This window comes from Callorhinchus milii, unplaced genomic scaffold, assembly GCF_018977255.1.
Source record: "Callorhinchus milii isolate IMCB2004 unplaced genomic scaffold, IMCB_Cmil_1.0 Scaffold1, whole genome shotgun sequence".
Classification (NCBI taxonomy): Eukaryota; Metazoa; Chordata; class Chondrichthyes; order Chimaeriformes; family Callorhinchidae; genus Callorhinchus; species Callorhinchus milii.
The window spans coordinates 64,904,072-65,480,787 of NW_024704742.1; the positions used below are offsets into that span (position 1 = coordinate 64,904,072).

The following is a 576,716-nucleotide window of genomic DNA, read 5'->3' on the forward strand; positions in this document are numbered from 1 at the left end:
TAATAATAATCCTTACGTTTGATATTTTGCCTTTCATGTTAAGAGGACATCTCAAAGTGCTTCATGGGATTTGCTGTAAAGTGTAGGGACTATACATTTTGTAGGCGTACAGTCCCACAGAGAAAATCGGTCATTGGCTTTGTGGTTCTTTTTAGGACTTTGCTGTGTGCAGCTTGGCTGCCATGTTTGCCTACAAATACACAACACAGTCACTACATCTTATAGTAGATCATGTGAAATGCTTTGAGACACTTCAACCACGTAATAAGACTCTATATCAAATGCAAGAATTATTATTATAAATATGATGAGAAGATTCTTTTATATTAAATTTAACAGTGGGGCCAATTTTTAAAAATTATATACACGATGAGTAGATATATACATGGGAGACTGGTCATTAATCATAATTTGTTTATGTTTATATCAAATTCTACTGAAAATGTGCCTTACATAGTTCACATCGAAATATGGAAAATGACAGTTTGGTTCTAGTCAGATACATCTATTAATTTTTTTACACAAAGAAATCACTTAACCATTGAATCAAACATTCAAGTGGGTAGCCAAAGAAATGAAACAATAAATCTGTGCACATCTGCTAATTTGTTGCTGAATAAAGATAAAAGCATAGAGTAATTATGGAGATGCTTGAAGTCTTTTGACTTTTTATGCTTGGAAATGTTTGCTAACTGTTTAATAGGTACTCTAAATACAGCAGTTAAAAAGAGATTTTTGCTTTTTTTCATTATTTCCTGTCTGTGTGCGGCAAAAAACATGACATATACAAATGCCAAATGGATTGATTCCAATAGTTAAAGCAGTAATTTCCATTTATTAAATCAAAATGGTGTATCTTTTAGAGCCTCTGGAAAAATTGTTTTAGACTGTTTCTAAAAAACAGTAAAATTATCCCATATTGTCTTTCTACTGTAATGTGATGTTTCACCCCCTTACATCAAGCATGTTTTACTCTGGAACACTCTTCCTCTATCTCTCTGCCTTGCCTCTTCCTTCCCCATCTTCGGGTCAAGACCTTCTTCCGAAGGTCCCCTCTCTCCCTCTCCCCCTGGCTCAGCGTCCTGCTCCGCAACTGTCAAGCGCTCTGGGACGCTATCCTGCATGAGGGACGCTATATAAATGCAAGGCGTATTGGAATGAATAATTTAACCATTCATGTTATATCTAGATAAAATTGCATTCATTAAAAACACAAACACACATTTAAATATATGTCTACAACTTAAAGAGTCAACACAATATTGATATTCTAAGAAAGGAGGATGCTTCCTTTCAATGCTGCAAACAGGGTAATTATTCACTTTTTTAAAGTTTCTAAAGTTGCAACACTCGATTTGTTGATTTGTGTATAACTGTATCTATTAGATATATTAAAATGTGGTCAAACTGGACCAAAAGGAATAAATGGTAAGGAAGCAGTAAAAGAAACAGGGATAATGTGGTCCCGTGATTTTCTGCTGAATTCTATTTTTTGAGTTTCAAAAATCTAAAATACTTTTGTATTTGGTGCTATAATATTGTACTTAATATTTGAAATGTCTAAGCAGTGCTGTGTATTTTATAAAGTACTTGAATGAAGAAGAGCAACATTGAACAGTGAGAAATGCCTTTGGGACCAAGGGTAGAATTCTGAACCCCCACATTGACAGTATTCTTTGCTGGAGAGCCAAAGAAAGCAGGCTCTGAGATATGAATAATAATAATAATAATAATGATCCTTAGGTTTGATATAGCACCATATAACATATTTGAGACGTCTCAAAGCGCGTCACAGAATATACTATATATTTTGTCGGTGAAAGAATATGGCCAAATACTAATGATCGAGCAGCATAGCGCCCTAACTAATAGAGAATCCAAACAACATTCATGCACAGTATGCCTGGATTTTGTCTAGCCACCAAGCACAGCAAAGGGCTTCCTCAATGGGAGTCATCAGAGACAGAATGATTCTTTAAACCTTTTGGATTTAACATCGATGAGAAATATTATTGAGAAATTAAACTTTGCTTTTTGACAAGCAACTCAGTTTTAGCATATCTAACTCAATGCACGCTGCAATTAGATGCAGAGCTCTCAAATAATAATGTGCCTCAACTTCAGAAGAACACTCCAAACCAATATAGCAATTTCTCTATTTTCTGTAATCAGACACCATGTGGGCCTCCTCAATGTGATTGCCAGCTTTGTGCTGTGAACCACGACCACTGAAATATACAGTGAATTCACTTTACAGTATATTCTGTGAAGCGCTTTAAGACATTTCGAAGACGTGATGAGGCTCTATATCAAATTCAAGGATAATTATTATTAGTAGTATTATTATTAAACCTCTAAAAATAAAAATTGGGATGAACTGTGTGTACCAAAATAGCTCTTTATACCATCAAGACACAGTGATCTTATTGTCCGCTTATAATTTGGGCAAAATTCAATGTTGTAAACAGAAACATTTCAAAAGCTCACGAGAGGTTTGGAAGGATGAATGCCCTTAGGCCCATTTGATGTCATCCAAATAATACTAATCCAACTGATCGCATTCTGCTGCCTTGGTCTCTCTGAAAAGTAAGCTTATTTGAGGTTTACTTTCTCTATAACCCAATTCACTCACAAATCACAGTCATTACAATTAACAATAATTACTGTGAAACATTTTGAGACCCCATGTCATTGTGTAGGTGGGTTGCATGGAACTCTTGTTTGGTTTGGTGATGGGTTTCTGCATTTGTCAGACACGCGGCTGACCCAGAAAAATGCCTGTTGAATTTGTGTATTTTTTTGTTAAAAAAGAAATTGCATTCCAGTCCTTTACCGAATAACTCTTTCTCCACAGATATCTTTGTGGTTACATGATTGCATGTGTGAAATCTGACCATGAACTGCTGGAGTAAGCTTGCTAGAAAGCCAGAAGTCAGAGGGTAATCAAGCACAACTCACAGAATCTTCCAGTGGTGAATACGTAAACAGAGAGTTTGTGTCTTATGTCTCATTCTCGTTTCCCCTGGGTCATAGAAATTCTGTTTGAAAGTGAGCTGAATGTACGCATTTTGAAGACGCTGCTCAAAAACAGCACTACTGAGCACGTACACACATCATTTAGTTCAGTTGAATCACAAATCACCATTGGTGACATAGTATGCTTCTATATACATAGCATATTGTGCATTCTTTTTATATTAGTAATCTGATAGACAATGTAGGAGTTGTCACAGTAATACATAGGCTATGTAATCGCAGTATATCCAATCATATTTTATGAAATATCTTCTTTTCTGGGTCCAGAAATAATTTGTATTTTTACAAGACATCAAAGATACATCAGCTTTTGAAGACAAATAGCCAGTTTTCAATCATTAGAACAACAAAACAGAAGTCTGTGTGAAAGTCTCAGGGAGGTTGATGAATATCTGAGTAAACTGCTGCATAAAACCAGTGTTAACGGAGAGCAGGAATGCACCACTACTGAGTAAGGATTGCATTAAAAGGACGTGAGGGGCGCTATATAAATGCAAATTGTTGTTGTTTATTGACAATGTGGAATTGCTATGAGATGATGAGTCACTGGAGCAGAAAAGCCATGCTCAACTCACAGAGAGATGTTTTCATTTGAAACATGAACTTGCCTTGCACCAACTGTGGATTGTGCTGGACATATAAAGTTATAATGGTAGAAGTTATCACAGTCGAGAATACCTCCCATACCTTTATCCCTGGTTGGATTGCCTGTTTGCTGGATGATGTGAAAAGCCACAGATTCTAATAATAATAATAATAAATCTTGCATTTGATGTACCACCTTATCACATCTTCGAGATGTCTCAAAGCGCTTCACAGAATATATTGAAAGCGCTTCACAGAATATATTCTGTGGGCAAAACATGGCAGCCAGTTGCGCACCGCAGTGTCCTACAAACAGTTGTGGATTGAGTAACCAAATTTTTTTCAAGGTATTATTATCCCAAGAAAAACAATGCACCAATTGACTAACAACCAAATTTCCTACTTAATGCTGGGTAAACAGAGGCGTGTGGAGCAAGTAAACTTTCATAATGTTTCACCCTGACCGGGAATCGAACCCAAATCCTCTCGCTTGCAAGGCGATTGCTCTAACCAATACAACAAGAACAACAACAACAACTTGCGTTTATATAGCACTTCTCATGCAGGGTAATAATAATAATAATAATAATCCTTGCATTTGATATAGCGCTTTTCACGTCGGGAGGACGTCCCAAAGCGCTTCACAGAACACACTGTAAAGTGAATTGACTGTATATTTGTGGGCGAACGCGGCAGCCAATTGCGCACAGCAATGTCCCACAAACAGTCGTAGATTGAAAATGACCAATTTATTATTGTTTTTGGTTTTGGAGGGATTATTATTAGGCTCTGTGTGGAGTAAGGAAACTTGCCCAAGGTTTCGCCCTCTGCCTGGAATTGAACTCAGGTCTCTCACTTGCAAAGCGAGTGCTCTAACCACTGAGCTACAGGACTCCACTTTCTCCACGTAGCATTCCAGAGAGCTTCACAGTGATGAAGCATGCTACAGGGCTCCACAGATCAGTGGCATATTGGAGGAGACAGAGTTACCCATCCTAGATCCTAGGTCCAAAAGGGAGAAGGAGGCTAAATTAATATCTATAGGTTGTATATGGGCTCAATCAATGGTGATTGGTGGTGACCATGAATATGAATCTTTGTAGCAAGTAGTAAGATTTGGGCTTGTACAAAACTAGCAAAGGATAGGGTTATCCTTTAAGCCCTCTGAGATGCTGTCAGGTGTGATGGGCGCTTATATAAATGCTATATAAAAGTTGCTATGGTTGTTAGTGGTGGTAATGTGCTCCCCATTCCCTAGGGGATCAAATTCAAAATTCTTGTCTTCTCTTCCAAAAACCTCCAGGACCACATAATACCCTCCCCCAGTCCTACTGCTCTAGCTGCTTCCTCCACTCAGAAAACACCAGCGTGCTTCAAATCTGCTGCCTGACCATCATTGGGCGAACCTTCAACCACTTTGTCCCAGATCTCCGAAACTCCATCCCGGATTTCCTCCACCTTGTCCCCTTCCTCTCTGTATCCAAATCCATCTTAAAATCTATTTGTACGACGATTCTTTCAGACACCTTCCCCGTCCCAACATCAGCTTCAGTTGTGAAGATGTACATTGTTGTACTAGGAGATAGTAGGTATACTGAAAGAGATAAGAAGCCCACATTTTGGAGCTCCTGGGAAAGAATAAGGTGCAGGTTGTAGTCACTCTAATGGGTTAGATTTCAATGCCAGGAGGAGGAAGAACTTGGGAAGGACAAGAGTACAAAGAAATAATAATCATATTAGTATCAAGAACATGACAAATGACAATGAAGGGTTGTAATGGAGAGAATTTTGGAGACCAGAACTGACAAAAGATTACCATTCAGCTGATGAATTTTTTCTTATAATATATACATACCATTGTTGGCAAATCTCACTTTTGATCTATGTCAACCAAAATAGTTAGTCAGTCCTTTAGTATGAAATTACTTCTTTTAACTTTTGCTGATAGAAGGCTTTCGCAGTATGTGATTTATATCATAGACAGCCTCAGCAAAAACATCTTTGTGCATTTCTTTAGCGCTATTCACGTAGGATGCATTCATATGAGCATTTCGCAATGGTGGGTTTAGATGCTTAGCTAGGAGGAAGCGAAGGGGAGGGTGACCATAATCATAATTGAAGAGGTAGGCTGTAAGGTGGGATTTGTAAATAAGGGGCGAGGCAGAGGGTTACAGGCAGGGGTTCCAGAGATTGGCGAAGTAATGTCCAAAGGCTCAGCACTGATGGTGGTGCAGAGGGGGTGAGAGATGTGCAGCAGGCCTGTTTTAGCTAAACGTACAAGGCAGGCAGAGGAGTTGAATATGAGGAGAACAGAGAGATAGGCAGCAAGGAGCTTGATGTTGAATCTGTTCAGAGACAAGGAGGCTGTGAAGCCTGGCAGAGATTGGAGTAATGGGTGTTCAGAGTTTGGTACGTGTGAGGACATAAGCAAGTTTTGGATGAGCTGGACCTTGTACCTGGTGGAATGACGGAGACCAAGAGGGATGCTTTTGAGACATCAAGGCGAGAGGTGACAAAATCATGAGGGATTCAATGACATTTACTGTGAGGTAGGGATGGAGGCGGGCAATGTGACAGAGGTGAAGGAAAAGTCTTGGTCAGGAATCAAATATTGAGGAGGGAAGAACAGGTGGGATCAAACCAGACGTCAAGGTTGTGCACTGGTTTGTTGAGTTTGAGGGATTGTCTAGGGAGGTTGAGAAGTCAGAGGAGGCGGTGAGGAGACATTGACAGGAGTTGAGGAACATGGCTTCTGCCGTGTCCATGTTGAGCTGCAGAAACCTCTTGTGGATTATATTATTTTTTTCAGCAAAGATTCTTGTTGACGGAAGAACACACAGTTCTTGCCAAAGAGGTCAGAGTTCCAGCAGTTTCTGTCTTCATACTGTTGTACTATGTCACAAAGCAGCTGATAGAAAGATACTAACAAAACATTACATTCATGGGTGTGCCTGGAAAATATCGACTTCAGCGCAGCAGAGTAAACATTGAGATGGGATCTGATTTTAAGAGGACACTAGCATCACCACTGCATGGCCTACAGCTCAACTGTAGTGATTTCTGTAGTTTCTCCAGGGAATCACTGCACATTATGGAGAGTCGCACGACTTTCTCTTTGATGAGACCTGAGAGTTATAAGAATAAATTATGAAGTTTTATGATGAAATTTAGAATCAATAGTTTGAGTGGGGGAGCTAGCACCAGCGCAGACTCAGTATACAAAATGACTTACTGCAAAACTAAGTCCAGATTCAATTTTTGCCCCCTGAGGTTATTTTTTGTTAAACAAAAATAATGTATCCAATTAGAATGATCCTCTGTGTCACAGGGTTAAGAAGCAAAAAACAACAGAGTCTGGGCTCAAATCTCTGATTGCTATTCAGTGCCTCCTGCTGAAAAGTGCAAGTGTTCAGGTGTCAGATAGGACAGGTTTGAACACGGCTGCGTTGCTATCCCTCAGAGGTAGTCTTTCAATGTTTAATTCTCTTTGCTCACACATGAAGAATGCCCCTTTTGAATTTTTATTTGGTCAACCGGGTGTCTGACACATCACCATACTTAAAAATGTCCAAACCAAACTGAGATTTCCATGTATCCCACCTACACATAGAAATCCCAGAGATAGATTGTTGGAATGGAATGCGAACTCTCCCTGAAGGGACACATCCTGCTGGATGCCTCCCAGTACCTTCAAACCATAATCACCACTTCTGGAAGTGGAGGCAAGAAAGTTTATATCCCTTTTTATACAAGAAAGGTATAGGATAGCCCAGAGAGTCAATATTTTAATTCACACTCTTGGCTGACACTTCAATACAATGCTAGAGGAGCATTGTTGGAGATGCCATCCTTTGGATGAGACCCTAAACTGACTTACCATCAGCATGGTCAGATGGATGATAAACTGTCTGAAACATGAAGGGAATTTCTCCCGGTGTCCTGGTCAATATTCCTCCAGCTAAAATTGGTGATTAACTTCATGGGTGTTTGTGGAACATTGCTGCGTTCTTCTGCAAAATACACAGGCACTACACTACAATAAATCCTTGAAGCACTTTGAAATGTCCTTTTGACATGAAAGGCAGTTTATCAAATGCTAGGATTATTATAATTATAGTTAATTGTTATTATCATCAAAAGATGATTGTCTGCAAGCACTATTTTATTTTGAACATCTGGACACTAATCCAATCCAGCTCAATGATGTTGTAACCCTGTTTACTTTTTGATTCCTATGACTTCCTTTCCTTGCTGACTCTGCTTTCTAAAGCCCCTCCCTTTTCCATTTTCCATTCTGAGCCTCTGTTAAATGGTCTCCTTGGGACCATGATCTCACTCCTCTGGAATTTCATCAGTATTTAGTATGACCTACTCCAACGTACACGTTTCCTCTTTAACTGTAGAGGAACACCAGTAACCTCACAATGCTAACCTCCTTCTTCCCAACATTATACCAGATGTGCTAACGCTTGGAGAAACCCACTCAGAAATGCTTCCCTACACAGATTAGTGTAATAGAAAGATTTATTGCTCGTACATTTCCCAGTTGCTATGGGATACAGGCACTCTTGGTTTCGGATCTTTTGTGTTCTGCAGGGGAGGTGGGGGGGAGCTATCTGAAAAGAGACTGTGTTCTGCTGGTTTTATAAAGTTTGAATGGAATTATTGATTAGCGCTTTTACTTATCCTACTCATTAAGACAGTCATTTGACTCATTTATGGCTTTCAGTCTACAAATGAATGGCTGCTGCTCTGTTACAAAAAAATCTGTTGCTATGTCCTGATTAATTCTTTCTCTGTCAATGCTGTTCAGCTGGAGGAGAAGTTATTGCCTCTGGGCCTTTGTCAGTGCTATTCTGGCAAGGACAGTACATCTCTTCCCTCTGGAGCCTTACCTGGATCCTAGGTTTGTGAATACCCACTGATATATCCACGTATTAGTCCAGGTATTAATCTCTACCTTTGTACTCAGAGCGGTCAGCAGCTCCTGCTCAAGCTCCACATCTTCAACTATTGCTCAATAGGTAGGGGCAGGAGGTTGGTGCCAGTAGTGGTCACCAGTAAGCTCAAAGGAACTTCCTTGTGCCTGCTATGCACACAGTGAGGACTCACCTATGCTACTCGGTTGTCAAATACCCAACTAGTGACTGTCTTCTGGGGTGAGCAGGGGGGTGGGGGGATAAGTGGTCCCTTTGCAAATGAGCTGACAATGGAATGTTAGAATCAAGTCAACCCTCTGTGGCTGTCTTGGTAGTTTGGTTCCTGAGCCAGGTGGGTCCACAGTACTCCAGCGCACTGCTGATGGCAGACCCGCCTGGCTATCAGCGGGACCTGGAGAAGCAGACCAGTCACTGAAGGCAGGGATTCTTCTCATTTTGCTCCTGTTAACTCTGCCAGCCAGTGTTCTCGACTGGACAAGCAGTGGGAACCTTGCCAGACAGTACTCTCAATGGCAAGCTATGTGCTTTTTGATGGTTAAGCTCCAGCAGTAGCTAAAAGCAGACTTTAGGATCCCAAGTCTTGGCTTTTGCCAACCTATACCAAATACTTGTACCATCCCTAATTGGGGTGAATAGGGTGAGTGCCTCCAGGAGAGTGTGACAGAGCCTGTAATTACTGTTCTGTTAGGAGAGGCAGGTCCTGTCTTCGAGCCTCCGATGCTCCAGTAAGAGAAAGTCCAGTTCTCCTGAACTTCCATCAGTGCTGTTCTGCTAGAAGGTGCTCAAGAACACCAGAAGTGACTGACTATTGAACTGTCTCTCATTCTTTTGCGGTGAAGCTTCTAGTTCACAGGATCAAAAAAAAAATTGGTCAGTTTGTAGGAGACTGCTGTTCGCAATTGGCTACTGCCTTTCAGCCACAAAATACACAGTCAAAGCACTTTACAATATATTCTGTGAAGTGCTTTAAGACGTCTCGACAATGTGATAAGGCACTATATCAAATGTATGGATTATTATATTATTATTAAGCCCAACAATATTTGAGATACATTTGAGTGGACAGATGGTTTTGCCAACGCTCTTGTTCAGGCCTCGGGCACTTCATAAAAGTCATCTCTAACATTTGTTTTGGTCAGCCGGGTGTCTGACACATGTGGAAACCCATCACCAAAACAAACTGAGAATTCCATGCATCCCACCTGTACATAGAAATCCCAGAGATAAATTGTTGGAATGGAATGTGCATTCTCTCCCTGAAGGGACGCATCCTGTTTACCTAATTCCAGAAAGTATTAGGTGCAGGTTGGCGAGAGCCAAGGCTTGCGCATCCCAGAGTGTGCATTGAATACTGCTGGAGTCCAACCAGCTAAAAATGCAAAGCTTGCCATTGAGAGGACTGTCTGGGAAGCTTTCCCGCTGCTTGTCCTGCTAGGACCACCCTACGCATTAGGACCTTGGTTTCAGAGTTAACAGGAGCTGAATGGGAAGAGTCCCTGCCGCCAGTGACTGGTCTGCACTTCCAGATTCTGCAGATGAGCCAGGCTGGCTGTTGTGCCAGTTTAGCTCCAAGGAGACCCTGCTTACCTCCCCCACTCCCCTCCTCATGATATTATCTCTACTACAACAACAACAAAATTACTAACATAGGCCCTGGACTATGTTACTGTACTACAATAGTATCAATGGTAACATCACACATCAACTGATGTTTTGGTCACGCTGCTTTTAGCTGGTTGTGGTGAGGGGCAAAGGGATGGGACAATGATTTGCAGAAACATTTTTCTTTTATGTAACATGTTGCCAATGGTTTATAAAATAAATCTCTACGTCAGATGACCTCCTGGTGTCCTTCATAAAACATTAGCTCATTCAGCTTTGAATATATTGTGCTTTCCTGGCCACTTAATAAGTCTGTTATGTGTGTTATGTTATGCTTCGTGCAGTGTGGAAGAGTTTTATTCCCTGTGCTGCATACAAATCCTACAGTCAGGAGGTTTGAGTTACATTTTGTGAAGTGCTTCAAACTCATCGCTGCAAGATTGACTCCATGTGGGATCTGAGTTTGAACCCGGGTCAATGGCAATAACAATGGCGTGATTGTATGTGTTTTTAAGTGCTCTTGAGACATTCCTGCAGGATCCAACATCGAGGATCCTTCACAGTTGTCAGTCAAAAGAATTGCTTTGTTACAACATCAAGGCATTCTGCTTCTCATGGATATCTTTGAAAATTTGAATGATTTGTATATTTTAAAAAATTAAAAGCTATCCACTCTATTTTCATTTAGCAATACAATTTTCCTTTCTCTTGAAAATAGTCATTATGCTCAGCCTCCCCCTGTAGGAAATGGCCCTGCCTGGCTTACAAACTGGTTCAAGTGGGTGATTTTTCCAGCAAGCATTAACAGTGACAATCAAAATCCTTACAGTAAAACAGTAATGTAGTCATATCTGCTCAAGTCTATTGCAGATTAATGTGATTAATGTACCTGTATCATTATTTGTTACGTTTGTTTGCTTCGAAGGTTCATGAAGATTTTACTTTTTTTAAAAAGCTAATGTTCTTTGTCATACCCATTACATTGCCATCTGGTGGCTGTGATTTCTCCAGCAGTGAAATGTGAACTTTATTGGAATCTATGTGATACAGACTGGTGGGAATATGCTTCTACATCAGTGTTTGTCTATTGTCATAAATAATGACTTTTATTTCATGTGACTGAAGACTTGGAACAAGCATAACTATATATTCTATACTCAAAGCTAGATTGCAATTTTAGTTCCCATTCCAATTCTACTTGTTTTACAAATTGAAATAACAACTTGCATTGATATAGTACATAGGATCACGTTTCAGTGCATTTCACAGGATGCCAACCAAAGGAGGAAGGGGAGAAAGGAGGTGACATAGATGAAGAGACAGATTGTTGGGGATATGAAGACAGATAGTGAGAAAATGAGATGGAAGGGTAATGGAGGGGGTTTAAAAGCTGGGGGGATAGTTCCACAAGACTTGGCCACTGATGGTGGAGCAGGTGTGGGTAATTCCACTTTCCCAAGCAGAAGGGACAAACAGAACACCAAATTGCATTTATATAACCCCTTTCACATTGGGAGGTTGTCCCAAGACACTGAACAGTCAAAGGTTTGCACAGAGCTGGGGGTTGGAATCAAGATGGGGAGGGGGAATGCAAGATGGGTGGGGTTGTGAAGGTCTTGAGATGGCAATAGAAGAATAAATGAAAAGATTCCAAGATAGGGAGGTGCTAGGATGCGAAGGGATCTGTAGGTGAGGGAGCCAGTGAAGACAGGGAGCTAGTGGACCCCGGCAAGACTAGTGGATTGATGGGCATTCAGACTTTGTTGTGGGCGAGGAATGGGGTCAGCAGTTTTGAATGAGGTGGAGCTTGTATGGATCTGGGGGGACTGGTAAGGAGTGTGTCAGAGAAGTCAAAATAAACAAATAATTTAGTACAGACCAAAAACTCAATATACTGATATATAGATTTTTATTTATTTAAGTTTAGAAAAATATATTTATTGCACTCTGTCCTGTAGATCCTGGTTCACACACCTTTATGGCTTGGATTTCACAGTGGTCTACATTGCTACTCAATGCAAGAGCTCACATTAAAAAAATACACAAGTCGATACGACTTTTGCTGGTTAGAGGTAATAGTCTCGACACAACTAGACGTATGCATATACATACGGTGGTGTTCATCTAAATTTAGATAAACAAAAAATAATAATTTGTTCACTCAATCCATGACTTTTTGTGGGGCACTGCTGTGCGCAACTGGCTGTCTTGTTTCTTGGCTGTCAATTCACTTTACAGTATATTCTGTGAAGCACTTTGAGACGTCTCAAAGACGCGATGAGGCATTACATCAAATGCAAGGATCATTATTATTTGATAAAACGTACAAAATACTGCAAATCCTTTCTGCGGCTAAAACTAACTAAAATATTCCACTGACATTGTCTGACGCTTAATGCTCTTTAGATACAAAGCTAAAAGCTTTCTGCAATGTCTCAGTTTGTCAAGGTTTTCCCCACTGTTCAGCTGAGCCATGATGAAAGTTTACATATGCTCACAACAATCTACTACTACAACCTGAGCACCAGCAGAAAAATAGGTCCTGTATTGCTACCATTTAAAACCACTGGAAATTTGGATGATAAAATCACTGCCCAGAGGAAAATCCAAGCCTTTAAGTTTTACAAAAAGTTGAGAACGATCTAACAATATTCTCTTCTTCACTTTATATATACATATATAAAATTACATATAGATCTCACAGATTTCTTGTGTTCAAAATATCCTATGTACATTTTCTAAACAATTTGCAATATACATAAAATGTAAAATATTTATTTACATATAATCATAGTTGACAATGTAGTCATTCAACTTTAAGTTAGTAGTAATGTAGTTAAAAGATTTAACGCTGTTAAAGTCCCATGTTGTTGCATTGTATTCATAACCTGCTCAAAAAATAGTACTTAACCCATCATTCAACCTGTTCTAGGTTTGATGTAGGATGCTCTGAACTGACATTAAAACCAGGAGCATTAACCACAGATATAATGCTACTCTTACCAACGTTGTATCATTGCCTGGAGGTCATGTTGAGGGTTTCTGATTAACAATGCAGAGTCATACAAATATTAGTATATTAAATTAACTATCAAAACATTTTCTCAAAAAGTATAAATCTGTCAGTAAATTTATGGAATTGAACAACTTTAACGCTACTCAAAATGAGGATACATTTGCATTATTAATACTACAAGATTTGAGCCTTTCCCTCCTCCCAATTGTTCAACCGTTTGAGGGCCTTGAATATTTGTTTACCAAATATGATGATACTTTATTCTATTTAAAAACTATTCCATTGTTTAAATAATAACTCAAATTGTTTTAGCTCTCCACCACATTCTTTGAATACATTTTCTCCCTCTCTTTAGATTCTCTCACTTATTCAGAAGTACGGGAAGAGTTAGAGGGAAGAGGGTAGAAGAATCATTTTTATGACGAGGGGTTATTAAAACATGAAATGCTTTGCCAAATAATTTAAAAGGGAATTGGGATTATAGGGTATATACCTCATCTAGATAAGATAGCATAGCATAGGGTAGATGGCATGAATGGCCTCCTCCTGTGCTACAATTTATCTGGTTCCGTGAACTTCCAGGTCATGAATGTAGTGGTCAAGCTATTTCCAGTTGTTTGGTTCATGTGGGAATAGCTTGCCTGTCAACTTTCTGTATCTTCCTTGGAGAAAGAGGTTTGCTTTCACTTGGTGTCTCCCTCAGTCAGCATAGACACGACATGGAATTTGACACATCTGTGATTGTGGATGTAATCATACCCAACCCATAATTCAGGCCAGAACAGGAATGTCAATGTGCCAACATAATCCACTCATTTGTACTGTAAAAATACACTGGGTCAGAAATTAGCAGCAAACCAGATTCACAGTTGTTGTATGTAAAAATACAGTACTCCAAAAGTTAACACTTGCCATCCTGAAACGTTAAACCAAGATCCCGTCTGCCTTTGTAGTCAGGCTTCAGTCTTTCTGCCCCTGCTCTCTGGAATAGGGATTTACTGAATGTCTCATTACTACCTTTGTTACTGTGGTGTCAATGTCAATTTCTGCAGTTGGGAGTTAACAGGCCATATTTCGAAACACTGTATTGTGATTTCTTATATAATCTACAAGAAAAACAAGTGGTGTGACTAGTGGGTTGGGGGGTGGGGGGAGAAGGGGGTGGAGAATTCTTCAAATTGAAAGAGCTGTAATATCCCAGACCGCAGCGAGGCTACTCTCACACGAACAGTACTCTGAACTGCAGAACACACAGGTTACCCATGCATACATTCCACACCGGCAACACAAGGGCTAAAGCTTCTAATCTGTACCATTTTCACTTTTTTCTAGTTCTTGACACCTGGTAAGGGGTTTCTGCATGTGCCAGACACTCATTTGACCTAAGAAAAATTGTAGAGTTGAGTTTGATACCGTGGGTAAATTCTGTGGTGCACACCCATGCTTTGTGGAAAAACTTCTGTTTCTGTAAACTGAGACTAAAATGATTTGGTTAAGTATTTAGAATCTCATCTGAAAAAGTTAACACCAGATCCAGATCACGATGGGTGGAATAGTTCCATAGTTATTTCCATCATTATGCAAGAATAGGCAGGGTCAGTGTGAAGGGTGAGTTTGTTTAAGCAAAGGCTTACCTTAAGTGAGACACTATATTTTTCATAATTAACGTTTGACACAAGCTCACATTAGCTCTTGTTTTCTTGTCCTTTTCCAAGACAGTATTGTTTAAACTCTCTTCGAACTTCTGAAGATGTAGTTTTAAATATAAATATAGCACATTATATATATATATATATTTCAAGTCATCATATATTTTCATGTTGTCAGTGAACCATTTTCAGTTTGTTTGGCATTAAAAGCTTCCAGTCAATATTTTAAAGTTGGTATCATAGTAGGTTTTTATAGCCGTAAGGCTCACGGAGCCTTAGAGAAGTATGGGATGGTAGCAAATTGTGGTAGTAAAAATCAATCATGTTTGCGAGACTGGTGAACTTGGTGTCACTCTCAAGAAAGAACTTGGAGTCCTGTAACAAAAACAGAAAGAATGGGGTCTATTATAATAATATAATTAAAATCTTTGCATTTGATATAGTGTCTTATCACGTCATTGAGCCGTTTCAAAGCGCTTCACAGGATATACTGTAAAGTGGACCAACTGTATTTTGTGGGCGAAACACCCATAAACTACACAGCACAGCAATGTCCCACAAACAGGCATTGATTGAATAACCAAATTTATTTTTTGAGGGATTATTACCCCGGAAAGCGATCCGCCAATCAACTAACAACTGGGTTCCTACTTTCTGCTAGATAAACAGAGGCGTGTGGAGTAAGGAAACTTGCCTAACGTTTCGCCCTACCTGGGAATCAAAACGGGTCTTCTTGCTTGCGAGCACACTAACCATTACTCTACGGGACTCCATTTAATTATATTAATCCTTATATTATTATGCACATTGTGTAAAATATGTGTAAATGCCGCCATTTATTAAGCAGCTTTGCATAAACTAAATATAAATGTGGTTTCCAAGTGGTCAACATAACAGACACCATTAATTACAACAATAATGTCCTCCTACATCAGAAATCCAATCAATGCAAAAGACTTTGTATATTTATAAAAATACACAGGATCCAAAAAGAACTGGATTGACCCAAATTGGTCCACATATTCTTGAACACTACAACAACCTAAATTTTTATTGAGCCTTTCATGTTGGGAGGACATCCCAAAATGCTGGACAGTAAGTGGTCTGCACCCGAGCTGTGGGTTGGGATCAGGGAGGGGGTGAGGGCAAGGTGGGGTGGAGAAGGGAAGATGACCGAAAGCACGATCAAAAAGGTCTTGAGATGGGCCTTGAAGGAAACAAAGGAGCGGGTGAGGCGGAGAGGCTGCGGGATGGCGTTCCAGAGGGTTGGGACAGGCTCTACTCTTGGTGGTTGAAGGCTCAACCGCTGATAGTAGAGCAGGCAGGGCGGAGGATGTAGAGTAGCCAGTGCCTACAGAACATAGGGAACAGACAGGTTGGTGAATCTTTAATAGGTCACAGAGGTAGGGAAGAGCAAAACCATGGTGGGCTTTAAAGGTGAGGACAAAGATCTTGAACTCGATCCTCTGGGGGATGGAAAGTCAGTGAAGCAAGTAATGTGGATGATCGGCTCATGAAGCTTACTGTGGGAGAGGATATGAGCTGCAGAGTTCTGAATAATCTACAGCTTGTGGAGGAAAGAATTGGGAAGTCTGGCGAGCAGGGAGTTAGTGTAGTCAAGCCTGGATGTAATAAAAGTGTGGATGAGGGTTTCAGCAGCCTGAAGAGACCGAGAGTGTCAGAAGCAGGCAATGTTCTGGAGATGGGGAAGGCAGAGCGAGACATGGCACGGATGTGGGGTAGAAAGGACAGTTGAGGGTCAAACATGACGTCAAGTTTCCGGAGTGGCTTAGCATGGTGGAGTGTGCAACCATGGATGGTGATGCTATCAGTGCCTGAAATGTGGAGGCGCTGACTGAAGCCAATCAGGAGAGCCTCAGTCTTGTTGACATTCAACTGTAGAAAGTTAGCTCTCATCCAGGACTTGATGTCTGACAGACATTCTGTCAGGACAGCAGTGGTCCTGGAGTCGAGGGTGGAGGCAGCGATAGAGTTGGGGTCTCTAGACACTATTTATCCCCTTTATATTATTCCCCTGCCCTCATACTTTGGTATTAGTAGCAAGTTTTATAATGTTAAAAGAAAGTACATTTAAGTTTAAAAAAAGCTTTATGAAATTTTACTCACCGTTGCAAAAATTCTATAATTTCTCACTTTTTTCTCTGACTCGTCCCATACAACTAAAACCTTGAGGAAAAGAAAAATAACACAATTATTTTTAATTACTTCCTGCACACTGTAGATATTAGACTAATAATCCTTGCACATGACATAGCGCATTATCACTTTGTTGAGACATCTCAAAGCGCTTCACAGAATATACTTACAGTGTATTGACTGTATATTTTGTGGGCGAAATGGGGCAACCAGTTGCATACAGCAGTCATGGATTAAGTGACCAAATTATTTATTTATGAAGGGATTATTACCCCCAGAAAGCCATCTGGCAATTGACTTAACAACCGGGTTCCTACTTATAATAATCCTTGCATTTGATATAGCGCTTTTCACGTCCTCTAGACATCTCAAAACGCTTCACAGAATGTAAAGTGAATTGACTGTACATTTGTGGACGAAATGCGGCAGCCAATTGTGCACAGCAGTGTCCCACAAACAGTTGTGGGTTTGAAGTGACCAAATTATTATTGTTTTATTTTCTTGAGGGATTATTATTAGGCGTGTGGAGTAAGGAAACTTCCCTAAGGCTTTGCCCTGCCCGGGAATCAAACCAGGATCCTCTCGCTAGCGAGGCGAGTGCTCTAACCAATAAGCTACAGGACTTCCAAATAGTGTTGAAGGAAATGATGAAAACTAGTACAAACAGTCATACCTGACCAGTCCTTGAAGAGGAATTCCGTATGCCGTATAATCCATTCAATGGTTTATGAGCAGGACTCCCAGACTTGAATAACCTTTAATAGACAGGTGAACAATTTTATCGCATTTTATCAGTTCAAGGGTTTGTTAAAAATAAACTCAACTTTATTTTGAAAATAAAAACTGGCAAATCCAACATAGTTTCACATTCGGAATTAGCTGATCTTAGCTAGAGCGGTGGTAGCATTCTAGGCTTGTGTGTGGGTTGTGGTGTGTGCGCATGTGTCTTACGTGTGTCTGTGGGGTGTGTGGAATGTGTGTGCTGACCTAATTCCCGAAAGAATTAGGCATTATATAAATGCAACTTGTAGTTGTCACTTTTTCCTGTTTTCTTCAAATGAAAATCAGAGTACAGATGGTATCCTGTTAATTGGTAGTTCAATTGTGCGATCCATAAATTGACTGTGTGGCTCAGCCAGTTTCTTGGACACAACCATTGAAACAGATATCAGGGGAAGGGTTCCCTCCAGAACACCCAGGCAATTGGTGTGCTACTTACCACATGTTGCTATATTGATTACCAGTGACAATTAGTACATAGGTCCAAGAGAACCCAAATGCCATGTTAGCTTTCCAGCTTCACAACAATATATTAGTCTTCTGACGTGGAAGTCAGTCATACAATCAGACATTTATTCGACCCATCGAGTCTGCACTGGCTCTCAGAGCAAGCTGTCCATTCAATCCCATTGCTCTGCTTTATGCCCATACACCTTCAAACATCTATCCTTCAAATACTGCAGATTGTATTTACATAAAATTGACCATCGCTGCCCTGAATAATTACCTTTCGACATCACTGGATTCAGTTGTGTTGATAAATACCGAGGAAGGCAGTTGCACCTACAACAGAAGCACAGAATATAAAGTCAGCTCACGTCAGTTCCCTCTTTTTTTGCAGCCTCCTTCAATCCTCTGGTGGCTCATAGCATCTGGAGTAGGATATTTGACCTATTGAGCCTTATCCGTTAGCAGGACGATAGATGGAGCCAAGTCTACAGAATATCAGCCTGGTGCAGTGTTAGCGCTCTCGCCTTTTGAGTCAGAAGGTTGTGGGTTCAAGCCCTACGTGGGGTCCCAGGATCCGTTACTGTAAAGCGCTCTGAGAAACCGTCCGGCATGAAGGGTGCTATATAAATCCAAGTTGTTGTTGTTGTTGTTGACTTGGAATCGCTTAGTCTAAGCTGACACTTCAACGTAGTGCTGGGGGAATGTTGCATTGTTGGATGGCAAGAATGGTGCCATCCTTAAGCTGAGATGTTAAACAATTGTCCTGTCTCCCTGTACAAATGGATATTAAAGATCCTATGGCACTAATAATAATAATAATAATCCTTGCATTTGATATAGCGCTTTTCACGTCGGGAGGACGTCCCAAAGCGCTTCACAGAAGACACTGTAAAGTGAATTGACTGTATATTTGTGGGCGAACGCGGCAGCCAATTGCGCACAGCAATGTCCCACAAACAGTCGTAGATTGAAAATGACCAATTTATTATTGTTTTTGATTTTGGAGGGATTATTATTAGGCTCTGTGTGGAGTAAGGAAACTTGCCCAAGGTTCAATAAAGGGAGTTTCTCTCAGTGTCCTGGTCAACAATCCCCAAAATAAAATTGGTCACTCACTTCAAGCTTGTTTGTGGGACACTGCTGTGCACAATTGGCTCCCGTGTTTCACCCACAAAATACACAGTCAATCCACTTCACAGTATATCATTCAATTGCTTTGAGACGTGATAAGGCGGTATATCAAACGCAAGTATTATTATTATCTGTGGCCAGGCAGCTGCTTTGGAACCAGGTCTGTACTCCTACAATCTCTGAGGGTGCTCCTATCTTATCACTGCTGCTACAGAGCTAAATCTCAAGCATTCCTAATTACTAGTTATTCACATGATCAGATACATTGCTTCTGTTATTGCTTTTCTCCCCTTCACCCTGCTCCACAAATCCATTTTCACCTGGTTCCTCTAGCTCCCAGTCTGGCCTTAAAATCCTTTCGCAATCTTGCCCTTTCCTGCCTTCTCCATAACAGTAGATAATCAAAGTTACACTCGATCGATTTATTGATAAACAAAGGTGAACACTGCTCTGTATACATGATACACATCAACAGTTCTCTTCCTTTCTCTTGTCTATCCTTGGGCCACCTCCCCTGCCTTGCAACTAGCTGATAGTTCCACTAGAGGTCATTGTAGGCCAAGCTCCTTCACATCACATTCATCTGCAAAATGATCACGTTTAAGAATTAATGTTTTACCACGAATAGCTCTTGAATGAATCAATAACATTTCAAATATTTGAAGGAAAAAAAGAGAGCAGAGGAATGGGATTAGGCTTCCGTGGGGGAGGTGGCACGATCGCAGACATGACAGGGTAAAATGGCCCAATTCTGTGCAGTCAACATTGTTCGATTCTATTCTATTGTTACGTACCCCGTCTCTATCAAGCTTCAATATTACATTTACCAACATTAATAATAATAATAATCCTGACATTTGATACCACGCCTTATCGTACTGTTGAGACGTCTCAAAGCGCTTCACAGGATATACTGTAAAGTGTAGTGACTGTATATTTTGTGGGTGAAACACAGCAGCCGATTGCACACAGCAGTGTCCCACAAACAGTGGTGGGTTGAGTGATCAATTAGTCATGGAATGATGTGATTAATTTATTATTATTATTTTAAAAAATGTCGGCGGACTGGAGGCTGGGATGGTGAGGAGGTCAAACATGATGGCAAAAACAGGGGGAAAAACGTGTGTTTTGCAATCCTGGCGAGTGGGCTCAATCGGAGTCCCATTGGAGCTGCGCGGGGGAGGGCAGGAGTTCGTGGACTGGACCGGGGACCGAGGCGTCTTCACACGAGCGGGGCCTAACCCGCCGCCTGGAGCGAGGTCTCAACTCGATGCCTGGAGCGGGCCACTGGCAGACCCGCGAAGCCGAGCTGGGCTGGAGTCCAGCCCTGGGGGTGGAGTCCAATTCCCCAAACAGCTTCAAGATCCAACGTGGGGACCGAGGCCCCGCCCACCTGAACGCGCAGAACCAACGTGAGATTCACCATCGCGGCCTCGGCAATGGCGGCCATCGCTGACGCTCCTGGTCAACAGCCAACCGGAGACCACCTGCCGCGTGACGTCACATCCGCCCGCCACCTTTGAATCTCTGAGCCTGGACTCACTGGGACTGTAACATTGCTCCCCCCTCTCTCCATGATGATCTACCCCAGAGGGCTAATCATTCCTCTCTGACCCCTCCCCTCTCCCCATGATGATCCACCCCAGAGGGTTAACCATGCCTCTCTGACCCCTCCACCACCGCCATTCGCTCTTAATCTTGGAGTGTGCATTTTGGCTGCTGCCACCGAACCGAGCTGCTTCCCCATAATGCTCCCACCCCTGTCCTCTACCCTCTACTACTTCCACTCGGTCTCCTCTCCCACCGCCCTCCCCGACTCCTATCCCCGCTCGATCGTCCCACAGCCTCCCTCTGCTCCAGTTTGTGAATCCTCAGTCGGGCCCACCATGGCAGACCTGTTGGCTGTTCAACAGTAGCCACTCTGACTGCCCTGTCACCCATTCTCGCCACAAGGCCCATTGGTCCCTGACCATGGGTGCCAACCTCTCCTTCCATATCCACATCCCCACCCTCCCTATCAGTCCACCCCATCCCCACCCTCGCCCCCCACATTCCACCACCAACTGTCCCCTTTGCATCCACCTACAAAACGTCTGTTCCCTCTCCAACAATACACTCACCATCCAAGATCTCATTATCGATGAAAACATTGATATTCTCTCCCTCATTGAAACCTGGGTCACCCCAGGCGACACCTTAATAATATTAATAATCCTTGCATTTGATATGGCTCTTTTCACGTCTTCTAGACGTCTCAAAGCACTTCACAGAATAGACTGTAAAGTGAATTGACTGTATATTTGTGGGCGAAATACCGCAGCCAATTGCGCACAACAGTGTTCCACAAACAGTTGTGGATTGAAATTACCAATTTATTATTGTTTTTTGTTTCAGGGATTATTATCACTGCCCCGGATAGAGGCAACACCACCCGGCTACACCTTCCATCATGCCCTATGACCTAACGCTGTGGTGGTGGGGTGGCTCTCATCTCCCGGTCCCCACTCAGCCTATCCCCCTTACTCCTCTGGAGACTTCCCCTCCTTCAAGCACCTTATCCTTTATTACCTCGCCAACCTTTCCCTCAAAATTCTCCTTATCTAACACCCCCCAGGCCTTCCCCACCTTCAACCCCGACATCTCCACCCTCCTATCTTCCTTCTCCCTCTGCTCCGAATGCATCCTCATCTCTGCGACTTCAACCTTCACTTCACCCCATCCTGCTCTGTCTCTGATGACTTCTCCTCCCTTATCTCATCCCTCAACCTCTCCCTCCACATCCACTCTGCCACCCAGGTCTGCGGTCACCTCCTCGATCTGTTGATCACTCGGGGCCTCACCATCTCGGACCTCACCATCATCAACAAAGCGATCTCAGACCATCACTTCATCTCCCTTAACTCCTCAATCCCTCTCCCCCACCACCATCCAACTCGCCTCCATCTCCTACCGCCCCTGGAAAAAAATCTCCCCCCTCCCCCCACTCCCACTCAGCTGCCTTGGAGTCATCTGAACTCCTGCCCCTGTGGGATTCCACCTGCAATGACCTATCCTCCTCGGTCACTCTTCTCCACAGCTCCCTCTCCTCCACTCTCGATTCCCTTGCTCCCCTCTCTTCCCGAACCGTCTCCTATTCACAAAAGTCACCATGGTACACCAGCCACCTCCGCTCCCTTAAAGCACAGATGCGTGCTGCTGAGCGCACCTGGCTTCACTCAAACTTAACGGTCCATCGGCAGATCTGGCTGGATCCTATCAAGTCTTACCGCTCATTCCCTCGCCTCCGCTAAATCGTTGTTCTACTCCAAGACAATCTTGGACAACTCCAGGCTGCTCTTCTCCATCACCAACCGGCTCCTCGCCCACCCTCTCACACCTCGCCCATCCTCACCTCAAATGACAAATGCGAGGAATGCTGCCCTTCCTTGAATCCAAAGTAGAGGGGATCTGCTCAGCTGCCTGTCATTCCGTCTGCTACACCCTCCCCATCTCCCCCTCCCACTCCAGCCCCGATCTATCCCTCTCTCCACACCTTTGAATCTGTCTTCTACTCCTCTCTCACCACACTATAACCAGCATGAAGCCAACCACCTGGCCCTCGACCACATCCCTACCCCTCTCCTTACCTCCCAGCTTCACCTCCTTGCTCCTCTACTCACAGACATCGTAAACCTTTCCCTGTCCACTGGTACTGTTCCCGCCCCATTAAAAAGAGCTGTCATCACTCCTATCCTTAAAAAACCCTCCCTGGATCCATCTCTACTCTCTATCCCCATCTCCAACCTCTCCAAGTCCTGGAAAGAGTTGTTGCTTCCCAGCTTTGCTCCTTCCTCTCCCACCACGCCCTTCACGAAACCCTCCAATCAGGATTCCATGCCGCCCACAGCATAGAAACAGCCCTGGTCAAAGTGACAAATGACATTCTGTCAATCTGCGATCAGAGCTCTCTCTGCCTCCTCGTCCTCCTTGATCTCTCTTCTGCCTTCGACACCGTCGACCACTCTATCCACTGCCTCTCCTCTCACCTCAACCTTCACAGTTCTGTCCTTGACTGGTTCAGATTGTACCTCTCACACCACCTCCACTTCATCTCCACAAAAGATTTCTCATCTAGCCCTCACCATCTTGTGCGGCGTTCCTCAGGGCTCTATCCTTGGTCCCCTCCTCTTCGATATCTACATGTTCCCTCTTGGTGATATCATCCACAGACATGGGGTCAACTTCCACATGTATGCGGATGACACCCAACTCTACCTCTCTGCCTCCACCCTGGACTCCAGGACCACTGCTGTCCTGACAGAATGTCTGTCAGACATCACGTCCTGGATGAGAGCTAACTTTTTTCAGTTTGAATGTCAATAAGACCGAGGCTCTCCTGATTGATTCCCGTTAGTGCCTCCACACCTCAGGCGCTGACAGCATCACCATCCATGGTTGCACACTTCCACCTTGCTAAGCCAGTCCGTAACCTTGGGGTCTTGTTTGACCCTCAACTATCCTTTCTACTCCACATCCGTACCATGACCCGCTCTGCCTTCCCCCACCTCCACAACATCACCCGGCTCTGCCACTGTCTCACTCTGCAGGCTGCCAAAACTCTCATACACACTTTCATTACATCAAAATTTGACTATGCAAACTCCCTGCTTGTCGGCCTTCCCAACTCCTTCCTCCATAGGCTCCAGATCATCCGGAACTTTGCAGCCTGTGTCCTCTCCCGCACCACGCTCTGTGCCCCTATTACCCCCATCTTTCACTGGCTTCCCATCACACAGAAGATACAGTTCAAGATCCTGATCCTCATCTTCAAAGCCCTCCATGGTCTTGCTTCCCCTACCTCTGTGACCTCCTAACCCCCTACCATTCTGCTTGCTCCCTCCGCTCAGCAGACTCTGGCCTGCTTCTCTTCCCCTGCCTCTCTCTCCCCACTATTAGTGGGTGGGCCTTCTGCCACTCCATCCCACAGTCCCTCTGCCTTGCCCCCTCCCTTGTCTCCTTTAAGATGCATCTCAAGACCGTCCTCTTCGATCGTGCTTTCGACTTCCCTGCTCCTCCCCCTTACCCTCCACCCTCGCCGATCCCGACCCCCAGCTCGGGTCCGAAACTCTGTCTGTCCATCACCTTGGAACATCCTCCAGATGTGAAAGACACTATACAAATGTAATTTTGTTGTTGTTGTTATCAGAGACGAAGTTCTGCCTGGTGATAGAATCTTGCATTTCTACATTCAATAAAAGTATGTTGCATTTTCCAGAGTGCCATTAAAACTTTTGTTTGCTATGTCACTCATCCAGTTACTCTTCAGAACCTAGGTTGCAAAGCACATATTTACATTTTCATAATCGTCATCATCATCATCCGGTGAGTGACTTGACTCTTGCGTTGACTGCCAAGTTTTGGGTTTTTCAATTTCAGGCAAGCGGAAACTTTGTCCTTCTGGAGATATTCGCCTGGAAGAAAAGCACACTAATATTAGAACATTAACATACAACAGGGTGTCCACAAAGTCTTCTTACCCCCTATTACAAAACAGAGATATGAGATTACGGAGGAGCTGAAACAAGCTGTCAGAGATGCATTTCGCGTCATCACGCCATCATGTTACAGAAGATGTTGCACCAAACATGAAAATTATGGCACTCACACACACTGATCCTCTGAACGTCTATATACAGTTAAACACTTGTATTGGATACAATTAAGTACTTCTAAATACGGTTGTCACCATACTTCCACATGTTTCAGTCAGTGCACTGCAAAAAAAAACAGGACTCTGTGGAAAAAATTAACTGACTATACAAGTGATTGTTGTTGGGTGGCTTTTTTAAACAATTTTATTCTCTTTCCTGCCCTCTGCTGAAGCCAAACTTCCACCAACCTCTGGACCATTTTGTCCAAAACATAAGAATGAACAGAATTATGTGAAAGTTTTAATTTGGAAGCCAGTTTTCTACAGTTCTTAAAAATGTATAGTTGGCACTGATACTGTGATTGAAGTATAAGTTATGTTAACAGGATTCTTTGGTAAGAAAATATAGACTCCTATTTAACACTAATTCTTTATTAAGGAATCAGGTTAAGATACTATGAATTGTACCTCCTGTATATCACACCGTTTAGCCTGCTAAGAATTATTTTCCTAACTTTTTCAGTGTATTCAGTCATTCAATAGTCCTATTTGAGTCAATAATATCCTTACATTTGGTATAGCGCCTTTCAGGTCATGATGATGTCTCAACGCGTTTCACCAGGATATACTGTAAAGTGTAGTGACTGTGTTTTGTGGGTGAATGAAAACTTAAGTGTTCAAAATGTTAGCTCAAAGATCACATTATAAAAAATAACCTGAGCTTTCAACCAGACCTTTCGGAATCTAGATTCATTATTATGCAGGATCAGAGGCACAATAAGATGAGATGAGTAAACTATGGGACAAATATAATCGGAGCAAATTCTTCAAACCTTCAATGGTTAAAGAAATGAAATAACTGGCTGTGGCAACAGTGAATGTGAATGAACTGAATCATCCAGGAAGGGAAAGAATACGCCTCCTAATTTAACAGGAAGTTAGATTCATCCAGGTTCTGCAAGGCAGAGGGAAGAAGATTTAAAAAAATCTATTTGTGTTTAAAACACAGATCAGAATGTTGGAGTGTACTGAAAGGTCAGAAAAGGGACATTTCTCATCTGTGGTTTCTTATATATGATGAGTTATTATTGAATCTTACAGCACAGAAAGAAGCCATCATGCCTGTGGTGACTCTTTGAGAGAACTATCCAATTAGTTTCACTTCCCCACTCTTTCCTCATAGCTTTGCAATTTTCTTTCTTTTCAAATAAATACCCTTTTGAAATTTATTATCGAATCTGCTTCCACCACCCTTTCAGGCAATGCATTCCAGATCGTAAGAACTCGCTACATAAAAATGTTTTCTCCTCACCTCCCCTCTGTTTCTTTTGCTAATTATCTTGAATGTTTGCACGACACTGCTGTGCACAATTGGCTGACGTGTTTCACCCATAAAGTATACAGTCAAGTCCCTTTATGGTATATTCTGTGAAACGCTTTGAGACGTCTCGAAGGCGTGATAAGCCGCTATATAAAAAGCCAGGAATATTATTATTATTATGTGTCTTCTGGTTACCAACCCACCAACCAGTGAAAACAGGATCAAAACCCCTCATAATTATTTACCGTATCAAAACCTTTCATAATTTTGAACATCTCGTTGAACCTCCCCTTAACCTTCTCTGCTCCAAGGAGAACAATCCCAGCTTCTCTCGTCTTTCCACATAACTGAAATCCCTCTTCCCTGGTATCAATCTCCTTGAGAAAAATCTCCTTTGCACTCTCTCCGAGGCCTTATTATTATTATCTTATTTTCTGCCCTTTAAGTCTTCCTGTAACTCACATACCTCCACTAATAGGTAGAGGACTGACCATTCTGTTCTTCAACAGTGAGATGCTGGGTGATTGGTTCTTAAATCCTTTTCCCTTCCCTCTGACCTTTCAGGGAGATGAATATCTACACATCGAACGCCCCAGAATGTGATCAGGAGCCGTTACCGCAATAGATAATAACACTAATCCTTGCATTTGATATAGCGCCTTATCACATCATTGAGACATGTCAAAGCTCTTCACAGAATATATTGTAAAGTGAATTGACTGCATATTTTGTATACGAAACAAAGCAGCCAATTGCTCACAGCATTGAGTGACCAATTTGTTATTATTGGGAGGGGGTGGGGGGGGGGAGTATTTACCCCCGGAAAGCAATCCACCAATTGACTGAAAAATGGGTTCCTATTTACTGCTAGGTAAACAGAGGTGTGTGGCATATGGAAATTTGTCTATGGACTTGTCCCTTTGACGTATTTTGGGAACTTGGATAGATAGACTAGATATTCTACATCTGTTGCAAACTGTTACTTTAATGCTAAAAGGCAACTCCTACCATTTAGCCCACATAATTCAGTCACACCACTGTACAGTGTATATCCAGTGAAGTACTTTGAGATGTCTTGATGGTGTGGAAAGTGCTGTATCAAAAGCAAGGATTATTATTATTATTATTTATGCCCTAGATTTGACATTGATCTATAAAAGCAGACAATTGGGTGTCATGCAATATTAAATTTGAATCACAATTCATTAATTGCAATGTTAAATTTCACTATGCGGGCTTTGTTCTACGTATCCATTTACTTGGGGGAGAAGAGCTTGGCTCTACCTAATACAATGTTCAATTTGATTACTGTAATAATAATGTCTGACTTACTGAAGAGTCACCAGCGACACGTTGCTGGGCTTCCTTGCTTTAGGCTTGCTGGCGAGAGGCGGTGGCTTTGGCGAGGTGGCACCTGGTTTGGGCAATATGTCAGGTTTGTATAACGTGGGTTTGGCAATTTCATATGGGGGGGAATTCACTTTGAATTTGGGCTTGTTCAACGGCAACGGAGGCGCCTCTGCTTCAGACATTCTTCGATGTTGATTCTGCGTAATTAATTCGTCTATGAGAAGGTTCGGGCTTTTGGCACTAAAGTTAGGACAACTTGGAATTACTTTTGGCTTCTGCTGCAGTTCCTTTGCACTGGGCAAGGCCTTCAGGTACCCAGGAGGTGGGGCAGACCAGTGACTTGCAAGAGATGGTGGTTTGAACTTCTCAGGTCTTGGGGGCGGAGAGACTGCCAAATTTTGGTTTTGTATAAATTTTGGTTTGTTAGGAGGAGGCAGGGGTGGCAGCGATGGCTTGCGATTCTCTGGATATTCTGGAGGCTCTTGCTGCTGCGGTAGAAAATCTAAAGTGCAGAAAAGCAAACAAAATATTTCAATGCCACTCTGCAAATTTAATTATTGTGCATAAAAATGTAACAAGTCTGCAATATTCCCTCCCCCTCCCCACATACACCTGCAAATTAGAACATCTGAATGAGTCAATACTTTATAATTATATGATTCTTTATCATATTCAACATTTTAAATTTTTTGTTCATTAAAGAGATATCCAAGAATATCACATTGTTTACTCTTCTGGCATCCACTTGAGCCTCGGTAAGTGGGGTCTCCTTGGAGCTGAATTGGCTCCACGGTGACATATTTGGCAATGGAATTTCGGAATCGAGCCCAGCCCTCTGGCGGTCTCGGTAGTTCAGTTCCTGCAGTATTCCAGGGCACTGCTAATGGCAGCACAGCCAGCCTGGCTCAACAGCAGGACCTGGAACGTGGGATGCATGACATTTTCAATTTGATTTGGATGGTGTTGGGTTTCCACATGTGTTATAGACACACAGCTGACCAAAAAAAAACACACAAAAAAACTCGAGCACTCCCATCACAGGCACAGCACACAGGCTGCTGCAGAGCTAAAATCTGCGAGGAGAGGCTGAGTAGACTAGGCCTATATTCTCTAGATTATGGAAGAATTAGAGGTAATCTCATAGAAACCTATACGATTCTTAACAGTCTTGACAAGGTAGATATTGCGAGACTGTTTACCCTGGTTGGAAAATCTAAAACTAGGGGTCATATTCTCAGGATTAAGGGTCAGCCCTTTAGAACTGAATTGAGAAAACATTTCTTCACTCAGAGGGTGGTGAATTTATGGAATTCTCTAAGGCTGTGGATGCTCAGTTATTGAACATATTCAAGACTGAGATTGATAGATTTTTAAAAACTAAAGGGATTAAGGGATAGGGCGGGTAAATGGAATTTAGTTAGAAGATCAGCCATGATCTTATTAAGTGGTGGGGCAGACTCGAGGGGCCAAATGGCCTACTCCTGCTCCTATTTCTTATGTTCTTATCACTCTGTTCTGCTTCAAATAAAAGTACTCTTAACTCCCACAGCCTGACTGTATATGTACATGGTGACCAAAAAGTCGTGATAACTACCCTGCAACAATTATCATGAAAAAAATGGATCAAAAGATGTACAAATTGTACTTTAGTTCCTACCATCTGGCTTCAGATAGTCCTCCTCATCATCATAATCTGAAAGAGGATGGAAAACAGACTTAGTCAACTTCACACTTTTCTTCCCCTTGTAATCTATATATAACATAATAATCCTTGCATTTGATATAGTGCTTTTTACATCTTCTAGACATCTCAAAGAGCTTTACAGAATATATTGTAAAGTGAATTGACTGTACATTTGTGGGCGAAACATGGCAGCCAATTGCGCACAGCAGTGTGCATTTTATTGGCTTATAAGCGTTTTATTAGCTATTACAGACTCCAGGTCATAAGACTTCAGATGTTATCCACTCTACAGTGTTCTCTGATACTGCTCCATGAGCCCTTCACAGCAAAAAGTTGCATTTGTAAAGCACCCTTCAGGCAGGATAGTGTCTCGGAGCGATCAAAATAATCCTTACATTTGGTTTCGCACCTTTCACATCAGAGGGGTGTCCCAAAGTGCTTTATAGGATGTACTGTAGAGTGGTGTGACCGTGTGTTTTGTGGACAGTCAATTTGCTCAGAGCATTGTCCCATAAACAGCCATGTGAATGACTGATGTTTTTATTATTTGGGATGGGATTGTTGGGCAGGACACAGGGAGATACACCCTTCTCTTTTCGAATAATGCCATGGGATCTTTAACATCCACCTGAACAGGTAGATGGGGCCTCAGTTTAAAGTCTCCTCTGAAGGAAAGAACCTCCAACAATGCAGAACATCTCCATCACTGCACTATATTAGAGTAAGCAAAACTATATGAGTTTCAATTCCCGACATGTGGCTTGAACCTACAACCTCTGAGTCGAGAGGACTACCAATTGAGTCAGGATGACATCTTAACAACCTTAAGCAAACCTTACACAATGAATGACGAGTCCACAAGTTATGTCTAGGGAGTCGTATACTGAAACTGATACCTACCTATCTCCCTCCCTCCCTCCCTCCCGCACATCTCTCTTTCTCCAGAATATCTCTCAATCTAAACTGTGTCAGGAATAAATACAGAGAATTTCTTCCCTACTGGCAATAAAAAACCCTGCTGCTGAGTATGTGCGACATTGCACATTTGGTTATTATTATTGCATCAGAGCATAACAATAATAAAAATAATAATAATCCTTGCATTTGATATAGCACCTTATCACGTTGTTGAGACGTATCAAAGCACTTCACAGAATATGCTGTAAAGTGTATTTTGTGGGCAAAACGTATCCCTAGAAACATCATGCAACTTTGCACATTTGCACAATGGCATTATTTCCTGACCATGTCTTGCATCGGTTGTAGATCAATGCCATTCAACTACAGACATCTCTTTGAGAAATGAACCAATGGCTATTTAGCACTAATGCCAAACTTCACAGTACTGCCTCACAACCAACCCTAAAGGTATTAACTGAGTGTCACACGTCTGAACACTCGCCCTCGTTCTCTTCAGAGTGAAGGACCTGCTTTTTTCTCCCAATCGAAGCCCTTTGGACCATTTTTTTACCTTCACTGTTTTACTTCTAAACCAAATTTGGCCAAATCTTAGGAGTCACCATGGGAACAAGTGAATATCATCGGGGAAGCCATGGGAACAATGCTAGAGGGACAGAGGCCAAGGCTTTGTGCATGTGCATAGGTCCCATTACCATGTAACAGGATAGCCTGATTAGACAAACTCATCTATCAAAAAGGTCACCAGCTGCCATAAAAAAAATATTTTTTTAAGCCAATATCTGACAAATAAGTCCAGAATCCGCCCTATTTTCTTGTGAGGATTGGGAACATTTTTAACTGCTGACGATCCAGGGTTGGAATGCATTCAGGAATGCTGCAGTTTCGACCCCTAGAGTTTCATAAGTAAGGGAAAAGTGGAATGGGAGTAACAGTAATAATCCTTCCATCTGAAATAGCGCCTTATCACATCTTTGAGATGTCTCAAAGCGCTTCACAGAATATACTGTAAAGTGTATTGACTGTATATTTTATAGGCGAAACACTGCAGCCAATTGCGCACAGCAGAGGCCCACAAACAGTCGGGAATCTCCTACCTCCAGAAGTCGTTTGCCCTGGAACGTATTTGATCGCCACTGGCAGTTCTATTGAGCCATAGAAACTGTCAGAATCCGAGTTGGTGTCACTGGAATGAAACAAACAATAAATCGTAAGATATACTGCAAATAGCACTGGCTATGTATTTTACATAATTGAGATAAGAGTTAAAATAAAATTAAGAGCTAGCTGGAGGTCTGTACTCTTCCCCAACATCATTCATCATCAACATCAACAACTTGCAGAAGGCTGAAGCCTGAATGTGAGCAGGTTGGAGAGGTAGGCAGGTGCTGGGTGTGAAGTGATTTGTAGGTGAGTGGGAGGAGCATGAAATTACAAAATTTGAGCTGCTTTTTTTATTCCTGTGGTCAGCCACTCTATGGCCATGTACTTAGGAGGATTGGAAAATGAGTTGGTCATTCATTCAACCTGCACCAATCTGTTCTGCCAATGTATTCAATCATGGTGGATCTTTTAATCCCATTTCCTCTCCTTTCTCCGATTATCCTTACTTTCCAAGTAACTATCCACCTCCCTTTTAAATATGCCAATTGATTTACAACCTTCTTGAAAAATGCTTTCCACATTCTCTCAACACGGTCATTTTTCTGATCTCACTTCCAACTGGCTCAATTCTATTTTCAAGACTATAAGTGCATGTTGAGGATCTCTCTTCAAGCGTGAAGTATCTGACTAGGATCTAAGAGATTTAGATCATTACAAATATCTTCCTTCTTAGAACTGTGAGGACACCATGTGATCCAGACCCACAGTCGCTTTGCAGTTGCAGATCTAATAAGTCATCATTTGCACAATCAAACCATATTCTTTAACAGAAAATATTACTGCGATGATCACAAGGCTATTTCCTATCCCAGCCTGTTGGAAGAACACAATAACACAAGGAACTAGCTTGCTACTTGCATAGATCACATTAAACCATACTATTGTGGACTCTATTGTGAACTCAAGCCACATACAATCTCTTAGGAGAATGTTTATTACAGATCTTCCCAAAGGCTATCAAGTTAAAATTCCAAACTAGTAAATGTTTCAAATCATTTGTTTTCCTGTGGGTTTTCCTCTAATATTTTTATTACTTATTTCCATCCAATGCTCCCTGATCTTGCAAGTTTTTCCTCTTCCCCCTCACCCGAGTGTGATGTGAGATCCGAGTTCTCATACTTCAACCAGGGAATCATTAAGATTCAAGGAGGATTGGAAATCCTGACAAATTTCTTCCCCTCCCTGCGCAAGACTCAGGATACAAAAGCCAATTGTCGTGCCCCACCCCCGTCTCTGCTGAGATGAGCTAACCCAGCATCAAGCAGGGGCCAAACCTAGTGGGAGGATACATCTGTTAATGATCTGAGTACCAACAGAAATACAGCTTAGAGATACTAGAACATAGATTAGATTTGTGCTGATGAAAGGAATTCCATCCTTTGCATATTTTTGAATGACTTGATACGTATAAACAGAGTGGTGCAACTTTTGGCTGCTGAGGGTCAGATGCCGGATTGGAGAAACGTCCTGGGACCTCAATAGCAGTCTGTTATCCTAATTGGCCAGTCCCGTTGTCCCTTAAACCCACAGTGACCGTCTCCTGATTGGCTCAGGGCCTGCGTGTATTTGCTCGATGGACAATGAATTTAGAAATGGTTTCCGAGTCGGAGTAAAATATTCCCTGAGGTGGATGCGGTCCGCGGGCCACCAGTTGGGTCACCCTGGTGTAAAGGAAATGCCGTTTGCAGATATCCCAGCATTCTGAGTATTGCAGCGAGTAATATTCATATCATATCATTGTCCAACGATATTTTCCTACATTCCTATGTTCCTACGTGCCCGTGCCGGATATTGGCGCGGAGAAGCCTGTAGTGAAGGTGTAGACGCTAACAGTCAACGTAACTAGGTACCTTGATCCTTGTGAATCCGTTTTCTCGTGGTAGTGATCGATTTCTTTCCGCAAAGTCATCATCCACATCTGAAGGAGTAGTAATCGCAAGATGTACATGAGTGAGAGAGCAGCACATGGAACTGCCAGTCGCATAACACTTGTGCCATTTTATCAGATTATGACAGATAGTGCCTTTTAATCCCATTTCCCCATCTTTTTCAATATCTTTTACAATGTCTGTCTGATTAAGTTAGACCTTCAAAGAAGGGAGAGGGGTATGGGGGTTGGTGGTTGGGGTGGGGGGAGAAATGGGTGAAAACTTGTGTGGGGTATAAACACAGTGGTTGGGTCGAGTGGCCTGTTTCCATCCTATACATTCTTTGCAACATACCTTCTCCACTTCAGTTCCAATGTTCAGCTCCACAGCCTCAGGAGGCTGGCACAGCTGACATAGTAAGTGACCTTGGATATTCCTGTACTCAACAACAGCAACAACTTGATAAAATAACCAGAACTTTGCACACCTCACACGCCTGCCTCACCTTCCTCTCCTCTTCACAGGATGCTGAGAAGAACCAAGTTCGGTGTTTCCTATTGAAATGAATGATCTTGAAGGGAAACACGTTGCTGGAAGTCGTTTCCTCCGTTGCTCTCATCACCCTGAGGAAGAGGCAGAGAGAGAAACAGATTCTACTGTAAAAAGTGTGTGTCCATCCAGGGCACCTAGCGCCATTCTTGAGAGTATCCAAACCAAGCTGAGAATCCCATGCATCCCATCTGCACATGGAAATCCCACCTACATAAGAATCAACAGAGCTAAACCTGTTTGGCTCCACACTGGTGCTGGATAGAGTTTCAATCCATCCAGGGTACAGCACAGAACTGCAATCGCAAGGCCATACTCACCCTCAGCAAATTACAAGTGGAGGAGGGGGGGGAAAAAAAAAGGTTTGGAAACATCTACAAAGATAAAATATCTTTACTTAAAACACAATTTTGGTTTACAGAGAGAGAGGACCGTCAAAGAAACAGCCTCTGATCGCCCTCGACCAGATGTCTCATCCCAGGCACAACAATCATCCATGTTCTGTTATCTCTGAGGAGGAATCAACAGGGTCAATCAGGGAAAAGGCAGGGAATAGTGGTCTGAGCAAAGGATCCCTTCCTGTATCATGCAGAAGTACATGCTGGTGAGGGAGCAAGTAAGAGCGGGGAGCAAGTAAGAGGTGGGGTCCAAGTAAGTGGGGAGGGACCAAGTATTAGGTGGGGGGAATCAAGTAAGAGGAGGGTCAATGTGACTTTGGGCAACAGATATTTTTTGGTCACCCAGGTTCTGACACATGCGGAAACCTAGCAATATTCTTGAGAATATCCAAACCAAGCTGAGAATCCCATGCATCCCACCTACACATGGAAATCCCAGAGATAGATTGTGGACAACTACCCTCCAGATACAGCAGATACGGGAAAAGGAGGATCAGCAATAAATTCAATTTCATGTAAAAAAACATCTTGATTTACAGAATGAGCTTAATTAGAAATAAAGTGGACACAAGCCCAGTAGCAGCCTAGAAATGAGTTGAGTAGCCAGTTTGTTAAGAATTTGGGTGTGGAATTTCAATGAGAAGATAAGATACCCAAGGTTTGAAGTTGTGACCTTTAGTGAAACTGCTATTGGTTTCTCTAGTTTACAAGCCCTTAGTGAATTACATCATTTCAGCATCAAGACCAACAAACCAAAATATGTGGATATTAAACCAAAGGAATACAAGAGGGAATTTTCATTGTTCCTTGGAAATAGCAACATGGGGTGGGAGGGATGTGACCAGGGTCCATCTAAAATCGCAAGGCAGACATGACCTAAATTAATAATCACTAAATAGATGATGATCTGGAAATAAATGAGTAAACTATAAATGTAATAATAATCCTTGCATTTAATATTGCACATTATCACGTCGTTACTGTAAAATAAATTGACTGTATATTTTGTGGGCGAAACACGGCAGCCAATTGTGTCCTACAAACAATCGTGGATTGAGTGACCAAATTATTATTATTAAGTTTTTGAAGGGATTATCCCTCCCCTGGAAAATGATCTGCCAATCAACTAACAACTGGGTTTCTACTTACTGCTAGCTAAACAGAGGCATGTGGAGTAAGGAAAGTTGCCTAAGGTTTTGCACTGTCTGGGAATCAAACCCAGTTCTTCTTGCTTGCGAGGCGAGCGCACTAACCATTACGCTACAGGTTTCTCTACAATGACCGAAATTTAGAGTTAATACAGAATATTCAATGTGAAAAAATAGGGGAGCGGAGCTGAATTCAAACTGAAATGCAGACAGAATTGGCTAATACTGTGGGAGACAGTCTGAAGACCCACAACAAGATGTGATTGTAAACACAGCTGAAACCAAACTCAAATAAGAAACTACTAGGTTTTGACATGCAAGTGACCCGAATCGAGATACAGTAGCTTTTATTCACCACCAGCCCTGCAGGGAGCTGTAAAGATACCACATGCAACACATCCTGTCTCCGCTCAAATGGACACGATCTGTGAACACCAAGTACCCTCTTGTTTGTAAAACCACAGGCGCACGCAAATAAAATTCTTCTAATGCAGAGGAATGTGGTTTTGGTCGACAGCAAATGCCAGGCTTCGAATTTGTGACCTTTTGTGAAATAGACTTTTGCTTCTGTACAATGAGAAGCCCTCAGTGAATGAGATCATCGCAATAAAAAGCAAAATAGGTGCATACTAAACCAAGTAATTAGGACTCACATATTCAGCCAGTCTGAAACTATGTCTGGACAGCATTTATAAGAAGTCCAGTATCTCATTGAGGCAAGTAAAATTCACAGCAACTTTAGGCAGATACTCATATAAATATATAAGCCAAATTTATAGTGTAGAAAATTCTGGCTTTTGAAAGTCAAAATGAAAACCTGAAAAGAATGGACAAGTACTTTGGGATTGTTAATGTAACCTTAATCAGAATTCTTCGAAGGTAAAAGACGTGTAGGCCAGAGACCTTTGATAAGTAAAAGGACTGAGAGCCAAGGAATGAGCTGAGTAACCTCAGTGACTTGTGCAGTATAATCAGTCATTATAGCCATGAGATCGCCTGAGCCCTGTAGCTCAGTGGTTAGAGCACTCGCTTTGCAAGTGAGAGACCTGAGTTCAATTCCAGGCAGGTCAGGGCGAAACCTTGGGCAAGTTTCCTTACTCCACACACCTAATAATAATCCCTCCAAAAACCAAAAACAATAATAAATTGGTCATTTTCAATCTACGACTGTTTGTGGGACGTTGCTGTGCGCAATTGGCTGCCGCGTTCGCCCACAAATATCCAGTCAATTCACTTTACAGTATATTCTGTGAAGCGCTTTGGGACGTCCTCCCGACGTGAAAAGCGCTATATCAAATGCAAGGATTATTATTATTATTATTGGTTAATCGTCTTGCACTAACATATGAGATCATCTTGATTTAAGTTGCTCAGGTGGGCACTAACAACGATTCTCTTAGGGTAACTTTATATCTACATTGCAGCCAAGAATAACTGGTACCAGACAGGATCCAACCTTTCAATTAATTGCTTCCAATTGATGGGATTGTGTGTTCCAGGTGTGTCAGCCTGGCTCAATTGCTAGCACTCTCGCCTCCAAGTCAGATAGTTGTGGGTTCAAGTCCCATGTCAGGACTTGGAATCACACAGTCGAAGCTGAAACTCCAATGCAGTGCTTGGGGCAGTGGCTTTGTTGGAGGTGCCATTCTTCGGATTAGATGTTAAACCGAGGTCCTGTTTGCCTGTTCAGGGGATGTTAAAGATCTCATGACACTATTTGAAAAGAGAAGAGAGTTTCTCCTGTGGTCTGGCCAACAATCCTCCAAATAAAATTGGTCACTCACTCCATGGTTATTGGTGGGACACTGCTGTGCACAATTGCCCAGAAATACACAGTCAATCCACTTTACAATATATCTTGTGAAGTACTTTGAGACATCTCTATGACATGATAAGTTGCTAGAGAAAATGCAAGGATCAAATGCAAGGATTATTATTATTATTGTCCCCATTGCACCTCATCCTTGTGTCTGAACAAAGCACTTCAGATCATCTAATGAACAAAACATCCTGTGCATGTTAATCCGATAAAGAAACCAGATACGGCAGTTTACATATCTATTTGCTCCATTTTGTTGCCCATTTTTTCCCTTTGTGAAGAAGAATCTGTACTATAGTACATGCTGAGGGGTCATTGATTCTAACCCCACCCTGATTTTGGATTTTTTTTAAAATGAACATTTGAATGGATCCAGCATCCACAGCCTTTTAAGGGACTGAGTTCCAGATTTCCACTACACTTTGAGTGAAAAACTGCCTCCTAAATTCACTTCTAAATGGCCTAGCTTTCATTTTAAATGTATGCCCCCTTGTTCTGGATTCCCCCACCAAAGGAGATAGCTTCCCTGTAGCTAACCCTATGGAATTCCTTTATCTTTTTAAACAACTGAACCAGATCACCGCTCAATCTTCTAAACTCAAGGGAATGCAGATCAAGTTTCTGCAATCTGTCCTCGTAATTTAACCCTTTAAGCCCTGGTGTAAGTCTGGTGAATCTGCACTGCAGGCTGAAATCAGCTTGCATTTATATAGCGCTGTTCTAACGCAATAGGGTCTTGGAGTTAAATCAGCAACCATAGCATCAGCCCACGCCTCATCAGATCTCACTCTCTTTCTCTCTCTCTCTCTCTCAATGTGCCCATATTTGCTCAAAACCAGGTCAAGCCAAGTTATTTATATAAATAAAATCTCTATATCCATTTGTCCCACATGTCAGGTGTTGTAACGAGTCGTCCTTTGCTCCAAGATGCTACTTTGTGTGGAGGCGCTATATAAATGCAGGTTGTTGTTAAAATAATACAATATATAATAATAATCCTTGCATTTGACATAGCGCTTTATCACAAGGTGTCTCAAAGCGCTTCACCAAATATATTGTTAAGTGAATTGACTGTATATTTTGTGGGTGAACCATGGCAGCCAATTACGCACAGCAGTGTCCCACAAACAGTCGTGGATTGAGTGACCAAATTATTTTTCTTTTTTTTTGAAGGAATTATTACCTCCGGAAAAGTGATCTGCCAGTTATTGTCATCCTGTGTGCACTGTTATTGTCATCCTGTGTGCACTTACACTGGCATGATATTCATGACCTCATTTGTAAGTGTAAAGAAGGTGTCAGTCTGATTAGAACTGTTTACAGATTAAATAATTTTGGGGGGAAGGCGGGGTCTGGGTGGTGACGGAGGTGCTGAAGACATGAAATATCAGCCAATGGGCTCTTCCACAAGAACCACACTTCCTGCTGGAGATGTTGTCTGTAACCAAACCGAGTCTTGCTATGAGGCGACAGCTGTAACCTTAACAGTTTGGGGCGCACATCAGCATTTCCATCATAACAAAACAACAGGTGTTAGGGTTTTCTTGAGAATTAAAAATATATTTACGGGAAGGCCGGCCTTTTTTTAAAAAAGTCATTGATGCTGGTGTGGGGGCATGAACAGTGAGGCAGTCCTGCAGCGTATTGGTTAAAGCACTCGCCTCGCAAGTGAGAGGACCTGGATTCGATTCACAGGCAAGGCAAAACCTCATGCAAGTTTCCTTACTCCACTTGCCTCTGTTTACCTAGTAGTTAGTAGGAATCCGGTTGTTAGTCAATTGAAAAAAATAAACAATTAAATAATAATTAGTCATTCAATCCATGATTATTTGCGGGTCACCGCTGTGCGCAGTTGGCTGCCGGGCTTCGCCTACAAACTACACAATCAACTCATTTTACAGTATATTCTGAAGGGCTTTGATATAGGACCTTATCACTTTGTCTCAACGATGTGATAAGGTGCAATATCAAATGCAAGGATTATTATTATTTAAGAAGGTAACAGCTCATCAGGTCCTCTAAGACAAGTATACATGCCAACATAGTCAACATATTATCCCCTTGTACCAGCACGAAAGACAGCATTGTACTGCTAGTTAAGTTATTGGGTACTGACCTGTTGTATCCATTCAGGGAGAAAGCTCCCTGCGGAAACGGTGAGGTGCTGGTTTTGAAGTAGTAAATGCAAGCTTTGTGAATAATGACAAATCGCAACGGCCCTGAAATCAGAATCAAGAATCAGAGTTAATAATAATACTAATCCTTCCATTTAATAGATCACATTTTTGAGACGTCTCAAAGCTCTTCACAGAATATATTATAAAGTAAATTGACAGCAAATTGCGCACAGCATAGAAATTTCCAGCAAAGAAGAAGGGCATTTGGCCCACCTGTCTATGCTGGCTCTTTTAAGAGCAAGCCTTTCAGTCCCAGTTACCTGCCCTTTCCCCATACCTTGATGGTTACTCTTTTTTTGGGTATGTATCTAATTCCTTTTTGAAAGCTAATATGTATTGTGCCTCAACCCTGCTCTTAGCAGCGCATTCCATATCCTAACGTTTATTAATTGTGGAAAACTATTATCCAAGATCTAATTTACACATTTCCATAATCTTGACTAATTTTAAAATTCCGAGACAACAGGACCTTACAGGCTAGGCTACAGCGAGGTGGAAGTTCGAGTCTCTGACCCATTAAGAGACGAATGATAGGCATGTACAAACTTACACTTCATTATCTTCCACTGGGAGCCCCCTTTTTTATGCAGGTATCCAGATACTGCCACTCCTCCTGGCATGGTCAGCAGATTCTGAGCCCCAATCGCTCTCATTGGGATGGGCCAATACTCATCTATTCTCCCAGCCATTTCACTGTAATGACAAAGGACAAACATGTCAGTGGTTAATTCAACTGCAACATTTTTTTTGGTCAGCCAGGTGTCTGACTTATGCAGAAACCTATCACCATGCTTAAGAGTATCCAAACCAAATTGAAAATGTCATGCATCCCAACTACACTTGGAAATCCCAGAAATAGATTGTTGGAATGGAATGTGCACTCTCTCCCTGGTGGGATCCTGCTTACCTAATTCCAGAAAGTATTAGACCGGAATTAGGTAACTAGATCCTCCTGGCCTGCTCAATGACTGAACTATTTGTGGGACGTTTGCACTGTGTGCCATTTGGTTGCTGTGTTTGTTTTACAAATATACAGTCACTACACTTCACAGTAAATCCTGTGAAGCACTTTGAGTCGTTTCATCAACGTGATAAAGCACTATATCAAACAAAAGGATGAACAATGTTTAAATTCAGTTGTAATTTGGAAGCCAGTTACCGCTTTACTAGAACCAAATGGTTTCACCCATAGGCCTCTTGGCTATGTGGCTCTAGATTATCCCATCTGGTTATATATTTCATATGACTGGCAAACCCAGAAGGAATACACAGAACTGCCCCTTGGCCTAATGGATATTCTGGAAGGATGTGGTCAAGTTGGGTGAAAGGCCTTCTTCATTCTTGCCTTTCTCTGATCCAGGTCAAGATCCTCAATATCCTAAAAATCATGTCACCAGCATGTTTAACAAAAAGCTTGTTGCAAATATTATGGTGAAATGGGCTGGAAAGTGAAACCATTCTCCAGAGGTTGCAAGAGTGTTCAACCCAAACCGGTATAATTAAGAAATAAGGATAATCCCTCAAAACAAACCAATAATAAATTGGTCACTTCAATCTATGACTGTTTGTGGGACACTGCTGTGCGCAATTGGTTGCCTCGTTTCGCCCACAAATATACAGTCAATTCACTTTACAGTATATTCTGTGAAGCGCTTTGAGACGTCTAGAAGATGTGAAAAGCGCCATATTAAATGCAAGGATTATTATTGCATTTGATCTTGTGCCTTATCACATCATTGAGACGTCTCAAAGTGCTTCACAGAATATATTCTGTGACTTGACTATTTTTTGTGCGAAACGCGGCAGCCAATTGCACACCTTAGTGTCCCATAAATAGTGGTGGATTGAGTGACCAAATTATTGTTTTTTTTCTAATATGAAGGGATTATTACCCCCCCAAAAGCAATCCGCCAATCAACTAACAACCAGGATCCTACAAACTGCTTTGTAAACAAAGGCGTGTGGAGTAAGGAAACATGCCTAAGGTTTTACTCCGCCCGGGAACGGAACCCAGATCCTCTCGCTTGCAAGGCAAGTGCTCTAACACCCCAAGAATCCACGTACCATGTGATAACTGTCACCCAGAATTATTACATCACATACCACAAATTCCCCCTCACCCAATTGCAAAGAAAGTTTTCACGTTTTGAGGAGAGAATATTTGGATTTGTTATTCAAGGAAAACCAATGCTTGGCAAGCTTGCTGTTCTGGTCTCTCACTGGGAAGATAAAATATGAAGATAATGGAACAACATGTTTATCCTCAGGATTTCAGCACAGCTGTTTATGGACTTTCTCAGTTCCTCTGCTCTAAAAACAGGAAATAGCCACCGTCAATACATCCAGCATTTTTAATCAACTCTTATGTACTTTTTCCAATTGGTCCCAAACCAACATTTGAGATTATGTTAATGTTTGAAATGAATACACATCACTGCAGAAGGCATGTTGAACAGTGCACAGCATGTGCTCAAAAGTCTTTGGCTGCAGTGCAAAATTTACACATCATTTTGTGCAGTGGTGGCATTGAGCAAGCTGTGGTCTCTCAAACAGTTCCGTACATGTTTTTTCTGGTAACCTCTGCTTAATCATGCAGGGGTTATTACTCCACACAGAACATGCTGCATTGGAATTATATTCAAACGAACAGAAATATTTTTAACACGGAGAATTGTAATCTTTCTTTCCTTCTTCCCCACACGCCCTCAAATTCTATTTCACAAAACAAAATGGTCGGGTTCAGCCATTTTGGTCTGTTTCAGTCATAATGGGATAGGACATAAATGCGGTGCTGTTTGCGGAAGGAAACTAGAAGTTGTTGTCTAATAGTTTTTTTTAGTCAGGCATGTGTCTGACAAATGTGGAAACCCATCCCCATGCTTAAGAGTATCCAAACCAAGCTGAGAATTCCATGCATCCCATCTACACATGGAAATCCCAGAGATAGATTGTTGGAATGGAATGTGCACTCTCCCTCTGGAGGGTTTGTATCCTGTTTACCTAATTCCGGAAAGTATTAGGTGCAGGTTGGCAAGAGCCAAGGCTTGGAGACCCCAGAGTGTGTGTTGAGATACTGCTAGAATCCAACCAGCCAAAACCCCATAGCTTGCCATTGATAGCACTGTCTGGCGAGCTTACCTGGCTCAAGCCTACACAATGGGAGCAAAATGGAGAAAATGAATGGTGTATAAGCTAAGGGAATTCAATCTGTTCTGATTGAGAAGATAGATTTCTTTTTCTTTAAATGACGAAAATCAAAAGGGCAACAATTGGTGGTTCATTCAGCTGCACGAGCAGTTAATGACGAGTTGGAATTCTAAACTAATGAAACTTTGAACTACATGTAAGATAAGGCTACCTCTCACATAGAGCCATAATAAGAGTGGATTTGGTTGCAACGTTCAAAAGTAGATATTTATTGAAATCATAGAGATTACAGCAAGGCCATTCGGCTGATCAAGCATAAACAGTACATCCACTGAAACCAACTACTCCCAATTCCTAGCGTTTTCCCTGTGCCTTTTATTCTCTTTTCAAATGTCTGGCTAATTCCTTTTAATATGTTATTATGGTCTCAATGTCAATCAACTCATGGGAAAGTATTCCAAGATCTGACCGTCCTCTGTTTGAAAAAGTTTCTTCTAATGTTCTTCTATTCCCAATTTTCTAGGCAGGAGGAATGATTCACCTCTCAAAACCTTTCAAAATGTTTTGAAACCTTTCAACATAGAAACCTATAAGATTCTTAAGGGTCTTGACAGGGTAGATATTGTGAGACTGTTTCCCTTGTTTGGAGAATCTAAAACTAGAGGTCATCGTCTCAGGATTAAAAGTCAGCCCTTTAGAACTGATTTGAGACATCATTTCTTCACTCAGAGGGGAGTGAATTTATGGAAGTCTCTACCCCAGAAGGCTGTGGATGCTCAGTCATTGAACATATTCAAGACTGAGATCAATAGATTTTTATAAACTAAAGGAATTAAGGGATATGGCAATAGGGCGGGTAAATGGAATTAGGTTACTAGATCAGCCATGATCTTATTAAATGGCGGGGCAGGCTCGAGAGGCTGAATAGCCTACTCCTGCTCCTATTTCTTATGTTCTTAAAATTTTGAAGACCCTCTAGTAGATCTCTTCTTAACCTGCTCTGAAACAAAAACAGACCCAATTCTTCAACCTTCATAAGTACAGGGTGACCAAATAGTTATGATTCCATTACAAAATCAAAATAAAATTTTTTTTAGTTAATAAGACTGAAAAATAAGACTTTTTGGTAACCCTGTATAACTCTGGTTACCTTTTATCATTTCTTTGAACTTTTGCTGCACCCTTTCGATTGCTCACGCTCCTCTATTGTGGGTCACCCAGAACTGAATACAATAATCCAACTGAGGTCTAATTAAAATGAATTTAACTTTTGCATCCCAAACCATGGTTCTTGCCAATCTGCGATCAGGTTAGCAGGGTGCATCCCTCCAAGAAGGGCTTCATGCCAGAAAAAAGAGAAATTTTCATATGTGAAACTGTCATTAGTTTGGTTTGGAGACTCTTAAGAATAGTGATGGGTGTTAGGCACCCGGCTTCCAAAACAAACAAGGAATGTCTCTCTGCTGTAATGGGAAGATGGTAGGATCGATATTTGGAAGATTAAGATCACGTACGTCAAAGGGAATATTCCATCCCAAATCCACGCATTTTTGTGAATCACAGAACACAGACCCAAGCCCCATGAACCTGTGATATAATATATTATGTGAATTAATATATTAAATGTATTAATATACTAAATATTAATAGAATATATGATATACTGTATATATAGTAATATGATATATACTACATTTCGAAAACAAAATACAGTCAATCCACTTTACAGTATATTCTGTGAGGCGCTTTGAGACATCTCAATGATGTGATAAGGCGCTATATCAAATACAAGGAATATTATTATATAATCTCAAGGGCAACCCTTGAGCAAGTTGGCAAAACGTGAGTAACCAATCTGTTCTAAATCAATCAGCTATTGGGCTGTTTGGTTCTTGTAAACAGAAAATAAGCAACACATTTCGAATTCCAGACATGGAAACATTTGAATGAGTGTGAGCAAACTCACAGAATGGATGCACAATGTCTCAAACAATCTGCAGACATTCCCAAACTGGTTCATCAAATAGAGAGAGAAAATGCATTAACAGTAATAATAAACTATGTTGCAATAGGACGTTATTATCCGTTATTATCAAGATGGAATAAGATTCCTCCCTCCAGTTATCCATGGTTCAAATTAACTTCTTCGGCTACAAATCCCTCCGTTCACTTTCCAAACTTAAATTAATCAGCACCATCATCATGGAACGCTACCTGATGTTCAGCACATGCCAATGCCTGATACTCTCTGTGCATAATGAGTACCTTGATGTACCGCCAGCAGTACATCTGCACAAACGGCTTCTCCTCCCGCTCTCACCTGGTTACCTGCCTGTCAGATCTCAGGGGCTGGATGAGTGCAAACTTCCTTCAGCTGAATGTTGACAGGACTGAAGCCATACTCTTTGGCTGTCGTCAACGTCTAAAATCTCACGGTTCTCACTTCCTCCACCGACCCGACCTCCCCCTAAAACTCTCCGAACCCGTACGCAACCTAGGCGTCAGGTTCGACCCCCAATTATCCTTCCTCCCCCACATCCGGTCCCTCACCAGCACCGCCTTCTTCCACCTCCGATGCATCGCCCGTCTCCGCCAATACTGCTCCCCAAAGGTCGCTGAAACCCTGGTCCATGCCTTTGTCACCTCTCCGCTGGACTACTCTAATGCCCTCCTCGCCAGTCTCCCATCCACTACCATCCATAAAAGCCATATCATTCAAAACTCTGCCGCCCGCATTCTCACCCGCACAAAACTCCGCTCCCCGATCACCCCAGTCCGTGCCAGACTGCACTGGCTGCCTATCCCAGAGAGGATCGATTTCAAGATCCTCACCTTTGTATTCAAGTCCCTGCACTCCTCTGCACCCCCCTACCTCTCTGACCTCCTCTCTCCTCAAAACAGTACCTGTTGCCTTCGTTCCTCCGGGTCTGGCCTCCTCCTCGTCCAATGAGTCCTCCGCTCCACCCGTGGCAGCCGTGCCTTCAGCCACTATGCCCCGAGGATCTGGAACTGCCTTCCTCACTCCCTTCGTCTCGCTCCCTCCCTTCCCATTTTCAGGTCTCTGCTGAAGACCTTTCTTTTCGACCGCGCCTTTGGTCACCTTCCTCCCCCTCTCCCTGGCTCGGTCCCGGGATCTGTTACTTTAAAGCACTCTGAGACACCGTCCGTCGTAGAGGGCGCTATATAATTCTAAGTTGTTGTTGAAATCGGAGTCACCGTTTCTACAACCCCTGTCCAGTCCTTGATCTAACACTATCTTGTCATTAACTTCCTCTTGTTGCTGTTGCTCTAAGTCACTCAACTCACTACTCTGTCTGCATTTAGCGTTCCTGGCTTCCACATTTCTAGGGACCCCTCCCTCCTCTGTGCAATAGCCCTATCGGGGTCTTTCCAGTCTTGCCTTTTCTAATGACATAAATGCACTCTCACAAGCCTGATGCAGCTTTCCAAATATTGTCTTAAAAAAAGAGATGTAATTCTGGTGGTTGTATATAGCACCAGATAAATTAGGTTTCATTTTTGCTTGGCAACTCTACGTCAAACAATTTTCTCTCTTTCCTGAAAATGATGTACACTCTTCTTCCCCCCTCCCTCCCTCCATTTTACTGGGTGCCCTCCAATATCTCTTCTAAATAGGTTACAGGGACTAAGAGTCTGTTTTTCAGCAGCTTGGGATGTCCTCCCGACATGAAAGGTACTATATAAATGCAATTTATTATTTTAATTTGAAATGTAGACGAATGTGCCTGAGGCAGACAAACTCTCTTCCCCTCCCAATGCTGAAATCCAGCTGCCCCTCCAATTTAGGGATTCTCGGACACGTGCATTGAAGTGGCCAATTTATTATATTATTCTTTTTTTTGAAGGAATTATTACCCCTGAAAAAGCAATCCGCCAATTGACTAACAACCAGGTTCCTACTTACTGCTAGGTAAGTATAGGCGTGTGGAGCAAGGAAACTTGCCCAACATTTCGCCCTGCCCGGGTATCAAATCCAAGTCTCTCGTTTGCAAGACGAGTGCTCTAATCACTGAGCTACAGGATTCCACAGAAGCTGGTGTGACTATACTCTCACTCTCTCAGCATCTCTGTCTCTTTCATACATTCTCTCTCACACATTCCCTCTCAGTGTCTCTCTCTTACACCCTCTGCATCTCTCTCACTCACACTCTCTCACATACTCTTGAGATTATTTATTATCATACCAGATTCTGACCATTGGCCAAGGTAATGGAGGAGTGAGGAGGGGAGGGGCAACTAGCTGGGAAGTGGGGGAGTTCAGCACCCCTATTATAAACATTGTTTCAGTCCCAATGGTCAAGCGAGCTGCTCAGATTCAGTTTAGGGGGGTGTGGCGGGGAGGAAGAGGGTGTTTGAGTAATTGTTATGAAGAAAAAGAAGGAAACACTGGCAGAAAAAAAAAGTCTCCAGGTAAAGTAAAAACACTATGTGGTTCCTCCACGGTTCCAGGACATACTGGGGTAGTTTCTTAAAAATTCCAAGGTCCGATTAAAGGTTAAATTTTGTTTCACAAAATAAAAACATTCAAAACTAGGCTGAATCATTGTTGCATAGAATCACACGTCATCTCCGGAGATCTCAGGTTACAAGGAAACCTACCTCAGTCACAAGGAAGAGTCTTACAGTGTCAGTCTGAATAACCCTGCAAGTTAAACCCTAACAGTGGTCCTGGCTGGACAAGCTGTGGGAAAGCTTCCCATGCAGTGCTCTAATGGTAAACTATGTGGCTTTAGCTGATTGGACTCCAGCACACTCTGGGGTCCCCAAGCCTTGGCTCCTGCCAACCTTTCTGGAATTAGGTAAACAGGATGTGTCCCTCCAGGGAGAAAGTGCACATTCCATTCCAACAATCATCTCTGGGATTTCCATGTGTAGATGGAATGCATGGAATTCTCAGTTGGAAATCTCTTTCGTCAATCCTGTGATCTTGTGGGTGGTGGGGGGGAATAACAAGTAGGGTGGATGGATAGGGCATGGCAGTGGGATCGAGAGAACAACTTGCTCTGAAGCCATTGCAGGCTCGATGGTCTGAATGACCTCCTTCTGTGTTGTAAATTTCTATGATTCAAATGAGTTTTGATGGATAATAATAATAATAATAATAATAATAATCCTTGCATTTGATATAGCGCTTTTCACGTCTTCTAGACGTCCCAAAGCGCTTCACAGAATATACTGTAAAGTGAATTGACTGTATATTTGTGGGCGAATGCGGCAGCCAATTGCGCACAGCAGTGTCCACAAACAGTCATGGATTGAAAATGACCAATTTATTATTGTTTTTTTTGCGAGGGATTATTATTAGGCGTGTGGAGTAAGGAAACTTGCCCAAGGTTTCGCCCTGTCTGGAATTGAACTTAGGTCTCTCACTTGCAAAGCGAGTGCTCTAACCACTGAGCTACAATGGCAGCGATACACAAGAAAACATCAGCACCCAAGATATTTATATAGCTACAACTGGTCGCCCACACAATTCATTCACTTCTCCTCATTTCTGTCATATTATAATTATCACTTCCTTCAATCACAGCCAATGTGGTAGATAAGCAGCGATGAGGCTAAATAAACAGAGATTGCATACTTATCTTCCTCATGTCTTAAATGGCCGAAGGGTAAACTCCACCACTAAGCCCAGAACACAGAGTAAGAAACTCAGGAAGCGCCCTGACCCTTTAAGGTCTCACATTATGTGCTGTGTTCTAATTGGCTGGACAGAGTGGGTGATGTCGGTGCAGGACCGTGCTGGAGAGAGACAAATGTCAGCATATTGCTCTCTTGGGACTAATAGTGTAGTTACATCACAAAGCTGTGGTCGATCCCCACTAGTTGCTCCAACAGAGATTTGTTTGGAAACCAATAGTAGAGTAGGTTTAACTGCAGGGACCTCATGAACAGCAGGGCACTGGGACCCATCATCATGCTTAAGAGTATCCAAACCACACTGGGCTCCACATATGTACATCATCAACACATGGAAATATCCCTATTCTGCTTAGGAAGCACACAACTCCTGGTATCTCGTCTGGGTTCAAACTTGTGCTCATTGGATGTCAAATGGCCAACAAGCTGACTCCAATTTGACATAATGCCAGAATTGAATCAAACCTCCATGACAGTGTTTGTTTCTAGTTCCTAAGTATTCCAGGACTCGGCTGATGACAGAGCAGCTTGGTGGTGGAACTCCACCTCATCATGCAGTACAAAAGCGTAGCTCATTGGCAAGACTTGGAGGGGCAGATATATTATACAAATATATACACAGACAGATAACATAGTTCATCAACAGATAATGATGAAACACTGACTTTTGCTGTCATTATCACAATTGCTAGTGTAAACAACTCATTCTTGCCTTCTTTCTTGTATGGTGACGGAGATTCAGTGGGAAAGTTGTTTGGTGTTAGGAATTGGGAATGAAGCCAAAATGACAGGCCCAGGGCCAGGAAGGCCAGTTGTGTTGGATGTGTGAACTGGCCTCAATATTCACATTTCAGGAACTCTAAAGAGCTGGTGCCCAACTGGTAAATGTACGGTAAATTTGAACTGACTGGCCTTATCACTGAGTCCACTTGTGATCTCCTGCACCAAGCTCCGTGAGCCAATCAACCCCATTCTCACCCGGCTTCACTGGCTCTCCAATCCCGAGGATCGAGTTTAAGATCCTCGTCCTCACTTTTTAAATCCTCCACGATCTTGCCCCTTCCTATATCTGTGACGTCAAAAACCGTACCAACCTGCCCATTCTTCCACTTGGCAAGCAATGGACTGCTCCATGTTCCCCGCCCTGTCCTCCCTACCATCGGCAGTTGGACTTTCTGTCTTCACCCTTTGGCACTCCGTCCCAGAGTCCCTTCGCCCTGCCCCTTCCCTTGCTTCCTTCATGGCCTGTCTCAAGACTCCCTCTTTGACTGCACCTTCGGTCATCCTCCCACCCTCAACTCCACCTACCCTTGCTCTCCACGCTTCTTGATTTTAACACCCAGCTCAGGTACAAACCCTTGACTGTCCAGTGCCTTGGGACATCAACAACAACAAGATTTCATTTATAGAGCGCCTTTCACGTCGGGAGGATGTCCCAAGGCGCTGGACAGTTGGGTCGGGATGGCCTACCCCCTAGTTGGTTCCTCGACATGCTGCTCTAGAACGTTATCTCTCATACACTCAATGAACTCTTCTTCTAACCTACTTTTGCCGATTTGGTTTTCCCAATCTATGTGGAGATTGAAATCACCCTCTATTATTGCTTTACCTTTCCTCCACTGATTTCCTGATTAATACCTTGTGCTATATTGTGATCACTGTTTGGGAGTCCACTCCCATTAATATTTTCTGCCCCTTATTATTTTTTGTCAAGTTTTCTTACTCCACACGCCTCTGTTTACCCAGCAGTAAGTAGGAACCTGGTTGTTAGTTGATTGGCAGATCGCTTTTACAGGGGTAATAATCGCTTCAAAAATGTTGGGGTTTTTTATTTAAATAATTTTATTACTCAATCCATGACTGTTTGTGGGACACTGCTCTGAGCAATTTGCTGCCACATTTCAACCACAAAATACACAGTCGATTCACTTTACAGTATATTCTGTGAAGTGCTTTGAGGTGTCTCGAAAATTATTAAAGACTTGAGGCCCCAGCATACCAGTGAAAAAAATAATGGAGCCTCGCCATTTAGTTGGCAATAGACCTATTTATCAAAACTTCTGTTTTGCAAACATACATGTCAGGCAGTGACCCTCATTCGCAGGCAGTCATTGTTCTCCTGACTTGAAAGGCGCTATACAAATGTAATTTGTTGTTGTTTGTTGTTGTGTAACGTCAAATTTATTGCTGCCAATGCTTGGTATTTCAAGGCCTGCTTTCCTGGAGTATACATTGCTGTGACAGTAATGGGTTTAACCTGCTATTAATGATAATAATAATCCTCGCATTTGATATAGCGCCTTACTGCGTCATTGAGAATTCTCAAAGCGCTTCGCTGTAAAGTGGATTGACTATGTATTCTGTGGGCGTGACGTCTACATTTGTTTTTATTTGATCCTAAAGACAATAGTCAACACATTCCTCAGATTGGCAAAGCAATGTATGAGAATTCCTAAATAGAAAATCCACTTTTGTATCTGTGTGACTCCAAATAACTCCTGGGAACTGTTCAACAATCTAAGACGTCTCAAAGTGCTTCACAGGATTTTACTATGATGAGTAGAGACTATAATAATAATAATAATAATCCTTGCATTTGATATAGCGCTTTTCACGTCGGGAGGACGTCCCAAAGCGCTTCACAGAACACACTGTAAAGTGAATTGACTGTATATTTGTGGGCGAACGCGGCAGCCAATTGCGCACAGCAATGTCCCACAAACAGTCGTGGATTGAAAATGACCGATTTATTATTGTTTTGTTTTGGAGGGATTATTATTAGGCGGGTGGAGTAAGGAAACTTGCCCAAGGTTTCGCCCTCTGCCTGGAATTGAACTCAGGTCTCTCACTTGCAAAGCAAGTGCTCTAACCACTGAGCTACAGGACTCCACTATTTACTAATTTACTATGTAAATTTGTGGGCGAATGCAGGCGGCAGTTTGCCCACAACAATGTCTCACATATAGCTGTGAAGTGAATGACCGATTTTATGTGGAAAATTATTTACCAGGACACCAGGAGAAACTCCTTTCTCTATTTGAATAGGGAATCTTTAACGTTTACCTGAACAGGCAGATAAGGCCTAGGTTTAATGGCTCATCTGAAAGACGGCACCTTCAACAATGCAGCAAATCCCCCTCAGCATTGCATTGCAGTGTCAAGCTAGATTGTGAGTTCAAAGACCTGACGTGGTGCTTGAATCCACAATCCTCCGACTCAGAGGCGAGAGGGCTATCAACTGAGTCAGGCTGACACTAGTGGAAATGAGGTTCCAACCCAACAATCCTCCAGATAAATTGGTCATTTACTTCATGAATGTTTGTTGCTTCCTGGCTGTGTTCTAAATGGTTGCCGTGTTTGCCTTAAAAACAGTAACTGCACTTGACCTTAATTACTGAAAAGCGTTTTGACACAGTTCAATAGGATAAAGCTCTATAAAAATAGCTGTCAGGATTAATAATAATAATAATAATAATCCTTGCATTTGATATAGCACTTTTCACGTCGGGAGGACGTCCCAAAGCGCTTCACGGAACACACTGTAAAGTGAATTGACTGTATATTTGTGGGCGAACGCGGCAGCCAATTGCGCACAGCAATGTCCCACAAACAGTCATGGATTGAAAATGACCAATTTTATTATTGTTTTGTTTTTTTGGAGGGATTATTATTAGGCATGTGGAGTAAGGAAACTTGCCCAAGGTTTCGCCCTGCCTGGAAATTGTAAACAATTAAGATGAAGGCTGCATTCCACAAGCCATGGTATCAATGGTATCAAGCAGTTTATTGGCTGGTTAAGTCAATACAATATCGGTTACAAAATCTTAAAATAACAATGCTGTTGAGGTTTTCTAACTTTTAACTTCCTATTACAATCTAAGAAATCTTCCATAAACAGCACTGAAGCAAGCGCAGACAGAGAGCTGAACTTTACACTTGAAGAACAGAATAGACAATTATCTAGTGCTCAAATGCAACATGGACTAAACTACAGGGTACTGTATAGGGAGAAAGCCAGATAAATGGACTGAAAAGATCGCTCTTTAAAAGAGCCAGCACAGACACAATGAATGCCGCTCTTCAGTGCTATAAATTTCTATGATTCAATGGATTCAGTTTGATAAGACACTAAACACTGTGTGCAATCTGCTTCCTGAGATTACACTCAAACAACACAAAAAGAATACACAAGAATGAGCTGTTCAGACCCACTACTTCCAATCAACCATACAATATCTGTGCTGAGGGATAGATTAATAAGCTCTCTGTGATAGAACATGTAATGGAATGTTACAGCCAAAAGTATCTGAACCAGATGAACTGTACTCAATAGATGATATTCCTGTGACCCAATACAGCCCTAATCTCCGCAATTTCAGAGCGTTTGAACTCATCTCCAGAACCGTCCATTATCACCAAATGTTCATCCAGCTCATTTGATGTAGGTAATTGATAAGTCAGTGGATTCAGCTTTGGAGATCAATGCCTGTAGCCATAATTCTTTTAGAATATCTAAAAAAAATTCCGTCCAAAGACTGTATGGATATTAAGTGTTTATGTTTGGTTGCAATGATCACATTGCCGTTCTGTTCAGCTCCAAGTATGTATCAACTTTCAATTCCACAGCTTTGATCAAATCCCATTACAAATCCAACCTCCGACTACTAACATCCTTCTCCTCAAGAATGCGGGGTGGTCAAAATAAAAGACATAAAAGAGAATAGAAAGGACTACTGCAAGTAGAGAGATTGATTTAAAAATGGTATTGGATCAGATGGCGGGTTTCGCTTCTACCATTTGGCACGCAGCCTTTGTTTATATTCTGTTCTCAGAACTCAAATGTAGAAATCACTATTTTATTCTCAACTCTCAAAAAATATCTAACAATAGAATCAAAGCCCCTTCAGTTAGTTTTCCTACATTCATCTTTATACTTCCTGATCCCCTTTCATTTTTTCCCAGTTAATTGGTCATTTCTTCTTAAAGGGTGTCCAACAGTTTGCTGTGACCAATCAGTTGTGCTAACCGAAACACTAACTTGTAGTTATATAGCGTCATTCATACAGGATAGCATCTCTAAGTGCTGAAAAAGTTTCCATGCCCAAATTAATCACAGTAAACAAAGTCTTCTGTGTTATTAATGTAGCATTAAATAATTTCTAGTGGTGAGCCAGGTGTCTGATACATGTAGAAATCCATCTCCATGAGTATCTAAACCAAACTGAGAATTCCATGCATCCCACCTACACATGGAAATCCCAGAGACAGATTGTTGGAATGGAATGTGCTCTCTCTCTCTCTCATCCTGCTTACCTAATTCCGGAAAGTATTAGGCACAGGTTAGCAGAAGCCAAACCTTGGGAGGGTACATTGGCGAACTGCTGGAGTCTAACCAGCTAAAATCTCATAGAGAGCACTGTCTGCAAGCTTTACCCCTGCTTGTCCAGCAAGAACCACCCTACCCATTGGGGCTTTGTCTTGCAGGGTTATTGGGAGCTGAATGGGAAGATGTCCTGCCCCCGGTGACTGGTCTGCCTTCCAGGTCCTGCTGATGAGCCAGGCTAGAATACTGTGGATCTGCCTGACTCAGGAACCTGACTACCGAGCCTGCCACAGAGGGCTGGCTCAATTCTGACATTCCATTGACAGGCATATCACCTTGAAGCCAGTTCAGCTCCAAGGAGACCCCGCTTACCCCCACCCCAAGGATAATAGTCACTAGTTGGTAATTTGATACTCAACAAGTGCAGGTTTGAGCCATCCCCAGACGGATGGCAGATACCAGGAACTCCATGCGAGCTTCCTGGTGAGCAATGCAGCTCAACACATTGATAGGATTCTATTTCTGCTACACTATCCCATCTGAAGGGCGCTGTATAAATTCAAGTTGTATTTCACTGGATGGGGCAGGAGTGGGGGGAGAAGTTCCTCTTGACGCAAGTTTCGCTTCAGCTTTTAATCTCTGGTTACCGATAAGGTTTGCATTTATGCTGACTTTTACGGGATAATAGTTTAACTTAAACAGCTTCTCATGTGACATGCATTGCACTAAAAAGAAGAAAAGCCTTAGCACATTTATCTGACCTTTGTGAGGAAGATGGATTTGTAATGTAACGCACAATGCTCAAAATCTATCAACACTCAAAGTGTTCACCAGACCATAGCTCTGGCATGCCTGTACTTGTTGCTAATCTAACATTACTGTATATTCATCCATTATATTTTCCTTTTGGATGGATGTGACATCAATTTACAGCCAGAAAAAAAAATTATACACACAATGCCTCTGGGACTTCATCACTGGCAGCTGCTTGGAGCGCAGGGAGATTTGGAGAGATTGCAGAGCCTACAATCACAGAGTTCCCACACCTCCACCTACATAGCAGCAAACCATTGTTATCAGTTAGTAGCTAGGGTTGTCTATTTTCCCTTTTTTTTAATATTCGCTTTCAACAGATAATGTTGACATTTATTTTATTTTAATAATAATACTTTGGTCACTCAATCCACGCCTGTTTGTAGGACACTGCCGTGTGCAATTGGCTGCCATGTTTTGCCCACAAATACAGTCAATTCACTTTACAGTATATTCTGTGAAGCACTTTGAAATGTCTCGATGACGCGATAATGCGCCATATCAAACGCAAGGATTATTATTAATATTATTATTATATTCAATTCGCTTTACAATATATTCTGTGAAGCACTATTATTATTTTTATTATTTTCAAATTCTGGATGTTCTGATCTAGACCCAGGAGGAAGGTCCCCAAAGGATATAATAGCCCAAAGTATATATTTAAAATGTTGTTCTCCTACAAAATGTAGTCCTGCATTGGTTAGAGCACTTGCCTCATAAGCGAGAGGACCTGGGTTCGATTCCCAGGCAGGATGAAATCTTAGGCAGGTTTCCTTACTCCCTACACCTATGTTTACCTAGCAATAAGTAGGAACCTGGTTGTTAGTCTATTGGCGGCTTGCTTTCTGGGGATAATATTCCCTTCAAAAAAAAATAATAATGATAATTTGGTCACTTAATCCAGTTTGTGGATCACGGCTGTGCGCAATTGGCTGCCCCGTTACGCCCACAAAATGTACGGTCAATTCACTTTACAGTATATTCTGTGAAGCGCTTTGAGACGTCTCAACGATGTGATAAGGTGCTACATCAAATGAAAGGATTATTATTATATTATTATATAATAATGCTGGACTTCCTCAAGACTAAAATTGAGGAGATCCGCTCAGCTGCCTCTGCCCTTCCAACTGCCATCCCCTCCCCATCTCCCCCTCACATTCTGGCCCCTACTCATCCCTCCCTCCATACCTTTGACCTTGTCTCCCCCTCCTCTCTCATCACCATTATGACCCATATGAAACCCACCACCTGCTCCCTCAACCCCATCCCTACCCCTCGCCTTATCTCCCTGCTTCACCCGCTTGCCCCTCTACTCCCAGACATCATCAACGTTTCCTTGTCCACTGGCAGTGATCATCCAGAACTCTGCAGCTCGTGCTGTTTCCTGCACCAAGCTGTGTGATTCCATCACCCCCACCCCCACCCAGCTCCACTCCCCAGAGGAAAGAGTTCAAAATGCTCGTGCTCAGCATCAAGGCCCTCCACGGTCTTGCTCTTTCGTGTCTCTGTGACCTGCTAACGCCATACCATCCTGTCCGTTCCCTCCACGCAGCAGGAGATGGCCTGCTCCACATTCCCCGCCCGGCCTGCCCTACCATCGATGATCGGGCCTTCAGCCTCTCTGGCCCCACTGTTTGGACCTCCATCCTGCAGTCCCTACGACTCCCTCCCACCCTTACCTCCTTTAATGCACGCCTCACGACCCTTATCTTCGACCGGGCCACCCTCCTACCCTCCCTCCACCCCTCCTGATCCGAATCCCCTGTTCAGGATCAAATCCCTGACTGTCCAGAACCTTGGGACTAATCCCGACATGAAAGGCACTACAGAAATCATAGAATCATAGAATTATACAGCACAGAAGGAGGCCATTCGTCCCATCGTGTCAGTGCCAGTTCTTTGATAAGATGAAAAAAAGTAATGCATTGTTGTTATTTGTTATTATTATTATAAAAGAACATTTTGTGAGGGTTGCTTAAGACATGGTGATATTAATTTCCGTTCTCTTGTGACAGAGGTGAACTTCCTCATCGATGGTTCAGTTACTCTTAAGCATGGCGACCGGATTCTGATTATGTGAAACACCAGGCTGGCGGAAGAAGGAAATTGATACAAACTTCTACTAATGATAAACAGATACCTCCTCTCTCAGTCAATTTGCAAACCAAGAAATATCTTTGGACTTTGCTAGCCTTCCCCCAGCTACCAAAGCCTTCTTTGATCTGCAAACAAGTCTTTTTCCAGATACAATCTTGTGTTACGTATGCTTCAGTGCATGTTCTTCGCTCCCACTGCTCTCTCATGTGAATCCAAGTACCGCAACAAGAATTTACATTTATATAACGTTTTCCACACCAAGGGAACGTCTCAAAGTGCTTCACACAGCTGACTGGAAGCCTATAATAATAATAATCCTTGCCTTTGATGTAGCACATTATCCCGACGTTGAGACGTCTCAAAGCGCTTCACGGGATATACTGTAAAGTGAATTTGACTGCGTATTTTGTGGGCGAAATGCGGCAGCCAATTATGCACAGCAGTGTCCCACAAACAGTCGTGGATTGAGTGACCACACTTTTTTTTGGAGGGATTATTACCCCGGGAAAGTGATCTGCCAATCGACTAACACCTGGGTTCCTACTTAATAGTAATAATAATAATCCTTGCATTTGATATAGCACTTTTCACGTCGGGAGGCGTCCCAAAGCGCTTCACAGAACACACTGTAAAGTGAATTGACTGTATATTTGTGGGCGAATGCGGCAGCCAATTGCGCACAGCAATGTCCCACAAACAGCCGTAGATTGAAAATGACCAATTTTTATTATTGTTTTGGGTTTTGGAGGGATTATTATTAGGCGTATGGAGTAAGGAAACTTGCCCAAGGTTTCGCCCTCTGCCTGGAATTGAACTCAGGTCTCTCACTTGCAAAGCGAGTGCTCTAACCACTGAGCTACAGGACTCCACATACTGCTTGGTAAACAGAGGAATCAGGAAACTGATCCCAGGGGGAGCCAAGGATTGCAGGTCGGGGGTAGTGATGGGGGTGGGGGGAGAAAGTTGGCCTAAAAGAAGATGCTGCGACACATTGCATCCAACCATTTCACCTGAGGCAGCTCACAAACACTCCAGTACCAATGCAGTGACCACCTTTTGCGCCTATTCCTTTGCAAGTAAGTTATCAGCTCTTAGAACCTGAGTGACAAGTTATTCATGTCATTACAGAAGGTCACAAACAAAACATCCTCATGGGCATTGATATTTGGCTTCATTTCAGTTCAGTTGCAATAGAAACTTGCGCAACACAGGACTGATTTATACCTGAGACAACAATGTCAACAATGTTTCAACTTTGGACCTTTTCCATCAGAAGTGTGGGTTTGGTGCTCAGTCCCCAGCAGTTTTATTTCCTGGTCTGCTTTACATGGATAATTATTACCTCTTCAACAGGCAAAGGTTATCACGAAGACATAGAGGTAGAAAAAAATGAGAGCTTTGAGCCACTACCACAAAGACTTGAAGCTTTTACTTTAGGAGCAATCTCTTTTCGCAGAGGGTGAGGTGAGATTGGTACTACAATCTGTCACTGACTTCATGACTCTTTGTGGAACGCTGCTGTGTGCTATTGGCAGCCCCGTTTTGCCCACAAAAATATACGGTCAATTCACTTTACAGTACATTCTGTCAAGTGCTTTTATTGATTGATGACTCCCTGGCTTCCATGATCCTGGCAGTCGCAAACATATGTCATGTCACAAATGATATACTGTATATAGAGACCCCAATGAATAAGAATATACTCTCCATACGCTAGCTTTGCTAAATCAGAAACACTGCCTCACAATAGGATAAGACTGGCAGAATTCAACACGAGTGCACGTACCTGTCAGTAGAGGCAGCTACTGAAGGATCAGGAGCCTCATTCAGTTCCTGGACAAAACAAAAAGCAACAGATAGATGTTTTGACTGCTCTAAACATTGCATTCGCCAATAGAAAAATCTTCACACTTCACACTGAACAGCTTTGGAAGCGCAACAGTTTTTTCACACGAGAAATAAACACAACTCTAAAATAAAATTGTGACAAAGTTAATCCTCGGACTCCCTCTTGGAAGAGAACTTTGAGACTGGACATCAAAATAGTGGGTTCATCTTACAACACTTTGTTTGATACTTAACACCACAAATGCACCCTGATGTACGTGAAGCAGACCTGCCTGACCAGTGTCTCAATGGTAATTTCCATGAAGCCAGGTCTGCAGCATTGGATTTGCAGTTTGTGGGATACCAGCATCTTTCTGTTTAATAGGAGCCTATAGCTGTCTGCCGCAATCAAAATAAAATATATAAAATATATAAAAATAGTTTTACCCACAAAATATACAGTCAATTCACTTTACTGTATATTCTGAAGCCTTTTGGGACATCTCAATGATGTGCTAAGGTACTATATCAAATGCAAGGATTATTGATGTCCTGGGATGTCCTCCTGATGTGAAAGGCACTATACAAATGTACTTTTCTAATGTATTTTATTATTCTTTTTATTATCAAATACCTGACTTCACAGATGTTCCCATTCAGAACAATGGCAACGGGAGGGAGGGGGGGAGTGGAGGACAAAATGGGGGTGTGGGGAGCAGGGCATCAGCCTCTGGACACATCTAAGTTGACTTCAAGGTGGTGAAAGAACAGGATAGCTGCTGCATTGCTGATGCAGGTCCAGGGGCTCAGCGTTCAATAGTGCAATGGATGAATATTCAGTAAGTTTTGCTCAGTTACAATAGGAAGCATTTATAACGAAACATTCTCTTGGGAAAACAACCAAGATGGAGAACATGCAATAAGGTAGCTCTGTGGAAGCAAAGTCTTCCTCAGCTAGGCCATTCGGAGTGCGGGAGGGAATGAGGGAATGAGGGAGGGAGGGAGTGAGCGAGGGATTGAGGGTGGGAGGGAGGGAGAGAGCGAGCGAAGGAGCGTAGGTGTCTACCAGACAAGCCTGGAGGGAGGGAGGGAGGGAAGGAGGGAGGGACCAAGGGGAAAAAAAATCAGAGGCCAGTGAAGGCCAGCTGTTCCTCCACAACAACAACAAATTGCATTTATATAGCACCTCTCAACAGCAGGATAATAGCAGCAAAGCCTGGGAAACAGGACATTATTTTTACATAAGTTTCTAGTCACTGCTCAAAATATAGTAAAAAATACTGTTGAGATATTGCTCAGGGGGTTACCAGCATTTTACAAAATCACTAAATACAGGGAAAAAAATCAGATTCTAATTTTCACGACAATAATGCATCAGGGTCGATCTGGAAGTGTGCTCTGAAGTACTTTATCGAATCTATATTCACTGCAGTACAGAAATAAGTGAAATAATAATCCTTGCATTTGATACAGCATCTTGTCACATCGAAACATCTCAGGTAGCTTCTGCTTTTTTTTTGTCAGGCCGAGTGTCTGATACTTGCGGAAATCCATCACTATTCTGAAGAGTATCCAAACCTAACTTCTGCTTCTTAGGTAACTTCCGTCAAGTGCATTTCGTAGCATTCGCACATAGCAAGGATCTCACAATCAACCAATAAAGCAAACGACTGATTTATCTGGGCAATTGTTTACCAGGGAAAAAAGTATTTTCTCCTTTTGATAGTGGCCTGAGATCTTTTACATCTACCTGGACAGACAGATGGAACCTCGGTTTGACATATCAATTGATAGTTGACACTTCTGATAATGCAGGGTTCCCCCACCCCACCTGGCCAAACTACACTGGCGTACCAGCCAAAACAAGAGAGGAACAGAGTGTGAGACAGACTGAAGGAAACCAAGGAATTGACAGTCAGGGAGGAAGACAGAGACAGATGGTGGAGGGGTGGGGGGCAGGAAGAGAGAGAGATTGAGGCAATCAGTTTAGGGAAAGAACACAAGGGAGTCAGGAGGGGAACAAAGACACACACACACACATTTGGACATTCATTCCACGACTGTTTGTGGGACACTGCTGTGCGCAATTGGCTGCTATAATAATAATAATAATCCTTGCATTTGATATAGCGCTTTTCACGTCGGGAGGACGTCCCAAAGTGCTTCACAGAACACACTGTAAAGTGAATTGACTGTATATTTGTGGGCAAACGCGGCAGCCAATTGCGCACAGCAATGTCCCACAAACAGTCGTAGATTGAAAATGACCAATTTATTATTGTTTTTGTTTTTTGGAGGGATTATTATTAGGCTCTGTGTGGAGAAAGAAAACTTGCCCAAGGTTTTGCCCTCTGCCTGGAATTGAACTCAGGTCTCTCACTCTCACATGTTTCACCCACAAAATACACAGTGAATTCACTTTACAATATATCTGTAAAGCGCTTTGAGACGTCTGAATGATGTGATAAGGCACTATAACAAATGCAAAGAGTTTTATTATAAACAGCTAACAGGAGAGACAGACAGAGCAACACAGATATATATACATACGACAGAAGACAACAAATGCAAACAAACAAGCGAGAGAAACAGATTTCAGCATAATGCTCTACATACTCATGAACATGTGGAGTCCTGTAGCTCAGTGGTTAGAGCAATCGCTTTGCAAGCGAGAGACCTGAGTTCAATTCCAGGCAGAGGGCGAAACCTTGGGCAAGTTTCCTTACTCCACACAGAGCCTAATAATAATCCCTCCAAATCCAAAAACAATAATAAATTGGTCATTTTCAATCTACGACTGTTTGTGGGACATTTCTGTGCGCAATTGGCTGCCGCGTTCACCCACAAATATACAGTCAATTCACTTTACAGTGTGTTCTGTGAAGCGCTTTGGGACGTCCTCCCGACGTGAAAAGCGCTATATCAAATGCAAGGATTATTATTATTATTATTATAACATGTAACATACACAAAAAAAATCCAAAAACATTAATCATAACAAGAACAATTAACACTTACAACCGTGGTGTTCGTGGAAGTGGGTTCCATTTCTTAGCACTGCAAAATTCATGTATTGTAACTCCAAGTGCCTCAAGTCAAAGTCCCTCACTTCCTTATTCTCACTTCACTTTAAGGAAGATAATAAGGGCTGATACATCTAGCTTCGTTGCCTATTAACCCATTGACTCCCACAAGCTCTGACATCCAACCTACCTGGCTGGTCATTCAAACTCACTGAACCATTGTGCAACCTTCGTGTCAGGTTAGATCCTCACTTTTTCTGTCTCACATCGTTTTTTCTTGCTTTCCCAAACTCGATTTTACCGCCAAATGCCACCAAACCCATATCCATCAAACCTTTGTTACCTCCTGCCTGGGCTTCTCAAATGCACTCCTCATTTTTCTCCCCAGCTCCACCATCCAGAAACTACAACTTATTCAAAACTCTGCCACCTGAAACCTCACACACATCAAATAACACACATCCATCACCCTAGTTCTCACCAGGCTCTGCTGGCAACCTAAGGATCGATTTCAAGGCTCTCACTCTCACTTATAAATCCCTTCATGCAGTAGGACCTACCCATCTCTCTGAGCTCACCCCTCCACTTGGCTAACTCAGACTTGTTGCATGTAACAGAGGCGTGTGGAGTAAGGAAACTTGCCCGAGGTTTCACCCTGCCCGGGAATCAAACCCAAGTACGATTGCTTGCGAGATGAGTGCTCTAACCTCTTAGCTCTAAGACTCCACTGATAACATTCATTGATGTTATAAATTAACAGAGATTGCCAACTATTTTACTGATAAGGAATACATCACACCTAGGTCATAATTTACACCTCTTTACATGCAGTACCTTTGAAACCACTTTGCCTTGTTAGTTATGGAGTAAACACTGGGTAAACTTCCACATGCATGGGGATGACACACAAATCTACTTGGTCTCCTCCAGCATCAACTCCAGGCCTGTTGCTGTTCTATCTGCTTGTCTGGCAGACATTAGGGCCTGGGTGAGTGCAAACTGCAGCTGAATATAGACACGATGGAAGCCATACTCTTTGGCTCCCGTCAATGTCTTCACTCCTGCGGATCTAAACTCCTCAACCTCCCTGGTCTCTCCCTCAGACTCACCAAACCAGTGTGCCTGAGTACCGAGGGTCAAAGATAAGCACAGGTGTGCTGGGCATGGGAGCTGTATTATACATACCTTGGCTCACGTTCTATCCTGTGTTCTTTTACAAAACCATAAACCATTGTGGAGTCCTGTAGCTCAGTGGTTAGAGCACTCGCTTTGCAAGCGAGAGACCTGAGTTCAATTCCAGGCAGCACGAAACCTTGGGCAAGTTTCCTCACTCCACACGCCTAATAATAATCCCTCCAAAACAAAAAACAATAATAAATTGGTCATTTTCAATCTACGACTGTTTGTGGGACATTGCTGTGCGCAATTGGCTGCCGCGTTTGCCCACAAATATACAGTCAATTCACTTTACAGTGTGTTCTGTGAAGCACTTTGGGACGTCCTCCCGACGTGAAAAGCGCTATATCAAATGCAAGGATTATTATTATTATTAAACAAAAGTGACTGGATACACAGCCCCCTCACTACCTGACAGAGGCAGTCTCTCAAAGAAACATTGATGCCTTAAAAGTGCTAACAATTCAGCCACTCGGCTCTCTGGGTTTTTCTCCCCCAAATCCCCTTGCTTTGGCACTTCTTGGTCTGCCTTCAAAACCCTTTAAAAAAAAGTGCTATAAAGATGCAGGTTATTGCTGTTGGCAGCCTCTGTCTCTGCCTTCAAAACACACATGTATGTACACATGCTCACACAAACACAACACTGCACATGAGTCAGACCAATCATACACTTCCATTAGATTGCAATTTTGACATCCTTGTCTAAAAATGATGATTTCATACTTTAACCATCACCGATAACAAGCCGTGCATTTGATATACTGTAGTGTCTTTTCACGTGGTCAAGCTGTCTCAAAACGCTTCACAGCAACAAAATGCACTTACATAGCGCCTTTCATGTCACACTGTAACGTATAGTAACTTTGTGTTTTGTAGAAGAACATGACAGAAGATTTTGCACACAGCAATGACCCACAACAACCACAAAGTGAATGATCAGTTTTATCTGGTGGATTTTTAACCAGGACACTGGGGAGAAATTTCCTTCTATTTTTAAACACTGTAGTGCATGGGATCTTTATCACCCGATCTGAATGGGGGTACAGCATCCCGAGGTCATGGGTCATCTGAAAAATGCCATCTCTGCAGTGCTGTGCTTGAGTAGAGGGTCAACTAAGATGAATAGTTCAAAATTTCGATGTGGAAGCTTGAACCCATAACCGTCTGACTCGGAGGCTAGAGTGTTGCCAACTGAGCCTGTACAGGGTGACCACAAAGTCCTGTTATCCCCATTTTTTTACACCGTCACTGACCAACAACTGAAACATGTGGATGAATGACGATAATAATTTTAAAATACTTAATTGTATTCAGTACAACTGTTTAACTGTATTTAGACATCCAGAGGATCGGTGTATGTGAGCCCCATCATTTTCATGGCAGATAATAATCCGTCATCCTGTTCGGTGTGACATCTCCTGTAACATGGATGAAGTGACAGAGAGAAATATAGCTCTGACGCTTGTTTCAGCTCCTCCGTAGTCTCATATCACTGTTTTGTAATGGGGGTAACAGGACTTTGTGGATACCCTGTACAGTTGATGTACGTTGTAGCTCCTATACACTATTAGCAAGATCATGTGGAATGTACTTTACAGAGTCCTGTTTACTGTTGGTGATATTCTACCCACAATGAATGGGTTTTACAATCAACCCATTAACACCTGTCATCATCTATTTTGAATCTAAATTCCTCCCGTCTCAGGCAAATCAATGTCTCTGTTATTCACAAGTCTCTTTCTCTCTCCCCGCCCCCACCCCTCAGTCAATAATGAATACTGTAATTCACATAGTTCTTGATCCTACTCACAATGAAGATCTTATCCTGCATGAGTCTGCCGCACAAGTAATGTTTGCCAGGTTTTTGTTTGCACCCTTGATAGCCTGTTCTCCTTCTCTCACACTGCACGCAATGGGAATTAGATGTTGTAATACAGCAGCCTATTCATTCTCACTTTCAATCAATCGGTCCAAAACAAGGAAGAAACTGCAAGCAGGGGTTTTACTCATTGTTGGCCTCAGGACTGTGCTTGAATCAGTGTTCCTGATAGTGACACAGCTGAAATACCCCTGTTAGAATATACACTTTTTGTATACTGCTAGAATCATAATAGATGTTGTGAATGGGTTAAATTTTAAGTTAAGTGTGGGGGGCAACTGGACTGACAGTCATGGGATAGGACACATCTGGTTTTCTCTGTTTTTGAAAGAATAACAGGACAGCTTTGGAAAAGGGCAGAGGGTCACCTCCTATCAGTAAGTAACAACAACAAGCCTACAAAGGTAATGGTCCAAGGTACCGGTCGACACAGGATCTCGACTTAGCAATAAGTCGCTAGATTCTGACAGGGCCTGCCAAGCGACAGAAGGCAACCCTCAAGAATAGCAACTAATGAGCAAATTGCTTAAACTAGAGTACCTTGGTACCATCCCGGGATACTGATAAGAAATAACCAGTCACTTAAAAGGAATCTACTAATGATCCCACACCACAAAATAATGAGCACCAGATACAGCCATAAACTGATCAATCCGCTATCTTAGACAATTAGATCAGATAACAGGGGTCTTAAGGACAATGTGTGTGTGTGCTGAGGCACGTACACCCCATGAGGTGTTCACGTGAACCCAGCATGATTTCGGCAGGTGGTCTAATGTCCGCACCATGATTGGACGAACATCGGTATAAGAGTTCCATTAACTTTGTGAACGGGGCCGTCCCGGGTCGCGGAGACAAGGGTACGGGAGATGGGGCCGTCCCGGGTCGCGGAGACAAGGGTACGGGAGATGGGGCCGTCCCGGGTCGCGGAGACAAGGGTACGGGAGATGGAAGACTGAGAGCTAGAAACACTAAGACTGAGGATATCAGATGGAAGATTGAAAGCTGTAAGCAAGAAGACTGAAAGCATGAAGAATCAAGCTTGTGTGCTGTAAAGACACAGTGTTGAACTCGAGATATCTACGTTGGTATTGTTCTGTTATACGATCTGTTGAATGTACCGGCCTTTCTGACCCATCGGGATATTGGGGAATAACGAACGAATAATAATAAAACAGTCTGATATCTGGTTGCAAACGGATTATGGCTGGTTTTATTTTCTAACAGGTTTGGCGTAGTCGGCAGGATACTCTAAATTAATACACTCAGCAGTTGACGTGTTTATGAGTCTGGTACGACCGTAACTAGTAGATAGTTGGGACGATGGCCGTGCCTGCGGGCAATTAACCGAGTGTTAAAAACCCATTGGGATTTTGAGTATTAAAGAACCAATATAATCCATTCGAGCGAGTGTCTCTTATTTGGATTTTCTAACACCCCCACTTAGATATATTTACTGGCTCATTGCTCTCTGCTCCTGGTCCGGCCTCCTCTTGCTGAGGTATGGTTCTACAAGTGCTGGTTTATCTCCTGTACCCTGTCCAAGTGGCCATTATTCACGTGTAAAATAAGCCTTGGCAGTGATTCAACCTACAACTGTAGCCTACAACCTACAACTGTAGAAGGCATCACAGCTGAGCCTGTACTCTCTCCATCCGACTGCTACACACACACACAAACAAATGCTTCTTTCAAGATTCTTCCTCATCCTTACTTTTGCCAAATGCTCTTTGCTAAAAGACAGATTCTCCCCCTGTTAATTTTCTAAATTGCTCTTCACAGATTTCAATAATGTAGGTTGAATTAATTTATTTATTGAATTTATTTAATAATTTATCTTTTGAGAGTACAGGGGTTAATACTCATAGCACTTCTAAAGAGAAGGCAGTTGAGTGGAACGAGAGGCCACTGAAACATTTTCTACAACTTTGTGGGTCTTCATTATTACAAGGCTGGTATCTGACAACATCCAAACGGTCAAGACACTGAGCAAAAGTTCCTTTTTTTTGTTATTTTAAATAAAGTTTTGGGATGATAATAATACTTGATTTCATATAATACTTTCTCACTTCGTTCAAATGTCTCAAAGTGCTTCACAGAATATATTGTAAAGTGAATTGACTGTATATTTTGTGGGCGAAACACGGTAGCCAATTGTCCTACAAACAGTCGTGGATTGAGTGACCAAATTATTATAATATTTCTTTAGGGTCCATCTGAAAACAAGCAAGCAAGAGCTCATCTGAAGGGCAGCACCTCTGGTAACGCAGTGCAACTCTATCTTCTTCCTTGAAAAGTCTTGAACCACCAATTGTTTGAGCTAGAGGTTAGAATACCACCAACTGAGCCACTAAAAGCCATCACCAAGAGAAACCCTCTGTTCTGATTATCGTACTTCCTTTTTGTTTTATAAACCTACCATTTTAAAAACTTTCTGAAGCTTTCAATAGATATCACGGTCTCAAAACATTATTGGAAATGACACCCACTGTATAATAATAGATATGGAAATAGAACACGGGAGTGATGAAGCAATCGTTAACCTAATGATGTAATGTCACCAAAATAATAAGTGCTATGGGACTCTAGCGTGTGTGAGGGGTACTATATAAATGCAAGTTGTTGCAGTTGTTGTTGTAGCCCCCTCCCACCTATCACTCGATGTCCAACCCTGCTAACGTCGTTGAAATGCATCCCAAGCACTTCACAGAATACAATGTAAAGTGAATTGACTGTATATTTTGTGAGTAAAATTTTATCTGGGGGACTGTTGACCAAAATAATGGGAGAAACTAATTTCTTTGAGTTGTGGGATCTGTTACGTCCTCCTCAAAGACAGATGGAATCTCGGTTTAATGTCTCATCCACAGGATGGTACCTCCGACAATGCAGAGCTCCACCACTGGAGCAACAGCCTAAACTGAGTTCAGGGTCTCAATGTGGGAATATTACATAATCCATTAAATCAGGTGACGAGGATAAAGCCAAAACATTTTGGCAACCAACGATGGAAGTAAAAAGCCAATGAGAAACTTATTGATCTGTTAGCTAACATGTACATTTCCGTCAACTGTTCTCTTCCTCACTTCTCCCTCCTCCCGAATGCTGAGGAAGCTACTAAAGGAAATCATTAACCAGATCAACTGCCTCTCAGATACGCCAAGGCAGCAGAAGAGGACATCAGGGTCCTAAAAGGTGACTTGAGAACAGAGAGCAGGAATTATTCCTAGACTTGAGTGAGCTTTTCCAGACACCATTATTTTTAACACAGAAAGTCATCCCACTGTCCCATCACTGGTAGCTGAGTCTTCAGGTGCTATGTTGCTTCCCTCTGGAACCAATTTGCAAAATCTCTTTACCTTGCTTTCCTTTCCTGCCGCCTTCAAACCCCCAATTACAACACACAAGGTCAAAATTGCGATATTCCTAAACACATCCCGCTTCTTATTGACGTTGCTGAAATGTATTGTGAAATTCCTCTCTCCTGAATAATGGTAGCTCCCAGAGCCAGCAGTGTTTAAACGCTCTGCGGCCCTACCCTTTGTGAGGGGCGCTATATAAATACAAGTTGTTGTTGTTATTTTCTACACTGAGAGCCGATCGCTTTGATTCTCCGTCTCATGGCGTCATGATCGTTTGAAGTAGGACTTGCTTTAGCCTCAAGCATCATGGGATTTTGAATTACTTAATTCAACCTGTGGCCCAAGGGCCGGAAGTGGCTTAGGGGCTGTCAAGAATCGCCCTTCCCCCCTCCCCCACCCCGAACATTCACATGAGCCTGGGTTAAGTCCGTGTTTGATTGGTAGTGTGCCTTCAGTTTTTTCTTGAATGAATATTTCTTGATTTAGGGCATAAATCAAAAAATATTCAGTCAAGAAAATTTATTTTGTTGGCCGACCATAAAGGTTGGCCACCACTGACTTCATTCATTGCTCTGTAGAGGGAGATTGAGAGACAGTGTTTTTCAATCCAAAATGTAAATTTGTTTTTGGTAGTTAATCTCAACGAACTGTCCAGTGCAGAGTTCACAGCACACGCATGGGGAGGAGAGGTGGGCAGCCACCGTTGCGTTAAATAAATGCAAGTTGTTGTTGTTGCTGTTGTGGAGTACTGTAGGGTATTGGTTAATGCACTCGCTTCACAAGCAAGAGGACGCGGGTTCGATTCCCGGGCAGGGCAGGGCAGGTGGATGGTGATGCTGTCAGTGCCTGAGGTGTGGAGGCGCTGACAGGAGCCAATCAGGAGAGCCTCGGTCTTGTTGACGTTCAACTGAAGAAAGTGAGCTCTCATCCGGGACTTGATGTCTGACAGATATTCTGTCAGGACAGCAGTAGTCCTGGAGTCCAGGGTGGAGGCAGAGAGTTAGAGTTGGGTGTCATCCGCATACATGTGGAAATTGACCCCATCTCTGCAGATGATGTCACCGAGAGGGAGCATATAGATATTGAGGAGGAGGGGACCAAGGACACAGCCCTGAGGAACGCCGCACAAGATGGTCCAGGGCTAGAGGAGAAACCGTTTGTGGAGGTGAAGTGCAAGCGGTGTGAACTAGGCTTATATTAATGAAATAACAACAACAACAACTTGGATTTATATAGCACCCTCAACGCCGGACGGCGTCTCAGAGCGCTTTACAGTAACGGATCCCGAGACCGGGGGGAGGGGGAGGAAGGTGACCAAAGACCCGGTCAAAAAGAAAGGAAATAGGCTTTTATTACTCAGTGTAGGAAAACCTGGTGTGTGTGGGGGGGGGGGGGGTGGGAAAGAGGTTAAATAGTGGGTATATATGGAAGTTCATCAATATTGTGAATTGTTTTTGCTAGATTACCATAAGGGAAAACAGAATGTCAGAACAGAGCAAGGCTGTGTCAGTGAATGGGTGGGTGAGCGGGAAGAGTCCAAAGCAGGATATATGTTTTTTTTGAACAGGTTGTGCACAAAGCAGGCTTGACTATCCACCTCATTCCATGTGTTATTACAGCACAAATCAATAAACATTTACAATAGAAACAATGTTCTATAAATATTATATAATATACTTTATATAAATATAAAGTGTATTATAAACAAGTCACAGTGACTTGCATGTTGGAAGGATGTCTCAAAGCACTCAACACTGCAAGTCAGGGACCCGAGCTTGTGTGTGGGTATGTGTGTGTGTGTGTGGGGGGGGGGGGTGGGGGTGGGGTTTGGGGTGGGGGAGGCATTAATATTTAGGCTAATATTCTGTATCGCAATGACACAAAGCTGCCAATCAGCCATTAAAAGTAACTCAGCACCACTTGCTTGTTTGTTTTTTAAAAATGAGATCTGCAGATGCCTCAAGTAATTTTTTTTTAAAATGAGTTTCTTTCGCCCAGTTCTGAGTTTGGAACAGTCTGACAGCAAGAGGATATTGGTCAATTTGTTACGAAGATAGAGATGCTATAAAAAGAGCTGTTGGCTTCTGCTTCCTGCTGTTGCAGGCTTTTCTCTTGAAGCACTGCCACTGCACTAATTTTACACACACTTACCACACTGCTGCTTTTATTTAATATACTGAATATTCCCACCATCCCTTCTGGGCTACAACAACAAATTGCATTTATATAGTGCCCTTCACGCAGGGTAGCATCCCAGAGCGCTTGACAACGCTGAGCCGAGTGGAGGGAGGTGACCAAACACGGTCGAAGAGGATGGCTTTCAGGCGTGACCTGAAGATAGGGAAGAAAGAGGACAAGGCGGAGAGATAGATGAAGAGTGTTCCAGAGTTTCAGGGCGTAGTGGCTGAAAGCTTGTTGACAAGCAGGAGGCCAGAGTGAGTCGAACGGAGACAGTGGGTAATGGATTGGGGAGTAAGCAGGTGGAGAGATAGAGAGGTGTCAGCGAATTAAGGGATTCGAAGACGAGTGTGAGGATTGCAAAATTGAGCTGTTTGGTGATAGGGAGTCAGTGGAGCCTGGCTAGGACTGGAGTGATGAAGGTACAGAGTTTAGTAAGGGTGAGTATGTGGGTAGCAGAGTTTGGGATTAACTGGATTTTGTGGATAGTGGAGCTGTGGAAACAACAATAAATTGCATTTATATAGCAATGGTAATTTATATCCACCATTTCCAGTGCAGGTGTTAGGTCTATAACGATGTTGGACCATAACGGAAAGATCACTCCTTTTTTCGTTTCTTTGGGTTTAATTTTTGAATCCCGTTTAATATTTCGTACACCTTACAGGTCCCCTGATTCATCTTGGCTCAAGACTGACTTGTACAAACCCGAATGCCTTCACTATCATAAACTGTCTCGGTGTAATCAAAACAACAATAACAGCTAGCATTTATATGGCATCGTTCAAATAGGGTAAGGTCTCAGAACTCTTAACAGTGGCAGAGCCTGACCCCGAGCCAGTGGGAATTAATCATAATCAAGGTTGAACAGAAAGGTCTTCATGCATGATCTGAAAAAAACATAACCTCCAAACAGGGAAGGGAGGGGGTGAATACATTTCTCATATGCACATTTACAATATCACTAAAACAGAAACGGTTTGCCCATAGTTAGATCTTGCGCATTCACTAAGATTGCAACTCACCCTGTACTCAGTACTAAAACGTCAATTGTCTGCCCTTGTGGAGCACAACCAGGGACCAGGGCTTGTGATGTGGTCACTCGTGAGCTATCTGCTGGGGCTCACTGATGCAGATTTCCGTCTGACATGCTCACTGCTCTCTGTGATGACAAACGTTCTCTGCACCTCAGGCAAAAACCACATTGGACATGAGTGAAACTGTTTTATTGTTGCTTCCCCCTGCTTATCGTAATTTTGGGGAGGAGCTGGCTAACTGAAAGTGAGAATGTCAAGAATGCTACGCGACTATATTTCCCCTAAATCACAGCACATTTTCCAAGCTATGTATTTCCTTACTTATTTGTTCCATTATTTTTTATGACAACCATTCTTCCTCATTTTACCACTCCTGATGCGAAACTGCAGGTCCTTGCTTCAGATGCTAATTTGCTTCTGGTTCCCTGCACAAGTAGCCAAGGTTTACATAATAATAATAATCCTTGCATTTGATATAGTGCCTTATCATGTCTTCGAGACGTCTCAAAGCACTTCACAGAATATACTGTACAGTGAATTGAGTATATTTTGTGGGAGAAACGCGGCAGCCTATTGCACACAGCAGTGCCCCACAAACAATCGTGGATTGAGTGACCAAATTATTATTGGTTGTTTTTTTGAAGGGATTATTATCACCAGAAGCAATCCGCTAATCGACCAACAACCGGATTCCTAATTGTAAGGAAGGCATACCTCTGTCCCCTCGACCTTTCTGCTGCCTTTGACACTGTGGACCACTCTATCCTCCTCCACCACCTCTCCTCTCACCTTAACCTTCAAGGTTCTGTCCTTGAATGGTTCAGATCCTATCTCTCAAAGCGACCCCACTTTGTCTCCTCCAGTCCCTGCACAGTCTCGTGCGGTATTACTCAGGGCTCTGTCCTTGGTGCTCTCCTCTTCAACCTGTACATGCTCCCTCTTGGTTACGTCACCCACAGACATGGGGTCATGTATGCAGATGACAACCAAACCTACCTCTGCTTCCACCCTCGACTCCAGAACAACTGATATCCTGACAGAATGCTGTCAGACTGGATGAGAGCCAACTTTCTAGAGTTGAATATCAGCTGACCTAGGCCATCGTCGGTCATGTCTTCAGCCTCTCTGCCCCCACCCTCTGGAACTCCATCCCACAGTCCCTTCGCCTTGCTCCCTCCCTTGCTTCCTTCAAGGCATGCCTCAAGACCTTCCTCTTCGACCATGCCTCCGGCCATCCTCTCTCCCCTCCACCCTACTATTGGGGCTATTTGAAAACAGAAGGGAGTTTCTCTCTTCCAGTGTCCTTGCTAACAAATCCCCCAAATAAAATTGGTCACTCATTCCATGGCCGTTTGTGGGACATTGCTGTGTGCAACTGCCAATTGAGCACTGCAGTGTCCCACAAACAATAAAGGATTGAGTGACCAAATTATTATTTTTTAAAAACTTTTTTAAAGGGTTCACCACAAAATACAGTCAATTCACTTTACAGTATATTCTGTGAAGCGCTTTGAGATCTCTGAATGACATGATAAGGCATTATACAAATATTATTATTATTATTGATCATCCAGTCCCTACGTCATGGTGCTCCTTTTAAAAAAACAACGAGAATCTCAACCATATCCTTGATGAACATAGGATGTTACCTTAAATGCTTTGCTGTATTTGCGAGCAATTCCTGAGTTTCACGTTACAACATACAATGTTAGCGTGTGACATACTAGTAACAATGAGCAAATGGTGAAGTTATTTAAAACAAATAGACTGACAAGGGATGTGCCAGTTGTGAAGAGGCTGATAGAGTGAAGGAAAGGTTGGCAGAGAAATGTTGCAGAAAGCAGGGCATAACGTTACCTGAAGGGTCGAGCTAATTGTGAAGACAGTTGTACCTTTGTGACTATTTCTGGCTCAGCTTTGGTTTGTTTGCACGTCAGACCTCAAGGCTTCTTATTATGAACGTGTCAGTGGGTTTTTCAAGCCCAAGTTCCTGAAACATCCAGGAACTGAAAAGGAGCTTCAATTGCAGCAGCAAAATACTTCAATCTTTTTTTATATCCTGGCAAATCCCCAAACAGTCAGCAAGCAAAACAGGTTTATTTCCGTGACGCTCACTTAAAGCAATTGATAAACCATCATCAAGCACGGACAATCCTAAGGCTGAAATATGCTGTAAATGCAATGGAGCAGGAAATTCCAGAGTCCAACTGCAATCACTTACATACATATGCAAATAATGTTATTAATGCTTCCAACAACAGCAATAAAATTACATTTGTATATCGCCTTTCATCGAAACACTGCATCAATAAAACCAACTCATCAAGCTTAGGATGTTATCTGTTCCAAATGTCACAGAAGAAATTTCCTGCCTACCTGAAGGGGGAGCGCTGTATAGACGGAGGTGCTGTCCTTCAGGTGAGGTGAGAAGTCAAACTGAGGTCTCACCTGCCTGTTCCAGTGAATGTTAAAGATCCCATGTTACTGCTCAAAAAGAGAAGGGAGGTTCTCCCGGGGTCCTGGGCCAACAATCCCCCAGGTAAAATTTATCATTCACTTCATGGCTGTTTGCATGACACTGCTGTGTTCACCCACAAAACAGTCACTTCTAATTAGAATCCTTACATTTTTCTAAGTTCTCCCAGGTCCACCATCCACCAGGTCCAACTAATACAAAACTCCTCACTCATATCCTGAAACATCCCCGCATGCACATCACCCCACCTCGCAGGTTCCCTGTCTCCTGAATGCATCAGCCTTAAGCTCTTCACCCTTTCATACGAATTGCTTCATGTGCTACACTTGCCTACCTCCCTGACCTGTTTGTACCCCACCTATCTGTCCGCCCTTCGCTCAGCTAACACAGGCCTGCTGTGCCCTCCCGATCTCTCTCCTTCAGTGGCCAAGCCTTCAGCCACTATGGTCCTGATCTCTGTAACTTCCTGCCTCAATCCCTCCGCCTCAGCCCCTCTTCATCCATCTTTAAATCCCTCCTTAAGATCTACCTCTTCATCCGTGCCTATGGTCATCTCCCTCTCATCCTTCTCCCATCCTTTCCCCTTGCTCCCCGTCCAACCCCAACATTGTACAATGCCCCAAGACATTATCCTACATGAAGAGTGTAAATATAAATGCAAGTTGTTATTGTTACATTTGATAAAAGCGCCTTTCATGTCTGGAGGATTTCTCAAAGCACTTCACAGGATATATAATAATAATAATAATAATAATCCTTGCATTTGATATAGCGCTTTTCACGTCGGGAGGACGTCCCAAAGCGCTTCACAGAACACACTGTAAAGTGAATTGACTGTATATTTGTGGGCGAACGCGGCAGCCAATTGCGCACAGCAATGTCCCACAAACAGTCGTAGATTGAAAATTACCAATTTATTATTGTTTTTGGTTTTGGATTGACTATGTAATATTTTAATATGTAAGTGGATTGACTGTGCTTTTGTGGACAAACATGACAGCCAAGTTGCACACAGCAATGTAATACCACTGAGTGAATGTGCAGTGTTATCTGGGGAATTGTTGGCCATGGCACGGGAGAAGCTCCCTTCTGTTTTTGAGTAGTGCTGGTTTTAGCTGATTTTTAACCAGCTTGTCATTGATAGCACTATCCAGCAGTGGGAAAGAGAGTGCTCATTCCATTCCAACAATTTATCTCCGGGATTTCCAAGTGTAGGTGGGATACATGGAAATCTCTGTTCTTCCTCCCACTTCCAAACACACATAACAACAATGATAACAACAACTTGCATTTAAATAGGGCCCTTCACCCGGGGCATTGTCTCGGAGCGCTTGACACACACACAGACAAAAATTTGGAATACAAGATTCTCATTTTATCAACCTCAAACACTGACAGTAGCCAGAAATAACTGCATTGTTGCCAGTTCTGTGAATTCTGTCCGCAGTTTAAATAGGGACATTTCAGTGGGCCAACAGCTCAGGTTCTTGCAAAGCTTCCTGATAACATTAGTGTTTTGCAGCACTTTTTATAGCAGTTGTTGTTAATTGCAGTGTCTATTTTTGAAGGCAGAAATGCAGAAGCCATTGTGCGCATTCCAAAGTCCTTACATTTCACAGCCCCTGCATTTGATGCAGCACCTTTCACGTGGGAAGATGTCCCGAGGTAATGCACATTTTAACGTTTTAATGTCTCATCCCAAGGGGCTTGGCACCCAAGCTGGGGAGGGGAAAGATGACAAAAAGCGCGATTGAAGCAGATTTATAATAATATAATAATAATAAACCTTGTGTTGATATAGGAACTCATCAAATTGTTGAGACTTCTCAAAAAGCTTCACATAATACATTCTAAAGTGAATTGACTGCGTATTTTCGGGGTGAAACATGGTAGTAAATTGTGCACAGCAGTGTCTCACAAACTGTCGTGGATTGAGTGTCCAAATTTATTTTTTGGAGAGGTGGGATTATTATCCGTGGAAAACGATCCACCAATCAACTAACTACCAGGTTCCTACTTATTACTAGATAAACAGAGGCTTGTAGAGTAAGGAAACTAACCCTGCTGGGAATCAAACCCAGGTCTTCTCAATTGCGAGACGAGTGCGCTAATAACTACGCTACAGAACTCCACGAGTGGTTAGAGCACTCGCTTCATGAACACCACTTTTATAAGTGAACACAGCAGCTAATTTGTTACAGCAATAACCCACAGACAACTTTGAAGTGAATGACCAACTTTGCTTGGGTGACTGTTCGTCAAAATACTATGAGAAACTCGCTTCTCTTTTCGAGCAAAGCCATGGGAACGTTTAACATCCACCTGAACAGGTAGTTGGGACCTAGTTTTAACATCTCATCCTAAGGACAGTACCTCTAATAACGCAGCACCTGCTACAACAACAACTTGCATTTATACAGCGCCTTTCATGTCAGAGGACGTCCCAAGATGCTGACAGTGAAGGGCCTGCACCCAAGCTGGGGTTTGGAATCAGAGACAGGTGGAGGGTGGGGAGGGTGGGTGTGGGAAGATGACTGAAGGCATGGTCGAAGAGGATGGTCTTGCATTGGAGAGTTAACCTAGTCTGTGAAGCTTGATCCCACAAGCTTCTAACTCTTTGAGGCAAGAGTGCTACCAACTGAGTCAAGCCGACACCTTTTTCCATCTAATTTGTAGTAATGATGCCAAAATTTGTAATTGTGATTTACAAAATGGGACAAAGTGCAACAACATCAACAACAACTTGCATTGATACAGCACCCTTCACACGGGGTAGCATTCCAGAGCTTTTAACAGTGGCGGAGCCTGTCACTGAGCTGGGAGGAGGGGTGAGGTGACCGTCAGCACAAACAAAGAGGAACGTCTTCAGGTGTGATCTGAAAATGGGGAAGGACAGATTGAGGAAGAGAGTTCCAAAATTTCGGGGTGTAGTGGCTGAAAGCACATGGTTGAGCAGAGCCAATGACGGCCATGCAGGAGGCCATAGCCAGCGAAGCAGAGGGTGGCGGAGTGGGGAGTAAGCAAGTCGCAGAGTTAGAGAGGTGCCAGGGCTGAAGGGATTTTTAGACCAGTGTGAGGATTGTGAACTTGGAGAACCCATTTCACTCGCACTTTGACCGGTTCTGGAAGTCACAATGCACCGTTTTGTGATTATTGAAACGTGGGCAGCAAAACAATAGTTGTAAATAGCGTTTGCTATCTACCCCATAGCAAGATAGACTCCCTATGTGCTCATCGTCCACCCTTTGGATGAGACATGAAACCAAGGTCCCGTCTGCCTGTTCAGGTCGTCCTTAAAAACCCTATTCAGAAGGAAAGGCAAGTTTCTCTCAGGAGTCCTGGCTAACAACAATTCTCGCAGATTAAGAAACAATGATCATTCATTTAATCGGCTGCCGCATTCACCTACAGAACACACAGCCACCGCATTTGACAGTAAAATCCTGTGAAGCACTTTCAGACGCGCTCCCAACTTGAAAGATTTGTGTTTCGAATCCAAGGAATTGTTTTATATATAACTTTATATGTCCACGACTGTTTGTGGGACACTGTTGTGTGCAACTGGCTGCCGCGTTTCGCCCACAATATACAGTCCATTCATTTCACAGTATATTCTGTGAAGCGCTTTGAGACGTCTCAAAGGCCCTATATCAAATGCAAGGATTATTATCTGTAATATATTATAATAAGCAGGAGGGGAGACGGTTAAACTTAATTGTTCTGCCAGAGAGAGGAAGGACCCAGCTGTCCACATGCGCCCCAGCACAAGGCACTGAAAGACGGGTGTGAAATGCAGCTGGTTTCTGTATTTGAAAGTACAACGTGAAACTAGATTGCAGCCAAGGCTGCCTCAAAAAGATAAGCGAAGTAGCTCTCAGATCTGTTCTGTGAGAAACATTAACACGCCAAGGATGTTGCAAATCATCCACTGTTTCATCTTATTTCCACATAATTTTGTTTGAAAAGACAACGCCTATCTGTTCATCACCTTCTCAACAAAACCCACACGTGTCCCAGATTTATTCACACAAAAAAACACTATTGTTTTACACACTGGATAATGTAAAGAAACCACAACAACTTGCATTTATATAGAAAGAAACAAAAAAAGAGAGAAAAGAATCAGCTTGTTCATATTAAACAGAACCATGTTAGATTGTCATAGGCAAATCTATAGCTTCAGAGAGAAAAGAGAAGTAGAGAGAGAGATCTCTTATCTCTGTAGACCATAAACTCATTCAATTTTATCCAGACCCAGATTGTCATATAAAAATTAATGAATAAACCTCTTTCATGTTGGTTACTTTGCTGTGAAATCAGCCCTAGGGATCCAGTACATTATTAATGATAATATCAACATACAAATATATACAACAGAAACACTGCACAGTATCTGCTCACATCGTCAAGAAATCAGCCCTACAGATACACTATCGATGGTAATATCAATACACCGTGTACAGATATATATGATATATTATAGATATATATGAAACACTGCACCTGCACAAACTTCCATTGACTGTCTCGGGATCCAGTGAAGTCTAGCAGTGAAGAGGCATCCCTCACCAGGAGATGTGGAGAGCAGAGGAGCCCAGGGAGGAATTTCACTGATCAGATCCGAGAATGAAGAGGACTTGTAGCTGCGATCACCAACACACCAACCAACCAGCCACCAAACGTGGTCTCTTTCCAATCGGCCGGAAGAATGAATTGCCCAGCGAGTTTCTTGCAATTTTGCTGTGTTTTTTGTTGTCGTTGAATGTAGCTGTGATCCGAAGGGATCGTGAATTAAATATCAGCTCAGACCCGTCCGCCTGTGCCAGAGTGTGTGAGTCTCTGTCTCGCTCTCTCTCTCTCTCTCGCACACACACAGAGTGTGAGGCAGCCTCAGGATCTGAGTGAGAGCTTCACACAGGATCTGCTCAGGTTGTGCAGAAGCAGTGTAACTTTCTGTTAACCCCATGTGCGCTGGATGCCTCCATCTGAGTCTGTCTGACTTATTCGGAACCCCCCCCCCCCCCCCCCCCCGTCACCAATCTCAATAATAATCTTTGCATTTCATATAGCGCCCCCATTCATCGTCTCAAAGCGCTTCGCGGAATATACTGTAAAGTGGATTTGACTGTGTATTTTGTGGGCGAAACGCGGCAGACTAATAATAATAATCATCCTTGCATTTGATATAGCGCTTTTCACGTCTTCTCGACGTCTCAAAGTGCTTCACAGAATAGACTGTAAAGTGAATTGACTGTATATTTGTGGGAAAAACGCGGCAGCCAATTGCGCACAGCAGTATCCCACAAACAGTCGTGGATTGAAGTGACCAATTTATTATTGGTTTTTTTCTTGAGGGATTATTATCAGGCGTGTGGAGTAAGGAAATTTGCCCAAGGTTTCGCCCTGCCGGGAATTGAACCCAGTTCTCTCTCATGCGCACAGCAGTGTCCCGCAAGCAGTCGTGGATTAAGTGTCCACATTCTTTTCCGGAGGGACTATTACCCCAGAAAGCGATCTGCCAATTGACTAACAACCAGGTTCCTACTTAGTGCTAGGTAAACAGAGGTGTTAGGAATAAGGAAACTTGCCTAAGGTTTCACCCCGCCCGAGAATCAAACCCGGCTCCTCTTGCTTGCAAGGCAAGCATGCTAACCACAATGCTACAGGACTCCACTGTAGCATAGTGGTTAGAGTATCAAACCAAACTGAGGTTTGCATGCATCCCACCTTCACATATAGAAATTCCAGAGATAGATTGTTGGAATTCAAGCTGTGCACTCTCCCATGCCAAGGCTTGGGGACGCCAGAGTGTACACGTTGGGGTACTGCTGGAGTCTATCCATCTAAAACCACATAGCTTGCTTCCACATACAATACAATATTACATTTGTATCGCGCCTTTCACTTCGGGAGGACGTCCCAAGGTGCTGGACAGTCAGGGATTTGGACACGAACAGGGGGTGTTGGGATAAGGGAGTGTTGAGGGCAGGAGGGTGCCCGTAGGCACAGACAAAGAGGAGGGTTTTGAGACGTGCCTTGAAGCGAGGCAAAGCGACGGTGGGCTGGAGTTCCAAAGGGTGGGCTGAGCAGGGGACGTGGAGCAGGCCGGGGTCTGCTGAGCAGAGGGAGCGGACAAGTCGATAAGGGGTTAGTAGGTCATAGTGGTAGGAGGGGGCAAGGCCATAGAGGGCTGTGAAAGCAAGGATTTGAATTGGATCCTCTGAGGGATGGGGAGTTAGTGGAGTCTGGTGAGGGTTGGGGTGATGGGGTCACGAAGCCTGGTGCAGGAGAATACATGAGCTGCAGAGTTCTGGATAATCTGTAGCTTGTGGAGGGAAAAGTTGGGAAGGCCGACAAGGAGGAAGTCAGTGTAGTCGAGCCTAGTTGTGATGAATGCTTGGATGAGGGGTTCGGCAGCCTGAGGGGTGAGGCAGTGGTGGAGCCGGGTGATGTTGCAGAGCTGGGGGAAGGCAGAGCCGGTTATGGCATGGATGTGGGAGAGAAAGGACTGTTGAGGGTCAAACAAGATGCCTAAGTTCCTGACTGGCTCAGTGAGATGGAGTGTGCATCCCTGGATGGTGACACTGTCAGTGCCTGGGGTGAGGAGGCGCTGACGGGTGCCAATCAGGAGAGCCTCGGTCTTATTTACATTCAACTGTAGAAAGTTAGCTCTCATCCAGGACTTGATGTCTGACCCTATTTATAAAGCCTAGAATCCCGTATGTTTTTTTTAACAGCTTTATCTACGTGTCCTGCCAGGTCAAAGATTTACTTATATGAACCCCCAGTTCTCTCTGTTCTTCGCCCCCTTTAAGATTGTACCATCTTATATGGCCTCTCCTCATTCTTCCTCCCAAAATGCATCACTTTGCATTTCTCCACTTTAAACTTCATCTGCCACCTGTCTGCCCATTTTACCAATCTGTCTATGTCCTCTTGCAGTCTGCTAATATCCTCCTCATGGTTTACTATTTTTCCTAGCTTAGTATCATCTGCAAGCTTGGAAATTGTACTCCCTATACCCAAGTCCAGGTCATTTATATAGATCAAAAAGAGCATTGGTCCCAATACCAACCCCTGGGAATCACCACTGCACACTTCACCACCAATCTCTGCTTTCTGTCTCCCAGGCAGTTCTGTATCCATGCTGCCACTGTCCCTTTAATACCGTGGGCTTCTATTTTGCTTACAAGTCTCTTATGTGGCACTGTATCAAACGCCTTTTAAAAATCCGTATAAACTACATCAACTGCACTACCTTCATCCATACACTTCATTACTTCATCAAAAAACTCTTATCAGGTTTGTTAGTCACGGTTTGCCTCTAACAACTCTGTGTTGGCTGTCCTTTATTAACCCATATTTTTCTAAGTGAAAGTTTATTTTGTCCCAGATTATAGTCTCTAGAAGTTTTTCCACTACTGACGTGAGGCTGACTGGCCTGTAGTTTCCGGGTTTATCCTTTTGCCCCTTTTTGTACAGAGGAGTAACATTTGCAGCCCCCCAGTCCTCTGGCACCACCCCAATGTCCAAAGAGCATTGAAAGATTGTGGACAGAGCCTCTGCTATTTCCACCCTTATTTCCCTCAGTAATCTAGGATGCGTCCCATTTGGACTGGGTGACTTATCTACCTTGAGCACTGACAATCTTTTTAGTACCTCCTCTCTGTTTATTCTTATCCTATCCAATTTCTCTACCCTCTCCTCCAATACTGTGGCATTGGCTCCATCCTCTTCTTTTGTGAAGAGAGATGCAAAGTACTCATTCAGTACATCAGCCTCCACAAGAAGATTTCCTCTTTGGTCCCTAATTGGCCCCACCTACCTTTGACTAACCTTTTATATGCTTATAAAATAAGTTAGGGTTCTCTTTTATGTTACCTCCTAATCTTTTCTCATACAATATTTTTGCTCCTCTTATTTCCTTTTTCAGTTCTCCTCTGTGCTTTCTATACTCTATTTGATTATCTTCCGTATTTTGGACCTAACATTTATCATAAGCCTCCTTTTTCACCACTACATTGGTTTTGCATCTTTCTGAAATCTATTTGTGGTCTGTAGTATACACCTAACATAGTAACAACTCCTTTTCTGCTCCTTAACACTAACCAAATAGATTCTGTTTTGGACCTTCTAGGGCCACAACTATGTCTTTAATCAATATTGCCCCCCGCCCCTCCTTTTTTTCCTTCACTATCCCTCCTGAATACATTGTAGCCAGAAATATTCAGCTCCCATTCCTGTCCTCATTGAAGCCAGGTCTCCGTCATTCCCACTACATCATAACCCCATGTGGCAACTTGAGGCTGCAGCTCACCAATCTTATTTGTCACACTCTGTGCATTTATGCACATGTACTCCAAGACCGGCTTAGTTTGCTCCCCATTTCTCCCCCGTCTAACCCCTCCTTTTTCTGGACTACCCCTTTTTGCATTGCTATTTGTCTCTCCTAGTCCTCTGTGTAACTTGTTTCTCCTCTCTGATAATACATCCTGATTCCCTTCCCCCCTCAAAATGAGTTTAAACCACAGCACAAGTTATTAACCTCCCTACGAGGACATTGGTCCTAGCCTTGTTTAGGTGTAACCCATCCACCTTGTACAGTGCCCCAGAACTGGTCCCAATGTTCCAGAAACCTGAAGCCCTCTTTTCTGTACCATTTCTCCAGCTATGCATTCATGTGTTTGATCCTGCTGTTTTGGTATTCACTTGCACGAGGCTCTGGGGGTAATCTAGAGATTACTACCTTTAAGGTCCTATTGTTTAGCTTTTTCCCTAGCTTCTGATACTCACCTTGGAGGAACTCAGACCTTTTTTCCTTATGTCATGGATCCCAACATGGACCATGACTTTCTGGATGTTCCCCTGTAGAATGTTTTGCACCCATTCAGGGAGGCAAAATACTATGCGAGAGTCACATCTTTGGTTGCAGAAATGCCTCTCTACCCCTTTCACTGTTGTGCCCCAATGACAACTGCATTGATACTCTTCCCTGTATCTCCCTGTGCACCCATTTGCTTTTGACTCCTCTCCCCAGAGGTGTCATCACCCTCACCGGTACAGAGAACTGGTTTGTGAGTGCCACACTCTCAGAAGATTTCTGCACTGCCCATCCCCTCTTCCAACCATGCCGGGTGGTCACCCACTCACTCTCCTTCTGAACCCTCTGTGTCTGTGAAGTGACCACCTCCTGAAACATTTGATCCATGAACTCTTCAACCTCCCACATGCTATGAACACCAGCCTCTGCTTGAATTCAGAAACCCTGAGCTCAAGCTCGAGCAGCCGGAGGCACTTCCTACACATGTGTTTGTCCAGAGCACACAAAGCATCCTAGAGTTTCCCCATGGCACGCCATGTTCATGCATCAGGTCTCAGGTGCCCTGCCATTTTCCCAGATATGTTTTATACATTATATTTTAATATAAATATTATATATAATAATTATGCACCTCTTTCCCCTCTGCACCGAATTCCCACTCTTACCCAATTCCTGCGCAGAATTCACACTGTTACACCTCACTCAGGTCCTCACTCTGCTGAGCTCTCTGGGTTAGATGCAGATTTTGTCACCAAGAGGGAGCATGTACAGGTGGAGAGGAGAGGACCAAGAACACTGAGGAACACCTCACAAGACAGTGCAGGGCCTAGAGGAGAAGCTGTTTGTGAGACAAAGTGGAGACGGTGTGAGAGGTAGGATCTGAACCATACAAGGACAGAACGATAAAGGTTGAAGTGAAAGGAGAGGCGGTGGAGGAGGATAGAGTGGTCAACTGTATCAAAGGCAGAAGAGAGGTCAAGGAGGACGAGGAGACAGAGGGAGCCCTGGTCACAGATGGACAAAATGTCATTTGTCACTTTGACCAGGGCTGTTTATGTGCTGTGGGCAGCATGGAAACCTAATTGGAGGGGTTTGTGCAGGAAGGGGCGGGAGAGGAAGGAACAAAACTGGGAAGGGAGGTTGGAGATGGGATGATAATTTGAGGATAGGGTTGATGATGTCTGTTTTTAAAGGGTGGGAACGGTGCCAATGCATAGGGAGAGGTTGATGAGGTCACCACAACATAATACACCGCTAAAACTCCTTTGACAGAATACTTTTCCAGTTACCTTTGAACTGGGCAGCAGTCAGCAATCCCAATGCCCTATTTTTTAAATTAAATTTTAAAAAATTATACCTGAATTATTCTCAAAATATTTTGCTCTGTATTTTTGTATCTGGTTGATGTAACTTGGAGGGCTTTGCCCCCAGGGGTTGTAAAGGACATTTTTAGGATAATAAAAACATTCCTTGCAATTGATATAGTGCCTTATCACATCATTGAGAAGTCTAAAGAGCTTCCCAGAATATAGTGAAGTGAATATAACTGTGTATTTGTGGACCAAACATGGCAGACAATGATCCAATGTATCAGGTGTAAGGATCATTATTATTATTAACTCTTTTTGAGCCATTTTATGTCGCAAAATAAAACAGAATTACATACAGTAGCTCAGAGATCTGTCCCATTGTTGACCAAATACAGCTGTTTTGCAAGGTTGCCTCCCTGTGCCTAAGGCAGTATTCCTTTAAGTGATAAGGATATGGTTATTAATCAAGGTAATCACAAACCAGGATGTGCCTGAAAGGGCATATTTAAAAAACACAGAAGTTATTTTATACTTATTTATAGATCATACGGAAGGTGGTGCATTTGATCTCATCCTTCCTGCTTAGCAACCTAACTGTGTTTTACCCATTACAACATCAAGCTGTTTCTTAAATTAATTCAGTTTCCAGGGCTCAAACCACTATTCCAGTTCCATCCAATACACCAGACGATTACTCTCTATGTAAAAAAATATTTCCTGACGTCTGTCCTAAATCTCTAGTGAGGCCATATTTGGAACTGTATTTTATTTATTTTATTTTATTTGCGTTTTGCCCACAAAATATAGAGCCAATTGACTTTACAGTATATTCTGTGAAGCGCTTTGAGACGTCTCAAAGACGTGATAAGGCATTATATCAAATGGAAGCATTATTATTAATGTGTATAATTTGAGCCCTCATATTCAAAGTGACATTGATTCATTAAAGAGGTTGAGAGAAGAATGACAAGGGTGAATCAAAGTCCTCATTTATCTAAGGAGATGGTGCAACATACTTTATATGGCTCCTTTCACACCAGGAGGATGTCTCAAACACTGGACAGTGCTAATCGGGCAGAACTGGAGATGGGAGCTGAAAGTGGTAGAGATTACCAAATACGCAGTCAAATAATAATAATAATAATAATAATAATCCTTGCATTTGATATAGCGCTTTTCACGTCGGGAGGACGTCCCAAAGTGCTTCACAGAATATACTGTAAAGTGAATTGACTGTATATTTGTGGGCAAACGCGGCAGCCAATTACGCACAGCAGTGTCCCACAAACAGTCGTGGATTGAAAACGACCAACTTATCATTGTATGGTATGTCTTGAGGCAAGCCTTCAACAAAAGGAGGGAGAAGGTCAGAGGGACTCCAGGATGGATTTCCAGAGAATGGAGGCAGAATGGCTGAATGCCTACCCTCCAATCTTTGGGCAGACAGGGCTGAGGACATGAAGTAGAACGCTGCTCCTGAGCAATTGGAGAAGCCGGTAGGACTGAAGGAGGTCCCAGAGGTAGGTTGGAAAGAGACTGTGGAGGGGTTTGAAGGTGAGAAAGAAGATCACAGAGAGGACCATGTCATGGGAGAAAAGAAGATAATAATAATAATAATCCTTGCATTTGATATAGCGCTTTTCACGTCGGGAGGACGTCCCAAAGCGCTTCACAGAACACACTGTAAAGTGAATTGACTGTATATTTGTGGGCGAACGCGGCAGCCAATTGCGCACAGCAATGTCCCACAAACAGTCGTAGATAGAAAATGACCAATTTATTATTGTTTTTGGTTTTGGAGGGATTATTATTAGGCTCTGTGTGGAGTAAGGAAACTTGCCCAAGGTTTCGCCCTGCCTGGAATTGAACTCAGGTCTCTCGCTTGTAAAGCGAGTGCTCTAACCACTGAGCTACAGGACTCCACCCTGTTATATTGTCAAAGGTCACCAAATACCTTCTGGGGAGATGTTAAACTGAAGTTCCATCTACCTGTTCAGGTGGACAGTAAAGATCCCAATGTTCAAAAAGAGAAGGGAGTTTCTCCCAGTGTCCCCTATATAAAGTTGATCATTCACTTTATGGTTGTTTGTGGGACATTGCTGTGCGCAAATTGACTGCTGCATTTGCATTCAAAATACACAGTCACTGCACCGCAATAATTTCTGTGAAGCTCTTTGAGACATCTCAACAATGTGAAAAGTGCTACATCAAGTGAAAGGACTATTATTTTTCCTATTGATTCTACCTCTGCAATGTTCTGGGGGCAGATCAGAGGCCAGCACCTTTTTCCTAGCACTGGGAGATCCCCCACCAACATCCAGCTAAAAGTCAAAGCAAGAAGTCACTCACTAGGCAAATGAGATGAATGATTTCTAGAATCCCAGCCTGTGAGGATGGAGGTCCACCTCCCACTTGGCAACTATACCTCTCTGCACACTCACACCCACACATGAATAAACAAACACACATATATGGATACACATAGGCAGACACACACAAGCACTTTATATTTTGGTCTGACACATGCGGAAACCCATCTCCATACTTAAGAGTATCCAAACTAAACTGAGAATTCTGTGCAAGTCACCAACACATGGAAATCCCAGAGATACATTGTTGAAATGGAATGCGCATTCTCTCCCCGGAGGAGACATCCTGCTGACTTAATTCCAGAAAGCATTGACAACAACAACAGATGGCATTTATCTGGAGGCTCTTACATTGGCGCAGATTGGCAAGAGCCAAGGCTTAGAGACCACAGACTGTGTGTTGGGGTACTGCTGGAATCCAGTTCACGAAAACAGCATAGTTTGCTATTGAAAGCACTCTATGGCAAGCTTTCCCACTGCTTGTCCAGCTAGGACACCCGACTCATTAGGGCTTTGAATTGCAGGGTTAACAGGAGCTGAGTGGGATGACTCCCTGCCCCCAGTGACTGGTCTGCCCTTCCAGGTCCTGCCAATGGTTGTACTGTCATCAGAAGTGCCCTGAATACTGCAGTCCCGCCTGGCTCAGGAACCAGACTACCGAGACCACCACAGAGGGCTGGCTCGATTTTGACATTTCATTGCCAAGCCATGTCACCGTGGAACCAGTTCAGCTCCCAGACAGAGACACAACATAAACAACTTATAATAATAATAATCCTTGCATTTGATATAGCAGTTTTCATGTTGGGAGGACGTCCCAAAGCGCTTCACAGAACACACTGTAAAGTGAATTGACTGTATATTTGTGCGCGAACGCGGCAGCCAATTGCACACAGCAATGTCTCACAAACAGTCGTAGATTGAAAATGACCAATTTATTATTGTTTTTGGTTTTGGAGGGATTATTATAAGGCGTGTGGAGTAAGGAAACTTGCCCAAGGTTTCGCCCTGTCTGGAATTGAACTCAGGTCTCTTGCTTGCAAAGCGAGTGCTCTAACCATTGAGCTGCAGGACTCCACGAGTACTTGCATTTATATAGAGCCCTTCAAGCAGAGTAGCATCCCGGAGCACTTGACAGTAGCAGAATCTGACCCTGAGCCGGGGGCAGAGGGAGGTGACAGAAAGCACAGTCAAAAAGGAAGGCCTTTAGGCAGGATTTCAAAGTGGGGAGGGATGTGGCAAGGTGGAGGGATTGAGGGAGAGAGTTCCAGAGTTTCAGGGCGTGGTGGCTGAAAGCACGGCTACCGATGATGGAGCGGAGGGAAGGAACGAAGGATGAACAGGAGACTGGAGCCAGCTGAGCAGAGGCTGCAGGTGGTGGAGTTGGGTAAGCAAGTCAGATAGGTAGGGAGGTGTGAGAGCATGAAGGGTTTTGAAAATGAGTGAGAAGATCCTTTCAGTAATTGGAAGCCAATGGAGCCTGGCAAGGACTGGTGTGATGGGGGTATAGTGTCTTATATTGTGGAGCTGGGGAGACCAGCGAGGAGGACGAGGGTTTCAGCTGCTTTGGTTGTGAGGTTCAGATGGAGGCGGGCAATGAGGCAAAGGTGGAAAAAAGGGTTCCTTGTCAGGAATGGATGTGGGTTAGAAAGGAAAGCTGGGGATCGAACCTGATGCCTAAGTTGTGCACAGGTTCGGTGAGTCTGAAGGAGAGCCCGTGGAGGTTGAGAAGTTCAGACCCGCAGGAGAGAAGACGTTGACAGGAGCCAAAGAGTATGGCTTCCATCTTGCTGACATTCAGCTGCAGGAAATTTGCACTCATTCAGGCCTTGATGTCCGTCAAACAAGCTGACAGAACATCAGTGGACTGGGAGTCGCAGCTGGAAGAGAAGTAGATTTGTGTGTCATCCGCATATGGTTGACCCCATGTCTGCGGATGACATCACCCAACGGGAGCATATAGATAAGCAAAAGAAGAGGGCCAAGGATGGAGCCTTGGGGTACCCCGCAGGTGCCGGGTGGGGGAGGGAGGAAAAAGCATTTGCCGAAATGAAATGGAGATGGTTGGTTGAGTAGGACTCAAACCATATGAGTGCGGTCCCACTAAGGTGGATGAGGGAGGAGAGGCGGTGGAGGAGGATGGTGTGGTTGACTGTATCGAGCATGGGGTAGAGGTCGAGGAGAACGAGGAGGCAGAGGAAGCCCTGGTCACAGAGAGAGAGGACATGATTTGCTACTTTGCCGATCGCTGTCTCTGTGCTGTGGGCTGGGCAAAGACCGAACTGGAGGGGGTCGAGTAGGGAGTGGAGGGAGAGGTGTGAGTGAAGTTGGTTTGCAACGACACATTTCAAAACTTTGCCCAGAAAGGGCAAGATGGGTCTGAAATCCATGAAACGCTTTGGGACGTCCACCCGATATGAAAGGTGCTAATTTTACCAAATGTAAGAATTATTCTTAAATTATTATTACTCTGAGACATTTCTGCATGAAAAGTTACTTTTACAACAACAACGTCTGTTTATGTAGGGAGCAGGCTGGAGCCACTGAGCGGAGGGAGCGGAGAGGTCAGTATGGAAGTAGGGTTTGAGCAGCCCAACAGCAGAGCTTGAGCTCATTATTAGGTTAGTAATACTGAGGGATCACTGCTTTCACATAAAAGAAATGTCTCAAAAGCTCATTACAGGATGAGATTAATTACAAGTGAAGTGAATGTCTGCCCTGTTGTTACAAGTAGCAGGTAATTCGCAGCAAGGGCAATAAATACAACTAATAATAATAGTCCTTGGATTTGATATAGCTCCATATCAGGTCATTGAGACATCTCAAAGCGCTTCACATATATTGTAAAGTGGATTGACTCTATTGTGTGGGCGAACCGTGGTAGCCAATTGCGCACAAAATATTAATATTTTTGAAAAATCCCTAACAATTTTTACGGGAATTGAAACCTGTTTCAAGATTGGCAGTTAACCGCTGAATGAAAACCACATGGGAACCCCCACCGACCATTTTTTTTTAGTGTACACAGGATGTCAGCAGATAATACAAATAAAAAAAAGACACAGGTTTATTAATCTGTAGAACCGCCTCCACTTTTTCTATTCTCTGCATGATTGCAAAGGCAGTGTTACAATTTTGCAGCAAACCATAATGTTTATTCGTTGATCTTGAACCAATGTGACATTTAAATATCCTGTGTTCTTGTTTCTGACCTATGCCACCTACTGAATATGTTTTCACAGTAGACATTTATCAGTTTGAGTGTTGGCTTGACTCTGTGGGTAGTACTCTTACCTTTGAATCAGTAGATTGTGGATACAAACCTAGTGTCGGTACTTCAGATTATAATATGAGATGACACTCTGGGAAGTGCTACCTGCACCTCAACAGATACCAGTTTCATCTGACCATAACCTTCTGACCCAACAACAACAACAAGATTACATTTGTATAGCGCCTTTCACATCGGGAGGTTGTCCCAAGGCGCTCGACAGAGTACAGACGTAGGGTGGGGCGAGGCTGAATTGGATCCTCTGAAGGATAGTGAGCCAGTGGAGTCGGGCGAGAGTGGGAGAGATGGGGTCACGGAGTTTGGTGCGAGAGAGGACACAGGCTGCAGAGTTCTGGATTATCTGCAGCCTGTGGAGGGAGGAGTTGGGAAGGCCGACAAGCAGGGTGTTTGCATAGTCGTGCCTGGAGGTGATGAAGGCATGAACAAGAGTTTCAGCGGCCTGAGGGCTGAGGTAGTGGCGGAGTCTGACGATGTTACGGAGGTGAGGGAAGGCAGAGCAGGTCATGGCTTGGATGTGGGGAAGAAAAGACAGTTGAGGGTCGAACAAGACACCTGGGTTCCTGACTGGCGGTGAGTTGTAGTGTGCAACCATGGAGGTTGATGCTGCCAGAGCCTGAGGTGCTGAGGTGCTGGTGGGAGCTAATCAGGAGGGCCTCAGTCTTGTTCACATTCAACTGTAGGAGATTTGCCCTCATCCAGGACTTGATGTCCAACAGGCAGTCTGTCAGGACAGCAGTGGTCCTGGAGTTGAGGGTGGAGGCAGAAAGATAGAGTTGGGTGTCATCCGCATACATGTGGAAGTTGACCCCATGTCTGAGGATGATGTCACTAAGGGGGAGCATGTAGATATTAAAGAGGAGAGAGCCAAGGACAGAGCCCTGGGGGACGCCAGATGTGACAGTGCGGGGGCTGGAGAAGAAACTGTTAGAGGCAACAAAGTAGAAATGGTGAGAGAGATAGGAATCGAACCAGGCAAAGGCAGATCCGCGAAGATTCAGTAAAGCGGAGAGGCGGTGTATGAGGATGGAGTGGTCGACAGTTTTGAAGGCAGTAGAGATGTCGAGGAGGACAAGGAGGCAGAGGGAGCCTGATCACAGATGTTCAGAATGTCATTAGTGACTTTGACCAGAGCTGTTTCCGTGCTGTGGGCAGCGCGGAAGTCGGATTGGAGGGGTCCCAAGGGGGAGGACCCAGAAGTGGGAGTGCTACAGACTAAACCAGGGTGACTTCCCACTTCCATTGTTTAGGAACAGGAGTAGGCCATTCAGCCCATCAAGCCTGTTCCGGCATTCTATTAGATCATGGCTGATCTGTACCTCAACTCCATTTACCCGCCTTTGCTCCATATCACTTGATACCCTTACATAGCAAATATTTATCCAACTCAGTCTTGAAAATCTGAATGGATCCAGCACCCACAGCCTTTTGGGGGAGAGAATTCCAGATCTCCACTTCCCTTTGAGTGAAAAACTGCCTCCTGATTTCATTCCTAAATGGCCTAGCACTAATTTTAAGATTATACCCCCCTTGACACCTCCTACCTCTGCGACCTCCTAATCCCCTACCACTCTGATCGTTCTATCTGCTCAGTGGGCTCCAGCCTGCTTCAGGTTCCCCGCCTCGCTCGCCCCAGTATTGGCAGGCAGGCCTTCTACCACTCTGCCCCCACCCTCTGGAACTCCATCCCACAGTCCTTCCGCCTCACCCCCTCCCTTGCCACCTTCAAGACCCGTCGCTAGATCCTGCTTTTGATCACCTTGCTTCCTCCACTGCCCTTCATCCTCCACGATCCCGACCCCCAACTCACGTCCGAAATTCTGTCTGTCCAGCACCTTGGGACGTCCTCCCGACGTGAAAAGCGCTATACAAATGTAATTTTGTTGTGTTTGTTGTTGTTCTGGATTCCCCCACCAGAGGAGATAGTTTCTCTGTAGCCACCCTGTCGAATCCCTTTATAATTTTAAACACCTCAATCAGATCACCTCTCAACCTTCTAAACTTAAGGGAATACAAGTCAAGGTTATGCAACCTGTCTTCGTAATTTAACCCTTTAAACCCTGGAATCATTCTGGTTTAGTGGATGCATTTACATTGCAGCAACCCTCCAGAAGACTGCAGATTTCCCCCTCCTACACAAAAGTTGATACATTCAATGGTTTCCATTTTTAGGCTTTGACATTTTGCTTCCTTGAGTGTGAAGTGCAGGAAATGCACATTTCAGCAAAGTAAATGTGACTGAGCCGGCAGAGCAACGTTTTGAAAGGAAACTTCACTTAGATAAATACTTGAGATCATAAATAAATCATATTAAGAAGGAGCAGAGGAATGGTGGTCAGAGTAGATAACTTATATTAACCCTTGTCTCAAGTAAGGGAAGGGTTCTTGTTATCCTCTTGGAAGGAATCAATCCACATAGCTAGTAACAGTTGTAAAGTGTTTAATTCACCTCAGCTAAAACACACACTAGGAATATTCTTGCAGTCAGGTACACACAGATACACAGAGTATGTGAAAAATCCTAAAGAGAACCCAGGTTCACCCACTCCAAGAGGGCGCTCCAGGCTCTACCAATAATCCCATAAATGTAAGGGTTGTTAGAAGTTCCACTGGGAGCTAGCATCAGCACAACTGGAGGCATTTAGAGGATTAATTGCATTTAGAGGATTCCTTAGTTAATACACAAAAGGTTATTGCGTTGATACCAACCGCTTTTAAAAGGAAGGTGGATAAGTACCTGATAAAGAAAAAATAATAATAATTATTCCTTCCATTTGAGAAAGCAGCTTTCACATTGGGAGGATGTCTCAAAGTGCTTCACAGGATTTATTGTGAAGCAGAGTGACTATGTTTTGTAGGGAAACATTTTGTGCATTGCCAATTTGTGCACAGCAATGTCCCATAAACAGGCAATATTGTCCTTTGGATTAAGATGTTAAACTGCAATTCAGTTGAACATTAAAGATCCAATGGCAATATTCTCATGGGGAGGCAGTTTCTCCTGTTCTGAAAAATAATATTAAAAGATATGGGAAAGAGCACTTTCTGTGTGTGTGTGGGGGGTGGATGTGTGGGAAGGGCTTACGTATTCAGATTACTCAAAAAGGCAATTGCTGACACTCCAGAGCAGTCTTGGGGAAAGTTGTATCATCAGAGATGCTTTTATTCGGGTGAGATGTTAAACTGAGGTCCCATCTGACTCTTCAGGATGTTAAAAAACACATGGCATGGAATCAAAAAGAGATGTGGGTTTCCCCCTGTGTGTCAGCCAACAATTGACCAGTTAAATTGGTCACTCACTTCATGGCTGTTCACATATTAGCTGTTGCGTTTGCCTACAAAATACCCATAGTCACTACTGTTAGGTAAACATTTAGTAGTAATTAGTGTGAAGTGCTTTGAGACATTTTGAAATATAAGCCCCATAGCAAGGATTGTTATTATTATTTCCTGCAATAAAAATTGAGTTAAAATTTTTTAGTATTTAGTGATCAGTGTACACAAGACATCAAAATGTCGATATCACGAATGAAATGTTTTCTGTCTATCGATAAAAAATTAACTGCCCACACATAGTATCAGCTCTTGTTATTTGAGATTGTTTGGTCAGCCGGGTGTCTGATACATGCAGAAATCCATGTTTAAGAATATCCGGAAAATAATGTATATGAGATAACAAAAATTGTTAACTCAATCCATGACTGTTTGTGGGACACTGCTGTACGCAATTGGCTGCCGTGTTTCGCCCACAAAATATACAGTCAATTCACTTTACAATATATTCTGTGAAGTGCTTTGAGATGTTTTGAAGACGTGATAAGGCTCTATATCAAATGCGAGGATTATTATTATCCGAAACAGAAAGAGTTCCACATATAGTGGAAAATTTGACTTTGTTCACAAATTTCCCAGAGGGACAAAGTGAAACTTCTCCTGGAGTTTAACAACAACAACAAGATTCCATTTACAGAGCGCCTTTCACGTCGGGAGGACGTCCCAAGGCGCTGGACAGTTGGGTCAGGACCCGAGCAGGGGGGACATGGTCAGGGTGAGGGGAAGGAAGGGAGGGAGCGAGGAAGGGGGGAAATGGTCAGGGTGAGGGGAGAGAAGGGAGGGAGCGAGGAGTGGGTAGAGAGTCGAGAGGGGAGCTGAAGGCACGGTCAAAGAGAACCAGCTACAACCATCCAGCTTGATATCGCATCTCTTTTTTTTCTTTTTTTTTGTGCGGATTCAAAATTCGCAACAGAATTTGCTTCATCACCCACAATGAAACATATCACCTGTTTTATTAAACCTATTCCCACTCAGCTGCTCTGACCCCTGCTGGACAACAGTCAGTTTTTGGTGCGTCTGACACATGCAGAAACTCATCACCTTGCTTAAGAGCATCCAAACCAGACTGAGTGGACCATGTATGCCACCTACACATGGGAATCTCTGCTTAGAATGGAATGTGCACTCTCTCCCCAGAGGGACACATCCTGTTGATCTAATTCCGGAAAGCATTAGGGGTAGATTGCCAATAGACAAAGCTTGGGGACCCAGAGTGTGTGTTGGGGGATCTAACCAGTTACAAGCATACAGGTTAACTTTGAGAGCACTCTCAACCTTTCCCTCAGTTCTGGGACTGTCTCACCCATCTCCTCAAAACACCTTTCGCCTGCCCACAGCACTGAACCAGCCAATGTCAAAGCCACCAATGACAATACTCTCCCTCTGTGACCAAGCCTCCCTCTGCCTTCTTGTCCTGCTACTTTGGACTCTATTCACCACTCTGTCCTCCTCGATTGTCTCTCCTCACATCTCAGTTCTCCTTACTGTGCACCCGTGTGCTCTCTTGCACCAGGCGAGGGGAAATGTTAGGCAAATTTCCTTACCCCACAAACCTCTGTTTACACTTTGAGACGCTGCCCCATGTGAAGGGAGCTATGTAAATGCAAGTTGTTGTTGTTAGTTGATTGGCTGATCACTTTTTGGGCGTAATAATCCTCCCCCAAAAAATATTTGGTCACTCAATCCACGACTGTTTGTGGAACCCTACTGTGTGCAATTGTCTGCTGTGTTTCACCCAGAAAATATAAAGTCTATCCAAAGTATTTACAATATATTCTGTGATTTGCTTTGAAACATCTCAATGATGTGATGAGGCACTATATCAAATGCAAGGATTATTATGCCTTCACCCTCTAGAACACCATCCTCGATCTCATCCCCTTTACTATCTGTCTTTAAATTTCTATCATTTATGAATCTTTTGCAAATCCTGTTACGCACACTACATTTTCGACCCCAGTATGAAGTGGTGAAGCAACTGGGTACAAGTCAAGCGTGAAGCTAGCATGTAGTTCCCTCACAAACTTGCCATTGGTGGTTGATAGAGGGACTGTGGGTGCCAATGGGGAAGGCAGAGGTGTACTTTTATCTAATGTGAGCTCCAGCAATCACTGAGAAATAGCTAAGTGTTAGCCAAAAGTCAATCTGATGCTATTTTGCACTTTCTAGCAAATTCGTCCCTATGAAAGGATCTGAAACAAAGTATTGCTGCTATTCTAAACTTTATCACCAGGTGGCAGTGTTCTAAAGACAAATGTGTGGTTGTTTATCAGACAGAGGTCAGCCATAATAATAATAATAATAATCCTTGCATTTGATATAGCGCTTTTCACGTCGGGAGGACGTCCCAAAGCGCTTCACAGAACACACTGTAAAGTGAATTGACTGTATATTTGTGGGCGAACGCGGCAGCCAATTGCGCACAGCAATGTCCCACAAACAGTCGTAGATTGAAAATGACCAATTTATTATTGTTTTGGGGTTTTTGGAGGGATTATTATTAGGCTCGTGTGGAGTAAGGAAACTTGCCCAAGGTTTCGCCCTGCCTGGAATTGAACTCAGGTCTCTCACTTGCAAAGCGAGTGCTCTAACCACTGAGCTACAGAACAGCCATGCAAACAATTACATTCAAATTAGGTTTCAAAATTGTGACTTCATTTGAATTTTCCAAAATTCTGCACAATTTAAAACTTTAAGACAATGGTTCAAGACTATAAGACATTTCTGGCCTTTCCGTTCTACTTAACCAACCGCCAACTTCGGCCAACAGTTTTTCCTCTTGCCTCCACCTGGTCACCTGCGGGGTACCCCAAGGCTCCATGCTTGGGCCCCTTCTTTTCCTTATCGACATGCTCCCTCTCGGCGATGACATCTGCAGACATGAGGTCAACTTCCACTTGTATGTGGATGACATCCAAATCTATTTCTTCTCCTTCAGCTGCGACTCCCAGTCTACCGATGTCCTGTCAGCTTGTTTGACGGACATCAACAACAACAACAACTTGGATTTATATAGCGCCCTCCACGCCGGACGGCGTCTCAGAGCGCTTCACAGTGAGGGATCCTGGGACCGAGCCAGGGGGAGGAAGAGGATGAGGTCAAATATCCTGCAGCTGAATGTCAGCAAGACAGAAGCCATATTTTTGGGCTACCATCAACGACTTCACTCCTGTGAATCTGAACTCCTCAACCACCCCAGGCTCTCCCTCAAACTTTCCGAAACCGTCCACAACTTAGATGTCAGGTTTGATCCCCAGCTTTGCTTTCTATCACACATCCATTCGCTGACCAGGAATTTTTTTCCACCTCTGTCATATTGCCTGCCACCGTCTGTACCTCACAACCAAAGCAGCCAAAATCCTTGACCAAGCCTGCGTCACTGCCCGGCTGGACTATTCCAATGCCCTCCTCGCTGGTCTCCCCAGCTCCACAATACACAAAGCACAACAAATTCAGAACTCCACCGCCCGGATTCTCACCCGCACAAAACTCCGTACCCTCATCACAACAATCCATGTCAGGCTCCACCTGCTCCCAATCATCGAACGGATCGATTTCAAGACCCTCATGATCCCGTCCCTCTCCCCCTGACTCAGTGTCAAACTTCGCCATTATCAAGTGTCTGAAGGGCACTATATAAATGCAATTGTTGTTGTAATACTTTCCAGAATTAGGTAAGCAGGAAGTGTCCCTCCAGGGAGAGAGAGCACATTCCGTTCCAATGATCTATCTCTGGGATTTCTCTGTGTAGGTGGGAGGCCTGGAATTCTCAGCTTGGCTTGTACGCTCTTAAGCATGGGGATGTGTTTCCACGTGTGTCAGACACCCAACGGAGCAAATAAAATTGAGCGAATCAGAGGGTGAAGTATCCTGGGCTGCTTTCACGCACCCTCTAGTGGCCAGTCATAGAACTGAGACGTTACAATTGTTTTGGCCGGTGTGGCGCAGGAACAAGAGGAATTCACAACTGGAACACACACTGACGTTGAACTTCAATAGAAATCAAAACAGATTGCACAATCACATGCGTTAACTCAATCTTTCCTAAGATCTCATGCCGTCATCTCACTCAACTCTTCCCTTCCTCTTACTCCAGTGTTTCAATTCGTTTGTCAAAACCCACTTACTTTTTAATTTGTCTCGCCCTCTCTCGCACTCATTTCAATTCGGCCAAGCCCTGTACTTGACCGTCTCACACAGGTTTCACAATACGAAAAATAGTTATGCGGCAATAGCAGTGTCTGGAACTGAAGACCACAGAAAAGGCCTTGACCCCACTTTATTACCAGTGGTGGAATCGCCCAGGAGAAATAAATGTGATGGTGAGAACTAGCGAGTCAGAATTTGTCCGTCAAGTTCTGAGTCAGAGAATTCATCGCAACAAAGATCACCTTGACTGACAGTGCAGCGTTCTCATGTGTGCACATCCCATTGTGCATTTATATTGCACCTTCACGCGGGATAGAGTCCCAGAGCGCTTCACAGTGGCGGAGTCTGACAACAAGCCAGGGGGAGAGGGAGTGGGGAGATGACTGTAAGCACGATCAAAAAGGAAGCCTTTAAGCAGGATTTAAATTTGGAGAGGGAGGGGGCAAGACAACGGGATTGAGAGAGTTCCAGAGTTTAAGGGCGTAGTGGCTGAAGGCACGGCCACCCGACGGTGGAACGGAGGCCACGAGGTACAATTCGGAGACTGGAGCTCCGGAGGGTGGTGGAGTGGGGGGTAAGCAGATCGGAGAGGTAGGGAGGTGCAAGGGAATTAAGTGATTTGAAAATGATTGAGCGAATCTTGAGATCGATTCAATCGGTGATTGGGAGCCAGTGAAGCCTGCCAAGGTTGTTCGTGAATAATAATAATAATAATATTTTGTTAACAAAGTACCCAGTGAACAAAATATCAACCTCTTGCAAAAAGTAACTATTTTAGGACGCTCGAGTACATTAAGAAAAGTAACATACATTTATTTATATGTAAAGTGGCAGTGTTATTGGTCTGGTTGACCCATCACTGAAAAACATTTAGAAATTACCTCTATTGAGTGATGTAACTGTAATAACATAATATGTTGTTATGGTATTACAGTAACCTCCACAAAATATGCAGTTAATTCACTTCATATTTTGTGAAATACTTTTGAGACATCTCAATGACATGATAAGGCGCTATATCAAATGTAAGGATTATTATTAATAATAATTATTATCAATAGTATTCATCACCTTGGGATGTCCTTCCGACGTGAAAGACGCCATATAAATGTAATTTGGTTGTAATTGTAATAATAATAATAATAATAGTAATGCTTGCATTTGATATGGCTCCTTTCAGATAGGGGAACGTCTCAAAGAGCTTCACAGGATTCACTGTGACTGCACATATTCTAGGAAATGCAACTGCCAATTCATACACAGCAACATTTCCCAACAGCCATGAACTGAATGACCAATTTTTGGGGGACATTGTTAGCCAGAACACCGGGAGAAACTCTTTTCTCTCTTTGAATAGTGCCATGGGATTTTAAGATCCACCTGAACAGGCAGATGGAACCTCGGTTTAATATCTCATCCAAAGGACGGTGCCTCTGACATTGCAATCCACCCCCAGTACTGCGTTGGGGTGTCAGCATAGACTATATAATAATAATAAAAGTAATAACCCTTGCATTTGATATAGGGCCTCATCACGTCAATGAGATGTCTCAAAACGTTTCACAAGATATGCTGTAAATTTTGTATTTTGTGAGAAAAACTTGGCAACCAGTTGCGCACAGCAATGTCCCACAAGACCATGGAGGGCTTTAAACGTGAGGTCAAGGACACACCAATCTATCAGGGCAGCTATTTTTTTAAAATCTGCTAATTTGGGTTATATTCCCTAGAGTTTCCCTAAATCCGAAGAGGGCTTGGGAACAAAAGAGCCTGAGCAGGGCACATCTCAATAAGAATTGAATTGATTGAGGCATTCAAAATAATGAAGGGAATTGACAATCTAGACCGGGGGTGGGGTGACACTTTCCACTGGTAGAAGGAAGTAAAACTGTCTAAAGATCCCGCAGCGCCCTGAATTGTAATGATATCATCTTGATTATGTGATAACGGTGTATATAATATCACCCACACTGAGAGCCAAGCCTGACGACTGGGACCAGTGGTACATGTTCAGGGAGAAGGATTCTGCCTTGAGCGATGCAAACAGAAATTGCTTCTCTTTTACTATTATCTGTCATTGCCGCCAAATTCATAGTCTAAAAACCTGTTTACCTAGCAGTCCGTAGGAACCCAGTTGTCCAGTTGATTGGCGGTTCACTTTCTGGGGGGTATTAATCTCTTTAAAAAAATTGGGTCACTCAATTCACGACTGTTTGTGGGAAACTGCTGTGCGTAATTGGCTGCCCCGTTTCGCCCACAAATATGCAGTCAATGAACTTTACTGTTATAAGCGCTTTGCGATGTCTCAACAACGTGATAAGGCACTATATCAAATGCAAGGATTAACATAAATTATAAAAACAACATTATTTGTCTCCAGGTGGTGCTGATTGAGGAAACGTTACGCTCTCGGTTGTCAGTGGTAAAGTGGTTCTCGGTGGTAAAGTGTGTCTCCCCAGGGAATCACGTCACATGAACAGGCGGACTGTTCACCTCGGATTAGGGTTCTTGCAAATTAGTGTGACGTACACATGGCTCCCTGGAGGAGATGGTTTTATATTCCAAAATGTTTGTTATAATAATAATCAACAACAACAAATTACATTTGTATAGTACTTTTCACATCAGGAGGACGTCCCAATCCTTGCATTTGATTTAGCACCTTATCACATCATCGAGATGTCTCAAAGAGCTTTACAGAATATACTGTAAAATGGAGTGACTGACTATTTTCTGGGTGAAAGCTGTCTAGCAAGACACCATTTACACTACAGCCCCATCGATGGACTGATTTGCATATGTGGCAGCTGCAAAGAGGTTTCAGTGACTAACAATGACATTCTAGTCCCACGGTTCATAACTTGGAAATTATTGCACGTGGTGACATCACTGCCTCCAGAGCTGTTCATAACTGAACAGCTCCCCCTGCCCTTGTGGTTCACAAGTTATTGTTCAGAACTCATCCAAACCCATTCCTCTGAACTAATGAATTAATATCTGTAGGACATTTGTGTCCTTTATCACGTCAGTGGCAACAAGTGTCAAAGTAAGAAAGACAAGAATTTGTCTAGTCTGTCTCAAGAGATTGAAAATAGGAACTAATGAACTGACTCGTGTTTTTTCTCTCTCTTGAACACTCTCTCCAAATATAGCATGGGAAGTTTCTGCTGTATTAATATGAATGATCTCTAGCTGCGGAAAGCTTCCTACAAAAAACTCCGCACATCTTGTGTCCAGACCTCAACCATCTTTCCTGGTATTGACGTTCGAGTTATTATCACCCTCTGAATCAAAATACCCTTTGCAATTCTTAACATGTGCTCTCTTGTTTTACCTGACATTGAGTATCTGAAAGTATTGTTTTGGATTTACTTTCCATATCTCATGTAGCATATGTTCATAGGCTGCAATTCATCCAAAACTCTGCAGCCCTGCGTCCTCTCCCACACGAGGCTCTGTGACCCTATCACCCCCATCCTCACCTGACTCCACTGACTCACACAAAGGATACAAGATCCTGGTCCTCACCTTCAAAGCCCTCCATGGCCTTGTTATCCCCTACCTCTGCGACCTCTTAACCCCCTACCATCCTGCTCACTCCCTCCGCTCAATGGGCTTCGGCCTGCTTCACGTCCCCTGCCTCGCTCACCCCAATATTGGCGGGTGGGCCTTCTGCCATTCTGACCCCACCCTCTGGAACTCCATCCCACAGTCCAGCCGCCTCGCCCCCTCCCTCAGCACCTTCAAGAGTTATCTCAAGACCCTCCTCATTGACTGTGCTTTTAATCTCCCTGCTTCCCCTCCTGCCCTCCATCCTCCCCGACCCCGACCCCCGGTTCTGGTCCGAAACTCTGTCTGTCCAGCGCTTTGGGACCTCCTCCTGACGTTAAAGGTGTAATTCTGTTGTTGTTGTCGTTGTCGTTGTTCACCTCTAAGATCCCCTCTGAGACATCCCTTTTTAAGGCAGAATAGCTCAAATTTGATCAAGCTGTTCCTCGGAGCTCATCCCTCTCACACTAGGAAAGTAAGTGGGGTTTCCTTGGAAGCTGAACTGGCTCCAAGATGACATCCCTGGCAATGGAATGTTGGAATCGAGCCGAGCCCACCGTGGCGGCCTCTGTAGTCCGGTTCCTGAGCCAGACACATCTGCAGTATTCCAGGACACTGCTGATGGCAGCGTGGCCAGCCTGGCTCAATGGCAGGACCTGGAAGAGTACACCAGTAACTGGAGACAGAATCACCCCCACTCAGCTCCTGATAACCCTGCAAGCCAAAGCCCTAATAGGTAGGCTGGACCCAGCTGGACAAGCGGTGGGAAAGCTTGCCAGATAATCAATGGCAAGCTATACGGTTTTAGCTGGTTAGACTCCGGCAGTTACCCCAACTCTGGGGTCCCCAAGCCTTGGCTCGTGCCAACCTGCGCCTAATACCTTCCAGAATTAGGTAAACAGGATAAGTCCCTCCAGGGAGAGAGTGCGCATTCCATCCCAACAATCTATCTCAGGGATTTCCATGTGTAGGTGGGATGCAGGGAAATCTCAGTTTAGTTTGGATACTCTTAAGCATGGGGATGGGTTTCCGCATGGGTCAGACCAAATTTGGCTGACCAAATTAAAAAAAGCACTAGGAATTGAGACGGTTATTCTCCTCTTTACTGTCTCCAAGGCCTGGGCAGTCCCTTTATTATTTGAGCAATAGATTGAATCAGGGGTTCCCAGATGACTGATCACAGTTCAGAACCAAATTTGTCACTGTTTTTCCTGTGTGTGAGGATAAATAGAGAAAAAAAATTGTCTGGTTCGTAAACTGACTAGGGGCATATCTTCAAGATTATTACTGGAAGTGTAAAGAGGGAAGTGAGATGGTTTTCGTTTGCACAAAGGGATATTAGTTTGTGAATCATTACAATAAGTGGCTATTGAATCAGAGTCAAACATGTCACCTTAAAGGAATTCATGGGTTCGGACTTTGCCCACAATACATACAGTCAATTCACTTTACAGTATATTCTATGAAGCACTTTAAGATGTTTCGAAGATGTTATAAGTCGCTATATCAAATGCAAGGATTATTATTTGAGGACATTATCTATGCTGACACTCCAGTGCAGTCCTGGGGGAGTCTGTGCATTGTGCTATTCTTTGAATGAAGTGTTAAACTGAGGCCTCATCTGCCTGTTCAGGTGGACATTAAAAATCCCATGGTGCTATTCGAAAAGAGAAGGGATTTCTCCTGATCAACAATCTCTCAGATAAGATTGATCTTTCATGTTATGACCTTGTGCAAATTGAGACTTTTCAATGTTATAGGTGATATATCAAATGCAAGGGTTATTAATTCTTGTAATAAATAAATAAATAAACAAATAAACAAATAAACAAATAAACAAATAAACAAACAAACAAACAAACAAATAAATGAATGAATGAATGAACGAACAAACAAACAAACAAACAAACAAACAGACAAACAAACAAACAAATAAATAAACAAACAAATAAACAAATAAACAAATAAACAAATAAACAAATAAATAAATGCGTAAGTAAGTAAGTAAGTGAGTAAGTGAGTAATCAATCAATCCTTGCATTTTTGGAGGTGCTTTTTATATCAGGAAGACTTCTTAAAGCATTTCACAGGATTTACTGTAATATGTAGTGACTGTATTTTGTAGGTGGATGCAACAGCATTTATGAACAGAAATGTCATAGCGACAGTGAGTGACCAATTTTATTTGAGGGATTGTTGTCCGGGACACCAGGAGACACTCCCTTCTTTTTTCAAATAGTGCCTTGGGATTTTTAACATCCATCTGAACTGGCAGTTTAACATCTCATGTGGAGTACGGCACCTCCAACAACATAGCATATCCCCAACACTGTACTGGAGTGTCAGTCCATACTATGCGAGTTCAGAGTCCTGACCTGAGACTCAAACCCCAAATCTTCTGACTCAGAGGCAAGAGTGCTACCAACTGAGGCAGACAAGACCCAACCTGTTAGATCAAATGGATTCCTTCTCTGCTGAGTATTATCTAATTCTATTAACAATTATATTGTATAAGATTACAGTAAAATAACACAAAATGCAAATTTCCAAATATCCTCTCTGACTGAAGTAACTAGTCCAGAGCAGGTTGAATTTATAATAATAATCCTTGCATTTGATATAGCATTTTATCACATCATTGAGACGTCTCAAAGTGCTTCACAAAATATACTGTCAAGTGAATTGACTGTGTATTTTGTGGATGAAACGGGGCAGGGTTAACTGGAGCTGAGTGGGATAATTCCCTATCCCTAGTGACTGGTCTGCCCTTCCAAGTCCTGCTGGTTGTTTCAGCGCCTTGGGACGTCCTCCCGACTTGAAAGGTGCTCTATAAATGTGATTTTGTTGTGTTGTTGTTGTTGTCAGCAGTGTCCTGGACACAATTTGGAAAACTCAAGGCTATTAAACTCAGTATTGTCTAAAATCACATACTCATACTAATCACAAGTGAATGTACAACAACAACAACAAGATTTCATTTATAGAGCGCCTTTCACGTCGGGAGGACGTCCCAAGGCGCTGGACAGTTGGGTCAAGACCCGAGCAGGGGGGGAAATGGTCAGGGTGAGGGGAGGGAAGGGAGGGAGCGAGCGAGGAGGGGGAAATGGTCAGGGTGAGGGGAGGGAGGGAGTGAGGAGGGGGTAGAGAGTCGAGAGGGGAGTTGAAGGCACGGTCAAAGAGAAAGGTCTTGAGACCGGCCTTGAAGGAGGAAAGGGAGGAAGCGGCGAAGGCACTGGGGGATGGAGTTCCAGAGCCTCGGGGCTGAGAGGCTGAAGGCCCGGCCACCGATGGTAGGGCAGTTGGGGCGGGGGATGTGGAGCAGACCGGAGCCAGAGGAACGGAGGGTACGGGCAGGTAGGTAGAATGTAAAATGTATCTAGCTGTTGTTTAATAGAACCTTCCCCCTTGGTGGAGAAATAAGAACGGGGAAGGTGTGTTTGTATTGTATTGAGATCTTTTACTACACCAGGAAGCTGCATCAATTGCAACAGGCAGAAAATCCCAAAAGTTTCCTGGTTCTATGGAGTCGCAGTGATGAAAATTCACCTTTGACTCTATCATTGCATTGTCATCAGATGTTACAAATCTCAAACTTCCCAACATGATCTACCTGGGTGGGGGGTTTGAATGACTCCATGTCTGCTGATCAGTAATATCCCCCTAACTGTCTCCAAAACTTCCTTCATGTGTGAAAATGATGTGCCTTCCCAGTCAATTGACCTAGAATAATTTTGAGTACTTACACTATATGTAAGCATTCATAATAATCCTTGCATTTAATATAGCGCCTTATCACGGTGTTGAGACGTCTGAATGCTCTTCACAGAATATATTGTAAACTGGATTAACTGTGTATTTTGTGGGCAAAATGTGACAGCCAATTGTGCACAGCAGTGGCCCACAAACAATCGTGGATTGAGTAACCAATTTTTTTTAGGGATTATTACCCCAGGAGAGAAATCCACTGATTGACCAACAAACCGGATTCCTACTTACTGCTAGGTAAACAAAAGAGTTTGGAGTAAGGAAACTTGCGTCATGTTTCACGGAGTCTGGCTGAATGAGTCTGTAGCACTCTGGCCTGCGAGTCAGAAGGTTGTGGATTATTCAAAGTCTATATTAGGGCAGTTCAGGCTGTATCCAGCCAGATTTCCCAGTAAGAGAACATAAACTTGCTTCCTAGCCTGCACCATTAAACAAGCAGGAAGAGGCAGGCTTATCTATGTAGGTGTGGCGGCCCTCTGCTGGTTTCTGTTTGCCTGACAAAGCTCAAAGCTTCCAGAAAACAAAACTAAACTTTTTATACACACTCACACAAAAGTTGGACTTCAGTTCCCTGAGCCATGGCTGCCTCTTTTTAGGTATCTTTTTGATATTATTATTACCAGAACAAGAAGGAAAAGTGCTGGGACAATAAGAGATCCTGGCAAGCGCGTATGTGTGTGAAGAAAGTACATAAAAACTCCGCAGTGTGTGTGTGTGTGTGTGTGGGGCTGAGGGGGAAGCCCCGAGAGGAAATTCCCTTGTGCGTGAAATAGGTTGATTTGGAAATGTTAGCAATGTGAAATGAAGACATTTCTGGTCGGTGCAGCACGAGTGTGTTTCACATTTACTGCTCACTCCTTTGCATATATCCTGTCGTGTCCCTTCAAACTGCTATTTAGCCACAAACAATAACTTATTGGGTCGAGAGCCAGAGAGATACCCTCCCAAGAGCTGGAGCTGGAGCTGACAACATTGGGAACAAGTTTTGGAGACATTTCATCACTATGTCCAGGCTGTGATCGCTTTTTTTAAATTATTTCTTATCATATTATTATTATTAATTATTATTGTTTTTTTTGTGTGTGGGTTTTTTTTTGGCTTTCTTTAAAGTTTTTAAACTTTTTTTTTGTAAAACCCACTCCAACCCCAACCCAGTCTAGCCCGCCACACACGCTTTTATACAAAGTCTTTTAATAATTGGTCCCAGCCAAAGATGTCCTCGAAAAAGAGCAGCGACAGCCCGGCTCGGAGGGTGGCGAATTACAACGTGGTGGAAGAGCTGGTGGAGAGACTGCAGAAAGAGAACAGGAGCTTAAAAGGAATCTTGAGAGGTCAGACCACCATCAACACGTTTTATCACGAAGCCAGGCAGGAACTGGGGCACCTTGCCCACCAGGTAGCTGTTAAGGACAGCTTGATCAAGGAGCTGAGGGCTCGCCTGGAGCTTTACGAACAGAAAGCCACCTGTAACCCCCAGGACTCAGCCCTACCCTGTGCACTGCCCTCCAGGTCTCTGCTGGACAGTCTTCTGCAGCAGATCAGCAGGCTGAAACAGCAGCTCACAGACTGCCAGAGCGACTGGAGGCAAGACAGAGACAAACTGGTGCAGGTAAGCAAATCGTCTTCTCATTTCCAATACATTTCATTAGAATATACAGCACAGAAACAGGCCATTCGGCCCAACTGGTCTGTGCCAGTGTTTATGCTCCACGTGAGCCTCCTTCTGCCCTTTCCTCAACTAAGCTCTCAATGGTCTGGTTTTTGTTTTAAAAACAATTTTTTTTTTAAAACTAGAATATTACTCCTCATTCCATGTCTGTTTGGGGGAAACACTGCCATGTGTGTGCAAACTGGCTGCCGTGTTTCGCCACACAAAAATCCACAGTCACGCTACATTACAGTATAATCTGTGAAGCGCCTTGACATGTCTCAACGACCTGATAAGGCGCCATATCAAATGCAAAGATTATTATTAACGATAATGATTTTGGACAGCGCCTTTCATGTCGGGAGGACATCCAAAGCACTTCGCAGGATGTACCATAAAGTGGTGTGACTGGGTGTTTTTGGGGGCAATCACGGTGGCCAGTTTGCTCACTGCAGTGTCTCAGAAACAGCCGTGAAGCGAATTAACATTCTTTTATTATCGGGGGTGGGGGGCGGTGGGATCATTGGCGAGGCAGGGCACTGGGAGAAATTCTGTTATCACGGGGGCTTTTAACATCCATCTGAACAGGGAGTCAATCGGGTCCTCGATTTAACGTCTCATCCGACTGACCCCATCTCCAACAGTGCAGCACACGCCCAGCATTGCATTGGAGTGTTAACTTCCTTTAGACTATATGAGTTCCAAGTCCCGATGTGGTGGTTAACCCTCAACCTGATAACTTTACAACTACATAGTCTGTTCCGTATGTGCATGGAGTTCTTCATTTTTTGTTGGCCAGCCGGATGTCTGACACATGTCGAAACCTATTGCCATGCTTAAGAATATCCAAACCATGGTTTCATGCATGTCACCTCCACGTGGAAATTTAGACGTTTGGAATGGAATGTGCCTTCGCTCCCCAGAGGGAGACAACTTGCTTACTTAATCCTGGGAGAGTTTTAGGCACAGTTTGGCCAAGGGCTTGGAGACCCCAGAGTGCTATGTCCTGTTAGGGCTTTGGCTTGCAGGGTTAACAGAAGCTGAGTGGGAAGAATGCCTCCCCCCAGTCTGCCTGTTAGAGGCGTACTGATGAGCCAAGTTGGCTGGTCTGTCATAAGCAGTAACTAAGGTATTGCAACTTGAAAAGGCAAACAAATGTGAATTTACTGCATCTTTCTCTTGAGATTGTGTCAAAGAAATAGAAATTTAAAGCGTTCCAGGACACTACCCTTCATAAAAGGCGCTATATAAATGTAAGTTGTTGTTGAATCAAGATTCGAAACGTGGTTGCACAAGTTCCCTTGATCCAAGCTGTTAAATCGACAATATTAGACGGTTTTGGGGACTCTGGGGGAATATTTCGGTATTTCCCATAGTGACGGCTATGACCAAAAAGAAGTGCGTGTCAAGGGGGTGGAATTGGTCTCTTTTATTCCGAGGGTTTCGGAGTCAGGTCCCAGTTGACTTGCCCCTGAAGCCGGTCTGAGTCACGGATGCGATTAGAAGTGTGAGTGACTCAGACCAGTTGCTAGTCCGTGACATCTCGGTTTAACTGTGCACAAACTGAGACGTGAGATTATGAGCTTCACACGCTACCTCACATGCTACCTATGGCACCGGATGTCATCGGGGAAGGTTCACAATACATCTCAAATGTGATCTGCGTCACAATGCTAGTTCATCACTTCTGGACGATTGTCTTTCCTATTGTAGATATTGGGTGGCTGTTTGAAGGTTGTCAGCACGTATTTATTGTCTATTATAGCTGCGTACTGGAGCACAGATTAATACAAGAGTATAATTATAATAGTATAATAATCCTTGCATTTGGTATAGCGCCTTATATTGTTGAGACGTTGCAGTGTTTCACAGTATATACTGTAAAGTGAATTGACTGTATATTTTGTAGACGAAAATCGGTAGTCCAATTGCACACAGCAGTGTTTCATAAACAGTCCACAAATTGAGTGACCAAATTATTATTATTTATTTATTTTGAGGAATTATTACTCTTGGAAAGCGATCTGCCAATCGAGTAACTACCGGGTTCCTACTTACTGTTAGGTAAACAGTGGCGTGTAGAGTATGGAAACTTGTCTAAGGTTTCATCCTGCCCAGGAATGGAACCCAGGTCATCTCATTTGCGAGGCGACTGCTTTAACCAATACTCTATATAATTCACAACAATAACACATTTTTGCAGCAGGTTATGCTTTTAACCCATGCCAGTATAACAACAGAATTAAAGACAAAGACTACCTATTGGATTAAACATTGACCCAGGACTTGTCCCAATTAGATTTAACGTTGTTTCTCCACTCCAGCCTCCCAGGTTTGTGGCGGATCACAGCACAGGCCTCTGGCTTTGTGACCCATTTCTTTCACTGCTGAGCAAAGTCTTTGGTTATCCATGAACATCAAAGATCCCTATTGGCACAATTGGGAAAGAGTAAGGAGTTTCTCTCGGTGTCCGGGGCAACAATGCCCAGGTAAATTAGCCATTTACTTCAAGGCTGTTTGTGGGACATTGCTTTGCGTTAATTCGCTGCCAGGTTCGCCTAGACACACACAGTCACTACATTTTATGGTATATCCTGTGAAGTGCTATGAAATGTCCTCCTGAAGTGAAAAGTGCTCCATTACATGTAAGGATTGTTATTATTTATAACCAGCACATCGACCTACCACATTGACAACAATCACAGTCTTCAGATAAACCCTTGAAATTACATAGCAACAGTAAAGCAGCAAAATCAAATTACCAAAACAAACTTTTATAAAATCCTGTTTTTAAAAACATACCAGTGCTCAATGGAAGTAAATGTGTATGGACTGCAGTAGTTATATAAGGGGATAAAGGGAAATGTACATTTAGAATACTTTCTACACGTTAAGCAATGGGCTATTCTTTAGTAAAAGGAACAACCCAGTCACTAGATGGACCTGAGTGTCAATCCCTATGAACTGCTTGTAACCTCGGCTCCTTCAAGGCCTGCCTCAAGTCCTCGCTCTTTGAGTACACTTTCGATCCTCTGCCAAATCTGCACTGTCCAGTACCTTGGGAAATGCGCCCAACATAAAAGGCGCTAGATAAATGTAAAATAATTAAAGGATTAATCAAAGACTACAGAATCATCTGGAAAGTCTACTTTTCCCTTTAAATCACACAGAGTTTTTTTTGTAAATACACAGTGACTCAATGAGAAGTATTGATTAATAGGACTTGCATTTTGTGGTGCCGCAGATGTTGCAATCTACAAAGCATTGTCAAGCGTAGTGACTGTTATAAGTGAATGTGATAGCCATTTTGCATGCAAGAGGGCCACGAGCTAACTGATGGATGCATTTGGAAGATAGTTGGCCAGGATACTGAGAAAAACTCCCTTTCCTTTATGAATAGTTTCACAGGAAACAATTTATGAAGGAAAGAGTCTCACCAATAGGAAAAGGCTTCTGCATACTGTATATTCTGGCTGTTGCTAAGGTGGACGATTGCACGTTTGACTACGAAAAGAGTCATGACATTTGACAGTAATATTATTAATAATAATAATCTTTGAATTTAGTGTAGGGTCTTTCAAGAGGTGGAAGTCCCAAAGCTCTTCACAGGATTTACTGTGCTGTGGAGTGACCTTGTGTTGTAGGCGAACGCAATTGTGCACAGCAACGTCCCACAAACAGCCAAGAAAATCAATTGACCAATTATATTGGGGGAATGTTGGTCAGGATATTGGGAGAAACTCCCTTCTCTGACAGTAATTGCATGTGAAGCTCTTTCAGACATTTCAACATGATAAAGTGCTGTTAAATACATTTTTGTTTTTTAAACTCGGTCCTCATAACTTGACTAATAATAATAATCCTTGCATAGCACTTTATCACATTGTTGAGACATCTCAAAGTGCTTCACTGTAAAGTGAATTGACTGCATTTTGTGGGCAAAATGCAGCAGCCAATTGCACACAGCAGTGTCCCACAAACAGTCGTGGATTGAGTGATCAAATTTACACTAAAAGAGAACTCAGAAAAGCCTCTGGCCTCTCCCTCTGACATTACTTATTGCTCAATTGCACAATTGCATAATGTTAGTTAGATAATTAGTCATTACAACCGGGCTGGTTATAGCCTGCACCCACCACATCACAGGCTGTTATAGCCTGCACCCAACATGCCATTGCACTCTCCTCCCTGCAATCATTCTGCCATTCGACACTTCCTATGCAGCTGTCCTAGCCCGTAGCTTTGCTCTTCTAGCTGGGATCAATTCCATCACCAGTTGAAGCAGTTTGTAACTGTCAATGACATCTCACTCTGACACTGTTGCTGTACCCATGATCACTTTTTATTGTTTCAGTGTGGATCCCTGTGTCCCAACTGATTTCCATCACTTTCCTTGAATATTTAATTGGAAGTTTCAAATGCAAGGACTATTATTATTATTATTAAAACAGGCTGACAAATATAATAATAATTTAAGGATTTTCCAAAATTCTGCAACGATATCTTAAATTTTAAGGCCTTAAGGCTAAGAGCATGAGAATTTTTTTTTTTTGGCGGAGATATTGTTTATTATTGTTCAGTGCTGAGGATCTATAATTACGGGGAAACACGGAAGCCCAGGGAGATGCTGGTTAGGGAAGAGTGAGTCTCTGTTGTGCCAAGTGCTCTGAGACGCTACCCTGTGTGGAGGGCGCTGTATAAGTGCAAGCTGTTGTTATGATAAAGGCTGAGGTTAGTTGGAAGTTGCAGAATGCTACATCTGAGAAGAACATCCTGATCTGTCTTTCACAATCTGCTACTTTCCCAAATGAGTTTGTGGAATATCCTGGAATATATACAACAGGTGAAGAAGCTACACGCGGAATGTTTTGGAGGTGGGGTGTTGTATTCTGTGTGTTAGCCAAAACCACTCCCTAACAGGCATAGCAGCCACAGTTACATTACTACTGGTGCCCCCCCACCCACACACACAATTAGCTCTTGGGTGCTTACTCTAAGAATTCACATTGACTGTAGTAATCATTTTGCGCAGAGTTGTGTAAAATTGGCTTTGTGACCAGAGTTGTTCTTTAAGGCACAGCGCTATGTTGTCAGCAGAGTCGCACTGTAGCATCTCTGTGCTTAGTGTCAGAAATACCAATGCTCCAATACCCACGTACACCCTATCCAGAGACTGGAGGAACTCGAGTCGCTGTTCCTATTTTCACTGGAACAGAGAAGGTTGAAAAGAGAGCTGATAGGGATGTTTAGAATTCTGATAAGAGTCGATAGGGAGAAATTGTTCCAATGGTTGATGAGTCAGTGATAAGAGGGCATTGATAGCAACAGAGGAGATTAGAAGATATTTTTTACACACAGAGCCTTGTTAGGATTTGGAAAGCACTATCAGGTGTGGTGGACACGGCCAGATCCACGTTTTCAAGAGGGAACAAGATGGATATCATAAAAGAAAGAGATTAATTTGAAGGGATGTGGAAAGAAAAGCAGGTAATAGGACTGAATGTTCTATCACAGAGAAATGCAGACCTTTGAATAAGATATTAAAACAAGGTCCCGTCTGCCTGTTCAGGTGGATGTCAAAGATCCTGTGGTGCTATTTGAAAAGAGAAGGGATTTTTTTCTCTCCCGTCCCCAGTGACCTGGTCAGCTAAATTAATCATTCACTTCCCCCAGCTGTTTGTGGGACATTGATGTGTGCAAATTAACGGTGGCGTTTGCCTACAAATGTACAGTGGCAACCCTTAGAGCAGTTACCTGTGAAACACTGAGCCTTCCGATGTTGTTGGCATCATAGTAAATGGAAAGGTTATTATTGTTGTTACTAATCATGCTGCTTCCTTTCCTTCCTTCCCGGCAGGAGGAGAAGCGACTTCAGCAACAACTGAGGGAGAAGGAGAGAGACATGCAACAGCTGATGAGCTGCCCGGAGCATGAGAAAGAAGCGGAGATCATGAAGCTGCGCCGGGCCATGAAGGAGAAAGAGCGTCTCCATGCCACCCGGGAAGTCTGGTGCCGGTCACTGACGGATGAAACCGAAGAGCTGCGGGCACGCTTGGCGGGCACGGCAAAAATGTGCCAGCAGCTGGCTCTTCAATTAGAGGAGAAACAGCCAAAGAGGCAACACTCAGCCCTGGAGGAACAGGTTTCCACAGAGCAACCCAATAAGGTACAATAAAGCAATGGTATTAAGGGAGGGTCAGCAGATTCAAGTGGAAATTAAATATATTCTGTGAAGTCCTTCCCGACGTGAGCCTTGAACCCACAGTCTTCTGACTGAGAGGAGCTAGCACTACTGCTGCGCCAGGCTGACAAGCATTATATTCGCAAAATGGTATATTTCTATTGGAGGATCTTTCGCGTTTGAAGGATTTATGATGCAAATTATTGCAGAGGGTGCTTTAATGCTCTTCGGTGGGTTAGGTGAGCTGTCCCTTTCCAGAATGTAGTGGGTGCCGTCCCATTCCCCCTGCATTATCTATCCACAGATTCCTACCCCACACTACCCACCCACAGTCACCCCCAACACCAGCCTCCCACAGACACCCCCCACCCACAGACGCTTCCCCACACTACTCACTCACTTCTCCCAACACTACCCACCCACAGACTGCCCCTCCATGAGAGATCCAGCCCCTATGAATCCCTATATCAACAGCATTCCCTGTCCCCCGTATATCTGCACACACACTGACACAGAGATCAACAGAACAAGTCTTTCCAGTGAATTGGCGTCTTGAGTTGTTGCGTCATTGATACACTTTATGAAGAGTGGAGTTTCCAACTCTCAGTATTGATTTGATTAATGCCGGGACTTTCCACCAACAGAAGAACTCACAAAGCAGCTGTGTTTTAAGTGAACAATTGCATTGTATTCTCGCTTATTTAAAGTCTGGCCAGCTTGCTTCAGCCTTGTGAGGGACGTGGCTTTGATCAAGTCTGTCGACCTCTTTAAACTAATGTTACTCTTTTATTCAGTGGCAGAGGTTATAGTAACAAAAAAATTGTGGATCGGGTTTCAGTCTCGGATAGGGGGAGAGGGGGTGGGGGGGCTTGGAACAAAGCCTTTGTACTTTGTTATGGATTGGAATAAAATGGGAAACGAGTTTTGTAATTGTAATGGGTTAACTCAAGCTCCTGTGATAGCTTAGTGAGCAAAGGCACGTACCAGGGCTGGGTACTAGGTCACACAGACCAGAAGGTTGGAATCCAGTCTGTGCTGAATCAGCTCATCTGAGTCTGAGCAATCGAGGCACCAGATGTTCACTCAACACAAAGGGGGTGGGATTCAGCTCAGTCTTCCTGCTCCCAGCTCCTGAGAATTCTCCTTGTCTAGGCTGACACTCCAGCGCAGTGTTGGGGGACCCCTGCATTGTTGGAGGCGCCGTTCTTCGAGTGAGATGTTAAACCGGGATCCTGTCTGCCTGTTCAGGTGGATGCTAAAGATCCCATTGGAAAAAAGATGGAAGTGCCTCTCAATCTCCTGGCCACAATAATCACCCACATAAAATTAGTCATTTACATTACATCATCACTGTTTATGGGACATGCTGTGCATATATTAACTGCCGCATTCACTTACAAAAGTCACTTCACTTTACAGTAAAGTTGAAGCGCTCCTCATGTGAAAGGAGCTGTGTCAAATGCAAGGATAACTACAAAAAATGTATCTCTTTGCCTGTGCCTTGAGCCACTTCCCTGCTATTCCCCCCTCCCTCCCCCCTCCCTTTCCGGATATGCCACTTTGTTCTGTTTACACTTCTCTGTAAACACTTTGAGGGTTTAATACATAAATTGCCCTATTGAAGTGCAAGGGAGGGAGACAGACAAGAAGTGAGAGAAAGAGCAGTGCGGGATTGGAAACAGAAAATTTGGGGGTCATCGAAGTTCATGTCCTGAGTTCAAAAACTCCACAATTGCCTTGTGAAACCAAAATTATTTTGCTTGGGTGGTTCACAACCTCTTCAATTTGTCAAGTCCTGTGAATGTGGATCCATGTACAGTGAAAAGAGTGGACCCCATCCTCCTAAACAGTGAATCATAGTGCGTCTTTCCTGCCAACAGCTAAACGAGATGGATTTTTCCGATGCTGCTACTCTCCAGGCCGCAAACTGCAAACTGGTGGAAGAAAACCGCGCCCTGAAGGAAAAAGCTATTTACGTGAGTAAAATCAAAGCCAGTGTCCATCCCTGCTTGCTAGTAAATGGGTCAGAAGCTGTATATTAACTACTGCCTGCATTTTGCTTCTCAAGTAACTTGTTAAATATCTGCGGTATGAAATTATAATAAAATAGTAATAATCCTCGCATTTCATATAGCACCTCGTCACTTTGTTGAGATGTCTCAAAGTGCTTCACCGTATATATTATAAAGTGGATTGGCTTTATATTTTGTGGGCAAAATTCCACCTACTTTGTAAAATTACACAGATTTGGCTGCTCCACATCTTGACATTGACACTTCAACCCTGTAAACATCCTGGAATTTCCAGGGCGATTTCCAAATGTTCCCACATTTTGTAACTGTTCCTCCCTGATGGCCTCGCATCAGACAAAGGAATTCATAGAGTTGAAGCGGGTTATTTAGTGAAGAGAGAGAAACTAACCTAGGTTCACTCAGTAACAGCAAGCAAGCAGGGGAAATAAACCCAATGCCCAGGCCAAGGAAAGGAGGGAAATTCATGCTATTTATTTGTTTACTTTTTTTTGGTCAGCCGGGTGTCTGACACACGGGGAAACCCATCGCTATGCTTAAGAGTATCCAAACCAAACTGGGAATTCCATGCATCTCACGTACACATGGAAATCCCAGAGATGGATTGCTGGAATGGAATGTGACTCTCTATCTGGAGGGACACATCCTGTTTACCTAATTCCGGAAATCATTTGGGGAAGGTTGGCAAGAGCCAAGGCTTGGGGACCCCAGAGTGTGTGTTGAGGTAACTGCTGGAGTATAACCAGCTAAAACTGCACAGTTTGCCATTGAGAGCACTGTCTGGCAAGCTTTCCCGCTGCTTGTCCAGCTGGGACCACCCTGCCCGTTAGGGCTTTGGCTTGCAATGTTAACAGGAGCTGAGTGGGATGATTCCCTGCCCTCAGTAACTGGTCTGCCCTTCCAAGTCCTGCTGTTGAGCCAGGCTGGCTGTGCTGTCATCAGCAGCGCCCTGGAATATTGTGGACGAACCTGACTCAGGAACCGGACTGTCGAGACACCATAATGGTTGTTCTGATCAGTAAAGCACTGTACGGCTATTCAGATCGATAGGTTAGGGCTTTGACTTACAGGGTTATCAGGAGCTATGTGGGAGGATTTTCTGCCCCACTAACTATTTATCTCAATGCGTGTTATTATTTTTACATATAGGTAGAAGATCTGAATGCAAAATGGCAGAGGTACGACAGCAGCAGAGAGGAGTACATTAAAGGAATTCACAGTCAGTTGAGAGAGCTGCAGACTAAGGTGGGACAGCAGAAGGGCTTCTCTGCTGTTGCTGCTGCCCCGGATATGCTCCAGCATGAGATCCTCAGGCTGAACCGGCTGCTGGGGGAGAAGATAAAGGAGTGCAGCCGGCTGGAGGGGCAGAGGGACGGTCTGGAGAAGGAGAAGTCCGATGTGCAGAGAGCCCGAGAGGTGGATTGGGAGCGAATGCAAATGCTGGAGCACCAGGTAACTAACCCCCCCGTTCTGCTTTAGCCAGTGCTCCATCTGTAGACCTCAACATCAATTAATGGTGTTCAGGTGGACGTTAAAGATCCCAAGGCATGATTTGAAAATAGAAGGGAGTTTCTCCTGGTGTCCTGGCTAACAATCCCTGAATGAAATTGGTCATTCTCTTCATGACTGTTTGTGGGACATTGCTGTGTGCAATTATGCTGCTATGTTTGCCTACAAAATACAAAGTCACTCCACTTTACAGTAAAACCTGTGAAGCGCTGGGAGACATCCTTCCGATGTGATAAGACGCTATACCAACTGCAAAGATTATTATTTCATTCATCTGAAAGAGAAACGCATGAGGGGATCTTTAATATTTGCCTGAACATGCAGGCAGGATCTCGGTTCAATGTTTCATCTGAAGGCTGGCACAATGCAGCTCTCTCCCAGTAGCACACTGAGGCCTTGTCCTGGTTTGTGAGCTCAAGTGTGTGGCCTCTCAGGCAGTGGCCTTATATATTCTGGTATGAGTTTGGGATAAGGTGGTTCACAGTTTAGGTCAGTGATTCTCAGGGCTCAGCCAATAAGGGACAACTAGAGAAAATAATAATAAAAATAATCCTTACATAATATATGCCTTTCAAGTCAGCGGACGTTCCAAAGCGCTTCACGGTATATGCTGTAAAATGCAGTGACTGTGTTTTGGGGTCCAACACTGCAGCAACACTGGAGCACCTGGCAAAATTGTTCATTCACTTCATTGCAATTTGAGTGCAATTGTGCTGCTGGATTTACAGTAAATCCTTTGAAGCACTTTTGAGATATTGTTCCGATGTGATAAGGCTTTCTTTGTCTTACGTTGGATATCAGCTTTGCTTCCCACAACGAAACTATCGAGCAGATCCAGCTGAGATGGGCAAATGGGGAGAGCCCCGAGCATAGAAATTTGATGCTTACAGCAGTTCAGGGACAGGCCATGATACTCGCTGGTTCTAAGTAAAGGTCACCGTGAAATGGGACGCTATCTGCTGTAATCCTATAACCACACATATCAGAGGCCTGAAATTCTCCCTTTTTTATCAATGAGACGAGTGTTCTTATTTTAGTAAAAAAAAATTGTGGAAAATTCACAAATTCAGTCTTAAATTGGAAGCCGGTCTTCAATTGGAAGCCGCTACCAGCTGGTGAATTGGCAGATGCCTGAAGACCAATGGACTCTTTGACCATGTTTTCAGTCGTCTTTCCCCTCCCTCCCCCCCCCCCCCCCCGCATTGTACTGTACTCCATAGAATTGTAGTCATTTGGCCCATTGAGACTGAAAGATGGTGCACATACAACTGGACTGGCAATTGGCACAGAATCACTCCACAATTGTGAAGAGATCATAAACAGTACACAACTTGAAAATGGTCAGTGTGTATTATATGAAATGAAAGAACTAGATATTTTACACAGACACATGTAATACATTAGCTCAAGACAATTATTACTTGTTAGCAATGGGACCTGATAACAATAACTAGACTGCTATGCAAATGTAATTTTGTTGTTGTTTCTACATTTTCCAAGTATTATTATTTGTCCAGAAAATCTCATTCACTGAACTAAGCAGAGTGTGTGATTGGTTGCAGGTCATGGTCTACACAGATGACTTTAGATCAGAACGTGCAGATCGGGAGCGAGCGCAGAGCCGCATTCAGGAGCTGGAGGAAGAGCTGGCAAACCTGAAGCAGCAACTGCTGAGGAAACAGGTGAGAGAGACGCACAAAATCCTGTAGTGTAATGGTTAGAGCACTCGCCTTGCAAGCGAGAGGACCTGGGTTTGATTCCTCAGGCACCTTAGGCAAGTTTCCTCAATCCACACTCTTCTGGTTACATAGCAGTAAGTAGGAACCTGGTTATTAGTTTATTGCAGATCACTTTTAATCCCTTCAAAACATTTTTTTTTAAAAATAATAATAATTTGGCCACGACTGTGCGCAATTGGCTCCTGCGTTTTGCCCACAAAATACAATTGACTTTACAACATATTTTCTGAAGCGTTTTGAGACGTCTCAATGACGTGAAAAGGCGCTGTTTCAAACACAAGGATTATTATTCTTATTATTCTAAAGTGGAGGGAAGGCCAGGGGAGAGGTGCAAACAGGGGCAAGGAGCTCGGGAGACAAGCACAGGAAGGGTGGGAGCTCGGAAGAGAAGTGCCAGCAGCAGAGGTGGGAGCTTGGGGCTCAGGGACAGGCACACAGTTGGTGGCATGCTTACCTGAGAGTAAGAAAGTGGGGGGTTTTCACTATTTCAACTGCATTGCTTGAGCTTTGTCAGTGCATTCATGCTCTGTGTGCAGCTGTGCTGGCTGATATACTGCAGAGGGCAGGAATTTAATGGTGCTCTCATCGTTTTGCAGGAGACCAGAAACTCAGCCGTCCATCACCAGGCTCCGCTTGGCCACATGAACATGTATTTCGTGGAGCCGGATGGGGCAGAACAATTGCTGGGCAACGTGGCCAACCAGTCTGCATCCAACCGATCGAGTGAGCCCCCAGACCCGGCCCGCAGAACGGGGGCCAGCCGCGGCCCCGAGCTGGAGGCCAGGCTCCAGGGGTCTCTGCAGTGTCCCAAGTGCCTGAGGGTCTTCAATGACGAGATCTCTGAGGAGTGCCTGAAGCACATCGCAGATTGCTGCCAGTGACTGTGACCTGAGAATGGGCTGACTCACAGGAGACAATGAACAGACAATGAACCTGATCCACCCTTCGCTCCCGATTCACACGCGACTTCCCGACCCAGGGTTAAAATAAGCCACTCGCCTCGTCCTGAAACAAAGTGGCTTTGGAAAAGTGACACTGCTTTATGTTAAGCTGCCGAGACATCGCACGGACACAGCGTGCCTTGTGGTTACTGCAAGCTGGGACGTGGGTTAATCCCCCCCACAACCACCCCTCCCCCAACAAAAAAACAAAGAATGCTAACAAAGAACCCAGACATAAGAGGCCCCCAACGAGAGCCAACCTGAATCTTTTGATCTGTCGTCGCCATAATGAAACGAGAATGCAGAGGAATAGCCAAGAAATGGCCAGGCTTGGAGCTTCACCACCTGCCTGGACACTGTACACCAGCTCCTCAGGGTATCAGGGCATCACTGCCCAGAGAACCAGTCTGAAAGCACTGATGGAAAATGCTGGTCTTCCACAGGGAGAAGACAAGAGGGAGGAAAGGGGAGCAGAGAGAGGGTTTGGAGAATGCAAAGGGAAATGGAGGGAGAAGTGAGAAGAGGAAAAAGAGAGATTGCGAGGATGAGGAAATGGGAAGAGACAAACATTGGGCAAGAGACAGAAACGAGGAAAAAGAGGAGAAAAACAGAAAAGGAAATAACATGCAACGTTAGGAGCCGGCACGCTGGAAGTTGGAAAATGATTGTTTAAATGGAAGTGATAGGGTTTGTTCCTCAGGGCTAGAAAACAGTGGGTGAGAGCAGCTGAGGTGCCTGTGGAAAGTGAGGCACATGATTTGGACTCCGCCAAGTTGAGGGAACTCTACATTCAATACCAATTCTGACCAATGGTGCGATGAGCGCAGAATTCCCCTGTGGTTTGTCCTCAGTGCCCTGGAGTGAATTGGGGTGAAAGGGGATGGGAAAAGGGATGTCAGGTTTCATTTTTAATAGCTGCAACATTAACCCCAGCTGGAACTGGAGGGTATGACCGTGTAAACGTGGCATAGTACACTGCCAAGCAGGCCTTGAGGAGATTTCGGTCCAAATATTCAAGGGTTATTGCTATAGGAGATTACCCTGACCGATTTCAATGGTTACACCATAAACCAGTGAATGCAGCAACCATGTACTGCACGTGGGCATGCGTGGTGTGTGTCTGTGTGTGTGTATGTGCATGTATGGAGGTACACCTGCACCTGTCCCAATATTCTATTGTAACTCTAATGGTGGTGTTTTGTTTCAGTTATTTATTCAGTGGAGCTATTTAAATGGGTATTTTTGACACCAGCAGGCTTTGTGTGGAGCTGACGGCCTGGTTTTCTCTTGACACTGAAGTGGGGCCTTTTTATACGAAAAACATGTTGTGCAGAGATTGAATCCCCGCTTAAAATGAAATCTGTCCTGAAAAACTGGATATCATCCAATTTTTGTGATCATTGAAACCTTGATTTTCAAAGTCAAGGACAAATTAGTCTCTGCAAGTGTCTGCGCATATCTGTTCAGTAGCTGGAACACACTATCCCTCAACTCCCACCCTCCACTCCTTATTTCCCTCCACTTGGTTCCTCCATTTCCTCCCCCAATCCCATCCTCATTCCAAAGATTTGAAATCCAGTCACAGGGAGCAGTTTGCTGGTGTTAATATAACGCCAGACTCCAGTGGAAGGAGGTGGAAAGCTGAAAGGTTTTTGCACCTGACACAAGGCAGCACCCGATGCTACTATCTCAGAGAACAGCAGCTGTTATATTTATTTAAAAGCAACAATAAATACTTTATAAGACTACTGCAGGGAGGAATGGTACTACAGACTTGATGTGTTTACAGACTTGCATTTGACTCCAGGAAGTGTCACATTTCTGACTTATTGTCAGCATCTGCTTGAAACACAAAATGTTTTTGTTTGCACTTGTTTCTATCCTTGATGCTGCGACTTAGAAGAAATGCCTGTTTTGTGACCGTTCTGTCTTGCACAACTTATCCATTACTGTCTGACGTTGGCAGTTTTATTTTAACTTTTGTTAATTTGGTCCCAGTTTTTATTGGTTTTGTATTTTTCTGGCAGTTGTTCTTTGTAAATTGAATTTTCCACTGAATTTTTTTCAATTCTGGGAGTATTTATATTTATATATAAAGTAATTAAAGTATTTTGTGTTTAAATTATTTTTATAATAAAATCAAACAGAATCTTCATTTAAATGATCTATTTTGTGTTATTGAAATGCCACACATCACAAAGACACTCGTGTTTGTGAAAGTATTTCTCATGCAAATCCCCATTCCTGGCCTGTTGTGCTCTCATAAAGGGCATGTGGATCATAACACTGTAAAGCTCTTTCTGTGTTTATAACAAGCTCATTATAATCCACTTTAATATAGATTACACATCATCATTAGGGAAAAGCTAGCCTGTTTCATGACAGTTTAAACCCAGCTCACATTCCCTATTAATGGGTAAGCAATCGAGCGCCTGGCAAGTTCTGCTTCACACCGATAAGAAGACCACAACATTGAACAAAACACAACATCAAAACGCCACAAAAGCTTGGCTGCCACATCCCTCTGGTAACCTTTCTGACACGCTCTGCTTAAAATCCCAAAAGCCAAAAGGACTGTGCACCAGAATAGGCACAGAGTGAGTATTGGTGGTGTTTCCGCACTGAAATCAAGGGGAGAATCTGGGAAAAAATCTGTAAGTTTCATACTCCAAGTCATTTTGCACAGTGACCTGAGATTGTTTATAATAATAATAATCCTTGCATTTGATCCAGTTCCTTGGGACTCTACACTGTGAGGGGCGCTACATAAATGAGTATCACGTCATTGAGGTGTCTCAAAGCGTTTTACAGAAAATACTGTAAAGTGAATTGACTATACTGCACACAGTTGTGTCCCACAAACAGTGGTAGATTCAGTGACCAAATTATTATTTATTTTTTTGAAGGGATTATTACCCCCGGAAAGCAATCCACCAATCAACTAACAACCGGGTTCCTACTTATTGCTAGGTAAACAGAGGCGTGTGGAATAAGGAAACCCCATCCAGAAATCAAACCCGGGTCCTCTCGTTTGTGAGGTGAGTGCTCTAACCAATTCACTACAAGACTCTTCTAAATAATATATTGGCAAAAATAATTAGCAATTAATAAAATAAATAATAGATAATAGAAACAAAAGACCAAGGCCCTGAGTGACCCAGTGTATGGTAGCATTTGCTGAACCAATTGTTTTTCCAACATGAACATGAAGACGCCTTTTCTAGTTTGTGGAAGAATAGTAATAGTAATAATCTTTACATTTAATACAGTGCCCATAAATATTGGGAGGAAGTGCAAAAGCCCTTCACAGGATTGACTGTAAAATGTAGTGAATCTGTGTTCTGTGGTTTTAACACAGCTCTCAATTTGCACACAGCAATTTCCCATAAATGAGCATTAAGTGAATGACTGATTTTATCTGGGGGATTGTTGGTCAGGACACTGGGAGAAAGTCCCTTCTTTGTTTGAATAGTGAGGTGGATTTGTGGTAAAAAGAGGAAGTGGCTGCAAGGAGGGAGGGCTCCGGCCTAGAGTGACCGGTTGCTGAACACCTTGAAGGTTCAGCTTCACCGTAGACAAGTCTATTAGCATGAGGTCCTGGACTAAGCAATTGGGCGCTAAGTGAATTTGGTAGGTGGGATAGCCCTCAAGAACAATAAGATGGCTGGCACATCATAAGCTGTCCTGTTAAGGCGTTCTCAGTATGCTCAAGGCAGATGTCTGTCCTTTCTGAATGTCTTCTTCACACAAAACGTGTCATTCTCACACTTTCAGTCTGCTTGCTCAGCTCTGTCATTTTACAGTTAGCATTTCTGCAAGTGGTGGGCTAAACAGGTATCATTTTATTCTGCCAATACATTAGGTGAAACACAGCATTAATAATCACAATGCTTGCATTGATGTGATATATTATTGTGTGTGTCCAATAAGTGTTGAGAAAGCCACTAGCTGGTGCTTATTATGTGACCTTATCACGTCATTGAGATGTCTCAAAGTGCTTCACAGAATACACTGTAAAGTGAATTGACTGTATTTTGTGTACGAAACACCGCAGCCAATGTGTCTGAATAATTATATAAGCACCAGCTAGTGGCTTTCTCAACACTTATTGGACACACACAATAATATATCACATTTACATTGAACCCTTCATCCTCAAAATACTTTCTACAGCTGTTCGTTCTCAATATCTTGTATAATCAGCCACCTACACTCTGTACCATACACCAATGTTGCCCTTTACATTCGTGCAATACGTGCTTTGCGCTACTGATGGCAGATCACAGGATTTTTTTATCAGTTTGGCTCAGCTGGTACGCTCTCACCTCTGAGTCAGAGGATTGGAAGTCCACAATACGAATTGAACTCAGTCTATACCAGGGTAGTCCAACCTTTTGGCTGCTGAAGGCCGGATGCCCTAATTGAGAAATGCCCTTGGGCCGCATAAGCAAGATTTGGGGTTTCCCTTCCAGAAACATAACATTTTACAGGTTATGGAGGGAGTGGGTGGGCCAGGTGAAATTGGCCCGTGGGCTGCCAGTTGGACCACCCTGGGGAAGACTGACTGGGGAAAGTGCTGCCTTTCAGATGTAATGTCTTGTCTGAAAAATCTCAGGTGGGTGTTTAAGTTCCCATTTGGCTGTGTGAAAAGTGAAAGGAGTTTCTTCAATTGTCTTGGCCAAAAATCCTCCAGCTGAATTGGTCATCCACCGCACGACTGGGACTTTTTGCCTACAAATATTGTCACTAGTCATTACACGTGAAGCATTTTGAGATGTTTCGACATGATGAGAAGCCTGAAAATACAAGTTCTTTCTTTTCAGAGAATGAAGGTAATAGAACAGGGTTTCCCCCACCTACTGTGCCCAAGTGAATGGGTATTTTTTTTAAAACCAGACCTCATGCCTACTCCCCTTACTTACCAAAGGAACCCACTTAAACATCCTCTCTTATTCAAAGACCTCCTACTTGAAAACTGTTGGAAATAAGTCATGGCCTTGTGGTGCAAACTATTAGTGCTGCCCCCTCCTTTTTTCTAGGTCAGTAAAATATTCTTTGCTACCTAATATAGACCAAAAGGTTCAGAGAACCAAAATCCTTTGGCCCATTTGATCTTATCCTTACAGGATATCCACCTTATAATAATTTTTACCGTTGATATAGAAGCCTTCACATCAGGAGGATGTCTTAAAGAGCTTCACAGGATATACTGTAAAATGTAGTGACTGTATGTTTAAGTGAATGCCCAAGGATCCACTTATCACAGCAACCCATGGTACTATTCAAAAAGAGAAGGGCGTTTCTCCCGTTGTCCTGGCCAACAATCCCCCAGAATAAATTGGTCACTCACTTAATAGCTTTTTGTTTAATGATTTCATCGCAATTGGCTGCCGCATTTCACCCACAAAATACACAATCATTCCACTTTACGGTATATCCTGTGAAGCTTTGAGACATCTTAAAAATGTGATAAGGCCCTATATCAAATGCAAGGATTATTATTAGAATTGTGGAATGTTGCTGGACTTTGGCCTGATCCCTGCTGCCTCAGTCCCCGATGTGTCACATGTCAGGGGTGGTTTAGTAGCTGTGAGATTCATATCCAATGCCGTATAAACATAGCAGGAGCCAGTCTCACTGATTTTGCTCCCATGAAAGTAAAAGCAAAGGAGCATTTTTAACACAAAAAAAACACTCAATCCACAACTGTTTGCTGTGTGCAATTGGCTGCTACGTTTCACCTTATATATTATATTAAACATATATATTATATATTATAACATACAGTCAATCCACTTTACATTATATTCTGTGAAGCACTTGACAAGAAATGTCTCAATGATGTGATAAGGCACTGTATCAAATGCAACAACAAGAACATAATTACATTTGTATAGCGCCTTTCACGTCAGAAAGGCGTCCCAAGGCTCTGGACAGACAGAGTTTCCGACCCGAGCTGGGGGTCGCGTTCGAGGAAGGTGGAGGGCAGGGGGGAGGAAGCAGGGAGATCGAAAGCACGATTGAAGAGGAGGCTCTTGAGATTGGCCTTGAAGGTGGCTAAGGAGGGGGCGAGACAGAGCGACTGCGGGATGGAGTTCCAGATGATGGGGGCAAAGTGGCAGAAGGCCTGCCCGCCGATAGTGGGGCGAGCGAGGTGGGGGACATGAAGCAGACCGCAGCCCACTGAGCGGAGGGAGCGAGCAGGATGGTAGGAGGAGCAAGACCATGGAAGGCTTTATCATTCAAGGATTATTATTATTAACAATAAAACAATTGATTATGTGACCGAATGCATAATAATGTTAAAAACTGACCTAAAATACATATTCAATTAACTTCACAGTATATTCTGTGAAGCGTTTTGAGACGTCTCAATGACATGATTAAGGCACTATATCAAATGCAAAGATTATTATTATCACCCACAGAACAGAAAATCAGTGGAGTGGGGATGGGGTTCTGGGTGCATTTTAAAGGCATGCAGATGAAAGTATAAATCATGATTCATGTTGCAGGTTGCAATTCCCGTCAGGAGTGAAGCCTGTGGTTACACTGAGCCTCAACACTTGGGATAGAACGACCATGTTCTTGTTAAAGAGGAACCCAAGCCACATCAGCTCAGGGGAGTTTCTGCAGTTGGATTCAGTTCCTGGAATTATAAGGAAGGATGACCTGCACTGAAAACACCAGTAAGATAGCTCACCACTGGTGAACAGGTTACATTACAGCACACTGGGTGGCTTCAATTTTACAGCCCAAATTCACAAAAGAACACCCTTAATTGATTTCATTCACCCTACCAGCTCAGTGCAATCTGTACAACGCTGGCCTCTTACAGAAGGGCAAGTTGGCTTTCCTTCCTTGCATGAAAGTATTGTTTGGCAAAATTATTACAGAAGTGAGACTTCCATTGTACAGCGAGGTTTCCTGTGTAGTGTTCCCCTGGCGGCCTTCCAGGGAGCTTCCAAACCCAGCTCAGCTCAGCCATGTACTGCCCTGCTGATTGCCTGAATCATAGTTTACAATTAGCATGGTTACTGGATCCCTCATGACTAGTTTACCACAAGAACAACCTAAACCAAAGTCAACATCCCAGATAGCTTAACAACGACAGAGCTGGACACCCTAGCCAGGGAGAAACGGGAGGTGAGCAAAGCATGGTCGAAGAAAAAGGTCTACAGGCGTGATCTGAAGATAATAACAACAATAATCCTTGCATTTGATATAACGCCTTATCACGTCTTTGAGACGTTTCAAAGCGCTTCACAGAATATACTGTGAAGTGAAGTGACAATATTTTGTGAGCGAAATGCAGCAAAAAGGTTTTGGGTTCAAGCCCCACATTGCAATTTTGACCTTCTGGACTAGGCTGATTCTCTAATACAGTGCTGGGGGAGCATTGCATTGTTGTAGGTATTGTCCTTCTGATGAGATGTTAAAACCGAGGACCCTGTTCAGGTGGACATTACAAAAAATCCCATGGCACTATTAGAGAAGATAAGGGAATTTCTCTCAGTGTACTGGCCAACAATCCTCCAGATGAAATCAATCATTCATTTCATAGTTGTTTGTGGCACACTGCTGTGTGAAAAATGGCTACCCAACTGCCTACAAAATACAGTTTACAATAAATCCTGTGATGTGCTTTGAGACATCCTCCCAACATGAAAGGCACTATATCAGATCCCCAAATTCTTATCATAAGTCTGTTGATGCAAACATGTATGTATTCTGTTGACTTGCCAGCGATCCACATAGCGATCCAGGTTTCCAGCAGTTGAATAGGTTTACAGAGAAATAGTTTACAGACCTCCAAACACGCTTTAGATACTCTTTCTTCAGTTTTCAATGAAAGCCACAAAAAAGGTCTACAAAACTAGGATGGCACCAGTAGGTGTATTGGGGGTAGAGGGTTCCTGTTGTCAGATGTGAGGGAGAGTAAATATTGGATATCACAGCCTACAATTACTCAAAAGTGTGAGGGGAATTTGCTAAAATTATCTTTGAAATCCAGTAAAAGTGGGGGTGGTGAGTTTCTGTTTCAATGAATGAGTGTGGGGTATTTTGGAAAATGTAAAGCAGAGAGCGTGAGTGACTTTTGTAGGAGCCACGTAGATCCTGCTTCATGTCTCCGATATTGGGACCAGACTTCATTGCGATCCACTTGCAGAAACGACAAGTTTCCAGCAGTTGAATAGGTTTACAGAAGGATACGTTTACAGAGCTCCAAACTCTGACATGCTTTAGATAGTCTTTCTTTTCACATTAACACAACAAAAACTTATTAATAATAATAATCCTTGCATTTGATACAGTGCCTTATCACGTCGTCAAATCGCCTCAAGGATACTTCACAGGATAAATTGTAATGTGAATTGACTGTGTGTCACTACACTTCACAGTAAAATCTTGTGAAGCACTTTTGAGAGTTCTCAACAATGTGACAATGCTCTATATCAAATGCAAGGATTCTTACATTGTTATATATGGTCTCAACACCTTCCTCTGTCCGAGCGTTTGGTCATCTTTCTTCTCACCACCGCACTTAGCTCCCACCCTAAGCTCGGGTGCCAAGACAAGACTGTCAAGCACCTTGGGACATCCTCCCGATGCAAAAGGTACTATCTAAATATAAATTTGTATTCTATTGTATTACATCCTGATCTATCATATCATCTCTTCATCTCGTCTGTTCCAGTGGAAAAAGGATCAAATTTAGCCATTATGAACAGGCAATGGACAGGAAAGTGCACTGCTGTAAATAATAATCCTTGCATTTCATATTGCGCCTTTCACTTCAAGAGGAAGTCTCAAAGTGCTTCACAGGATTCACTGTAAAGTGTAGTGGCTGTGTATTTTGTGTACAAATGTAGAAGCCAATTTGTATACAGCAATGCCCCACAAGCAGAATTGAATAACCAATTGAGGGATTGTTGGCCAGGGAGAAACTCCCTTCTCTTTTCGAGTAGCACCATAGGATCTTTAATGTCCACCTGAACAGGAAGACCACATTTTGGTTTAATATTGTATCTGAAGGATGGAGGTCCCGACAATGGAACGCATGCCCAGCACTGCACTGGAGTGACAGCCTATTCTGTTATAACATTAGTTACAACCTTCTGACTCAGAAGCAAGAGTGCTACCAACTGAGCCAGGCTGATAACTAATCACAGGGGCCATTACTCTGTCTTTCAGATTTTTTTTCGTCAGCCACGTGTCTGACACATGCCTGTCATCAGGGCCAAAAGAAAATTGCAGAAATATTTGCCAAAATTTGCAGGGAAATTTGATACATTTTGCAGGAAGTTGTAAGGAGTTGATTGGTGCGATTTGAGGTAAATTTTACTGCCAACCTACATATTTTTACTTTGTTAAAAAAATAAACATGAAGAAATAACACATATTAGATTTTTGCAAAAATGATTAATACTTTCCTTAACAAAAACTGGATGGCCACTCGAGCAGCGGACACCAGAGCGGACCCGATGGGCCTGAGATCCGAAAAAAACAGCACTGCTCTCCAAGCAGGGTCCTGAGTCAAGGCTTGGGGATCGCAGAGTGTGTGTTGGGGTAACTGCTGGAATCTAACCAGCTAAAACTGCATAGTTTGCCAAGTTATTAGAACTTACCAGGTTAAAAGAGACTTTTTGCTACAAACCTCTCTCTCCAATATTATTATTATCACTATTAGTTCCACTATTATTACCATTATTATTATTAGAAGTTGGCCCATGGTTCAAGTCATCTGGAGTGTGGAAGTTTCCAGTAATTCCCAAGGATAGTTTGTTGGCATGCCAACGTTCTGGACACAGAAAGTGACGTTAGCTTAGTATCAGTGCTTGTTGGGACAGCAAATTCTTTACCACAATGTTAACTACTGAAGGGGAGAGGAAGAGAAAGAATGTGGACTGGAGGAAGCAAAGAACTCAAGTTTAACACCTGAGAGGGAAGTGCAGTGAGAAAGAATTCATTATTTCTCTTTTCTAGTTTAATTCAGTTTAGCAGGTGTTTTCCTGCTCCACATCCCCCGCCCTGCTTGGTCCATCATTGTAGGTTGGGTCTACAGCCTCTCTGCCCTCACCCCCTGGTACCCAATCCCAGAGCCCCTTTGCCTCTCCCCCTCCCTGCCTCCTTCAAGGCCAGTTTCAAGACCCTCTATTTTGACAATTCCTTTGGTCATCCTCTCACCTCCACCCCTGTTGCTCTCCACCTCCAGCCCCCAGTTTAGGTGCAAATCTTTCACCTCTCACTGCCTTGGAAAATCCTCCCGATGTCAAAGGCATTGTTGTTGTTTTAATCCTTGGTTCTCAGGATGAGTGGTAGAGGCCAGGCCACTGGACTGAATTAAGAAACAATTTGACATTGTAATGGGAAGATGGTTGGCTAAAAATTGTGAAGAATGGGATCAAATGGAAGAAAGAACCTTTTTGATGCAAAACTCTCTTATTCAACTACAAATTTATCCAAACCTCTTGTTTGATTACCAAATACACAGTCACCACACTTTACAGTAAATACCTGTGAAGTTCTTTGAAAAGTTTCAACAATGCGACAAGGCACCATAGCAAATGAAAAGATCATTATTCTTATTGATATTGCAATGTGTAACCTTGTGATCATCTGAGAGGCAAACTCTAGTTGTGAATAGGAAATAGCCATTTCCTCCCTCTTCACTGAGCTACCCACAGCGAAGACTGGGGAGCGACAGAAAAGTGGATGCCTTGACTTTAGTCCATTGCTCCCATTGATACAAAGAGAGAATCTACCTCACTGTGTCTGATCACTTCAGCTGATCTTTCATTCAGCATAAAATGGGGGAAGTTTACAAATATTGCATTGCATCACCCAAAGGAAATGTGGGTTTACCGAGGGCCCGATGTCCACTTGACAATTTGCTGGTCTAACAGCCTGTCACTGAGACAACAGTATCCACATCTCGCACTAGTAAAGTTGTCTGGTTTCACAAGATCACAAGATTGGTGTAGATGAAGAAGGTCCTTCACCCCATCCGACCTCATCCCCCCAGAACATCCACCCTATCGTTTCCCCACCCCTTCCCCTTTCAGAGCATCAAGCTGCTTTTTAAATGTGTTTGTCAGCTTGGCGCAGTGTAGCTCTCTCACCTCTGAGTCAGAAGGTTGTGGTTTCAAGCCCCACATCGTAACTTGGAATCACATTGGGGGCTGGGGGGTGTTGCATTGTTGGAGGTGCCGTCCTTCGCACGAGACATTAAACCGAGGTCCCATCTGCCTGCTCAGGTGGATGTTAAAGGTTCCATTACACTATTCAAAAAGATAAATAAAATTGCTCACTCACTCACTCCATGGCTGGTTGTGGGTCATTTATGGGCTGCCGTGTTTCGCCTACAAAATATACAGTCAATCCACTTCTCGATATATCCTGTGCTAAATTGCTACAAGGTGCTACATCAAATGGAAGGATTATTATTAAATGAGTCCAGCGTCCTGGCCTCTACCACCTGATCAGGAAGAGTGGAGGGCAGGGAGGGTAGTAGTAGGGGGGATTGGTGAGTGAAGGCACAGATCTTGAGACCTGCCTTGAAGGAGGTAAGGGAGGGAGCAAGGTGAAGGGATTGTGAGATGAAGTTCCAAAGGTTGGGGGCAGAAAGGCTGAAGGCTCAACCTCTGATGGTGGGCGGGATATGGAGCAGACCAGAGCCTGCTGAGCAGAGGGAGTGGACAGGTTGATATGGGGTCAGCAGGTCACAGAGGTAGGAGGGGGCAAGGCCTTGGAGGGCCTTGAAGGTGAGGACAAGGATTTTGAACTCGACCCTCTGGGGGATGTGGAGTCAGTGGAGTCGGGCGAGGGTGGGGTTGATGGGATCACAGAGTCTGGTGCGGGAGAGGACACGGGCTGCAGAGTTCTGGATGACCTGCAGCTTGTGGAGGGAAGAGTCGGTAGGCCAACAAGCAGGGGGTTGGCATAGTCGATCCAAGATGTAATAAATGAATGGATGAGGGTCTCAGTGGCCTGAGGGGTGAGGCAGTGGCGGAGCAGGGCAATGTTGTGGGGGTGGAGGAAGGCAGAGCGGGTCATGGCATGGAAGTGGGGTAGAAAGGACAGTTGAGGGTCAAACAAGAATATCGCACGAGATGCTGCAGGGGCTGGAGGAGAAGCTGTTCGTGGAGGCAAAGTGGAGGCGGCGTGAGAGGTAGGATATGAACCACTCAAGACAGGACAATGAAGGTTGAAGTGAGAGGAGAGGCAGTGGAGGAGGATGGAATGGTTGATGATCAACCAGTTGTCAGTGTAGATTCCTTGCTTCACTCATGAATATACTGGCCAAGTGTCAGCTTTTGCCGTGTTAATGTCGTAAACTTCTGTGAATCTGTGCCCTTCTGAAAGACAACAACAACAACTTGTTATATACAGTCTTCATGTGGGGTAGCGTCTCAGAGTGCTTCAAACTATTACAATGCAAAGCATTCTAGAAACTACTGGATTCCTCTAGAAACCATTGGTTAGAGGAAGTGAGAGGACCTGGTTCGATTCCCGGGCAGGGCAAAACGTTAGTCAAGTTTCCTTACTCCACACACCTCTGCTTACCTAGCAGCAAATAGGATTGGCGGATCACTTTTCCAGGCGTAATATTCCCTTTAAAAAAAATGGTCACTGAATCAACGACTGTTTGTGGTACACTGCTGTGCGCAAATGGTTGACGCATTTCTCCCACAAAATATACAGTCAATTCACTTTGGGATGTCCCCCTGACGTGAAAGGCACTATACAAATGTAATTTGTTGTTGTTTATTGTTTACAGTATATTCTGCGAAGAGCTTTGAGACATCTCGAAGACGTGATGTGGCGTTATATCAAATTCAAGAATTATTGTTATTATTATTTGGATTTTAAAAATATTAAATAAATATTAAATAAAAACCCAATTCTTAACTCATCTCATTAAGAGATTCCCAGATGAGGGGCCCTGGGGGTTTAAATACTCCCATGTTTTCCTTCTTCGGAAAAGCACAGTCATAGAATTTTCCACAGTAATTTTCTACAAGGAAGAAAATGCCCAATTTATCCAGAGGTTTGAGGGTCAGCACTCCAAGAAAAACTCCCTTTTCTTTTCAAACAATGTCACGTGATCTTTAACAGCATCCACTTGAACAGTCAGATAGAAACTTGGTTTAACTTCTCATCTGAAGTGAATGAAGCACTTCCCCATACTCAAGCTGACATTCCAATGCAGTGCTGGGGGGTGTTGCCTTGTTGGAGGTGCCGTCCGTCAGATGGGACGTTAAACCAAGGTCCCATCTGCCTGTCAAGTGGATGTTAAAGATCCCTTGGCACTATTCGAAAAGTTTCTCCTGGTGTCCCGGTCAACAATCTCCCCAAAATAAGATTGATCACTCAATCCACTTAACACTAGCTGCCGCTTTTCGCCCACAAAATACAGTCAATCACCTTTCCAGTATATCGTGTGAAGTGTATTGAGACGTGATAAGGTGCTGTATCAAATGCAAGGATTATTACTATTATTGTTATTAAAATCCCGACACAGGGTTTGAATCCAACTGAGCCAGGCTGACACCCTAGGTTAAATAAGTGTAGCTTCATCTTTCAGTCAGCATGGATCCAGTACGAATGTGCAATGGTATATTTTTGAGGGAGGTTGGGGAGAGGGAAAGATTCATATGAGGGAAATATTCCACAAGGGATGCATGAACAGTGGGATGGGGGGGGGGGGGGGGGGGGGGTGAAGAAATACCACTTAAGGAACTTCTCAGCAGTAAGAGACATGTTAAATGGAGTCTAAAAATGAAGCTGTTTTTCTCCAGTTAATAAAAGTGCTCTTAAAAGAACCAACAGCTTTGTTTTTAAACTGCAAATAAGAATTTACCAAATTCTGAATGCACTGGAACAGACACTGAATGTCTTTTCCCCCATGCAGATAACAATCTTCATTTATATCTATCATACCTTTCACATTGCAAGGACTTCTCAAAATGCTTCACCCATGACTGGGAATCTGATCTAGGGTGGAGGAGTCACAGATGAAAGGATAGGTCTTAATAATAACAACAAAAAACCTTGCATTTGATATAGCGCCTTATCACATCATTGAGACGTCTCAAAGTGCTTCACGGAATATACTGTAAAGTGGAGTGACTGTGTATTTTGTAGACAAGATGGAGGGAGGAGGTGAAACAGAGGGACTCTGGGATGGAGCTCACCCACTGACGATGGAGCAGACAGGGAACCGGACACTGTGTCTTCAGTGGTAGGAGTAGCCAGGGAGTAAGTAGGTAATGTTATCAATTTTATTTTGAGGGATTATTATCCCCGGAGTAGCGATTCGCCAATCGACTAACAACAGGCTTCCTATTTACTGCTAGGTAAACAGAGGCATTTTATATAAACAATTATGGGGCTTTGTAGAGAGGATATTATGTACAAAAGTTTACTGTGATAGAGGACATTGTTCTAGACTGCACAATGTCTAATATCACAATAGAACCATTACTTCCTCTGACTGCTCTGTAGGTCAGCAACATGTCTGGTTGTATTATTACTTCATTCGGTTTATGGTGACTTCATGCTGCTTCATGTCACTAACAGGAATCCAAGTATTGCATTGTTGCTGTGGTTTAAAACATTCTCAGATATCATCCAGATATTGCACCCTCAGTGACCAGTGATTGTGTCTGTCTCTCTTTGATGCGTTACCACAACCAATAATTGCAAGACATGTATTCAAACAGTTTTTCTTTATGGTTCTAACACTTGTTCTTGCAGCATGCGGGGGAGTGGGGGGCCTTCAACTCACTTGTGAAATCCAGGATGAATATGTGGGTTGCTTTTTTGGTCAGGTGGTGTCTGACACATGCAGAAACAAGTCACCATGCTTAAGAGGCACCAAACATTATAATTCCAGGGATAGATTGTCGGAATGGAATGTGACTCTCTCCCTGGAGGGATGCATCTTGTTTACCTAATTCCAGAAAGTATTAGGTGAAGGTTGGGCATCCCAGAGTGTGCGTTGTGGGCTAGCTGCTGGAGTCTAACCAGCTAAAACCACATAAATTGCTATTAATAACACTGTCTTGCAAGTTATCCTGCTGCTTGTCCAGCTAGGACCAATACATAGAAGTGGTTACAGGGATGGAGATATAGGGTTAACAAATCACAGAGGTTGGAAGAAGTAAGGCTGTCTTATACATTTGCCCCTTATTATGGACTTGCCAACAAGTGGAAACAGTCCACCAGCGTATTCATGTTTATCTTATCAAAACCCTTAATTTATAAACAACTATCGGGGTCCCCCTCTCACTAGGATGATTCCAGGGTTGTAAAAACCCTTTTCCTGGTAACATCCTGGTAAACCTATGCTGCACTCAAAGTGATTACAGGGTAATTACCCTCAATGTAATGAATTTTTTCAGTCTAAGCAAACTGCTTGCTGTAACTTTTTTTGCACTGTCGGGAGGAAGTGGTCAAGTACTGAAATTCAACACACGGCCTGATTGGCTAACTTTAACCCCACGTAAGCACATTAAACTTTCCCTGCTGAAGTCACTGACAGACTGTGTCATCTGTGGGTAAAGCCAGTTCCCCACAGGGACTTGAAAGAATGAATTGTCCCCTTCCTGCCAGGAATATTTGGTCATTTACGAACAATGAATTGTGTCACAAGTACTGCCATTTAGCGACACGGTACCACAAGGGTGAGGATTATTTCGACCTTTTAACCTCATTGGTCCAGAATCCTTACACTAGTCTTCGCGTCACAGGGAATTTTGGAAAACAAAAGAACAACAATTTGCATTATAATAATAATAATCCTTGCATTTGATATAGCACCTTATCATGTCTTCGAGATGTCTCAAAGTGCTTCATAGAATGTATGGTAAAGTGAATTCACTGTATATTTTGTGGGCAAAACGCGGCAGCCAATTGCACACAGCAGTATCCCACAAGCAGTCGTGGAATGAGTGACCAAATTCTTATTTATTTATTTTTGAAGGGATTATTGCTCCCAGAAATCAATCTGCCAATCAACTAACAACCAGGTTCCTACTTACTGTGAGGCAAACAATGGCGTGTGGAGTAAGGAACTTGCCTAAGGTTTCGCCCTGCCGGGAATTGAACCTAGTCCTCTCGCTTGCGAGGCGAGTGCTCCAACCAATACTCGACAGAGCTATCCTTAGTCCCAACTCAAGTGTCCATCAAGCACTGTGATGTCCTCCACTGATGTAAAAGCCACTAGCTAAATATATATTGCATTAGTCTGTGGCCATTGTGATCTGGGGTGTGGAATATAAAACCAGGCTTCTAATCCCCTCATGGCGTTAAGCTGCAACACTGCCAGAGAACTGCCACCTCCTAGAGAAACCCACAACTTCAGCTTCAAAAGCAAACACACAAATCCATGTCCAGGTCCGATGTGTAATTTGGGCTTCACACCCGCCAAGCGGAAGAAAAGGCAACACTTGGATACAGTAAACTCAGTGACACTGTTCACTCTTAAAAAAAACCTTTCTGACAACTGTAGCTAAAGTTGGTTTGTGACAGAACTGAACTGCAGGAAATGTACTGAAATACATTTCCTCACTGATAATTTTATCTGTTGGCAGTCACATACCATCCGGCTCCGTCCCCTACTTGAGCAGTGCAGACAATGCATTCTTCTGGAGGGTAGTGAGCATCAGACATCGATCGTTGGGTATGTCACTGGAATGCGTCCAAATTGGTTATAGAAAAAAAATAATCCTTGCATTTTAAATAGCGCCTTATCACGTCGTTCAGACGTTTCAAAGCGCTTCACAGAACATACTGTAAAATGAATTGACTGTATATCTTTGTGGGCGAAACCCACAGGTTTGGCAGCCAATTGTGTACAGCAGCGTCTCACAAACAGTCGTGGATTGAGTGACCAAATGTTTTTTTTTGGAGCGATTATCACGCACGGGAAGCAATCCACAATCAAAACAACCAGTTTCCTTCTAACTGCCAGGTAAACAGAGTGTAGGGAATTTTGGAATTTTGGAAAACAAAACAAGAACAACTTGCATTTATTAATCCTTGCATTTGATAGAGTGCCTTATCACGTCTTCTAGACGTCTCAAAGCGCCTCATAGAATATACTGTAAAGTGGATTGACTGTATAATAATAATAATAATCCTTGCATTTGATATAGCGCTTTTCACGTCGGGAGATCGTCCCAATGCGCTTCACAGAACACACTGTAAAGTGAATTGACTGTATATTTATGGGCGAACGCGGCAGCCAATTGCGCACAGCAATGTCCCACAAACAGTCGTAGATTGAAAATGACCAATTTATTATTGTTTTTAGTTTTTTTGGAGGGATTATTATTAGGCTCTGTGTGGAGTAAGGAAACTTGCCCAAGGTTTCGCCCTCTGCCTGGAATTGAACTCAGGTCTCTCACTTGCAAAGCGAGTGCTCTAACCACTGAGCTACAGGACTCCACAATATAATTTGTGGGCGAAACGTGGCAGCCAATTGCGCACAGCAGTGGTCCACAAACAGTTGTGGATTGAGTGACCAATTTTTTTTAAGGCATTATTACCCGGAACAGCAATCTGCCAATCATTTTCCCGGGGTTATGAAGCAGGAATGTACAAAGACAACATGAATTAGTTATATGAGATGTATACAACTAATCTTGCAAGCAACCGAATGTAAAGTTGTGCTCAGAGACTTGAAACTTTGGGACTGTTTTGGCTGAACCAGGGAAGTTAGAAAGGATAATAAGACAGGTTTTCAAAATTATGAACATTTTTGCTAATATAAAGACTATTTCTACCGATGAGTGAATTAGAAACAAGAAGGTATAAAATTAAGGGTTGTGACCAGAATAGGTGGAAGGTTATAAAAATTATTTTTACACAGAGAGTCGACCATCAATTTGTGTGAAGCAGTATCCCACAAACAACCATGAAGTGGATGGCTGACTTTATTTAGGAATTGTTGGCCTGGACACCAGGATAAACTCTCTTCCTCTTGTATTCAGCCAATTCTATTTTAAATGCTGTCCTGGGCTTGGCTCTCAACTCCAGGACCACTGCTGTCCTGACAGACTGCCTGTTGGACATCAAGTCCTGGATGAGGGCAAATCTCCTACAGTTGAATGTGAACAAGACTGAGGCCCTCCTGATTGACTCGCGCCAGCGCCTCAGCACCTCAGGCTCTGGCAGCATCAACCTCCATGGTTGCACACTACAACTCACTGCCAGTCAGGAACCCAGGTGTCTTGTTCGACCCTCAACTGTCTTTTCTTCCCCACATCCAAGCCATGACCCGCTCTGCCTTCCCTCACCTCCATAACATCACCAGACTCCGCCACTACCTCACACCGCTGAAACTCTTATTCATACCTTCATCACCTCCAGGCTCGATTATAGAAACGCCCTGCTTGTCGGCCTTCCCAACTCCTCCCTCCACAGGCTGCAGATAATCCAGCTCTGCAGCCCATGTCCTCTCCCGCACCAAACTCCATGACCCCATCTCCCCCACTCTCGCCCGACTCCATTGGCTCCCTACCCTTCAGAGGATCCAGTTCAAGATCCTGGTCCCCACCTACAAAGCCCTCCATGGCCTCGCCCCACTCTATCTCTACGACCTCCTAACCCCCTACCAACCCGTCCGTTCCCTCCGCTCAGCCGGCTCTGACCTGCCCCATGTCCCCCGACCCACCCGCCCCACCATTGGCGGGAGAGCCTTTAGCCACTCTGCCCCCAACTTCTGGAATTCCATCCCCCAATCACTCCGCCTCGCCCCCTCCTTAAAGTCCCACCTCAAAACCCTCCTCTTCAACCATGTCATCGGCCACCCCCCTTCCCTTCCTTCTCCGCCCCCCACCTGACCCCAGCTCGGGTCTGAAATGCTGTACGCTGTCCAGCGCCTTGGGACATCCTCCCGACATGAAAGGAGCTATACAAATGTAATCTTGCAGTTGTTATTGGCTCGAATGCCATGTTCGCCCACAAAAAACAGTACAGTATCATACACTAAAATCCTGTAGAGCGTTTTGGGACGTCCTCCTGACATGAAAGATATATCAATTAGAATTATTGTCAGGAGCGGAGGTAGGAGAGCGGGGGGTGGAGCCTAGGCCTAGCCGTGAATAAAAGCACAGCCAGGTGAGGAGCGGAGCGGAGGTAGGTGATTCACCCACCCACCATGCCCTGGCCCCAGGCACTGCCATCCCGGCCATGACCTGGGAGGCTAAGCCTGAGGGCTGATGCTGTCCCACTGATCGCTCACTCCCGGTCTCTGCGTGCGCGTTTTGGCTGCCGCCCCGACCCCAACCTCCCCCTAAATGTCTCTCCTCCCGCCCCCCTCTACATCTCTCCTCTCACCCCCCTCTACATCTCTCCTCCCACCCCACCCTCTATCCACTACTCCCCCTCTGTCCTTCTCTCCCACCGCCCTCCCAGCCTTCTCTCTCTCCTTGACCCCATCACCACTGGGCAAAATGTGACAGCCAATTGCGCACAAACAATCGTGGATTGAGTAACCAATTTTTTTTGAGGGCTGATTACCCCAGGAGAGAAATCCGCTGATTGACTAACAACAACAACAAAATTACATTTGTAGAGCGCCTTTCACGTCGGGAAGATGTCGCAAGGTTCCTACCAGATTCCTACTTACTGCTGGGTAAACAAAGTCGTTTAGAATAAGGAAACTTGCCTAAAGCTTCGTCCCGCCCATGAATCAAACCCGGGTCCTCTCACTTGCGAGACGAGTGTGCTAACCACTACTCTGCAGGACTCCACAGCAACTTTTACTCTGCCCTGGGTGAGTCAGGATCTCGGACAAAACACTGCAGCATATGGCCAACTGACCATTTGCCCAGACCAACAGCACTGCAGCCTGGTTAAATGTGCCGCCCCATCCCCCAATTACTTGCTTGTAATTGTACCCTGTGGAGTAGGTACAATATTTTTTTTTAAATTTAGATGAGTTCCTTTTAATACAATTTAATCCCTCCCCTCAATCAAGGCACGTCTCAAAATGTACTTCTTTGACTACACTTTCATCATTCCCATTTCTTGCGCCTTATCCTCAACTCTTCCCACCTCAACTGCACCCACTCAGCTCTCATCCCTGCTTGTGCATGTCAAGCTCTTTGAGACGTCCGCCCGACATGAAATGCACATTGTGTTGCTTTATATTTGGCATTTAGATCGCAGCCAGTTACAAAAGACTAACTCATAAATTTCATCTCTACAATTGGGAAATGTCTTTGGCTCCTTGTCAGAGCTGCAGATGGGGTATGTGCATTTTCCACAGCACTTAATCTTTATTCTTCCTACACTGTAGACAGTGTAGAAAGGAATTTCCGTTCGTAGTTAGAAAGTTTTGTACAAAAAAACAGAAATATTACCTCAAATTTTTTTTTAAAAAACTCAATTTCCAAACAGACTAGATTTACTTTGGAGCATTGTTACAATTGTATTATGAGCTTTACTAGAGTTACTTTATCTTTGAGCATTCTGTCACTAGCTCAAAAAAAAGGCAAGGATTGTATTATAGCTCATTTTACTGCTTTTTTTAAGTGGAAGATCATTGTTTCCCCTGCAGACACTGTCTCAGATAGAAACACAAAGGCCATGTTTCAGCTGACGTGTTCCTCAGAGTTGTTTTAGTTTAGTCAGAGCCAGATATTCCTGCAATACCAATTTGTGTGGCAACACCAATTTGTGTGACTTTGTCAGTCTGGCTCAGTCTGCAGTAAATGTCATAGTTTATCCAAAAGTAGAACATTACAGATGTGTAAAACAACAAAAACTTTTGGGAATGAGAAATTTCTTCACAGAGGGTTACACCGGGTGTGTTAGCTATCCGAGACGCTACCCCACGTAAAGCTATATAAATACACGATGTTGTTGTGAGGAACTACATTTTACATTTATAGAGCATTTTCACATTGTTGGATGTCTCATAGTGCCTGCCTCACAGCCGAGTAAAGCCAAAACTGAAGGGTGGGAGAGGGGAAGAGAGAGGTGGCCAAAAGCACGGTCAAAAAGATAACAACAATCTTCGCATTTGATGCAGCACCTTATCACATCGTTGAGACGTCTCAAAGAGCTTCATAGAATATAAAGTGGATTGACTGTATATTTTGTCGGCGAAACACGGCAGCCAATTGTGCACGGCAGTGTCCCACAAACAGTCGTGGATTGAGTGAGCAATTAATTAATTATTTTTAAAAAGGTGAAAGTGCTGCATTGATTTAACAAACTGGAGGAGCGGACTCATTAGTTGAATATCCTTGTCCTGTTACGTTCCAATCTCAGCCTGGCTAGTGACGAAAGGGCTTTTTTTAGTCAATGTAGTTAGCGATGTTCAACATGTCTTCACTGCTGTTAAAAGTGGTGAACAGAGAAATTAGCCAGAAGCTCCTAACTTGCCAGTCAGCCACAATGAGCAACGCTGAAGCCAACCCCTCACTGCCTTATTGGCAGTTAACCCACTCATTACCGGTCAATGCCCCACACAGACTGGCTTCTGATCCTCACACTGTTTTAAAAGTCAGTGCGGACATCTGCAGGAAGTTAAAAGTCAACGCCCCCCACTGTAAACAGGAAGAGAGAACAGACCCGAGTTTTAGCAGCCAGAGACAGTTTGCCGGCCCACGCACCCTATTTCTTCTTTTATTTAACACTGCATTTGTTGGTGTCAAAATAACTTTTTGTGGTATTTTCAGGGAATTTGTTATTATTTCAGCATCTACACAGGGGCTTTTATTGTCAGGTCTGATTATCATTGCTCGGGTGATGCCAACATGAAAGAACCATTTATTTTGTCGATCGCTTATCATGTTGCAACATGGAGTCCTGTAGCTCAGTGGTTAGAGCACTCGCTTTGCAAGTGAGAGACCTGAGTTCAATTCCAGGCAGGGTGAAACCTTGGGCAAGTTTCCTTACTCCACACGCCTAATAATAATCCCTCAAAAACAAAAAACAATAATAAATTGGTCATTTTCAATCTACGACTGTTTGTGGGACATTGCTGTGCGCAATTGGCTGCCGCGTTCGCCCACAAATATACAGTCAATTCACTTTACAGTATATTCTGTGAAGCGCTTTGGGACGTCTGGAAGATGTGAAAAGCGCTATATCAAATGCAAGGATTATTATTATTTATCTCCAAGAGCTTCACCATTATTTACTCGCAGTGTTACTGAGTGTTTTTTTGAGGGGAAACATAGCAGCTATTTGTGCACAAACCAGGTCCTAAAAGCAGTTCTGAATTGAAGAAGCTACAACTATTTGCATTGATATAGAACCTTTCATGTTAACGTAACGTAACCTAATGTCTTAAAGTGTTTTAACGTAGACTGTGCCGGGCATTGACCTGCAATCATTGAGCAGGGAGGATGGGGGAGGGAGGTCACATACACAGGGTGACCAAAAAGTCGGGATACCATTACAATGTCTAATAAGCCTTAAAGAAATTATGATTTGTTTTTAAATAGGGTAGCTGAAAAATAAGACTTTTTGGTAACCCTGTACATACAACAACTTGCATTTATATAGCGCCTTCCACGTAGGGTAGAATCTTGGAAGCGCTTAACATTGATGGAGCCAGACACCAAGCCGGGGGTAGGAGTTAAGCATAGGCACAGTCAAAGAGTAAGGTCTACAGGCAAGATCTGAAAAAGGGGAAGCAGAGGGTAAGGTGGAGGGATTAAGGGGAAAGTTCCAAAGTTTCAGGGGGTAGTGGCTGAAAGCATGGCTGCGAACGGTGGAGCAGAGGAGATGAGGGACAAGCAAAAGGCCAGAGCCAACTGAGCAGAGGCAGCGTGTAGTGGAGTGGGTAGAAAAGGTCAGAAATGTAGGGAGGTGCCAGGCGTGAAGGGATTTGTAGATGAGTGAGAGGATACACTTAAATTTATAATAATAATCCTTGCATTTGATTTAGCATCTTATTACATCGTTGAGCGCTTCATGGAATATACTGTGAAGTGAATTGACTAAGTATTTTGTGTGCGAAACAATCATGGAATTGAGTGACCTATTTGTTTTATTTTTTTTTGGATGGATTCCGGAAAGCGATCTGCCAATAACTAACAACTGAGTTCCTATTTACTGCTAGGTAAACCGAAGCGTGTGGAGTAAGGAAACTTGCCTAAGGTTTCGCCCTGCCCGGGAATCGAACTTGGGAAAGTGCTCTTAACCATTACTCTACGAGATTCCGAGAATTGTGGGAAAGGTCAGGGTCTGAGATGAGGAGCCTGGGTTTTGCCAATGTTTTAAGTTGGAGAAAGTTGAGGCTCATTCAGTTGAGTGAACACAATGATTTTTGGGGGACGGAGCTGGAGAGGTAGGAAAATTCCTGGAGAGGTAGAAAAAGAGATATTCAGTTGGTTAAATATTTCCCCCCCAATTATTTAATAATAATCCTTGCATTTGATATAGAGCCTTGTCAAATCTTCGAGACGTCTCAAAGCGCTTCACAGAATATACTGTAAAGTGAACTGACTGTATTTTTGGGGGACAACACACAAATCAAGGATGGAAGTAAATTTATGTTGAATGTTGGGGTGGAGTCTGTGGGAGGTGACATTTCGCAAGGTCCAGAGTAGGAAGGCCAGAGATATCTTTTCTTTCCTTCGTGGCTTGCGTTTCTGATGTCCACTCTTTCTATGAAGGATTTGGGGCATATTTGCCCATTTTGGGCCTCTTCACTGACTCACTTTTTAAATTGGCATTTCCTAATCCATTTCCCATCAGTACTACAGCGTATATTCAGATGTGTTTGAGACATAGGATAAGCTCAGCAGGAATTTCCAGATTTGTAGCCACATAAATTAGTAGATGTTGTAATCAGTACATCAATACAATTGCTCTTTTAACTACTATTTTAAATCGGTGTCCTTGGGTTAAAACAGAGTGGAGGTGAGGATACATTTTTTTTTACACAGTGAGTTGTTGGGATCTGGAATGCATTGCCTGAAAGGGTGGTGGTAGCCAATTCGATAACAACTTTTAAGAGCAAAGTAGATAATTATTTGGGGAGGACAAGTTTGCAGGGTTATAGGGAGAGCGCGGAGAGTGGGATAGCTCTTTTCAAAGAGCCAGCACAGACATGATGGGCCGAATGGCCTCCTTCTGTGCTGTATAATTCTATGATTCTGTGTGATTTGTTGTTGTTATCACGTCATTGAGGCACATCAAAGCACTTTACAGAATATATTGTAAAGTGAATTGACTGTACTTTGTGGGCAAAATGCGGGAGCCAATTGCATACAGCAGTGTCCCAAAACAGTCATGCGTTCTTGTTTTAAAAAAAATATTTTGAAAGAACATAGAAACAGGAATAGACTATTCAGCCCCTCGAACCTATTCCACCATTCTATTAGATCATGACTGATCTGTACCATCTCAAGGTATTAGTAACCCTGGAAAGCGATTCGCCAATCGACCAACAACCAGGTTCCTACATACTGCTGGGTCAACAGAAGGCATATGGAGTAAGGAAATTTGTCTAAGGCTTCGCCCTGCCCTGCCCTGGAGTTAAACCTGGCATGTTCACAGACTTGAAGCTGTAATTAATGCAACAAAAGCACTTTACTGATGTCGCATTTTACTAAAATAACTTCAACATTGCCAAGATTGAGGGATTTCTGTCAAAAGTCCACCTTTTACTTAGATCCAATGCTTCTATCTAATCTAAACATGCTGCCCAGCCCTCAACTAATAATAATTATTGGATTTGATGTCATCATGTCAAGACATCACAAAGTGCTTCACTGGATTTTACTCTGAAGTCTAATAGGCTTCTAACAGAGAATACAAAGAAGGCAAACTTAACAGCTAGCTTGTGCCAGTAACATCCCCACAAACCATAGTAAAAATGAAGAGCCTGCTTGCCTAGAGTTAAGTAGGAACTCATGTGTTAGTCAATTAGCAGATCGCTTTCTGGGGGTAATAATCCCTTTAAAAAAATGTTGTTGCTCAATCCACAACTGTTTACGACACTGCTATTGTACAATTATCTACCACGTTTCGCCTACAAAATACACAATCAATTCACTTTATTCTATGAAGCGCTTCCAGATGTCTCAACGACGTAATAAGGCGCTAAATCAAATTCAAGGATTATTATTATTAGTGATTTGATCTGAATTATATTGTAGGCTTATCACTGCTTGTTCAGCCAGGATTGTCCTACCCGTTAATAGCTGCTGAGTGGGAAGAATCCTTACCCCAGTGAATGACTAAACAGCATTTACGCTGAGCGGCCAAAGGTAATTGGGCGAGAGAAGAAAACTGAAATGTTTGTCCGATAGTATCCTTCAAATTTTCCCGTAAATTATGGACTGCAAAAAAAACAAAGCATTTTTGGAACACCCTACCAATGGCGTAATATATACACGCACACACATACACACAGTACATATAATTATTGTATTATAATGGCTCACAGTCCTGCTAACAGCTACTAGGCAAATAAACAATTAATCTGGAGGATTGTTATCCAGGAAAACAGCTAAAACTTGTCTTTTTGAATAGTGTCATGGTTTGATACTACATTTCCACAACTGTCTGTGCGCAATTGGCTTCCACGTTTCGCCCAGAAAATAGTCGATTCATTTTACAATATATTCTGTGAAGCGCTTTGAGACATCTCAACGATGTGATAAGGCACTAGATCAAACACAAGGATTATTATTTATTATTAAATTAAGAGGCATATTTAACAGCAATTAAAGATTGCTGTTAAACAATCAGTGGAGTGGACAGATTTATGGAAAATGGAAGTCAACACAGAAAAAGGTCAAGTACATTTTTGGAATAGAGAATGGCATTATACAATAAACCTCACACATAAGTCTTATCAGTTGGGACCATGCATTTAATATGACTTATGCAAAGTATGAGTTGTGTCAAACTTCCTTAGAATATAAACTCTTGAACAGGACTTGGGTAGATGTATAACTCAGGCGATTATACAGATCAGACCTATGAGTTTTATTGTACTCTCCAAGTGGTAACTGGAATGGAGGAACAGAAGGATTTGGGTACAAATGTTAGGAAAGGTGGGGTTAGAGCTCAAGTGTACTATGACAAGGGAAAATAAAAAAATTATGTATGGAACTCACTACCCCAAAGGGCTGTTGGCGCTTAGTCCTTGAACATATTCAAGACTGAGATGGATAGATTTCAAAAGGGATTAAGGGATATGGGGATAAGGCAGGGTTAGGTTATTAGCTGGAGTTAGATTAGAAGATCAGCCATGACTGAATAGCGGGGCAGGCTTGAAGGGCCGAATGGCCTACTCCTGCTCCTACAGGTTATGTTAAGACATGGACTTTGTATACAGGGTAACTGAACTGAAAAGCAAGTAAGTGATAATGAATTGTTACAAGATACTGGTTAGACCACAGCTGAAATATTGTGTGCAGTTGTGAGCACTACACAACATGTTGGGATGTGGAACTTGTATAGTCTAAGCTGACACTCCAATAAAGTGCTGTGGATGTGCTGCATTGTTGGAGGTGCTGCCCTTCAGATGAGACGTTAAACCGAGGTCCTGTCTGCCTGTTCAGGAAAGAAAGAGAGTATTAGAGTTATGGACAGGATAACATTGGAACAGAGGAGGTTGAGGGTGTGTTGTGATAAACCAATCAAGATAATGAAAGGCAGGGCTTCCGAGAGATTACATACAATTACACTTTGGTGGACTTTCGCCAGTTCTCATAAGTGTTCGCATGCCTCCAAAGCAGGCAAATAATTATGTCTGAAATTTCTAAAATCTTAAAACTCCAGATTTACTCTCGACACCCAGAGCGGAACTGAAACTCCAGGATCTTGTTCAAACCTGACTGGTCACATTGCAATAGTTGGCTTTTAAATACCTAATACAACACAGGTCACCTGGGAGAGGTTGGATTGGTTAGTACTGAAGCACTGTCGTCTCTCTCAGAAGGCTGTGGGTTTGAGCCCCGCCTAGGACGTGATCCCAAAATGTAAGCTGACACTGCAGTCTGGAGGGTGGAACTGTATTGTCAAAGGTGCAATCTTTCAGATGATATACAGTATTAAACTGATCTCCTGTTATGGTGGATCCTATGGCACAATTATAATAATAGTCCTTGCCTTTGATATAGCGCCTTGTCATCTCATCAAGATGTGTCAAAGCGCTTCACAGAATATACTGTAAAGTGAATTGACTGTATATTTTGTTTCAAAGAGCAGGCAATTATACAACAGTAAATCAGTCTTATTTAGCACCTTTCACATAGGAGAAAATCTCAAATAGTATAGTAGTGGCTAGTGCGCTTGCCTCGCAATTGAGAGGACCTGGGTTCGATTCCCAGGTGGGGTGAAATCTTAGGCAAGTTTTCTTACTCCACACACCTCTATTGACCTAGCAGTAAGTAGGAACCTGGTTGTTAGTCGATTGTTAGACCAGGGGTAATAATCCCTTAAAAAAAATTGGTCACTCAATCCATGATTGTTTTTCCCACAAAATACAGTCTTTACAATATATTCAGTGAAACGTTTTAGACGTCTTAATGATGTGATAAGGTGTTATATCAAATGCAAGGATTGTTATGTATTATTAAAGTATAACAGGGAAATGGGTCTCCCAGAGAGAGTACGTCACCTTTCGAATCCCTTACCTTCCCATCAAACAGATAGTTTAGAAAATGAACTTTTCTAAATAAAATGCCAAAAATAGTAAATAGTTTTAAAATCATTTTTCTTTCATTTCCAAATGTCAGGTTTAACGAAAGTTATTTATGATAAATCTGCCATGAGACTAAGGGGAAATAATCAAATGTCTGAATTATGAAGTGACTAAGACACGGATGATGACAACCTCAGTTCCAGTAACCAGTATAATGAACACAACTGTTTATCAGAATTCCTCAAATTTTTTACCCCCCAAACAAAGCAGAATAGTTTTCCCCTGGGATCTACAGAAAGCACTCTGTCTGAGTGCCACAGGCCGAGTTGAAAAGAGCTTTTGGCTGGAAACAGCTGTAAGCACATTTTAAAGAAAATGTACTTTGCAATGAATCTGTAACGTCAGCTTAGTTGGAGTTCAGTGGCCAGTCGATGTCACGGAGCGAATGCCGAATTTCCAAAGGTCATCAGTGATTAACATGGATCTAGCTGGATCCCAAAAGCCAACGAGAGGAATTCCTGTTGTAACAATAATCCTTATATTTGATATCGCACCTTATCACATCTTCGAGACGTCTCAAAGCACTTCACAGAATATACTGTAAATTGAATTGACTGTATATTTGTGGGTGAACCGCAGCAGCCAGTTGCGCACAGCAGTGTCCCACAAACAGTCGTGGATTGAGTAAGCAAATTATTATTACTTTTTTAATAGAACCCACTGAATATGAATTCAGGCACAAACTCAGTGTAGGTGTAGTGTAGACATTACGTATTTTGTCACGATAATCAAATGTACCCAAGTAAGAAGAAAAAGTTTTGCATTTTTATAGCCCTTTATCAATTAAGAACAGTACCTCACAGAAATTACTGTCCAGCGTTAGTGAGTTTTTGTAGACAAATATGTCAAGTCATTTTGTACACAAGATCCCACAAGCAGCCATGTGGTCTGTCTATCTGATGGATTTGGTGGCCAGGGCACTGGAAAAAAGTCCTTTCACCTTTTCAAACCTGTCATGGGATTTTATTAACATCAACCACTGGAAAATGGATATTTGGTAGTTTATGATCTGATCCAAAAGACGGCAATTCTGACAATACAGAGCTCTCCTCCATACTTCATGTGTCCTACAGAGTAGTGGTTAGCGTGCTTGCTTTGCAAGCGAGAGGCCTTGGGTTCAATTCCTGGGCAGGACAAATTGTTGGCAAGTTTTCTTACTCCACATGTCTCTGTTTACCTAGCAGTAAGTAGGAACCCGGTTATTAGTCCGTTGGCAGGTAATAAAAATTTGGCCACTCAATTCACAACTGTGGGACACTGCAGTATACAACTGGCTGCTACATTTCGCCCACAAATACACAATCAATCCACTTTACAATATGTTCTGTGAAGCACTTTGAGACATTTCAACGACATGATAAGCACTAAATTAAATGTAAGTATTATTGTTATTAGCTGAAGTGAATAAGAATTCACCCCGGAACTCTTGGAATACTCTTTCTCTATCCCTCTGCCTTGCCCCTTCCTCCACCATCTTCAGGTCGCGCCTGAAGACCTTCCTATTCGACCGTTCCTACGGGCACCACCCCTCACCCCAGTGTGGAATCGTGCTCCGTCACTGTTAAGCGCTCTAGGACGCTACCCTGGGTGAGGGCCGTTATATAATTGTCCGTTGTTGAGTGTCAGTCTAGACTATAATCTTAGATCCCGAGCTTCAATGCATAACCTCCAGACCCCTCAGGCAACAATACTACAAATTGAGCCAGGCTTTTCCCAGAAAAGTGAGCCTCAAAGACAGGAAAACAGATTCCCAGATTAATTGGCTTCCTGCAACAACTAAGTACTTCAATTGACATTTTAAGCAACATATTTGGGAATTGTTGTTTCGCCACTTGTTGGGAGAGAAAACACGCAATGTTTATTTCCGGTTGCTGAAATTCCTGTAATGTGGCAATTTGGATTGTACGTATTTTACCAGCAAAATTATCGTCACTTTTCTTTCACCTCTTGGGCCAGGTTCCAAATTGAGCCTGACGAGTGGGGATGGAACTGGTACAGCAAGCCCTACCTCGAGAGTACTGTAGACATGTTTGGCTCAGGAGCCAGGTTATTGGATTCTAACATCCCTTTACAAAGTACGCCACCTTAGAGCCAGCTCAGACCCAAGCAGCCCACCTATCTTCACCCCCCACACTCCCACCCCACACACCTGTAGGACAGCCATCAGTTGGTGATTTAGTATCCGATGAGCACAATTCATCATAGGCAAAAGTATTCCTCTCAATAGGAAAACATAGTTGAAGCAGCAGCTCAAAGGAGACAACCACCAACCATGTTTCAGGAACATAGCAATGTATAGCAATAGAAAAGACCACCTGACTGGCCTTAATGTAAAAATAATAATCTTTCACGCTCTTTCATTTATGTTCAATTAAATTATTTGTCAAATAGCTATTTAATCCCTCTTGTATTTGCTGGCACGTTCTTCCTCCACTGTCTCCCTAAGTGGCATATTTACCACGTTTTGTCTTAAATTCAATAATCGGAACTTTCTGTCTGCCCTCTACTGAGCTCAGTTTTGTATCCTTTTATTCAAATTTGACCATTTTAAAATTATTATTAGGGGTCAGTTTATCAGCTTTTGCATGGATCCCCGAGGCACCCTGCTAGTTTCATGTCAATATAACTCAATTTAACTTGTCCTTTATTCTGATGGTGCAGATCATTTCTACATTTCAGAAGCTCCATTGCATATCATTCAGCCCGAGGACCAATCTCCTCAGTGGCACTGTATCAAAACTTTTGGATTTAGCCGATTGTAGACTCTCGCAGGACCCCCCAAAGCATTCTGGGGTCCCCAAGCCTGGGCTCCCGCCAACCTGAGAATTATTAGAGATATTGTTCCAACAATCTATCTCTGGGATTTTCATGTGTAGGTGGGATGCGTGGAATTCTCAATTATTTACTCAACGAATTTCTGTAAGGTTTGGCATGCACCAACTGCCTCCCGTAAAACCATACTAAGTCCCTCTCATATAATTCTATATTTCTCTAAGTTGCTTCATTTTTCCCTCCTTCAGAATGCTCTCCAATTCCACCCTCAGCAGATGTTAGACCCAACGCCCAGCAGTTCCCTATTTTCACAGTTACAGTCCTTGTGCATAATTAGATATTGAACAAGCATTTCTGAAGTGAAATTAGTTGCAATTTATGTAACTGATTTGCAAACTAGACCAAAAGAAGGGAGGGGAGTGGGAAGCAATGCATTAACTAACACTACATAAAATTTCAATTCCTTAAATGGTCTAGGCTGCTATTTAGTTTGCAGAATATGGTGTAAGGACAGTCTGTCACTCTAGACTTTGCAGCCAAATCTGAGAGAACCAATGGAAAATCTGACACCATGTATAAATCAAAGAAAAAAGCTTCAAGCACTGGAAGCTTGCTGTAAGTTAGATTTGTATTAGAATATGGCAATTTAAGTGCCAAAATAGTGTGGTGTCTAACTTGTACACAAGAGCCAGTTCAAAGGCCAACATATATCATGAATTATGAAACCAAATGCTAATTTTCTTAACCTCCATTCTGAGTCACCATTTTTTTGAAAAAATCTTTTTCTTCTCATATATGGAACAATTTACTCAGGTTGTCACAGACGCCCCCTCCTTTCCTCCCCTCCCCCAAAAAAACTTTCTTCAAAAATTCTCAACTGAAAGAGAAGTAGGCTGGACAATTGTGACCACAAAAAGGCTGTCAGGCTCTTTTCTACTCCACTTTAGGAAGTGTCTTACTGAAAATAGCAGATGCCTTAAATTCCGCATAATGGACTGCTTTCTCCCTACTTCACTACCCGCTGTCTCAACTCGGCTGGCTCTGGCCTCCTGCTTATCTCTCATGCCATCCACTACAACATTGGCAGCTGTGCTTTCAGCCGCTGCACCCCGTAACTCTCTCCCTTGTCCCTCCACCTTGTCCCCTTTCAGATCGTGCTGTTTCTCTTCGACCGTGCTTACGTCACTTCCCCCCCCGCACCCCCAGCTCGGTGTTAGGCTCCGCCACTGTTACGTGCTCCAAGACGCTGCTCTGGCTGAAGGGAGCTATATTAATGCAAGTTGTTGTTAAGCGTAGCTTTAATTGTACCATCTGTTTTAAAATCAAGGTCAAGCACAATTGTTGAAGATTCTTAAANTTTTTCTTAATTTGGAAGTAGGTTTTACACAATTAAGACTGAACTCAATCATTTTTGACAATTCTGTCAATCTTAACATTTTAGAACAGGTCTTATACATTAAGATTTGGTGAAATTTTGGGTCTCGGAAGATTGTTTTTAATTGATCTGTAATGAAACAATTAATGTTCTGCAGTACATCTCTTAGCATTTACTGCCAAAACAGTCTTCTCAAAATGTAATTATTCAGGAAAATTCAATACAGTGCAATTCATTCTTACCGGATTTAGATGCATTTTCGTGTCATTGGTCAGATCCCATCTGAAGTACTGTGTTCGGTTTAGGGCAACGCACCTCAGGAAGGATACATTGGCCTTGGAGGGGGTGCAGCGCAGATTCACCATAGTGATACCAGGGCTTAAAGGGTTAAATTAAGAGCTCAAGTACGACAGGCTGCATAAGCTTGGTCTCTATTCCCTTGAGTTTAGAAGCTTGAGGGATGATCTCATTGAGGTTTTTTTTAACAATAAAGGAATCGATAGGGTAACTACAGATAAACTATTGCCTCCCACGGGGGAATCCAGAACAAGGGGCATAATCTTAAAATTAGAGCTTGGCCATTTAGGAGTGAAATTAGGAAGCAGTTTTTCATTCAAGGGTAGTGGAAATCTGGAACTCTCTCCCCCAAAAAGCTGTGGATGCTGCATTCACATTTTCAAAACTAAGGTGGTTAGATTTCTGTGAGGTCAGTGTATTAAGGGATATGGGGCAAGGGCAGTTAATTGGAGTTGAGGTACAGATCAGCCATGATCTTATTGAATGGTGGAACAGGCTCGAGGGGTTGAATGGCCTACTCCTGTTCCTATGTCATCAACCTCTTAAACAAAATAGTTGGTTGGTAACTTGACAAGTGCTTCTGTTGTACGGAGAGACTCGGGGGGGCGGTGGGGGCGGGAGTTAGCGGGGATCAGCTTCAAGGTGACATGCCTGGCAATGGAATGTCAGAATGAAGCCAGCCCTCTGTGGTGGTCTCTAGTCTGGTTCCTGAACCAGGTGGGTCCGCAGTATTCCAGGGCAGAGCTATTGACAGTACAGTCAGCCTGGCTCAGCGGCAGGACCTGGAAGGGCAGACCAGTCACTGGGGACAGGGAGTCATCCCACTCAGCTCCTGTTAACGCTGCAAGCTAAAGCCCTAATGGGTAGGGTGGTCGGAGCTGGACAAACAGTGGGAAATATCAAAAAACAGCAATATCAATGGCAAGCTATGTGATTTTAGCTGGTTAGATTCCATCAGTTACCCCAACACACACTCTGACGTCCCCAAGCCTTGGCTCTTGCCAACCTGCGTCTACGTCTTTCCGGAATTAGGTAAACAGGATGTGTCCCTCCAGGGAGAGAGTGTGCATTCCATTCCAAAATCTATCTCTGGGATTTCCATGTGTACGTGGGATGCGTGGAAATCTCAGCTTGGTTTGGATTAAGCATGGTGCTGGGTTTCCACGTGGGTCAGATATCAGGCTGATCAAAGAAAAAAAATTGTAAGGAGAGACAGGCCATCATGTGGTGATTGCCTGGTAAAATATATTGGAAAGAGATATACTGGAGACTAAGTTTCATTGCCAATATCTGAGGTATATCCGGTGTAATTGAACTGGATTTCAAAATAAACAGTGCAAAGATCTCTATGTGAAAAATGTGGTCTATTAAATGGATGGTTTCAACAGTACTCAACTCCCACCCAGACGGGGACAGTATACCTATGGTTAGATATACCTTCTTAGCCTCCTTCAAGTCCCGCCTCAAGACCCTCCTCTTCGACCATGCCATCGGCCACCCCCTTTCCCCTACCCTCCCTTACCCCCCCAACCCCAGCTCGGGTCTGAAATGCTGTACTCTGTCCAGCGCCTTGAGAAGTCCCCCCGACGTGAAAGGCGCTATACAAATGTAATCTTGTTGTTGTTGTAGGTGGTACACTTCTCCCCTAAAGTTGTCACTAGTTCCCAGAAAGACTATGCACAATTGAAGAATACATCAATAAATAAGGCTCTGCATTGAATCCCATGGTTGTCTTGAGTTGCGTGTTCTCAAATAAAGAGTGCAAATCAGTGAGGGTTCCCTCTCCTGATCACTATTTGGTGACTTTCTGCTTAACATTCCGGTTATCAAGCAATAATGCCAGCAACCTCCTTCGTGTATTCTTGCATTCTGCACCATCTTTTAAGGGGAGCCTAGTGACAAGTGGACTCTTCTCACTCAGCTCCCATTAACCCTGCAAGCCAAAGCCCTAACGGGTATGGCAGTCCTTGCTGGATAAACAGCGAGAAAGCTTGCAGGCAGTGTTATCAATGGCAACTTACGTGGTATTAGCTGGTTAGGGGTCCCCAAGCCTTGGTTTTTGCCAACCTGTACCTAGTATTTTCCGGAATTAGGTAACCAGAATGTGTTCCTCCAGGGAAAGTGTGGATTCCATTCCAACAATCTGTCACAGGGTTTTCCATGTGTAGGTGGGATACATGGAATTCTCAGCTTGGTTTGGATACTCTTAAGCATGGGGATGGGTTTCCACATGCATCAGCCTGAGCAACAAAATTAAGGCAATAAGGCTCTCCTTCTCTCAGTCAAAAAGCCTGGTGGCACTCACTGTACAGGTACACTCATCAACCTAGAGAGGGGCAGTTGGCTGCGGAATCTATACAGCATGAATCATTGCCTTTAGTGGGGGGGAAAGACAAAGGGGAAAATACGTATGGCAATTTAGAAAAGCAAATTACATTTTAGTATTTTTGCTAAAATTTTCCAACATATTGTTAAATTTGATAATTCATTGCCTTCCTGAAATATTGGCCATTTGCAGAGAAAATGAAAGACATGGCACTCGTAATTAACACAACAGTGACATCTGTCCTACATCATGTGATTGGCACTGTAGTAATAACAATTTAATTGTGCAAATTCCAAATAATAGAGTTCAATCACTAAATATATCTACACACCCAACTGTACAACAAGAACTGTTGCACAATGACTTGACTTGAAAAAATTGCTGCTTTGCATTGCCATCAAGTGGCAGAAACTGGCAACACCAGCATTGATGTAACAGCAATGAGGTTACTGGGAAATGGAGAAATTACCAAGTACAGTATTTCCTTTTTGTAACAATGTCAAACAGGTTACAATTTGAAAAAAGGGAGTTTCTCCCAGTGCCCTGGTCAACAATTCCCTAAATACAACTGGTCAATCACTTCACAGCTGTGTGTGGGACACTGTTGTGGGCAAATTGGCCGCCACATTCACCTACAAAATACAGTTACTAATTTATACTAAATTCTGTGAAACACTTTGAGATGTCTGAATGACTGAAGGAGCTATATCAAATGCAAGATTATTAAAATAAAATCTAAATCACTGGAGTAGAACACCTGGATAAATCACATACCACTTTCACAACATGAAATATTATATTTTTACAGTGCAATGTGCTTTGATGCAAAATATCTCCTCTCCAAATATTCAATGTTTTCAATGGGGTTATTATGGTTCAGCCATCTGCAGTCAACATGTTGAAAATTTTCCACTTCCATCATGGCTCAAATGTGTGTGATTTTCTGATTCCTGGGGCCTATGTGATGATGCTTTGAAGTTATTGAAAGCTACAAGCCAAACCTGACTGGAAACAGTAAAATTAAAGAACTGTAAGAAATATGCAGAAAAAAAAGGAGTGCTTTTACAATAAACTATTCCCTAGGAAAAAAAATTCTATACCCATTGTCAACAACAACAAATTACATTTGTACAGAACCTTTCATGACATCCCAAGACATTGGACAGTCAAGGGGGTGGAGGGCAGAGAGGGTAGGGGTAGGAGGGTGACAGAAGGCACATTTGAAGACGAGGGTCTTGAGGCAGGCCGAGAAGGAAGCAAGGGAGGGGGCAAGTCAATGGGACAGTGAGATGGAGAAGGCCGGAGCCCCTGAGTAGAGGAAGTGGATAGGTCTGTATGGAGTTAGGTCACAAAGATAAAGAGCAAGGCAATGGAGCTGCTTTGAAAGCAAGGAGGATTTTGAACTCTATCCTCTGGGGAATAGTGAATGAGTGGAACCAGGCAAGGATGGGGGGTGATAGATTCATGGAGCTTGGTGCGAATCACCAATTTTGTCATACCCGGAGCGAGTCTGATCAAATGGATAACACCACATCCTGCGGGTGAATGCAGGGGCTGAAGCTTTGAGATGCTCCCTGGAAGCCAATCTGAAGGCATCCAACATCTGTCTGGCTTTTATGTCAGCAAACAGGCCAGTCAAAAGCTGTCCTTTGGTCGGGATTGAAACAGTCCAGCCTGTACATGAAGGCAATTCCCCTAACCTCAACTACTCTAAATTTATCAGGAGAGTTCCATGTGAGAAACCTAAAATGGCAAGTCTATATGAGAGGGAAAGCGAGGAACAAAACCAGTTAAATCTTGTTTTGTGTTTAAACCTTACATATAAGGGGAATTCTGTAACTCAGTGGTTAGAGCACTCGCCTCGCAAGCAAGAGAACCTGGGTTCAATTCCCGGCAATGTGAAACGTTGGGCAAGGTTCCTTACTCCACATGCCCCTGTTTACCTAGCAGTAAGTAGGAACCCAGTTGTCAGTCGATTGGCAATCACTTTTCCGGGGGTGATTTTTTCCCTTAAAAAAAATTTGATCACTCGATCCACCACAGTTTGTGGACAATGCTGTGCGCAATTGGCTGCCGTATTTTGCCCACAAACTATACAATCAATTTACTTTACAGTATATCCTGTGAAGCGCTTTGAAACTTATCGAAGACATGATAAGGCGCTATATCAAATGCAAGGATTATTATTCTTATTCTCGAAGACGCGATGAGCCGCTATGTCAAATGAAAGGATTATTTATTATAAAAATAATTCACCGAGGATTTCCTTCTTTATATATTGGTTCCAGACATGGTCCATAGACCAGCCTTTGAACTGGAGTTAACTGAAAGGCAATAACTATTGATGGGTTTAAACTAGAATCAGTGATACTCAACAGTTGAACTCAAGTCTTTCTTCAGATATGAAAAGTTCACCAAGTCATCCTTACAAGAACATACACAAAGCACAAAGCAAAAAGATTGAAATTTGCTGTGAATGGATGTTCAGGCCAGAGAGAAAAAGGCAAAACAGACGGATATCTTTCTGCCATACTACTATATTCCATCTTTCAAAAAGAAAGACATGATTTTTAATATTACTTAACAATATGTTAAAAAAGTAGCCAGTTAGGCTTCAGTGTTAATACAGTTATACACTCTATAACAGATCCATAGTGTGAGTATTGTTCTTTTGAAATCATTCTGCAGGTATTCTTACACAAGCTGGCTACAAGTCAGAAATCAAACACAATATAGCGTAACTTGTACACTTTAAACAGTGAATTTGAGAAGGAGTCTGGAGGCAACTGGATTTCATCGAGTCCAGCCTGAGCTTTTCCTTCATCAAACCTTTTGTTGGGGAATGCTGGAGGCGAGGGGGTGGGAGGAATAAAAATGACGAAGTCCATTCCCTTGTCAGTAGTCGGATTGTATGTACAGTGCTGAACGCAGAAGTGAATAAAAAGATGCAGCTGATGATGCAAGGAGGGAATACACTGACCTTCACCCAAGTTAAAGGTTGGGAAGAACACTGGGCCATGAGGAGCAGAAGAGTCAGAGACAAAAGTTGCTGGAGCTCCAACCCAACCCTAGCAGGTTATGGCTACTGTCAAACAAGTCCCACTCACAGACTACAAACACACAAGCAAACAAAATCGGGTAAGGAAGTGGCTAACAGCCAGCCACTCGCTCTCCAAACTGCAAGAACATCAGGGCCAAGGTGCTCTGCACCTATGCCAGTGCAGAACCACACAGCAGTGGAAAAAAGGCAAGGCAGGTCCAGATCAACAACCTGGTTAGCTCTCAGCCCAGCAGAGTATATCCGATTGAAAATGTTTCAGCAGAGTCACAGTAGGTTCCTGCAGGAACGTTTCAGTCTGATCAGTGAGCAGCAAAGGTGGCTTTCTTCAAGCTGAAGTTGGACCAGTTGATGGAGAGTCTCTGCCTGGTTTGCCGGGCCGAGTCTAAGCAGAACCTGTAAACCGACAAATGCAGAGTATGAGAGTGTGAGACCGTGAGCATGGTCGAAAAGGAAGGTTTTCACGCGGGACTTGAAAAAGGGGAGAGAGGGGGCAAAGCGGAGGGATTGAGGGAGTGTTCCAAACTTTTAGGGCAGAGTGGCTGAAAGCGTGACCTCCAATGGTGGAGCGGAGGGTGCGAGGGACAAGCTGGAGGCCGTTGCCAATCGAGTGGAGGCATCGGGTGGTGGATTGGGGGAGTGAGGAGGTCGGAGAGCTAGGAGGTCAGAGAGCTGCCAGGGAGTGAAGGGATTTGAGCACGATCCGTTCGGTGATCGGGAGCCAGTGGAGCCTGGCCAGAACTGATGAGATGTGGGTACAGAGTTTGCTCTGGGCAATTATGTGAGCAGCAGAGTTCTGAATGAGCTGTATTTTTTGAATAGTGGAGCTGGGGAGACTGGCAAGGAGTGCGTGTGAGTAATCCAGGTGGGAGGTGACTAATGCATGCTCGAGGATTTCAGCTGCATTTGGGGTAAGGTACAGTCAGAGACGGGCAATGTTGCGGAGGTGGAGGAAGGTCAGGAACTGGATGTGGTGAAGGAAGGACAGCTGGGGGTCGAACCGGATGTCTAGACTGCACACTGGTTCGGTGAGTCTGAGGGAGAGCCCAGGGAGGTTGAGGAGTTCAGATCCGTAGGACAGACGAGACATACTGGCAGAATTTCAGCGCACACTCTGGGGCCCCCAAGCCTTGGCTAATGCCAACCTGTGCCTAATACTTCCTTGAATTTGGTAAGCAGGATGCGTCTCTCCAGGGAGAGAAGGCACATTCCATTCCAACAATCTATCACTGGGATCGCCATGTGTCGATGGAATGCATGGAGTTCTCAGTTTAGTTTGGATACTCTTAAGCATGGGGATGGGTTTCCCTATGTGTCAGATACCTGGCTGACCAAAAAAATGATAGAATTTAATGAGCAACATCTTAATTACCTCTTGAAGTATTCAACTTCCCGTTCAGTTTCGTCCATCTCCACACTGTCCAAATCAATGTCTTTAGGTAGGAACACGTCATCTATTTAAAAGAAAATTAATGCTCAAATTACAGAATATTTTTCAATTATTGCACATAAATGATTTTATGTGGCATGTATTGAAAGAATTAAAACAATGATATTCACTATAAACTAACTTCTTCAGTTTATCTCCACTTACAAGATTTCAAACACTTCATTGAAGAAAATGTCATTACTGTCTTTCAAAGTAATAGAAACCTTTGAAAATTTGTGTCACAGTGATTAATTAGCAATTAAAATTTTGGTAACATTTAAATTCCCTTTCAAATCAATCATCCAGTGCAGACCTTTCCCTATCGCATGGTTTTGTTGCTATCTCAGATAAAAAAGTGAGTAAGCCAGAAGTGTGCATGCTTGTTCATTCTACGCAAACATTGTAATGCACGGGCCACATCTCCTAAAGCACATTCCTCAAACAATGGCTTGAGTAACAAGTAGCTCCCACCCAGACGGGTGGTCCAATATTCGCACAGCGCCGGAAACAGGAGACATCCATTAAAAACACCAAAGTTGTAGGTGCAGAAGTTGAGACCAGATGCCCTTGTTGCCTGGAACTGATGTGTAGTCTGGGGACTACAAAGAACAGACAATCCAAGTCAGTGGTAAGGTGTTTTTCATGATTATGTTAATCTTTATTAGGTGCACTGATGCAGCTATTATAAGGTGCTTTTTTAAGGCCAACTGATCAGAGGTTTATAAAAAAAATTGCAGAGCTTTAATGTCCACAAGAAATAATAAGTACAGTGGGTGTTGCAGTAAATTTTCAAACACATTATCAGAGCTCCCCCTGGTGGTAGAGATGTGCTGCACAAGTACAATTTACATTGGGGGGAAATCTACCTTTTTGACATAAAATAATTTCTGCTATAAATAATAATCCTTGCATTTGATATAGCGCTTTATCATGTCTTCGAGACGTCTCAAAGCGCTTCACAGAATATACTGTATAATTATTATTATTTTTTGAAGGAATTACCACCCCTGGAAAAGTGATCCGCCAATCGACTAACAACCAGGTTTCTATTTGCTGGTGGATAAATAGAGGTGTGTGGAGTAAGGAAACTTGTCCAACTTTTGGCCCTGCTGGGAATCAAACCCAGGTCCCTTGCTTTGTGAGCCGAGTGCTCGAACCACTGAGCTAAAAGACTGCACAATGATCCGCTATGATCAGAATGTGGTAAAGTTTCAGGTTCTTTTGAAATTTCTTGCCTAGAGCTGTATTCCCAAACTGATGAGCAAACATTACTGAATATAATGAGAGATCACCTGTGGAGTTCCCGAAGAGCATATCCTTCTCTCACTCAACCAGCTTGAGGCTGGGATTTCCAAACAATGATGCTGAAGCCTCATATGACCAACAGATTTTTATAAATGAAAATTACAGGGTGACTCCATTAATAAGTTCCACCGCCCTGTTTTAGTCACAGCAGTGGTGTTCTGTGAACCTAACCAATAACACGGCACACCTGGTTTCTGGCGCTGGTAATTTATATAATTCCATTTGGAATAGACAGCAATAGGAATTTAGGAACAGGAGAAGAATATTTGACACTTCACGCTTAATCTACCAACAACCATTCCATGGCACTTTATACTGTCACCTCATATGATTTGATATTATAGCATGATTTCTGGAAAAGGAAATTCTTATTGCTCACAAAAGATACAATTGACAATTTAACTAAGAAAATAGTTAAATTTTCTTATTTCACCTCCACTTTGAAATATTGCTTTTAAGGAAATACAAAACTTACCAATTGAATTGTTGAGCTTGTCACTTTTCTTCTTCTTGTTTTTCTTGTTCTTTCCTTTGAGCTGAGGCGATTCAGCAGTGTTTTTGTGGATTTGCTGTTGCTGTTGCTCATTTGGAGTTTCAATCACTATAGGTACCTTGTCTTCTCTCACATGGTTCAGTCTCTTGCCGTTTACTCCTCTTCTCTCTTCTTTTCTCTGCTCTGTCACCATTTGGCACTCAAGCAGCTTTGGTTTGGATGCTCCCAATTCTGCCTGACACTTTGTGGAGGTCTTCAGGGGGACTTCACAGGATCTGAAGCCCTCCGTTGGCTTTCGTTCAGTACTAAGTTTGGTTGCTTGCGGTTTTAACTTCTGCCTACCATTTAACTCCTCATACACTGTTGTGGTGTCTGCACTATGGTTGTTATCAGGCTGCTTAGCCCTTGCCTCCCTTTGAGCTTGAGACTGAGAGTGTCTGGGGTCTCTCCCATTTGCTGGCAGTTGATGTGTTGGATGAGGTTCTGGCACGACTCTTTGCTCTTCTTTGTTGTTCACCTGTGTGGGTGGGGGATGAGTAGATTTTGCTAGAGTTTCCAGCTGCTGGCATTTGCTGTTATGAACGACATCCACCATGTCTGGGGCTGATTCCTTCAACTGCAGATTCTGTAGAAATGCATCACTTTTTTGTGATTCTTTTGTTCGCTCCTTTTTCTTTTTCTTAGCAGATCTGATTTGCTGCAGCTCCTGAAGCCGCTGCAGCTCCTTTTTTAGCCTCTCTTCCTCCTCTTTCTGCCTCTGCTCTTCCAGCAGTTGTAGTTGCTCTCTTTCCCGGGCTTCGGCCTCAAGGCGAGCTTTCTCTTCCTGCTGAAGGAAACAGCAATAAGTTTAGGGAGCTTAGGCTGCAGGCGAGAAAATGAGGGTAACTCACCAGTGTCCCTATTCCTCAATTAACGTTCCCCGCCACAAGTTGAAGGCAGCAATTCGCAGTATGAAGTAGTGCACCAGCCCCTTTGAAATTTCACTTTCCGTGTTACTATCCATACCAAGTCACCTTTCCAACTCTTTCCATCAAGCTACCTTACTTACAACAACAACAACAAGATTCCATTTACAGAGCACCTTTCACGTCGGGAGGACGTCCCAAGGCGCTGACATTTTCACATAGTAAAACACGTCTTATGATTAGCTCCGGCTAATCAAACTGGAGGCCCATGGGCCACACCCAGCCCGGGAGGTGATTTTATTCGGCCCGCAAGTCATTCCCAACTTCCTTATCCGAAGAGCAAATACAGGCGACGCACAGATCCTGAGCCAATCAGGAGACAGTCACCGGGGGTTTAGGCGCTGCCTGACAACGGGACTGACCAATCACGAGACGGTCACCAGGGTATCAGGCTCCGCCTGGCAACGGGACTGACCAATCAGGATAAAATATTGCTTATGTGGCCCATGGACATATCTCAAATCTGGCATCTGGCCCTCAGCAGCCAGAAGGTTGGACCACCCTGATCTTGCTGATACAATAATGCTCCTGATCCTGGAAAAACCAGACCAACACGCATCGTGCAACTCATTTTGACATATCCGAAAACTAAACTTGCTCATGTGCTTAGATGGGGAGCGTGAAGTTGCGCTTCAAATATCTTGCGTCATTTGCAGTTTGATATTCTGCACAAAGCTCCAAGGAATACCCAGGAAAGAATTGGAAGATAATAAAGCATGGCATGAATAAATTCAACTCATCAAGCTCGTTTCTTCTCGCAAATCATGTACAATTATTATGACTATTCTGTATTTCACTCCACCCACTGATTCAATCTCCTAGGGGAAAATTGTACTTTATCATGTCAAACATCTCAAAATACAGAGCATATGTTGGAATCTTCTACGCACAAATCTGATTAGCTTACCACATTTTTCACATTACCATGTACCAGATGTGAAGTTAAGGCTCCAAATGATCTGGCAGTAATACAACAAGAAGCAAATTGAAAATTAATCCATCTTCCTTCATCTTCTTGGACGCGGTTTCATTTTAAATAGCGAAGGGAAAAAAAAACTTATAAAATCGTATTCCTCAACAATAAGATTTTGAATCCAATTTATTTACAATTCACCGGATACAAAATGGATCATAGCTTTCCCCAAAATTTCCTATAAGTTCATATAACTCACAAAGCATTCGCCAATTTATAATTTGGGAATTCGTTATTTACCAGTACGTTACACTTCTACTGTTAAAATAAAAACAGAGTAATCCAAAAAAATGCAATCCAATTTTCCAGCTCTTGCCAATATCCCTTAATGTTTTTACTTAGGTGCTTATTCACATTCCTTTTGTATTCTGATCACAATCAAAAGAACCTGCATCGCGTTGGAGACAGACTGGGCTCCAAACACAACAGCAGTCCGGAACAAACAAATGAGTTGTGCATATTGGGTGCAATGTCACCCATTGGAAACAAAGACAGAAGCAAGTATTTACTGTTCAGAGGTTAGTTTTTAGCCTCACGATGGAGAGAAATCGGTTACCTTTCGCTGCTTGTGCCGTGCTCGTTTTGCTGCCCTTGAGCTGCTGACTGGTTTGGATTCTGTGCTATTTATAAACTGTAATAGATCTTCTACTTTTCTATGATCTACGATTTGCTCCTTTTCAAGGATCTGGTCTGCTTTCTTTGGCTGCTCCTCTTTACGCTTCGTAAGTCGCAAGCGCAGTTTCTCCCGCATTTCTGCATAATTTCTACTTGTTGGTGCAGCTGGCGGCTGAAAAATAACAGGGAATTAATATTCAGTGGCAGCCTTTGGATCCTTTTTAAAGAAAACAGATCACACTTCTGATTAAAGTGTTCTAATCGCATTTAGCAGCACATTTTGCACAATAAACTTAACACTTCTGTCTTTACAAGTACAAGACGAGAACTGAATGAAAACCACACAGGGCTCAATGTTTAGTGAAGAACAGATAGATAAATCTCGATAATCTTAGAGACTAATGTGAACTATTTCCAGCCACCTGAGCTGGGGTTACGATCAGATTTCATGCTAAGAAGTTACTGCTTTATTTTTATTGAAACAATTTTTCAACATCATGGTTTCAATTCTACCTGCACTGTGTTGGATCAAAACCTATGATAAGGCATTAGCTAATACAGCCACTTCTGCATTGCAATCTGTTTATACCTTTACACCGATGCATAGCGGCACAGGCACTTACACCCACTGGTAACAAGCGCCCAGCCCAAATCCTCTATTTTTTATTAAATAACAAGCTCGTCACAAACATTGACAGAATATAACTGAAAGTGAAGGAGAATGCTTCCAGTATGCGATGAAACAAAAAATAAAGATCACTTACCCCGCCATGCCCAAAGAATTCACAGTAGCAGCAGTCACAGTACTTTCCTTCTTTCTGATTAGTTGATGTTGAGGTACTAGAGCTGTGTTCTGAGCAGCTATCTTCATCCTGACTTTCCTCTCCATCAAACGGCTGATGATCGTACACGTTATTGCTCTCGCACGGGTGTCCCTCACAGTCTGGGTCACTACAGAAGTATCAAATTAACCATTTGTTAGACCAGAAAAACATTTGTGTCTGGGAAAGAATACAAAATACTTTTAAGATTATTGCAGGTTCACATACCCGCTGGTTATAAAAATGTGTTGAATTTGTAATTAGATCGTCAGTTAATTCCAACGAATTATAAAAATTCCCCACATTGTACGTATAATGAATAGAGCAGTCCTTCAACGGAAAGTGAAAGTGCAAAAAAACACACGTAGTTAAATAAAATTAGAATTTTTGCTCCTTCCAACTCCCATGATCTGATACACAGTATGTTCAGATGTCATTAACATGATTAACATACACCGAGACCCAAAATATCACCTTGCCTTAGGCTGTAAGATTGTCCAAAATGGGGAAATTTCTTCAAATCAGTCTCAATTTGGAAGCCGGTGCTTATTAATAATTGCTCAAAATTAAGGCTGAATTCAATTTTCCATGATACTGCACGATTTTAGCATTCTTGAGCAAAAAACATCTTATAGGCTAAGACTGGGTAGAATTTCAGGCTACCGGAGTCACAACTGTTATATAGCCACAGTAAAATAAATGTGCAAATTTTAAGCAGGCTAAATATGTCCCAAACTAATGCAGTCTTGATTTATGCAGCTTACAGTATGGAAACTTGAGTGTACAATTCCGTTGAAATTGTTGAATAGCCGCAATATTCACAGGCACACATTGTGTACTAACCTGCAGACACTGGCGGAGGCACTGACTGAGCTTTCTGTAGTAGCTGCAGGGGGTGCTGTTGTGGTTGGACACAGCCCAGAATGGGGATCTACAAAACCTGGGGCTGTTGAAGCTGTCTTTGGGAAGGGTGCAGTCACAAGATTAGGCATGTGAGGTGCAGAGGCAGGGGACACTGGCGTGGGCGTGAGAGATGGAAGAGAGGTTAAACCTGTGGGGCTGTTCCTAGGTGCGACCGGTGTGGGATGTCTGTGGTCCTCTTTACCTAAATTATGGAACACTTCACCTGTGCCCAAAATAAAACAAAGAGATGACTTGTAACACTGCACATTTTACAATTTGGCTACAGTGTTTTCCCAATTCGAAGAATGCATAATAAATACAAGAAATGACAATGTACTAGTACAAACCAGTTACCCAAGACAACACAACTTAGCACCAGTTTCTGGAACAAGGCCACAATTTATGGCGTCCCACGGTTCCATCCAGTTTTGTTAACATTTCAGAATTACGAGCATGCAGTTAAAAAAAAAGTTGAAAAACAGAGCCAAGCGATAGAATATTGGTTTGCAGACTTTCATAGTCAGCTGAGATATTAAACTGTGGTGGTCTCGGCCATCTGTTCTTGGGATCAGGTAAAAGATCCCTCGACACGATTTCAAAGAGCACAGGACGCGGCGGGGGCCTGAAAATAATCATGTCTTAGCCTTACAAACATGGTCTTCAAAATTCAGATTGAATTTAATTTCTTTGCACAATCTTAATTTCGGAAGCTGGTTTTCTGAAGAACTGAAAGCTAAGACCACAAGAAATTTCAGGCCTTTGGTGTCTGGCCAATACACCCCAGCCAAACTCAACAATTGTAACATTGATTCAATTTGGTGATTCAATTTATAGCTGGTAGAGAGTAGCTGCTGATACATATGTATGGAACCGTCAAATTTCAAAAGAATTTACTATGATTTTTTTGAGACAATTCAACACAAGGCGTGAGATCAAATGCAAGTGTTAGTATTGTGTTTTAGTCATCTGCAGCTGGTTACCTATATCCACTTCCCATAGCTGGAAGGCTATCAGATAAAACAACCTGCAGAAAACACTCAATCTGACCCTCCTGATTACAAATCAAGGAGTACTCCGTAGTATGGCAGCCATGGGAAAATCAGCCTAAACGTTCTATCCATCCAGTTGGAGCAGAATGTGTGGTAGGTAACTGACCCGCTCTTGGAAAAACCACAAGTTAGTTGACCGTACAAAAGCATACACAGTAAAACTTGCATAAGTTGTATAAATCGTATAATCGCCCAAGTCGTACATCCACTCTTCAACTCTGTTGAAGAGTTTAGATTCTATGCAAGTTTGCCATTACTCACTGTACATAAATCATATTAAATGTATAATCCCAACTGATACAACTTATGTGAGGTATACAGCATATATATTAACCATCTCAGACCTAGATTTGGAGCACTTTTGACACACATGTATGCATAGAATAGCAATACTCGATACAGAAAGGAAATCTTTTGAGAAGCAGGAGAAATGTTATTTTTAAACAAATCTGTAGCTCCTCATCAACTCAACATATGCACTACAGAAAGTGAATAGTGAATAAATAGAAAGTTGAATATGATCATTCACTCATGAAAGAAATCTGCAACTCAGTACGGATACTGTCAGGTTGAGTTAAAAAGTCTGAGTGAGAATAACATGTTAAGCAAGTTCCTACCCCTATTCTCTCTGCATTTCCTCATTAGCCATATCACATGCATCAATTAAAGAATAAACCTTACCTGGTAACATATAGCTCTTTACTGCACAAAAACATCCCAACCTACGTATAGATTGCCAAACACTTCACAGCACAGATTTTGCAAATGGGTATAAATGTGACATAATGCAAAACACAGTCTCAACAAAAACACAGTCTCAACAAAACAGATTTGAATAATCCTGGTCAAAGGTTGAAAAGAAAGTAAATTCTGATTTTTACCCAGAGATGTAGGCCTTTTGGATGAAACCTTGAACTGATTGGAGCTGGATTGCACAGTAGTGGCTGTAGACGAGACAGAGGAAGTGGCTGAGGAAGTGGCCATGATAAATTTGTTTGCTTCCATGGAGCCAGGATTGTATAGACATTTTTTCCTTGCAGCGGGTTTTTTCTCCTTGGTATCTGCAACAACGGTGTCAGTGCTGCTTGTGGGAAGAAGAGCTTCTGGACTAATCTCAGTGAGTGCTGACCCTAACACATCACCTGTGGATCAATGAAGGATACAGATGACTTTGTGTAAGAAATTGTCTTAGAATTGCAATATGAACATAAAAACTTTTTTATTCTTATAACAAGATATGACTTTCAATGTAATACCATTCATTATTAAAGTTAAATTTATTCTCTTAAATTAGAATTGGACACTGAGCATAAGAAAAAACTAAAACACCAGGTACTATAAAACATATACACAAAGGCTTAGTTTAAGCCTTTTTCAATTTCAGTTAAGGAGAAATATTATGAAATATGCTTTTGTTATTACAATAGCACAGATCTGAAACAGTGTTTTCTCAGAACATAAAAAACATTCAAAGTTATGACCGTAGAAACCAGAACACAAAATTCAGTTAGTAACCACTCACATGAATAGGATAACGGCTCTCTCTTTCTCAAACTTAACCCAAAAAACGTGTAAACAGACAGGTCCTTACCAGACAAGGATTCTGGTAGGAACGCAGCAGGACTCCATGGTTTGTCTCCATTTATTAGTTCTGATCCCCAAAGACTGGCTAACTTGTGGGATGTAAGGAGTGGATTGTTCCAGTCAGAAGTACTGCCAAAACAACTTGGATAGATGTGATCCTGGAGGGAGGCGTTGAATACCTGATGCTTGTTAGAGTGATTAGGAGCTGGAGCTGAAGGAAGAGTCTGAAAAATTAAATTTTAAAAAATGTCGTCACTCAATCCACGACTGTTTTGTGGGACACTACTGTGTGTGATTGTCTGCTGCATTTCACCCACAAAATATACCATCAAATCACTTTACAGTATATTCGGTGAAGCGCTTTGTGACCTCTCAACGACGTGACAAGACGCCATATCAAATGGAAGTATTATTTTTAATAATCTTACTTGTCTGCTTATTCATTTCTTCCCACAACACTTTTATTGATAAATAAACAAACATAATCCTTGCATTTGATAATATTCGTCACATTTGGTATTGCACCTTTCATATTAGGAGGACATCCCAGAGCGCTTCACAGGATATACTGTAAAGCCTCGATCCGTCTAGCACATTAATTTAACAATAAAGTTTGAGATCAGCCCAATAAAATAATTGCACCAGGAAATCTGGTCTGAGTGAAGGGGGAAATTACCAGGTAAGGCCTTACCTTGTGTGTGAATGGTGGGGTTGTTGCATACAGAGTTGGATGAAGGAGAGGTCGAGGCAGATGGGGGATGGTGTGCAGTGGTAAATGCCCGTGGATATGGGGATAAAGATGAAGAGCAGGATGGGAAGGCTTCTCTGTGGGTAAGAACTGGTGGCCACTGGGAAGACGTCCAGCTGCGAGTACAGATGTATTCAGACCAGAAGCCTCTTGCTTGCAGACATGACATTCACAAATGTTCTGAACCTGGTCAGCCTTGGAGGGAAAAACAATAGGAGGAACATTTGGAACAATTTTTAATGTCTTTATAAATCTGTGACGTATCACATGACTTTTGACGCCACAAATTCCACCCCTTCTTCATCCTCAAAACTGGTTTGTATCAAAATTGTGGAACATTCTAAAATTAATTAAGCCTTAATTTGGAAGCAATTTTTTTTTGATATATGTGGACAATTGGCTTCCAAATTAAAATTGAATTAAGAATTTTGCATATTTCTGCACAGACAAATTGTAAAACAAAATGTTTTTCCAGGCTAAGGCTTGGACCTGTGGTAGTTCCTAATTTTAAATCAACAAAAATCAGTACTTAATGGGTTTTCTAATTTTTTCCAAACCAAGGAAAATTAATTCCAATCGTTAAATATGCAAAAATGTTCAATAACATGTCCCAAGATCGCATGCTGAACATGTCTAAAGTCACTCCGTTTATAATAATAATAATCCTTGCATTTGATGTCGCACCTTTTCACCTCTTTGAGACATCTCAAAGCGCTTCACAGAATATACTGTAACATGGATTGATTGTGTATTTTGTGGGTGAAACGCAGCAGCCAATTTTTTTGGAAGGGATTATTATCCCCGGAAAGCGATCCACGTAATGGACTAACAACCAGGTTCCTACTTACTGCTAGGTAAACAGAAGTGTGTGGAATAAGGAAACTTGCTGAAGTTTTCGCCCCGCCTGGGAATCTAACTCGGGAATCTAATTGCGAGGTAAACCCTACAGGACCTTTGTCGCAGGAAGTGACAATACTGCCAGCTCATAGTGTGCATGCATGCACAAAATGTGAAGTTTGTGGCAACCTTACAACCCAGATATTGGCCATTTTTGGAGTTAAAAAGGTCATTTTAAAATCATGGGGAAATAAATGTTGATCATCTGTCGAATTTCTAAAAAAAACAGCAACACTAGTTAAATTGTAGAGGCTTGTGCTTGTATAAACATAGAAATGCACCAGGACCCAGGAGAATTTGGCAGTATACATTTGTAAAATAAATTGTGCTCTAAGGTTCTTTTAAAAATATGAAGCTGTGATTACCTGCTGACTGGGATACGATGGTGGTGGACTGTCCCTCCTCGATTCTTCTTTCCTTGCTGCTCTTTTTACAGTTGTTTCCTCTTTATGTGACACAGGAGGTTCACCGCTGCTCTCCCCATCATCACCATCATCAACCTCTGAAGAACTACTACTTGTGCTGCTCACCTGGGGAGACTGACACCCACACCCACAACATTAACGAGAATGGGAAGGTATCTATTTACAAACATTCGTTAGTCACAACCTTGGAAAATCTGCGGCCGTTTCCTCAAGAAATGCCACCGCTCATAAACACAAATAGGAAGAGACTAAAAGGAAGAGACTAAAAGGGAAAGGAGAACGATACTCCAGAGTTGGGCACACAATCAGAACTCTACATGTGCCATCAAATGTGAAATGCAGACTGATTTAAAATAGAAATAAAACAGGATGGTTCATAGAAATGCACACATACCTCATCTTTTAGTGCCATGTTTTCACCTCCACCATTCAGTTCACCATGGATACCATTCATGTTGGCTACAACTTCAGCATCGTCATAACTGTTCAGTGGGTATATGTCAGCAAAATTGGCTGATAATGGTGCAACATCTTCATCGTCACTTCCACTAAGAAAAACGAGCCACGTGTGACCACATTACTCAGAGACATGGTTACAAAGAGCTTTGTTTTCACAAAAGGCATTCCATAACTTCCTTCCACACAACACATTTGTAGCACTTACATATGTGCATTTATTTGAACTTAAGACTCAGGTTTGCTGTTTTAGGATTTGTTCACAAAATCATTCTGCGCGAGACAGGTTCTAGTTTAGTAAGTTCCTTTGATGTTGTAAAATAATAATCCTTGCATTTGATATAGCGCCTTATCACTTCGAGATGTCTCAAAGCGCTTCACAGGATACATCATAAAGTCAATTGATTGTATATTTTGTGAGCAAAACGTGGCAGCCAATTGCGCACAGCAGGGTCCCACAAACAGTCGTGGATTGAGTGACCAAACTATTATTATATTTTATTTTTTTGAAGGAATTATTAGCCCCGGAAAAGCGATTCACCAATAACAACCGAGTTCCTACTTATTGCCAGATAAACAGAGACGTGTGGAGTAAGGAAACTTGCCCAACGTTTCACCCCACCCATGGATTGAATGACCAAATTATTATATTTTTTTATTGGGATTATTACCCCAGGAAAGCCATCCACCAAAATGCCTGACCACAAAAGATTGAGAATGCCTGAGCACTTACAAGGTGGGGGCGGAGTTGCTGTCAGTGAGAATGAGTCGCGGGTGCTGCTGAATGGTGATGGGCGAGCTGGAGCCAGATCCTGAGCTGGCAGATGACATACTAGGCGGACGTATTTCTGAGAGGTAATCGGGAGCAGATTCCACTTGCAATGGTAACGTGTTGATAGAAAGATCATCAGGAATGGGAGAGTCCATGATACCACAAGTGAGTATATGAGAGAGGCTGCAGTCATCGCAGGTACATCTAAAAATAATTGAAGTTACGTCAAATTGTTGGGTGGAATAGAAGTGTTACTCTGAGCTGGCCTTGCAATACTTAAATCATTAAGTGATCAGTGTGGTTCCTTGAAATTGTACTATTCTACTCCTTAGAGCTGAAGCCATTGCCTTGAGCATAACATCAACTTGCATTTAAATAGAGCCCCTCACACCGGACGACATCTCAAATAATAATAATAATAATAATAATCCTTGCATTTGATATAGCGCTTTTCACGGCGGGAGGACGTCCCAAAGCACTTCACAGAACACACTGTAAAGTGAATTGACTGTATATTTGTGGGCGAACGCGGCAGCCAATTGCGCACAGCAGTGTCCCACAAACAGTCGTAGTTTGAAAATGACCAATTTATTATTGTTTTGGGTTTTAGAGGGATTATTATTAGGCTCTGTGTGGAGTAAGGAAACTTGTCCAAGGTTTCGCCCTGACCTGCCTGGAATTGAACTCAGGTCTCTCGCTTACAAAGCGAGTGCTCTAACCACTGAGCTACAAGACTCCATCTTGGGTTGGGGTGGGGGAAAAAGGCAAAGTTGTAGATCAAAGGCCGCTAAAGTATTAAGGCTGTAATTATTTTACATACTCGATTTGTGCTATAACAACATTACAACTACTAGGAATTCACAGCAAGTTCCATCAAGAGAGTTAACCTGTACATTTACTATGGTGACTTGTCACATTAACAACAGCAACTTGCATTTATATAGAGCCCTTCACATGGATAGCATCTCGGAATACTTATAGACACACCGGATATGTTGGGTAGGATCTTGGAGCCCAATGGACACAGTGGACAGAAATTTAACTACATGGAAATGCTGGACACACAGTCAATTCTCAGAAAACTAATTAAACGGTTCAGATCATACAGAAGGCTGAAACGAGAAAGAATTTTTAGATATTAAAAATTCCATTCTTTCTCTTCCCAGCTTTCTCCCAATTGCTCCATGCAAGACACTTACCTTCGCCTGTAATTACAATTGGGACAATCAGGCATACTCAGGCGTGATGACAGCATATGCCTCATTGTATCAGTGAAATTATTCTCTCCGGTTAGTGCTTTCTTGCTGTTCGTTAGCTGGAAAAAAAATAACCCATTTTACTACGCTGAATTCGCATCAGAACATAAATAAGTTAAAAGCTCAACTTAAATAAGACAAGCTTGCTCAAAACAAGTTAGCTTTGTCCAGCACAATGACATGTTACTGAACTGCGTTACAGATTCATCAATATGAATATTTTCAGTCAAGGTACTTGCTACAAGGAGAATGCGACACAGGATATAAAAAGATATCCAGACCTTGTGCGTTCGAGCCATAATCACGCCACTAATTCATCCACACTCAAAATAAATCGTTGTTACATTAAATGTCATCAATAAACCTTTTATGGGGAGGCCATTGTGGACAACGTTTCTAAGGATAGCAAGGATTTGAAGTCATGTGAAACGTCTGTAATTTGTAAAAATATGGAGAAACCAAGCAAAGCACAAAAAAACTAATTCCTTTGTTATAATATCAAGTCAGTTGATCCGGATTTCAAAAAGGCCCTTCACTAATCGTACTTGAAAATTCCAAATGAAACAAGGCTGAGAAAAAAATCCTCAGAATTCAGGTTTTCATTACTTCAATGACTTCCTAAACATCATAGCAATAAACTGCAATATGTGCAACAGGTAACATCAGAAACAAACTAAACTTTGTCATTCGCTTTGTTTGAGGTTAATAGGAGACCCACCAAGAGCTGAAGATGTTGGTTACAGGGAATGAAGTGTGAAAACTAACTCTGACCCAATTCTTCGTAACCAACCAATTGTTGCATTAATGGTGCTAAGTCTGACCATCAGCTGTGTGTTTCTAACTTCTGATTTGGTGTTATAAATTGGTTAATAATGATTTCACATTTTTTACCTTGACTAGCATAACTGTATCAGTCACAGAGGAAGAAAAACAATTAGATTTCAAAACAATTACATTGATAATTGAGAAGCACATTGTAACCTTCATAGAGATGTCATGACATTTGAATCACAAATAATTCAAACAGCATTTTTTTTTGGATATGTTTGAATACTTTTAAAATAATAATAGTTTAAAAATCTGAATACTTATCCCTAATTACTGGTGAACTGGACAGGTACCTCTGTGACAAACGAAAGTGAGTATTTTACAATGTGACCCAAAATGTGTATTTTACAATCTCCAAAGTAAGCAAGATACGTCTATTTGGCCATTTTACCTGTTCTTCCAATAATCGCCGCTGTTTGAAGAATTCCCAGTCCTCCTTCAGCATTCGCTGTTTGGTTTTCATTGCCATCTGAGAAAGAAAATGCTATGTTTATACTTGGTCTAAAAATTATAGCACAGTTCTGCTAACTTGCAGCATTTGATGTTTGAAAGGCAGGTGGTCAGAACATCAATGAACCTGGATTCCCTTACATTTCCAGATAAAAATAACTTCGTTCTGCTGCATATATAAACATTTACTCCTATATCTATTTTTAATTCTCATCTACTTGTCAAGCACTTCGACAAAGTGAAACTAGTCTGCTATTATAATTCTTATTCACTCTTACCACCACACAAACTGAGTATAGAAAGATAATTCTAATGTTGTTAATAGCTAATGCTGACATTACACTGTGTTAAGATTGAGACACAAACAGTTTTAAAGCAGATATTTGAGGATTTGAGGTGATAGAGTGCTATGTGCCATGAAACAAGCGTTAGCACGTTTTGATGCCATATTCATCCTAGATTATTTTTTTTAGATTCATAGAATGTTACGGCACAGAAGGAGGCCATTCGGCCCATCGAGTCTGTGCCGACTCTTTGACAGAGCAAGTCACCTTCACTAACCCCAATCACCAGCTTTCTCCCCATAACCCTGCAAACCTGTCTTCTCCAGATACCTATCCAGTTCTCTCTTAAAAGCTGTTATCGAATCGGACGTCACTGCCCTTTCAGGCAGATCATTCCAAATTCGAACAACTCGCTGAGTGAAAAAATTTCTTCTAACCTCCCCTCTGCTTCTTTTGGTAGATATCTTAAGACTGTGACCACGGGTCACAGACACACCTACCAGTGGAAACAGCTTTTCCTTATCTAGCCTGTCGAAACCTTTCATGATCTTGAAGACCTCTACCAGGTCCCCGCGTAACCTTCTCTGCTCTAATGGGAAAAGTCCTAACTTCTCCAGCCATAGCTAAGCTTCTCCATTCCTGGTATCATTCTCGTGAATCTCCTCTGCACCCTTTCCAGTGCCTTAATATCCTTCCTGAAGTAAGGTGCCCAGAACTGGACGCAGTACTCCAGCTGAGGCCTAACCAGTGATTTTTATAGATTAACCATAACCTCCCTACTCTTATACTCTATGCCCCTACTAATGAAGCTCAGTACATCAAATGCCTTTTTTACTGCCTTATCTACCTGCCCCACTACCTTTAATGATTCGCTTACTTGAACACCCAGATCTCTCTGTACGTTCACCCCCCCTTAAGATTGAGCTACCAAGTCTATATTGCCTATCATTTTTCCTACCTAAGTGTATCGCCTCACACTTATCCACATTGAAATCCATCTGCCACATGTCAGCCCATTCCACCATTCTGTGTATGTCTGCTTGCAGTTGGTTACAGTCCTCCTCGCTATTTACTACCCTACCTAACTTTGTATCATCTGCAAACTTGGAAATAGTGCTCTCAATGCCCAAGTCCAGATCATTAATATATATTAGAAAGAGCAGTGGTCCCAATACCGATCCCTGGGGGATACCGCTGCACACCTCCTTTCATTTCGAGAAACACCCATTAACCACCACCCTCTGCTTTCTGTCACTCAGCCAGTTCTTAATCCAAACTGCCACTGTCCCCTTAATACCATGGGCCTCTAATATTTTTATTAATCTCTTATGCGGTACTGTGTCAAAAGCCTTTTTGAAATCCATGTAAATAACGTCCACCACATTTCCCTCATCAACCCTCGCAGTCACCTCTTCAAAAAATTCTATTAGATTTGTTAGGCAAGATTTGCCTTTAACAAATCCATGTTGGCTGTCTCTAATTACCTCATGTTCCTCTAAGTAGAGATTTATTCTGTCCCGGATTATCCAGCTACTTTTGGATTAAGAATTAGAATAGTTTGACTAGATAAGCTTTAGATTTATTTTGTTTACTAAAGTAACAAATATAGATACACAGGAATTTTCAAAAATGGGTTGTATCATTTTGTTTCCTGGGTTTCTCTAACTTTAGCTTTTTTTGCCACACACCATAAAACATAACAGTGAATGTATTCAGTAATGCAAAATGCCACATTAAACAGTGAGGCTATCTAATACAGATCATAATAATCCTTGCATTTGATATAGCGCCTTATCATGTCTTCAAGACGTCGAAACGGGCTTCACAGAATATACTGTTAAGTGAATTGACTGTATATTTTGTGAGCAAAATACGGCAGCCAATTGTGCACAGCAGTGTCCCACAAACAGTCGTGGATTGAGTGACCACATTTTCTTTTAAAAAGGGATTATTACACCAGGGAAAGGCGATCCGCCAATCAACTAACAACTGGGTTTCTATTTACTGTTAGGTAAACAGAGGCAAATGGAGTAAGGAAACTTGTTTAATGTTTCACTCTACCTGGGAATCAAACTGGGAAGATTACTTTATAGAAGCAGCACTACAGAACAGCAAAAGAGTCTTGCTTCCATAAAAATGTCTACTTGGTCCAGCTTGGCTATGGGTCATTGGTTACTTTTTCTTAAGTTGCAGTAAATGATATTTTCAAGCAGTGAAGTTAAAGGTTTTGTCAAATAAAAATAAGCCTCAAATGTTCAAACACTGACAAGCCACACTCATTTTCACTAACCACCTTTAATAATTTTCTTTAGTCGAAGTGCTTCATAAAAACAACCCTCACATAATTTGTTACTCCATTGGTGCACTATTGCAAAACTGAAAATTTGCAAAACATTCTCAACTCAAAAATACTTCACCTGTTCATCCACATAATCATCTATTCGCTTCTGACATTCCATCCACTCTGCAGACACTCTGTTCATTTCCTGGTCCATCTGGAGGTACCGCTGTAGTAAAGTACTGTACATGTCCTCACTGTATGCATCGTGAGATGCTGTACCCAGCCTAAAGGAGACAGTTTTAACAGGACAGTACGTAAGTACAAAACCAGAGAAGCAATCAAGGTACAGCACAATTACATAGAGGAAGATTTTCTGAACATTTTGCTCACTACTCAGTCAGCTTGGCTCAGATGGAAGAACACTCACTTCTCGGTCGGATGCTTATGGGATCACGCCCCACATGGAGTTTGAGCTAACAACCTAAGGTGACACTCCAGGGCTGGGGAGCTCTGCATTGTTGGAGGCACAGTCCTTTATAGGAGATGATAAACTGAGGCCCTGTCGGCCTGTTTTTTTTAGCTGAATGTTAAAACATCTGATGTAAAGAAAAGGGAATTTCTCCAAGTCTTGGCCAAAAATCAAATTACTCACCTCAAAGCTATTTGTGGGATCCCTGTGTACAAAAACAACAAACTGCATTTATATTGCACCTATCACATCAGGGGATTTCCCAAGGTGCTGGGCCGCCAACATAAACAATCACTTCACTTAACAGTAATATCTGCAACGTGGTTTTGAGATATTTCAACATGATAAGCCGTTATAAAAATGGGAAAATTAAAATAGGAAGATTTTTTGTTCTTACTAATGTGCTGAAAATATAGGGAGCAGAGGGAGGCTCGCTTCAGGTAGGTAACAGTAGTTAACTATATTGTTAAATGCCTTGGGATGTCCTCTCGATGTGAAAGATGCTATATAAATGTAAATTTGTATTGTGTTGTAGGTGTGGAGAATAAAATGGAACTAAAAAATTGGCTGCGTTAATTTCTCCAGATGTAGTCTGGTTAATAAACCAGTCAACTTTCCGTCTCTAAGTTTACTAAAATCCAAATTCACAGTACATCTCATCAAATTATACCAGAAAAAAAGATGGTTCTTGAAGTGTAGCTATCCAAATAAAAAAAAATCTTGCATTCAATTCCAGAAACATGGCAAACAGCCCAGTCAGTTCTAGATGGAGAGATGAGATTGTGCAATTCATTTGATTCATTACAAACCCCAACATTCACCTCAAAATTTTCATAAGACTCACAGAAACAAACACTATCTGCCAAGCTTTTCCATTTCTGAATGAGTTATTACAATGAGTTACTGAAGTGCTCAAATTGGCTAGAAGATAAAACCAGTGTGTGTATGTGTGTGCGTCAGAGTGCGCGTGTGGTAGAGTGCGCGCAAGCGTGGCAGAGCGTGGGCAGGGAGCGTGGGCGTGGCAGAGCGTGTGCGCGTGTGTGGCAAGGCGTGCGCGTGTGTGGCAGAGCGTGCGCGTGTGTGGCAGAGCGTGCGGCAGAGTGTGTGTGTGGCAGAATGTATGGGTGTGTATGTGTGGCAGATGTGTGTGTGACAGAGTGTGTGTGTGGCAGAATGTATATGTGTGTGTATGTGTGGCAGATGTGTGTGTGACAGAGTGTGTGTGTGGCAGAATGTGTGTGTGGCAGAATGTGTGTGTGGTAGAGTGTGTGTATGGTAGAGTGTGTGTGTGTGTTGCAGAATGTGTGTGTATGGCAGTGTGTGTGTGGCAGAGTGTGTGTATGGCAGAGTCTGTGTGTGGCAGAGTGTGTTATATTATTAGCTGGAGTTAGATTAGAAGATCAGCCATGATTGAATGGCGGGGCAGGCTCGAAGGGCCGAATGGCCTACTCCTGCTCCTACATGTTATGTTATGTGTGTGTTGCAAAATTATAGTTATTCAGTAAATCCTAAAAATCCAACATTTTAATCCATCTAAACTCTTCAAATAAGGAATGGTAAATATTGCAATTCTCCTTGCTCACAATGCACTCACACAGGTAAGTGGAAGCAGTTTGTTAACCAGATTATAAAATGAATGTCGTCAATGAGTAGCAATGTTCTCCAAAACGAAGTGCCTTATTTAGTATTAACTTTTCTGATGTGCATGACTGATGCTATGTTTTAATATTCTGATGCTCGGCACCATAATCTTTAAAAAGAGCTGATTGGGTTTGGTGGGGTGCGTGTTTGTGTGGCAGGCAGAGAGGAGAAAACATTTCCATAAAAAAACATCACAATTTCACAACAATTAGATTATTCAATCAGGTTTCATGTTGATAACGTGGTGACTGCTGAATGAGTTCACAAACCCAGGGATGGAAACTAACAGCCAGTAAACAGCAGCAAGTTTATTTACCAGCAGACGATTGTATGTTTACTCCATTAGAACGGTTAAGTTTTTTTCAGCTACCCACAGTATTGTTTGTGCTCCGCCTGGTTCGTTTCTTGCCAATTCTCCACTTGCTTCTTGGTTGTGTTTCTCTCTCTCTCTCTTTCCACCCCTCAACACTTCCACAGATAAGGCTACAGCCACAACTTCTAAGTTTGTGATCTTTGTAAAATTAATAAATAATATTGACTTTTGCTATCAGTGCCCAATTTGGAGATTACATTTTTGGGAGCTAGCGGTAGGGAAATGCTGTTTTCAACCACTTAATTTTCCACATGATAATGTCTCCTTTGCCTTACAATTATCAGGGCGAGCTGCGAAGCATGGGCCAGGCACTTTTCTACATAGAGGGAAAAGCAGCAAGATACAGAAAATGTCTTGTGCACCTCAAGAGCAGCATTGGTCACTTCTATTCTTGGAACACACAATATAAAATGTACCCTGTAAAAATGTCAATAGAAAGATACCAAGCAGAGAGGAAGATTTGAAAATCTTGGCTTATGTTCACATCTGAAGAGTTGTAAAAAAAAAGTACTTCAAGAAAATACTAACAGTCAATGGAGCATTGTGTATTCCCTGGCAATACTGACAAGGAACAGGAAGGAAAAGCCATGTGACTGAATGACACAATAAGCTGTTTAAAGGTTCGAGTTCTTCAACAACTTAACTTGTGAGATTTGCTAGTTAGGAACATTTATCCAAACATGTGAAGGACACAAATTTACTAAATTGTACCCAACTGAATAGCAAGTTGTTTCCACCCAAAGATAAAAATCTGATGGGTAATGACGCAAGCTATTTAAAAGTCTCATACTTGATCAAATTTTTCCTAAATGATGGTTTCTTACACACCTTATTTTGTGTGTGTGTGGGGGGGGGGGTGTTAGCACACTGGATTAGCACACCAGTCATTGACTTCTGGGTCCAGCTACAAATAACACGATGAACACTCCCCTTTTCTGCAGTCACTTCTTAAATTAAGTGACTTTGGTTCCTGGTAGTAGATACGCAGCTAGATTGCTGTACATATTCTCATCGTGGACAGTTTGCTCTCCAGCCACAAAGAAAGCTGGCATTCGAAATGGGCATGAATTAATAATAATACCTGTATTTGATGTAGCGTCTTATAACATTGTTGAGAAGTCTCAAAGCACTTCTCAGAATATACTGTAATGTGAATTGACTGTATTTTGTGGGTAAAATGCGGAAGCCAATTGCAGACAGCAGGTAGCATTATTGGGGCACAGTAGGGATTTACTCAAGCAGAGCCTGATGTTGGCATCGAGTGTTGAAAGTGGAAGTATTTAGTTGCAGCACTAGTATCCCCAGCGTTGGCAAGCACAAAATGATGGGCAAAATATACATTTGGACAAACTTGTGTGTAGTTTCTTAAAGCAAAACTCATATTTAAAGAGGTGGAACTCTTACCTGAGCTGTGCTACCAGTGCTGGTAGACTGCTCTGCAGAAGTGGCTCTGAGAAGACCAAGTTTTCAAACAGGTGCTTATTGTGAAGTTCCCATGTCACCTGGAATTTTTTCAAATGTTCACTTTCCTGTGACACAAATAAGTTCAAACACATTTCAACCACGGTCACATTTGCTGACTTTAGCTGAAAAGCTGGCAGTCCATAAATTATTTTCAGGTGAAATTCGGCAGTTGTTTGGAAAAGAGAAATATTAAAGAATATGGAGCTTGAACAGGAGAATGGGATCGGGTCCAAATCCCTGACTGTCTGCCGCCTTGGGATGTCCTCCCAATGTGAAAGACACTATACAAATGTAATTTTGTATTGTATTAGGTCAGGTGGCTTACAAGGCCAAAATGACCACAGCCATATTTCGATGAGCCAAATGGCTGCTTTTGTGATGCAACATTCTATGACCCCCTAAATTACAATTATATTTTTATGTCTATTTTACATAATTGCGCTGCACTGTTGGAAGCGCCATCCCTCGGATGAAATGTTAAACCGAGGTCCTGTCTGTTCAGGTGGACATTAAGGATCCCCTAACACTATTCAAAAAAGAGAAAGGTGTTTCTCCCAGTGTCCTGTACAGAAGCCCCCCAGATAAAATTGGTCATTCACTTATTTCATGGCTGTATGTGAAACTCTGCAGCGTGCAAATTGGCTGCTGTGTTCATCTACAAAATACAGTCACAATAATTTACAGTAAATCCAGTGAAGCGCTTTGAAATGCCCTCCTGATGTGAAAGGTGTGAAAAGCAACAATACAGGGATTGTTTACAACTCACCAGTGTGACGAGGAAGGTGCTGATTGTGCGAGCAGCTTGACAGAGTGCACTGTATTCCTCCAAAAGGAGCGAGATGAATTGATGAGCCTGTGGCGGTCCCTGCACCACAGATGTGACTTTGGATCCCAGTGACAGATGCCTGAGCAAGCGTACCTTCATTTCGAGAACATATTCCCTAGCTTGCTGTTCCAATCGTTGATAGAGCTGGTAGGGGTCTCGTTCACACAGCCTAAGGGCAGGCAGAAAAAAACAAAAGTCAAGCTCACAAAATAGGCTGTCAGTTTCAACTTTTTTTTAAAAAAAAACTTTCCTTATAATCCAAACAATTTTTAAAAACTTTTTAAAAATAAAAATCCAAATGAATTTTACATAAAGATAAATGTTTTAATTTATGTTGATGAAGTTTAAGAACATAATTGTAAAGGTTGGGTTAAAATCTTCAGTTGAGCAAAAGTTATGAATGGAACAATGTGTTTAAAGAGCTTTTTCAATCACTTTGCATTTCTTAATATGGAAACAAAACAATAAAGGAAAAGGATAAAGGAAATAAGCATAAGTACACAAGCTATCAGGTAAATGTACAGTCCAGTGGAGGTAGTGACTGAGATCCAGAATTCAATCCTCCTTAAGCACGTAGGAAGTAACTTAGGACGGTACAATTGAAGGCAGTTCCCAGGGTATATGATCAAGTAGGAGATCCACTGCATAAAGCTACCCACAAATATTCTGAATATGGCTGGCAAGTTTGCTCAGAAGCCACACAGATAGCTGGTTGAAACTGGACACAATTACAGTGGTGTAGTCAAGAAATTCTCCTCAGAAATTCACATTAAAGCAAAATTGTTTGGACAGAGGAGAGGAATCTTTACACCTGATTTTGCAGATTTGGAAATATTTGGAATTTAGATTAATTTTAAGTTAGGTCAAACTATTTTCACTGGAAAAAGATTTCCATTGGATAGCACACTGGGTTAAGTCCTTCAGCCGAATTTTATCATTGTGAGTTGGATTCAAAGTTTTCTCTCTTGATCAAGTATAATGATCAGTGAAAAGAGGTCGATTCAATGCAATCAGTCCCCAGGTGGTATCACAGCTTTCACTGTTTAAACTGTTCATTCTCCGTCAGGAAAAACATGGATGTCTGATGTGGGAAACAAATTTCATACAAACACAAGGAAGCTTAACTGAGTTGGGGTTACTGGAGCAGCCCTTCATTCATTGAACACCTTATCTGGAGTCCTGTAGCTCAGTGGTTAGAGCACTCGCTTTGCAAGTGAGAGACCTGAGTTCAATTCCAGGCAGAGGGCGAAACCTTGGGCAAGTTTCCTTACTCCACACAGAGCCTAATAATAATCGCTCCAAAACCAAAAACAATAATAAATTGGTCATTTACAATCTACGACTGTTTGTGGGACATTGCTGTGTGCAATTGGCTGCCGCGTTCGCCCACAAATATACAGTCAATTCACTTTACAGTGTGTTCTGTGAAGCGCTTTGGGATGTCCTCCCGAAGTGAAAAGCGCTATATCAAATGCAAGGATTATTATTATTATTATTATTATTTGCACTGAGATCCAGAGCCATCTCAGCAAACAAATCACAAAAGCATAAGTGTGTTTTATTGTGGGTAGTTTCATAAACCAAAGGGAAACGCAGCTACGTCTGATCTCTAAACCGTTCTTCACTAAAATGTGTCTGTGTAGCCTTACACACTTTTCACTGTACCTTTCTTATGCTTCTTTAAAGAAGCATCTAAGAGTTAAATAAATCCTTCTCCATTGTGTTCTGTAAATGGCTGTTAGGTAATCATGGTTAAAATATACTACAAAAGACCAGTCAAATAAATATGAGATTTACATAAAGATAAGAATATTCAAAAAAATTGAAGTCCAAGCACTATTCCAAAATCACTGTATAACAGTAAATGTAATAAACACTCGCCATCAATTGGACACTGCATTTCTCACCTACTGATCTAGAGAAAGGATTGGACAACCAGCAAGAAACTTACTGAAGCAACAAGAGAATACAGCCCCACAGTTGCAGCAATGTTAAAAGACTTGGCCTAGTGGGGTTGAAATATTTGGTTCTCAATAAACAGAAGACATTTGAGGATTCCATCTGGAGGCTGCTCTGGGAATAACTGATAGATATTATATGAAGCTGTTGCTCTTATAATAAAATAATAATAATAATATTATGTATCAGCCTGCCTCAGCTGGTAACACGCTTGCCTCTGAATCAGAAGGTTGTGGATTCAAGCCCCACATCGAGACTTTGGACTCATATAATCATATAATCTAATATAACCTAAGATAATCTCCAATGTTGGGCTGGATGCATTATTGGAGGTGTTCGTTGGATGAGATGTTGAACCAAGGCCCTGTTAGCCTCTTCAGGTCCCCATTAAAGATCCCGGAGCATTCAAAAAGAAAAGGGAGTTTCTCCCAATGTCCTGGCCAACAATCCCAAAATAAAATTGGTCATTCATTTTACATGGCTCTTTGTAGGTCATTGCTGTGCGCAAATTAACTTGATGTGGGTTCAAGGCCGACATTGGGACTTGGAACTCATATAGACAATATGGAGAAAGAGCTTGAACCAACGATCTTTTAACTCAGAAGCAGGAGTGCTACCAACTGAGCCAGACTGATACACTTGTATGACAAATTGGTATCAAATTCCCCATCTGGCGTTAGGTGCTTTTCTACAATAAAATATTCAATCAAAATCAAAATAGTTATGTTGCGCACAGTTTCTAGTTTTAGCTTTCAAATAATATTTTGATTTTTTGTTAAAGTAGGAAAATTAGAAGGGGAAAATTTAGGGTACATTAATTACATTACTTATTAAAGTTGTTTTCCTTTTTTAATGAAAAAAATTTAAAAAACTTAATTTCAGATTGGACCGGCCTTTTTAAGAGTCTAAACTTTGAATTACATCAAATTAGCACTTCCAAAACATCCAACAGGAGCCCTTTCCAGATTCTGCGCAATATGAGTTTAGTTTGTTGGTGAGGTTTGTTGGTGGAGTTTGTTTAATTGGTTGGTGGAGATTATGAAGATGACAGGACTCCACTCAGGAAAGAAGGGCTACAAAAATAATACAGTACTGTAGTAAGGGGTTGGTACTTGAATCCCTCTTTTTTAAAGGAGAAATTTAAACACCCTACAAGTTTAATTTTAAAAAGGGATTCCTGTGCATTTTGGAAGCTTTGCTCTCTGTTTGTCGTCCCTCTTGACAAAGTATCTGTCCAGTTGCCTTAGTTACCAGTGGAATTAGTTCAGGAAGTTTCCTCCTGTTAGCTGCTGTAAAATGGGCAACTTGTATCATGCTTGACCTGCACATTCTTCATACAGACACTGACTACAAAATGTAATAAAAAAGTTCTACTCCCAATACAAGCATAATTTGTCTTGAAAACTTCACCAAACATCCACTTTATTGTGAATTACAACAGTGATTATCAATTATTATATAATTAACGACAATTTAATGAATGCTGTACCACTAAAACAATCAAAATCGTGAGCTCCAAATTGTTGTACAATCCAGTGCATGTTTTTTTATTGTTGAGACTGCCGTTTAATCCGAAATATTGGTTACTTCTTTGTTCTATAAAACAAAAGTAAATTATTCCGTTGTTCTGAAGAAACAAAATCCTTCAGCTGTATTTGAACAACATATTAAGGGACGACAAATAGTCTCACTGACTTCCAGATCAGCTGGAGTGACAGATGTGATAGTTAGCTAACTGCATCTGTCATCGTCCCGTGGGTGCCTGTGAAACACGGCGCTCTGCAGGTGGGTGAGAATGTGCAGCTGCAATCTGCTCAGGCTGTCCAGCTTACAAAAGGCCAATCCTGGCACAGTCGTGTAAGTACCACTCTTCCTGAATCCATTCTGTTCTCACTCTTTTACATAAGCCAGTAGGTGGCAAAGCAGACTGAAGATTTAAACTAAGCATCAAGGAGGTTCCTGCCTACTATTTCTCACAATGAGAGTTTCCAATCTAAGCCAGGCACCAAGCACAGACAAGGTGCTCCTTGATCCCTTCAAGAAGGGGAAGGGAAAAGAAATCAGTCAGTTCACTCCGTCCTTTGTGCACATCCAGCACTCTTGTGGCATAATCACTGTTTGGCTGCCAGCAAATATGCCTGTAACAAGAACAGGGCTTTCTCCAGGGAATTCCTTGTGTGGCACACAGCATCACAACATTTTGGCTCCAGTGAGATCTCAGGCCCCTATGGCTAAGATCTGCTGATGTTGTGCAACGTAAAATAGATTCGTGGGCTTTTTTTTCCCCTTCTCTTGGTTACAATGATGTAGTGGTAAATAGATCTGACTGAGAAAATGACAGATAAGAAAATACCACCTCACAAGAGAAGGTAAACAGTATAACTTCAGTGCCATTTGTTACTTAGCTTAACATAGGAATGTTTAACCACGGTTTCTTGACACGTCTCATTTCGCTGCTACGCTTTTCAATCTTGCACTATACTGTACTATGGGGTATTAGCACTTCATCCAAAATCTTAACTGAAAAGAAAATGACAATAGAATGCAATACAGTGGAATAAAATATAATAGAATCAAAAACACTTTCGACAATGAATATTTGATGATCATTTGAAAAGTAAACCACTCACCTATCGACTAATTCTTTCATCCCCTCCTTATCCGGCACCAGTGATTGGTCCTGATCATCAGCCAAAGGTGTTCCAGCTTGACGATAAATACATCGAACCATATAACGTACCTCTGACCAATAATGCTGAAGTTGCTGAGATTCACGCTCATTCTCTGCTGATATTTCTCTGTAAAGAATACATTCACTAAGCATGGTCTTGGCCACATATTTTGAAACTGGTTCCATCACTGGTGGCAGCCCTGTTTTTGACAATCAGCTGGCTGAGATGCTGAGTCCCTCTACACAAGCTCAGGGAATTGGTCGAACACTTTCTGGCTTGCATAGTGCCTTAACACTGAGGAAGGCAGAGTGACCAGATAGGTTACTAACAAACTGCAACTTAATTGTGCCTTTTCTTAACGTTGCTCAAGCTGCTGCACAATACGTTGTGCAATATAAGCAAAAGTTTCCGTCACACCTGGGAGCTGAGTTGGCATTATAGAATTGCTTCCTAAATCTGTTCTGTAACATAAATGTACCGTAAAATACCATGTTGTGTGATAATTCCAATTCTTCTTCTACTACACTATTGTACACCAGGGGCCCCGTGAAATTTCTCACTATGTGATGTTTCTTCATTTTATAGTTCAGATACAGTGAAGGTTCTTTGACTTTTCAAAGGGGTAGGAGTGGTCCAGGTTCTATTACATGGGGGTAATCCCTTAATTTAAAAAGAAAAATAATAATCTGGTCATTTAAACCATGACTGTTTGTGGGACACTGGTATGCGCAATTGGCTACCATGTTTCGGGCACAAAATACACAGTCAATTCACTTTACAATATATTCTGTGAAGCGCTTTGAGACATCTCAATGACGTGATAAGGAGCTATATCAAAGTCAAGGATATTTTTATTATTGTTACAGAGATATAATAGCAGGAATGATAGACAATTTTCTACTAATTCATATAGATTTTTTTTAAAAAAGTTAAAACAGCACCTAAGGCTTTAATAATAATAATCCTTGCATTTGATATAGCGCTTTTCACATCTTCTAGATGTCCCAAAGCGCTTCACAGAATATACTGTAAAGTGAATTGACTGTAATATTTGTGGGCGAACGTGGCAGCCAATTGCGCACAGCAATGTCCCACAAACAGTCATGGATTGAAAATGACCAATTTTTTTTTTTTGGAGGGATTATTATTAGGCTCTGTGTGGAGTAAGGAAACTTGCCCAAGGTTTCGCCCTGTCTGGAATTGAACTCAGGTCTCTCACTTGCAAAGCGAGTGCTCTAACCACTGAGCTACAAGACTCTTTTATTAAAGAGAACTAGTTCAGTTTATCTATCAGCAAACTTACGCCACAGACAGTGATGTAAATTATCTGGCCTGCCTCAAAGGACTCATGAAATCCAACACAATAGCTTTCAAAATGTTAAGAAGTGAAATCTATGCTCGGTGCTCCTTCAATGCGAATATTTAAAGAACAAAAAATCTGTTCTCTACCAATAAAAATAAACTAGCAAAGAATTGTCTTGGGACAAGAATTTAACATTCAGAGGACTTGCCTCTATACCAAGGTTAGATTTATGAATCAACTTGAGCACAAGTGAGCACTTCACCAAATAAATGGAAAATGAATTACCTGCGCTCATTGCATGCCTCACAATTGCAAGCTATTTCTGAAGGTGCAGGAGTGTTGACATCTGAAACAGGTACAGATTGCGCTCCAACGGCTAGCCTTCCCGCTATCGAGTCCTGCGGTGCTCCACTGTTACTCAATGGCATATGCAACAGGAAGTCTTGGTTCTTTATTCACACGGACCGCAGAAGAAAAAGGAGAAAAATGGTATTAGAACTCTTTAAATATTTTTTAAAAACATTCACTAAATTGTAGATGTAGTTGATAGGAGTAATCAGAAATAGGGACACGAGAAGGCCATTTGGCCTGTTGAGTCCGTTTGGCCATTTTACTAGATTGTGTCAGCTCCTGATATTTTTGAACACCATTACAACACTCTCCATATTCCTGAATAATCTTGCATCTAACTATAGAAATTTACAAATTACAACAACAAAATGCATTTATATAGCGGCCTTTATGCAAAATAGTATCTCAGAGTGCGTGTGCACTGTTAGAGGATATGTGCGCCTAAACATGGAACATGAACCATTGTACTTGGGTACAAACAAATAGTTTTAAGTTCTGGAGAGGAACAGTCCATGTTGACTGCAACGTGGCCAAGAATCCGATCAATCTTTTACTTAACAATGCAGGAATGAAAGAGAATTCAGTCAAACTGATCCTTTTTAAAATCATTCTCTATTTCCTAACCCGCTGTTGTTTTCCTGAATTGGAACTTGCTCGAATTCCGCTCAGGATGTTTCAACACCCAGTACTAGCTGCGTTGGGTAGCAGTGTACAATAACTTGTGTTTATATCATGCCCTTCACTGTTTAACTGTGAAATTCCAGAAGGTTCCAGCATCAAGTCCAGGTTCTGCAACAAATCTGGCTTCAAAATGAAAGCAAGGTATATACCCTTGGGATTCTGTCAATACTACTTTGAGAATTTATGCTCTTGAAATTTTCTGTGAGCATTTTAGCGCAAGCTGACAGAGACTGTGACACTTGATGGAAACACACACACAATAATATTTTCTAAGTGTAAAGTAATCTCATCATTTTCTACATAAATGTGCAATCAGCAGTTCTCTTTTATTTAAAACTGGTGAATGAGGTTAGCCCTGCTCATCCCCTCTAACCAAATTAAACCAAATAAATTCTACTTAGGGACACAACCCCCCCCTGCCCCTTCCCCTCCAAAAAAAAACTCTTCTAGGCCTCAAATTATCAAAGGACAATGTGGATCTGAATCCTCTCTTCACGATCACCCGAGCAAATCCGGTGACGGGATTACCTCTCGGGCAGGGCAAGCCCGGCCTGAGCCTAGTGACCAGGTGCTCAAGTGAGCTTTGCATTCCAGTATCTCTGATTCCTCTTGTGAGGGCAGATCAAACCCAGTAAGTCCTCTTGCAACAGCATCACCCCACCTCCAGGTCCCTCAACAACTTAGGTGTATGTTAGTACTGAGATGGAATGGAAAGGGTTTTCATATCAGCTACTGTTATGTTAATTGATCCGACGCTCATCCAGTCTCTGGGACTCAAAATTCTTAAGTGTACAATTAATTACATTTTTTCCCCAAATCACTGCATCATTAAAAAAAACACTCAGAATTCAAAGGTAAATTTTATTGCAATTTCTTATGAATGCAAAATGGCACATGCAATTTTTTAAAATAAAATCAACAGAAGAGCAAAAATGTGGGTTTAACATTTTGCAATGAGGAAGTTGTTTGACTGCAAAGTCTGTCCCCTGAATGCTTGCAGCGGAGGTGCTCAAATACAATAGTTAAAAGAAGCATCTCAAAGCACAGGCATCAGAATGATTGGAGTTAGGCACACCTTTCACTGTTGCACACTGCTTGGGTGGCACAGCTCACTTTGTAAATAGGATACCAAACCGTCTTTATTTGTTCCTTGGCAGTTCGCCAAACAATTTGCAGTTCCTCAATCGCATGTATAAATACTGTATAAATGAAAATTGCAAACTTCAACATTCCTAATGGATCTGCTCCCTGAAGAACGAGCTGGTGACATCAGTAAAGATTGTGTGCCTTCACTAAACGCCAACAGCTGCAGAACAGCTACTCAACGCAACAGCCGCTGCTTCTCTCACATTCCATCAGTAAGTTCACACATAAATAATTTGGTCACTAATTCTTGGCTGTTTGTGGAACATTGCTGTGCGCAACTGGTTCCCGCGTTTCACCCAAAAAATACACATTCAATCCACTTTATAATATATTCTGTGAAACACTTTGAGACGTCTCCATATTATTAATATAAAAACCTCTAAAATCTGAGATTTACTCCACATCTAGTCTGACGCTAGTCAAAAATAAAACAAAGCCTTCTTAAATTTCACATCTTTTAGTAAAGTTGTAATAGCTCAGTGAAGGGCCCAAAACGATTTAGGAGTCTGATTCCAGTAACTCGATCACCTTAAGTGATCAGTTAAGTAAAAACATTTCAAATATAATTGCACGATATAAGCAGCTTGAAGGTGCAGGGTTTTTTTTCCCCCTATCATATAACATCAAACCATCAAAATGTATCAAATGCAAGGATTATTATTAAAATACTACATCATAAAATACTGGCACTCAGCAGAGGAAGCTTTTCAAAAAAGTCCATCCTCAGGAGGCAATATATTGCTACAACACTCTCACTGTAAAAGTTTTACCACTGCTCAACTCTATAGTCTGAGTGGCAATTTAGTGTCAAACACTATTTTATTTGTGTACGGATACAAAAATGAACATGGGGGAAAATGAAATGATCACAATGTGAGAACACCAATAACAACAACTTGTATTTATATGGCACCCCTTACGCAGGGTAGCATCCCAGAGCGACAACAGTTATTGAACTGAGGATTTAAAAGCCGGCAGAGTAAGTTTAAATTCCGTTTTTAAATCAAAGTTAATGGAGGCAGGATCATAGCAAGGCTTCTGAGAGCTGACTCTGAAGCCTTCCTTTTTTAAAAAAATACAGTAGAATACTGCTTCTGAAGCCTAAGAACTCCCCTTATTGACCCAATCTCCCCTGATCAGTAGGTTTTAAATATAAAAAAAACTCCAATCCTAAGCAAAACATAATAATTACTTCTTTTAAGTAAGCATATTTAATGGAGAGGCATTCAGCAGTCAGAAAGAGCAGTTTTTGGGTAGAGACCAGTACAAGTCCAGCGTGGTGGTTTGTAGCTTCTTCTGTAACAAGTTCTGCTTTAAAAATCCATAATGTTCAAGTGATGCGAAGATCATTGGTGGCAAGACCATGAACATTTTGGGGTACAATTCACAAGCTCTCTTGCCAGATCAATTTAGAAAGCGGTTCGTTATCTGAAAACTTCTCCACTTCAGTTCACAGTACAAGAATAATCTGAGATTGTTCACATTTTGTACGAGGAACTGAAAACTTGCTCAATTTGTCCTATCCACATTTTCATCTCATTGTGAAAAACATGCAGGAGCAAAGCTATTTGATTTTGACACATACTGGAAAATGCAAAAAACTAAAATTCTTTTTTAAAGGGCACCATTATTTAGGGAAGCTAAAATATGAAACCAGTACTTACCACGAGAGACTGCTCGAGAGAAGCCTGCCGATCATCCTTCTCAACGGTACGTCTGCAGTCCGGACACACCCAAAGTGGAAGATGCAACATACTGTTTGCTTTTGGAGATGTAGAAAGTGCCATTTTGTTTGGGTTAGTAATCCCACTCTCTGAGAGTGAAGAGTCTTTGCGTTCACTTCGACACAGAAGGCATCGTTCTCCTGTCGAGTATGGTGCCCTCTGACCCAGACCAAACGTAAAGGGCGTCTACAACAGAGCAAAATGGAAAGTACATTTAGCCATCACAATTCAAAAGGAAATGTATGTAAATGCTCACATTTTTACAGATCATTTTTAAGACTTATTTTTAAGTGTTAGCTGCCTCGAATGATAGTACTCTCGCCATTCAGTCAGAAGGTTGTGAGTTCAAGTCCCACATCACAGTTTCAGTTGACACTCAGGCGAGTCTCGGTTAACACTCCTGTCCAGTGCTGGGGAAGCACTGCAGTATCACAAAGTACATCCTTTGGATAACGTGTTAAATTGAGATGGGTTCCCATTGCCTGTTTAGTGGACATTAATCTTATGACATTATTTGGAAAAGAACAGATTTTCACCCCATTTCTGGTCAATAATCCCCCAGTTCTATTCGTTCAGTTAAATTCAGTTCATGGCTGTTTGTGGGACATTGCTGTGTGCAAATTGTCTTCTGCGTTCCTTAAAGATCATCACTGCACTTCACAACAACTCCATGCAAAACTCTTTGTGACATTTTGACATCATAGGTACTATATCAAGTGCAAGGATTATAACGATGAGTCAGGAGTCATGGTTCTGATCACATGATATAAAGCAAAAAGAAGCTGGAATAGACAATGGGATCTAACATGTAATTAATGTCAATTTTATAGCATATAGGCAACTATATGGCTGCCAGTTAGCAGGATTTTGATGGAAAATACATAGCCTCCAACTGGCAACCGATATCCACGAGAATGGGAACGCACTAAATGCAGAGGTGCAGATAACTAAAACGTGCATAGTGTATTGCGACTCTAAAACACCATACGAACATCCTGCTTCATTCTGAGCAATTTTAATCACACTCAAGCTCAAACCTCCAATATGGTCTGGCGTAGCTTAACTGAAAACATAAATTCCCAGGAAGGCACAATGGATCACTTTTGTTTTTGTGGGCCTTTAAGTGAAAACAAATGTTTTACTCAAAAGCTAGTAGTCCTGTAGAAAGTTGGAGGGTGTCAACTCTATCTACAGCAATGGAACCTATCTTACAAGAATGCTAGAAGAAGCTCAGAGCGAGAATGTTGTAGAACTAAGTTTCCTTCATCCAGTCAGGAGTCATTCCTTCTGCGATCTTGTTAATCATCTTCAGGATGAGGGAAACAAAAAGGCAAAAGACGCTTTCTACTGATTCTTTCAGTACTCCAAGATGCTATTCTATTTGAAGAGTTCTGTATAAATTCAAGTTTATAATGGACGCTGTGTCAAGAGCTACAACAAAACTATTTTTCACTAAAAATATTTTTCTCAAAAATAGATCCATTTCTAGATAACGCTAATTGTCCCAGATCCCGAGTCATCTTGTAAGGGGAAGTCTATTAATGAGCCGTGAGAGCCAAACCTCAGCATTAAGTATTTAACTTCAGAGACAACAATAATAAATTAGATTTGTATAGCGCCTTTCATATTGAGAGGTTGTCCCAAGGCGCTGGAGAGTCAGGGATTTGGACCTGGGCAGGGGGTTGGGATCAGGAGTGGTGGAGGGCAGTGAGGGTAGGGGTAGGACAGTGGCCAAAGGTCTGGTCGAAGCAGAGGGTCTTGAGACATGCCTTGAAGGAGGCAACCCTGTTTTGAAGGGCATTTGGTTTTCTCGTTGACCTTACGACAAGAGATTCCACTGAGATTTCCAATGAAAAACACTTGTTGGTGACCAAGTAGAAACTATAAAGCAACTGCAAAATGTCTTCTTCACACAGCAGCTCAGGTTTTGCGGTTAAATGCTACAAATTCTACAATGCTCTGCATTTCTTCAATGGTGCAGAGAACTGAAACTGGCCTGAAGGAGGTTAACCTCAAAATCGCAGAAGGTGATTGTAATGTGGAATTCTCTGCGACAAACCATTGCTGAGAGAGATTCCATAAATGTTGTTAAAAGGGAATTAGGCCAATGCTTGAAAAAGTGGATATTAAAGGCCATTGGACTGAACAGCAGAGAAGGATCAGATTAGGTTCACTGTCTGGAGAAAACGACCAGTGCAGATTTGATGGACCAAATTATTTTTTCTGTGCTGTGACATTCTATAACCACTGTTCTTTATGGATTTGGAGTGAATGGATTTCAGGAGCAAAAGATTAACTTTCTCTGCAAAATGCCACACAGTGAGTAAGTGTTCAATAAGTGAGTGGATACAGGGTAAATCACTAAGAAATAGAAAAGCTCATCAGACCAAATAATTGGACGTTTAACTGAAGAGAGCAGAACCCTTAGACTTGGGTAATAGATTAAATTCACTTACAGTGAAGATCGTTAAGCTTTCCCATCCACAGGCAAAGAAAGGGGAAAATGTAATGAATGTGCGCTGGGAAGTTGGGTATTAATTCAAAATGTTTTGGGATAAAGATACGTCACAATAATTGATTCCAGACACAACTGTCTCAATACCCTTCAAAAGAATAATTTTTAACATAAATATTGATCTCACTTAAACATTTAGGTACACATTTTTATAAAGCCAATCTTTTTGAGGATTATCGAGCAATGATTCAAGCGAATACTTTTCTATACTAACTTGAAAAATGAGCAGTAACTACATATTTCCTGAGAGACGCAGTCCATCAGTGACACACACATGAGCAAAGTACGAAACCCTGTTTTCTGGATTGTTCAAAAGTTTGTATGGGTTTCTTTTTAAAAAATGAAACACACTGAGAACTCACCATTTTAGGCTCATAAAAAACTTCTCAAACCAAAAGTAGGTCACTACAATTTACAGTAAATCCTGTGAAGCGCTTTGAGACATCCTCACAGTGTGAAAAGAGCTATATTAAATGCAAGCTTTCCCCGCTTCTCCAGCTAGGACCTGCTCAGGAACTGGACTACCGAGAACGCCACAGAGCATTCGTGCCTGATATTTATAATATATAATAATCCTTGCATTTGATCTAGCGCTTTATCACATCTTGCAGACGACCCAAAGCGCTTCACAGGATATACTGTAAAGTGAATTGACTGTATATTTTGTGGGCAAAAGCGGCAGCCAATTCTGCACAGCAGTGTCCCACAAACAATTGTGGATTGACTGACCAAATTATTTTTTTAAAAATTAATTTTTTGAAGAAATTATTACCCCAGAAAAGCAATCTGCCAATCAATTAACAACCAGGTTGCTACTTACTGGTAGGTAAACAGAAGTGTGCAGAGTAAGGAAACTTGCCCAACGTTTAGCCCTGCCAGGAATCGAACCCAGGTCTCTCGCTTGCGAGGCAAGTGCTCTAACCATTGAGCTACAGGACTCTACTGTAGCTCAGTGGAGCTGCGTGCTTGATTGGCCTGCAGAAAGGCAAGCAGCTTGTGTGTCCGAGCTGTAGACAGGAAGACGGTGGCTATGCTTCATGCATTTCATGCTGAGATGCGTTGCCCACCAGCTCACCGGGAGTCCCTGTACCTACCATGTACCTCGTGAGGGTTGAAACCCCCGTTTGTCAATAATAACAACTTGATTTATATAGCATTCTTCACATGGGGTAGTGTCCCGGAGCGCTTCAGTATCGAAATCTGACAACATGTCAGGGGGAGAGGGAGGTGACAGTAAGCACAATCAAAAAGAAAGGTCTTTAGGTGGGATTTGAAGGTAGGGAGGGAGGGCGCAGGGTGGAGGGATTGAGGGAGAGATTTCTAGAGTTTCGATGGTGGAACGGAGGGAACGAGGGATAATAGGACGCTGGAGGCAGTGGGTGGTGGAGTTGGGAGTAAGTCGGTTGGATATGTAAGGAAGTGCAAGGGAATGAAGTGATTTGAAAACGAGTGAGAGGATCTTGAAATCGATCCGTTTGTCAGATATCAAATGTCCAATGACTATCCTCCTTGGGAGGAAGGCAAATGGGATCTCCTTGGAGCTGAACTGGCTACAAGTTGAAATATTTGACAAAATAATTAACTGCAATGCCTGGTGGTTATTTAATCCATCTTGATGGATATGGGATGAAACTGGAATTCCCACCAATACACCATACCAAACAGATAAATACTACTGTCATTTTTGTGATGAATGCAAGTTCAGGTAACGTTCATCTAACCAATATAATTACATTTTGTGCAATTCTATATCACTTAAAAAGTAGGACGAAAGCCGATTAAAAGCACAGGTCACTTGTTTAAAGATTTAGAGATAATTGAAGAGAAGGAATATGAAACGGTATATGGAACAAATAGACAAAGGGGTAGACTAGGCGGCTCGTATGGAGAAACCACCATGGCAGAATTGATGGGCTGAAAGGCCTGTTTTGTGCAGTATTATTCATCAATTTTTGACGACATACACATTTAAAAAAACTGCTAACTTTGTAAACATAAATGCAAACCAAATTGCAATACAGTGTGGAATTGCATCTTCATTTAACCAAGCCTTAGTCTGACTGGGATCCAAAACAATTTATGGTCGAATTTCTGAATTACATCAAAAAATTATCCCCCACTAATACCATTACAATAGATATGCTTCTCAATAATTCATTTCCTTTGCAACTTGGAAAATGCATTGTTTCACAATCTCAAAAGACAACTTTCAAAGCTTTAACGTACAAATTGCCCTATGAAGTCTGTTCTGCTCTTACCTGAGGGACTCCTGTGTAATCTGATCCCACAGATCCATCTCCCAGTTGTGTGCCATTTATGGAAACCTGCAAAATACAGACAATACAGTGAAGTGATGGAACCAAACAACATTTCAAATGTATTCAGTCTAGGAACTGGAAGATACCATGCAAAAGTTGAATTCTGTTACATATAACCCCCCCCACACACACAAAATGCTGCTTATTCAACAGATGTTATTTGATGTTAAGGCTAAAAATATTTTTACTTAAGATTTAGTTTCCCTACTTTATCATTCAGCCTGTTAATATCCCACAATGGGCCAAAAATAGCCTTTATGCGTGCAAATTGAATTAAGTCCATTGATAAGAGATGAGAAATCTGCTGAGTTTTCTGGCTTCAACAGCAGAAGGGTTATCATGAGAAAGAAAAGGGCAGGAGGTTGGGAAAAAATTCAGAGTAATCAGAATATGAAATACTTTACTACAAATGCCTGATAAAACAGTCAACTTAAAAGTGAATTGGATAAATACTTCAAGAAAAAGATTCAATGGCAAAGGAAAAGGATTGTAGCAGTTTTATGTATCCAGAGTCAAGCAACATTTCTGTTGTAGAATAATGATCATTTTTGTAGGTCTTCCTATTGGTGAGTTTTACAATTGCGCTATATGCAGCACATTGTTACCTCGGTTGGAACAAGTGTTACCTTGAAGGTTCCAACAATATTAGGATAAATCATCTTCAGCTAAAAGATAGCATTAAAGTAAACCAATGCCGTGGCATTTTTCCAATTAAAATGCACCCTCATTAGCCAAAACTCATTTTCATTATTTAAATCATACTGTAGTTCCATGAAAGTTTAACTAGAGATTCATTATGTTAACTACATAATCAAAGAGGTGCTCACTGGACGCAAACTGAAGCTCTAGTAAAATGTACAGTTAGAAAGCACATGTCAGATAGTCGTTCTTTAGCAAATACTGCTGTACTACATTTCCAAATCCTGAATCAATATTGGTTATTTATTAGTACACCAACACAGATAAAACAGGAATGCTGTCAGGCAGATTGAATGAAATGAAATCCTTTTTGAACTAGAAAGACAAAATATAAAATGTTCTATTTGTGGTCAGGTGAAGTATTCAGAAAGCCATACTTGACCTTAGGACAAGTGCCAAAAAAAAGACAGAAAGTCTGCTTTGCGTATGAAGCATATATATTATATATAGACATATAATATATTATACATATAGTATAGATATATATATTTACTATAACAATATAATATATATGTGCAAGTATATAGTTTTACAGTCACTGCACTCATATCCAAATCTAAAGATTCTCTCAGATTGTAATGTAATAGTTACATCCAAGAGTAAATTAAAGGACTTTTACCAAAGATGAGTTTAATTTGCTCTCCTCACATATACACTAACATGTCAATGCTTCAAATATTTATAACAAGCTGTACCCGTTGCAGCTCTGCTTGCAACCAAAGGACCCAATATGTAATGTTGATTAACATACAGACAGACACACAAACAGACATTTCATCTTATCTATACTCATCTGGGAAGACTCCTGTGGGAGGACTCCTTTTGGGAGGACTCAGTGGGAGGACTTGGTGCTTTAAAAATGTAATTTTGTTGTTGCTGTGGCTTAGCTTCGTCTGTGTTCCTTCTTTTGTTCCCACCGCTTGGCTACGTGAGAGCTCTGTGACGCAGGATGCTACAGTGCGACGTTCAGCTGGCGCAGCCACCAGGTTTAACTGCAGTGCATGTGTATATACGTACGTGCTCTGTTACGTACAATGCCACAGCACCATGGCCAGCCAGCGTGGCCACTAGGTGTAACTGCAGTGTGTGCGTACATACGTAGATGCTCTGTGACGCACGATGCCACAGCGCCACTTTGACTTGGCGGCCACCAGGTGTAACTGCAGCAAAAAACGCAAAACTGAAAGTAACTCATGAACGATAAGAGATACCCGAAAACAAATATGCCCATGTCACTCCTAGATGCAAGACCTTTACGGTGAGGTATAAATTACGTCTCTACGTCAATTGCTTATTGAGATCCTTCTTGAAGCGCAGAAAGACATTGTCATTTTACTAGTATAAAAGATAATGCCATACAAGTTCACCCACAAAATATACTGTGAATTCACTTTACAGTATATTCTGTGAAGCGCTTTTTGAGATGTGTCAACAATGTGATAAGGCGCTTTATCAAATGCAAGGATTATTATTACAATACAAATTTACATAGTATCTTTCAAGTTGGGAGGATGTCATTTCAATGTAATAATTGTATTTGCTGATATACTATTTGATATAGTGCCTTATCACATCATCAAGGTGACTCAAATCTTCACAGAATTTACTATAATGTGTAATGACTGTATATATGTAGGCAAACATGGCAGCCAAATTGGACACAGCAATGTCCCACAAGCAGCCATGAAGTGAAAGATCAATTATATCTGGGAGATTGTTGGCCAGGTCCCCAGTAGAAACTCCCTTCTCTTTTTGAATATTATGGGATCTTTGACATCCATCTAAACATGAAGACCTTGGCTTAACCTCTCATCCGGGTGACAGCACCGCAGAGAGCTTCTGTAGCACCTCAATCTAGACTGAGCTCAAAGTTCTGCTGGAATCCACAACTTTATGACTCGGAAGTTAGTTACTAACTAAGCTAGATTTTGACAATTTCACCCACACATATAATGTGGGTGAAACATTATATTTCATTATAAGAACACATTAATGAAAAGGTGCTATACAAATGTAATTTTGTTGTTGTCTGCATCATCTATTAGGATGAGTTGGGGATAAAAGGTGGTATTTTGCACATTGTGCAATAGAAAACTAGTTATCTGTCTGCCAATTTTCCGTATGGGGCTCTGTTGCGGAAGCTGAACAAGAAATTGCAATAACCGGCAAATAAAATCTGTTTATGTACTTAAGAGAAGCTACGCACGTATGTCGTAAGAATGTGAATTGTGCATGAACACCTCATGTACGCGCACAGCCTGTACTGCTAATAGGGACGTTATTGCTATTTGAAAGTTAGGTTTTTTTATATTTACAAAGTTTATATTTTTTCTGTGTTGTCTTTCTGTGTTTCCCCCCAAAAATACAGTCAATTCACTTTACAGTATATTCTGCGGGGCACTTCAGACGTCTCAAAGACGTGATAAGGCGCTATATCAAATGCAAGGATTATTATTATTAAAGAGAGAAGTGAGAGGGAAGAAAAATAGGAGAGGTGGGGCAGAAGAAAGAGAGGCAAAAACGGAAGAGAGATCCCATGGCATTATGTGAAAGAAAATGATGTTTCCCCTGGTGTCATGGCCAAGAGAACTTCATGGTTGTTTGTGGAACACTGCTGTTCACAATCTGGCTGTGTATTTGCCTATCAAGTACAACCACTAAGATTTACAGACTGCTTCCAGACATCTTTACAATGTGAAACACGCTATATTAAATACAAGGATTATTATTACCTTCCCTCCCTCTGACCCCCAATCTCAGGCTGTCAGCTGGGTGAAGCGCTTTGACGCGTCCTTTTAACGTGAAATGTGGGTTACGGTAAATATACATTGTTTTTATGTTGTTGTTATGTACACCATTCCCAATTGTAAACATCATCAACTAAAAGCAGCATTTAATGGATGAATTAGATAAATTGCCAAATCTGCACCTAGTGAAAACTTGTGTGCACCGCTGCTGTGCCAATCCTCAAATACACTGGTCTGCCACCCAGCACACAATTCTGGCAGCGTTGTCATCACATTTGTCTAATACACTGGTGATGTATTATTGCACAGCACATGATGCCAGCATTGCTGCTGTGCACAGCCATCACCAATATGGTGCCAAGTCTGAAATAAACTGGTATACCCACAGCCAGCACCATTACTGTGCCAAGTCTGAAATAAATTGGTGTACCACACATATTGTACCATTACTGTGTCAGGTCTGAAATGCTATGCCAAGTCTGATATACACTGAAGCACTGCCAAGTTTAGTATTTCATCACCAGCAGTTGCAAATATACTGGTGAATTACACAACGCACCTGCTTATTCAGTTGATCCAAATGCATATTATTATAACCACACCTACAGTATGGACTATTTTGAGTTTAAGAAATCTGCTAACAGCAGAATATCACAGGTTGCAATCTTAGACAGGACCTTCCTACAGGATCATACTGATGTTTAACTGTGCACCTGATCTTGTTGAACATTTATTTTAATTTCAACTCCCAAGTTATTTTTAGGCCATGGTTTCAACCATCAATGTATTGTATTTACAAGGTAACTTGGACACAAACACTAGAGTGCAGTACAACTTTGATTTATAATATTGATGTTCGACCAGGGAAAGTCGTGTATGAGAACCTCTTCATTGCTTTAACATCTCAGATGTTGCAATTTAAATAAACATCAAATGTTAACACCTCCTAATATGAAATGGGAAACAAAAACAAAAAATGGACAAAAAGTGTCAAAAAGGGAGTGTCAAATACTGTGATTTTCGGAGTGCAGAGTAAACTCAAAAAATATTTGGACCGAATACTTTCGATAAGAGAATTCTAAAGGTTTTGATTACGACATCTATTTTGTGTAAAAAATATGAAAAAATTGAAGCTTCTGTTCACTTTTACAGTTGCTGAAATTACAACAAACATGTCCTTCCACATGAACTGCCATGACTCTTAGCATCAGTGTGACTTAGCTGGCAACACTCTTAACTCTGGGTCAGAACATCATGGTGATACATAAATAAAGCTGTAGGGAACGTTTTGTTGCTTTGTGACCTCAAAACAAAGCCAATGTTGCTTCAATATTGGTTCACGGAAAAGAAAAATACCCAATGACACTATAATAATAATAAATAATCCTGGCATTTGACATAGGGCTTTTCATGTCTTCTAGAGACGTCTCAAAGTACTTCACAGAATATACTGTAAAGTGAATTGACTGTATATTTGTGGGCGAAACGCGACAGCTAATTGCACACAGCAGTGTCCCACAAACAGTTGTGGATTGAAACAACCAATTTTATTATTGTTTTTTTCTGGAGGGATTATTATCAGGCGTATGGAGTAAGGAAACTTGCCCAAGGTTTTGCCCTGTTGGGAATCGAACCCAGGTCTCTCTCTTGCGAAGTGAGTGCTCTAACCACTGAACTACTGGGCTCCACTATTTTGAAGAAGAGCAAGTTCTCCTTGTGTGTTGTCCAAATTCACTGTTTGTGGAACTGTGCCACATTTGCCTGTGTAACAATGGTAACTTCAAAGTCATCCACTGGGGTATTCCTGTTATTTCAGACTAAGCAAAAAAAAGTCCACTGGTGATTACTAGTACAATAGAATAATGAAAGCAATGCACACGGTTATGTACAAATAAACCCCAGCATCCAAACGGTAGCATGCTGCTTTACACCTGCGATTCCTCAGACACTGAAGTATCTCAATTCAAGCATGTAGATGTGCTGCAGTTGTGCTGTCACATTCCCACAGGTAGGATTCATTATAAAGAAATTGTTTGACAAGCAGTGATTTGCTCTGTGACCTGCAGATAATGCTATGCCTCAGACACCACACACGATAGTTGTCCAAATAAAGTTTTCTAGATGCATCATTATAGTTCACATCTTGGAGTTATACTACAGTTATGCTATAGAGGGGCTGAAAGTGGTCTGGGAAAAATTCAACTTAGTTTACGCTGACAGTTCACTCAGATATTCAAGGAAAGATCAGTTATGACGAGCACGTGGTCTTCGACACAATCAAGTTATAATATAATAATAACAATCAATTTCTGCATTTACCTGGTAACATAACCACTAATACACTTCAGCATTCACAAAACAATTCAATTGTGACAACCAGCTTTAACCAAACAAGAACAAATGTGATCTCCACCACAAACAATGGCTGCCTCCCACTGTGATACCCAGCTCAAGCATATTTTCAAAATAGCTCAAGCATATTTTCAGATGAAATCATAACATTTACTGGAAAAATATTACAAATGCCAGCTTCTGTTGTGCAGTAGATAACTCTTAGGGGCAAGAGGTTCAAGTTGTAAAACCTCTCATATCCGAGTGGAGTAATTTCAATACCATTTTGATGCAAATTCTGAAAAAAGAGGAAATTCACTCAAGATTGTTACTGCATTCAGTTTGGGGATTTGCATAGAGAAGAACTTTTAACAATTTAAGACGACACTTTAAGCGCCCAATTCCCAAAAGTAGCTTCTCCTCAACAGCACCAAGTGGAAATTAAACAATTTCCCACAGAGAAATACTAATTGGTGACCAGTTAGATTACTATTTGTAGAGAGAGGACTTATCTTAAACAAAGTGTGTGAAAGGTGAATGTTTAAAATAAATTTAAAAAGATGAAACTATGAACAAAAGGGAGTAAAACATTTTGATTTAAAAGTTTGACTTACTCAGGGTGGAGGGGAGGTTTAACTGAATGATATAGTGTGAGGAAGTACACAGTACATTCACCACCAGGATCTGAATTGACAAACAACAATAAAATTAAATTTGTATAGCGCCTTTCACATTGGGAGAACGTCGAGAGTTTCATATCCGAGCTGGGGGTTGGGATCGGGGAGGGCAAGGGCGGAAGCAGGGTAATCGAAAGCATGGTCGAAGAGGAGAGTCTTGAGATGGGTTTTGAAGGAGGCAAAGGAGGGGGAGAGGCGGAGGGACTGCGGAATGGAGTTTCAGAGTGGATGCAGAGTGGCAGAAGTCCCCCCGCCAATGGTGGGATAAGCAGGGCAGAGGACTTGAAGCAAGCCAAGATTAGGAGGTCACATAGGTAGGGGGAACAAGACCATGGAGGGCCTTGAAGGTGAGGACCAGGATCTTGAACTGTATCCTCTGTGTGATGGGAAGCCAGTGGGGGCGATAGGATCATGGAGTCTGGTGCGGGAGATGACACGGGCTTCAGAGTTCTGGATGATCTTCAGCCTATGGAGGGAGGAGTTGGGGAGGCCAACAAGCAAGGAGTTTATATAGTCAAGCCTTGATGTAATGAAAGCGTGATTGAGGGTTTCGGCGGCTTGCGGTGTGAGACAGTGGCGGATTTGGTCATCATTTCACCAAAATTTTGAGTTTGGGCATTCTCAATTTAGCCACGTGAATGACACACAAATCTACTTTTTGACTTGAATTCCAAGTTCTCTGATGTTACTTCAGCCCACCTGTCAGAGATCAAGATCTGGATGAGCCTCAATTTCTTGCAGCTTAACATGGATAAGACAGAAGCCATCCTCCTTAGCTCCTGCCAATGTCTCCTCATATCCAGTTTGAAATCTCAGACAACAAACCAATGTGCAACCTTGGCATCCGGTTCAACCTTCAGGTCTCATTCGTCATATTTGGTTCCTGCTCAAAACCATTTTTCTTGACCACGTTGCACACCTTCAATCCCTAATTCACACCAAATACCCTGGAAATCCTCATTCATACTGTTGTCACCTCCTGACTAGACTTTTCAAACATTCCTCACAGTCTGCCTGGTTCCATTCACAGTCCATAAATTCCAGCTAATCCAATTGTCTGTAACCCACATACTCACTTGCACCAAACTCTGCACCCATCACTACGGTCCTCACCAGCCTCCACTCGTTCCCATTCTCAATGAATTTCAAGATCCTCAACATCACCTATATCATGCCCTAGCACCTCTCATGCTCTAGCACTTCTTTACCCCACTCTTCATCTTGATCCTCTGCTCAGCAAGCTAGGACCTGCTGTGACTTGCTTGAAAGTGCACCTGCCTCTTTAGTATATTACTCTGAGGATATATTACTCAATTGACTCAAACTTCTGTTGCTTCCTTCATATTCTGCCTTAAACACTTTTTTATAATATGAGTTCTGACAAGCATCAAAACTGAGCTATAAACAAGACACAAGGGAACACAACATGGGGCATTTATTTTAGTCCTATTCCAGTGACAAAGAGATTGGGAGATGAGACAACTCAGTGTGCATAAGTTAAGTCTCAGGCACAAAATAAAATCTCAAGGAGTGCAAAAAGATGCATATCTTATATTATATTAATAATCCTTACAATTTGATATAGCGCCTTTCACGTCAGGATGATTTCTCAAAGTGCTACAGAGTGTATATTTTTGCTTACAAATGCAGCATCCAATTTGTGCACAGCAATGTCCCACAACCGCCAATTAAGTGAATGACCAACTGTATTTGGTGGATTCTTGGCCAGGACATTGGGTGAAATTCCATTCACTTTTTGAACGGTACTGTGGGATCTTCAACGTCCACCTGAACAGTTTGACATCTCATCCAAACGACTATATCTCCAACAACGAGACACATCCTCAGCACTCCATTGGAGTGTCAGCGGAGAGTAAATAAACTCCAAGTGTCAATGGAAGGCTTGAATCATACCTTATGACCCAGAGGCAAGAATGCCGTCAACTGAGGTATAGCAGTGTAGAGCACATATTTAGAACTTAAAATGTACCTCTTTTAAATATATGCATTTCCATCAGTAACAATGGCCAAGAGTTGTTACTGCCTGGAATGCACTGCCTGAAAGGGTGGTTGAAGTAGATTCGATAATAGCTTTCAAAAGGGAATTGGATAGGTACTTAAAAATGAAAAAATTTACAGGGCTATTGGGTAAGAACGGGCGAATGGGACTATCTGGTAGCTCTTGCAAAGAGCTGGCACAGGCACAATGTGACGAATGGCCTCCTTTTGTGCTGTAAAATTCTATGATTCACTCTTGAAGGAGTATCAAGGGCAATAGTTTTTCACTAGCATTTTTAATCAGAAGTTTTAAAAGTACAGCTTCTCAAAAACTGTCCACTTACAACTGCTTGTAGCTTTTTCTCCGGTGGGGAGGGAATAATTGTTCACTGAAAGCAGCCAATGGTTCTCCATAATTAGTTCATTAAATATTGATTCTTTGTGAAATGATCACGTTTATTTGCCCCCTTATTTCCTTTACTCCAAAACTAAGTGCTGTAGAATTGTGGATCTTGAGCCAGGTCAACCTAGACTAGCATGTCCCCAACTCAAGAGCAGGATAAGGGTCTAAAACTCCAAATGATTGAGACTATGTCACTCTTATCTTACGTTACCTGAAAAGGCTATCTTTTTTGGCTGATCAAAACAAAAACAACATTTGTTGGATGTAAAAATATCTGTGCACAATAGAAGCCATACAAAATTCTTAAACTAAAGTTATTCTAAACGCTTCTTTGCATTTAAGGTTAATCAACGTGAAAGGTGCTCTATAAAGGTAATTTTGTTGTTGTTGTTATTGATGATCGATTCAAATTAACTTAGATTGAATGAATTCTTCAAACATGTGCATCCCCCAATAAAATGTGATTTAAAGTTGTTGATCTTGGAGCTGCACATGTATGTTTCCTTTGATCAATAAAATAAAACTACATTGCCTGAAAGATTGTGCCATAGAAAGATCACACTGATCAGCAGGAGAACTGCTAGCATAGCAATTCGACTGAACCAGTAAAGAAAATGAAGAAAGCACTCAGCCAAGTCTGCCATTTGGAACAACTTAAACACATGGGACTATAAAAACACAGGTAATAAAAATTCATGGTGTGGAATTAGCCCATCCAGAAGAGCCATAAGTTATAGCCTGCCTCTGTTCTCTACCTGTCAGACAGCGAAGACTGTAATTGTCATCAGTTTCCCTAAGCTAAGGAGAGGAAATCAGCGAAGGGTTCCACTCCCAAACACAAACTGGTGATCCCTGCTATAACTGTGCACATCAGAGACCTAAAATTCCACATAGTCTTGAGATAATTTTTTACCTTAATTATGCAGACTTTGAGATTTATTATTAATATGGAAGATTATTTTCCAATTCTTTACAGTCAAATGGCTCGCTAGCACTCACTGCCTGTGTTTACATGTTGAATGGCCACTTCAATGTTTTGGAGAACTATGAACCATAATACAGCACATGACACCACCCTCAGGACAGATATGGCAATGGAAGAATATTAGATGAAAGAATTGGATCTAAAATAGGAACCCTTAAACAGACAAATAAGAAGTATTCTTTAGAAAGACTTAAACTTAGCTCACATTGAGCAAGATGGCTTATATATTAACAGTTAAGAGGGAATTTTTTGTTACAGAAATGCATTGCAAACAAAATTTAGCCAAACAGTAGTTACAATTGCATATTGAAGCCCAGAACAAGCGACTTCAGGTAAACCATTCACTGACTGGTCTTGTACACAAAAGCTCTGTGAATTATGGCACTGGTTGATTATTCAAGTGTTGTGCAGTTGTTGGCAACGATCAGAATGTTTTTCTGAGGTGAAATTAATGCTGACGAAATCTCAAACCAAATGAAAACCTGAAGTTTGTGATTTTTTTTTAAACTGTTGGTTAGAAGAAAAGCATGGTAGAAAATACAGTATTCAGGTTGAAAGCTCCACAGGTTTAAAATGTTTTCATCAGATTCAACTCCATTCGCTGTATGTTGCATCTTGAATTGTTGTTATATACGTTTCTGCCACCAGAGGATGCACTCTGGTAACTCATTGTTGGCCTCCAGTGGAAGAAACTAAAACGACGACAACAGATTGCATTTATATACAGATTACACCTTTCACTTTTGGAGGACGTCCTAAACTGCAGAATACTGCATATTTTCCAACAGCTTGCACTTATGTATAGCTCCTTTCACTTAATGAACATTTTAAAGCATTTCACAAAGATGGTGGCATCCCAAAGCAGGGAGGTCAGAGGAGAAATTTAAAGGAGTTGACCAAACACGAGGTAGAGGGAAAAGCATGTGTCAAATGCATACCCATCTTCCCAGATGTGAAATCCTGGCTTTCAAGGGAACTGTTGTTGTGGGAATCAAGGCCATTGACAACCACTTCAGATTAACTGATGATTCTTTACAGCTCTGAAATGTTTTGTAGATCCTGCACCCAGCCACGCAGGTTAAGATAATAAAAGTTGACAATTATGTCAATCAGTCCAGAAAGCCTCTCATATGGTCACAAAAGTTTAGCAACTGAAACAAGAGATAATGTTGCTGGGATAGAAAGAATAGGAAATGGACTCTGATGGTTCCATCCTGAAATCCTCAGTTTACTGGGAACTTCAACTACATGAATTTGGAGACAAAATTTCCATCAGTTTTCAACCAATCATTTCAGTATACTGTACAGTGTCCTAAAGCACAGGTCTGACCAGCACTTTGAAAAGATGATGGGGATCACAAGGTTGGATCAGAGTCCTATCCTGCAGCATATCAGACATCTGGAAAATAATACTCAGTGTTGCTCCTAGTTGGATACATGTACACAAATATTACCTTTAAAACATTATTTTAAACTCGGCATCATTGATTTATTCAGTTGCTGCATGAAGATTTGCCTTAATGACCAGATTCTCTCAGTTGTTGATGGTGACCAATGAAACTGGTGTAAATCTGACAGGAAGAATAAAAAATTGCCAATTAACTGCACCAAAACCCCCAAGAATATCTATATACGAATTGCAATTGTAACCAAAATAGATATTCAGCCTATTATAAAGAAATACACCTCATTGTCATTGCCTTAAAGATGCATGTAATACACATTTCACTGAATCTCAGGTAGCAAACATTCCCCAGCACATTTAATTAACAAAATATTTGCTCAGTCATACAAAGAGGAGCTTGAAGCAAAAGAAATGCACCTCTGGATCTGTCAGACTCTGTTTAAAACAACACGTTTCTCTACCCTTCTCCCACCCAATTTAAATTCAAATCCCATCCTCGCTGCCTGATCTATCTCCATCTCAGAGCCCCCCTTCTACCTTCACAAAGTATGTCAGATAGCATTATTAGAAACCAGAGATATCCATCTTATTTTCCCTATGGGGAAAGAAATAGGGGGAAAAAGGAGGGAAGAAAAGAGAGTAATCAATTATGTACGATTTTTCCAATTAATACAATACCAAGGTTCAAACACTCCATCTTCAGCCTTTGAGTAAATTTGCCGCTGTGTCAGACTGGCTCAGTGGTAGCTCTCTCACCTCCGAGTCAGACGGTTGAAGGTTCATATCGACGAGGCGGACACTCCAATACAGTGATTGGAATGTGCTACATTGCTGGAGGTTATGTTTTTCAGATGAGATGTTAAACCAAAGTCCAGTTTGCCTGTTCAGGTGGACGTTAAAGATCCCATGACACTACTTGATGAGAGAAGGAAGTTTCTACTGATGTGCAAGCTAACAGTCCCCAGATGGCTATTTGTAAAATATTGCTGTGCGCAAAATTGCCTGTTTATAAAATCCAGTCACTGCACTTTACAGTAAATCCTGTGATGCACTTTTTGAGATGTTCACTCGACACAAAAGGTACTTCATGAAATGGAAAGATTACACTTAGATTATGTTTAGTCTGTTTAACAGACCACCATAATGTAATACTGGGCTTGAAACACTGAGCTCCGAAATGCCACCCATATGAAGGGTGCTATATAAAGTTACAAGTTGTTGTTAATTAAAATAAAGTTCTGTTCTCTTTTTTGCAGGTATCAAGGGAGGGGACAATGGTACTGGAGAATAAAATTTCCTACTTTGAGCACCCAACATTTGAGATGAGAGATGTAGCTAACTCACTCTGGTATCTAATCTCTTGACCACTATTGCTTAGATGCTAACAGAGAACTTAAGCATGGCAACATTGCCCGCCTCTTGCCCCAGCTGCCGAGACCTTTATCCAGGCTTTCATCACTTCCCGACTTGACTATGCAAACTGCCTGCTCACTGGACATCCCAATTCTTTCCTCCACAAATCACAGATTATTCAGAACTCTGCAGTTTGTGTCTTCTCCCGCACCAGGCACACCACGAATGTACAAATCAATTTTCAAGAACGTACAAATCAATTTTCAAGAACGTACAAATCAATTTTCAAGAACGTACAAATCAAGGAAAAACGTCTATTTGAAAGGTTAGGTTTTTACATAAGATTTACATGAGTGGAATCTCAGCCCATTCTGTCGCATTTCCCTTTTGGCAAAAGTAGCGATAAATACTGCCATGCTCTGCCCTGAAAATTGACACTGCCCGGTGGTGGTAACTCAGCAATGTCCCACCAGTATTTTGCCCATGCCACACAGACACAAGCTGTAGCCCACACAAAAAAAATTCTAGCCAAGAGGGATAGATTCAAAAAGTACTCGTCTCCCCTATGCACGCCCACAAAGTGGTTTAATTCCCGCAGACCTGTATGAATTCCCCAGAAATTGGGAAAGCTACTGCCAAACAGAACTATAATATGACATGCACAAACCTGGGCTTGCTCAGTTGAGAAATAAAAAACGCAGCCATGACATTTCTTCAATACAAATGAAGTGGTTTATAAAGCCATTGTGAGCTGCTGTCAATATTAGAAGAAATAGATACACAGTACAATACAACATAAGCAAAACTGAAGGTGCATTTGTCCCAACAGACTCAAACTGTCTGTCTTCGTAGATAATCGTTTCGCCTACAAAATGTACAGTCAATTCAATTTACAGTATATTCTGTGAAACACTTTAAAATTCCTCAATGCCGTGATACTCAAATGCAACTATGTATTATAAGTCACGGGGTGATCCATCACACGGTTTTTAGAATCTTATGCTTTTGGGACATATAGTATTTTTATCAATCACAATGTTGATTATTCTAGCGAACACACTGGCCTTAAAAAGACTTAGCAGTTTTTATTTAAATTTATTTCTGTCACACCAAACTCCTGTTAAAGAACAATAGTTTTGCTTATAAATGATTGTTTACAAGCGCTACTGCAATCTAATGAAGGTAATTACAGGGTGACCAAAGACCAGTGCCTGGGGAGCAGAGGGAGCAGACTGGTTAGTGAAGTTTTAATAGGTTGCAGAGGTAAGGAGGTGCAAAATTGTGAATGGCATTAAAAGGATCTTGAACTCGATCCTCTGGGGATGAGGGGAGCCAGTGAAGCTGGCAAGGATGGGTATGATTGGCTCATGAAGCTTAGTGAGGGAGAGGACACAACAACAACAACTTGGATTTATATAGCGCCCTCCAAGCCGGACGGTGTCTCAGAGCGCTTCACAGTAACGGATCCCGGGCTGAGCCAGGGGGAGGGGTGGGAAGGTGACCAAAGGTGCGGTCGAAAAGAAAGGTCTTCAGCAGAGACCTGAAAATAGGAAGAGAGGGAGCGAGACGAAAGGAGTGAGGAAGGGAGTTCCAGAGCCTCGGGGCATAGTGGCTGAAGGCACGGCCGCCGAGGGTGGGGCGGAGGATTCGGGGGACGAGGAGGAGGCCAGACCCGGAGGAACGAAGGCAACAGGTACTGTTTTGAGGAGAGAGGAGGTCAGAGAGGGAGGGGGTGCAGAGGGGTGGAGGGATTTGAAGACAAGGATGAGGATCTTGAAGTCAATCCTCTCTGTGACAGACAGCCAGTGCAAGCCAGCGCTCCCCAATTACCCCAGTCTGGCAAGGACTGGGGTAATTGGGGAGCGGAGTTTGGTGCGGGTGAGAATGCGGGCGACAGAGTTTTGAATAATCTGGATTTTATGGATAGTAGTGGATGGGAGGCCGGCGAGGAGGGCGTTAGAGTAGTCCAGCCGAGAGGTGACAAAGGCATGGATCAGGGTTTCAGGGCTTTCGGAGAGAGATATTGGCGGAGACGGGCGATGCGTCGGAGGTGGAAGAAAGCGGTACTGGTGAGGGAGGAGGAAGGATAACTGGGGGTCGAACCTGACATGAGCTGCAGAGTTCTGAATAATCTGCAGCTTGTGGAGGAAAGAGTTGGGAAGTCCGGAAAGCGGGGAGTTAGTGTAGTCAAGCCTGGACATATGGATGAGGATTTCAGCAGCTTCAGGGGACAGACAGTGGCAGAGGCCGGCAATGTTGTGGAAGCAGAGGAAGACAGAACGGATAATGGCACAGATGTGGGGATTAAAAGACAGTTGAGGGTCGAACAAGAAACCAAGGTTCCGTACTACATTTGGCAAATGTAGAGTGCATCCACGAATAGTAATGCTGACAGCACCTGAGGTGAGGAGGCACAAACAGAAGCCAAGTAGGACAGCCTCGGTCTTGTCGACTTTTCAACTGTAGGAAATTGGCTCTCATCCAGGATATGATGCGTCTGACAGACAATCTGTCAGGACAGCAGTGGTTCTGGAGGCGAGAGTGGAAACGGAGTTTATTAACGGTTTATAACAGTAACCTCAGCTCCATTCAGTCAACAACAGATCTGATCAAGTCTGTTCACTGAGCTTAATGGAAAGTGGTGCAGCTTTCTCTCTTAGACAACTATTGGGAGCTAGGATTCGATTTCCAAACCAGTGTCACCACAACCCACCCAAACAACTTCTGTCTCTAACCTGTTCAGGTTGCAGATAGAAGGCATGCTGAGGTTGAGCATAACAAGGGAAACACTTGAGGGGGAAGAGGTTAAATACCTTACAATTCAGCACATTCCCATATACACTCATTTGAGAAGAGATTTACCTCTGTTAGTATCTCTTTCCGGCATGTAAACAATGTGAAGCAGGCTGCAGAGTGGGGGCAGTTTTCAGTCAGAGCAATTTTTACTGGAGACTCTAGAACTAGACTCGCTACAGGTCGATCCACATGGTGCCCAAAGTGCACAACATTTGAGCCATTTTTGATTACGGTAACCTCAGCCTAAATCATTCTGACAGTTAGTTACGAGGTTTCTGGTCTCAAAAACTTTGCTTGCATTTTTTTATGTATATTGTAACAAATTGAAAAGGATCTGGACAAACCACAACTACCATTGTCACTGTTACCAAAATTCGCTGGTCCAGTATTCCCCAAGTTAAATGTAAATGAAAGGATAACTGCTGTACATCATGCAGTCAGACACCCAAATGTAAGCATTCTGTCAGTATGTTGGTCCAACAACAACCATTATCAACTTATTTAGGTATTGCTTAAATACATGAGTGTTTCAGTCAACTGAAGAAAGCCCATTTGTATTTTCACCTGTAGCTCACTGGTTAGAGCACTTGCTTTGCAAGTGAGAGACCCGAGTTCAATTCCCAACAGGGTGAAACGTTGAGTAAGCTTCCTTACTCCAAACGCCTGTTTACCCAGCAGTAAGGTAGAACCCGGTTGTTGGTCGATTGGCAGATCACTTTTTCCAGGGGTAATAAGTCCTTCAACAAAAAATAATAATAAATTGGCCACTCAATCCACGACTGTTTGTGGGACACTGCTGTGCGCAATTGGCTGTCCCATTTTGTGTATATATAAATATACAGTCAATTCACTTTACAGTATATATTGTGAAGCACTTTGAGACGTCTCGAAGATGTGACAAGGCGCAATATCAAATGCAATGATTATTGTTATAAAATAAAGGCGACCAATACAACATTGTTTTGTATTCAGCTACCACCAGACCCTGGTAGTGTGGTATTACAAGAGCAGGGATTATAAAGTGGAGATGACCTGACCCTCAGGAGAAAATGCCTACAAGAAACATTGTATGAAAAAGTACAAAGGGCAAAAAAGTTATAAAACAAATATGGGGAAGTGTGGAAGAAAAGCTATTCTGCACGGAAAATATACTACAAAATTAGAAGCATACATTTTACGGTTAAAAACACAAGGCAACTGGGAAAATAGAGACCTGGTAAAACCAAGACATTACCTAGAAGATTAAAATATTGCACCAGGTAAGGACAAAGAAAAGCAAATGGAACAATGAAAATGTAAGAGAGAACATAACATCTTTAGAGCAGAAATAACCATAGGCATTATAGTGGTCACAGAACATCACTGTATTGAAGTTGGATACAAAGGGAACAAAGGTTATTATTTTTGGGTTTTTATAGACCTATGGACATGAGGAAAGGGTAGACAGAGAAATATTTTTACAGTTATGGGGAGCCTATGAAACGTACAGGACATCAATCATGTGAGATTTCAATTTCCGGTTGGGAAAGCTGTGGAGGAAAAGCTGACGAGACACACATATTTCTAGAAGTGGTACATGATCGGTTCCTTACAGGTTGTTGAAGAGTCAACACAATTTGAAGCTATTCTTCTACCTGGTACGAGGTTGAAGTAGGGAAGTATCTCAAGGATTCAGTAATGACAATATCGTTAGAACTGAGATATTCCAGAAGGTACAACAACAACAAAATTACATTTATAGAGCGCCTATCACGTCGGGAGGACATCCCAAGGCGCTGAACAGTCAGGGATCAGGACCCGAGCATGGGGGAGGGGTGGGGTAGGTGTGAGGGACAGCAGAGAGGTGGGAGGGAGACTGAAGGCATGATCGGAGAAGGGTCTTGAGACCGGCCTTGAAGGAGGCAAAAGAGGAAGCGAGGCGAAGGGACTGTGGGATGGAGTTCCAGAGTGTGGGGGCAGAATGGCTGAAAGCTCAGCCACGGATGGTAGGGCGGGTCGGGCGGGAGACTTGGAGTAGGCCGGAGCACCCTGAACGGAGGGAGCGGGAAGGTTGGTAGGGAGTCAGCAGGTCAGAGAGGTAGGAGGGTGCAAGGCCATGGATGGCCTTAAAGGTGAGGACGAGGATCTTGAACTCGATCCTCTGGGGGATGGGGAGCCAGTGGAGTCGGGCGAGGGTGGGAGTGATGGGGTCACGGGGCCTGGTGCGCGAGAATACATGAGCTGCAGAGTTTTGGATGATCTGCAGCTTGTGAAGGGAAGAGTTGAGAAGGCCGATGAGGAGGGAGTTTCCATAATCGAGCCTCGATATGACAAATGTGTGGGTGAGGGTTTCGGCAGCCTGAGGGGTGAGGCAGTGGCGAAGTCTAGCAATATTGCGGAGGCGGTGGTAGGCAGTACCGGTCATGGCGCAGATGTGGGGGAGAGAGGACAGTTCAGGGTCAAACAGGACACCCAGGTTCCTGACTCGCTTCGTGAGGTTGAGTGTGCAGCCGTGGAGGCTGATGCTGCCAGCGCCAACCAGGAGGGCCTCAGTCCTGTTGACGTTCAGTTGGAGAAAGTTGTCTCTCGTCCAGGACTTGATGTCAGACAGGACGCCAGTAGTCCTGAAATTGAGGGTGGAGGCAGAGATATACAGTCGCATACATGTGGAAATTTACCCCAAGGGGGAGCATGTAGAGTGTAAAGGGGAGGAGACCGAGGACAGAACCCTGAAGAACGCTGCACAAGACGGTGCGGGGGCTGGAGGAGAAGCTGTTTGCTGCGATGAAGTGGAGGTGGTGTGAAAGGTAGGACCTGAACCAGTCAAGGCAGAACCTTGAAGGTTGAGGTGGGAGGAGAGGCAGTGGAAGGTATGTGAGAAAGGCAGCAAGACAAAAAGTCCTGAACTCCAAAAGAGTTGCAAAAAAAATCACAAAGGCTGGGAAAGCTACATTAAAAATGGAAAATATTAAATATGCCACTGGTAAAGCTACAATTTAAAGTCATTCCAGTTGCATCCAAATGGATTAAGGAGCAACAAAGGCTAATACAGTAAGCAAATGAAACTATATTATGCCATGACCAGCTCTGCCTTCCCCCACTTCCAGAACATCGCCCGGTTCCGCCACTGACTCCGCCAAAACTCTCATTCACGCAATCGTCACATCTAGGCTTGTCTGCCTTCCCTGTTGTTGTTCTTGAACTAAACAGATGGCTTTTGAAACAGGGAAGGAATCCAGAAGTAAGCGATTGGGTAAATATACATACAAACAAAATTTAAATAAGATAAAATCAGACCGGTCAAGAAAAATATTGAGAAAGCGATTGCGGAAGAACTGTAAATAAGGTTGCAAAGTTAACTAGATGTGATTTTTAAAGACTACTGGCAGACAGATAGATGGTAAGCAGGCAGAAGCTGACATTCAGACCTAAAAAAAGGGACAAGCTTAATAATAATAATCCAGTCATTTGATACAGTGCCTTATCACATCTTTGAGATGTCTCAAAGTGTCTCAAAGAATATACTGTAAAGTGAATTGACAAAGTGTATATTTTGTGCACGAAATGTGGCAGCCAAATGCGCACTGCAGTGTTCCACAGAGAGTCGTGGATTGAGTGACCAAATTATTCTTTATATATGTATTTTTAAGTGATTATTATCCCCGGAAAAGAGATCCGCCAATCCACTAACAACTGGGTTCCTACCTATTGCTAGGTAAACAGAGGCTTGTGGAGTAAGGAAACTTGTCCAACGTTTCACCCGGACCGGGAATCAAAACCAGTTCCTCTCGCTTGCGAGGCAAGTTTGCTGGACCTAATGGCCTTTACTGATGAAAGAAATTACGAGGTTGCAAAGATATAATATGCTTTACACTTTCAGATTTGGCATCATATCAACATTTTTTTAAACTTCAATCCCAATGGGCCAAAAAAATAAATGGTAGCTATCAGCTCAAACTGCAGCATATGGAAGGAAGCAACACAACCAACAGGTTCAATTGATTTGATACCATCCTATGGTCTTGAGATCCAGGCCATCCAAAAAAGCATATTGCTCTGCTCTCCAGAACAGGTACATTATTAACCTCAAACACAAATGGGCAGATGAATAAATCCCCTTCATTTATCAGAATCCTTGATCACAGACCAGTCTGTAGGGTCCTGCAAAGTATTGGTTAGAACATTCACCTCATAAGCAAGAGGACCCGGGTTCAATTCCCAGGCAGGGCAAAACCTTCGGCAAGTTTCCTTACTCCACACGGCTCTGTTTATCTAGTAGTAAGTAGGAACCCAGTTGTAGTTGATTGGCAGATTGTTTTCTGGAGATAATAATCCCTTCAAAAAATGTTTTTAAATAATAATTTGATGACTCAATCCACGACTGTTGGTGGGACACTGCTGTGTGCAATTGCTTGTCGCGTTTACGGTATATTCTGTGAAGCGCTTTGAGATATCTCAAATGACTTGATAAGGCACTATATCAAATGCAAGGATTATTTTATTATTATTATTATCATTATTATAAGTCCAGAACATTATGTAGTTTATTTTAAATGTGTTCAGAATGCAACTGAGTTTATCAATAAATTTATTAAAACTAGCTTTGATGTTCAATGCAAGTGCTATCCACCATGTCAATTGCAACAATTTGCTTAAATTACTCTGTAATGACTGAAATACTCAGAATCACTGTAAATCATTTTAAAAGGTACTATTACTGAAGCTGAGCAGACAGCATTTTGAATTTTAAATACAGCATCCTTTAGAATGCCCAGTATAGCTGTTTTAAACAACTTTATACAACTGATCTACTGGACATTACATGGTGCAGCTGCCTAAATTGGCTTTCAATCAGTGGTTAATCCCGAGCTCTCACAAACTTTCCAGTGCATGCTCAGTCCTTCATCTTAGTGCCTCTCTCTCACAAACTCTCTTCACTATCCTCTCGCCCCCACCTTCAAAAGCTTTCTCTGAGAAACTTTCTTTGGCCAAGCCTTTTGTCAACAAACTCTGCTCATTCCAGTTCGGAGATCCCTATTGTCATTGTAAAATGCTTCAAAGTGTTTACTGTGTGAAAGACAAGCAGGTTGTGTTCACACTTTCTCACCCACACCAGACTTCATACCCCGATTACCCCAGGCCTTGCCAAACTCCACTGACTCCATGTCAGAGCGGATCAACTTCAAGATCCTCACTCTCGTGTTTAAATCCCTCCATTCCTTGGCAGCCCCCTATCTCTCTAACCTCCTCTCTCCCCACAGCAGTACCCGCTGCCTCCGCTCTACTGGGTCCGGCCTCCTCCGCGTCCCCCGAATCCTCCACTCCACCATCGGCGGCCGTGCCTTCAGCCATTACCCCCCGGAACTTTGAAACTCTCTCCCTCAACCCCTTCGCCTCTCCCCCTCCTTCCCCATCTTCAGGTCGAGCTCGAAGACCTTCCTTTTCGACCGCATCTATGGTCACCTCCCCCTCTCCCTATGGCTCGGCCTTGGGCTCCACCATTGTTAAGCACTCCTGGACGCCACCCAGCGCGGAGGGCACTATATAAGTACAAGTTGTTGTTGTTTCTACTTTCACACTAATCTATTTTCTATGGCGGAACTTTAAAACAAATGATTTTGCTGTCACTATCTTAAAAATATTCTTCCTCCAATTTATTTCCTCCCATTTTTTTCTAATTATCTTTCTTTCTGAATATAATCTTGGTTTCTAACAGATTTTTTCCCCCATTTGCCTGGTTTGCAACTCTTTCTACAAAACACAACACTCAAAGGCACTAAACAAAGGGGACAGTGAAAACAAGGAACACTGAATTTGCAAATCCATAAATGGAGGATTTCAAATAATGAGTCTTCCACTTCTCATAAGTGGATTTTCTTAAAATTTTTCTAAAGTCTTTCATCCCGCTTAATTATCTTGCCCAAGGATTAGCACCCAGCCCTGAACACATAGTACCCAGTCACTTCTATAAACTCCCACACAATTGCTATTAACCATTAAAAACTAACTTTTGAGAAACAGAAAAGCCCAATATCGCCAAATTAGATTTATAAAAATACACAAATGGCTTTATTCTTTTTTTATGTAAAACACTGTAATTACTGGATTTACTGTTCATGGAAACTATTTACAGTAAGGATGACTGACAAGCATACAGGTACAAATGCACACTAATAATAGAAATAAATGGAGTGCTGCAGTTGCTACTGTCAAAACATTTCCTGCTACCTTTGCTTCATACCGTTTGCTGTGACATTTTTATAAAGATCAATTAGAGGTGTAATAGCAACTAAGGGGCTCTTCTGTCACATGGTTTCTTCCTGAGTTTTAAAGGGAGAAAGAAAATTTCAAATGGTTAAAAGGCACCATGACTCACTCACTACTTGTTACTATCCATCTGAAGCACTGCTTCCACATTGGAGTTAAATATATGCCCACTTAGATCAAGGACAATTTTAAGGGCAGGAATTAGAAAGGAAGAGAGAGAAAGAAAACACCTGCAAGAGTCCTCTCTGTACATCGAGCACCCTTTCTAGATCAACTCTGCCATGGGTTTGGCTCAGTAGGTAGTACATCTGCCTCTGAGTCAGAAGGCTGTGAATGTAAACGCCAGCTGAAGCTCATAGTTTAGGCTTTCACTTCAGTGCATCTGCCCACAAAATCCCCCCCCCCACCCCAAAAAACATTAAATTGGTCACTCCTTCCATGGATGTTTGTGGGACACTGCTGCTTCTTTCGCCCACAAAATAAACAGTCACTCCACTTTACTGTATATCCTGTGACGTTCTTTGAGACGTCTCAACAACGTGATAAGACGCTACATCAAATGCAAGGATTTTTATTATCATCTAACAATACGCAGATTTAATTCCCGTGTTCAAACTCTTGTCCAGAAAAACATGACGAATAATCCAAAACTTATAACTGTGCCATAATGCACTTTCTTTAAAAAAATGCACCCATATATAATCACTAGCATTATAAATCTCACAATGCTTAAAAGTTCTTCCAGCGTACCGAAATGGGGGTTTGTAATTTGAAATGTAAAAAGCACGTTTCTACTGTGCACAATAACACCACCTTGCACTTATATAGCGCTCTCCACGCAGGGTAGCATTTCAGAGCGCTTATCAGTGGCGGAGCCCGACTCCGAACTGGAGTGGGGGAATGGGGTGTAGAGAGGGGGGTGGAAGACCCCAAGCACGGTTGAAACGGAAGCTGTTCAGCCAGGACTTGAAAAAGGGGAGGGGGCAAGGCGGAAAGTTTGAGGGAGTGTTCCAGAGTTTCGGGGCATAGTGGAAGAAAGCACAATCTCCAGTGGTGGAGCGGAGGGGCGAGGGACAAGCTGGAGGCCGGTGCCAGTCAAGCGGAGACACTCAGTATTGGATTGGGGGAGTGAAGAGGTCGGAGAGGTAGAGAGGTGCCAGGGACCTGAACTGAAGTGAAGGGATCTGAACACGAGTGTGAGGATCTTGAAGTGGATCCATTCGGTGATGCAGAGCCAGTGGAGCCTGGTCAGAACTGGTGAGATGTGGGTATGGAGTTTGGTCCAGGTAATTATGTGGGCAGCAGAGTTCTGAATGAGCTGGATTTTGTTTCAATAGTGGAGCTGGGGAGACAGGTGACAAGTGCATTTGAGTAATCCAGGAGGGAGGGGATAAATTTCCCGCCTAGATGAGGGTTTTAGCTGCATTTTGGGTAAGGTACGGTCGGAGGCGGGCAATGTGGCAGAGGTGGAGGAAGGGAGGATGTGGGGGAGGAAGGACAACCTAGATTGCGCACTGGTTCGGTGAGTCTGAGCCCAGGGAGGCTAAGGAGTTCAGATCCTCAGGAGTGAAGATGTTGACGGAAGCCAAGGAATATGGCTTTCGTCTTGTCCACATTCAGCTGCAGGACTGTGCACTCAAATTACGATGAATTGATCTCTCTCAATCCATCTAGCAAACTTGAGTTTAAGACCCTTTCTGCTGATCTTCTAACCTGTGCAAATAATTGGTAACTATTTCTTTTTCAAACCCTTCCACAATGTTGAATGCTCTTATAGAATCATACAGTACAGAAGGAGGCCATTCAGCCTATCGTGTCTGCGCCGGCTCTTTGAAAAGAGCTATCCAATTCAATCAAACTCCCCCGCTCTCTCCCCATAGACCTGCAAACTTGTCCTCCTCCAATAATTATTTACTTCTCTCTTAAAAGTTGTTATTGAATCAGCTTCCCCCACCTTTCAGGTAATGCATTCCAGATCCGAACAACTCACTAAGTGAAAAAAATTGTCCTCTCCGTTTCTTTCAACAACTGTTCTAAAATGGTGTCCTCGAGTTACCGACCCACCCACCAGTGGAAATTGTTTCTCCTTGTTCACCTCATCAAATCCCCTCATAATTTTGAAAACTTCTATTAAGTCTCCTCTTAACCCTCTCTGCTCCAAGGAGAATAATCCTAGCTTCTATAGCCTCTCCTGATAACTGAAATCCCTCATTCCTAGTACCATCCTGGTAAATCTCCTTTGCACCCTTCTCCAATTCCAAATCTCTAATGCCATTGATGAGTTAAGCTAAATTCAGGACTCAATCCTAGTTCTCTATTGCCCACAAGAATTTCCTTTGGAAACAATTTATTTTTACTGAATTGCCTTATTTAATAAAATTATCTATATATGCTCCTCAATTTTGACCACTAGTGTTATTCAGTATAATGTTTCAGTACCATATGGCTAATGCAGAATGTTGGCCAATAAAAATCTGGTAACACGATGGCAACTAATCAAAAATGTTCAGATAACAATGACAATAATAGCCTCAACAATTGTAAAACTGCCTACGCTTTACATTTCTGCACAAAGCTGGGTTAAGCGATTCTAAAATATTTGCATGGACGCTTTAAGAGGGCTCTTCGCTGTTATTTGTGGAAGTGCTTTTAGAAAACAATTTTTTGCCAATTTTCTCACCTCTTCTGCTAGGGTAGGTACCAATGGGAAAATCTTGGGAGGTTCCACAAGAAGACTTCAGATACCTCAGTCAAGCAGTATTTGTGAAATCAAACAGAAAGCAAGTATCAACGGACTGTTTGACAAGAGGTGGCATCACAGGCAAACCTGATGCATTTCTTCACAACCCAACCACATCCAGTGGTTTCTAATAAGAGTCACTGAGCAGTGATCAGAAGTGAGAAATCGTTTCCCCAGTCCAAGTGTAATGAGGCCAATGATAGCACCTGCACCCAACAAGCTAACAGCTAACAAACCAGATCAAGAATCCTGAGACTGCACAAGAAACAAAAACGACACACAAGCCCTGATACCGAATTAAGAGGAGCGTTTTGTCACAAAGAAAGCACACAAAGTTCAACAAACTATTATCCATTTCAAGACACAGGTTTCCATTTTGGATTTAAATCAAATATGGTTCTAATAAAATTGGGTTTCTACATCTGTAAAAAGCTAACGTGCCCAGAGTATTAACCAAAGCCCCTCTAAAATTCTACAAACAGGAGTCAGACAGAGATTGAAAAATCTACATTATAAGCTAAACCCACCAGATTTCCTTCCAATTACTTTGCGATGGCAACAACACTTAACTGCACCAGAAACTCACAGTACTGACAACTGATAGAGCTAATAAGCAGGTAAGGTTTTGATGGTTTAACTTATTGCTGTCGCTGACAACATACATGTTAGATGCAGATTTTGAAGCAAGTTTCCTGAGATGAAAGCACTGAAGGCAATGAATTCATGCAGCTTTGCATCATATAAATTTTCTTATTTGCCTCTGGATATAACTGAAAGCCTCTAGTTGTATCTGCAAACACATAGTAAATGTACTACAAGGAGACCTACATAAGAGCCAATTCTAAAGATTCTACCCGAACGGTAATTAACAAGGCTCCAAGTAAGGCTCATTAATTACAAGATTCTGACTCGATGGCAAAAGTTTTACCAACTGAGTCAGGCAACTCTAAAATTACATTTAAAAAACTAAACCAAAATAAAATAGAGCTAAAAGAAGAAAGCTGGCGAGCGACAGTAGAGTATTTAAAATATTTGATTTTTAATTTAAACAGTTTAATTTTAGTAGATTAGCTTGTATTATGGGTAATTATTCCCCATCTGTTTGTGGGACACTGCTGTGTACAATTGGCTGCCGTATTTCGCTCACAAAATACAATCAATCCACTTTGCAATACATTCTGTGAAGTGCTTTGAGACGTCTCAACGATGTGATAATGTACTATATCAAATGCAAGGATTATTATTACTGCAGTATTTTCCAAGTTCCTGTACCATCACATTTTTCAGTACATTGTTGAGTGTATGGACTATTCTGCAGACAAGTTAAAAAGTGCAACACCAGTCTACATAGAACTGGCAGCATTCAAAGTTAATATCAGATAAACTGTAGGAACACAAGAGCAGTGAAGAATGAGAAAATTATGAGGTAATACGCAGTTAATTATCAGTGATAAAACTTATAAAGCTGGAGAAGTGAAGGTGGCTGAAATGTCTGCTGATGCTGACTGGCTGAACTGAATTGTGCAACTGGTAGCTTAAATAAGACAATAAAACATAATGAGTTTTGATGACATAGCTTTGATGAACAGCTTTTCAAATAGGGATCTATTTATAATAATAATCCCTGCATTCAATATAGTGCCAAAAGAGTAGGATTTATTATTGAGTGTAGTGACCGTATTCTCAGATCAATTTGCACACAACAGTGTCCTACAAATGGGCATGAAATGAATGACCAATTTTATCTGAGAACTCTAGGAGAAACTAAGCTTTTCTCATCAAATTCTGCCATAGGATCTTTAACTTCCAATTGAACCGGCAGACAAAACCTCGGTTTAACAACTCATCTGAAGATCCTCTGGCAATGCTGTGCGCTGGAGCATCAACCTGGACAACAAGCTCAAAGGCCCTATGTGGGGCTTGAACTCCCAACCTTCTGACCCAGAAGTGAGAATGCCATCAAACGAGCCAGGCTGACACCCATTTAGCTAAATCTGCAGTTTCCACTTGTCATCTCTGCTTCCAATTGTCACCTTCCGAAAAGCAATAAGAAAATTGACTCTTTAGACTCAAAAATAGATGTAAATAAACCAAAAATTCAGATACAAATGGAGTGCAGTGATTAGTCAATTGTGGAGTCCTGTGGCTCAGTGGTTAGAGCACTCACTTTGCGAGTGAGAGACCTGAGTTCAATTCCAGGCAGTTCAGGGCGAAACCTTGGGCAAGTTTCCTTACTCCACACAGAGCCTAATAATAATCCCTCCAAAACCAAAAACAATAATAAATTGGTCATTTTCAATCTACGACTGTTTGTGGGACATTGCTGTGCGCAATTGGCTGCCGCGTTCACCCACAAATATACAGTCAATTCACTTTACAGTGTGTTCTGTGAAGCGCTTTGGGACGTCCTCCCGACGTGAAAAGCGCTATATCAAATGCAAGGATTATTATTATTATTATTATTATAGTGTGCATTGTAAAAATGTTACTACATAGAGAGACAAAGCACAGGCCACTTTAAGACATTCACACAGCCCGCAAACAAAGAGTGTTACTAGCAAAGTCCTTAAGAAAATATCACTGGCTGGGAAATGATGCATGGTTCAGATTGGGTAGGATCTAAAATCCCTGGAATTAATGGATGGTTTGGATAAAACTGTACATGCTGTTAATTATGAGGGTGCTTGTATTATCCCATAAGAGCAAGTTTCTCAAATCTTAAATGGAGGGCGGGTGGACAGGAAGAGAAAAAGAGAACCTGAGAAAAGTCTACAGACAAATCATACTTAGATGTCAGGAGGATGTCTCAAAGCACTCCAGTTTTCTGTATAGTGACGTATTTGTCAGCAAACATGGCAGCCAACTTGTAGACAGCAATATTTCACAAATAGCCATGACAATGCAGTGCCCCCCCCCCCCCCGCACTACAGTGAAACGTCAGCCGAGACTAGACGTTTAAAATCCCGATGTGGAGTTGAACCCACAACCTCTAACAAAAGTGCTTTTTGCTGAGCAAGGCTAACACTTGCTGCAAGTAAGGACAGATAACTGCTGGTCATTTCTCAACAATTGTAAACTTTGAAGGATTAGCTATGGAATTTCTACTTACGATATTAAATTAATATCAGAAATAAAAACAAAAGAGCACGTTTCCAATTGGATCAAAACTGGTAGTTGATCTTTCAACAAAGCATAAAAGCAGCTTTATTCTTTGTGTGTATAGATGGCTGATAAATTACACACTAAAGAAAACTCAAAATGTCATCAAATGCCTGAAAAGTTCTTAGCTTCAATGTTCCTTCAAAAACATCCAATAAGTTAACTGTACTATCAAAACAAGCTCCCAATGCATTGCACTTTAAACTGACTGCATAACACAGGCACATAATTCAAAGATGTATTTTTTTAAAAATCAAAAACAGGCATCTGGGTGAGTGTTAATAATCCTTACATTTGCTGTCACGCCTTCATATCAGAAAACCTCAAGGCACTTCACAGGATAAACTAAAAGTGTAGTACTTTGTAGGCAAACAGACCAGGGTAAAGCATCAGTCACATTTATGAATTTGCATTTGTGGGTTTGAATACTTTAAGAACTAATGGTCTTGTAATCCACACAGCTGTTATTCCAGAAAGTGTAAATGCTGTCCAAAACTGAATTATCCACTTTATAATAAAAGAAAAAAAACTTAATTTATCCTGGTCTGGCTAGAAATTTTGATTTCAGAAGTTATGCACCCATCACTAAATTTCAAATCAGGTAATAAATTTGACCAAGTGATGCACATTGATATATAACACCAAAGAAACAGGTCAGCCCGGAAATTATGCTGCATAAATTCAAGCGCAATACACGCAGGACACCAAAATCCTTTTTTTGCAGCATAGTTTCATTCATAGGGAGCAAAAACACCCTAAAAAATCTATTACAACGAAAGAAAAACACTCTTGCAGATCATCAAATAATAAATTCAAGGATGCCAGCAATAGATACAATACTTTAATACGGATCAAAATTAAGCAGAGGCTGAACATTAACTTTCACGTTAGAACTAACTATCTATAACCCCTCCCTGCCTTTGCCTTTTACAAAGCTACATTCATCTTCAATTTAAATTAGGTATTACAAGTTCTAGACATTTACTGCAATTTTTTTACCGCTGTACCTTTGAATGAACTGTGAAGTCTAAGCAGAGCACCTATCTTTCATTATTGCCCATAGCTATAAAAAATACAGCGCAAATCAAACCCCAAAAATCACTTTGTTCCAGATATAAATATCTACACTAATAAAGACAAAGTGTCTATCTGTCTGTGTATCTGACGCTCACACAATAACCGATTGACGTAAAGGCATAATTTATACCTCATCGGAAAGGTCTTGCAACTGGCAGTTCCTAGGCGTATTTTGGGGGAGGGATCTCCTAACGTTGAAGAGCTATATTAAAAAATGCTTTAATTAAGCCCCAAAATATGAGGTATGTATCATATTCTGCAACTACGTAGCGACAGAAGAAAGCATACCACTCAGAGATACTTCTATATTCTGAAACAAATATGGCACTTTTTTTCTGATTGTCATGGGAGCTAGAAAGAGAGAGACAGAGAGAGAGAGAGTGTGAGAGAATATAGTATAAAGTGTAGTGATTGTGTGCTTTGTGGGAGAGACAGCGAAAGACAGAAAGAGACAGAGAAAGAAAATATATTAAAGGAGTCCTCCCACAGGAGTCCACCCAGCTGAGTATAGGTAATGACAAAATGTCTGTCCATCAATCTACATTCCATATTGGATCCTTTGGTTGCAATCAAAGCTGCAACGGGTACGGCTAGTTTAATATGAATGGAATGTATTTCCTTTTAGCATGCAATTTTTTTATTTGAAAAGAACCAATTTCAAAAAGATCTTCGGTCAGAAGAGTCCCACCAGAAGATTCAAGCTCTTCTCAAGGTCCATTCTTCACAGTTGTTCGAGCTGTCATCCTCCTCAAGGCCTGGATCAAATTGGGCCCAGTCTGCTCTTCCTTAAATGACACCCATATGTCAACGAAATAATAAGGACTAATCTAACCCAACTCTGACCATTTCATTTAAAGCAAACTGGGATACCACAGACCTTGATTTATTCCTTGAGTTACCAAGATATTAGAGACAAATTCTTCCTTTCAGCGTGGTACACATTCAGAGGTGGACATCTGAGTTTTTCAGATATTTAGAATTCTTCCTGTACCTCAACCTCGCCGGCTGCAATCGCTGCAGCCAGGACCAAAGTTCCTTCCCAGTTAGGAGGGAAATACTGAGCCTAACATCAAATACTGGGTGCTACAACAAATAACAACAAATTACATTTGTATAGCGCCTTTCATGTCAGGAGGACATCCCAAGGTGCTGGACAGTCAGAGATTTGGACCCTAGCAGACGGTTTGGATCAGTAGGGGTGGAGGGCAGGGAGGGTAGGGGTAGGAGGGTGGCCAGAGGCACGGTCGAAGAGGAGGGTCTTGAGTCGTGCCTTGAAAGAAGCAAGGGAGGGAGCAAGGTGAAGGGACTGTGGGTTGGAGTTCCAAAGGGTGGGGGCAGAGAGGCTGAAGGCTTGACCGCCTTTGACCGCCGATGGTAACAAATTGCATTTATATAGGGTCGAAGCACAATCAATAGATGTTCATGGCTGGAGAGTTTAATGAATCAAAGAAAAACATGTGAAAAAACCAAACATTGCCCTGATGATCCTGTGATTCAAAAATAAATGTATGGATTTTGCTAGCATAGCAAACCAAACATTCCCTCATCTTGAAACAGGAATTCCACTTTGTCTATCACCTCCAGTGTCTGTCAATTTTACCATCAGTGTAAAAGGTGTTTCTTACAACTTCATGGACCAACAAGCCCGGGCGTAAAACCTTTACTCCGAAATAAAAGCCTTATACTTATTAGGTAGATTAAACAAGGAACCCCACCCAAAATCCATCAGTTCCAGCATTAATGAGGCATAGTACCATCTTTAACATAGAGAACTAACTATCCCTGTACTAGCTCTCCCTTCACTGACATTGTCCATTGCCTACTGCATTAGAATCAACTTAAGACAGTGTAACACAACCTTTTTAAGAGTGAAATTCTTTCACAGTACAACATGTACCTCTAACAATGCAAGCATTTCTCTGTAAATGCTTAATACTGAAATCTGTAAAAACATCAAAATAAATAGTTGGAACTCATGATTTCTACAATAAAAGCAATTTACAAAATAATTTGTTAGGTCCATCCGAGGCACAGTGACAATGTGTGTGTGGGGGGGGGAAGGGGGGGGGTAGAGAAGGAATAAAGAGTAGAAACAGGTGTCAGAAATTCTGTCAGTAGTTGGGACAGTAGGGCCAGACCACAGGACTGGAAAATCACCACTAGGATTCCAATAACAGAGATCAGAAGCACAAGCTTGAATTCGAGAAAAATGCTAAGCACTATAAAGCTAGTGAGAGTTTCCTTCAAGCGTAATAGCAAAATATCCAATAAAAAAGGTTCACAAAAGACAGGTTCCAGGGACACAAGAAAACAGGAGGCCATTCTTGGCCATTTTAATTCTTATTCCTTCATCATACCCCTCAATACTACAAGCATCTGCCCCTCTCTTTTAATCATCCCTATTGATTTGGGGTCTCAGCTTTCAAGGCCAGAGCAAGCCACAGCCTTACAAGCCTGTAGGTGAAGAAATGCTTCCAATACTCAGTTTTAAATGTCCTACTTCTGATTTTAAGACTATGCTGCTATCCCTCAACCAAAGGAGTCATCCACTATCTAACCTATAAATTCATCATTTTAAACACTTAATTCAAATTATCCCTCAACCTCCTTTTCTCTAAGGGATATAATAATAATAGTAATCCTTGCATTTAATATAGCGCTTTTCACGTCTTCTCGACATCTCAAAGCGCTTCACAGAATATACTGTAAAGTGAATTGACTGTATATTTGTGGGCGAACATGGCAGCCAATTGTGCACAGCAATATTCCACAAACAGTCCTGGATTGAAAATGACCAATTTATTATTTTTTGTTTTGGAGGGATTATTATTAGGTGTGTGGAGTAAGGAAACTTGCCCAAGGTTTCGCCCTGTCTGGAATTGAACCCATGTGTCTCGCTTGCAAGGCGAGTGCTCTAACCACTGAGCTACAGAACTCCACACTCCAGCCTAACCAGCCACTCATCATCGTCAAGCCCCTTCATTCCAGGTACTGAACTAACAAACCATCATTGGATAAGCATCCAAGGTTAGCATACTTTCAAATGCCTCCATGGCCTCACCCCATCCGACCTCTGGAACCCTACCACCCCAGTTACTTTGCAAAACACCAGCCTGCTTCATGTTCCCTATCTGATACGCCCCATCATTGATTGGTAAGCTTTCAGCCATTCTGTCTCCACTCTGGAACGGCGTTCCAAAGAAGCCTCCACCTTGCCCCCATCTATCCCCACCTTCAAAAGACCCTTAAGCCCTACTTTTTGACTATCCCTTTAGGCTACCTTCTCCTCCCTCCCATCACCACCGGAATGGAATGCGCACTTTCTCCCCAGAGAGACACATCTTGCTTCCATAACTCCAGAGTGTATTAGGCATAAGTTGGCGAGAGCCCAAGGGTTCAAGATCCAAGAGTCTGCATTGGGATACTGCTAGAGTTGAGCTAAAACCACAAAGCTTGGCATTCAAAGCACTGTGTGGCAAGTTTCCTGCTGCTTGTCCTGCCAGAACCACTCTAATAGTTAGGGCTTTGGCTTGCAGGGTTAATGGGAGGTATGTGAGAAGAATCCAAGCCTCCAATGTTTAGTCCCCCCTTCCAAGTCCTACTGATGAGCCAGGTTGGCTATGCGGTCATCATCAGTGCGCTAGCGTACTGCTATCCTGCCTGGTTCAGGAACCACACTACCAAGATGGCCACAGAGGATGGGCTCGATTCTGACATCCTATTCCCACTCATGTCAGCTCAGAGTCAGTCCAGCTCCAAGGAGACCCTGCTTACCTGCTAAGTAGCATTTATGATCAAAAAATACAATTCTAAAATCAGATTAAATTAAAAACAGGATGGGGGGGAAGGGATTTAGAGAAACATGACAAAGTAGAACATTTTTTGGGTGCGTCAAATGACCACATGTTAAAAAAACTAAAAGTCTCTGTACTTGTAACTTGAAGGGCACCACAGAACCAATGTTTTTTTTTGCTACTTTAGAAAGATGCCTTGACCTACACTATGCCATATGGCAGCAACCAAAGTATACAGAACACCAGGGTGGGTCAATCCAAAAAAGATGCCACTGTAATGCATTGATGAGGCCACAGAAACGTGACCATAATTACAATGAAGCACTCAAGAAAGGCTCGAAAGAAAATATCTTAATTCAACATATTAGAAAGATGGCTCAGGAGTCAAATGCATTGCCATCACATGCAATGTAATTATGAGGAAACTCTTCACATTCTATAATTATAAGTTAAAGCTTCATCTACAGCACAAATGCATCTCACACTCATTTGCAGCATTGGAAAAAGATATTGAAACATTTGTGATCTTAAAAGTGATTATTTTAGTGAGGGAAATCAAAAAATGGTGAACAGAATTCTCCCTGTTTTTATTGTTATCATTAAGATCCAGCAGTGAATTAAAACTTGCATTTTTATAGCTACTTATGTAGAACGTATCCAATTCCTTTTACACTAATTATTGTCAAGTGTAATGGCTCCTTTGTAGATAAATAAAGCATCCAAGCATCCATTCTGCCAATGGCAAACTGTCACAGACAAACAGGGAATTACTCGTTTATTTGGAGGCTGGTTGGCCAGACCACCAGAAGGAATTCCCTTCTCTTTCAAACAGTGTAATGGGCCCTTTAACACCCACCTTAATAGTGAGACAGGCCAAGTTAAATCCATGAAGACACCACCTTTCGAAATGCAGCATTCCCCGACCAGTGTTAGCCAATTAAGTTTACACTAGGAAGTTTAAAGTCCTGACACGAGGCTTGAACCCACAACCTTCTGACCCAGAGGACTACTACTGAGCCAAACTACCAGTACCACGTTTTTATTAATAGAAACCCAACAAGAAGCACTTAGTACATAAACAGCATCACTAAACAGAATCACATTGCTTAGAAACTTGGCAGTGAATACAAGCGAACAATACAACAACAACAAAATTATATTTGTATAGAACCTTTCACATCAGGAGGACGTCCCAAGGCTCTGGACAGAGTTTTGGACCGAACTGGGGGTCGGGATTAGGGAGGGTAGAGGGCGGGGGGGGGGGGGACCAGGGAGATTAAAAGCATAGTCGAAGAGGAGGGTCTTGAGATGGGTCTTGAAGGAGGCAAAGGAGGGGGCGAGGCAGAGGGACTGCAAGATGGAGACTCAGAGGGTGCCAGAGTGGCAGAAGGCTGCCTGCCAATGGTGGGGCGAGGGATGTGAAGCGGGCTGGAGCCGGCTGAGCGGAGGGAGGGAGCGAGCAGGATGGTGGGGGCTTAGGAAGTCACAGAGGTAGGGGGGAGCAAGACCATGGAGGGCTTTGAAAGTGAGGACCAGGAACTTGAACTGTATCCTCTGCGTGATGGGAAGCCAGTGGAGTCGGGCGAATATGGGGGTGATAGGGTCACGGAGCCTGGTGTGAGAGAGGACACGGGCTGCAGAGTTCTGGATGATCTGCAGCCTGTGGAGGGAGAAGTTGGGGAGGCCGACAAGCAAGGAGTTTGCATAGTCAAGCCTCGATGTAATCAAAGCTTGTATGAGGGTTTCGGCGACCTGCGGAGTGAGACAGTGTCGGAGCTGGGTGATGCTGCGGAGGTGGGGGAAGGCGGAGTGAATCATGGCACAATTGTTGGTTAGAAAGGATAGTTGAGGGTCAAACAAGACCCCAAGTTCTCAGTAAGATGAAGGGTGCAACCATGGATGGTGATGCTATCAGCACCTGAGGTGTGGAGGCACTGACGAGAGCCAGTCAGGATGCAGTGCTTAATGCACTGCTTAAGCTTCTGAACATGAAATAATTTGTACATCAATAAGCTTTTGAACATGAAGTATATTTTTTAAAATGAACATCTGAATCAAATACAGTTTTTCTATGAGTTACAAAGAAAAACAATCTCCTAACAAGTCTTAAAGTACACTTGGTGTGTTACAATTGGATTAAAAAAGTCCATCGTAAAAGTGTGGAATAAAAGTGAAATTGGGTTTCCTTCTCCCCAATAGAGAGAGCGAGAGGGAGAGAGAGAATGCGCGCGAGGTGAATAAGAAATATGTCCAAAAATTGACAGCCTACTGTTGTTTCACTTCTGGAACCTGAAACTGAGAGCCAGCCCAATCTGATGGGTTGAAAGACTACCTGCTACTTGCAAAAGTCCTATTCACACACCACCAATAAACTGACATTCAGCGAGAAATGGTAATGGTGGCTGTTCCAGCAGGCAACAATATTCACATTGGTGCAGTAGGGATGTTTAAATAAGTAATATGTTCAAGTGCAGTCGAGAACACGTCAACATGCAGTATATTCTGTGAAGCGCTCTGAGTCATTAAATGCAAGGATTATTATGTATTCACGGGTGAAGTTGTGCTTTACCTGTAAATACATGTCAAAGCTTACTTAGACACTTACAGCTTATAATAATAATAATCCTTGCATTTGATAAAGCGCTTTTCATGTCAGGAGGACGTCCCAAAGCGCTTCACAGAACACACCGTAAAGTGAATTGACTGTATATTGTGGGCGAACGCGGCAGCCAATTGCGCACAGCAATGTCCCACAAACGGTCGTAGATTGAAAATGACCAATTTATTATTGTTTTTGGAGGGATTATTAATAGGCGTGTGGAGTAAGGAAACTTGCCCAAGGTTTCGCCCTGACATGCCTGGAATTGAACTCAGGTCTCTCGCTTGCAAAGCGAGCGCTCTAACCACTGAGCTACAGGACTCCACACTTACCAGAATTACATACTGAAAACGTAACACCCAAAGTAATACCATTTCATTCCCCAGAGCTAATTATGAATTGTAACTAGAGCTATCCGTATTAACTTCAATGATTTGATAAATCCATCACTTTCCATGTGAAAACAGTGAAAATAAGACGAGGATCAAAGGGGGTAAGTGGAAAAAATTAGAACGGGAGCTGGAAGCAAACAAGGGGAAATATATAAAGGGGAATAATTGTACAGCATTATTGAGAAAGATCTGTGGGCTATTGTGAGTGAATGAAACAGTACAGTGCTTCTATTACACTGGGTTGCATTGGCAGGGGAAAGAGTAAAAATCAAAAGTAATATTGCTGTAAAAACGCATTCACCAGATCCTCTCAAGTATTCTGTACAGTTTTGAACACCTAATTTTAAGAAGGATATTGCTGAACTTGAAAGGTACAGAGGCAAGCAACCAAAATTATAGCAGGTATCAGGAACCCAAAGTATGAGGGAGGAAAGAAAGATTAAACAAGTGGAGTTGGCTCCAACTGAAAAATAGGAGTCTGCAAATGGAAGAGCTCCCAAGTAGAGCTTGGCTCAGTTGGTAACACTCTTGGTCAGAAGGTTGTGGGTTCAAACCCCACAACAGTATTTGAACGTACACTCCCAGCTGACACTCCAGTGCATAGTGTTTGGAGGAATTTTGCATATTCAAAGTTATCGCCTTACGGATGAAACAAACCAAGATACCATCAACCTGTTAAGGTGAATATTAAAGATATCAAGACACCGTTCAAAAAGGAAAAGGATGTTTCTGCAGATCCTCCAAATATATTGCTAATGTAGTCTCTTTCTGGGGCTGATTAGCTGAAGATTGCAGGTGGTATGTGCTCTTTTTTTAAAAAAAATACCTTTTAGTAGTTTTAAACTAACCCATAAGCAAGTTTGCCAAAGCAATCGTTAATCATAGTGCATAAACAGAAAATAGAATAGAAATGATAGAAATAATGTTAATCTTAAGATTGGCATCAAAATGATAGGTACAAATAGAGAAGCTGCCTAGAATCCAGATGGTAGAAAGCTAAGAAGAGTGCAGGAGCAAAGAGATCTGGGGATTCAGATCCACAAATTTCTAAAAGTAGCTACACAGATGGATAAGGCTATAAAAAAAGTCCAATGGGCTCTTTGGGCTTTATATCCAGAGGGATAGAATATAAAAGTGAGAAGGTAATGTTGAATTTATACAAAACATTGGTTAGACCACATTTGGGGTATTGTGTCCAATTCTGATCTCCACACTATAGGAATGATATGCAATGGAAAGAGCACAGCATAGGTTTACGGGGCCAGTATCAGAGCTAGCAGGTTTCTGTTATCAGGATAGACTGGTATTGTTTTGCAGGAGAGGAGTTTAGGGGAACCTAAAAGAAATATTTACAATTATAAAAGGATTTGATAAGGTTAACATAAATAGACTGTTTCCACTAGGTGGGGAGTCCGTAACCAGGGAACACAAATATAAGATAGCAACTGGGGAATCAAAAAGAGAATTTAGGAGGAACTATTTCACACAGAGGGTTGGGAAAATGTAGAACTCGCTACCTGAAGCGGTAGTGGAATCATAAAGTATAGATGCCTTCAAAAGGAACCTTCACATGAGGGAGAGAAGAACCGAAGGATATGGGAGATAGCAAAGGAAAGGGTGGAGACTCGTGTGGAATATGAACAGCTGCACAGACTGGTTGGGTTAACTGCCCTGTTGCACATTCTTTGCAATTCTTTGTAACTTTTAAAGTTTGGAGAAACACATCCACAAAACCTTAACAGTGAAGAAAAATGTAAGAAACCGTTTATGAAAAAGAAAGTTTTCTAAACCACATGCTGCCGTGGTGAAATGCTTTTAAAATAGTAAAGACGCCGGTGGTTTTCTTCCATCCAGTAACAACTTCACGCTGACCTGTAGGCAGTTCACAATACTCTGAAAAAGGAACTGCAAGAGATTCCCTCAAAATATTGAACATGTGCAACAAGGTTGGGAGCCGAAGGGGGTGGAGAGGAGAAAGATCGCCGAAAGCATGGTCAAAGTGGTACATCTTGAGAAGGACCTTGAACGAGGGGAGGAAAGGTGCGAGCAGAGGGACTCCCAGGTTCCAGAGAAGGGTGGAATGGATGACGGCCGGCCTGACGAATTTTTGGATTCCATTCATCTCAGAAACCTAGGTTCAAAATACAGGCAGTCGGACACAAGTCATTGTGCTGTGACGGTTCTTCAAGACCCATACAATAAAATCTAGCGCACAAGTCATGAGTTCGTAGAGACCTTTAAATAATGAAACAATGGAACAGTTTCATTGAGGAAAAACCTTTTGACATGGCCAGGATTTCTTTGGGCAGTTTTTGTAAGATAGTGTGGCCTGAGGGTTCATTGTACTGTGGGATTTTGCAGAAATGCTGCAATGTTCTCTAGGCCATGTTGGAAGAGTCACCACCATATATGTTTTAGCTGTCCCCAGCACCCACTTCTCAGCTATCCCCTCCTTCAATATCACAATGAGACTAATATCACAATTCCCAAGTTGATCACATCTCAGATAGTTCATTACAAATAACAACAACAACTTGGATTTATATAGCGCCCTCCACTATATGAAATGCTGTACTCTGTCCTCCAGCGCCTTGGGACGTCCTCCCGACATGAAAGGCGCTATACAAATGTGTTCTTGTTGTTGTTGTTCCATGCCAGATGGCGTCTCAGAGCGCTTCACAGTAACGGATCCCAGGGCCGAGCCAGGGGGAGAGGGAGGAAAGTGTCCAAAGACGCGGTCAAAAACAAAGGTCTTCAGCCGAGAACAGGCATTAACAGGCAATCTGGTGTTGCCATCTCTGGGTTTTAATTCTCTCATTGCTATTTGCACCTGTGCCATCTCCTCTTGCTCAGAGACAAAGATCATTTTCACTGGACTAACAATAACTCTGATTCACTTCTCTTTCACCACACCCTTTTATATTCTTCTTCAAATGGTTATCTGTACAAAATGTACTATTAAAAATCAAAGCAAATACCAATGTTTAAAGAGATGTGAGATTAATATCATACTTTATATAAAAAATAAATTGAATTATAATCAGTTAAGGAGAAAGACCAGGATCTGTTTTCTAACTGCTGAGTCAAGTGGTATTTCAGGATCTAGGCTCTACAAGATAGCACATCATGCAAAAAGAGAGAAACCAGGATCCACTTGTCAAGAGATGCAAAACATCTCGATTTGTTTACCTAGCAGGAAGTAGGAACGCGGTTGATGTATTACTTTCCGGGGGTAATAATTCCAGGCAAAACAAACAAATAATTTGGTCAATACCAAATTTCAGTACCACAGTCTGAGTGTTAAATCTGTCTTGTGATTTTCAGGATAGACAATTTTAGCCAAACTGTTTAACAACAACAACAAAATTGCATTTGTATAGCGCCTTTCACGTCGGGAGGACGTCCCAAGACGTTGGACAGTTTCAGACCCGAGCTGGGATTGGAATCGGCAGGAGGGGAAGCAGGGTGATCGAAAGCACAGTCGAAGAGGAGGGTCTTGAGATGGGTCTTGAAGAAGGCAAGGGAGGGGGGGGAGGCAGAGGGACTGCGGAATGGAGTTCCAGAGGGTGGGGCAGAGTGGCAGAAGGCCCACCCACCAATAGTGGAGCGAACAAGGCAGGGAACGTGAAGCAGGCCGGAGCCCGCTGAGCAGACGAAGCGAGCAGGGTGGTAGGGGGTTAGGACGTCACAGAGGTAGGTGGGAGCAAGACCATGAAAATGAGGACCAGGATCTTGAACTGTATCCTCTGTGTGATGGGAAACCAGTGGATTCGGGCAAGGATGGGGGTGATAGGGTCACGGAGCCTGGTGCAGGAGAGGACACGGGCTGCAGAGTTAATAATAATAATAATCCTTGCATTTGATATAGCGCTTTTCACATCTTTGACGTCTCAAAGCGCTTCACAGAACAGACTGTAAAGTGAATTGACTGTATATTTGTGGGCGAAACACGGCAGCCAATTGCGCACAGCAGTGTCCCACAAACAGTCGCGGATTGAAAATGACCAATTTTTTTGTTTTGGAGGGATTATTAGGCGTGTGGAATAAGGAAATTTGCCCAAGGTTTCGCTCTGCCTGGAATTGAACCCAGGTGTCTCGCTTGCAAGGTGAGTATTCTAACCACTGAGCTACAGGAGTTCTGGATGATCTGCAGCCTGTGGAGGTAGGGGTTGGAGAGGCCGACAAGCAAGGAATTTGCCTCGATGTAATGAAAGCGTGTATGAGGGGTTTGGCAGCCTGCGGAGTGAGACAGTTGTAGAGCCGGGCGATGATGCAGCGGTGTGGGAAGGCAGAGCAGATCACAGCACAGATGTGGGGTAAAAGGAATAGTTGAGGGTCAAACAAGCTGCCAAGATTCTGGACTGGCTTAGTAAGGTGAAATGTGCATTCATGGATGATGATGATGCTGTCAGCACCAGAGGTGTGAAGACGCTAACAGGAGCGAATCAGGAGAGCCTCGGTCTTGTTGACGTTCAAAAATTAGCTCTCATCCCGGACTTGATGTCTGACAGAACCTGGAGTCCAAGGTGGAGGTAGAGAGGAATATTTGGGTGTCATCCACTTACATGTGGAAGTTGACCCAATGTCTGCGGATGATGTCACCAAGCGGGAACATATAGATATTGAAGAGGAGGGGACCACGGACAGAGCCCTGAGGCACAAGACGGTGCGGGGGCTGGAGGAGAAACCGTTTGTGGAGATGAAGTGGAGGCAGTGTAAGAGGTACGATCTGAACCAGTCAAGGACAGAGCCGTGAAGGCTGAGGTGAGGGGCGAGACGGTGGACAAGAATAGAGTGGTCAACGGTGTCGAAGGAAGCAGAGAGGTCAAGGAGGCAGAGGGAGCCCTGGTCGCAGATGGACAGAATGTAATTTGTCACTTTGACCAGGGCTGTTTCTGTGCTGTGGGCGGCACGGACACCCAATTGGAGGGGTTCGTGAAGGGAGTTGCAGGAGAGGAAGGAGCAAAGCTCCTTATGTTTAAATAAAGTTTATGGTGATACTGAACTATCCACAATAGTTTAGCGTTAGGTCGACAAGTTAAATACTACTTGTGGAGTCCTGTAGCGTATCAGCTATAACACTCGCCTCACAAGCAAGAGGACACAGGTTCAATTCCCGGGCCGGGTGAAACTTTAGTTAAGTTTCCTTCCTCCACATGCCTCTGTTTATCTAGCAGTAAGTAGGAATCTGGTTGTTAGTTGATTGGCGGATCGCTTTTCTGGGGTGATACTCCCTTCAAAATACAAATAATAATAATTTGGTCACTCCAAACAACTAACTGAACGCAATCCACGAATGTTTGTGGGCCACAGCTGTGTGCAATTGGCTACCATGTTTCACCCAAAAAATATGCAGTGAATTCATTTTACAGTGTACTCAGCACTTACTGCGAAGTGCTTTGAGAGGTCTCGAAGACAAGGCACTATATCAAATGCAAAGATTATTATTATTATAATTCAGATCTCTCTGAATGGCTAAAACCATAGGAAACATTCTAAACAGCACACTAATTGCATTCTCATTAACACCCATAGTATTATCCTGGAACATTCTTCTGTGCAAAAGCTATATTAACACTTAATATTTAATTTACACTTTACATCTGCAAATTCACAACAGGCTATAGAAGCACCACATCAACACTTGAGCGCTTTGTCCAGGTTTACGTTCAGTGCAGAAAGAGTTGAGTGAGGAGAACTACAACAACAAAGGAATGTTGCATTGTCGGAAGTACCATAATAATCCTATAATAATCCTTGCATTTGATATAGCGCTTTTCACGTCGGGAGGACGTCTCAAAGCGCTTCACAGAACACACTGTAAAGTGAATTGACTGTATATTTATGGGCAAACGCGGCAGCCAATTACGCACAGCAATGTCCCACAAACAGTCGTAGATTGAAAATGACCAATTTATTATTGTTTTTTGTTTTGGAGGGATTATTATTACCATGTTTTGGATGACATATTAAACTGATGCCCAAGCTGCCTGTTCAGTTGGTTGTTTGGAGAACCCATGACACTTTTCAAAAAGGACGCTTCTCCATCCTTCCAAGCCAACAATCATTCAGATAGGAGTCATTGATATATGTCTGTTGTAAATGGCTATGATTTTTAATCTTTTAAAAAAACACTAAAATTACATTATTTATTAAACGTTCTGATAATTTTTACATTGTTAAAATAACTATACTGCAACTGAGGAAAAAAAGTAGGGAGTAGTCATCTGATAATCAGATTAATCTCTGACTTCCACTGCCATCAACACCTCATCCAGAATAAGCGTAGAGTAATAATCTTTGCAATTGATATTGCGCCTTATATCGTTGAGACGTATCAACGCACTTCACAGAATATACTCTAAAGCGAATTGACTGTATATTTTGTGGCTGAAACTGTATAATGGTGGGTAATGACTGCAAAATGTCTGCCTGGCTCAGGTGGTAGCCTCTCATCTCTGAGTCAAAAGGCTGTGGGTTCAAGCTCCATATCAGAACTATGATAATCTAGGTGGACACACCAATGCACTGCTGGTGGGGGGTTTCTGCATTGTCGGAGGTGCTGTCCTCCAGATGAGAAGTTAAAAACCAGGTCTGCCTGCCTGCACTTTGAAGATTCCATGTAACTACTCAGGAGGAATTTTAATATAACAATCCTGTCCCAAATCCCCAAGATAGAAATGGTCATTCATCTCCCAGCTGTTTGCAGGATATGCTGCTCGTAAATTGGCTGCCTGTGTTCACTTACAAATAAGTAGTTAGTACACTTTACAGAAATCCTGGAAAGCCCTCCGAGCCATTTCAATGACATATGGTGCTATATTAATTCAAGGATTATTGCTCAAAATAACTACAACTAATGCATTTGGAATGAAAGGCGATATCTTTGGATACTGGGAATCATCCATGTTGTTGGACCAATATAAAGGAACTTTGAATTCCATCGAGGCACGGTAAACTTACCATGAAAAAGCCTAAGGTATCGGAGAGAAGAAATGTTCATTCCCCAATGGAAAATTGTTATTGTACCTGAAGAAAGGGTTCAAACTTCTCTATAAATATACAAGCAGCTTTGCCAGAAGTTCCCCATCTATACACCTAAACAATGCAAAATGTGTCAGAATTGTAGACAGTGCATAAAATAACCTCCTTCCTAAGCAACAATGGACCAGAACAATTTCAACAGTTCATTCCTGATAAATGTACAACTAATTCACAAAGAAAGATGAATAGGGATACTGCAGCTAAACTTTAAAATATGGATAAAAACACTTTTGCACTGTAAAATTGTAGAATTTTACTTGCAAACCCGTGGGACTCCATGTACTATAATAATAAGTCTTGCATTTGATATAGGGCCTCATCACAGAATTGTGACAGCTCAAATCGCTTCATAGAATATATTGTAAAGTGGATTGACTGTATATTTGTGAGCAAAACGTGTCAGCCAATTGCGCACATTTTACATTTCAGGATTTGGAAGCACATAATCCAAGCCAGGGCGGTCTGACTATGCAAGGAAAATAAAGAAATGGAAGCCAATCTCTGCAGGGGCAAAAGCAAAATTGATGAAAATCAACCTCAGATCCATCAGTATCTAAAAACAAATGAACACTACGTTTCAAGCATAGCCCTTCATCGGAACTACATTCTGTGAATTTCCAGCATTTCCATTGTTTTGTTTGTATTCCAGTCCATCATTTTGTTTTTAAAATGGGGGAAATAATCCCTAAAAAAAAATTCACTCAAAGATCACTCAGTCTCAACAACGTGATAAGATGCTATATTAAATGCAAGGATTATTATTACTATTTAAAATTCCTTGCATTTCATATAGCGTTTTCACATTGGGAGGACTAATTTTGTTGGTGAAAAAAGCTAGATTCTAAAATTATTTTAATGCCTTTGACAGAAATTGAAAATATTAAAAGAAAATATAGTATGTGTAAGACTCAAGTAAACATTATCTTGTGAAAACATTTTTCTTTATAAACACTTCAGAATGCTAACTAAACTCCAAATTTCAAAATTAAACAAATGAACATTTTCTGCTCAAGCTGACAACACTCACTGAGACTGTAATTTTGCTTTGTGGTGCAATGAATGCCAATTAGAGCACATACACATTTCCAAGAATATAACAAAATGAGAAGTATGACAATACTGGCCTACAACTACCAGCTTTGGAGCTGAATAAAGCTTTTCTTGCACTCGAAACTGAAGGAGATTGTGTGGCCACAGACAGATTTCACGTCATACATTTACTCTCAACAGCTGGCTCGCCAAGCTGCACATTTGAATAGAATGAAACCGGCACAAAAATGGTTATTCGGCCCTTCAAGTCTATGCTCTTAATATTCTCTACATGAACCACCAAAGCCAGTGCCACTCCCCACTTGCAATCACTCCCAATTACTCCTACATATCCTTCCAATCGTCTTTCTTAGCATCTTATTCCTTTTTCAAAAGAATTTATAGATTACTTCAACAAGTTTATGGCATTGAATTCTACAACCTAACCATCCTAAACAAAGCATTTGATTTTCTAGCCACTCCGATTATATTTTGTGATATTCTTAAATTTGTGCCCTCTTGTTACTAACTTGGTAAAATAGTTTCATTGATTGCTCGATCTTCCTGTGTCGCCCTGGGGCAGTGGTAACACTGTGGCCTCTGAATCAGAAGATTGTAGGTTGAAGCCCCATATCTGCACTTGGAAGCAAATAGTTTAAGCCAAGGTGGTCTAACTGGCGGCCCACAGGCCACGGCTTGACTGGGGGCATTTCATCCGGCCTGAAAAATATTTCCAATGTTGGGCCACCTGCTCCCTCCCTCCTCAGCAAACCAAGCTCTGAGGAGGGAGGGAGCAGGCGGCAGCGGCAGGAGTGGTGGTTGGGAGGACGGAGTGAGGACAGTGGAAATAATACTCGGGCTGCTCGCGCAGGTAGCCGTTTTTAAAAAAATCAGAGGTTCAACAACAATTTGTATGTAATTTGGTCTTCAACCACAATTTACATTGATAAAGGGCCTTCCACATTGAGAGGAAATCTCAAAGTGCTTCACACAGCTCACTGGGAGTCAAAAGGTTGGTGATGGGGGACGACGACACAAAAAGGTAAAAGAAAGCATGATGGGGAGGGAGGGGGTGAAGGTAGAAGCATTCACTGGGGGTGTGGGGCTGGAGAGATCAGAAGAGGAAAATGAGAAGGAAGACAGGGAAAGAGGGACAATATATCCCTGTATTTTGAGGGACAAACGAGGGACAATAAAAAAGTGGGCAAGATGTACTTAAATTTTAAAGTTACAGTAAACTCCCAATAGCTCAACCTTGGCTTAACTTGTCACTACCACTTGTGTCATCATGCTGTCAATATCCCATCCGCACTTATTTATGTATTTATACATATGCCTAACTCGTTTCTGTGGATAACTTGTCACTGAGCCCCTTTCCCTTGGATTTGGAAGAATTTGTAAACACGATACAGAACAAATCAGAATATCAACCAAAATGTTCAGTACAGTAAAACTCGCATAAGTCTGATCTGTATAAATCGGCTAAAACATGCTTCATAACTCGGTTGGTGAATATACTGTGTGCTGTGGGACTGAGCCACACAAATTAACAAGATTCCACATTCAATTTCTGTCCTTTACTAATCTCAGCCAAGCAGCAGAGGGTCAATGGAAGTGCTGCAATTGGTTCCCAAATGGCATAAGTGAGTGGAGGAGTTCAGCCAGGATTCCTGGCCCTGTACACTATCCAGGAGCCCCTACACAGACAAATTAATGTCTGTGGATAGAATCAGGCTTAACTTATCCTATCCCTGGTCAAACAGTCTGTCAGCACTCATTGTCCAGTTTGTACAATCAACATAGCAAGATACCATAGGTGTCCACAGAACAACTAATGTTTAAAAGGGGAAGCGGGGTTAAGGGGAAAAGAATTACATTCAAATAAATTTCATCCTTATTATTACTGCTTCTATGAGTCAATGCATCTAAAAAAATAAATCATCTTTTAACATCACTATTATTTGATACTTTTGAGATATTCATATATTTCAGAAATATTCTGACATACAAAAGACTTATAAACAGAAGTTTAAAAAGTCACACTTACGTATTGTGCATATAAAATTCATGACAAACTGTTTTATGCTCGAATTCAACGAGCAATGGACCTTTCAGCAGCAGCACTTTACTCGTGGTGTTGCCTTTTCCCGGCACAATTATGAAGGAACTTGTAATTAACCATGTTTTTCCACAACTCAAGTGGATATAGTACTAAATGTTCCACTCTCAATTATGCAGACCACTCAACTCCTTGTACAAAATACACAAAAGTAAACCTACTTTCATAATACTACAATCACACTGGAATCAAAGTGGGGCCCATACAGCTACATTAATTCTCACAACAGTGAAGCTGGGAATCTTTCTGATTTAAAATAAAATTACATGAAAAGTTCAAAAAATGGTTGGAGCACTCGCCTTGCAAGCGAGAGACCTGGGTTCAACCCCTGGGAGGGCGAAACGTTGGGCAAGTTTCCTTACTCCACACCCCTCTGTTGATCTAGCAGTAAGCAGCAACCCGGTTGTTAATTGATTGGTGGGTAGATCGCTTTTTTGGGGGTAAAAATTCCTTAAAAAAACAATAATTTGGTCACTCAATCACAATGTTGGTGGAACACTGCTGTGCACAATTGGCTGCAGCGTTTCGCCCACAAAATAATCAATTCACTTTACAGTATATTCTGTGAAGCTCTTTGAGACGAGATAAAGTGTTATATCAAAATGCAAGCATTATTAAGCATTATTATTATCCATATAGTGCAGTCCCGATCTTAGTTAGAGTGCACTGAGTGAGGCACTATGCAGTTGTAACTGCTGCTGGTTTTAGAAATAGGAGGAGACCAGTTAGCCTGTCAAGCCAAATCATAGAATAAGATACTCTGGACTGCATTTAACATTACAAGCTAGATTTAACAGAAATTAATGATAATGTTTACTGTTGATGTCTTGCCTGCAAAATAGTGGGAGTTTGTAGAGGGAACTGAAAACAAAACTTACAAAATGGATTTTAAAAAATGGCATAAGGTCCTATAAGCCTCCTTTTCCTAAAGCTACGCAATGCACAAATAAAGGAAGTTCACAATTAATAAACTACAGGGGTATGAGCAGTAAATGGAACCAAAAGGATTGTTCTTTAAAATAGCAAGCATGGATACGATGGGCAAAATGGCCTTTCTTGTGCTGTAACTTTTTGGTTGAAATTCCCCACACTGTAAATTCCACATCCAAATCACTGCAAGGTGGTGAGATTACATCTTTTCCAGAGAGAAAGAAGAGTAAAGTGAACAGGGACCACTCGTACTCGTTTACAAGCTGTTGGAACAGCAGAACCAAGAGACCAAAGTGTTCTAAGTGTTCTTTCAGCCACAGAATGGTCCACTCTGGAGAAGAAAATTAATAAATTGCTCTTCCACACTGTAGCCTTGGAATAAATTGACAAACGCGGCCAATAATTTAAGCTATTCACATGCAATGTTATTTTTAATGAATGGACACAGATTCATGTTTAAGGAAAACTTTTGGAATATCATACCTTATTCTCATATTTATGTGCACAATGTACTTGATAAATATTATTATTATATGATAAATTGCACTTCGAATCAGGAATGTTCAGATTCAATCATTACTGAACTCAATTACACTTGCAAAAATAACCACAAAAGAGTCAAATAGTTCTTACCCCTACACAGAACTTTATAAAAGGCTAATTCTTACATTTGGTGTATAAAATGTGAGGCAGCCATTCAATTGCATGTGTACAACATTACTGAAAAAGTTGAAGTACACAGAAAACATCAGACAAAAAACATATTTCATGAGGGAACTGGACTTCAACCAACAGGAGTAATTCACACAGCTCCAGCTAAGTTAAAAACAATACTTCAATTAAACTACACAAAAAATGGTGTTCTATTTATGCCATAATTCAATTTATTAAATTAGCCTTACCCAAGTATTTTAAAAGTTATTTTTAAAAGTTAGCATCAGCAGTATTTACCAGTGTAGAGGTGGAATGCAGAGTTAACACAAGTGATGCAATCGAACCAGAGCTGCTGCCAAAGAAATACAAGCTGCTGATTTCAGTTCAGATGCGCTGTTAAATGGGGGCATTTGAAAATAAGCCTGGATTCAGAATTGCTCAAAGTGAACAGACATCTGTTTATTTCTGTTTACAAAGGTTAGGGGTTTGGTCAACTCTCTGGGTGAATCCAAAGGTGCGACACTTCAAAGAATAACAAAAAAATCTGGGTTGATGCTTCATTAATGAGTATAATACATACTGGTCACGCTTACAGTCAACTTTACTTGAATATGCTGCAATATCAAACACATGTTAAACACTGCGTGAATATGCATCAACACTGAGCTCCCAAGCTAGTGTTGTCAGGCTTTTCCTGTAAGTTTTCAAGTGCTGTCATTTATGGTTCTTTGCGCAAATTATCTGTTGCCCTATAACTTACTTTCTTCCCACCCCTTCTCCTTAAGATGCTGGCTGATGATGTGTTCAGTTCCACGAGTATCAACAGTTACTTGATACCATGACTAAGTTGTCACTGTCCCTATGTTAGTTAAGATAGCAATCATCAGCCAGGCAAATCACCTTAAGCGGGAAAAAGAGGAGTTCACTGCAGAGACTGATCCTGTCCTTGGACGTCTACTTCCAAATATGCATTGAGGCCCCCTACAGTGGTGGTACTGCTAATGCCCCAAACTTTCCCCTTGCCCAGATCAGAGCTCTTGGGATGTTTTTTCCCCCAAATGCTCCACTTCTACATGCATCTTATCTTCCATATAGCTCTCTTCCATTTCTATTTGCAAATCATTGATTATGTTTTGCTTGTTAATAGTTAGTTAACTGAGTCACAACAGTCAATCATCAGGTTTCTGAAGTCATTCCCATTTTTACACATTTTCCTTCAGCTCTTATCTCCTGACCACTGGTCTGTGTCCTGGTCAGATATTTGTGGTTGTCTGAAAAAGAAGTGTTCAGTGTGAACCTGAAGCAGTCTCAGGAGACTGAAAGGCTGCAGGTGACAGCACTGCTGCTGCACTCAATTGCAATTTCTATTCCAGTTGCATTGTTTGTTGGTTCGAAATAAAAGACAATATTCACAATGAAAATTTGTAACAATGTAATGATCAGGCAACAAGATTGTTTGATTCTAGATTTCTTGGTTTCGCTTCAAAAGAAATGGCCCAAAGAAGCCTCAAGTTCACAGACAAGCAAGTACCAGTCTAAAGTCCAGTCACAGGAAATATGGTCAGGCAACCTACAAAGATCAATCCATTGTACAAAATAATCATCAAAATTGTGAAAAATCATGTCCAAATCTCCTCATCACAATAACTTAGCCACGGCATCATTGAAAGTTTGAACGTAATTTTTTATCAAATCCAGAAAAAAACAATGAAGAGCTCCACCAATTGGCTTAGTATGTAAGTGCAATGCTTGGTGTGCTATTGAGCCATATAAAACTGGAAAGTCCCAAGGTCCCTGCTTCAATATATGGTCAGTAATGAGTCAGTTGGGGATGTCTCCCATAAACATTATAAGGATCCTCAACGCATGTGATGTGCGAGAACAGTTTTTGCTATGCACTCTCTCTTTCTCTCCATCGTTTTTCCCCCAGTCAACCAGATGTCTAACACACCCAGAAACCCATCATCACCATGCTTAAAAGTATCCAAACCAGACAGAATCCCATGTATGTCGCCTACACATTGACATTTCTGTTATCACAACTTTTTGGTCACCCTGTATAACTTCATTCAAGTGTTTATCCAACTCTTTTGAATGACGAAATTAACTCAGCATCAATAACCATTTTATTCAACATTGTAAAACACCTTCAGTTAAAAAAAACTCCTAATCTTGCCTTTTATTATTATTATATTATTATTAGTTATGTTCAAATTTACTGCTGTCAATTTAGCAACCCATACAAAATCTTTAAAATCCTTTCATAATCAAGAACAGTGTCAGCCTGACTCAGTTGGTAGCATACTTGGCCATGAGTCAGAAGGGTATGGGTACAAGTCTCATCTCAGGGATATTGAGTTCATGTCTATCTTGACATTGCAGTGCAATGCACATGCAGAAACCCATCACCATACTAAACAGAATTCCATGCATCCCACCTGTACATGGAAATTCCAGAGATATTTATTGGAACAGAATGCACAATCTCTCCCTGGAGGGACGTAAACTGCTTACCTAATCCGGAGTATTAGACACAGGTTGGCAAGAGCCAAGGCTTGGGGATCCCAGAGTGTACTCTGGGGTACTGCTGGAGTCTAACAGGCTAAAAACACGTAACTTGCCAATAAAAACACTGTCTGGCAAGCTTTCCCACTGTTTGTCCAATGAGAACCACCCTACCCATTAGAGCTTTGGCTTGCAGGGTTAACAGGAGCTGAGTAGGAAAAATTCCTGCACTTAGTAACTGGTCTGCCCTTTCAAGAGCTGCCGATGAGCCAGGCCGGCTGGACTATCAGCAGCAGTGCCCTGGAATACTGTGGACCCACCTGGCTCAGCTACTGGATTAGCAAGACCGTTCACACAGTTAACAAACATGTCAACCTGGAGACAGTTGCGCTCCAAAGAGACCCTGCTTACCTGCCACGACCCACAAGGAGGATAGTCACTAGTTGGTCAGTTGCGCTGTTGAAGATGCCATTCTGCAGATGAGACTTTAAACTAAGGTCCCATTTCCCTCTTCAGTTGGACAATATTGGAACAGAGAAGGGAGTTTCTCCCACCGTTCTGGCTGGTGTTCAACTCAGGCCCTGCCATCTGATGGACGTTGTTATATGCAATTAGCTGCCTTATTTGCCTACCAATAGACAGTGTCTGCACTTAACATTAATCGCTGTTGAAGCACTTTGAAATGTTTTAACATGATCAGGCACTTTATCAAATGTAAGGATAATCATCATTTAAGGAAGAGCTAAGGCACCCACAATTAATGTCAAGCATGCTCAGGTCAATGCAGATATCCCCAGTTTAGTTTGTATGAGATCCATTTACTCAAATCATTCATCATCGATCTATCTTACTAAATTGTGCTGACAGACTTCTGGCTGCTAGTTCTAAGTAGTCCAGGTAAAATGATGAGGAGTCTTTTGTTGGCCATGGGCAAGGAGGCAACTCTGGACATTTTTCAACATGGCAAGCTTAATCCCATTTTCAGTGCCAAACAAGCAGATTGAGCATAATAAATTTTTCAGTTCACCCTAGACTTGCCACTCATCCAATAGTATCTTGCTCAAACACTGGTCACTTTCACCCATCAGCAGAAGGCATGCAACCAAATCTCAATTTGGGACTGATAAAATACAAATGTACTTTATACAGCGCCTTTTACATTGAGAAGATAACTAGGTCTGCAAATAAAGGAAAGAGGATTCAGAAGCAAAGTCTTCATGGTATGGATGATGATCCACAAATTCAGGGCTCTATGAAAAGTACATGTTCTTTTGACTCTACGTCTACTACAAACTCAGAACAGCATTTGCATTTTATATTTCTTACAGCAGTACTGTGGGTACATCTTGGATCAGCCTGAATCAGTTGGTAGCACTCTCTCCTCAGAGTCAAAAGGTTGTGGGTTCAAGTGCAACTTTGAGACTTGGAACTCACAATGACTAAGATGACCCTCCAATGCTGAGGGTGTGCTGTATCCTTTGGATGAGACGTTAAACCGTCTGCCTGATTAGGTGGCTGTTAAAGATCCCATGTTACTGTTCAAAAAGAGAAGGGAATTTCTCCCGGTGTCCTGGCCATCAACACTCCAATAAAATTGATCACTCACTGATTGCACGACTGTTTGTGGGCATTGCTGTGCACAAATTGGCTGTTGCATTCACACACAAAATATGCAGTCACAACACTTTACATTATATCCTGTAAAGTCTCTGAGATGTCTCAATAAAATGCAACAATTATTATTATCTCCAATTGAAATAAGAGTTCAAACTGCTCAAACTCATTTCAGACAGAACATTTGTAGGCAAAAAAAAACCTTATTCTGATCAAGAATAATAATGATAATTATCCTTGAATTTGATACTGTGTCTTATGTCAAAACATTTCAAAGTACTTCACAGAATTTTCTCTAAAATTTAGTTTTATTTTTTACAATCACTTAAACAAATGGAGAACACCTTTTTCTAAAATCTCACCGAAGGATGGCTGCTCTGACAAAGCAACGCTTCCTGAAGACTGCAACAGAGTGTTAGCCTAGACTGTGTGCTCCAAGTCCCAACGCTGGACTTGAACATACAGCCTTCTGACCTAGAGAAGGTGGCATCAACTGAGCCAGGCTGACAGCCAATCTGGGCTACATATGAACAAAGGAAGGGAAGATAGACAAACCCAAAGTATCGTTGAAAACCAGCTTTACATCAGTTTAAGGTAACAAAATATGAGATTTACACCATTTCGGCCCAACTACTTTTTCTTTACCACGATGGTCAAGTTCACCACAGATGGTCAGCAATGGTCCCCAGTCTCTTTTTCCTTCCCCCATCACAGGCTCTTCTAACCAACCCAAATACTGGCAAAAGAAAATCTCCTCATGCCAGTTGAGCATGACATTCAAATTAAAATCTTCTACTTGGCAAAATGTTATCTAGCAAGCTGCATGGAAAACATTATCAATAGCACCCAATAGCATTATTAAAATAATTTCCCCAATAGTCAACTTCCAATGGCAAGGTTTTGTGTCACATCACAGCACATGTAATATATATTATATTAACTTCTGAAAGACTGATCTTTGACGTTTGCAATTTAATACAGATCAGCACAGTTGCACAAGGAAAGGGAGTAGCTCCTACCAGGGACAAGGTACTAAATGGTTGTGGTTCCATAAAGGAAAGTAAAGGTATAAGTCAGAGAAGATTATATTAAATGAATGAAAGGCATAGAAAGCAGTGGTCAAGTCATTCAGGGCCTATGAAGGTTCCACGTTGGTCACTGTTCTCTCAACAATTCTTATTAAAAAAAACTTATGTCCCACAGCTGCCTCCTATCTCCATACTTCTTCCCTGAAACAGAAGGGAGCCATGCTTTTGAGGTTATACACTCCGATGCAGCTGCTACTCCATGAACAGCAACATAATGTGGCTTGGACTGGAGACTGGTCATTGGCCTTATGAATTTCTAACTCTCCCTAAGATAAGGTGCTATGACAGAAGAAACCGTGTATTCTTTATGTGAGTACAAGTTTGCCTCTTTTCAAAGTACTAGAGAATAGCACTGACAAACAAAAGCAGTGTTTAGGTGACTCTAGAGTCTGCTGAGGAGTACTTCACATGAAGGTGAAGTAGTTGGGAAAATTAGCAACAAGAATTAAATCTTCAGTTAAATAATTTGTTTCTGGTGCTTTTAAAGAAACAGCTAAGAGAGCACCAAACCACAAGACTGAATCAAAACCCTAATCTACCCATTTATATTCCTTTTTTAAAAAAAAACTTGAATTTTCCTACAATTACATTATAGATCCATCAAGTGTGACAGAAAACAGTGAAAGGGTAATAAAGCTGATAGTGATGTAGAAACCAGATACTACACTACTGAGTTTTTTGGCAGTAGATTAAACATTAGCTGGTTTATTATTTCTCAAACTACAACTTTATGTAAGAATGGAGTTTAAATTGTAAGTGCCAGAATTTCTGTGGTGAAGTTTCTTGGGCTGAGAACTTCTCATTTCTACTGTAGCACTTTCACTGTTACCTCATGGGATAAATCACTTTTGTTATCTGAATTATTAGATTGCAGTGAAACATACAGCAATTAAAAAAAATAACACATTCTGAATCAGGATATTCTAAGGATCCTAACAGTACCTTCAGCAAAGGGTTCAGATGAGGTCATCAACCATTTACAATTAATGATCTCATCCAAACCTTGAGATGGGATTACTGATATCAAATTTATCCAAAGTTTTCTTTTGCAATTTTGTGTGTGTAAGTACCTTTAATTTGTTTAACGAAGTTCAAAAACCTGCTATCTTTTAGATGGGGTGGAAGAGGGGAGCCAAACTAAAGGAAGATTTGTAAATCCCTACAGCAGCATGTTTCGAGATCAGAATTGAAGAGGTGTACACAAATGTATTGGAATGGTGAGCTCTGGGAAGCTTATATAAATGCTTATATTGTCACATTGCCTGCGTTCTTCCGTACCTCAGCCCCATAGCAGCCGAAACCCTCGTCCACGCCTTTGTCATTCCTGGCGGGTCTGTTCAAATGCTCTCCTCGCTGATCTCCCCAATTCCATCATACACAAAATTCAACTAATTTAGAACTCCACTTATCCCACACTCCACCACCCGCTGCCTCCACTCGGCCGGCTCCTGTTTATTCCTCGGCCCCTCCGTTCCACCATTGGCTGCCGTGCTTTCAACAACTACTCCCCGAAGCTATGGAACTCTCTCCCACAATCCCTTCGCCTTGCCCCTCCCTACTTTCAAATCCCACCTAAAGACCTTCATTTTTGACCATGTTTACCGTCACCTGCCCCTTCCCTCTTCCCCTGGCTCAGGGTCAGACTCCGCCACTGTCAGTGCTCCGGGACGCTACCCCGCATGAAAGGCTCTATATAAATACAAGATGTTGTTGTTGTGAGAAGGAAATCTAGAGTCATTTATGATACACATATGGTCAATAAACTGGTTATTACTGTCTCATTCGCTTTACTGGAAGTATCAGGACATTAAACACGGTGTGAAGTGAAGAGACACTAGTAAATCTGGATCTATACACGAATAGTATCATTGTACAGATTCTATGATAGAAAATTGCATTTTTCATTGCGGCGGTGAAGACAGACAGCATAATCATTAATATACATTCAAGAATCCTCATTGTGGATATTGTAAAGTAAAAATATAAATGAAGCTGTGCAACGTTGGTTGAAAATTCACAGAAACGATCAGTAATAAAATAAATATTAATGTAAAGAAGCTACCACTCTGTCAGACTATGTTAAATACTATACAAAGGCAGTATACTGCACACTATGAATGCCATAAACCTCGGTGAACAGAAGCAATCCTTTCAAGCTAAGAATCAAGAAGAGGATTTTCCAAGATAATATTAACTATTGCATACTACAGATTGTTAATGTATAATTTAAATATTTGGTATTGTAGTGGAGGTCTCATGGTTCTTTGCCCATCATACAAAAATCAGTTCTCTTTAAAAGGACACAATTTTCTATTCATTTCAATAATAATAAATTATAATACATCATTACTATCTTCTTTTCTGTGCATAAGATTCACAATTTACATTACTTAAAGTCACTTTAAATTACTGCAGTTAACTATTTAATAAAAGCCCTAAATATAGTATACAATACTTGCACAAAAAGATCAAGCAAATAATTTTTTATAATGGTGAAAAGTAGGTCAAACGGTTTAGCAAGCTGCAATTTAAGGAAAATACAAATGACAAAGGAAACTAGTTACAAAGATATACTCTCCAAACTCATCTCATTTAAAGGATTACCTGGCATCCAATCAGATAGATTTTGGAATCATACAAAGCGAAAATCAAAAATTCAGACATTTAACTGAAGCAAAATAGCTAAGCAAAGCATTCAATATCTAACACAAAATTGTGTCATTTGTAAGACAATGTACACAAAATCTTGCAGACTGCCAAAAGGCATTACAGTACAATAGTAAATAGCTTTCAAAGCAAGTAAATTGTGCTTGCATTTATGACTAAATCTATGGCGAAACTTTAAAAATCCTTTTTTCTAGAGATATTTTGGATTGGAAATAGAAATAGAAGTAAAAAGAAAACTATTATGTTTTTTCCTCTGGAATGCTACCCTGCTTGAGGGGGTGCCATATAAATGCAAGTTGTTGTTCAAAAAGACTTTCTCCTACAAAATACAGTCAATTCACTTTACAGTATATTCGGTGAAGCGCTTTGAGACGTCTCGAAGACGTGATGAGGCACTATATCAAATGCGAGGATTATTATTATTATTTATCACTACTTGTAACTTGACACATTCATACTTGTTGGATGCAATACAACTGAGCTATGTGTAAATCTAATACGTCTGCCCAACTCTTTTGAACAATCGCTTTTTACTTTCATTTACCAATTTTAACTCTCATGAGAGTTGCCTTAATTTGGATGATGGAGTCAAAGAAGTTTCAAAGGCTGCTAAAGTTTCTAAACAAACTTTTCTTTTCACATTAGTCCACCACAGTTTCATCCCCTCCCCCATTATTGATCCCTTGTTTAGGAAGCTGTTTTAGTTATACACATGCAATCCATCTCTAACTGGAATACTGGATTCAACTAATTTAATCCAAATTAAAACTCAATGCAAACTGCAGAAAAATTGCATTAGTAAATGATGCTTTAAACTAAGATTAGCACTAGCTTCAAAGTAAATATCAAAACCTATCTGTATTTATCCTTGTGAACTTCTTGTACCCCAGTCTCTTGCTCCCCCTCTCTATTCGGCTAACTCAAACCTGCTGTGTCCCCCACCACACCATTAGTGGCCTCACCACTAGGAACTACACTCCTAAGCTCTGGAACTCCTAACTCTCTATCCTTCCTTGGCCATCCATACACCTTTGAATTCTGCCTAAAAATCTAACTCTTCAACTGCATCTATGGTCACCTTCCATCTCCCACTTGCTCAGCGTACAATCCAGTCTTTATGAAGCACACCAAAGATGGTACCCTATGTGAAGGACACCATGTAAATTCAAGCTGTTGGACAATGAATATCTAAATATTTTAAAGCCTAAAACATGTAAGTGCAAAGGAAGCTATTGTCAGTAGTTCCTGAGTAACAGTTTTCATTGAAAATCACCCATAACCTTTTGGTAGTAATATTTTGTAATTCTTCTTCAAAGCAGTTTACTCTAAAGTAATATTTGGACAGATGAGGAGGCAGTAACTGGAAATATTACAGTACAATAATAAGTGAAAAGCTCATAAATTATACAAGCACGATTCTATACAGATCTGCAGATACAACTGTTCTCATTGCGAATACCAACTCACTGACCAATCAAAAGTGAAAAAGCATCTGAGATAACTGGGAGAATATGAATTGGAAAATTCCAAATAACCAAACATTAGATTGATTCCTGCAAATCCAGAAAATAAAGCCCTAATATATCTGAAACTGAAAATGTGATGCATTGTGTTCCTCAACAAGCCACAATTCATGTCAGCCACTTAAAAAAAGGTTTCAACAATTATTTCGATTCCAAGTTTTTTTTAAAAAAACCATAAAAGGATAAACAAATGGCAAACGAACAACCAACACTGGAGTTTGTAAACAGCAAAAAAAAAAGGGCAACTCGTGTCCAGGTTTGCCCACAGATACAGATCCATCCCACTCGGGAGTTTGAAGGATTACTTTCAGGTACCGAGGCCTACAGGCACAGGCTGGAGTTTACAACGCCCTGTCTGTCTGTCTCACCCTCCACACCCCACAGGCAGTCAGTCAGTCAGTCAGTCAGTGCCTGTGCTTTTCTTCACCACCGCCACACACAGCACCGACGCCAGAGCGGGGCTCGGTGGCCACATAGGCCATGGCTTGGGGCTGACTGGATATTTTAGGATATCATATACACACACACACACACACACATATATATACAGTATATATAAAACCCTTCCCCCACCGACAGCCCCTGACGGCGGGCGGGCGGGCGGGCGCGCTATTTGAGAAGCTGCCCATTACCTCCCCGTGCAAGGTGCCGTTGGTGCCGCCGCTGTTCCCATGGCTGGAGGAAGGCGTCAGGGGTTTTTGTTGACGGCTCACTGTCTTGCCACCGCCCCGCTTATTTTTCCTCCTTTTGGCTCGCTTCGCGTCGGCCGGACTCATGTTTCCCCTCTTTCTTTCACTCGGATCGTCGTAGATCAGCTCGATCTACTTTAAGGAGGGAGGAGGAGGAGGGGGGGAGAGAGGGGGAGAGAGAGAGAGAGAGAGAGAGGAGGACGACGAGGGGAGGGGGGGGGGGGGGGAGAGAAAAAAAAGACAAAAAAAATCGTCTTGCCGGCGTTTCCCGGGGACTCGAACCGCAACTCTGTCTGTATTTACATATATAAAATGTAGGTGCGCGTGTGTACAGGTAATAATTTTTTATGTATATATTTTTTTAAACACAAAAAAAAGAGAGAAAGCCACGACCAGAAGTGCACACCTCGGCTCGGCGCCTCTCACTGACAGGACCGGACCTGCTTCCAATATGGCGGCCACTCCGGGACCCTATCCCGGCAGCCCCTGCGCGCACTCCCCAGCCGACCTGCGCGCGCAATCATTCCCTCTCCTCCACCCACCCCCCCCCCCTCCGCACACGCGCGCGCGCGGCTCCCGCCCTCCGCGCGAGCTCCCATCCCCGGCCGCCGCCGCCGCCTCTCACAGATGCTCTTGCGCTGCCCAGTGCGCCTGTGCGCAGCAACCCTTTCTCCGCCCCCGCCGCTGTGCACGCCGGGATTTGTAGTACGTTTCCTCCATTTCCATCCTCTTACAGCGTTTGCCCCCTCCCCGTTTCTCTTTTCTTAAAACCCTCGCACACCTGCTGCTGCCGGTGGCGGGCTCGTTCCCTTTTCTACCGCCCCCCCACCATTCTCATTTTTTTATGGTTTATTAATTGGTCTATGCATTCTTCCCCACAGTCGGCCCCCATGGATGTTGATGAACCACAATTCCCATGATGCCCCGCAAAGTCCCAGCCCGCCGCGGTCTGCGCACGCGCCCCTCGCAGTTTGCCTGGTGGGAGGGGGGGGTTTGCAGATTGTAGTTTCTTTGTGTTTCAGAGCATTTCTCTCTGTGTCTCGAATTGCATTGTGTTCCACCAATGTGTGTTCAGATACCCTATACCCATTTTTTTTCTTGCAATTTACACATATTATCACTGCTTCAAATAGGAAACAGCTATAATGAGAGACTGCAGGAACCAGTTGACACAATTTTCATCTTACTGGGGAAATTGTGCCAACCGGTGAGGGCTGCGGTGCCTGGGGGGGCGGGGGGGGGGGGAGGAACAGTAATAATCCTTGCAATTGATAAGGAACCTCTTGTGAGAAAGACTCAGCGCTCCACAGGATTTGCTATAAGATGTAGAGATTTGTATATTTTTCACAAATGTCACAAATGTCAGACGAAGACAAATTTAACATCTTATCCGAAGGATATCACTTCCAAGAATGTGGCGAACCTCCCTGCACTGCAATGAGTGTGAGCCTAGGCTATATAAGTCCTGACATCCTGTGGAGTAATAGTGCATAATCATCTCTAACGACGCTGAGAGTGGTGGCACTATTTGAAAAGAGAAGAGAGTTTCTCCTGTTGTCTTGGAACAACAGTACGCCAAATAAAATGGTTCGCAAATGGAATCTAAGGCTTAGGAACAGTGGCGGTAAAGGATGCTCTGAAAGCTTCTGTCTGAAGGGTTAAATTGACTTGTATTTCAATCATATTGTGGGCTCTTACATGCACTAGAATTTTATCTTATTTTATTAGAATTTTATCTGCCTTGGTGTAAGACAGCATAAAGGTCTGGAGAGAATAAGCTGAACCATAATATATTTTTTAGGGATTATTATCCCCGGAAAAGCCATCCGCCAATCGACTAACAACCGGGTTCCTACTTACTGCTAGGTAAACAGAGGCGTGTGGAGTAAGGAAACTTGCCCAACATTTCGTCCTGCCGGGAATAGAACCAAGGTCTCTCGCTTGCAAGGCAAATTATGCTTTACCCCAAGCTTGTTCATTTCTCTACCAACCCTTCAATTGATAATCTTTTATAGAATTTGGGATCTGATTGTTTTCAGTATCATTTAACTCTTTTGAATCTGATTTAGCAAAAACCCTCTGTACATACTATAGAGGCCTCAGAAACATTCTGGTCCCGATATTTGTTGTTCATTAATTAAGCTGTGTTCGCATTGCCTCACCGTGTTCCTTTTTTTAAACTCTTAGAACCTTTCTCCTCATTGACTACAAGTGGCCATGGCTCGCCTACATCCCTGCCTGCATATTACAGATTAAAATCACGCATGATCTCCTGAAGTATTGTAGCGTACATATCCCGGGTTACGTAAACCTCTAGGAAGAGATACCTCAGAAAATACCTTGTGGAGTCCTGTAGTGTATTGGTTAGAGCACTCGCCTCACAAGCGAGAGGACCTGAGTTCAATTCTCAGGCCCAGCGAAACCTTAGGCAAATTTCTTACTCCCACACCTCTGTTTACTTAGCTGTAAGTAGGAACCCGGTTGTTAGCCGTTTGGCAGATTGCTTTTCCAGGGGTAATAATCCTTCCAAAAAAAAATAATTTGGGGACTCAATCCACAACTGCTTGTGCAAAACTGCTGTGCACAATTGGCTGCCGTGTTTTGCCCACAAAATATATACAATCAATTCACTTTACAGTATATTCTGTGAAGCGTTTTGAGACATCTCGACAACGTGGTAAGGTGCTATATTAAATAGAAGGATTAGTATTATTATCATGACTGTTTGTAGGACATTGCTGTGCTTGCACTAATCACTGCATTTGCCCACAAATACAAAGTCATAGTAAAATTCTGTGAAGCACTTTGAGATGTCTCAATCATGTGATAATGTGGTATATCAAATGAAAGTATTATTATTACTTGAGTGAATTACTTATCCAGATATTAAAAAAACTATTATGTTCTTATGTTCTCTTTACCAGTTGCGGTCATGATTTGTAAAATTTACTCGCGTTGAATTGGGGTAAAATAAACACATAATAATATAATAATAATAATATAGAATAAAAATGCTGTTTACTACAGCATTTTTGGTGTTTACTACAATTCTTTGTTGAGTTTCTGTGTTCCATGAAACATCAGATCAAGAAAATATAAAATATATTAGAGGCCCAACAGTTATTTGAACAGTACAATTAATAGTGATATAACAACAACTTGCATTTATATGGTGCCCTACATGCCGAAAGGCATCTCGGAGCACTTACATTTCTTACAAGAAATGTAGGATATACATTAAAATAACACGAACCACAACTCCCAGAGTACAGTGCATTTTAAATCCACCAAAAATGCTGCAGATACTCACTTGCCACATTGTCTACCATAACTTGGTGACTCCTGGACTCTGGTTGCAAACTTAGTTTTTCCATTATGGAATCTGATCCCGATGATCTCACCTTTCAATTTGATGGGGTTTGAATGTTCCTGTAGCACAAAGACAATTTTGCGTCAGTGACGTCAGTGTGGTTCAGTCAGTAGCACTTACACCTCTGAATCAAAGGGGTGTAGGTTCAAGCCCCACATCAGGTCTTGGAACTCATATAGTCCAGGCTGATAATCCAATGCAATGCTGGGCGTGTGCTACATTGTTGGAGGTACTGTCCTTCAGATGAGATATTTAAGACAAGATCCCAACTGTTCAGTTGGATATTAAAGATACCATGATGCTATGTGGGAAGAGAGGGACTTTGTACCTGCATTCTGGCCAACAAATCCACAAAATAAAATTTGTCATTCACTTTGTGCCTTTTTCTAGCACATTGCTGCGTGTTAATTGGCTGCCTGTGTTCACCCACAAAATATAATAATAATTCTTGCATTTTGAAGACACCTTATCACATCTTTGAGAAGTCTCAAAGTGCTTCACAGGAAAGAGTGTAAAGTCATAGTTATCCAACTGCCTCTGCTTCATCTCGGCAAATGGTTTCTCCTCCCGCCCCCACCCAGTCACCTGCGGGGTACCCCATGGCTCCATCCTTGGCCTTCTTCTTTTCCTCATCTATATGCTCCCTCTTGGCGATATCATCCTCAGACACGCAGTAAACTTCCACATGTATGCGGATGCCGCACAAATCTACTTTGCCTCCTCCAGCTGCGACTCCAGATCCACCGATATTCTATCAGCTTGTCTGGCAGACATCAGGGCCTGGATGAGTGCAAACTTCCTGCGGCTGAATGTTGACAAGACGGAAGCCATACTGCTTGGCTCCCGTCAATGTCTTCACTCTTGCAGATCTAAACTCAATCTCCCTGGGCTCTCCCTCAGACTCACCGAACCAGTGCACAATCTAGGCATCCGGTTCGAAACCCAGCTGTCCCTCCTTTCCCACATGAGGTCCCTGACCAGGACCACCTTCCTTCACCTCTGCCACATTGCCCGCGTCTGACTGTATCTTACCCCAAATGCAGCCGAAACCCTCGTGCAACCGTTTGCCACCTCCCATCTGGATTACTCAAACGCACTCCTCACCTGTCTCCCAAGCTCCACTATTCAAAAAATCCAGTTCATTCAGAATTCTGCTGCCCGCATACTGATACCCGGACCAAACTCCGTACCCACATCTCACCAGTTCTCGGCAGGCTCCACTGGCTCCACATCACCGAACTGATCAACTTCAAGATCCTCAGAATTGGTTTCAAATCCATTCACTCTCTGGCACCTCCCTACCTCTCCGACCTCCTCCAGTCATCCGCTCGACAGGCATCAGCCTCCTAATTTCCCTCGGACCCTCCGCTCCACCATTGGAGTTCACACATTCAGCCACTATGCCCCAAAACTCTGGAACTCTCTCCCTCACTTGCCCCACTCTTCCATTTTTCAAATCCCACCTGAAAACCTTCTTTTTCGACCATGCTTACAGTCACCTCCCTCCCCCCCATCTTGGAGTCAGGCTCTGTCACTGTTAAGTGCTCTGAAATGCTACCCTGTGTGGAGAGCGCTATATAAGTGCAAGTTGTTGTTGTTTTTATCGTAAAGTGAATCGGCTGTATATTTTGTGGGCGAATCGCAGGAGCCAATTGCGCACAGCAGTGTCCAACACACAGTTGTGGATTGGGTGACCAAATTATTATTACTTTTAAGGAATTATTACCCCCAGAAAAGCGATCTGCCAATTGACTAACAACCATTTGCCTACTTCCTGCTAGGTAAACAGGTGTGTGGAGTAAAGAAACTTGCTCAACATTTCGCCTTGTTGGGAATCGAACACAGGTCTCTTGCTTGCGAGGCGAGCGCTCTAACCATTGAGCTACAGCACTCCACTTTGCTATATGCCCTATGAAGCCCTTTGAGATGTCCTCTGAAAGTGAAAGGAGTTATATCAAACGTAAAGATTAATCTTAGTAAATATCTAATACAAAAAAGACAAGGGCAGCAGGAGAAATGTAAGAATTTTAGGGTTTTTATGGTTCATCATAAAATCAAAGAATTATACAGCACAGAAGGAGGCCAATTGGCCCATCATGTCTGTGCCATTGTTTGCAATAGGTACTGTACAATCATTGATTTAAGAGTACATTGCTTAATATATTTTAGTTGAAAATTTGTTATCTCCATTCACTACTTACTAATTTTAAACTAGAGTACAAAAGTAACATTTTAAAAATGTAGAAAAGTACATCTGCGCTAATTCAAAGATTATAAAAAATGTGAGCATGGAAATAAGCCACTCAGCCCAACCAGTCCGTGCTAGAATTTACACCCCACGAGAGTCTTCACCCATTCCGTTACTCCCTCCCATATCCTTCTATTCCCCTCGCTCCCTAACTCCATTCTATGAGAGTATCTCACACATGCTTCTTAGTTTATTATCTCATAAAGGATGAATGTAGAAGACCAGAAAACAAAGAAGATCTCCTAAATGCATAATTTCTAGAAGGTCTCCAAAGAGGACAGTAGTGGCAAAAAAGTAAATATCTGTTTCCAACATTTGACCCAATCCACCATCCTTCTTGAAAGTGATAGAATCATAGACATTGTTGAAGAGGAATTTATTGATCAGACTATTATATTAACAAAAAAGATGTAAATCTAAGATCAAGATCCAAAATATACGTCAAAGCTTAACAACTCAACAACAACAAAATCACATTTTTAGAGCGTCTTTCACGTCGGGAGGACGTCCCAAGGTGCTGGACAGTCAGGGGTATGAGCATGGGGGAGGGGTGGGGGAGGGGTGAGGAAAGGCAAAGAGGTGGGAGGGAGACTGAAGGCACGATCGAAGAGGAGGGTCTTGAGACCAACTTAAGCCTTAGATAGGCTCAAGAAAGTTAAAAACCTCCTTCAAAAGCTATTCACTTTGATTGCATAGATTTCTGGGGTTTCTGAAAACTATCTGACAAATTAAGGTTCATATACAGTATTTTGATTGCTTTTGTTAACTCTGAGTTGTAAGTACCATCCTCAAGGATTCCAATTCAAACTCCAAGAGTTTCCCTTTAGGCAATGCTGCAGAAGCAAATGGAAACAATAGTGAATGAGAAGATAATTTTACCTATCAATTACAACAAGCTGTTATCTGATTACCAGAAAAAGGTAATCCAGATCAATATGTTAGGATGCACCAAGACAGGAGAAGAAGATACATAAGTTTAGAATTGTAATGGGCAATTTCAAGACAGGTGGCAGTTTTCTTTACTCAATAGATAATTAACAACTGGAATAGGTCGAAGCCAGGACATTGGACTCGTTAAAATGCACCTTGATGCTGTGATGGGGGAGATGTTAGGATGGGTGTGCTGGAAGGATGAGATCAGATAGGCCAAAGGGAATTCCTCATTCAAACCAATCTTGTGATATAGAGGCAGAGAGATAGAAATGGGTGTCACCCATGTAGATGTGGCAGTGGACCTCTTGCTTGAGATGGTATAACCAAGGGGGAGCATAAAGATGGTGAAAAGAAATGGACTGCAGTTAGAGCCCTGAGGAACTCCGCATGTGACAGGAAGAAAACCCATTGGAAGAGATAAAATGAAAGTGTTGGGTCATCATCTCAAGTAAGAGTGAAACCACAAAAGTACAGAAATGGGGAAGTGGAGCAGGGAAGAGAGATGGTAGAGAAGGTTGGAGTGGTTGATGGTGTCAAAAGTGGCAGAGAGATTGAGGAGAACAAAGAGGCTAAAGGAGCCTTGGTCACAGATGGAAAAAATGTTGTTGACTTCAACTGGTCCAGTAAAAAATAATATTTGTAATGAATGTTTGGATTTTTTGGTCAGTTGCGTGTCGCACACATGTGAAAGCCCATCACCAAGCTTAAGAGTATCCAAACTGGACTGTGAATGGCGATGAAGAGCAGGAAATCTGACTGATTTTCCCCTTCTGAGCCCAGGTTCTCTTATGTCAACTGTAGCACCCTAAATAACTATAAGCCTTTCATTTGATATAACTCCTTATCACGTTGTCAAGATATCTCAAAGCATTTCACAGGATATACTGTAATGTGGATTAACTGTATATTTTGTGGGTGAAACACGGCAGTCAGTTTGCGCACAGCAATATCCCACAAACAGTTATGGATTGAGTGACCAATTTTATTTGGGGAATTGTTGACCAGGACTCTGGGAAGGAGAAACACCACTCTCTTTTCAAATAGTGCCATGAGATCTTTAATGTTCACCTGACAAGGCGGACGAGATCTTGGTTTAAAGTCTCATCCAAAGGATGGCACTTCTGACAATGCAACACTCCCCACCCTCCAGCACTGCATTGGTTCTGTCAACTTAGACTACGTGATTCCAAGTGCCAATGTGTTAGTCTGGTTGAGATCAGTAACTTGTCAACAATGCAATTGTGCAGACTGAATAGTCTGATCTTTTTACGTCTTGTCCCTTTTATTTAACAATTTGGAGATTTCAGCTTCTTCTCATCCAAATGTACCCTGGATATAAACCACCTGACTTTACTGAGTCTCTCTGGCCTTTCTTTATTAAGAATTATTACATTTATTCCCAGATGTAACCACTGCCAGGTTTTTTTTGGTAAGCCAGGTGCCTGAAACACGTGGAAACCCATCAACATGCTCAAGAGTATCTAAACCACAGTCCTGTAGCTCAGTGGTTAGAGCACTCGCTTTGCAAGTGAGAGACCTGAGTTCAATTCCAGGCAGAGGGCGAAACCTTGGGCAAGTTTCCTTACTCCACACACCTGATAATAATCCCTCCAAAAAACAAAACAATAATAAATTGGTCATTTTCAATCCATGACTGTTTGTGGGACATTGCTGTGCGCAATTGGCTGCTGTGTTTGCCCACAAATATACGGTCAATTCACTTTACAGTATATTCTGCGAAGCGCTTTGGGATGTCTAGAAAACATGAAAAACACTATATCAAATGTAAGGATTATTATTATTATTATTAAACCAGACTAAGAGTTCTATGTATGTCACTTATGCAAAGGAATTAACCGTGTCTGGAATAGAATGCACATTCTCTCCCTAGAATTTCCTGCAAGCTTCCTAGCGACCAGCACAGCTCAGCATGAAATGCATGAGAGTATTGCCATTATCTGCCTGCCCTAACATATTTTACTCTTCCAAAATAGACATGCATGGTTAATCGTGCAGAAAAACCCCGCCAAATTCAACTTATGAACAAAATAATAGAATCTAACGTGGATCAGTGGTGCACAGCAGTAAATCAACCATGAACACACATGTCATTTCCTTAATATATACTAGCTGTGGCCACCATTTAATCCACACAGTAAAACTGAATAAAGAGATGCAATTTGTTAGAACTTCTTATTGTGTACAAGAGTTCTGCTATATGTCAGGCTGTGAGTTCCTCTCTGAAAGTGATAAATCTCATGGAACCAGATCACATTTTGATCATTTAAAAACCATTCTGTGTTATTAAAAGTAAAACAAACTGGAAGATGCCAGGACTGAGCCCCATAGTTGTGTTGTTTTCTGATTTCAACTAGGATAGTAGGAAGAACACGATGATTGGCACTCATTGTCCCTGGGCCAGGTATGTGTGTGGTGGGGAGGGGGGTGGGGGTGCGGGAGGAATAGTCAATATTTGTGATCAGATTTTTATTTAGATGCTCGGACCAATGCTCTTCGACCAATTGGCTATAGACATAAGCCTGGACAAGTTCTAACTTTCTACAGTGCAGCACGGAGCCTTGGTGTGTTGTTAGATTCCCAATCGTCTATCTTAAGACCTATCATTGTGACCACATTTTCAGACATCTTCCTCCCTTCAACTATCTTTTCAAAGAGTCGGCATAAACACGATGGGCTGAATGGCCTCCTTCTGTGCTGTATAATTCTAAAATTCTATGATCCCAGCGCCTGCTTCTTAGTCTGTTATGTAAAGCACTTTGAGATGTTTTTGTGACTTTTGACCTCACAGAGGTTTATAAAAGTTTAAATGGTAGTGAAAAAGTAAACCCAGATCAACACTTTTTAGGGCAATTTCAGGACAGATACCAGGAAGTTTTTCTTTATGCATAGGGTAATCAATAACTGGATCAGGTTATCAGGAAAGGTGACAGGGCCAGGACACTGACTCCTTTAAAAAGCAGTTTGAAGGTGTGGTGGAAGCATGGTAGGTTGGAAGGATCAGATCGGATGGGACAATGCGGCTTCTTTGGTTCAGATCCTACCTTTCACACCGTTTCCACTTTGCCTCTACAATCGGCTTCCCCTCCAGCCCCTGCACCATTCCGTGCAGAGTCCTCGGTCCTCTCCTCTTCAAAATCTACATGCTCCTTCTTGGTGATATCAACCGCAGACATGGGGTCAACGTCCACATGTATGTGGAAGACACCCAACTCTATCTCTCTACCTCCACCATCGACTCCAGGACCACTGCTGTGCTGACAGAATGTCTGTTAGACATCAAGTCCTGGATGAGAGCTAACTTTCTACAGTTGAACGTCAACAAGACCGAGGTTTTCCTGACCGAGGCTCACCTCCTCACATCAAGCGCTGACAGCATCACCATCTAAGGATGCACACTCCACCTTACTGAGCCTGTCCAGAATCTTGACGTCTTGTTTGACCATCAACTGTCCTTCCTACCCCACATCCTTACCATGACCTGCTCTGCCTTCCCCCACCTCCGCAACATCACTCGGCTCTGCCACTGCCTTTCCCTCAGGCCGCCGAAACCCTCATCCAAACATTTACTACATCTAGGCTCGACTACGCCAACTCCTTGCTTTTTGGCCTTCCCAACATCTCCCTCCATAGATTGTAGATCATCCAGAACTCTGCAGCCCGTGTCCTCTCCTGCACCAGACTCTGTGAGCCCATCACCCCCATCCTCGCCCGGCTCCATTGGCTCCCTAGCCCCCAGAGGATAGAGTTCAAAATCCTCGTCCTTGCATTCAAAGCCCTCCATGGCCTTGCTACTTCCTATCTCTGTGACCTGCTAATGCCATATCAACCTGTCCGCTCCCTCCGCTCAATGGGATCTGGCCTGCTCCACATCCTCCGTCTGGCCCGCCCCACCATCAGTGGTTGGGCCTTCAGCCTCTCTGCCCCCATTCTTTGGAACTCCATCCCACAGTCCCTTCACTTCGCTCCCGCCCTTGCCTCCTTAAAGGCACATCTCAAGACCCTCCTCTTTGACCGCGCTCTCGGCTATCCCCTACCCCTACCCTCCCTGCTCTCCACCCCTCCTGATCCCAACCCCCAGCTCGGATCCAGCACTTTGGGATGTCCTCCTGACGCAAAGACTGCTTGTTGTTGCTCTTCTTCTAAATCCAGACTGTACTTGTGATCCGTGATCTTGTGAAAGCAGGAAGATAATTGGAGGAGGTGAAAGGAGAGGAAAGAAAGAATGGGTTATAAACAGCTACATAAACAGCAAAATGACCAATAATTCCACCTCTAAAGGCTAGCGCAGTCTTTACCCATGAACATTATATCCCCAGAGGGTTCAACAGGCAGACTGAAACTAAATTATAGTGAAGAACAGCAGGTGGCAGGAAATGAAGGGATAACCTTTAGATGGTAAAATAAAGACAACTGAAAGGATTTTATATGTGGAGTTGTTCCACAACAGAACCAAAATTATTTAAACTTTTCCTTTTCTAACAAAAAACAACATTTTCACTTTATGAACCATATATTTTAACAATGTATTTGTTGCGAATACAAGAAAAATAATAATCCTTGCATTTGATATATCATGTGTTTGAGATGTCTCAAAGCACTTCACAGAATATGCTATAAAGTGAATTGACTATATTTTGTGGATAAAACGTGGCAGCCAATTGAAGACCTTCCTTTTCGACCATGCCTACGGTCATCTTCCCCTTCCCTCTGGCTTGGCCTTGGGCTTCACCATTGTTAAGTGCTCTGAGATGCAGCACGGCGTGGACCCCAGGAAAAGCGATCTGCCAATCGACTAACAATCGGGTTCCTAACTTGCCCAAAATTTCGTCCCATCCAAAGTCAAGATTGTTAGAAGGAGAGCAGATCCCAGACCTTCATGAACAGTGGGGCTAGGTGCTTGGAGGGAGAGTGACACTGTCTCTCTTGAGATTAAGAATCCTAGGAATTACAAAAGGCGGAAGACATCGGGTAAACAAGCCTTGTGGTTGTTCATTCATTGGAGCAAAGAGTAAACCTCTTTGTTTCTTCTATCCTAAACCTCAGTTCTTCCAGTACCAATCGTGGGTTTGTAACCAATAATAATCCTTGTACTTAATTTCATGTCAGAAGGATGTCTCAAAGCTCTTTACAAGATTTAAATAAAGTATAGCTACTGTGTATTTTGAAGGTGAATGCGACAGCCCATTTGCGCACAGCAATGTCTCACAAACACCAATGAAGTAAGTGACCAATTTTATCTGGGGGGTTGTTGTCCAGGAGACTTGGAGAAACTCCCTTCTCTTTCCCAGTGATGCCATGGGCCGTCAACACTTCCCTGAATAGAAGGAACCTGGGTTTAATGTCTCATCTGAAAACTAGCACATTCAGCAATGCAGTTCTCCCCCACCACTGCACTGGAGTGTCAGCCTCGATTAGAGCTTCTTTGTGGCCCTTTGTTGTTGATATAGCAAGCAGCAGGAATACATTTTCACTAACTGTTAAACCTTTCAGAAGTCCTTTACTAAACCCTCTTTCCCAATCTTCCCTGTTCCTATGTAAACACACCCAATTTCTGATACTTTGTTGGGAGTAAGCCTGACTCAGTTAGTAGCACTCTTGTCTTGGAGTCAGAAGGTTCTACATTCAAATCTCATGTTGGGACATTGAAGTCATGATCAAGGCTCATGTTCTAGGCTCACACATCAGTTCAGTGCTGGGGTTGCACGACATTGTCAGCCGTGCCGACCTTAGGCTGAGATATTAAACCGAGGTCCCATCTGCCTATTCAGGTGAATGCTAAATATCCCAATGCACTACTCAGTATGAGAAAAGAGTTTCTCCGGTGTACTGGCCAATAATCCCCAAATAAAATTGGTAGTTCACTTCTTGGCAGCTGTTTGCAGGACATTGCTATGTGCAAATTGGCTGCCATTTTTGCCTACAAGATACAACAGTCACTAAACTCATGTTGGGACATTGAACTTTTACAGTAAATCCTGTGAAGTATGTCTCAAGTAAGTGATACTTTCTATCAAATGCAAGCCTTAGTATTACTTATCCAGTGAATGTATTCTATACCATCTCCAGCGCTGGGATCCTCTTTCTGTAAATCAGTGCTGAGAAATGCATTTGAGTTACTCCTACCCATTGGGAGTTTCTATGCTCTTCCCTTGACAGCATATCTGGCTTCTCAGACAGGTCAGTGCCACTCCATGTTCTGCTCTCGAATCAGCAAAGGGCGTGAGATGACACATCCACTCAGACTGGAAGAAAAATACAAAGTAATGTGTAGCATCTCAACCCATTTTCATTCTCACACATCTCACAGATGCTCATGTTAAGAGCCATGTAGACCGACAGGTGAAAATAGGCTTCCTTCTAGTTGTACTGATTGGAAACATAGCATGGTTCCTCAGAGTTCAAAGAAGCCGATAAAAATGGTTTTGTGCGAAATCTAAAATGAATATAAAGTTTCTTTTCATGGTTCAGAAGTAATATCGTACACAGGATTTTGCAGCCTTTGACAAATTAGCTGCTTGCACAAGTACACAGTCACTACTCTTGACAGTAATTAACCTGAAGCGTTTTGAAACCTTCTGATGCTACAGGCACTATATCGATGCAAGAATTATTATAATTGTGTTAATTCGCAACATAGATATTAGGCAGAACACATCAAGCTATGGAGAGAGGAAAGTGAGTTAACATTTCAGGTTGATGACCTTTCTTCAGAACTGACCAAACATCATTGGTTTTGACTCGAGTTCTGACAAAAGGTCATCGACCTGAAACGTTAACTCACTTTCCGCTCTCCATAGATGCTGCCTGATCTGCTGAGTGTTCCCAGCAACTGCTGTTTTTATTTGAAGTAGAAACCCAAACCTAGTATGCCGTTCATTGGCTGCCATGTACAGTATACATTATTATTTTCGTGTCTATAGCAGGACAGAAATACTATGAGAGGTGACCAAGGAGAGGAAGTTATATATATTAATATCAGACATTAAATGATTTGTTGCAAAGTCAGAGCAGGGATGTAGTCAGGCTCAGACCCACCCGTTCGTCTCCGGCCGACAAAGAAGCCGCGGCCATGTTGAGGCTTGAGCTCCAACCGTTGTCGTGCCCCCCCACGTACATCTCACCCCCCACCCACACACCCACCCACCCACACACACAGCCTCGCTTTGTTTTTTTTGGAGTCTGACACATGTGAAAACCCATCCCCATGTTTAAGAGTATTCAAACCAAGCTGAGGATTCCCTGCATCCCACCTACACATGGAAATCCCAGAGATAGATTGTTGGAATGGAATCCGCACTCTCTCCCTGGAGGGACACATCCTGCTTTAATAATTCCAGAAAATATTAGGCACAGGTTGGTACAAGCCAAGGCTATCTGGCAGGCATCTGCCTTCAGCATGATGAGCGGATCTTTACAGGACAGCACGTGACGTGCCAACCACCTTGATGTTTTCTCCCCTCCCCCACTCCTCCTCCCCATCTACTCTCCTCTCTCATCGCTCCCCTCCTCCTATCTTCTCTCCCTTCCCACACTCCTCCCCCTCCCTCCTCTCCCCTCCCCCAACCTCCTCCCCCCATCCTCTCCCCCACTTCCCCCTCTCCCCTTCACTCCTTCCCCCTACTCTCCTCTCCCCATTCCTCCTCTCCCCTCTCCTCCTTCCCCATCTCCTCTCCCCTCCCCTACTGCTCTTCCCCCCTCTCTCATTCCTCCTACCCCCTCCCCTTCCCCCACTCTTCCTCTCCCCGCCCCTTCTCCCCTCCTCCCCTCTCCTTTCCCCTACCCCACTCCTCCCCCCTGCCTGTCTATCATAAGTTGGTGTCCACACAAATTTCCAGTGGTAGCTCTGGCCTGAGTCAGGGAGAATGAAAGTCCACTTCAACTTTGGACAACGTCCAATATTATCAGCTTTCCAATGAGAAATGAAATCACTCACTATGAAAATCATTGTAATCACAGTCCCTTTGCCTCTTTCAAGGCACGTCTCAAGACGCTACTCTTCAACTGCGCCTTGGGACACCCTGCTACCCTTACCCTCCCTGCCCTCCACTCCTTCTGATCCTAACCCCCTGCTTGGGTTCAAATCCCTGAATGTTCATCGCCTTGGGACATCTTCCTGACATGAAAGGCCCTATACAAATGTAGTTTGTTGTTGTTAGTCGATTGGCAAATCGCGTTCTAGGGGTTAATAATCCTTTTAAAAAGATAATTTTAAAAAATACTAATTTGGTCACTCAACCCTCAACTGTTTGTGAGACACTGCTGTGTGCAATTGGCTGCCGCTTTTTGCCCACAAAATATACAGTCAATTCACTTTACAGTATATTCTGTGAAGCACTTTGAGATGTCTCAACAATGTGATAAGATGCTATATCAAATCCAAGGATTATTATTACGTGTGGTAGGAAAGTTTTGGGAAGATAGGTGCTTTGAAATACTATATTACATGTAACCTGGAGGAAAACTGCTGGAAGCTGTGAAGATGATGATGGAGTGAATATTTTTATTCACAGGGAAAAGTAGCAAAGAAAGATTAATGCTGGTGACATCTGCATTCAATAGGATTTGTCAATAGCCTGACCTAATCACTGAGTGAACATATTATTCCTTTCCAATTCTCTTTCCTCCTCTCCTACAGGGGGTTGACTCGGGCTGACATTGGCCATTTTTTAATGTCTGTGTCTCGATAGCGTTTGCGAGCTTCTCAACCGTGGAATGCATTACATCCGAGTCTGATCCTGTCCTCACCTGTCACCCACATATGTGCATTTTCCAATTAAGAACAGGAACCATGGCTGATTTTCCCTTTCCTAGCTCAGGGGCATTGAGACCCGTGGTTGTGCCCCCTACAGAAAGAACAACATGCATTTATATAGCGCCCTTCACGTAGGGTAGTGTCCCTAAGCACTTGACAATGGAGGAGTCTGACCTAGCGTTGCACTGACTGAGTTCTGCTAACTCAGACCCGAAGCCTAAAATTTCACCTGGTCATAACCTTAAGATCATTGCCTTAAAATTTAAGATTGCGCAGAATATTGTAAAGTTTTTGAATTAATTTGAAACCGTTGTCTGCAGGGCTTTCTCAAGAATGGCAGAAAATTGGCTTTGAAGATTGAGATTGATTGATTATTTTACTGAATCTTAAATTTGAAGACAACATGACCTTACTGACCATCCTGCTGGTAGGTGGAGACGGCCCAATGAGAGCACAGGATAGGTTGATGGACAGGTTGACAGTTCGATGGGAGTATATACTCACTGCAGTCATTAAAAATTGCAAAAGTCACTGTTTCCAGGCCTCAATTTTCTTACAGTTTTAACTATATATCATTGGCCCAGACTCAAACGTTCAAAGTGACCAGGAGATCTTGGATGGTTTGAGCCACTTACACATTCAGTACCAATGTCATTCCTGATTCAGCCACTAAGAGATTATTTGGTACTGCTCCAAAACAGTGAAGGGAGCTATATAAACGCAAGTTATTATTGGTGGTTGTCCAATTAAGCTTTTTTGCAATTTCCCTCCTTCCTGTAATCCTACAGTCAGCAACTGAGCATCTATTGGAAATTTGGGTCCAAATTGAACTAAAGAATAAAGAGTTTCATAAACAATACACGTTCCTGTAAATTAGAATAATTCAGGGTTTTCACAGAACAAAAAAGACTGTTAAAGCAATCTTTTGGGAAATTGTTTTGAGAGTGCAATGTCATGGTCTAATGCAAATTAAACTTTTCTTTTCCCAAATTGGATGGATAGACTAGATGGTCAGAGACATTCCTATGACCAGCAATGATGGACTAATAAACTTCTCTTGCTTGAAACTTACATATATTACTATGTACATAGAGGCTGGGATTGAGATCTTGGTCTCCCCTAGGTTCCTGCCAAATATTCTGATATTGGCTGTAGTGGTTCCTGGTAATGGTGAGACTGTATGAGACAGAAGTAGCTTCTGTTTGAATAGAAGTTGAAGGTATCAACCTGGCAGTTTGTAGTATTCTTGGCACTGAGCCAGAAAGTTTGGGGTTCAAGCCCACCATTAGGCCTTTGCCACAATTGCTTGCAAATACAGTCGGTCTATTTCACAGTAAATCCTGTGAAGAGCTTTGAGACGTCTTTCCGACATGAAAATGCAAGGTTTATTATTTATTATTAGAATCTCATGGCACTATTTGAAAAAAAAGAGTTTCTTCCAGTGTCATGGCCAACAATTCAATCCCCCAGGTGTGTTTGCCTACAAATACACAGTCATTGTACTGCACAGTACACATCATGTCAAGCACTTTGTGACAATTTGACAACATGATAAGAGGCAATATCAAATGCAAAGATTATTATTATTTTAGTGTTTGATTTAGAAACTATCACCTAACCAAAATTTGCAGGTAAATAATCTTATTTCTCAAAAATGGCAGTTCAGTTTTTTGAGATGAAAAGCTCTCATTTTACTACGTGGTGAACATGGCTTTGAACAGATTCATTGAAGACAAAATAGATATTGTCAAAACATCACTTTTATACAAAAACTGTAGCTGAAAACATAAATTACCTGCATTGAGAAAATTATGGTTTTCAATACTGGTATTATGCTATGTAATTAGTGAAAAGTGTATAACTAACAGAAAACTATCCTACATATTATATCGTGCAACCTTTTTATAATGCTTTCTCCATTTACTGTTTGTCGGTGGTCTATTTGTCATGAAAGTGAATTGTGCTTGTGGCTCACTTCAATTCAAACTGCAAGATAACTATATCCAGTGTTCACAGCTTTGATAATATTAAATATTAAGAAAGGCACAACTAATACAGCCTCCTCTAACTATCCAAATGTCCTCTTGAATCTCTGGCAATTATGTCACCAGGGAAAAGCAATCAATGGATGGAATCAATTCCATGTGTTCCTAGTGTTTCACCGCAGCAACAACAACAACTTGCATTTCTATAGTGCCCCTCACGCAGGTTCCAGAGCGCCTGACACTGCGCTCCTCACGCAGGCCCCAGAGCGTCCACAGTGTCCCAGAGTACCTGACAGTGGTGAAGCAGGAGCATGATGCCGAGCTGGGGGGAAGTGACCATAGGCACGGTCGAAGAGAAAGTTCTTCTGTGTGTGGGACATTGCTGAGCACAAATGGGCTGCAGTGATTGCCTATAAATACATAGTCACTACACTTCACAGTAAAATCCTGTAACTCTAGATTAATAAATCTTGTGAATTGCTTTGAGACATCTTGACGACATAAGATACTTTATCAAATGCAAGGATTATTATTACCTAGGATAAAGGCTCCATACAAACATTAGATCAGTGGCACAGAGATAGGATGTAGATTTAATAACTTAGATTGAATAAGATTCCACTTGAATGAGAACCAGTTCAAATTTATTGAATCACTAGTTTAACAGTCACTTTTCTGACTCAAACCAATTCATACGAAATCCAGCCATATTTTAATAATAAGTCTGAGTCAGAAGGTTGTGGGTTCAAGCCCCATTTTGTTACTTGGAACTCAAAGGGCCCATTCTTGGATACTGGACACTATTGCCTTATCTCATCTTCGAGACCTCTCAAAGCGCTTCACAAAATATACTGTAAAGTGAATTGACTGTATATTTTGTGGATGAAACGCAGTAGCAGTGTCCAACAAACAGTCATGGATTGAGTGACCAAATTATTATGGAGAGGGGGAAGAAATTATTACCCCGGAAAAGCGATCCGCCGATCGACTAACTACTGGGTTCCTATTTACAGCTAAGGCAAACAGAGCTGTGTGGAGTAAGGGTATGTGAGGGAGTAAGCAGTGGGTGGAGATTTCTTGCAGAGTATAAATGCAGCCCGGACTTGTTGGGCTGAATAGCCGATTTCTGTGCTGTACATTCTGTGTAAATCTGTGAATCTATGTGAATGTGAATGCCCTTCAGAGCCTTCTTAGTTTCAAAAGGTGCTCGTACTTTCAGCTGCACCAAGATCATTCCTCTCGAGAGACACACATTGATTTCCTGGAGGTAAAAATGAAGCAGCTCAGCCTGGCCCAGAATGGACAATAAACATACCAGCATCTCATTTCACCATCTCCGTGCTTGGGAAGGTAAAAAATATCAATAACCGCACTACCTGAGCCTGATCGTATTCCAATTATAAATAGTTTAATTGATAACTTACTAAAAATAAGACACTATATTACACACAGCACGGACTGTAAAGGATGAAGTCAAATAAATAAAAGAAATGATGAATGTAGCAAAACAGCAGCAAACCAAAAAAAATCGCAATTGATTCTAAGATCTCAAATACCAAGAGATTGGATCACATGTAGGTCATCTTGAAAAGTAATGAAACAAAGTTTCAAACAAAATAATGATGAAGATATCAATCCCTCTCCCGGCCACCCTCCCACCCAAAAATAAACTTGAACGCACAGGGTGGTGAGGATGTGGGACTCATTGCCGGAAGTTGTGGTTGAAGCAGAAACCATTGACGTATTTAAGAGGAAACTCTTATACATACTTACAGGAGAAGGGAATAACATAGGGGATTAGATGGGTTGGAGGGGTAAAGAGAGGGGGTGAGGTGGGCTGGAGGGTTAAAAGAGAGGAGATTCTGTGGAGTACAAACCCTGGCATGGGAGAGTTCACTTGAACAAAAACAGGTGTCCCTGGGAACACTTAGCAGGTCAGGCAGCATCTACGGAGGAAGGAAAGTGAGTCAACATTTCAGGTCCACGACCCTTTGTTTGAGTTCTGACGAAAGGTTGTGGACCCGAAATGATTTCCAGTATCCGCGGTATTTTGCGTTTTGAGTTCACTTGAATGTCTAGTTTCCATGCTGTAATATTCTGTGAATATCACGATTTAAACCCCCTTATTGATGGCGCTAGAAAGTCCTTCCTTGAGTTGTAGAACATCATTGCACACCCATCCCACAAAATCATTCAAATAAAGAATAGAATTTTATATGCAAACAAGTACCAATTTCACCAGATTAGAGGGTTTGGTGTACAGGCAGCAAATTATGATTTAGGAGAAATATGCTTTTAGGTTTGGATATGCTTACGCATGGCAATAAGTTTCCATATGTGTCAAACACCTGACTGACCAAAAAAAAGCAAACATCAACACTGATACACTGTGTCAAAAGGCTCCAGGCATCAGATTTTGATGGTTCTATAAATCAATGCCATTTTGTGACCGTGTACACATTTGTCATCACCATGAGAGGGAGCCCTAAACTAGACTTCTGAAAATTGAATTGAATGTATCAGCTCTTGAGCCCCTGACTTTTCCCACTATTGGACTATAAATTTGATGGGTTGTCCTTAGACAAAGTAACAAGGTGACACTTGTCCTAGTGATTCAAAGGAAGTGTTCAGCAAACCTCTTCTTCGTTAACTTCATCACCTTATGATTAAAAATACGCACATAGCTTCTCATGCAGAAGTCTCAAAACACTATTGTTCTGATCTGCTTCATAACTGAAATTGTGAATATATATTGACGTGTGTAGGTAGAAGCCCAAGTTTAATTGCTGATTAGAAATGTTTTGGCCAGAAAAATGTCAAGTTGACTTGGGAGGTGATGCATGTTAACTCCAAATCAAACAAAACCGTGAAACTCATGGTCATACTTGGTGGGATACATAAGATTATAAACAGATAATAGAAATATTTAGATTTCTTTAGAACTTGGAATATAGTGTATATATGTGTCAGTATGTGGTGCCTCAGAGACGTTAAATGGGCATGTAGTGTCAGCTCAAAAAAGGGAGAACTGCACTGAATCTTGATTATTGCAGCTGAAGATTGAAGATGTTTTTCAAAAACAGTTCTGCAGTTTTATCAGATTGTAGCCTTTGTGCTCTACGTGAGATACTTGCTTCAAGGACATGAGAACAAACCAGCCAGTAAATTACTGTCAGGTGGGAGAAAGCGGTCAGATTTTGCTCCTGACTAGAAAGCCGATTGTAAAAGACGTGTGGCTGAACTATACTTTGTTCAGTCCAGGGGTGGTGCTGTCTACACAAGAGTCATCCCTCATCCAATTGGACACTGATTGTCCAGCGCCTTGGGACTTCCTCCCAATGTGAAAGGCACTATACAAATGTAATGTTGTTGCTCTTCTTTTCATTAATTAATGACATAATTAAAGGCTCTTGTATTTTTCCTCTGTACTCATATTTACATATAATAGATCCCGATGATGTCCAAAGGGCTGCAGAGACCTAAAATGGCAAGCAGTACATAGTCTGTGGCTTGAACAAAACGAGACATCATCAGTTCTTCAGAACTGCCGTAGTGGAACTTTGCACTATGGAAAAAAAAACACCAGCAATTTTGAAATAAACAAGGATAGGGGATCAGAAGACGGACAAACCGGGTTAATGCCATCATGCTGGTGAATTGAGGTACAGTTGTCACAAATGAGGATGAGGTTGGAAGGAATCTATATGAAAAAAACACAATGCATTACACAACTGCAGGATTTACAGCCGAAGGTATGTCCCAGACTGAAATGTTTTTATTTTTCACTTTTTTGCCACAAGTCAGTGTCCCTCTTTGTAATATTCAACGTTCCAAATGGCTCAAAGGTTAAGAGATCCAGAATATCATGAGCAGTGTAACATTTAACAATAATACAAATTATAAAAGCACACTCTATAAAGACTAAGAACCAAAAATGGAAAGGGGAGGGAGTCGTCAATCACAATACTTTTATCGTAATATTCTTTAAACAAATTGAACTTTATTTTTCCTTCTTTAAAAGATAATTCTAGATTTAAACACAAGTATACAAGTGATTTTTCCCATTTCAACACAGTTGCATTTCACAATAAAATGTCAAATATCTGTTATTTCACAGAAAACGAGAAACCTTGCGGAGAAAATGAGGTATAGGAACTTTGGTCAAGATGTGATATTTTAGATGTCAGTTAAATCGAAATGATTTTTTATTATTTATAAAAAAATTGACATTCCTGTCACAAGAGGAAAACCTGAAACCATGCATATCTCTTCCTGACTTTGGAAAACATAAAATTCTGCATCTCAACCTTGTTCACGTGTAAGGCATATATACATTTCCTGAGTCGGAGAAGAGTAGTCAAGAGCTCTGCCATGTTCCTTGAGTAATCTTTTATTATTGTTGGTCATAGTAGTTAATTCACTACACATCAAACCGATTTCTACAACCTACATCCACTCTACACGCAGAGCCACAACAAATGTACCATCTGGCATCTACTAGGGACTGAAATAGGAATTGCATCAAATGATGGCCTTCAGCATTAAATGAGCTAATGGTTTGCAGTAGATCTTGTCAACAGGTTTGCCTTAGAAATTTCTAAAGCAGGTTATATGTCGCCAATGCTCAACAAATGGAAGAACACTTTTAAAGTGCATGGTCAGATGTGAGCACATCCCAGGACAAGGCATTTAAACACAAAGGTGTGAATCCTGTCACAGAGGGGAGTAAAATTAAAAAGATTCACACAAACACACAATAAAATTAAATGTTTAGAATATGCTGGTGCTTGGTTTTGCTTTCCCTCCCCTTCCAGCTAGGACAAGACAATTCGATCGGCTTGGGCCAGTTATTGACAGATGGCAGCTCATGATGTGGGCACCCTGCAAACGCCAACAGCAGTCTCCAATAGGATGTCCAGTCATTGTAAAGCTGAAGAAACTAATGGATTCCAAAGTATTTGACGTTTCATCAAAAACAAAAGTCTGGAAGAAGCTTGTAGTCAAATATAAAGCGGGTGGCACTGCCTTGAGTTCAATTTCACTCTGCAGGTCGGACACGTCTGTGCATTTTTGAGAGAGTCACGGATGCATTGGCTGCAGAACACGTGACCACATTTTGTAGAAACAATAAGCCTCCCACTTTGAACGATCTGAAAAGGAAACAAAAATGACAATTGTTTGCACTTTATAAAAACAATAAGTTATGAATGTAGCACTCTTTAAAATTTGTCAATCTTTGCTCATTTCATGTACATGAGGAATTACATACAACTTGCAAGTTTTCACAAGTAACCATTTACATAATTGCTATGTATTTGCTGCGCTTTTCTTAAAAAAAATCACTTGAGCAGAGAATGATAGAATATTTGAGCAAAGTGGACTGTCAAGGTTTCTGAACAGTACAAAGGAACTGATTTACCTCATTGTGAAGTATCTGGAATGTATATTTACTGAGAACAGTTCAGCTCTCATGCGATCATTCAAGAAACAACTAACAACAGCTTGCATTTACATCGAGCCCATATATAATACAAATATCTATAAATATATATTATATAATGGTGGTGGTGGGGGGGGGTTTCAGAGTACCAAATCAATTTATTTAAAGTTACTTGCACTCTTTCGTAATTAAAGGAAAATATTTTTGCAATTGCTTTTTTTTAAAAAAAAGAGTAAGAGTATAGATACAGGGACATTTATTTTCAGTGATCAACTCAAATATGAAGCCCGGGTTGAAATATATAGCTTGTACTCTAGCATCGAGTTGCAAGAGCCAAGGGTTGGGGACCCGAGAGTACGTGTTGGGGTCTACTGGAGTCTAACTAGCTGAAACTCGAGGCTTGCCATTGATATAATGATGGCATACATTTGAAAATATTAGCATGGGTTCTTCTTACCTCAGTGTAATTATCCAAACAGATGGGGCAACTAATAGTTCCTGGGGAAGATCTCTGGTAAACGACATTTTGACCAGATCTGTCAAAACAGGAATTCAGATTTATTCTGATTGCATTTACCATACACAAAAAAAAGTTACAAATGTTTTCCTACCTATTCCCTTTCCCTTCATCCCTCAGCTATGTTAACAGAAATGTTCGCTAATTTTCAGGGCCATTCAGACCTTTGTGTCTGTACCATTGCTTCCCTCTTCTAAATCAGTGTTTATCAATCAATCCCCTTTCCCGCTCATAGCCCAAATGCTTCAATGTTTTTACTGGTCAAGTGTTTATCGGGTTCCCATTTGAACAATTCCATTGATTCAGCCTTAAGAACCACTTGTGGTAATGAATTTGCCTGAACTGTCAGATTAGCCACAACTCAGCATTCCCCTGTGGGTCAGGAGGAAGGAGCTCTGGTTCACCTGCTGCCAGGATGCCTACTTGCCCATGTACAGATGGAGTTAATGAACCCTACAAAAGGACCTCAAGGAAAACGAAAAAAATCCAACTAAATGCCTCTCAGTTATGGAATCAAGAATTTGATCAGAAATGATTCTGACACTACCTTAAGTCTTTGTTACATGGGTAAGAACGAATTTGATTTCCCTGAGGTACATTTGTTGTACCGGTTACATACAGACAGGTGCTTCCATCTGGTTCTACATCTTCATCGTCACTGCAGAGAATACAACTGTCTGATAGCGTTCTTCCTGGCTGTTCTTCCAAAGACTCTGTCTGACGATTTGAAGAGAGACCTGCAAAGTCAAAACAAAAAGATATTCTATAATTACTTACAACATTCACTTAACTCGGAATTGTCTTCCCTCAACACTGCCAACAATGGCTGGATTAACAATAATTACCACCTTTTTTTTTAAAAACAGATTACCCGCTCCCAAAATGCAGTGTAAAATGTTTATATACACATATTACATTTAACTGGAAGAATCTTATATTTTAAGATACAAGATCTATCATGGTGATGGATCATCTGGAACAGTTTGCTTTGTATATCGAGAACCATGGTTAAGAGCTAAATCCAGAGTGCAGGACACCACCAGGGTTGAAATGAGGAGCAGAGAAAATGAGAGATGTAATCAAGTAGATAGGTGACACCAATACAGATTTATATAGATCAGACGTATGTACAATACATTTAAAACTGAAACAAATTTGATTCTTTGTCTAAGGTGAGTAAGGAGCAGAATAGCACTCAATTCTTGCTACAAACGAAAATACTTTCTTTTCTCAGCAAGAAAGCCATACAGATCGTGTAGAACCCATTATTCTAGGAATTTTCTTGCAATATGCCCGTGAACCAATTTTGACACTACTTCAGCATCTTATGGTCTTTAATATAACCTACAATCCCCCAAAAAATTGTTCATTTACTGCATGGCTGTTTGTGGGACACTGCTGTGAGCACATTGGCTACTGCATTCACGTACAAAATACACTCACTTTAAAGTAAATTGTCTGTTTTGTGGGTGAATATTGGATTGAAACGGTTTGTACAAAATGCATACTTCAACAGTCTCTCTCCACCCACGTGATCTTAGCAGCATTTTTGAATAAATGCTTCAAATTAATTGTGACATCAACTTTATTCAATGAAACTACTATATAAATTAGGTCAAACTAGGTTACTTTGGTTCAAAAGATTTTTCCAATATGCTTTTGAAACAGATTCAATCATACAGCAAGCTCAATCAAACTGTGTTTGTTAATGAAACTGCTGCTCTGCAAAAATCAAAAAAGTATGAACAGAAGTGGCACCACATTTGCTGATGCTGGAAATCTAATTTATCTTAGCAGTTGTCCATTAATGTCAATTTTCACAGAATACAAAAAGTACCTTGGAGGACAGGGAAAAGAGAAGGGCTTTAATTTTCCGAGTATGAATACAAAAAGCATTTATTTTCAAACTCCTTTAAATGCTTTTTGAGTGGGGCAGGTAGGGATACAAAGTAAATGTCACAAATGTCCTTGAATTAGTTTGCAGCAGTTTGCAGGTTTGATAAAGCGCTCAGAATTTCCGGATAGATCAAAACAGATTGCTTATGGCTGAACAAATAGAACTATAAACTCCAAATAGAAATCTGACTAATGTGGAACTCACAGAAACAACAAATTACATTTGTATAGCACCTTTCATGTCGGGAGGATGTCTCAAGGTGCTAGAGAGTTTGGGATTTGGACCTGAGCTGAGGGTTGGGATCAGGAGGGGTGGAGGGCAGGGAGAGTAGGGATAAGAATGTGGTTGAGGAGGAGGGTCTTGAAATGGTCCTTGAAGGAGCAAGGAAGGGAGACTCAAAATATGAGATAGAGAAATACTGAATAGCTTTGCATCCCAAATACAAAGCGTTTATACTCGGTATATAAACTAAAAACTAAAATAAATGGTTCTTTCACAATCAATCCTCTTAAATCCTACCTAAGGCAACATAGATTTAGTGAATAACTGAAGCTGTGAGAAACTTATTTTGTGAACTCACCTTCATCCACGATCTGGAAAAAGTGCGGCATCAAAATGAAAATAAAAAAAAGTAGAATTAGATACAATCAAACTCAACAAGAGCAAATTTAAGAAAGTTGCTGCCAAGCTTATGTCTGCAATCCAACTACAAAAACAACTTGCATTTATACAGCGTCCTTCACGCAGGGCAGCATCTCAGAGTGCTCAACAGTGGCAGAGCCTGACACTGAGTCTGGGGGAGGGAGGAGGTGACTGCAAACAAGGTGTAAAGTAGAAGGCCTTCAGTTATGATCTAAAAAAGGGGAAGGAGGGGGCAAGGCAGACAGATTGGGGGAAGAGAGTTCCAAAGCTTCGGGGTGTAGTGGCTGAAAGCACAGCTGCCGATCATGTTGTGGAGGGGACGAAGGGCAAGCAGGAGGCCAGAGTCAGTCCAGTGGAGGCAGTGAGTAGTGGAGTGGGGAGAAAGCAGGTTGGAAAGGTAGGGATGTGACAGGCAGTGAAGGGATTTGTAGACGATTGAAAGGATCTTGAAATTTACCAGTTTTCCACCCTTGGCAGTTCACTCCCTAGGGAGTACTGCACATCAGCAGATTACAAATGCAGAAGCAAAATAGCAGATGGCTTATTTACCAATTACTTGCATTCATAATAAACTGTTATACATTTCCTTTCAATGAATACACTAGCTGAAGACTTAATGGGGTTATTGATGTTACATGAGATAATGACAATTTTCACCAAACTAAAAAAAATGCAATCAAACCACTTATCAGGTGGCTCATTTGATAGCACTCTCACCTCAGAAGCCCACACCAGGACTTTGAACTCATAGTAAAAGATGACACTCCAATATAGTGCTCGGAAGCTTTGCATTGTTAGAGCTCAGATGTTAAAACAAGGCCTTGTCTGTCTGCTTACGTGGAAATTAAAGATCCTATGAGATGATTCAAAAAGGGAGTTTTTTCCAACGTCCTATTCATTTCATAGCTGTTTGTAGGATAGTGTTGTGTGCAAAATGGCTGCCTTGTTAGCCTACGTATAGTCACTACACTATATTTTACACTACATTTTTCTTACAATTGAAAATAATTGGAGTCCTGTAGCTCAGTGGTTAGAGCACTCGCTTTGCAAGCAGGAAACCTGAGTTCAATTCCAGGCAGGTCAGGGCGAAACCTTGGGCAAGTTTCCTTACTCCACACAGAGCCTAATAATAATCCCTCCAAAACCAAAAACAATAATAAATTGGTCATTTTCAATCTACGACTGTTTGTGAGACATTGCTGTGTGCAATTGGCTGCCGCGTTCGCCCACAAATATACAGTCAATTCACTTTACAGTGTGTTCTGTGAAGCGCTTTGGGACGTCCTCCCGAAGTGAAAAGCGCTATATCAAATGCAAGGATTATTATTATTATTATAATTCAACAGGACTCAGGGTTATGCTTGGGTTTGAAGATTTTACTGATTGTCATTGCTGAAGCCACTAGCAGCTTCAGCAATGATTGTTTTGGTTTCAGTACAGATTGGTTTTCTCCCAGACCATGACTTTCTTATTTTCACTCACACAGATAAGGGGTCTTGGAATTTCAAAACAGAAAAACAGTGGATTCTAACTGGACTAAGATTTTAATATGTACCTAATAATCTTCAGAATTGGTAAACAGAGTGCGTCCCTTCAGGAAGAGAGTGCAAATTCAATCCCAGACACGAGGAAATTTCCATGTTTAGGTGGCATACGTATTTGGATACTCATGCATGGTGATCAATTTTGCAATGACACCCCGCTGATCAAAAAAAAACTCTCCGCAATACCCTCAAGCTCATTCCACATACATTTCAGTCACTTTACACCAGTGGTGGCCAACCTTTTATGGTCGACCAACAAAATAAATTTTGATTGAACCTTTGTTGATTGATGCCATAAATCAAGAAATATTCAATCAAGAAAAAACTGAAAACAAATTAACAATTGAACATGGACTTACCTAAATTTGTGCGAATATTCGGGGGTGCCACGGGGGCCGGAATTGGCCCCTGGGCCACAGGCTTTATATAAAGAAAAGTGAAAGGAATAAAGCTCAGCTTTGCTTACCTCAACAGAATCATTATTGGTTAAGTCAACCACCACAGGTTCAGAGGATTCACAAGTCAGATCAACTACTTCTGCACCTGCGGAGACAAAATAGGCCCAAGCTTCTTTTGGAGATGGTGCATGCCTCAAAATGAAGAGTAACGTTTGTAGTTCTCTACAACTCTTTTGTACTCGGTTCAGAGGTATTTCTATTTCCTGAGATATTTTTCTGTCCATCTATACTTCTTTTCTGTCCATAGACATGGATGACAGGATTCTATAATATACATTTCCCCACCTTGGCATGCATTGAATCCTCTGCTTTGCACACGCTGGAGCTTGTAACAATTTAATTAGGGACCTGGTACTAAAACTAATGATAATAATCCTTGAATTTGGTCTCCAGCACCTTTATGTCAGGATTGTCCCAAAGTGCTTCACAGAATATACTGTAATGTGGAGTGACTGTGCGTTTTGTGGGCGGACGCGGCAGTCAATTTGTACACACCCATGAAGTAAATGACCAACCAGTATTACAACCAGTACAGAGCTACCGCACACATATCAAAATTTAGTTGAGGTAATAGTTACCTCATGTTCACATTTCTGAGTAGGAAGATTTGTGGGTTCAAGCTTCACATCAGGACTTTGAGCTCAGTGTAGGCTGACTCTCCAATGCAATGCTGAGGAAGAGCTACACTGGCAGAGACGCCGTTCTTCAGAATCAAAGTTAAACCAAGCCCTGTTCTGGTAGACATTGAAGACCTCAATAGACCTCATAGCATTATTTGAAAAGAGATGGGCATTTCTCCTGGTTCCTGGCCATCCATCCCTCAGATACAAAATTGGTCATTCACTCAAAGCGGTTTGTGAGATATTGCTGTGGGCAAATTAGTTGGTCATATTTGCCTACAAATACAGACATTACGGTTTACAGAAAATATTCTGTGAAACAGATGTTTTGTAATAATACACTTTATAAAGAATTGTTATTCACAGTACAGTAATGGTACAGTGGAATCTGTTTATGATGCAGTGATTTGGATCCGTAAAACCCCAATCCACCCTGCAATTAGGGTATTTTTTATCATATAAAGTGATGCGAAAAATCTCCACCAGCCCCAAGGAATTCCCCAGCAGTAATTTCAAAATTCCCCAACAGTAAATTCCCCTTAATAATAACAGCAAAGCTAATTATGATTTTGTCGGCAGTCGACAAGTGGTCACCGTTTAGGCAGGATTTACAGAATTTTAGGCAAATTTTACAGAATATTATTTGGTACATTATATGATCATTATTTATTAGATTCCTGCTTTCATATAATTGTAATCATCTTAAGGTTTGAAACAAATACATAAAGTATTACTTCATCTGTAGCAATCCGTTTTTAATGCTTCTGGATGTGGGATAAAAGTGCTCCTTTGAGTTCAATCCCCACCAGTGATAATTGCTTAAAAAATGCCCTGACTATTATGGTGAAGCCAGTTTCACTGCGCAAGTGACAGGCCTCTACACAAACCTCTGCACTTACCACTTTCTACAACCTCTACTGGTTCTTGTTCCGTTGCATCTGGTGATCGGTGTCGGCGGCGCCCTCGTCTGGCCTGCTGAGAGGGTATCATCCTACGCTTTCTTTGTGTCTGAAAAATAACCCATAATTGTAAACCACATGAAACATTTCAGCACTTTCACACATTCTGCAAATATTTTTCACTACTGAATACAAATAAAGTGCCAACTCTTCTGTTGGGAAGTAATTTTATGTTTCTCACTTCTCTTATCCCTCTTTCCTGAAGCCACGTTATACCATAACCTGGGAAAGGGGCGGTGTAGGGAAGAGAAAGAAAATGGAAAAGGCTAGTGATCACTTATAATAATAATCCTTGCATTTGGTATAGTGCTTTTCACGTCTTCTAGATGTCTCAAAGCGCTTCACAGAATAGACTGTAAAGTGAATTGACTGTATATTTGTGGGCGAAATGCAGCAGCCGATTGCGCACAGCAGTGTCCCACAAACAGTCGCGGATTGAAGTGACCAATTTATTATTTTCTTTTTTCTTGAGGGTTATTATCAGGCGTGTGGAATAAGGAAACTTGCCCAAGGTTTCGCTCTGCTGCATTGCCAGATACCCCACTTGCTCGCTTTCCAATCAACAAGTAGAAACTGTACACAAACACCAAGGAAATCATTCATTCCCAACACCAGTCAAGCACGGCACGACACTAAATGCATTTTTGTAGCAGCTTATCACATCGAAATATCTCAAAGTGTTCGACAGTAATTCTGTCAATTGTAGTGACTGTTTTTGTAGATCAACATTTTGCATAGAAACCAAGTCCCACAAACAGCCATAAACTGATTGACCAATTTAGCTGAAGGATTGCTGGTCAGGACACTTTTATTTAGTGTTAGGGATTATTAAAATATTATTACGGTGGGTCCTGTAGAGTAATGGTTGGAGCACTCGCCTCAGAAGCAAGGAAATTAGAGTTCAATTTTCTAGCAAGGTGAAACCTTAGGCAAGTTCCCTTACTCCACACACCTCGGTTTACCGAGCAGAAAGTAGGCACCCAGTTGTTAGTCAATTGGCGGATCGTTCTCCAGGAGTAATAATCCTTTCAAAAATAATAATTTGGTCACGTAAGCCACGACTGTTTGTAGGACACTGCTGCCCACAAAATATACAGTCAATTCACTTTACAGTATATTCTATTAAGCGTTTTGAGATGTCTCAACGAATTGATAAGGTGTTATATCAAATGCAGGAATTATTTTTATAACGGTCCAATCAAAATCATCCTTTAAGTGGCCCAAATAGGGAAACAGTGCACCTTCCTATCCACTTATGCAAATTAGAGATAGTCAGTTACCCACCAAATTGGTGCAATTGACACTAGTCAGACTTGATGGCGCCATAAGTATCAAAAACGTTAAATACAAAATGTATTTAAAGCAGTACTCAATATATTTAAACAACAGACAACACAGAAAACAAAAGGGGTGACTGTGACAAACAGTCAATGCTATGTGGCTCTCTCCATAAACCAATACCTAAACCAGGCAGGTCGCAGAACTCCTGGGCACTAGGGATGATAGATCAGGAAGGCTTAGCAGAACTTGGAGAACACACTAGTTACTAGGGGCAGGAATTCTTCCCGCTTGGCTTCTGATAATCCTGCAAACCAACGTCCTAATGGATAAGATTGTATGAGCATTGGTAAACTTCCTTGTTCTGGCTCAACAAGCAACAGGAAGTTTACTAGTGCTCTTACTAACCTGCTAGTACTCTCCATGATTACACCAGCAGGGTGCATCCATGTGTGGAACTCTCAGTTTGGTTTGGAGACTCTTAAGCATGGCAATCTGACTTGTGTCACATATCCAGTAACGATTAAATATCTTTCAGCAGAACTGCTGCTCGTCCAACCAGTCTGGGACTTGCTGATCCATGTTCCAACAAGTGGCATTTCTGCAGCTCTTAGTCAAGAGTTCATTTTCTGTAACTTCAGATTTTCTACAACTGTTTTTCTTCCATTATTCCCATTTTTAATATTAAAAACTTTATTTCTCATTTTCCAAATAAAATATAATTGTATAAAAACCACAAAATTCTCTTCTTTTGTAGCTTCTTTACGATTTCCACATTTTCTCCTGATTATATTAATTGTACATTGACTTTAAAATTATCGTAATGGGGGAAAGGAGAGAAAGTAACATCAGCAGTACTTGGAGTACAGGGTTGAAACAAGGTGAATTTACATAATCTGAGAACATAGGAATATTGGCATCCTAAATTTAAAAAAATTGGTGGGGAATACCCAGCAAGATTTTAAGGCTAGAATTTTGGCACCAGTGTCGACTGCAAATCGCACGGCAAAATTACAAGACCACTTCAATTTGTTAAAAGACTTTACATTTTAGTACTTACTGTGCTCATCTTAATGTGAGGCAAAAATCAAGTAGACACACTTCGAGATGAATCAATATCTTTTCATCAGTTATGTGAAAAACAGCGTCTTCTGCCCTATGTGCTTAATGTCTGACCAAGCACACTCCCTGTAAATCGCAGATTTGGCTTTTATTAAGGCATAGTTTGGGTTGAAATGTCCTTCTTGTCAAACCTGTGGAAATACAACAAAATTCATTTTTTTTAAAAAAAGGGTTGAATTTTGCTCGTTTACAATGCTTTATAAAATACAATGTGCCGTCCTGCAGATTGCCATCACGCAGACACAATGGGATTCTGTCAGGACGACGCTTATCCCCAAGAACAGTGAGAGAGGGAAAAGTCAAAGTATTCTTGTACACCTCAAGCACAGTAAAGGCGGAGGCCAGGGAGAGAGGCCCCTGCTTGCTCAACGTACAACAAACGGCAGTTTAAAGTGGAGAGGGTAGAAAGAGAAAATCGTCTTCCTTTGAAAATACCTTTACACCTTTTTAGATATTAATGTAACACTCGTTACAAGATGCTACAAATCTGCTTCCTAGATTTTATCAAAAGAGCACAATCCTCACAAAACTGTTCAGTAAAGCTGTGAGCTTCCACGTTCACCCTGCCACAGGATTATAAAGAGGTGAACAGCAATGAATGCTTGACCACATGCGCATGTCCCAGCAAGGATTGCTGGAGAACAATAAAGTTGATGATTTTTCTTAGTCTAGAAAGTCAAGACCAATTGTGGAATCTCTGCACCACTTGAAATCAGCGATCTATCTCATCCGAGACCGCGAACTGAACCTGCATCTTCTGGTCTGTGCGTCCCACCCAGTGAATGGACACTGAACTTTAACCACTAGCCTATGTGAGCCATGTATGTCAGCAAATCAATGGGTGGAGGAGCATACGATTACAACTTGCAGGGATCTCTGGAGAGCTGTCAGAAGTGTGGAACTTTGGCTGACTTCTCGCTCTCCACCCAAGAGTAATGAGTTCAACTGCAGTGCCCCAACTGCTGCCTCTGTGACTTTTTAAAGTGCAGTTCACTTGTACTGGGAACATAAAGAATAGATTATCTCACTAAACGCAATTGGAAACACCCTCAAGTTTCAGAACTGTACTGATCACACACAAAGCAATGACAATATTTTGACTAAGGCTTACAAAAAGGCTTTTTACTTTGGAAACTTCCTTAAAAGACAGCTTATAAACAACGTCATCAACTGTGACCTGGTAACAAGTGAACTACTGAATGCACATACTTTAGGATGTTAGTTTATAGTTCACTGAGTGTAGGGAGATTGCAGGAGATATAATTTTACGCTGGGCACTGTAAGAGATTCGGATGGAGACAACCAAAGTGGTGGTGTATTGATAAGTGAGTTTATTAGGCAATGAGTACAATGTTAACCTTACACAAAGATTAAAGCAGTAGTTACAGAGAAAACAATATTCCTCTGGGAAACGCGTCAACCCGCTCTTCTCGGTGTCCAGACCTCAGCTTTTGTTCCCCAATCCATGTGTTTATATACCTTACCAAGCGAGCAATCTTACACTATTATGCAAAAAACAACTCCCTATAAGGTTACAAGGTTCTTCTAGATTCCGAACCTTGGCGTCTTGTTTGACTCTCAACTTTTCTTTCTACCCCACATCCGTGACATGACCAGTTCTGCCTTCCCCCACCTCCACAATGTCGCTCGGCCCTATCACCCCCATCCTCGCCCGACTCCACTGGCTTCCCATCACACAGAGGATACAGTTCAAGATCCTGGTCCTCACCTTCAAAGCCCTCCATGGCCTCAACTCCCCCCGACCTCTGTGACCTCCTAACTGGGAATTGAACTCGGTTCCCCTCATTTGTGAGTCGAGTGTTCTAACAATAACAACAACAAAATTACATTTATAGAGCGTCTTTCATGTCGGAAGGACCCATACACTAAAGGACTCCACAAGGTATTTTCTGAGGTATCTCTTCCTAAAGGTTTATATAACTCGGTATATGAAAAACTTTGTTCTGCAATACAGGGACTTAGGCGAGCCATGGCCACCTGTAGTCAAGGAGGAGAAAGGTTCTAAGCGTTAAAAAAAGGAACAGGATGAGGCAATGCGAATACAGCTTAATTAATGGAAAACAAATATCGGGACCAGAATGTTTCTGAGGCCATGCCCTGTAGTATGTATAGAGGGTTTTTGCTAAATCAGATTCAAAAGGTTAAATGATACTGAAAGCAATCAGATCCTGAATTTTTTAACAGATGATCAACTGAAGGGATGGTAGAGAAACAACCAATTTGGTGTAACGTTTGTGTTATGGTTCAGTTTATTATACTCTCTGCACCTTTATGCTGTATTACACCAAGTAAAGTAAACAAGATTGGGGATAAAATCTTAGTGCATGTAAGAGCCCACAAAATAACCTTCCATTTTTAAATACTAATCCTACAGCATGTACAGAAGCCAAGTGGCAGATTGGCAGCTCACACTTTGGTTGAGGAAGAACATGTGGCAAATGACAATCATACAAATGTTAAATCACAAAAGTCAAGTTTTGTTTGTAATGAACTGTTGAGATGGCTTCAATAGCGAATCTTGTGCAACAAATTATAGCAAAATTACACTGACATGATCTCTCCACACACACACACAAAATGGTAAAAACAGAATATATGATTTTGATCTCATCAAATCTTCAAGTACATCTCATTCTGAAAACAAAAAACAGGTGCAGTCTGTGGGTTGGGTTAAATTTAGTTAATTGACTAATGTGAGACTAGAGCCTGAAACTTCATGGTCAAGCTGCAAAAATGACACTTCTTTAAGCAGCCCCTTTGTTGACGATCCTTTCTTGTAATATTTGGTCAATTTTACCATGTGCACAAATGCCATTACTCACCTGATGCCATCAAACTATAAATTTAGAATATGAAGACTCAGAATAGTCTTAAATTATCAATTTACTCAGGAAAGAGAGCACATTATGTCATTCGCTTCCCCCACCATCAAATATACACCTCATATGTTCCAATTCCTTTACACACAAAATATGAACAAGAATGAACCATGCTGCTTGCTATCACAGTACTCTGCAAGTCATGACACCACACTTTGGAATTCAGTCACTAAACTCACACAAACAGTGACTATATCCTGAAGAAACTCTACAAAGTATTACTGATAATATTTGGAAGCCAATGGCCATGACGTCATACATGCAGAGGACAGCAAAAGGTCAGCTTCAGGCAAAGCAGCACCCATGTACTCCTACACAAACAATTTCCACACAGCACTAAATTCATGACACACAGGAACACACACTAAAACGTGCCATACAATCAAACCAAAATAATAATAATCCTTGCAATTGATATAGTGCCTTATCATGTCATTGGGACGTCTCAAAGCACTTCACAGAATATATTGTAAAGTGGATTGGCTGTGTATTTTATAGGTGAAACGTGGCAGCCAATTGTGCACAACAGTGTCTCATAAACAGTCATCAAGGATTGAGTGGCCAAGTTGTTATTATTATTTAACATAAAACATAATATTTGCACCATGCGACCCAACCTTCCAGTCTAGCATCAAGCAGGTGCTACTACCTGATCTAGGCCTGCACCACGCGATCCGCCAATCGACTAACATCCAGGCTCCTATTCACTGCTCGGTAAACAGAAGCGTGTGGAGTAAGGAAATTTGCTCAGCACTTCGCCCTGCCAGGAATTGAACCCAAGTCTCTCGCTTGCGAGGCGAGTGCTCTCAGCACTGAGCTACAGGACTCCACAAAAAGGTATTAAGTAAGCAAATATTATTTCAACCTATCAATGTAACCTAAAGCTTGCTTACAGCTTACCCCAGTAATATCAAAAAGTATTTTCTAAGTATTTTTCTAAGTTCTGTGCATGCTGTCGCACTCCTGAATAAATCTTCAGGCTCCATTTTTTTAAGAAAACGTGAGTACTTGCAGTACCTGATTAAATCTATAACCTCTGCACCCACACGGATTCGATGCGTGGCACAGCAAGGCAAAATATGAAAGTGCGGGTCTCCTGAACATCTGTTACTCTCCTTTATTTCAAATCAAAACAGCTGTGAATTCCAGAGTAAAAACTAATCTCCTACACTGAGAACGCCTGAGAATTCCAACCCCTGAAATCTGTTACAACATCAGTAATACAGGAACGCACTCCACACACCTCGGTGGGGGATGATATATTTAAGCTGCAATGAGCTTGTCAGAAGCAATACATCAGTAGCAAGAATTTACCTTGCTGTTTTTTTCCCCCTCAATATTTTCTGTGTATTTTACTCAATGTGTATATCTGCATTTTATATACTGACATTCCACAGCCCCCATGGAATGTTATTATTTGCACCCCACCTGCCCAGCTCCCCATGTTTGTGTTGGTTTAGTCTGCAAGTCATGTTCCACGCCTTCTCCAGATGGCTTTGTGTGGATGTTTTGGGGATGGTTGTTCTTCTTGAGACCATCTGTGCAAATATGGGGACTCAAGTACATACCCTGGCAAAAGGAATAACAAGAAAGGAAATATCCACTCCTGTCCATTAAAGAAAGTCACTGGCGGCGCCCTGCATTCTGCAAAGTGGCCGGGTTTAAGAATCAATTCCAATGATATTGTTGATCACTGAAGCTCCAAATTGTCATTACATTAATAAAAACACAGGTTACAGCTTTTGGGAATTCTTTTTCAGAATTTTTCAGTCAAATTCTGATTTTATATATAGATATATACACACACACACAAGATTAATTTAGAAAATAAGATCCCAGAACTCCAAATGAAAGGACAATTTAAAAAGTATTGTTTGGACAATCTCAGCACCATTATGAGCCCTCTACATAACCACCCATGTATGACATGTCTGCTGTAATGCTGGTTTGTCGCATTTGATTGTTGCTTCTCCAACATATAAACATCGCTCTTTCAACTAACAGGATTCCTGCTTTTTAATTTACAATTCAAACTCTCTAGTCTTCCCTATAGCTCACATTTCTAAATGAAATCACAATCGTTAATCTCAGAGAGAACTGGCTCTAATGTGGCATGGCTGGCAATGGAATGTCAGAATCGAGTCCGCCCTCCATGTTGGTCTTGGTAGTCCGGTTCCTGAGCGGGTCCACAGTACTCCAGGGCACTGCTGATGACAGCAGTCAGCCTGGCTCATTGGCAAGATCTGGAAGGGCAGAGGTCACGCTTTCAGCCACTACGCCCTGAAACTCTAGAACACTCTCCCTCAATGCCTCCACCTTGCCCCCTCTCTCCTCTTTTTCAAGTCCTGCCTGAAAACCTTCCTCTTCGACCGTGCTTACGGCCACCTCCCCCCCGCCACCGGCTTGGATTCAGGCTCCGCCACGTTTAAGCACTCTGAGACGCTACCCTATGTGGAGGGCGCTATATAAGTGTAAGTTGTTGTCGTTGTTGCAAGCCAAAGCCCAAACAGGTAGGGTGGTCCTAGTTGGACAAACAGTGGGAAAGCTTGCCGGACAGACAGCAATATCAATGGTAAGCTATGCAGTTTTAACTGGTTAGAATCTAGCACACTCTGGGGTCCCCAAACCTTGACTATTGCCTACCTGCGCTTAATACTTCACAGACACTGGGTTTCCACATATGTCAGACACCTGGCTGACCCCCAAAAAATATTAAGACAAAACATGCAGCTAAAGGACCGTATACAGTCTTGGCGCATCAGAAAAAAAATGTCATTACCTTCCACAGTTTTAAAACTGAAATTGAAAGCAGTTTAAACAAAACATAGCGTGTTAAACATCCAAGGGCAGCGTAAAGGACATTCTTACAGAACATAATAACCGCAGCAATATTTTAACAGCAGGACCTGTTTTTTAAGTTAAACCTGCGATATATCACAAGATATTAGAATGAATATCTGAGGTCTTAAAAGGGGCACCGCCTTCGTGAGGAAAGCCTCCTGCAGTCCATTGATTGACATAAATCACACTGGAATACACGGTGGTGTTGGCTGCACGTTATGGATTCACGACAAAGGAAAGCGAGCAGCTCGTCCCCCCGCCCCGGCCACAGGGAATTAAAAACACATAAATAGCCCAAATATTTCTTCGCAGAGGCGACACCCTCACATTCAACCCTCACGTTTCCCGCTAATCTGATACCCGGCGGTGCCAACGCACCAGTTGGGACACTGGTCACGTCAGGGAAGTCGGACACCGCCACAAACACAACCTTTTGCAGACTTTACAGTGACTTGAATGAATTGTTGAGGCCTAACGGCTGCCATCACCTGGGGAGCGGCCCGGCCCGGCCCGGACACTAACAGCTCGCTCACTGCGTCCACACAGCCAAAGGGGAAGGAAGTTATTACCTTAAAACAACAACAAAAAGGTCGTCAACCGGACCAGAAAATAAAGTGAAGGGATTATCTCCAGAGAGAGAGACATGGAGTACAAGGGGAGGGGAGAGCAACCGCCATTCACCACCGGAGAGGAGCCGCGCAGGCGCCCTGGGCCACAGGAAACAGCCGTCACTCCCACAGGATGTCCCGCCTCCAACTGCACCGCCGCCAATTGGCTAAACCGCGGGGGGGGGGGCGGCGGTAACGGTGACCATGTCGATTGGATAACTCGACTCTCCGTCATTCTACGTCACAGGCCCTGTCCCCGCCCCCACTAAACGCCCGCGGTGCTGGTGGGGGTGGGGTGGGGGGGGAGAGGTCAGGGAGAGGTCACAAAGGGAGATGTAGTTTAGCCCAGGGTTTTTTTTGCAGGACTACAAGTCCCAGCATGCCGCGCGCCCCGGGCACGGCTCCCCCACCCCCTCTCCCGCTGCTCCACTGAGCTCAGACTACAACTCCCAGGATGCTGCGCTCGGGCCAGAGGTGGTCATTACCAAAGCTTCCTCTGGAACATCTTAGGACAGAGATAGGACCCGCTATGTAGTAATAATAATGATACTCCTGGCATTTGATGTAACACCTTATCACGTCTTTGAGACGTCTCAAAGCACTTCACAGAATATCCTGTACAGCACACTGTACAGCCTGGAACAATAAACGCACTCCTCGCCGGTCTCCCCGGCTCCACTGTTCAAACGATCCAACTCATTCAGAACTCTACAAACCACGGCAGCCAACTGTGCACAGACTGTCCCACAAACAGCCGTGGGTTGAGTGACCAAATGATTATTATTATTTGAGGGATTATTAGCTGCTGCGTTTCGCCCACAAAATACACAGTCAATTCACTTTACCTTGTATTCTGTGAATCTCTGAGACGTCTCGAAGACTTGACAATATATCAAATGCAAGGATTATTATTATATTAAACATGGGGAAGGAGGGAAGGAGGAAATAAAAACACCCAATTAATGCTTTGAATTCTAGTAAAAACTCTTGTGCAGAACCCATCGAACGCTGAGCGGATGAGGGGGGTGGGGGGGGGATGTGGTTTTAATAATAATCCTTCCATTTGGTTCAGAGCCTTTCATGTCAGGACAACCCAAAATACTTCACAGAATATACTCAATATATACACAGTAGCCAAGTTGCACACAGCAACGTCCCACAAACAGCCATGATGACAAGTTCCAGCATGGCATTGGATCAATTTTATTGGTGGGATTGTTGGCTGGGAGAAATTCCCTTCTTTTTGAATAATGGCAAGGGATCTTTAATATTCCTCAGAATAGGCAGCTGGAGCCTCAGTTTAATGCCTCGCATGAAGGACAGCAATTCCCCAGCAGTGCATTGTCAACAGAGGGCAGTGAGCACATGGAATTCTCTGCCACCAACTGTTGTTAAACTGTTCTTATAGATAGTTTTCTTTAAGGAAATAACATTATGGGATATAGTACATCGGTAGTTTGGGACATATGTGCATGTGACCACCAGGAAGGTGGAAGATGAACTAGAAGAACCTTGGTCTTTCTTCGTCCAGTATTTCCTATGTGCAGGCATAAATAATTTTAAGAGGGAGTTGCATAGATTCTTGAAAAGGAAAGTTATGGGGGAACATGGAAGAATCATAGGGCCAGACACAGGCATGTTGAGACCACGGTCATGCTGGAACTACTCCCATGTCAGTTCATCAATGTCCTCATATTGAGAGTTCAAACACACACGTTTTCTATCAGGTTGATTTTCTTCAAAAGCTGTCATGTATTCAGCTTTCCTTTTCACAATGCATCCATTATGTTTTGCCAATGCCAAAGATCACAGCTGTCTGTGACTTTTGCTCTCACTGTTCTTAATTAAGTCCACTCTCTTATGTAAGGACCACTCCTGCCATGGTGGCAGGTTTACAGCACTTACCAAGAATTGGCCACAGGAGCTCAGATTAGGCCGTGGGAGCTCAGGTTTGGCCCCCGGAGCTCAGGTTAGGCTGCGGGCAAAGCTGATTTCCCACTCATGCCACTTCCATGATCCCAACACTCCCTGCGCATTGCGCATGTGTGACAGGAGCCCGCTGCCCCCGACAGTAGCAGCATTAAGCAAACAGCGTGAGAGGCCTGAGGTCTAGCTCACTGTGTGTATAGGTTAGTAGCGGAGGGGGAATATTTGTACCGCTTTTGTAGGAGAACGGTTGTAGTAGCCACACTTTTCTATTGGCCCAGACTGCAATCAATGACCGTTGTCCTGAATAGCGAGGTGCTCTGTTTACTGAAGCAGACAATCTATCTTTTAATATAGACCATGAATGAGACTGTTAAAATGTGCCCACAATTGTGAGGTGGCTGGATTATTGAGGTGACCACAAACTGTTAAAATGTTATTGATTGTATATTTTGTGGATGAAACGGTGGAGGATTGGTGAAATAGTTACTGAAGATAGGGGTGTTTAATGTGGTTCTAAGTTGACGGTGGGAAGGATGTGGCCCTGAAATGGGAGGTTAATGTGTCTCTGAGAGATGGGCAATTGAATGTGTTGGGGGAAGAGTACACTGTCTGTCAATGTGTCTGTCCCACTCCATCGTTGACAAAGATTGAGTGGGACAGACAGCATTGAAAAGATTACGTTGGATGACGACAGCCCTTCAGCTCAACTGATCTCATCATTCCAGAAAACCCCCACAAAATACAACAACTTGCATTTATATAGTGCCCTTCACTCAGTGTAGCGTCTTCGAATATTTAACAGTGGCAGAGCCTGATATTGAATTGGGGGAAGGTGACCGTAAGCATAGCTGAAGAGGAAGATCTTCGGCACGAATAAAAGGGGTGAGCAAGGTGGAGTGATTGAGGCAGAAAGTTCCAGGGCGCAGCTGCTGAAAGAATAGTTGCCAATGGTGGAGCGGAGGGGACATGGGGGAACCTGATAAGAAGCGTACAAAAGTATGAGGGGTTTTGACAGAGCAGTACAACATTTAGTAATCCTGGAAAGAGCACACCAAATCACTGCATTTTTCATTGTAATAAAAACATTTTTCAGATTTCACTTTTTTAAAATCAGTTTTAAGATAGTTACGACCAGCAATTCAAGTTACATAATGAATAAATTAAACTGAAAACAGTATTTTGTTTCAGTTGAGAGAGATCTGGGTGGCAATAATATTGTTGAGTTCTATGATGGATAAGCAGCTTGATTTTCTATTCTGCCAAGTCCGCTGCAATAGCCATTTTACGCATTTTAAGCAGCTGGGCCTGACGTTCACGACTTTCTTCATTGCTCTGCCAGTGGTGCTCTTCAATTGAATTCTAAATAAAAAATGTACATGAGAAGAGGTATGGTTAAATATAGAATACATTCTTCTTACCAGTGATTTGCAATAATTTTGTTTTCCATTTTGGTGATTTTTTGTGCTCAAAGTAGGTGCTGGAATGGGACACTTGTTTATTTTTTGCACAAAGTGTTATCATCAGATATGGAGTAAAGCTACCTGTACTCTGCTACAACAATCAACTTAGAAACCTAGAAATCTACAGTGCAGTAGGAGGCCACTTGGCCCATTGAGGCTCACAAAGCAAGGGGATCAATACAATCCCACCGCCAGCATTATCCCCATATCCCTTCAAGTCTCTCTTTCATATGCCTGTCAACTTCCGTCTTGAATGCCACCCTACTCGGCAGGACATTCCATATCTCTACAACTCTGGATGATAAAAAAATATTTCCGAATTCTCATTTTGCTATTCTTGTGGCTATCTTATAACTATATCCTCTTGTCAGTGACTCTCCTACCAATGGAAATAATTTCTCTATATTTACCCTGATAAATTTTGTACACATCTATCAGGTGTACCTGATTCTCCCTCAACCCTCTCTGCTCCAATGAAAACAGATGCAACTTCTCCAATCTCCCCTCATAACTGGAGCCCTCTATACCCTGGATTCATTCTCATAAACCTCCTCTGCACAGCTTTTAAGGCCTTAACATCTTTCCTGAAGTGAGGTGTCTAAATACAGACAGTACTCCAGTTGTAGCCTAACCAATGATTTTTACAAACTTAACATTATTGCTCTACTTTTGTACTCTTTGCCCCTGTGTATAAAACCCAGCATGCTACTATCTTTCTTTACATTCTTTGCCACGTACAATGCCATTTTTAATGACTTAATTTTTTAATGGCTGGACTCCCAAATTCCCTTTCTCCTCATCTCCTTGCAAGATGCTGCCATTCAATATACACTCCTCTTATTTTTTCTACCAAAAGAATCACCTCACATTTCACTTCATTAAACTTTATTTGTTACTGATCATCCCATTTCTCTAATGTGTTTAAAACCTCATGCAGTCTCTTTCCATCCTCATCGGAATTCACTATGCTTCCTAGCTTGGTATCATCCGTAAACTTTGATACTGTGCTCCCTATATCCAAATCAAGGTCATTTGATATAAATGGAAAAGAGAGGTCCCAGCACAGACTACTGTGACAAACCACAAACTCACTAACTCCAACTGGAAAAGCAACCTTTTAGCACCATTCCCTGCTTTCTATCCCTCAACCACCTTTCTATCCAAACTGCCAAGTTTCTCCTTATTCCACGTGCCCTGAGTTTCTCAGCAACTTTGCGCTCAATTGAGAGTGTGCAGTTTACACTTTACACATGTGTAGTTATCTCCAGCACTTGTTAAGGCCAGAAACTCATACAGGGTTCGCACAAAACGGGCATCAGCTCTCTCTCCATTACTCAAATATATTTTTGTCCTAACACCTCCTGAGTCCTAGCCTTCAGCAGACCCAACTCTCAGCATTGTGCTTCACGTCCACTCTGCTTTGCTGCTTGCTTCATCAAAATATTGATTAAATATAATATATTCATTAATATTGTTCATTGCTTTGGTGGCTTTTGTGAATGAGATTATCAGTTACTGTCAGTCTTGTCCTGAGAATCTGTACCCATATGAATTGGGATGAGAATGCCAAAACTGATTTCACAAAGGATCCCTTCATGTAGGCTGAATTGGAATCAAAATGAAGAAACTTCTAGCCCACTCTACTGTCCAGTCCCATTTTACACTTTTGATAGCAAATTGCTGACATTTATTGTTTACAATTTTTGACCATTGAAAATTAGGACAAGTGATGTGTCTGTGGGTAAATGCAGAGTATGGTATGGTACTGAGCCATGCAGACCAGGACGATTCCAGTTTGATCTTTACTGTGTGCTGAGCTGGCTAATTTCAAGTTAGCTTCTACAATTGGCCTCTGCTCCCTTAAGATGGAGGAAAACAAGCAGTTAGGTTTCCCATTTTGATCCCAATCCACTGAGTTCTTCTGGAATGTATGATGTTGGACGAACATAAGATTGAATTTGGCAGTGACATTCATCACGATCAAATAGCCTCTTAAAACTTGCTGCCCAAACCTACATATTAAGAATTTTGGGGTGAAGAGGGCTGTGGGCACTTCTGAAATCATTATCCAGCATGAAACGGTAATTAACAAAGGATGTGTGGGGAGAGGGAAAGCAAAATATTGGATTGGTGGGTGGGGGAGGGGGCAATAAGACATTCATGGTTCTGGTAAATTCAGAGTTATACAGTAAACTCTGAATGTATCGTCACCCCAAGGGAAAAGAGCTTAGTGACTCCATATCAAGGGTGACGACATAGCCATGACTCCTCCATGACCACTAGGGGGCGCTGTTGCAAGGAGAACCCACACCAACACACACAGCGCTTTTGATCCATGTTAATTTTTATCTTTATGTCATTTTGTAAATGCAGTTACTGGTGTATTTCAGGGCAGTTTTTATTGTTAGGAGGTAACAGCTCAAATCACCATTAAAAGCTTTCCTTCAGCAGGAACAGAAATGCTGGAAATCTACAGAAGTTCAATTAGGATCCAAAAGAGAATAATTATGTGCATGACATCAGAACTTAACTGGGGAGCAACGGAAGGGTTGAGACTAAATCTAGTATTGTAATCTGGAACCGAATGGAAATCAAGCTTACAACCACGCTATACAAATGTAGTTTTGTTGTTGTTGTTCCTGGTCACATGGGCAATAAATTCTTGACACGTCCTCCTGCCATGAAAGGCGCTATACAAATGTTATTTGTATTGTATTGTATTCATAAACTGGATCTTTGAGAGTGATGCTATCATGCTGTGTTTAAACATTTTTAATCATAAAGTGCATGCAAATATAGCCTGGGACAGTGGGGATGAAATATCACAGTGCAAGCCAGATTGTCATTGAATTTAAAACCATTGATTTACTGGGAACAATTAAGACACTGTACTTTAGCATGTTTCCTGTTGCCTCTGAGCTCTTTCCTTACCAACAAATTGCCTGTAGATATTTATAGACAATATTATAAAAGTGTACAATCAGTCAAGGAATGTGAAGCAGGGAAATTGATTTATATTTCTTGCTCCTCCTGTCCAACGAGCTGCCTGAGAGCTTTCCAGGGACTGTCGAGAAGCAGAACGGACACTTCACACTGTTGCATTTAGATCAATGTGGTGTCAGCAGCAGAGCTCCAGCAGCAAAATGCCATGAAAGTGCAGGAGAAACACAGCACTAGCCAGGTATAATGGAACTAATAAGTTGAATGAGAGCAATTTCTGTTCATGCATTTTAGTCCTGTAGCAATGATTAGAGCACCCGCTTCGCAAGCGAGAGGACCCGGGTTCAATTCCCAGGTGGGGCAAACCTTAGGCACATTTCCTTACTCCACATGCCTCTGTTTACCTAGGAGTAAGTAGGAACCCGGTTGTTAGTCGATTGACAGATTGCTTTTCCGGTGGGGAACAATCCCTTCAAAAAAAATAATAACTTGGTCACTCAATCCACGACTGTTTGTGGGACACTGTTGTGCGCAATTGGCTGCCACATGTCTCCCACAGAATATACAGTCAATTTACTTTACAGTATATTCTGTGAATCGCTTTCAGATGTCCCAACAACAATATAAGGTGCTATATCAAATGAAAGGACTATTATTATTTTAAAAGAAAATTATACTTCCTATTAACGGAAAAGAGTTCATGGAGAATATTTTACCTGCTTTGAAATTTTTCTCCTCATAAGTCTTGACCATTCATTGTGCGTGACAATCTTTTGGGGCACTGTCAGTTTCTGACGCTCCTTTTTTCTCTCCTTCAGTTTTTTTTCCAGCTCAGCCAAGCTTTGGTCGCTCGCTACCAGACTGGAATGGGACAACATCTTGATTTCCTCCTGTCTGTTAGAAAATAAACTTGGATTTCTGATTTTAGCTTTACTCCAGATAGTCAATGCAAGTCATTTCAACAATAAATTCTAAATAATGTGCAAATGTACCTATTTCTATATATACATGTACACTTTCTGTACCCGCTTATACTCTATTTTCATTGCTGTGCTGTGATTTTACAACAGAAGAAGGCCTTTCAATTCATTTTTCTTGTTCCTTGTTTTTCTTTTGGGAGGTGTTGCACTCCTTAGAGATGGTATCTAATCTCAATGTATCTAATTCTTAATCTACACAGTCAATCCACTTTACAAGATATCCTGTGAAGTGCTTTGAGATGTCTCAACAACGTGATCAGGCGCTATATCAAATGCAAGGATTATTTATTATTTATTTATCCGTTTTCCCTCTACTTTTGCACTGCACTATATGTTGGTCAAGAATAAACTACTCGGTTAATGCTGACTATAGTGACTATCCTCTGAGGGTGGGGGTGAGGGAGGGGCTGGCGGCTTGGTTAGTGGCGTCTCCTTTGAGTGGAAGTGGCTTCAAGGTGACATGCCTGGCAATAGAAAGTCAGAATGGAACCAGCTTGCTGTCGTGGTCTTGGTAGTCCTGTTCCTGAGCTACGTGGGTCCACAATGTTCCAGGGCACTGATGATGACAGCACAGCCAGCCTGGCTCATCAGCAGTACCTGGTAGGGCAGACAATTCACTGAGGGTAGGAAGTATTCCCACTCAGCTCCTGTTAGCCCTGCAAGCCAAAACCCTAACGGGTAGGGTGGTCCTAACTGAACAAGCAGCAGGAAAGCAGACATCCGGCTGACCCCCAAAAATGCTGACTTCAGCCCATCTGACCTCATTCTTCAGAACACCCACCCTACTGTCACCCCATCAAGCTGCCTTTTAAATGAGTCCAGTGTTCTGGTCTCTATCTGCTGTCATGTTTTTAGCTTGTGCCTTATAATTAACACCATCTATTGACATGCAACATGCTTCAGCAGTAGAGTGTAATAAAATACAATTTACATTGATATCACACTTTTCAAGGACGCCTCAAAGCACCTGCTAGCTGGGCCCTCATGCTGGAAGTGGGAATAAAAGTTATAGGGAGGGGAAAAGTTCACCAAAAGCATGTTCAGAGAGAAATAAACGTTTTGAGACGTACTGAGAAAGCAACAAAATTTCAGTCATACCATAATGGTTTGTATATTAGATTATTACAACACAGAAATGGGCCATAAAGTCTGCACGTTTCCACTCGTGGTTGCTCTATTCGAGCTATCCAATCTATAACCTTTAAAACCATGGCGTTTGATAAAGGAATGGCGAGTTGTCAGAATGAAAACATCTGCAGTTGGATAAAACACAGGGTAAAATGGTGATGGAAAGGGCCCTGTATGGTACCTGTCAATTACTTTCTTGCTCCAGACTCCTCTGTGCAGGGAGATTTTTTCCAGTTTATCCAAAATAAGCTGTTCCTTAGCCATTTTCTCAATCATAATCTTGCCTCGCTTTTCCTCTTCTGCCTTAGCTCTTGCTTCCTTCAACAGGCCTAAACGTTCTCTTAACTCTGTAAATGACATCTCGTGCAACATAAAACCAGGTGTCTGGAAAATGAGGAAAGTATTCTACATGTGAGATAACTTAGGTACAATTGTAGGATCTGAATTTAATAATCTAGTGCTTTATATAAACTGTAAATTACACATTCAACTTATTTAAAGAGAATAATGGGTAACTTCAGAATGAGGTTAAAAAGATCACTGTTTAAAAGCTTATTTTCATAGAGGTGACAAACAGTAGCAAAATTGCAAATGGAGTTTTTAACAATGTCATATACATCAATGCCTGAAATATGAAAAAAATGGGAAATATAAATGATTACAAAACAACAACTTGGATTTATATAACGTCTTTCAAGCTGGATATTAAGAGTAGTTTGCAGTGTATTGATGAAGATGTCAGAGACAGGACAGTTCGGTAATGAAAACAGAATTCTGTTGATGAGTTCAGAACTCAGACAGTTGTATTGAAGGAGAAATTGAGTTCAATACAAGTGGTTTTGTGGAGGCTACAGTCAGAGATGATATCGTGGATTATGGATCAAAGATTTGATTAATATCCACAATATCTGTTGGACACTGAGGTCAACTAGGATTTTGTAGATTAAAGAAGGGAGTTTTCCCCCAATAATAGTGAACTTTTGATAGGAGAGCCATTAGTCCAAGGCTATTGCAAAGTGCCTGGTTATCAAAGAACTATTAATAACATTTCATTTATTTTTAGCGCTCCTAGAATTTAGTATTTATGCTCATGTATTATTTATTTCAAGCTGTGAATTGTTTACAGTCTTTGTTAATAAACACAGTACATTTACATTCATTGGCTAAAGCCTGTGTCAGAGGGGAATACTTCTGAAATGGTAAATAGGACACAGTTATGAACTAGCAATACATTAAGTTTTGAAAATTGCATTGTTGTATAGGACGCTATTATTTAGGACTCTATTTATATAGCGTCCTAAACAATCCTAAACTCTATTAATAATAGGATGCTATATAAATCCAAGTTGTTGTTGTAATTCTTTATATTTCCCATTTTTTTCATATTTTAGGCATCGATTTTTGTGACAAAAACTGTTGTCACCTGGAAAAGGGCACAGTATTATTTTCTAAGAGACTTGGTACTTTTATGTGAATTGGGTGCACAGCTTAAGCTAAGAAAAGCTTCTGAAAACATTTTAAATTGTAAGGATAAATAAGAACATAGAATTAGAAAATGCCATTTGGTCCATCCTTCTTTTTCCAGATGTAGAATTCAATCATGAACTACCCAGGTATTTATGCTGTGGAGGAGAGTTACTGGACCATTTCTCACTATTATAAATAGAACAATTTATATTATCTTGGTAAACAGCTTATAACTGCTACAAAATGTTACCAGCATCATAAAACCAAACATGTATAAATCAATTTCCACTGGTTCAATGCCTTTAATTAATTCTATGTCTCACCAATAGAAGAAAGTTTGTATAAAGTGAATGGATTTTTGGTGAATATAGTTTGTTTCTAAAAGCAGAGTTGAATGTAACAGCTGTCCTGAAACACATTCAATAACAAACTGTTCCTGAAACACATTCAATTCAATAACAATCAAGTTTAATCTGAATTGTACCTTTCATTTTTACACATGCTCTTTGCTTTGTGACTCTGTTGTAAATTAAGCCAAGAGATGCACTTCTATTTAACTTGCCTTTTAATTATGTGCTGTGCAATGTAAGTTAATAGCATGGCTTTCATCATCATTCGGCAGCGTGCTGAATGTGACTGATTCTGCTAAACAACACTGATTGGTAGTGGTGATAGTGTTGGAAATGTTACTGCTCAGGGCTTTCTTTCACATTCATCTGCATTATCTGTCAAGTTAAAGTCAGTTTCACAAATTCAGCAGTATAGTAGGATTATTTATTATAGATTGCAAGTCACCCTTCTGGCAGTAAGAAAGAACCCCCAGACTCCAAGATCCACAATGAGATGCTGAGAGAGAGCAGAGGACTGGCAGTACCCGCATGCTATGTAAGTAGACTGGAGATAACTGTTTCTGTGAAGAAATAGTTATAGGTTATGTAAATAATGGTATCATATACACGGATGGAAATATGTTGAAGCTAATATGTATATTTACATATGAACATATTGTAACTCAAATTTCCATCACATGTGGAAACCCATTACCTGCTTAAGAGTCTCCAAATCAAACTTGATCTATGGTTTCTGTTGTTTAATATGCAAAGCACACTCTCTCCTGAGGATTTATGCATATGTCGGCAATAACCAAAGCTCTGGGCCCCAAAGCATGCATTGCGGTACCACTGAATTTGTGAAACTGACTTGAACTCAAGTGTAAAAGAGAGCCCTTTTAAACTATTCGAGCTTAAACAAGGTTGTGGGTTCAAGCCCCATTGCAGTGTTAGAGGAGGACTGAAAACCTTCTTGAATCCAGTCTTAGTTTTGGAAGCCAATTTTCTATATTAGTCAAAAAGAATAATTCTTTAGCCTTAGAACATGAGAAACTTCAGACCCCAAGTGAGGACAGGGTCGGGTTTAACTTTGTTGGCTTTTACAGATGTAGTGTCATCTGTGCGAGGAATTGTAACTGAGGCCAATCCTGTTGTCTTCCAAAATTGCATGTAGTTTCCAGCAGTAGCGATCAGAGGAAGGAACCTTGGCAGATTTTCCATCCATAACTGGCCGGGGGGGGGGGGGGGTCCATTGTAGGCAATTGTGACTACTCTGACTACTCTTCCAACTGAGATCAGGTGACATGTATAGCATACTGATACCAACCACATGATGCTTTTTTATTCAAGGGGGATGTATGCCATTTTCTGGAATGAGAAACTAGCATTTTAGGAACATAGGAATTAGGAGCAGGAGTAGGCCATTCTGCCCCTCAAGCCTGCCCCACCATTCAATAAGATCATGGCTGATCTTCTAACCTAACTCCATCTGCCCACCTTATACCCATATCCCTTAATCCCTCTATCCTTTAGAAGTCTATCAATTTCAGTCTTGAATATGTTCAAAGGCTGAGCATTTACAGCCTTCTGGGGAAGAGAATTCCATAAATTCACTACCCTCTGAGTGAAGAAGTGTTTCCTCAACTCTGTTCGAAAGACCCTTATTCTTAAGACTGTGATCCCTAGTTCTAGATTCTCCTACCAGAGGGAAACAGTCTCACACTGTCTACTCTGTCCAGCCCCATAAGAATCTTATATGTTTCTATAAGATCACCCCTAATTCTTCTACATTCTGGAGAATATAAGCCTAGTTTACTCAACCTATGCTCATAGGTCAAAGCCCTCATCCCAGGAACTAACCTAGTGAATCTACGCTGCACCCCCTCTAAGGCGAGTATGTCCTTTCTTCGATTAGGATTTTATTAAATTCTGGATTTAAGAACTCTCCTGCAGTGCACACTATTCTCAGTGCATGCACACATACCCACCATCTCTGCCTCACTTCAGCTAATGACAATAATAACTAAACCATTAGATTCTTTGCACTAACTTTTAAATAAGTTCCATGGAGCCTCAATGTACTGTGATTTGCAGCATGTATATTATAAACAGTGTCTATAGAGATAGTTCTACATTCCATGTGAAACATTTTTCGTGATTAATAGCTGAGGATGCTTCAGCTTTTCACACTCCAATACGTACATGGGTTAAATCCAAGTAACTGTGCTTTGGTGCCGGTGAATTTTCAAATGCCCGAATCTCACAAATCAGATCATATTTCCTCTTAAATTCTGCCTCAGCTTTATCTAAAGCCTGTTGTTGACGTTCTCGTGACTCCTTATTGATTTCCTGACCTGGAAACAAGAAACAACAGGTAACAGGGGATTGTGTTTTACTAAAGATCTGAGAACACTTCTTGCTTTCCTTCAATGAGGGTAAATTCAAGTTGACTCCAAGCTAACATTTGCAACCAGCTTCAGAGCAACATTTTAATAAAAAAATGTCAATGCTCAACTGCAAGTACACAATCACTACACTTTACAGAAACTTTACAGCAACATTATGAAGCGCTTTGAGAGGTTCTCGATAGTTATTGGTGCTATAACCAAACATCAATGCAACACTCTGACACTAGGTGTCATGTGGCTGCTAACTATTCACATGCTATTCACATGCTACATCTTGAAATGTCACATTGGAACAAGTGCACCTGTTTTTTTTCATACCGTTTTCAGTATCTTAAGATTCTCAGGGCTTCTGTCGAATTAACTCATTTTGACCAGTTTCTGAGGATATCAGTGGAACTGATAGTTTAAAATGGCTCACACTTGTCTAGAAAAATCACCACAATTGTTGGATACTTCTTTAAGAGTAAATTGACAATTAACAAAAGGGCCAACAAAAAGGGCAGGAAGAACCAAAGAACATTAGGAGTGGGACAAAGGGTGCGTGGTTTAGAATGGTGGATTATTTAGTGTTTAGATTGACAAATAAAGAATCTTACTGACACAGCTTTGATTTGGATCGAGTTATATTACAACAATTTTAACCTGGTTATTTCAATATTATGACACTCAATTGGCTAAAAATAAAGGCCTTTGAAATCATTCCAATCAGAGAACAATTCTGGGGATGTGGTCTAGGTTTGCAGTGCAGTGCTAGGGGAGTGCTCCAATGTTGGAGGTGCTATCTTTTGGATGAGAGCGTAACCTGACATTCTGACTACCTATTCAGGTGGATGTCAAAGATCTCATTGCCGATATTCAAAAGAGATTGGAGTTTCTCTCACTGTCCTGGCCTACAATTCTCCCAAATAAAAAATTGGTCATTTGTTTCATGGCTGTTTGTAGGACTTTGTTGTTTCAAACTGACTGCCGCACCTGCTTACAAAATGCAAACCCACTACACTTTACAGATAGCTCTTCAAAGCATTTTGAGAATTTTTGAAACAACAACAAATTTATGTAGCACCTTTCATATCAGGTGGACTTCCCAAGGCATTGGATAGTCATAGGTTTGAGCCTGAGCTGGGGGTTGGAATTAAGGAGGTTGGTGGGAGGATGACTGTACACATGTCAAAGAGGAAGGTCTTGAGACTAATATAGAGTCTATTATTATTCCCAGCTCCAGACTCAAAGGTCACAATGGGTGATCTTAAATATTAAAAACAAAATGGCCCTGGGAACACGAGCAGATTAAGCGTTAAATGTGTGATTTTTTTTCAATTGCCTCAGTTCTAGCCACAGAGCAACAGCAAGCATCAGTTTGGGGGAACGGGGACCTGCAGAACAGACAATGAGGGAAGGGGATGACATAGTAAGGTTTCCCAGACCAAATCACATGCTCCTCCCAGAACTTGGACAAATAGTGGGGAAAATAAGGGATAACACAAAATGAGGCATTTGCTGACAATTCCTGCTGAAATGTCAATTTATACCAATCACCCCAAATTCCTTGATCTCTTCCATTGTTAATGTGCATCCAGACAAATAATACAGCAGCTGAAGTGTCCAAACATTGACCTAAACACAGAAACTAACGGAGATTAGTAAAATAAGTTCCTAATTTACTCATTTATCCTCCAGGGCCATGGAGGAGTATTGTCAGCTCCTTCGTGAATGACATCTTTGAGCGCGTCAGGTTCAAGGCTTCCCAAGTGGCACAGTCCAACAAGTGCTTGACCATCACTTCTAGGGAGATGATGATAATATAATAATATATTATATTATAAGATAACACTCCAATGCAGTGCTGGGATTGTGTTATATTGTCGGAGGTGCTGTCCTTTGGATGAGACATTAAAACAAGGTCTTGCCTGCCAGTTCAGGTAGATGTTAAAGATCCTATGGCACTATTTGAAAAGAGAAAGGAGTTACTCCCGGTGTCATGGGCAACAATCTCCCCAAATAAAAATCGATCACTCACTTCATGGCTATTTGTGGGACATTGCTGCACGCAACTGAGATTTTGAGATGTTTCAATGATGTGACAAGGCACTATAAACATGGATTATTATTATTGGCCAGTCAACGTGGATAGTTCAGAATATGTGCAAAGAGAACATATTATAATAATAATCTTTGCATTAACCTTTTTGTTATATGAATCTTGAACTGCTGGAAGTTATAGCTTCAGTTTCTACCCAGGACACACACACCTGTGTCCAGAAAACTGTAGGCAAGGTGAAGGGAATATGCTACATGTCATCAGTGAGCAATAGGAGCTTTCAAGTGTATTCTCTATATCTGCTTCTCAGTTTACCAAAATAGATGTCTAGTTTAACCCCAGCAGAGCTGCTGTGTGAGGAGCCAAACAAACAAATTGAACAATGACTATTCACTGTTTTCAGCCTCTGCTGGTATTATTTTAACAACAATAATAATAATAATCCTTGCATTTGATGTAGCGCCTTATAACGTCTTTGAGACATCTCAAAACTGTAAAGGGGTTTGACTATATATTTTGTGGGTGAAACACAGCAATCCCCAGGAATTGAACCCGGGTTCTCTCACTTGCGAGGTGAGTGCTCTAACCGATACATTACAGTACTCCACAACCATGGAAATGGAATTCAAATGGCTTCAACTTTATAGAGTGTATAAATCACATAAATTACAACATCGAAGGTGGTCACTTGTCCCACTGAAACAATTCATGTGCTCTATATGCACCATGTAATCTCCATGGAAATTGGTTTTGGTGTCGCATTCATTTTGCTATAGTTATAACATTCCTTGCATTTGATATAGTGCCTCAACATGTCTTTGAGACGTCTCAAAGCGCTTCACGGAATATACTGTAAAGTGAATTGACTGTATGTTTTGTGGGCGAAACGCGGCAGTCAATTGCACACAGCAGTGTTCGACAAACAGTCATGGATTAAATGACCAAATTATTATTATTATTATTATATTTTATAAATGGTGTGTGAGTATAGTTTTCCTTCTTTTAAAGTCTGTTTTAGTTAGTCATTCACTACTCGTAAATAACCTGAATTCAAGTCACCTCATCACTTTCAGAAACAAACACACCATCTGTAGAGTTGTGCGCTGTTGAAATGTCAGAAACAATCATGCCTCTCACAGTTTTTCCTTCTTCCTACAATCTAACAGTTCTGAAAGTTAACCTAACCACTCAAATTAACTTGTTTCTCTACTAATCTCAAAATCTCAAAATCTTGCTGGCGTAGGCAATAAGGGCCTTTCCCCTAGCTTCTAAATGTAAAAGAGCCTCTTTCGGCATCTCCCACTGGATGTTTGTACATGAGAGAAGTGCAACAGGTGACGCTACCTCTCCAAAGGCAAGTGCTGTCAACTGTTTACTAGGACAAAACCCCAATGATATATCTCTCCCTCTTGCTTGTTGGTTCTGAAGCATGGACCCATGCCAGAAAATAAGAACGCAGAAAGGAGCAGGATATGAAAGAAGGAAACTTTTGCTATTTGACTTAATTCCACCCATTGAAGTGTATTTTACTTACCAAGCTTCTTCTTGTATTCCTTAAGCTTGAGTTGGGCTTGCTTTGTCTTGTCTCCTTTCATCACTCGATCCACCAGCATTTTTAGCTCCCTCTCCTTTTGAACCTGTTTCTCTGCTTTTTTCTGCAGGAGTTCTGCCATCTAACACATTAACAGAGAGAGAAAACAAGTACAATCGACATTAAAAAGTATAGAGTGTCTCTTGTCTACTCCTGGACAGGTATCTGAAAAAAAATTATTGAGGCGTAGAAAGGACAGCATAACTAAGGCCACTGTGTTGTGCAAGAATACTTTGTTGCACACTGTGGGGGAGGGATGTCTGTATCATTTTGCTTAATATGTTTTGTAAATTTAGCGAAGCAACCACCATCTCACATTTCTCCCACTTCTTCACCATTTTTTCTGGTCTGTCAACTGTGTATTTGATATGTGTGGAACCCATCACCATGCTTAAGAGAATCCAAACCAGAGAGCATGAAAAGTTCCTTGTGTCTGTGACCTTGTGAAGTGAATGTGCAGCTTCTCCTGAAGGGAATGCACACCGCTTAACTAATTTTGGAGAGTATTAAGTGCAGGTTAGCAAGAGCCAGGACCCCAGAGTGTTTTAGTGTCCGTTGGGGTACTGCTGGAGTTTAATCAGCTAAAACGTCTTAGTTTGGCACTGTATATCAAACTTTCCACGACTTGTCCAGCTGGGATCACCCTGGAAGTTGGCCTGCCCATGCCAGATTGGTTGGTCACCCACAACAGCGGGCAAACTGGACTCTCACATTTGATTTTCTCTGCCCCTTGGAGTTAGGTGCCAGCAGCCTCCACACACGGCACATGCATTCACGCTGTGGTTCAGATCTGAAACCGAGTGGGGTGATGGAACCTCCAACATCCTCCCAGTTTATGGCACTGAATGTTCATATTCCAACACTCAGTGCCATTGCTTAATTAGAAATGATCAAAAGTTTAATGCAGCACAGAAATTTTAATTCTCTGTAATTTCTATAGTGTGGCATAGTGTGCCTCCACCTTGGAGGCACTGACAGTCTGGCCATGTTTTTCCTGCAAAAACCCCTTTTACACTTACAGACTTTGTTTTTGCACTTCTGAAGGGAAGAGGGGAATGAGAGCTTGAGGCACCTGCATGGCAATGCCTGATGTAATTGTGGAAATTATGCCAGAGGCGTTACTTGTGTACAAATACTTTAGACTTTGTTCATGATCATTGTTACTGGTATATCGGCAGTGGAGGCTGAGATATGGAGGTCTGAATGACCTGGTATCTTTTTTGGTTCTGCTATACCAATTTCAGCAGTGTTGATCATAATATTAACTATCCTTAACATTCGATAGAGCATCTTTCATGTGAGCAGAATGTCTCAAAGCGTTTCACAGGATATATTGTAGGGCAGTCTGGATGTGTACTTTGTGAACAATGAATAACTTTGGACATTACATTAAAGGTTCACCTGCAGCAATGGGCTAGCCTCTGCACACAAACCTGTATCATAAAAGCAGTATTTAGAGGTCTCATGTCCACGGACTGTGATGGTTGAGATGTTCAAGGGAATTCAACCATCTGCTGTAGTGAGGATACATTCAACATCACATGTATCTGTTCTCTGCTGTTGTTATTACCTTGTGGACTTACACTGTTTTGAAGCCTTTGCTTTGCTTGTGAATGGGGCACATTGAGAGCATGGCAAGCTGTGTATTTGTACTACTAACAGAAGGTGCAGTCATGTTGCTGTTCAGGGTGATAACAACACATCACTCATTTACTGGAAGCAAGAATCTCACTCTATGTGTCTTATCAAGCCAGGAACCAGCTAAAGAGAATCAATCAGCAAATCCTTTGGCGAAAAGACAGACGCCAATGGTTACACTATCTCCTTAAAGTTAGCACTGAATTCACCCATTCAAGAGGCTTACTAATTTAGATGCAAGGCTTTCATGTGGAGTCCTGTAGCTCAGTGGTTAGAGCACTCGCAAGCGAGAGAGACCTGAGTTCAATTCCAGGCAGCGCGAAACCTTGGGGCAAGTTTCCTTACTCCACACACCTAATAATAATCCCTCCAAAACCCAAAACAATAATAAATTGGTCATTTTCAATCCATGACTGTTTGTGGGACATTGCTGTGCACAATTGGCTCCCGCGTTCGCCCACAAACATACAGTCAATTCACTTTACAATGTGTCCTGTGAACGCTTTGGGACGTCCTCCCGACGTGAAAAGCGCTATATCAAATGCAAGGATTATTATTATTATATTATTATTATTTCATACATAATACAAAACAATAATAATTGCAAACAGAAAGCAGCGTTTGAAAAAATAATATTGTGCAATTGATAATGGAACATCTCATACTTTTCAGATCTTAGGATTCATGTTAAGAAGCATTGACTAGCGCTGGTCACGCAAAACCCGAACTAGGTAACTGCAGTCACTGATAGTCCTACTTTTTTGTAGCGGGCTGTAGTGCCCGCCACAATCATGCAACAGTTTAACAGCCAGGATCAGGCAAAAACAATCTCCGAAATATACCCTTATCTTTGGATCATACAATCAGATAGGGACATTATCAGCAATGGTAATGCACATTAATGGTGCAGGTATGGCTGCAATAAGGGATTGCTTAGATTAATCTGGCAGAAGACAATGATAAAATTGTAGATGACATAATCCTTTTAACACAATCCCTGCATTTATCATACAGCTAGATATATTGATGCATATATAGGGGTCTAAACTATGTTGATTCATATCAGGAGTGGTTATTTATGTCTCTGAATGGGCAAGTACTTAAAAACTTCTGGTAACTGGAATTAACCATGGGAACTCTGCTCTCATGCAATCTACTTTCAAAATGGAGTTCCCACAGTTCAATATGACACACCTCCAGTTACTGGAAGGCATTGCTATTTGCGACTTGGAGTAATTAATAACAAATTGGGAATTACTTCAGTTTAGAAGCCAATGTGATGCACTCAGAGGTGGCAGTACTGTACCTCCTCTTTCTGCAGGGCAGCTTTCTTCTGCTTCTCCTGCATCATGGAGTGCCGCGACAGGATTGCTTCCTCGAAGTTAAGCTTCCCTTCAAGACGGCGTCGTTCCAGCTGCACCATTTTTTCTTCGCTCTCCTGCTCTTTCTTCTGCCTTTGCCATTCCAGGAACTCCGAGGGATCACGAGCCCCTTCTATCAGATCATTAATTCTGGGAAAAGCCACATGAAATTAAGCTTTGCACAGTAACTGGGTCGAGCGCCTTGCGATGTCCTCTCGACATGAAAAACGCTATACAATGTAATTTGTTGTTGTTGACCAGTACCTGAAAGTTTTCCACTATTCTTAAAAAGAAAATTGGCTTCCAAATTAAGTGGTTTTAAGCTAAGACAATGAGAAAATTCCTGCCTCAGATCGTTTGAGCATTTTAGTTTTATCTGAATGCTTCAGGACAAAATAGTTAATTGTCACAGAAAATTGCATGTTCTCTTGAATAAGGCACAAATTCTGCATCTAATGGAACATTGAGGTCACAATTTTTTTTGCATCATTACCAGACAACAATTTAAGCCTTTCCAATCTGAGATTATCTGGCCTATTGACATTACACAATATAATTTTATATAGTGCCTTTCACGTCAGCAGGATGTCTCAAAGCGCTTCATACACCTGACTCGGCACCCGAGCTGGCGAGAGGTCGAGCTGAGGAGTGTGGAGGGTAGGAAGATTAAAAGCATGATTAACAGGGAGGAAGGAGGTGAGTTAGAGGGAGTCTTGGATGGAGTTCCAAAGTGGTGGATTGGGTGGGGAAGTGAAGCAGGCTGGTGTTCGCTGAGCAGAGGTCAGATGGCTGGGTCAGTATGTTTGGAGAAGGTTGTATAAATCGGATGGGGTCAAGGCCTTGAAGGGAACTGACTGTGAGGATGAGGATCTTGAATTCAATCCACTGGGTGATAGGGAACCAAGGAGTAAGGATTGGGGTGATGGGCTTGCAGAGCCTGGTGCAAGAGTGGACATGGATGGAGTTCTGGATGATCTGCAGTTTGCGTAGAGAGGAGCTGAGATGTCTGGAGAGCAGGGGATTTGGAATAATGATGCAATGAAGGCTTGAGTCTCAGCTGCCTGGAGGGAGAGGTAGTGGTAAAGCTGAACAATGGTGTGGAAGTGAAAGAAAGCCAAATGAGTTTGGGGCTGAAAGACAGTTGGGGTCAAACAAGATACTGAGGTTCCACATGGGTTCCATGAGGTGGAGTGAGTGCACAGGTCTGAGTTGGGAATGTTCTGGCGGGAGCCAAGCATGATTATGATTTCTTACCTTACTAAAAAGTTTCCTTATCTTTACATTTCTAGAAATGCAAGAGACTGATTTGCTCTGTAACCTGAACGTTAAGTGATTTACTTTTCAGACGAATGACATGCTGGTATGCAGGTTTACCCTTATTTTATTTGTTGTAGAAACCAATAAAAACAATGGTTTGTAGAGTGAGCCCATCAAGGTAAATAACATTTTCTCTCACCTGGTTGAAAGTTGTAAATAGTAATCCTTGCCTTTGATAATAGCACCTTATCACATCATTGAGACGTATCAAAGCGCTTCGCAGAATATATTGTAAAGTGGATTGAGTGTATATTTTGTGGGCCATATTAGAGACAATATTAATGGATTTTCACCTCCCCTTCTGTTGAACTTTTTTCTCCCCACTCCTCAGATCTGTCACTCTTACATTTTCTGATTTTTGCCTTATCAGATCTTAACCCTCAGAATCCTCTGTAGCTTTTTTTAATACCTCACTTTATTTTCAGTCTTCATCTCGTTTTTGAACAAGTTTGAATCTCCCCTCATTTTCACCCTCGTAATCTTTTTTCCCTCTTTTGGTAACTTTTCAGTTTTATTTCAATGTTGCCTCTCTTTGTAAAGCGTCTTTGTATTTGCTTTGTTATTTTCACTTCCAATTTCTAATACTTTCTTATCTTATAGCTGCTAGGCCCCTTGGCAGGACACAGCAACAACTTGCATTTATATAGCACCCTTCATTGGGCAGCATCTCAGAGCTCTTAACAGTGGCAGAGCTTGACACCAAAATGTATTGTATAATCACAATAGCCAAAACGCTATTGTCAAAAAGCCATGTTCTCCACATGCCATCAAATGAGCCAAGATACAGTTAGCATTTAACCAGGTCTGTTTGTTGATAAAACTTCAAACACGGACTTCAAGATAGAGTACCTATCGAGTTCTTCTTTCACTCTGCGCTGGTAGAGGGCGCTCTCTCTCAGGATAGCAGTGGTGTTGAGTCTTATTGGAATATTATCCATCTGTTTGGTGGAACAAAAATAATCAATTCAACTCCTTTGGTGTTTTACACAATGCAATCTACAAAGCTTAATAACACAGTACATGCATATTTCAGCAACTGCAAGGTTGTCATTGGTAATAAAAACATCTTCATTCAAATAGCTGTCATTTCAGCACCATACAGCAGTGAAGCACAAGAAGTCACCAGTTAGATTCTACTTCCAGCCACATTAGTAGTTGGGCTGCTATAATTGTCCTCATTGCCTTTGGGCTACGCAGAGGAAAAGTGAGTCATGTTTTTTGTGCCTGATCATTATCCGGTTACCTCTGCTTCAAGTGAATATGTGTGTGGATGTCAAATGAAAATAGTTTTGGGCTCTGTTGTGATACCTTCCCACAGTTGAATAGTCTATAGACCCTCAATGTCATATGAAGAATGACTGCTAGGCGAGGTATCAGAGCTTAGCTGGTGTCAATGGAATTATGTGTAGCAAAAGTCACAGCATTTAAGAGAGGAGACAAAATAATCGTCATTTGCTGAAACCATAGACTGGATTAGCTGTAAATCCTAGCATCAAAGTAAAAAATAAAATAATGGATACTTGGAAGTGATTACAACGAAACACACTAAAGAGGGGATCAGGTGATATTAAATACTGAAAGAGCAGAGATTACAGTACAGCCCAGAAATCACTCCATCACACTATTTATAAGCATCCATTTTGTTTAATGTAAGGTTTCATTCTCGGCTTAGTCTAATTTGTATGTTGGCAGCAGTTCACAGTGTGCTGTGTATCCCTGATACACAATGACATTCACACTGAAAAGTAATGACCGTCACATCAATTACTGCAGCTTAAAGTGAGGAACAATGTGCTGTGGTTTCCAGGAGATAGGTATTTATTAAAATATCCAGGGATTGCTGTTGCCCCAACATGCAGGATAGTAAAATGGTATATCATCGCTGTTCTCATTGACTAATTTATTCAAGTAAGGCAATGCAACTAAAAGGTGAATGACAGAAAATGGCATTTCTAGATCACAGGAGTGCCTGCTTATAATAATAATAATAATAATAATCCTTGCATTTGATATAGCGCTTTTCACGTCGGGAGGACGTCCCAAAGCGCTTCATGGAACAAACTGTAAAGTGAATTGACTGTATATTTGTGGGCGAACGCGGCTGCCAATTGCGCACAGCAATGTCCCACAAACAGTCGTAGATTGAAAATGACTAATTTATTATTGTTTTTGGTTTTGGAGGGATTATTATTAGGCATGTGGCGTAAGGATTATTATTAGGCGTGTGGAGTCCTGTGGCTCAGTGGTTAGAGCACTCGCTTTGCAAGTGAGAGACCTGAGTTCAACTCCAGGCAGGACGAAACCTTGGGCAAGTTTCCTTACTCCACATGCCTAATAATAATCCCTCCAAAACCCAAAACAATAATAAATTGGTCATTTTCAATCTACGACTGTTTGTGGGACATTGCTGTGCGCAATTGACTGCCGCGTTTGCCCACAAATATACAGTCAATTCACTTTACAGTGTACTCTGTGAAGCGCTTTGGGACGTCCTCCCGACGTGAAAAGCGCTATATCAAATGCAAGGATTATTATTATTATTATTATTAAGGACACTTGCCCAAGGTTTCGACCTGTCTGGAATTGAACTCAGGTCTCTCGCTTGCAAAGCGAGTGCTCTAACCACTGAGCTATGAGGGAAGTGCTGAAAGATCTTTTAATAGTTAACAAGCATAAAATAAAATAGACACTTGGCCAAAGCACCAGAGTTCTGCTGCTTTTTGTGGAATTGCCATATCAAGAGAGGAGAAAATTGGAACAAAAAATGGCAATATTCTTCATTAATCTATAATGTCTAAAAATCATGAACAGTGGAACATTTCTTAATGAAGAGAGTTAAATAGCAGAACTTAGAATTTTTATACTGCTACTAGTAGTATGAAATAATTAGATCAGATAATATTACAAATATTATTTTGATATTGGGATTTGGAGGGAGAGCAGTGACCTGGACGTTAAAGCACATTTGGAGGCAAATCCCTGGAGTGAGATTCCAAAAAGATTTTACAGTATTTTAAGTTAAAATTGGAAAACAGAAACAAAATGGATTCTTTTAAACCTAGAATCATAGAATCTTATAGCACAGAAGAAGGCCATTTGGCCCATTGTGTCTGTGCCAGTTCTTTGAAAAAGCTATCCAACTCCTTGCTCCTACCCCATAGCCCTACACATTTTGCAAATTCTGTTGTTTCAATAAGGATTGTTGCACAATTTTTAATAATAATCCTTGCATTTGATTTAGTCCCTTATCATGTCTTCGAGTCGTCTCAAAGCTCTTTACAGAATATACTGTAAAGTGAATTGACTGTATATTTTGTGGGCGAAATGTGGCAGCCAATTGCGCACAGCAGTGTCTCACAAACAGTCGTGGAATGAGTGACCAAATTATTAGTATTTTTTTTGAAGGGATCATTATCCCCGTAAAAGCGATATGCCAATCGACTAACAACCGGGTTCCTACTTACTGCTAAGTAAATAAAGGCGTGTGGAGTAAGGAGACTTGCTCAACATTTCACCCTGCCTGGGAATTAAACCCAGGTTCTCTCGCTTGCGAGACGAATGCTCTAACCACTAAGCTACAGGACTCCATGATGAAGATATACAGAAGAAATGGACTGATCTTTGTGTAATTTCTGGGATATTGCTATTCTTGATTCTAGTATATAGTGGTTGTTCTGCATTTTAGTTTATCACGAATGCATGAGGTTGATTCTTGTAAAGATTATACACTGAAATTTTGTTGAGGGATAAGGGCTTTGCAAGAAAATGATTCAATGAATGTCTTGATGTGAACATTTATTCAATGATTACTGTGCTCACATTACTTCTGTTGACTGTAGGGGCCCGTATTGGATGACACAGTTCTCACTGAATTAAAGTAACCAACCCAAGTTCTGATCAGGTGAGGCTCAGGAGAAAATTAATTGATCCAGACGTAAAGGAGGAAGAACGTGGTGAAATGGAGAAATTTACAGCGCAGAAAGAGGACAGTCAGCCTATCAAATCTGCACCAGCTCTCAGAGCAAACAATGTGAAAAAGAGTAAACAGAAATAATTGCCTATAACTTGGCAGACCATGAGATCACAGTCAGGGTGGTTAGTTTGCTTTGGGGAAAATTCCATGTCAACTTAATCGGGTTTGTACATCATGAAAGCAGTAAGTAGTGGTGGATCTGTTGATTTGGAGAAGTTGAAGTGGTGACTTCAATAAATGCCTTCCATCCCATTCAATGTCATCTGTCAGAACCTCACTGATCCAAACTGTTTTCAGAATTGTGCTAATAGTTCTCACCGCTAACTGCATTTGCAACAAAAGCACAAATCTGAATAGAGACAAATATTCTGACTGGGTTTATTCAAAGGAACCAGGACCTTCTGAACCTCATGATTGAACCACCTGCTTTCAAACACTCAGCACTGTTCCTAGACCAGCACAGAGACACAGCCACCGGCAGCCCAGCAACAGGAACACTCATTGAACATGGACAATGTAACCTCTCCACTGGTGGAAGATGAATTGAAGAGGTTCAGGAGAGATTGCAGGCCTAAAAGGAAGGCTGTTGGCTCTCTGCAAGGAATCTTCCCAATGATCCTAAGTGTTGTTCATTTTTCCTTTATGAAATTAACCTCTATCTACACTGGGTGACTATCATGTCGCAAGAACTGTTAAGCTAGCAGAAATATTCAGAAAAGACCATTTGGCTCATCAAATCCACTTCCTCCAATCCAAAATCTACACTATAATGAACACAAAATATACAATCAATTCACTTTACAGTATATCCTGTGAAGTGCTTTGAGACGTCTCAAAGACAGGATAAGGCGCTAGATCAAATGCAAGGATCATTATTATTATTTTTATCATTCTACCACTACGTAGAGACCTCTGAACCCCAAAATTAATCAAACAAAAAATCAACAGGTTGTTGGGAAGGATAATTGAGACCAGGATACATTTAAGAAGCAGCTTGATGCTGCAATGGAAGCTTAATAGAATGTGCATACTAGAAGAATAAAACCAAATGGGCTAAAGGGAGTTCTTCATCCAAACTTAGAGTAAATAAGGGGAAACTGTTTCTACTGGCGGGTGGGTCGATAACCAGAGGACACAGATTTAAGATAATTGGCAAAAGAACCAGAGGAGAGATGAGGAGAATTTTTTTTACTCAGCCAGTTATGATCTGCCTGAAAGGGTGGTGGAAGCAGATTCACTAATGACTTTCAAAGGGGAATTGGATATATACTTAAAAAGAAAAAAAATTGCGGAGAAGTGGGACTAATTGGATAGCTCTTTCAAAGAGCAGGCACAGGCACGATGGACCGAATGGCCTCCTGTGCTGTAGGATTCTATGATTCTAAGTTCTCTTGTGATATTATGAACTTCTTTTAACACATGCTCAAATAGTTTCAAGATATAACCTAGGATGCAATTAGTTTTGTTAACAGCAGCTTCACATTGACTGGAAACCTTCAGTGAACGATCAATAATTACACGCTAGTTCTTTTCCACTCCATCTCTGCTAATGAATTAAAAACAAACAGAACCCCTGCAGTTCCAAATAACTTCAGTCAGCAGTAAGCAACATGATTCTATGCTCGTAAGGTAGAAATCTTTAGTCCCACTGGAGCACTTAACATGAGTGTTTGAAGCACTTGGTTCTCCTCTGAAGTAAGAAATTGCACTGTTCAAGAATATTTAGCTTCTGTTAACTAGGACAAGAGTGGAATTAATCAGGAATCAAAACCATTCAGGATTTGAAATTCTAAAGATGCAATATAATAATTTGGAATAAAATCAATCTCTTGCACCATGCATTAACTGATCATTTGAATTCTCTTAACTACTGCAATGCAGAAACACCAACTTTGATCTCTAAACAGTCACACTCAAAGCAACTGTAATGAGCTCAAAGGCGAGTTGATATGAGCGTTATCAAATCAAGTACAATAAAGCCAGATTAACATTTTAATCGCTGAAGGGAGATTTGATCCAGAAGTAAAATTATTTTCAAAAGGAGCCACACATGAAGGTGATAACTTTGATCCCAGGTGAGGAAGAACTAGCACAGACCAACACTTCCCACTAAATCACACCTCCCGCTCACCAATCACTTCTTAGAATCATAGAAAATTTACAGAAGAAAGTCATTTAGTTGCTGTCCAACAAGCTGGACCAGGATAAGAGGCGAAAACAACCAGAAAAAGAACAAATTTGGGATGGAATGTGGGGGAGGCCACAACATGATGATGCAAAGCATCCCATTGCGTTCTGAGACATGTGATTTTTTACAATAATTGAATCAAGCTCTGTATTGGCGTTGTTATTAATAGGATTGGACTCTAACTTTATCACCTTGTACCTCAGAACCTCAGCAGCTGCTTACAGCCCCAGCATGAGTTGTTGTTCTAATCCTGTGGAATGCTGACAATGTCCAATGACCTCTTTTTCTTTCTCAGGCAAAATTAATACCAACAGTTTGAGAAATGAGACCATTGTCTTAACATTTAAGATTGTGCAGAAATCTGTAAACTCCTTTTCGAGCGATACCATCAAAATTCCTTTTCTAATAGAAACATTAGCAAAATTCAAATGTTGGTGAAGACTTACCTTCGCTGATGGCAATGTACGTGCTTTAAACTCTCTGGCTCTCACCATAGCCTCTTCATCCTTTATAACTTCTGCCAAAGCATTCTGTCATAAAAACATAAGAACATAAGAATTGCTAGACAAAAAAAGACCAAGGTCCATCCAGTTCAACTTCTACCAACTTGGCAGACACATGTATATGTCATGTCCCAAACTATATACTGTATCCCAATATATTATTTCCTAAAATAAATCAATTTAATTCGCTTATGAAACAATCAACACATTCTACTTCCACCATCTTCCTCGGAGCCTGCTCCTTACATTTACTACTCTTTCATTGAAATAGGGTTACCACAGATTTCTTTTTTATTTAACCTTTCAATCGCCATGGCCATGTCCTCTGATTCTACTGTTCGGGACAAGATAAAACAGCTGTACAGGGTACAATAAATAAATAAAAGTAACTATGGAAACTAAAACACTTGAGAAATACTGATGGAAAGATTTATATTTGAATGTGCAAGTGTGTGACTGTAATTCATTTGTGTACAAGTTAGAAAGAAATTTTAACGGAGCACTCCCCTTGTCCTTCATTTTATTGTGAAACTTTTGCTTGAACATGCAATTTAGCATTTGAACATCAAATAAATGCATTTACAAAGAGGCTATTCATGGGTAAGATGTGTATTATTAGATTTACTAGGTTAATCATTGTTCAAAATAAAAGTTTAAAATCTTGTTATATTACCTGTCCCAACTGTACATGTCATGAAAATAATGAGTACTCTCAGATGCTACACTGCATGAAGGACACTGTATAAATGCAAGTTGTTGTTGAAATCAATGACCACTGAGCTGTGAAATGGAGAAGCCCCAAGTCTTCATCTCAGCTTCAATCATTGAAAACCCATTGCTCTCACCTCCAAATAGAAGGAGATAGCCATGATAATGAAAAGAGGAGGTAAATAATATGTACTAAATCTAATGTTAAAGTTGGAAAAAGACAGATTAAGAACACTACGTATAATGTGATACAGCACATTTCACGTCTCAAAGCGATTCACAGGATATGCTATAAAGCGTAGTGACTGTGTATTTTGTGGGTGAAACTCAGCAGCCAATGCCACTGCGCACATAAATGACCCATAAAGAGTCACAAATTAAATGACTTTTTTTTATTTTGGGGATTGTTGGCCAGGACACCAGGAGAAATTCCCTTCTCCCTTTCAAATAATGCCATGGGATCTTTAACATCCACCTGAACAGGCAGACGGGACCTTGGTTTCACAACTCATCAAAAGGATGGCACCTCCAACAATGCAACTCATCCATCAGAGTGTCAGCAAAGAGAATATGAGTTCCAAGTCCCAATGTGGGGCTTGAACCCATAAAATTCTGAAACAGAGGCAAGAGTGTTACTAATTGAGCCAGGCTGATACACAGGGTTTTAATTCACTTATTTTTAAGGCTTAATTCACATACTAAATCATCTTGTACCTGTTTGCGGTCGGAATTACGGTATTCAGCACACTTGAACTGATTAACATTTGCCTCTATGAGTTGTAGCTAAGGGAAAAGAAGGTACATTTAGAATCTGTTACCATATGCCAACCTAGTGACAGCCTTTGTCCATTTCTATCCCCTTCAGATACCATTCCAATTGTTTCAATCAGACCTCAACTGCTTAAAGGTAATACCACAAAAACAAATGCAAGCAGGTAAGAGCTTATTAGAAGAGAGTTATTGTAGATTCTACAATCAGCTTCCTCATGGTGCTGAACAGTTTGTGCACGTTATCAAACATCATGGGGTGAAATTGCTGCCCTGCTCATATCTTAGTATGACCTCACCCCTGACCTTATCAACAACAACAAAATTACATTTGTAGAGCGCCTTTCACGTCGGGAGGACGTCCCAAGGCGCTGGACAGTAGTGTTTCGGGCACAAGCTGGGGTCGGGATCAGGGAGGGTGGAGGGCAGGCAGAGAAGGAAGGTGACCAAAAGCACGGTTGAAGAGGAGGGTCTTGAGATGGGTCTTGAAGGAGGCAAGGGAGGGTTGAGGCTGAGGGACTGTGTGATGGAGTTCCAGAGGGTGGGGGCAGAGTGGCTGACGGCCCTATCAGAATGGATGCTTTACTTTATTGGACTTGGTGGCCCGCAAGTTGGGGCAATGCATTGCTCCTTAGTGGGAAAACAGCTTCCCTACAATATTTTGAGTTCAGCTGGTGTTCCCAATAACCAGCCACTAATACGGGCTCAAAAGTCCAATGGTACCCGTGGCCAGCTTTAGGCCCAACCAGTGTGATGCAGTTGGAGGGCAGAGGCCTTTAATTATCGACAAGATAGAATTTTCAACAATATGTTAGTTAATATACTACAGCGCACAAATGCTACAACTTTATTTATAATATTTTGTTTTGCCCTTTCACATTGTAGAATGTGCATAAAATGCCACAATCGGGTGTTTCTCTTTTCTGGCCCCAGTTGAAAGGTATGCAGAGCAGGCTGTGCAGTATACGTCTACTTCCAGCTTCACACTGCCAAAAGGGAGGAGTGTTTTTTCTCTGAGCTGTGTAAATACAATAACTTACTTTACTACAAAGCCTCATTTGCTTTTTACTATGAAGAGCCAATCAGTATCATATATTAAGTGTTACAATAGAGGGTTTATTGTGATTGATTATCTCTGTCCTTGTCTATCAATGTTTTTAGTCCAGTATATTTAGTGTTGCACTCTCATGTGGAACTGATTGCATTTCTTTGAAAATCCTGTATCATTGGGAGGACTGAATATATTTAAATAAGCTTCTCATGTTCAAAGGAATCTCATGTGGAACATGGTTTTATTGAGCTACTGGATAAAGAGAAGAACCTCCAGATGTCATTTGCTGAATATTATACTTGCAAATTCTCCATCCAAGCCCTACCAACAGGGAAATTGGACATTAAGGAAAATCTTTGTCCACTTTTCCATCAGTTTTAACTATTTAATTTTAAGATAGTATTTTGAGAAGCAGCATTGAACCATTGTGCTCTGTGATCAGCAATACTGAAGGCCGCTCTACAACAGATAATAACATTGATATTAGACATTGCTTGCTCTTGTCGGTTGATGTGATAAGAATCACATTAGACGTCACATTTTCCACACATTAATTTGGTTGGAAACTGCTTTTTGGAGCATATGAAAGTACCAATTCAAACTTCTAATCATGGCCATATCCATCAGATTTAGACACAGTGGGATTTTGTAAATTGACAATATGCTATCCAACATCAGTAACATTTAGGAATTTTTGAAGGTAGGTTTTTAATTCTGCAGTTTACGAAAGTATTTATATTTCCACAAGCTGTCATGTTGACATAGAAAGACAATTTGTGTTCAAAAATTAAATAGAATTAAAAAAAATCTATATATTTTGTTGATTCAATTTCTTACCATCATTGCCAAGATCACCAATTTGGTTTAGATCTTCGAAAAGCTGGGGACGTGGATTCAGCAAGTAGCACAGAATTTATTTAAGTTTAAAGACCAGAGCTTACAAACTTATTGAACAGATAAAAAATACACAAGAAGTTACACTTGTAATCGCTCTGAGACACTACCCTGCGAGGAGGGCGCTATATAAGTGCAAATTGTTGTATAGGGCTATTTATATCGGAAAGACGTCCCAGGGTGCTTGACAGTCAGGGTTTTTTGGACCTGAGTTAGGGTTCCCAGGGTGCTTGACAGTCAGGGTTTTTTGGACCTGAGTTAGGGTTCCCAGGGTGCTTGACAGTCAGGGTTTTTTGGACCTGAGTTAGGATTAGGAGAGTTGGAGGGTGGCGGGTGTGGGCTGAGAGGGTAGCCAAAGACATGATCAACGAGGAAGGTCTTTAGACAGAACTTGAAGGAAGTAAAAGAGGGGGTGATGAGGAGGGATTGCGGGATAGAGTTCCAGTGTGTGGGGGCAGAGATGATGATGATGATGATGATCATAATAATAATAATAATAATAATATGCTTCCAACAAGCCAAATACATGCAAATCAAAAGGCTTTAAATTTCAAATTTCTAGGCTTTAGAAATAGGTGCATACAATACAAAAGTCAGGAAGTTATGATGAACCTTTATAAAACACTGCTTAGGCCTCAGCTAGAATACTGTGTTCAGTTCTGAGCCCCACACTTTAGGAAGGATGTTAAGGCATTGGAGAGGGTGCAAAGGAGATTTACCAGGAATGAGGGACTTCAGTTGTGAGGAGAGGCTAAAGAAGCTAGGGTTATTCTCTTTGGAGCAGAGAAGGTTAAGAGAAGACTTAACAGAAGTTTTCAAAATTATGAGGGGATTCGATAGGGTGAACAAGGAGAAACTATTTCCACTGGCGAGTGTGTCGGTAACCCAGGGACACCGATTTAAAATAGTTATTAAAAGAAAGAGTGAAGAGAAATGTTTTCACCCAGCGAGTTCTTCAGATCTGGAATGCATTGAAAGGGTGGCGGAAGCCGATTCGATAACAGCTTTTAAGAGAGAAGTAGATAATTATATGGGGAGGACAAGTTTGCAGTGCTATGGGTAGGGGGGAGTGGGATTGATTTGGATAGCTCTTTTCAAAGAGCTGGCACACACACGATGGGCCGAATGGCCTCCTTCTGTGCTGTACAATTCTGTGACTCTATGAATGTTGAGCGAGTTTGTTTCCAGAAAGAAAGACACAAATCATTTGAACCATAAATATATAATTTATATTGCTGGGTGCATCCTTTAAAATCTATAATCAGCTCTTATCGTTTTAACTGAAATTACTTCCTCTTCATATCATCAAAAAGGTTTTCTGTCTCCACTTATGGTTCAGAAAAAGTCTGTAAGAATTCTAACCTCTGCCTTCTGCCGATTTTTCTTTCTAATTTCCTGTAACAGCTGCATCTCTTTGGGAGGTTCATATGTGCTTCGAGGTACCTGCAGGAAATAGAATGATGCATAATCAGTATCTGAAATCTCGGTAAAGTCAAAAAATAAATTTACTAGCCCAATGTCTTCAGGTTTGTTTTATAATAATAATAAACACTTTGCATTTGGTAAAGTGTTTTATCATATCATCAAGACATCTCAAAGCACTTTACAGAATTTTACTGTAAAGTGTAGTGACCTGTGTATTTGTAGCTGAACACAGAAGCCAATTTGCGTACAACAAATTCCCATAAACATGTCAAACAAACAGCTATGAAGTGAATGATCAATTTTATTTGAGGAATTGTTGGCCAGGATACCAGGAGAAACTCCCTTCTCTTTTCAAATAGTGCCATGGGATCTTTAGAGTCCACCTTAACAGGCAGATGGGGCCTCGGTTTAATGTTTCACCCAAGAGATGGCACCTTCAACAATGCAGCAAACCTCCAGCACTGCATTGGAGCGATAGCCAAGCCTGAGAGTTTAAAGTCCCAATTTGAACCCACGACCTTCTGGCTTAGAGGAAAAAGTGTTACCAACTGAGCCAGGTTGACACACATATAGCGACTGGGGCAGACTTCCCAAATACTGCATGGGAAACATGATTTCTGCCTTGCTGTGGTGCCAGACAGGGGGAGGGGAGAGAGGTTGTTTGTGGGAGGGACAGAGGACACCGCTGAATAGTGGAGAAGTGGGAAAGGGGGAATATTATTAAGCTTTCTAAGCATTGGTATAAATGTTTCCTGAACCTTTGGGTCTTCCACATAAAAATAAATAGCTCAGAGAGTTTAACAGATTGAGATGAATTNAAAAATGAAGTGAATGTGTTATGTAGGCAAATGCAGCAGCCAATTTGCACGAGCAAACTCCCACAAATAATAATGAGATGCGATACTGAGCGTGAAATCCATTTTAGGCTGTTTTGTGTGGACAGGGGAGATTGACAGCCTTTTCCAGGCTTACAGTTTTGTAACTGTAGGTAAAGTGAATTGTGAATTACTAACAGATGATTCTAATTGCTCTTAACTAATACACTCCATCTGACGGAGTTTAACAGATATTCTCGTTATATTAATAAAGTGATAATTTGTATACTTGATATGCACTTCTATTCGTGATTGTATATAATTTTCTTATCTCATTTCTGGGAATCTCAATGAGTATGGACATTGATCACTTTGCACTGATCTTTTGAATTGTAAATATTTCTGCTCAGGGTGTCAGATATTACTCTAAAACCAAATGGTGACTTTAGTCCTTCCACATGTAGGTGGATGACATCCAACTCTATCTCTGTGCCTCCACCCTCAACTCCAGGACCATTGCTGTCCTGACAGAATGTTTGTCATGCCAAGTCCTGGATAAGAACTAACTTTCTTCAACAAGACCGAGGCCCTCCTGATTGGCGCCTGTCAGCACCTCCACACCTCAGGCACTGATAGAATCACCATTCAAGGATGCACACTCCATCCTTTTCACTGAGACAGTCCGAACCTTGGCAACTTGTTTGACCCTCAACTATCCTTTCTACCCCACGTCTGTGCCATGACCCGCTCTGCCTTCCCCCACCTCTGCAACATCGCCCGGTTTTGCCACTGGCTCACACCGCAGGCCGTTGAAACCCTCATACATGCATTCATAACATCCAAGCATGACTATGCAAACTCCTTGCTTGTCAGCCTATCCAACTCTTCCCCTCAATAGGTTGCAGATCATCCAGAACTCTGCAGCCCATGTCCTCTCCGGCACCAGGCTCCATTACCCTATCACCCCATCTTTGCCCAATTCCACTGGCTTCCCATCACACAGAGAATACAGTTCAAGATCCTGGTCCTCACCTTCAAAGCCTCCATGGCCTTGCTCCCCCCTACCTTGCTCCTCTCCTAACCCTCTACCAGCCTCCCCCCTCCCTCCTCTCAGCAGGCTCTGGCCTGCTTCACGTCCCCCTCCTCGCCAACCCCACCATTGGCGGGCGGACCTTCAGCCACTCTGCCCCCACCGTCTGGAACTCCATCCCGCCAGTCTCTCTGCCTCGCCCCCTCCCTTGCCTCCTTCAAGACGCATCTCAAGACCCTTCTCTTCGACCATGCCTTCAATCACCTTCCTTGCTTCTCTGCCCTCCACCTTCCCCGATCCTGACCCCCAGCTCGGGTCCAAAACACTGATTGTCCAGCACCTTGGGATGTCCTCCAGAAGTGAAAGGCACTATACAAATGTAATTTTGTTGTTGTTGTTGATGTTATTTAATTGCAGTTTTAAAATTTCTATTGTAGTAAACCACCATCCAAATACATTATAAATGACTGTTCAAACATGCTGCTATTATAATAATGTATTATGTTTGTAGAATGTAAAATGTGATTGAGTGAAACAAGCCATCATCCACCTGATCAGAGAGATTTACCATCTATATCTCAGACTATTTTTTGCTTCATGTTGGATTGACACGTGAAGGTGCAAATTGCAGCCTGCGTTGCACAGAATTAATTAACGTTACTGTTAAATAATGCATCGCTGAAAATTCTGTTGATAACTAGACATCGACTGGTTTGCGGTGTGATAACTCCTGTGCCCTAAATCAATGGTTGAACCAAGCTTACGGAGAGTACTATTTGGTTATAAATTAGTGGGATACCAACTTAATTCTGTTCTATTTTTACTTGAATTAAACCAGTAAATTAATGTACTCCACCTATAAGTTAGGAAATTCTAGGCGAAGCAATTTCTGAATGTATCCTCCTGGATTCAAGGAGAAATATTATGGTAAAAAACATGCAGTTTACAGTTCTAGAATGGCTCCATTCTGATTAATTAGGATGGGCGCTATGTCCTAATACGGGACTCAATTTGCCCCTACCTAACCATGGAAAAATACAGCACTGATCAGATATTACTGGTGCTATGATTCTCTATTAATATATTAGCTTGTTCAATGATCTTAAAGTAAGGTCCAGAGGTTCCCTTATCCTACTTGGCCCATCACTGGCGAATGGGGCTGTAATCTTGCAGCTGATGATCAAAAACAAAAACTTAGCAAGGGAGCAACTGTAAACTCATGTTCATTATCGTGGATTCCCCCAGGATAAGTTAATGGTTGAATCTGCAGAGCTGAATGTCACTCTAATGTACTTGCCATGGTTCCATGTATTGTAGTTACTTTATAGTCAGTCTGCAGGGCATGAAAATTGACAATCGCCAACTTAGCTCACAGAATGAGAAGCGAATAAATAATTTAAAAACGACTTAGTTAATTTACAACACTGCTCATCTCGAATCCAATTGAGGTTGATTTTATAAAATATGCATGCTTCCCGTTTTACCCTTTAAGCTTTCTCATTGATATCCCACATCAGCACATTTCTGGCCTCTGGTTGGAAATTGAGATTTTCTGAACAGCTGCGGCTAATGTTGCACCACGATATCCCAACTGTACCAGATGTGGGAATTTTCTCGCTTGTGCCTCCAGTTTCTACAATGAAGTGTCTTTCGGAGACACTGATTTGATTCCTTCAGCCAAGCCAGCTTGTGCCATTGTATGGCTCAGTTCGGTTCAGAACACTTTTTCTTACTCATGCCCAGATGCCAATTTCTATCTTTCAGCTCTACTCCTTCTCTCAGTGAGCAATCCTCTTCAAGGATGAGATAGCTCGGGGACAGAACAAATACATTCTGACAAAAGGGAAAAGTAGGGCATCCAAACCTCCCTGGTTGACAAAGGTAACTGTGTCTAGAATGAAGCAGAAAAAGGAGGTGTATGACAAATGTCAAACCTAAGATTCAGAAGACAACCAAATAGAGTATAGGAAATACAGTAGAGAAGAGAGCTGAAAAAGGAAATAAGAGGGGCAAAAAGATTATACGAAAAAAGGTTAGCGGGTAATATTAAAGGGAATCCTAATTTTTTTTACAAACATATCAAGAAAAAAAGGTTACTCAAAGGTAGGGTGGGGTCAATTAAGGATCAAGGCGGAAATCTTATTGTGGAGGTAGAGGGCATGGCTGATGTACTGAATGAGTACTTTGCATCTGTCTTCACAAAAGAAGTGGATGCACCAAATGCCGCAGTATCAGAGGAGAGGGTAGAGGAAATGGATAGGATAAGTATAAACAAAGAGGAAGTACTGAAAAGGTTGACTGGGCTCAAGGTAGATAAGTCATCCGGTCCAGACGGGATGCAGCCAAGGGTACTATGGGAGGCAAGGGTACAGATAACGGAGGCTTTGGCTACAATTTTTCAATCTTCGTTGGACCCAGGGGTGGAGCCAGAGGACTGGAGAGTGGCCAATGTTACTCCCCTGTACAAAAAGGGGCAGAAGGACAAACCTGGGAACGACAGGCCAGTCAGCCTAACATCACTAGTGGGGAAACTCCTGGAGACTATAATCCGGGACAGAATAAATCTTCACTTAGAAGAATGTGGGTTAATTAGGGACAGCCAGGTCAGATTGGTTAAAGGCTAATCTTGTCTAACAATTCTAATAGAAATTTTCGATGAGGTAAAGGAGAGGGCGGATAAAGGTAGAGCAGTAGATGTAGTTTATATGGACTTTCAAAAGGCATTTGACAAAGTGCCACATGAAAGACTTGTAAGAAAAATAGAAGCCCATGGTATAAAAGGGACAGTGGCAGCATGGACCCAGAACTGACTGGGAGACAGAAAGCAGAGAGTTGTGGTGAACGGCTGCTTTTCTGACTGGAGGGAAGTGTACAGTGGTATCCCCCAGGGATCGGTATTAGGACCACTGCTCTTCTTAATATATATAAATGATCTGGACTTGGGTATAGCAAGTACCATTTCCAAGGTTGCGGACGACACAAAGTTAGGTAGGGTGGTAAACAGTGAGAAGGATAGCAGCCAACTGCAGGAAGACATAGACAGAATGGTAAAATGGGCAGACACATGGCAGATGAATTTCAATGTGGAGAAATGCGCGATAATGCATTTTGGTAGAAAGAATGAGGGGAGGCAATACAGGCTGGTAATACAATCTTAAGGGGGGGTGAAGGAACAGAGAGACCTGGGGGTTCAGGTAAAGGAATCCTTGAAGGTGGAGGACAGGTAGATAAAGCTGTAAAAAGGGCAGATGGGATACTAGGCTTTATAAATAGGGCCATAGAGTACAAGAGTCAGGAGGTTATGATTAACCTATATAAAACACTGGTTAGGCCTCAGTTAGAATACTGCGCCCAGTTCTGGGCACTACACGATAGGAAGGATGTTAAGGAATTGGAGAGAGATTTACAAGGATGGTACCAGGAATGAGGGACCTTGATTCTGAGGAAAGGCTAGTGAGGCTGGGATTATTCTCATTGGAGCAGAGAAGGTTACGAGGAGATCTAATAGAGGTTTTCAAAATCATGAGGGGATTTGATAGGTTAGAAAAGGAAGAAATGTTTCCACTGGTGGGTGTGTCGGTGACTCGAGGTCACAGATTCAAAATAGTCTCTAAAAGAAGCAGAGGGGAGGTGAGAAGAATTTTTTTCACGCAGCGACTTGTTCGAATCTGGAGTGCATTGCCTGAAAGGGTGCTCAAGGCCGATTCGATAACAACTTTTAAAAACGCGGTGGATGAGTATTTGAGGAGAATGGGTTTGCAGAGTTATGGGGAAAGGGCTGGGGAGTAAGATTGACATTGCATTGCTCTTTTCAAAGAGCCGGCACAGACTTGATGGGCAGAATGGCCTCTTTTTGTGCTGTACGATTCTATAATTCTGTGATTCTATGAATCTGTTTTTTTTGGAGGGATGCCTAAGCTGTGCACTGTACACATTTACTGCACTAAGGGTGCAATCTTCTCCCCTTTTCCAGTTCTTTCACATCTTTTTGTAAGTACAATGACCAAAGCAATTTTCAACAGTGCTTTATAATTAACATTTAACCATTTGGACTTGTGAATCTTGGCATTCAGCCAAACTAAATATTTGTCTGGCCTTCTGGGATATACTGTAATGATTCACTAGATTCATACCTAGGAATGAAGGAATTTACGCTGGGTAGATTTGAATTACATTCCTTTGAGCTAACACAAATTATAACAACTTGCATTTATATAGTGCCCTTACATGGGATAGTGTCTTGGAGCATTTAAGGGATGATCTGATTGAAGTGTTTAAAATAATACACAACAATTTACAGTTATATTACGCCTTTCATGTCAGGAGGACGTCTCAAAGTGTTTCACAATGCTGGCTGGGCAACCAAACTGGGGGTGGGAACAGGGAGTGTGGGGGAAAGGTAGCCAAAAGTGCAGTCAAAGAGGTATGTTTTCAGATGTGTCTTGAACACGGGAGGGAGGGAATGCCTTGGAGGAACTGTGGTTTGGAACTCCAGAGGAGCGGGGCAGAATGGCTGAAACCCTCCTGGCTAATGGTGGAGTGGATAAGAGGGGACATGAAGCAGACTGGTGTTCGCTGAGTGAAGGGAACTGGCGGGACATTGTGGTTGAGGAGATCACAGAGATAGGGTCGGATGAGACTATTGAGGGATTTGAACATGTAAATTTGAATGTGTAACATGAGCTGACAAGTGTAAGACTCTTTCCTCTGGTAGTGTCTTGGCAAGGGAAGCCATCTTCACATTAGAGCTAAGGCAATTAGGAGAGAAATCAGAAAACATTTCTTCCCACAAAGGTTGTGAGAATGTGGAAAGAACTATTCCAAAATGTTGTAAAAGCAACAGTATCAATTGGGAGGTTCAGAAGGGAGCTAGATATTTGAAAAGTAAGAGTATTAAGAGGTTTGGAGAAAAAAGCAGAGAAATGGCAATAAAAGATCTTCCGTGATTTAATAAACTGTCATAAAAACAACAACTTACTCAAACATTCAACTAGGTCATAACAGGCCTGAATATCCTCCCCCTGTTCCGAGGTTCCTAATGTACAATTTGTCTTGACAACTGCTCAATGATCACACAGAAATCTTTTTCAGTTCCATTTTACAAACTTTACGCTGTGTAATCATTGCCCATTTTTAGCATCATTATTGGTGGTGGTATAAGTAAGCAAATGCCCACATGTGGTGAAAATCTTTGATTTGAATTAAATTGCAAATAAAACCCAAACCAGTGAGCAGAAAGTTGCTCAAGCATTCATATGGGTGTCTGCCCCTGAAATAATATTGAGGCTGGGATCTGAGCCTAACTAATTAAAATAAGTATTGGAAAATAGGCCACTTTAGAACCAATTCACTGCAACTACAGTATAACGTTGCATTTCTTAATATTAAATGCCATGTGTGGCTCCCTGGCCAGTAGCTGAGCTTACATTTAAAAAAATCTCTCTTCTTACACCTCAGATCCCCACTTGGTTTGGTGTAATCAGCAACTTTAGAATTCCAATCTGCATAAAATCTGCTTCATTCAGATCAAAAAAAGTTTTTTTTAAGGTAAAAGTAGAATGATTCTAATAATAATAATAATAATAATAATCCTTGCATTTGATATAGCGCTTTTCACGTCAGGAGGACGTCCCAAAGGGCTTCACAGAACACACTGTAAAGTGAATTGACTGTATATTTGTGGGCGAATGCGGCAGCCAATTGCGCACAGCAATGTCCCACAAACAGTCGTAGATTGAAAATGACCAATTTATTTTTGGTTTAGGTTTTGGAGGGATTATTATTAGGCTCTGTGTGGAGTAAGGAAACTTGCCCAAGGTTTCGCCCTGCCTGGAATTGAACTCAGGTCTCTCGCTGCTCTTCAGTCAGCCTAAGATTACAAGAAAAAAAATGGCTCACTCCTTGTGATTTTTAGCTGGTTTGCAAGATGACAAGGTGATTTGCAAATCTTCAGGAAACCATCTTCAAGAAATGCTACACTTGAACCAGCTGCAACTTTAAATTAAGACTCTTTTGCTTTCCTTGTTAATTGTACTTTATGGTCTGTGTATTATTTCTGACTGAGTTCATTTAATGTCTTTTCCATGTAAATACATTTATTTGGATTAATCAAAACAAGACTACACCAGGGTGCAATACTTCTATGAAACTGGAAGTGTAGCTGGAGCCAATGCTGAATCTAGTAAATATAAAGGAATGATTGTGGTTCTGAAAAACAATATTACTACAACCAATTGTTAGTAAGGCACATTTCTAAATCACAAGATAAGAGGGACAAGAATCCCTCGTAAGAAGGGAAGTTCATAATAAATAATGGGGCACTTGCTATCCCAACCACTACGACAGGGCTCGTAGAATATATTAATACTAGTTATGATGCTTTGCCACATTGGCCAACGTACCACAGCTTGAGGAATCAATCATATAGGTAAGACAACCGCCATCTGTGTGCTGCAAAGCAATAATCCGATTGAGGGGTTCAATTCAGATGGTGCCATAACTGTGAGCTATTCATCAGGTGAACCCATAGATTAGATTAAATAATAATAATCCTTGAATTTAATATAGGGCTTTTCAAGTCTTCTAGACGTCTCAAAACGCTTCACAGAATATACTGTAAAGTGAATTGACGGCATTTTTGTGGGCGAAACGCAGCAACCAATTATGCACAGCAGTGTCCCACAAACAGTTGTTAATTGAAGTGACCAAATTATTATTGTTTTTTTTCTTGAGGGATTATTATCAGGCGTATTAAAACCTTTAATTCTCTGACAGATATCTCATGCATTTATATTCTTCATTTTCCTTAACAGTAATTACTTCTTTCAATACTGGAGACAAATTCTGAATGACACAGGATCCCACAGGATAGTGGACTATGTAGAACTTTACAGATTTAATTTAATGATTTTTTTCCCTTTCCACATGGTTCATCAGCATTCATTCTCTCCAATGTGGTTTTCTGCTTATTTTCCTTATTAAAGGCAGCAGCTGCCTGTACAACCGATTCTGTCTAATGAGAATACCACTGCATTGAAGTCAAACCACAAGATAATGATTAGTTCAATATCCTATTCATAATAATTGTTGCATCTGATATAGCACCTTAGCAAGTGAAAAAGTGCTTCATTGAATTTTTCTGTAAAGTGTAATGACTCTAATTGTAGGCAAAAGCAGCAGTCAAATTGCGCACCATAAGGTCTCATATTAGCCAAGAAATGAATGACCAATTTTGATTTTAGCCTGGAAGATTGTTGGCTTGAACACCAGGAGAAAATCCCTTCTCTTTTCAAATAGTTCCACAGATACGTCAACCAAACAGGTACTTGGGATCTCAACACCAAATCCAAAGGACAGCATCTCTGACAATGCAGTGCTCCTCAACACTGCACTGAAGCATCAGCCTAACCCAATGGTGGCCAATCTTGGTTGACCAACAACACATGCTTCTTGATTGAATGATTGATTTATACATAAATCCATACTATTTTGTTGTTACTATGATTATTTTGTTGGCCAAACAAAAAGGTTGGCCACCACTGGCCTAGACTATTAGCTCAAAGTCCTGACACAATAATAATAATCCTTGCATTTGATATAGCGCCTTATCATGTCTTCGAGACGTCTCAAGGCGCTTCACAAAATATACTGTGAAGTGAATTGACTGTATATTTTGTGGGCGAATCATGGCAGCCAATTGCACACAGCAGTGTCTCATAAACAGTCGTGGATTAAGTAACCAATTTTTTTTTGCAGGAATTATTATCCCCAGAAAGCGATCCGCCAATCGACTAACAACCAGGTTTCTACTTACTGCTAGATAAACAGAGGCGTGCGAGTAAGAAAACTTTTCAACGTTTCGCCCTTCTGGGAATCGAACCCAGGTCTCTCACTTGCGAGGCAAGTACTCTAACCACTGAGCTACAGGACTCCACAAGAATGGTACCAGCTGGGCTAGGTTGGCACCTGAAATGCAGATGCCATCCAGAGTGTTAATGAGTTAATAAATATATTAACTTTACAATATAGAGCACAATTCCATTCAATGATAATAAAGGGGATTGATTTAAGTGAAAATGATCAGAATTGTAAAATTGAATGAACAGTGGATGCACACTGAAAATATCTGCAATGCTTGATATTTCCTGTGAAAATGCCTCCCGTTATTCTGACATTCTGTATCCGCAGGCTATCACAGCAGCTAGCATATGGTAACAGCATGGAATTTTTCCAACAGCTTTGGGTTTTGATCAGGAAGAGGAGCGTTGAGACTGGCGGATTGTGCATTTACTTTGTTCAGTAGGAGTTGGCCTCCATTCGCACAGGAACAAAGTGATTTCAAATTGCACATTCTGTCATAGCAAAGAATTTATGTTGCACTGATAACACTGTGCCAGAACAGTGAGATTTGTGAGCAGTAGTCTTCAGTGCATCTGTTTCAGGGCTTTCAAGGTCATAGAAAATACAACTAGTTACCCTCCTAAATTGTATTAAGTTGCTACTGTGTGTATGTGTGTGCGTATGTGTGTGTGTATCTGTGTGTGTGGGGGGCGGGTGGGAGGGAGGGGAGGGGCGGGAGCAGTGGTCTCAGAATCCTTGTTTTTAATTTTGCTAATAATTAATTCAAAGCAAATCTTTCAAGAACAAATTAGATAGATTTCTGTTAAGAAATAATATCTCAGGATACAGTATATAGTTTGGGACATGACATGTGCATGCGACTGCCAGGATGGTGGAACTGGGTGGACCTTGGTCTTCTTTTGTCTAGGAATTCTTATGTTCTCAATTCTTGGAGCCACATAAAAATTATAATAATAATCTTTGCATTTGATATAGCACCTTATCACGTGTTCGAGTCATCTCAAAGCCCTTCAAAGAACATACTGTAAATTGAATTGACTATATTTTGTGGGCAAAACACGGGAGCAAATTGCACACAGCAGTGTCCCACAAACAGTCGTGGATTGAGTGACCAAATTATTATTATTTTATTATTTGATAACATAACCAGAATACATCCAACCCATGGATCAGTCAGTTTTTAAAGACTGACTTTATTGACTTTAAAGACTTTAACTTTATTCCTTCCAATTTTTTCTCTTTCTCCATTTCTCAAAACAATGATGGACACTGCAGTACAGTTGGAAAGTACCAGCCACTCTCAAGTAGCTTGCCTAAGTGTTCAACGTCTCTAACAAACTCCTCACTCATCTCCCTAACTCCACTAATTACAAGCTCTGGCTCAAATGACCACAGCAAGCTCCAAATGATTGGATTCAAGGTATTCATCCAATCAATTCACTTTACAGTATATTCACAGTATATTTTATGAAGCGATTCGAGACGTCTCAACTTGATGAGGCACTATAACAATTGCAAGGATTATTATTCTTATTCTTCACCCTCACACCCTAGCACCTCTCTATCTCCACTCTTCTGCTTATCCTCTCCACTCGGCAAACTTGGGCCTGCTTCATGAAATTTGCTGTAAACATTAATTGCTTAATTATTGTCTTATTATGTTATTATATGCTCATGCAGGGAAAGGAAAAGAGGAGAAAAAAAATTAGTGTATTAAAAAGGTAGTAACGTATTTCTCTTTACCTTCCTCTCCTCACTGTAGACTTATGAGAAGCAGTCAGACTCACCTTTGTTTGAAGCTCCAGCATTGGAATCTTCTCAGGCATTGGAATTGCTCGGGGCTTCGGTTTTGTCAGGTTGAACTCCACTGGTATTGTCCGTTTGGGCTCCTTTATTTGAATAGCCACATTGTTAACTATGTTGGCTAAAGAATCAATGAGACTCTGGATCACTGGCTGCCACCTTTAAGAAAGAGAAATATGAATGGCTGTGCAAGCAGTATCACATGATGAACACAAAATCAACAACAACAATTTGTATGTATACAGTGCTTTCACACAATTGACTGGTAGTCTAAGCTGGGGGGAGGGGGAGGTGCTGAGGAGGGGATGGGCTGGTGGCCAAAAGTGCAATCAAAAAGATAGGTCTTATAGGTTTTGAAAACAGCGAGAGAAGGCATGAGTTAAAGACTGATGAAGGTCCAGAGATTGGGAGAAGATTAGCTGTTGGCTGGGGTGAGGGACATGAAGCAGCCGGATGTTTGCTGAGAGTGTGGCTGTGGTAGTCAAGTGACAAAGGTACGGAGGGCTGAGCCATGGAGGAATTTAAAAGTGAGCACAAAGATCTTGAATTTGATCTGCTGGGGTATGGGGAGCCAATGTAGACGAGTAAAGATGGAGGTGATGGGCTTGTGAAGCATGATGCAGGAGAGGGCAATGGCTGCAGAGTTTTGAATGGTCTACAGCTCGGGTAAGGAGAAGTTGGGGAAGGCCGGAGGAAGGGGTAGTGGCGGAGGTAGGCAATATTGTAGGGGTGAGGGAAAGCCGTGCTCATGAGAGCCCAGAAGTAGAGACTGGAGCTGTGATATACACACAAAAGGACTGGTGGCATAAAAAGTCAAAGTCACCTTGTAAACACATCTTTTATGTTGCTCTTGGAATCCAACGTTAAATTGAAATTTGACAACTTTCTATCCTACAATTTCAGGTTATTCTGAAATTGTAGGATAGATATAACCCTTTATTAAAGTTTATACCCTGCTTAAAATGACTAATCAAGCAGCTTTCAAACAGCCTTTATAAGGTGAAATGACAACTGCAAAATAATTTGAGTAATTAGCTGAGAAAGGCATTCCATGTCTCATGTTTTATATTTAAAAAGTTATATTTGCCATTGTCACCAAACAATTTTTTTAAAAAATAACTTTTTGTTTGGTCAGCCGGGTGTCTGATATATGCAGAAACCCATCCCCAGTTTAAGAGTCTCCAAACCATGCTGAGATTCCATGCAACCCGCCTACACATGGAAATCCCAGAGATAAATTGTTGGAATGGAATGTGTACTTTCTCATTGGAGAGACGTATCCGTTTACCTAAATCTGGAAAGTATTAGGTGTTGCATATTGCTTTAATGACTTAATTGGCAATTGGATATTGACAATGAAAAGCAAGTAAGCATAAAAGGATTCTGGAAAATTAACTGGGCAGATTGTGGAAGAGAGTGGAAGTGTAAGGTTTAAATAAAGGAACTAGTGAATCTAAACTACGTTTTGGATTTACAAACATTACATCACAGGATGGCAAGAGCTAAGGCTTGGGGATCCCAAATTAATCCAAATTGGGAAAAATTAGCAATATTTAGAACCCATTTCTAAAACAATACTCGAAGCAACATTGTTTAAAAATGTGATTTCAAGCACAAAATGTACATTCTTCTTTGTTGGGGTACTGATGGAGACTAACCAGCTAAAACCACATAGCTTGCCATTGAGAGCACTTCCCTCACCCCTACATTATTGCCTACCTCCGCCACTACCCCTTCCCGTGGGCTTATTAACAACTTCTTCACATTCCGGCTTAATATTTCAGTTCTCTCCTTGCCGCACTCCCCAATTTCTCCCTACACGAGCTGCGGACCATTCAAAACTTTGCAGTCCTTGCCTTCTCCTGCATCAGGTTTCACTGTTGCCGCTTAAGATGTTGTCCAGCTATTTCAATGTTGGGACCATTAAAGCTAATGTCAATCAACAACAACAAATTACATCTGTATTGCGCGTTTTACGTCAGGAGGACGTCCCAATCCTATCCTCACCAAACGCCCATACATAGAATCACATCTCCAGCAACAGTTACCGGATTGCAATCAGGAGCAGGAACCCTGGCTGGTTTTCTCATCCCTAACCTGGGTGTAGGGGCTAATTCCCATCAGCTAACTCAGAATAGATGGAGGATGAAACGTGGAAGTTTCCTGACTTACATGGATCAACTATTGTACTCACCAGGTGATCCATCACTTAGCTACTGAAAGGACCAACAAATCATAGTTAATGTAGCTTTTTATAAAGGTGACAAGTGGAATGCAATTGGAAGCTGGGAGAGTGTTTTACACTTGTATGTTATTACACGAAAAGATTAGGAGCACAGATCAGTAGTGAAAGAAGCAGGAACAACAACAACAACTTGCATTTATATTGTGACCTTAATAATAATAATAATCCTTGTAATTGATATAGCGCCTTATCACGTCTTCGGAGACGTGTCAAAGTGCTTCACAGAATATACTGTAAAGGGAATTGACTGTATTTTGTGGGCAAAACGCAGCAGCCAATTGCGCACAGCAGTGTCTCACAAGCAATCCTGGATTGAGTGATCAAATTATTATTTTTTTTTTAAGGGATTATTTCCCCCAGAAAAGCGATCCTCCAATCGACGAACAACCGGATTCCTACTTACTGCTTGGTAAACAAAGGAGTGTGGAGTAAAGAAACTTGCCCAACATTTTGCCCTGCCTTCATCATACTGGGAAACAATGCCATTTTATTGGGTTTTAATTGTATTTTTCATGTGTGCTAACTGCATGTTAATGCATTTCTTAAGAATCCCAGCCCAAGCATTACATGGAAAAGAACATCTCAGGCAACTCAAACTTCAAGGACAAACACATCCCTTGTCATACTCAAGTGACTCAGCACTCCAAAAATCAGGACAAAGGGACATAGATAAGCGTACTGACACAGCTGCCAGAAAAATACAAAAGCAGTAACTTACATGACAAGGTTGTGGAAATTTATAGAAGAATTTACATTTTGTGGTTGAAATCACATTTTTAAACAATGTTGCTTAGAGTATTGTTTTCGAAATTAAATATTGCTAATGTTTTCCAATTTGGATTAATTTTAAATGAGCATATTACATAACTAAGCCATCAAATGGTGTGTCATTTCCTCTTGGAACAGTCTTTAATTGATACTCATTTCCCAAAGCGGCTTGGGAGGCGTATTCAATGTTGCGTGCTATGTGGTCACCTCACTGAAAGCTCAGCTTTAACTTTCCTTGTAATTAATGCACAATGGGATTAAATTCACAGCAGAAAATGTGGTTCTGTATATCTGTTCACAGCTGACCTAGCAACTTCCTACAAAGCCTATTTCAACAGTTCCATTCAACCAACAATGGACCTTGTCAGACTTGCTTGAGTTAGGTTAACACGATCAACCATAATAAACACTGGACCATTGTGTCTTGGTCCAACACAGAAGCACAGACATTGCACGCATTTATTAGAATATTTCAGCTACGCAGTGTGTGCATAATTCATGATTCAGTTGATAATCAAATACAAAAAGAAGAAAGTGATGGAAATACAGAGCAGGTCGACAAGTATCTGAGAATGTCAGTCTGGGCACCAGGTTTCATCAGGATTTGTGGATGACAGTGAAGCGGCTACTGCATTTTTGCCAAAAAAAAAGTCAATTCATTTTACAGTATATTCTGTGAAGCGCTTACAGATGTCTCAACAAAGTGATAAGACGCTATATGAAATGCAAGGATTATCATTATTATTGACATTTTTGGTTTGATTGTATGGTACATTTTAGTGTGTGTGTTGCTGTGTGTCATCTATTCAGTGCTGAGTTTCAACCAAAATATTAATCTTCCAGATATGATCAACTTGTTGCGTTTCCATCATTTTGAGTTTTCTAGCAGTGCTTTCAATCTGTACATGTTTGCACTTCTACCTACATACACAATTAAAGCACAAAAGTACACTCAATTCATTGAAACTATCCTCGTGCCAGCACTTCTAATCTAATGGTTCATTGCTTTATATGTTAGATAATGTCTCAAAATGCTTCACAGGATTTTACTGCAAAATGTAGTGACTGTGTATCGGACCTGGCTTCAATTCCCTGGCAGGGTGAAACATGGCAAGTTTCTTTACTCCACACACCTCTGTTTACCTAGCAGGAGCCCAGTTGTTAGTTGATTGGCAGATTGCTTTTCCAGGGGTAACAATCTCTTAAAAAAACAATAATAATAATAATATGGTCACTCAATCCACAACTGTTTGTGGGACACTGCTATGCACAATTGGCTGCTGTGTTTCACCCACAAAATATACAGTCAATTCACTTTACAGTATATTCTGTGAAGTGCTTTGAGACGTCTCACAGATGTGATAAGGTGCTATATATATCAAATGTAAGGATTATTATTATTATCTTGTCGACGAATGCGGCAGCCAATTTGCACAACAGCAATATATCATGAACAGCCATGAAGTGAATCCAATTTTATCCAGCTCCAGCATGGGGCAAGACAAGGAGAGATTTAAAGTTAGGACGAGGATCTTGAACTCGATCAACTGAGGGATGCGGAGCTTGCGGAGCCGGGCAAGGTTTGATGTGCGGGAAAGCACACAAGCTGCAGAGTTCTGGTTAGTCTCCATCTTGTGAAGGAAAGAGGCGGGTAGTCTGGAGAACAGATAGTTGGCATAACCTGACCTGGATGTAATGACTGATTGGATTAAGTTCTCAGTGACCTGAGGGTAAAGGTGATATTGGTGAAGGTTGACGGAGGTGGGGAAGGGTGAGGGGGTTAGAGCACAGATGTGAGGTTTAAAGGACAGATTCGAACTAAACATCAAAGTTCCACACAGGCTCCATGAGGTGAAGTGTGATTCCAAATAGTTTGATGCTGAGGTGAGGAGGGGTTGACAGGTGCCAAAAAGGAAAGCTTCTGTCTTGTTGATGTTTGACTGAAGAAAGGTGGAGCTTATCTAGGACTTGAGGTTGGTCAAAACATCAGTGGTCCAAGAATCAAGTGTGAGGCAGAGAGATAGAGTTGGATGTCATTGCATACATGTGAAAGTTAACTCCATGATGTTGTTGACATCACCGGGCTGGAGCATGTAGATACAGTGGAAACCGGTTCAGCCAGACACATCAGGACGGCCATTTTATCCGGCTTAAGAGGCGTCCAAGGTTAACTGAAATACCATTCTCGCCCAGCAGAGTAGCCCCGTCGACATGTTATAATAATATGTAATAATGTTGTTTCATTTGAAGCAATATTACCTGACCAAACAGGACACTGAGTATTTTAACCTGGGAGTTACAAAGTTAAAATAACCTCACAGGATTCAGTAAAACATATTAAGCTTGGTGTTGCTGGAAAATACCTTCCCACCCAGCAGCAGCACAGCCTCACTCCCATTGCCATTCCCATTAGATGGGAAGGGGACCAATTAGTGGTTGTGCTGAGGTGATTGAGAGCCTTGGATCCACTTGTGAAGGTTGGGCTCCAGCCATTCACAAGCGACTCAGCTGTCGATCCCTCCCTTGTTTATTCTCTGTTGCTCCCCCCCACCCCTCACTGATTGACAGCCCAACTCCAGCCGCTTGTGAATGGCTGGAATCTGCTGTCAATCAATCTTAGACTCTGCCCATCTCCATCCTTGAGCCGCTCGTGGCTGAATGGAATCGCTCGAGACACAGAAGGCCCAAGTGAGTACTTTCAGTGGTGACCAGTGCGGCAATCTGTCTGGATTAACCAGATTTTTGTCCTAATCAACCGGCAAATTTAAAACAGGTAAGAATACCATGAATTGAGGCCGGGCGATTTGTTCAAATGATTGACAGGTGTAGAGCTGTTTGTTAACCAGGGTCCAGCTAAAGCGGATTCCACTGTTTTAAAAAGGAGCCCTGAGGAATACCACACGTGATAATGCAGGAAAGGAGAAGCCAATCAATGAAAGAGCCCTGCTCACAGGTAGAGAGAATATCGTAAGCGACTTTCACCAGGGCAATCTCTGTGGGTAGGGTTGGAGGAGTTTCTGCAATGAGTGCCGAGAAAGAGCGAAGCTGGGAAGCAATGACTCATTCCACTAGTTTCAAAAGGAAAGGCAGGTTGGAGATGGTTAGTTACTCAGGGAACAAGGATGGGTCGAGGGAAGGTTTTTTAAGAAGGGGGTTGATGACAGCTGTTTTGAAAGGGGTGTGATTCTGCCGGTGGACAAAGAGAGGTTTATGATGTTTACTAACAGGTGGGAAAGGAGGTGGAACAGGCAGGGTAGGGTGGGGAGAGGCGTGGAGGGATGTGAAAGCAAGGATGCAGATATTGAATTTGAACTGCTGGTGGATGGAGTACCAGTAGAGCTGAGCAAGATGGGGTGATGGGATCATGGATTTGGTGTGGGAGAGGACATAAACTGCAGAATTCTGATGTTGTGGAGAAAGAAGGGTGAGGTGGATGGCCAGGAGTGGTGTGGGGATGGGATCAAGGAAGTGGGTGGTGGGTTTCATGTGAGAGATGAAGGAGGAAAGAGATAGGGGAAACGGGTTTGACGGTGTGAAAAGAGGGGTGACCACAAGCTGGGAGGAAGGATGATGGGAAGGAGTGTGGTGGAGACAGAGGCAGCTGAGTGGATCTGCTCAATTTTAGGTCTGAGGAGCTCCATCACCATTTGCAGCTGGAGGTGAGGATGGAGGGAAAATAGGAGCAAGGGTGGAGGTGGTGATTGGTGGTGCAGAACAGGAGCCTTGGGTTACTACCTAATCTGGTAATATTAATTAACAAACTTTCAAATGGTTCCCCTATGACTATTTCCAAATGATAATAAACATAGAAAACAACAGAGGCCACAACATAGATCACTGCTAGAGCATGTTTTCAGCAGTCCATTGATGGGAGAGAAGGGAAAAGTATTGAGAACGTGGCATTTCTGTTCCTTTCGCAATACTGGTTATGACACTCTCACTAATTCCATTTCAGTAAAGAGAACGTACACTTAACAAATAATGAAAGAAAAATCCTGTTATTGTTTTTCTAATTTACCTTATCAGTGGTTCAATCAACTGTATTTTTACATATTCTGGTTCATATACTTTACACCACTCAGCCGTTATCCATGTTTTGAGGTTCAGGGGATCAAAGAAGAACCTGAGGAACTATGGAAACATCATTCTTATAAAAATGAGTTATCAATAACGTTTTTAAGAAAATACTTCCAATTGTGCACGTAGACATGAATAAATGTCAGGCTTACTTTGTACATTTTGTTTGGCTCTTGAGAGTTAACAAACTTGCTGAAGTGATTTAGGCCAAGTTCTTCAATTCGAAAGGTGGCAAGATAGCAGAGCACTAAATCAAACAGATCAGAGCATGCACAATGTTATAAGAAACTGCACCTCCACCACACACAGACGGACACACACACAAAACAGTCACATAATTATCATAAGGAATGCATTGTGAAACTCTGGCAATTTCACTCCACTATGTTTGAACATTAAGGTAAAGGTGGGAGGATATTTCATTGTTAGAGATGATTATTCCTGAACGTAAGAATATGTATAATTTATTTTTGCAAAAGGAGCAAATTGGACCCAAATTTCTTTATGGTGGTATCATGCTCACTCGAAGGAACTCCCTCTAATACTACCTAATTTTTGAATGGAGAATCCACGAGTCAGTAGTTGGGGGGAAAGAGTCTTCACTTAGATTTTTTAACTAAAGAATCCTGTTTAGACTCTTCTGCATTCTTACTTGAAGAAAGGTGTTGGAACTGTGATTATAGCAATAAACTAAGGGTCTATATAATAATCCTTATAATACTTGCATTTGACATAGAACCTTATCATGCCATTAACACATCTCAAAGGGCTTCACAGAAAAAATTCAAGTCAGATTCATATCAGATCACCAAAGTTTCTTCTCCATTCTCTGAAAGCCAAATTCCGGAGACTGTTTATCTACACTAACAAATTGGGGGACATTTTACCTTGATTGCTAAAAATAGCAGCTTATTCATTGCTAGGAAAGGTAGTAAAGGGCAATGATCATTCACTAATTTCAATAGGTAGACAGACACCAAAATGCGCTAACTTTCCAATAGTTAAAGCATGTTGTGTGTATTTTTAATTGAGATTTGACTTCACTCTTTTGTGAACAATAGTTGATTATAAGATATAAAGAGAAAACACTTTTTTGAAGTATTTAATTTTGAGCTTTTCGGTTTAACTTATCTATTGCGGAAGATATGGGAGCGGCGATCGAGTAGATTGTGTAGTGTGCTGTTAGCATTGTAAGATTTGTTTACAGAAGGATAACAGTGTAAGAGTAACATTGCAAGAGTTGTGCAAGATTGCGCTGTAGAAGTACAAGGAGATATTGTATGCAGAACTTGGATGTATCCAAACTGGTAGTCAGAAGTTAGCAAACTTACCAACAAACAGGATAAATAAAGACTAGATAGTGGAGCAAAGGAGGATTCCAGGAACTTGAAATTCTACCTTGTCTTAGCTTACAAAACCATCCCGTCTTAAAATTAAACATTGAAAAAGTCTTCAATTCAGACTTAATTTGAAAGCTATTTTTTTTTCATTTGAAAAATTTTTTGAAATATTTTTACTTAATTAGAAATGTTTTGACATTTTGGTTGTCTGATCAGCACTTAATGCATACAAATACACGGTCACAATTCTTTACAGTATATCCAGTGAAGCACTTTGAGACGTCCTCCTGACATGAAAGGTGCTATATCAAATATAGGTTATTATTTATCTTTAGATATGGAAGGCTGCTGTAACATGTTAAGTTGGGTTTAACAAAGACTGTATGATTTCAATTCTGAAACTGAATTTATTTTTTGTGATTATCATATTAACAAATATGTTACCTTATATAAATATCCCTTACCTGCAAAAAGGTTACGTTCAGAAAACATGTATATCCTTCCATCTAGCTTGAAAAATGTACCAACTACTATATCCAGTAGTGGTCTGTAATTAATACAACCTGTCAGAACTTCCACTAAGAATACCTTTTCAGCTTCATCTCGAGTCTGCAGGAAGAGTAGAATTGATTTGTAAACAATCGGAGAAGAAAATATTGCAACCGAAAATTATAAATATTTCAGTCTGGCTCAGTTGGTAGCACTCTCGCCTCTGAGGCAAAAGGTTGTTGGTTCAAGCCCCATGTCATGACATAGAACTCATATAGTCTAAGCTGACACTTCAATAGAGTCCTGGGGATGTGCTGCATGGTTGGAGACGCTGTTGTTTAAATTGGACGTTAAACTGAGGCCCTATCTGCCTCTTCAGGATTGCATTCCACTATTTGAAAAGAGAAGGAAGTTTCTCCCAGTGTCTGGGCAAGACACTAAATGGCACGTGTGCACAATAACAAATTAAAAACTTCACACAGAGGCCAGTGAGATTGTGAACTCACTCCTGAAGTGGTGGTTTAATCAGATAAAGCAGATGCATTCAAGAGGAAGCTAGACCTTTACACAAGGGAGAGGGGAATAGAAGGGTATGGGAGGGAGTAAGGAATGGGTGGGGGGGGGGGGGGGTGAGGAAGGACAAGAGCTCAGGCCCAAGAGGCAGTGCAGATGAGAACAATGAGGATGATCCACAATGTTAGATGAATGAGCTATGAGAAACAATTGAACAAGCTAGGGTTCTTCTGTCATGAAAGAAGACATCTCAAAGGAGACCTTATAATGGAATATTAAATTATAAATTAACTTCACGTAAACACCGAACAATACTTTCAGATGCATCAAGACAGTGGAACAAGAGAACACAGTATTAGAATTCCAAGGACAGATTTCAGGACAGGCCCCAGGAAATATAACATACAACAAAACTTAATGTTGATTGGAAACTTTCAGTGAATAATCAATAATCACATTTCAATTCTGTTCCTTCTCTAGTTCTGGCAACAGCTGCCAGAATACATTTGTTGTTCAAATATGCATTATCTTACATCTATCCAAATAATGCAGATCAACATTTGATTCATGCGTAAATTATGGTACAGCCATAATTTCACTGCTTCAATTATGGTACAGCTTTTAACTCTAACCTATCCTCAACGACAATACCAAATTAGAGGCATTACGGAGGAGAGCAATTAAGTTTATCCCTATTGTTACAAACAACGTGTTAATAATAATCCTTGCATTTGATATAGCGCTTTTCATGGCTTCTAGACGTCTCAAAGCGCTTCACAGAATGTACTGTAAAGTGAATTGACTGTAAATTTGTGGATGAAATGCGTCAGCCAAATTGTGCACAGTAGTGTCCCACAAACAGTGTCCCATAAACTATTGCTGTTTAGCCTTAAAAATGGGCATCTCTGAGGGGTTCTTACACAGTTATATAAAATGCAAATTGATGGATGCTGGATTTTGCTGACTGTATTTTCTTGTGGATAATTGGTTAATGTCTGAAATTACTGTAGTTGCAGTTATTTTTACGAAGGTTAACCTGCTTCTCTCTTTTGAGTACTCATCACCTGAGTCTTAAAAATCTCTGGTTTCGTGTTTTCTACATACATACTTCATTCCTTTTTGTGGCTGCTCTGACCCAACCCATATCCTTTACCTACAGCTATCTCGGCTTATGGGGTAAGGAAACTTGCTTAAGGTATCAAACCCAGTTACTCTCGGTTGCGAGGTGAATGCTCTAACCAATATGCTACAGGACTCCAATGATCCAGATCCAATGTGATTTAGGACAATGCAGACAAAAACATGAAGGTAGAGGATTCTTTTTACCTGAAACCCCTCCTCATTTCCGTGATCTAACACACTGTCACAGTTGTGCTGTCATTGTTGCCTCTCTTTTGATTGTGCCCTTAATTTCCCAGATTAATTAATGAAAAAGCAGTACATGAGTATCATATTAAATAGCAAAATAAATTCAGAACCAGCTTAAACAACCTCTAAGATCAATGGCGTAAACTGTTTATATTGTTATCTGAATCTGTTGATTCTGTTCCTGTCCAGTAACTCCCTCCTAGTTATTGCTTATACCATATGTTGCACATTTTAATGCAGCATTTGTGGCTATTGACATTATCTGATTGAAGTGACAAATGATCTTTTATTGAGTTACTGATGCATCAAAAAAGGTTCAAAGGGAAATAAACATTGAAATTACTCAGTACACCATGATTCTCCAATTAGAATTCCTCACAATCATTTGCATGCATAGAGGAAAAACGATTGAATTGAAATCTAGACAAGTTCAACTTATAAATATTTTATTCCCAAAGTCTCCACTTCGCAACCACATGACTCCCACCCTCGCTCGCCTCCACTGGCTCCTCATCCCCCAGAGGATTGAATTCAAGATCCTCATCTACAAGGCCATTCACGGCCTCGCTCCCTCCTACCTCTCCGACCTACTATCCCCCTACCTACCTGCCCGTACCCTCCGTTCCTCCGGCTCCGGTCTGCTCCACATCCCCCGCCCCAACCGCCCTACCATCGGTGGCCGGGCCTTCAGCCTCTCAGCCCCGAGGCTCTGGAACTCCATCCCCCAGTGCCTTCGCCGCCTCCTCCCTTTCCTCCTTCAAGGCCGGTCTCAAGACCTTTCTCTTCAATCGTGCCTTCAGCTCCCCTCTCGACTCTCTAACCCCTCCTCGCTCCCTCCCTTCCCTCCCCTCACCCTGACCATTTCCCCCCTGCTCGGGTCCTGACCCAACTGTTCAGCGCCTTTAAGATGTTAAACCAAGATCCCATATGCCTGTTCAGGTGGACTTTAAAGATCACCCGGTGTTCTGACAAACAATCCCCAGGATAAAATTGGTTAATCACTTTATGGCTGTTTGTTGCTGTATACAAATTAGCTACCACATTTGTCTGCATGTAGTCACTACATTTTACAGTGAAGCGCCTTGAGATGTGATAGAGCATTGTATAAAATGCAAGGATTATTATTACTTAATGCAGATGGCAATTTTGTGTGTGACAGTGGGTGTTTTAAGAGAATAAAGTAAACTGTATGACTTTGGACAAAATCTGCGTCTGGAAATGAGATTTTAAAAATCCTTGCATGTTTTTGATACAGCTCCTTTCTTGTTGGTAGGACATCCCAAAGAGCTTGACAGGATTTATTGTAAAATGTAGTGACTATGCATTTTGTGTAGGCAACCGTATACGTAAAAGATTCAGTGCTTCACCCTTACCCACTGGGTCAATGGCTTACACACTCTTTATTTTTTGAAAATACCCATGTGAAAAAACAACTTACAATTCTGTAATTCCTTATCATATTGACTCATCTCAAAGCATTTCACAACTCATGAAGATCAAGTGACTGTTTTTGCAAGGAAAAAAACAACCATTTGTGCCAGCAAGCTCCCATAAACAGCTGTGAGGTGAATGACCAATTAATGTTGTCCATGACACTGGGAGAAACTTCCTTCTCTTTTGAAACTGATTCATGGGATCTTTAACATCCACCTGTGAAGGCACACGGGACCTTTGTTTATGTAAAAATGCACCTATATCAGAATACTGTACTAGAATGTTAATCTAGACCAGTGGTGGCCAACCATACACATTTTACTTTATTCAATTTATCCTCATTTATGGCCGTGCCATGGGTATCGTGGCTCGGTAGCTATTGAAAACGAGGTAATGATTTGTTGTGGACTAGTGCGGGTGTTCAGCAGGCCAGTTCTTGAGCACTGCATGCCAATTTTAGGCCACTTTTGGGACTGGACTATAAAATTAGGTATTATGTGCTTCAACCCACAGACTTTAAATTAGAGGCAATTGTGGTACCTCCGCTCCACTCTCGGCGGCTGTGCCTTCAGGCACTATGCCCCGAGGCTCTGGAACTGCCTTCTTCATTCGTCTCGCTCCCTCCCTTCCCATTTTCAGGTCTCTGCTGAAGACCTTTCTTTCCGACCGCAGCTTTGGTCACCTTCCTCCCCCTCCACCTGGCTCGGCCCCGGGATCTGTTACTGTAAAGCGCTCTGAGACGCCGTCCGGCATGGAGGGCGCTATATAAATCAAAGTTGTTGTTGTTGTACCAACTGAGCCAAACTGAAATGTAGCAACCTGGTAAACATTAGTTCAAAGTGAATATTTTAATTTCTAACCATTATCCTCTTACCTTTTGCTTCTCCAAAATCGTATCCATTAAGAAGTGATCAGTACTGTAATTGTCAGGATTAAAATTGTCCAGGATATGAATAACCTCTGACAGAAGCTTCGAGTACATTGACATTTTGAAAGGACCTATGGGCATAAAGGGAAAATGTGTGTGAAAGGTTATTCAGCTAATTCGACTTGCTTTATAGCACTTTATCATTGTCACTCTGTCACCTTTGCTCCCTCCCGCTCACCTCACCTCATTCAAGGTCTGTATGAAGAGGTACCTCTGTGACCACACTCTTCCCCCTCAGTTCAGGTTCCCCCAGCTCAGATTCCCAGTCAGCAGTGATATGCGCTTTGAAATGTCCTACTGATGTGAAAAGTGCTATATAAATTGTATTGATCATGCAGAAAAGCATTTGAAACTACATTAATTATTGTCAACTGTTGACTGTTTTTGTGGGCAAAAGCAGCACTGATAGCATTATTGCTATGTTTGCTGAACACACTAAAATTGTTGCCAAGGTGGGTTCCAGAGAGAAGTATTACCAGTCATCACATTCTTCATAGTCCCTTCTCTTGAGCGTACTCCAACTGAATGAGAGGGTCTGCAATAGCAAAGGGAGCAACATCACAGCTGCTGTTGCTGCCTATTCATCCCTCACCATGGACACCACGGTTGCAAGGAATACCACACAGTCACACTGCACAGTATTATGCAATGAAGCTGGCACAGGTTAACTCAACCATCGGTGTAGGCGATATTGCGGAGGTGAGTGAAGGCTGAACTAGTGAGAGCCCATATGTTAGGATACAATAGTTAGAAATTAAACAATACACCACGTTTCTGCACCTGCTCTGTGAAGTGGAGTGAGCACCTGAGTGTGCAGGTTGATGCACCTGAGGTGAGAAGGCTTATTGACAATGAGCTGCAGAATGTTTGAACTAATCCAATACTTGATGCCTGACAGAGAATTAGTTACGTCTGCAGGGGTCCTGGAATTGAGGGTAGAGGGCATGGAGATAGAGTTGGATGTCATTTGTGTATGTGCAGAAGTGGATGCCTGCGGATGATGTCACCAAGGATCGCATTTAGAAGGTGAAGAGGAGAGGAACCAGGTCAGAGCCCTGAGGAATGCTGCATGTGAGCAGGAGAAGGCATTGGAGGGAGACAAAGTGAAGAAGCTGAGATAGGCAAAGTGAAACGCATCTAATACATGAAAAAACATTGATGGTATCCATAAACCTGGAGTGGAGTCTCGTAGCGTAATAGTTAGCGTGTTCACTTCAAATGCAAGATGAGCTGTGTTTAATTCCGATAGCGCAAAATCTTAGGCAAGTTTCCTTACTCCACACACTGCTGTTTATTCAACAGTAAGTAGGAACCTGGTTGTCAGTCAACTAGCAGATCACTTTCCGGGGGTAATAATCCCTTGGAAAAAAAATTGGTTGCTCAATTCATGACTGTAGGACACTGCTATATGCAATTGGCTGGTGTGTTTCGCTCACAAAATATAGTAGTCAAAACTACTTTACAATAAATTCTGTGAAGCGCTTTGAGATGTCTCAATGATGTGATACAGCGCTATATCAAATCCAAGGATTATTATTATATAACATCCTGTGCTTTATTCTTCTGTTTTGTGACTTCATAATGCCATCTAAATCCTTGATTTAAAAAAAGTGACAGCCTTATTGCTCTTTCCCAACTGTTCATAATTCAATGTCTTTATCAAATATTCCTTCTTGAGTTTGGAACCAACACAAAATTTCTATCCTGGTCACATGCTCAATTAAAGGATTATCTCTTTGAATTTGACTTTTGGCTGTGTTGGAAGTGGGATCTTAATTATGAGTTACTAATAGAGACATAAGGAGGTTCAGGGAGGGAAAACTGAGAGGAAATCTCAACAACCAATGTATTTTATAGCTGTCAGTCATTTTTATTAACTTGTCACTTACTTACTGCAATAGAAAAATCAATATGAAAAATAATAATTTTGCATTTGTGCCCAGACATTTCTTTTGACTATGTTCTGTTTGCTTCACTTCTACTATCTGTGCACTCGACAAGACAGCACTGCATAATATTGTACGTAAAAATGAACAGATGCTTTGAGTTTTAAGATTAACGTCATTCCAGCTTTCTTGATATTTTCTGTGAACGAACAAGCAAGCTGAAAATCAGCTGTTCACTCCAGTCTGCCAAGGCTGGCACTAGACTCTGAAAGCAATCAACCTGGAGAGATCAAGGTCTTGTTCCACTATATATTGGAACATTAATGACTTAACCGGGGTTGGAGTCATGAGTCTATTAGAATAATCAATATTTATCTCCACTAAATAAAAAGGGTGGGACTGAATTGATCCAATGATACTGCAGTGAGCTGAAATGTATCAAAATGGAGTGAAGTTGCAGTTAGTCAGGCAATTACTGTAATGTGACAGATCATTCATATCAGCTTCCACAAGACTCAGAATTCTCAGTACAACTACAATTCTTAAAATAATATTTTAACCATGTATTATGCAAGTAATGATTACATGAACATTAGTAACCAGAGGTCCTAAATTTCATCTAGTCTCAGCCTGTAAGACATTTTGGACTAAAAATTTAAGACTGTAAAAATTCAGGTTCCTACTTACTGCTGAGTAAACAGAGACACGTGGAATAAGGAAACATGTCTGAGGTTTCACCCCGCCCAGGAATCAAAACTGGGTCCTCTCGCTTGCGAGGCGAATGCACTAACTACGGAGCTTTAAGACAAAATGGTCTTACAGGCTAAGACTTGGTGAAGCTTTGGACCTCAGTGATATATGAGTTCACACCTGTCACCACAGTTTTCCAAAAACTAAATGTGAAGTGTAAAATGAATGCATCTTTAAACAAAATGGAGTGTGCAGTGCTGCACTGAATGTTGGATCTGAAGGACAGTGTAAGGCACACAAAAGGAAATGATGTTACTTAAAATAAGAAATCCCATTGAAGTGCACTAAGTGCTCTGCAGAGCAATACCCGAGTATTGAGATGTGGTTTGTATTTGTGATTTCTCACATAAGTGACTGATCCCATCTGTTCCAGATGGGAACACTGAGCAGAGATACTAAAGTTCCCTACAGGGAAATTCATTCATGGGCCACTTGAACGAAGTACTTCTCACCGCCCTGCCCGCATTATTTACACTTTTGTGGAGTCCTGTAGCTTAGTGGTTAGAGCATGTTGGGAAAGTTTTCTTACTCCACACGCCTTTGTTCACCTATCAGTAAGTCGGAACCCAGTTGTTAGTCGATTGGCTGATCGCTTTTTGTGACAATAATCCCTTAAAAAAATAATGTTGTCACTCACTTCACGACTGTTTGTGGGATGCTGCTGTGTGCAATTGGCTGCCGAGTTTCGCCAACAAAATATATAGTCAATTCACTTTACAGTATATTCTGTGAAATGCTTTGAGATGTCTCAAAGATTTGATAAGCGCTATATCAAATACAAGGATTATTATTATTTTCATGATTTTACTGGAGTGGACTGTCACAACAGGATCCGTGCTACACAAAATGTTTGCCCCTATGTTCCTTCTAACCACTTAAAGCATAAAATGGACAACTGACAATAATAATCCTTGCATTTGATATAGCGCCTTATTTCATCTTCAAGATGTCTCAAAATACTTCACAGAATACAATACTGTGAAGTGTGCACAGGTAAACATTTGCAATCTGTGGAGCAACTCAGTTGCGTAATACTTACCCTTTAAAGGAGTTTGGCAGTCTCCATTCAATTACTTTTCGGCTTGAATCCAAATACAATTATTTGCTGCTGATTGAGAGCATCACTGAGCCACAAGGAAGACCAGTATAGCATATTAAATTGTCACACTGGTGCAGTTGAAGATTCTCTTGTAAGCCTAGAGTTGAGGCATGTCATTGTGATAGTATGGAGGGAACTTCATCTTGACACTTGAACTGCTTTACCTGACCTTGAAGCGCTTGATGTTGTCAATTGGTACAAAATTTATGGAAAAATGCTTTATTCTTAAACAAAGAAATGGCCAAAGCGAATGGGAGAGGCAACTTCAGAAACAGGCCTTATGATAGACTGCAGCTTGTCTTGTTACATTAAAGACGAAAATATAAAGTCCATAAAACTAAATGGCACAGCTGGGAAATCTTTACTTAGCAAATCAAAGCATATTCATTTTTAATTCACATCAGTAAGCAATGCAGCATGGTTGCATCTCGACAAAATGTAGTAACATCGATTGCAATACTTCAATCTGCAATCTAATGGTTTGTTTTTTAAAACTCTTGTTTATGAGCTTCTGAAGCAGTTGAAGAAGGAATTCTAAAATGTCTTTGGTTCCGTCCCTGTAAAAGTGCCCACTTTGCTAATGTACAAGTTGCACTGTCATCCATGACTTTATGACATAGAAACCTGAGCTGACTAATGCAGCAATACAGTGCCAAGCTTTTACAGTAAAAAGTACAGTCATGAAATTACATAACGCTGACCATCATTGTATAATCTATATCATCATTTTTAATGCTCTTTAATTTCATACTGTACAAACAGTCTCCACAAGTTACACAGCACTGAGCCATAAAACCTATATGTTGTTCCTCCCTTTCCTCTGTGTGCCTTGTTTACACAGTATGAAAGTCCGTGGCCTGGGAACATGGTAGAATGGCCTATCGAATTTTTTAAATTACTTTTGGCCCTCATGTTGCTTCACAACTTATCCAAGATTCACTCATTGCAGAGGAGATAAAAGTTACATTTATTCCTCATAGCAAAATATTCTAATTTATTCTGCAATGGCATTGGGTGTGAGCATTTTAATTAGTATACACTTCAGGGATAACATTTGCCAAGACTGCAGATTACATGTAAATTGAGTATCCTGCAATATTTGTACGTCAGCCTATTTAACCATTCAATCTGAAATATCTAAATAAATCACCAAATGCATGGTCTTGGGATGATAAGGATAAATTTTGAGGAAAAACATACAAGGCCAGAAATTCCTTACGAACTTAATTTGGAAGCCAGCTTTCCACAGTTCTTTGATAGAACCAACTTCCAAATTAAGATCTTTCACAGTACTATGCATCAACACAAAGTAAATATTGACTGGCGTACACTCGCTGTCACAATAAGCAAAATCTAGAACCGGGCTATCATTGGATTACCACTATCTCCATGTTTCCCCCTAAGTCATGTGCTAGCTTGACTTGGACAAATACTACTTTTCCTTTGACGTCAACAGATCTAAATCCTGAAACTTCCTCCCCAACATTACTGCAGGCGTATCAATGCCACAACAACAACGTGCATTTACATAGCACCGTTCATGTAAGATATTGTCCTGGAATGCTTCACAAAGACGGAGTCAGATTGCAGCAGTTTAAAGAAAAGACCCGTCACCACATTGTCAGAGAAATCAGGCATGAGCAATAAATGGAGTCCTGTAGCTCAGTGGTTAGAGCACTCGCTTTGCAAGTGAGAGACCTGAGTTCAATTCCAGGCAGAGGGCGAAACCTTGGGCAAGTTTCCTTACTCCACACAGAGCCTAATAATAATCCCTCCAAAAAAACAAAAACAATAATTAAATTGGTCATTTTCAATCTACGACTGTTTGTGGGACATTGCTGTGCGCAATTGGCTGCCACGTTCGCCCACAAGTATACAGTCAATTCACTTTACAGTGTGTTCTGTGAAGCGCTTTGGGACGTCCTCCCGACGTGAAAAGCGCTATATCAAATGCAAGGATTATTATTATTATTATATTATAAATGCTGGCCCTGCCAGCATTGCCCACATCCTGAGACAGAGGTAAAAAATCTCTCCGCAGTAATCGGAGTAGAACACTCCCTTCACAAAACGTTATGATGTGTGTCAGCCGGGTGCAGTGGAAGCACTCTCATCTCTGAGTCAAAAGATCATGGGTTCAAACCCCGCATTAGGAGTTTTAATCACATAGCCTAAGATGATACTCCAATGCAGTACTGCGGATGTGTTGCATTGTCGGATGAGACATTAAACCGAGGTTACATCTGCTTGTTCAGGTGGATGTTAAATATCCCATGGCACTATTCAAAAAGAGAAGGGAGTTTCTCTCAGTGTCGTGGCCAACAAATCCCCCAAATAAAAAAATGGTCACTCATTCCATGGCTGTTTGTGGGTCAATGCTGTTTGTAAACTGATTGCCGCATTTTACCCACAAAATTCACAATCCACGTTACAATATATCCTGTGAAGCGCTTTGAGATGTCTCAATGATTTGATAAGGTGCTGTATCAAATGCAAAGATTATTATTATGATAATTTTTATTAAAATAATGGATACCCTGCAACAATAATAATTCTTACATTTGACCTATAACATCAAAATGTCTAAAACCTGTTAAATGTATTTACTGTCAAATGTAGAGACTGTGTATATATATATACACACTGTATATGTGGCAGCCAATTTGCACACATCCTAGGAAACAATCATGACTAATTTATCCGGAGAATTGTTGGCAAGCACAAGAAGAAATGTCCTTCTCTTTTCAAGTAGTCCCACAAGGTTACTGTTTAGGCAGACAAGACTCAGTTTAATGTTGCATCTGAAGGATGGCATCTCCAACAATGCAGCACATCACCAGCCCTGCATTGCAGTGTCAGTCTTAAGAACATAAGAAATGCTGGACAAAAAAGACCAATGTCCATCTCGTTCGCCTTCCACCTTCCTGGTAGTCGCATGCATATATGTCCCAAACTATCTATGTACTATATCCCATAATGTTATTTCCTAAAAGAAAACTATCTAATCTGTGTTTGAAAGAATTAACACTTCCTGCTTCAACCATCTCCCGAGGGAGCCTGTTCCACAGGTTCACTATTCACTCACTGAAATAGTGTTTGCATAAATTTGTTCTGAATTTACCCCCTTCATTCACAAGCCGTGTCCTCTGATTCTACTATTCTGGACAAGCTGAAACAGCCTGTCATGACCTATATCGTCTTGCCCCTTTAGAATCTTAAAGACAGCAATCATGTTGCCTCTAAATTTTCTCTTTTCCAGCGTGAACATGCCCAATTTACTTAGTTGCTCCTCATAGTCCATTCATTCCATTCCCTCAATCATTTCAGTTGCCCTCCTGTGTATCTTCTCGATTTCTCCAATATCCTTTTTGTACTGCGGTGACCAGAACTGTACACAGTACTCTAAATATGGTCTCATCAATGATTTATACAGTGGCAGGATTACCCCACTATTTCGGCTTGTTATTGATCTTTTGATACATCCCAAATCTAGTTTGCTTTACTCACTGACTTGGAGCATTGTTGGCAGACCTTCAATTTCATGTCAATCAGGACCACAGGTCCTTTTCATTTTCCATACATATTATTTTCCTTCGTTCAAATAATACTCCTTTCCAGGATTTTTTGTCCCTATGTGAGGTACTTTATATTTCTTCACATTGAATTTCATCTGCCAAGTATGTTCAAATCCTCCTGTAACCTATCTTGTTCAGATTCGCAATCTACCACCTTCATTAGCTTGGTGTCATCTGCAAATTTAGCCACTGTGCTTGCGACTCCTAGTTTTAGATCATTTATAAAAATATTAAACAAAAGAGGTCCCAAAACAGACCCTTGCGGAACTCCACTGGTAACATTTTCCCAGTCTGATGACATTCCCTGTACCACCACCCTTTGGGTTCTTCCGGTCAACCAATTGCGTATCCATTGTAATATACCTTGACTGATTCCTACTTTTTTTTTTACTTTCAGTACCAACCTCTCAAAGGAACTGCATCAAAGGCCTCACTGAAATCCAGATACACAACATACACAGCCTTACCCTTATAAAGCTCCCTTGTCACACCATCAAAGAAAACCAGTAAATTAGATTGGCAAAACCTTCCCTTCATGAACCCATATGGGCTATCATTTATGATTTTATTTCCGTCCAGATGCTCCATGATTTTATCCTCATTAAGAGTCTCCATAACTTTACCCACAATGGACGTCAAACTTACTGGTCTGTAGTTTCCTGGGTCACTTTTGTTACCTTTCTTAAAAATAGGTGTAACATCTGCCTTTCTCCAGTCCCCCGGCACTTCTTCAGTATTCAGTGATTTTTTAAAGATTTGTGCCAGCGTTTCTGCGACTTCCTCCCTTAGTTCCTTAAGGATCCGCGGATGTAATTTATCCAGCCCTTGAGATTTATTTACCTTAAGTTTACACAGCTGTTTGGCAACCATGCTGATAGTGTTATGAATAGTGTCGCAACTTTTCTCTGCAACATCCTTGAGTTCTCTTTCCAGATCAGAGAGGTTACCCGTCTCCTCTTTGATAAAGACTGATGCAAAAACCGTATTTAGCACTATTGCAGCCTGTGCAGCATTATTTGTCATGTTGTCTCCCGAACCCACATTCAATGGCTCTATTCCATTACTTGGTTTTCGTCTACTCATAATGTAACTAAAAAACATTTTATTATCCTTCGCATCTCTTGCCATGTTCAATTCAAAGCTTTCTTTGACATTCTGATGTCTTTTTTGCAATCCTGGCATGCCTTCCGGTATTGAGTCCGAATTATTTCCGTGCCATTTTCCTTCATGGCCTTAAATGTTTTTTTTCCTCTTTATGATTTGTTTTGTACACCATCCAACCTGGCAGGAGTGCCTTTAAGCTTGGTACCTTTGCTTCGCATGGGTACACATTGTTTCATTGCCTTCATAATCACCTCTTTTAAGAAACTCCATGGGTCCTTCACTCCCTTTGCCATATTTAAGCCTGCCAGGCCCGCAGCCTTGACTGTGAGTCACAGTCACAGTCTTGACTGTGAGTTCCAGGTCCTGATGTGGGATTTGAATTCACAACCTTCTGAGCCCACGACCCCAATCCTTGCCAGGTTCCACGGGCTCCCTGTCTCCGAAAAATTGATTTCAAGATCCTTACCTCACAATAATAATCCCTTTAAGCCCGAGCTTCTCCCTGCCTCCACACCTCAAGCGCCGACAGCATCACTATCCAAAGGTGCACACTCCACCTCACTAAGCCAGTCCAGAACCTTGGCGTCTTGTTTGACCCTCAACTATCCTTCCTACCCCACATGTGCCATGACCCAGTCTGCCTTCCCCCACCTCCGCAAGATTGCCCGGCTCTGCCACTGGCTCACAAGACCCTCCTCTTCGACCATGCTTTCGATTACTCTCCACACCCCCCCCCCGGTCCCCCACCCTCCCCAATCCCGACCCCCAACTCGGGTCCCAAACATGGACTGTCCAGCGTCCAGCCTTGGGATGTCCTCCTGACGTGAAAGGCGCTATTCAAATGTGATTTTGTTGTTGTTGCCTCACAGACCTGCTCATGCTCCACTCCTATGCCTGCCCCCTTCGCTCATCTAACACAAGCTTCCACTCCCCATCCTCTCTGTACCACTATTGTGAAGTCCTGTAGCTCAATGGTTAGAGCACTCGCTTTGCAAGCGAGAGACCTGAGTTCAATTCCAGGCAGAGGGCGAAACCTTGGGCAAGTTTCCTTACTCCACACAGAGCCTAATAATAATCCCTCCAAAAAAAAAACAATAATAAATTGGTCATTTTCAATCTACGACTGTTTGTGGGACATTGCTGTGCGCAATTGGCTGCCGCGTTCGCCCACAAATATACAGTCAATTCACTTTACAGTATATTCTGTGAAGCGCTTTGGGACATCTAGAAGACGTGAAAAGCGCTATATCAAATGCAAGGATTATTATTATTATTATTATTCGTGACCATGCCTTCAGCCACTATGCTCCTAATCTGTGGAGCTCCCTGCCTCAATTACCCTCGTCCTCCCGCTTTATCTAACTTTAAATCCCACTATACCACTTCTATGGTCACCACCCTTCTCCCTTACTCAGAGTCCAACCCTGTGCAATGCTTTGAAACACTGTCCTGCATGAAGGGTGCTATATAAATGCATGTTGCTGTTCTGATTTAGAGGCAAAAGTGCTACCAACTAAGCATGGCTGACACACAAGCAGAAACTTTTAATTTATTTTGTGGTTTCATGTCATATTATCTGCAAATGAGAATCTATGAGAATACATAATAAACAATTCAAAATATTACATGCTTAAATAAATTACGGTATATTCTCAGGATCGATCCTTATTTTCATCCAAGAAAATAACACAATCAATATACTAAATGATTTCCTATTCTGTAGATATCCCATCAAAGCATAACACTTAAACTTGAAATCCTAACTAAAACATAAGCACTGACATTCATTTATGCAGTTATCGACAATTATTGCTATAGCAAGAAATATAGAATTTTGCTGGTGTTTAGATTGTAGAATGGATAAAATAATAATCCTTACGACAACAACTTGCATTTATATATGGTGCCATTCACGTGGGGTAGCATTCCAGAGCGCTTGACAGCGGCGGAGTCTTGCTCCAAGCCAAGGGGAGAGGGAGGGGAGAGGTGACTGTAAGCACGATCAAAAACAAAACTCTTGAGGCAGGATTTGAAAGTCAGGAGGGGCAAGGCAGAGGGATTGAGGATGAGAGTTCCAGAGCGTAATGGCTGAGGCACAGCCAATTGGAATTTCATGTAGTCCACAAAATACACAATACACATTTATACACAATACACTTACATTATATTCTGTGAAGTGCTTTGAGACATCTCATCAACAATGATAAGGCGCTATATCAAATGCAAGGATTATTATTATTTTTAGCACCTTATTAAAAGTCCCCGACGTATATCAAATGTGTTGTGATGAAAGGATTCGCCAATTTCCTATTTTATCTGATGTTCACAGAAATCATGACCTAAATCATACTGTGGTTGCAATTATCCATTGGCTGCCCAATGATTCAAGCAAAGAATACAGTCCCTTATCGTCCTACTTTGGTAGACGCTCCAAGCAAAAGGTTAGTTGTAACATGCTCTACAAATCTAGAAGGCTAACTCATGGATTTAATTTCAGAAAAGAAAAGTTGGACATTTATTACTTATTTTACACAAGACTGTAGTAAATACAGGTATGTTAAATTACTCAGGAAGTTGGTGAACCCAGGTGGTGTTAGAAGAAAAAATTTACGATTGTATCACAAAACTCACCTGTCCTGGGCATTTATTTTTTTGCTCAACACAGATAAATGCTGCAAGTACGCACTTGCATTCATAAAGAGAAAAAGTAAAGCCTTCCATTTTTTGATAAAACAGTTCCACAAATATACATTTACATTCGATCGTAAATCACATCTAGCTTCGCCCACAAATACATGGTCAATTCACTTTACAGCATATTCCGTGAAGCGCTTTGAGACGTGAAAAGCGCTGTATCAAATGCGAGGATTATTATTATTTAAGCGCTCTGAGACGCCGTCCAGCGTGGAGGGCGCTATATAAATCCAAGTTGTTGTTGTCGTTGCAAGCGAGGTTCGATTCCTGGACGGGGGTAAAACCTTAGGCAGGTTTCCTTACTCCAAACACTTATGTTTACCTGGCAGCAAGTAGGAACTCAGTTGTTAGTCGACTGGCGGATCACTTTCCAGGCGTAATGATCCCTTTTTAAAAAAATTGGTCACTCAGTCCACGACTGTTTGTGGGACACCGCCCGAGAGCGCAATTGGCTGCCGCGTTCCACCCGCAAAATACATACGGTCCATCCACTTTGCAGTTTATCCTGCGAAGCGCTTTGAGACGTCTCAATAACGTGCTAAGGCGCGATATCAAATGCCAGGATTATTCTGATCCCAGTCAACCTGACACCTGTGGATGGCACTCAATCTCGAAGTCCTGAAGAAAAAAGATCAGATGGATTCGATCCACGAGGAACGGCACAACTTATCGATTCCCATTTCAAACACTGATTACAAAATAATTGGCGAAAACACTTACTTCACTTTCAAAGTGTTTTTTTTCCGCCAGGAGTTTGATGGGAGACGAGGCATGAGATGCGGGGCGGGGAGGGAGGGGGGGGGGGGGGGGGAGAGGAGGTCTGCCCGCAGAGTCTGCTGGGAGGTGTAGTTTAAGAAGTTGACAAAATCGCGCTCAAACGGGAGCGCGAGCCGCAGCCGGACTACACTTCCCATTGTCCTCTGCTCACCGCAGCGCATGCGCACCCAATCGATGTTTGGCACGTCTCTTAGCAACGGCGCGGTCCTGGCGCTTTGCACGACGAAATTGGAGCCTGCGTCGGTACAGGACCATTTTTCAACACACAAGCAAAACACATACGTGACTTGGAGCTCGGTGAGAGCGTCATGAAGTGTCTATTTGTTAGGGGGGATTTTATTTGGCAGCCGTTCGCCAGAGCGAGGGAGAGAAAATGACTGAATGTAATGTAATGCGAGCGAAGTCTCCCTCTCGCGATTCCGATTGGCCGAAAGAAGCCACATCAATCAACGCTCGAGCGTGCGTCATATCCGGGGGTCGCCCACCCAAGTCGCCCGCGGTGCAGTGTGGGATGGTGTTGTCATGTCAGCCGAGGTGAGCGCGCAGCAGCGCCTCCAGCAACTGCGGCAGCGTCGGTGGAGCCGTTAATGTCAGCGTGAGCGCCGCCACACAGCAGCGACCCTTCTGCCCTACCGCCCGGATTGTGGGCCAGGCCTGGGGGGGGCGGGAGAGAGGAGAGCCGCGGGGAGGGTGACAGAGAGGCACCGCCCGCCCGCCCGCCGCGCTGTAAAGCCGCTTCAGCCAGGCAGCTGCCCGGGGAGGCGACGCCAAACCAACCGCAGCGGCTGCCATCATGAACAGGTTCCGCAAGTGGCTGTACAAACCCAAGGTAAGTCACCTATACACTCACACACCGGGTACACTGTGTGCACCCCCCCGGCCCGGCCCGGCCCGCCAGCGGGGGGCGGGGGGTTGGGGGTAACGAGGGACATTGCGTTGATTTGGTGTTTACGGCACATGGTTTGAAGTTTCTGTGCTTTTTGTAAAAAGCCCGGCCCGGCGCCACCCACCCACCAGCCAGCCACCCACCAGCCACCCACCCACCCAGCGCCACCCACCAGCCACCCACCAGCCACCCACCCACCAGCCACCCACCCACCAGGCACCAGCCACCCACCCACCAGGCACCAGCCACCCACCCACCCACCAGCCACCCACCCACCAGGCACCAGCCACCCACCAGCCACCCACCCACCAGGCACCAGCCACCCACCCAGCACCAGCCACCCACCCACCAGCCACCCACCAGCCAGTCACCCACCCAGCACCCACCAGCCAGTCACCCACCCAGCACCAGCCACCCAGCACCCACCAGCCAGCACTCAGCCACCCTGCCAACACCAGCCACCAGCACCAGCACCCAGCACCAGCACCCAGCCAACACCAGCCACCACCCACCCAGCACCCAGCCAACACCAGCCACCACCCACCCAGCACCCAGCCAACACCAGCCACCACCCACCCAGCACCAGCACCCAGCCAACACCAGCCACCACCCAGCACCAGCACCAGCACCCAGCCAACACCAGCCAGCGCCACCCAGGCCCGCGGCCACTCAACCCCTCCCGCACATATGAAGCGGCGCTTCATTTCGACGGTATTTTGGCTTCAGCTGATGAGCGTCAGAGAGGGAGAGAGTGGAGGGGAGTGGAGGCTAAAGCTCTGGGTGCAGCGGCCGGTTGACTGGCTCATGGTTGCTGTGGTCCGGGCTGGCGCCAGGGTCTGGGACTGGGGGTTACGAGTCGCACTGCTCCTTTGCCGGGGCACTGCGAGCAGCGAATGGCCGGAGATTACAAGGGCTCCGCGTGTGAGGTGCAAACCCAAAAGAGAGAGAGAAAAAAAACCTCTCAACTCCTGTGCCGCCCCGCACCGCCCCGCCCCGCCCCGAGCCGTGGGGTTAGAGTCCATTTGCGAGGTGGCACCGCTCAGTCACCGCGATCACACTCAGATTTATATTGCTGTGTTTTGCAACACGATCTAAAGGGGGAAATCGTTCAACGCTATGATTTTGCTTGAGATGTTCACGCCGTAAAGTTGCTGTTCCTTTTCTGGTGGGACATCGTTACAATTTCGCATTGAAGTGCCAATAAAGAGGGCCGTTGTTGTGTTGACTTCGTGTTCAGCATTTATGGCGCAAGGATTGAAGTTTCTTGAGTTTTACAAGAAACTCGCAGGCAATAGCTAACGCTGTTTTCGTTTTTAAAAATGTTGATGTAACGGGGGCTGATGTTAGAACCGTCTCCCAGCAATGCCGAAAATGGATAAGTACATCTGAGGCTTTTCAATTGAATAATGCTGAGCAAGGTTTCTGATGGCACTTTTAATACCTGTCTGGATGACTATTATCTCATCTCCAGCCCATTCATGTTGCTTTCCTACCCGATACTCTGCGGTATGTGGGGATTGTGCAGTGAAACATGGTTTGTCGAAATCAATATTAGCCACATTTAACATGTCAGTAGCATTAGTCAATGAAAGAATTGAAAAAAAGATTAAAATGCAGCACTCAACATCAAATTGCATTTGCTACACTTTACAGAAAAACATGTCAAGCGTTTCAGCTATTTTGACAATATCATAAGGTGCTGTATCAAATGGAAGGAATGGTATTAAATATGCTTATGATCCAAAGTCTGTGAATTCTGAAATTACAATTGGACTCAGTTTGGCTATCATTACTAAAAAGGTACATTGTCCACTTGAACGGGTGGACTTCTTTGGTGGATTAGTGGAGTCCTGTAGCTCAGTGGTTAGAGCACTCGCTTTGCAAGTGAGAGACCTGAGTTCAATTCCAGGCAGAGGGCGAAACCTTGGGCAAGTTTCCTTACTCCACACAGAGCCTAATAATAATCCCTCCAAAACCCAAAACAATAATAAATTGGTCATTTTCAATCCATGACTGTTTGTGGGACATTGCTGTGCGCAATTGGCTGCCGCGTTCGCCCACAAATATACAGTCAATTCACTTTACAGTGTGTTCTGTGAAGCACTTTGGGACGTCCTCCCGACGTGAAAAGCACTATATCAAATGCAAGGATTATTATTATTATTATCAAGATCTGATTTACTTGTTTTTCCATTAGGTTAGTTGCCAGACAAATCATCAGTCTTTGTTCTGGTTAACTTCATTTTGTAGATTTGTGGGAATGCTTTCTCTCAAAAACACAATGTTCTTTTTCACAGTAATTCTCAGTCAGGATGCGAAGCTAGTGTTGTCTAAATTTTGCCAGTTCATTTTAAGCTGGTTTGTTGGGAGAATTGTGTACTGCAGAATTGACTGCATAACCCAGTAATTTCATATTGTAGAAGTATTTCTCCAGAAGGTTGTTTTGAATATTATGTTTACCTGGTATAAAGAAAAATTCTGCTAAATGTTCTTCAGTGTTCCCTAATATAGTAAATTTTAGTATTAAATGTTGTTATTTTTCTTCCTCTACTTGCTGAAAATAGTAAGATCGAAGATTGAAATTAAAGTGGGTTTGTTAGACTAACCTTTTGGAGTTTGCCGCAGTTCCTATTCTGCCCTCTGGTTTGTCAGTTGAATCCCCAATAATAGTTTATAAATAATATGAAGGTTATGTACATCATAGATAGCATGTAGCTATGCTATGCAGTTAGATCTGAAATGTGATTTGCTATCTTTGCTGCATATTTTCTATAATCAAACTTAAATTATTAAATGAACTGTTATCATTGAAATGTATGATTTTCTTTAATACAGGTGTGTGAAACATGTATTACATGTGTCATATATTATACATATATGCATATTTGTAAAGCAGTCAAGGATCCTGAAGTGGTTCTTTGCATTCTAGAGGAAGTTATTCCCTTGAATTGCAGAAATAATAATCCTTGAATTTAATATAGTGCCTATAAGCATTTAACATCTCAGAGTTTCTGTGAAGTATGGTAACTGTATTTGTAGGTGAACATAGCAGCTAATTCATACAAGCAATGTCCCATAAACATCCATGACGAGTTTACATTAGGATTAAAATTTGTTCTGGATTTAGTTTTGGGAATCCATGATGAACTTTTGGTTATCTTCGATTTATTTGTTTTTGTAGTTTGAGCAAATGCTGAAGTTCTAGTCAGGGTTTCCCTTCCGATTATCAAAACCCTGTTGGAGATTGCATGTGAATGACCTGTGATAACCTGCCATTGGTAAATTGTCTGCTGGCACATTCTATCCCATCTTAGAAAAATATATAAAACTGTTTTGTTTTTTTAAAAAAGTGACAGGCTACAGGCACATGGAAAACAATATCCTTGCAGATTTTGATGTTTCCAGGAGATGTCTTGGAGGAAATTCTTGGGGAAATTCAACTTTCTTGGGGGAAATTAGGAAAGATAAATTAGAAATCTTCAGTTTATATAGTGGATTGAGGACAACCAACCAATGACATTTTATTTCAAATGAGTTGTAGCATCATATTTTTACTGTCTCTTATTTTTTAAATTTTAAAGTTTAGCTTTATCCATCTGCATTTTGTCGAGACAATTTAGGTTTCATATATTCAAAAAATAAGGACAATAGCAAATGTAGTGTGTACGATAAGCACAGCCTCTGAATTTCTCAGCTGAGAAGGATTTTTCATCATCTGAGACCTCACACATTTTCAGGACATTTGCATCTCCATCATTTGCATCTCTTGAAAGAGGGGGCGGGGGGGCGCGGGGAGAGTGCAAGGGACAAGCCAGTGCCAGTCGAACAGAGGCATCGGATGGTGCATTTGGGAGTGAGGAGGTGGGAGAGGTAGGGAGGTGCCAGGGAGTGAATGGATTTGAACACAAATGTGAGGATCTTGAAGTTGATCCGATCAGTGATGGGGCAGCCAGTGGAGCCTGGTCAGGACTGGTGAGTTTAAAGCTCCTTTCACTTCCGGAGGACGTCCCAATGATTATAAGTTATACATTTATAGTTATCATTATAAAGGTGCCTCAGCGAAAATCAAATCTTTCAAGGATAAGTGTGTCTATCTGTGTGTCAATCTGCATTCCATATTTGATCCTTTGGTTGCAGGTGTAGCTGGAATGGGTACAGTTAGGTACAATAACAGCAAATCACATTTTGTATAGTGACTTTCACGTCGGGAGGAAGTCCCAAGACAAGGGAGGGGGCGAGGCGGAGGGACTGCGGGATGGAGTTCCAGAGGGTAGGGGCAGAGTGGCTGAAGGTCCGTCTGCCAATGGTGGGCCGAGTGAGCTGGGGGACGTGAAGCAGGTAGGAGCCTGTTAAGTGGAGGGAGCGAGACGGAATGTTAGCGGGTTAGGAGGTCGCAGAGGTAAGGGGGAACAAGACCATGTGGGGCTTTGAAGGTGAGGACCAGGATCTTGAACTGTATCCTCTGTGTGATGGGAAGCCAGTGCAGTCAGACGAGGATTGAGGTGATAGGGTCATGGAGCCTGACGCAGGAGAGGACATGGGCTGCAGATTTCTGGCACCATCTGCAGTCTATGGAGGAAGGAGATGGGGAGGCCGGCAAGCAAGGACTTTGCTTAGTGAAGCTTCAATATAATGAACGTGTGTATGAGGGTTTCAGCGAGTTGCGGTGTGAGACAGAGGCGCGGCGGGCAATGTTGTGGTAAATTCTAAAGGCACCGTACTTCAAACTGCATGCAGAGCAGCTCTGTTAAATGGCTGTCTGGATTCATTATAAGCAAAGAGTAAAGAATGGCTGTCTTAGAATCATTGAAATTTACAGAACAGGACGTTGTCGTTGTCCCATAGAGTTTGAACCAACTTTCAGACCCAGGGGTTCATTCAATCCCATTGCCCTGCCTTATCCCTCATACCAATATCTTCTGAGTTGTTGGATCAATGGAGTCCTGTAGCTCAGTGGTTAGAGCGCTCACTTCGCAAGTGACAGACCTGGGTTCGATTCCCAGTAGAGTGAAACCTTGGGCAAGTTTCCCTACTCCACATGCCTAATAATAATACCCCAAAAAATAAGTTGGTCGCTTCAATTGAAGCGCTTTGGGACGTCCTCCTGACGTGAAAAGTGCTATATCAAATGCAAGTATTATTAATCCAATCTGAAGTGTGGGATCTGTTTGTAGGACACTGCTGTGCGCAAATGGCTGCCTCATTTCGTCCACAAATATACAGTCAATTCACTTTACAGTATATTCTGTGAAGGCTTTGAGATATCTAGATGTGATTCAGTGCTATATCAAATGCAAGGAGTATTTTTATTTTCTTTGTGAAGTGAAATCATCAGTACCTCTGACTCGTCAGCTCTGGAAACCATATATATCACAAGACTTTTAGCTACAAGTGACACATGCTCAACCAGTATGATTTCAAATGGGTACCACAGTTTTTGAAGGTTGTTGGTCTTTTCTACAGTCATTTTTGAATTTCCTGATGATTGCTATGTTCTCAAATCAATTATTATTGTCTAATGTAGTTACGGCATGTTTGATGGCTAATTCATCTTGCTTTATGAAGTGCATTGTAATTTGCTATTTTTTCTTCCAATTTTCATGGCAAATGATGTAGAAATTTGTATTTGAACCAAAGGTTTAGAAGATCAGATCCCTGGATTGTCTGTCACTCATTCATGGCTTGCAATGAATTGCAATGAATGTGCAATTGCCTCCTCCCTTTCCTCCTTCAAGGCCGGTCTCAAGACCTTTCTCTTTGACCGTACCTTCAGCTCCTCTCTCAACTCTCTACCCCCTCCTCGCCCCTCCCTTCCCTCCCCTCACCCTGACCATTTCCCCCCTCCTCGCTCCCTCCCTTCCCTCCCCCTGACCATTTCCCCCCTCCTCACTCCCTCCCTCCCTTCCCTCCCCCTGACCATTTCCCCCCTCCTCGCTCCCTCCCTCCCTTCCCTCACTCTGACCATTTCCCCCCAATGCTCGGGTCCTGACCCAACTGTACAGCGCCTTGGGACGTCCTCCCGACGTGAAAGGCGCTCAATAAGTGGAATCTTGTTGTTGTTGTTGTTCCAAGGCATTTCACTCCAGTTGAGATGAGCAGAAGATCTCCAGCTTGTTTGTTCCAGTTTTTTTTAAAAAATCATCTCTAACTGCCAAACCATCTTCTCTGATCTCTGATCTGGCTTACAGATGGTTGACAGCAGGAGCAGTTTCTCTGCTATCCAGCTGGAATTGAACCTCATTAAATACTGAATCACACCTACAGTGTGAATTACATAATTGGAATGACAGGGACCGAATAGCAGCAATTCCATTTCATGCTTCAGTTAATGATCGTGAACCTTTCCAGTTTAACTGAACAGCTGATTGGACTTGCTAGTTTGTGGCTCTCCTCTTATGTTTTTTGTTGGACAGAAACTTTGAATATTGCATTATGCCGGTGTCAGAGGCTCAGTTGTCAACACTCTTGCCTCTGGGCCTGAGTATCATAGGCTCAAGCCCCGTGTCGGGGTTTGAGCTCACACTTTAGGCTGACACACAGCGTATTGCTGGAAAGGAATACTTCATTGTTAGAGGTGTTTCCCTTCAGGTAAGATATTAATCCCATCTGCCTGTTTAGGTGGGTGTTGACGATCCAATGACACTATTGGGAAAGAGGAGTGTGTTTTGTATTTTGCGGGTGGGGGGGGAGCACGGAAGGGTGATGTTGGATTGAGGGCAGGACCAGGCTCAGCATTTTTAGGACTTCCTGTATGTGTGTGTGTGTATAATATATATAATATTGTAAGACCCATAATATCTTACTGATAATGATACCATGACTAGCACCATGCAAAATGTGAATAATGGAAACTTTACATGTTACAAGCGAATGGTGAAATAAAGTTGCATGCTGTGCATCCCAAGCAAAAAATATTGGATATATTTGAAACGAACTTACCTGCACTGCTCAGCCAGCCGCGGGTCAGTCAACAAACATTCGTGACGAGCAGCCTGGTACCAAGGGAAAAGCTCGCCCTCAGCCAACTGTGTGATAGGCTATTGTGACTGTAGTGCAAGATCTCTGAGTAGAAATTTCAGACCTTGCCTTCTGTGAGTTTCTGCCTGAGTGGAGTCCTGTAGCTCAGTGGTTAGAGCACTTGCCTTGCAAGCGAGTTAACTGAGTTTGATTCCCAGGAGAGTGAAATGTTAGGCAAGCTTCCTTACTCCACACGCTGCTGTTTACCTAGCAGTAAATAGGAAGTCGGTTGTCCATCGATTGGCGAATTGCTTTTCTAAGGGTAATGATTTCTTTGGAAAAAAACAATAAATTGGTCACTTCAATCCACGACTGTTTGTGGGACACTAGTGTGCGCAATTGGCTGCCGCTTTTTCGCCCAAAAAATACACAGTCATTCACTTTACAGTATATTCTGTGAAGCGCTTTGAGATGTCTTGAAGACATATTAAGGTGCTATATCAAATGCAAGGATTATTATATCAGGAGTTCACTGTAATTCATATTGTAAATACCAAAACTTTTTTGCATTTATACAATTGGTGGAAGCCGCTGCATTTCTTGTTGTCTTTGAGTGGTCCTGAAAGCTGTGAGGATCAAATCTGTGTTTTTTTTAACCTTAAACCTGATTTAAAGTGCAGCCAAGGTTATTTCTGAAGTTGGTGATTTTTCTTATGCAGTTTAGTCACACACATGCCAGCAATGTATAAAAATTTGCAGTGTCAGCCAGACTGTGATTTGCCTTCTTAACACCGTTTTATGCAGCTGCTAATTGATAGTCATACATTGAGAGCCTGATCAAAGAAAGCTGCATAATCACTGCGCCTGACTGTAACACGGGCTGAGTTAATCTCAAGATTTTCTAATTTCAGAAGTTTCGATTGTAATGGGTTTGAAGTGCTTCATTTGACGACTTGATGCATTTTGTTGGTCTGGCTATGAAATAAGAATGGGTGAACAGGCAGTAAAATCTTAATCAGTGAGTAAATGGGCGATTTTTCAGACCATGTGTTAGTTTTTTTTTTGAACAATTAAATTACTTTGTTCAGAAAGTAGAGCCAGTGTATTCTGTGTATGGCCAGTGGAACCAAGCAAAGCTGGGGATGACCGCGGAGTCTGATACGGGAAAGGACATGGGCTGCAGAATTCTGGATAGTTACATGAGAAATTAAAGCATTTGGGGATGTTTTGTTTGATTGCTGTGTGTTTTTAACCTTCAGCTTTCTTAATTTGCGAATGCAGTATGTTAACACCTAGAGTTCAACAAGATCTGACGTTTTTTAAATTGCCTAAAGGTAGATCCTGCTGGGTTAACTAATTGCCAAAAAAGTCATACAGAAGTTGTGAATCAAAACTTGAGTTGCATTTCAAGGATATTAGACAATAGTTCAATTCCAGATTTATGTAATGAACCATCAGAAACATGTAATGTTCACCATTTTTAAATCTGAAAGTGTAATAGTGCATTGAAGTAGGAGGTGAACCTCTTGAGCAGATACAACTGTGCTGTTTATTCCTAATCTCCAAAAGGTGTGCTTAGAATGATGTACTAAAAGTCCTAAAATACCCTAACGATCATTGAAATATTTCATTTTGTGGATAAGCCTTTGGGTTTATTCTGCATTTTTATATCCCAAAATTGGAGCAAATCAATGGTAATATCTTTTTGGCAAACATTACACTTTACAGTAATTCCTGTGAAGCGCCTTAGATGTACTTTCACCATGAAAGATATCATATCAAATAGAGTGCGTCTCTCTAAAACAAAGATTTTCACTGATGTTGTAAATATATAACTACTTTTTTCTTCTCTTGAGTCCATAAAATAAATGATAAAATCACGTATTGTATTTTTGTAATCAAGCTGAGTACTGCACTAAATGATCTAATCACCAGATTGTTTAGCACCTGGGAGAACCTATTACGACTTTCCTGCGGTGTAACTTTGTTGAGTTGTAACTCTTTCGTTCGTCCCAACCGTCGTCTTACAACCAGACCATACTCCGTGGAAATATCCAAAGTAAGATTTATTGCAATTGCAAGAGCTGATTCAAGAGCAGTCAACAGTCTCTAAGAAGAGCACCGGACAGTCAAAAGAATGAGCTGCTTTTGGTCAGTTAAAGCAGCCTTTTTATCCCCAAAAGTGCTCAAGGTCGTAAAGCATACAAAGGCAATTAAAAAAACTTTATCAATCATGTAGTTCCAACGACTATTCGAATGGTGACGTCAATCGATCTATATCTGTAGACAAGGTTAAATGTCATCTACTTAATTAGTATCCATTCATGTTGATTATTATTCTTTAAAATATCAATCAAATATAATTGGCATAGAATATGTACCTGATTAATACCGTTGTCTAAAGTATACAAGATCCAATCTAAAGCTATCTAACAAGAATACAACCTTTAAAATTTATAATACAGAGTAAGAAATAACGAGGGAAGGGATCTCAGGTTAGGGGAGGATTCAGGGACGTTAGAGGCATAAGTTTATCTCCCGATGGTGTTTGTGTCAGACAATGACCTATTCATTTCAAAGTTGCAGAAGTTACTGCTTCTCTGCTTCCATGGAATGTCCACCCAGATAAGGATGCAGTTGGCATTGCCAAGTCTGAGTTTTCCCAGGACTTGTTTTTTTAATGTTTCAGCTAATGTTTGACTTAAAAAGGCATAACATTATTTCTAGGTATAAAAGATTTTTCTACAATTTCACTACAATTTCACATTCCCTCCTTTTATCATATCCCATATGATAACACCAAATTGTTGCTTATACCTCCTGCGTACCATTTTCATCCTTCCAATATTTCCTGTCCCTGTTTACTTGTCGTTCCACTAACTCTCTATTTATTTCCTCCTTAGTACAAGTCGTTGCACAACCATATACTAATTTAACTACTAATAGCAATGCCAAAATCCAAAATATCCACTCTAGTATTGCAGTTCCCCATCCATTCCGTATAGTGCCAATCCAACAGAATGGTGACCAGCCGCAACTACCCTTATGTTTATCAATGTCCCCTGCCTCATCACCTGCTTCCTTGACTTTTTCACTTTCTTCAGTTATATTTGATGAATAATCATTTATCCAGGAGCAACATTCTGGACCAATTATAGCGCATGCTCCTCCTTGAGTGGCCAAAGTCATGTCTAACGCCATCCTGTTCTGCATTGTCATTTTTCTGATGGCTTGTTGTTCTTTATTTAAACGATCAATACTCAATGATGTAGCTCTTGACATTTCTTGAAGGTTGCCTGCAAGGGCTCTTATTTCTGCTAGTGACACCTCTGTTCCATATAGTGGAACGAAGGTGGATAACAGTTCTGTATACCATTGGTTGTCGTACCATCGCATACTCCTCTTATGCCGATGTAGTCCTTTTTGTTTTAACCTTTTCATCTGTGTTACTCGAGCATCCTCTTCTGGGGTATCGCTGGTGTACCTGAAAGAAGGCACTACATAAGCTAGACCACATCTTCCGAGCCACCCATTAGGCAACCATTTGTAGGCTGTATCTCCACATATCCAATGAAGTTCATCTGGAGTTTGAATAGAACAGGAATGTGACATTAATATCACCTTGGCCAGTGCTGGTGTAATACTCTGAAGGCACTGTGATACTGGTTTAACTATTCCCTTGGCATTAGACACTAAAGGGTTCGCATCAGGGATTATTGAGTCCCCCTGGACTATCACGCTACATTTAGAGGAAGGCAGTTGTCCTAATTCCTTTCCAGTCATTAGCATATAATTGTTGTTATTGGGAGCAAAACCCTTTCTGTCCCAGTTTTCCAGACACCATTCAAAAACTGGTACTATCTTAACCTCCATGCTTGGTGGCATATCATCACATCTAATGCAGTCTTCGGAGGGGTTTGTTTTATCTTCTTCCCCTTGAAAACAGGTGATGGGTGTATAACGACTAGCTTTCATATTAATACTACAATTATTTCTTTCGTTGGCTGTCAGGTAACATAAATCACAGTCAGTAGAGGCAATAGCCATCATTGTTATACCGGAACCTACAGAGCGAGGCTGTGGCATGCATATCACCCTTCTCGTACTGTTGTTGGCATATTGCCTTACTAAGCCCAAATACTGAAGGAACAAATTCTCCTTCTCTGAGTGTTTTTGATAATTAACCCTTAAGTGTTTAGTCATGACCAGGTTATTATTAGTTTTGGCATTCCCATCTAAAAGGTCCATTTTAGCTCTAATTCCTGTATCCTTTTTGCATGTCAAGTCTCCCAATCTGGTATATTGCATGTTACAGCATCCCGTTTGTAATGTAATACCAGTTCCTGTAGTAAACCTGCAGGAAGTTTCATTTCTGCGGCTACAGTTAGTGTTACCATTCTGACTTTCCAAATAAACCAATTCTTCTTCATTTCCCTTACGTATCGACACTATCGCTAACAGTTGTTGGAAAGCGTCCCCTGGTTCTAATGCTAAAGTTTGGTTAGTCAGGTTAGTAAACGTCATGTACACGTCCTTTCCATGTGTTATGTTTACACAACATAATATCATTATGTATACGTAAGTCTTTTGCAGTGGTTCAATTGAACCCATTTCTCTCGTCCTTGTAGCTTGGCAGCAGTCGGTGTTGTTAGCAGCACTTGAAATGGCCCATTCCACCGGGGTTCCAATTTTTTGTGGGTCCAGTTGCGAATCAAGACGTAGTCTCCCGCTTGTATCCGAGGACCAACGTCCTTCGAATCTTCCGTCTGTCCGCCTCCCTCCTTGTGTAGGTTCTGGACCTGTGAATGATACTGCTGCAAGCTTTTTGTTAGAGCAATCACATAATCATGTACTTCGCTTGTCATCTCATAAATGTTAGAAGGATTATGTTTCTGGGAAAAAGCCCAGGGAGTTTGCAATGTTTTTCCGTATAATATTTCAGCCGGAGACAGCTTGGTTTGCCGTTGTGGTGTGACTCTCATTTGGAATAAGAGCCATAGGTAGAATTTTAAACCAGCTCAGTCCCGTTTCTTCAGACAATTTTGAAAGTTTGAGTTTCAATGTTTGATTAGCCCTCTCCACCAATCCTGCAGATTGAGGATGGTATGGACAGTGAAACTGCTGTTTGATGTTTAATTGGTCACAAAGTTCTTTGTTTATCCGGGCTGTGAAGTGTGGTCCGTTGTCTGAACTTATACAACTGGGAATTCCAAATCGTGGTATTATTTCTCTTAATAAAATTTTTACAACTGTTTCTGCAGTGTTGCAGGTAGTTGGATAAGCTTCTATCCACTTACTGAATACATCTACAATTACTAGACAATATTTGTAACACTGAGTTTTTGGCAATTCAATGAAATCTAGTTGAATTGTATCAAATGGCCCTGCTGGAAGAGGAGTACGGCCTAGGGGGCATGGTGTTCCTTTTCCAATGTTAAATTTTTGGCAAATTAAACATCTTTGTATTACCTTTTGGGCGCTTTGGTCAAATAAAGGGCTCCACCATGATTGCAGTAATAACCCCACCATTCCCTCCTTGCCAGCATGCATTTGTTGATGAACAACATCAACTAACCATGGTAGTAAGCTAAGTGGAACACAACACTGTCCGGCCGGAGTTAACCATACTTTTAAATTGTCATCATATGTACATCCATTGTTTTCCCATTCTGTTATTTCATCTGTAGAGGCCTCTTTTTGTAATGAGATAACGTCATCTAAAGTTGGCATCTTTTTTACTTCAGAATCTGACTTTATCCCTGCGGATCTTTGAGCCATATTCGTCAATTTAGGAACAATTAATTTTTGCTCTCGAGATGCCAATTTAGCTGCTGCATCAGCTCGTCTATTCCCATTGTCAACTGCTGAAGTCCTGGTTGTATGTGCTGCGCATTTAATGATAGCTAGCCTATTAGGTAGAAGTATGGCTTTCAGTAAATTAACTATTAAAGTCTTATTCTGTATGTCTTGGCCTGAACTGGTTAGGAAACCTCACTGTTTCCATATGTTCCGAAATCATGGGCTACCCCAAAAGCATATCGGGAATCTGTATACATGTTAACGTCTTTTCCCTCTGCCAGTATGCTTGCTCTGGTAAGAGCAAACACCTCTGCTTGTTGTGCAGATGTTGGCTCTTCAAATGCTGCTGCTTCTATCTCCATTTCCCCTGTCACAATAGCATAGCCAGATTTTCGTTTCCCAAACTCATCAATAGAGGAACTCCCATCAACATATAATGTTAAATCGACTTTGTCCAGGGGTATATCTGTTAAATCATCCCGTGGAGACGTAGTGTGCTGTATCACTTGAATGCAATCGTGATTTGCGTCATCTAAATCAGCTGGCCGATGAGAGAGGAACGTTGCGGGGTTAATGTTTGTGCAGCAAACAAAGGATAGCTGAGGATTGCTGAGTAGGGCTGCCTCATATCTACTCTGTCGTGCCATAGTTAAATATTGTGTCTGCATTTGGCATAGTAATGCTGAAACAGAATGTGTCGTATGTACCACTGTGCTTGAGTTTAGTGTAATGTTCGATGCAGCCTGTAAGCAAGTGTATATAGCTGCCAATATCTGAGTGCAGTGTGGCAGTCCTTTAGCAACAGCATCCAGTTGCGTGCTATAGTAGGCTACTGGTCGCTGTCGATCACCATGTAGTTGTGTCAATACCGCAGTAGCGCAAACCTCCAATACTGTCACATAAATGTGAAAAGGTTGATCGTATAATGGTCTCCCGAGTGCTGGTGCTGTTGCCAATACCGCTTTTAATGTGTTAAATGCCTCTAATTCTTTCTCAGGTAATTTGTATTGACTGTCTGTCAGAGTTGTAGAATAGGGTGTTAATAATTTAGTGTACAGTGTAACATTAGGTATCCATTGACGGCAATAATTGAGCAACCCCAAAAACTGTCGCATTTTAGTGGGTGTATTAGGAGGTGGCAAAGCTAATATTGGCGCTATTCTTCCTTGTTCTAATTGCCTGGTATGTGCCGATATTATTACTCCCAAAAATTTTACCGATGTTTGTCCTATCAATATTTTCTGAGGTGGGACAACGTACCTGAGATTCTTTAACTCGTTAAGCAATTGAACGCTGCCTTTCTCGTTTGCATCCCTGCTGGAACTAGCCAACAACAAATCGTCAATGTACTGTATTACCGTAGATCCCTCTTTTAACTTAATTTTTCGTAACTGTGATTGTAGTGTTGTGGAGAATATGGTAGGGGAATTCACGAATCCTTGCAGGAGTCGTGTCCAAGTATATTGTCTTCCCTGGAAAGTAAATGCGAACAAATACTGACTAGATTTATCCAACGGTATAGAAAAAAATGCATTCTGTAAGTCTATCAGTGTAAAAACTTCAGTTTCTGCTGGTATCAGCGAACAAATAGTGGCGGGATTTGGTACTAGGGCATACGCTTCTTTAACAATTTTGTTAATAGCCCGTAAATCTTGCACCAGTCTATAATCCTCATTCTTTTTGAGTACTCGCAGTATTGGCGTATTGCATGGTGATGAACAAGCGACAAGTACGCCTTGCTCAAGAAATGAAGTAATTAAAGGCTTAATGCCTTCTTCAACTTCCCGTTTTAAAGGATACTGCCTTATTGATGGAAGTCTTTCTCCGTCTTTTATCGGTATTTTAATAGGCAGAACATTAGTATACCCTAACTGCATTTTGTCCACTGCCCATACTCTACTGTCTATCCCCTGGGGAGATGACCGTGTATGTGAAGCATGTTTGTTTAAAATACCAACAACTGGTATTGGTGACCAAAATTCTACTGAGACTGTGTTTTTAACTTGTATTCCACTATTGCATGTGTCTGCCCATAACAGAGCATCATGGACCATTATCCCCAAATCTTTAGCGTGGTAACCATCTGCCACAGATAATGTTATGTGTGGTGCAGTTTCATCATCCTGTTTCCATACATAATGAGGCACCGTAACTATCAATGCTGATCCTTGACTACCAGTCACTACCCCGTTAATTTCTACCGTCTGTGGAGTCCCTAACATTTGTGAAAAGTACCTATCCAACTCTGTATCTGTACCCGATGCATCATAAGCGAGGGTAATGTGTGGTGTGGGCGGCATATTCTGCAACAGAATGTCATGCTCTGTGAAATCTATCGCCCACCATGAAGCGTGTATGAACTGTGAATACACTGTTGCCGTGTTATTTGCATTAATGCTAATCCTTTCATGATTGCATTCAATACTTAAGTTCAGACCGCATAGTAAATCTCTGGCCAAAATGTTTACATCCAAATTAGTGGTGACCACAAAGCAGTGTTCAACAGTAACGTCTCCGTACGTGGTTACCAACGGTATTGTGTTAGCATAATTTTGTAGTATTCCAGCAAAACCTGAAAGATTGGTGGTTTTGCCGTTTGTTTTAAAACCGAGTTGTGATTGAATTGACGAACATGTTGCTCCGGAGTCCACTAAAAATGGAACTTCCCGCCCTTCTACTATGACTGTTAGAATGGGTTCTTTCACAGCAGCATTTGTTAGTAGCAACATGTTTCTATCCGCCCGTCAATCCTCATGTGGAAAAGGATTGCCGGTGGTGAACTGAGGTCTCTCTCTATTTTGCGGTGGCTGGGGCATTTGCGGCTGTCCGCCGTGGTACCAATTATCTTGTCCCCTTTGTCTTTGTGGAAAAGAATTTACTTCGCCAAATGTATACGGCATGGGGGGTCCTCTAGGTTCGTAATTTAGTTGAGGTGGTTTCGGTACGTATGGTATTTGCCCACGGGGGAAAGGACAATTTTTTTTTAGGTGGCCTGGGTACCCACAATTATAGCAAACATATCCCAGGGGTATTGTATACTCCGTTCCTGCGTTATACCTTTCATAATCTTGTCTATTTTCTGACTCAAACCCACCATTCCCTGATGATGTTTTTTAGCATGGTGCCTGTGTCTGTAGTGGTGTTGTTTTTCCTCCCTGTTTGTGTATTCCGCCTTTACTTTAATTTCTTTATTTTCTTTTAATTTTTGTTCTAAATTATCTGAAGCTGTCTGATCCCAATAGTACCGAATTGACCTACCCATTTGAGCCTGCGGGTTTTCCTGCCAATTCATGTTGTTGGTTTTAACCATTTCAGCTACTTTTGCTGGAACTGATTGTAAAACCAAAGCATTATATTGTGGCGATGGTTGCCCTGCCAAATAAGTTATGTCGTCGGAGAAACTGGCTACCACTGAATTGTTCTTTCTTTTTTCACCTTCTTCTATCCATTTTTTAATGGCTAACTTAGTTTTTAACCCTTTTCCGCAGCCTCGTTTTTTCCATATTGCATTTTGTATTTTTATTAGTTTTTCCAAATCCCAAGTACCTCCTTGAGGCCAACCTTCCAATTGCTTGCTAGCCTGCCCAGACAGTAGTCTGAATTTAGTCTCGTATTCAGGATATAATGTACACATAATTTGGACCGGATCCTTTGGGCTATTTGCTTTGTCAAGTACGGTACCCATTTTTTAAAAAAGATTTTTACACACCGGTGTATTCCTGTAATTTTGGCTCAATAGTTGTCAAAATTGTCTTTCTTCATGAATTTCACTAAAACACAACTTATAACACACGATACAACAAATAACAAAACACAAATGAATTACACTAAAACACAACTTATAACACTCGATACCACAAGTAACAAAACACAAAATCAATACTATAAAACGTCACTCATTACCCAATCAAATTTTTGAATCGTTCAAAACTACAAATACGAATGCGTAATGGATTAGTTTGTCTAGCGATTATCAAATTCTCCCCGGTTTTCGAGCTACAAGTCGTTCAATACTACCATACCATCACGAACACGTAATGGATTAGTTTGTCTACGACGAACTCGTATTCTCCCCGTGTTTTCGAGCTACAAATCGTTCAAAACTACCATAACGCTACAACTGTGTAACGGATTAGTTTGTCTACCGTTGAACTCGTATTACACGTCGTGTGCTTCAAGCTACAAATCGTTCAAAACTACCATACCGCTACAAATGTGTAACGGATTAGTTTGTCTACCGATGAACTTGTATTGCACGTCGGGGAATTCTGTGCCCAAAACAATAATCAGCTAAGACAAATGCGTCAATTGTTTAGTGATTGGTTTGAGTTACACAGCTTTTAGAAAAACAAATTTATATTTTTTTAGTAACGTTTCCCCAAATATATTTTTCACTTCCAACGGATGTATATTAACGGTTCTGTTACTGGGTCTCATCAACAGTTACTTAGGTTCGATAGTCGTGGGTTACATTTGTTAAAAACAACATGTGAGAAACCAAGGTTTTACAGATAATATATCTCACCTTGTTGGCCTGTTTCTCGGATGCTGTTCTCGACAACTGCTTGACCTCTTATTCGACTCCTCGTTCCTTGATGTAACGTCTTGAGACCCTGCTCGCAGCGCCAAATGTTGAGTTGTAACTCTTTCGTTCGTCCCAACCGTCGTCTTACAACCAGACCATACTTCGTGGAAATATCCAAAGTAAGATTTATTGCAATTGCAAGAGCTGATTCAAGAGCAGTCAACAGTCTCTAAGAAGAGCACCGGACAGTCAAAAGAATGAGCTGCTTTTGGTCAGTTAAAGCAGCCTTTTTATCCCCAAAAGTGCTCAAGGTCGTAAAGCATACAAAGGCAATTAAAAAAACTTTTATCAATCATGTAGTTCCAACGACTATTCGAATGGTGACGTCAATCAATCTATATCTGTAGACAAGGTTAAATGTCATCTACTTAATTAGTATCCATTCATGTTGATTATTATTCTTTAAAATATCAATATAATTGGCATAGAATATGTACCTGATTAATACCGTTGTCTAAAGTATACAAGATACAATCTAAAGCTATCTAACAAGAATACAACCTTTAAAATTTATAACACAGAGTAAGAAATAACGAGGGAAGGGATCTCAGGTTAGGGGAGGATTCAGGGACGTTAGAGGCATAAGTTTATCTCCCGATGGTGTTTGTGTCAGACAATGACCTATTCATTTCAAAGTTGCAGAAGTTACTGCTTCTCTGCTTCCATGGAATGTCCACCCAGATAAGGATGCAGTTGGCATTGCCAAGTCTGAGTTTTCCCAGGACTTGTTTTTTTAATGTTTCAGCTAATGTTTGACTTAAAAAGGCATAACATTATTTCTAGGTATAAAAGATTTTTCTACAATTTCACTACAATTTCATTACAATTTCACTACAATTTCACAACTTGATGGCACATATTGTAGGCACAAATTCACTGCTGTGTTGTCAGGAAAAGACATCTTTATTTTTGACTGGTGAGATAGTGCTGTGGAAAATTTCTGTTGATTGCTAAAATGTTCTTGTATTCAGTATGATGGATCAACACCATATAGTTCAAACATAAAATAAACTATTTTGTTGTGTTATCATCCCCACAAAAGTATCTGCTGTCTAGCTTTTCTCAAACTTGTGTAATGACCTTAACTGTGTGCGTCTTCATGGATCACATTTACTGTAATTTTCTTGATCTAATGAAGTATGATGGTACAAAAAAGAACCTAAAATATTGCCAATTGTTTTTTTTCCCCTAGAAAGTAGTCTGATTATCCGTTGTACAAATTTGGGACATCCTCCCGGACAGTCAGCAATTTGGACATGAGCTGAGGGTTGGGATCGGGAGGGGTGTAGGACAGGGAGGGTAGGAGGGCGGTCGAAGAGGAGAGTCTTGAGATGTACCTTTAAGGAGGGAAGTGCGGAAGCAAGGCAAAGGACTGTGGAATGGAGTTCCAAATGGTGAGGGCAGAGAAACTGAAGGCCCGCCTGCTCATGGTGGAGAAGGCCGAACTGGTGACGTGAAGAGAGCTGAGCGGAGGGAGCGTACAGGTTGATATGGCATTATCAGGTGACAGAGGTAGGAAGGAGCAAGGCTGTGGAGGGCTCTGAAGGCGAGGTTTTGCTTCCTTTCATTTTCGATTGTGCAGTTTCAGCTCTAATATCAGTAGCTGGGGCATTATAATAAACCTGTCACCACCAGCTGTTCGGAAAGCACTAGTAGTGCAGAATACATTGATAAATTTCCTTTGGAGATTAAATAGCTGATTGCTGAGCTCGTCACCCCTTGCAGCCTTTCCATTAGAAATGGCAGCGTTGTTAATGGATTATTACTAGCATATTAAAGTATGAAATTGACCTAATTTTTTGAGTCGATGAGAATCTTTTTGCATGATTAATATGGTTCTTTTACAGCTTGGGGATGGGTGGAAGTGACTTATCTGGTTGTGAAGCACAATTTCCTGTCAAACGTTCAAATGTATTGTTATCCATTTTTTTAAAGAATGTGGCTTGGTAAAACAGCCTAACCTCATGTGGTGACAAGGCAGATGTACTGTGACCTCGTAAATGTGGAAATATAACCCTCTTGCTTTCATTGTTGAGTGCTTATGCACTAGTTCAGTCATCAATGCAGTATCCTATATTTGGAATGCTGTATTACTGGATTTATTTCACATCTGCAAATGACTCATAATTAATTTACAGGATTTCTTCCAAATCATCCTTAATTCATAGGCTTACTCTCATAGTCTGCCATGACGATTTTGTAATGAATGTTCCGCTGTTTTCTTTTCACTTGAATAATCCCTCGTAAATTCTGGATCCAGATCTAGAAGTTCTCAGGTTTGACCTCTGATTGAGTTGGCTAATCTCAGCCAGGGACATAATATCATTGTTATAATAATAATAATAATAATAATCCTTGCATTTGATAAAGCGCTTTTCACGTCGGGAGGACGTCCCAAAGCGCTTCACAGAACACACTGTAAAGTGAATTGACTGTATATTTGTGGGCGAACGCGGCAGCCAATTGCGCACAGCAATGTCCCACAAACAGTCATGGATTGAAAATGACCAATTTATTATTGTTTTTGGTTTTGGAGGGATTATTATTAGGCTCTGTGTGGAGTAAGGAAACTTGCCCAAGGTTTCGCCCTGACCTGCCTGGAATTGAACTCAGGTCTCTCACTTGCAAAGCGAGTGCTCTAACCACTGAGCTACAGGACTCCACAATAGCCTTTTATTATGATAGCCTTTGGGCAAAGGAAGAGAGGATGAAATCAGCTAAGTTTCCCCACACATGATTGTGTGACATAAGAGTAAGGCACCAAAAGTTATTTGATGTTTGTTTGTTTCACCACTGTTCATATTTCATAGTTTGTGTGTACCAGCTCCTCTGTGGGTAATACTCTCACCTCTGAGAACCACATTGGGATTTGAACTTCCATAGTCTAGTCTGACACCCCAATGCACTGCTGGGGATGCTCCGCATTGGTGAAGAAGTAATTTTCGGATGAAATATTAAACTGAGGTATCGGCTGCCTGTTCAGGTGGATGTTAAAGATCCCATGGCACGATTCGAAAACAGCAGGTAGTTTCTCCCAGTGTCCTGGCCAACAACAACAAATCACATTTGTCCTTAAAAACTTTCAACTTGTCCTTAAAAATCTCTCCCATCCAACATGCCCCGGTTCTGATGAAGGGTGGTGGACCCGAAACAGTCTCCCAAATAAGTTGGTCATGGCTGTTTTGTGGGGGCAAAGCTGAATGCAATTTAGCTGTTGCATTTGCCTACAAATTATAATTAATACACTTTGCAGTGTATGCTGTGAAACATTTTGTAACATCCTCCTGACATGAAAGGCCCAATACCAAATGCAAGGATTATTAAACCAAATACAATGTTGATTAGTTTTAAGAGTATCATTGTTCTTTCATTGAAGGTTTTATGAATTTTATCAATGTTAAAAGTAGAATTTTACTGTACTCTTAAGTAACCATTCAAAAATCTTACCATGACTAATAGTTATTAGAAATGCACAGTACACTGCACATATTGTGCCACTTTTACTGTTTTCTGCCTCATTAATTTTAGTGGGACAATTCACAACTAATTCTAAAGAACCTTGAAACAAAAACCAAATTAAATGTGGTTTAGAACTGAGCTTTTTTTTTACTCTCCCTCTCCACCTCCCTCAGAAAACAGTTTAAAACCTATTTTAGTAAAATTAAAATCTAATCCCTTAGAAGTTCTGTGGTGACCACCTACGAATATGTAGAGGGCTGTTACTCAGTGGAGCCCAAATTATAAGAAGCTCTATCTCTGCCTTCACCCTTGCCTCCAGGACCACTGCTGTCCTGACAGAATGTTTGTCAGACATCAAATCCTATGAGACCTAACTTTCTACAGTTGGACGTCAACAAGACCGAGGCTCTCCTGATTGGTTCCCATCAGGGCCTCCACTCCTCAGTCACTGACAGGATCACCATCCAAAGGTGCATATTCTTACAAATCAGTCCAGAACCTTGGCGTCTTGTTTGGCTCAAGTATCCTTCTTACCCCATATCCATGCCATGTCCCACTCTACCTTCCCCCACCTCCTCAACATCGCTCAGCTCTGCCACTGTCTCACGACACAAGCTGAAACCCTTATACTCACATTCATAATATCCAAGCTCAACTACACAAACTCACTGCTTGTCGGCCTCTGCAACCCCTCCCTCCTTAGGCTGCAGATCATCCAGAACTCTGCATTCTGTGTCCTCTCCTGCACCAGACTCTGTGACCCTATCACCCCCATCCTCTCCAGACTCCACTGGCTCCCCATCACACAGAGGAAACAGTTCAAGATCCTGGTCCTCACCTTCAAAGCCCTCCATGACCTGTCTCCTCCCTACTTCTGTGAACTCCTAACACCCTATCAACCTGCCCGCTCCCTCCACTCAGCGTGTTCCGGCCTGCTTCACATCCCCACCTTGCCAGCCCCACCATTGGCGGGTGAGCCTTCAGCCTCTCTACCCCCACCCTCTGGAATTCCATCCCACAGTACCTCCACCTCGCCCCCACCGGTCTCAAGACCCTCCTCTTCGACCGTGCCTCGGTCACCCCCCTACCCTCCCCACCCTCCGCCTTTCCTGATCCCAACCACCAGCTTGAGTGAGGTTCCTTGACTGTCCAGCACCTTTGGACATCCTCCCGATGTGAAAGGTGCTATACAAATGTAATTTCTTCTTGTTGTTGACCACAGAGTGAAATATGCAGAAGAATTAGTATGACTAATTTTGCCTCGGGCACACATTCAGTGAAGACTAGAAAACTGAGGAACTAGTTTCAAAATTCCCAGGAGAGAATTATTCAGCTTGTGCTTACTGCTGCTCATCTATGGGTGATGGTACAGAAAAAATGAAGCTATGTAGTGTGATAAACTACTTCAGTGTGACCTATTGTACTGAATGCCGCATAGCCATCATTTGCAACTATTCCTTGTGGTCTTTGAAGATAAGGAATTGAAAGAATCAAAAGGAAATCAACAAAGTATGTCCATGTCAAATTCTAAATATCTAGAATTGAGAATTAAAACAATAGCAACCAATTTTTTAATGACATTCATTCAAAGAACGTTTAATAGTCATCTGCAAAAGCTGCACTGAACTTTTAAATGGTGTATCCTGTGCTTTGATCTTGCATGATTAAGCTAAGTTTATTTTGTTTGATGTCTTCTGGTTGAATTTCCTGAATATTGTGCTTTCTACCCAATCTTAATTAGGGCACTGCAGATATTTTGGTCTAGTGTATCAAATTAGAGTTGCATTTGGCTGACTTTTTGGGGGGGACCGTGAAGAGGTTAATGCTCCTCTATATTTGTGCTATATATAGTTTTTGTTCCATTCCAGCTATATCTAGGACAGCTCCTTATATAAAGACGGGAGACCGAAGCTGCATTATCAAAAGCTGCGTTTATCATTGGAGTACTTGTGCAGTATGATACCAGGGGATCTAATGATCGTTTTTCTCCTCGATTGACCTAAAAGCTGAACCCAGCATTTGTACAACAATTTGCATTTATAGTGCCCTTCACATGGGTGAAGTCTCGGATTGGTGCACAGATTCCAGAATTCTATGCAGACTCCATTTCTGTACACTGTTGGATAGCTGTTGTTTTCAAATTGGAAAGTTATTCAGATAAAGCTGTTAATTTTATGTTTTAAAATGTTTTAAGTTCATACTTAGTTCATACTTGTTTCTGAATATAAGACTTCAAGATTGTTAGGTTCATGCACCTAAATTGGATGGTGTGATATTGAAAATTTATAAGGGATTAAAGGTGATTTGGAATGTTATATTTCTTTTATTGACATTATTTTATAGAAAATCACTTTCATTCATTTTTAGAACATTATGTAAGAAATCTACAAAACAAGCAATATTCAGATTGAAAAGATATTCTGATGAAAATGCTTTCTGCCCATTTGAACTAGTTCTACTAAAATACCAGCCATACCTTATTTGCTTTATAGCATTGGTAGATCGCTTTCGGGGGTCATAATTGGGGTACATAGTCAATTCACTTTGCAATATATTCTGTGAAGTGCTTTGAGCCATTCTCAACAAAGTGATAAGACGGTATATCAAATGCAAGTATTATTCTTATCAAGTAATTGCTTTAAATGAATTCAGCCTCCTTCTTGTACACACACTTCTGGGACTTATTCCAGTTGATTATCCTCTGCATGAATGCTTACTGGTATCTTGTATACTTACCTAGTATTTTCCTAAACTTGTCTTCCACAACCTTAAGATTGTGCCATTTTTACTTGTTGCCTTGGCTTATTGGAAAGTATTCCAGGTTTATTTTCTCTATTCCAATAAATAACCAGTATAAATCTTTAAGGTCCTCCTTTAGTTGGGAATGGTGTCTCATCTTATCCAGTAAATCATTCCTCTTAACATAGGATAGCTTCTACTCCTGTAGCTCAATGGTTAGAGCATTCGCCTCTCAAGCGAAAGGTTTCCCAGCAGGGCGAAACCTTGTGCAAGTTTCCTTACTCCAAATGCCTAATAATAATAATCCCTCAAGAAAAAAAAACAATAATTAATTGGTCACTTCAATCCACCACTGTTTGTGGGACACTGATGTGCGCAATTTAGCTGCTGCATTTTGCCCACAAATATACAGTCAATTCACTTTACAGTATATTCTGTGAAGTGCTTTGAGACGTCTAGAAGACATGAAAAGCGCTATATCAAATGCAAGGATTATTATTACTCCATCTTCATGGCCTAGAAGTGCTTGTGTTGTGGTTACAAGAACTATGCAGTATTCCAGATGTTCTTGAACATGACTTCTTGAGATTTGAATTTATCTGATTCAGTATTATAGGCAAGAATTCCATTTAATTTATTTATGACTTCGCTGTTTTTTAACACAGTGAATAGCCATTAATACTTGTGTCTTTTTCAACTATCCGTTGTCAGATTCTGTCAAATTCCAGCCATCTCCTCCATTGAATACATTTCCCAATAGAGAGGAGTCCCCTCTGAGTTGCAGTATATGTGTTTCATGTAGAATGGCTACAAAGCAAAACTTGTAGTAGCTTGTGAAATAATAATAATAATAATCCTTGCATTTTATATAGCGCCTTATCAAATACGCCTTGAGACGTGTCAAAGTTCTTCATAGAATATATGTAAAGTGAATTGACTGTATATTTTCTGGGTGAAACGTGGCAGCCAATTGCGCACAGCAGTGTCCCCGAGCAGTCTTGGATTGATGTGACCAATTTATTATTTTTTGAAGAAATTATTACCCTCAGAAAAGCTACTTACTGCTAGGTAATTAGAGGTGAGTGGAGTAAGGAAACTTGCCCAACATTTCGCCCTGCTGGGAATCAAACCCAGGTCTCTCGCTTGCAAGACAAGTGCTCTAACAATGAGCTACAGGACTCCACTTGAGATAGCTTGAGATGCTGGCAGTTCTATATTTCGCATATATACCCAAGATGACTCCAATGGAGTTTATTTCAAGCAAGTAGATGAGAAACTGCCTTGGTTACGTTCAACCTGATTATGGCTTGTTTGCTCTTTTAACGTTTCAACCAAGATCACTCTGCGGTACCGCATCAATGTCCGTTGCTAGGTAACCCGATAGCTTACGCAGGAGCATAATTATTTTTGTCTACTGAAATTTGACTTAACAATTGGCAGGTTTACATTTTATCTGAGATTGCATACTGAAACTGATTCAGTTTGAACAGTTGATACTCATAGATCCATTCACCCTTTTGAAGCAATTTTCCCTGGCATCTCTTGGGAAAGATAAATATACACATGCACCACCTCAAGTGAAGGGCAACGAGGAAATTAAAATTGTCCTGTGCAGTTGCCTCATTTAAGAGCCATTTCTTTTACTCTTCTACAACCACTTTGTGAGCAATATATCCAGGCTCTAAAGCTCCTCTGAACATATACCAGCATAGGTCCGGGGCAAGGAATTTTAAAGGGTTTAAAAAAAACTAGACATGTTCTTGGAAATGAACAGGATTCTGGGTTTTTAGGTGACCGACAAATGTGCTGAAAAGTTATTTTGGAACTTTGGTTTGGTGCGGCTGGATGGATCAATGGCCTACTTCTGCCTGAATTTAAAGAAATATTAAAATCTATTTATTGCATGTGATTTTTATTTTGCTGGGGAGGGTTGCCTATTTTGCATCAAAAGAGAGAAAATCAAAGAAAATTTAAAAGAATAAATTTAGTGAACAGTGTTTTATAAATGTGCCATAGATTTACACTTTCTGCCCATGATAAAGGTAGGTAGAGAACACAGTAGAACTCTAAACTGCTCTTTCATTCTCAGAACGCCAAATGCTGATAATCCTTGTACTTGACATCATGCTTTTCACGTTGGGAGGCCATCTCAAAGTGCATCTTGGCTTGTTTTGCTGATCGATAACTTACTTTGGATGCCAAGAAGGTGTCCTAAAGGATGTTGTGTGTACAAGTCATCTTAACACCATTGAAGGTTTCAAAGGTCCTAGGTGAGCTTTAGCTGCAAGTGCCAAACAAAAAAGAATGTGAAATCATTGTGCAAAGTTAAACTGCTTGTTATTTTTCTAAAAGTAACAAATAACCTTAAAGGAATGGTACTTTAGAATAAGCATTGGTCTTGATTCAGTAAGAACTTGAATGCCATGAATAATTAAAATGTGGAGTTAATGTTTGCTAAGATCAAGCGCAGAACTTGTGCAGACGGTAAATTTACTGGCTAGCATTTAATTATTTTGATTAGGTTCAATGAAGTGGAAAATAGTTTTCTTTCACATACTTTGTAAAGATTTTCCTGTGTAATGTACCAATAAATGCCAGCATTATACAGAGGGTGCAATTTACAAAGATAGTACCACAAAAAATCTGCCTTAAAGAGGAGAATGTGTCATACAGTCCAATTCTACAGTGATGGATCAATAGCTTCAGATATTAGACTGTACTCCTGTTCCCCAATTAAAGAAGAAGCATTTTCTCAGTTTACCTCATTGTGCTCCTTCAGAATGTTAAACTACTCTATTGTATTTCCTCCCAATCTCTTTACTTTCAATGGGGGGGGGAAAGTTGCAATTTTTCCAGCCTCTCAAACACACCATAGAAATTTACATAGAAACATTGCGATTGACCGCACAGAAGGAGGCCATTTGGCCCATGAATTATGAACCTGACATTTTTCAAAATGTCTCAAAATATCTTCTTAAAATCCACTGTCAGCAAAATGCTGACAGTAATGTAACTATATACAGGTGCCCTTGGCCTCCCACAAACATTACCCTCTTTTTGTGCTATATGATCCTAAATTCACAGCACAGTTAGGAATCTTTGAATATGAAGTATAGTTATATTGCACAATGTTCTACGATAGCATTTCAGTGTGAAGATGCACTCACTTTTTCAGATCAGTATTCTCTCGCTCAACTTTGCATTGCCTCCCCAAGCCCCCAGAACAATTGCCTATTTATTCTTCAGTTATGTTATATTAAAATTTCAGGATTATTAACACTTTGCAATGAACATGAAGGGCACTATATAAATGTAAATTGTAGTGTATTATAAGGTGATGTAGACCCCTTCAATGATGTTGATAGTAAGTTAGGAATCTTAGGTACTTGGACAGGTAATATACGTCTGCCTTAAAACAGAAGTCATTGGGAACACTCAGCAGGTCAGGCAGCATCTATGGAGAAAGGAAAGTGAGTCAACGTTTCAGTTCCACGACCCTGCATCAGAACTGGATGCTGCCTGACCTGCTGAGTGTTCCCAGCGACTTCTGTTTTTTTTTCAGATTTCCAGCATCTGCAGTATTTTGTGTGTTATTTTCTGCCTTGCGTTCAGTTTGCTGTAAGAAATTAAGTTATAGGCTAGAGAACAACATCCTGCAATTTGTATCTGTTCTGAAGGGAGGGAGGAAGAAGAATTGATTGAAGAGAAATCTGAAAAAGTGAATGCAACTTCACTCGGAAGTGTAAAGTCATAGAGCATCATGCAAGTTAACAAAACTTTAGCTTCCAAGATGGACAGCTTCCTAACTATGTCATGAAATTGAGGGTAGAGTTTGCTGAAGGACAAGGGCACTTGTATGTTAATTTACAATTTGCTGACTGATTATAAGAAGATATTTTGAGACATCTTGATTGGTACAGATGAAAAAGTTCTGGTGTCATTGTTTAATTTGTAATGTGAATTACCTCCTTCTGTGTCCTCACTGTGGTAACTCAGGCTGATTTTATATAATGACAGTGGATTGACACTAATCGCAAATGCTGACACTTCAGTGCAGTCGCAGCTTTTCTATTTGAAACCCCATTTGAAACCTCTGTGTGTTTTATTCTGCCCATACGCAACATTTGATGTCATATACTGCACACATGCACGCATGCATCAAGGACCTCGGCGGTTTCTTTTTCCGATCAACCAATATGAAAAAATGATAGCAGAGGTTGGACAATGCCCCACATTACTTAGGTAGCAGCAAGGTGAAATATGGGAAGAAGCTGTATCAAAGACTGCATATGCAGTGTATGTGACATTGCACCATAAATGCAATGATGTGAGCAGAACATAAAACGTTGCTTTGCTCCAGAGGCAAGGGACATCTCTTTTATTCTTGCTATGCAGCAACTGGAGAGAATTCACTCTGAATAACTGAATAAGACAATTTAGCTTATCAAACCTGTTTAGTCGATAGTGGCAGATCTTTTAATCCAATCTTCCTACCTTTCTCAATACCCCCTGATAACTTTCCCAACCGCTTAATGAGTCACTCTCCTGTTTTTTTAATAGACTTTCGTGATTCCGCAAGTATTTTTATTATATGACCTACTGGGCTAGAGATCATGTAGAAGTATGTAATATATTTCCACATAGGATGGTTCTGAATTTTCAATTTAAGAGAAATGGGTCAACTTTGACATCCAAAATGTTTATTGTAAAATGAGAATTTTATATTTAATTCTACTGCACAGTAGAAAGCCTAATATCAAACCCTAATTAGGACTCCTACTCCATTAGATATTGGGTCATCCCACAGAATATAATACTAACCAGAAGGTGTATTCTCACAGCAGTAACAAATGGGTTCTCAAAAGGGTTCAGAATTGTTGGGTAAAATGGGGGTGCTGATTTGTGTTGGAGTGGGGGGACACCGAAAAAAAATCATAAGTCTTCCCCCCCCCCCCCATCCACCTGCGGTGAATTAAGAGGAATTTACCGACCTGTTTGATGGAAGCAGCAAGTCGTTTGTCTTCTCACTCACTCTCTCTCACACACACACACAGCGTAATTGCAACCAGCTCCACCATGGCTGCCGGTCACGTTGCCATCCTGTTTAGCTGTCTGACACTGCTGCGTTTTGAGGAGGTCAAGAATTTACGGGTTGCACAGGAACCATTTAGGGAGCACTCAGGGAATTTCCCGATTTATCTTAGACCCAGTCCAATCTGGTAGTACCACACTACTCATCTCTATGAGTGTAGGTTGCTTTACTTCCAAGATTTAGGTCCCAGTGTGATTTGGCATGAAGATGTGCAACGCTCTACTGCACAGAGAACGAGTATCCCCAACTGACTTTTGAAAAGGGTGCACTTAGCTCCTCGATAAGAACCTTTTTTAGTGTGGTCTGCTAAAAGGTTGTGCAGTTTTTTTTAAATGACAAGTTTTTGGTACAAATTATTTTACTGCTTGTCGGGGTATAAGTAATTATGCCATTAATGGAGTATGCTCCAGATAGATAATAGCAGTCTTTTTTCACTTCAGTACTCAGGCTATCTGTGTGAGGATGATTAATGTGACAGCTGTCTTCCAACAGCATGTGTTAGAGTTCAGCTTTGTGCAAGGAGATGATGGCTAAAGATTTTAGGTAGCAGAAGTTTTTCAGAAGTTTGTGCAGCAGTATGTCAAATTCATTTGGCACTTCCCATGTCACAGATGTCACTTTGTTACAGTGTTAACCATTCATTGCCTTGTATTTGGCCCAGGCGCCAACACGACCATTTCAGAAATCAACAAATGACCAGTTGGGCTGCCACACAACATCACTTCTGCCCACCACATTCAAAACTCTGAGCCTGGACTCACCATGACTATCCCACTCTCCTTTCCATGACCCACTCCAGTGGGCTAACCATGCTATGCTGATAAGGCGATATATATAAAACATATTTTATGTGGAAATTTCCCCTTTGTCTGGAATGGAGTGCTCACCCTGTCCCTGGAGGGATGCATCCTGCTTACCTAATCCCACAAAGTATAAGGTGCTGGTTAGCAAAAGACAGGGCATCTGTTCCCCAGAGTGTGCATTAGGCGTACTGTTGGAGTTTAAACTGCTAAAATTGCATTGGTGAAGTTGGAAGAATTCCTGCCCCAGTAACAAGTCTGCCTCTCCTAGTCCTAGTCGGCTGCCCCTCCTCGTCCTAGTCGGCTGCCCCTCCTAGTCCTGGTTGGCTGGTCTGTCAACTGTGCTTTGAATTACTTGGGACCTGCCTGAGATCACCACAGGATCGACTCAATTGTGATATTCCAGTGCGAGGCATGTCATCTGTCAGCCAGCTCAGTCCCAAGAGATCTTGTTTATCTTCTTCTCACCCACTCACCCTCCCAAAGAAGAAAAGGTGTAACTCAAAAATAACCCTGATATATTCAGTCATGAGCCACTTTATGCAAATTTCGGTCAATGCAAATTTTCCTCTTCAACTATCTTGTATGACGTTTGGTTTTCATACTGACACACTGTTAATTTGAAGTGATTGGTGTGCAATATTCAAACAATCTGGCAGCGCATACGTCATGTAGAAATCTGACCATTGAGGAAAATATATCATGTTAAATTCACCCTTCTAGTGCAAAAATTTAGATATCGTTAAACTTTTTTAAAAAGTTACTTGTATAAATAGACCTCAGAAGAATACTTGAATTTAAATTATTTGGTTTCAAATTCAGTGTATTAGAGCCACTGTCAAATGAAGAATCCTATTCACACTATATGAAATAATCCTTGCTTATAGAAAATAGTAGGGTCTGGCTTTCTTTTACATATTTTTTCTTTTAACCTAATACAGGTATTGGTATCTGGCTTCTGCTAGAAGAGCATATTAAAAATAATTTGAACCAAGGGAATTTTGAGGAAGCACCTATGATTTCAACATCTGAGAAATAGCTCTGTGTGCCTCAACAGAATGGGAATTGTAACCTTAATCTAGTTACCAAGAATGCTCCAGCTAACATAGTTACATTTGCAGAGCTAAAAGCTTTAAATAGAAAATGAAATGTTGAAAATCTTGTGCACGCTTTTGCCTTGTATGAAAAAAAGGTTGAATTTGTGAAATCTCGAAATATAGTCATTGAGGTCTGAAATGATGTCCCATTTAATTGTGACTAATTGTTAATTCTACTGCTGTGCAATACACAAGTGTAATAACTGTATAATAATTAAAATTCTGTTTAATTAAGTGGTAACCATATAAGTGGTAATATTTATCTGTAAAAAAAAATTGGAGAAAAGTAGGTCAGCACATTGTCCATTGTCATGGGTAAATCCTAGTATGGATTTCAGCGCCTTGGGACATCCTCCCGATGTGAAAGGCGCTATACAAATCTAATTATGTTGTTGTTGGATCCAGGGTCCAAAAGTAGCCTGGAGTATTAGGCTGAAGATCTCCTTTGTCTACTGGATACTAGGAGAAATTTCCTCAGTACAAGCTATTTATAAATTGGCAGTCTTGCTCAGAGACATATGAATTGAAACTTCTTACAAGTAAAAATGTTGCAGTTTATTTATTCATCTGATTGAATTTATGAAAGATGACTGACTAGTATGGATTCAGGTCATCTCTGTAAATACTTACCACATTCTCCTGTCGGTATATAACCAGTGATGGTGGGGAAAAAATCCATAAAGATATGACGTTACTTATAAGTGGGGTCTCTTTGGAGCTGATCTGGCTCCAAGGTGATATGCCTGGCAATGGACTGTCGGAATCGAGCCAGCTCTCTGTGGCGATCTTGGTAGTCTGGTTCCTGAGCCAGGCGGGTCCACAGAAGAGGCTCAGTGGAGTAATTTGCAGTTTCTACTTTCTAATATCGATTTGCTAGGAAAAATTCTAAGGTTTATAGTGGCAGGCTTCTTAGTTGAATTTTCCTCTATCTTTTTTCATTCCCCCCCCCGCCCGCCTACTGGAGCAAAAGTTGAATTATCCTGTTTCTACACACCTTTCAATTCCCTCCCCTATATAAAAGAAAACAGAGAAGTGTCAACTTTTCCCTATTAAAAGCTGTGTTTGGCAGGAGGGAAAGCTTTGATGGAGTTACACACGACCTGATTTTAAACTTTTTACAACTTTTATTAGCATTCAAATAATTTAATCAAACTTCCTGGCTCCTTGTTAATCACCTTTCTTGAGCTGACTAACCCAACTGTATCACAAATTTAGTGCAACTGGTTGCCGAGAGCAGAAATTCTTGTATGACTTACACTCTGGTAGCAATGGGTCTGTTGCCGGTTTCACAAAGCCTTACTCATGTTAACAGCAATTATGGCTCAACGGGTTACAGCATTCAGTCGAACCTGTCTGTACAAGTATTTATACTTCATGCAAGTCTCCACCCATAATCCTTCCCATACCTTTCCTATGAGGGAGAAGTGAATGTTAAATGCATCTGTGCTATCTGATTCAACAACTCCGGGCAGCAAATTCTACAATCTTGTTATCTTCTATATATAATTATAATCCTTCCATTTGATATAGCGCATTGTTGAGATGTCTCAAAACGCTTCACAGAATATACTGTAAAGTGTAGTGATTGTTTCGTGGGTGGAACACGGCAGTCAAATGCACACAGCAGTGTCCCACAAACAGTTGTGAATTGAGTGACCAAATTATTATTATTATTTTAAAGGGATTCTTACCCCCGGAAAGCGATCCGCCAATCAACTAACAAGCGGGTTCCTATTTACAGCTAGGTAAACCGAGGCATAAAAAATCTAGCTTCCTCTTAAATGCGTCTGTACAATCTGGTTCAACTACAACTTCGGACATCAAATTCTGAAATCCTGTTACCTTCCGTGTGAAGTAGTTGCTCCTAAATTGCCTTGCATCATTAGTTGAACAATGAAGCATTTCCCCTTGAAAATGTTCAACTGCACTTGCTGTAAAGAACAAAACACTGAAAATACACCCAAAGTGATATGCAATGCAAGATGTAACACAGTTTTCCTTTTTTGGTTAGCTGAACACTTATTGATTTGCCAGGCTTGCTGTTAGATTTGGCATTAAAAAGGAATTAAATGAACACATGAAGAGAGGGTATTTGGAGGGTTTCAGGAAAAAGGCAATTGGGATTCGTTAGGTGGCTGGTTTTCATCTTGAGGAATGCCTTACTGAATGCTTTCTGTACCCACTTTTAAGGGGAACTACAATTTCCAACTGTACCCAAGATGCAGCTTCTGCTGATTTTCTCACGGGTACAAACAAACGCGACACTGCCTGGATGAGACAGTAGAAAATCACAAATACAATGCTGCAGTTTCTTCATTGTGAGGTGGAACTAACTATCAATCGCTCAGGTGGTAATGCTTTCTAATTATACTAATTTAATAAACTATCTGAAATGCTGTACTCTGTCCAGCTCCTTGGGACGTCCTCCCAGCGTGAAAGGCGCTATACAAATAAAATCTTGTTGTTGTTGTATTAAAGATTGCTAAAGCATTTCTGAAGATTAAGTAAAAGAGAACCATGTACCATAGGCTTTCTCTTTCGTTTTTAATTTTGCTTGAATGTCTTTCATTCTCACAATTAATATAATCATAATAATAACTTGCATTTGATATAACACCTTATCTTGATATCTTGAAGACATCTTCACAGGATAAACTGAAAAGGGAGTTGACTGTATTCTGAGGATGAAATACAGCAGCTAATTGCAGACAGCAATGTCCCATAAACAGTGGAGTGAATGCTTCCCTTCTCTTTTTGAATAGTGCCATGGGATTTTTAACAACCACCCAAACAGGCAGCTGGGACCTCTGTTTAATGTCTTGTGTGAAGGATGACACCCCCGACAACGCAACCCCCCCCCCCAGTACTGCTTTGGAGGGTCAGCTTAGGCAATGTGATTCCAAGTCCCAACGTGGGACTTGAACCCACAACCTTCTGACTTGGAGGCGAGAGTGCTACCATTGCCCCAGGCTAACACACCCGCCTTAGATGGTATATTATTTTTGACCTGCTAGCCTTTGCACAAACAACCTATTAATAACCAAAACATTTACTCTGAAGCAGTGTTGATTGTAAACTAAACTAAGAGAGATCCTGTCAAAAACTAGCATATAATGGCAAATTGGTTGGAGCACTTGTCTCGCAAGCGAGAGGACCTGGGTTCAATTCTCGGACCAGGAAAAACCTTAGGCAAGTTTCCTTACTCCACACAGCTCAGTATATCTAGCAATAACTGGGAAGCCGGTTGCTAGTTGAATGGCAGATTGCTTTTCCAGTGGTAATAATCCCTTCAAAAATAAATAAATAATGATAATAATTTTGCACTCAATCCATTACTGTTTGTGGGACACTGTTGTCACAACAATCTATTCACTTTACAGTATATTTTGTGAATCACTTTGAAACATCTCGACATGTTAAGTCGCTGTATCAAATGCTAGTATTATTGGCAGTAGTATTGTGTAAACTTCAGTGGATAAAGAGGCTCCCCTTATCCTTGATTGACAGTGCAGGCCTGTCTGCCCTGAATTGTGAGATTTTGCTTGAGACTCAATATTGATTATTTATTGGGGGCTGAGGGAAGAATTGATGTGAAAACTTTGCACAACTCAAGTTACCCTTTCAGCACCTTCATTAATTTGCATTTTAAACTACAAAGCTCATACATGCACTAATGGTCCTCCAGCAATTTACTTCTTGACTTTCTGGGGTATCCATGACATTTCTTTGAAATTCAATTTTCACATTTTCCTTGTGTGTCCTCACCAGTCTTTATCCTCCTTCAATGAATGAGCATTTAAGCCATGAATGTTGAGCTCCGCTGACTCACATGCCTACAGCAAGAATGATTTGGTATTCAAATGAAACTGCAGTGGGGTTAGACAGTGATTTTTTTTATCACTGCTATAATTTACTGCTGCTCTAATGCCATTGGTTTCTATAATGCAGCTTTTTTATATCTTTGCTCACTTACCTAAGTCACCTCTTTAGATTGAGTTGTTTGAAGGTTATTCAATATTCAAAATTTACTTAAAATTTGAAGTTTGAATGTGATCAGCTATTTACAGAAATCAAATGTTGAATATTGTACATGAAATGTAACCAGCAAACTAAAATTTATATTAGAATTTTTCAATTAATATGAAAATCAGTTTTATTTTAATTGCTTCTGCAAGCTCTGTTGGCCTGCTTTGTATTCAGTAGAAATGGTACAGTATGTGTTGAGATCAAATACTTGGTATAGATAACTTGGTAACTTAGTTCATATGGTTGGTGTGAATCATAGTTACAGCATTGATACTGCAGAATTAAAGGATTAGTGAAGCAAATAGGAGAGTTGATATGTTTGGAATGCATTTTTCAAACCATTTAATTAAATTGTTCATGGGCACCCTCTCAATGTTCTCATTCTTGTTCTGTTTTTTCCCCTCCTCTCTCCTTTCTTTGCATTCCTGGTCTTCAAGCTACTATTGTACCTTCAACCTTTTAGCAAGTAAATGAGAGTTGAAATCACAACAACAACAAAATTACATTTGTATAGCACCTTTCAAGTCGGGAGGACTTCGCAAGTCGCTGAAACCCTAGTAGGAACAGGGAAAATGAGATGTCTAGAAGACGTGAAAAGCAATGCAACAGAAGATGTGAAATATCAAATGCAAGGATTATTATTATAAAGGAACAGTTGTTCTTATTGCAGCACACACACCCACATCATAGTCATGACTGGGAACCCACTTATACCTCTAACACTTTTCAGCATTTCTGCCTTCTGTGCTTGGTGTTCATTTTGGAGGTAGGGGTGGCAAAGGAGACATTGCAGCCAAAATCTTAACCAGTCTGTTTGTGTATGGTGAGGCCAGTTAGCAATTCTAATCCTGACCCATATGAAATCGTGAAACTCAAGAACTGACCATCCAAATGAAAATGAATGTTGCATTCTATTCTTTTTCTGGGTATTTTATTTTAATGCAGGTATTGATCATACTTTACTTTAAGTATGTAGCCCCAAATCTGGATTCTTTTAAAATTGAGTTTGTAATGTAGTTTGAAAAATTTAAATCCATGTTGGTTTCATAATATCTACAGAGGCCTTGGTCTGAAAGCTCATTATTTCTTGCTAAATATTTGCCAACCGTATCCAGATTCCCACATATAACCTGATTTTGTGTCAGAATTTTTTTGTTTATTCTTTTGAAAGCTAGGCTCATGAAGAATTACCTTAACAATTTATAGCAAAGGCCTAACCGTATTCCCTTTGCAGACCACTGAAGATGAAGGTTATATGGATTTTAAATGATTGTCTCACACAAGCTGTATTCATTTTTTGATTGATGCTTTGTGAATGGTGACTTTACTGTAGGTCACATCACCAGTTATAGCAACTGAACCTGGGCTGAAAATATCATGAAAAATGAATTTAATTTGCAAAAGCTTGCTGCACTTTGTAAAACTTAAACTCTGCAGATGCTCGTCAATTTAATAACTTGCTATATCCAAAAGTTAAATGCTGTTTCATTAAATGGATGTATATAACTACAGTTTGTTCAAGTTTGTTTTACAGTTGAGGGAAGATTGCTTATGCAAGAAAGTGCTAAATTACAGATTTACTCTTCCATTAAAAAATACCCTTTGGAGATAAAAGTCAGAAAAAAATCAAAAAGAAACTCAATGCCTTGCTACCAGCACAGTGATATATGAATGCAGCACTTCATTCTAACGTCAAAGATCCTGGCCTCATGTATTTTGTTGAGAAATAATTTATTTGAATCTAACTGCACAGGGCAGATTTTAGAGGGTTTAATAATTAAAAACAAACTTTACTGAAGTTCTAACATATAGCCTTTTTATTCACAGGAGATGAAAAGGTCATATTATAATATGGTATATTTATTTGGTCCATAAAATTAGATCCTGTGTTATAATTGATCTATGGAAAAAAATGGCAGGTATCCTGATTCCAGATCAGCAGATTGCTGCTGATGTTGCCTCCTGCACCTGAACTCTGTGACAGGAACCTGGTTGGTCATCTACAACCGCTCTTGCGATAATTTATGGTGATAGAAACGCTTGCAAGTCATTGTGACTGACCAACCGGCTTCCTTCGTGCAGTTTATCACATTTTGGTAACTATGGGTCCATACCCCATTCCCTTAATATTTTCCTATAATGCAGTATGGCTGTATCTGTAAGTTAGCATTTTGGAGCTCTATTCGTCTTTACACTTCACTGTTTTGCAGTCTGATATGAAATTACAGTTGAGGATGAACTCTGGTTTAGGCAGCCGGCCCTTGTAATGCAAATCTTGTGGTAACCCAACTGCCCTAAAGCAGTGATGTGGAAAATGTTCCAATGCAACATTCCTCAGGGCTCCCTCCTTGGTCTTTTTATTTTTAATATCTGCATGCTGATGCTCAGTGATGACATTCACAAACATAGACGGGGTTAACTTCCATTTCCATGTGGATTACATCCAACTATCTCTCGGCCTCCCCCTTGATTCCATGACCATTGCTCTTCTGTCAGGCATCAACTTTATCCAGTTGAATATTGACAAGATAGAGGCTTTCCTGCTTGGCTCTTGTCAGCGCCTTCTCACCTCAGACAATGACAGCATCAAAATCTCCATGGGTGTACACTCCACCTCACGGAGCCAAATGTGGAATCTCAGGGTCTTGTTTAACTCTCAACTGTCCTTTATACCCACATCTGTGCTCTGCCCCGTTGAGCTTTCTCTCACCTCTGCAACATTACCCGCCTCCACCGCTACCTCCCCCTTCGGGTCACTGAGACACTTATCCATGCTTTCATCATATCCAGGCTAGACTACGCAAATTTCTGCATGCTGGAATTCCCAACACTTCCTTCCACAAGCTGCAGACCATTCAGAATTCTGCAGCTCGTGTCCTCTCCCACATTGGGTTCCTTGAGGACCCCATCCTTGCCCGGCTTCACCCTCTCCCCATCCCCCACAGATCAAGTTCAAGATCTTTGCCCTAATCTTTAAAACCTTTCATGGTATTGCCCCACCTTACCTCTATGACCTTCTCAAACCACACAAACCTGGCCACTGCGTCTACTCAGCAGACACTGATCTGCTTCACGTGCCCCGCTCTATCCAAGACACCATCAGCAATCAGGTTTTCAGCCTATCTGTTCCCACTCTCTGGAACTGCTTCCTGGAGTCCCTACAACACGCCCTTTCCCTCACCTCCTTCAAGGTCCATCTCAAGACCTTCCTTTTTTTGTGCCTTCTATCATTTTTTGCGCCACCCAGTCAGCTCCGACCCCCCAGCTCAGATGGACTATCCATTCAATATTAAAGATACTATATTTACGTAATTTTGCTGTTATATAAATGTAAGTTTGTTATAATAAGCTCATTTTGATGTAAGTTGTTTCTTGTTCAATTCCTATAATGCACATTGGGATTGAAAGCCACTGACTCTTTATGCTCTTTTGGAGACTTGTAGTCACATTCATGGGCAATGCAGAAGTGGAGTTGAATGCTTTCCACATTGTACAGAAATATGATCTGGAAAGTAATGAGCCTGCAGATGTTGGCTCAGTTGTGCTGGGATTTTCACACTACCTTCAAGTTGATGTAATTGTAAATGGAGCATAAAAGTCCCATGTTATTGATTTCAGTATTTTATTTTTCTAAATGCGTTCCTTCCATCACAATCCATCCAAGGTTATATTGGAGTCATGTTACGCTTGTAATAATAGTTGGCACAATAAGAACATAGGAAATGCTAGACAAGAAAAGGTCCATCCAGTTTGTCTTCCACCATTCTGGCAATTGCATGCACTTGTCATGCATGTCCTGAATTACTTGTATACTGTACCCCAGCACTTTATTTCCCCCCAAAAGCTATCTAATTTGCATTTGAAATTCACTGCGTCAGTTTGTGAGGTGCATTAAATGAACTGTAAGGAAGTGAAAGAGATCACTGTTAGTTTTAACACAGCTATTGCACTGTGTACTGACATTGTGCGACCTGAAGGAAGATGGGCGAAGACCAGAGTTGTTACCAAGCAAGTGGATCGGCCTAGCCAATAGTTCCTCTTGTTCTTAATGTTGCAGATGAACAAAAAGTATGGGAGAGAACAAAAATCCAGTGAACCCCTGAGTTGATGGAAAAGAGAGGATAAATCACTAACCAGTCAAAGCGATTTAAGAGTTAAGCTATGTTCATAACTGATTAAGTCAATAAATTGGTAACTGCTTTAGAACTATCCCATACTAGACTCCAGTCAGAGTAAAGTTGTAGAGGTGCTTAATATAGGTAAGGAACTCACTAAATGGAGAGCTTATGTGGGAAGCATTTTTGCAGTGCTGGATAATTTGACTTGATGGGAGTTTTCATACCTTTAGAAAGTACAGATGGAAGGGAAATGGGGAGAGTCGTTGAAGTACGAGAGCATTTCCAGTTATTGTGTGAACCGCAGATGCTAAATACGTCATCTCGTCCGAGTGACTGAATTATGGGAAGGAACGAAAAATTGAAAACAGCAGAGAAAATCACTTACAAAGAAATTGAATAATTATAGTGCAAATCCTGACTGTCAACTTCAATTAAAATATCTTGGGGGGAAGGGCAGAGAAAAAGCTAAGTTTGCATTCAAAAAATAGGGTGTTAACTTTTAAAACCCTATATATGACTGGCTGTTTTTTTCTCTCTTGGGTTGCAGCAGCTGCTGTTTTGCTGTTTGATCCAGATAGTTTTTTAGATCTGATACAGAATGACCTTTGTAACCTTCAGGCCTTGGATAACTGAAATGACTTAATAAAACCTTTTAATGAGAGCTTTATTGATCTGTGTACTTTATGATGTCTATAATGGTCACCTTTGGGACTGAACTCATCAAAATACGCACCTAACCTTCAGAAGATGTTTGTACAGTGTTGTGGAATTCTGTTTGATCCTGCCGTAATTACACAACTGTCGGGCCTTTGCTTAGCCCTTGAGTTTCATAATTTTTGACGATTTTCTCTCAATCTCTTGTGAAGATGCTCACTGACCAACCCAAAACTAAATAAAATCTAATTGTTTCTTTTTTTAAAAAAAAAGCCCTGGCTTCCTCTGAACGAGCATATCCAATTCCTGAATATCAGGATTTTTTATTTCCCTTTTCAGGAAATTTGTCCACATAAAGTGCACAGTATTCCTCAACTGCAATTGGAAATGTCCAGGCCTAGTTTAATGATACCAGAATCGTTTTGAATTCTTCAGTACAAGTTGAGAGTTAAAGTGCTGCACCAACATAAACCATTTCTCCTCTCTCTTCTACCCCCACTCCCCAGACAGATGAAAACCAGAGATTGGCACAGGTGAATTAGTTTTATGCTATAGATTTTGGCCTCTGTAAACAGATTGATGAAACACAATTCCATTGGAAAAACCTCCTTTCGTATGGTGGAAAATTAAACTAATCAGAAAAAGGTGACTAACATCACTGAGACTACTTGCTTTTATGTTTTATGAGAATATTTTGGTAAGTTGTCCCTCATTTTCTTCACGATTCCTTTCTCTGGAGGCTTTTAGAGCTTGCTGTCAGGCTGCCACCCTGAAATCAAGTGTCAGAGACTACCCAGACACGAATTTCACTCTCTATTTCTCCCTTTCTGTTTTTCTCAAATCCGCCATCCGGCCTTCAGCGACCAAACATAAGTGGCTCAGCTGGTTGCATTCTCGCCTCTGGATCACAACTTTGTGGGCCAAAGATTCAACTGAGTCAATTAGCCACAGCAATGTTGCACAAACGGGCGTAAAATGAACCATTTTATCTGGAGGATTGTTGGCCAGGACCCGGAAAGAAACTCCTCTTTTCGAATAGTGCCATGGGATCTTTAAAGTCCACCTGAACAGGACCTCAGTTTAATGTCTCATCTGAAGAATGACACCTCCGACATTGCAACACCCCCCCCCCCCCCCCAGCACTGTATTGGAGTGTGAGCTTACACTATGTGAGTTCAACTTTCTGACTCAGAGGCTAGAGTGCTACAACTGAGCCAAGCTGACACTTCTGATAATAATAAATGGGCTGCCTCTTAACAGATTGAGCGTCAATTCTGTTGAAACATTCAATAAAATAAAGGCAGAATTCTGATTCTGTGTGGTGTGTGTGGGTTTAGCACCAAGACAAGCTGAATGAAACTAGTATGGAAAGTTTCTTTATCAAGATAGGAACAATGGACAAGTGAGGTGGGCTGAATAACCTTTGCTTTTGCTGAGCATTCATATAATTCTGAATTCAACCCTTCTGTGTGGTTTCATAAAATCCTTGAGATAAAATGTAAGAACCTGAAAAATTGTTGCTATTTATGTAATGCAAAAATGATAACATAATGAGATGGGGTGCTTTTAACGATATGTATTTAGGCCAATCGTGAAACCCATCTAACCCTAGTTACTTAATCGTTCCATAGAAACTTAAATTTGCATCTGATCACGAGATATGTGTCAGCCTGGCTCACTGCTCTTCAGTCAGAAGGTTGTGGATTCAAGTCCCTTGTTTGGACTCGTATAGTCTGAAATGACACTCCAGTGCTAGGTTGCATTAATAATAAAAATAATAATAATACTTGCATTTGATATAGCGCTTTTCACTTCTTCCTGACGTCCCAAAGCGCTTCACAGAATATACTGTAAAGTGAATTGACTGTATATTTGTGGGCGAACGCGGCAGCCAATTGCGCACAGCAATGTCCCACAAACAGTCGTGGATTGAAAATGACCAATTTATTATTGTCTTGTTTTTTTGGAGGGATTATTATTGGGTGTGTGGAGTAAGGAAACTTGCCCAAGGTTTCGCCCTGACCTGCCTGGAATTGAACTCGGGTCTCTCACTTGCAAAGCGAGTGCTCTAACCACTGAGCTACAGGACTCCTGAATTGTTGGAGGTGGCGTCCTTCAAATGAAACATTAGTTTGGAGAGTTTCTACCAGCCAACAATTCCCCAAATAAAAGTGGTCATTCACTTCAACAACAACGACTTGCACTTATATTCCGCCCCCTCCAGGCAGGGCAGCGTCTCAGCGCACTTAACAATGGCGGAGCTTGACTCCGAGCCGGGGGTGGGGGGTGACCGATGGCTTCCATCTTATCCATATTCAGCTGGCGGAAGTTTGCACTCATCCAGGCCCTGATGTCTGCCAGACAAGCTGATAGAACATCGGCGGACCTGGAGTTGGTATTGGAGGAGGCAAAGTAGATTTGTGTGTCATCTCAAACGTGTGGAAGTTTACCCCATGTCTGCGGATGACAACTTCATAGTTGTTTATGGGACATTGCTATGTGCAAATTGGCCGACAGGTTTGACAACAAAATACAGTCACTGCGCTTCGCAGTTTTCCTGTGAAGTATTTTGGGATATCCTCTGGATGTGAAAGATGCTATGCCAAATGTAAGGATTGTAGCTATTGTTAGATATGTTGCTACTGACAAAGTATTCAGTCAAAATCACTGAAATAAGGGAAAGAAACCATAGTACTTGGTGCCTATTGGGGTTCTAAATTTATCCCAGACATTCTAAAATTATGTTTAAGCAGTTTATTTAGATGAAAAATGAGTAGGTCATTATAGTCTTAAGAGTTCTTTTAGATGACAGCATTAATATTGTACTTGAGATAATTGTGGATTATTTTAATAATAATCTTTGCATTTGCATTTGATGTTTTATAGAGGTCAGACCCACAGCTTCTTGCCCAATTCTACTATGCAGATGAAGAATTAAATCTGGTTGCTGCTGAATTGGACAGTTTGGATGGACGGAAGGACCCACAGAGATGTACGCTGCTCGTCAACCAGTTCCGCTCCTGTCAGGTAATTGACTATCACATCTTGTTTTCCCTGAGGAATATCTTGTATCACGCGAACACCTTTAATTTTCATTCATACTGATTTGAAGACCTAACTTTCAACTAGGTTCTTGATCACTGTAGTATTTAAACTGCATTGTAGATGCAAAACTAATTCAGCTAGGGTTGATGTGTTTAGAACTCCTGTCTGGTTACCTGCAAATAATAATAACAATGTATTCTGTGAAATACAGAAACTAAACCTGGAATAATTGGTGGTGAATATTTATTTTTACACAAGGCACATAGGCTTCTGAAATAAGGTATCTTGACCTTGGGATTTTCACTTTTTGTAATTGTGGCGAAGCAGAGATGAGAGCCCCTGAGGCACTGTGAGGCTGTGTATGCTGCAGATAACTACCTTTGGAATGACTGCGATTCTATTCCATTCCTTTAGTACAAAAAGATTGTGCTATTTTAAGTAAATCCCATGCAAATCTTTCATGGATTTTTGGACTCTGGGCAAAGAAATGATTAAATGCAGCATGGTTTTGAAAACTCCACTAGTTCACCATCCATCGTAGCTTTGTGATTAATAAGGTCATGGTTTGGCTTTCAGCCAAGCTTCTGCAACACAGCGATTGAGCTGAGTGGTACGATCGTCAGTTGCCAATCATTGCATGAATTTGCTTTTGAAGTGATTGAATTTTTTTTCTTTATAGATTAAGTGCCAATGTGCCCAGTCCCAGATATGTGAAGTTGAAGTTTTGCAAATGTTAACATTGGTTTCAGACTGTGCTCTTCTGTTCTGACTACTGGCGATGAAATAGATTAAAACCTTGCAATTTTAGGTTTGCAAGTCTTTGCACGTTTGTCACTTGTTTATGCAAGTTATGCAGGAATTTTGTTTGGTTTCAAACCAAACAATTGACTAAATTGATTAAATTGCCTTTTTTTAAAAAAAGCTTAAAAATGTCAATACACAAGCTTAGATGATTTGGGCATTGTACAAATGAAAAGAAAACACTGGACATTTGAAATGACAACAAATGGTGGAAAATCATAAGAGGTCAATCTGAATCTTATAGAAAAATGAGTTCTCCTTTCCAGGGCAATTCTTCATCAGAATTGCCTAAAGAGCTGCTTTTTTTCTCATTGTAGTTATTTAAATTGTTTAAAATTTTCCACTAATAATAATAATAATCCTTGCATTTGATATAGCGCCTTATCATGTCTTCGAGACGACAACAAAAAATTGCATTTATATAGTGCTCTCCATGCCGGGTGGCATCCCAGAGCGCTTAACAATGGTGGAGCCTGATGCCGAGCCAGGGGGAGGGGAAGGTGACCATAGACACGGTTGAAGAGGAAGATCTTCAGACGCAACCTGAGGAAGGAGGAGGCGAGACAAAGGGGTTGAGGGAGGCAGTTCCATAGCTTCGGGGCGTAGTGGCTGAAGGCACAGCCGCCCGTGGTGTAGCGGAGCATTCGAGTCAGAAGGAGAAGGCCGGAGCCAGTAGTGGAGGCTGCAGGTACTGCTGTGGGGAGAGAGGAGTTTGGAGAGATAGGGGGCTGCCAAGGTGTGGAGGGATTGTCACCTCACTGGAACAGAAGGAAAGTCTGAATGCAAATCAAATGAGGCATGTACTCTTCCACCTCTTGTGATGGGCAAGAATCTTAAATTACAAGCCTAGAGACTTTGGTGGTTCACTCAGCATGTGTTTTTCAGTTACTGAGCTATGTAGGGCCCAGGTTCGATTTCTGCTTTGTGTTGAATACTCTGAATTTATTTGGGGCAGCTGTGGGGCCCTACAATTGTCCTCGTTCCCCCAGGTTAGGGAGGGGAAAATCAATGTGGATTGTTCTTTTTAACTTCATTCCTTATTATTCGTCGATCCTCCGTATATTCCAGTTACAATGAGCATTAAAGTTAAGAACAAACAAATGGTTTTAATTTTTTTTTGAAAAACTTGATGTTATTTTGACAAAATAATTTTGCTTGAAGTACATTGTTGAGGCAGATTTGTCTTCTTGCTGAAATGTCTTGAGGAACATCTGAAAACTATCCCATTGTTTTCTATGAATGCTGAATACTGTTTCATAGATAAATAGAACCATAGAAATCTGCAACATAGAAGGACATTCAGCCCATTATGTCTGTGCCCATTCTTTAAAGAACAATCCTTTCAGCCCCATTTGTTTTTTACCCATACCCCTGTACCCAAATGGATAAATTGGTTAGCTGGTTACTTTGGTCCAGCTGAACATCTTAATGATTAATGTCAAAAATACAATGAAGCACAGGGCTTCACAGAATGTACTGTAAAGCGAATTGACTACAATTTGTGGGCAAATTGCATTGTCTGTAAATGCAATGCTTTCATTCTCTCTGACTCTCTTCTGTGTCTTGGAGCTGGTGAAGTTTTGAGGGTTGATAAATGAACAATTGAAGTTAAAGACAAACCTGCTGGTAAGCTCCCCCTGCTAAGTGCCTGTTGATGTGTTGACATGAGCACCAGCAGAAAGTTCAATTTTTTATTCTAGGAAATGTTTACCGAGCAGTGAGTAGGAACCCAGTTGTTCATCAATTGGCAGATTACTTTTCCAGAGGTAATAATTCCTTCAACAAAAAAAATTGGTCACTTCAATCCATCACTGTTTGTGGGACACTGCTGTGCGCAATTGACTGTCATGTTTCGTCCACAAAATACAGTCAATTCACTTTACAGTATATTCTGTGAAGCGCTTTGAGACGTCTCGAAGATGTGATAAACTGCTATATCAAATGCAAGGATTATTATAAGTGGAGTTTCTAAGAATTCATTGATACCTGTAATTTTCAGTGCACATCAAACCGTGAATATTGCTGGAGAAAGGTAAATAAATAGCTTACTAAATTGCGCGCTCTGCTCAATGTTCTACGAATGTCACTTTGCAAAGGAACTAACATCAGTGGTGATCCGACAACTTGGAAGCAAGACCAGCAATCATTTTGTTTCGTGGACCTGCTATATCTTCTTGAAGCAAGACAGACACTAAATTATAATGGGATTGTTCTGCAGTTGGATATCTCAATTTAACACAGTAAAATTCCATGTTTGAGGTGGGGTCTTGAAATAGCAAAATTTCTGCCAAAAAAGAAAAATGGTATCTGCTCAATTAACTTAGATTATCTTTCTTTCCAATTAATGGGAATTTAAAAGGATATTCTGTTTTTAAAAAAGTGCTTTTTGAATACATACACTTTCACCTTTTCTTATCCATCTTCTCACTCCCATAAGAAAAGTTGCTAGTTTCTGTTCTACAGCTCTCTTCTTATCTCTCCCGCCCCCCAACCCCATCCCCCAAATACCATAGCTTAGAATATAGAGTAATTGTGGTTCTGCACCCACCAACTCATGCTTTGAACTGGGAGTATGTTTTGAACTTACCATATTTTTATAAAAAAAAGTAAAATATTTAATTAGAGGGAAATTCATTTTTTTAATGTTTTAAGGACCGGTGTACCTTTAATTCCTAGTTTGGTGGTTCCAGATGTAGGTAGGTGTCAGCCTGATTGGTTGGTAGACATCTCACCGTCGAGTCAGAAGGTTATGAGTTAAAGATCTACCTCAGGATTTTAACCCACAGTCGAGGCTGACAATCCAGTGCAGTGTCGGGGGAAGCACTGCATTGTCCAAGTTGTTGTCCTTTAGTGATGAACAGTCCTTTCAACTGGGCATTAGAGATCCCAGGACATAACAACAGGTCCTCCCGGTGTTCTGGTCAACAATTCAAATGGATACATTTGGGGACATTGATGATTTGCTTCATGGCTGTTTGAGAGACATTGTTGTGTGCAAATTGGCTGTCACGTTCACCTACAAGATCCTGTAAACACCGAGAGATGTTTCAATGACAAGGCTATATCAAATGCAAATAATTTTTTCATCTTCTGCCACCTCCATATGGTTTGGAGTGCACTGAAAGGAGTATGAGGGTAAGCTAGCTAGGAACATTAAGTCTGATTGTAAAAGTTTTTACAACTATATTAAGAGGAATAGGCTAGTGAGGGTAAATGTAGGTCCACTTCAGTCAGAAACGGGAGAAGTTGTAATGGGGGACAAGAACATGGCAGAGTCCCTAAATGGGTAGAGGTGAGGGAGCGGAGGTGGCTGGTGTGGCAGGGTGAGGCTCTTGAGTAGGAGGCGATTCGGGAGGTAAGGGGGGCAAGGGCATCAAGAGTGGTGGAGAGGGAGTTGTGGAGGAGCATTTCTCTCCTCCCACTCAGAACAGAGCCAGAGGGAAGCTAGGAGAGTGGAGGTCAGAGATGAAGGTGGGGGAGGTTTCGGGGGAAGATAAATGAGGAGAATTTTGAGGGAAAGATTGGAGGGATGGTAGAGTGTAATGTGCTCGAATGAGCCACGGCCATAAAGGGATAGAGCAAATGAGATCCTGGAGATGAGGGCCACACCACTACCACGGTGGTTGAGCTGTGGGGTATGGTAGGAGGTATAGCTGGTAGTGTGGCCTCAGTGAGGGGGAAGGTGTCACCTGGGGTGATCCAGGTTTCAGTGAAGGCCATGGTGTCGATATTTTCATCAGTGATGAGGCCATTGATGGTCAGAGCCTTGTTGCTGAGGGAGTGGATATTTTGAAGGTTGGTGTGGAGGGGACAGTTGCCAGGGGAATGTGTGAGACGGGAAGGGGTGATGGACTGATTGGCAGGAATGATGGGGATGAGGGAGGAGAGGTTGTCCCCCGGAGTCTGGGTTCGGGCCTTGTGGTGATAGTGGGAAATGGGGGAGTCAGTGTAGCTGCTGCTAGACGGCCAACAGCGAGTACCATGGTGAGCCCGGCGGAGCAGGCTGGAGCAGAAGGTGGCCTTGGGACGGTCAAGTGGGGATAAGAGGTGAGGAGTACCGAGAGAGGAGGACAGAGCGGGAGAGTTGCAGGAATGGGGGCATTTTGGGGGAAGGACAGCTCGGGTTGGGGGCGGCAGCCAAGATGCGCACACCAAGACTTGAGACAAGCGGTTAGTGGGGCATGGTTAGTCTGCAGACATGGAGACTGCGGGGGCTGAGGTGGTGGAGAGGGGGCAGAGCACTCATTGTGTTATCCAACAGGTTGCCCAACTTGGAAGATAACACCGAGCAGCCTGCAGGGAAAAGACAGAGGAGGGGAAGGAGATACCAATAAACTATACTATACCTGGTTCCGGGAATTCAAACCTGGCAGGCAGGAGTGACGTCACGCAGGTGTTTAGGCGGGAAATTCTGAAATGGTGGCTTCGTCTGAACTCGGGACCTCGGCCCTGCTTATCGCTACTTGCCGGCTCCTGCCAACTTCGCTCCCGGAGCCCTGCTGCCACTACTCACCTCTCACACTGACTCCGCTCCCACACTAACCTTGCGCTGGAACAGTTCGGTTTGCCCCAACACTGCTCCTGGTTACCACGCACGCACTGGCCTCGAATCCGCTGTCTCCCGGTTTCTCTTCGCACCCGCTGTCGTCAATTGAGCCTTAAACCATGGCCCCAGCGCTGGTTACTCAAGTCTGCTCCCAGCTTTCGTTGCTCACGTCTGCTCCCAGCTCTCGCTGCTTGTAGCAGCCAACTGCGCACATCAGTGTCCCACAAACGGTCGTAGATTGAGTTACCAAAGTGTTATTTATTTTTGGAGGGATTATTACCCCTGGAAAGTGATCCGCCAATCGACTAACAACCAGGTTCCTACTTACTGCTAGGTAAACAGAGGTGTGTGGAGTAAGGAAACTTACCTAAGGTTTCGCCTCGCCTGGGAATCAAACCCGGGTCCTTTCGTTTGCAAGGCAAGCTCACTAACCACTACGCTGCAGGACTTTACAACACATATTTCTGGGTTTTTTCCCATCATAAATAACCATAAAACTGGGTTATGACCAGTGGTTTCTATTATTGCCTTTCTTGGGCAGCAATATTGGCCTCTGCACAACTATACCAAAGCATTCTTGAAATTGTATGCAGTTGTGGTAAAAATTGTGATGGATAAGAATTATCATTCAGGGTAGTACTTACTCTGTCAATCAGGTTTGTCCTGCAATTTTTACCTCGACCTTTTTAGGCAAGGAAGGATGAAAACCATAGAGGTAAAAGCTATAATAATTTTTCCATTTTGATATAGTGCCAATTAAGTCAAAAGCCTCTGAAGTGTTTCAACTGCTTTTCTGTAAAGTACAGCGGCTATTTGTACTGGAACAAATCATTGTAATGTCTCATCCAGAGAGCACCTGTGTCATTCTTCTGACTCAAAGGTGAGAGTACAACCAACTGAACAAAGCTGACGCCTACAACAATATCATCAAGTTGCATTTATTTGATGTCCTTGATGTAGGATAATGTCTCAGCACATTTCTCAAAATGCATGGAGGAGCCTTGTTATGTCTCCTATTGCTTGATTCTTCTAAGTCCATAACAGAGGACCATGGAGCACAAGTGGCTCACAGGTGGTTTTGAATGCTCCCATTGCACTTCACGTTAAGTATCGGGAAACATTTCTGAGGGTAGATCAAACGGACAGCTGTGTAAGTTGTATGGTGTGCCACTCCACTATACTCACTGGTCTCTGACTGCATTTGAAATTTTATTTTTTCTCAGTAGAAATTTAAATGTGTGTTGGACTGTGGCTGCAACTGTTGTACAAAATTACATTTGTATAGTGTCTTTCACGTCGGGAGGACATCTCAAGGTGCTGGACAGTCAGTGTTTCAGACCCGAGTTGGGGGTTGGGGAGGGTGGAAGGCTGGGGGGGAAGGAGGGTGACCGAAGGCACGATCGAGGAGGAGGATCTTGAAGGAGACAATGGAGGAGACGAGGCGTAGGGACTGCAGGATGGAGTTCCAGAGGGTGGGAGCAGAATGGCAGCGCTGACATGACCGTTTAGATGAGACAGTCTCGTCCTCATATCAAATTGTATCTGAAATTGTAAGTGTTACACCATGTGTTTGGCGTTATTGCAGGATATAGGATTGTACTGTACCGATGTGAAAAATACTGCCACATAAAATAACTTCATCCACAGCTGAATAAACTAGAGGTTATCAAATCAAATTAAAAGAATGTCAAATGCATCGTGACTGGAACTTGGAATGCTGACTAACCCACTTTGCAACTTCTCAACCTAATCTATTTCTGTTCAGTTTAAAATCGAGACAACTATATAATTTACCTGGACTTGGGTATAGGGAGTACAATTTCTAACTTTGCAGATGATACTAAGCTAGGAGAAGTAGTAAACAGTGAGGAGGATAGTAGCAGACTGTAAATGGACATAGATAGTCTGGTAAAATGGGCAGACACGTGGCAGATGAAGTTTAATGTGGAGAAATTAGGAGAAGCAATATAAGCTAGATGGTACAATCTTAAAGGGGGTGAAGGAACAGAAAGACCTTCATATAAGTAAATCTTTGAAGGTAGCAGGATAGGCAGATAAAGCTGTTTTTTAAAAAAAGCATACGGGATACTAGGCTTTATAAGTAGGGGCATAGAATACAAAAGTCAGGAACTTATGATCAACCTTTATAAAACGCTAGTTAGGCCTCAGCTAGAGTACAGTGCTCAGTTCTGGGCTCCACACTTTAGGAAGCATGTCAAGAGGGTGCAAAGGAGATTTACCAGGATGGTACCAGGAATGAGGGACTTCAGTTATCAGGAGAGGCGAGAGAAGCTAAGATTATTCTTCTGGGAGCAGAGAAGGTTAAGAGAAGACTTAATAAAAGTTTTCACAATTATTAGGAGATTCGATGGGGTGAACAAGGAGAAACTATTTACACTGCTGGGTGGGTCGGTAACCCGGGGACACCGATTTAAAATAGTTGTTAAAAGAAACAGAGGGGAGAAGAGGAGAAATGTTTTTACATAGCAAGTTGTTCAGATCTGGAATGCATTGCCTGAAAGGGTGGTAGAAGCCAATTCGATAACAACATTTAAGAGAGAAGTAGATAATAATTTGGGGAGTACAAGTTTGCAGGGTTATGGGGAGAGAGCGGGGGAGTGAGATTGAATTGGATACCTCTTTTTAAAGCCAGGACAGACACGATGGGCCAACTGGTCTCCTTCTGTGCTTTATAAATCTATGATTCTAACTTAACCTAATCTCTCCTTTCTTTGTTAGGACAACGTATTAAATATAATAAACCAGATCATGGATGAATGTATCGCAAGTGAACGAGCAAATCGGGATTTTTGTGTCAAGTTTCCGGAGGAAATACGACATGACAATCTAGGAGGACAGCTCTGGTTCGGAGCTGAGGTAAATGTTTTCTTTTAATAAAAGTATAAAAGTATGAAAGTAACAATAAAAAATATAGTCTACTGAGATGCATGTTTTTATTTACTCTATATGAATCTGTATATGAATGAATTCCAAATCCATGGCTTAAATTTATCAGTGATATGGTAATATAGGTAAATGGTCCCCTGTCAGACTGATAAGAGTAATAGCCACTGACCACGATTGTCCTTTGTAAGCAAATGTTTTCCCTTGTTCCCCTAATCTATAATAATTAAGTGGTCAAGTTGAGACAAAATACAATTATACAGTAGTGCATGGTACATGGGGTAAAATCAACTTGTTATAAAGTGAGTTAATCTGTTCCAGTGTGATGATGAGCTCGTGATTGCACTTTCTATTTGGGAAGGGAAATAACATTACAAGTTCCTACTGTATATATTTATAATTTTAATGACTAATTATGATGAAATTATTCACTGTTTAGTGATCATTTTCCCAAAGCATCTTTTGCGATAAGTAATGGTAATGTGCTAGTGTTATAAAGGAGAACATTGTGAGAAATGTCTTACTTTTCACTTTTTTTTAATCTAGTGTTTAGCTGCTGGTTCGATTATCATGAACCGTGAAATAGAGAGCATGGCAATGCGACCTTTGGCCAAAGACCTAACCCGCAGCTTAGAAGATGTCCGAAATAATATCCGTGACCAGTGCCTGAGAGACTTGAATGTCTTCACCGACAAAATGAAGGAGTCTCTCAAACACTTTGATGGCCTGTTTGCAGAGTTTGAATTATGGTAACATGATCAGCACGCGTGTGTCATTTGAAGTTGTAATGCATTATCCATTTTATTTATTTGCTGGGTAAATAGGCTCTCTTGATGGCTGTCAACAAAAATCACTACTCAGGAGTAGAACAGTCATGCAAACGAGGAAGGTAACCTGTTGGATTTCTGCTCTGTACTGAGTTAGCTGATCATTATCCTGCGTGGCAGTGGAACTTCGTATTTGTGCAATTTGCCCTTGAGCTGGGTAACAATAATTAACACCTTAGGCTGCAGCTGCACATTGCTATCCAGTGACAACTGTTGCATGTGTAGATGCATAGATTGGACTTGGCTGTGATGTCCCACCCATGGTTGAATAGGCTAATGATACTGCTAAAACTTGTATGAAGATTGGGTCATTTGGGCCAGGTACTGGAGAATGAACCTCATGCCAGCAGCGCCTTCAGGAGAACAGGGGAAAATGATTTAACTTTGGGTTGAGTGATTATTCTATCACCCACTCAACTCCAAAATTGTATTTGTGAAAAATAAATTTTAGAATTTAACCATTTGAGTGTTTCTGTAAGGTTGTAGTTGTAGTGTTTAGAACTAAACTAAAAATTTGGCGCCCCAGCTGCTACCTCTGTTCAGTGAACACAGCCTGCTTCATGTCCCCTTGCTCAAACCAACACACCATAGGTGGGTGAGCTTCAGCCAGTCTGCCACCACTCTCTGGAGCTGATATCTGGAGCCCCTTCACCCTTATCTTCTCCCTCACCACCTTTAAAGCCTGCCTTAAAACCTTCTATCTTTTCAACCATGTTTTCAAACACCTTTTTCCCCCACTAACCTCAGACCTTGTCCCGAACTTAGTCTCCGAGTCAGTTGTGTGACGAGCTTTCCAATATGAAAGGCACTGTATAGAAGCTCAAATCTACTAGTTGTCTGGGCCATGTTCAGTCTTTGAGGCTGCAATAATTTATTTTCACCCAAATAAGTATGAATCAAAATCTGATTGTCCCAAATTTATAATTCTACTTTGTCTAAAGAGATCAAAATAGAAAGCAGTTTGTCACACCTTCAGAGGTGTGAAAATTGGTATCAAAGTTGGCTCTGGAAATAATTCTATTTGGAACATTAGTGTACATTGCATCGACTTAACAGTTGTTCAGAAATTAGCAGTCAGGCATTAAAGCTACAGCAACGTAAACTCTTTATCGCAGTTCTGATTTCAAAGTAGTTTTAATACAACTGTAAATATTTAACATTGATAGTTTAAAGCAGCAATAAACTTATTTCGATCCAATTGATCCAATTAGTTTCTCATCTTGCAGTTACTGCTGCAAGTAGTTAGATGTTGTATGTCGCACTCAAGACTGTTTTTACATCTAATGATAGAGAAGAGTTTGCTGAGATCACTTTTTATGAGAGGGTATTAGTGCTGCCAACTAAATAACTGGTTCAAACATTTACACAGAGCTTTAAAATTTAACATTTACTCCTTCCCGTTTACTAGTCAAACTTTATAAGAATCCCATTGCATTTTTGTACTGTCTGATTTTGCACTTCCTGCACTGTATCCAATATACAATAAAATTCACTGGTCACACCAGTCAGGACCAACAACAACAAACCATGACATTTAATGTGACTTGGACGAAGTCCAAGGTGCAGGCAAACTGCAGAAATCGTATAAAAAATCTGATTTTTGTCAATCTACACTGCACATGCGTAATTCAATGCAGCTAGTAAGTGCATGCGGGGCAGGTCAAGATTACTCTTCTCATTGCCACATGTGCACTTACCAGGAAGCATTAGAATCTCATTGAATCGCGGGAAATGAAGTTCTTCTGAGCACCCGTAGACAGATCAGGAAACATTTCCCACAATTAAGTGCAGCACAGGAGTAATGGAGGATAGGGAAGTGGCATTCAGGTTAGGAAATGATTAATATGACTAGTGCAAAGAAATCTAAGTGGTTTTGATAGGAAAGTGAATGGGACTGCATGTATGGTTTAGGTGATTGTATAAAGATCAGACTTAAGTAAGTTTTACTGTATTTGATTTAATGTTTTAAACTAAATTTGTGTTGTCGCTGTTTGATTTTTTTTAAAGTTATGTGTCTGCAATGGTACCTGTGAAATCTCCTAAAGAATATTATGTACAGCAAGACGTCATTATTCTCTTCTGTGAAACAGTTGAAAGGTAAGATTCAAAGATTTCAGTTTTCTTCAAGGATGCGTTACGTTAGATTTATTTGCAAGCGCTATACCTGCGTGAAGCGTTTATCAATAAATATGATGAACTCCTGTGACAAATCTCAAGATGCAAGATTATTGATTGAAACAAGTTTTTTTTAACCTGGTTAATCACTGGTATGCCAACATTTAGAATACTGTATTGTGTAAGATCCATCAAAATGATTTTCGGCAAAGGTTCAGACTAGCTCATAAATACTAAGATGTAGTGAATGTGGCTTATTAACTGGGATATGACCACACGGAAGTGAGCTTCAACCAGGACCAGAGGTGAAATATTTTCCAGCAGAACAGGGACATGTGCAATGACTATCAGCAAAAACAGTCGCTAGTGATCTAATTTACTTATTTTTTTTCAAATAAAAAATTATCAAAACTTGTTTAAGTGAGGATTGAAGGCTTAGATGAATTTGGATTGACTGGTCCAAATATTTGCGTCCAGTCAATCCAAATTCAATATTTTGCAAACAATCAGAAGCCAGGAATGGAGTAATTTAGGATTGCAGATAATTCTCTGATGCAAAGTGTGTGGCAGAACCATTATGGAAGTAAATTTTTAAACCAGATTTCGTACTATCAGGTACGAATTTCCATTGAAAGTGTGCTTCTCTGCTCCTCCAACTCCTGCAGTGATGGTTAGCTGGTATTGCTGTTACTCTAGCATAGGAAGAAAAAAGAAAATCAGTGGTGTGATTGCAGATATGATTGTTGAAGGCTGTATGTCCTGCATCAGCTGTGGCCTCTGACATTTTTAACAGATTGCTGAATTATGCTGAACATTCCTTGTCATCAGGTCATAACTTAGTTATGTTCAAAACTCTGCCGCCCACATCCTCATCCGCAGCAAACACCACACCCACTGTGGCTCTACTGGCTCACTGTGGCAGATGGGATCGTTTTTCAAGATCCTCATACTCGCCTCCAAAGAATGTAATGCCCTAGTACATCCCCACCTCTCCAACCTGGTCATATCCCCCTCCACTACCCACCCCCTTCACTTCTTCATTCGGCCAGCTTGGGCCTTCGGTACCTTGACCCTTCTGTTCCACCATGAATGGCTGTGTTTTCAGGAACTCCTTGCCTTAATCTCTCCACTTTGCCCATCATCAGATCGCACCTGAAGACTTTGACCATGCCAATAGTCACCCCGCCACCCCCTCTTCTCCCTGGTTCCGCATCAAACTACACCATCGTTAAGCATTCTGATACTATCCCATTTGAAAGGCACTATATAAATGCAAATTTTATGTAGATGAACATTCTTTCAATTAACTATTTTTAATCTATTCTTTCACAATCATTTTCGAATTACAGACTTATTTATTCAGTCTGTTAAATACCCCTTGTTATCAGTTTGTCATTTCACATCTTCATCATTTGCAAACAGAGTAAAGCAACCATCCATGAATAATGCTGTAAAATGTTCTGCTTTGGATTGCTCTGTATATTTAATAAGTAACCGCTCTTATTTGTAAAAACGATCAAGTTATTAATGAATTGAAAACTCTCTATATCCCAATTCCCCCCCTCCCCCATTCCAAGTTTGGAATTCAAGAAGCATTTGATAATTAAAATTTGAAAAATTCAAAGCATTAACACCAAATTTGGCTGTTTTAGATTGAAAGTTGATTTGCTATTTTCCAATCCATCAAGTCACATTGGTCTGACAGATGCTGGTGACTAATTGTGCTGTTTACCTGTTGACCTTACAGTTCACACTGTTCACAAATGATACAAAGGTGGGTTACAGTGCAATTAACACTCATATATAGCACCTTTTTTTTGGAAATAGAATTTGAAGCAAGCTACATGGCTCATTAACTGGAGGAGGTTCTTAGATAAGTATCTGAATAAATTAAATGTAATGATTAGACTGGGTTCATGTTCCTGTCACTGTTCACTATCCTGTAATCTGTCACTAAACCCTGATGGCCTGCATGCCACAGGTGAAATTCTCATTATTCAATGACCTTTGCTGGGAAATGCACATATGTGTCCACTGGGAAAATAGACCGAGTCTCCACAGTGATGCTTTCTGCTGCTAAATAACTTAATGATACTGTCCGGGTTCGTGTATAAAACCTTTGAGTCAGGCACCAGAGAGTACCACTCAATCATGCCCCAGCAATTATCCATTATCATCAGCAAAGTTAATTTAGAGGGGAGAGTATGTTTACATTACTAGAGGAAACATGAAATGTTTCCGCAATGAATGTCTGATTGTCCAGCATCTTGGGATGTCCTCCCGCTGTGAAAGGTACTATACAAGTGTAATTTTGTATTGTATGTTGTCCACAAATAAAAGTAGGAAAGAAAAAAGGTTCTTGACCATTTTCTGAAAGTAACCAGTCAATAAAACACAATACAAAATTACATTTGTAAAGCATCTTTCATGTCAGGAGAATGTCCCAAGGCAATGAACAGTCAGGGATTATGGATTAGGACCCAAGGTGGGGCGGGGGGGGGAGGATTGGGATCAGGGAGGGTGGAGGGTGGACGAAGGCACAGTCAAAGAGGAGGGCTCTTGAGGCGTGCCTTAAAGGAGGCAAGGGAGGGAGCGAGGTGAAGGGAATATGAGGTGGAGTTCCAGAAGATGGGGGTAGAGAGGCTGAAGGCCCGACTGCCAATGGAGGAGAAGCCATTGATAATACGAATATTAATTACGTCCAATTGGTTTTGAGTGGTTTACAAAGGTGAAAATCGCCTTTGGAACTCACTCAAAACCAATTGGGCTTGTTGATAACATTCGTATTGTCAACGGCTTCTCTTCCAGCTCCCGCACCGTTTCGTGCCGTGTTCCTCAGATTCCTCAATTAGATATTTATTTGGAGAGGACACGTTTGCAGGGAGATGGGGAGAGAGGAGGGGAGTGGGATTGAATTAGATAGCTCTTTTTAAAGAGCCGGCTCAGACACGATGGGCCAAATGGCTTACTTCTGTGCTGTTCTATGATTCTGTGAACCTTCTATAACCTCCTGGTGAGGCCACATTTAGAATAACTTTGCTAAAGTCTAACCTTAATTAAGTGAGAGAATTCTCTTGAGAATTTTAACTTGGGTATAAATGTGTATGAAATACTTACTAATTAGTCCCCTTTCATTAGAGAAAAGCTCTGGTTCAAGTTGATATTAAAGGTCATGAGGCTGCAGTATATATAAGTCTAGGTGATCAAACCACTTCTCTGGTTCCAGAAGAATGTCATCTGTGGCATGCAGTTAATCAGGGTTTAGTATATTGTTTGCACGGACTAAAATAGTACAGGTTCTACTGGATTGCCCTTAAGGAATGGGAAAAATTCCAAACCTTTACTTTGTAAACTTTGTACTTTGTAGAATACCTTCCTCAAGAGATTAAATGCAATACAATACAAAATTACATTTTTATAGCGCCTTTCACATCAGGAGGATGTCCCAAGGTCCTGGACAGTCAGGGATTTCAACCCGAGCAGGGGTCAAGAAACAACCTGTATGTCAGTCTGACTCGCCTCTTGAGTCAGAAGGTTGTGGATTCAGTCCCCACATCTTGGCTTGGAATTGCATCTTCTAAAATGACACTCCAATGCAGTGCTGGGAAGGTGTTGCATTGTCAGAGGCACCGTTTTTCGGATGAGTCATTAAACCTAAGTCCTGTCTGCCTGTTCAGGTGGACTTTTGAAGATCCCATGGTGCTATTGGGAAGGATTTTCTCCTGGTCAATAGATCCCCCAAATAAAATGCGTCATTCACTTTATGGCTGTTTATGAGACATTGCTGTTCCCAAACTGTCCACAAAATACAGTTAATTCACTTTGCAGTTTGTCCTGTGAAGCAGTTTCAAACATCTCGACAATATGATTAGGAGTATATCAAACACAAGGATTAAAAGAATTTATTTTTAATACTTTAATGCTTAAGATAATATTTATGTCAAAAAAAAGAAAAAAAGGAGTGACAAAGAAAAACTATCACTCTTTCTCTCAAGTACAGTAGTTGATTTAATTTACAACATGTAACAAATATAAAATTATTTACAGGGCCTTAAAGCTTGGATACCTCACACAAGATCTGATTGACGACTATGAACCAGCATTAATGTTTACAATTCCTAGACTAGCCATTGTATGGTAAGTGTTCATTAAAGAGGTTTGTATTTTATATTATTTAGCAATGCAAATACTGCTGGATTAAATCAATTTAATAGACCTATTTTATGGTGTTCTTGTGACAGTTTTGAAGTAGGAGATAGCCATAGCTAATGATGATGGACAGATTCTGGGCAGGGTTCAGACAGATGCAAGCAGTTTGGTGTCAAAAAGTTGCAGGTTAAATTTATGTAAATCGATCTTGAATTGGTCACATTATCACTAGGATACCTGGAAGGGTTTAGAAAAGTAATTATGGAGATGACAGTTATAATTTTGTCAAAACAGTCTGCACTTCTGTATTGGAAATGTGTACCTCAAGGAATAGGTAAATTGTATGTTTTCAGTATTGTTCATAACTAGAGAGAAAACCTGTTTCAAAGTACACATCGTGAATTGACATGACAAGTCTTCAGCAATATTAGCGTGTCTGGGACTGAACTGTTTATTATGTGACGTAGTTCCACACTACTGTTATAGCCAGAGAATTTGAGATTACATTTGGAGATATCGTCTGATAGAATTTCATTTTTTTATAAACATGTAGACTAATTTTCTTTAAGATTTACAGTAAGTAATTTTGGATAATCACATCGGTGCCTTTAAAGGAATACAAGCTCGTCCAGGTCATCTTACTGGAAATCTGGAATCCGCGGACTGATCAGAGACTGATTAGATATGTAGAGCAGTCTCTGACTGAATACTGGGAGGTATAAATAACGTTGGATGAATGACGGTAAACTTACAAGATTAAGGTAAATTTAAATTAATTGGGAGCTCAAACAAATCCATCTCAGATACCCAGAGAAGGGAAGAAATGTGGAATTGTGGTACAACAAATGTTTTTTGTGAACCATGTCAAGTGAACCAAGTGCTTTTCAAACATTTGTCATTTTATTTTCAAGGTTCTCTGAGAGTTACAGTGCCAGGACACGATTCAGCAATATGGATAATATTATAGTGAAGTTGCAGAGATGAATTAACATTTTTAAAAAGAGCAAATTTAACAAGTTTAATTCACTGGTTCTGAATAAAAGACAGGCTGTAAGCTGTATTTACCAAGCATTAGTGTATATTCCTCTGGGTAGCACCAAACCAGCTGACGAAAAGAAGATGTTGCCAGAAGTAGTTATATAAAGAGTACGAGAGTACAAAGCCTAGCTCCCTTATCCTTTTATATAGTCTTAAAACCCCAGCAACTGATTTAAGTCACTTGTGTGCTCGCCAAGAGTTTTTATTCAGGAAAATGGCGCACATGAAAGAATTAGTCAAGGCTGAGATGAGCAAATCCAATGTATTTGTGCACTTCCATTAAATTAAAGTGAAAATGAAGATGCCTTTGCTGAAATGTGCCATTTGTACTTGTTAGATTGGAGTCAATTCTTTAAGTGGTGTACACCTTAGTAAAATGCTATTATTTTACTGCATTACTATGGCAGCAAGTGTGTTAAACTATGATTCAGTATTTGTTGTGATTGTATTTAGTAGTGCAGTTTGGCTGCATATCTTGCATGATCTATTTTCAGATAATTTAGTATCTGCTTCACTATTTGGTATAGACTTCATTATTGTGATCTTCAAGACTGAAGTACTTGTCTCATCATTGTTCATTCCATTTGTCATTGGGGATCATTCTCATTGCTTTTTCACTTGTTTGCTTGTTGGCTCTGGACAGCCTCCTAATGTTGTAGTGACCAGAAATGTACATGGGTACTACCTGAGCAATAAAGGCGTTGTCGTATTTTTTATCTTAGTGGTATAAAAGTAAGTTTGACCTGCCTTTGTTTTTTCCTTTGAACCCTTCTATCTCTTAGTTGCAGAGTTATCACTTTGAGTACTATATCAAGTCAATAATGCTGGACTATTCTGGTGGCATACATGATGCTACATTACATTTGTGTTGTAAGAGCTAGTATCATTGCAACACACTGGCTGCTGCGTCCAAAATAGAATGCTCATAAAACGCCCTTGCTGTCTTTTGTTGTTTTGCTTTGCCTCTACTGCCAAATCTACATTTTATTTATAACTTCCCTAGAATGTTAAAAATATTTGCATTTAATCATCTTTATATCCATTAGTAGGAAGATCCGTTCCAAAATCAAAATGAGAAACATTTCCCTAAAACAATAAAGCAGTTACAATACTTCATATGGAGTTACAGTTCCCCTTAGACTATTTGTTCATGAAATGTTAAAATAAGTTATATGAATTTAATTTATATAATTTATATAAATTATTTTCCTAAAATTAGATGAACATCAGAAATTCACTCAGTTCAATAGACTGTAAACTCTTATATATAAAAACTATCCAAGTATTAAATTGATAAAACAGTAAAGCTCTCATTATTTGAGTTGAATTATGTGGCTATCACTATTCCACAGATAGCCAAATCCTACCTTGATTAATCTTTGGTTAAGAATCATAATAGTGACTAAAGTGCAACCATTTTCCAGGAAACCTTTTGTGCACTTAATCTATGTGGCTTGTTGCTAATCAAGTCAGCCAGTTTCTCTTGTGTTTTCTGCAGAACAGACAAATTAATGATTGTTTTCTGAAGGATGATCTTAATGAAAAAAGGAGCTGTAGTCTAAATATGACTGCCCCCAAGTGACTGGTATTTGAATGAAACTTGCTACATGCTTTTGTAGACCGTATTGCCATTGTTGTTTACAATGTAAAAACATCATTCCCATGCAAACTAACTGCAGCTGGACTTAAATGATCAAAGTTTTCATATGAATCAAAGTTCCAGGTCCATCGATGTTCTATCAGCTTGTCTGGCAGATATCAGGGTTTGGATGAGTGCAAACTTCCTGCAGCTGAATGTGGACAGAATGGAAGCCAAACTCCTTGTCTCCCATCACTGTCTTCACTCCTGTGGATCCTCAACCTCCCTGGACTCTCCCTCACATTCACCGAACCAGTGTGCAATCTAGGCGTCCAGTTCGACCCCCAGCTGTCCTTCCTCCCCCACATCCAGTCCCTGATCAGGACTGTCTTCCTCCACCTCCGCCACATTGCCCGCCTCCGACCTTACCTTACCCAAAATGCAGCCGAAACCCTTGTGCATGCGTTTGTCACCTCCCGCCTGGATTACTCAAATCCACTCCTCGTCGGTCTCCCCAGCTCCACTATTCAAAATATCCAGCTCATTCAGAACTCTGCTGCCCTCATACTGACCCGGACGGACCAAACTCCATACCCCCATCTCACCAGTTCTGGCCAGGCTCCACTGGCTCCCGATCACCAAACAGATTGACTTCAAGATCCTCACACTCATGTTCAAATCCCTTCATTCTCTGGCACCTGCCTACCTCTCCAACCTCCTCACTTCCCAATCCACTTCTCGGCGCCTCCACTCGACTTGCACAGGCTTCCTGCTCATCCCTTGCACCCTCCACCCCACCATCGTGCGCTTTCAGCCACTACACTCCGAAACACTCGAACACTTTTCCTCAATCCCTCCGCCTTGCTCCATCTCTCCACTTTTCAAATCTCGCCTGAAAATCTTCGACCATGCTTAAGGCCACCTCCCCCCACAGCTCAGAGTCAGGCTCCGGCATTGTTAAGCACTCTGAGACATTACTCTGCGTGGAGGGCGCTATATAAGTGCAAGTTGTTGTTGTAATATTCACTTTTTTGAGAACATGATGAATATGTGAATACAGCTATCAGAAAGATCGGGCAGGATGGAGCTCTTCCCAACCCGTTTTGCAGTTGTATTTAGAATTAACTTGATGTATACATGAGTGAGAAAGGAATAAAGGGATACAGGAGAGGGATTGGAAAGAGTAGAGGCTTGTCTGGAGTACAAACACCAGCATAGACTAGTTTGGCTGAATGGCCTATTTCTGTACTGTAACATTCTTCGTAATTCTGTGTATTCCCCTTAAAAGGCTAGAAAATTGCATTGACTATTTAAAATCGATATGAGTGTGACTAGATGATAGAATGGCTCAGATTAAATTGTGTTTTAATGCTATTTCATAATTTTAATGATGATTCTTTTCTCCCAAAATATCTTTTCTAAAGTGGGTTATTTGTTTACCCTGAGGGGCCTTTGAACTTGGAGCATAAGCCAGAAGATATGTCTGACCTCTTTAGACCATTTCGCACACTACTACGGAAAATAAGGTATTGTTAATGGAAGATATTACTCCATCGCATTTTCTTTGCAGCAGATTGTTGTGCATGCTTACTCATGATATTGCCTTTAGTATGTAACCTATAATAATAATTAACCTGAAATGTGAATTAAAGTTCTGTAAATTAAAGTGGAGAGATTGAGACAATGAACAATTTGTTTCAGAAACTAAACATTTTAATTAGTTGAAAACAGAAACAGAAGTCACTGGGAACACTCAGCAGGTCAGGCAGCATCTATGGAGAAAGGAAAGTGAGTCAACGTTTCGGGTCCATGACCCTTCGTCAGAACCTTCGTCAGATCCGAAATGTTGACTCACTTTCTTTTCTCCATAGATGCTGCCTGACCTGCTGAGTGTTCCCAGCGACTTTTGTTTTGGTTTTCAGATTTACAGCATCTGCAGTATTCTGTGTTTTGATTTGAATTAATTGTCCTGGCTTGGTGTTTGCACCAGTTCCTCATGTGTTCCCAGTTATCTCCTTGAGGGTGGAGTAAAGTGAGGTCTCTTCAGACCCATTTGGCTCCAAAGTGGCATATCTGGTGAAGCAAGTTTGGAATCGAGTTAATCCTTTGTGGTGGTCTCAGTTGCCCCATTCCTGAGCTAGGTAGATCCCTACCCCTAACCCTAGGGTTATCGAAGAGGAAAGTCTTCAGTTGTGAGCTGAAGGTGGGCAAGGAGGGGGCAAAGTGGAGAGATTGAGACAATGAACAAGCAGTGAGAACCTTGTCATTGTACTCTATTGCAAGCAGTGTAGTGTGTTTTAGCTGATTAGGCTCCAGCTAAGACCTCAATTCACTGGCATTAATAAGCAGAATGCATCCATCTGGGAGGAGAGTGTGAATGTTCTATTCCAGACAAATGGAAACCATACATAGGTGGAACTCTGTTTTGGTTTGGTGACTCTAAAGTGTGGTGTTGGGGCTTTTTGTGTGTGTCAGACATGACTGATCAAAATGTCATCTGCCCAAGTCACACTCCAGCTGGTAGGCAGGTTGGAGTGGCAGTAGCCTTCTTCAGAATATCTACTTCTTTAGTTAACCAATTTGAGATCCAAAATGACCCTACATCCCAGCACACTAGTCTGCCAATGTCTCATTATACAAAATATAATTCTTGAATTTGATATTGTACCTTTCACGTGAGGAGAACGTCTCAAAGTGCTTCACAGGATCTATTGTAAAGTATAGTGACTATTATAAAGACAATGTATTGAATGACATCCAATTTCCAGTCAGACCCCCCCCCCATTATAACAGAGTAGTTAGGAGCCCATAAATTGAGACCTTTCAGTATAATGTGTGGAATTTAATGCAGTTGCTGGTAATCTTTTGGGTGGCCAGACTGCCAATAACATTCCCGAGCTGTGCAAAAAGTGGGCAAGTCATTGTTGGCAGTGTATCACAGTTCAGTATACTGCAGTTCCACAGTCATACAGCTATTACCTCATATGTATCCTTACAGTATTATTTCTAATACAACGTATTTATCTCTGATATTTGGTTCCCACGTTTACAGTGTATTTAAATCTTTAAACTGCTCCCAAACTATTTTTCCAATTAAAGGGAGTAAACTGAGCATTTCATTCAATCAGCTGTGATTTATTTTTTTAAAAAACTTCAATTGATTCAGCTGTATTTGATTAAACTTATTATTTCGATTCCTTGTTAAGTCTGTTTTTCAATGGAGTGTCTGATATTGAAATGGGCTATTGATCAACTTCAATGAATCTATTAAGCATTACAGTTAATGACAAAGGTTAGCCTCATTATATTCAACATTATATTTTGCACTTTGTTCAGATAATTATCAAGTTTTTGTTCCGTTGTTGATTAGTAGCCTTTGATATCAATTAATACATTTATCACTCCTTCTAAAGATGTCTGCCATAGTTACTGTACATAGATGCTATGCTGCATGAAGGCTTTGCTATATAAATGCTTGTTATTTTTGTACTGTTCTGCACAATGTTTGGGCTTTGCACTTACACTTCCTCAAAATGTTTTTCCCTCTTGAAAGAATACCAGTATATTTGTGAATGATATCATCTTGCTCTTTTCCTAAGGGATCTACTGCAGATCCTGACTGAGGATGAGCTGCATACACTTGAACGAAATCTCTGCATATCCCAGGATTGTGAATTTAAGACCAGTCCAGAGGTACCCTCTCCCATTGCTCCCCCGATAGCTCCTGAGAAACTTTTGGAGGACAAACTCTCTGTAAGAGCTGAAAATACAGAGGCTGAACTTGCATGTTCCATGCAGTATGATGAGGAGGAGCTGGAGCAACTTAACTTAATGGTGCACAGGGTAGGAGATGAGATGTCCTGCCTGCTTTCTCCACCTAGTGCATGCCAGTCGCCAGCTCACAAGACTGTGCTGAGAGGTGGCACTAACCCAGGGGCGTCTACCAACAAACCATGCCTTGTGACTTCTGCTGTAAGGCATGTAGTTGAAGAGGAGGAGAGGGTGTTTTTCATGGATGATTTGGATGCCTTAGCTGGAATCACTGCAACTGAGGAAATCATTGCTTGGGCTGAGGATTCACATCAGCAGAATAAGAATATTGAGATACCACTTCAATCAGAGGATACAAGCACAGTGAAGAATAGACGGACAGCTGAAAACCTTGAAACGATAGAGGTACTGCACAGACCAAATGTTAACTCTAGTCTACAAGGGCAAACCAAGCTGAAGGAAAATAATACAACAGAAATGCACTGCAACTGTTTAGATGGACCTGACTCAAATTCTTACCTCAATGGTTGGGATACGGGTAGTAATGATACTGAACCCAGTGAAACTGCAGAAAAAATAGCATACAGAACTGGTGGAATGAAAATTTCTGCAACCGTTATCTTCAATCCCAAGTCTCAGTGTGTTTTGTGCTCTGAGTCGGAGAGTATAATAAATGGTGATTCTGTCTCCTGCCAGGTTTCAGATGCTTCAGATCAGTTAGGGGAAGATGGTTACTCAAAGGAATGTACTGCTGCCTTGAAAAATCAAATAAATTACTGTACTCATTGTGCTGCTGCTCAGGATGGTCTCATTGAAAATCGCATCAAACCAATGGATGTAAATTCTTTGAAGAAGCTTACAGATGCTGTTGGAGTTTCTGTCTCATGTAACGTTGAGGATCAGCAACATAAACTTAATTTTCCATCAGCATCACAGGAGGCATTAGAAAGTGAGAGATCAGATGTGACGTGGTCAGAAAAGAACTTGGGTAAAGAAGAGCACAACACCTCCAAATGCAAGTGCCTGACGCAATCCTCAGCAAAGCCAACTGAAGGAGGTGACCAACAAACAGAACCAGAGAAGAGGAGGCCTCCAAGCAGTGGGGAGGAAAGGAAAGGCGAGCTATGTGCTCAAAAAGAAGTAAATGATGAATTGGAAGAAGTTGGGATGCCACAGCCTGCTTCTGATATATTGGAAATCTACAGAACTGAGAGAAGGTAACTATTAGCTGCTTAAAATCGGACGATTCACCAGTAAATTTTGAATGTCATTTAAGTGGAGAGTTGTCTCCAATTCAATAATTTGTGTGCTATCATTGAATATTTTGTAGTTTAGTTTGTAATCGTTTATTTCTCATTGTGGCATCAGAATTAAGAACATTACAACAAGGTCACCATACCCAGGGGACAGTGCTAACTAATGAATAATGTTTTCATGAAGACAATCTTTTTTAATAGAGCCTTCAAAAGTAGTACATCCAAGCAAACTAATTGATCTGCAAGCATTAATCGAGAGTTCTTTATCTTAAGGGGTGTAGTGTTAAGCCTTCGGTAATTTTGTTTTTATTAAAACATTAATTTAAAGTTCTGAAATCAAATGATGCCCTTGTGTGAGGTATTATTTTTTGAAGGGAAAGAGCGGGGGGAGTAGGACTGATTGGGTAGTTCCTCCAAAGAGCTGGCACAGACACGATGGGCCGAATGGCCTCCTGTGCTGCAATATTATATGATTCTATGATTATAGGTAGTCAAGTGTTTGATTTAATCACTACCAATAAAAATGAGAGTGAAAATTTTAAAGATTTTGTAACATGTCTGGCATAGTAAAATAATTGTCAGCAGCCTTTAACTTGTTCAGTACTTCAGCGGAATTGTGAATTTAATTGTGTCCTACAGCGAAAGAACACTGCATAACCAATGTTTCTGAAAGGTAACTGGGTGTTAATTGTATCATCTTTTGCACATCCTAATTGAATTTAGACATTTGTTCCATATCAATGTTTTTCCCTGTGCAAAGAAAATATATTTCTTGTTTCAATGAGGTAATTGTAATGACTGGAAAATTAGGAAGAATAGAAAGCAGGTAATGTTCACTCATTGTACATAAACTAAAATGGTGGCGAAACGTGTAGAATATATATTGCTGACCAACTGACGTGACCTATGTAAAGCTATCTGTCAAGCAGATAAGATCACAGGTCTTTATTGTGGAAAGATTATAATATGATCTTTCAGCATTATTTAATGGCTTATTTAAACTGCATGGTGTAATGCGCACCTACCCTGGTAAGTCCTTTCTTCACATATATACAAATAGCACAGCACTATAAATTTATTTTATAGTTTTCAGAGCACTCGGATATTTCTGGATAGAGAATGCTTGTTAAAATTCAAATGCTGTGCAGAATAATCAGTAGCATTTAATATGTGTGCCAAATCAATTTAACTTAAATATTCTCAATTTTTTAAATGTTTGTTGCGTGCAAACGATACTTGAATGGTGCCACGTTACAGCAGAATAGCAAATGCTACCATGATGTCAAAAATGGTGTGAAACCTGAGCAAGGAAATTATAGGCCAGTTAGCCTAACAGTTTAACTGGGAAAATGCTTCAAAGCCTTGCTGTTGGTGCCCTTCTAATGAGCAAAGATATGTTAAAGGAAGTCTGTGGTTGACATCAGTTTGATACAATATGTTATGATACACAAATTAGTGCAGATCTTTGAGGAAATCACTGAATTAGTGAATCAGGGCTGTCTAGTGGATCTAATTTACTTTGATTTTAGAGAAGGGATTTGGTAGAGTACCCTGTGTGAGACTTTTAAAAATCAGTTAAAGCTTTAATGGTAAATTAGCTGTGATTGAAACTGTCTTACTAATAGACAATATCAGGTGATGATGGGAAGAAGTTCCTTCTGTGGCCGTGACTAACTGAATTCTTCACTGGTCCCTGGTGGTTGTGCTGCAGTATTAATAGATGTCTTGTAATATTGCAAAATAAGCTCATGATGCCAAGCTGTGTGGGGAGGAGAATAATTTGAAGATAAATAGCATTCAAAAAGACCAGTTTGGCAGAAAAACGTAAGGTAATCTATACTGCTTTTTGCATTTGAAAGACTTTATTAATGTGAATCGTCCAGGGAAGACGAGGAATTAAATGTGATTGCAAAACATCTCACAGATTTTCATCTAAGATCTGCACTGGTATTATAATAATTTGAATCTGTTTGTTACTGTCGTTAATCTAATGAGAATTTTGTATGATGCTCGATACCAAAAATGTCAGAAAGCTTTGTAAAATCTGCAGATCATTTTCATCAGCTCTGCAAGTGTTGGTTGGCAATACTGAATTATAGAAGAGCATAATGTTCTAATGTGCCAAGTTGAGGCAACCTTAAGCAGTTCATAGTTATCAAACAATTATAGTTTGTGTTGCAGCTGATAATCTCACAGAAATGTGTTTTTATTTAAGATCTGCCTTGGTTGTCCAAATTTACTGCAAAGGCATGTTTAGGTGTTGCTTTTGTGAAGGTCCCATTTTTTAAACTTTCCAGGTTTGCTTCCATATATATATACGGAATCAATGATGGCCCTGCATATGTGGCAAGATGTTGAACATGCAGAAGTTTAGAGGATGTTTTACTCAGTCAGCCTTTGTCTGAATAATGATGGTTACTTTGACCCACTAAAAAATAATCAAAGAGGCAACTAATGCTATGTAAAATTTGCTCTTTTTTTTGTTTCTTTTAGGCCACCTAAGTCAGAAAACACAGTGCTTGCCTTCAAAATGAAACTGTCCCGTTGATTGCTATTTAGTGGATCAAAGTAACCATTCTTCTCATCCGCAAATACCACAAGTGATGAACATTTTGCACATTTGAGATTCAGATTTTCATTTAAGAGGATCTTGCATTGAATTTTCGAATGTATTCATTGCGTGGGCCAATATCCACAAACTTCACATTCAGCAGTTAAATAAACAGGTCAAATAATTTTAAATATTTGGAAATAACATTGGAAAGGTTATATTGGAATGGGAAAAATTGTTCCTTCAAGTCATAGATATAGAAACGATTTTTGCAATTCAGAAGTTTAAAAAAAAATGAAAAAGCAAATTGTATTGAGCACTAGGGGAAATAATTGTTGCCCAATATACTGAGCACTTTTGGGATGTTTTTGAACAAATACAAATAATAAAAATAAACTTTCTATCCAACATGCTAATAATGCATATTAGGATGCTTCTGACCTAGTTTTTGAGTGCTAAAAATAATGGACCGTTCGAAATTCTCCAAATTCAGTGAGTGTTTGAGTCGAGCACTGACTGGAAATAACGTTGCTATAAAGTATGTTACACTCCCAGAGATCATCCGCTTAGACATCTTCTGAGACTGTTAGCTTAATATCTATCTGGAGAAATGATTGGCATCTAAGGAAAGCCTCCTAGTAAGTAAGTGCATTTTGTGAGAGAAAAAGGCAATCAATCTAAGCCAATTTGGGTTGATGAAAGGCAGGTCATTGCCTTACAATTTTATTGCAGTTTTTGAGGATAAAGGTAAATTGGTGAATCATGGTACTGTAATGGGTTTTATGTACATTTTGACTTTCAGAAAATGAGAGGACATGCAGTTGAAGTGAAAACTCAGGAGATCAATAAGGCTCTAAATAGACTAATCCATGGTCCACAGAGGACACTTATCGGTAATTATTCTAATTGAGCAACTGTAGTTAATGGAATCCCTTAAATTAATTCTGGAATTACTCCTGCTCGTAATATTGATGAGGGTGTTGTAATACTGAGTTTGAGGTATCTGCAAGATGAGCTCTGCTCAACTGGAGGCACGAACAGATTGTGTTGATCATAGAGTTCTAAAAACTTTATAAAGATCATAGGTGGCCATCCAATCAGTGGAAATACTTTCTCTTATTTACACTAAAGCAACATTTCATAAGTTCGAAAACCGATTCCCTCCTTAACCATTTTTGTCCCAATAAAGACAGTTCTAATGTTTCAAGTAACCTCTCATCCTCAGTATTATTAAATTGAATCTCTGATGTACCCTCTGCATGGTCCTGATTTCCTTTCTATATGAGGTACATAAAACTGGACAAAATAAAACTGCAACCTTAACCAATGACTTGTTAACAAATGGAACTTTAATATATTAAAATTCGCAGTTTTACTAAAGTCTGATCTGTATAAATCGTATAATCACCTTAGTCGGACATTTGCCTAAGTCCCGCTCAAGAGTTTATATTCTATGCAAATTTGACATAACTCAAATCAGGCTCCATGATCCCATCACCCCCACCACCGCCCGACTCCACTGGCTCCCCATCCCCAGAGGCGAGTCCAAAATCCTCATCCTCACCTTCAAAGCCTCCACAGCCTTGCCACTCCCTACCTCTGTGACCTGCTGACCCCATATCAACCTGTCCACTTCCTCCGCTCAGCAAGTTGTGGCTTGCTCCACGTCCCCTGCTCAGCCCACCCCACTATCAGCCATCGGGCCTTCAGCCTTTCTGACCCCATCCTTGGAACTCCATCCCACATTCCCTTCGCCTCGCTCCCTCCCTTGCGTCCTTTAAGGCGCGTCTTAAATCCCTCCTCGTCGACCGATCCTTCAGCTGCCCTCCACCCTTCCCAGTCCCGACCCCCAGCTCGAGTGTAAATCCCTGACTGTAGAGCGCCTTGGGCCGTCCTCCCGATGTGAAAGGTGCTATACAAATGTTATATTGAATTATATTGTACTTTGCATAAATTGTATTAAAGAGTAATAATCTCTCAAGAAGAAAAATAATAATTTGGTCACTTCAATCCATGAATGTTTAAGGGACACTGCTGTGTGCAATTGGCTGCCCACAGTCAATTCATTTTACAGTATATGCTGTGAAGCGCTTTGAAATGTCTAGAAGACGTGAAAAGCTCTTTATCAAATCCAAGAATTATTATTAAATGTATGGTCCCAACCGATAAGAGTTATGTGAGGTTTACTATAATCTCTGGATATAGCTGTGTCATCTTAAACATCTTTAATTGTCTGTGTGCAGTCCTTTGCTACAGACCATAATGTGATTTTTTTCCCCCCCATTCCCTGCTTCAAATGAAATGGACCAGAAAATAAATGAGCGGTATATAATGTTGATTTTAGTGCAGTTACATGACCAGATGTGCCTGTGAAATTAAATTGGTTCATCGGCACATAATGTTTCCTGAAATGAAATCAAACCTATGTTCGCAGTTACTAAAATAAATGTACTGAGATTTCTTAAAAGTAGTGCATTTAACAAAATCTTGGTCTACGTTTATCACCCACTATTTACTCTTTTCTGTATGTGAAATAAAATGATGTTCCCTGAGCTCCAGGAGTGAGGGTGGCACAATCTGCCCCCAAACGTCTGCCATGTTGGTGTGTAATGAGCTGCTGGAGAGCACTATGGGGTACCTTGGAATCATGCCTCTGGTGTTCCAGCTGAGGTTGTGAGCTCATCACATGTTGGAAATACAAGTGTGATCCAGGTTTCTCATCTTCCCATGGCGTACCACAGTGTGGTCCAACCATTTGGCTGCTGAGAGCCAGATGTTGGATTTTAGAAACAACCACTGGCCACACGAGCAATATTTTCTCCTGAACCCGAGCTCCCGGTGACCACCTGCTGATTGGCTCGGGGCCTGCGTGTCACCCGTATTTGCTCGTCGGACAAAGGTAGTTAGAAATGGCTCGCGAGCCGGTGCAATCATCCCCCGGGCCGGGTGGGCTGGACCACCCTGGCATATAATATTAGTACATTAGCAACCCCCTTTCAATATTGCATTTTTTTTCCAGTTTATTTGATACCTATAGGTGGATATATTGAAGGAATCATGTTCAGTGGGTACGCTAAATGTGATTGTCAGCTCCTGCCTGAATTTGTTAAAATATACTGTGTTTTGAGAGGTTGTAATGCCAAGTAATATTTTATATGATGGGACAAGTTTCCAACACTGACTTCCTGTATTTTGCTAAAGTCTGATCTGTATAAATCGTATAATCACTGGATTGGTGATTAAATGGACTGGGCGCCCCCCCCCCCCCCCCCACCTACCCTAAAGGGTTAGAAATGTACGCTCAGGCCCTCTGACAGCTTCCTAAGTAATTGCATTGCACATCCCGTAAGGTCCTGAGCTCTTTCCCTGGTCTGCTAAATTATCTGATCTCAAACGAGGGGTTGGGGTTGGGGGGTTGGGTGGTCACAAACAACTTGCTTTTATATAGAGCCTTTCAAGTAAAAGAATGTCTTGAAATCCTTCCCAAAATGAGCTGAATTAAAAACACAGTGAATGTTGTGTAGGAATCTACTGCAGCCAACTTCCATCAGCAACATCCTACTGACTACAATGAGATGAGTGATAATTTTATCTGAATTATTTCCGTTTGGATGAGAGAGGAATATAATTAGAATAACTGCGGTGTAACTTCCCACTTTTCTTTGAAATAGTAACCTTAATTTGGACCTGGAATTATGAGATAGATGGGACCTTGTTGGCTTTCCTGTGCCTGGACTTGTAAGAAGAACGTTACTGCTCTTGACACACTCCCTCAGGAAAGTGCTGGGACAAGAATGTGCTTAGCTGTGATGACGCATCACAGTTGAATAACAGATAATGAAGAATGGTCATTTGTGCAAGATACTTGGGAGCTGACTGCAGAAGATATTTAGTAGTGGAAAGCTTTGATCGTAATCTGCAAAAATGTATTTTGAAAATTAAAAAAACTTGCATGAGGCTAAATGGAACAGCACCACATGATTCAACACTGAGAATATAAGGTGGAGAAAAGCGTGAAGAATGTATGTGGCCTTTAGGAGGGAAATTAAATGAAAGTTAAGAGTTCAAATAACAATAGAAAGTGGATTGGAACCTCACAGTTCTGGTATCATCCTTGTAAATCTCCTTTGCACCTTCTCCAGTGCCTCTATATCCTTTCTATAATATGGGGACCAGAACTGTACACAGTACTCCATGTGTCTAAACAAGGTTCGAAATAAGTTTAGCATAACTTCCTTGCTTTTTATTTCTATCCCTCTAGAAATGAATCCCAATGCTTGGTTTGCTTGTTTTATGGTCTTATTAACCTATGTCGCTACTTTTAGCGATTTGTGTATCTACCCCTAGATTCCTTTTGCTCCTCTACTCCATTTAGATCCTTATTTTCCATGCAGTATGTGACCTCCTTAGTCCTCCTACCAAAATGTACCACCTCACACTTATCTATATTAAAATTAATTTGCCAATTAAATGCCCATTATTAATGTCTTGTAATTTGTTGCAGCCCTCCTCAGTGTTAAGTACAATTTTGGTGTCGTCCGCAAATTTTTCAATTGTACTTTCGATCCCCGAGTCCAAATCATTAATGTAAATTGTGAACAACAGTGATCCTAATCCTTGTGGAACATCACTTCCCACCCTCTGCCAGTCTGAGTAGCTTAGCTGCCCCTTACCCTAAGTCTCTGTTTTCTGTCTTGTAACCAAGCTGTATCCATTCTGCTAGTTTGTCCCTGACTCCTCTGCTACTTTTATGATGACAACCAACAGTACTCTTTCGTTTCTACCCACAATTCCATGATTATTACTGTTCTGATAGGTTGAATGTCAAGACAGTTAACTTTCAGTGAATGACAGCACAGCTGAATCATGCTGTTCATCTCTCACCAGTGCCCTCTTGCCTTTGGTTCTAATACCCTCATCCATGTATTCATAACATCCAGGCTTGACTAAGCAAACTCCTTGCGTATCGGCCTCCCCAACTCCTTCCTCCATAAGCTGCAGATCATCCAGAACTCTGCAGCCCGCGTCCTCCCCCACACCAGGCTCCGTGACCCTATCACCCCCATCCTCGCCCGACTCCAGTGGCTTCCCATCACACAGAGATCCTGGTCCTCACCTTCAAAGCCCTCCATGACCTTGCTCCCCCCTAAGTCTGATTCTCCTAACCCCCTACCAACCTGCCCTCCTAGTAGACTTCGGCCTGCTTCACGTCTCCCACTTTGCCCGCCCCACCATTGGCAGATGGGCCTTCAGCCACTCTGCCCCTATCCTCTGGAATTCCATCACGCATTCCCTCCACCTCGCCCCCTCCCTTGCCCCCTTCAAGACCCATCTCAAGACCCTCCTCTTTGACCATGCTTTTGATTACCTGCTTCCCCCTTGCTCTCCACCCTCCCCATTCCCGACCCCCAGCTCGGGTCCGAAGCACTGACTGTCCAATGCCTTGGTACATCCTCCCAACATGAAAAGCACTTTACAAATGTAATGTAGTGTCTCTCTGTCACAACCTGTAGTCATGTTGTTCTGACTCCCATCAGGTTCTGAAACCTGTTTGGTTGCTCAAACCAGCTGTCTGAGCCAGTGCGCAACTTAGGCATTTTGTTTGTTTCAGACCCTACCTCTGCCTTCTTTCGCACATTACCCGCATGCAGTCAATAATTTAATACATTCTTTCATCACCTTAAAATAAGATTTCTCCCAACACTCTCTTTGCCGGTCTTCCTCGAAACAACCTGAGATCCTACTTGCACAAAATGCATAACTTTCGCTCTGTCACACATCAGGTGCTGCTTTACCTATTTTCCCCATTCTTGTCTGGTTTTACAGTGCCTTTGTTAAACATCCTCAAAACCTCTCTGCTCGATGACCCCTCTAACACTGTTGTAAAATCTTTTGAGACGCCCATATGAAACGCATCATGTAAGTGCAAGTTGTAGTAGAAAGGATTAAGGTGAAAAGCGAAAGAAGACCCTTGAGACGATCATTGTCTTGTATCCTGTCCAGGAGTGGGGGAAGGGATGCAAGAAGAGTCTCCCCGGATTTGGAAGCAGAATTCAAGTTTTGGACAGACTTGACTTTATAGATTGTTCAGTTGTTCTGCGGAAACAAAACACTTGGTACAAAAGAGGAAACCAATTTTGTAGGTAGCTTTAGCAATGCAGATATGAGTAAGATCAGAGGAGCCATTAAGGCCAAGAATGTTTATAAGTAATCTAAGAGCACAGCCATCAAAGGTAAGAAGTGGTAGTAGCTATTGATTGAATTTGCAAGAGACCTGGAGAAATTGTCTTTGAAGAAATAAAAACAAAGTTTGTACCCCTTTGTGTATATTAAATATGTAATAACTGGACAGTGTAACAAAAGTGCTTGACTATTGGCATCTTCTGTGTTATTGCTTCAAGCCGCAGGATTGCTGAAGGACAAGAAACTTGAAGAATGGTTTTGTTGATTGGGTTGGTGTGCCAGAGGTCACAACCATTTGTTAGTCCAAACAGTTCAAGAAAACAAATTTGCTGAAATAGCCTGTTGTCTTTCAACAAACCTACAGCTGAAATTGATGAAAATTCATTCTGTTTACATGACTTGTGATTTAAACCCAGCCACTCCATTACTCAAGTCTAATGATGCTAACATTTTCACTTGCTTGCATACAGCACCAGAATGTCTTGCAGTATATGTTCTTATTTTGGGGAATTGACTGGAACCTTAATGCAATTCACTATCCGCCTAATGTTTTTGTTTCTTTGGCAAATATATTTTGCGTGATTTAAGATTATAATGCTTTTGATACTGAAATGTTTTTCATTTGCATGCATGGTGCATTTTGCTTTTTATTTAATTCAGATTTGCTGTGGCTATAATATTTTGCTTCTAAGCTGTGTTTTCATTAATGTGGTTCCAGTTATCAAGATCCATTCCGAGATTCCCCCTTCAGCTCCATATCCAGCAGTGACTGTGAGAGTGTCTCTGTCACAACCTGTAGTCTTTCCAGCACATACACTCCGAGGTAATGAGACTTCCGAGAAAGTACCTTCAGCTATCTAGATGATGTGTGTGATTTGTTTATGCATTAGTCTTAGTAATTAGGTACCATTATGAATAGGCGCTTACAGCAATACATGTGCTCATACTGTGAGACAACCCTTGGCAATTTTCATTTCTTTTTGTTTGTGCTTACAAAGGTGAGCAGATAATTTTGTCAGAAAACTGTCAGAAAAATGTCTTCTTTCCCTGGGTAGGGTTTTAAACCAAGGTACTCCTAATTGAATAGTGGATTTATTTGGCTTTGTCCTCTTTGGGAGTGGAAGACACAGCAATTTTTGCTAATGTTAATGCAGTTGAAGGTCCTTGGCCCCTTCTCTCTCTCTCTCTCTCTCAAACACACCCACACACACAAATACAAATTCAGCATGTACTAAACTCTTGCTTTCTCTAATTCATCTTTAACTGCATTTTGGTACTTTTAAGTCATTTTGGTATCGGTGTAACTAATCTCTCTTTGAATTAGCGATTTGTGCTGATGTTAAAAAATGGGCTTAGTTGCAAGTTTGTGTTCAAGGTGCATTGTCTAAAACTGCAGAGGAAGTTGAATTGCTTGGCTGGTGTGCCTTAAAGAGTTAACGGACTTCAACTTAGCCTCTTCTTTCTTGAATGTAGTTTAGTGAAAATCCATGAATGAGCAAATATTTATTCAGTCTGAAGAAATTTTGGTGCAATGACATCATTGAAATTGAAGGCAAATATTGAGGAATGGAAAATCTAGGACTTGAATTCAGCACCTCAATACTGCTTGTTTCAGCTGAGATCATTCATCAAAGTTAGGTTGTAGGAATTCATTTTTCCCGTGAGGGTAGAATCTGTGCCACAAGTGGCTATTGAAGCTCACTCAGTCCATTCCAGGGTTTAGAAAGAAATGATATACGTACTTGAGTGCACAATATTATGGTATGGGGAAGGGCCAGAGAAATAGGGTAGGTAAAGAGTAGGTAGATGTAATAGATTTAGAGTAGATAGTTTGTTAGCACCAGAGTAGACGTTATGGCACAAATGACCCTCTCTTGTGTCACAACTCTCAGGCTACTCTTTGTCTTTCCTATCGCAAAGTTCAGTTAACAGTCAAATATCTATTGATTGTATCGTGTTGAGTACTTAATGGGAAATTTCTGAGATGGGGAATATAACTTTTTTGACCTTTTGCATTCACTGTCAGTATGAAGTGCTCCTAGGCTCCATGAGCTGGAGTGAGCAACTGGGAAATTGATCTGGTCAGCACCAGAGGTGGGAGCCAAGCAGGAGAGCCTGAATTTTTTCCAACAACTTTGAGACAGTTGAGGCTCATCCAGCACTTGATGTCTGACAGAACAGCAGTGGGCCTGAAACTAGTGTTGAGGCAGAAAGATAGAGTGAGGTGACATCAGCCTACATGTGGAAATGGTCCCCCTTGCCTGCATATGATGTCACCAAGAGGGGAGCATGTAGATGAGGAAAAGGAAGGCCAGATTATAAAGCTCTGAGAAACAGTGAAAGCCACTGTGTGGCAGTAGTTAGAGAACATGTATTTACAACACTGGGACAGGTAGGGGTAGGAACAGGAAAGTGAGGTGTCGTACTGTGGAGGAGAGATGGTGAGTGATGAAGTGGTCTAGAAGAAATCTACAGATTTTTTAAAAAAATGGATGAAAGATAAGAGCAGAAAACAATCAGTATCTGAAAGAATATTTTGGGTATGTTGCTAAATTTGAGAGTGTCACAATGTGAATTATGAATGCTTGATGCTGACATCAGGTGCTTGAAATGTAACAATGTTCTATTCCCCAGAACCAACATTTCTTAACTGAGAACAAATCAACTAACAATTTTAGGGGGTTCCAAGACCAGTTGCTTATTGTTGCAGTTCATCCATCAGAATAATTAGCCCGTCCTTCTGTGTGCTGATGTGTGGAGATAAACCAACTATAAATGTTTATCCTGGTACAATAAAAGCAGGTTCATCAGAAACATCAGCCTTTTTAAAAAAAAAAAGAATTATTCCCTACCCTCTCCCCTCCGAAATCAATACATCAACTCATCTTGGCCCTCTGGAAGACTGGAATGCTTTATCAAGAAGCTAAAATGGTAAAGCCACCCCAAGTCACATGGGCAGTCTCCCACAAATGCATACTTTCAAGTGACCTTTCAGCCGTGCCACAAAAGTTATCTCAAATTCTATTTCCATGATTGCACTACAATACAAATTTATATATCGTGCTTCATGTCAGGAGGACGTCCCAAACCACATAAATCTATAGAAAATGCTTTGCACAGCATTTACAAAAATGCTTGTCTCATAGCAGTACACTTCATATGCATCATTATTTCACCATCAGCGGTTGGGCCTTCAGCTTTTATGCCCCCACTCTCTAGAACTCCATCCTGGAGTTCCTTTTGTCGCATCTTTTCCCTCACCTCCCTTAAGATCCATCTCAAGACATTCCTTTGACCTCACCTTCAGTCATCTTCCCTCCCCCACCACTCCCAAATCTAACCCCAGCTCAGGTGCAAACCCTTGACTGTCCAGCGATTTGGGCCATCCTTCCGACATGAAAGACCCTATATAAATGCAATTTGTTGTTTGTATCATCTGCATGTCTAACCATACACATGGTTACCCATGATTTAGCTTTTCTGAGCTTACTGTTGTGTGAACATCTGGCATTCTGCAGGTTCAAGCTATCCTCCCAAATCCACTTCACTGATTATAAGTTCGCATCTGAACCTATTCGAGAAAGGTATGTTTTGGACTCTTGAATTTGACCTCATCTGGTCTTCCATTTCCAGCATCTCAACACAACAACAGAATCACATTTGTAAAGAGCCTTTCACGTTGGGAAGATGTCCCAAGGCGCTGAACAGTCAGGGATCAGGACCCGAGTATGGGGAGGGTTGGGGCGAGGGAGGGCAGAGAGGTAGGAGTGTGGCTGAAGGCACGGTCAAAAAGGAGGGTTTTGAGTCGTGCCTTGAAGGAGGCAAGAGAGGGAGCAAGGCAAAGGGATGTAGGGTGGAGTTCCAGAGGGTGGGGGCAGATGGTAGGGCAGATCGGGCGGGAGACGTGGAGCAGGCCGGAGCCTGCTGAATGGAGGGAGCGGGCAGGTTGATAGTGGGTCAGCAGGTCAGAGATGCAGGAGGGGGAAGGGGAGGAAGGGCCTTGAAAGTGAGGATGAGGATTTTGAATTCTATCCTCCGAGGGATGGGGAGCCAGTGGAGTCGGGTGGGAGTGATGGGGTCACGGAGCCTGGTTCGGTACAGGACAGGAGTTGCAGAGTTCTGGATGCATGCACATGTACACAAACAAGTTTACAGTCTTTAAGAAATACTCTCCCCGTGCAAGAGAAATCCATGCTGCCCCCTTGTCTTCCCCTCTTAACCACAATCCGAAAACTTTTAGAATGGAAACGTGTCAAATAAATAGTTTCCACTATATTCTTTTCTTGAGTCCCATTTTCTCTCTCCGCTCTTCGCTTTCTTTGTACTGTCGGCTTCAGTTCTTGACATTTTTACAAAAAAATTGTATTTGTTTCTTCGTTTTAGGAAGATGATATTCTATCACAGACGGACTTTAATATGTCTATTATGCTGTTGAGGCAATACAAATTTACATTTATATAGCACCTTTCACATTGGGAGTCAATCATTTCAATTTATTTAATCTTGGCTAACCTGCAAAATGAAACCATTAGTGGATGTCGTGATTGCACTTCATTTTTTTTCCTTTTCATCTCAATGCATCAAATAGAAAAATTAAACCAGCAGACAAGAGTTTAGTTAACAACCCTGACTACATTTTGATAGTGTTATTCACTGAAGCATTTTACTGCAAATTGAAATTTTGATTCAAGTCGCACTCGGATGTGATTTTTGCAATGTCAATTTTTCAAGTACTTAATTGCAAAAGATCTGGATGTTGCCTCAATGCAGGGCTAGAGTATTGCATTTTTTTAAAACAAAAGTGTAATCTTCCATTAATGTAATGAATGTGGTCCCTAAGGGTAATCTTGGTAAAGCACTTTGGAATAGTTTTCCATTATGGAGTACAGAGCAAATTCAGTGAAATGGTCATTTAAGGTATTACCATACCCTCGAACATATATATTTTCTGCAAAGAAATTATAAATGCAGAGATGCACAATATTTAACTACCCATAATCAATGTTGGTTACCCAGCTTAACATTTTCACTTAGGCAAATAAGGACAATGATGATGAGAAATCTTCAAATAATGAAGTTGGTATGATTACTGAAATACTAAAACAATTAAGAGTGGCGGCTTCCATTAATGTTCAGCTGTGTTCTCAATGCAGTGCAGTCGCTGGACTAAAAAATGTGAACTAAAAGCTTATTCCATCAAGCCATGATGGAATAAGGCTTGAATAGTTGGCTTGTATTTCCTATGACAATACCAATAAGCCTCTTAGACAAGCGTTGCTGTAAATATGGTTGCAAATGATAAGTAATCATTGGCTAATTATAACTCTTGTTTATGATGTTCTATAAGATGCGATGTGTTAACATTTTGGGGCTTGAGGACCAAAAGTCTTGATGAGGAGGGTGGGAGTTTCCCATATTACATTTGACAGATCACCTCCTGTCAACATTTTGAAACTCTTCACACATTGTGTTATTTTGAACTTTAGCGACTTATATTATTATTATTATTATTATTGTTTAGGCAATTGCACCAGTTTAACCTGCACCAGGCAATCACGGAATGATCGATTTATTCTTGGACAATTAAGAATAAATTTAGTTCATGGTCCCCTCCTTTTCAATATGTATATACTCCCTCTTGGTGACATCATCCGCAGACATGGGGTCAACTTCCACATGTATGCAGATGACACCCAACTCTATCTCTCTGCCTTCACCCTCAACTCCAGGACCATTGCTGTCCTGACAGAGTGTCTGTCAGACATTAAGTCCTGCATGAGAGCTAACTTTCTAACATCAACAAGACCGAGACCCTCCTGATTGGCTCCCATCAGCGTCTCCACACCTCAGGCACTGACTGTATCACTATCTATGGTTGCACACTCCACCTCACTAAGCCAGTCCATAACCATGGCGTCTTGTTTGACCCTCAACTATCTTTTCTACCCCACATCCGTACCATGATCCACTCTGCCTTCCCCCACCTCCACAACGTCACCCGGCTCCTCCACTGCCTCACCACTCAGGCCGCTGAGACCCTCGTAACATCCAGGCTTGACTACACCAACTCCCTGCTTGTCGGCCTTTCCATTTCTTCCCTCCACAAGCTGCAAATCATCTAGAACTCCGGAGTTCGTGTCCTCAACCGCACCAAGCTCCGTGACCCCATCCCCCCACTTCCTCACCCGCCTCCGCTGGCTCCCCATCCCCCGAGGATAGAGTTCAAAATCCTCCCCCACCCTCTGGAACTCCAACCCACATTCCCTTTGCCTCGCTCCCTCGCCTCCTTCAACAACAACAACAATAACAAGATTCCATTTATAGAGCGCCTTTCACGTCGGGAGGACGTCCCAAGGCGCTGTACAGTTGGGTCAGGACCCGAGCAGGGGGGAAATGGTCAGGGTGAGGGGAGGGAAGGGAGGGAGCGAGGAGGGGGTAGAGAGTCGAGAGGGGAGCTGAAGGCACGGTCAAAGAGAAAGTCTTGAGACCGGCCTTGAAGGAGGAAAGGGAGGAAGCGGCGAAGGCATTGGGGGATAGAGTTCCAGAGCTTCGGGGCTGAGAGGCTGAAGGCCCGGCCACCGATGATAGGGCGGTTAGGGCGGGGGATGTGGAGCAGATCGGAGCCAGAGGAACGGAGGATACGGACAGGTAGGTAGGGGGATAGTAGGTTGGAGAGGTAGGAGGGAGCGAGGCCGTGAATGGCCTTGTAGGTGAGATGAGGATCTTGAAATCGATCCTCTGGGGGATGGGGAGCCAGTGGAGACGAGCGAGGGTGGGAGTGATGTGGTCCCGAAGCCTGGTGCGGGACAGTACACGAGCTGCAGAGTTCTGAATGACCTGCAGCTTGTGGGGGAGGTGCGGGGAAGGCCGGCGAGGAGAGACGCGTATCCAAACCCTCCTCTTCAACTGAGCCTTCGGCCACCATCCTACGCTCCCTGCCCTCCATCCTTCCCGATCCCCAAATCAGGTGTAAATCCCTGACTGTCCAGCGCATTGGGACATCCTCCTGACATGAATAGGGCTATACAAATGTAATTTTCTATTGTAATAACACTCGAGAAAATTGTAACTCAGACTTGTGTAATGCATTACATTTTCTAATGAAGACCTACATTTAGTTTACAACTATTGAGTTTGAGTGCAATGATGAATCCATAATGACGCTCAGGTTCTCTCTCACTGTTAAATTGTGAAAATTAAAAATAAATCTTCTCTTTCCCCCATCTACTCCCAAAGCCATTCTTTTATATTGGAGACCAATTCCATGGGTTCCAGCAGCCCAACTTGTTATTCTTGTGAGAAGCTTGGTGGGCAATATCAGATGATTATTACTTTCACCATGGGAGCAGGCATCATAGCTGAGCCTGATCTTGGCTTCATCTCTTTGTGTGCACATATATATGTATGTATATGTGTGTGTTATATTTTATATATACTTTTACTGACTTTGCAGCAGGAACCCCTAATAAATGAACATGGTTTACTTTATTCTGCCTTTAAAGATTTACATTACATTTACATTCTTTCACATTAGAATGTTGATCTTCATTTTACAGCCCACAGATGGACTCTGCACTATACGACATGTTATGGCAGCTACACATTTGAAAATAATGTGACTATACCATTTACATTATATAGCGGCTTTCATGTCAAGAGGACGTGTCAAAGCTCGTCATCGCTATTGTGAATTAGCTGCTGCCTCAGATGGTGCTTTTATCTAGAATTCAAAAGATTCATCCCCTTAAACTAGTGAACGACTTCCATTGTTCAGAGAGCACTTGAACTTTGGTTCAACATAACTGTTGTAGTGGATCACAGCAGATTTTGCGGTACAGTAACTGCAAAGAAAACTGCAATAATTGCTTTGTTTCCAAAAAAGTAGTGTGATTTCATTCAGCTGCTCTTATTAACATTTAAAACAAAAGTAGATTTTCCAAATGTTACATTTGCCCCTTCAAGAAATTAAAGTGCTCTGAGGTTTCTGTTGAGTAGTAATTTTTTTTGTATCTGATTAAAGGTATTGTTTTGCTACTCTCATCTTAATAATAATCCTTTTAATGTACAATTAGATTTTGAGAAATGTTTCTGGTGTATGGGGAAATGTATTTATAATTGTTTGATTCAGCATTTTTTCTCATTAAAACTAAACTGATAATTTGATTTTAAAGTTGTTTTAAATCAGGCCTTTGCTGCAATGCAAGTATAACAGATGCTCTGTTTTTTCAGTCCCCTAAGCAGTCTAACAAGTTCCTACACCTCGGAGGATGTGGATCAAGAAGAGATCCAGCTTGCCCTTCTGGCTGCCAAATTTGCTACAAGAGAAAAGATCCGAGCTCGGTTTCATAGTAGCAGTGACCTTATCCACCGACTTTTTGTGTGCATCTCAGGTATCTGTAATTTTATTTTATTTTTAAATTTCACCTTAAGGGTAACTTATTATCATGTTCATAAGAAGCAGCTAGATGTAGCTGCATTACCCCACATCTTCTGGAATGTTTTAAGCAGGAAATTATTGATAAAGGTGTGGAGTGAAGTAAATCAGGCTGTATTGGATTATGAGAATCGTGAATCAACACCAAAACTAGCCAAACTGTTAAAACTTCTATTATGGGCCCAGAATGAGTTGGATCAAAAGGAAGTTAAATATCCTAAGATGACAGATCTCAGCAAGGGAACAATTGAAGAGCCCAAGTAAAAGCTATTTGATGGGACTGAACAAGAGTATGAAGTGTCTTGCTGTACAATATTTACTGCTTACAGTATATCAGACTGGACTGTAATAAATTCACTAATAAATGACAGAACATGTGAATTACTTTCTGGTTAAGAGTAATCACATTTAAGACTGGGATGAAGCCTGAAACATCACTAATGTGTTACATCAGGGAACCCCGCCAGATGGCTGTGGAAGGGTCCAGGGATTGCAATATTCAACCCAGTCCTAAATTTATTTTGATGGTAAAATAATTTTCCCAACTTCACACATTGCATTGAAAATACTGAATATTTGGTGTTTGCTTTTGGCTGCTGTACAAAGTTTCTATTTGCAATTTTATTTGCTTCATGTCATTAATTTTAAGGCTGTTTGTGGGATATTACTCTGTGGAATTGACTGCTGCATTCACCCATAAAACATACAGTCACTTCACTTTACAGTATATCCTGTGGATTTCTAATCTAATCTGTCTCCAGCTCACTTTTGTGAAATTATAAAATAGGTGGATGAAACCCATAGGAAAATGGTTGAATACATTTTATGTGAATTTCATGGCATTCAAAACAAAATGAATGTAGCCTAATGAATGTGGGTAAATGTAAGGTGTTGCACACTGGAACACAAAAGGAATACAGTATGGTCAGAGGGTGAAAGGATACAAAATAAACAGTCAATTCACTTTATATGTGAAGCGCTTTGAGACATCTGAACAATGCGATAAGGCGCTATGTCAAATCCAAGGATTATTATTGTTCTGTGATGGGCACCAGGAGTTTTGCCAGACCAAAGCAAGTTGGTTCAGCATTTTTTTTCTCCCCCCTCCTTCTCTCAGGTTAAATGCTGTGATCAGGGAATTGTATCTGATCTCTTTTGGCAAAATTGTGACGGAAGGAGAAATTCAAGTCAAGAAAAGAAATGGTCACATCACATCACAGTTGTCTGTTTTAGTGCAAGTTCGAGTGCACCTTAAGTGATTAAATAGAGAAGATGACAGTGCAAGTAGATAAAACCCAAACAAAATGTAAACTGAACCCTTGGTTTTATAGCTGAATACAAAACCATGGGAGTAATATTGAACCTTGTACAAGACCTTGCGTTAGATTTCAGTTCCCAAAGCCATGTACTTCAAAAAAATGTTTGCAGGAAAACTTTGTGTATATTGTTGTAGTTAACCTGGCCATAGCTTTTGACTGATCTCTAAAATGTGTAGCAGCGTTTAAGGAAAAGTTAACTTCAGGGTAGCATTCACTGAAAAGCCTTGAATGAGTGCTGTTGCATACTATGCATTGGAGCGGAATTGACGAGGAGATTTTGAACTATAGCATTCAAGAGAATTTGGTGGGTGCATCGAAGATGGCTGAGGTTTTTTGTTTCAAATAGTGTTTTCTTGGATTTCATGAGTTTATTTGTTGCAGGTTTTTAAGCTTTTGAACTTTTCTCCTGTTTCATTAGTATATTTAACTCCAGATACAAAGTTTTCCATGTTATGCCCATACGCTAAGACTGAAACAAGAAGTAAAAAATAATTAGACCATCCTAGAAAATCAAAAGATATAAACCAGAATTTTGTGTGAGGAACAAATGATGACAACTATTTGCAAATAGGTCACTTGCATACATTCGCTTATAAATGAACTTGCATGTTTGACTATAGGAAGGGTTATTGCATAGAGTGATACAGCATGGAAATAGCCATTTGGCCAAACCCATCCTTGTTGGAGTTTATAACCTACATGAACCCGAGCAGATGAGGTTATATTTACGAACTGAATCATCAGAAGTTGTTTTTGAACCTGCAGTCAAGTGCTTCTTTTTGGGGAAGAGCTGCTTTAGCTGTTAATGTATCCTGAATATGTATGTCTCCACTTACAATAAATCCCAAGTCTGAATTGTCAGGAGAATGTCCCAAGGCTCTGGACAATCAGGAATCCACACCTGAGCTGGTCATTGGGATCACGAGGGATGGAGGGCGGGGACGGTAGGGATAAAAGCAGCAAGTAAGCTATCCTAGCAGCACCTACAGTATTATCAGATTGAAAACTTTTGTATTTCCAGCCTCACTTCTAAGTAGTGACTTATATTACTTATATGAGAAGGTTATGATAGATTTGCTGTTCAGAAAGGTGACTGTATGACGTCATTACTGTAATAATAATCCTTGCATTTGATGTATCGCTTTATCGTGTCGTCGAGACGTCTCAAAGCGCTTCACAGAATATATTTTAAAATGGATTAACTGTGTTATTTTGTGGGCGAAATGCAGCAGCCAATTTAAAAATATATGCAGCAGCCAGTAAAAATATAGTCTCCTGTAGCTGAAATCAGGAAAATTATTTATTCCCATGACACACTCGTATCAGAATGATACACATTCTGATAGTTTTTTTATTTCTTTTTGTTGCTGGAGACAAGTACTCCAATGAGTGTATTTTAGTCTTTGCTGTTTGGGACTTACTTACTTATTATATAATAATAATATTATAATATAATAATAAGTAAATGGTAAATGGTGCTCACCCCCATTCAAATCAGACTGAGTCCTTGGATAGTATCAGCTGATTACAAATAGAGAAATAGAGACAGAGCAGTTTTATTCCAAGATGATTTGGGGCATTTCTTTCTTAGCCCTTTCCCTCCTTAACTGTCATGATTGACCAAAGTAAACATTACCGTTCTATAGCCATGGCATTTAATGGTTTCGTCCCTTAGTAGTAAATAGTTTGCTTTAATGAACACTTTTTTTTAACAACACTGTAGGTGTTGCTGATCAGCTTCAAACAAACTATGCAAGTGACCTGCGAAGCATCCTTAAAACCTTGTTTGAGGTCATGGCAACCAAGTTGGAAAATGAGGAGAATCAGACTGAAAAGAAAGGTAATGAAAGGAAATTTGAAGAATGATTTTTTATGCAGAGAGTAACATAGTATTCTATGTAAATTAGGGAAACTTTTGTGAAGACAACCATCTGTAGCTACAAGATTATTTTGATTATTTAGTCATAAGTAACCCTAAAACAAACTCCATTTTAAAGTACAGTGTAATATGTATTAAGCACATTAGATAAACTGGAAAGATTCTTACAAATGTATCTCTAGTTGTGCAAGTGAAGTAATTTAATCCCGACATCCTGGGTCGCTAGGGGAGCTGAGCCTTACTTGAGACCAAGAGGTTTGAACCCTGGCGGGGCCACTCAGCCCATCATCTTTTTGAGGTTGATAAAATGGGTGCCATGTCTGAAAGTATCTTCCTTGTGGGGAAGTGAGGAATTGATCTGAGTTTGAGGAGAGAGCGCAGTCATGTCCACAACTACATCAAAAGGTGGCGTTGTTGGTTGAAAGCTTGAGTGCTTCATCGGGGAGGTTTTGAGATGTAGATATTTCCTTAACCCTGTAAAGCAAAAGCCCTATTGGTTTAAAACCAGAAAACTACTGTAAGAACTTGAAACTAATAACTCAAATGAAAGCAGGAAAAACAGCAGGTTCGTCTGTACCCAACAAGAGAAAAATGTTGATGTCTGTGTGCGACTCTTTTAACCCAAAACAATAATCTTGATCCAAAATGTTAATCTATGTTTTAGATGTTGATCGACCTCTGGTGCTTTTCCTGGTTTATTTATATTACAGGAGTAATAGATTGGAAGATTTTGAAATTATTTTTACTCTTAACAATATTTAGAATTCATATGAAAGTTTGTAAAGTCATGCAAAGACAAACTCCAGCTTTAACCAGTGACATTCCCACAAGGAAAATTCCTGGCTACAGCAACCTGCATAGAAAGGCTTGCTGTGTTAGAGACAATCCCTCATACTACTAAACCGTTCGATCTGTGTATCACAGTTTGGTTATACAATTCTAATCTATTATAAATGCCAACAGAGGTGATAAAGAGGGGCCTGTGGCCTGTCTGATCTCATTTTCACACTTCTTCTTCGATTATGGCTTCAAGCTGCTGCTTTTGAGTCTCGTGTCCTGGCTTCAAAGCAACCTTTCCAGCAAACGCTCCAGTTACTGATTCCATTTGGTGTAAATAATTATTTCCTAGTGTAGTTCTTCTTAAAATTGCCCTTCACAAACCTGACCCTGATCTGTTAATTAGTAGGACTACTGGTCCTTGACTCCTAACTTCTTATCTCGTTTTACGCTTAGTATGTCAGAATTGAAAAACACCATCTTTTTGCTGACAGCAAGGATTCTTAGTAAAGGACTTTAATGGGCTGACCCTGATTAAATCCATACCACAGAAGTTTTCATAACTCAGCACATTTGGTGCTAAATTGTCAGTCTCAGCCACCCCACTGAAAATGCCAGTGGGATGGCTGGGATCTAAAATGGACATGTCGTTTACAGCAGGGTGTGCTCTTATCAGATTGATTAGTTTTTTTTCTCCTACAGTGTAAATGGTGCTTTACTCTAAAACTAGGATATCCTTAGATGATCTGAGAGGCTTGTTTTTTTTAATTAACCTTCCTCAGTACTGACTTCCCTTTCCACCTCTCCTCAATCAGCACAAAGAATCGCCAAAGGAATATTTAATATCGGGAATGTCAGCACTTCTTACTTTGTGGAAGTCTCTTTCCTGCAGTTTGCTGAGAGTGCTGGAATCTGCTTTCATTTTTGGCGTTACAGGTCATACATGCATCTTTTCAGTTTTCTGAGACTTTCATTGATTATTCTTCTAAAAATCAATATTTTTAAACTTTATTCTTGAAATCCTTATAACAGATTCATAACTAATTGTAGTTTGCAGTTGATGTGCAGTTACTGAACCCTCTGCAAATACTTCACATTCTGATGGAGTGCTTTTTTTCTTGACTATGAAGGGAGAGAAGGAATGTGTCACAATAGAAGCCAGCTGTGGGGAAGGAAAGCATCTTGTTCTTACCTAACCAGCTGTGAAGTCTATAGATTAATTAAAGCAACATGCGGCAGGAGATTCGAGACTCCCAATAGTGCCATTATCCAACTTTTTCTAGAACTGCAATTTGTTTTAGGACAAAAAAGGGTAGAATTAATTTATAAGACAACCTCGGTTCTTGATCATTTACAGAATGTTCGATAAGGGAATCGGTTGCATAAGTAACTATAAAGGTAATTAATTGCCCTGAGATTATAAAGAAAAATTAAATTGTTTTCTCTAATTGCATTGTGTTATTTATTGTAGTTGACCAGAAATTGAGAAGTCCTGCTCTGGAAGACTGTGCTTTATGTCGAGAAAGTGTTTCTTCCTCTGAACTTGTTGAAAAAACAAGAGATGAAGATCTTGAAGGTAAAGTGTTAAAGCATTTGCTAATGCAGTTGTAATGATTAGTAATAAGCTTTCCTGGCATAATTGAGGATTTTACCTTTATACATTAGTTTTAGTAGATGGCATTATTGCTTCACAAGTAAATTTATTTGCTCAACTCCATGTTGACTGAACAGTATCTTATTCTGTTTTCTAATTCGTAAATGTTTCTGATAAAAATGAAGATTTTCCATTTCATCTGTGTGTGTGTGTGTCTCTCTCTCTCTCTACCTCCCTCCCTGGGTTAATTTGGCTTTGAATATGAAATTCAAGAGGGAATGAGTTTTTACTGATTGATGGTGTAAATGTGCAAACATTGGTTTAAACAGTGACTTTAATGGTCCATATCACTAAAATATTGTAATAAGACTCCCCAGGTTTACTTCACCTGAACTCTTATAAGATTTGGGACCCCAATATTTTATGTTTGCAAACCAGACTTGCTAAGTGTGCATTCCAATTCACAATCAAAAATTGTGAGATTTGCAAAACAGATGACTGCAAATCCCAAGCTGGTAAAGTCTGAAAGAAAGGCTTCAAGTAAAACACTTCAATCTACAGGGCAAACAAACAAAGCAAATTACATTTGTATAGCGCCTTTCACATCAGGAGGACGTCCCAAGGCGCTGGACAATCAGTGTTTCGTACCCGAGCTGGGGGGCGGGATCGGGTAAGGTGGAGGGCAAGCGGTGAAGGATGGTCATCGAAGGCACAGTCGAAGAGGAGGGTCTTGAAGGAGGTGGATAACAAATAACATAAATTACCAGTCCACATAGTTTTGCTCAATAAAGATGAAAAAGCTTTGAATTCTGTGACCTTTCCTTCTTATCATGGTTATACTTTTGACTTAAGTAGAACCAATTCCACAGTCACCTAAGGCTTCTGACATTGTAGATTGCGTACTTTCTTCCCCCTCTTTAGTTGCTCCACTGCAATCTGTAGCACTGGCAGCAGAATGGAAACCGTGCTGTCTCAAATTTCCACACGTGCAGTTCTTTTTCCAAGTTAGCAATCACAATTTGGATCTGTTCTGGATAATTGCTGCTGTGCAGAGAAAGTCTGTGCCAGCTGACTGAGCTGTTTTCCCATCACTGAACTCATATGTGATAGCTCAGCCCATCTGTGCCCAGGAGCACAGGGCTGCTGACACTTGAAGGGACATTTATGCTGTTTTCAGCACTATTATCTCTGGGGTTGGGTGAAGACATTGTTGAGCATCTCCAGGAGTAAATGTTCATCTTGCAGTGCTGTGGGGCTTGACACCAGCAGCAGTTTCATTTTAATCCAGAAAGTTACTAAAATGGGAAACCTAGCAAGATGCTGAATGTACGTGTTTTCACTGGGGAGTGGGAATAATTGAATCGGTTTAAATGGTTTATGTGAAGAAAAGTGTATCTTTTGTGTCTGACAGATCCTCCAGATTGGGTACCAGACGATGTCTGCAGTTACTGCACTGCTTGCAAGGCACCGTTCACTGTGATCCGAAGAAAGCACCACTGCAGAAGCTGTGGGAAGGTAATCAACAAAAATAAGTCTTGAAAAGAAGCTTTTGAATGAAATTGTAGAATCATATCCCACATAGAAACAGGCCACTTGGCCCTCTTATTCTGTGCTGGTGTTTTTCTTAATATGACCACCCTAATCTCACTCTCCTGTTTGCTTCCTACATGCCTTACAAACCTCCTCTTTACAAACATGAATCTAATTCATTATTTTTTTTAAATTACAGACTCTGCATTGCAAAGGTTTGCCAGATAATGTAACTCAACCACCCTTTGCGTGAAGACATTTTTTATTCTCCCCTTTAATTCCCTTGCAGTTATCTTAAATTTGTGCCGTCTCGTGTGCTGATTTACCAGCCAGTGGCAATAGTTTGTTACTGCCTTTTCAGATGGATGTTAAAGGTCCCATAGCAATATTCAAAAAGCAAAGGGCATTTCTCTCGGTGTCCAAACCAAAAATCCGCCAGATAAAATTGGCCATTCACTCCATCGCTGTTTGTGAGTCACAGCTGTGCGCAAGTTGACTGCCATGTTCGCCTATAAATGCAGTCACTGCACTTTACAGAAATTTTATGAAGAGCTTTGAGACATTCTCTGTGTTATAGGTGCTATAATCAAATGCACTATTATTAACAAGCAAGTTATGGGGATTATTGGCTAGGACACCAGGAGAAATTCCCTTTACTTCTTTCATAAGAACTTTAATGTCAATCTGAACAGGCCAACAGAACCTTAGTTCCACTTCTGATCTGAAGGACGGTCCCTTCAACTCTGCAGTGCTCTTTCGGTACTGCACTGGTGTGGAACTGGAGGAGTGCTGCATTGTTGAAGAGGTTTGAATCCACAACTTTCCGGCCCGGAGGCTAAAAGTTCGACCAACTGAGCCAAGCTGATACAAACCTCGAATGAGTTCACACCCACTCTGTCTTGAGTTTATTTTGCAACCAAAATGGGATTTCAGGAAATATTTTGTAAATGTGTTGCACTTTTCATCAATGGTGTACAGTCAGGAGAGGTTGGCCACAAAATACACAGTCAGTTTACTTTACAGTATATCTCATGAAGCGCTTTGTGACGTCTCAACAAAGTGATAAGCTGCTATATCAAATGCAAGGATGATTATTATTACCACATTTTCACTATTCATTCTAAAAGTGAACTTATTCAAACATTGCTCTTTACTGTATTTGGTCCTTTGTTTTTCAGATCTTCTGCTCACGTTGCTCTTCTCACTCTGCTCCTTTACCTCGATATGGCCAGATGAAGGCAGTCCGGGTCTGCACCCATTGCTATATCTTCCATGTAACTCCCTTCTACAGTAACAAAGCTAGCATTTGATACTACTGAATGTCTACCTGATTCCAACATGTGTGGACTAACTCAACACCATTACAACGGACGGAATTCGATATCAAACCAGATGAGTCAGCATCAAAGTTCGATGGAACTTTAGCTAAGCATTTTCACCTCGTTAATAGAACCCAGATGGTGGATGACTGGGAGAAGCTTTACCTGCAGATGGAAATTTTGTACAGACCTTTTTAATAATAATCCTTGCATTTTAAGTGATTTTGATAACGAGCTGCTAACACGATGTGCTGAACTTCTGTAGCTATTTAGCTAAGGTACAGTCTTCCGTGAATTTGTATCCAAGCATAAAAATATCGCAAGCTGAAGCAGGGCACTACGTGTAGGAGGGATCTTCCTGTATAGGTCTTGGGGTGGAAAACTTGAAGCTATGTTGCATCTGTTATACACTAATGATGGTTCACATCGTGGTAGTTAGTTAATCACAGCAAAAGTGGTCCAGATGATGATAGTCCCGACCTCTGTTTACAATTGGACAGTAATTGGAAAAGACTCCTGTCTGTATTTATTATAGGAGAGGATTATATTTCTACTACTAAAGCCATCCAAAGTGGCATTCCATTTAATGTTTTCTACCCAACACTAATGCTGGTCAAATTATTTTCCAGAAGCAACATCCAATTTTAAAGGTCAAGTGACAACATTTGCAGTTCAGTTTTTTCACAACTTTTTGTCCTCCCAGTGAGGTTATGCAGTCAGTTGTTCATGGGATCATGTCTGTTTGGTTTTAACGATGTATTGATGATGTCAGAGTTGAAGCACTTGTGGGCTGTTCTGGGTGATGTGGAGGCAGGAATCTCCATTGGAGGAGATGTTGCCTCTCTGGTGATTATTGTAAATGTAACAGTAAATAATAATCCTTGTATTTGAAAGTGTGCCTCTAACATTGAAATATCTCAAAGAGCTTCAAAGGTAATTGCTGTATATTTCTAGGCAATGAGACAGCCAAGGTCCCATAAACAGTCATAAAATTAGTGTAAAATTTTCCTGATTTATGATGTCATTTTAGCCAGAATCTCGTAAGCCTGGTATTATGAGATCGAAGAGCAATTTGATGGATATCCTGAGGAGACTGAGATGGGGAGAGAGAGAAAAATAGCGGGGGTGAATGTTGATTACCAGGGATCTGGAATTATCTAATCTATTGATATTTGGTATTGCCTTATACAAGATTTCAGTGGTAAGTGCACTCTTGCTGTTGGAGTTCTATAGAGTGCAATTGCAAACTAATTTCTTCCATCAATCTGTTACAAAACATTTTTACCTAATAAGTAAACCATCCTAAATGGAAATTTTATTTGCAAAACTCTTCTTCCTTGTGCTTTACTTTCTTCCTTCCATTTTAAAAAAAATAAATTAATATCGGAAGATGGAATCTAACTTGCTTCTTCCCCCAAAATCCAACACGTTTCCTAGGGCCATTCTGTTAAGCATTCACACTGTCTTCAGTCATTCATCTCTTTTTCTCTCTCTCCTTTCTCCCCAATTGGAAAATGCTCATCTTTTTTCTGTGACTCCTACAATGGTACAGACAAAATTTGTGGGCATAAACACTTGGCCCATTCTCACCCATCACACCACTCAATTTGTCTTGTCTGACTGACTATTTGAATCGAAATGTTCATTTCATGATGTTTCCGTAAAAAATTTCTGTAACCGTTTTCTTTTTGACGGGTTGAATGTAATTTAGGTGCTTTTTGTAAATTGATTTACTTCATCATCAGCAGCAATTTCTGACTGTGCTCGGATTCCTGTTGTTTCTCAATTTTGAGTGCGAGTGAACAACACCAATTGTGGTAATTTGGAGAAATTATGGAATTTATGCATTATGTGTCTGAAATGTTTATCTGTATTGATGTTTCTCATGATAATTGAAATTTCTAATCTTGTCACTTGATCTTTAAGCAATGCAAGTTTGGAGGGAAGTGGTTTTCCTTTAATAATTAGAGATTAACTTGGGGTAAAATTGGAACTAATTTGTGCCATATCTACATTTACTATGTACTTCAGCGTTATTAAAATACAATAAGAACCAAAAAGAGCAAATTTTCAAACCAGTGCTACACACAATTTTCTGATTCAGTTTCAAATTGGCATTTTTGCACTTGTTCAATGATTCGGTGAGCTTTCCAGGGCTTCGTGTATCTGGTGATATTTTTGATTTGGAAGTACAGTACTTCATTTAAAAAAATGTATTGTTGATTCTTAAGCCACAGTGTTTTATCAAAAGACAGCGTCTCGTTAATCGCATTGTTCATGTCCACCTCTTGTAAACCTATACGTTAAAAAAAAGCAAACCTTATAATTTTAATCTCGATTGTTTGCAAAGTGCAAGCTGTTGTATTTATTTCCTTCAAGCGAGTGGTCAGATCATTTTTAAATTGGAGTTCACTATATCATCTAAAGTCGTGTACCTGATGAGTTCTTTATAGGCTGGGCATTGGATCAAAACTATTTCCAGTCATTTTCTTAATGTCCAAAATCATGAAACCTTGGGATCTCACATGTTCTCTCACCACTATAATGGTATTGGAAACTATTTGCTTATTAACTTCAATCATGGAACTGATTTTAAGTTGAAGAAACTAAATAATATTTCAAATCCTCTACAGTGATCTTATTCAAAGGTATACATCCTTTCAGTGTTAGAATTAGGAGAGTCAACTAGGACATTTGTCCTTGGCTCAACTCCCTGTGAAGTATAGGGTAGTTTAGTCTTGTAAGACAGAATGAAACAAAAAATGCTCTGTGCCTGAAGCCTCCCACTCTACAGTGCATTCAACTGTCTGCTCACATCCACGATAATTATTGCTTGGTGCATGTTTATCTGCCAGGCCTGTACCGTTGAGACAGCCTTCAGTTCCAATGATTTAAAAAAAACTTCATCCTGATGTAAATCTACAATCAGTACTTGCCATTCTACAATTATATTGCAAACGTCAACCTTAATAAATAATTACTGGGAACTGTAGAATTACTTTAATTTAAAACCCTGGTAAACGGCATTGATAATTCCCATTTTAAAGGACTTGCCACATCCAGATTAGTTACAAATCGCTCTCTGTGACCTAATTGGTAAACGTATTGCCTTGTGATATGCTGCCTTACAGGAGGGTCACAGTTTTGATATGTGTTCTATGTTGAATTAACTGATTGAAATTGGAATATTGCAGTCACCTCAGTTCCCCAAGGAAAAGTCAGCTGTGGTTTTCAATCCTGATCCCTATCCAGTGACTCACTTGGGGTGAGATAAGGACAGGATTCTTAGTGGTAATCCTTATTCTTTTTTTCCTTTCTCCCCCACCATCCCCAATATAGTTATGTGCCTTTCCACAGTGCACTGTTAGGTTCACACATCAAATGGCTATACAGGAGGGTGACGGGTTTCAGGACATTGAACCATAGAAATTTACAGCCTGGAAAAAGGTCAGTCAGCCCATCATGCTGGCTATTTTAAAGAGCAACTCTTTCAGTCCCATTTATCTGCTATTTCCCCCCGTACCTCTATAGTTTACTCCTTTTTAGATATATATCTAGCTCCCTTTTTAAAACTAAAATAGTTTTGGCCTCAACCACTGCTCCCAGCAGGACATGCCATATCCTAACTACTCTGCCTGAAAAAAATTCCATTCTTGCAATTTGGTAGCTATCTTAAATTGATGCACTTGAGTTACTCACTCACTGACAGGTGGAAATAATTTCTCCCTATTGACTCATCAATATCCCTCATAATTTTAAAGACTTCCATCAGGTCATTGCCAACGTGCTTTGATTTAGCGCCTGCCTTATCACGTTGCAATGTCTCAAAAGTTCTTCACTGGATATACTGTAAAGTGGATTGACTGTGCATTTTGTGGGCAAACTATATTACCTTGCCACATCTGCAACATTACCTTTATCTGTTATCTTGGTCATTTCATCAAAGAACTCAACTTGTGTCTTCAAGTGGTTTTCAATATTATCCTGCATTATAGCCTCTTAATTTGCATGGATATTAGACTGACTGGTCTTTAGTTACTTTGCTAATAATGTTCTCCCTTTTTAAATCAAGGCATTACACTAGCTACCTTCCAGTCTCCTTGCACAACTTTTGGATCCAAGGATTTTCAAAAAGTTGTCAGAGTATCTACTATTTCCACCCTGACTTCCCTTAAGATTCTATCTTCAGCATCATCACTTTAGCATCTATTGCTATCCCTTATCTCACTACCAATCTCTTCTGTAAAAACTGAGGGTAAAACCACATTAAGTATCTCTGCTATACCTTCATTTTCTACGATGAGATTTCCCTTTTTATTTCTGATTGGCCCTATCTTCTTTAATTATTCCTTTACTTTCTATGCGTTTGTAAAATCCTTTAGTATTTTTCTTTATGTTCCCTGTCGGTCTTTTCTCATCCCCTTCTGGCCTTTTTTGCTTCCCTCTTGATCGTCTCACAGTTTGAACATGCAGTACACGTGCTTTATGCAAGTACCCTTCATCTTATTGCTCACCTGACCCAGCCTGACCAAGTGATGGCTGCTTTAATCAACGGTAAATGATCAGCTCTTGATCTCTTCTCACCTCCTGTTTGTCGCTTGTCTCTTCCACTCCACCATCAGTGGCCAGGCCTTCATCCACTACGCCCTAAAGCTCTGGAACTCTCCCTCAATCCCTCCGCCTTTCCCCCTCCCCACTTTCAAATCCCGCTTAAAGACCTTCCTTTTTAATGGTGCTTCCGGTCACCTTCACCCCTCTCCCCTGGCTCAGTGTCAGACTCTGGCACTGTCAAGTCCTCCAGGACGCTACCCCGCATGAAGGGCGCTATATAAATGCAAATTATTCACCAAAGCAGTTGTAAGTGCAACTTCTATATCAGGTTATTTTGTTATGATGTGGTAATTTTGTACTTCTCAATAACCTGGACACAAAACAAAATTCCAAAGCCTGGCCTAACCATAATTTGGAAGTTTTCTTTGTACTTTGAAGATTCCTAAAGTCTGATTCATAAGAGATCCAGAAAGTTTTCTTGTTGATGTGCAAAGGCCCTGAAAAATGCACAGTTTAGTACCAACACATAATTTGTGCAATTGAACCTTCTCCCACCCCACTAACTATGTAGTTATTTTTATTGTTTTTATTATTCAATAATTGGAAACTCAATGTATGACTGATCTCTTTCTATGCAAATTTGTGATTAATATTGCAATTAATAATCATAATAACATTCTGAAGTATCCAAAAAGAAACAGACTTATACTTGTTCTGTTATTTTTTGTTTCAGCTGAAATAGAAGCAGCTTACGGTCACCTTCCCCTCTCTCCCCCTGGCTCAGTGTCAGACTCTGGCACTGTCGAGCGCTCCAGGATGCTACCCCGCATGAAGGGCACTATATAAATGCAAGTTGTTCACCAAAGCAGTTGCTGTAAGAAAAAGTATCCAATGTCAAACCACACCTACTGAACAGTGTAGTTGTGGCATCTAACCTTCATTGTCCTCGAGAGAATAGTATCAGTGACCAATTGGCTGAAAACTGTAAATGCAATCAAGGACATGCCTCTTGGGATGGTGCGTCATAAACCTGCATCCTGGGCAATGCACAGCATTGAAAGCAGATTGGAAAGATTTCTACCAAATAATATGTTCACTTTGAAATAACTGATTTCCCCCAATTAATTGTACAAAAGAAACCGATGTGGACAGATGATTAGTTTTATGATGCAAGCTGCCTAATCTCTATATTCTCAGTAGAATACTCATTTAGTTACAAATTTTGCCAGAGTTAGATGCCACAAACACACTGTTCAGTAGGTGTGGTTTGACATTTAGTATTTCCACCAAATTACTCTGAAAGTCACCATCCTGCAGCTCATCCGATTTATACAATTTTATCTGAATTATTCTGCTCCTGTTTGTAGCTCTTTCCAAGTCCTTGTGGCAGGTGATTTGAGTCTTAACTATATCTGTAGCGCTATTCACTGCTGAACAGTTGGTAAGATATACATATTACCATCTGAAACAAAGAATGTGATCCGTTGTTCTCAGAGTGAGGTGATGCATCCCATGTACATTGCCCACAGGTATTGTGGCCCAGTTCTAGCAGTAGATTCTACACTATTTTGGATTAAACTGAACTTTAAGATGGGTGGCCTCAACCTTGATAGCAATACAAACAACGTACAATTTTCCTCCTCGATTGCTGGTGATCTATTCAAAGCTTGCTAATGTAGATAATGACAAAACCGATCGTCAGAGTTTGATACTGTTGCTATTAGCCAGATGTGGCTTGGCTCACTCAATGAATGCTATATGACAGCCAGTGTATGATGACGCATTGATGCTACACAAATCGAGTTTATAATCTCAGGTTTCAACTTGAAATACTTTGCAATGCATTTTTACTTTGTAGGAAAATACAGAAACAAGACTTTTTTTAAAAAAAGTAAGAAAAAAAACTTTGATTATAAAATGCACAAAGTTTGTTTCCTCTGTATAATTTGAATCATATTTAATGGATTGTGAACTATTTATTCAAGGCTTGTTTGATCTCATTTTGTAAATGCTATTATCCAGATTCACTGATTTCATGCTGAATGACACTTAACTGAAGTTCTTAAATATGGTAGTTTCATATATGGTACAAATGAAATAAAATCTGGACTACTTTACTGAAAAGCACAATAAATGGTACAGTTTTAATGAGTTATTGATCACATTGAATTGTATGTTTAAATAGCCAACTTTTCTTTTCCCTCAGGTGTTTTAAATAAACAGGTTGACTATTTTAAATATTTATATATAAACTTTAAAATATAGGTTTCAAATGTAATAATTTATTCTGTGTCCTTGTAATCAGGTTCAACTTACTTTCATGTAAAAAAAATTACAACAACAAATTGCATTTATATAGCGCCTTTCAGGCTGGGAGGACGTCCTAAGGCACTGAAAGGGGTGGATCAGGAAGATGTATTTCAATTAAAAACTGGACAAGTGAATCTGATCTATGAATGCAGTTACACTTTGTGAAACTGCAAGAGAAGACTTGGTACTGTGCTGCCCTCCAAAGACCCAAATCTGAACTTTTGCTCTGAAACTGGTGATTAAAAGATTGCAACTCAATCATGATTATTAAGCTAAATAAAATGTATTCTGTTAACTAAGCATCGTCCCTGTGAGCATCTGATCATAGCATGATATACGATTTCATCAGACTCCCTGCCTCAGTAACCCTAAAGATTGGCCAGAGTAGCCAACCATGATTTCGTCAGGTTAGGGTTACACATCAAAGCAAGACTTGTGGACTTTAAATTTTGGTGTATTCGTCAAGTGGAACAATTTACAATGGTCATACGAATTGTAAATCTGAGCAGGCTGAAAATCATCAGACTAAGGAAAAGAAACCCACGCATTTTTAGAGAATCTTTTCATGTTAAAACGTCTTAAAAGAACCTGAGCATCCAATATAAACTCAATGGATAAAAGATGGGATTTGTTTATTGGATGAAATATTAAAGCAAGGTCCAATATGCCTGTTCAGGCGGATGTTAAAGATCCCATAGCGCTATTCAAAAAGAGAAGGGAGTTTCTCCCTGTGTCCTGGCCAATACGCCTCCAAATAAAATTGGTCATTAATTTCATAGCTGTTTGGGATAATGCTGCGCGAAATTGTGCTGCTGCATTTGCCTAAAAATACAGTCACTGTTTCACAGTAAATCCTGTGAAGCCCTTCCAAGACATCCTTTCAACTCCATACCGAAAGCAAGGATTATTATTATGTATTGTTTTTCCATGGGGTGAAATGCATTCACTTCACAGGGTGTGGTGCAGGTTGACAGTGTTTTTGAAAATAAGATGCAGTTGAGTTATCAAAGCCTCATTTCTGTCAAATGCAGTGACTTTGTTGGTAAACATAGACATTTTGTAAATAGACATGGGTGTGCAATTGGGCAAAATTGAGGAATGGTTAATGATGTGGAGGATTGTTGACCGGCTCAGGAAACCTTCTTCTATATTCAAATTGTGGCCCAGGATCTTTAACGTCCAGCTGAAACACCGGCAGACAGGACACATTTGTCTCATACAAACATTAGCACCCCTCATAAGTTACTCTTGAGTAACCGGATTAAAAGATTAGGTCGCTCAATCCATAATTGTTTGTGGTGCACTGCTGTGTGTAATTAACTGCCATGGTTTGCCCACAAAATATACAGTCAATTCACTTTACTGTATATTCTGTGAAGCGCTTTCAGACATCTCAACGACATGAATAGACACTATATCAAGGATTATTATTATTCACCGGGGGAGGGGGACAGTTTGACAGTGTTTTTGAAAATAAGATTGGCTCAGTGCTCCTGGGACTCCTTGAAACACCTCCAGTCTCTTGCCCACCAGGAACTGACATTAGCCTCTGGTTATTTGTACTTTCTTCTCACCCGCACTTTTTATTTTTGCTTTAATCTCCCAGTTAAGCAGCAGCTGCTATTAGCAAGAATCACTTGACTAATATCATCTTTGATCTGTATGTGAAGTCACTGGTTTATCTTCAAACAAGNTTTTTTTTACCACACCTCTTCGTACTGTATTGACACAGCTGTAGACAAAGTAGAGTTTTGTTCTCAGCGGAAAGAATGCTGCTAACCATTTCCTGACCCAGCAGGTGTGAATACATCATGAATACATGAGGAGGGGGAAACAACCTTAGGCTGAAATCAACATAGAGAGGTAAATGTCTGCATTACTGTAGACTGGTGCCTTCTAAAGCCCAAGTCACCCTGCTTATCTCGTCACACTGCTGTGTGCAATCGGTGGCCGCCTCTTGCCCACAAAAATACACAGTCAATCCACTTTACAGTGTATTCTGTGAAGCGCTTTGAGACGTCTCAATGCCGTGATAAGGCACTATATCAAATGCAAGGATTATAATTATCATCCCCATGCTTACCTTTGATATAATACTTTTCAATACAATTTACACTTATATAGCAACTTTCATGTCAGGAGTATGTCTCAGTGCACTTCACAGGATTTACTACAACGTGTAGTAACTATTTTGTAGGCTGACATTGCAGCCAATTTATGCCCAGCAATGTCCCACACCATCCATGAAAATAAGTCACCAATTTTATCGAATAGTGTATCGGATATTTAACATGGGCCTGAACATGCAAATAAGACTTCAGTTTAACATCTCATCTGAAAGACAGCACCTCTAACAATGCAGCACTCTTCAGCACTCTATTGGAGTGCAAAGTCCTGACATGGGTCTTGAACCAAGAAATTTCTGTCTTGGAGGCGAGAGTAGTATCAACTGAGCTGGGCGTTTTAATGGAAAACCAGATATAAATGCAGAAATTCCACCACCTGGCCTAAGCTTAAGTTGCATCCATTAATTTAAGATAAGGCCAAATTCCTTTCATGTCTTTTAAGGTTGTTTCCCCTCATGGAAGGCTGTACGCCAAGCTAATTTGAGCATTCACTGTTTTGTCAGGAATTTCTTTGAAAGTGACATTTATTGAGGGGACTCTTTCCTTTCAGCTTCAGTCATACCCTTACTAGTTCCAGGCTTTGTAGCTGTGTTGGTTTTTCATATATTGCCCTGAAAAATGTAAGAACAGCTTTTGTAACCTGGAAGGTCATTGAGTACAGTCATTGAGTACAGTATCAATTTTCTCAGTCATAGAACTGTTCATTGAGCCTTACTCTACATCCATCGGAAGAGTCGGACAAGCCAGTTTTGCTTCACCAGAGCTCTTTGAGGACATTGCTTTATTTGCCTTGTGTGGATACCTTGCTGAAAGTAATATGTTCTGAGTTAGTGGGGTTATGTTATGACATATCCAAAGGCACGTTTCAATTAATATTTTCAACTGTTAGGTTAGTTGATCGAGATTGTGACTAGACGTAATGGAAGTTTAATGAACTTAACTTTTGAATCTCTGTCTATCTGGATATTGTTTAACATTGCTCTGGAGGTTGTAACCATCACAGTCTGTTGGTATGCCCAAAATCTTTAATGTGGGGAATGTATATTTCCGTCGGCCCTCCAAATTGCAGCTATTCTTAATCATAGAAGTAAAAAAAGACAGAGTCCACAAGAGGGTGTAATATATTGTTGGCGAACATGCCAGTCAATTTTATGCATAGGAATATCCCACAATAGGTCATGAAGTGAATGAGCAATTTTATATTGGGGATTGTTGGCCAGGACACCATGAAAGAAACTCTTTTATCACTTCGATTAGTGCCATGGGATCTTTAAAGGTTGTTAATCGATTGACGGATCGCTTTTCCGGGGTAATAATCGCTCAAAAAAAATCTTAAATAATGGTCACTCAATCCATGACTGTTTGTGGGACACTGCTGTGCGCAATTGGCTGCCACGTTCGCTTGCAAAATACAGTCAATTCACTTTACAGTATATTCCGTGAAGCGCTTTCAGATGTCTCAAAGATATGATAAGGTGCAATATCAAATACAAGGATTATTATTAATGTCCAGCTGAACAGGCAGACAGGACCTCGCTTTATTGCGATGGTGGCCAACCAGTATTTTGTTGGCCGATCATAAAAGTTGGCCACCCCTGGTTTAATGTTTCAACCAAAGGATGGTAGCTCCAACAATGTAGCCCCCCACCCCTTCCCAGCACTGCACTGGAGTGTCAGCCAAATGTGTGGTCACAGCCTATGCAAGGTCAAAGTGGCAATGTGGTTTTAAACCCATAACCTGCTGAATCAGAGGCAGGAGAGCTACCAACCGAGCCAGGCTGACATCTGGTCATGGATGCAATGGAGTCTTGTACCACTATTTTGTATGAGTACTTCTTCACTTAGACAATAAAACATCCGATGATACTATTCAAAAAGAGAAGGGAGTTTCTCCTTGTCTCCTTAAGGTGTTTGTCCACAGAAACAGTTGCTACACTTGACAATTACTGGAAAGAGCTTTGAGACATTTCAATAATGATCAGGCGCTATAAAAGTCACTTTTGCTTAATAATAATTCTTGCATTTGATATAGTGCCTTATTTCATCAAAATATCTCAAAGCGGTTCATGGAGGTTTTCTAAAATGGGGTAGTGATTCTGTATTCTGTGTTAGCAAACATGTCCACCTGAACTGACAGATAGACAGGACCTCTAGGGTGTCCAAAATGATGAAGCTCCATATTCTCATTGGGCTGGTGGCATTCACCTGATGAGCTAAATAATGCACTGAACAGAATTAGTTGCGATCAGCGATATAACCTCAAAAGGAATTGTTCCCGAGAATGATGGCCACAATTCTTCAGGGCAATGCAGAGTTGTTACGATCTGGAATGCATTGCCTGAAAGGGTGGTGGAAGCAGATTCGATAGTAGGTTTCAAAAGGAATTGGATGGGTACTTGAAAAGTAAGAGCAGGGGAGTGGAGCTGGTTGGATAGTTCTTTCAAAGAGCCATCACAGGCACAAGAGGCCGAATGGCCTCCTTCTTTGCTGTAAGATTCTATGATTCTAAGATAGTGCAGGTAGTTAGTGGTGGTTGTCTATTCCTCCTCATGTTTGTACATTTACTCATACCATGAGGCACACGTGCTGCTTAGCACAATTTAACTCTCGTGTTGAATGTACTCAAACTTCTGCCAAATCTGCATTCTCCCTCTCCCTCCTCGAGAGACAAACCTTTTTTTCAGTGGTTGGATTTCTGGGTTCTGAGACGGACGCCAACTCTTCAATTTGAATTTAGTTAGAAACAACAAATGATGTTTGTATAACACCATTCATGTCGGGAGGACATCCCAAGGCGCTGGACAGTCAAGGATTTGGACCCATGAAGGAAGTGAACAGCCTGAGTTATAAAAGTCCATCACTTTGAGTCCCTTCTGCTACGGTAAACGGGAATAGCGGTGTCATTGATAGATAGGATTATTACAGTAAAGAATGGCATCTAGTGGTAGAGATGAGGTATTTCAGAGTAAATGCTACGACTCAAGTCTTTTGATTCCAGTCACATTTTCCTGAACGATACACATATTCCTGAATAGTCTTTATTTTCTACCTCAAGTGACTACTCTGGTCATTCGTATCATTGTCTATTGTCAGACTGAAGTGACTAATGTATAGAGATAACGACATGTGCAAGAGCATCCTTTGTAAATCGCCAGAACAGCCTAATGTGGTATTTCCAGGAAACAGGACCGCAAGGCACTGTTGTTATGCTATGCACTGTCAGGATGTGCTGTATAATCAATCTGTTTATGTGTTAATCATATGATATTATGACTTTCACCGAGTCTCTCTAATCTCCCCACAATCTTTATCCAGACTTTAATTCTCATGTTGAACGTACTGAAACTTCCGTCAAATCTGCCCTCCCCCTCCCGGAGATAGACACATTCTAATAATTAAATAACTTGCCAAAATGATCTTTGTTGCTTGCTTGTTTCTTAATTGCTTTCCTTTATTGTTCGCACTCATTAACTAATTTAAATGGCCTACAAAGCAGAGCAAAATGGCAATTTTGAGCTGTAGATAATAGAAATTCTGATCTGATCACATTTCTTGGCAAACCAGGCTGCAATTTATCAGGGTTTAAGTCAGCAATGAGAATGCTGTGGAAAACTAGGCAGAGGGCATTCTGCGGGTCCTAGAGCCTGTCAAACCAACTCCTTAGTTCTGTGCTTTATGCCTGGTGATAGAAAAACATCATTGCAAACTAGTAGTAATAATAATAATCCTTGCATTTAATATAGCGCCTTAATCACGCCTTCAAGACATCTCAAAGCACTTCACAGAATATACTGCAAAATGAATTGACTGTATATTTGGTGGGCGAAACACGACAGCCAATTGCTCACAGCAGTATCGCACAAACAGCCGTGGATTGAATGCTCTAACCACTGAGCTACAGGACCTATACAGCTTCTTTCACATCAGGAGTTCCAAGGCACTGAAACTGTAAGATTCCTTTGCCTTGTCCAGCTCGGACCATCCTACCCACTAGGGCTTTGTCTTGCAGGGTTCACAGGAGCTAAGCAGGAAGAATCCCTGGCCTAGGAACCAGTCTAGCCCTCAAAATCCTGCTGATGAAGCAGGCTGGCTGGTCTGTCATCAGCAGTGCCTTTGGAGTACTGTGGACTATCTGGCCAGATGAAACGGTAAGCTTCCTTTGCCTTGTCCAGCTAGGATCTGGACTACCAAGGTTGGCATAACTCCAATCTCAATGCTATATCAAATGCAAGGATTATTATTATTAAATCTAAATTTATATATAGCCTCCCAGCTACTAACAAGCTCAAGCGACAATACTCACTGTCTTTCTTTCTATTCCTTCTCTTCCCACCCACCCCCACCACCCAAGTTCAAGTTCAACAATGTTTGTTTTTTAAATACAGTGTTCAAAATAATAATAATAATCATTGCATTTGGTATAGCGCCTTATCACATCCTTGAGATGGCTCAAAGGTCTTCACAGAATATATTGTAAAGTGGATTGACTATATATTGTGGGTAAAATGCAGCAGCCAATTGTGCATGGCTAAAGATCGAATTGTAACACTTAGATCAAAGGAAGAAAAAGAAGGTAGAGACCACGAACATGACTAATTTTCTGTTTTGATCTCGAAGACGTGATAAGGCGCTATATCAAATGCAAGGATTATTATTATTTTTAAGGAGAAGACTAACAGGCCATCAAGGAATTTGTAGGGTGAGTGCGAGTGGATCAGGAACAATCAAAATAGGTCCAGTTTCCACGTTCAGAAACTTGCAGGGTTGAAAAGTTCAGTGGCATCGCAGCAAATATGGCTAAAAAAGAAACCAGCTGATCAATTAAAAAAAAGCCCACAGGAAGCGCCATTTGCTTGCCTCCTATTTTCTCATTAGTACAACGTCGTTAGTTGGAGATCGCAGATAAAACGAAACACTCTAATTTACAATGTGCAAGTTTCCTAAGGATTATTATTATTAAATCTAAATTTATATATAGCCTCCCAAACAAGTTCAAGTTTAAGTAACCATGTGGTCTCACTGCTTTTCCTTTCTATTACCTCTCTTCCCAGTCCAAGTTCAACTTTATCCCCCATCATGGAATTTAGAAGAACTTTAAAGGAAAAGCACTAATCAGTACACGGAGCATTTCCTCTGGTAGCGAGTCCTCAGCAGTAGCTCATTGTTTAAACCTTGTATTTGATATAGCGTCTTATCATGTTGTTTGAGACGTCTCAAAGCGCTTCACAGGATATATTGTGCAGTGGATTTTGTGGGTGAAACGTGGCAACCGATTGTGCACAACAGTGTCTCACAAAGAGTTGTGGATTCAGTGACCAAATTATTATTATTTTTTGGAGGGATTATTTCCTCCTGAAAGTGATCCGCCAATCGACTAACAACCGGGTTCCTACTTACTGCTGGATAATCAAAGGCTTGTGGAGTAAGAAAATTTGCCTAAGGTTTCACCTTGCCCTGGAATCCAACCCAGGTCTTCTCGCCAGTGAGGCAAGTGCTCTAACCACTACACTACAGGACTCTACAACTCCATTGTTGAGGGAATTTTCGCACACGATTAAAGGAATGGATGTTTTCCCATGAAATAAGCTGAGTTCTCTCCGATGTTCTTGAGCAGGAAATTGGCCGAGGCATAGGAAAGTTGAGCTGATGCTGAGCAATGGTTGAAAGGGGGAAATGAGTTAACCCTGAGACCTCTGGTGTCCTCCACTGAGCCTGGCTCAGTTCGTAGCTCTCTTTCGGCTCAGCAGGTTGTGGGTTAAAGCCCCACGTCAGGACTTTGAACAGTCTTGGCTGACACAATGCATCATTGAGGGAACCGTGATGTGCCATCCTTTGGACAACATGTTAAATCAAGGTTCCATCTTGTTCTGGTGGATGTTAAAGGTCCCATGACACTATTTGAAAGAGAAGGGAGTTTCTCCTGATATCCTGGCCAACAATTCCCTAGATAAAATTGATCATTCATGTCATGGGACATTGGTGTGTGCAAATTAGCTACCAGGTTCACCTACAAATGCTCAGTCAGTACACTTCACAATAAACACTTGTGAAGCTCTTTGAGACATCACATGGCCATGATGAGGTGCCATATCAAATGCAAGGATTATATTATGGTACCACTTGGTCTGGCTTTTCGTTGTGTAAGATATTATTATTATTATCTAATACACTCGCTTTGAGCTAAATTTTGCAGTAGAGTTTAGGATGAAACAATCTATTAATCTCTTAAGGACTTTGAGAGATGTCCCCGACGTGAAAAGCTCTATATAAATATAATTTTGCTGTTGTTGTCCTTGGCTCATCCCCCAAGCAAACACAATCTATGTATATATTACCATGGGCTGCAGTATGTAATGGATTCATTTAGCCCCAGATCTTTAGGTCAATTAATGATAACAGGATTATTTTAATATGTGATGTTTTATTTGAAAAACTCATTCAAATAAAAAAAGATGAAATTAGGACAAGGTCCAACAAGTCCAGAATTCCACCTAGTCTTAGTCTTTAAAGACCATTTTATCTTAAAATTTGTAGGTGTAAAATTCTTAAGTTGGTCTTAATTAGAAACAACAACAAGATTCCATTTATAAAGCGCCTTTCACGTCAGGAGGACGTCCCAAGGCGCTGCGAAAGTCGGATTCTTTTAGGAAAATGGCTCCCGAATTTAAGAATTTTGCCATAATTCTCTGCATTAAAGATCCCAAAGAAAGAGATCGAAAAGAGAAGGGAGTTTCTTCCTCCTGGTGTCCTAGCTAACAAACCCCCAAATAAAATTGGTCACTCACACAATGGCTCTTTGTGAGGACTTTGCTATTCGCAAATTGGCTGTAGTGTTTGCCTACAAAACACAGTCACTGCAGTTTACAGTAAACTCTACGAAGGGCTTTGGGATATCCTCCCGATGTGAAAGAAGTTATACTAAATATAAGGATTACTATAACAATTATTATCTTAATGTTAAGACAAAATGGCCTTATAGACTAAGACCCAATGGCATTTCGGGCATTACATATTTTGTACCTGACTGAATCGTTGACTTTGGTTTGGTTATTTTCTCTGCTTTACCCATTTTTCATTTTCTGTTTCTTATGTTCTTTCTGTTTGTCTTTATTTTAAAAAAATGTACTTTTCCCGCATAACTTTTTATTCTTTCTCTTCACGGTCACTAGCAGAGATTTCCCTGTTCAGTGATGGCCTGTTGAGATTATTTTTTTTGGAGGGATTACGTGCGACCTCTAATTCGCCCTCTGATGTTTTTTTCCTCTCCTCCACCCAGCATTCATTCAGCTCCTATAATAACAATAATCCTTGCATTTGATATTGTGCCTTATCGCCTCAAAGCACTTCACAGGATATTAGGCATCCCTGAACGTAGATTAGAGCACTCAACTCGCAAGTGGAGGACCTGGCTTCAATTCCAAGGTGGGGCGAAACCTTATGTTTCCTTACTCCACATGCCTCTGTTTACCGAGCAGTAGTAGGAATCTGGTTGTTGGTCGATTGGCAGATCGCTTTCTGGGGGTAATAATCTCTCCAAAAAATACTAACAATAATTTGGTCACTCAATCCACGACTGTTTGTGGGACACCGCTGTGTGCAATTGGTTGCTGGATTTTGTCCACAAATATACAGTCAATTAACTTTACAATATATTCTGTAAAGCACTTTGAGACATTTCAATGATGTGATAAGGTGCAATATCAAATGCAAGGATTATTATTATTAATACTGTAAAGTGCTCCGAGATGCTAACCTGGTAAAGGATGCTATATAAATGCAAGTTGTTGTCATAAAGTGATCTGACTGTATGTATTTTGTGGACTAGAACTTTAAGGGACACAGCTAAGCAGGAACTGGATGTGGGCAGTGATCGTATCACTCCATTCCTGTACCACTCTGGAGTGCCAGGTGCAACTTTCTTTGAAATAAATATCTTATTTTTCAACTTCCTGCCACCTTTTAAGTTTGAAAGAACTACTGTGAACAATCTGGCTTTCAAACTTTATCGTCCAGGATATGCAGTGTGTGCATGTGTGTGTGGAGTGGGGTGGGGGGTTGCTGCAGTACTTGTAGTACTCCAATACCATACATTAACCATAAGCGCACTGACCTCACAAGCAAGAGACCTGGGTTTGATTCCTGGGCAGGGCGTAACCTTTGGCAAGTTTTCTTACTCCACCAGCCCCTGTTAACCTAGCAGTAAGTAGGAACCCGGGTGTTAGTCGTTTGGCGGATCACTTTCCGGGAATAATAATCCTGCAAAAATAAAATATATATATTGTTTCTTAATCCACGTTGTTACTGCCACGTTTCACCCACAAAAATACAGTCAATTCACTTTACAGTATATTCTGTGAAGCGCTTTGAGATACCCCGATGACTTGATAAATGGAAGGATTATTATTAGTAGTCTTTATTGGTATTTTGTAGATTTAATCGCCCAGCTCTGTGTTGTATGTGGTTTCTACATCATTGCCTACAGGTGGATTTGGGTTCCACAACCAGGCAAGGTATTTAACGTCGAAGTTTATTACTGCATCATGTTCTGGCAAGAATCCATTTGAAAGCATTTTTTTTAATTGTGCTGATCGCCACAGAAACCCTGGGAAACCACAGCACAGGAATTAGTGCAATGTCTGGCTGCTTGACAAATGGAGCTGAACGAGCTGCCACTCCGGACACAACAGGGTTAATTCACACCACTATACAGTAAAATCCAGTGAAGCACTTTGAGACGCCTCGATGACGTGATAAGGCGCTATATCATATAATAATTATGATCCTTGCATTTTGATATAGCACCTTATCATGTCTTCAAGACGTCTCAAAGCGATTCGCAGAATAAACTGTAAAGTGAATTGACTGTGTATTTTGTAGGCGAAACTCGACAGACAATTGTGTCCCACAAACAGTTGTGAATTGAGTGACCAAATTATTCAGTTGATCCGACAATCGACTAACAACCGGGTTCCTACTTGCTGCTAGTAGGAGCAAGGCTGTTAAAAAATAGAACGTGTTCCCATTTCAATCAGTCAACATCAAGGACTCCTAGTCAGACACAGCCCGTGAGCTGCAGAGTAAAGCTCTTGCTGATCTGTCCCCCACCCAACCATGTAGCTGAGTTCTAGGCTCAGGAAGAGTGCCCCCTCCCACAACTAAGGTTTCCCATTTCCCTCATCGACCATCCCTGTGGCCTTTCAATGCAATTGTTAAGCTGATGCCATTTAAAGACACCTTCAGAACCTATCCTACCGTTTTCCTATTACAGTGTTGAATTGCTTCTTAAATGAGTCCAGTATCCTGATCTCTACCACTTACTGGTCAACAATCCTCCAAATACAAATGGTCACTCACTGTTTATGGGCCATGTGTGCAAATGGCTATCATTTACATCTACAAAAATACACAGCCACTACACTTTACAATAAATGCTATGAAGCGCTTTAAGACTTCTTGACGACATGATAAGGTGCTATACCAAATGCAAGTATTATTATCAAAAGGCAAAATATTGTAGATGCTGGAAATCTGAAAAACAGAAGTCACTGGGAACACTCAGCAGTCAGGCAGTATCTGCGGAGAGAGGAAAGTGAGTTAATGTTTCAGGTCGATAACCTCTCGTCAGAACGGCAAGTATTATTATAATTATTATCATCCTGTTCCGCTCATTAATTACCCACTATGTAAAGAAATACCTCTTGGTGTCTGCTCTTCACAACTCTGAACCTGTAACTTCTTCGGTTTCCTTGGTGTACCTGAAAATATTGTTCTGGCTTTACTTCCCCAATTACATTTAGCATTCCATATAGCTCCCTGAAGCCCTCCACAGATCGATTATTTTCAAGGCTGAAGAGTTGTTTTTTATTTAGTTAATATTACTAATAATAATCCTTGCATTTGATACAGTGCCTTATCATATCGTTGAGACATCTCAAAGCGCTTCACAGAATATACTGTAAAGTAGATTGACTGTATATTTTGTGGGTGAAACAACAGCAGCCAACTGTGCACAGCAATGTTGTCCCTTGTTCCTCCTACTACCATTGGGGATAATCCACATTGTTCTCTGTCTCTAGTAGTTGGTTAGCTCATTAATCTTGGTTCCTTTCAAAGCCCAGGTCCTAGAGGTAAAGGTTACCCAGGCACTACCCCGCCCACCCCACTCCCCCACCCAGTTTCACACCTCTGTTCTTCATCTGAATGGCTTTCCGTAGCATTGCACGGTCGAAACTGCAAGTAATGTATTTCAGTAAAAACTGCAGATAAGTAACTTGTGCGCCTGCTGGATGAATTTTGATATCTAATTGTTTGACTTTCTGGCTCGGAAACCAAAACTTTCCGACAAGTAAGCGCTTGACCTTGGGCTTCATGAACAAAATGTATTTCCAAGAGGTGGTGTCGTATCCTCTTTACTTCACACTAACCGGCAGTGTAGCCGCGACTAATATAGTTCATGCTTTTCATTTCCTTTCATAAAACATGGTTGCTCCTCGCACCACTGATGTTGCAATTCCTGATGACTAATGTCCTGTCAGCTCTTCTCAGTCGGTAGTGTCATTGGCAGCACAGGAAAGCTGGTCCCTATGTGCTCAGAGTGCTTCTCTCCCTCCTGCGGTTCCACCACACATGTGGGCTCCTTACTCGCAGACCTGCACCACAAAGCCGAGGGTGACAATAGCATTGGAACTCCAAACCTGTGGGAACTGGAAGTTCCCTGGATTGTGTTACAATCGGCACAGTGTCTTTCTCGCTTTGGTTTTGTTTTCTGAATAAAATCGACTGTAAGTTTTATCAGTATTTCACAAAAGGATTTCAAGGAGATTTTTTTGGAAAATAAATGCGTGGTCTGAAGGTTGAAATGCAAGGATTATTGTTATTATTTCACTGGATGAGATTTCTTTTGGTCATTGATTTACGTAGCTATTTATTTCAGAAAAAACAATTAACTTAATTTGTAATTGTTTACAGCTTCCATGCTAACGTGAAACACCTTTTACACAGGCTCCAAAGGCTGTTAAGGGCATCTTCTGTTTACTTCTGCTTTTGTCGGATTCCCCCTGTATGGAGACTGCTGACTAATCTCATTAGCTGACTTGCAAAAGACAAAGGCAGCCCAATGTTCAAAGAACACACAAATCTTGATAAGCACACAGGCTAGTTTGCCAAGAAATGCTTGAGTGGAAGTTTTCCCTGGGACTAGATTTATTCTATTAACATGGAGTCAGTAGTGTTTTGGGTAGAAATAAAAATAATACTCGTTTGGTCACTCAATCCACGACTGTTTGTGGGACACTGCTGTGCGCAATTGTCTGTTGCGGTTCGCCCACATAATATACAGTCGGTTCACTTTACAGTATATTCTGTGAAGCGCTTTGAGACGTCTCAACAATGTGATAAGGTACAATATCAACTGCAGGAATTATTATTATTAATTTGAATTGAAACACCTTTGTACCCCCCACTCAGGGTAGCATTTCAGAACACTTAGGTAATACAGTATTTCTTTACATTGAGGTAGTAGAAGAAGTTATCAAGAAAGACATCTCAATTACGTGATGAGGCGTAATGTCAAATGCAAGGATTATTATTTCAGAACATCTAGAATCTGTCAATTCTCAAATGCACTGATCATTTTTATAGCCAGTGTTCTGTAAGTTCTTTCAAGAATTAAAGAACTGAATGTTACAAAATGCAATGTTAATGGAGTAATCCTAGATCCAGGTGAAATCTTACCACAACTTTGTTTGGATTAAGACTTCAGTTGACTGTCTTTTTCTCCCTATATGAAATAGGTTTGGACAGCCTCAACCAAGGTTTGAATGGACATATGCCAATAGAACATAAATCCCCTTAATTTGGTATTAAAATTCTCAATCTGACTCAGAGGTGCTACAAAGTTATGAAGTGGAGAATGGAAAGTGTCACATAAGTGCAGGAGCAGATGGGGCCAAGACAAGTGGATGGGAAATAATAACGAGTTATTTACTTTGAATATAAACCATGCTGTAATGGTGTGTACATGGCATTGACTACCCAAGAAGGTGGTGGTTGACAGTAGCCTATTCCATATCCCCCACTAACTACTCCACCGTCAGTAGGGGCGATGAGAGTCAGCCACTCTCCAGGATACAATTTCCAGGTACCTCCGACCTACTTCCACCCTCCCACCCCTCTTTCAAGTAACACCTCAAAGCATACCTCTTTGACTGGTCTTTCGACCATCTTTTTCCTCCTCACACACCCCTCCTCCATCTCACACCCTCAGCAGCCCAGAATTATCAAGCGCTGTGAAACATCCTCCTGACATGAAAGGCGGTTTATAAGTATAAATCATATTGTAAATTGTGTTGTATTTAATCAACTCCACTGGCTTCCCATCACACAGAGGATATAGTTCAAGATCCTGGTCCTCACTTTCAAAGCCCTCCATGGTCTTGCTCGCCACTACCTCTGCAACCTCCTAATCCCTTGCCAAATTGCCCACTCCCTTTGCTCAGCGGGTTCCAGCCTGCATGTCCCCCGCCTCGCTCACCCCACCATTGGCGGGCGGGCCTTCAGCCACTCTGCCCCCACCCTCTGGAACTCCATCCCACATTCCCTCTGCCTCACCCCCTCCCTTACCTCCTTCAAGACCCATCTCAAGAACCTCCTCTTCGACTATGCTTTTGATCTTCCTGCTTCCCCACTGCCCTCCACCCTCCCCGATCCCGACCCCCCGCTCAGGTCCAAAACTCTTGTTTGTCCAGTGCCTTTGGACGTCCTCCCAACATGAAAGGCGCTGTACAAATGTAATTTTGTCGTTGTCGTTGTATTTTGTCTGCAAATACAGGAGGGAATTAGATAGATAGCTGACGAAGAAAATAATTGAGTGGGGAAAGATAGAATAATGTAGGATCACTGAGGGGATTTTGACTGGCAAGATGGATCACACTAATCTTTTTTGGTCCTGCGTACTCCTACATTCCAATGTTACAATGTACCTGACAGGGGAACGCTTGACGCTGACACTTGAGTAACAAATATATGAACACATTCAATTTCAAGTTAAGACATCATCCCTTAACTTGTTGAACCAGCCAAGAAATGCTGTACACTGTGTACACTGTCCAGCACCTTGGGACGTCCTCCCGACATGAAAGGCGCTATACAAATGTAACCTTGTTGTTGTTGTTGATGGAGGCACGAGAGGGTGCGAGACGAAGGGACTGTGTGAAGGAGTTCCAAAGAGTGGGGGCAGAAAGGCAGAAGGACCGACCGCAGATGGGGTTTGGGGTGGGGTCGGGAGGGGGTCACAGAGCAGTGAAGTTTTGGTCTTAGAAAGCTTAAACAGTATCAAGCTGTTCCTTAAATTAGACCAGTGGAATGGCCTCAACTACTCTTCCTAGTAACTTGTTTCAGCTATCTTCCCTGTTTGTAAAAAAAGTTCTTCCTGGTGCTTCACAGGATTCAATGTAACGTGTAGTGACTGCATATTTTGTAGGCAAACGTGCCATTCAACATGCACACAGCAACATCACACAACCAGTGAAGTGAATGATCAATTTTATCTGTTGGTTTGTTGGCCAGAATTCCCTTCTCGTTTCAAATAGTGGTCACGGGATCATAATACTGCAGTGGGAGGATGGAAGGATGAGATCATATGGGCCAAAGTTTCCTTAATTTATCTTGTGATCTTTAACCTCCATCTGAACAGGCAGACAGAACTGCAGTTTAACATCTCATCAGGACTAACTATATTTGAATTGCATGTACTTAGCAAAAGGCAGATGAACACTTGCATGAGGTTTCCACGTAACCTATAATTGTTGGAGATATGAACAGAGAATGCAAGTGTACAGATTTCTAATGTTCCCAATTTAAAGCATTCTACCATGTGCAGTGCCAGTCAGCCCTGTAAGCCAGTCAGTCCTGTAAAACACTTCCTGTCATTTTGAGCAAAGCTGCCGTTCTTTTATCTATTGTCTATGAGGGCTGCCATCTGTTGGGCATTGGCAAAAAAATTGTAAGTGTTATAAGTCCTCTGGCCCAGTGATGATCATGTGACACGATTAATAATTTAGCCGTGTTCAGCAACATGAGCCGCCAAAGCACTGGTTCTCTATCAGACTAATTCAGTGTTTTTTTTGCTTACACATGAATGTTCGCCCTACGACTTGGCACTTTTCATTGGAGCTTTCCTTTTGTTGTTAGCAATACCCAATATTTATTGCACTCTTGGTAATCACGTGACTAATTACATGCGGTAGCTGACCAATTCTCTATCTGTGAAGTTTTGACGGTCTTGGTTTCCTTTTTCCTGGCTTGTTCCGATTACAGGTTTGCACTCACCATTTCTCACCGTCAATATCAGCCTGGCTTTAACATTATTTGCGATGATCCAATCATAGTTAACATCCACTTGTCTGCAATCTCCTCCTCCCTCACTCCCCCTACCCCCCCAATCCCTTGTCTTCTGCTACCCGTTATTTTCTGTTAATGTCCCACCCTATACTACTTTGCCCCCATTTCTTCCTCATCTCTTACAACATAATAATAATGATAATAATCATTGCATTTGATACAGCGCCTTATCACATCGTTGAGATGTCTGAAAATGCTTCACACAATATACTGTAAAGTGGATTTGACTGTGTATTTTGTGGCCGAAACGCGGCTGCCAATTGTGCACCGGACTTTGAGACATTTGATGATGATTATTATTATAATGCCTGTCAACCTTCCTCTTGAAAGCTACAAAGGAGTTTCTTTGAAGTGTAGGGAATGTTGTTATTCAGTCCTGTCTGAATGCAAAACTCAGGTTACTGGAGTGAAATCTATGAATTCACTTTTCCCTTTTCCTGGAACTCCCCACCCCACAATGATTTCACATTCGCAAAATTAATGTCAGGGATTAGGCCTTTTTATAATATCTTACTGCCGTTTCATGTTAATAATAATAATCCTTACATTTGGCACAGAGTCTTTCATGTCAGGAGGACATCCCAAAGCACTTCACAGGATACACTGTGTGTTTTATTGCTATTATGCCTCAGCACATCAAAATATTTCAAAGCCCTTCACACGACCCATTGTTTTGAAGTGTAGTGACTGTTACTACGCAGCCAAACATGGCAGTTAATCACCATGAAAATAGGAATTTTTAGGAACAGAGAAAACCATTGTTAACTATGAATCATGAAGAGATGAGTGACAACTTTCGGGCAGGGAATTAGATGAAGAATATTGGTTAACTTTACTGTTAAAAAGCTTCTGCTCTATTTTAGAATCACGTTGTTAGATCTTGAACAATGACCTGAGTCCCCAGAGCAGACAGACATTTGTCTCAACTCCAACAAGGCAGCAGTTCCCTCAGTAGCCCCCTCGCCTATGAACTTTGTTTTCCTTCGGTGGGTGGGTAAGTAAACAGGGTCTCTTTGCAGCTGAACTGGCTCCAAAGTGACAAGTTTGGCAACGGAATGTCAGAAGTCCTCTGTGGTGGTCTCGGTAGCCCAGTTCCTGAGCCAGGCGGGACCACAGTATTCCAGGGCACTGCTGATGACAGTACAGTCAGCCTGGCTCACTGGCAGGACCTGGAAGGGCAGACCAGTCACTGGGGGCAGGGAGTCATCCCACTCAACTCCTGTTAACCTTGCAAGCTAAAGCCCTAAAGGGTAGGGTGGTCCTGACAGGACAAGTAGCAGAAAGCTTGCCGGACAGTGATATCAATGGCAACTTGTGCAGTTTTACCTGGTTAGACTCCAGAAGTTACCCCAACACACACTCTGAGGTTCCCAAGCCTTGGCTCTTGCCAAACTGCGCCAAGTGCTCTCCAGAATGAGATGAGCAGGATGCATCTCTCCAGGGAAACAGCGTGTATTCCATCCAATACACTGGAATTCCCATGTGCAAGTGGGATGCATGGAATTCTCAGTTTGGTTTGGACACTCTTGAGCATAGTGATAGGTTTCATACATTTCCATGTCAGGCTGATCAAAAAAAGAGAGCTCAAATTTGGGTGTGCGGCTTGAACCTACAAGTCTTGGTGCTACTCACTAAACATTTGAAACTCGGTGTGGGGGGCGGGGAAGAGAATAAAATTGTGTAAATGTTCATAATGTTTTTACATTATCTGACAAGATAACAGCTAATGTACTGTAGAATAATCCTTTACCACAGGCGATGTATAGATCAATATGCAGACACAGCACCGGTGATTGTGAGTGTGAGAAGAGCCTGGTCAAATTTCTCAGAGTGCCAGCAATGTGAAGTATATGGGTTACAGTTATTTGATGTGGTTAATAGCGTTCAACATCAGTTACATTTCAGTTCACTTTGAAGTGCTTGCAGGGCCCCTTTCATACATCGTGACCACAAAAGTTCACCACACTTTCATCAAAAGGTTTATTTTGACTTCTGCTGTGCACGGAGCAGCCACTTGAAGGGCCCGTTAAAACCGCCAGGCTCTGCACTTAATGATAATTCTGCTTGTTGTGGTTTCACAAGGACATGATGTATTTGAAGGAACAGTGCTGTTTTCTCTCTCGTTCTCTGTCACCTCCTATCCCCTCTTGAAGCTGTTTCACTATTTTTCCTTCTTCTGGGTTTTGGGTTCTGGTTTCAGAGGTACCAGTCGCCCTTCGATATCTCACCCAATTGGCAATTACTCAAGTGTACGTCTTGACAGTAATGTTATTGGACCAGGCGTCATAGTCAAGTCTGATCCTGTCCTCACCCAAAACCTTCTCCAACACACTCCTTCAGAACAGCTTTTCTAGATAGCGATGAGGAGTGGGAAACTCTAGCCATATATAGCAGCTCCCACCACTACAACAACAAAAAAAATTATATTTATATGGCGCCTTTCACGTCGGAAGGACGTCTCAGAGTGATGATCCTGATTCCCTAGTTTGTGCTGAGTTTGCTGCTCTCAACAACAACAACAACTTGCATTTATATAGTGCCTTTCACGCGGGGCAGCTTCTCGGAGCACTTAACAGTGGCGGAACCTGACGCCGAGCCAGGGGGAGGGAGGAGGTGTCCTTAAGTATGGTCGACAAGGAAGCTCTTCAGTCATGATCTAAAGGAGGGCAAGGAGGGGTCAAGGAGGAGGGATTAGGGGAGAGAGTTCAAAAGCTTCGGTGCATAATGGCTTAAGGCACGGCCTCTGATGGTGGAGCGGATGGGACAAGGGAGAAGCAGGAGGCCGGAGCCAGACGATCGGAGACCGCAGTTAGTGGAGTGGGGAGAAAGTAGGTCAGAAAAGTAGGAAGTGCCAGGCGTGAAGGGATTCGTAGGTGAGTGAGACTAAGGATAGTGAGAGCAGCAAACTCAGCACAGACCAGGAAAACACTTGGGACACTTCCTGGTCTGTATGAGATGGATCAGTGGACCATTCCATCGAGTAATTGGGGAAGCAAAATGTTGGGGTTATTATTCAGGTTGAATAAAATCTACATTTCCACTTATTCCATGTCTCCTTTAAAACTGAAAACATTGAAATTTTCAGTACATGGGCAGGGAGCTATTTTGCCTTCCTTCATGTCTGTGCCATTGCCATCTGCTCTGTTAACTCAACCTTTTTTTGTTATTAATTTCACTTTCCAGCTCTTTCCCCCAAATCCCTTAATGTTTTTAGTAGCTCGCAACGGATCTTTTAATCTCGTTACTTCAGCAAATATCTGTCTCCCTCTTAAACATTCCGTTTCATTCTCCGACATTTCATAGTATTTTCTTTTGTGCGTAAACGAATATAAATCTACTCATGCAAACGAGCGGCAGCAAAGCTTTGTTTATCACACCTGGTTTTCTGTTGTCCGAGCTGCAGTTACTATATGTTCAAGCCCTGAAGCTTTGTTAAGAGCACATTGATTTTAATGCTGTATTGAAATTCTATTATATTGATAAGACATGGATCAATACCATAGCAGCCAATACAATCAGACCCTGTTACAATGCTGTGTTTTTTTAATGATTCTACTGCACTTGCTCCTCTCGTCTGACTCAATGTTCTCATCTTGTTGTTGTTTTGGGTCCATAAAATCAGGCCATATTATAATGGGGTGTTCTATAAAAATGTGAGCAGCCTAGCGAAGCAGTCCCAATGATGTAGTAGATAAGCTGCTTCTTCAGCCACAAAATGTACAGTCACAGTCAATACACAGATGGTCACCCAGGAATCCCGGGCAGGGCAACATATTAAGCAAGTTTCCTTACTCCACACGCCTCTGTTTACCTGGCAATACGTAGGAACCCGTTTTTTAGTCGACTGACGGATCGCTTTCCAGGTGTAATAATTCATTACCAAATATAATATTCAATAATTTACTCACTCAATCCACGCTCGTTCTTTGGGACACTGCTGAGCGCAATTGGCTGCCGGGTTTCGCCCACAAAATATACAGTCAGTTCAATTTACAGTATATTCTATGAAGCACCTTGAAATGACAAATGCAAGGATTACTAGTATTATTATTAGAATAATGGAAAAAACACAGAACCTAGTATCTATGAAATGCTGAGTGGATTGTGAAAGTCTTACTCAAAGAGTAAAACCCACATTCCCCATAGGGATTCTGTCCATCTGCTTGTGGGATTATTTGTTGCAACACTAACAGGTGTCAATAGTCACTTAGTTACCAAGAGTAATTTCTGCCATTACTAAGTGATTAGGCAAAGGTTCAGCTGCGGTCATCTGCCCTGAGACTTTTTAATGTTTGTGTTTAGCTGCCATAGAAAGCTGTAACATAGTAATACTGTATTCAGTGAAACTCTGCTAAGTAGCAACTGGGATAAGTAGACGACCCCACGTAACTAGTCACTTACTCAACACCCAGTTATTCAAGCACTTTGTACTTTTGAGATACTGTACTTTGGATAACTAGTCCTGTAGCTCAGTGGTTAGAGCACTCGCTTTGCAAGTGAGAGACCTGAGTTCAATTCCAGGCAGAGGGCGAAACCTTGGGCAAGTTTCCTTACTCCACACGTCTAATAATAATCCCTCCAAAACCCAAAACAATAATAAATTGATCATTTTCAATCTACGACTGTTTGTGGGACATTGCTGTGCGCAATTGGCTGCCGCGTTCGCCCACAAATATACAGTCAATTCACTTTACAGTGTGTTCTGTGAAGCGCTTTGGGACGTCCTCCCGACGTGAAAAGCGCTATATCAAATGCAAGGATTATTATTATTATTAACTCTGATAAGTAGTCATTTGAGGTATTTTCCCGTGGGGTGGTGAGTTATCAGGGTTTCATTATAGTAAGAGGCCACTCGGCCCATCCAGTCGACTCCATCTTTCCATTAAATAATGTCAGATCTTTTAGCCAGTATCAGCCTGATTCAGTTCATAGCGCTGTCACATCTGAGTCGGAAGGTCAGGTGTTCAAGCCCCACATCGGGAATTTGAACTCACAGTCCAGGGGCACAATCCATCCTTTGAGGCATTAAACTGATGATAGTTAAACCGAGTCCTGTCTGCCTGTTCAGTTGGACATTAAGGATCCCATGAACTATTTGAAAAGAGAAGGAAATTTCTCCCAACATCCTGGCCAACAATCCCCCAAATAAAATTGATTCTTCACTTAAAATTTGTGAATATTGCTGTATGCAAATTGGCTGCTGCATCCAGCTTCAAATCCACAGTCACTACACTTTGAGGTATTCACAACGATAAGGTGCTACATCAAATGCAAGGATTATTATTAACATTTTATTATTTCTAAACCTTCAACAAATATGCCCCTAATCTCCGGAACTCCCTGAATCTGCCCTTCTGTTGCAGACAGCTCTATCTGAATATTGTGTTGATGATTTGGGAATTTGAACTCACAGTCCAGTGGTTAATGTCCAAAGTCACATCCCCTGGTTTGAGTAATGGGGCCACATCTCTTCAGTGCAATAATAAGTTTTCATTGTGAAATCAACGCCTGTAATCTTAGCCCCAGTGAAACACAAAACAGGGAGTCTAATGTTGAGAGCCCATGGGATGACTAATATAGAAATGGCGCTGGAGAATGAGTTCAATGGATGAGGATGAGGCAGCTATACCCAGTCTTCCAATCCTAACCTGGTGTATGGTCCCAATTGATAAGTTGTATCAATTGGGACCATACATTTAATTAGACTTATGCAAAGTATGAGTTATGTGAAACTTATACAAGTCATATCATATATGACTTATATAAAGTTATGCATGAGTTGGATTGATATGACTTAAATGTAACAAATCTGGTACTGGGTGCAAGACTTGGGTAAATATATTGTCTCAGTGCTAACAATGCTTATTGGTTTTCTTTTTGATTATCAATTGACTAACAAAAGAGGATCTGTTTGAATGTATTCGGCACTTCTCCAAAGGTCATGTGTGTATGGATGAAGGTTACTTTAGTCAATATAAAGTGATCAACTGGATGAAGGTTACTACAACAACAATAACGAGAGTTAAGAGCACTATGGAGAGATCACTGTTGATCTGGATCTTGTTCATTGCATGTACAAGATCACTAAGGTGATGTCTCCCAATCCTGGATGGTCCACTTACCATGTTCATTGTTCTGCTCATCAGTTTATCCTACAACAATTTATATTGTGCTCTTCATGAGAGGTAACATCTCAGAACATCTCGGATCTCAAATACATAGAGAAACAAAATTTCATATTACACCATTTTCTTAACTTTTAAATGCAGCCTGAATTATGAAGCCAGTTTCCTGTAGGGTCTTTTAAGAGCTGACAGAAAACTGGCTTCAAAATTAAGACTGAATTTAAAAATTCATCAAATTCTGCACACTCTGAAATAATAAAAAAATAGTTTAAGTCTAGACCCAGGTGGAATTTCCTCCCCATGGTGCCAGGTTGGTCTGTATGAAAACATGTTTTGTAATAATAAATAATAATAATCCTTGCATTTGATATAGTGCCTTACCATGCCATTGAGACATCTCAAAATGCTTCACAGAATATACTGTAAAGTGAATTGACTGTATATTTTGTGGGTGAAATGCGGTAGCCAAATGTGGTGTCCCACAAAAATTGTAAATTGAGTGACCATTAAAATGTTTTTGAATGGATTATTACCCCTGTAAAGAGATCCACCAATCGACTAACAACCAGGTTCCTACTTACTGATAGGTAAACAGAGCCGTGTGGAGTAAGGAAACTTGAATAAAGTTTCACCCTGCCCAGGAAACAAACTCAGGCCCTCTCACTTGTGAGGCGAGTGCTCTGACCAATTCGCCAGAGGACTCCAGAGATGCCAACATTCAGCCTCTATGCCCTTCCTCCCAACCAAGGATTTTAAGGTTGAAAAAACATCCATGAAACACCCTATATAAGGGCAAGGCATCTCCCCGTCCCCTTTGCTCTTTGGAGATTTATTCCCTTGCTCCTTTCTTCATTTTCTTTCAAGCACTCCGGGACCCTTAGTGCTTAGCTTTTTCAATGTCCTTTAAGACAACCTATCCAGCTGAATGTCATTTTCCTAAAAAGTATTCAATTTCTTGACCTCTCGAACTCCACCCCAGAGACCCTCTGACTCGTTCCCTCCTTTCCTATGTTCGAAGCCTGCCTCAATACTTCCCTCTTTGGCCGCACTTATCCTTCCCCTCTGGTCTTCTGCTCCCACCCCACAGCTTGGGTGCTCAGTCAGCAGTGTTGAGTGCTTTGAGATGTGAAATTGCTATATAAATGTAAATTGTTCTGTCTTGTATGTACATTTGACTCCATTTCAATAACCTTGCATGTAACATGAGATGATCCTCTATAACACTTGGGACTCTATAGATTAAATATCAGATTTGTTCGTGTAGAAAACATAAACAGGAAAACAATGACATCCATAAATGCAATCTGTTATTGTTGTTGTTGTTCACTGAGTTTATTCGAAACAACCTGTTTATTGCCTTCCCCAATCATAGAACTGCATTATCCTGATTAGCAGAAAATGGGTTAAGACCGTTAAGCCTTTTGTACCTCAACAAAGAAGGTTAACATTCTAGGAAAAAAACACAGGATTAATTAAATACCACAGAACGATTATCAATATTTTTTTCCCAGTCAGGGCTATTATAATAATCCTTGCATTTGATATAGCACCTATAACACTGAGAATGTCTCAAAAATGCTCAAAAAGTTTCTGTGAAGTGTAAAGGCAGACACTTTGCACACAGAAATGTCCCACAAACAGCCACAAAGCGAAGGACCAATTTTATCTAGAAGATTGTTGACCAGGGCACTTTTCCTATTTAGTAGTGCCATGGGATCCTTAATGTCACTGAACAGGCAGACATGACATCAGTTTAACGTCACATCGAAATGCCAATATCTCAGACAATGAAGCATTCCCCTGAACTGCACAACCCACAACCTACTGACTCAGAAGTCAGACTGCTACTAGCTGAAACAGGCTCACACTTTTAAGTTCTTTTAAGTTCTGTAGGGTTTCTTTTACGAACCACAGAAAATGCACTTCGAAACTGAATTGAACAAATTGCCAAATTCGACACACCCTGAAATGCTACATTAAGAGAGGAAATCGAGACCCAGGTGGAATTTATATTATCACAAGATTAAATCAAAAGTATTGGACTGATTCAATAGCTTAGTCCTTTTTTTGTTATTAAACACAGCTGCAAGGCTTAGGTTATTCAGTCATTTTTCAAACACATTGAAAGAGCTTCAGCTCTGCTCCTCCTTCTGCCAGGGGAGCTGCTCTCGGAGTGCCCATCTGTGGAGTGGAGTCCTGTAGCATATTAGAGCACTCACCTCGCAAGCGAGAGGACCCTGGTTCGATTCCTGAACGGAGTGAAAACTTAGGCAAGTTTCCTTACTTCACCCGCCACTGTTTTCCTGGCAGTAAATAGGAATCCAGTTGTTGGTTGATTAGCAAATCGCTTCTGGGGGTAATAAAATAATAATCCTTGCATTTGATATAGTGCTTTTCACGTCTTCAAGAAGTCACAAAGGGCTTCGCAGAATATACTGTAAAGTGAATTAACTGTTTATTTGTGGACAAAATGCAGCAGCCAATTGCACACAGCAGTGTCCCACAAACAGTCGTGGATTGAGTGACTAAATTATTATTATTTTATTTTTTTCTTCAGGGATTATTATCAGGAGTGTGGAGTAAGCAAACTCGCCCTGCCGGGAATCGAATCCAGGCAAGTGCTCTAACCACTGAGTTACTGAACTCCACAGGAGCTACAGGGTAATAATTCCTTTAAAAAATAACCATTTAGTCAATCAATCCACGACTGTTTGTGGGACACTGCTGTGCACAATTGACTGTCATGTTTCACCCACAAAATATACAATCAATTCACTTTACAGTATATTCTGTGAAGCTCTTTGAGACATCTCAGTTGAGCTAGGACATTGACCTACTGAGAAATACTCAACAGAAGACCTAAAAACACTTGCAACTACTTGCTTTACATTCAGGTGAGATGTGAACAGAGTGAAGGGCTTCTGTTTGTAGTCAGAACCTTACTTTGATTTGTGCTGTTTGTGGGACATTGCTGTGCATAAATTGGCCACCGCGTTCGCCTACAAAACACACAGTCACTACACTTTACAGTATATCCTGTGAAGCACTTTGGGACATCCTGCTGATGTGAAAGGTGCTGTAACAAATGTAAGGATTATCATTTTTTATTGATTTTGAATAAGATTTTCTGACCTTGTTTTATTTGCTGTTGGGTAGTTTTATTTGAAAAACATGTCGGACTGGATACATTTTTTCCATCTCTCACACAATAGAGTTAATGATGATACAGTGAAGTTACACAATGATAACTCAAATCCATTTTTGACTCTGACTTCATGCAAACCCACAAAAAACATCTTATCTGGCTGTTCAAATCCACATCTGTATGTACATATTCTCTGTCATGTACGAGAAATGAATACCAATGAGAAGGAAGTTGGAATAAACAAGGAAGGGAAGCAATGGTGAGGTTGATTTCACGGAATGCATTTCCTTTTCAAATATTTTTTTCTGCTCTTGCCACGTAAATATAGTTTATGACAAACGTTATTAATACTGCACAAGATGGATGGTCTAGTGGTTAAAAAGCCAACACCTAAGGCCACTATGGGACAAACAGGCCAGAAGATGGTAGGTTCAGATCCTGGTTTGTGCTGAGTCTGCTGATCTCAGCTAAGGCAATGGGGAGGGGAACATCAGCCATGGTTCCCACACATGATCACAATCCAGAGATCCCTTCAGCAATCAACAATAATAATATTGCCGCTTTTCGCCCACAAAATACACTTTGCAATATTTTCTGTGAAGCGCTCTGAGATGTCTTAATGACGTGATAAGACCCTATATCAAATGCAAGGATTATTATTAATAATTCATTACCTTACATTACGTATAGCACATTTCATGTCAGGAGGATGTCTCATAGCGCTTTATGGGATATACTGTAAAGTGGTGTAACTAGATTTTGTGAATGAGTGCGACAGCCAATTTGCACTCAGCAATGTCCCACAAACAGTCATGGAATAAGTATTACTTGTAATAAACAACTTTATATCACTCATTACAAAAAAGCTATTGCTCTCAAATTCACAACTGTGAGTCATGTGGTGTGTACATGCCTTTCCCTATAAGTACTGCATTGCCATCCAACAGATAATTGTTCACTTTATTCTTCATTCCAAAATATATAACCTCACGTTTGTCTACATTCAATTTCATTTGTCATTTCTCTGCCCAATTAACTAATCTGTCTTTGTCCCCCTGAAATCACTAACAATCTTGTTAGCTACACTCTCTGTTTTTGTGTCATCTGCATGTTTAGAAATTGTGTCCCTTACAGCAGAATCCAGATCATTTTTATTTACTGTACATGGAGAAAAACAGTGGGCCTAACCCTGACCCCTGGGGGACACCCTTAATTACGTGTCTCCATTGCAAATAACAACCCTGTACTCCCATCCTGTATTTCCTATCCTATAACCAGCTTTCTATCTATTCTGCTACCTTTCCATTAATACTGTGCACCCTATTTTGTTTACCAAGCCCGCACCTTGTGCAACCTGATTTGAAACTTGGCTTGAGCCTAGCAGATTTCAGTTTCATAAAAATAATAATCCTTGCATTGGATATAGTGCCTTGTTGAAATGTCTCAAAATGTCATGACTGTCTACTTGTAGGCAACACAGCAGCCAATTTGCAAGCAGCGTTGCCCCCAAAACAGCTGTGAAAGGCCAATTTTTTTTAACAGGATTGTTGGCCAGGATACCATAAGAAACTCCCTTCTCTTCTCCAACATTGACTTGGGATCTTTAACACCTCAACCTGAACAGGCACAGACTTGGTTTAACATCTTATCTGAAGGATGGCATCTCCAACAATGCCAAGTTTTGCAACTGTGTTGTCATTATTTTTCATCCACAAAATACAGTCAATCCACTTTACAGTATATTCTGTGAAGCACTTTGAGACGTCGCAATGACGTGATAAGGTACTATATGAAATGCAAGGATTATTATTATTATCTTAACATTTAGGCTTTCTGTGAAGCTGGTGCAAAGTGCGACACCTTCCAGCTGCAGGCTTTGTGGGTTTGTTAAGAGCTCAAAGCTGACATTTGAGGCCACTCTTGCCTGTTCCAGATTGAGGTCCCCTCATCTGCTTAACTGCCTGTTGCAGCTGCTGAGATCAAAATCCTTTGTTTGATAGCATCTGCACTAGTCTAATGTGCAGCCATGCACAATGTACATTCTGGTTGTGTTTCTGCTTTGCAATTTCAAACGTGGTAAAGTGGAAATGCTTTGAGGAATTAACAGGTTAATGCAAATTAATTTGCAAAGCCAAAGTTGTATAATGAAGTGTGGCGCGTACGCTTATTTACTGGACAACATGCTCCTGTTCCCGTAGACTTGACCATCTGAGAACACTGAATTAGAACCTCAACAGGCCAACCAGACAGCGAGCGTGACCTTACACAATCACAATACTGCTAGGATATAAACAGCAGTTGTACAGCCAACACTAAGTAAACCTTTACTTGGTTATTTGTATAAATATATCAGAAGCAGAAAGGGGAAAGGATTTCTGATTTAGTTGTGTTTCATTTAGTCCATGCAAAGCTGTTATCAATAAGTCTAATCAACTACAGGAAAGCACCTGATATGAACCTTGATCTTAGGTTGAAATACATTATTATAAGTTTGTATAGATCATTGGTAAGAATGGTCACATTTACAGTATTAGGAATCATCTTGGCTTAGTTGGTAGCACTTGTATCTGGTTGTGGGTTCAGGCCCCATGCTAGGATTTTGAACCCATAGTCTCGGCCGGGGTCCAACCTTTTGGCTGCTGAGAGTCAGATTTGAGAAAAGCCCATGTGCCGCAAAAGCAATATTTAATAATCCTTAATAATAATAATTCTTGCATTTGATATAGAGCCTTATCACGTCATTGAGACATCTCAAAGCGATTTGCGGAATATATTGTAAAGTGGATTGCCTGTGTATTTTGTGGGTGAAATGGGGCATCTCCTCCTGTTCCTATGGTGAAATCAGGGTATTGTTCTGGCCTTGTCATTGTCCATTCCTTCTTTAAAAGCTAACAGGGGGAGGAGGGTGAAGCTCACACTAAACTGAGGGTCAGTGGTTGTTGTAAACTTGTAACTTTGAAGAGAAAAATGTATATAAAATAATCTTATTTCTCATGAGGAAGAACTTGGCTTGACGAGAACATGACTTAGCTGAACGCCCGAGGTATATTCCTTGCCTCTGTAGCATGGATCTTGTCGGCCAAATGTGCTTTGTTATCTACGTTGTGTCGAGTTATTACTGTCCTTTAAACAGCCAGACCTGATGAAACATGAGGCTATTGAGCTAACATTGTAAAGAAGCTTACACAAAATAATATATTTACACAAACTAACACCCACCCACACGTAGGTGAAACTACAAACTTACTGAAATACCATGAGTCACTATATCTACAAATTATTTTACTTCTTTCACACACTCAGAAAGTATTCTTAATTAGTGGTTTCCCATAACAACCCCCTCCTGAAATCCAATAATTTTTCAGCATTTTCTGTTTAAAAGTGGAAGAAATTGCAATTATATACGTTCCCTTCCAACTCTAACCTCAACCTCCCTAACCCCACTCTCAAACTCACTGAACCAGTGTGCAACCTCAGCGTCCAGTTCAATCCTCAGCACTGCTTCCTTACATTTGAGCTTTCAGTCACAATAACCCTAATCTCTGGAACTCCATCTCTCTAACCCTCTGCCTCCACCTCCTCTTTAACTGTCTTCAAATCCCACCTTAAAAATCCCACCAAGTGCCAATAGTCATCTCCCCTTCTCCATCTTCTCTTGCACTGAGAATCAAAGCAGACTAGGTGGGGCGAATGGCCTCCCTGTGGAGTCCTGTAGCGCAGTGGTTAGAGCACTCGCCTCTCAAGCGAGAGACCTGGCTTCAATTCCCAGCAGGGGGCGAAACGTTGGGCAAGTTTTCTTACTCCACACACCTAATAACAATCCTTCAAGAAAAAAAACAATAAATTGGTCACTTCAATGCACGACTGTTTGTGGGACGCTGCTGTGCGCAATTTGGTTGCCGCATTTCGCCCACAAATATAGTCAATTCACTTTACAGTATATTCTGTGAAGCACTTTGAGATGTCTAGAAGACGTGAAAAGTGCTATATCAAATGCAAGAATTATTACTATTTATTATTCTGCACTACATGATTCTATGAAGGCACTATGTGCTTAGTGAGAAAGAGGTAGGGTGAAATTTAAAGACAATTCAGAAATAGCACAATTCATAAATAAAGGCAATACAGTACCTTTACTTGGGCTATGGCATGGGAACAAAGTGTCTAAATTTGTTGAAGGTGCCAATTTAGAAGAGGAGAGCTATGAATAGGAATGAAGAATGCAGGATGACTTTGTTTTGTGAAGTGGGCAAATAAATAGCAAATGGAATTCAATACAAAACAAAGTACCTGGATTTTGGAAGGCATTTGATAAGATACCAATTAAGAGGCTTGTTACAAAAATAATAAATATTAAGGGGATTTTAACAGCATGGAAAGATAGATATATAGCGCCCTATCATGTCATTGAGATGTCTTAAAGCGCTTCACAGAATGTATTGTAAAGTTTATTGACCGTGTATTTTGTGGGCGAAACTTGACAGCCGATTGCGCACAGCAATGTCTCACAAAGTCATGGATTGAGTGACTACAGAATTATATAGTTTTGCGAAGTGGGCAAAAGTGGAGTCCTGTAGCTCAGTGGTTAGAGCACTCGCTTTGCAAGCGAGAGACCTGAGTTCAATTCCAGGCAGAGCGAAACCTTGGGCAAGTTTCCTTACTCCACACGCCTAATAATAATCCCTCCAAAACCAAAAACAATAATAAATTGGTCATTTTCTACTACTGTTTGTGGGACATTGCTGTGTGCAATTGGCTGCCGCGTTCGCCCACAAATATACAGTCAATTCACTTTACAGTATATTCTGTGAAGCGCTTTGAGACGTCTAGAAGATGTGAAAAGCGCTTTATCAAATGCAAGGATTATTATTATTAAATAAATAGTAAATGGGATTCAATACAAAATTAAAGAATTCAAAGTAGTGCATCGTAAGCAACGAAGAATGGGAATACAGTATAGTCAAATCTGAGCACACATTACAAGGGGGCAGACAATACATTTGATTCCATTACAGGTGGAGGGGGTTGGGATTTGCCTTAAAATTATAACTAACTCAGTTAGAACTGAAGTCAGGAAGCACATCTTCACACACAAAGTTGTGAAGATGTGGAATCTTCTGCCCCAGAAAGCTGCAGAGGCAGAATCAAAAGGCAATTGTTTAATAGAGAGACACACACTGACAGATACTTTTTGGAGCAGAGGTATAAGGGAATATGGTGAAATTGGCAGGATATTAGGATTAAAATATCTGCCAAGATCTAATAAACAGCCTTGATTGACTGAATGGCCTCTTCCTGTTCCTTTATTTCAATCTTTAACAATGGGCAAAGAACAAAAAAGCAAATGGAAAATTGTACAAAGTTCCAGCCTTTCTGGCTTAATATTTCACATTTTTTTTCACTTGTAGTGATATTTGATTTTATAAAAAAAAGGTTAAACATCCAGGAACAACCTGCTCCAAAACACCACGTCTTCACAATCCACTGTGTGCAATGCATGATGTGCGTTTGCACTGAAACAGATGTTGAACCTGATTGCATTGCAAACTATTTTTAAACTGAGTTTTTATTTCAGGCCGTGAAGCTGGTTGAGCGTTTGTATCAGGTCCAGTGGGTGAGGGGTGGGTGGGAGAGTTCACTGAGCCTTTTGTCTTTCTCAGGTTGACAAAATGAGTGCTTTGCTCTAGAGTATCATCAACAGGCTGTTTGACAGTGTAAACACCACACCCAATCCTGGACACTGACACTGCCTTCCGTCACCTCCTCCTGGCTTCCAGCGTTATGTTCTGCCACAATCAAGTGCTCTGGGATGTTACCCTGCATGAGGATCACCATATAAATGCTAATTGTAACTGTTGTTGTTGCAAATCGCTAAAAATGCATACTTTGCCATTGTAAGCATTGTTTGGCATGCTTCCTGCTGCTTGTCCACCCTACTTGTTGAGTCAGCAGAAGCCGAATGGGCAAAGTCTCTGCCTTCAGTAACTATTTTGCCCATTTCATGTCCTGCCCACCAGCCAGGCTGGCTGGACTGTCATCAGAAGTGCCTGATATCAACAGGCAGGTTGATGCAATTGTATCATCAACCATATTGGGGGTTTTTGTGTACTTTTGTACTGAAACAGATGTTGAAACTGATTGCATTGCAAACATTCCATTAATAATAATAATTCCTCAAATTTGACGCTGAAATTCCTCAATGTGCTTTACAGGGATATGTGGTCAAGTGTAGTGACTGGGTAGGTGCAAACAGCAGACAATGTGCGCAATGCAATGTCTCACAAACAGCCATAAAACAAATGGCCAATTTTATCTGGAGGATGGTTGGGCAGGAAACCAGGAGAAACTCCCTTCTCGTTTCAAGTAGTGTCATGGGATCTTTAATATTCAAATGAACAAGCAGATGGAACCTCGGTTTAATGTCTCCTCCAAAGGTCACTAGCTCAGCAAAGCAGTCCCCACCCCTTCCACCCCTCCCTGCACTGGAGTGTCAGCCTGTTCCAACAGTGAACAGAATGTTCTGATTTATAAATACCTACAAAGAAATATACAGACTGTCCTTGTAATAAACTATGGAAAGCGAAGGTTTGGCACAGAAGCATCACTGAAACAATTGCAGTTCACAAAGTGCTCACTGCACTCCCCATTTCCACTGTTTACAAGGTCCAGCTCATCCAAAACTCTGCCACCCACGGCCTCACCATTATCAAACTCCACATGCCCCTCACTGCAATCCTCCCCCGGCTCAACTGGCTTCCTGCCTCCAAAAGGATTGATTTCAAGATTCTCACATACAAATTCCTTCAAGCTCCCTTCCTGATCTGCTCATACCCCACTCCTTTGCCCATCCCCTTCACTCAGTTGGCACAATTCTGCTACACATCCCCCAACCTTTCCACACTACCATCAGTGTTTGTGCCTTCAGACGCTACACCTTGAACCTCTGGAATAACCTACCTCAATCTCTGCTTCGCCCCTCTTTATCTTTAAGTCCCACTTTAAGACTTACCTCTAGGACAGCGCCTATGGTCAACTCCCCTTCTCTGTTGCTTGGCACTCAAACCCGCCAAACCTGTGCAATGCTCTGAGACGCTACCCTGCATGAATAATAATCCTTGTATTTGATGTCTTCTAATGTCTCAAAGCACTTCACAGAATATACTGTAGGACACTATATAATTGGGCACTATATAAATGACAAAGGCGTAAATTAGGGTTTGGGCTGTATTGAAGGTGTGTGAGTAGAAACGATGTTGTAGAAACAGAAGAAAACAGACTTGGTCAGAGCCTTGGATGAAAGCTTTAAATGAGTTGAGTGTCAAACAAAAGCTGAGGTTCCGCACAGGTACCATGAGCTGAAATGAGCAATCGGGGAGGTTATGCTTTCTCAAGTATCTCAGTCTGCAGGAGCCAAGCAGAATGGTCTTAACATTAATATTGTCAATGTCGATGTTAATGCTCATCAAGGATTTGATTTGTGTCAGGAAGCTGTCAGAACAGCAATGCTCCTGGAGTCAAGGGTGGAGACAGGAAGGTAGAGCTGGTTGTTGTTCACCTGGATGTGGAAGTAATGGTCCCCGTGTCTACTGCTGAAGTCACTAAGGGGCAAATGACCTTCTTGATAGTTGAGGCAATCTGAGTTTGCCTACCCAAGATATCTTGTTTATTATAATAATAACCCTTGCATTTGATATAGCGCTTTTCACGTCTTCTGGATGTCTCAAAGCGTTTCACAGAATATGCTGTAAAGTGAATTGACTGTATATTTGTGGACGAAACGCAGCAGCCAATTGCGCACAGCAATGTCCCACAAACAGTCGTGGATTGAAGTGACCAATTTATTATTGTTTTTTATCTTGAAGGATTATTATTACGCGTGTGGAGTAAGGAAACTTGCCCAAGGTTTCGCCCTGCTGGGATCCATGGCAATGGCCTCTTTGTCCACACACAATGCATTGGCCTCTATCCCACTGGCCTTGCTCCCGAAACTCTAAGTGAGGTAGTGCCTCACCTGACGAGCTGTCACTGCTGAGGGAGGGCATGTAAATAAGGAAACAACAACTTGCATTTACATTACTCTTTACTCCCTTTACGCGGTGTAGCATCTGGGAGCGCTTTACAGTGACGGAGCCTGACGCCAAGTCGGAGGGAGGTGATCGAGGGAGAGAGTTCCAAAGTTTTGGGACATAGTGGCTGAAAGCATGGCTGCCGATGGTGGAGTGGAGGCCACAAGGAAAAGGACAGGGTAAGATGCTGGTTGGAAAGAGCTTTGGTTGCAAGGGAGTGGACGTTTTGGAGGGCAAAGCATCGAAGAAAGGCAATGAGGGAGTTTGCAGGCGAGGGCAGTCAGTAATGTGGATGAGTGAGAAACTGGTCCAATAAGATGGGGCATAGACCTTGCAACTTGATGGGGGAATGGAGCCGTTCAGTGGTGGGGTCAGGGACGTTGTTCGGTTATTTTTAAGTGGAGTGGGTAAGAAGAAAGTGTCCAGAGAGGTGGATTTGGAACGGAAATAAATTTAGGCGAGACGTGCGACAATAGCTTTGCCAGCCAGTCAGTCCCTGCACAGAACGGGCAACAGAGCAGCAGATTTGAATACAAATCCATTAATGTAATTCGCACCGAACAGCATCTGCACAATGTTGGGACGGGAAACGCGCAACATGCGTTTGCATCGCATTGGACCCATGAGCACACATCCACAAGTTTGGTTTTAAACGTTCATGTCCGGGTTGTACTTGTGGACGTCCCGTGAATGTACGCCCCGAGCTGGAGCTAACTGACCGACTTGCACACCCGCTGTCAACTTGCATTTACATAGCGCCCTTCACACAGGGGGGAGTCTTGGGAGCAGTATGACGGGGGTCACACTCTCCTGCCCCCTCCTCCCATTGCCACCACCAAGCGCCCTGTGTGAGGGGTGCTATACAAATGCAATTTGTTGCTGTTCCCTTCCCTCCTTCCCCTTCTCGCTCTGCTCTCCTCTTCCCCTTCTCTCTCACTGCTTGCCTCTTCCCCCCCCTCTACCCCTCTCCTCCCCCCCCCCTCTACCCCTCTCCTCCCCCTTCTCCTCTCTCTACCCCCCTCTCTCCTCTCTCTACCCCCTCTCTCCTCTCCCCCCCCCCCCCCCCCCACTCTCCTCCTCTCTACCCCTCTCCTCTCTCTACCCCCTCTCCTCCCCCCCCCCCCCCCCTCCTCCTCTCTGCCTCTCCTCCTCTCTCCCTCTCTCCTCCTCTCTGCCCGTCTCTCTCTACCCCCCTCTCCTCCCACTTTCCCCCCTCCCTCCTCCTCTCTGCCCTCTCCTCCTCTCTGCCCGTCTCTCTCTACCCCCCTCTCCTCCCACTTTCCCCCCTCCCTCCTCCTCTCTGCCCTCTCCTCCTCTCTGCCCGTCTCTCTCTACCCCTCTCCTCCCACTTTCCCCCCTCCCTCCTCCTCTCTGCCCTCTCCTCCCCCCTCTATCTGCTTTGCTCTTTCTCCTCTCTCTCTCTCTCCTCTTCCCCCCTCCCTCCTCCTCTCTGCCCTTCTCCCCCCCCCCACCCGTCTTTCCCCCCTCTCTCTATCCTCTAACCCCCTCTCTCTCTCTCTCTCTCTCCTCCCCTCACCCCCTCTCTGCCCTCCTCCCCAGCAACCTCCCAGATGAAGCTGCTGATTGGCTGGCCGGCCGGCCCCCCCCCCCCCGCAGCTCTTTACCATGCGCGGCCCGCAGCCAATGAGGGTGTCGGAGCCCCGGCTATTTAGCATGACGCGAGCTGGCCAATGGGCGGCCGAGCTGTTGCTAGGCTCCGGCTTCACCCCTTGTTCCTAAGCGGCGGCCGGCCGGCCAATCAGCGCGCGCCGAGCCTTGTTGACAACAATCAGGGGGACAACCTAACTCGCTGGTAGGACCCGGCTGCCGCTCGCCATTGGTCGGCTCCTTAGTCCCGCCTGCGAGTTTCCGGGCTGGTATCGGCCGCGGGTTGGCCGGGCTCGCCGTCGCTCAAGGCGGTACGTCATAGTGCAGTAGGTTAGGTTGAGAGCGCTGGACGTTCCCCCCTTTTCTCTGCTCTTGAGTCACTTGAGTTTTGTCTTCCAATGTGAGCTGTTTGTGCTCTCAGCTGCACAGCTAAACCGGGGGTCTCACACACACACACTGTCATACATACATGCAAATTGTATGTCCATATAAATATATATATATATATATCAGAGAGGAAGAGGCAAGGACACACACAAAGGAATCTCTCCCCCCCCCCACCCCCACTCTCCCCAATTAAAAGCTAAAGGGGAACAGAGAAAAAGAAGAGCAAAAAACAAACAAAACAACAGCAAAAAAAACAATGGCATTTTTTAATATCCAAACCTTACTGGAAGCGGCTGAATACATCGAGAGGAGAGAGAGAGGTATTTATTACTGTGATTTGTTTACCAAAATACCGCAGATATATATATATATATATATATACATAGATGTATGAGCTCCAGATTTTTTTCTCTGCGTGCGAGCAATGCACGAGGGGTCGGGGGGGTTTTTCTTCGCGCACATCTGTTGTGTTGTTGTGCAAAAAAAAAAATATTGCATTTCATCGTATGTTTTTGTTCTGCAGCCGACGTGCCTTTGCCTCCTGCCTTTGGCAGCCCCGGTGGCTTGTTGTTGTCACGGACCCATCTTATTGTTTACTTTGCAGAGGCGGAACATGGCTACGCGTCTGTCTTACCCTGCAACGCCGAGTTCTCCAGGAAGAAACCCAAGAGCAAGAAAACGCCAAATAACAGGTAGCGAGAGAGAGAGAGAGAGAGGAGAGAGAGGGGGGGGGTGGGGGGGCAGAGGGGGGGTGGGGCTGAGACCCGCGGGGGGGGGGGGGGGTTGGGGGAGAGGATCTCTTTAATCTTTCCCAGTCGCCATTTTCCCCCTTTTGGGCTTGGCTGTGTTGTGATCGGATATAAACACTGCCACGCGTACAGTATTCACTGGCAGATCCCAGTGTCAGTCTGGGGGACGGCTGCTCGCTCTCTCTCTCTCTCTCTCTCTGTCTGTCTCTGTCTGTCTGTCTCCTCTTTCTCTCCTCTCTTCCCTCCTTCACTGTCTCCTTCTCTCCCCCTTTCCCCTTCTCTCCTCTTCTCTCCCCCTCTCTCCCCCTCTCCCCTTCTCCCCTTCTCCTCTCCCCTTCTCTCTCCTCTCCCCTTCTCTCTCCTTCTCTCTCCTCTCCCCTTCTTCTCTCCCCTCTCCCCTTCTCTCTCCTCTCCCCCTCTCCCCTTCTCCCCTTCTCCCTCTCTCCCCTTCTCCCCCTCTCCCCTTCTCTCTCCTTCTCCCCCTCTCCCTCTCTCCCCTTCTCCCTCTCTCCCCTTCTCTCTCCTTCTCCCCCTCTCCCCTTCTCCCCTTCTCTCCCTCTCTTGTGCGGATCTTTGCGGATTTCTTGTGTTTTTTTAATTCCAGATTGGAATTTGAAAGCAACGATTTTAAACCACAGAGAGAGAGAGAGAGAGAGAGAGAGAGAAGTGCCCCAACCACCATCACCCCACTTTTATTTATATATACTGCATGTGTGTGTGTGTGTGTATATATATATATATATATATGTGTGTGTGCGCGTGTTTTAAAACATCAATGATTTTTGCAGCCTTTTTGTTCATCTGTGCTTGAGCAGTACCAGGAGGAACGCGCAGTGAAATTGCAAAACCTTATTTGATCTGTTAATGTTTATGCATAATATATATATACTGTATAATATAATGTACATACGTTGCCCACTGCTGACCACAGTCATGGCGATCAAACTGAGTCCAGGGAAGGATTGATTGATTCCCCGGGTTAATCTTCAGTTTGGGTACGTGATTGTTGATGAATATTATCTGAAGAGAATAAATAGGACATTATTTTTCTTTTTTTTAAAAAAACACAAGTCAGGTGACAGATTGATCTGGATGCATCCTGCCACGATTGTTATATATATATATATATGTGTGTGTGTGTGTATCTATATATATATATATATATATTAGTGAATATTTTTCACCAAAGTAATTATATTATTTTGGCATCAGTCAGTTTGCTCACCTCAGTGTTGGTTTGACAAGAGTGCGCCCTCCCCGGTTTGGCTTTGCTCAGTGCACAGTGTGATGTGGACGTGTTTCTTTCTGCCCGGATGAACTCTCCCCCCCCCCCCCCTCCCTCTCTCTCTTTTTCTTTCTTTCTCAACTCGAAAGAATCGGCTGGATTGTTGCCTTCCTCCCAACATTGATTTTATATTTTTTATTGAGGTTCAAACCAAACCCAAGAATGAATGGATTTCTGGAACTGGAGTGTGTGTGTGGGGGGGGGGGTGATGTGCCCTGACAGTGAATGCAAAAATCTGCTTTTTATGTTAATTACTTTAAGCTCCTGATACTGTCCTTTGAGTATCTCCCATCCTTTCTCTGATAAGGTCACCTTCTGGTTCCAAATTAACTTTTTTCTTTTGGACAGTCGTATTATTTGAATTTAACAACTAATTGGACTTGTTAAAGTCAACTTTTTTCTCCGTTTCTCGGCAGTTTAGATTCTATTAGTAATCCTTGCATTTGATATAGTGCCTTTTCATGTCGTTGAGACGTCTCAAAGCGCTTCACAGAATATACTGTAAAGTGAATTGATTATATTTTGTGGGCGAAACGCGGCAGCCAATTGCGCACAGCAGTGTCCCACGAACAGTCGGGGATTGAGTGACCAAATTCGTATTATAATTTTTTTAAATTAACATAATAGAAGAATGTCTCAGTCTAGGAAGACCTCATTTTGTCATCTGGGTACTGTCTCAGCTCAACACTGGAGCTATCTATCCGCTCTATCCCTGTATAGTGTTGTAATTGCCACTTGTAACACATTCCGCATTCTAGTAAAACCATTTTCTTTAACCCTACTCCCTCCACAACCCCCTCCCCCCGTTATAATGTTGGGTTTATGCCACTTTGAAGCCACCTGCTTGTCATAACGATCCCACACTCACTTTTTACCTTCTATAAAAACGCCTTCATAATCTTGACAGCTCTCCTATTAGGTCCGTGAAAGCTGATGTTTACTTCATTAAAAGTCAAATCTAATTAATTCACAACCGAATTGTTCTGTACCTTTATATGACTGACTCGGTGGAAATGCAAATTTGACTCAGGTATTCTCTTACCCAGCGTTACGCAATCCAGTGCTAGTTGGTTGAGCCAGAGCTGGGGTGTTGACTGGGATAGGTGGAACACAGCAATCAAAATCCTCATAGCAGTGACTTTGAGAGCTGTAAAACTTGTTTGATGATACAAATTGTTGGTATTTTTCATTTGCCTTACCCTCTGCCAATGAAAACCCAAACTGTGCATAAGAGCCCTGGGGGCTGAAGCAAAGCAAATGTTGCGTTTGTCCTTTAACAGTGAGGATGTGACCATTGCTAACATTGTTGGGATCAGTGTGGTCATTTTCCTTGCAGGAGCTGACATGCACAGCAGCGTATTAGTCATACAGTTGGCACCTGTTGGAGTGAAGGGTCGCAGGGGGTATGCAACCTGTAAGGAGCATTGCTAATCGTAGTCATGGCGAGGAAGTAAACAGAAGCCAAGTTGCTCTTCTCTCGTGTCCCTTTTCTTTATTTTCCCCACCCCGAGGGAGAATCCTTGAGATCCTACAAAAAACAATATGGTCATTACACTTTACCGTAAACCTTGTGAAGCGCTTTAAGTCAGATGTCCACTTGACGCTATATCGAATGCAACAATTATTATTTATCCAATTATCCTTGGTTTGTCCTGTAAGTAGCCATTGGTGATAGCTGTGTGTTTCAAACCTTCAGTGTTGGGCAACATGCCTGGTTCTGTGTAGGAGACAGAGGGGAATGCAATAAAAAATAATAGATGTAGTGGAAAGTTAGGGAGTGGAGTCTGCTGCAGGTGCTGCATTGGACATCATGGTATGAATACACCATATGGTGGAATGGGCTGACAGATTCTCCCTTCCTCATTTCTTCACATGCCCAGGGCAGAGGAGGAGGAAGGAGGGAGGAGCGACTTGGTTTCTACCAAAGGGGCAGAACTTCCCCAGAGGAGAAAAATTCAAGGAATAAATTGACACGTGTTGCTCGAGTGCATGTCCTAGTGGCAGGTTAGAGATTTGGCAGAGAATGAAAACATTCTGACAGGATGACGAGAAAGATCTGGATGAAAAGGGCTGTTCGTTCGGTCTGTTTTAAAACCACCATTCTGGCATAGCGATCCTCTCCTCTTCCTGTAATTGTATCAATCTGTTTCACAAATAAATTCAGTCTCGTGGCTCCACCAGTCTCTCTGATAATCCATTCTAACTGCTGATAACCCTCCATGTAAATAACTACTTCCTGGTGTCTGCTGAGCTTGCCCTTCATAGTTCCTAAACATTTTTTTTGGTTGCTCATCCCTTGTGCCAGATCATTTCACTTCTTGTGAGGAGATGAAGGGGATGAGGTGAAGTATTTGGGATTCCCAGTATATTGTGGATTTGAATGAACTGACTGAATGAACTTGACTATAAATTACATTTATGCCTTTCAAGTCAGCAGGATGTCCCAAGGCGCTGAACGGTTAAGGGTTTGCACCTAAGCTGAGGGTTGGAATCAAGAGGACTAGAGGGTAGGGAGAGTGTGGGTGGGAGTGTGGCCGAAGGCAAGGTCAAATAGAAAGGACCCGAAAAAGGACTCAAGACCTTCCCCTGACTCTCAGGCAGAAGTTTGTGTGTTTTGAGACCCAGGCCCAATCTGTAGTTTGTTTTGTTTAGTTGAACTTGCACTATGTAGGGAGGATTAGAAAACCTGAGATAGTTTGGTCTGTTTCCCTTCCCCACTTGTGTTACTGCTCTTTGCAGCTGAGCACCATATAGAGAAGTTTAGAGACTTTGCTTTCTCCCCCTCTCCCCCCCCACTCCAGAATGGGGTGGCAATCCTGTGGGTTACTATCCTTTGCCCTCCCCCTCCTCCAATAATCATAATCCTTGCATTTGATATAACGCCTTATCATGTTGTAATAAAATAAACATTATTTTACCAAATAAAGTGTTGGTCCAGGAAGGCAGTTTTTTTTCCCATAAGGGCCCCACCCACCACCCCAGAATATGTCAGTGGTGCGGGGAGAGCAGAAGAAATTATTTTGTGCCTCAATTTTCTTGCTGATGAGATTGTGACTGCCTTANTTTTTTTCTACAGGTCATCGCACAACGAGCTTGAGAAACATAGGTGAGTGTCGGGCAACGGATGTCGTCAGCGACTCAGCAGTTTTAAAAGATTGGTTTTGTGGTTCATCCACCATGACACACTGCACCACAAAACTGCCACCATGCCGTCATCTCGTCATAGCATAGGGATCACTGACCTTTGGATGAGTTCTTTACTGTTTAACTTTGCAATCCACAACTGCAGTTGTTATCTGCAGCCCCACAAATCCATTGGGATACACTTAGGCTGGTGGGTCCACGCACTTGATATTTGTCCTCGGTCACCTTTCATATAGGTGTAACACTGTGAAGATCCCTTGTTCTGCTGGTGAAGGAAACCTACAGCACACACTCGCTTTGGGTCCTTCAACCTTGCATTCTTTGGGTCCTTCAACCCTTGAGAATTTTGATCCTTTCAGGTTTTAATTTTTTTTTCTTCTCTCGCCTCCTCCCTTTAATTTTTCTCCGTTTCTTATTTGTCCCTTACTCTCCTCAAAGCCCTGAAACATGCTTGAGTTTTCAGTGACACCGAGTGACATACTATTGCCTCGCCCTAATGTTAGCTTTATGTGTGAGCTTCAATACTGGGCATTAACTGGCTTTTTGACCAAAGCTGGATATCTCTTTCTTCCCCAGGCCAGGTTTACGCATGCCAGTTTTGGGGCGCTCACTCCTGCCCCAGCTGTGATCAACGAATTGAGCCCAGATCTGAGCTTGAATCTAGGAGCCTGCAAAGTTCAGGTTCATATACCATTGTGACCTTTCCAAAGCTGAGCCAATTGGAAAGAGTTTTTAATATGTGTTTATACAAGTTTGCAAAGTCATTTTCCCCACAACTATAGAATTGTCAGCCTGGCTCCATTAGTGACTCCTTGAGGAAGAAGGTCCATGTCCCACGTCAGGACTTCGAGCTTGTAGTCTTCTCTAGGCTAATTCTCCAGTTTAGTACCAGAGGAATGCTGAATTGTCAGAGGTGCCTTCCTTTGGATGACGAGGTGTTAAATTGAGGCCCTGTCTACCTATTTAGCTAGACATTGAAAGATACAATGGTATTCAAAAAGAGAAGAGTTTCTCCGGGTGTCGGGTCAGCCTACAAATATACAATCACTTGACACAAAACTCCATGAAACGCTTTAAGATATTCTGATCTGACAAGGTGTGGAATCAAATGCAAAAATTATTTGCGAGCTGGAAGGACAATGTCCATAATGACCTGTGGGGAACCGAGCACATGTGGCTTGATATTATACAGCAAGTGCAGGGGCATTTGAATGTGTCACAACACACATTGGTGTCTTCGTTAATGAGCGTTGTGTTTTACTCGAGACAATTGTTCTCTTTCTCGATTTCCCGGGCAGTTGCTCTGATGATTCGAGGGTCAAGTTCACTGAGCTGCTGTTTAGTCCTGGACAAAACTATTGGCTGTAATTTAGTTAATTTCGGATGCTCTCATCTCACTTCAATGTTCACAGAAAGTGTTAAGCCTCAGGGTTTTTTTACCTAAGCTATGAAGGAATATTTGTAAGGATATTTGTACCTGTAGCTGCAAAATTTCTTTCCCATTCCCCCCTTGATCAGAAAGTTGTGGGCTTAAGCCTCATGTCAGGACTTGGAATCGCAAAGTCTAAGCTGCCACTCCAGTGGAGTGTTGAGGGGCGTTGCATTTTTGGAGGTGCCGTCCTTCGGATGAAACATTAAGTCAAGATCCCATCTACCTGTTCAGGTGTATGTTAAAGATCCCATTTCTACTATTCTAGGTGGCTGAAAGAAATCAGTCGTAAGTTAAGGAGATTGGTTTTGAAGGCAGGGAAGATGGGGGTAAGGCGGAGGGACTCTGGGATGAATTCTAGAGAACAGGTATATTCACTGGAGACTGTGGCGCATTGCGATGGTCAAAAATCCTTTGTGATCAAAAGATGTCCTGGTTCAAGTTGAATGGCAGCTCTGTGACATGTTGCCCAGCCTCAAGATTGAGACAATTGAAGAGCATTGTTGTAATTTCTGATATCCTCCTCGTCCACAAACTATATACAACGACAACAACAAGATTGCATTTATAGAGCGCTTTTCATGTCGGGAGGACGTCCCAAGGCGCTGATAGTCACTACACTTTACAGTATATCCTGTGAAACGCTTTGAGACATCTCGAAGACGTGATCAGGCACTATATCAAATGCAAGGATTATTATTAACACTCGCGAATTAGGTCTCCCCTCTGGTGAGAGAGTGCACATTCCATTCTAGACACCGGAGAATGCGTGTGTGTGGGTGACATGACCGGAGCTCTTAGTCTAGTTGGGTTACTCTTAAAACATGGGAATGGCTTCCTGCATGTGTTAACCACAGCAACTTGCATTTATGTAGCGTCCTTCACGTAGGATGGTGCTTTAAGTGTAGGGTAGACACCCAGCTGTCTCCTAAAAAAGGTGAATGGGTTTCAGGGTAGCATTGGCAGTAGTGGTCATACTACTGAGGCTGAGGAACCTCTCCCCCCATGTGCACATGCACTCACACATACACACTTTTAATGTTAACTCTCATTAACTAAAATCAGATGCAAAAAGAAAAGTTGATGCAGTAAGTATAAAGATGATTTTTTTTGCCAGCAGTAACTTATTTTGGAAGGGTTCAATTTTCGGGTGGGGCGAAACCTGAGGCAAGTTTCCTTCCTCCAGACGCGTCTGTTTACCAAGCAGTAAGTAGAAACCCAGTTGTTAATCGATTGGTGGATTGCTTTATGGAGGTAATTCTTCCCCCAAGAAAAAATGTTTTGGTCACCATTGCTGTACGTAATTGGTTGCCGTATTTCGCCCACAAAATCCAGTCAGTCCACTTTATAATGTATTCTATGAAACGCTTTGAGACAGCTGAACAATATAACAACACAACTTGCGCTTATGTAGCGCCCTCCATGCAGCGTAGCATCTCTGAGTGCTTAACAATGGTGGAGCCTGACTCGGAGCCGGGGGGCGTGGGAGGTAACCGTAAGCACGGTCGAAAAGGAAGGTTTTAAGGTGGGACTTGGAAAAGGGGGGGGAGGGGTTTGCAAAGCGGAGGGATTGAGGGAGAGTGTTCCAAAGTTTCGGGGCGTAGTGGCTGAAAGCGTGACCTCCAGTGGTGGAGCAGAGGGTGCAAGGGATGAGCAGGAGGCCGGTGCTAGTTGAGTGGAGGTGCCGGGTGTGGATTGGGGAGTGAGGAGGTTGGAGAGGTAGGGCGGTGCCAGAGAATGAAGGGATTTGAACATGAGTGTGAGGATCTCGGAAGTCAATCTGTTCAGTGATGTGGAGCCATTGGAGCCTGGCCAGAACTGGTGAGATGGGGGTACGGAGTTTGGTCCAAGTCGTTATGTGGGCAGCAGAGTTCTAAATGAGCTGCATTTTTTTAAATAGTGAAGCTGGGGAGACCGGTGAGGAATGTGTTCGAGTGATCCAGGAGGGAGGTGACAAACGCATGCATAAAGCTTTCAGCTGCATTTGGGGTAAGGTTACAGGCGAAGGTGGAGGAAGGCCGAACTGGTCAGGGACCGGATGTGGGGGAGGAAGGACAGCTGGGGATCGAACCAGAGGCCTAGATTGCTCACTGGTTTGGTGAGTCTGAGGGAGAGTCCAGGGGGGTTGAGGAGTTAGATATGCAGACATGAAGATGTTGATGGGAGCCAAAGAGTATGGCTTCCGTCTTGTTCACATTCAACTGTAGGACGTTTGCACTCATCCAGGCCCTGATGTCTGCCAGACACGCTGATCGAACATCAGTGGACCTGGAATTGATACTGGAGGAGGCAAAGTAGATTTGTGTGTCATCCGCATACATGTGGAAGTTTACCCCGTTTCTGCGGATGACATCACCCAGAGGAAGCATGTAGGCACTATTATCAAATTAAGGATTATTATTACCAGAATAGGCATGATGGCTTGAGTTGGTAAGAGTAAAAAGGGTAATTTAATAAAATAAAGGGAGCAGTGGCAGAGATATGATGGGTTGAGTAATCTCTTGAGCTAAAAATGTGTTTATTTGTCCCTACGCTTCACACTTTTCCAATCACTTTTGTATCCTTTCTATAATCAGGTTCTCCCAATTGTGGGATTTTGTGTTGGTTTGTAATTGAAACCACATTAACAATTTGGAAAGAATTTATAACTGTGTTTATGGAAGGGTAATGTATTTTTGTGAAATGTTGTAATCTTTCCCTCTCCCCCCACCCCCTCCAATACTTATCCCTCGTCTCCTGGGTTCTTGCTCTGCTCTGGTGATCTGAGGTGAGAGCACTGCATAGTACTGATAAACCTGCATACTCATATGCCATTGCAGGCTCATATGCCTGTTGCAGGGTTATGTCTTGCCTTTGCAAATTCAAATGGGGAGTTTCAGCAAGTGCAACCTGAAGACGAAACAGGTGTAATATTGGGTGATGGGGAGAGAGCTCTTAGTGAAGAACTGACAAATCCTTTATAATGGCTTTTCAAGGTGAAATGTCTCAGAACAATTCACAGGTAATTCACCTACAAATACAGAGTCATGACACTCTACAGAAATGTTACAGGGTTAACTCGAGCTGAGTAAGAGGAATCCCTGCCCCAAGTTACCTGCTGTTGAGCCGGGCTGTCTTGCTGGTCTGTAATCAGCAGTGGGACTTGTATTAAACTAAATAGCTCCAATGGAGGTGCTTTCACCAGAACAGACTTGATGGGTTGAATGGCCTTATGTGCTCTAAATGTTCTATGACTCCAGTATGTTCAAACGGGAATAGACATACGGGCATTATTATTATTATTTATTATCCCACAATGTGTTCAAGAGCCCTGAATGACCTGCGAGCATAAAATGGCTTCAGGCTGACTCCGCTCAACGAGTGCAGTTGAGTACATTTTTGAAGACGGGGAGGATATCAGTGAGAGTGTTGTGTTTTGATCTCCAGCATTTGAAAAGCCTTTGTTAAGGAACAATTTTTAACTTGAGGCCATTGTCGCCCTCTACCCCAACTTCTGGAAATCCTTGCTTCCAACAACAACTGGCTTTTACATAGTGCCTTTCAGATTGGGAGGTTGTCCCAAGAGAGAGAAACAGCAGTAAACTTGTTTTTGTACGAGAACGCAGTAAAGCCATTTTGCACATAATCCTATTCTGTGACCTCCAATGAAATCAATGAAAGTTTAAATCAACTTAATCCAATTAATTTGGAAGATTGTTGGACGGCATCTCCCTTCCCTTTTCATGAGATCATTTAACGTCCAGCTGAGGACAAAAGCAGACGAGTCCCTGGTTCAACATCTAACCTGAAGGACCTCACTTCTTGACACTGCAGTGGGTTCTCTAGTACTGTACTGGCACGTCAGAGGGAAAAAGAGAGAGACTGAATGAGGCAGAGAGAGTTTGAGTCAATGTTTCGGGTCCACAGCCCTTCGTTCAGTTCTGACGAAGGGTCGTGGCCCCCAAATGTTGACTCACTTTCCTTTCTCCATAGATGCTACCTGACCTGATGAGTGTTCCCAGCGACTTCTGTTTTCATTTCAGATTTCCAGCATCTGAGGTATTTTGAGTTTAGAGAGAGTTTGAAACTGTTTTGAGACAGAGAGAAATTAGAGAGCAATTTTATCCTGATAGTCTTAGAAAGGGGATTTTTTCTCAGTGTTTTGGCCAGTGATTCGGCAGATACAGTTTCATTCCCCTCATGGCTGTTTGTGGGACATTGCTGTGAGCAAATTGGTTGCCTGGAAATCCGGAGTTGCTACACTCAAAGAAGAGCTTTGGATAGAGCAGTGGTTAGCGTGCTCACCTCGCAAGCGGGAGGACCTGGGTTTGATTACCGGGTGGAGCATATTTACCCAGCCTCTATTTACCCAGCAGTAAGTAGGAACCCGTTTTTCAATCGATTGGCGAATCGCTTTCTGGGGGTAATCATCCCTCAAAATTTTTTTAAAAATAATAATAATTTGGTCACTCAATCCATGACTGGGATGTTGCTGTGTGCAATTGGCTGCTGCATTTCACCAACAGTAAATTCACTTTTCAGTATATTCTGTGAAGTGCTTTGAGACGTCTCAATGGCATGATAAGGTGCTATATAAAAGGATTATTATTGTCAAATTTCAAATCATTTGAATTGAGCTCTGGCGAGGGCCATCACTCACATAAGAACATAAGAATTCGCTTGGCGAAAGAAGACCAAGGTCGATCTAGTTCGGGTTCCACCATCCTGGCAGTCACTTGACATGTGTCCCAAAATATCTACTGTATCTCGAGATATTTTCTAGCAGCAATCTCTAACTTAAATCTCTAACATAAATCCAAGTAGTTGTTGTAATTTGTTCTTGAAACAAATCACATTTTCTGCTTCCACTGTCTCCCTAGGGAGCCTGTTCCATAAGTTTACTACTCAAGCGTAGTAGCTCTGTTACCGAAGCTCTCAGACTTTGCGGACTCTTGTGTCCCTGGCTCCTTGTTATCGATGCAGCAGAGGCCAGTGTCTGCAGCTGAGATCGAGTGTTTGTGAGCCCAGCTGCCATTGGGAAGCTGCAGATGCGTTTCTTCATTCGGCTGAAGTGAGGGGGTGGTTCTCACAATGATCGCTGCCACCTACGGACTTTTCATTGCAACAGGCATGGGCAGGAAATGGAAATGACCATACCAGTCCATCTGGCCTGACCACGTTTTCAATTACCGCCTCTCGCTGACTGCCCATTCCCTTTGCTGTCAGAAATTACCCAATTCTCAGTTCAACCTTCCCTGCACTGTCTGCCTCCATTTGTAAATGTTCACCATTTCATGTGCAAAATAGCTAAGTCTATTCATCCTTCTCTGTCGAGTTTCAGACAATGGCTCCTTTTTTGCCAGTTGGGATGCCTTTAGGATATGAAAAACCCCAATATGATCAGCCCCTCGATTATCTCTTCTCTACTGTAAACATTTCTAGTTTCTATATTTTCTTGTAGCTCAGATGTCTGACACCATGTGATGATGGGATCCCACAAGTAGTTTAGCATCTGTTGGGTCCCTTGGGTCACTGTGTCGCCTTCCCATTGTAAAGCAGAGCCAAAAGATGTCAGTTGTCAGCGATTGGTGAATGAGTGCTATCACACAAGGCATCCTGGATTTTGGTTGGTCAGCCGGGTGTCTTCATGCTTAAGTGTATCCAAACCAAGCTACGATTTCCATGTATCCCACCTACACATGGAAATCCCAGAGATAGATTGTTGGAATGAAATGTGCAATCTCTCTCTGGAGGGACACATCCTGTTTAACTGATCTGGAAAGTATTAGGTTGAAGGGTGGCAAGAGCCAAGGTGGGGACCCCAGAGTGAGTTGACAGGAGCTTAGTGGGATGACTCCCTGTCCCCAGAGACTGGTTTGCCCTTCCAGTGCTGCCGATGAGCCAGGCTGGCTGTGCTGCTATCAGCAGTGCCCTGCAATTATCCTCTAATTTCCCCATCCTTCAGGTGAAACGTTAAACCCAGGGTGCCTGTTTATGTGGACTTTAAAGAAATCATGTCACTGTTTAAAAAGGTAAGGGAGTTTCTCTTGGTGTCCTGACCAACAATCCTTCAAATACAATTGGTTATTCACTTGTTGCTGCGTCCAAATTAGCTGCAACATTTGCCTATATAACAATAATAATAATCCTTGCATTTGATATAGTGCCTTATCATATCGTTGGAACGTCTCAAAGCGCTTCACAGAATATACTGTAAAGTGAATTGACTGTATATTTTGTGGGTGAAACGCGGCAGCCAATTGTGTCCCACAAACAGCCTGTTGTGTCTTACAAAATGCACAATCCCTGAACTTTACTGTAGAGTTCCTGTAAAATGCATTCAGACAACCTCCTGACATGTATGGCTCTATAGCAAATGCAAGGATTATTATTTAACAGTACCATTTGCATCTTCTAGAATAGGGGTCTAATGATCATTCCTGAGATATCCTGTTTAAGAGCACTTAGAACAAGGTGCAGAATGGAATGCTATTAAGTAGAAAATTTGGGATTAGGATTTGAAACCTTAATGATTGGATTGTTTCAATCAGGTGTTTTATTTGTCCACCCTCCCTCTTTTGTGTTTCAGATTTGTTCTTTCTTTCCCCATAAGATGCGTAACATGCCTTGACCTGCTTGGCTTGTACCAGGTTTCATGTTGAGCATTGTGTTCTCTGGTTTTGCCCCTCCCAGATCACCAGCCTATTCAGCCTTTACTCAGTGCCACCACCCATTCATGTTTAACTTTGGAAGTATTTGGAAGAAACTAGCAACGTGATCTCATTGATTGCTGAATGGAATTGACTGGAAATGACCCCCATGGTATGTGTTTCAGCTCGACTTAGTAGGAGCACACTCATCTCTGAATCAGAAGGTTGGGGTTAAAATCCCATGACAGAACTTGAACTCGCAGTCTAGGCTGATACTTCAATCCAGCTCCCTTCTACCTGTTCAGGTAGACCTTTATAAGTTCCTGAGTCATTATTTGAAAAGAGCTTTCCTGGTGTCCTGGCCAACAAACCCCCCAAATACAGTTGGTCGTCCATTTCATGGCTGTTTGTGGGACATTGCTATGTACGAATGTATTGACGTGCTTGCGTACAAATACACAGTCACTTCATTTCACATTAAATCCTGTAAAGCGCTTTGAGACGTCATTTTGACATGATAAAGCGCGATACCAAATACATTGATTATTATCACATTTAATGACTAGTAAGCATTTATTGCTTAACCCCATGCATTTACTGGGCACCTAGCAAACCATTACAGGGTGGCTACAGTGGAATCCAATCATAGGAACGGGTGGAGAATTGATTGCCACCAAACTGAACAGGATTTTGGTAGTTGGTAGCACTCTCGCCTCTGATTCGGAGCTCAAGGTTACAATTCAAAGTTGAAACACGAATTGAATTGTAATCTTGAGCTCACAATCTTAGGCTACACTGTTGTGGAGTCCTGTAGCTCAGTGGTTAGAGCACTCGCTTTGCAATCGAGAGACCTGAGTTCAATTCCAGGCAGAGGGCGAAACCTTGGGCAAGTTTCCTTACTCCACACAGAGCCTAATAATAATCCCTCCAAAACCAAAAACAATAATAAATTGGTCATTTTCAATCCATGACTGTTTGTGGGACATTGCTGTGCGCAATTGGCTGCCGCGTTCGCCCACAAATATACAGTCAATTCACTTCACAGTATATTCTGTGAAGCGCTTTGGGACGTCTAGAAGATGTGAAAAGCGCTTTATCAAATGCAAGGATTATTATTATTAGTGTTAAGGGCTTTGAGACACTACCCTATGCGAAGGGCCTTATATAATAATAATCTTTACATTTGATATAGCATCTTATCGTTGAGACATCTGGAAGCGTTTCACAGGATATACTGTAAAGTGTATTTGTGGGTTAAACACAACAGCCAGTTTTGCACAGCACAAACAGCCATGGAGTGAATGACCAATTATTTTATTTGGGGGATTGTGGCCAGGACACCAGGAGAAACTCTCTTTTCTTTTCCAATAAATATAAATGCAGGTGGTTGTCGTGCAGTGCATTGCACTGCTGAGGGAGTGCTGCAATGTTAGCGGTGCCATCCTTTAGATGATTTTTCTGGTGGATGTTCAAAGATCCTGTGACCCTATTCAAAGAGGAGATAGTTTCTTCCAGTGTCATGGCCAACAACCCTTGCATTTGCATTCATGTTGTCGAGCCATTTCAAAGTGCTTAATCTTTCAATCGTATATCGCTCAACCGTATATCCCTCCGCAATCCCCAGCACTTCTTATTATGGCATAAAATGGTTACAGTTCATCTTAGCAGTTGAGTGAACTGCAAAGCAAAACATGGCTTCCACGAATCCGGAGGAGGCCTTAACAGCACGACGAGGGGGGAAGGGAGATGGTACCACAGTGAAAACGATAGTGTGCTCGCATGTTGTGATGGCTTCCACTGCACAGAGCAAACCTCAGGCACCTGGTGACATTTGGTGTGAAATCAGATAAGATAACTAGCACTTCGGTCAGAGCGTGGGATTGGGCGCTGCACACCAGAATGCTGCTGAGGCTTTCTTTTATCCTCCAGACTTGAGCGAGTGAGCTTTCAGCTTCAGTGCCAGACTCGGGGGTGGCTTTCTTTTTTTTTTAAAAATGTAAATAAAAAAAATCACTTGTACCAAAACGAACTTTCAAATGTGTCACCATTGGTGCGCAAGAGGAAACTCAAGTAACTTTGGCTGCTTGACAAAAGTTTGCAAGGCTGGTGGGGGGGATGGGCGGGTGGCGAGTGTGGGGAAGGTAGGGAGAGAAAGGGGAAGAGCACAGAACATGTTGTTTAATGGCAGAGCTGAGTGTTGGGCATCCTGAAGGCAATTGAAACAAAAGAGCTTGTTTTTCTGACTGAATGGAATGAGCAATCCACGCAGTCTGGTCTGAAAGTTCACCGTGCAGTTTGTGGTTTTCAGAAGTAATGCCGGCTCAGTTAATGCCTGTCTTGCAGTTTTTGTTTAGGTCTTGATAGTTTTCGCTGTTCAAGTCCACGCAGTTCACTGGCTCAGGTGGGCAGCCGAGCGAGCCTGCTTGTCAGGCTTACTCAGAAGGTCTTTGTTTTTCAGATCCTTGTCAGATTAAACCTTTGGGCCACTTTCACAAAAGGTTCCCCAAACCTTGGCTCTTGCAAACCTGTGTTTAATACAGTCTGGAATTAGGTAGGCAGGCCATGTCCCTCCAGGGAGAGAGAGTTTAGTGTATTTTTCTTATTAATGGAGTAAAGTACAGGACCATAAAACATATTGAGTAGTAAACATAGGGAACAGGCTCCCTAAGGAGACAGTGGAAGCAGAAAATGTTGTTTGTTTCAAGAACAACTTAGATAGATTTCTGCCAGAAAATAATATCTCGGGATACAGTATATAGTTTGGGACACGACATGTCAAGTGACTGCCAGTGGAAGTGATGGTGGAAGACGAACTAGATTGTTCTTGGTCTTCTTTCGCCTAGCAAATTCTTATGATCCTAATTGTGATCTGTGTGTGTGTGCGCACGCGCTTGTATATATCTGTGTGTGTGTGTGTGTATGAGGGCAACTTTGTGTGCATATGTTTTGCCTACAAAATAGAAAGTTGCAAAACAAAATCAGTAAATCACTGTGAATCCTGTGAAACGTTTTAAAAGGTCTTGCGATAAGGGGCAATACCAAAGGGTTATTGTAACTATTATGTGTGTATGTCTGCACGCTTTTTGTGTCTGCAAGTGTAAAATCAGGAGCAAACTAATCAGATGTTAAAATGCGAAACAAGGGCGTATATCTGTCTACTTGTGTGTGAGAGGAACAGCAAGGCTGGGGGGGAAATACAACCCCCCCTGTGAGCTATTTTGTTGTCAGTATTTCCAGATAACTTGCGTTGAGTTGTGACAAATCCTTTCTCCTCACAACATAAAAACACAGATGGGACCAAAAGTTCTTTTCTACCCTCCGTTTCCATTCCCCCCCCACCAAAGAAGTACTCACCCCACCCACCCCAAGCCAGCGTATTGCTAATTAAATTGGGTCCTGAGTAAAGGAATGTATCTGGCTGTGCGTGTCATGTTAGGTCGTCTTGTTAACTTTTGGGTGTTTTTTGCACTAAACAGGCTGGGAGAAAGTCTGAGGTGAGGTCCTCTCACACAGCTGTTCCCAGGCCATCCATCCGCTGTAAAACATGGCTGTGATGATGGGTGGGGGTTGGGGGTGAGAGGCGCAACAAAGCACTGAGCCGAGCTCAGCAAAGGTACAAAGAGAATACTCTTCCTTCTATCCCTGCATAAGTAAAGCATTCTGGGATGCTACCCTGCGTGAGGGGTGCTATATAAGTGCAAGTTGTTGTTGTTTGTAGGATTCAAACAAGCCATGGTTCCTTGTTCTACCGATAACTTGCACTTACATAGCTCCTTCCACATAATAATAATTGTTGCATTTGATATAGCACTTTATTATGTAATTGAGACATCTCAAAGGGCTTCACAGAATTATTGTAGAGTGGATTGATTTGTGTATTTTGTTGGCAAAACACTGGAGCCAATTGTACTAGTTAATTAAACACCTCAAAACACGTTACTGAGGTGTAGCGGGAGCGTGAACAGGATGGGAGGTAGCAGGGGAAAGAGGGGGATGAGTGAAGGCAGAGATAAGAGGGACATTTTTAAAAAGGGTTTTGACAGCAGAGAGGTTTTTAGAGAGCAGAGGACAGGTGACTGAAGGCTTGGCTTGCCCACTGCTTAACGTTGCAGGGGGCATGAAGCAGGCCAGCCACGTGTTTGGCAGAGCGGAGGGAATTGGGGCATGGGAGGGGGGAGGTGCTGGAGCTTGAAGCCATTTGACAGTTTCTCTGATGGGAGGGGGGAAGGTTAATTGAGCCTGGATGAGCGAGGCTGGGTGGACGATGGGGGTGATGGGCTTGCGGAGTCTGGTATGGGAACAATTGTTCAGCACCTTGGGACGCCCTTCCGGCATGAAAGGCGCTTTATAAATGTAGTTTTGTTTTTATTGCATTGTGTGTTTTTTTCATGTACGCTTTTCCGCAATTCTATGTGGGTTATAAATACATTTAAATAAGTAAACAAACAAACCACCTCAAACTGAAAGGAGCCGAAAGAAGAAAGGAAAAGGGGTAGTTGCAGTTTGGCTGCTGCCCCTCTCGCTGTAAGAGTGGTCAGGTCAGTTTCTGTCTGCCTGTGCTGTGTGCCACCCAGAGCACTGACTCCACTGACTCCCCATCCCCCAGAGGATTGAGTTCAGGATCCTCGTCCTTTTAAATCCCTCCCTGGTCTTGCCTCACTCTGTGGCCTCCTAGAGCCTAACCAACCTGCCCGCTCCCTTTGCTTGGCAGTCGCTGGTCTGCTTCATGTCCCCTGCTCTGCCCTCCCCAATATTGACAGTCAGACTTTCTATCCACTCTCTACTCTGTGGAACTCCATCCTTCACCTCGCCCCTCCCATCGCCTCCTTCAAGGTCCGTCTCAAGATCTTCCTTTTGTCCGTGCCTTCGTTCATTTTTCCTTCCACCCCCGCTCTTGGCCCCATCCATCCAGCACTGCAATGAAGTGCCAGCTTAGTTTGTGAGTTTAAAGTCTTGATGTTGGCTTCTATTCACAACCTTTTGCTTGCAACCGGCTGATACCTGGCTCTGCATGAAAAGCTATAGCCATTGTGTGAAATACAAGGTTTTTTATTGTTTAGAAATGATTGGGATCTAAAATGCGATGTTCCTCATGGGGTTTAAGTGTGAAATGCGGGATTTCTAACTGGATACTTTGAAGCACAAGGAGCAGATTTGAAGTAGATTTGGAGTTGTAGTTCATTGGGGTTAAAGGGTAGGGAGAAAAAGCGGGGGAGTTGGAATAGGATTTGAAAGCTCCTAGTGGGACGCTGAGACCGGCTCAGACACGATGATCTGAATGGCCTACCCTTTGCGTACAGTAAGCTCTCCTTGATTCTACAATTGCGTATTGGATGCAATTTATGGAAATCTGGTTTAGAAAGATGATTTCCTTCTGACTTGAGTTTGCTGAAGAGCTCAGGTATGACCTGTTAAGTCGTCTTTGGTATCGCTTTTGGTCACTAAATTGGTCGTGTTCTTCACATGATTAAGGTTAGGGAGGGGAAAACCAGTCAGGGTTCCTGCTCCTGGTCCCTCCATAGCATCATTGAGTCCTGTATCTCAGTGCTTAGAGCACTTGCCTCGCAAGCGAGAGACCTGGGTTTGATTCCCGAGCAGGAGGAAACGGGCAAGTTTCCTTACTCCACACTCCTCTGTTTACCTAGCAGTAAGTAGGAACCCGGTTGTTAGTCGATTGGCGGATTGCTTTTCCGGGCGTAATAATTCCTTCAAAAAAAATTGGTCACTCAATCCAGGACTGTTTGGAGCTATATCAAATGCAAGGATTATTATTATTATTATTATTATTATTATCACATCTACTGATGAATCACATAGTCTAAGCAGACATTCCACTCAGTGCTACATTGCTGGCGGTGCTGTGCTTCAATTGAGATGTTAATTGAGGTCCCATCTATGGGGGAAACGTGGGAGCACAGCAATGTCCCATAAACAGCTGAGGAGTGAGTGACCAATTTTTCTTAGGGGATTGTTGACCCGGACACTGGTAGAAACTCCCTTCTCTTTTTGAATAGTGTTATGGGATCTTTTAACGTCCACCAGACCAAGCACAGACAGGGAGCTCGGTTTAACCTCTCATCCGAACGATGGGAATGAATGTTGGTTATGGTGGTGATGGTTATGAGGGTTGGGTATTTATGGTGCTTCAAAAAAAGCAGGACAGTGGTGAACGAGTAGCAGAGCCTCTTTAGCAGTTTGTTCTGTGTGGGCCAAACTGATGGCACGTCTGCTCTGGTTACAGAAGGGCAAAGCTGCGGCTGTATCTTGAACAGCTGAAGGAGCTGGTTCCCCTCGGCCCGGACTGCACCAGACACACCACGCTGAGCCTGCTGAAAAGGGCCAGGAGTCACATCAAGGTAAGACAGCAGATCAGGGTTTAAAATGAGGAAAGGCAGGCGGTGAAGGGGGAGAGACGTGGTGTGGGAGAGAGAGAGAGACAAAAGGAAGGATGAGGGAGAAGGGTCAGGAATGTGTGTGGGAGTTCCAATGGAATTCCCCATTGACTTAACAGGAAAATATACATCACTGGGGAAACCCAGGCAGTGTTGTGTAACTGGAAGTGCTCTGGGTGGCTCACAGCACTGCCAGACGGGAAGTGACCTGACCACTCTTACAGCGAGAGGAGCAGCAATGGTCCTGGCCACGTACACGAGTCCCCTGTTGACCAGAGCGGTTTAGCTCCCGTGCTCCATCCAATGATGCTGCCCAGTGCGAGGAACAATGTGAATGAACAAGGCCTCCTTTCCAACCCGGTTCTGCACCTTGTGAATGTTGTCAGGTTAAGGTTGTGGGAGTTGCTCTGATCAGCAGAATGTTTGCAGACCAGACGCTGTCGTTTGAGAACATGAGAGTCTTTGCTGGACCCGTAAATGTTGATTGGGGGGAGGGGGTGGCCGAGATTCCCTCAAAAAGTTACTAACAGCTGTAACAATAACAACAACAAAATTACATTTGTATAGCGCCTTTCATGTCGGGAGGATGTCCCAAGGCGCTGGTCAGTCAGTTACAGATCCAAGCTGAGGGTCAAGGGCGGGAGGGCAGGGAGATTCAAAACACGGTCGAAGAGGAAGGTCTTGAGGTGGGTCTTGAAAGTGGTGAGGGAGGGGGCGAGATGGAGGGTCTGCGGAATAGAGTTCCAGAGGGTGGGCGCAGAGTGGCAGAAGGCCCGCCCGCCGATAGTGGGGCGAGCAAGGCAGGGGATGTGAAGCAGACTGGAGTCCACTGAGTGGAGGGTGGTAGGGGGTTAGGAGGTCGGTGAGGTAGGGGGGAGCAAGACGGTGGAGGGCTTTGAAGGCGAGGACCAGGAACTTGAACTGTATCCTCTGTGTAATGGGAAGCCAGTGGAGTCGGGCGAGGATGGGGATGAAGGGTCACAGAGTCTGGTGCGGGAGAGGACATGGGCTGCAGAGTTCTGGATGATCTGCAGCCTGTGGAGGGAGGAGTTGGGGAGGCCGACAAGTAGTGAGTTTGCAAAGTCGAGCCTCGAGTAATGAAGGAGTGTATGAGGGTTTCGGCGGCCTGCGGTGTGGGACAGTGTCGGAGCCGGGCGACGTTGCGGAGGTGGGGGAAGGCAGAGCAGGTCAACAGGTTAGTTGAGGATCAAACAATACCCCAAGTTTCCGGAGTGGCTTAGCATGATGGAGTGTGCAGCCATGGAGGGGGATGCTGTCAGCGCCTGAGGTGTGGAGGCCCTGACGGGAGCCAATCAGGAGAGCCTCGGTCTTGTTGAGGTTCAACTGAAGAAAGTTAGCTCTCATCCAGGACTTGATGTCTGACAAGACATTCTGTCAGGACAGCAGTGGTCCTGGAGTCCAGAGTGGAGGCAGAGAGGTAGAGTTGGGTGTCATCCGCATACATGTGGAAGTTGACCCCATGTCTGCGGGTGATGTCACCGAGAGGGAGCATATAGATGTTGAAGAGGAGGGGACCAAGGACAGAGCCCTGAGGAACGCCACACGAGATGGTCCAGGGGCTGGAGGAGAAGCCGTTTGAGGAGATGAAGTGCAGGCAGTGTGAGAGGTACAATCTGAACCAATCAAGGACAGCCAGTAAAGAAAGTGCCTGGGAACCTTTAAAGAACCTGGGATACCTTGGGGAAATTGTCCAGAAATAGTTGCCGAGTCCAAAACTAGAGGGTGCAAATATAAGATTACCAGCAGCAGATCTAACAGGGAAGTTAGGAGGAGCTTATTCACACACAGGTTGGTGAGGATGTGTGTGGTTGAAGCCAAAAGGGTCAATGTATTTTGGAGAGAATATGATGCATACATTAGGGATAACACCAACAACAATACATTTGTATAGTGCCTTTCACGTCGAGGACTTCCCAACGCGCTGGACAATCAGTGTTTCGGACCTCAGATGCGAGTCGGGATTGGGGGGGGTGGGGGGTAAGAGGGTGACCAAACGCATGGTCGAAGAGGAGAGCCTTAAGACGGATCTTGAGGGAGACAAGGGAAGGGACGAGGCGGAGGGACTGCAGGATGGAGTTTCGGAGGGTGTGGGCAGCGTGGCAGAAGGCCTGCCTGCCAAGAGGAGAATAGAAAGTTCGTGTGGAGATTAAGCATCAGTACGGACGGTTTGGGCTAAATGGCCTCTTTCCCTGTCCTGTCGCTCTGTGTGACTTTCGTGTAATAATTTCACGATTCCCGTTGGTGAGGTGTTCTCAGAGTTCCGGAGCGCTTGCCTTCAACCGTGACGTTGTCTCTTTGTGACCGGCACAGAAGTTGGAGGAGCAGGACAAGCGGGCTCTGCACCAGAAGGAGCAGCTGCAGAGGGAACGCCGGTACCTGCGGAGGCGGCTGGAGCAGCTCTCTGTGCAGGGAGTGGAGCGTCTCCGCACCGACAGTCTAGGCTCCACCATCTCCACCGATCGGTCTGACTCCGAGCAAGGTACCGGCCATCAAACCCCAGTGTTACACTTACACATCCAGCTGACTCCCAGTCCTTCACAGAGGAGAGTGAGAGCCCCAGCTGGGGGAAGGTAACCAAAGGTGGGGAGGGAGGGGTTGAGTCAGACAGACTCTGGGATGGAGTTGCAGAGAGTGAGTTGATCACTGCTGAGTGGAGGGAGTGATCAGAGCGTTAGGGTGGGGATGAACTTGGACCTGATTCCCTGGGGGGTCGGGGGGTGGTCTGTGGGGCTAGTGCAGAAGAGGACAAGGCTCACTTCAGCTGTCTGCAAAGAGGGCAAGTTGGTCAAGATGACCATATGAGGAATTTCAGAGCTGGGGCTTGGTTTTCAGAGAGTGTTCCCTCACACAAGATCAGCTGCTTTAGGTGGGAATATGTCCCTTAGATCCAACAACTCTGCATTTATACAGCGCCTGTCACACAGGGCAACATCCCAGAGCACTTGATACTGATTTCACCATGAAGGGGGTGGTGATGGTTTCTTCTGATCTCCAGCTCTATTGATGTTCTGTGCTTGTCTTCCCTCACCTACCTCTCACGTTTGCAGAAGCTGACGTGGACATTGAGGGGATGGAGTTTGTGCCGGGCGAGCTGGACAGTGTGGGCAGCGGGAGCGACGCTGACGACCACTTCAGTTTCCGCAGCAGCTCGAGCGACAGCGGCTACGCTGATTCCCGCACCATCACACCGCGACTCTCATAGCACCCGCCCACAGCCTCCTCCTCCGAACCTACACCAGACCAGGACCACCCCACAACCGAGGGCACTTAAAAAAATAAAAGAAAAGAGGAAAAAGAAGAAAGTGGGAAAAAAAAGGAAAAGAAAACATCCGGTCTCTCTCTCTCTCTCGATGTTAAAAAAAAACTGCCACTCTTCCTGGGACGCTCCCTCCACGAGTAGCTCTTGCCTCGCCCAAGGCCCCTCTCGCACATCTTTGCAGCCTCCTCTTCACCCCCCCCACCCTGGATCAGCCCGACACCGACTGACGCCTCTGATCGGGATTGCAAAGGATGGTGTGATTGGTGCTCTGCGATTTTAAAAAGAAGAATGAAGAGGAAAAAAAAAGCCAGCTCTAATGATTAGCCATACATGTAGCGTATTGATTGTTTCTATTTCACTCTTTTGTTTCTCTGTCCTTTTGCCCCCCCCCACACGCCCACGCATGGTTGCGTTCTCTCCTACTGTGGCGATTTCTGACATGAAGTTATGACTGGTGCCAAACCACCGCCCCCCCCCCCCCCCCCAAATACTCCCATGCTGTTTCGGCACGGAGGGGTTGGGCCGAGTGACCTGTGTGGTTGTGTTTGGGCAGGAGTGAGATTGTCTCCCCTCAGCTAATCTATTTGCAAGGCAGATCACTCCACCCGCTCATGAGGGGCTGGTGGGGGAGTGGGAAGTGTTTCTTTTTTTTCCCTCTCCCTGTTGTTTATCAAAACGTTTGCATTATATATATACATACATATATATTTTTCTTTTAATTTAGAGCATTTTAAGTAAAAGAACAGTATTGTAATTCAGGCTAAGTGGACAGTATGTATGTTTTTGTTGTCTCCTTGTAATCTACAGGAGTTGGTAAGTGTTATACAGGATAGTCTTAACCACAGGAAAAAAACGCTCCCACGGTGTGCGGCAAAAAAAACATGGCTTACGCTTTAATCGCCGATTATACACCCAAATACATGGCAGTTTTGATATATGTAGTTTGAACTGCTTATATCGGCTTATATTGAAATAATAGCAATATGGAATACATTTTTTCACGATCAGCTTGGGTTTAGTCATTAGAGCATGGCTTACTATTACTATTACAATGGACCAGTCTTTTCATTACATTCTCAAGAAAGGTCTCTTTGAAAGGAAAACACACGCAAAAAAAAAAGTACAAAAAAGGTTAGTCAAGTAATTTTAGCCAGTGTAGTCTAAATTTCCTGTATCAAATTTTGTATTATATTTTCCTAAATGTTATCTAAAAACCATGCTTGTTGGGGTTGGGGGTGGGTGGGGAGGGAGGGAGGGAGGGAGGGAGGGAAAGATGATACAAGACCCAGACTGGAGTCTCAGGGACTCACACTTTGCCATTGTCATATTGTGCCTTGGTCACCATTTACTCGAAGCTCTTATCATCCTCCCAATCGCTGGCATGTACGTCCTTCCCTTGCCCGTACAACTCGAGTGGATAATGAGACTAATCTCATGGCAGCTCTCGCTCGTCCTTGTTTTGCACTCTTGCCTTCTTGCTTGGAACTTGCCAGTGAGGCGGGCGACACAACTGCGGGTCACGTGACCCGGACCCTTCAGCCTCCCCAATCTTGTGGTGGGGGACAGGTCGAGGGTCAGACTATGGCAGCTGAATAAGAGAACCTTTTAACAATAACAAGTCCTTTTGTGTATTCGCAAGTTCCAGCAACGGCTAATATAGAAGTTTAAAAAAACACACAAAGTTAAAACTCTCCTTGCGGGGAAAATAGCACAGCAATATTTCAAAATGGTGTTTGGTTGTTGGACAGCAGAGATGTTTCGGTAGTGTGTGTGTGTGTGTGTGTATGTTTGTGTGTTTTGTTGCTACAAGCAAGCATTCATTTCCAAATCATGGAAGCAATATTTTTCTTTGATTATCATCAACACACGTACGTGACTGTTAAAATAGGATCAAATATATTTAAAGAAAAGAGAAATGTTTGCAGTTCAATTCTTGGTGAAAAACACTAAGATTAAAAAAAAATAGTGATGCTGTTTACTGAAAGTGAAACTCTTGCACAGACCTCCTGTTTATAACCAAACACGAATGTGGGGGGTGGGGGGGAACGGGGAAGGGGAGAGCAGAGTGGCTCTCTCGCCCACACTAAGTGTGCAGATGCATAACTCCCAAACATTAATGTTGGTATGTTTTTTAAAAAAATGTAAATAAATTGATTAGCCCCTTTCACATGGCATTTTTCTGGCACAAATGTTCAAGATTAATACAGTCAGACCTGTTCAAGCAACTACCTCCATTCAACAATCACCCCCTGTTAACAATCACCCATGGAACAGCCCGGTTCACACACCAACGAGCCCAGACTCAGATGCCACTTTGGCCCAGTCCCCCTGAGAGGTGGTTGAAAGCAGGTTTTACTGTATTTTAATAGGCGTTTTACAAAGAAAATTGCAGCTGAATGTGTTTTCAGCGGTGACCCTGGGATTGCTGGTGCAAACGCTGTATTCGACTGTATCATGTTGCATGATCTCTAGCTCAAGCATTTGAGGGCTTCCTATGACCGAATGAAGGTTTGAACCTTTAAGGATAAAGCTTTTAATGCTTCTGGCTCCCTCTTTTAATCGACTAGGACTAGTCAGGAGCTCGTGGGACCAGGCGGGCCTGGGCAACGTTAATTTGTCCAGTATGACAAATGCTGGTGTCGGGTTTTATTGGGGCAGAAGGAGAGAGAGGTGGCCTAGTTGCCCACCCTCTTACCCCTCCCCTCCTCCCAATCCTCTTCACTCACCTTGTTACATGAACATGGAGGCAGACGGGAAACCCAGGCCTCTGTGCCATTCCCGATCTGGCTGCTGTAGTGTCTTGGGAATGTGACTTAATTCTCCGATGTATCGTAAATGTTTCCTCTCTAAACCTGAAGGTTTTAGTGGTGGGTAGAAACTTGTCCTGTTGAAATTTGTGAATTGCAGCCTGTGTACATGGTGTTAGTACACTAATCGTTAGATACCCGGTCAGACCCTTCTCATTATAATCCTCACTGAGGAGGAGGCCAGTCAGCCCATTGTGCCTGTTTCGTGCCAGTTCCTGCACCTCTTTAATTTCATTCCTCTGCTATCTGGCCTTCTGGAGTGTCTTTAACCATAGTGGATTTTGCCTGTTGCTGGCACCTAAATTATGATGGTCGGATTGAGCAATGCGCATTAAACAGTGCCTCCTCGCCCTCCTGGCTAGGTCACACTTGATGTGCACACTGGGCATTGCAGTGGCCTCCACTTGGACCGCTTTTGGTTACACGCACAACAGTCCAGAGCACCCGCCCATGTGACCCGTCATATCTTGAGTGTACGTTAGATCTACTTTTGATACAAGTGTCCTGGGCCTTGCTGGAGACGGGGTCGGATTTGCATCAGACTTGGGACAGTTTAATATCACGGTGAGTGTTGCATAGGAACCGGTACTGACCGACTACAGAGTCAAGCCTGTCATTTAAGTGAGTCTTGGTGGCGGCAGATCAGATCAATAGGGATAACAAATGTGGGATGAAAATCACAGTATAATGGTGTCAATACATTGCTGGAGTTTGAGCACTGCCACTGATACTCGCAGATTCTCAGACCAGGCAAAGTGGCCTGAGTTTGTGCACCACCCCATTCCAAGGTGCTGACATTATTTTATTCCTTGCACCCTTTTCCTACCAAATTCCCGATGCCGCACTGAAGCTCCCCATTGGGTGCTGGACAATATCGTCCTTGGACACGACTCCCTCTGATGATCAGGCCTGACCCAAGACCGAGTGCAAACATTGCCTGAGTATTTCTTCAGCCGTTAAATACCACTTGTGAGGGAGACGTGTAAACCTCAAACTATTATCACTCAGGAGTTATTAGTCTCTTTTCACCCTTCCAATACCTTCCCCACCTATCCCCAGAACTTTTGGAAGAAATTCCAAAATTAACCAGCTAAACATAGACTTGCCTCGGAACTTCCATAAGAAACCCACTTACCTAACCCTCACCTGCAGATGCCTACTGTTGCATTAGATCTCAGAAACCCAAACTGGAGGGTTCATGTGACAAAATCTATAGCACTTAGAAGAGTTAACGTCAAATCCCCACAGCCATCAGACTAGGGTAAATCTAGACTAGCAAGTGCGTTACCAATTGATTTAGTCTAAATTGGGTGTCCGACGTGGCGACTGCAATGGAAAAAATCATGTGGAAGTGATGTGCTTATGTTTTAATTCCCCTCGATAATAGGAGTTTTTTTTTTAGCAGCTGAGTAAAATATTTTGGGAGAAAAAAAATGTACGTTTTATATTTTGAAGAAGGTCCCCTACAGACCAAAACTGTTTTCACATATTGTACGTTTGATTTACCGCAATGCTTTTCTTTTTGCTTTGGATGTTTCTGGTTTATTGTTTATGAAGAATAATATCGGCCTACTCTGATAACAGCCCATTGGTAATTACTAGGCCTTTCAAGAAGGTGGAACATTGCTGCAGTGTTAATTTGTACGCTCCTTGCTAACTTTGCTTCTGATTTTCTTTTTAAAAAAAATGTTTGAAATGTCACCCACCAAGTATTAGCAGGCAATTCAGTTCTGAATTGGAATCCATAGATTCCCTTGATTTTTTAAAATTTCCAATCTTCCCTCAAAAAAAATAGCATTCAAATTGCGAGGTGTCACCAAGCGAGTTGAGAGTAGAAGCTGAGGCAACTCCCAACTTCTGTTGAGCAGATTCCTTTTCTCTGATGCGAAGCTGTGGACATACAACAGTGGGCTTTGTGAATGGCTTGAGGTACACTGGATGGGTTCTGTGCCAGAGACCTGTGAATATGTATTGTTAAGGAGCTTTTTTCAGTATAAGAATGCTTTATAGCTCCTAAGATGTATAATATAAGTTCACACATACGTGGTGCTGGCTACTATTTGTAGCACGCTGAAGGTAATGTGTTGTATCATTCTTTCATTGTAATATAATAAAACATTTTTTTACATCATTTGATTTGTGCTCGTGTTTCGTGATTATTTAACTCGCCCACGTTTGAATCAACTCTCTCAATGACTAATCAGTCTGTCCTGGAATGTCAGCCTAGACTATATGCGTTCAAAGCCCTGACGTGGGGCTTGAACCCACAACCTTCTGACTCAGAGGTGAGAGTACGACTGAGCCATGTTGATACCTAGCAAATAAATATGCTAATAAGACTTCAAACTGGTTTGTACTCTAGCGTTGATAGAGGGGGGAATATGAAGTTAGAGAGTGAAGTTAATAGCTGCTCTTTCCCTCGCCTCTGGTGAAGCTCAGCTGGGAATTTCTTAATTAAGAAATTAGTAAGAAATACTGTGAAACGAGCCCCAACTTTTATCGAGTTCCTTGCTGATCAGTGCCAATTCTATTTTTGCCACTGCAGTTTCAATGATGTAATCTGTAGACATTGCTGCAGTGTCACCAACTGCAGGGAAATGAAATACAATTTAACGCTACGGTACCAACACCTTAAACTCTTGTCAGGAAAGGCTACAATTTGTATCCCTCAGATTTCTGATCTTTGTATTTCCCTTGGCATTTCCCGATCAGTGATTTCTCCCCCACTCCCCCAGCAATGATTTAGCATAGTTACAGGATTCGCTTTGGCTTTGCACATTCTTCTCAAATTATTTGCTCAGCTGGGTGCTTTCCCCAGGGACAATCCCAACAGGCTGTTCCTTAGATGGCAAAAGGCTACAGCAGATCACAGCTTAAAAACCAGTACAAAGAGCCGCCTATAAGGTGGTCATTAAAGTCTGGTCTCACTCCAGCTCCTGGCATTAAATGCTGAATTAAATACTGGCCTGGTTTTGCACAGAGCAAACAAAAGCTACCACTTCTTTGGATTTATTGTTTAATTTTGAACAATTTCAAATATCCTGTTGATCAGCAATGGCTTCTTCCCCTCGGTGACAGAATCACCTATTACTTGGGTCAATAGAAAAGTGTGGAAATATTTGCCCCAAATTGCGGGGAGATTTGCAAGCCTTCGGAAAATTGCGGGGGTGTTTTTGACAAATTTTGCAGAAAATGGTGGGGAGTTGATTGGTGCTATTGAGGTACATTTTACTGCCAACCTCCATTTTTTCACTTTATTGATGGAAACAAAACATGAGGAAATAACACAAATTAGATTGTTGCAAAAAAATATGAATTGCTTCTTTAACAAAAACTGGGTGACCATTTTTTTTGGGGGGTGGAGGGGGTACACCAGCTCGGCTACAGGAGCTCTTAGAGTCCAGCACCGCACACAGACCCAGAGAGACAGCGACATACACTCACAGACACAGAGAGACACTCAGAGAGACAGAGAGCGACACGCACACTCACAGACACAGAGATACACACTCAGACACAGACACAGTGAGACAACACTCAGACACAGATATACACACTCACAAACACAGACTTACAGACACAGAAACACATACAGACAGGGACAGAGACACAAACTCACTGACACAGAGAGAGACACACACTCACAGACACAGAGAGCGGCACTCACTCACAGACACAGAGAGCGGCACTCACTCACAGACACAGAGAGCAGCACACACTCACACACACAGAGAGGCACACACTCACAGACACAGAGAGCGGCACAAACTCACAGACACAGAGAGGCACACACTCACAGACACAGAGAGGCACACACTCACACACACAGAGGCACACACTCACAGACACAGAGAGCGGCACACACTCACAGACACAGAGAGAGGCACACACTCACAGACACAGAGAGGCACACACTCACACACACAGAGGCACACACTCACACACACAGAGAGGCACACACTCACACACACAGAGAGGCACACACTCACAGACACAGAGAGCGGCACACACTCACAGACACAGAGAGAGGCACACACTCACAGACACAGAGAGCGGCACACACTCACAGACACAGAGAGGCACACACTCACACACAGAGAGAGGCACACACTCACAGACACAGAGAGGCACACACTCACAGACACAGAGAGGCACACACTCACAGACACAGAGAGGCACACACTCACACACACAGAGAGGCACACACTCACAACACAGAGAGGCACACACTCACACACACAGAGAGGCACACACTCACAGACACAGAGAGGGCACACACTCACACACACAGAGGCACACACTCACACACACAGAGAGGCACACACTCACAGACACAGAGAGGCACACACTCACAGACACAGAGCGGCACACACTCACAGACACAGAGAGAGGCACACACTCACACACACAGAGAGGCACACACTCACAGACACAGAGAGGCACACACTCACAGACACAGAGAGGCACACACTCACAGACACAGAGAGGCACACACTCACAGACACAGAGAGGCACACACTCACAGACACAGAGAGGCACACACTCACAGACACAGAGAGGCACACACTCACAGACACAGAGAGGCACACACTCACAGACACAGAGAGGCACACACTCACAGACACAGAGAGACACACACTCACAGACACAGAGAGACACACACTCACAGACACAGAGAGCGGCACTCACTCACAGACACAGAGAGCGGCACACACTCACAGACAGAGAGGCACACACTCACAGACACAGAGAGAGGCACACACTCACAGACACAGAGAGAGGCACACACTCACAGACACAGAGAGAGGCACACACTCACACACACAGAGAGAGGCACACACTCACAGACAGAGAGAGCGGCACACACTCACAGACACAGAGAGGCACACACTCACGGACACAGAGAGGCACACACTCACAGACACAGAGAGGCACACACTCACAGACACAGAGAGGCACACACTCACAGACACAGAGAGGCACACACTCACAGAGAGCGGCACACACTCACAGACACAGAGAGGCACACACTCACAGACACAGAGAGGCACACACTCACAGACAGAGAGAGGCACACACTCACAGACACAGAGAGGCACACACTCACAGACACAGAGAGGCACACACTCACAGATAGAGAGAGGCACACACTCACAGACACAGAGAGCGGCACACACTCACAGACACAGAGAGGCACACACTCACAGAGAGCGGCACACACTCACACACACAGAGCGGCACACACTCACAGACACAGAGAGAGGCACACACTCACAGACACAGAGAGGCACACACTCACAGACACAGAGAGAGGCACACACTCACAGACACAGAGAGAGGCACACACTCACAGACACAGAGAGTGGCACACACTCACAGACACAGAGAGGCACACACTCACAGACAGAGAGTGGCACACACTCACAGACACAGAGAGTGGCACACACTCACAGACACAGAGAGGCACACACTCACAGACAGAGAGAGGCACACACTCACAGACACAGAGAGGCACACACTCACAGACAGAGAGAGGCACACACTCACAGACAGAGAGAGAGGCACACACTCACAGACAGAGAGAGGCACACACTCACAGACACAGAGAGGCACACACTCACAGACACAGAGAGAGGCACACACTCACAGACAGAGAGAGGCACACATTCACAGACACAGAGAGAGAGGCACACACTCACAGACACAGAGAGAGCGGCACACACTCACAGACACAGAGAGAGGCACACACTCACAGACACAGAGAGCGGCACACACTCACAGACACAGAGAGTGGCACACACTCACAGACAGAGAGAGAGGCACACACTCACAGACACAGAGAGTGGCACACACTCACAGACAGAGAGAGGCACACACTCACAGACAGAGAGAGAGGCACACACTCACAGACAGAGAGAGGCACACACTCACAGACAGAGAGAGGCACACACTCACAGACAGAGAGCGGCACACACTCACAGACAGAGAGAGGCACACACTCACAGACACAGAGAGGCACACACTCACAGACACAGAGAGGCACACACTCACAGACACAGAGAGAGGCACACACTCACAGACACAGAGAGAGGCACACACTCACAGACACAGAGAGAGGCACACACTCACAGACACAGAGAGAGGCACACACTCACACACACAGAGAGCGGCACACACTCAGACAGAGAGAGGCACACACTCACAGACACAGAGAGAGGCACACACTCACAGACACAGAGAGAGGCACACACTCACACACACAGAGAGCGGCACACACTCAGACAGAGAGAGGCACACACTCACAGACACAGAGAGCGGCACACACTCAGACAGAGAGAGGCACACACTCACAGATACAGAGAGCGGCACACACTCACAGACACAGAGAGAGGCACAAACTCACAGACAGATACACACTCAGAGACAGAGAGAGAGATACACACACCCAGAGAGACACACAAACATAGACACAGAGAAACATTCAAAGACACAGAGACACACACAGAGACACACCCCCAGCACTGGCGTGCCAGCCTAGATTATACACTCAGAAACACAGACACAGAGAGACATACATTCTCAGAGAGACGCACACTCACAGACACTCACAAACACAAAGAGAGAGACACATACGCACACCCACAACCAAAGAGAGAGACACATGCATTGACATTCACACAAACAAACACACAGAAAATCACTACAGCAGGGCCTTCGAGTAAAGCCCATTTGCCATTAGATCATTATTTGGGGAGAACAAGTTTGCAGGGCTATGAGGACTGGGGGTGATGGGGGAAGGGGGGAGTGGGATTGATTTGGGTAGCTCTTTTAGAAGAGCCGACACAGATACGATGGGTCGAATTGCCTCCTTCTGTGCTGTATAATTCTATGATTCTATGATTGCTGCTTGCGCCGCACTTGCACTGCAGTAGCCATCCCACCCAGTGACGTCAGGTAAACAGCTGAGGCCCGTGGGCCAGAAACTACATTTATAGTGGGTTTATAGCGGATTCTGCAGGAGAAGTGCAACCACATTTTTCTACTGGCCCTAGTAGAATTACCTCACTCGTAATGTCCCATTCTCTCCCCACGTTTGCTGAAAACTACAGACGCCTATTTCAAATACTTTTTTTGTGTTGATCTTTTATACAGGATTGTGCAAACTGATGCTTACAAAATGCTGTTTGTAAGCATTGGACCGCACAATCCTGTGCAAAACCACATCAGATGGAATACACTTTTATTTTGTGCAGCACGTCAAGCCATTTTATGTGAATAGCGTCATATGATGTAAGATACTGTGAAAATCTTGTGATACTTCCAACATTTAAGAGGAGCGGGACAAGAACCTCACAATGGCTTAGGTTGAAAAAAATGTTGCATTTGATGTTTGTGGGAGACTTCCGTGTGCAATTGTCTGCCGCGTTTCACCAACAAAATAGACAGTCAACTCACTTTGTAGTATGTTCTGTGAAGTGCTTTGACACGTCTCAACAACGTGATAAGTGCTATATCAAATGCAAGAATTATTATTATTATTATAGTACCTCTCACATCAGGAGAACTACTTCGCAGAATATAACAACAAATTACATTTTACAGTGTAGTGACATACTGTGAAATGTCACTAAATTTATTATATACTGTGAAATGTAGCGACTATGTACATTGTAGGGAAACGCGGCAACTGATTTGCACACAGCAACAGCCACAATCCACCAAGTGGTGAATGACCAATTTTACTTGGGGAGGGGGATTGTTGGCCATGTCACCAGGAAAAACTCCTTTCTCTTTTAAGAATAGTGCCAAGTGATCTTTATAATGTTCACCTGAAAAGGCAGACAAGACCTTGGCTGAATCGCAGTCTCATTTGAAGGATAGCGCCTCCAAAAATTCAGCACATCCCCAGCACTAGAGTGCCAGCCGAGACGAGTTCAAAGTACCCAGGTCAGATTTGAACACACGACACTTTGACTCAGAGGAAAGAGTCAAACTGACAGATAAACTGAGCTAGACCAATGCACACATTCTAGAAGTGGTTTGGGAGCTAGTGAGTTCTCTAAGCCTCGGCTGGGACAGGGGCAATTGGTCTCATTCAATGTTCCTGACCTAAGGCAGGAAACAATCCATCCAGAATTTCCTAACCACTATCCAGACCAAGAGGACATAATGCTGGATTTACTGCTCTGAGGAGATGTATGACCTTCACTAACCAAGATGAAACAAGAACAATTTGTTATTATACCCCCTGCCCCCACCCCCAATGAAACACGTTACGGGGGGGGGAGGGGTCAAAACAGACTGTGCAGTCTTTAAATGAGCTAAGTGGAAATATAGTGCAGGACTATAGGGTTGTACACAATGTAGCTGTGGAATTCCTGAACAAATATTTACTTTCCTTCCTGCTGAATATAGAATAGAGACCAAGGGCAACACCCACTACAAAATGATTATTCAATTTAGGCTTTCCCTTTTACTAAGACACTGAGTGAAATTTGGAATCACAATGTCTCAGAAGCCATCAAGCATAATATGCTAAATGGGTATCAAGGAACACTGGGCACCATTTATTTTGTAATTAAAGGAGTACAACACTGACATTTCACTTAGCAGGGTGATATGGTTGACCTTCATTGCAAATTAGAAAAGTTATGGTGGGAGTTCTGGCGTTTTAAGAAGCGAATGAATATTTTAGACAAGTCTTGAAAAGAAAGGACATTGTAAGTAAACGTGTGTCTGTGGCGTGAGACAAGAACCACAAATTAATACTTTGAGAAGTTTGTTCAATATTAAGATTTATACAAAATAATTGCCATTTTTGAAGAGCCTTCATGACTGCAATTTTTAGAACAATCCCTTATATTACAAAATATAAAAATGTTATTACAGGACTGATGCGGAAACAATAGATCAAATACACACTCATTTTTAGTACCTCAAACTGTTCACTTTGAAACGTTAATTTGTAAAATTGATTCTCAAAAGTAAAAAGCCATTTCTGCAACTCACAATTCTGAGGCCTGAAATTCCACCCATTCTTTACCTCTGAAAATTTAAATCGAGTAAAGTTGTGAACAATACCACCTTTGTTTGGAAGCTGGTACCTTTTCACAACTGTGGAAAACTGGCTTCTAAATTAAGTCTATATTTAAGAATTGTTCACAAATCTGTGATGGCTTAAAATTTTAATAATACTTGAAATTGATATTACGTTGTTGAGACATCCCAAAGCGCTTCACAGAATGTACTGTAAAGTGAGTGGATTGTATATTTTGTGGGCGAATCACCACAGCCAATTGCGCACAGCAATGTCCCACAAACAGTCGTGGACTGAGTGACCACAGACAAAATGGTGTCACAAACAGGGCAAGAGCAGGTGAAATTTCAGGCAGAGAAGTCTGGCAGAGAGGCAAAAGATTTCCTCTTAAAGGTAAACAATTGACTTATACTTATTCATGAATAAGGGAATAAAAAAAATCCAGCATCTTCATTTACAGTACTAAAAAGTTAGACCAACAAACAACAAAATATTAATTTTCTTTACTTGCTAAACTGGTAACCACCCAACCAGTTTAACACTGAATGTGCATCGAAAAAGAAAAAAAAGGGTCCCACGAATTTGAATGCCTTGTTCTATCAGCACTTAACAAAATGCTGCTGGTCATAAGACTAGACTCATCAAGCTTCAACCCCAGAGTCAACATCCTGTTTGAATTTCATGGTTTTTTTTTCTTTATTACTTGAGTAAAATTACATTTAATAATTTAAATTGGAACAAAACATTGAAAACCAATTCATTCTAATGAAATCTTGAGGGGGGTTGGGGGGTGAAAATCATACTGAAATCTTCTGGATGTCCTTTGAAAGATGATTGCAACCAGCACATTTTAAGTAAAGACTTTTCACCTTTCAGAACGCTTAAAACTTTCAGGGAAGATTTTCTGTAAACCTTGAAATGAGATAAGTTGAAAGACAGTTTATAGAGAAGCACGCAAAATTTCAGATGTAAGCTTGGAATAAATTTTAAAAATTATATCGAGTTCAAGACAGATTAAAAATGTGCCCTGCATTATTTTTCTCCATCTCAAACAAACTGCTTAGACTTTTTCGGAGCAGCTTTGGATGCCAGATCCTTTGCCTTCTCGGTTGCTGCAATCGCAGTTTCTTTTGCTTTCCCTGTAGCCTCTTTTGCCGTTTCAATTAAAGTCCTCGAAGGCAGATCCCCTGAGTTGTTTAAAAAAATAATTTACTCACCGAAACATTTGTATTGTCAATAACACACACAATAATAACTAAAGTACATTTCATTTTGCCAAGTATATACATTTTCCTGGACATGAAGAAACACCTCAAAAAATCTTAGAATTACTCAAAATTAACAATCTAGGAAATAATATCTCAGGATACAACATATAGTTTGGGACACAAAATGTCAAGCGACTGCCAGGATGGTGGAAGGCAAACTGGATGGATCTTGGTCTTCTTTCATCTAGCAAATTCTTATGTTCTAATCTCAGGCAAACCCAAACCTCTATCGTCATGAGTTGAAGCAAATTGTTTGAAGCGTATTCCTGTGGGTACCTGGCTGATCAGCAAATGAGATAATGCACTGCCTTTTAACCCGTAAAATGTCATCTAACGACTACCCAAGCAAATTAAAACAAGATGCACATTTGAAGCTTTTAAATTGATTGTAGAGAAATAAACCTGTGGATACAATATCTATTGTAAGTAAACTATTGTTTACTCCTGTAACTCACAGCCAGCCCAAGCTATTACCTGGCTGGTAATAAACCCATCTTAAAACAGATGGTTCCTGGATAGAATAAATGTTCTTGCCTTGGAAAACTCAAGAGTACAGTGACTCTTCACTGTTATTGGGGCAGCCAAGTTCAGGTGTGATCTCTCATTGCTCTAACGTACATTGAAGAGAGGTAAATCATTTACTATTTTTCTCCTCCCCCCCCCCCCCACTCCCCCACTCCCATCTAGGCGAGTGCATTGATCATTACGTCTTTCCCCTTTGAGACTTCAAGATAAAGACATAGTTTCCACATATTGCATTCACACCTTATACATCGTCCTTCAACTACTTTTCTAAAAACAATATACAGATTATATTGCAAATTGCAGACTCCAGTGACATGGGTTTCTGACCTGTTCCCTGAGCCTCTCCAACCATGAAAACCACAAGTGACAATATTTTGCATTTTTTGCTTGGTTACCATTGGGCATTTGAGAGCACCTATGCAGCACTTTAGAACATATGTCAATAGAGAAGGCTTGCATATTTTGAGGAACGAGTGGGCACGATGGGCTAATGCTCCTTCTGTGCGATCTTATAAGATCTTGCCGTATGGGAGAAACTCCCTTCTCTTTATGAATAGTGTAATAGGATCTTTAATATTCATCTAAACTGGCAAATAAAACTAAGCAAATAAAACTAAGACTAAGCAATGCTCGCTCAGCACTGCACTTGTGTAATCAGCCTAGATTGAGCTCAAGTGCCTACGTGGGGCATGAAACCAAAATCTTCTGAGCCTGAGGCAAGAGTGTTACCAATAGAACATCCAATTCAAGCTACCGGTGAAAACTGTCAAATTTCACGTAGGTTTTAAACTCCTTAAAACAGATAGTGTAAATTATCAAATGACATAAAGGTGAATGAATAACAACACAATTAGGGCTACATGATTTATTGTAGTTTACCAGAATACCACTCAATGATTGAGCCATAGAATTTTCATTACCCAGAAGTATTTTGCAATGTCATTTTTGCAAGATATGCAACTTGCCCCTGCAGGTTACTGCTGCTTCCCCAAACAAATTTGGAGATGTTTCCCAGGATACAATAGCATACTATGTAATGCTTAAGGGTTTGTAACTGTGCAAGCTGGGTTGTAAACATGCAGGGAGAGAATCCCTATAATGTACCTTTTCCAAATGCGTTTATACTTAATGCAATGAATAGGTACAGTCCTTCGCTAAATTAAATGGTGGGCAAAAAAATTATTTAGGATTTAAAAGTATCATAAAATACTGTTGTTCCACACACAGTATTTCACATCACACAATTACACTAAGTAATGCAGATCACCACTTTATTTAACTGCATCAAATTTCAGAACCATAAAGACTAGTACTAAATAGCCAAACAGCAACGTTTATATAGTCCTTCACATAGAATAGTACATCAGAATGCTGGTGTGTAGCTTTGGTGCACAGAAGGGCATAAACTTTAATCATTTTGATCACAAAGTGTGCCTATCTTACATGTTGACTACCTTTTGAGCCTCTATTGTACTCCAGTCTATAAAATGGGTCATTGCAAAACAGTCATCTTTCTTCCATTTGACAATGTACACCTCACAAGAACAATCACTACAAATGACAGTAATTATTGTAAAGCATGTTTAAGGAGCTGATATTATGGGCCTTACAAAAACCCAAGTTTTTTCAGCATGCAGTCAATTAACAAAACGTTAATTTTGTGCTCTCAGGGTCAAAAGCAATGGAACGTTCAATTCTGGTCAATACCGTTTGAAAAATCCTATCCATTTGGCACCCATGTGTGGCACTGCATCAGGGCCACAATGTTTATGATCCCAGGGTCAGTGAGGTCCTGCCTTGCTTTACACTGACCACTGCAATAACATTGGTGAACCATGATGGAGATGATCTGCCCCTCCATCAGGTAAAGGAAGTTTAAGTTTGCTATTCTCAGCATAATCAGACAAAATAATAATAATAATCCTTGCATTTGATATAGCACTATAACCTTGTTGAGACGTCTCAAAGCGCGTCCCAAAATATATTGTAAAGTGGATTGACCTTGTTTTGTGGACGAAATAAGTAAAGCGTTCTGGGATGCTACCCTGTGTGAAGGGCATTATATAAATGCAAGTTGTTGTTGTAGTAAAGAAAATCAGACTCAGCACAATTGAATATTTTGTACTCAACTCCTCTCCCATTAATATTATTTTAAAAAGATGGATAGGGAGAAATTTTAGATTTACTCTATTTATGTAACATTTTAAAGCATCCACTTGGTAAATTGCTGAATTTAGTCTCAACCTGGAAGTTTATTTTCTGCTGTTATCAAAAGAACATCAGATCCAGGTGGAATTTCTCTCTGAGAATTGTGCAATTTTATGCTTCTCACCAAAGGCACATTTCCCAAAGTTTATACTAATTGAAACAGAAACAGAGAGAGCTGGGAACACTCAGCAGGTCAGGCAACATTTATGGAGAAAGGAAAGTGAGTCAACGTTTCAGGTCCAAAACGTTGAATTCACTTTCCTTTCTCCATAGATGCTGCCTGACCTGCTGAGTGTTCCCAGCTCTCTCTGTTTTTGTTTCAGATTTCCAGCATCTGCAGTATTTCATGTTTTGTTTATATTAATTGAGTTGCTGTACTAGATTATGCTAGTCATCTTCCCCACCGGAGCTCACTACAAGTATTGCACCCTAGGAGTGTAGCCCACCCATGGGAGTGTGGCCGATCAGTTTACAATGGGCAATAACTCTCGACTCTTGTCTGCACTTCCAGCTATAAAAAGACTGCAGTGAACCTTGGAATCTGGAAAGCTATTCCCCTCATGATTTGACTGACCTACTTCATTCATTGCTCCTTCACCCCTAGAGGGTTATGCAGTTTCACTGCTCAAAATTTCTGCTTTCTGGCTGCTCATTTTTTAATATTCTTTCTAAAGTATGGGGTCTTGACAAGCATACCATGCAGGAAACATGGGGGGGGGGGGGGGGAAACAGACATTACATTCATTATTGCTCAGGCAGGCGACCGAAAGGATATGATAAAGAGAGGTTAAATAATCTACATACCTTGTAAATTAGTAATAACATATTCAAGTCCTTGTGTTGCTTTTATCTGATTTCTTCTAAACCGGGCTAGCCCAAATTCCTGAGGAAAAAATGATTTGAGTTTTCAAATATGCATTGAACTGGGGTAATAAATTGATAGGTCATCATTTAACTACAGTAATCAGTGGAATCTTTTCATTGAACTGAGTAATACAGACAGTAGCCTGGCAGACTACCCTGTGCTCACTTTCCAGTGCTGAATCTTTATAAACAATATTTATAAACAAATGCTGTTTGTATTTTGGTTTGCTATCATATAGAAGGAGTCCTGCCGTGTGAACGTTAAATTTGCATATGATTAACAGTTCTGGAGGTTTACTCAAAGCTAATCTTCTGCCATTTTATTTGGATCTTCTTTCATAAAACCCATAATCCCACAGTACCACATAATGCATTTTAAACTGCATTCTTCTCTCAGATCTCTCTAAAAACCTCAAACTTTTTGCAGACAATTTTTTCAGATTTATTTCCATCAATTTAGAATTTTTTTCAAAATTCCAGTGGTGCTAGGGAATCATTTGATCACCGTTAGTCATACCTACTATTGGTATTGTCTGCCCAAATGTACAATCATAGCACTAAGCACTTATTAGACAGCACTGTAGAATACAGAGACAAATTAATTGCAACATAGGTGACTGAATAATAATATATTAAATATAATAATAAGCAGGTTAAGTAGCATATATGGAGAAAGGAAAGTGAGTCAATGTTTCGAGTCCACAACCCTTCGTCAGAACTGGGGCATGTTGGGAGGAAGAGGCTTTTAAGGACTAAGAACTAACAGAGATGGGGGGGGAGGCAGGGCAAGGAAGACAAAGGAGAAAATGGGGTAGAGAACAGGGGATGATGGGTTAAAGAGGGGTTAATGATGCAAAAGAAAGTGGGGGGATTGCAATAAAACAGGTAGACCAGAGAGAGGAAACAAAAGTTCTGACTCTTTCCTTTCCATAGATGCTACCTGACCTGCTGAGTATTCCCAGCCACTTCTGTTTTCGTTTCAGATTTCCAGCATCTGCAGTATTTTGTGTTTTGACTATAATAATGATCCTTGCATTTCATATAGTGCATTATCACTTTGTTGAGACACTTCAAAGCACTTCACAGAATATATTGTAAAGTGACTGTATTTTGTAGGCAAAACAAAGCAGCCAATTGCACATAGCAATGTCCTACAAAAAATTGCAGATTGAGTGATGAAATATGTTAATTTTTGAGGAGGGATTATTACCCCTGGCAATCGACTAACATCCGGGATCCTAATTACTGCTAGGTAAGCAGAGGCATGTGGAGTAAGGAAACTTGCCTTAGGCTTTGCCCTGCCTGGGAATCAAACCTGCGTCCTCTTGTTTGCGAAACGATCGTGCTAATCACTATGCTACAGGACTCCACAAATGATTAGTTGCATTCATAGAAACTATGTATGTCCTTAATGATCAAAGAAATTACGCCACAAAAGGAGGCAGAGACATTAAATCTATGCTGAATGCTTTAGCACCTTTACTTAGTTTTATACTCTAATTCAATGCCCTGCTACTTAGCAATAATCTTGTTTATCCTTTCTCTTCAAATAGCTTGATAATTAATTTCACTGCAAATAATTAATAGAAGTGAAATAAATGCAACTTCCCAACACAGGAATCAAACTTAGGGCCTTAAGATCTTCAATCCAAGATATCATGGTATGTGATCATGGCATCATATGTTGATGTTCTCGAAGTATGAAGAGAGACATTTGCAAGCAATCTTAACTGCTTTGAAAGGATCTAAAGTTTACTTTGTAAATCTGACCAGTTATCTCTTGAACCAAGTTATCACACATCAATTTTGTGTTTACTAACATATTGTACATTATCAGAACCTCATTTGAAAAGATATGGTTCAACCTAGGTTTTTGAACTAATATTCTTGTCTGCAAAATAGCTGTAATGGAAACTACGCAGGGAAAGCTACATTTTCCACCAATCTCTTACTACAACAATGTTTACTAGGCAATGTAATTCGGTGTTACCTGAATTGCTCGTGAAAAGCCAAATACGTTTGATGTGATCCATGCCTCTCGCTGCACTTGGGTCCACGTTTGATTGTCTTGATTTATACTATATACACATTTCTCTTCTACAATCTGAAATTAGTGAACAGTATCTTAAAACAAATCCATCTCAAAGCGCTTCACAGAATATACTGTAAATAATAATAACAATAATCCTTGCATTTGATATAGCGCTTTTCACGTCGGGAGGACGTCCCAAAGCACTTCACAGAACACACTGTAAAGTGAATTGACTGTATATTTGTGGGCGAACGCGGCAGCCAATTGCGCACAGCAATGTCCCACAAACAGTCGTGGATTGAAAATGACCAATTTATTATTGTTTTTGTTTTTTTGGAGGGATTATTATTAGGCTCTGTGTGGAGTAAGGACACTTGCCCAAGGTTTCGCCCTCTGTCTGGAATTGAACTCAGGTCTCTCACTTGCAAAGCGAGTGCTCTAACCACTGAGCTACAGGACTCCTGAAGTGTGTAAAGTGTTTTAACTGTGTTTTGTGGGTGTAACACGAACAGCCATGGAGCGAGTGACCAATTTTATTTGGGGGTTTGTTGGCCAGGACACCAGGAGAAACTTTTTATTCTGTGCTCACTGGATAGGGGGAATGGTGCAGATACATTTGAATCCTATAACTCTTCTAATACTAACGAGTGACATCAGCAACAACCTGACAACCAGAAACTCTGACCGGAAATTATATTTATAACACAGGAGTCTGATTTTATGCACCCAAACCACTGAATTACAACCGACTAATGTACTTAATGCAGCACACAGGCAGGTTGATCAAGGCCTTCTGAATCTTTTCGGATGTAAACCCTAGACTGTCCAGTGCCTTGGGACTGCCTACCAATGTGCAAGGCATATATACAATATATATTATATATAATATGTATAACATATATGCAATTTATTTTTTTTAAAAAAGTTAGAAATGTTTTGGCTTATCGAAGTTGTCTAGTCCCAGTGATCTCTCCGCAAAGTGGCACCGCATTGGGTTACTCCTGAAATTTTCACCATGGTGATTTCGAAAACTATTGTGCATGAAGAAAGCTCACTTTGTGGTTACAGAAAATATCAGCAAAAATTGCTCAACTCCACACACTCTGGGAGCACTGCTGAAAATAACCAGTAGCATATAAATGCAAGACATTGTAATAAGTCATTGTAGAGAAAGAAAAATATTCCTATGGAATTTTACAAATGTGGTTCTATAAAATACATTTCAGAATAAAAATATTATAATAAACATTCAATGAGTTAATAAATACTGTATTTGCATTTTTACAGTATCTTTGATGTAGAAATCCTAAAACGCTTCATAGACACTCCTAGTTTCCTTGGTGGGGGAGGTGAGGGGGAGAAGGGAGAGGTAAGCGGGGTCTCCTTGGAGCTGAACAGGCTCCAAGGCGACATACTTGGCAACAGAATGTCAGAATCGAGCCAGCCCTCTGTGGCGGTCTCGGTAGTCCGGTTCCTGATCCCAGGCAGGTTCACATTATTCCAGGGCACTGATGATGACAGCACAGTCAGCCTGGCTCATCGGTAGGACCTGGAAGGGCAGACCAGTCACTGGGGGCAGGGAGTCATCCCACTCAGCTCCTGTTAATCACACAGGCCAAAGCCCTAATGGGTAGGGTGGTCCTAGCTGGACAAGCAGCGGGAAAGTTTGTAGACAGAGCCTTTTGGATACCACACTGAAAAAAAATGATCTCATTCAATGAATAGAGAGTATCCTTTGTAGGAAAAGGCAGAGCTTACCATAAGACGAGTGTGGTTCACATTCCATGTTAAAGTGGCAAATGTTTTATCTTGAAGATCGACGACAGAATCCTCAATCACAAAGACCGAGCGTGCCAGGTTAGATGGGAAGATCATCTCTGCCCAGCGAGGCAGGCGGTTAGTCTTTGTGAAAAGACGTCTAGATATCAGTTTACCATCAGATGTCACTTCACGGTAAACAACATCTTCGGTTAATACGTGTTTACTGAAAACGAGAAGAGCGAATTTAAGAGCCAAGCTCACTTCCCGAAAAAGAACATTTCCAATTACACAGAACATATTTAAATATTGCTCTATCAGTGGCTGAAAAAAGCAGATTGAGAATAAAAATGGGTTTAGTATGATTCTACAAAAGGAAACCTTTATCCTCACAAAATTAAAACAAATTCAGAGTAAAATGAAGAAAAGACGATAACAGCTTCCAAGACAAGTTCAAACAGAAGTTAGTGAAACAGGCAGAGGAGTAACAAACAATATACAACTCCAGCAGCGTCAGCTATTCCATCAAACATGCCTTCTCAAACAGTGCCTGCCATGAGCCACCACAATAATAATCCTTGCAATTGATGTAGCGCCTTATCACATCGTTAAGACGTCTCAAAGAACTTCATAGAATATACTGTAAAATGGATTGACTGTGTATTTTGTGGGCAGTGTCCCACAAATAGTCATGGATCGAGTGACCAATTTTTAATTTTGGGGAAGGGGAGGGATAATTGCCCCAGAAAGTGAGCTTCCAGCAGAATGGACACCACCAGTTTCTGTCTTCTGCAGACCTCTCAGCTACTGTTCCTTAAATAATTCAAAAAAATATTAAAAGTAACTAATGATAAAATCCCCAGAAATTATATGGAAAAATAGTATGTAATCACTAAAGTACAGATTAAACCACATTTGCTAAAGTACGGTGTTACACAGCATTATTCCCTTCCAATTAGAGCAACGTGGAGTTCACATATCATTTTTAGTCCAAAAATGGACACAGTTCAAATAGGTGGTAAAAGGGAACAAAGCCCTTATACATGGTTTAAAGTACCATCACGAGATTTCAGTGTCTATTGAAGTCAAATCATTACTGGCACAGCCCAGTTAGTTCTCCTTGATTTACCCATCTTGAAAGCACGGAAAGGGTCTTGTTACGTTTTGCACCCTCGCCCGACTCCACTGGCTCCCCATCCCCCAGGGGATCGAGTTCAAGATCCTCGTCCTCACCTTTAAGGCCATCCATGGCCTTGCCCCCTCCTATCACTCTGACCTGCTGACTCCCTACCAACCTGCCCGCTCCCTCCGTTCAGTGGGCTCTGGCCTGCTCCATGTCTCCCGCCCGACCCATCCTACCATCGGTGGCCGGGCTTTTAGCCTCTCTGCCCCCACACTCTGGAACTCCACCCCACGGACCCTTCGCCTCGCTTCCTCTCTTGCCTCCTTCAAGGTCGGTCTCAAGACCCTTCTCTTTGACCGTGGCTTTGGTCGCCCTCCCACCTCTCTGCCTTCCCTCACCCCTACAATACCCCTCCCCCATGCTCGGGCCCCGACACCTGACTGTTCAGCACTTTGGGATGTCCTCCCGACGTGAAAGTGCGGTCAAACGCTCAACTATGTCCAAATAAGTGGTAAACTCACCAAAACAGTTGAAGAAAAACAGCAGAATTTCAAAATGTAAATACTTCACTGTGGGTGCAAATATTTTTTTAAATAAGACAATGGTCACGCAATGCTGCCAAAGCACAGACTCACCTGAAAGGGTTTGGATATCTTTGCCAAAATGCAATCACTACCTGGTCCCATGAGCTCTTGAGAGTGGACAGATCAAAGAAATACTTTACCATAGCTCCCACCTCAGCCTTTCAGGCTATTGATTCAGGAATGAATTACAATATCACCTAGAAAATGAATGAACAAAATAAGCATACAATCAAATAATACATAAGGTTGTCTGTTCACTGTGAAGAGGTCCACAGTCCATATTCACTGATATACGCAATACATTTAACACTCCCTAGAGAAAAATAAAACATTTCTGCCCTTGTCTAGTTAATCTTATACCATATTCAGACAAGGATCACTTCTTGTTGTTGGGAGNAAAAAAGCCTCTAATAATCTCTACAATAGACAAAAGGTGTTTTCAGTGACTTCTGTTTTTATGTCAGATTTCCAGTATCTGCAACACTTTGCCTTCTTTTTATATAATCTGTTGTGTCGCTGGGTAACTCCCTACCCTGGTGGCACACCAGCAATTAGGAACTTGCACCAATCAATCTGTGCACCACTCGATATATGACTTCTATTCTATAATGAAGTTACATGCAGTCAGCCTTGCGAATTACCCAAGATGTGCGTTTATTAGACCCGATGGACAAATGTGCTGTACAGCATTTTGGGGAACTTTCTTTTGCTATGAGTGCAGATTTAGAGATATCAGGTGCCCACACACTCAGGACAAGATCACAAGATTGGGTTGGACGAAGAAGACCCTTCTGCCCATTTGATCTAATCGAAAGCAGGGTTAAAGAGGAGGGTCTTGAGACGGGCTTTGAAGGAGATAAGGGAAGGGGTGAGGCAGGGGGCTCTGGCATGGAGTTTCAGAGGATGGTGCCAGAAAGGTTGAAGGCCTGACCGCCGATCATGGAGCAGGTGGGGTGGGGAGCTGAGGGCAGGTTGGTAACATTAATTAATGTGCAAGTCACTAAATTGCATTCATTAAATCAAACTGTAGCAACATTGTGGTGCTCATATGTGGGGAAAAAAAAGTTACACAATATTGAGCCGCTATTGATATACTTTTCTGCTGCAGTTGAACAGCCATGAGCAAAAAGAGCCTCCATTTCTGGCAGTATACTTCGACGCAGCATCTGGAGGGCTGGTAACGGTGCCCACTCCACATCATTCAAATCAGACCAGGAAAAAAAAAGCTCTATTCTGGCATTCTGTGCATGGACAAACAGATGCCAGTGGTTTATATAATAAACTATTAAAGAGCCGGCCGGCCACACCATCAATTTTTAAATGTTGCTCTATTCAAAGTTCAGAGTTGAGTGTTTTTTGGGGGTAGAGATTAAGGGAGAGAAGAGCCCAGTATTCTTACCCCCCTCCTCTGGTATTAACACTATAATATTTGTGAGCCATCTCCTCCACAGTTGGTCAGCAATGGGGCCTCAGTGAGGCTCAGATTACACAAGACATTTGGTGTCGATCTTCAGTGTGGAAGTACAGTATTAATGTAGCATTAGTTCATCCCCTCAAATCATGCCTACTTACACTACCAACATCAGTACTTCACCCGAGCTAAAAAGCTCTCTCCAGACACATTTGCAAAGGTCAACATTTATAACTGCACTGCTGGATTTTTCAAAGTTCAAAGAAGAATATGAAAAGAGTATGGGGGGGGGGGGGGGAGAAGAGGGGAGGGAGTGAGCAGGAGAGTGGGATTAGACTAGATGGCTCATGTGGAGAAAAGAACACCAGTGCAGATTTAATGGGTCTGTTTCTGTATTGTAACATTAGTAAATTCAATTGGTTTTATTACAAATGATAAATTAAGTCTCTTGTTTAATGAGTGAATTGAGAGCTGGTAGAAACAAAAACAGCATTTGTAAAATGCTATCATTCATGCAAGATTTCCTGACATACAGGTTTTTACTCTGACCTTTCTAATTCAGGCCACGAGTTAGAAGTGGACAAGTTAGAAGTGGACAAATTCAAAGCAGCTAGCTAGGTATGCGTTGGGCAAAGCAAAGCTATTCATTTCACCCAGTTTTAGGCTAAATTCTTGACAAAGATTCAAAGCAGCAACTCCCTCTGAAAACTGGAGTCATGGAAAAGGAAGGCTTCAAAGAGGTTACAGTTGCTGAACAGGAATTCCGGACTTGCTCCACAACAGCATCAGCAATAAAAAGCTTTTTGAAGGGAGTTGGCAGGCAAGTCACAGTAACTCTGCACAGAGAATGCAGACCCAGCTGTACCATGCAAACAACAAAAGAGAAAAGGGCAGATTCCTGATTCGGGGCTTGGCAACAAGACAGGAATGAGATGAAAATAGTGTAAGTGGGTGTAATACAATGGACAAGCTATACTGAATAAATGGGCTTTTCACAGGTGCATGCCATGGACTGGCACACTGTACCTTCCCGCATAAATAGCTCAAGCCCAGATTTTCTCTGCTGGTTATGAAGATCCTATATTATTATTATTATTATTATTTAATGAGTTTGGGGCTGAGACCACTGCATAAAATGGTCTGTCCACAAATGGGAACTTTCTCGGGACAGTTAGGGTAGGAATTGGGAAAATGTAGTGCAAACCAGTTATGAAATTCAAGTTAATCAACATATTGCAGCAGACTATATAGAGCTAATTGCCATTTCCAACCTCAACTATACTGGATGCTCCCAAAACTTGATGCGAAATGTGCAAAATGCTTCCTTTTTTTTAAACCAATATCTTTTCCCTCAATAAGGGCAAATATTCTACCAAAATATGATTACAACCCCACAAATTTTAAAACCAATACATCAACAGATTTTGCCTCCAAATTATCTCTCTCATCTGTGTACTGGAGCACTTTTATTATTTTACTCAGCTGGACCTGCTTGGGCTAACAACCATTTCCCTTTCTTAGCCACAAAAGGGACTAGCATATTGTTTGGTGTTAAAGCTCAGGAAATGATTCTGCATAGTAACTCACAGATTGACGTCATCTCAAAATATAAATAGAAAATATTTCATTAACAGCAGCCTATCAAGTCATTTCTGGGAAAACTTCACCAAATGAAATAACACTCGCCTTGAAGGTTTTTTGTGAAGCTGGTTCATACCCTGTGGTTATTTGACACAAATCTTGTGTGACAGACACATTTATTAAACTAGTTTGGTTTAATAAACCAAATTGATTTTAAATGTAATCTAGATTTTCATTAAATCCATTGTGATCTAAATAACACATATTATATTTCTATGAATGTGTTCTTTCTTCCTTTTGATTCTCTTTCCCTCATCTACATTTTGTTTTTGAGGAGCAAAATGGCCTATTTTCTGCACTCAATGTCATCATCCAGCACTCCCAGAACTTAAAGCTGACAGGAACACACACTGATCGCACCGTATGACATCCCATTTCCAACAACACCACTAACCCCATTTCCAACAACACCACTAAACAACTTGGCACTTGTAAAGTGCCTTAAACATAAAATATCTCAAAAGATTTTATGACAGAATTGATATGAAATGGGAGTGAATTTTTAAAATATATACAGGCAACGTCAAAGACGGGTTTTAAAGAGTTTTAAAGTCAGGGGTGGAAGGCACAGGGTGAAGGGGCAGGTTGAGCTTATGAAGGGTGAACAAGAGAGTCCAAAGAGGAGTGCTGGAGAAATCTAGTATTCAGGAAAGCATGGGTGCAAGTTCTCGCTGAGGAGAGGGTGAGGTAGGGACATGAAGAGGCATAAGAACATAAGAATTTGCTAGGCAGAAGAACACCAAGGTCCATCCAGTTCGCCTTCCACCATCCTGGCAATCACATGACACGTGTCCTAAACTATACACTGTATCCTGAGATATTATTTCCTAACAGGAATCTATCTAATTTGCTCTGGAGAGAAATCACCACTTTCTGCGTCCACAGTCTGCCTGGGTAGCCTGTTCTATACTCACTTACTGAAGTAGTGTTTCCGCAGATTTGTTCTGAATTTACCCTCCTTCAATTGCAGGCTGTGTCCTCTGGTTCTACTTTCATTACAAGATAAAACAGCTTATCATGATCTACGTTATCTATTCCCTTTAGAATCTTAAAGACTGTAATCATATGGCCCCTCAACCTGATCATATCACCACTCAACCTTTCATCTCCAGAACCTTCCAAGCAAAGTTCTGAAGACGGAGGACTACTCGCAACAGAGTGGAGAGTTTGTGAACCTGTTTCACATAAGACCATTAAAGGCAGCAGACAAAATAGCCTTTCATGTAATCTGTTTACGGTGGATTTTCACTGAGGTCCCACACTTGACAGATTAGTGTATTAACCGACCATTACCATGTATTCTTTATTATTTATTATTTTAACCTTTCATCCCTTAATGGATAGGATGCTCTTTAGACCCTTCTTTTATGTAACATAGGTAACAAGCACCACCATTTCAACTTGTACTAAAAGATAATTTTCCCATCTGTATGTGGTACATATAATTTATTAGATTGCTATAAAATCTACAGTTTTATACACAATTTTGTGACAAGCAAGTCTGGTGATGTACCTTACAATTGTGCTTTTGCTGGTTGATATAACAGTAGTAGTACAACCAATACATCAGATTTTACTTATTGTACTTGCTTTTGATATTATGTAGCTTAAGAATTTTGAACTAACCCATTGTATAGTAATTTGTTTAGTAGATATAACTCCTTGAAAATATAGCTAAATATAAACTACACATTATTTACAAAAATGAAAGCACTGTAAGGAGCAAGTTACAGCACAATGTTCATTTACTGAATGCATTGGTTAACTAGCAAATTAGCCAACAACCTTGCATAGTTAACATGCTCTTTCTAATTATTAAATGCAATTTAATGCATGTGGGAGTGAACTCAAAAGAATAAGGAAATTCACCACAGACTGGAAGTGATCCTGAAAAAAATTCTTAGTAAATATAATTTCCCCCCACCCCCCAAACAAATTGTTCAATAGTCACATAGATAGTGGAGTCCTGGAGTATATTAGAGAAAAGTGATCTGCCAATCGACTAACAACTGGGTTCCTATTTACTGGCAAGTAAACAGAGGCACTTGGAGTAAGGAAACTTACCTAAGGCTTTTGGCCTACTCAGGAATGGAACCCGGTTCCTCTTGTTTGCGAGGCTAACCAATACGGGGAACAGGCCTCTACAAGATTTGAGATGATTATCAGTTCATCAATTGGTGCTGATTTCAATCTCAGACCCATTGGAAAGGTGGCAGGACAGTATTCTGATCCTCTGATTCACCCAATTGAAATTGCTCCCTTCCCAGGAGGGTTGCCTAATAATAATAATCCTTGCATTTGATATAGCGCTTTTCACGTCGGGAGGACGTCCCAAAGCGCTTCACAGGGTGAACGCGGCAGCCAATTGCGCACAGCAATGTCCCACAAACAGTCGTAGATTGAAAATGACCAATTTATTATTGTTTTTTTGTTTTGGAGGGATTATTATTAGGCGTGTGGAGTAAGGAAACTTGTCCAAGGTTTCGCCCTCTGCCTGGAATTGAACTCAGGTCTCTCACTTGCAAAACGAGTGCTCTAACCACTGAGCTACAGGACTCCACTAAGCAAAGATACATTTGTTTTCAAAATAAAACAAAAACAGAGAATAAAATAAAACACTTGTAATGCAAAAATCTGGAGAACTACTACTTACTATTGGCTACATAATATTAAAGAAAGAAAAAAAAATTCAATGGGGGAGTGGAGTGTCCTTTCACCAGGGCTGTTGCCTTGGAGCTGAGCCAATGCAGGGAGCTGTGTCTGCAAATTGCAGCTCCTTTGCCGACAGAACCAGTTTCCCCATTGGCATGTGATAGTATATGCCCCAAGAAAACATGTACTGTACCTCTAAAGAGGCAAGGACTACAATTTGAATGCTTATTTGAAGAAATATATGTTAAAACCATTACCCAATGGTCCCCCCTACAACAAAGCTACCTGGACTGTCCAAGCACTCTGAGACACACTTTTTAAATCACAAGCTCCAGAGTAATATTTCTTGTCTTTACTCAAGTATCCTTACTCTTTTCCGAATGTAAAAGAGCATGCTCGACATCCGAGGCTGAAATTTTACCTAGCCTGCAAGACCATTTTATCTTTACATTTAAAAATCGCATAGAATTGTGGAAAAATTCTTAATTCAGTCTTAATTTAAATACTGTGTTTTCACAGATCATAAAAATAAAGAGCTTCAAATACAAGACTGAATTTGAGAATTTGCCCTAGATGAGATAAAATTGTGGACCTCAGGTATTAAGATTCTGCTAATGCTGCTCTGCAGATGGAAAATGAAGCTGGTTTGGGCTGTTATGCACGGAATTTCCTTCCATTAGCAAAGAAGTGTTGGCTATTTGTGCCTGAACTCACTATGTGAGCATTGATCCACATCCTAACTTTAATGTTATTCCATTTATTTTCAGCAATTTGTCCTAGTTACTCTTTCAAAACTTTTTATAGTTCCCTATTCTATAATTGGTGCTAGTATTTTGTTCCACATCTCTATCATCCTTATATTAAAAAAAATTAAACAACAAACTGCATTCATACAGCACTTTTCACGTCGGGAGCATGTCCCAAGGATTCAGGAGGGAAGTGAAGGCGCAGTCAAAGAGGAAGGTCTTGAGACCTTCAATTTCAAATTCAATTTCTTGTGCACAAATTGGCTGCCTCGTTGGCCCACAAAACGTATAGTCACTGCACAGTACATCCTGTGAAGCCCTTTTGGACGTCCCCCGATATGAAAGGAGCTGCATCAAAGGTGAGGATTGCACGATCTCTTGTGCTCAAGAGTAACCAATTTAATTGAACTTTCATAGTTACATGGAAACAGAATGTATAATTGCTATAAAAATGCTTTATTCTGATTTAATTAACTTTAAGATCAAAGTATAAAAGGTGTTTTTATAATATTATTTACTGCCAGAATAGCAGAATACAAAAACAACAAAAAAATACACCAGTATGTCACAGTATACTGTATTTATACAGGATTTAGGCTATGATGCCTACAGTACAAAGAGCAATTTGGTGTCCTGACAGATGAGGACAGCCTTTGTGTGGCCCCAGCTTTGCAGATGAACAGCTGCTGTTGACAGCTTTTGTGTCCTTGCATATGCGGTTACTGTGATGCTGTTAAGCCATGAAGTGCTATACAGTACACAACAACTTCATGGATTATTCAGTACCTGTACAGAAACAAAACTACCTACAATTATGTTTTTAAAGTCAGCCAGGTGTCTTGACACAGGTGGAAAACCACTGTCATGTTTAAGAGCCTCCAAATCAAATACTCAGGATTCCCCATTTGTCTGGTATGGACAGACACTCTCCCCAGAGGGAACCGCCCTGATTACCAAATCCCAAAGAGTTTAGGTGCAGGTTGTTGTTGGGAATTACTGCAGTTTAATCAGCGAAAATCATGCAGCTTGTGTGCAGATGATTGACTCAATTCTAATATGCTATTGCCAAGAATGTCACCGTGGAACAAACTCAGTTCCCCTCTCTCATAACTCACCTGGTGCTTTAAGAGTATAAATGCAACATTAGAATTGTATTCACAATGTTGGACATCATGCCACAAAATAGACAGGTACAAAAAACAATTGCAATGTGGTTGTTTTAAATATAAAGGGCATGAACTTTAAAGATGATCAGATTTACTGAAGCTTTACAAGCTGGAAAGACTTAAGCTTTGTAGGCTAGAAAAAAAAGTAGCTTAAGATATAGACCATTAATGGTAATAAAGAAGAACAAAAACTCGGGTTTATACAGTATTTCAAAGTAAGACTAGAAAATACAAATGTATATTAAACACATTTAGAATCAGGAAAATACTTCTTTACTCAGAGGGATAACGATTTTGAGCAAGTTATAGTCAACAATAACAACTTGCATTTATATAGTGCCCCTTACACAGGGTAGCATCCCAGAGCCCTTAGCAGGGACGGAGCACGACTCCGAGCTGGGGGAAATGACCCTAGGCACAGTCAAAAAAGCAAGATCTTCAGGCACGATCTGAAGATGGGGAAGTAAGGGGCAAGGCGGAAGGATAGAGGAAGAGTGTTCCAGAGTTTCGGGACGTAGTGCCCGAAAGCCCAGCCATCGATGATGAAACGGAGGGCATGAGGGATGTGCAGGAGGCCGGAGCCAGTCGAGTGGAGGCAGTGGGTTATGGAGTAAGCAGGTTGGAGAGGTAGGGAAGTGCCAGGGCATAAAGGGATTTGAAAATGAGTGGGAGGATCTTGAAATCGATCTGTTCGGCAATAGGGAGCCAGTGTAGTATGGCTAGAAATAGTGTGACAGGAGTATGGAGTTTAGTAATAATAATAATAATAATAATCCTTGCATTTGATATAGCGCTTTTCACGTCAGGAGGACGTCCCAAAGCGCTTCACAGAACACACTGTAAAGTGAATTGACTGTATATTTGTGGGCAAACGCGGCAGCCAATAGCGCACAGCAATGTCCCACAAACAGTCGTGGATTGAAAATGACCAATTTATTATTGTTTTTTTTGGAGGGATTATTATTAGGCTCTGTGTGGAGTAAGGAAACTTGCCCAAGGTTTCGCCCTCTGCCTGGAATTGAACTCAGGTCTCTCGCTTGCAAAGCGAGTGCTCTAACCACTGAGCTACAGGACTCCACGTCCTATGGGCGAGTATGGGCGAGTATGCGGGCGGTGGAGTTTTGGGATCAGTTGGATCTTGTGGATGGTGGAGCTGGGGAAACTGGAGAGGAGGGCATTTGAAAAGTCGAGTCGGGAGGTAACAAACGCATGGACGAGTGTTCGGCTGTGTCTGGGATAAGGTACTGTCGGAGGCGGGCACTATGGTGGAGATGGAGGAAAGGGGTCCTGGTCAGGGACTGGATGTGGGGAAGGAAGGACAGCTGTTGGTTGAACCCGATGTCTAAGTTACGCATTGGTTTGGTGAGTCTGAGAGCTAAGCTGGGGAGGTTGAAGAAGTCATATTCGCAGAATAGAAGATGTTGACGGGAGCCAAGGAGTATTGCTTACATCTTGTCGACATTTAGTTGCAAGAAATTTGCCCTCATCCAGGCCTTAATCTTTGCCAGACAAGACGAGAGAACATTGGCGGACCTGGATTTGCAGTTGGAAGAGAAGTAAATTTGTGCGTCACCTGCACTCATGTGGAAGTTTACCCCGTACCTACGGATGACATCGCTGAGAGGGAGCATATAGATGAGGAAGAGGGGGCCAAGGATGGAGCCTTGTGTACATCTCAGGTGATTGGGTGGGGGCGGGAGGAGAAACTGTTTGAAGATACAAAGTGAAGGCGGTTTGTTAGACAGGCTAGTGCAGTGCCACTAAGGTGGATGAGGGAGGAGAGGCGGTGGAGGCGGATGGTGTCTTCAACTGTGTTGAACGCGGCAGAGAGATCCAGGAGGTTGAGGAGGCAGAGGGAACCCTGGTCACAGAGAGAGATGTCGTTTGTGACCTTGACTGTGAGCTATGGGCAGAGCAGAAACCAGACTGGAGGGACTCAAGGAGGGAGTTAAGGGAGAGGTGTGAGCAAACCTGCTTAGCAACAACGCATTCCAGAGGTTTGGCAAGGAAGGGCGGGTTGGAAATGGGACGGTAATTTGTAAGGTTGGAGGGGTTCAGGATGGGTTTTTTGAGTGACGACAGTGGTCAAATAGAGCTCAAAACATTGGAGCTATTCAAAATCTAATTAGATTACTGGTTGGGAAAGTTGATGTATTGGAAGGTACCTTAAAGCAGATGGGGGTTCCCAGACCTTTCATAAATTCATATAAAAAAGACTTACAAAATAAATTTCCACGCAGATTTGGAACTCTGAGTAGTTTGGTTTGGAAAACAAAGGTTTTCTTGTGTATCAACTCAACCAACTGACCAAAACAATAATAATACTTGCATTTGATATAGCATTTCAGAGGAATATGTGAAGGTCATGCTGTCTGCTATTCACTGTATTCACCTGCTTGATCTGTTCTATGTGCTTGTATTTAGTGAGTCACCTCACTTTCTTCTTCAGCAATTCCCTCAATTTAAGTCTAATTATCACAATGCTGCATAATATTGTAACGTATTAATCCTTATATTTTATATAGCACTTAGAATGTCAAAGGCTTAAAAGTGCTTTACAGGAAATTGCTATCAACGACAACAACTTGCATTTATATAGCGCCCAGTGTTACAGAACACTTCACAGTGGTGGAGTCTGACAACGAGTCAGGAGGTGACCATAGTCATAGTCAAATAGGAAGGTCTTCAGGTGCGACCTGAAGTTGGGGAAGGAAGGGGCTGGCGGAGGGCAAGGTGAAGAGTGTTCCAGAGTTTCGGGGCACAGTGGCTGAAGGTGCGGCAATCAATGGTGGACATGAGGGACATGCAGAAGGCCAGAGCCAGTAGAGCAGAGTCAGCGGGTTGTGGGTTAAGCAGGTTGAAGGCGTAGGGAGGTGCCAGGAATGAAGGGATTTGAAAAACAGGTGTGAGGATCTTGAAATCACTCCATTCAGTGATAGGGAGCCAGTGGAGCCTGGCTAGAACCGGTGTGATGGGGGTTTAGTACGGGTGAGTATTCGGGAGGCAGGGTTTTGGATCAGCTGGATCCTGTGCATGGTGTGGAGCTGGGAGATCGGCAAAGAGGACATTTGAGAAGTGGTGACGAGCAGATGGGGCCTCGGTTTAATGTCTCATCTGAAGGCAGCACGTCTGACAGTGCAAAACTCCCCCCAGCACTCCCCTGGAGTGTCAGCCGACTTCGATACTGTTGAGTTCAAAGTCCAAAAGTAGGGTTTGAACGCACAACTTTCCGACTTGACTCAGAGGAGAGAGTTCTAACCAACTGAGGCCAGGGCGATATAGTATACAGAGTTAATAATGTCCACAATCATCCTTGCATTTGACATAGCGCCTTATCACGTTGTCTAAAAGTCTCAGTGAAAGTACTTCACGGGATATACTGTAAAGAGGAGGGATGGTGTATTTTGTGGACGAAACGCAGCAACCAGTTTGCGCGCAGCAATGTCCCACAAGCAGCCCAAGGATGGAGTGATTAACCAATTTTATTTGGGTGGGGGGGGAAGGGGGGTTGAGAATAGATAAATAGTTGGCCAGGACACCTGGAGAAGGGCACTGAGAAGGTGAACGAGGAGAAAGTACAGTCCTCTGCGGAACGAACGATCTGTTCCTCTCCTCCTTTTAAAGAGCAGCTCCTTTGTGGAGTCTTGTAGCGTACTGGTTGCAGGCGCTCACCTCCCGGGTCCGATTCCAGGGCACGGGCGAAACCTCGGGCAGGTTTCCTTACCCCACGCGCCCGTTGACCCAGCGGCTCGGTGCGAACCTGCCGCGCCAGTTGACCGGCGGATGGCTTTTCCGGGGGCAATTAATGGCTCGGGGACGCCGCTCGGCGTGGAGGGCGCTATACAAGTGCAAGTCGCCGTTAAAAGGTGCCGTCGCCGAACCCAGGACGGTTTGTGGGGGACACCGCCGGTGCGCGAGGGGCGCACCCACACAGAAAAAAAACCCCCACTGTCCGCTGTCGTCCGCGAAGCGCTTGGAGACGTCTTGGAAGACATGATAAGGCGCTCTATCACAGGGGCAGTGCTGCTGCTGTCTGGAGGTCAGGGCGCCACACGGTTGACCTACAGACGAGTGACACCGCCTCCCAACTGAACTCAGAGAGGGAGAGAGAAAAAAAATTTAAAACTCACCAAAGCCATAGCCGCTCGGCTCTCTCTCTCTCGCTCTCTCTCTCTCTCTCTCTCTCTCCTCGCTGTCCCGTCCCCCCTCCCACCAGCGCCGGGAATGGATTCCCACTTCCCTTTCCTAACCGTCTTGAAGCCGCGAGCTGTCGCCATGCGTTTTAAATAGGAGGGGCGGCGGCGAGTCCCAGTTCTCTCCTCCTCCTCCTCCCACCGCCGCCGCCGCCGCTGTGAGTCACACCATCCGCCGCTCCGGCCATCCGGGGGCCGCCGGAAATCAAACACGCGTTTGTAGCCCAAAGTCCAGCGGTGACTCGCCCCAAAAATAGCCCCAATATGATGGGGTCCCGATGCCTCTACGCGAAGTGGCTGTGGAGTTTTGGGGGTTTGTGCTCTTTTCTTTTTGTTGAAACGGTCGTAAGAAAAGGCATTGGGGGAGGAGCGAGAAGACGACGTTTTAGAGGGTACGGTTTTATTGTGTTTTTGACCCCCACCCGCCGGGTCAGAAAAGAAAGCGCCCAAAGTGGGCGTGAAAGCCGCCCAATCCGGCAACGTTGGGTCACCAGCTCTTCGCGGCCGTTAGGGGGCGCGCTGTGGAGACTCCGGTCCTCCGAGGTGACGTCTCAAATCACGTGTGTGTGTGTGTGTGTGTGTGGTGGGGGGGGAGGGGACGGGGACCGGCGGATGAGGAAGTGCCCTCTTGTCCAGAACGCCGCTGAACTTGTCGTTGGCGGCGCTTCACTATTTGAAATGAGCCGTCGGTTGGTGGGAGAATAAGAGAGGGAACCGCTCGCGCGTGTGCGCGGCCGCAGCTGTGACCGCGACACCGACAGCGTCAGGACCCAGAGGAGCTGTTAGTGACCGCGCCTCGGGCTGTCTGTGGGGAGAGGAGAGGGTCGGCACCAGGTACTCACTCACTCACTCGCTCAGTCACTGCTCCCATTTCATTTTCACTGCGGACCTTTTTTATTTGTTTTATTTGGCTCTTCAGCGGAGGCTCTGTGACCTGTCGCGTGCGGCTCGGGGCCGCCGACCACTCCACACGGCGCCGTTTTTATTTCCTCTTAAATAAGTGGCAGTTAACGGTCTGAGATTTTGGCCTCTCCCCGGTTTGGTTTTTGGGGCCTTCACTCTTCTCCTCTGTGTGTGTGTCTGTGTCTGTCTGTGTGTGTGTGTGTGTGTGTGTCTCTGTGTGTGTCTGTCTCTGTGTGTCTCTGCCTCTGTGTGTGTCTGTCTCTCTGTCTGTGTGTGTGTGTCTCTGTGTGTGTGTGTCTCTGTGTGTGTCTGTCTCTCTGTGTCTGTGTGTGTGTGTGTCTCTGTGTGTGTCTGTCTCTCTGTGTCTGTGTGTGTGTGTGTCTCTGTGTGTGTCTGTCTCTCTGTGTCTGTGTGTGTGTGTGTCTCTGTGTGTGTCTGTGTGTGTGTGTGTGTGTGTCTCTGTGTGTGTCTGTCTCTGTGTGTCTCTGCCTCTGTGTGTGTCTGTCTCTCTGTCTGTGTGTGTGTGTCTCTGTGTGTGTGTGTCTCTGTGTGTGTCTGTGTCTCTGTGTCTGTGTGTGTGTGTGTCTCTGTGTGTGTCTGTCTCTCTGTGTCTGTGTGTGTGTGTGTGTGTGTGTCTGTCTCTCTGTGTCTGTGTGTGTGTGTGTCTCTGTGTGTGTCTGTCTCTCTGTGTCTGTGTGTGTGTGTGTCTCTGTGTGTGTCTGTCTCTCTGTGTCTGTGTGTGTGTGTGTCTCTGTGTGTGTCTGTCTCTCTGTGTCTGTGTGTGTGTGTGTCTCTGTGTGTGTCTGTGTGTGTGTGTGTCTCTGTGTGTGTCTGTCTCTCTGTGTCTGTGTGTGTGTGTGTCTCTGTGTGTGTCTGTGTGTGTGTGTGTGTGTGTGTCTCTGTGTGTGTCTGTCTCTCTGTGTCTGTGTGTGTGTGTGTCTCTGTGTGTGTCTGTCTCTCTGTGTCTGTGTGTGTGTGTGTCTCTATGTGTGTCTGTGTGTGTGTGTGTCTCTGTGTGTGTGTCTCTGTGTCTGTGTGTGTGTGTGTCTCTGTGTGTGTCTGTGTGTGTGTGTGTCTCTGTGTGTGTCTGTCTCTCCGTGTCTGTGTGTGTGTGTCTCTCTCTGCCTCTGTGTGTGTCTGTCTCTGTGTGTCTGTGTGTGTGAGTGTGTGTGTGGCCTCCACTGGTGGTAAGTGGCTCCCGAGGTCGTCCTCTCACTGCAAATAAATAATCTTTGCGTTTCTCATAAAGTCGCAGTATCTGTAGTGAGTGTAATTTGTAAGGAAGCCAGGACACAATTCATTTTGTGCACAGTACGCTTCCCCCCCCTCCTTTTCGAAGACTAATTCCCCCCAAATAAAATTGGTCATTTGACGGATGTTGAGTTTATCTGGAGGCTGTCGGTCAGGACAAACAACCACTTGCCCTCATTTAGCTTCTTTCACATGTCAAAGCGCTTCCCAGAGGCAATATGGAAATTTGGGGCGAGGATTTCAGGAGAGTTATCATCCTTGTAGTTGGTAGTGCCTTGGGATTATTTATGTCCATCTGAACAGGGCCCATGGTTTAGCATCTCCTCCAACAACCCATCACACCTCAAGCACTACGTGCTCTGGGTGCAAAGTGGTGGAAATCGTTACTGGTCAGACGTAGCGGATGTGATTTGTGACTGGGATGAGGGTTGTCTCAGTACTGTGGGAAACCAACTTGTAGGGAATGATGGGAGAGAAAGAGTATAAGAAGCTGGGCCATCAAGACATCTTGGGAAAGGGGTCAAGGAGGGATGTGGTAGATTTTGTATGAGGGATGGCGAAGGGGGAAATGTGTTTGAAGGTGCGACGGAATGGGAGGACTGGAGGTGGAGCAAGCAGAGGCAGCTGAATAGATGTTATTAACTTTGGACACCAGAAAGTTCGCGACCGTATATTTGGTGCCAGAGATGAGGAGGGCAGGAGCGTGGGAAGGTTGGGAGGAGGTAGTCAGTGGTCGAGATGAGAAATGAGGACTTGGCTGAGCAGACAGAGAGATGGTGGGTGGCAAGATCTGGACCACATCAAAACTCACCATTTATGGATCGTTAAGCGATATTCGATTCTGGAACATAGGAACAGGACTGGGCCTTTGAGCCTGTTTTGCCATTTGATTAGATCATGGCTGATCTGTACCTCAACTCCATTTATCCGCCTTTGCTCCATATCGCTTGATACTCTTACCGAACAAAAATCTATCGACCTCGGTCTTGAAAATTTGAATTGATTCCAGCATCCATAGCCTTTTGGGGGAGAGAGTTCCAGATTTCCAATACCCTTTGTTTGAAAAAGTGCTTCCTGATTTCACTCCTAAATGGCCTAGATCTAGTTTTAAGATCATGTATGGTCTGATGCACAGACTTGGGACAGAGTATCAAGTGGCCTGGCAGAAATGGGAGACAATTTGGGATTGTTAATGACGAGATGAATTTGGAGGTGAGGTCGTGAATGAGGAGCTAGATTGATGGATACATTGACGTCAGGCAAGTGAGGAGAGAGAAATTCAGAGGACTTGAATTGAGGATGTTTGAGGGGAACAAGGTGCAGATAATTCTTTTTACTGCATTGTATTATTGGGCAATTTTCCCATTCCAATTGATTCATCTTCACAATATTGCAAGAAATGTGCATTTGTAATATTATTAAAGTTTGTTAGGCAGTAAGAAAAATGTTTTTGTATGTCTATGTGCAATTTGTAGAGTTGCTGTGGTACAAACTTGACATGAAATTGCACCTAAATGTTAATAACCTTAAATATATAAGTAAACTGCTGATAACTCGACACTGACTTAACTTGTCACTACCACTTAAGTTGCCATGCATAATAATAATAATAATCCCTCCAAAACCAAAAACAATAAGAAATTGGTCATTTTCAATCAACGACTGTTTGTGTGACATTGCTGTGCGCAATTGGCTGCCGTGTTCGCCCACAAATATACAGTCAATTCACTTTACAGTGTGTTCTGTGAAGCGCTTTGGGACGTCCTCCTGATGTGAAAAGCGCTATATCAAATGCAAGGATTATTATGCAGTCTATCCCGGCAAAATGTTAATAAAGGACTCTGCTTTACTTGTCATTGTACATCTAATGTAACTAGTCGCATTCTCGAAATTCTTGAAGTACTTAAACAATGTAAAATTGATCAGGTAACTTGTCCTATCAGATGGTGTCTTATATGACAGTGGCCTCCTGTGACTGCACTCGGCGGAGGTTTTGCATGCGTGCTCAGATGCATCGCAGTGGCCCCTAGTCTATTGGAGGGCTGCTCTGTGGCCTACTGCCCTATCCTGTGACAGCTCATGGCCCTCCAATATGCCAGAGGCCTCTGCGATGTATTTGAGCATTCTCACCCAACCTCCACCGGGTGCCTACACCAGTCACAGAGCCACTTTGTAGACCTATCCGTAACTTGCCACTCTGGATAACTTGCTGATGAGCTCTCTTCCCTCAGAGTGACGAGTTATCTGGAGTTTACTGTAGTCACAAACATTGTCTTAGCATTTTGCGGGCAATGTATCGCAGTCTGCTACAGTGTGCATTTCTCTTTTTTAAAAAAAACATTTAATCATGAAACTATTCAAAAATCGAAAGGCGATATGAGACTTGTCATTTTACAAAGTGTGCCTCACTATCTTTATTTTCTGAAAAGGAGCATTTAGCAGTCTTCTCTGTGATAAAGGTTACTGCTGCTGGCCAGAATTGTAGCTATTTTGAGTGTGTATACTCCAGTTGAGTTTCTTATCGAACAATGCTTAACTTTACAGAGGTCATGCATCTAGTGTTTTTTGCAAATTGCAAAAATTCTGTTGTGCTAAAATCTATGGAAACTTACCAATATTGCATTTCTATAATGGGTCTTTTTCCCGCCTGTTCTCTAACTCTACACTAGGAATAGGCAAATCAGTGGAATTTGAGTTTCATTTAGATTGGGTAATATCTCCAGATTTTAGTAAAGGATGAAGAAATTGGGTCTATATAGCATATTTGGACTATATTTTGAACTTACACACTGAGGAAATAGCACCCAACGTACAGCTTTTTTAAAAACTTTTGTGAATATTTTGTTTTACATCTTCTTTGGAAGAAATTATAATATGATAAAATACATTCTGTATATTCATCCAGGTTTCGGCACAATTTTAAAGCAACGTTTGACAGGATTCGTATGAATTAAAATCCAAGCTAAACATCAAATGAGTTATTTTAAGCTAACCATTCAGTGAATTTTAATGCCTCAGAGAAAGGTTATCCCGGTGAGCTTTGGTTTGATTTTAGGAATGCTTCTCTTTTGTACTATGTAAATACTTTTATGTTAACTCTTTATCGTTTCTGCTTTGGGATTAAAACAGATTTTCAGCATTCCACTGTGGTGCGATTGGATATTTTAAGACTCCCTTGGTCAGAGTCTTAAAATAAATCATAGTTTGATTACCACCATGAGCGGTGGGAAGATATTTGTAGAAACACTAAAGAAAATTGGTGAGCCTAAAGCAACTCATCTGGATGGGGAAGATTTTGATTGGTTGTTTGACAGCGGAGATAAAAAGACATTTCTGGAATGGTTCTGCAAAGGTATAAATGAACAGAATGTGTTAACCACAGAAGAAGTGGATGAATTTGAAAAACTTAAAAAATCTGGGAAATCTCTATTTGATCAGAAAGCCTTAGATCCAATCTTGCAGACGTATCCTAAAGAATCTGATTCAAAATATGGTGACCTGGCAGAAATATCAGGTGAGGAATTAGAAGAAGAAGTAAAAACATTACAGTCACTTCGAAATCTTAAAATCCAGAGACGAAATAAGCAGCAATTAATGACTTCAGCAATCCATCTTGTACCACTGAAGGATGAAAAGGATGAAAGTACCAAACTGTTAATAGAGACACAGGAGCAATTGTCTGCTGAGAATGCCAAATTAAATGCTATTCTGTTGAAAATCATTGAAGGGGTGCAGCAGTTGACTGTTTTGTACTCAAATATTGGATCAGAAATGAAAGCAGGCCAGCCTAAAGTCTTTCTGTCACAACTTCTATTGAACAATTATCTGCAAAAGGAAGAACAATGCACAGCAGCTCTCACAGCCTACACAAAGAAGCAATTTTTTGAAGGCATAGTGGAGCTGGTCGAGAGTTCGGATGTGGACAAATTTCAGCTGGTGGATTTAAGTTGTCAAACATTGCTGGAAGAGAGTAATGAGGTACGCAGGGAATATCAGCAACAGATGACCAGACTCCAAGCAGCATACACAAGTGGCAAGCGCCAGTTAATTCTGGCAAAAGCCAAAGAGCAAAGCACCAAAGCTGGTGTTCAGTATGCGGAGAAGATTTTCTCTCTAATACAAAAGAGAAAGGTAGGTCATTTTTTAAAATAATAATATTGTAGCTGGTTATTTTGGGATGGGCACAGTATCTGTGAAGATTTTGTAACTTAATTTGCCTATAAATGCCTGATAAATACTATTGTCTCTTGAATGTTATTCCATGAAACCGCTCTTCTGGTTGTTTCTTCCGAGGCACCTATTTCAAATGAATATTATTAGGAAACTAGGAAAAAATTTACGTAACACCAATACCTGTGGCAGTGCATTTGTTGACTATTGTGAACAACATCATTCGAACTAGATAAGCAACAATAACTGCTACTTATCTAGTGGTGTTTATGTAAGGTAATGTTTAAAAAATGCTTTTTGGAGACTGAGTAGGGGCGCTGAGCACAGAGTGAGGAGATAAAAGGGAGTAGGGGAGATTACCAAAGATGTAGTCAAAGAGGTTGGTTCGTAGAAGGGTTGTCGAAGCAAAAGAGAGGATGCTTATATACCCTCCTCATCCCAGAGCCTCTAACTCTACTCATGGCTACTCATCACAAATGAGTTGCTTGTATTTAGTTTATGTCCATAACAACATACATTTATATTTAATCTCATTCTGTGGAGTTCTGTGGGATAATTTATGTGCACTAACTTAATATAAGCACTATATGAATTTAAATAATTTTCTCACTTTTGCGCCCCCTCACCCTGCCACTGGCACACTTAAGGTTGCTTATTTTGGTAAGTAAATAATGCTTTCAGATACACCAAATAAACAGACAAAATGTGCACAGCTTCAGGGATTTAAAATCTGTTTTAGAACAGACACCAACTCCCACAGGGGGCAATCAACAGTTGGAACGAGTTACAAAGAAGGTGGTTGGATGGTTGAGGCCAGGACACAGGACTTATAGTATTTTAAAACAGCTTGACACTGTTATAGGAAGCTAATAGGATTCTGGAAGTATGGTCCTTCTTGCAGTCTTTTTGATGTTTAACTTTGTAATTTTTTTAAAAAATAGGTGAATGATGGAGAAAAAGAAACCCAAAGCGAAGGTGTTAAATGCCTGAAAGAGATAAGCTGCCAAGTGGAACAGCTGATTAATAAAGAACTGCCCGACTTGATTGTTGAGAATGCACAACTCTTAAATATGCCTGTAGTAAAAGGCAATTTTGACCTTCAGGTGACTCGACAAGACTATTACACCTCTAAGCAGGATGAAGTAGCTCGCCAGCTGATCAGACAGAAAACCCGTTTTGAACTACTTCAGCTAGGATATGAAATGGAGTCACGAAGTCACAGAGATATCCATTGTGTGCTTGAAAACCTTACTCAGGAGCTTGAGCGGATCAGGAATGAGCTTGCCCAATGTTTGAAGGTACTGTCTGATCAGTGTCTCGTGCAAAGCAACAGACAGCGGAACATCATTGATTCAAGAGATACTTCTGCTATCAGGTAACATTAAGGTTAACATTCTGGAATAGAAATGTAATTGACACCTTTGTTGCATGTACTGTATTTTTAAATGATATACATATATTATATATATTGTATGAAATATAAGTCATTCCCTTATATTGTTGGATTACTGTAATGTCATTGGCGCATGTGTCATACACATACCATTAATAAATGGTAGTCTTGTGGGTCATTGAGTTGCTGCCAATGTCACTTCCTGTCACTGGTCGTGTTTGCTAGTAATGTTGGTGGCGACCAATCAACCAGAAGTTGAATTTTTATTTAGTGTGGGGGGTGGGGGGGTCCGCTGGTTGCACTTTCTTTTGAAGCAGGTTAGCATTTTATGGACCCTAATTTATAACCCAGGTTCTGCTGTGCTTCTAAATGCAGCAATGAAGCAATAAATACATTAGATTACTAATATGCTGTCACATTATTCCCCTTAAAGTTGCTTATCTTGCAACAGTAAGTGAATTCATCCTCTAAGGAATTATATTGAGTAAAACTCAGATTCCTTTTGTTTCCTGCCTTGAAGAAGGTTAATGGAGGAGAGGTGCTTCTCTTAACACTGGGAGGGGAGAATACATGGCATAATTTTTAGACTCATCAGGAATTGAAAATAATAATCATAAAAATCCTTGCATTTGATCCAGCGCCTTATGTCATTGAAATGTCTCAAAGCGCTTCACAGAATGTGCTACAAAGTGGAGTGACTTGTATTTTGTGGGCGAATCTCGGCAGCCAATTTGTACACAGTTTCCCACAGACGGCCATGGGGTGAGTGACCAATTTTATTTTGGGGATTTTCAGACAGGATGCTGAGGAAAACTCCCGTGCCATGGAATTTTACCTGAACAGTCAGATCGGTTTAATGTCTCATCTGAAGGATGGCGACCCTAGAAATTCTCTTCTCTCCTACAAAGTGAAAGGCACAGCAAATTCTCAATTCAATACTTCCAACAATTCAAATTTAGCAGATTAATAGGGACAGCAATTTTATTCAGCCACCTTAGTGAGCTATTAGAGAATAAATTAAAAAGGACAAATTAGTCTTAATTCCCTAGATAAAATTCCACTTTTTCTAAGGGATTGTTGCCCAGCAATTGCAAAAATCCTTAATTATTGTGTGCTATGTTTACATGAAATCCAGCTCCAGTATTTTGCTCTTTCCCTTTTTTCATCTTGCTTTTTCAAAGCACACCCAAACAAACACTAGTCAACAAAATAGGAAAAATGAATGCTCCATGGCTGCGGTTTAATCTCTTTAGAGCACTTTTGAAATGTGATTTTTGTTTTCTTACTTCAGACTGTGTCAGATTTTGGATGGAGACAACAGAGAACAGCTATTTAGAACTTATGATCACTTGGAAGAACAAGGCAAAATGTTACAGAATGAAGCTGCCTCATTGCGGTACCAGTTGGAGAAGAACAGAAGTGATGAATCCTATCTACGGTCTTCCTTGGAATCAGATATAGAGCGACTTCGTTGTGTGATGTATTCTGGGCCAAAGCAGCTTTTACTTCATTCTGAGGTACACAAATTATATTTTTAGTCTATTTAAAAATTGTGTTAAAGTTTACACTTCTGAGTATAGTGACATTAATGTTTAAACCGTAGATGGCTGAAGCTTTTTACAATGGGGGGTGGGGAATGAATTTGGCCAAGCAATACTTCAATCATTCTCAGCGCTAGGCATCGTCGGGCTCAATGTCCTCCAAATCATCAACAAGCCAACAGCATCCACTGTTGCTTACGGCCTGGACAGGAATGGCAGGAGGGAGAGGATCATCTTTGACTTGGGTAGCAGCACTTTTAACAAATCTACCCTTGCCATCGTTGACAATGGTGGAAGCTTTTTACTTCCACCATCGTTACGATTTGTATTACTCGATCTTAGTTATGATTATAATAATATTAAAGTTTCATGGAATGCTGGGCCAAAAATAAATTAAGTTTAATATTTGTTACGTTAGGATGCTGTGAACAGCAACAAATTAATAATAATCCTTGCATTTGTTTATATAGGGGCGTCCTCCCAACGTGAAAGGTGCTATACAAATGTAATTTTGTTGTTTCATGTTGGGAGGAAATACTTCCCTCCCCTCCATGTTGTCATTGGGGCGGGGGGGCACTAGCCATTGATTTTCCCTTTAGATATCTTATATCGATTTGATAATGTTGTAGCTAGAGGCACTTGGCCTCAGGGAGGCTCAAGGAGAGGAGCCTGCCCCTTATTGGCTATCGTAGATGTCACACATCAGGGAGGTAGGCTCTGGGCTGGTCTGAGTTGTCCCCAGGTCCACCAGCACTTGCAAATTCTTGCAAGTAAAATCTTATCTATTTTTAATGAAGTACTGTATTATGGGTTTATTTAAACATAGAATTTTATTAACTAAAATAGTTTATCATAGAATCATACAATATTACAGCACAGAAGGAGGCGATTTGGCCCTTGGTCCTTGGGGTACCTCGCTCTCACCTGGTTACCTGCGGGATACTTCACTCCAAAAGCCGCTGAAACCTTGGTCCATGCCTTTGTCACCTCTCGGCTGGAGATTATTCAGATGCCCTCCTCGCCGGTCTCCCCTCCACTGCCATTCATAAAATCCAGGTCATCCAAAACTCTGCCGCCCGCATTCTTACCCGCACCAAACTCCGCTCCCTGATTACCCCAGTCCTTGCCAGACTGCACTGGCTGCCTGTCCCAGAGAGGATCGATTTCAAGATCCTCACTCTTGTCTTCAAATCCCTCCACTCCTCTGCACCCCCTACCTCTCTGACCTCCTCTCTCCTCACAACAGTCCCCGTTGCCTTTGCTCCACCGGGTCTGTCCTGCTCCTTGTCTCCGAATCCTCCGCTCCACCATCGGCGGCCGTGCCTTCAGCCACTATACCCCAAGGCTCTGGAACTCCCTTCCTCACTCCCTTCGTCTCACCCCCTCTCTTCCTATTTTCAGGTCTTGGCTGAAGATCTTTCTTTTCGACCACGCCTCTGGTCACCTTCCTCCCCCTGGCTCGGCCCCGGGATCCGTTACTGAGAAGCGCTCTGAGATGCCGTCCGGCGTGGAGGGCGCTATATAAACCCAAGTTGTTGTTGCCCTTGCCAGCTCTTTGGAAGAGCTACCCAATCAGTCCCACTCCCCTGCTCTTTCCCCATAGCTTGCAAATATTTCCTCTTCAAGTATCTATCCAATTCCCTTTTGAAAGTTGTTATTGAATCTGTTTCCACCACCCTTTCATGCAGTGCATTCCAATTTAGTTCAGATATTTATTCCTCGCTCTTTTTACATGCTGGTTTTATACTATGTGTTTCACCGCTAACTTTAATAATTTTGGATCAAATTATTGTGATAAGTGCAATAAATTAAGGTTGAGTAATGCAAATCATGCTGGAGTCCTACGTAAGGAATAATTTTGGAATCATCTTGACATTTTGATTTGAGATAGTATAATTCTACAGTAGTCCAGGAGCTTTCAAGATTATATTTCAAACTGTTTGAGAGTCAACCTTGCAGTTGTATAAACTTACCCTGGTACAGCATGGTTTCAGTTATTGTAAGGATTATGGATCTGCTGCATACTGAAATGCTACACATGTGTGGCTTTCAGCGCTGATGAACTAGCTCATATATTGATGAACGACTGGACCATGTCCCCCCTCCCTCGCTCCATTTCATCTGGCTCACCTGCTCCCTCCATAACCTGTAAATGTTATGTTTGGTCTTTGGAAGGGAAACACAAAAATGTTGCTTACCAAGCAGATGCAGGAGGCCTCCTGGTATCTGGCAGTGCCCAACAACCTCTGGAAACCTCTGAGAATGGTTGCCAGCTTCCTGAGTACATGCATACAGGTACAATGAGGCAATTCTTGAGGGTTGCTCCAGTGTTGTATCAAGGACATTGTTGTGATGATGGTTGGAGAGTTGGCAACATTTGCATCATAAGATGTTATATAATAGAGCCCAGTCTCATGAAATGAGCCTCTGCTTCAGTTACTAGGGAATGACGTGAAAGGCGCTATACAAATGTAATTTGTTGTATCCATAATGTAAATTTCCACTAATTTGCCTCAACCAGACAAGAGAAACTATACGTCTTTCCTATATTGGGGTGACCAAAACTGGACACAGTATTCTAACTGGTCTTACTATTTATTAATTAGTTTAGCATTACCTCTTTTGTATTCTAATCTCCACATGCATGTATTTCTTTTGTCTTGTAGAATCTGTCAGGCTCCTTCCAAAAATTGGAAAGCCAATTGCAGAAAGTCACCCAGATCCTTATGGATATTGACAGTGAAATCAAGCCAAAGCGTCAGATTTTGGAGAGCAACTTGCATCTTCAACATGAGAGAAATCTTTATATCCATTTCTTTCAAAATCCTGACAAACTGAAGGAAATCGTGGAGGGTCTGGAGAAAGAAGCTGAAGCTAATGCCATTGGATTAAAAAGTTGATGTGTAACCTCTAAGAAGAAACAATGATGGTGGAAAATGTACATAAAGCTTTTTGTATAATTATCTGGAGCTGAATAACTGATCAGAGCACAGTTACAGCTTTTGTTTCAAAATCATCAAAATTCATGTATTACAAAAAGTTGAATTGTAATTTGTCAGATACATCAACTGATGAAAGAAAAAATTAAGGAAATGTAAATGGAGCCTTTGTATTCTCACATTTGTCAATGTTTGTACGATGTTTCTATCCTTATGGTATTTGTATTTATCTTTGGATTTTGTAGAGAATAAAATCCAGATCTGTTCTACAATAGATTTGCACTTAGTGAATTGAAATAAAGCCACAGATTTTTATTGTGCTAAATACAATATACAATACAAAATGACATTTGTATAGCACCTTTCATGTCAGGAGGGAGTCCTAAGGTGCTGGTGTTTATGTGGTGAGGATTAATCTCAAAGGAGCAGACAAGTTCTAATCCATTTGGTCTTTTTTAGTGAAATCCACGATCTCCTTGTCTCTCACTCTAAAGTCAGGAACGTCCTTATTGGACAAGCAATGGGAATCTTACAATTGCATTTGTACTGATAAGATGTGTGGGTTTATCTAGTTTACATAAAGAAATAAAGAAGTGTTTTTGATGCTGTCTAAAGTCCTGGTTTCTTCCAGCCTGCATCTGTGTATTCCGACCAAGTGACACTTTGTGGGACAGCAGAAACCATTGGAGAAGTGGAGCTTTGGTGTGAATATGCAATTGGATATTTATCATCAAGCAATTGTTTAACTTTAAGGAGAGTAGTGTTCAGGTGATAAACTCTCACTTGTATGACAACTGGAAGTGGGCCATTTAGCTCTACTCTGGCATTTTATAAATGTATGTTAATGCTTACCTTTCTAATTCCATTTCCTAAATTTTCTTCCATCGTCCAAGTATCTATCTCCATCTTAAATAACCCAATACTTCCTCTGGACTTGTCAGAGCTATTTCCACATTCTCACATCCCTTATGTGAAGAAAATATTTCTGTATTTGTTTTGATTTTGTTCCCTCATTCTAGATTTATCTAGTAAAATGAGGAATGGTTTCCTATTAACCTTGTTAATCCCCTTCTTAATCTTAAAATCCTTACTCATCTCACCCCTTAACTTCCTCACATCCGGTAAATATTATTGATTACCCCCCAATGCTATCAAAACAGTGGTCTTTCATCCCAGATACAAGTCTGATGAATTGGTGCTGGATATCTTTATAAATTGAGATGTGAAAAACTGATTATTCAAAAGGTGATCTGACCAGCGTTCTCTAAATTGCATTACTCTTTACGTACTTTCAAATTCTAGACCTCTTGTAATAACACTGAGCATTTCATTCTATCATTTCTGCTTTCTGTACCTCAAAAGTGGCCTTTAATGAAATAACTGTGGACCCCTCTCCCTTCATCTATCCCACTCCACTGAGAATGGATTCCCCACTGAATAAATTTCCATCTGCTGATCTGTACAAGATATGCTATCTTTTTGCTCCGTTGTCTGCTACGTTGAACTTTATCTACTTTTATATCCCTTTGCAATGCAATTTTCTGCTTCCTTCACAAAATTGTATCTCCTAAATTATTGTCATCTTGAACAAACACCACTTGTCAGTCCCCAGTTAGACATTTTTTATCTGAACTCCGCCTTGTTTCCAGTTAATTTTCTATCTATGACACTAGCTTGCTTTTCATTCATTCAATTAATTAATTAGAAGAAACAATCTTTTATGTGAAACCTGGAAAATAACTGCAAGTCCTTGTAAATGTAATTGATTATTTTCTTACCTATCAAACTTGGTTCTGTCATATATGATCTACATTTCACAATACCCTTGGAGTTCCATGATCTGCCTTTTACAGACTGATCATTAATAATAATCCTCCAAAAAAAAACCCAAAACAGTAATAAATTGGTCATTTTCAATCCACGACTGTTTGTGGGACTACTGTGCGTAATTAGCTGCTGCGTTTCGCCCACAAATATACAGTCAATTCACTTTACAGTTTATTCTGTGAAGCGCTTTGAGACGTCGAGAAGACGTGAAAAGCGCTATATCAAATGCAAGGATTATTATTATGATCAGATCACACTTAATTCCAGTGCTAAATTGCTTTTTCTATAATGATGGATTCTAGTAACATTTAATCACTAATGTTAAATTTACTGGCCTATAGTTAAGGGGCATCCTCGTTATAATACAGTGGTTTAGATTCATAAACTCAGAGCCTTGTGTTGAAACAAACGTGACACTAAATGTGAAAATATTGGCTCTCTTCCCATTTACTGGGTCGTTGCTGATGTCATTTCCCGCATGCTGTGCACATAAACACAGCACAGGAAGCCCTATATTTGATTTGTTCCTTCCTGTCTTGAATAATGATTTTTATAGTTGTTCTGATCGTCTCGTATTATCCACAAATGCAGAGAGTTTTTAAAGTATAACTAATTCCCTTATCTTTTTTTAATAAACATTCCTGGATGGAATGTTTCAAGGCATGGAGACTTCTGTGTCTGCTTCCCTGCGGTACCATATGTTCTGCGAAGATTAACCCTGGTTCCTTTGTGGAACGTGATTCAGTCTAATTGGGTTTAAGGGGGGGAGGGTGAGCTTGTACACCAACAAAAAAATCATGTACTGTAAAGATTAATGCAAAATATTCATTTAGCATGGGTGTGAGAGTGGACGTTGGACCTCAGTGAAAGTTTGACCTTCCATTTTCACTACCTTGCTAAGGGAAAGCTTAATCTGATTCCTTCTGTAGTGAATTTGATGTGTGGAAAATCATCAGGTGTATAATACAGGGTGATCAAAAAGTTGGGAAGCTACCCTATTATCTAAAAAATTTTTAAAGACTTATTAGGCATTGTAATAGTATCACAATTTTTTGGTCACCCTGTACATGAATGTGCAGTACCACTTGTTACTTTAAGTGTAGTAAGTTCAATTCATGTTCAATAAAATGAAGAAAAAAATCTTCTTGTGTGGTATGTAATCATGAATTGCCAGCTTTAATATTACTCTAATTGATTATATGGATTATTGGATATTTTTAGGGCACTTGTAATACTGTTTAAAAGTCACTGCCCTTAAAGTTTCCTTAATGTATGAACTCCTTTGTTGTTTATTGTTGAATTGTTAAGTGTTGTGTATAATTCGGTCAGGATATATATATTTAAAGCACTGGTCAAATTGATTTATGGTTTCTATGAATAATTTGCGGTAAGGAAATGCTAGTTTTTCTAGCCATTTTGTGCTTGTATTCTAAGTAAGGTCAAAGGACAAAACCAGAATACTGTTGGATCAGTAATTTGTGTTTTTTTTATTTGGTTAGTAACCTGGACGAGAGATGGAGCACAGAGAGCCTTATAGTTATGTTGGACTGGATCTTTACCACAAGCACTTATCTACACGTGCTCAGCAGATTATGAAAGCCATTCAATATGACCATAAAAGAATGCAAAACCCAGGAAAAGCCAAATACAGTGAGTGGTCACAAGAGGGCACTGTGGTTAACCAAATAGTTTTTCACCTGCAGAATGTATTTATTTCCTTTAGTCATTTTTGATTTTAAGCGGTTATTCCACCCCCGGAAAGAAATATCTGATTTCAATGAACTGCCACTGTATAACCCAAATCATTTTCCATCAATACACATTTATTCTAAATATTATTGGTTGGGTGTCAGGGTATAGTTCAATAACGCAAAAAAGATTATTATTTTTCTGCAATTGTTCTCTTAAACTAGTGAAACAAAGAACATTTGCCATGATCATTAATTTTTTTAAGCTGTTGGATTTTTATTTTGTTCTGACATGTAGAAACCCATATTTAAGAGTATCCAATCAGAGTTCCACATACCCATATCACCTATTGAAATTTCCCATTTGTCTGGAATGGAGTGTGCAATCTCCTTCTGGAGGGACAGTCCCAAGTTACCTAATTCCAGAAAGTAATAGGCACAGGTTGGCAAAAGCCAAGGCTTAAGAACTCCAAAATGTGAGTTGAGGTCCTGTTGGAGTTTCATTAGCTACAGTTGGATAGCTTACCTTTGCGAGGTCTGTTCGGCAAGCTTCCCATTGCTTATCCAACCAAAAACATCCAACATGTTGGAGCTTTGGCTTGCAGGCATAACAGTAGCTGAGTGGGAAGAATGACTGTTTCCATTGATTTGATTATTTAATGAAATCCTGTTTAAAATAAAATGTGGCTATGTTCAGCAATTGATTCAAATCTTTAATATCGAGAAACTATATCAGAATGAATAGATAAATACAGCTACACAAATTACACTAAAAACAAGAGTGTTTAGTTGGATCTGCAGTTATTCAAATGTTACACATAAAATTATGTTATTAATCTACCACATGGTAGAAAATCTGAGTAATTACAATACATGTATTGAACCACTCATTTAAACTCAATAGAAACAATCTGAAATCTATCAATATACTGTTATTTTGATTCTACAATGCATTTGACAGATTAAAAAACATTAAAATAATGATTGTTACTGGTAACTTAATTAGCCCTTGTACTAATACAGTACTGAGCAGTCATTTGATTTAGTGCCTTATTACATTGAATCATCTCAAAGTGCTTTGTACAGTGGGTTACTTTATAACTGCAGCTTATTTTAAGCAGCAGCTTCCCACAAGCAGTAAAAGCAATTTTTTTTGTGTGTGAATTTTCGATGTGGAGGTATTATTGGACAGGTCATTCAGAAATCTCTCTACTCTTTGTCAAAATAGTGCTATGCGATCTCCAACACGCACTTGGATTACTTGGTAATGATTCCATGAAAATTATTTTTCAGCTGTTTATTTTCACTAATAGGTTTGCTCTATATTTGTGCTCTATATTTCAAGACCTTTGTGTTGTGAGCCTTTGTTAGATGTGCATCATATGTTTCATTTTTGGGTGTGTTAAAACATTTGACTGAAAAAATGCAGTTCCATTTTTTATAATAATAATCCTTGCATTTGATGAAGCGCCTTATCACGTGGTGGAGCACTTCATAGACAATATTATAAAGTGAATTGACTATATATTTTGTAAGCAAAACGCGGCAGCCAATTGCGCACAGCAGTGTCCCACAAACAGTCGTGGATTGAGTGACCAAATGTAAAAAAATTGAAGTCTCCAATTTCCAAAACATACGTGTCTTGTTTTTTAGACTTGCCCGCAGTATACCTACCATGTGCAAATGTTATTATTTGAACAGTGCACTGAACTAAAATTAGCTGAATGTAACGCAAGATTTTTTTTAGATCATTGGAACCATGATATGGAGGAAATAACCACAGATGGATGTAACAGGAGGAAGACAGGAACAGGTGCAGTGCTTCAGGAGGTAGAATATTGGCAGAATGAAGAAAGGTGAGATGACGTTTATTCACTTTTTTTTAATCAAACATAAGGTAAGGTTCAAATTGGACACATTAATTCTTGTTCACAAGCAAAATATTCAGTGTCTAGTTGACATGCCAATACAGAAAATATCACAATGACTCTGTGTCATATCTGGAAAATGCTTGGACTTCTAAATTGCTGCACTATTTTACTAAATGCTTTTATTGAAGCGTACGTAAATTCAAATAAATCTAAAACATGTGCTTTACTTGAAGCATATTGTTAAAATATATTTTTCTTAAATTTCTTTATGTCGTTTACAAAATACGGAGTCATTATACTTTACAGGATATCCTTTGAGACGTCTCCCTGACGTGAAAAACTCTCCGACAAATGTAAGAGTTTTTTTTATTCCCTAGTCTTCCAAGTCTTCATCCAGGACCTTGCCCAAGTGGCCACTCTCACATGTGAGTTTTGACAAGTGTTGCTGTTCAACCACAGGAGACATCACAGGCAAGCAAGATGTCATTTGTTGCAGTATAAAATAGGGGGTACTGCAAAAGATCTTTGAAATGTAAATACATTAAGTTTAAACATTCTTGGGTTGGCTCTTGGATGGTGAATTGGACCACCTTATGATTTTTAATGTTATCTTTAGAACCAGTTGACTCCTGGCTCTTTAACAGTGAGATGAAGGTTATTCATCTGTGGGTGGTATCACGGCCAGCCAAATCATAGCCTTATCCAACATCAGCACACATGCTCTGGATATTATCCCTGGCTGGTGTTTCTTACTCTCCTTAATCTAGGAATATTAAGATCAATTCCAGCCCCCGACTGAAGTCGTGGCTCAGATTAATAAATCATCGCAACCCAGAATTCACACATACCTTTCTGTCAAGTGTGGCCTAGTGCTGTGGGGGTGGGTATTACCTGGGCCAATAGAGAAGTGCGGCCACATCTTTTCCGTGGAATCCGCTACAAACCCGCTTTAAATGAAGTTTCTGGCCCGCAGGCCGCTCGCTGGTTACTTGACATCACTGTGGGCGGGGTGGCCCAAGCGGCAAATGAGCTTCACTGAGAATCCCCACTGTTGGTGATTGTGTGTATCTGTGTTTCTCTAAGTGTCTGTCTCTCTCTGAGTTTGTGAGTGTCTGTGTGAGTGTGTCTCTCTCCTCTGTGTGTTTGTGAGTGTCTGTGTGAGTGTCTGTGTGAGTGTGTCTGTGTGTCTTTCTCCTCTGTATGCATGTTTGTGAGTGTGTCTCTTCTATTTGTGGAGTCCTGTAGTTCAGTGGTTAGAGCATTCGCTTTACAAGCGAGAGACCTGAGTTCAATTCCAGGCAGGTCAGGGCGAAACCTTGGGCAAGTTTCCTTACTCCACACACCTAATAATAATCCCATCAAAAAAAAACAATAATAAATTGGTCATTTTCAATCTACGACTGTTTGTGGGACATTGCTGTGCGCAATTGGCTGCCGCGTTCGCCCACAAATATACAGTCAATTCACTTTACAGTATGTTCTGTGAAGCGTTTTGGGACGTCCTCCCGATGTGAAAAGCACTATATCAAATGCAAGGATTATTATTATTATTATTATATGTTTGTGTGTTTCTGGGTGTCTCTGTATGAATGTATGTATGTGTGTCTCTCTGTCTGTCTGTGTGTATATATCTTTGTGTCTATGAGTGTCTTTCTCTGTCTCTCTCTGAGGATGTGTGTCTCTCTGTGTCTATGAGTGAGTGTCTCTCTCTGGGTCTATGTGCAGTACAGGCCCTGGGAGGTAGGAGGTGGTGAGCTCCTGTAGCCTTGCTGGTGACCCCCCTATCCACCCAAAAAAAAGGGCCAACCCAGTTTATGTTAAAGAAGTAATTAATATTTTTTTTGCAACAATCTAATACGTGTTATTTCCTTATGTTTAGTTTGTAACAATAAAGTGAAAAAAATGAGGTTGTTAGTAAAATGTACCTCAATAGCACCAATCAACCCCCTGCAATTTTCTGCAAAATTTTTCAAAAATGGCCCCACAGCTTCCCAGGGGATTTTCAAACCTCCCCGCATTTTTTAGCAAATATTTCTGCACTTTTCTATTTGATCCAGAGTATTACCCACTAAAGTCAAGTATCAGGGTAGCCCATTGTGCGTTTTAAATATAATACATATTTATTGTGATAATATAGTATTTGATATAGCATGTCTTCTAGACCTCTCAAAGCGCTTCACAGAATATGCTGTAAAGTGAATTGACTGTATGTATTTATGGGCGAAACGCGGCAGCCAATTGTGCACAGCAATGTCCCACAAACAGATGTGGTTTGAAAATGACCAATTTATTATTGTTTTTGGTTTATGGAGGGTTTATTATTAGGCGTGTGGAGTAAGGAAACTTGCCCAAGGTTTCACCCTGCCTGGAATTGAACCCAGGTGTCTTACTGCAAGGCGAGTGCTCTAACCACTGAGCTACAGGACTCCACCTTCCACGCGATGGAAGTACAATATAGTATAGTGTGAATTTCAGAATATTTTTTTTTAGGTTTGCAGAAATGAAGAATTAAGGGAAAACTGTTTAGTGAAAATGTTGTCGTGTATAAAATGTTATTTATAGTTTGTGCTTTGATAGGAAACTTAATGGTATTCTTATCTGTCAGCTTTCTAAATTAGGTTTTCATTGACAGCAAACACACACTGTTAGCCAGTGGAAGGTAACACGCATTGGGATGACCTAAGGCATAAATAATATGAATAAAGAATGCACATTTTAATTTCTCTAAAATCTCTTCATCATTTGTGAGTAGAGAAATGAGTTGTTGGGGCACCTCATCTATAATTTATGGTTTCTTCAAATACTGACAGCATCAATAACAGCCATTAGCCATTATCTGTTGTAATCTGCACAACAGTTTTAGATTTATAAGTCTTATTTCTGATCTGCTTTAGTTGAAAATCCACATACCTCAAATTATCATTTTAATAAGATGGGCAATCTGGTGAGTCATTGGCTTCCCATTGCTATATGTTCTGCTCAGCATGTACTTGTACCTGTGCTTTTGCTATAATTCTGACGAGCCTATGAGTGGCTGATTTGGAAAAACAACAATTGACATTTGTAAAGAACCTTTCACATTGGGAGGATGTGTTAAAACATTTCATACAGCTGATTGGGAATCCGAGTGGATGATGGGGGGTAAGAAGATGTGGGAGTGTGGGTAAGAATATTGGGGAGGGTAAGAAGATAGGGGGATAAGAAGATGGGAGGGGTTAAGTCGTTGGGGGTAAGAAAATCGGGGGTAAGAAGGTTTGGTAGGTAAGAAGATGGGGATAAGAAGATTGGGGGGGTTAAGAAGATTGGGGTGGGTAAGAAGATTGGGGCGGAGGGAAAAGTGATCGATAGCACAATTGAAAAGATAGTTCTTAAAGTGGGATGGTCCATCCAAAACGTTTGCATGATTAGCAAATTGTTGTTATGAATGTAGTGTAGGTTGCATATGTAACAATAATAATTCTTGCATTTGATATAGTGCCTTATCACATATGCGCATATATATACACAGTGCACTTTAGTTGTGGTTATCAATTTCATCAACTCCATTTTTGATCATTATAATGGGACCTTGGTTTTGAGAACTGATCATCGTACATAAAGGAAAACAAAGAACAGTAATGATTAAAGACCACTGAATATAAATATAAACTGAAAGAAGTTTTTTTTCTTCTGTTCCCATATCAAAGGTAAAGTTTAAAACTCATAGCCCTTCCAGATTTTCAGTTGTATTTTAACTGACAGCATCAATAAAAGCCATTGTACATTATGTGTTAACTAAGTCTGAACCCATTATGCCGGTTTGAACCTGTATGCAGAAATTGTGTTACAGTATTAATACCTTTCTTGTGACTGTTGACATGTTGTCCATTGCACAATATGGATTGTATCAATAGGGATACACCCGGCTGACAAGAAAAAAAACTCTAGGATGTTGAAATAGAGATAGACAGATACTTGGGTCGTATAGAGGAATAAAAGGATATAGCAAAAGTGCGGGTCATGGGATTTAACAATCTGCCAAAATCAAATAAACTGGTGGAACAGCTCAATGGTTGTTTGATCCCCTCCTGTTTCATATGTTCCCATGTTGTTGGACTAGCATGATACATCAGCAGTCCACAGTTGTCTTATTTTAAGAACTCAGGCACAAAGAAAAAAAAATATTTTGCCCAATTCATATGATGCAACTTATTCAGTGTTACCCACTATGCTTTTCTACAAAAAACATAGCCTCTTGCAAATTTGTTTCAATGGAAATTATCCCAGACTTAATGTGAAGCATATGTTATCCTGTTTCAACCTGTAAATGGCTCAGAGCCACTAAATCAATGTGCATTATAGTAGCTGGCATTATTCATTGTTTTCTCATCAGGAGGTATCAGCAGTGTCAATATGTTTGTGCTTGTGTGGATGTGCACTAGTGTCAGTGTGGGTTTATCAAACCTGTCTTAAAACAAAATAGAATTTAGAGTACAGTTATGAAATTCTGATAAATGTATGTTCTATATTTGAGCTATATTATTATATATTATTCAACTGATGTTACAACACCCTTCATAAGAAATTTATACATTTTGTTTTTTATTTTGTCCCAGCAGAACACAGAAACGTTTAAAACTGAACAGGTGTACTTCATTCTTTACATTTTGCCTCGCTCATGACATCCATTGAGTGGCATTTGTGCTGAACTGGCTGACTTCTAAGTCTCTTAAGTCATTAGGTCACCATCAATGTCACTTCCAACTTTGCACCTGTGTATCAAACAGCAAGATGGCAGTGATTCAATAATAATAATCCTTGCTTTTGATAAAGCTCCTTAACATGTCGTTGAGATGTCTCAAAGCACTTTACAGGAGATATTAAAAGTGATGTGACTCTATTTTGTTAATAAATGCAGCAAACAATTTTCGAGCAGCAATGTTCCATGCAGTTTTATTTGGGGGAATGTTGAGCAAGACACCGGATATAATCACAGCCTCTCTGATCTCAATCCCTCCAGAATAAGCACATCATTTGGAGTGCTATTTTTACTCCTAATACATTAAATTTGCTCTAAAAAGTGTATTTATGATTATATACTGGATACAAATGCAATACTCTGTCATTTGCTTTCTTCATTTCATATTTCAGTTTAAATTTAATAGCACTATGGCAAGTCCGCAGGACTCCAGGGCACTGCTGATGACAGCACAGTCAGGTTGGCTCTTCAGCAGGATTTAGAAGGTCAGACCAGCACTCAGCTCCTATTAACCCTGCAGGCCAACACCCTAACGGGTAGGATGGTCCTAGCTGGACAAGCAGTGGGAAAGCTTGCTAGACAGCGCTATCAATGGCAAGCTATGTAGTTTTAGCTGGTTGGACTCCAGCAAGCTCTTGCCAACCTATGTCTAATATTTTCTGAAATTAGGTGAGCTGGGTGCGTCCCTCCACAGAGAGAGTGCACATTCCATCCCAACAAATATCTCTGTAATTTCCGTGTATAGGTAGGATGCATGTTTGATTTGGGTACTCTTAAGGTGGTGATGGGTTCCAAACAGAAGCTTTCTTAAAATACATAGTAAAATATATATGTTAGTTAGGTAAGGTACTCAAAGATCTTAGCTTTTTGACATCAAAACAATGCATTGGAATTCAAGAAAATGCTCGCTTATAAGTGTCTAGTCAGTGATTCAGTGGGTAAATGAATAGCAGCACTGAGCCATACACACCAGCAGGAAGTTCTCGGGTTTGATTTCTAGTCTGTGCTGATCTCAATTATGGAGGCTGCAGGAGTGTTACAATTGATCTTAATGTTTCTAAGTTAAGCGGTGAAAAAACTAGCCTGTGCCTTGCTCTTAATTCCTAACTATTGATATTATGCTGGTTAAGTGAGGTGTGGACTCCGGGTAAGATTACAGATGGGATTGGCTTTGATGCCTGCCCCATCTAACAATTGATAGCCTGCTGACATTTGCTCTCTAGGTCACATATAATTTAATAATCTAATAATCCTTTCATTTGATATAGGGTCTTATCATGTTGTGGAGATACTTCAAAGCACTTCAAAGGGCGTGTGGAGTAAGGAAACTTGTCCAAGGTTTCGCCCTCTGCCTGGAATTGAACTCAAAAAAAAAAAAAAAAAAAAAAAAAAAAAAAGGTCTCTCACTTGCAAAACGAGTGCTCTAACCACTGAGCTACAGGACTCCACTAAGCAAAGATACATTTGTTTTCAAAATAAAACAAAAACAGAGAATAAAATAAAACACTTGTAATGCAAAAATCTGGAGAACTACTACTTACTATTGGCTACATAATATTAAAGAAGAAAAAAAAATTACAATGGGGGAGTGGAGTGTCCTTTCACCAGGGCTGTTGCCTTGGAGCTGAGCCAATGCAGGGAGCTGTGTCTGCAAATTGCAGCTCCTTTGCCGACAGAACCAGTTTCCCCATTGGCATGTGATAGTATATGCCCCAAGAAAACATGTACTGTACCTCTAAAGAGGCAAGGACTACAATTTGAATGCTTATTTGAAGAAATATATGTTAAAACCATTACCCAAATGGTCCCCCCTACAACAAAGCTACCTGGACTGTCCAAGCACTCTGAGACACACTTTTTAAATCACAAGCTCCAGAGTAATATTTCTTGTCTTTACTCAAGTATCCTTACTCTTTTCCGAATGTAAAAGAGCATGCTCGACATCCGAGGCTGAAATTTTACCTAGCCTGCAAGACCATTTTATCTTTACATTTAAAAATCGCATAGAATTGTGGAAAAATTCTTAATTCAGTCTTAATTTAAATACTGTGTTTTCACAGATCATAAAAATAAAGAGCTTCAAATACAAGACTGAATTTGAGAATTTGCCCTAGATGAGATAAAATTGTGGACCTCAGGTATTAAGATTCTGCTAATGCTGCTCTGCAGATGGAAAATGAAGCTGGTTTGGGCTGTTATGCACGGAATTTCCTTCCATTAGCAAAGAAGTGTCGGCTATTTGTGCCTGAACTCACTATGTGAGCATTGATCCACATCCTAACTTTAATGTTATTCCATTTATTTTCAGCAATTTGTCCTAGTTACTCTTTCAAAACTTTTTATAGTTCCCTATTCTATAATTGGTGCTAGTATTTTGTTCCACATCTCTATCATCCTTATATTAAAAAAAATTAAACAACAAACTGCATTCATACAGCACTTTTCACGTCGGGAGCATGTCCCAAGGATTCAGGAGGGAAGTGAAGGCGCAGTCAAAGAGGAAGGTCTTGAGACCTTCAATTTCAAATTCAATTTCTTGTGCACAAATTGGCTGCCTCGTTGGCCCACAAAACGTATAGTCACTGCACAGTACATCCTGTGAAGCCCTTTTGGACATCCCCCGATATGAAAGGAGCTGCATCAAAGGTGAGGATTGTTGTTGCACGATCTCTTGTGCTCAAGAGTAACCAATTTAATTGAACTTTCATAGTTACATGGAAACAGAATGTATAATTGCTATAAAAATGCTTTATTCTGATTTAATTAACTTTAAGATCAAAGTATAAAAGGTGTTTTTATAATATTATTTACTGCCAGAACAGCAGAATACAAAAACAACAAAAAAATACACCAGTATGTCACAGTATACTGTATTTATACAGGACTTAGGCTATGATGCCTACAGTACAAAGAGCAATTTGGTGTCCTGACAGATGAGGACAGCCTTTGTGTGGCCCCAGCTTTGCAGATGAACAGCTGCTGTTGACAGCTTTTGTGTCCTTGCATATGCGGTTACTGTGATGCTGTTAAGCCATGAAGTGCTATACAGTACACAACAACTTCATGGATTATTCAGTACCTGTACAGAAACAAAACTACCTACAATTATGTTTTTAAAGTCAGCCAGGTGTCTTGACACAGGTGGAAAACCACTGTCATGTTTAAGAGCCTCCAAATCAAATACTCAGGATTCCCCATTTGTCTGGTATGGACAGACACTCTCCCCAGAGGGAACCGCCCTGATTACCAAATCCCAAAGAGTTTAGGTGCAGGTTGTTGTTGGGAATTACTGCAGTTTAATCAGCGAAAATCATGCAGCTTGTGTGCAGATGATTGACTCAATTCTAATATGCTATTGCCAAGAATGTCACCGTGGAACAAACTCAGTTCCCCTCTCTCATAACTCACCTGGTGCTTTAAGAGTATAAATGCAACATTAGAATTGTATTCACAATGTTGGACATCATGCCACAAAATAGACAGGTACAAAAAACAATTGCAATGTGGTTGTTTTAAATATAAAGGGCATGAACTTTAAAGATGATCAGATTTACTGAAGCTTTACAAGCTGGAACGACTTAAGCTTTGTACGCTAGAAAAAAAAGTAGCTTAAGATATAGACCATTAATGGTAATAAAGAAGAACAAAAACTCGGGTTTATACAGTATTTCAAAGTAAGACTAGAAAATACAAATGTATATTAAACACATTTAGAATCAGGAAAATACTTCTTTACTCAGAGGGATAACGATTTTGAGCAAGTTATAGTCAACAATAACAACTTGCATTTATATAGTGCCCCTCACACAGGGTAGCATCCCAGAGCACTTAGCAGGGACGGAGCACGACTCCGAGCTGGGGGGAAATGACCCTAGGCACAGTCAAAAAAGCAAGATCTTCAGGCACGATCTGAAGATGGGGAAGTAAGGGGCAAGGCGGAAGGATAGAGGAAGAGTGTTCCAGAGTTTCGGGACGTAGTGCCCGAAAGCCCAGCCATCGATGATGAAACGGAGGGCATGAGGGATGTGCAGGAGGCCGGAGCCAGTCGAGTGGAGGCAGTGGGTTATGGAGTAAGCAGGTTGGAGAGGTAGGGAAGTGCCAGGGCATAAAGGGATTTGAAAATGAGTGGGAGGATCTTGAAATCGATCTGTTCGGCAATAGGGAGCCAGTGTAGTATGGCTAGAAATAATGTGACAGGAGTATGGAGTTTAGTAATAATAATAATAATAATAATAATCCTTGCATTTGATATAGCGCTTTTCACGGCAGGAGGACGTCCCAAAGCGCTTCACAGAACACACTGTAAAGTGAATTGACTGTATATTTGTGGGCAAACGCGGCAGCCAATAGCGCACAGCAATGTCCCACAAACAGTCGTGGATTGAAAATGACCAATTTATTATTGTTTTTGGTTTTGGAGCGATTATTATTAGGCTCTGTGTGGAGTAAGGAAACTTGCCCAAGGTTTCGCCCTCTGCCTGGAATTGAACTCAGGTCTCTCGCTTGCAAAGCGAGTGCTCTAACCACTGAGCTACAGGACTCCACGTCCTATGGGCGAGTATGGGCGAGTAAGCGGGTGGTGGAGTTTTGGGATCAGTTGGATCTTGTGGATGGTGGAGCTGGGGAAACTGGAGAGGAGGACATTTGAAAAGTCGAGTCGGGAGGTAACAAACGCATGGACGAGTGTTCGGCTGTGTCTGGGATAAGATACTGTCGGAGGCGGGCACTATGGTGGAGATGGAGGAAAGGGATCCTGGTCAGGGACTGGATGTGGGGAAGGAAGGACAGCTGTTGGTTGAACCTGATGTCTAAGTTACGCATTGGTTTGGTGAGTCTGAGAGCTAAGCTGGGGAGGTTGAAGAAGTCATATTCGCAGAATAGAAGATGTTGACGGGAGCCAAGGAGTATTGCTTACATCTTGTCGACATTTAGTTGCAAGAAATTTGCCCTCATCCAGGCCTTAATCTCTGCCAGACAAGATGAGAGAACATTGGCGGACCTGGATTTGCAGTTGGAAGAGAAGTAAATTTGTGCGTCACCTGCACTCATGTGGAAGTTTACCCCGTACCTACGGATGACATCGCTGAGAGGGAGCATATAGATGAGGAAGAGGGGGCCAAGGATGGAGCCTTGTGTACATCTCAGGTGATTGGGTGGGGGCGGGAGGAGAAACTGTTTGAAGATACAAAGTGAAGGCGGTTTGTTAGACAGGCTAGTGCAGTGCCACTAAGGTGGATGAGGGAGGAGAGGCGGTGGAGGCGGATGGTGTCTTCAACTGTGTTGAACGCGGCAGAGAGATCCAGGAGGTTGAGGAGGCAGAGGGAACCCTGGTCACAGAGAGAGATGTCGTTTGTGACCTTGACTGTGAGCTATGG

General features: G+C 41.7%; 10 protein-coding genes and 1 non-coding gene across 27 annotated transcripts in view; 4 read left to right on the forward strand and 7 right to left on the reverse strand.

The window, feature by feature from the left end:
- Positions 1 to 14,308: 14,308 nt before the first annotated feature.
- sh3bp2 (SH3-domain binding protein 2) lies at positions 14,309 to 78,196 on the reverse strand. 2 transcript variants are annotated; one of them, XM_007905254.2, is made up of 14 exons: positions 77,877 to 78,196; positions 58,202 to 58,248; positions 39,922 to 40,064; positions 39,311 to 39,413; positions 33,786 to 33,903; positions 33,263 to 33,330; positions 31,346 to 31,434; positions 29,304 to 29,339; positions 27,629 to 28,148; positions 24,679 to 24,796; positions 18,493 to 18,548; positions 17,659 to 17,740; positions 16,956 to 17,015; positions 14,309 to 15,203 (listed from the first exon to the last, which is right to left on the reverse strand). In XM_007905254.2, exons 3-14 carry the CDS (start codon positions 40,058 to 40,060, stop codon positions 15,066 to 15,068), a joined length of 1,527 nt encoding a protein of 508 aa, XP_007903445.1. In that variant the 5' UTR covers positions 40,061 to 40,064; positions 58,202 to 58,248; positions 77,877 to 78,196; the 3' UTR covers positions 14,309 to 15,065. The 2 variants fall into 2 exon arrangements, with proteins under 2 accessions (XP_007903445.1, XP_007903444.1); XM_007905253.2 differs by lacking the exon at positions 77,877 to 78,196 and adding an exon at positions 61,261 to 61,341.
- A 7,156-nt stretch (positions 78,197 to 85,352) lies between these two features.
- On the reverse strand, positions 85,353 to 85,424 carry trnav-uac. Its single transcript has one exon. It is a non-coding gene; the product is annotated as a tRNA-Val (tRNA).
- A 19,697-nt stretch (positions 85,425 to 105,121) lies between these two features.
- tnip2 (TNFAIP3 interacting protein 2) lies at positions 105,122 to 118,596 on the forward strand. Its single transcript, XM_007905251.2, has 6 exons — positions 105,122 to 105,567; positions 111,464 to 111,772; positions 113,668 to 113,763; positions 114,967 to 115,269; positions 116,889 to 117,008; positions 117,662 to 118,596. The coding sequence occupies exons 1-6, from the start codon at positions 105,172 to 105,174 to the stop codon at positions 117,944 to 117,946; spliced, it is 1,509 nt and encodes a 502-aa protein (XP_007903442.1). The 5' UTR covers positions 105,122 to 105,171; the 3' UTR covers positions 117,947 to 118,596.
- A 36,090-nt stretch (positions 118,597 to 154,686) lies between these two features.
- On the reverse strand, positions 154,687 to 251,256 carry fam193a (family with sequence similarity 193 member A). 5 transcript variants are annotated; one of them, XM_007905250.2, is made up of 23 exons: positions 251,171 to 251,256; positions 250,708 to 250,896; positions 193,442 to 193,507; positions 188,609 to 188,854; positions 185,052 to 185,215; positions 183,422 to 183,589; positions 178,773 to 179,001; positions 177,947 to 178,071; positions 174,196 to 174,343; positions 171,436 to 171,513; positions 170,160 to 170,275; positions 168,922 to 169,164; positions 168,127 to 168,280; positions 167,673 to 167,846; positions 166,354 to 166,605; positions 165,670 to 165,886; positions 164,960 to 165,220; positions 162,970 to 163,252; positions 162,070 to 162,256; positions 161,247 to 161,477; positions 158,735 to 159,578; positions 156,898 to 156,979; positions 154,687 to 155,921 (listed from the first exon to the last, which is right to left on the reverse strand). In XM_007905250.2, exons 2-23 carry the CDS (start codon positions 250,849 to 250,851, stop codon positions 155,828 to 155,830), a joined length of 4,506 nt encoding a protein of 1,501 aa, XP_007903441.2. In that variant the 5' UTR covers positions 250,852 to 250,896; positions 251,171 to 251,256; the 3' UTR covers positions 154,687 to 155,827. The 5 variants fall into 5 exon arrangements, with proteins under 5 accessions (XP_007903441.2, XP_042198961.1, XP_042198946.1 ...); XM_042343027.1 differs by having other exon boundaries at positions 177,947 to 178,044; positions 250,708 to 250,899; XM_042343012.1 differs by having other exon boundaries at positions 250,708 to 250,899.
- A 20,549-nt stretch (positions 251,257 to 271,805) lies between these two features.
- On the reverse strand, positions 271,806 to 289,021 carry rnf4 (ring finger protein 4). 5 transcript variants are annotated; one of them, XM_007905247.2, is made up of 8 exons: positions 288,861 to 289,021; positions 282,489 to 282,681; positions 280,091 to 280,199; positions 278,580 to 278,656; positions 276,508 to 276,520; positions 274,650 to 274,767; positions 273,971 to 274,049; positions 271,806 to 273,223 (listed from the first exon to the last, which is right to left on the reverse strand). In XM_007905247.2, the coding sequence occupies exons 2-8, from the start codon at positions 282,495 to 282,497 to the stop codon at positions 273,074 to 273,076; spliced, it is 555 nt and encodes a 184-aa protein (XP_007903438.1). In that variant the 5' UTR covers positions 282,498 to 282,681; positions 288,861 to 289,021; the 3' UTR covers positions 271,806 to 273,073. The 5 variants fall into 5 exon arrangements, with proteins under 5 accessions (XP_007903438.1, XP_007903435.1, XP_007903437.1 ...); XM_007905244.2 differs by having other exon boundaries at positions 274,578 to 274,767; XM_007905246.2 differs by having other exon boundaries at positions 288,780 to 289,021.
- A 2,913-nt stretch (positions 289,022 to 291,934) lies between these two features.
- On the reverse strand, positions 291,935 to 357,554 carry cfap99 (cilia and flagella associated protein 99). 2 transcript variants are annotated; one of them, XM_007905239.2, is made up of 16 exons: positions 357,494 to 357,554; positions 345,612 to 345,736; positions 341,398 to 341,542; positions 339,746 to 339,840; positions 339,535 to 339,647; positions 332,488 to 332,662; positions 320,933 to 321,013; positions 317,572 to 317,640; positions 316,093 to 316,176; positions 310,335 to 310,423; positions 308,114 to 308,318; positions 305,113 to 305,251; positions 301,335 to 301,486; positions 297,518 to 297,720; positions 295,945 to 296,122; positions 291,935 to 292,187 (listed from the first exon to the last, which is right to left on the reverse strand). In XM_007905239.2, exons 2-16 carry the CDS (start codon positions 345,723 to 345,725, stop codon positions 292,080 to 292,082), a joined length of 1,950 nt encoding a protein of 649 aa, XP_007903430.1. In that variant the 5' UTR covers positions 345,726 to 345,736; positions 357,494 to 357,554; the 3' UTR covers positions 291,935 to 292,079. The 2 variants fall into 2 exon arrangements, with proteins under 2 accessions (XP_007903430.1, XP_007903431.1); XM_007905240.2 differs by having other exon boundaries at positions 291,960 to 292,187; positions 295,945 to 296,089.
- Positions 357,555 to 358,051: 497 nt separating this feature from the next.
- On the forward strand, positions 358,052 to 450,294 carry zfyve28 (zinc finger, FYVE domain containing 28). Of its 5 annotated transcripts, XM_007905234.2 has the most exons (14): positions 358,052 to 358,379; positions 400,649 to 400,789; positions 408,894 to 409,031; positions 409,605 to 409,807; positions 411,893 to 411,982; positions 416,048 to 416,137; positions 420,191 to 420,292; positions 422,366 to 423,754; positions 433,246 to 433,350; positions 440,757 to 440,917; positions 444,004 to 444,120; positions 446,408 to 446,512; positions 447,942 to 448,045; positions 449,239 to 450,294. In XM_007905234.2, the coding sequence occupies exons 1-14, from the start codon at positions 358,344 to 358,346 to the stop codon at positions 449,368 to 449,370; spliced, it is 2,913 nt and encodes a 970-aa protein (XP_007903425.1). In that variant the 5' UTR covers positions 358,052 to 358,343; the 3' UTR covers positions 449,371 to 450,294. The 5 variants fall into 5 exon arrangements, with proteins under 5 accessions (XP_007903425.1, XP_007903426.1, XP_007903428.1 ...); XM_007905235.2 differs by lacking the exon at positions 433,246 to 433,350; XM_007905237.2 differs by lacking the exons at positions 433,246 to 433,350; positions 440,757 to 440,917; positions 444,004 to 444,120; ... (1 more) ...; positions 447,942 to 448,045; positions 449,239 to 450,294 and adding an exon at positions 430,016 to 430,439.
- On the reverse strand, positions 367,305 to 376,048 carry LOC121850587. The gene is made up of 3 exons (XM_042343069.1): positions 375,718 to 376,048; positions 372,453 to 372,664; positions 367,305 to 370,207 (listed from the first exon to the last, which is right to left on the reverse strand). Exon 3 carries the CDS (start codon positions 370,002 to 370,004, stop codon positions 368,205 to 368,207), a length of 1,800 nt encoding a protein of 599 aa, XP_042199003.1. The 5' UTR covers positions 370,005 to 370,207; positions 372,453 to 372,664; positions 375,718 to 376,048; the 3' UTR covers positions 367,305 to 368,204.
- Positions 450,295 to 492,037: 41,743 nt separating the features above from the next.
- On the forward strand, positions 492,038 to 515,049 carry mxd4 (MAX dimerization protein 4). The gene is made up of 6 exons (XM_042343074.1): positions 492,038 to 492,417; positions 492,702 to 492,789; positions 497,208 to 497,237; positions 511,575 to 511,689; positions 514,057 to 514,225; positions 514,794 to 515,049. The coding sequence occupies exons 1-6, from the start codon at positions 492,354 to 492,356 to the stop codon at positions 514,946 to 514,948; spliced, it is 621 nt and encodes a 206-aa protein (XP_042199008.1). The 5' UTR covers positions 492,038 to 492,353; the 3' UTR covers positions 514,949 to 515,049.
- An 11,541-nt stretch (positions 515,050 to 526,590) lies between these two features.
- prelid1a (PRELI domain containing 1a) overlaps positions 526,591 to 576,716 on the reverse strand; it is a 52,560-nt gene continuing 2,434 nt past the window's right edge. Inside the window, exons 1-6 of one of the 2 annotated variants that reach the window (XM_042343091.1) lie at positions 548,958 to 549,164; positions 537,263 to 537,408; positions 535,505 to 535,730; positions 533,705 to 533,818; positions 531,655 to 531,733; positions 526,591 to 528,036 (exon numbers count right to left, since the gene is read on the reverse strand). In XM_042343091.1, coding sequence (XP_042199025.1) covers positions 527,897 to 528,036; positions 531,655 to 531,733; positions 533,705 to 533,818; positions 535,505 to 535,730; positions 537,263 to 537,354 — 651 coding nt within the window. In that variant the 5' untranslated portion in view covers positions 537,355 to 537,408; positions 548,958 to 549,164 and the 3' untranslated portion in view covers positions 526,591 to 527,896. Of the gene's footprint in view, positions 528,037 to 531,654; positions 531,734 to 533,704; positions 533,819 to 535,504; positions 535,731 to 537,262; positions 537,409 to 548,957; positions 549,165 to 576,716 lie in introns of those variants that run through there. The other variant, XM_042343099.1, reaches the window with a different exon arrangement.
- Positions 549,278 to 561,820, forward strand: LOC103186308 (HAUS augmin-like complex, subunit 3). 2 transcript variants are annotated; one of them, XM_042343083.1, is made up of 5 exons: positions 549,278 to 549,412; positions 554,304 to 555,305; positions 556,286 to 556,719; positions 558,029 to 558,254; positions 560,945 to 561,820. In XM_042343083.1, the coding sequence occupies exons 2-5, from the start codon at positions 554,391 to 554,393 to the stop codon at positions 561,176 to 561,178; spliced, it is 1,809 nt and encodes a 602-aa protein (XP_042199017.1). In that variant the 5' UTR covers positions 549,278 to 549,412; positions 554,304 to 554,390; the 3' UTR covers positions 561,179 to 561,820. The 2 variants fall into 2 exon arrangements, with proteins under 2 accessions (XP_042199017.1, XP_007903424.1); XM_007905233.2 differs by lacking the exon at positions 549,278 to 549,412 and adding an exon at positions 549,607 to 549,854.

Bases quoted from the DNA above. Each gene is read 5' to 3' on its own strand.
- sh3bp2 (XM_007905253.2), bottom strand. From the start codon at position 61,290: ATGGAACCCACTTCCACGAACACCACGGTT. The intron at 58,249-61,260 runs GTAAGTGTTAAT...TGTTTTGTCCAG, and splicing joins CTTCCACGAACACCACGGTT to GAACTGAATGAGGCTCCTGA. The intron at 31,435-33,262 runs GTACCTAGTTAC...GTTTCATTCCAG, and splicing joins ACGGATTCACAAGGATCAAG to TGACACCAACTCGGATTCTG.
- tnip2 (XM_007905251.2), top strand. From the start codon at position 105,172: ATGTCCTCGAAAAAGAGCAGCGACAGCCCGGCTCGGAGGGTGGCGAAT. The intron at 113,764-114,966 runs GTGAGTAAAATC...TTTTACATATAG, and splicing joins TGAAGGAAAAAGCTATTTAC to GTAGAAGATCTGAATGCAAA. The intron at 115,270-116,888 runs GTAACTAACCCC...GATTGGTTGCAG, and splicing joins TGCAAATGCTGGAGCACCAG to GTCATGGTCTACACAGATGA.
- fam193a (XM_007905250.2), bottom strand. From the start codon at position 250,851: ATGAGTCCGGCCGACGCGAAGCGAGCCAAAAGGAGGAAAAATAAGCGG. The intron at 193,508-250,707 runs GTAATGGGCAGC...TGTATTTTGCAG, and splicing joins ACGGCACCTTGCACGGGGAG to GTTTCCATAAATGGCACACA. The intron at 162,257-162,969 runs GTTAGTACACAA...ATACTTCTGTAG, and splicing joins GCCTCCGCCAGTGTCTGCAG to TGACCCAGACTGTGAGGGAC.
- rnf4 (XM_007905244.2), bottom strand. The intron at 274,050-274,577 runs GTAGTGTCAGAA...CTGTTTTGACAG, and splicing joins CCATGTAACAAAGACTTAAG to ATCTGGTCAAAATGTCGTTT. The intron at 273,224-273,970 runs GTAAGAAGAACC...TTTCCTTTTCAG, and splicing joins GTTTGGATAATTACACTGAG to ATCGTTCAAAGTGGGAGGCT.
- cfap99 (XM_007905239.2), bottom strand. From the start codon at position 345,725: ATGTCAATGTACTCGAAGCTTCTGTCAGAGGTTATTCATATCCTGGAC. The intron at 332,663-339,534 runs GTAAATTAGAAA...TCTTTCTTAAAG, and splicing joins TTGATTGAACCACTGATAAG to GTGGCAGCCAGTGATCCAGA. The intron at 316,177-317,571 runs GTACAAGATGAT...TTTTTATGACAG, and splicing joins GTAATTCCGACCGCAAACAG to AATGCTTTGGCAGAAGTTAT.
- zfyve28 (XM_007905234.2), top strand. From the start codon at position 358,344: ATGAACAGGTTCCGCAAGTGGCTGTACAAACCCAAG. The intron at 416,138-420,190 runs GTAAGTGTTCAT...TCTTTTCTAAAG, and splicing joins CCTAGACTAGCCATTGTATG to TGGGTTATTTGTTTACCCTG. The intron at 440,918-444,003 runs GTATCTGTAATT...ACAACACTGTAG, and splicing joins ACTTTTTGTGTGCATCTCAG to GTGTTGCTGATCAGCTTCAA.
- LOC121850587 (XM_042343069.1), bottom strand. From the start codon at position 370,004: ATGGGTTCAATTGAACCACTGCAAAAGACTTACGTATACATAATGATA.
- mxd4 (XM_042343074.1), top strand. From the start codon at position 492,354: ATGGCATTTTTTAATATCCAAACCTTACTGGAAGCGGCTGAATACATC. The intron at 492,418-492,701 runs GTATTTATTACT...TTTACTTTGCAG, and splicing joins CATCGAGAGGAGAGAGAGAG to AGGCGGAACATGGCTACGCG. The intron at 511,690-514,056 runs GTAAGACAGCAG...TGACCGGCACAG, and splicing joins GGGCCAGGAGTCACATCAAG to AAGTTGGAGGAGCAGGACAA.
- LOC103186308 (XM_042343083.1), top strand. From the start codon at position 554,391: ATGAGCGGTGGGAAGATATTTGTAGAAACACTAAAGAAAATTGGTGAG. The intron at 555,306-556,285 runs GTAGGTCATTTT...TTTAAAAAATAG, and splicing joins CTCTAATACAAAAGAGAAAG to GTGAATGATGGAGAAAAAGA. The intron at 558,255-560,944 runs GTACACAAATTA...TTTGTCTTGTAG, and splicing joins AGCTTTTACTTCATTCTGAG to AATCTGTCAGGCTCCTTCCA.